Raw genomic sequence first — 576716 nt, forward strand, 5'->3', positions numbered from 1 at the left:
TCAGCTCCTCATGGAGCTTTCATCAGGACAACATAAACAATAAAATAAGCAAGCTTATATAGGAAGTATCTTAATTAAGGTACTTACGAAATCAGGTGTTTCCCCTCCATTCCCGCCGCCGGGCGTACTCCGATCGCTTCCGCAATGATGAATTTTACTTCCGGGTACCTGACCCACATGACCGGACCAGAAGATTATGATTCGCCGTGCGTCCTTGCCGGGCAACTGGAGACGCCAACGTCTCTTCAGTTAGTCCCTTGCTTACGGGCACCAGCATAGGACAAACCTCTTGAGCCCTTCTATGCGTTTATATGTCACCATAGCAACCGGACCGCGGCCGGTCGGAAGGAGAGGAGGGAGACCTGTGAGGGAAATTAAAGCGTGGAGAGAACAGAGCAGAGCACATTTAAAACATATAAATCAAAGCAATCTAATTCAACCTGCATTCCTAATACAGTGAAAAGCAATATAACAGCCTTTGTGTAAAGTGAGAGCTAAGCTGTATTTGAAGTTATAAGTCTAGTGTTGGGTGTAAGTACCTAATAATAGGTAAAAAATGTATATCTTGGTATATAACACCAGAGCCCGTGATATAGACATCTGAAAACATAATGTGAACAGAATAAACATATAACAAAAGTACAAAATGTGAAAAATCTATAAAGCTATATCTAGCTATGTGAGTTATTACATATGGGCCAATTTTATATTCTAATTAGTAATCAACTAAAAATGTGAGTGCTTGGTGAGTGAAATATCAGTGAGAGAGTAATTGATAGCCCCATGTACATTAGGCCCTGTCTAGGTATGTGATTGTAAGAGTATTATCCCCTTATCCACATTTCTGCTTAAATACGTAAGTATCAGAAAAATATTTTTTATAATAGCTTAAAAAATTCTCTTTATAATCAATAAAGCATAATTTTTTTTTCTTATTAAAAAAACAGTACTAAATTCCCTCTACCAGTTAAACAACTTACAAATTTAGAACACCAAGTGTATTTGACCCACCGACAACACAGGTAGCCATCAAGTCACAACGGTGAAGCACGATACAAACTCTATTCTACAAAGTCACCAACCAAAACACTATAATCTCTCTAAAGAAAATCTGGCTTTGATTAAGAATCTGGCTACAGACCCGACCATAGTGATCCGTCTGGCGGACAAAGGGGGAGGGATTGTCATTTTAAATTATGAGGATTATGCGGAGGAAATCAGACTCCAACTAAACGACTCTAGGACCTATAGGAAACTGGACAAGGATCCCACCAGTTCAATAGCAAGGAAGATTGAAGATACCCTAACCTTTGGACTTCAAGCAGGACATATAGACTTGGAGTTGTTTCAATATCTACAAAAGAAACATCCACGGTCTCCCATAATCTACACACTTCCTAAAATACATAAAAATTTGACAAAACCTCCGGGACGCCCTATCGTCTCAGCAGTGCAGGGGCTATTAGAACCAATAGCCAAATATTTAGACTACTTATTCAAGGGCCCTGTGATGTCCTTGGAAACATGTATCAAGGACACTCCAGATCTCCAGAACCGGTTGAACCAGGTGGGAACTTTCCACAGAATCCTGATAACCATGGATGTTGGTAGTCTGTACACCATCATTCCACATGAAGATGGGGTACAGGCTATGCGGGATCTTCTCACTCAATCATCGAGCCAACCATTGAATATGTCTTGGAATTGCTTGACATAGCTTTACAGAACAACTATTTCCGCTTTGAAACTTCGTGGTATTTGCAGGTAGCGGGGACCTCTATGGGAGCAGCCATGGCCCCTATGTATGCGAACGTATACATGTATCAATATGAGTTGAAACATATTTTGCAACAATATGAGGCACAAATCATCAGATACTTTAGATTTATTGACGACATTTTAATCTTATGGAATGGTACGAAGGAAGAAACAGCACAATTCACAAAAAGTCTCAATGAGTTACCAACACCGGTCAAGATGACCAGTCATATTGACGAACAAAGTGTCCAGTTTTTGGACGTGGAAATCATGGTCATCAATCAAAAGTTGGAGTATAAACTCTTCACCAAACCAATGGACCGCAACACCATTTTACATTTCGAGAGTTTTCACCCTAGGCATTTAAAAACGTCACTACCATTCTCTCAGTTCCTGAGGGTGTTACGTAATAACTCTCAGAGAAGTCAATGTGACCTCCAACTTGAAACCATGTACAAGAAATTCCAAACCAGAGTATATCCCCGTACCGTACTCGAAGAAGCTCTTAAGAAAGCCAGAAGCACCCATATGACCCCTGAAATACGGGGTGAAAAAACGGCCAATTCAAGACCTATTTTTCCAATGCTCTTTAATACAGCCAGTACGAACTTAACTTCATCTGTCGGGGGCGTGGTTTCGGCTCCGTCTAAGATGGCCGCGTGAGGAGAGAGCTCCACTCCGCCGAACCCCCGCTACAGCAATTATAAGCGGCACACTAGCATTAATGGGGCGCACAAAATGCTCGGAGCACCCCCAGACCCCGGGGAACCCCCAGCAGGGACCTATAGACGGCTTCTTTCAGCCGCAGCCCGGAGCAAGCGGCGAACCCGCGAGCCCCAAGATGGCGTCGGAGCCACCTCAGGCCACAACACACAGCACACTGGAGAGGATCTGAGGGAACTGACTGTGGCTATGGCCACGAAAACTGACTTGCAAACCATCGCAGCTACAATACAGGAATCCCTGCGGGCGGAGGTGGCAGGGCTCCGCGCTGATCTTACCACCCATGCAGGCCGCATTTCCGCACTAGAGGAGGCGGATACGGCCCTCGCGGCCCGCATGGTGTCTACCGACACTGCAGTGGCCAGGCAGGGCAAGATGCTGCTGAACATGCGTCGCCACCTCGAGGATGTGGATAATAGAGGTAGGCGATGCAATATTCGTGTGCGAGGTGTGCCTGAGGCAGAAGGGGCAGAAGATGTGTCCGACACCCTTAAAGAGCTCTTCCGTTCCATCATGCTGCCGACACTGCTACCACAAATTGAATTCGACAGAGCCCATAGGGCCCTGCATCCTAGGAATGCGGAAGATGGCCCGAGGGACCTTATCTGCTGCCTGAGCTCCTTCCCGGTGAAGAACAACATTATGGTAAAGGACCGGGAACGGTCCTCCTGGCCCTTTCGGGGAGCCCAGGTATCGCTCTACAACGACCTATCCCCTATCACCCTAGACGCCAGGCGAGCCCTCCGCCCTGTGACAGCAACGCTGAGGGACCATAATGTGGTATACAAATGGGGCTTCCCCTTCGCTCTGATGGCACGGCACCAGAACCGATGGATTACCCTGAGATGGCCGGAGGAGATGCCGAGATTCCTGGGGGAACTGGGCCTCCCATTACAGACAGTCCCCAACTGGATCCTGAGCACGCTGGGTCTTCCCCCGAGACCACGGAGAGAACCACGTCAACGGGCCGCAGGTGCTCCCGCTGCCTCTCAACCTGGACGGTATGGGAGGCCGACGTCTCCGGAGGAGTAACTGCTGCTCCCCCCATCCTCTGCAGGTGACCACATGGAGCTCCTCACCACGTCTTCCCTGGCGGTTCCGGCTCATATCTCGAGACACCACTGACGCAGCAACAGGTACCCCTCTTTTTGATCGGGATCAGGGTCCCCACATCTGCCTCAACCGCTTCATGAGGACCAAGACACACCTACAGTGAGCTCTAAGGTACTTTGGGACATTTTATTGAAGGCTGGGGTGGGGGATACCGGGGTGGTTGGGCTCCTAGCTGGGTATGCCATGCTTATGCATACAACGCTCCGCTCACATGGCGAGACATTTGAACTCCAGATCGATGATAATGCTCACTGTGGAATGGGTTGGCAGGTCCTTGGGTGGGGGGTTGTGGGGGGAGGGGTGGGTTCATGGAGCAGCTTTCCACTCCGCACTACTTTCCTTGCTCACGCAATGGGACTCACCGCTAATGAGACTCTGGGAAAGTGTTGGGCCTGTTCTTGGGGTGTGGACCGGAGGGAGTTCTATGGGAGTGTGGGGGGGGGGGACTGTAGGAGGAGGTCTAGTGGTATTCATTTTTATCGTATGTCGTTACTTGATGTCATGTATTGATCTGCACATTACGTTAAATGCAGTTGACTGTTGCAACTGTTTATTACTGTAGGTGCCCCTATGGCTACCGGTAAATACATCCACCTGACATCTGTACCTCACACTCTTGACAATTGTACTCACGGAAGCACACCATGAAGGGCCCACTCTCTACTGCTAACTAGCGCCCGATCCCGCAGGTGCAGGCCCACCCCCCCACCCCCCCCGGAGACATGACATCCCACAATATGTTGACCGGAACAGACGTTGCGCAACCCTGCAGTGGGTGGACCTGGGGAAGTGATTACGGAGGGACGCCCCGAGACGAATGGGGATACCATGACAACGGTTTCCCCTACACGCTAACGCTCAAGGGGACTTGGTGCATGTCGCCTGACCATCATTGCTTTACACACCTGATCCACAGGTTGATGGGGGACGCCCAGAGCATACCGGGAGGGAGTGCCACGGAGGTACCCTGTGGGGGGGAGACACTCGGGGGATGCTGGGTTCCTCTAGAAACAGCTAGATTGTATAAGACTCTTAGCGCATCCTTCGCTTACCTAACACCTGATGCTTATGTATCTTTTCACTGCTGACGCCCTATAACGGGGATCGTCCTGCCCTATTGGCATAGCATTGAGGGGGCGGTTAGGGTCGGGAGCCTGTTATCCCTCAGTGAGATATCATTTGGGCGGAGCTCGAGACACGCTTCTACACTCATACACTTGTGCTGAACGTGGCGCGGCCGCATAGGGGGTGCTTCGGATTCCTGGGCTGGTACCGGAACGAGGCCCCACTAGTGTCGGTTGCTGCACAAGATAACCTCCCCCCCCCATTCTGGAGGGGGGGCATAGATTTGGAACTAGTCCAAACTCTGAGAGGGTATCGACGACAGGGATACACACCTCCTTTTAACTACCACAGAGATAACCAGTTCCGTGCCCGGGACGCCGACCCCTGGCTCATTATTCTACCTATTACACTTGCCTTCTACCTACCGCTCTATACCACCTATCTTTACTCCTCATCCCTTTCTCCCCATTCGGGCATTGTACTAACTGACCTACCGACTGAGAGCCTTCCTTGGAGCTTTCACGTGCTTTAATCGCCGACAAATCTGGTAACCATGGCCTACCGCACCACGCCCCTGAAGATTGTCACACAGAACTGCAGGGGACTTAACATACCAGAACGCAGGACACACCTCCTGAGAGAACAGAGGAAAACACATGTGTCAATAGCCCTACTACAGGAGACTCACTTCAAGGAGGGGACGCAGCCTAGGTTACGGAATCGACATTACCCCAGTAACTATTTTAGTAACCACCCCACGTCGCACAAAACCGGTGTAGCCATTCTCCTAGCGGCTGATTTCGGATTTGAAGAATTGGATCGGAAGCAGGACTCGTTGGGAAGGTATCTCTTCCTTAACCCCTTAAGGACACATGACATGTGTGACATGTCATGATTCCCTTTTATTATAGAAGTTTGGTCCTTAAGGGGTTAAAGGAGTTATAGCTGGTAAGATTTACACAATAGCTTCCATCTATGTGCCCAACAAGAGGCAGGCTCCCTTCCTTCGTAATACTCTTCTGCAGCTGGAAGATTTTTCGGACGGCATCCTAATTGTCGGAGGTGATTTTAACACCCCACTGGACCCGATATTAGACTCCTCGACGGGGCACAGCTGCATATCTCAGCGTACTATTAAATCCATCCGACAATCGATGGAGGATCTGAGATTAGTGGATTGCTGGAGGGCGCTTCACCCCTCGGTGAAGGACTTCACCTACTATTCGGCACTCCACAACCGCTATTCCCGTATAGACTATCTCGTTATCGCTCGGGAGGGTCTTACACACCTACTGGGAGCTGATATTACCCCGGCTACTTGGTCGGACCACGGTTCTGTTGAGATGGAGCTGACCTCCCCCCTATTCAAACCAACGGGATGGAATAGGAGATTAAACGAAGCCTTGCTATTAGATCCGCACATCAAGGAGCAGACACGTCTGGAGTTGGAGCAATACTTCCTGGAAAACGACACCCCGGATATCGCCCCGATCTCTCTATGGGAAGCTCACAAGAGCGTGATTCGCGGCACACTTATCCGCCTTGCCTCACAGAAGCGGAAAGCGTTTATGCAAGAACTAACTGAATTACACCAAGCGATCACGCCGCTAGAACGTAGCCACAAGAGATCCCAACTAAATGCAGTATACGGCGACCTAATGGAGCATAGGAGGAAACTTAAGGCACTCCTATTGAAAAGACATCTAAGGTCTGTGCAACATACTAAAGGCTTTTATTATACCCATGCTAATAAGGGCGGCAGATATCTTGCGAGACTACTGAAGGGCCCTGTCCCACACAGGCAAATCCGCCAGATACGCCTGTCCATGGGGGGAGATCTCTCCCTTCCCCGAGAAGATCGCAGATGAATTCAGGATTTTTTACGAGAAACTCTACAACCTATACCCGCCTACCATGGGCACCGAGGCTGCACGGGATCGCTCGACGATACATGACTACCTGTCTGAAACGGCCCTGAACATCATGGACCGGGACTCGGCGGCAATGTTGGATGTACCAATCAGTGTGAAAGAAATAGCGGCAGCCCTCAAATCGTCCAAAACCGGCAAAGCACCTGGCCCAGATGGCTTCTCCCTGGGATATTATAAAAACTTATCGGGACTGCTCTTATCACGGCTCACTGATGCTCTTAACGCAGTAGGTGAGGGGGGAACCTTGGGCAGGGAATCGGTGGCGGCTACCATCACCGTACTACTTTGATACACGTGGACCAGACGGGGTTTATCCCGGGTAGGGATGCCAGAGACAGCACGCTGAGGCTCTTCGCTATCCAACATCATGCTAGGAAACGAGGGACCCGATTAATGCTCCTATCGACAGATGCGGAAAAGGCGTTTGATCGGGTCAACTGGACGTACATGATGGAGACGCTGAAGTGGCAAGGCTGCGGAGAGAGGCTTCTAACGTGGATTTCTGCCCTATACACAGACCCCAGAGCGACAGTACAGATTAATGGTGCCACAACCGCAACGGCACCAGGCAAGGATGCCCGCTCTCGCCACTGCTGTTCGCGCTCCAATTGGAACCCCTCCTGCAGGCGATCAGGCAAAACCCGAACATCATGGGTTACGCATGGCAGGGTGTACAGCACAAGGTAGCTGCCTACGCAGACGATCTTCTCTTTTTTGTCCACAACCCTCGAGTCACACTGCCTTGCCTCCTCTCGGAATTCAGCCGATTCGGGCGGATGTCCGGCTTCAAGCTAAACATTTCGAAATGTGAGACGCTCAACATCTCGCTCCCTGCAGAGGAATTCCACTCCCTGGAGTCACAATTCGCGTTCCATTGGTGCTATGGCAAGATGAAGTATTTAGGCGTCTGGGTGACCACGGAACCAAAGGATATATATGACCATAACTTTACACCTCTCCTAAAGAAAATCCTGATGGACATGGCTAGCTGGTCCTACCCGCATATCACGTGGCATGGCAGGGTGGCTGTGATTAAAATGAATATAATTCCGAGGATCTTGTACCTCATGCAAACTATACCCCTTGCCATACCAGCGACTTTCTTCTCGGCCCTAAAAACGGGGGTGATTAAATATGTCTGGCGCGGGGGTCGATCCCGAATACGACATGACGTCCTATGCCGATCTAGGACACAAGGCGGACTGGCACTACCTGATTTTAAAAGGTACCATCAGGCAGCGGTACTGCAACGCATACTGGACTGGCACCTAACACCACCGACCAAACAATGGGTGACCCTGGACAGGGGCCTCATGGGCCGGGCAATGGAAGTGAAGATCTGGGGAACACCTGGGAGATGGATCACCTCGGCGACAGACGAGGGATTGACTCTACAAACCTTGCTTAGCTGGCAAGCACTGAGGGGGATGGAGCACGTATCCCCAATACCCAGCCCTATGTTGCCGATCACGCATAATGAAGAGTTGGGTGGGGGGCTCCCAGTGGGAGTATGGCCCATTGAAAGTACGCGCGACTATATTCCATCTGGCCGATGGAAAACTGCGGGATTTCTCCTCACTGCTGGCGGACAGGCCGCGGACACCTCTTTTACAACTCCGATACCTACAATTAAAACACTACCACACAACGAACGTTTACGTAGAGACCTTACGTGGTTCGAAAGACTCTGTGACCAGGGGACCACCCTCGATCACGCACTCTCGACACTGTATCAGCACCTGCTGACCGGAGGCACACCTGCCCAGATGGCGTTTAAACGGCAATGGGAAGGACAGCTGGGGAGAACCATCAACACTCGACAATGGGATTTAGCGTTGCTATGGCAACATAAGAGCTCTACGAGCTCCTACTACCAGGAGATGAACTACAAACTCATATCTCTATGGTATAGGACGCCGGTGTTTTTACACCGTATTTGTTCATCCCACCCCCCAGAATGCTGGAGATGCCGAGAAGACCGAGGCACGATATCCCATATCTGGTGGGAGTGCAGAGTTATCGCTCCCTACTGGGACCTGATCAAAACCACGGTGGAGCTTATCTTGGGAGACATACCGGACTGGAATGCGGAATTGGCCTTGCTACACATCTCCACTCAGCCCATTTCAATATACAAGAAATCGATCTTACGACACTTGCTTAACCCCTTAAGGACACATGACGTGTGAGACACGTCATGATTCCCTTTTATTCCAGAAGTTTGGTCCTTAAGGGGTTAATGCCGCCAAAGCGAACATCCAGGCCCACTGGAAGACGACCACGGTACCGACTAAACATGAATGGATATACAGGGTAGAAGAGATCCAGGGGGCAGAGGAAGCCCATGCCACCATCACAGGCAGGGGAACCAAGCACGCCGAAATGTGGGCCCCGTGGTTCTTATACATTGCCAGATACCGACAGGAGACGGACGCTCAAGGGAGTGCTGCTCAGATTACAATGCTCCCCCCCCTTAATTCCCTCCTTTCTCCTTCTGTTATGGGTCACCGGGGGATCGGCTCGCCCGGGAACGGTGCTGGTAGAACCATATACAGGACAGGTAGAAGACGACGTACGAATTATGACAGACAATGACACCAACAGATAGTAATTCTCGGACTGGGACCTGATGTAGGACACTGGACCCTGTTTCCAGGGATGTGAACCACCATGGCTGTTACATAGACAGGACATAATACACCCCTTGACACCCTGATTGACAGGTGCTTATTATAGGCACGCGTGACACAGTAAATCACCACCGACAGGACGCAATTATTGATGCGCTCTTATGGCACGGGGTAGATCTGATGGCATGAGGGCAGAAAAGCCTAATGTACAACTCTCGAGTTCCGCTATAGGCGATGGACGCGGGGGATTGGAAGGTTCCCGCTACTGACATGGTTCCTACAATGAGGGTACTCACTAGTGGGGACTGCGGGTGGAGGAGTAGGGGTCGAGGAGTGATGCGGAATGGGCGGATAATCTCAACAGACAAAGATACTTAAGCATCATAACATTGATAGACACCCATTTAATACACACCCCAGACGCTGAAGAAGCTCCAATCCCGATACAAGGGCATGCACACCCGACTCGACCCAACGGACTCCCCGACCATACACCGTTACCACTCTATTTTTCCTAACTCAAGTCGGCAGTCCCTCACTACAAGAGCAACTGGCCCTCCTTCTTATGACATGATATTGTACGATTTACCCTATGTTTCCCACAGCGGTGACAGTACATATGTTAAGTTAGCCATGCGTAAAACACTTGGGTTACGAATACAAGCAATGTCCGACACCTGAGTGACAGTACGTCGAAAATATGCACACGTACATATATTCTCTGATCTGGTACGTGGCTTGATATACATTCTCTTATATTATTGCTTAAAACATGTGTAACTTCATCGACTGTTGTGAACGAAACGAGTGCTATGACTTGCTATGAATACTCACTTAAACAGCCTAGTAATCGGATTCTTGAACCATGATGTAACATGTTAAGTTTAAATGTACTCTACTGACCTATGAACCGTATTGTTTATCTTGTTACCCCTTTGGAACTAATGCGTTCTTTTCTGGCCTGCGCGCCGACCTGAAACTACTGTTACACCTCAATAAACAGATTTACAAAAAAAAAAAAAACTTCATCTGTCCAGAAAAAGTGGAACATTATCTCACTGGATCCTTCTCTTCCTAAGAGTCTCCGCCAGAAACCGTTGTTTTGCTTCCGAAGAAACAGGAACTTAAGGGATATGTTAGTCAAAACAGACCCTATACATAGGGGGAGGGGGGGGCAGCTCAGGCGAGCGGCAGGGTTAGTGGGCCCAGGGAGAGGAGCAACCAGGCACACACCTCCTAACTCACACCCAACCCACACTGGGAACCACACACCTCCATGCATTAGTAGCAATGGACCCCCACCACAAAGGGGCACAGGAACCGGCTGGGCCCGAGCGCAATCGACATAATAATGACTGGAGGAACCACTCCCTCAGTAGTCAGAGCACTCTAGCATGTCTGGGATTAGGGGCCTACTAGGTAGCCAACGGCAGGGATGCACCACAAACCGAACCCTCTACACAAACTACTCAGTGGGGACAACCAAGGACTGGTAGATTAGGCAGCCACAATTGAAAAGAATAAGGGTGATTATTTTGTATTTCTTTTTCTCTCTCGCTATTAACTTGATTTTGTTAAACTTTATGATTCAATACCAGTTGCACATAATGTTGTTGATAAATGTTGCATGTGACGGGATACACACGGACGACCTGACTCACGAACGCTGACGTGACCAACAACGTGGGTGACGAATAACTTTGCTACACGAACCGACATCAGGGTGCTCGGCGATTGATTGCCCCCTCCGCGCTAACACAAGGTACCGCGGGGCGAGTAGTCACCCCCCGAGACACCCGGCACTACTTGATAAGACCGGGGTGCTTCCCCGAATAAAGTAGTTTCACCAACTACCTCCCCCCCCCCAAGCTACCCTCCCCTAATCCCCCCCCTCCTCACCCTCCCCCCTGCATACCGGCCCGACCCAGTATTGGGCCCGAGACTTGTGGACCCCAAGGGAAACACCCAAGGGACAGCAGGACTCGAAGGGGCGCTCGGCGGGCGGGGCATAGACTCGCAGCACTCGTGAAACACAGTAACTACAAACGGTTCACAATATGACGACGCTAAAATTCACCTCCCTTAACGTTAATGGGTTAAACACATCGACCAAAAGACGCCTGCTACTGAGGGAACTGAAACGACAAAAAACAGATGTAGCTTTCGTACAAGAAACACACCTCCTGCGCTCAGCCCGGATCCAATTAACGGACACATATACACCAGGGTTTACTCCTCCAGGGCCCTAGTAAAAAAAAATGGGGTAGAAATTCTCCTACATAAAAAATGCCCCTTTATAGTACAGTCGACAAGCGCGGACACATCAGGCAGATATGTCATCGTCACAGGGACAATACATGCCACCACATACCACCTCATCAATATCTACGCACCTAACCAACCAGACCCAGGCTTCTGGGAACACCCACACACACTAATTCAGACCCTATCGCACGGTATCATAATTCTGGGGTGCGACATGAACGCTACTCACTGCCCTACGGTAGACCGTAGCACCCCAACCGGCGGACAAAGGGCGCAGAGCACGAGAGGCCAGGACAAACTCCTGACCCAATTCATACAGAAGACAAAACTATTTGACTCCTGGAGGTTGCGGAATCCAGGTGTAAAAGACTACACGTTCTTCTCGGCTGCACACTCCACATACTCTCGCATTGACATGTTCCTGGTGAACCAAACCGGGATCCCATGGGTACAGACTGCACGCGTTAACCTTATTACATGGTCAGACCATGCCGACATAGAACTGACCCTCAGAATCCCAGGACCTAAACCACCTTGGAAATGGCGACTTAACAGCACACTTATAAAAGACCCAGAGACAGAGACACTCCTCCGAGACGAGATCCTGACATATTTTGAGGATAACGACCACCCGGACCTAACCCAATCCACGATATGGGCCGCACATAAGGCGGTACTGAGAGGTACCCTCATTAAACTCGCTACCCGACGGAAGAAACAGAGAGCCGAAACCCTCTTCGAGCTCCAAAAGGCGCTGAGGGGGGCAGAAGCCAAACACAAACACAATCCTACAACTCAGGGGCTCCAAGACCTCCGGGAACTCCGACACAAAATTAGATCTATAGCAGTAGAGGATTTGAGGAGAGACTTAGTCCGTAAAAAACGCCTCTACTACGAACGCTCCAACAAGATGGACACCTTACTGGCTAGGGCACTGAACCCCAAACCCAACTACCGTACTATATCGGCCATTAAAGACAAAAAGGGCCAAATAACCCAACACCCAACGGAGATCAATCAGATCTTCACGGAATTCTTCGCACACATCTACAACCATTCCCCAACACTCAGCAGCGACAATAGGGTCCACACACAGGAAGTAGCTGACTATGTAGCAAAGACGAACATGCCGAGACTAACCCCGGAGGTCCTACACACCTTGGGGAAACCTATAGGTGAAGAGGAAATTAAAAAGGCGATCACAGCCCTTAAGGGCAATAAAGCCCCGGGACCGGACGGCTACGACGGCTCTTACTATAAAGTTTTTAGGGACGTACAGACGCCCAGCCTCACGAAAATGTACGCCGAATGGATGGAGGGCGGGTACCCTAATCCAGATATGCTCACTGCCGACATAGCACTCATACCTAAACCAGGGAGAGACCCAACGGAAGCCGCCAACTACAGACCCATCTCCCTGATTAACTTTGACGTAAAGATTTTCGCGAAAATACTAGCTACAAGACTTAACCAACTCCTGGGCACGCTGGTCCACCCGGACCAGGTCGGTTTTGTACCAACAAGGCAACTGTACGAAAACACCAGGAGGGGGGCGGACATCATATGGTGGGCGGTGAGGTCTCGGACGCCTTCTCTGATCCTTTCCCTGGACGTGGAGAAGGCGTTCGACAGAGTGCAATGGCACTACCTCTTCGCACTACTTGAACGACTGCAGATACCGGACGTTTTTATAAAGGGCATCAAGGCCCTTTATACCCAACCGAGGGCGCAGACCAACGTACCTGGTACGATCCCGACCCCGTTTACGCCAACCAACGGCACAAGACAGGGCTGCCCCCTCTCCCCCCTGCTGTTCGTCCTCTCGTTGGAGCCTCTCCTACAGAGGATAAGGGAAGACAAGAACATCTCAGGTATACAAGCAGGAGGCGAAGAGTTCAAAGTCTCCGCATATGCGGACGACGTCCTGGTCACACTAACCAACCCAAATCAATCACTGCCCCGACTGGTGACCATACTAGAAGAATACGGACGCGTCTCAGGTTACAAAATCAACTTAGACAAAACAGTAGCCATGCCAATAGAAATGGACAGAGAAGGGATAGACAACATAAAAAACACCTACCCCCTCAAACTCACACGATCAGATATTAAATACCTTGGGGTCAAACTCACGGCTGACCCGGAGAAGCTATACAGCGCCAATTACACGCCCACCATCCAAGCGCTCTGTCGGGACCTAGAAAAATGGCATGAGAGACCCATATCGTGGATTGGTAGACTGCACGCAGTCAAAATGACTCTGCTCCCACGTATACTGTTCCTGTTTCAGGCCCTTCCAATTAAAGTAACCAAGCAAGACCTGCAAACACTCCAGACACACATAGACAACTTCATCTGGGCACAGAAAAGACATAGGATAGCTCGACAGACATTGTACCGACCTAAAGCGAGAGGTGGGCTGGGACTCCCGAACCTGTATCATTATTACCTGGCAGCCCAACTGGCCCAGATAATAGCATGGCATACTCTGGAGGGCGCACATAGGTGGGTAGACCTAGAGACAAAACTAATGAACACTGACCTCCCTCAATTTTGGATATGGGTGCCTAAACAAGACCAACCATCCTTGCATACATCTTGCCCAGCGATCCTTAACTCCATAAGGATCTGGGACTTGACAGCCACCAAATTCGCCCTGAAACATACACCCTCACCGCTGACTCCGTACCTACGGAACAAAGCGTTTGAGCCCGGGCTGAGCGCACGAGACTTCAGGGGGATAGAAAGCACAGGTATGCAAAGATACAAGCACATGTACATCGGGGATTCCTTCAAAACCTTCGAAACCCTAAAAACCACGGCACCCCTAACAACCAAGGACGTCTTCCGATACATGCAGTTGCGAGACTTTGCCAAACACCCAAACATAAAGAAAGCAGCTCAGACCCCTATGACATTCTTTGAACGGTTGTGCAACGCCGAAACAATCCAAAAAGGGATGATCACGACAATTTATGCACAGCTCAGTGCCCCAGAAAAGGGAGCCATAGACCCAAATTATATACACCAGTGGGAGGCAGTCTTAGGGGGAGCAATAGAGGGAGAGGACTGGGTAGACATATGGGAAGCGACGGCGAAAACATCGATATGTGTGCTACATCAGGAGTAAGCCTATAAGATGCTCATGAGGTGGTACACCACACCTGCTCAGCTCCATAAGATGGGGAAAACAACGACAGACACATGTTGGAAGGGATGCGGCGGCAAGGGCACCTTTATTCACATGTGGTGGGAATGCCCTGAGTGTCACGGTAATATACCCCAACACGCAGGAATAGTTCAATAGTCAATAGACAAGAAACCAGGGTTCGTCTTACCGGACCTTAGAATGGCCGGACTAGGACGAGTAAGAAAGACAGAGTCTAGAACAAGCCGAGGTCAAGGGAACTGAGAGACAGCGTAACGTAGAACAAGCCGAGGACTGGTACACAGAGGACAAAACAGCGGATAAGCAAGCAAGGATAAGGAGAGAGCGGAGTCAGGAACAAAGCCAAGGTCAAGCACCAAAAAACCAACTGAACGATACAAGCACTAAAGGGAACTGGACAGAAACCACGATAGGGCAAGGAGCAAGGGAAACAGGTGAGTACAAATACCCTAAAGTTCACTTTGATTGGCCCTTGTCATATCCACGCCCCCAAAACGTGAGTGTATGGGGAACGTGGTATGACAGGGGCCAATGGGAGACTGATTCTAATTTAGTCTCCCACTGTCCCTTTAAGAGCGCGCCCGAGACGCGCGGCGCGCTCTTAGTGTCGGGCGGGACACGTGACCGCTTCTCGCGGTCACTGCCCGCCTGACAGATCTTATCGTTGGCTGAGCCGCGCGCGGCTCGTGCAGGAGCAGGACCGCGCGCGGCGAGAAGAGAGGACCCCGGCCGGCCCCTGGAGAGGGTAAGTACCGCTACACTGAGGTGGCCAAATTCTGGAAGAGAATCCAATCACTACTCCAAGAGGTCCTCACACGACACATAGACCTAGATCCCTGGGCGATCCTCCTATCCAGGCCAACCGACTGCCTTTCTAAAAAAGAACAACAACTTCTGAACAAACTCACACTGGCAGCTAGAAGGGCACTAGCACAATCGTGGCTAAAGCCCCCGGTCCCCACTGACAACGACGTGATAGTTAAAATTAAAGACACATATTTAATGGACAAACTAACAGCCCAAATAAGAAATACGGAAAAATCATTCCAAAAAACCTGGCAACCATGGGAAACTTATACCAATGAATAATTCCAGTCAATCTAAAAATCGCGGGCTGCGGCTTGGCGTGCTTGTGCCCGCCGGGCACCCCGACGAGCATAATACCCCCCCTTCTATAACCACCCCCCCCCCCCTCAACCCGTAACCCCATTCCCTACCCTACCCCACTTCCTACAAGACCGATCACTCAGTACACCAGCTTGGTTAACATACCAGACTAGCAAAACAACCTCGACTGGGTGGACACGGACGCAAAGACGTAGGCGGTGAGAGTTCACTGTGTAACAGTAACCAGAACTGTGCTAAGAACCACTTCGACAAACACAGGGACGTGTCACCCACCGAATGAAACTCAGACCCGCACAATGTTAACCGGTCCATATGTTGTGAAATTAAGTACTGAAATACCACGACCTTACCAATATTCATGTTTTTGTTTATGTATTTGTTCAATACTTGGGCTAACGCCCGGATAATAGAAAATCAGCGCCGGATGGCACACTACTTCAAATTTGTATTTGACATCACTATGTATATTCCGTTTAAAGCACTGTATAATATGTCTATAAGAGGCCCCTGCGTGGGCCATCCAATGTCTTTTACTGCCATACCGGATGCTGAAACAAAAATAAAGAATTAAAAAAAAAAAAAACCAGACCCCATACACTGTTATAAGCCGACATCAAAAGACACCAAGAATGTGGGATGTGTAAGGTGTTTGGGATGTGTCACGTGTGGACATATCATCCCTTCCAAAACCTTCAGTCACCCCCACACGGGCAAGACATATCGAATTCAACATCGAATTCACTGTCGAAGTGATTTTGTTATCTACAAGCTGACCTGCCCGTGTGGTCTCAATTATGTCAGTAAGACAGAGACGGCACTCTGTGAGAGAATTAGGGGCCACAGATCGAGTATCCGTCTAGCCTACCGTGATGGCAAGTCGGACAAACCTGTGGCCCGACATTTTCTAGAGTCATCACATCCCTTGGCTTCTCTAAGGTGTGTGGCAATTGACCACGTCCCGATCCCAACCCGGGGGGGAGATCGTGGCAGACTTCTCTTACAGAGGGAGACGTATTGGATTATACAGTTGGATACCATCTCGCCCAGGGGTCTGAATGAAAAATGCTCCTTCACTATGTTTCTGTGATCCTCCATTGCTTAGTTATCTATTATATAGAGCAATCCATGATATTATTATGATTAAGGTGTGGCTTTCCACAATAATTGGACCTTGTCCAATTTGTAATTTAGTACTGTTTTTTAATAAGAAATTTTTTTTATGCTTTATTGATTATAAAGAGAATTTTTTAAGCTATTATAAAAACAATTTTTCTGATACTTACGTATTTAAGGGATTTAAGCAGAAATGTGGATAAGGGGATAACACTCTTACAATCACATACCTAGACAGGGCCTAATGTACATGGGGCTATCAATTACTCTCTCACTGATATTTCACTCACCAAGCACTCACATTTTTAGTTGATTACTATTTAGAATATAAAATTGGCCCATATATAATAACTCACATAGCTAGATATAGCTTTATAGATTTTTCACATTTTGTACTTTTGTTATATGTTTATTCTGTTCACATTATGTTTTCAGATGTCTATATCATGGGCTCTGGTGTTATATACCAAGATATACATTTTTTACCTATTATTAGGTACTTACACCCAACACTAGACTTATAACTTCAAATACAGCTTAGCTCTCACTTTACACAAAGGCTGTTATATTGCTTTTCACTGTATTAGGAATGCAGGTTGAATTAGATTGCTTTGATTTATATGTTTTAAATGTGCTCTGCTCTGTTCTCTCCACGCTTTAATTTCCCTCACAGGTCCCCCTCCTCTCCTCCCGACCGGCCGCGGTCCGGTTGCTATGGTGACATATAAACGCATAGAAGGGCTCAAGAGGTTTGTCCTATGCTGGTGCCCGTAAGCAAGGGACTAACTGAAGAGACGTGGGCGTCTCTAGTTGCCCGGCAACGACGCACGGCGAATCATAATCCTCTGGTCCGGTCATGTGGGTCAGGTACCCGGAAGTAAAATTCATCATTGCGGAAGCGATCAGAGCACGCCCGGCGGCGGGAATGGAGGGGAAACACCTGATTTCGTAAGTACCTTAATTAAGATACTTCCTATATAAGCTTGCTTATTTTATTGTTTATGTTGTCCTGATGAAAGCTCCATGAGGAGCTGAAACGTTGACGTCCTGTATTGAATAAAGAAAACTTGTGTTATTGAAAAATTCCTGGAGTGCCGGTATTTGCTTGGATATATATTTATTTATATATAAATAAATAAAAACAATTACAAAAAATATATACCATATATACTCGAGTGTAAGACGAGTTTTTCGGCACATTTTTTCTGCTGAAAACCCCCCACTCGTCTTATACTAGAGTCAGGGTCTGTATTATGGCAACTTACAGGACCGCCGGGCTCATTACAAGCCTGTTGGGGGCTGGAAGTGAGCTGTAACTTTTCTTTCCTGCAGCTCCTGTCAGCTCCCTTCTCCTGCGTTCCGGTCAGCTCCCCTGTCAGCTCCACTGTAAATCTCGCGAGAGCCGCGGCGTCTGAGTGTTGCCACAGGTTACCGTGGCAACGCTCCGCGCAGGACTCAGACCGCGAGACTTACAGTGGAGGAGAAGCTGACCGGAACGCAGGAGAAGGGAGCTGACAGGAGCTGCTGGAAAGGTAAGTTACAGCTCACTGCCAGCCCCCCTCCTACACAGCCCATGGCACTAGACCACCAGGGAATGAAAGCCCCTCTCCCTGGCCAGCTAACAAGCAGGGAGGGTGGACGAAAATTTAAATAATATTAAAATAAAATAAAAATATTAATATAAAAAAATAAATAATAATAATAATAATTTAAAAAATAATAAAAAGGCTCTGCATCAAATACACACACTGCATTTATACAAACACACACACACTGCATTCCTACACATACACACACACACACTGCATTCATACACACACACACACACTGCATTCATACATACACACACACACACTGTATTCACACACACACACACTGCATTCATACACACACACACTGCATGCATACACACACACACACTGTAAATAAATATTAAATTAATGTAATTTTGGGGGGATCTAATTTTATTTAGAAATTTACCAGTAGCTGCTGCATTTCCCACCCTAGTCTTATACTCGAGTCAATAAGTTTTCCCATTTTTGGGGGCTAAAATTAGGGGTCTCGACTTATATTCGGGTCGACTTATACTCGAGTATATACGGTACATATATTTACATAAATAATTACATAAATATACACATAACGTTTAAATATATATTTACATTCTATGTGTATATTTATGTAATATGTTTGCATAATTATGTGACTTTACTAATTACAATTTGAGAGACCTGCCTGACAACCCAGGCAGAAAGTCATGAGAATTAAATTTGCAAGCCCTATATTTAACCCTGTAACTTTCAAAAACACCATAAAACCTGTACATGCAGGGCACTTTTGTACTTGGGAGACTTCACTGAACACAAATCAAATACAGTGTTTCAAAAATGTATCACAACAAAGATATTATCAGTAAAAGTGCAGATTTTGTGTACAAAATGCAGTAATCAAATGTGAACGCTAACTTTGTCCAGCATTTGTGACTAAGTGGCTACTAAAATGACTGGACATACCCCATGTTAAATACCCTGGGTTGTCTACTTTTTCAAAAGGTATGCAATGATGGGGGTAATTCTCATTGCTGGGCTACCATACGGTCTCAAAAGCAACATAACCAATCTGGCAAATTTTAATGTGCAAAAATAGAAATGGGAAAGCCCTATATTTGACCCTGTCACTTTCCAAAACACCATGTAACATGGACAAGAGGGGTACTGTTGTACTTGTGAGACATTACTGAACACAAATATATATGTTTAGGAGCAATAAAACATATAATGCTGATGATATCATTGGTGAAAGGGCAGTATATTTGTGAAAAATGCGAAAAATCAACAATGAACGCTAACTTTGGCCAGAGTTTGTGACTAAATGGCTACTAAAAAGACTGGATATACCTCATTTTGAATACACTAGGTTGTCTACTTTTTCCAATGGAATGCCATGATGTGGGGTTATTTTCATTCCTGGGCTGCCATACGGTCTCAAAGGCAACGTAGGCCCAGCAAACCAATCTGACTAATTTTAATATGTAAAAACTGTAAACGGGAAAGCCCTATATTTAGCCCTGTAACTTTCTAAACCCGATAAAACCTGTACATGTTGGTACTGTTGTACTCATGAGACATCACTGAATACAAATATGTGTATTTTATTGCAGCAACAGCTAACAGTATAATAATATTCACAGTTAAAATGTCATGCAGAACTTGAAAAATAAAATGTCTTAATTTCTCAAAGTCTTTTAGATTTTATTCATATTACGGTATTTTTTATATATGAATATCTGATGAGACATGAAAGCTCCCTTTTCACCTGAACAAAATGATATATAATAAGTGTGAGTGCACAAAATATGAAAGAGGTGAATTATGGTTGAACAGACTTATAGTGCAAATTCCAGGTTTTGTTTTGATTAGAACGGGTACAATTTCCTCCATCCATAGGGATTAAAATGTTTATGTGGACTAATCACCTCAATATCAGCTTTTATCTGCACATGCAATCTTGCTTTTGGGAATACAAATCTTGATCTTGACAAAAACATTGTACAGTTGCCACCCATTGCTACCTACTAAACAGTTGTGTGGATTCATTCCAACTGTACAGCATGTTTTTTTTTTTTGGTTTTTTTTTACTGTTTAATACTAATTTGGTTGGAGGCAGTGGTGTATCCTGGTTTTGTGCTGCCCTAGGCAGGACAAAACTCAGGCGCCCCGCCCCCCGCGCGACACCCCCCCACCCAACCCTTCCCCCCCCCGTCCCGCCTTCTAAATACACACACAAATTCACTGACAGATACGCATACACTAGCTAACAGACACACACACACACACTCACTAGCAGACACACACACTCACTGTCAGACACACACACACTCTCTGATATATAATATATAATATAATATATAATATATAATATAATATATAATATATAATATAATATATATATATATAATATAATATATATAATATAAATATAATATATATAATATAATATAAATATAATATATATATAATATATAAATATAATATATATATAATATATATATAATATAATATAATATAATATATATAATATAATATGTATATATAATATAATATATATATATATATATATAATATAATATATATAATATAATATAATATATAAATAATAATATATAATATAATATATATATAATAATATTATATAATATAATATATATATATAATAATATATAATAATAATAATATATATATATATATATATATATATATATATATTATATATATATAATAATATTATATAATATATATATATAATAATATATAATATATAATAATAATATAATATATAAATAATAATATATAATATAATATATATATATAATAATATATAATATATAATAATATATAATAATATTATATAATATAATATATATATATATAATAATATATAATATATAATATATAATAATAATATAATATATATATATAATAATATATATAATATATATATAATAATATATATATAATATATAATTAATTTAACTCCTTACCTTTGGGAATGCTGGGGGGGGGTTTCTTTACCTCCCTGGGGTCTAGTGGGGCTGCCGGTCGGGCTGCTGGGCTGGTTGCTGGGCGGGCGGCTGGCGAGGGAGCTCTTCCTCTGAGCTCTCTGCTCAGCTCCCTCGCGCGCCGCACAGTGAGGCTGGGAGGCAGAGCCGGAATATGACGTCATCTTCCGGCTCCCAGCCTCACTATGCGGCGCGCGAGGGAGCTGAGCAGAGAGCTCAGAGGAAGAGCTCCCTCGCCAGCCGCCCGCCCGCCCAGCAAACAGCCCAGCAGCCCGACCGGCAGCCCTTGTTAGCCGCAAGGCTAACAAGGCATTTGCCCTGGGCATTTGGGGGCGGCGTTTTTTGCCGCCCCCTGCAAAATGCCGCCCAAGGCAAATGCCTTGTTTGCCTCGCGGCTAATACGCCCCTGGTTGGAGGTACCAATAAATATAAGCTTCATTTATCGATAGGTTACATTTTCATTCTTGTGAGTAATTGTGAGTTTGAGACCACAGCAAAGGTTTGGCATATCCATTTTGGCTTCAAAAGGATGTCATTGGAGTAGGCTAGTTGTAATAAAAAAGACTGGAATTCTATCTGTAGAATTATTACCAGGATAGGCATAAAAAGGTAAGGATGCGGCTATGAATCATACTGAGAACCCTCCATCAAAACCCGATACCATGGTTTTGAAAAGCCTGTGCCAATCATTAAAATTTCTTCTCTTTAGCACACTGATCAGCCATAACTTTAAAACAATTGACACTGCTTTGCCCGGGGCCTATAATGCGGTTAAGACAGTCCTGCATTAATTATCAGATTAAGTATCTGCCTTATTTGCCTTCAAATATAATTTCGATCTAAGACAAAGTAAATTCTTTTTGCTCAAGTTGCAATTTATTAAGTTCTTCTCACCTTCCCTTGTCACCTATCCCTTTGTAATTTTGATTTAAACTGAGTTTTCGGGGGGCGGAGCCAAGCCGCAGAGCAGAGAAGTCGCATGGCACTGTAGCTCCTGCGATGCTAAAAATACCCAAATCAAATGAAAAAACTGACCAAAACAGCCACAAATCCCAGACAATAGCAGTGGAGTCGACATGGGACGGAAAAGCAAAAAGCAAAAGCACGACCAGCCCAGACTTAGCCTCGATATCGGAGCCATGTGGTGACAGATGGCCGAATACCCAGAGACTTACTCCGACCTGTCGGACGACTTCTCCCAAGATGAGGACACGCATCACTCTCCCAGCCCACCGATAATCAAAGCCACACCACCTGACCCCGATAATGCACCAGTCACTACAGCAGTGCTCAAGGCGTTACTGGCAGGCCTACAGACCACGATCCAGGCAGTAATGGCGTGCCTCCGCACGGATCTCCAGGGAATAAGCTATACAACTATCTAACGATAACAGAGGGAAGAGAACAATACATTTCATCACTTAGCCCAACACCTCTCGGAACAGCTCACTAAAGTATAGGCGGATTAACCCCACAGCACACACGCTAACGGAGCACACAACACCAACTGGCTTGACACACCCCAGGAATCATAAAGCCACCCCGCAGCTATTGTCAGGAGCGTATCTTTAGTACACATTAGTCACTCTACTGTTATTGTTATTATCATTATCCTGCTACAACATGTGTACTCACCGTATTTTATATAGTTAACTTAACGAATGTTAGCCTGTTAAACTTAACAAATATTAAATGTCCAACCTCTTAGCTTAGCCACCGATTGTTCTGGAATTGCTTACAGTCGCTGTTGTGGCACTGCAAGCATGTATGTAACCAAATGCACACAAAAAATAATGAATTTAAAAAAAAAACCAAAAAAACCCCTGAGTTTTCAGGCTTGTTAAAAAAGACAGACTTAAACTTCAAGATTCTGATCAATATCCCGAGGGTAGAGAGGGAGGAGTGTATATTTGTCATTGTCTCTGTAAATATATTGGTATGTAACTCTGGAAACAAGCATTAAACATTCACATAATCACAGAAGGAGCCATATTTGGTATGCTCTTAAACTTTCAACAATGACATGTCACAATTATATATGTTCCTTTTGAATGTAGCCAGGAAAACATCCCCACATTCAATGATTTCTTTAGGAGCCCCCATCCATGTATTTACATGATTCTAACAATTTTGCATGTTTTCCAAATGACTTGGTAGGAATCATCCAATTAAAAAATGAACTAAGGGAACAAATTTTAAAGATATTTAAATATATATATATATATACTAAATACTATTAGGACACACTCTTAGCTGGGCTACACATTAAATCAACATTTTGTTACCCAACAGTTCCAGTCACCTTGAAAGTTATGGCTCTAGCTTCAATGGGATGGATGATATACTTTAGCATGACCTTAATGGAATGACTAAGAGTGAGATGAGGCTCACACATGTTGCTGTGCAAATTGTTTCTATTGGTAATATTTTATATAATTTGTTAAATTTAAATTTATTAATAATCCCAGGGGGCAGAACTGCCAGCAGAGCGAACAAATGCAAGTCTCACAAGCTTTGTGACAGTTGATCACAAAATCTTAGCCTTGATCTATATCATTTCCAATTTTTTGTTTTTTGTATGCAATAAAATAAAAATATCAAGGATTTTCTACTTAGCAGTCCTTATTCCAACATGGCACATAGAATAACTTGTATTTCACAAACCTGTCTCTTGCTCTTTCCTAAAGGGCCTCACTCTACTCTCATCTCCAGTACTGCTTCTTTCCTGCCATGTTATTTGGTTGCTCTCCCCCTCGATGACCTTCCTTTTTTTTCTACCCCACCTCCTCTAGACTGTAAATGCCTTTGAGCAGGGTCCTCATCAACCTATTGTTCATTTAACAATTTTTAATTGTTTAATTTACTGTTGGATTTCCCCCTTTTATAATATTGTGAAGCACTGTGGAATAAGTTGGCACTAAACACATGCCAAACATAATAAAAAACAAAATATAGGTTGGGCAATGCACTGGATCAGATACAATTAACACTATACTATGAGCATTAAAACTGCAGCAGGACAATATAGTACAGATAGATTTGACTTTTATTCTGTTCAGTTGGAGACCACAGCAAAGGTTTGGCATAGCCATTTTGGCTACAAAAGGATGTCATTGGAGTAGGCTAGTTGTAATAAAAAAGACTGAAATTCTATTTGTAGAATTATTAACAGGATAGGCATAAAAAGGTAAGAATGCGGCTATGAATCATACTGAGAACCCTCCATCAAAACTTGATCCCATGGTTTTGAAAAGCCTGTGCCAATCATTAAAATGTCTTCTCTTTAGTACACTGATCAGCCACAACTTTAAAACAATTGACAGGAGCTAACATTGATTAAATCATTACAATGACACCTGTCAAGGGCTGCGTGAACTTCGTGTGTTGGAATCGGGAAAAATGGTCAAGTGAAAAGACTTTTATTAATATAAAAATACACTTATAATTAAATTACACACGTATATATATTATATATAATAACTATATATATATTGTATATATATATATTATTATAAAATACAAATAATAAGTCAATTAAATAAAAAAATGAAAATAATAATAAAAAAAAATTATATATATATGAAATTTTATTCTAACTGTATTTTGATATTAAAATATATATATTTATGGGGGGCGGAGCATAGCCAAGCCGAATGGCCGCACACCGGACGAGCTCCATGCCAAAAAAGCCTGATTTCAACCCAAACCACCACTCTAAGCCCTACCAGTACCTGCCTTTCGACCCCTGAGACAAAGGTTTACCACAGAGACAGGGCATGAGCGAGTCCGTAGCGAACGACAACAACGCCCAAGGGATCGATCTGAGGCCTACAAGTGGCCTACTCAGACGGTACGGGGGAGGCGGCCGATCCCCCCGCCGAAAAAAATGTGCTGAAAAACTCGGCTTATACTCGAGTATATACAGTATATATATATATATATATATATATATATATATATATATATATATATATAAAAAAGGAAAAAGCCTTCCACTCCAACTCACGTATTTGTAGACCCGGTGCTCGATTGCACTAATAGACATAGGTAAGAAAAAATCAGCACTGCCAGGATTTATCCAAAAAAGAATATTAGGTCTTTATTCCAACAGCCAACGTTTCAGTTCCACTAGGGAACTTTCATCAGGACAGAATACAGATACACATACAAACAATCTGGTCAAATAAGAATAGCAATCATATTAACTCACAGTTCAGATGTGCAGGAGATCAATCAACCTATCCACCGAGCGTCTGGGCGGGTGCAGGATGCTTCCGTCTTTCTAAACACGCGCTCTGTTTACTTCCTGGTTGCCCGCGTCCTCCATTGCTATGGAGACGTCGGGCGCATGCGCGGTTGCTCATGGAGTCATTTCTACATCAGCCCCTCGCTCGGCGGCAGGGTTTAACGAAAAAAATCAGAATCTTCACGGAAATATATTATATACATCAAAAGAGAACCAGTAACAGTTCCTATAAAGTGAATTAGTAGCTGACTATTTTAAATAAAAAATATATAATAAAGTATAAGTAGCCATGCAATGAAAATTAGTTAATAAAATGTGAAAACACCATATTGAACTCTGTGAACCTCTAATCATACTCATATTGTTAAGTGACCTTAATGAATGATATAATTTGAAAAGGGTGATCTGCAACCCCTAATGGGAGAGTCACTGTAAATTTTTAATATAGTGTATAACATTAATAAAATGCTATGTCAATCCTGGTGTAGTATGCTCTATGGCCCTGTGTGAAGTAGTCAGATGTGGAAAAATACAAAAAAAAATTTTATATAGTGTGGTGAAAAAATACAAAAAGTGCAAATGCGTCCTCATATAAAGTGCTACTGCATCCTATCTTAAAGTGGTAAACAGTGTTCAAAACTACTAATATATGTGTTCTCATGCAACACTACTATAGACTCCTATATGTAGGCAAAATATATAAATAATGCCAACCCTATTCAAAAGAAGAAAAAAACAAAAACTTATTTTGAAAAATATAAATTCTCATCAGTTGCCTTCTCTAAATGCCCTTCATCCATACTTTGGGGAGCAAAAATAGAGGAGATTCTCAATTTCTCCTACATATTAACCGGAGCCCTAAAGATTGCTATAATGATGTATAATTGATATAAACAATATACCAAAAATTAAGAATTTTTTTGGGAAATAATCCCAAAAAAAATTACGTTATTTTTTTTTTTTTTCAAACGGTAGCCTGGTTATTCAAAGATATCCTATCATATAGTGACACTAGTGATATAGTGAACCTCACTGTCCTTAAATCTAACATGTTACTATACCTATCATGCCTCAATTAGGGCCTCATTGGCAAGTAGTCTATCATAGAAAGGAGGTGTAGGAAAGTTTCTCATTTAGGCCATTTGGAGCCATTGTCCCCAGTCTCTGGATCCACCATGTCTCTTTTTGTAATAATTGTTCCTGTCTGTTGCCGCCTCTTCTTGAGATTGGAAGATGATCGATCGCTATACATTTCAAAGAAGATAAGGGATGATTTTTCTCCAAAAAGTGTCGTGCAACTGGTTTGTCCGATTTCTTGTCCCTATAGGCCAATCTGATGCTAGATCTGTGTCCTCTTATTCTTTCGCATAAAGCCGTTTCCGTCTTACCGACGTAATTTAGTCCGCAGGGACATGATAATTTATAGATCACATGATCTGTACGGCAACTTATCCTATGTTGTATTCTGAACAGTTGACCTGTGTGCAGATGGTTAAAGCTTTTGCATGCTATGAGGTGTCCACAGGTCACGCAGCCTAGGCATCTTACACATCCATGGTTTGCCACATTTTTTGTTGTAAACGTATAGCTTTTAATCGGATCTGTGTGGACCAGTAGATCCCTTAGGTTCTTGTTATTTTTATAAGAGAACATCGGTCTATTGTGTAAGCTATTTGGAAGGCTCCTATCATTTTCCATAATGTGCCAGTTCTTCAAAACTGTCTGGCAAACTTTAGTTGTTGCTGTGTTGTAGGTCATTGGAAATGGAATCCTGTAGCTCTTCTCATGAGATTTCTTTTCAGTCTCTCCTCTTAGATCTCTTGCTTTAATTAGAGCCCTGTCCAACACCTTCTTGGAATAACCTCTTTGTGAGAATTTGTTATACATTTCCTGTAATTGTTTCTCACACTGAGATTCCCTGGAGTTATTTCTTATGACTCTCAAAAATTGCGAAAGAGGCAAAGAATTCTTCACATGGTTGGGATGTGCACTCTCATAATGAAGTAAAGTATTCCGATCTGTGGGTTTTGTATAGAGTTGATACTCTATGTTTCCTTGATCATAGGATATTTCTATATCCAGAAATTGAATAGTATGGTTGCTGATGTTTGAAGTCACTCTTATTGGGGTAGGGGATTTGTTTAAATCTTCAATAAATTCCATTGCTTGTTGGGTGCTCCCTTTCCACAAGATCAAAATATCATCGATATATCGAAAATATTTAAATATATTATCGTGATATTTGCTGAGAATATACTCCCTTTCAAACTGGTACATGTAGGCATTGGCATACATGGGGGCCATAGCTGCCCCCATGGATGTCCCAGCCCTTTGTAAGTACCACTTTGTTTCAAATCTGAAGTAGTTGTTCTTCAATGCCAATGATAGCAGTTCCAGGGTATACTCAATAGGTGGTCCACAGTAATGTTTTGTCTCAGTTAGTAACTCCCTCATTGCCTCTATACCCCCTTCATGGGGTATTACAGTAAATAGGCTGGATACATCTAAGGTCATTAATGTAATTGTCCCTTCCACATTTTTGATTTTTGTCAGTTCTTCAATCAAACTGGCCAAGTCTTTAATACAGGTGGAATTCTAGTAACAGGTGATTTAAACAAAAAGTCCAAATATTTTGCGATTGGTTCAAGTAGACCTCCCACTGCTGAGACTATCGGCCGTCCTGGGGGTTTCTCCAAGTTCTTGTGAATCTTCGGGAGCGTATAAATTATAGGAGTACGGGGGCTATCCTTATGCAAAAATTGGAACAATTGTAGATCAATATATCCCGATGTCAGCCCAAATGTTAAAGTATCATCAATTTTCTTTATTATCTGCTTAGTTGGATCACCTTGTAAGATTTGGTAGGTACTCTCATCTCCCAGTTGTTTATAGATTTCTGATGCATAGTCTTCATAATTCTGTATGACTATGCCCCCACCCTTATCCGCAGGGCGAATCGTTATGGTGGGATCTTCTGAAAGTCCTCGAATGATCTGTTTTTGTTTCCTCGAGACATTGGGATGCTGTATTTGATGCTTTGACATTATTTCTTCCGTCTCAGTTTTTACAGACATCAAGAAGGTCTTAATAGTCGGGTGGCAAATGGGGGGATCAAATTTACTAGTAACTTTAAATTTTTGTTTTATGGTCTCCTCCTTTTTCATTTTTCCATCTCCTTGTGATTTATGGAAATAGCCCTTTAGTCTGAGACTTCTCCCAAATTTAAAAAGTTCTATATCCCACTGGAATTTATTAGGCAATATCATCGGAATAAAAGAAAGACCTTTGTTCAAAAGCTGTACCTCCTCAGCAGATAGGGACCTATTTGATAAATTAAACACTGGAATTAGCTCCTGAGTGGTGGTTTATCCTTGAGTCCAATGGGGGTGCCCCCTCTGGCCCCTTCTTGTAGTATGTCTCTTGCGTTTCTGCGGCTGCTTCTTGTCACTTTGCGTGGAGGGGACAATGTGTCCATTTGATCGTTGTCCCCTAAAAAAGTGACCGATTTCCGTGCAGAAGCTCCTTCATTATCAGAGGCAGACTCCCCTGAGGTTATATCTATCATTGTAACATCTGGTTTAATAATCCTCTTACGGAAGCAATTGGGTCTATGTCTTTGTTCCCCCATTAGCCATTTGTATACTCGATTCTCACCATAATCCATCCTAACTCTTTCCATTTTTTGGCGTTTAAATTTAACCAATTGATTTTTGTATTTTTGAACTTCTTCATTTAATTTGATATTAAGACTGATTCCTTCTGGTGAACCCAGGATGACAGCATTCTCACTTTCTGCCTGTTGTATTTTGAGTCGGATGTCCTGGAGATCTTCTTTAACATCTTGGATTATGATGAGCATCAGGTCCATTGAACATTTGTTCATAACGGCAACCCAGTTTTTCATTACTTTGGGTTTCATTCTCCCTATTGTGGGTGCATTTTGTACCCTAAAACCTCTTGGGATTTGTCTAGCCTTATGGTAATCCGACAGGAAGAGACCATGTAGGTCCAAATCCACCTCTCTCTTCTTTAGCTTTAATAGTTTAAAATATACATCTTTAGAGGTGATCGTAGTGGGAAGCTCCAAACTAGTGGTGTCCCACAATATATTAATGGCTTCTTCTTCCGTGAAGTGTAACAATTCCATCTGTGGAGTTGCTTCTCCTAGCAACATACTATCCTCCATATTCCCTTCAATAAAGAATGCCAATAAAGACCGATATTTTCCAGAAAAAGATTCAAAAAATATTAAAACTTCACTTTAATTCAATCCAATTAAAAATATCAAAAAAGGCCAAAAAAAGAAAAAAATCCAAAGAAAAACTCCAAAGAAGTGGGGTTCACTGGTGACCACAAGGCAGTATTTCATGTACAGGAAAATATGCTTTGAATAAACGCCTTAGGCTCCTTTAAAAATCCACAATCTTATTAGTACATAAGATATAACTAAAGTATATGTCAATGTGCCAAATAGTGTGTTATAAACCCTGTAAGGATATAAGTCCTGTTTTCAGTAGAATGTGTATCCATACATAGCTTCCATGCAAAGTAAATCTCTTATGTTGGAACCACACACTTTAATTCATCCAAGTTTGTATATTACTTTAATTGTATTGCAACAGGACCTCCCCAGAAAAAAACAAAAAGAGGGGCTTTGGCAACACTTGTTACTTTAGAAAAAACGGTATAAAATCAAAAATACTCCACAATTCTTATCCATCAACAGACAGTGTTTTAAAGTACTTTTTAATCCCTTAGGGAAAAATTAGTGGGTGCATAGGAAGGGGGTAGTGCCAGAACCCCCTAAAAATACAAAAAAAGGAAAAAGCCTTGCACTCCAACTCACGTATTTGTAGACCCGGTGCTCGATTGCACTAATAGACATAGGTAAGAAAAAATCAGCACTCCCAGGATTTATCCAAAAAAGAATATTAGGTCTTTATTCCAACAGCCAACGTTTCATTTCCACTAGGGAACTTTCATCAGGACAGAATACAGATACACATACAAACAATCTGGTCAAATAAGAATAGCAATCATATTAACTCACAGTTCAGATGTGCAGGAGATCAATCAACCTATCCACCGAGCGTCCGGGCAGGTGCAGGATGCTTCCGTCTTTCTAAACGCGCGCTCTGTTTACTTCCTGGTTGCCCGCGTCCTCCATTGCTATGGAGACGTCGAGCGCATGCGCAGTTGCTCGTGGAGTGATTTCTACATCAGCCCCTCGCTCGGCGGCAGGGTTTAACGAAAAAAATCAGAATCTTCACGGAAATATATTATATACATCAAAAGAGAACTTAATAGCCACCCGACTATTAAGACCTTCTTGATGTCTGTAAAAACTGAGACGGAAGAAATAATGTCAAAGCATCAAATACAGCATCCCAATGTCTCGAGGAAACAAAAACAGATCATTCGAGGACTTTCAGAAGATCCCACCATAACGATTTGCCCTGCGGATAAGGGTGGGGGCATAGTCATACAGAATTATGAAGACTATGCATCAGAAATCTATAAACAACTGGGAGATGAGAGTACCTATCAAATCTTACAAGGTGATCCAACTAAGGAGATAATAAAGAAAATTGATGATACTTTAACATTTGGGCTGACATCGGGATTTATTGATCTACAATTGTTCCAATTTTTGCATAAGGATAGCCCCCGTACTCCTATAATTTATACGCTCCCGAAGATTCACAAGAACTTGGAGAAACCCCCAGGACGGCCGATAGTCTCAGCAGTGGGAGGTCTACTTGAACCAATCGCAAAATATTTGGACTTTTTGTTTAAATCACCTGTTACTAGAATTCCACCTGTATTAAAGACTTGGCCAGTTTGATTGAAGAACTGACAAAAATCAAAAATGTGGAAGGGACAATTACATTAATGACCTTAGATGTATCCAGCCTATATACTGTAATACCCCATGAAGGGGGTATAGAGGCAATGAGGGAGTTACTAACTGAGACAAAACATTACTGTGGACCACCTATTGAGTATACCCTGGAACTGCTATCATTGGCATTGAAGAACAACTACTTCAGATTTGAAACAAAGTGGTACTTACAAAGGGCTGGGACATCCATGGGGGCAGCTATGGCCCCCATGTATGCCAATGCCTACATGTACCAGTTTGAAAGGGAGTATATTCTCAGCAAATATCACGATAATATATTTAAATATTTTCGATATATCGATGATATTTTGATCTTGTGGAAAGGGAGCACCCAACAAGCAATGGAATTTATTGAAGATTTAAACAAATCCCCTACCCCAATAAGAGTGACTTCAAACATCAGCAACCATACTATTCAATTTCTGGATATAGAAATATCCTATGATCAAGGAAACATAGAGTATCAACTCTATACAAAACCCACAGATCGGAATACAGTTTTGAAGAACTGGCACATTATGGAAAATTATAGGAGCCTTCCAAATAGCTTACACAATAGACCGATGTTCTCTTATAAAAATAACAAGAACCTAAGGGATCTACTGGTCCACACAGATCCGATTAAAAGCTATACGTTTACAACAAAAAATGTGGCAAACCATGGATGTGTAAGATGCCTAGGCTGCGTGACCTGTGGACACCTCATAGCATGCAAAAGCTTTAACCATCCGCACACAGGTCAACTGTTCAGAATACAACATAGGATAAGTTGCCGTACAGATCATGTGATCTATAAATTATCATGTCCCTGCGGACTAAATTACGTCGGTAAGACGGAAACGGCTTTATGCAAAAGAATAAGAGGACACAGATCTAGCATCAGATTGGCCTATAGGGACAAGAAATCGGACAAACCAGTTGCACGACACTTTTTGGAGAAAAATCATCCCTTATCTTCTTTGAAATGTATAGCGATCGATCATCTTCCAATCTCAAGAAGAGGCGGCAACAGACAGGAACAATTATTACAAAAAGAGACATGGTGGATCCAGAGACTGGGGACAATGGCTCCAAATGGCCTAAATGAGAAACTTTCCTACACCTCCTTTCTATGATAGACTACTTGCCAATGAGGCCCTAATTGAGGCATGATAGGTATAGTAACATGTTAGATTTAAGGACAGTGAGGTTCACTATATCACTAGTGTCACTATATGATAGGATATCTTTGAATAACCAGGCTACCGTTTGAAAAAAAAAAAAAATAACGTAATTTTTTTTGGGATTATTTCCCAAAAAAATTCTTAATTTTTGGTATATTGTTTATATCAATTATACATCATTATAGCAATCTTTAGGGCTCCGGTTAATATGTAGGAGAAATTGAGAATCTCCTCTATTTTTGCTCCCCAAAGTATGGATGAAGGGCATTTAGAGAAGGCAACTGATGAGAATTTATATTTTTCAAAATAAGTTTTTGTTTTTTTCTTCTTTTGAATAGGGTTGGCATTATTTATATATTTTGCCTACATATAGGAGTCTATAGTAGTGTTGCATGAGAACACATATATTAGTAGTTTTGAACACTGTTTACCACTTTAAGATAGGATGCAGTAGCACTTTATATGAGGACGCATTTGCACTTTTTGTATTTTTTCACCACACTATATAAAAAATTTTTTTGTATTTTTCCACATCTGACTACTTCACACAGGGCCATAGAGCATACTACACCAGGATTGACATAGCATTTTATTAATGTTATACACTATATTAAAAATTTACAGTGACTCTCCCATTAGGGGTTGCAGATCACCCTTTTCAAATTATATCATTCATTAAGGTCACTTAACAATATGAGTATGATTAGAGGTTCACAGAGTTCAATATGGTGTTTTCACATTTTATTAACTAATTTTCATTGCATGGCTACTTATACTTTATTATATATTTTTTATTTAAAATAGTCAGCTACTAATTCACTTTATAGGAACTGTTACTGGTTCTCTTTTGATGTATATAATATATTTCCGTGAAGATTCTGATTTTTTTCGTTAAACCCTGCCGCCGAGCGAGGGGCTGATGTAGAAATGACTCCATGAGCAACCGCGCATGCGCCCGACGTCTCCATAGCAATGGAGGACGCGGGCAACCAGGAAGTAAACAGAGCGCGTGTTTAGAAAGACGGAAGCATCCTGCATCCGCCCAGACGCTCGGTGGATAGGTTGATTGATCTCCTGCACATCTGAACTGTGAGTTAATATGATTGCTATTCTTATTTGACCAGATTGTTTGTATGTGTATCTGTATTCTGTCCTGATGAAAGTTCCCTAGTGGAACTGAAACGTTGGCTGTTGGAATAAAGACCTAATATTCTTTTTTGGATAAATCCTGGCAGTGCTGATTTTTTCTTACCTATGTCTATTAGTGCAATCGAGCACCGGGTCTACAAATACGTGAGTTGGAGTGGAAGGCTTTTTCCTTTTTTTTTATATATATATATATATACTGTATATACTCGAGTATAAGCCGAGTTTTTCAGCACATTTTTTGTGCTGAAAAACCCCAACTCGGCTTATACTCGAGTCAATAGTCTGTATTATGGCAATTTACATTGCCATAATACAGACAGGGGGCTGTGGGGGCTGGCAGAGCGGTTACTTACCTCTCTGCAGCTCCTGTCAGCTCCCTCCTCCTCCGCGCCGGTCCGTTCAGCACCAGCGCGGAGGAGGAGAGAGCTGACAGGAGCTGCAGGAGAGGTAAGTAAACTCTCTGACAGCCCCCCTCTCCCCCCCACTGAACTACCAATCCCACTGGACCACCAGGGAAGGAGCCCCCCTCCCTGGCACGCTAGAAAGCAGGGAGGAGGGACAAAAAAATGTATAATAGTTATAAAAATAAATTAATTTATAATATAACAAAAAAAATGAAAATAATAATAATACAATAATAATAAAAATAGTAATAACAAAAATAATAAAAAAAAATTAAAATAATAATAATAAAAAATATATTAAAATTCCCACCCCCACCAAGGCTCTGCATCACACTCTGCATCACACACACACACACACACACACACACTGCACTCATATACACACTGCATTCACACACACACACTGCACTCATATACACAATACATTCACACACACACACTGCACTCATACACACTGCATTCAAACACACACACTGCACTCATACATACACTGCACACACTGCACACACTGCACTCATACACACACACTGCACTCACACACACACTGCACTCACACTGCATTCATATACACATTGCATTCATACACACACTGCATTCACACGCACTGCACTCATATACACACTGCACTCATATACACACTGCATTCACACACACACACTGCACTCACACTGCATTCATATACACACTGCATTCATACACACACACTGCACTCACACTGCATTCATATACACACTGCATTCATATACACACACTGCACTCACACTGCATTCATATACACACTGCATTCATACACACACTGCACTCATATACACACTGCATTCACACACACACTGCACTCACACTGCATTCATACACACACACTGCATTCACACACACACTGCACTCATACATACACTGCACACACTGCACTCATACACACACTCTGCACTCATACACACACTGCACTCATACACACACACTGCACCCATACACACTGCATTCTCATACGCACACACTGCATTCATACACACACACTGCATTCATTATATACACACACTGTAAATAAAAATTCAATTAATATAATTTTTTTAGGATCTAATTTTATTTAGAAATTTACCAGTAGCTGCTGCATTTCCCACCCTAGTCTTATACTCGAGTCAATAAGTTTTCCCAGTTTTTGGGGGTAAAATTAGGGGCCTCGGCTTATATTCGGGTCGGCTTATACTCGAGTATATACGGTATATCAAAATACACTTAGAATTAAATTGTGTATACAACTATGTATATATAAATAAATAAAAATAATACGAAATATGCATATGTCCATATACAAAATTACATAAATAATTATATAAATATACACGTAGACTTCAAATATATAAATATGTATATATATTTAAATTCTACGTGCATATTTATGTAATATTTTTACATAATTAAGTATTTTTATTAATTGCAATTTGAGGGACCTGCCTGCCAACCTAGGCCGAAATTTCAGAGAATTTAATTTGCTAGCACTGTATTTTACCCTGTAACTTTCTATGACACCCTAAAACCTGTACATGGGGGGTACCGTTTTACTCGGGAGACTTCACTGAACACAAATATTAGTGATTCAAAACGGTAAACCTATCACAGCGATGATATTGTCAGTGAAAGTGACTTTTTTTCTCATTTTTCACACACAAACAGCACTTTTACTGATGATATAATTGTTGTGATATGTTTTCCTGTTTTGAAACACTAATATTTGTGTTCAAGAAAGTCTCCTGAGTATAACAATACCCCCCATGTACAGGTTTTATAGCGTTTCTGAAAGTTACAGGGTCAAATATATGGGTATATATGGGTATTTTTCCATCGAAAATGGCCAGGTTGGTTACGTTGCCTTTGAGAGCGTATAGTAGCCCAGGAATGAGAATTACCCCCATGATGGCATACCATTTGCAAAAGAAGACAACCCAATGTATTGTAAATGGGGTATGTCCAGTCTTTTTTAGTAGCCACTTAGTCACAAACACTGGCCAAAATTAGCGTTCAATTTCGTTTTTTACTTTTTTCACACAGAAAACAAATATGAACGCTAACTTTGGCCAGTGTTTGCGACTAGGTGGCTACTAAAAAAGACTGGACATACCCTATATTGAATACCCTGGGTTGTCTACTTTAAAAAAAATATGTACATGTGGGGTGTTTTTCAGAGACATTTGACAGATAATAGTGTCACAATGTCACTATTGATAAATTTGAAAAAATGTATGTTTTGAAACCGCACTATCCTACTTGTACCTATAACCCTATAACTTGCAAAAAAAATGCAGAAAAGCATGTATACACTGGGTATTTTAAAACTCAGGACAAAATTTTGAATCTATTTAGCAGGTTTTTTTTTCGCTTTTGTAGATGAGTAAAAGATTTTTCAAGTAAAAGTCAAAAAAACATGTATTTTTTTTAAATTTTGTTTGTTTTTGTTTTTTTTTTAAATTAAATTACATGATATTATATAACTAATGGTATGTAAAGAAAGCCTTTTTTGTCCTAAAAAAAACCAATATATAATTTGTATAGGAACAGTAAATGAGAGAGCTGAAAATTACAGCTAAACACAAACACCACAAAAGTGTAAAAAGAGGCCTGGTCGCAAATGTACAACATCGCAAAAACAGTCCAGTCCTTAAGGGGTTAAGTCTCTCTTTACTAGAACTCCACAGCAGCACAGAGAAAACAACCAATCAGAAAAAAAGTATGGTACTATAAAACTCTCCTCCCCATACATAATTTCCTCTTTCTTTGCTGCTCCGCAGACAGTACAGGTCAGAGTACCACTGCCTCCTGCTTATAGTGGGTGGCTTTGGGTTTTATTATGATTTATAGCTATTGTGTTTTTACTTATGATATATACTACCTTTAACTCATTTGGGTTTTATTTATGATTTAGATTGAAGCAGTAGAGTGGACGATGGATCAAGACTTGACTACAACTATACACCCAGAAACTAAGACATATGTATTGAACCTACTAAGATTTGTCCTAACAGAAAATTATTTTCTCTTTGAAGATAAATATTACCAACAGGTCAAAGGAACTGCAATGGGTTCAAATGTAGCGCCCACCTATGCCAACATCTACATGAATAGACTAGAAGAGGTACACATATACACCACCCCATTGTTTAAGAAGACCCTTGTGTGGAAGAGATTTATAGACAACATATTTATGTGTTGGGAGGGCACGAAAGCACAGCTGGACACATTTTTTGACCAGCTGAATTCTTTGGACTCCAACATTAAATTCACAATGACATGCGATAAAACAACTGTTCCCTTCCTAGACACTCAAGTATATTTGTCTGCAGGTAAACTATACACGAACATTTATACTAAACCAACAGACAGAAACAATCTCTTAGAGTACACTAGTTATCACCCGCAACATCTTAAGGATGGCCTCCCATATAGTCAACTTTTGAGGGTCAAACGAATAATCTCACAAGAGGATCAGGTCAATCTAGGGATGGAATTTATGTGCAATAAGTTCATACATAGAGGCTACCCACAGGGATTAGTCGAACAACATAAAAATAAAGTTTTAGAAATGGATAGAGACTTAGCACTTAATCCAACTGGCACTAGTAATGCGATAGATAGAATTCCTTTCATTTCGCCATTTACACCGTATAGCCATGATATTAAAAAGATTATCTTGAAACATTGGAACATATTTGAGGGCGATGTCAATTTACCAAACGAATTTAAAAGTCCTCCTTTATTCTCCTATCAGAGAGCGCAGAATCTGAGAGACAAATTGGTACACTCTGACATAGGGACCAGTCGCAAATATAAAAGATTTTTTTCAGAACCCAAGAGGGGCACACACCCATGTCTAAATTGCATACATTGCAACAGCATAATCAAGGGTGAATGCTTTGTTCACCCACGATCGGGTAAGTTATATAAGATACTTGATTACTACACCTGCAACTCCGATTATGTGGTATACATTTTGAAGTGTCCATGTGGATTTCTCTATGTTGGAGAAACAATTAGACCAGTAAAAGAACGCATTGGAGAGCATAAGAGGGACATCAGAGCAGCTATTCAGAGAGGGACAGGTGAGAAACCTGTACCGAGGCATTTCTTACAACAAGGACATAATGTCAATCAGTTATGCTTCCAAGTTATAGATGGCATTAAGCCCCTACGAAGAGGGGGAGATAGACAAAAAGCACTATTACGCAAGGAAACAAGGTGGATTAGCATCTTGGAGACACTATACCCGGATGGTCTGAATGAGGACTATGACCTCAAACACTTTTTGTGAAGTCATCCACGGGGAGTGTATATTTTCGAGAACATTTGTTCCTGTCCACTAGACTAAATATTGTACTTTTACTCTATCTTACAGTATGTACTGTGGTCTATACCTGGCACGCTGGTCTTGATTATCCCTTAAGGATCTCTATAACAGTTGACCAAGTTTGGTCCGCAACCCGTCAGAAAGCGGGGTCCAACATTAGAGAACCCATGAGCATTCTTCACACGCGACACTGCTGGTGAGTATGCTTTTTTGCTAAAACATATTCTTTCCTTTTTTTAGAAAAAATTTTTTTAAATTTTTTTATTTTTCATTTTTCTACAAATGTATTCACCTATGCTAATCATTGACCTTTTGATTATGCTAATCATTTACCTTTTGATTATCTGTTGCAATATTACATCCTCCAAATATAAAACACTTTTAGACATGGGTACAGGGTTGTTTCAATAGAATTAATCTTTTATAAGTACCTTCACTATTATATATTATAACATAAATTCCTCTCATATTCATAGAAATACCCCTCTATATATCCTGCAAAATATTTGCAGGTCTTGTCATGTATTTTTTCTGTGTTTTTTTATAAATATATTAAGAGCCTGTATTTGTGTCCACAGTCCCCTTAGTTTACACTTCTCTGTATATATTACAATTTATTACATTCTGTTAATATCCTGTCATTACTGTACAATACCATGGTTCTGGTATAATATACTCTGTTTGGAGTAATCTACCTCAGGTAGACCACAGTCAGCGGGAAGACGCATGCGCAGGCGAAAATAATACACGCATGCGCACACGGAGGGGAGCACGTAATGACGTCATGTGCGTCATAACGTCATTCGGTCGCGACCCGCGCGAACAAGCGGGCGCGCCGAATCAGAGACATAAATAAGGGACTTACTACTTTATTTTACTCACACAGGGCCATTGAAGGGGCTGAAGGGTCCCGAGCGCGCAGCCCATTTATCCGACGCAAGAACCTACATTCTGGATATACCTGACCCGGACCGGTTAAAGACTCACCAAAACTTACCAAGCACCTACCAAGTATCGACCAAAATCATCATTACCAAGCAACAGCAACAGAGGAGGAACAGTTTGCAATCTATAACGAAGATAGACATATTTGGGACTGGATGTTTTCTTTTCAGCAGAACATACTGGTGAGATCGATCCATATGCAATAGTGTGTACACACTGGTGACTGTATATACTTTTTTTCACTTATTTTTTTTCTCTTTTTCCATTTTTTCTCTTTTTTTCATTTTTTAATTTTTCTACCATTATTGTATATATTGTATATACTGTATATACTTACATGTCCATACTGGTCTATATCCCAGATTGAGAATTTTTCACACCACTACAACGTGTATCTATATGAATTAAATTTTTGAATACCTATATGAATTCAACTCTTGTAAGGATATTGTGTTTTTTTACATGACATCACATTGGTTGCCATAGGATACTTGTCATATATAGTATCCATCTTTTTCATCTTTTTTTGTGTATATATATGAAATTGTTTCACTAATTTTTGATTAAATACGTATTAATTTTTGCCTTATTCTGAGTGCAGTATCAATTTTTGTATTATGATTTAGATTAATCATATTTTGTACTTATGATCTTTATTTCCCATGTTTTTCTCTGTGATATCTGCTATGGGATTGATTGATTTATGTTCAGTATTTAGATTTAATCTGTCTGGAAATTTACTATTTATCTGTAACTTTATGCATCATTGATTGCCCATGTTAGTGCATTTGATTTCAGGGGGTTCTTTGTGGGGTTTTTGTGCCTTTTACTATACCCTTTTCCCCCACCCACCCTGTCTATCTCCCAGATATTCCCGTTTTTATTTACGGTATATAAATATATATATGTTTTTGCCCTTTCTTCTCGGGCTATGTAAATGCCGCTCGGGGGTTCTCTGGAGGCTGATAGTCTGCTTGCCGCCTCCGACCCCTGAACTCTGGGACCGCAGAGTCTCCTCCAGCGGTCGTGTGTGTGTCTCTGCCGGTCTCTGGGTACTCGTGATCGTACACGAGTACCCGACGGACGGATCTCCTTCCACACATGGCCGCTTGCCGCAGCCGGCTCCAGACCACATGTGTCCGACCAGGTGGAGGAGGGTGCACTTGCTCGCCGCCCCTCCCCTGGATTTACTTACCTCAGTGGAGGTCTGCTTGCGGGGTTCCTTCCCCGCTGGTGCTCAGGATCTGCTGCCAGACCTACTGAAGCTGGTTTGCTTAGTAGGTGATAGGGTTGATACTGTACATGCACTTCATGTTATACTACACATATAACAGATGTTACCTGTATTCTTGGAGGCCAGATACGGCTTCTATAGGTTTTTTCCGGCCTTGCTGCATCTGTCTTTTTGCCTATTGTTCACCATAACAACCCCATTCAGGTTTCTGTGTAAACTATACTATGCTCGGATCTGGCAGCCTGGATAGGCAGGGATCAGTGGCTGCAAGCCGTTTAAGGACTGCCAGGATTCAAATATATATCGGCAGATTGGTCCCCTGCAGCTGTCTGAACACAACACCTGTGTATGGCCAGCTCCGTCTGTGCCCCATTGATTGGCCAGCTCCGTCTGTGCCCCATTGATTGGCCAGCTCCGTCTGTGCCCCATTGATTGGCCAGCTCCGTCTGTGCCCCATTGATTGGCCAGCTCCGTCTGTGCCCCATTTGATTGGCCTGCTATGTCTGTGCCCCATTTGATTGGCCTGCTATGTCTGTGCCCCATTTGATTGGCCTGCTATGTCTGTGCCCCATTTGATTGGCCTGCTATGTCTGTGCCCCATTGATTTGCCAACTATGTCTGTGCCCTATTGATTGGCCTAATCTACCTGTGCCCTATCAATAGGCTGACGTCAGTCTGTGCCCGAACCCCCTTTTGGCCACAGGCCTTGGGGAATATCACTGTGGAAAGCCCAGTACCCCTTTTGAAAAGGAGATAGGTGGGCGTCCAGGCAAACACTGCTGCCATACTACCCAAGAGCACACCAGTATATGGGCACCTAGGTATGATTGGAAGGGTAAAGGCCCTAAACCTCATGCCCTGAGGGGCAAGGCTTCTACGAATATCCCGGGCGCACAACCATGGTTTACACCAGCCCGGCAGTGACATCTCCAAGAAGAATTTCGCACATGTAGGGACCAGTGCTCAGACGACAACAAGGGGTGCAAGGTACTTCCTTGTTTTGGCAACTAATCCTCTAGCTGCATTTTCCGGTATCCATCTTAGGTCTAGGTCGTTTTTTCTACATCATGTTTAGCTCCTGGCCCTTTCAGTTGGGTTTACGTTTTTTGCTTTTCCGGTCTGCTATTTTTTCTTCCCTGCGAGGTACGGATTTGCCTTTTATCTACACTTTAGTTGTCGTTTTCTTTGTTTCGTATCTTCCTATTTTCTTATCGCTCAGGTCATCGAGAGGCCAGACTTGGCCTCCTCCGACTCCCCGGGCTCTCACGGATCGCGGAGAACGTCTCCAGCGTTTCCCCAGACTACCGGCAGCCATCCTGGATCCCGCGCACTTGCACGGGATCCAGGTGGCAGTTTGTAGATTTGTAATCTTCTCTAGCTATTGCAGTTTGAGTACACCTCTCAGGTGTCTGAGACAGAGAGCGATTTCAGGGTCACAGGGGAATCCCTCTCAAGACCTCATCCCAACTCGACTGGTTTTAGACGACAAGCTCTCCACTTACAATCAGTCTGAGACTGTTGGGACTCTGGTTTGCTTGGTAAGAGGGTGCGGGCCTTTCTTTACCTCAGCCCGAAGCAAGACTATTTATGAGACTAGAGGGGACCGCTTCTGATATACAGAACCTGTCACAAAAATTCCATTAGAGGGCGCGACCCTCCCCTGACCTCGGCCCGAGGATCATAGGGATGCATATTACAGGTTTGAAGTGGGTCCTGCTCTCATATTCGAAGCCAGACACTGACAAAGACCCTGAGTTTATTATTAGAGACTGCGATCCTCTCACTATGGCAGGGAACAGTGTACATTATTTGAGAGTGCGGCTCTCTCATACACTCAACCTGCTACTGAGCTCCCCTGTTGTACACAGGCCGAGTTAACCACTTATGCCGTTTCCTCAGTTTACTGCTGGCAAGACAGTTTCTTACAGTGCTGGATTCTGCTCCCCCTCCTTGAGAGCGAACACATCATTTAACACTACCCAGCAGGGTCATTTAGCCTACTGTCGGCCCTTATTCACCCTACGGACGCATGCCAGTACGGGACCCCGTTGTCTTCATAGAGGGCCATGCCGCCTATAGTCAACTCGTTTCGGAGGCCTGTGCTACATGACGTGGTTTACCGCCGATACTACAGCTCTTGCTATACATACTATGACTATTTATTCAAATGACGAGGCGTCGCTGCTTAATAGTGACCGGGTAAGAGGAGAGAACCCCTCCATTAAACGACTGGGCTACTATTTCGTTACAGAGGTGCTGCCTGATCGGGCGGGGGAGTTCATATGTAACCTTGCTTTCTGTAGCGTTACTTACCTTATCCAGGGGCCGGTCGTGGTCCTCTCTTCGAGCCGTGCGCGGTCCTGCTGCACGAGCCGCGCACGGCTCATCCGACGGCTTCACTAGGAAGGCGGGCAGTGACCGCGAGAAGCGGGCAGTGACCGCGAGAAGCGGTCACGTGTCCCGCCTGAATCTAAGAGCGCGCCGCGGGTCTCGGGGGCGCTCTTAAAGAGACAGTGGGAGCCTAAATTGTGAAAAGGCTCCCATTGGCCCCTGTCATGCCACACTCCCCATACACTTACCTTTTGGGGGTGTGGATATGACAGGAGCCAATCACATTAGTTTAGAAGCTATTTAAACTTACCTCTCCCTTTACTCCCTGCCCTATCGTGGTTTCTGTTTCAGTTCCCTTTAGCGCTTGTTGTGTTCAGTTGTGTTCCTTCGTATTGACCCTGGCTTTGTTTCTGACTACGTTATCTCTTTATCCTTATCTGTTTTGTTTACCGGCTTGCTGTTTACTGTGTACCAGACCCCGGCTAGTCCTAGTTTACGCTGTCTCTCTGTGCCCTTGACCTCGGATCTTTCCTGACTCTGTCTCCTTTCATATACGTAAAGTCCGGCCATTCTAAGGTCCGGTAGACGTATCTCTCCTCTGTATTGTCTTTGTAGAGTTGAATCCTGCGAGTTGGGGTATATATTCGTTACACTTTCACTGTTACATCCCCAATGATTGGTCTGCTGGACCCACGCCACTATACCATCTTTCGGGATAGGCTCACTGAGGTATTACTGGGGGAGATTCCCCACCTCATTTACACGTCCCCCTGATGCCTTATTGAACGGGGTACTTTGCCTACCACAGTCGCAGGTTCTGCAGTCCATGGGAATACTGAAAACACTTAGTATACGCCTAGTTTTGCCCGCACTCGTGCCAGCATAGTAGATTCATTCTCAGATGAGACCACTCAACTGGTAGGTCATCAGGAAACGAAAAGACCCTGTTCGGTTCTGTTACGGAGCTGGTGGTGGACTACATTACTTGAGGTTGTAGGTTTTCCTGCAAGGCCACATCACCTGGTGACCCGGGCACGTGCAGAGGAGCCGGCTTCCACATCAGGGGTCGGGACCTGGTGGTGGCGTTTTTTCTTGCGTCTCCAAGTCTGCAAATGATCTTCGGAAATTGCATTTGCAGGAATATGGTTAATAGATCGACTTTGCAGGTCATGGATTGTCTTCCGGGAAGCGGGTCTCATCCCCACGTACGGTCTATCGGTGGATTGACTGTTTTCAGAAATTAGTGGGACAGCGCCAGCTGACATCTTCATCGACCCATCCGCTGTCACTTCTCGCAATTGGAAGACCCTTTTGGGTTTTGCTCTGGTTTTTCTCCCGAAACAGGTACCAGCGAAACAAACATTGTTGGATTTGTGGACTGAGCGTTAAAACAGCAAATATGAAGCCTCCTGTCATGTTATAAAATTGTAGATTATGCTAGCTTTAGTGTACCTATAATCTTAATTTTATTAATGACAGGAGGCGAATATTTCCCTCCCGTTCTTAGCCTGCCCTTGTTTAACTTTAATAGTTTGGGTTCATCAGGTAGGTATGCAACTCTGCTTGTTGTCTCTGCTACCTCACTTATTCTTATGTCCGTTTTTTCCTAAGTAAGGGTTGGGATCTATGCAGGTTATGGTTTTTCTGGTTCTCACTGGGTGCCTACATGTTTTGTTCAGCATACATTTCATTGGCTAACCAACCTGTTCGATTCTGTTTTCTCTCGTTTCAGCTTACAGTCCATCAACACTATGTGGTTTGAGAGTTCTTCTCGGATGGTGAACGGATGGTGTTATATCTAGGACTTCGTTTTTCCTCCATTATATTTTCTGCCTTTTGTTCTGTTTTTGTCGCAGCTTGAAAGAGGAAATTATGTATGTCACTTTTTTCTGATTGGTTGTTTTCTCTGTGCTGCTGTGGAGTTCTAGTAAAGAGAGACTTAAGCAAATATTCGCCTCCTGTCATTAATAAAATTAAGATTATAGGTACACTAAAGCTAGCATAATCTACAATTACTGAAAAACGTAAAGGTACACTATTGCAGTGGCGTACATACCAGGGTCGCAGGGGTCGCGGCTGCGACCGGGCCCGGCCCACCAGGGGGCCCGGCCGCCCCTGCGACCCGGTATGTACCCATAGGGCCAGCCTCTTCTGCTGGGGGGCCCAGGAGCCGGCCACCTCCGGGCCCCCCGAGGCTGGCCCTGCTGTCACCCGGCTGGCGGGCGCGCGAGGGAGCACTGTCCCCTGGGTGCTCCCTCTTCAGCTCCCTCGCGCACCGCACTGAAACCGGAGCCGGAAGATGACGTCATCTTCCGGCTCCGGTATCAGTACGCGGCGCGCGAGGGAGCTGAAGAGGGAGCACCCAGGGGACAGTGCTCCCTCGCGCGCCCGCCAGCCGGGTGACCAGCAACACCACTGGACCCCAGGGAATCCCCCCAGCTCTCACACAGGTAAGGAGGCTGGGGGGATTAAATTTAAAAAAAAAAACAGAAAAAACGTGTGTGTGTGTTTAGTGAGTGTGTTAGTGAGTGTGTTAGTGTTAGTGAGTGTGTTAGTGAGTGTGTGTGTGTGTGTTAGTGTTAGTGAGAGTGGTAGTGAGTGAGTGTGTTAGTGAGAGTGTTAGTGAGTGTGTTAATGTGAGTGTGTTAGTGTTAGTGAGTGTTAGTGTTAGTGAGTGTGTCAGTGTTAGTGAGTGTGTTAGTGAGTGTGTTAGTGAGAGTGTTAGTGAGAGTGCTAGTGAGAGTGTTAGTGAGAGTGTTAATGTGAGTGTGTTAGTGTTAGTGAGTGTTAGTGTTAGTGAGTGTGTTAGTGTTAGTGAGTGTGTTAGTGAGTCTGTTAGTGAGAGTGTGAGTGAGTGTGTTAGTGTTAGTGAGTGTGTTAGTGCAGTGCTCCCCAACCTTTTTATCGCCGCGGACCGGTAAACATTTGATAATTTTTCCGTGGCCCGCTTGTTTTGATTTAATAAGACAAAAAAAAAACCAAACAGTCACATATATTAAAAAAAACACGCAGACACATACATAGTCAGAAAATCACAAACACAGTCACATAAAGACATAGACTCAAAATTGTTTGTGGGGCAGTGTGTGCAGTGTGTGTATGGGGGCAGTGTTTGTGGGGCAGTGTGTGTAGTGTGTGTATGGGGCAGTGTGTGTATGGGGCAATGTGTGTAGTGTGTTTATGGGGCAGTGTTTGTGGGGCAGTGTGTGCAGTGTGTTTATGGGGCAGTGTTTGTGGGGCAGTGTGTGCAGTCTGTGTATGGGGCAGTGTTTGTAGTGTGTGTATGGGGCAATGTGTGTAGTGTGTGTATGGGGCAGTGTGTGTATGGGGACAGTGTTTGTGGGGCAGTGTGTGTAGTGTGTGTATGGGGCAATGTGTGTAGTGTGTGTATGGGGCAGTGTTTGTGGGGCAGTGTGTGTAGTGTGTGCATGGGGGCAGTGTTTGTGGGGCAATGTGTGTAGTGTGTATGGGGCAGTGTTTGTGGGGCAATGTGTGTAGTGTGTGTATGGGGCAGTGTGTGTAGTGTGTGCATGGGGGCAGTGTTTGTGGGGCAATGTGTGTAGTGTGTGCATGGGGCAGTGTTTGTGGGGCAGTGTGTGTAGTGTGTGTGTGGGGGCAGTGTGTGTATGGGGCAGTGTGTGTATGGGGGGTAAGGAGGCTTTTTTAAAATTTATTTAATTAAAATTAATATATTCATGTCCCCCCTCCCTTCTTACCTTTACTGGGAGGAGGGGGGACATTTCTTAGTCCCTGGTGGTCCGGTGGTGGTGAGGTGAACTCTAGCCCAGTTACAGGGCTAGAGTTCACTCTCGCGAGATTTGGAGCGTTGCCGTGGTTACCGCGGCAACGCTCCAAATCTCGCGAGAGGAGGACCCGGAGGAGCTGCAGGTAAGAGCTTCCGGGTCCTCTCTCACTCCCCTGCCGGCTGCCAGCAATGTGCCTGCAGACCGGGGAGGGAGATCTCTGATCTCCCCTCCGGTCCGCAGGCACATTGCAGGGCTGGCACTTGGGCAATGCCAGCCCTGCATTAGCCGGCAGGCTCGCACACCCCACACCCCTGGGCGGCCCGGTACCGTTTGATCCACGGACCGGTACCGGTCCGCGGCCCGGGGGTTGGGGAACACTGTGTTAGTGTTAGTGAGTGTGTTAATGTGAGTGTGTTAGTGAGTGTGTTAGTGTTAGTGAGTGTGTTAGTGTTAGTTTGTGTTAGTGTGTGTGTGTGTTAGTGAGAGAGTGTGTTAGTGAGAGAGTGTGTTAGTGAGAGAGTGTGTTAGTGAGTGTGTTAGTGTTAATGTGAGTGTGTTAGTGTTAGTGAGTGTGTTAGTGAGTGTGTTAATGTGAGTGTGTTAGTGTTAGTGAGTGTGTTAGTGTTAGTGAGTGTGTTAATGTGAGTGTGTTAGTGAGTGTGTGAGTGTTAGTGAGTGAGTGTGTGTGTTAGTGAGTGTGTTAATGTGAGTGTGTTAGTGTTAGTGAGTGTGTTAGTGTTAGTTTGTGTTAGTGTGTGTTAGTGAGCGAGTGTGTTAGTGGGAGTGTGTTAGTGTGAGTGTGTTAGTGGTAGTGTGTTAATGTGAGTGTGTGAGTGTGTTAGAGTGAGTGTGTTAGTGAGTGTGTTAGTGAGAGTGATTGTGTTAGTGAGTGTGTGAGTGATTGTGTTAGTGAGTGTGTTAGTGAGTGTGTTAGTGAGTGTGTTAGTGAGTGTGTTAGTGAGTGTGTTAGTGAGTGTGTTAGTGTTAGTGAGTGTGTTAGTGAGTGTGTTAGTGTTAGTTTGTGTTAGTTTGTGTGTGTGTTAGTGAGTGAGTGTGTTAGTGAGTGAGTGAGTGTGTGTTAGTGAGTGTGTTAGTGAGTGTGTTAGTGTGAGTGATTGTGTTAGTGAGTGTGTTAGTTTTAGAGTGTGTTAGTGTTAGTGTGTGTGTCTGTTACTGAGTATGTTTGTGTGCATCTGTCACTGAGTGTGTGTCTGTCAGTAAATGTGTGCGTGTGTCTAAAGCACTTACCTTTCTCCAGCGCCGGGCTCCCTTGGCGCTGGGGATCTCTCCGTCCCGATCCGCCTCTCAGCTCCGAATGCACATGCGTGGCAAGAGCCACGTGCGCATTCAAACCGCCCATATAGGAAAGCATTACTCAATGCTTTCCTATGGACGTTCAGCGTCTTCTCACTGTGATTTTCACAGTGAGAATCGCAGAAAATCCTCTAGCGGCTGTCAATGAGACAGCCACTAGAGATGGATTAACCCTCAGTGAAACATAGCAGTTTCTCTGAAACTGCTGTTTTCAGCTGCAGGGTTAAAACTAGAGAGACCTGGCACCCAGACCACTTCATTGAGCTGATTTGATCTGGGTGTCTGTAGTGGTCCTTTAAGTGTATGTGTTTATGCATGCACTGGCGTACATACCGCGGTCGCGCGGGTCGCAGCCCTGCGACCAGGTGCCCGCCCGCAATGTGTTGCGGCCCCAGCCCGCGCAGAGTAAGCGGGGGGGGGCCCACAGATCAGTTTTCGCACCGGGGCCCCATGGGTTGTGTGTACGCCACTGCACTATTGTGATGGATAGAAATGAATGTGTGTAAAATGTCTATTTACTATGTGTACCTGTGTTAATTTATTACTCAAAATGGCTGCTAGAGCACCCCCTCCCATCGACTAAGACCCTTATGTAGTAAGATGGCGTCTCCATCCGGAGTTACACCTAAGATGGCGATTAAATCAACACCCTCTGGAGGAAGTCCGTCAAGATTAGGCACTTAACACCTAACCAATTAAAGGGACACTCCAGGTACCCAGACCACTTCTGCTCATTGGAATGGTCTGGGTGCTAACTCCCACTACTCCTAACCCTGCAAGTGTAATTATTGCAGTTTTTTATAAACTGCAATAATGACCTTGCAGGGTTAACTCCACCTCTAGTGGCTGTCTACTAGACAGCCACTAGAGGTCACTTCCTGATTTCTAGCAAGGATTCTCCTTGCTAGAGCGTCGCTGGACGTCCTCACGCTGTGTGAGGACCTCCAGCGTCGCTCATTTCCCCATAGGAAAGCATTGAAAATCTTTTTTAATGCTTTCCTATGGGGAGCGCTAATGCGCATGCGCGGCATTGCTGCGCATGCGCATTAGGTCTCCCCGGCCGGTGGGCGGGATCAGTCTCGCCCACCGGTCAACGGAATCAGAGGGAGGAGCGACGCGGAGGAGGAGACAGCGACAAAGGACATCGTCGCTGCCTCAGGTAAGTGACTGAAGGGGTTTTCACCCCTTCAGTAATCGGGGATTGTGGGATGGGAGGGAGAGGGAACCTCCAGTGCCAGGAAAACGGATTGTTTTCCTGGCACTGGAGTATCCCTTTAAATGTTTACTTTACTAAAACACCTAACACTTAACCAATGGAAAAGTTTACTTTCTGTATTTGCAAACGTTGCATTCTTTGCCTTTTTAACCCCTTAAGGACCAAACTTCTGGAATAAAAGGGAATCATGACATGTCACACATGTCATGTGTCCTTAAGGGGTTAAGGGGCTACGCTGCCCCCTGACAATACACTTGGAAGTTTTCATTTAACTGAACTTTTCTGTGTCAGTGTGATTTCTTCGGCATGCACGCTTTATTACATTTAAAACATTTGGACAGAGGTAGATATTCAAGCAAACACTTGGTTTGGTCTAAAACACTATAGTCACCAGAACAACTACAGCTTATTGTATTTGTTCTGGTGAGTAGAATCATTACCTTCAGGCTTTTTGCTGTAAACAGTGTATTTTCAGAGAAAGTGCAGTGTCTACATTACAGCCTAGTGATAACTCTACTGGCCACTCCTCAGATGGTTGTTAAAGGAACACTATAGTCACCTAAATTACTTTTGCTAAATAAAGCAGTTTTAGTGTATAGATCATTCCCCTGCAATTTCACTGCTCAATTCACTGTCATTTAGGAGTTAAATCACTTTGTTTCTGTTTATGCAGCCCTAGCCACACCTCCCCTGGCTATGATTGACAGAGCCTGCATGAAAAAAATACTGGTTTCACTTTCAAACAGATGTAATTTACCTTAAATAATTGTATCTCAATCTCTAAATTGAACTTTAATCACATACATGCAGGATCTAGCAAGCTATTAACATAGCAGGGGATAAGAAAATCTTAATTAAACAGAACTTGCAATAAAGAAAGCCTAAATAGGGCTCTCTTTACAGGAAGTGTTTATGGAAGGCTGTGCAAGTCACATGCAGGGAGGTGTGACTAGGGTTCATAAACAAAGGGATTTAACTCCTAAATGGCAGAGGATTGAGCAGTGAGGCTGCAGGGGCATGTTCTATACACCAAAACTGCTTAATTAAGCTAAAGTTGTTCAGGTGACTATAGTGTCCCTTTAAAACTGCTTCCTTAAGCAGTCCTGCCTAGTGTGCATCACAACATTCAGTATCTCCTCCATCTGCATGCAGACACTGAACTTTCCTCATAGTGATTAATTGATTCAATGTATCTCTATGAGGAGATGCTGATTGGCCAGGGCTGTGTTTCACTTGTGCTGGCTCTGCCCCTAATCTACCTCCTTGACAGTCTCAGCCAATCCTATGGCGAAGCATTGTGATTGGCTCAGTCCACCACTTCTGATGATGTCAGTAGACATGGGCAGTTCACAGCAGGGGCAGACTGACCACTCGGGCACATCGATCATCGACCGAGGGCCCGTGGCAGTCATGGGCCCGGGGCAGCTATGGCTGGGCTAGGAAGATTAGATGAACTCCCCAACCGGCCCAGCATCAAGGCAGCAAAGTTAGTGAGACCAGTTCCCCAATGGGAGCGCTCTGTGTTGGAATAGAGGAGGTGATAGGGGGTGACATCATATCCCCTCCCCTCTGTTACACAGATACGGAGCGCCCACTGCATGTGTGAAGGGGGAGGAGCAGCTGTGATTGTAACGGCGACATGCTGCTCAGCGGAGGACAGAGAGTAAGCCTGAACAGCCTGGAATGCAAGGTAAGATGGGGCAGAGATAGCAGTGTAGGCACCAGAGGAGGGATTGGAAGAAGGAGAATAATTTGAAGGAATTGGAGGCATGGTGAGATACAAACAAAGGGTGATTGAAAAATAAGTAGACTTACCAGACTTTCACACAAATACAATCAGACATGAACTCAAGCTGACACACTGCTCTATATTCACAATCTCACACACTGACATGCCATACAAATCTAGCCTTTATTCAAACCATAGGCATGCACAGGCTATTGCATTAGGGTGTGCACCCTAAAGCACAAACACACGCCACACTGGTGTGTGTGTGCTGTTAGTGTTAGTGTTAGTGTGTGTGTGTGTGTAAGGGTGCTGTTAGTGTGATGTATGTGTGAAGATGCTGGTAGTGTGCTATGTGGGTGAGGGTGTTTGTGTGTGTGGGTGAAGGTGTTTGTGTGTGTGTGAGGGTGCTGTTAGTGTTCTGTGTGGGAGGGTGCTGTTTGTGTGCTGTGTGCTGTGTGAGGGTGCTGGTAGTGTGCTGTGTGTGTGTGAGGGTGTTTGTGTGTGTGTGTTTTTTAGGGTCCTGTCAGTGTGCTGTGTGAGGGTGCTGTGTCTGTGTGAGGGTGCGTTTAGTGTGCTTTGTGTGTGAGGGTGCTGTGTGTGTGCTGTTAGTGTGCTGTGTGTGTGCTGTTAGTGTGCTGTGTGTGAGGGTGTTGTGTGTGAGGGTGCTGTGTATTTGTAAGGGTGCTGTTAGTGTACTGTGTGTGTGTGTGTGTGTGTGTGTGTGTGTGTGTGTGTGTGTGAGGGTGCTGTATGTGTGTAGGTGCTGTGTGTGTGTGGGTGATGTTTGTGTGCTGTGTGTGAGGGTACTGTATGTGTGTGTGCTGTATGTTTGCAGGGATTGTGGGGGTGGAGGTGGAGGCAGATTAGAAAATATCCCCCCTCCCTTCTTACCTTATGTAAGGAGGGGGATCCTTGCTGCCATGTGCCATCCCTGGTGGTCCAGTGGAGAGTGAACTCTAGCCTGCGGGGCTAGAGTTTACTCTTGCAAGATCTGAGCATTACCGCGGCAACACTCAGATCTCGCGAGAGGAACCCGTCAGATCTGCTGGCTAGACCTCCCCTGTCTGCCTCCATACTGCTGTGGGCTAGTGAGGTAGATCTTTGATCTCCTGCCTCCGTCCATGCTGCTGTGTGCCGGTGAGGTAGATCGTTGATCTCCCCACCGGCCCATGGAGTCTTAGAGCAGAGCCGGCGCTTGGATAGTGCCGGCTCTGCATGAGCTGACAGGGGAGATCCTGAGATCTCCCCTGCCGGTCTCAATCCATAGGCATGCCGCGGGGATTAGGGTGTTAGGCCTAAGAACACCTATGATTCAAACACCAGGATTTACAAACATACTTTACATCAGGGGCTGATCCAGGGTGGGGGGGGGGGGGGGGGGGGGGGGATATCAAGGCAAGTGCCCTCAGAATGTCCTGGGAAGCTGCTGTCCAAATTCCTTCCTCCCTCAGTCCTCCCTCCCCCCAACATAAAACACAGCAGTGAGTGACAATGATCTTTTGTATGCTTTGTGTAGAGACCTTATGTGTGCATGTTGTGAGCTGTGTGTGTGTGTGTGTCAGTGAGCTGTCTGTAGTGAACTGTGTGATCTTGCATGATTGGGTATATTAGTGAGCTTGTGTGTAGTGAGCTGTTTTTAGTGAGCTTGTATGTATCCAATAGCTTTCTGCAGTGAACTGTATGTCTTGATATTTCCTGTAGTGATCTTGTGTGTCTGTAGCTGAGCTTGAGAATGTGTCAGTGAGCTTGTGTGTAGTGACATTGTGTACATATCAATGAGCTGTATGTGGTGAGCTTGGGATCTTGTGTGTGTGTCAGTGAGCTTTCTGTAGTGTGCTGTCTGTAGTGAGTGTGTGTGCGTCTATAGTGAACTCTGTAAGTTTGTGTGTAGTTAACTGCTTATGCATTTACACCATACTGGAAGTATGTATATACAAAACAGCACATGCATTGACGTGGACAAAGTGCAAAGGTGTTTACAATGATTTTAACACTAAGATACAAACATGCCTTCATACACATACCCTCACACCATATACAAATTTTAAAAAAACGCACACTTATTTGAAACATAAGGGGCCCTATACGGGATTTTGCCCATGGGCCCAGAAGGCTGTCAGTCCGCCCCTGGTTCACAGGCGCCAGAGCCAGCAGCTTCAGACTTGAATACAAGTAAGATTGTACAATATTTTTTTTTTTTTAATTCTTTATTTTTGTACACGATAGGCAAGGCAAGAACAATATAACTTGAAGGCTTTCGCAGAAGCCAAAATACAAAAGAGCAGTCTTATAAACACAATAATTGGCATCAGCCCATATGACAAGCCACTTCATAAATTCTATACAACTTGCCCGCCATCGAGGATTTTTTGTTTTTATATAGCTACATTATCTAAATTCTCTATTGTTGTGCACGATAGGCATAGCAGGAGTAATACAACTGTGTGGCTTGCGCAGAAGCCAAAATGCTAGAGATCAGAGTTAAATACATAAAATCCGATATTGGCCCAGAAGACAAGCCTCAATATGAAATCTATTCCAACCGCCTCCCATCGAGGAGTTTGTAAGTTTTAATCAGGCTATGTATCCTAAAGAGGAGCCCTAACTCTATCCATGTGAGGCTGTACTTCAGGCATCCTCAATTCTCCGTCAGTATACTCATGCCTGAGTGAGGAAATTAAATATTGATAACATAGACTGAGACATAGAGAAATATTATGAATGCCCTTGTAAACCAAGGGTTTAGTGACAAGATGAAGAACGAGAAACAGGAAGATATAGAAAGAGAGAAAGAGATGAAGCAAGGAAGATGAAATAGAAGGAAGAGAAAGATGTGGGTATAGAGGATGGGGAGGAGGGGGGGGAAGGGGAGGCGAATGAGGGTAAAGAATCTCATTCCAACAATGACCCCACAGTGTCGGATCCCGATTCAAACTAGATATCCATCCCGTCAATTGTTACTGGAGCCCAATACACTATTGTCCCATGGTTCCCAGATCCTCTGGAAAGCCACGGTTGTTCATCTTAATCTAGCAGTCAGATCGTCCATGATTCTGCTTTCCTTTATCCTAGAAATCACCCCCCCAAACTCCGGGCCTCCAGGCGAGAGCCACGCTGTTGCTACCGCTCTGCGTGCACTTAAAGTTATCGCCCGTACTAGTTTCTGCTCTCTTCTCGTCCATCCCTCAACAGATCTATTTAAGAGGTAGATCCATGGGTCCAAGGCCAGGGGTTTGTCAAATGTCTGTTGCAATAGGTCTTCAACAGACTTCCAGAAACCGTGGATTTTCGGGCATTCCCACCACATGTGGAGATATGTGCCCCGGAGTCCGCATGCCCTCCAGCAGTCGACAGTGTCTATCTTGCGCATTTTGTGTAAAGTGATCGGAGTAGTATACCACCTAAGCATGGTTTTCCATGCCTGCTCCTGTTGCATGACACATATAGAAGCGCTCTTGGTGGCTTCCCAGATCTCCTGCCATTCGATTCCTTCCAGCTCCTCCCCGAGGTCCGACTCCCATCTATCAGTGTACTTCAATCTACCCCATTCTTTAGTTTCCGTGCTAAGATGAGCATACAGAAGTGTAATCATTCCCTTGGGAGTAGATCCCTCTCTACTTAGTCTCTCGTGAAAAGTAAACTGTCTCTGGGCTGCTGCTTTTATATGGGGTTTTCTAGCGAAGTCCCTTATCTGGACATATCTAAAATAATCTGCTGGAGTCAGTTGTGTGTTTTGCTGGAGATCTGTAAAGGGAATGATATCCCCTTCTCTATTTAGTTGGTAAAGCCGTTGTAACCCAGTCTTTTCTATATTTCGAAAGTTCCTAGGGGCCATACCCGGTGGAAACTCTCTATTTCTGAATATCGGAGCCATAGGGGAGGGGGATGAAGCGAGTCCAAATTTAACGCAGTTCGTATCCCATAATCGAAGAGAGTTAAGGATGGCCGGGCATGTCGCCCTTATCATGGGCCTGTGTTCTTTGGGGACCCACAACGTAAATTGGGGGACATCCAGACCTACCATCAAAGATTCAAGTTCCACCCATCTCCGTTCCCCGACAGGGGAGTGCCACATGGCCACTTGAGACAGTTGGGCCGCTAAATAATAGTAATACAGGTTTGGGAGCCCCAAACCCCCTATATCCTTTCGCCTATACAGGATTTGTCTGGCTATTCTGTGCCTCTTATTGTGCCACACAAAGTCACATATCGCCCTCTGCAACGGCATCAGTTGAGATTTTGTGACGCGGGTAGGGAGAGCTTGGAAGAGAAACAATATGCGCGGGAGGATATTCATCTTCACAGAGTGAATACGTCCTAGCCAAGAGATAGGTTTGTCCGACCATTTTTCCAAATCAGCATAGGCTCGTAGTTGCCAGAATATAGTCGACTTGGATCTGCCGTCAAGTGGACCCCTAGATATTTTAATGAGTTCGGTTCCATCCTCAGGTGATGCGTTTCCTTTATCAGAGTTTCATCAGATTGTACAATATTAAGTGTGGCAAGAGGGGACCAGGGGGGCTAGATGGTGGTTTAAACACAATAGGGTCAGAAAAATATGTTTGTGTCCCTGACCCTATAATGCTCCTTTAATGCTAACCATGATAGAAAGATGGCAGAACACACAATGCAGTGCAGTTTGCTGCGTATGGGGCTGTGTAGCCTTAGACCGGTCAGAGTGCCCATGATGACTCCTGTCTACCGCCCAAAGCACCTTAAATGGGAAAGGGAGCATCAGAACTGGACCATAGAGCAATGGAAGAAGTTTGCTTGGTCTGAATAATGAAATTTTCTTTTAGATCAGGTGGATGGCTGAGTGTGTGTGCATTGATAGCCTGAGGAAGAGATAGCAGCAGTATGCATTATTGGAAGAAGGCAGGCCAGTGGAGGCAGTGTTATGTTCTGGGCAATGTTCTGCTTAGAATTATTGGGTCCTGTCATTCATATGGATGTTATTTTGACACATAAATACTATCTAGATAGTGTTTCAGACCACTTAGACCCCTTTATGGCAGTGGTGTTCCCTGATGACAGTAGCCTCTTTCAGCAGTCTTATGCACACTTCCACATTGACAAAAGTATTCAGGAATGGTTTGAGGAAGAGGACAAAGTGTTCTTAGTGTTGCCTAAACCTCCAAATTCCCGGCATGTACCCACTGTGGCCAGCCTCTTCTCCTGGGGGGCCCAGGAGCCAGCCACCTCAGGGCCCCCCGAGGCTGGCCCTGGTGTCACCCGGCGAGGGAGCTGAAGAGGAAGCACACAGAGGAGAGTGCTCCCTCGCGCGCCCGCCAGCCTGCCTGCCCGCCGGGTGACACCAGGGCCACAGTAGAATCCCCTCAGCACTTCCAAAGGTAGGGAGGCTGGGGGGATTATTTTTTTTTGTGTGTGTGTTAGTGTGTGTGTGTTAGTGTTAGAGTGTGTGTGTGTTAGTGTTAGAGTGTGCGTGTGTGTTAGTGTTAGAGTGTGTGTGTGTGTTAGTGTGTTACTGCCTGTGTCTGTTAGTGAGTCTGTTTGGTGTCTGTTAGTGAGTGTGTGTTTTGTAAGTGAGTGTGTATGTATCTGTCTGTCAGTGAGTGTGTATGTATGTCTGCCACTGATTGTGTGTCTGTCAGTAAATGTGTGTGTCTGTTAGCTAGTGTGTATGCATCTGTCCGAGTGAGTGTGTGTATCTTCAGCACTAACCTTTCTCCAGCGCTGGAGATCTCTCCGCCCCGGAGATCTCTCCGCCCCGATCCGCTTCTCAGCTCCGAATGCGCATGCGCGGCAAGAGCTGCGCACGCATTCAAACCGCCCATAGGAAAGCATTCCTCAATGCTTTCCTATGGACGTTCAGTGTCTTCTCACTGTGATTTTCACAGTGAGAATTGCGGAAGCTCCTCTAGCGGCTGTCAATGAGACAGCCACTAGAGGCTGGATTAACCCTCAGTGAAACATAGCAGTTTCTCTGAAACTGCTATGCTTTCAGCTGCAGGGTTAAAACTAGAGGGACCTGGCACCCAGACCACTTCATCTGTAGTGGTCCTTTAAGTGTATGTGTATCTGCATGCACTGGTACACAGCCCTGCGACCAGGTGCCCGCCGCCATGTGTTGTGGCCCCAGCCCGCACAGAGTAAGCACGGGGGGGGGGGTGTGGCCCACGGATCAGTTTTCACACCGGGGCCCCATGGGTTGTGTGTACGCCACTGAACAATACTTGTACTATACTACCCAGCTCTGAGATTTAACTATTACAGATACACATACGCATGGTGTAGTGGTTCATTTTTCTTCTTGTACCATGACCCATTCTTCAAATGTAAAATAACCTTTGGGTTCATTTTTTATTAATTGTATTTAATAATCTAATAAAGGAGCACCTTTGATATTAAGTTTTGTGCTGCATTGCTTACTATGTTTGAAACTCCAGGAAATTTATGAAGGAAAGTTAGTCATTGAAAGCATCAATTTTCCAACTTTCCATGAATATGAGGTCATGCTTTCTATATATCTATGACTTGAAGCCTCATCCTGTGGTTATTATCTAAGTCAAGAAATGTCATCCAGAGTTCCACCATGTCACCAGTCTGCAACTGAATTGCATAATCAGTCACTCACTCTATGATTGCCACTTGTCTGTTGAGAATTTATACAATTAATGCATTCACAACAATCATTCTGATAAACAGAATTGGCAAAAGGTTAAGATTGATAATATGTTGCACATAACATTCCTCTATTGCCATTGTACTAACCCTGAAAACTGATGTATCTTTCTGCTCTTATTAACAATTACTTCATTTTATAATATGGTTGTGAATGGTCCCTTATATTATGAGTGGTTTTGTTCTTACAACTTGGTTACAGTTTGTTTTATAATATAAACTCAGCATTGACCAGGCCCACTCACTATATCAGTGGTATACTTATATCATACAGATTTTTTTTTCAATAATACCGTTTATATATCAGTCCTGCTTATAAAATACTGGCAGCCTGTGAGTTTTCTGTTGTCTTAAATAGTAGCAGAGTCTGAGAATTGAACTTGATATATTTTGCCTTGTTTTTCCAATATTGCCAAATTAAGTACAGCTTATTGTAAAGCAATTTTTATATAAATACCTTGGCATTAAACGTGTATGTGAGTATTTGCAAGTTATTGCAAATGGGTTGGCACAGCTATGTGATGTATATTTGTAGCAGTGTTTGGGGAGTAGAACTATGTGTGTGCAACAGTGTGTGGGTAGACGTGTGTGTGAGTGTAGTAATATGTATAAGTAGAAATAAGTTTAGGAGTGTGAATGTGGCAATGTGTGTGTGTGTAATAACAGTAAGTGTGGGTAGTAATGAGAGTAGTAGTCTGTATGTATGGGTAGTAGTGAGTGTAGTAGTGTGTATTTACCTTAAATGCTATATTGAGGTGAGCAATCTGGCTCCAGTATTCTCCACCTCCAAACTTTCTCTGCCCCAGATCACTGAGGAAGGCAGGGCATTGCAGAGATAAGTCTGAGGAAGGCAGGGCATTGCAGAGATCATAGCTTCCTCAAACCTAGACCACCGATTACAGACATATGTAGAAGCTTTTGAGGTCTAGAAAGATGGCAAAGCACCGCTGTGGCCTGAGGGTGCGGCCTTTATCTAGGCACAGTAGGCTCCACTATTAAACATCTAGACTGTAGTGCTTATGGTGACACTCAGGCAGTGGGCTTGCTCTGTACGACAGTGCTTAGCTCTGTGCAGCTAATGAAAGCTTTTTCCAGGCATGGTGTAACAGGTGCCCAGCTGACCCCAGTTAAGTTGTCAAGCTGTTCATTAATGGTTTGACTAAGTCCAGGAGGTTGCACATAACCAAGACAGCAGCAGACTGTAGTAACTATGGGGCTATTGTTTCTTTAATATCAACTGGTTAATTCAAGTTTAAACAAGGCCTTAAAATGAATCAACCATAACACAGCTCACAGTTAATTATTACATGGAACATTCATTTCTGTGAATACTAAACTCCCAGTGTTCACAGGAAATTAAGACCAAAATATTTATTGAGAACCCTCATTCGTGGTTATGGACTTCTCATTACACAAAATGAGCGATTAATATAATGAACTAGTTAATGTCCCTGAATTGCCCGTCACAGCATGGTGGCTAAGAAAATGACATTTGCAGTAATGTGAGTAGGTCTGCAACCAAAACTGATGCAAGCATGACTATGTTCCCTTAGTGCAGGCATGCCTGTTGTGTTCCTAAATTTAAGGAGCAGAGGACTTTAAATGGCATAATTATCAGACAAGTAAAGCAGAAGTCTATTTGCACCATTTCCCTTCTCCATATCACTTGCCCACCTCATCTAACATTATAACTCTTTCTCCACGTCACTACTCCAATACCTAGCCAAGCCAGGTCTACTTCCAAGTTCCTACACAGATCACGTGGTGCCTTCCTTTCCATGTTAACCCCTCATGTAACTAGCCCACATGTTCTCCATGTCACTAACCCTATCTGTGTCAATTCACCCTCGTTTATCTAGCAATTTATTTCCTTTACCCTCATCATGTCACTAGCCCAATCCCTTAAAAAACAGTAATCTTCTTTATGGACAGAACACTACCAGTCTCCATCCCTTGCCCTACCTACAACATCTCTACCTTATTTCCTTTAATATATCAGTAGCCTTGTAACTCCTTTTTGCCAGCAACACACTCACTGCCTCATGCCAGCAGCCTACTCCCCTCTCATGTGTGCAACCCAGTCCTTGTTTTTATTCTTATAAGGCCTGTTCAAATTAGCTTACTTACTTACTTATTACACTAGGGTACGTATTGGCCCTGATGTGAGGCAGTCACAGGCAGCTGTTCATCAATTAGTTATAAAAAGCAGGAATCCTGTGCAATTTACACTGTAGTGAAGCAAAAGCTAAAGTACAATTTAGCTAGCATTGCTCCTACTGGTGGAGGTGTTCTGATCCTGAAGAATACTAGACCCAGAGAATCACTGCAGAGGCAAATTCAGAGCTCAACCAGAGCATACCTCACTTCAAGGCTCACAATGGCGGAGGCCACCCTAGAGGACTTGGCGAACCGCTCCCGCCGAAATAACATCAGGCTGAGAGGCCTTCCAGAGCGGAATTGAGAGGGCAGCCTGGCCAACACTGTCCTGGCTATCCTGAAGCCACTTGTGCCGGACGTCCCAGACCACCACTGGCAGAGTACACCGGGCTCTAACCACATGCAACACAGATGCAAAACAACCAAGGGATATCATCATGTACTTCCAACATAACCAGACTAAAGAAGCGCTCATGAAACGCAGCAGAGAAGGCCCTATAACCTACAAAGGAGCTGACATATCACTGTACCAAGACCTCTTCCCCTTGACACTCCAGAGGTGCAGGGAATGGAGGCCAGTCACGGATCTCTTAAGAAGACACAACATTAAATACGCCTGGGGCCACCCTTTCAAATTCATGGCGTTCAAGAATGGCAGACCGAAGATCCTACTACCAGACGGCAATGCTATTGCCTACCTACAAGCACTGGACATACAGGCAACCTCTGGGTTCAAGTGGCAGACAGCAACCATGCCGGACATGCCGCTCCTCCCCAGAGAGTGGTACTCGGCGGGAGAGTGACTGTGCCCACCCTCACAACGGGACTTTGTATACCGGATGCCCTCTCTTTGACCTACCACCGACCCACCTGCCTCTACAAGGGGCAGTGGGGGGAGGGAACAAGTCGAGACTGCATACCTGCTACAGAAGAAGATATCACCAGCCAACATTTGTCCTACTATGTAACCTGACTGAGGTAAAACTGTGCCCTGCCACCAAAAACTGGGTCTGGGGCCCGGATGCCTTCCCTCCCATCTTCTTTCTCTTTGCATGGGCCAGAGATGGACTCCGATAATATATGCAATACTACCTGGCATACTGCGGGCCCCACTCGCCTCTCCAGAGACCCGGTGAATACAGAATGACACTAAGCACAGACAACGCACGAGGTGGTGATGTGCTTTGGGTGGGGGAGCGGGGGGGGGTGGAGGGGAGGCGACTGGACGCTGGACAGTTCACAGGAGGGACTTAGGCACGAGTTTCCCCACAGCAGACTTACAAGGTACCTTACCCTCCTTGTTACTAACCGAGGTCAGATACCAAAGGACCTGTAATACGAACTGGGTTGGGTTGGGGGAATATAGTATTACAGTGTTGTAAGGGGAAATGGATATCACGATGTATGTCACAAGCCAACCGCATTCAGGTACTCCAACCAAACCAATCCGGGAAAACAAGGGGCGCTTAAACGCACCTCAAACATCGCGACAAATACTTAGACACCTTTTCTTAGACACCTTGCATCCAGACGCTCCCCTTGCTTAACACAAACCGAGACACTCGATAACCATTTAGGGGCCCACATGCAGCCGCCACCATAGGACTGCATCACAATAGGTACACGAAACTTAAGGCCACCTGCCAACACTCACACCACACCACACACGATCAGCCTTCCACCACCGAGGGGGACCACCTTGAGACAGGGCTAAAGGGGTGCTTCACCCACCTCTCTGCTAAACCTTCCCATACTGCCTGATTCAGTCTAGCACAGAGATAAATGGCGGCGGGTACATAGTTACCCACAGATTTTAGTTTTTTTTGTTATATTCCTGGAGGGCAGCACAGGCTGACCCAAAAGTCTAATGCGGTACAGCTGGGGCATCATAGACATGCACCTACACTTGGCAAGGAACGGGCCGAACAGTGTGCCTGTGCAGACGAGGTCCATGCCTCCGCGCGCCACACTCAACTGTGTTGGGTGGGACGTGCTGATGCATGCGCTCCACTCAAGTCTGGCGATGGGTAAGACCAGATGTTATTACTGTATTAATTTATATGTTTTGTTCTTTTTTCCCTGTTTTTTCACACCTATCAACCCTTCTTATCTCTTCATGGATCCCGGAGTAATCCATATTAAGCAAATAACACAGCAGTTGATGAGGGCAGGTTTCAGCGGTGACATACACGGCCTGGTGGTGACACACACGGTGTAGCGTAGAGCTGATTTCTCACAGCTTAACTCCACCAATATATTAAGAGGATGCAGGAACAAGTAACAAATCCAAGAGAATATGCAGCACAATCAGCAATAAAATCCAATAGTATCCCATCACCTTTCCCAATCACTGTACGACACACAGTATCAGGAGTAGAACTCACTTTTAATGGCAATATTCCTGCTTTTATGAGATTCTCCCATGCAAGGGAAGGATTCACCACAATTAGTACATTATCCAATGCCAGCGACGTTACCTCCCACACATCTCCTCCCCTTAGATTAGCCTTTAATAAAATTATACACAGCACATTTTCCCCCACTTTTCAGATGTACCCCAAATCGGTGGAATATGCCCTTAACCCCTTAAGGACAGATGACATGTGTGACATGTCATGATTCCCTTTTATTCCAAAAGTTTGGTCCTTAAGGGGTTACCACCTGGTAGCCCTGATCTGGGTGAGAAACATATCCAAAAATCACCCAGATCAGACCAGGGGTTCGGAAGTTATGGGAAGGTAAAGTTTTGACCGACCGCATGGGCAAAGTAGCCGAAAATAGTTCCATGAAATCTGGCCCTGCGGTCGGTCTCCCTTCGTGCCCCAAAACTCCCGAATTGATGTAACATCCATAGTACATTCGGTAACCAGATGAATCCCCTAGTTCGTGGGATTCATCCTACCGAACGCCGGGCCGTTCGTGGGGTTCCATCTGTGCCTTCTGAAGCCCTGGAGGTCTTAGCGGTGTTTGGCTAGTCGAGTGTCCGTTTTCATTTCCAGACACTCGACGACCAAACACCGCTGTTCACGGATTTAAGATGGCGGCCGCCACGTGTTCGCCTGCCGAAATGGCGGCGGGTTCGTGCGCACAAGGGAATGAAACGCAAGCAGGGAGGTAAATTATCCATTATACACATCATGGTGGTCCGGTTCATCCGGTTCATTTGTTCCTATGGTGAATTTTAGTGGTTCACATGTCAGCTGTTATTCCCATACCGAACAAAGTATATCCATACCTAGTTACTTAGAGTATTGTGTACTCCAGGCACAGGAAAATCTCCGCAGGGCCAACAATCAATAAAAGGAATAGGACAGCCAAAAAGGGGGTTCCGCTACACATGGCCCGGAGGCAGACAACTGTAAGTCAACACATAGCACATGCATCCCAGACCTTAACATGCCAATACGCATCCCCTCCTTACATGTTAAGGGACTAAACACACCCAAAAAGCGACGTCTCCTATTCAGAGAACTTAAAAGACTAAACCCAGACATAACATTTTTACAGGAAACCCACTTACCAAGTATCTTGGGGGTGAAACTTAAAGACCATATCTACAGTACGGGCTATGAAGCCAGATCACACCGCAAACAGAATGGTGTAGCGATACTAATCCACAAACGCTGCCCTCTATGCATAATGGGGTTGAACCAGACTTGGAGGGAAGATATTTGGTGATATCGGAGACGCTGTTTGCACACACTATAAACATCAAAAACATGTATGCACCCAACGACCCAACCAGAGAATTGTGGGAGCACATCAAAGGCAAGATTGACGTGCTGCCGCATGGCATGACCATGCTGGGGGGAGACTTCTATGCGGTACCCAGCCCGGCAACGGACAGGGGGGTAAGGGGGAGCATAACACGCTAACACAACAGAGGCAGGCAGGACAAACTGGCACATAACTTCATACATATAGTCTTACTCCCAAAACCAGGGAAGGACACTACATAAAGATACAAACAGTATGTATATATGATACCTCCAATTAAGTAACAATGGTATCTAGATATACTTATACTTATCTGGTGTGGTCAAGACAGCCTCTCAAGGTCGTGGCCCAGTTCCCGACCTTTTACAACATATACATAGACACAGAGGAAAATGAGATACGGCTGTACATAATCTAGAACAGGAACAGAAAAAAATACATAGTGTGATACAGCAAAATAAAAGATAATGCGCTGATACAATAATGCACTCACAGGATCAAAGTGAATAATGCGCCAGTGGAGAGTGGAGACGTTCAGCCGCCCAAGTTTATCGGGGGGCAGGCACCTGTTCTGGCGCATTATTCACTTTGATCCTGTGAGTGCATTATTGTATCAGCGCATTATCTTTTATTTTGCTGTATCACACTATGTATTTTTTTCTGTTCCTGTTCTAGAATATGTACAGCCGTATCTCATTTTCCTCTGTGTCTAAGGACACTACATACCCTGAACACTACAGGCCTATATCACTGTAGTGTGATACTAACTACTACTACTACTAACAAGCCTGATTAATGCATATCAGGTGGGCTTCATCCCTGGCCGCCAAATCTTCGAAAACACCAGACGTAACATAGACCTAATTTTGAAACCGGTTATCACACGTACACCAACACTAATCCTATCTGTAGACACCGAAAAGGCTTTCAACATGGTGAGATGGACCTACCTGTTCGAACTCCTAAAGTACCTAAAATTCCCTGAGATGTACATCACGATTATTCAAGCCATGTACACAGACATAAAAGCACAAATTAGAATAATGGTGGCCCCAACCATGCCCTTTGCTCTACATAACAGCACACTATCACCACTGTTATTCATACTTTCCCTAGAAATGCTTCTACAATGCATTCACACCGACCAACACATACAAGGCATCACGGCGGGCGGACAGGTATACAAAGTATCAGGATACGCAGACAACGTTCTGATCACCCTTACGAGCCCCAAGGACTCCATGACAGCTTTGACTAGAGAACTGATGGAAAATGGCACCCTATCGGGGTACAAGGTAAACCTAACAAAATCCAACGCACTCCCTATAGCCATGTTGGCAACGGACACGGCGTACATACGTGACGAACATCACATACCTATAGCACCACGGTCCATAAAATATTTGGGGGTACAGCTAACCGCAGACCCAACTCATCTATATTCTTCCAATTACGTACCCCCCTTCAAGACCCTTATAGAGGATCTAGACAGAGGGTCCATACGATAAAAATGAACATAATTCCCAGACTGCTGTTTTACTTTCAGGCTCTGCCTATACCAATCACTAAAGCCCCCCTGCAAAAAACGACAGGAGACTTTAGAGGCAAAATAAAAGACACAGAGTATCCCGAAACGTTCTGTACAGACCCAAAGCTGAAGGCGGCCTAGGCCTCCCAAACCTATATTACTACTACTTGGCGGCACAGTTGGCACAGATCGCAATGTGGCACTGAACACCTGATGAACGCAGGTGGGTGGATCTTGAATCTGGCATGATGGGGACCGATCTACCTCAGTTTTATATCTGGCTGCCAAGAGAACACAGGGCGATCCTCCGCACTCAATGCCCTGCGATCATAAACTCCCTCCAAGTCTAGGACTCTGTAGCCCTGAAATACAAACTGACGACATCACCCTCACCCATGATGACCATACTGCGAAATAGGGCATTCCCCCTGGGGATGCAAGCTCGCGACTACAAAAGCATAGAGGGCGGTACATTTATACGAGGGAGACCAAATAGTGACATTTGAGGCACTGAAAGAAAGGACCCCATTGAAACCCGCAGTTTTTTTCAGGTACCTACCAATCAGAGACTTCGCACAACACAACCTAGCAAGAATAGCAGCTCAAAACACACTAACGGGCTTCAAACAGATGTGCCTCAGGGAGAACCCCCGGGGGGGACTCATCACCTCATTGTACGCTCACCTGAGCTCCAACAACACTGAATGGGAGGAATTACACTACACAACACAGTGGGAATCTGACCTAGGAGAAGTCCTAGAGGGCACAGAATGGAGGGAAATATGGGATGCAAGTATGGCTACCTCGGTGTGCGTCACACAGCAAGAACACAGGGTTGTGGACACAAGGGGACATATAAACACATGTGGTGGGACTGCCCTAAAGCGCAGACCTTCTGGGAAGAGGTCTTTTGGAGAAGGTATTCCAGAGACGGTGAAAAGAGAACCTTGTGTGTTTCTACAGTCCAGGACAGTGGATGACTGGCTGAGGGAACAAAAACTATTACACAAACTCACCCTAGCAGCCAGGCGAACCATGGCACAAGATTGGCTCAAACCTGACACCCCCCAGTTGGACATGGTAATTAATAAAATTGTACCTCTGACTGCCCAAGTTAGAGGTACAATTAAATCATATGAAAAAGCATGGGAGATGTGGACGGCTAGGGATTGGGGGGACTATGAGAAGCGGGAGCTGGGAAGGGGAGCCATTTACCCCTACACCCAGTAAAAAGAATCCCACCACTGGCTTAGGGGGCCATGAACCCAAGACTGACATGAAATTGCTGCCGGGCCAACCGATCTCGAAATGGCAAGTACCAAACCATGGAAGCCTAACCAAATCAAGCTTGAACAACCCCCTCACCCCGAACTCCGAACATGTGAGGGATACTATCCTTCCCCATCCCCCTGTTTTTGTTTCCCTCTCTTCATTTCTTTCTCTACTTCCGAGGAGAGTGTCAATATGTACGAGCAACTAGACAGCTACATAAGGGGTTAAACTGCGACTATGCCTGAAAATACACTCTGTATAATTGTCAATGTTACTGTACTATAATATGTTCTAGTTTAACAGAAAAATGGTGTCGTGAGAGTGCTAGACATTCATGAACGACAACGCCTACAGGCACCAATTTCTTAATCATTGAGGGTCATGTGTCGACCACTAACCTGTACCTGTATTCTTGTCCAACAACTGCCTATAACGCTTAATGTCTTATATGGTTGTAATATGTGATGCAACTACACAGCAAAAATAAAGAATTATAAAGAAAAAAGAAAAAGAAGCTTGAAAGCAATTAAGCATCTTACCCTCTGTCCTGACAGTTTTTGACTGCAGAGAAAACTACCCCTGATGAGACATGGGCCTAGAAATGTTTAGGGATTGTAATGGACATGTCTCAAATCCATGTATCTTCTAAAAAAATAATATTTTTTATTTACACACACTGCCAACCATACACACATTCACTGTCCCCATACATACATTGCCCCCCCCTCCCCCCACACACACACTGCCCCATACACACACTGCTTCCACACACACATACAGTGCAACTCTCACACACACTGCCCCACACTTACAATGCCCCCTCACACACAAACACACACACTGCCCCCTAACACACACACACTGCACCCCTGACATACACTGCTGCCCTCACACACACACTGCACCGCTCACACACTACACCCCCCCCACACACACACTGCACCGCTCACACACTGCACCTTTCACACACACTGCACCCCTCACGCATTGCTTGATTATTTCTTTAAATAATCTACAAGAGCCCTTCCCGAGATCAGGCTCTGGATCCGCCACTGAGTCCACGGTCATGCCCAATGCGATCTTGGTTCCCTTGACTAACTGATGGATCAAGGGGTACCAGGGTCTGGAGTTCCATATTGGGTAAGCGAGAACTAAACTCTGTATCCTGTCCCTGCAGATCTTCTCCAGGACTTGCATCAGTAAAGATGGAGAGGGGAAGGCATAAGGGGCTGGAACATCTGTCCATGGGAAAGACAGTGCATTCATTTTCCAAGCTCCCTTTGTCCAAATCCTGGAGACAAATCTGGGAGTTTGTGCAGACGTTTGGGATGAAAAACCGTGCTCCCTAGTGAAATTTGATGGGAGAGTCTTTACTAGGAGGCTCACTCTAGACATCTGATCATTGCTAAGTTTCCCTCGCTCTGTGGAAGCTGCTGAACATACCACTCCCTCAGATACCCAGTCTATTTCTGGAGAGCTGTGTCTAGAACTAGAATGGCTTTGGGATGAAGAATGAGCAAACGCTCTAGAAGAGGAAGGAGAAGGACTATCTAACCTCCAACGAGATTTGTCCCTTTTCTCTGGAAGGTGTTTCTAGTGCTCAAACGTGGGAAACACACTATTCCTCTTTTGGGATCCTGTCCCTTTAATTTTTCGTTTACTCAAAAGAGTATGAGGGGAAGGAGGAGCAGAAAAATTTTCCTCAGATGAGGAACTGGGACCATATCCTCTTCAGAAGATGAAGAGGATAGATCCCTGGCAAGGAGAGCTCTCTTATGGAGCTTTCACACATTGACGGGGCTGCCTCTAAGAGAGGCATCCACTAAATCTGTGATAGACACAGATATGGGGTCCTCCATCAATTATGCCATTTTAAAAATCTAAACGCTCATCACGGCTCTCCTGATTACCTGATTGGCTGAAATGCTGTTGCTTTGCCGGAGCCAGTGGCGGATCCAGGGGGGGGGCAACGGGGCAATTGCCCCCCCCCCCCGAGATTCTCCCCTGCCGGCTAACGCAGGGCTGGCATTGCCCAAGTGCCAGCCCTGCAATGTGCCTGCGGACCGGGGAGGGAAATCTCTGATCTCCCTCCCCGGTCCGCAGGCACATTGCTGACAGCCGGCAGGGGAGGGAGTGAGAGAGGAGCCAGGAGCTCTTACCTGCAGCTCCTCCGGTCCTCTCGCGAGATTTGGAGCGTTGCCGCGGTAACCACGGCAACGCTCCAAATCTCGCGAGAGTGAACTCTAGCCCTGTAGTTGGGCTAGAGTTCACCTCACCACCACCGGACCACCAGGGAATCCCACTAGACCACCAGGGAATGAAATATGTCCCCCCTCCTCATCAATAAAGGTAAGAAGGGAGGGGGAACATAAATATATTAATTTTGATTAAATTTTAAAAAAAAAGCCTCCCTACCCTCCTTACCCCCCATACACACACTGCCACACACTGCCCCAGAAACACTGCCCCCCATACACACACTACCACACACTGCCCCAGAAACACTGCCCCCTATACACACACTACACACACTGCCCCCCCATACACACACTACACACACTGCCCCCATACACATACTACAAACACTGCCCCCCATACACACACTACAAACACTGCCCCCCATACACACACTACAAACACTGCCCCCCATACACACACTACACACACTGCCCCAGAAACACTGGCCCCCATACACACACTACAAACACTGCCCCCATACACACACTACAAACACTGCCCCCATACTCACACTACGAACACTGCCCCCCATACACACACTACACACACTGCCCCACAAACACTGCCCCCATACACACACTACACACACTGACCCACAAACACTGCCCCCATACACACACTGCCCCACATACACTGCCCCCACAAACACTGCCCCCATACACACACTACACACACAGCCCCACAAACACTGCCCCCATACACACACTGCCCCACAAACACTGCCCCCATACACACAGCCCCACAAACACTGCCCCCATACACACACTACACACACTGCCCCACAAACACTGCCCCCATACACACACTGCACACACTGCTCCACAAACACTGCCCCCATACACACACTACACACACTGTCCCACAACACTGCCCCCCATACACACACTGCACACACTGCCCCCATACACACACTACACACACTGCCCCCCATACACACACTACACACACTGCCCCCCATACACACACCGCCCCAAACACACACACACACTGCAACTCTCACACACACTGCCACCCTCACACACACACACACACACTGCAGCTCTCTCACACACACACTGCCCCACACATACACTGCCCCCTAACACACACACACTGCAACCCTAACATACACTGCCGCCCTCACGCACTCGCACTTCACCACTCACACACACACTGCACCTTTCACACACACTTCACCCCTAACACATACCACTGCTCCTATGCCCAATATCCCAGCAGACCCCAGGTAAGTTGTCAAACTGTTCTTAAACGGTTTGACTACTTACTCTGGGATGGGATCCTGGCACTACTGGCGCCATAACTACTACACTGAGCTGTAGTGGTTATTGTGCCTGGATTATTTCTTTAAATAATCTACAAGTGCCCCTCCCGAGATCAGGTTCTGGATCCGCCACTGGCCGGAGCACAGCACAAGCGTTTTTTAAGCTCTGGCATTTGACTTCGGGACAAAAAGCACTGAAATACCCTTTATGAAGTATCTAATTTTACTGTAGAAAGTTAAAATGGTGGACTGCTAAATGCACACACAAGATGCATAGCACCAGTAAAGTTGCAAATTGTTTTGTGAATATCACAAATTTGGTCTGTAATAGGAAAAAACCCTAAAGGGTTTGCTTGAACGCTAATTCACTTTTTAGTGATTAAATATGTGATAAAATTCATATGCACATGAAATTATCCAATTTCCCTTCTTCATATTTTATTCACAGTGAATGATGACTAATGTATGTATCACATATTGTAACAGATCTGACTGCAAACTTCTGTTTTGGGGGGCTTTTAATGTGTATAATTAGTACAGCGGAAACAGACTAGAAAAATGTAAACAAACACATATCAGGTAATTCACTAAGATATGGATTGTCAGGAACTGAGAACATACTGTCAAATTGTATGCCATACCATGAGTAATTATTGCATTTCACTTTTCTATATTTTATTCACACAGAAGGATGAGTAAAGTATCACAGCTTCACAGGTATGATGGCAAACTTCTGGGGTGTTTTTTTTTGTTTTTGTTTGTAATATGTGCAGTGGTGGCAGATCAGAAAAAATGCAAACACTGTTATCAGATTATTCACTATGGTGGGGATTGTAAGGAACTGATAACAAAATGTTACACTGTATGCCAGAATAGTTTAACTTGAAAAAAAAAATCTCCAAATCAGATATTTTTCAATTTTGGTGTTTTGTCTATCTGCTGATCCATTCCTTACACACGTGGTTTAATGAATGAACCCATAGAAACTTATAATATATATACTATATATATTCTATGTATGATGTACATACACACGCGTGTACCCTGGAACATTATGAATATTGTTGTGTATATTGTTCTATAGATCTTCTCATGTTTGATCTTTGTCTATGAATGCATGGCTGCTGTACTAAGCACACACAATGCTACACACTACAATAAGGATGGGAAAAAGTATAAAGTCTTGATGGGCACTCCTTCCCTGTGTTACACATTCAAACCGCAGAAAAAAACTCATCTACATGTTAGGACAGGAAAATCAGCCTGGAGGAGTGCAATGTAGACTGTGCGTTAGATATATTTGCTTTTTGGAAGCAGTTAGAGACTCAGGGGAGGATCCAGCTGATGTCACACACACAGAGGAGGGCTGAGAAAAAGGAAAGGAGAAGCCATCAAACAGACGCTTCCCGGGGAAGATCTCCCTGAAATCTCTCTACGCCGTGCCTGCAGCGCTCATAGATCAATGCTAATCAAATAGACATTATCGGCTCTGGGCTGTGAGAGGTGGAGTCAGGGTGGACAGACAGGAGGAAAGGTGGGGAGAGACTGAGGGCAAGGAGGAGGCTGAATAGTGAGGAGTGGGACAGCGCAAGCCTCGGACACCACCTGCTTTCCTTTGTCAGGAGAAGGCTTCATCTCTGGACCTTGGAGAGGATACAGTGTTAGTGGAATCTTGGACTAACTGGAGCTGGTGTTGGACTATTTCCCAGGAGAGCAGAGCAGGGCAGGGCAGGGCTGATCGGAGTGTACAGGGAGCAGCACCCACTGGACTGGAGGAGGAGGAGGATCTGGATGGTGCAGGTAAATCACTGCAGTGTGGGGGACAAGGCGATGGGTTCTGACAGCCTGTATTACATACCGGTCTATACACTGTCCTAAGTCACTCACACAGGGATCGCTATTATCTCATAATCTGACCAGAGGTCTGTTCGCGATCAGGGCTGGTTCTATTCCTTCCAGACCTGTCAAGTCCTTAGAACACAGCCTGCACCCATCTCAGCAGAAACTGTGATCTGCATTACTGGGAGTTTGATCATTTTATTCACAGATCTGGTGGTTTAGAATACAGTACTGGAATCCACGAGTCTCACAGTGTTCTGTGCGTGGATACAATGTGGCAGGAATCCTAGAACACGGGCGATTACCTGCAGTGTTCACAGAGCAGACCTTTCTGAGCAGAGTCTAACTTCCTGGATAGAAACGAAGGTTTAGTCATCCCGTGCTGCGTGGGTTTCGGAGTTACACTCCGGGATTGGCTGAGGCCAGCCTGGCTAAATTGACAGGTATATACAGGCCTGTCAGGTTTACCTCTTTTGATCAAACATTGCAGTACAAGGGATCGGCCCAGCAGGACTTCTGACTTTCTTAACTAAATAAAAACATGTAACCGAATATCTTGAAATTCCTAGAATTGTGATCTCTAGTGTTTATCGATCGTATCCTTAACTTTACTATGACAGCTAATGAGTGCCAAACATATGCTTAAAATGCAATATCTAAGTGCCCACAAAGTTTAACTCTTTCTATGTCCCATTTGGGCCTGTAATGAAAAAATAGAGCTTCTCCAGACCCTAAATGGTTTGACTAAACAGTCACATTAAGTTAGTTAAAAAAAATAAAATTGCAGAATTCAGGCTGAAATACAGAAACACAAACTAATCTTGCATAGCTTCATTTAGACCTTTTATTCGAGTAAATACATATTACCTATATAGCATATGACATACTTTGGTACTATTTTTATTTTTTTTATTTGAGCATTTCGAAGTTTATTTCCTAAACAGTGAATTGTTTTCAGTTCATAAAGTTTCACTGTTCAAAAAGTACATTTTACAAAATTCTGAATTTGCTTTGGGCATTGTTTTATTGTCAAGGTTATTCAGTAGAGCAGAAATAATTGGTAATCAACCAGGGGATTTAACATTTTAGGCAGATATAGCAATTGTGGGGAAAAAAACTGAGCTAGATTTGTTTTTTCCAGGTCAGCTATTTTGCCCTAAGTTTTTTGAAAATCTCTGGTGGTTCCCTAAATATTCATGATTTAGTGAAAGTTATTCCTGAGTTAATTTGTGTTTAGATTCGTGTTTTTTTTTTGTTTTTTTTTTTTTTACACCTCAATAAAATGGTAATAGTAGTCAGTAGTTAGATTTGGCTATTTAGAATGATAGACACTAAAATAACCTTATTTCAGTAAATTGTATGTTCAAAGCCCATAATTTTAAATAAGTATATGACTGTGATCTATTTGCTTAATGTCTGCATTTGGAAATGTGCGTGCTTGGTTTCATTCTAGATTGGACTTAGCCCTTCCATGTAACAGAAGTGGGTGGTTTTAGGTATGTTAACATAGTGTAAACTGCTGGCCTGACTTTCCTTTACAATTTTTTTTTCTTCACTGTTGCAACTAACATCAATATTTACCCAGAGCTCTGCAATGTGTGAAGGGGGAGGAATATACTGAATTTATCCAATTTCAGGAATGCTCTGAATATTGTTTAAGGTCTCCTATGTGCTGATACTTCCTTTGACGCCGATATAGTTAAACATATAGTTAAACACTTTAAATGCTGTGCAATTTTATACATTAATAATAATAATAATTAATGATATTACAAGATTAAACTATTAGCCTTGTTGAACAGAGTAGCCAGCTTTACCAAATATTAAATTATGGTAGAAAATAAAACCTGTGTGATTTAAACATCATAGGCAGTCTATCACTTAGCATGCTTTTAGAACTACGCATTCAAAATTCTGTGTTTGAAACTGCGAGCATTGTCTGAGCCATATTACTTTGTTCATGAGTGTAGCGTCTTTAAAATGCTGTTTAAATGTCCCTATTGGACCTGTGTAGAGTTTACTGTTGGCAGATTTTTATGGTGAGGGGAATTTAGGATTAGCTATGGCGAATTTAAGGTTAGTGTGTAAATGCAGTTAGGAAGCCTCTGGTTAAAAGGATGCTGCAGTCACACTTAATACTTCAACTCATTGAGGTGGTTATAGTGTCTGAAGTCCCCTGGAGCTGTCATGTTATTTCATTCAGAGTTAAAATGTTTTTTTTATGGTTTAATAGTACGTGAGAGTGCCCAGCAGCTGCTTGGGCTACTGAGGATGCATTAGCCTGAGCAGCAATGGGCGGTTGTGATAGACTGAAAACAGTCAGCTGACTCTCAGCCAGAGTGCCCATTGTTTTTTATTAATTGGTATGGGTAGAAAAAAATGTGTAATCTCTGCCTTAGCCACACCCCCAGTAATGTTTGGGGTATTGGTGGCCATTGACTCTTATTTAGTCGTAAAGGGACACTGTAGTCACCTGAACAACTTCAGCTTAATTTGGTTGTTTAGGTGAGAACTATAGCTCCCTGCAGCCTTTCTCACGTAAACACTGTATTTTCTGAGAAAATACAGTGTTTACATTGAAAGCTAGGAACACTTCCAGTTGCAGTCACTCAGAGTGAACCAGAGGGACTTTGGAGTTGATGGCATCCACTCAGATCTGCTGTCAGCAGAGCCCAGGACAGCACTGTGCACAGCATCCTGTGATTCAGTATCTCCACCCTCTGCATGCAGCCACTGAACTTTCTTCATAGAGATTCATTGATTCAATTCAACTCTATGAGGAGATGCTGATTGGCCAGAGCTGTGTTTGAATCATGCTGGCTCTGCCTCTTTGTCAGTCTCAGCCAATCCTATGGTGAAGCACTGTGATTGGATCAGGCTACCACATGTCAGTAGACTGCTTGTTTTTCTGAGTCTAACAGCATGCAGGTTTACAGCTTCAGGCTTGAATACAGTAAGATTTTTACTATATTTATGGAGGCATGACGGGCCCAGGGGGGCTAGATGGTGGTGTTAACACTATAGGGTCAGGAATTCATGTTTGTGTTCCTGACCCTACAGTGATCCTTTAAATTGCTCGAAAGTTGTTTATCCTTAAATGGGACTCTATGCACTCAATAATTAAATTAGATGAAATGGTTATAGTGCCTACAGAGTCCTTTTAAACTTCACAGCTTCTTGAAGGTTAATCCCACATTAAGCATTTTAATTTACAGATTGGCATCCATCAGTGTGTACCCCAACCTGTAACCTAAAATGTTTAGTGTGGTGTTACTTTTATGGTCTGTTAGAAATGGAAATATATTAAGTCAACATTTTGTAAAGTGAATCGGTCACTCATTCCTTTGACAATAGAACATCCCATGCATAATTTTGTTGTTGCATAAGGTAATTTCTACCTTCATATTCACAACAGGTTTTAAATCCAGCTTCTGTCTTTTAACTGGCTGTCCTTCCTTCATAGGCAATATACTGTGATAAAATAGGTATGCATTCATGTTTTTTTTGTGGTGTTTTTTTTGTTCTTTTATCATTAACTATTATTGGATATTCTTGTTAAGGAAACTGTAATCAAGATGCATTATTCTTTTGTGTGAATACATAGAAAGATTCCAGCATCCGTGTTTGTTTCAGACTGATTTAGACCTCCATTTGGTGCTCAGTTCTATTCCTAATGTAAAAACAGATTTAGGCCCATTTGCTGCTTGCACCAGAGCATACATTTCAATATGTGCCTGACATTGTAATGGTCCCATATAACATAGTCTACTCATGTTCCACCACATGCAGAAATATATTTCATTTTAAGCCAGTGTTTGCACGGTGTATTTTAATAAATGTCCGTGCTGGGAAAGTAAGTGTACTCAGTTTTAATGTGACCATTCTAACAAATTCAGATTTTGGTAAACACACAGTAAAGTATAGCTACAGTTTACAATCCATGGCTCTATAAAAATATATGGTTATATTTTTATGAAGTAGGCAGTTATAGTAACCCCCAGGATTAAAACACCGTGGTTTCATCCGCGTTTGGAATATGTAGTGAATTCTGACCATTTTCTTTTGATGTGCTTTGCTCATTAATGGCCAATGTTTGAATTTCTTTAGATCATTGATTTCTGACTTATTAACATACCATTTGTCTATACATTGAAATACAATGTGCGTTGTTCCCCTCTACAAAGGTTATCAGGGTTTCACTAGCACTTTACTAATGAAGATTGGTTCAGAGGGGTTTTTTTTTTTTTTTTTTTTAGAAAAATGAATATACAGAGCTTGTATCAGAGCAAATATAATTGCAACAATCAAAACAAATGTGATTGTATGCATCCATGGCTGAATTTTAACAACTTAAAGTCAGAAGAGAATCGTATTCTCTGTATCACTATGTTTGACTTCAAAGCTGTTCTCACTTGTAGAGAATAATTTTAGTTTTATTAGACATATTTCTATCTGTGATTTTTGAATTGATTAGTTTAAAAGTTAGGGAATGTCTACGCTCTGCAGTGCAAATGTTCATTGTAGACTTGTGCAAAAATTAATTTGGGCCAGGTTGTTGTAAATAAATTCCTTTTAATCCACACCCGAATTAATCGATATGCTGGGGATTTGTCTTTGGAGTCTTATTCAATGAGTGTGGATTAAAATAAATTTGGTTCGAACTGGGCCAAGTAAAGCTCATTAAGCCATTTACAAATCTGCCTTTTTTTTTATCAGCAATGTGCTTATTGAAGAAACACACTGCAGAGGCTATTGTGCCAGGAATTTCTTCAAGAACAAGTATTGTTTGACAACTTACCTGGGGCAGCCAAGCACAGCTACCAAATGCTTGTAAGATTAAAGAGCCAGCTACATTGTTTAGTGATCAAACTAAATTTGTTCGGAGTCATAGAAGCAAGAGTACAGAGAACATTTGGTCTGGAGCTATAAAAGAGCTTACCATTAGGCACTTTGTTCTTCAGTGTATCACTCTGGGCACCATAACAATTTCAGCTCAATACATCTTTTGAGGTGCAAGGAGGTGCTGGGCACAAAGTCTGCTTAATGGTTCCCAATCACCCTACTCTCCTTTACAGGTCTGATGTATCTTTTTCACTCAGTCTTCTTAATGGGGAGCCACTGATAGACTGAGAGCGTCAACTGACACTGATAGTCTATCAGCTGCACCTGGTTAGAGGCTTCCGGGTTGAAGCCTTGGACCAGAGAAGGAAGCGGGAGATGGAGTGATCGGGCGCTGATGTGTAGACTTTCAGCAGGTAAGTGACAGAAGTTTTTTTTTTTTTTTAACCAGTTGGAGCCACTGGTGTGTTAATTATAAAAGAGGTTTCTAGCGCTTACAATGTCCAAATGTGAAAGACAGCTATTAACCCCAAACCAGAGTCTCTCTATGGAGTAGGGGAGATGAAATATTAGCTTCTCCCAGTTTTTCGATCTCCTCCACTGGTGTGTTAATGAATTAAATCATAACCAATATTTGTTAAAGAGAACTAAAATGAAGTACTTAAATGGAAACTATAGCCTGGAAAACAAGTTTCACTTTAAGTATTTCATAGTTTTTGTTTTTTTTTTGGTTTTGTTTTTTAACAAATATCTGTTGTGATTTCTTTTATTAACACCATTCATATTTATATGTCCATTCATGTGTAAAAAAAAAAACAACCCCCCCCCCCACTAAACTCCTTGACCTCCATGTACATTTGACAGAGAAGTGTTAAAGATAACTTTGCTGTTATTATATTTCTGGTCCATAGAAATCCTGTACTTTTATATGTTGTAAATTACTTATGTGGGTCATTTCATTTTGGAATTAAAGACCATATTGTTATAAAAAACATTGATTATCATTAAACCCTAGGAGTCAAGCCAGTGGTTCTTAAAATATCCCAATTATTTGTAAGAGCAAGGTTGAACAAAATGTATAATAATTCTTACTCTTGATTCACTGAGCTAATTTTCACAGCTGAAGATTGGGTTGCCAAGTAAATGCCACTGCTTTAAAGGAAAACTGCAATTAAAGCAGAAGAACAAAAAAAGAAAATGCCCATTTTCATATTTTTTTCTTTGTTTTATTATGATTGTTGTGCGTCTTTTTCTGGGTAAATTTTAATTTTAATTTTTTGGGGAATCATTAAATGGACACTATTGGCACTCGGACCACTTCAGTTTTTTGAAGTGGTCTGGGTGCAGTGACCCTATTGCCCTTAGTGTTGCAATGTTGAACATTGCAGTTTCATATAAACTGCAATGTTTATATTGCAGTCCTAACTCTGCCTCCAGCGACTGTCTCCCAGCCAGCCATTGAAGGCGCTACCTGAATCCAAACGGACCTTTGGTTCGGGATCTGACGCTGGACATCCTAACTCTCTGCATGAGGACATCCAGTGTCCGATTTCTCCCCATACAAAAGCATTGATTGAGCATCCTATGGAGGGGAGGTCTGATGCGCGTGCAGGGACGGAAGAGGAGGCGGAGCAGCGACCCAGCGCCAAGGGGCATCGGAACTGGGATAAGTCAAGTAAATAAAGGGTTTTTAACCCTTTATTTACAACAGTGGGGAGCGTGAGGGAGGGGCGCAGCAGAGATAGCTATAAAACGCTGGAATAATGGTATGTTTTATAGCGCAAAGTTTATTTTAATAACAAATTTAAAGGAATACTATAAGTGCTAGGAATACAAAGCTGAATTCCTGGCACTTATAGTATGCCTTTAAATTTGTTATTAAAATAAACTTTATGCTATAAAACATACCATTATTCAAGTGTTCTTGGACAATGGTACACACTATTTCTCTCAATGGGTGCCCACTCATAGTCTGTGTGTGGTTGCACAGTAAAACCTTCCTCATACTGCAGCAGAGAGGAACGGAAGATGAGAGGCACAATTGGTGGCCATTGGAGCTCCTAATTAAGGATTAAATAATTGCCAAATAGTTAAACCTGTGAATGGAAGAGGGGGCCTGAATACACCAGTCCCCATAACAACTTAAAGGGACACTCCAGACTCCTAAAGCACTTTCAGCTTGCTGAAGTGCTTTATGTGTGAACTTTGTGTCCCCCCACCTTTTTATTTATTTTTTATTTTACAAAATATTCACATGTCAATTAAAAACAAAAAAAAACTTATTTGCTTCATGTATCCATTTTAATGAATCCAATTTTGGATAGCAATAGTGAGCTGCAAGTGCTGGGAATGGCTTGGCTCAGACCTTATAGCCTATCTCTTCTATCCAGATTTGTAGGTTTATTATGTGTGTGTATTTCTGTGTTTCTATGCATGCATACATGTGAATGTATATAGCACTGTAAGTATGTGTGATTGTGTATATATGATGGGGAACTGACAAAGTCTGGAACTCTCCCTCTTTTTGTGTCTGCATGATTATATGTACGTAGATATTAATTTTAAAGTCAAGAGAAAGATAATGAAAGTGTATAAACTTTCTGAAACCATAATCAAATTTTAATACAGTCAAATTGGTTTTATTAAAAAGTGGATAATCTGGAGAGAGCCTGTGAGTAACAGATGCTAAAACAACTACAGTATGTCACTTCTTGACTTGCCATATGTCCATTCAATGAGACTATTTACATCTTTAAGTAGGGGGTCGTTTCCTTTCAGGTAACCATTTGATTGCCAAGGGAAATGCTTTTTTTTTTTTTTTTTTTAATTGTAAAATGCAATTCTATTTTTTTAACTCCATTATATTGGTCAAAGGGTTAAATACATATATATTTTTTTAAACTTAAGGCAAAACGCTGTACATCGTATAAGATGCAGCAGCAGGGATTGCATAGATGTGTTTTCCTTAGTTTATTTATATTTGTTTGCAACGTGTGTCGAACTTCCTGTTTTATTGACCGGGAGAAGCTTAATCCTAATGTGTGAAAATGTTAGCAGGTTGTCAGTTCTCCCATTGTTTACGGCACATAGCTTGCGGAAACAGTTAAACATTTTTTAAGTTGGATGAAGTAAGCAAGTGTGACTGCGTGTTTTATGATTTCTGCTATTCTATTATTTACAGAACAGCAACATACGCAAAGGTGCTGTTTTATGGGTAAAAATGAAGATGCACATTTTGTGGAAAAAAACCAAACAAATTTGACATATATGAAGAAAGGGTGATAATGGGTTATATTTAAATGTATAATGTTCCTTGTTGTGTAATCTGCTGCTGCTGTTCGGCACAATAATGGTAAATAATAAATACCCTATTATTTAAAGTAATGATGTTGGTAGTGATGTTTTAGTGATGTTTTCTGTGTAAAACCACACATTACAGTCCTGTATTATCCATCTTTTTGCAGTGATTTTTCTTTGGGTAGGACAACCATACATAGACAGCTGTACATACAATTGGCTTTAAGCAGTAGTAAAGTCAATATATGCACTTTTGATATTTCAATAACGTTATATCCACACAAACAAAAGTAAAGAAGGGTGAGTGACAAACTGCTTGCTACATATATTATTTGTAAAACTAAAGGGATTTACAAATTGTGGTACCATTTTGCAGAAATGTCCTTCAGGGTGGACTATCATAGCTTGTCCATCCATGATAGTTCACCCACTCTCTTTCAACATTTGTTTTAATGCTGCATAATATATAAGGGGGTATTATCAAGGGAACAATCCATCATTATAAATAACCACATTTATTTGTAAATGAACATGCTAAGCACCATAACCACTACAGCCAACTTTAGTGAGTGGGGTGTCAGGAGTGCTCTGGGGTTGTGCCTCACTAAGATGAGCCAAATGTTTCTGTAGATGAAACACTACATGCAGGACTGTGAACATTGGGTCAAATGATGGCGTCAGCCATTGAGCGCAGTCCTGTTTGTACCAGCTTTGCTCTTTTGAATAATCCAGATTCTCCTTTAGGATGCAGAGGATGAGGTCACAGATGGTCGTAGACAAGTTACTTATCAAACAATAGTGATACTGTTTGACATGTTAAGATGGAGTTGTACCAGAGCTCTCCTGGTACCATAAGCACTACCGCAGGAAGTAGCTTTACTGCTGGAGTGTCGTATAGATCCGTGAGTTTCATGATACTTTAAAAAAAAAAAGTAAACACTTGTAACTTACCTAATAATGCAGCAGCAAGAGAGTCTCTTTGCCCCATATCTGCATCGCTTCCAAGAGATCATCACTCATGATAATTTAGTCAATACAGTGTTCTTATGTAGAAGCACTGAGAAGCAGGGAGCATATGCAGTAAATGCCACACTGAGTCACTTTTTTTTTTAAGTAAGAAGAGGGGATACTTAAACATTAAGCAGCTATGAACATTCAAAATGTAAAAATTCACAGAATTAATTCACCCCTTCCTACTATTTAAAAATGTAATTTACAGAGGGAATGTGTGACCATGCTTCAAACAAAGTGCCTTCAATGTTTCAAACGCCAAACCTGACCTTTGCTGTCTACGCATCTTGATTTCCCAATGTTACCAAGACAATAATACCTGCGCAAATGACGCTATTTTAATAAGACCGCTGGTTCATGACTTTCTGCCCCTACACTAGGGAATGCAAAATAACCGCTAAAAAGTGTACACCTAATATGCACCATGTAAAGACAGGGTTTGGCGGGGGACCCGAAACATGCATCTTGCAGAAACTGTTACCATAGTGACCAAAATGTATACATAACACAGATTAAGGAACAGTGCACACGTAAAAATACATTTTTAACCCCTTAAGACTGCAGCCAAATGTACAAGTTGTGATCCAAAAAAAATAAACAAAACCTGGCATTTGCGCTATGTCTGTCCAACCGTAATTCACCACGTTCATATTAAATGCACTCACACTTATTATATATCATTTTATTCAGGGGAAACAGGGCTTTCATTTAACATCAAATATTTAGGTATGGAACAAATATAAAAAAATGGTGGAAAATAAGATTTTTTTTAATTGTTTTAGTTCTACGTGACATTTTAACTGTGAATGTCAATGCTGTTTGCTTTTACTGCAATACAATACACCTATTTGTATTCAGCGATGTCTCACGTGTAAAACAGTACCCCCTATGTACAGGTTTTATGGTGTTTTCGGAAGTTACAGGGTCAAATATAGCGTTACATATTTCATTTTTTTCACATTGAAATTCGCCAGATTGGGTACGTTGCCTTTGAGACCATATGGTAGCCCAGGAATAAGAATTACCCCCATGATGGCATACCATTTGCAAAAGTAGACAACCCAAGGTATTGCAAATGGAGTATGTCCAGTCTTTATATATTTATTTATTTTTTATTATATATATATATATATATATATATATATATATTTAATCAATATCATTGTACGTGTATTTTGATATTAATATATATATAATTATGTATATATTAAAATACACGTAGACAGTGTATGTATATTTGTGTGTGTGTGTGTGTGTGTATATATATATATATATATATATATATATATATATATATATATATGATCCAAGTATATATAATCTTATTTTTACACTGTTTTAACATTTTTATTTTTTTTCAGACAGCAGGGGGAGTAACTGTCATTGCAGGCACTCCCCCTGCTGGCATTGACATGGACGGCTATGCCGTCCATGTGATCGCGGGGTCCTCGCAAGGACCTCGCGATCACATGGCCCTGGTGGGCCGAGGGGGACTCCCTGGGCTCCCAGGTAAGTCCCCCATACCGCGACCGAGTAAGTACAAAAGATCGCAGGACGTTCTATGCCGTCCTGCGGTCTTAAGGGGTTAAATTTCATAAGGCTACTTAAAATCGCCTATGTCAACAAACAAATATGGGGATTCAGTTTCACTACATGGCCATATTGGGTTAAATATACAAAACAGATAAATAGGCGCAAAATAAAATAACATGGATAGGATTTAGTATGCAGCACCTGCAATGAACCCTGGTTATAAGGTACCCAAATAATTATAAGACAGAAAAGTGCTGGTGCGCAAAAATATGTGGAGACACCACAAATGTGTCAAAGTATTTTTAAACTGTATCAGCAATACCAATAGTGTTATCCCAAATAACACACATGTGTAAACAAGCCCACCTATGTGAATATACTTATAACCTGCTGGAATGTACACAGGATATCTGTAGGGTAGGAGACAAAAAAAGAGAATACGCACTCCTAGTGCAATAAAGTACTTAAAATTAATTGAAATCAATGCCCTCAGTAAAAATGCAACTCACAAATAGGGAGTGGTAAAAGCCCCACTCCTAGCTCTCTCGCCCAGGGAGGATCAGCCCCTTGGGTACGTGGGATCCTTAGTACATGCTCTTGTGACCCAGGTGTCAGGTAAGTAAATATTTATTAAATGCAGATAAAAGCTAAAAACAGCAATAGTATAACAGTCCACCATGAGCTCACCACACTGATGGGGATTGGATGCAGCAGGATACAGTAAAAGTTGAAAAACTCCGCCGCCCTCCTCCTTCTGGATGTGGTCCGTTCGCTCGGTGTATATGTGAAAGTCACTTCCGCGTTACCCGATCACGTGGCGTGTTTCGCCCCTCCCTCAATATCGGTGGGTCCTAGAGCGAGGCGTAACTAGAAACAACGGCCCCGGTGCAAAAATTACTCTGGGCCTCCCCATGTATCTCCCCACCTAACTCTTCCATGTGCCTCAATTCCCCGTCGGTCCCTTCCGTGTGCCCTAATTCCCCTCCCCAACCACCCGTCCACCTTGTGTTTTCAATTCTTCCCCTCAGTCCCTCCACGTGTCTCTTCCCCAATCCCCTTTTGTACTTGCTCTTGTCCATGTAGTGTGGTCGAGTGGACCATAGTACCCGATCTCACAGAAAGTGCTCTCAGTGAGCACTTCCTATCAGACAGGGCAGAAGTAGAGGGAAAGAGAGACTCCTCTACCCGCAGTCCGCTCGGCCCCACTACATGCAGTGACCGGCAGGAGGTGAGTGTTGTACTGTGTGCTCTCCTCCTGCCTGTCACCTGGCGACTGCGGTCGCAGATGTTGACAGAGTGGCTGGGCCCCCTGGAGTGACGCGCCTGGTCGCAGCTGCGACCTCTGCAACCGGGGTAATAAGGGCACTAGTCAAACATGGGAGACAAATTAAATAAGGCTAGTTCTTTAATAATCTGTATATGTAAGATATCTCTATCTCTCAAAATAGTTGTGTTGGGGAAAAAAGTGTGGATGAAAACCCCTTTCACCAAGTAAGTGGATAGGTAATACATTGCTATACTAAAATGCACACACCAGTCAAGCCATAATATACCTGCTTTTCCCACAATCTCACTTTAACAGTGCTCTCACTACTGCAAAGGATTCTGGGTAGTCGTATGCAAATGATTTGTTTTATGCACCAGGTATCTTACTCTGTATAAAAGTGCTCCAGAGTTGATATGTAACCTCCGCTTGTACCAAGAAGCAATCTAGCAAAAAAAGATATATGTATAAACCCTGTCCTACCAAAATGCAGTACTACTTCACAATATATGTTCTGTCCCCTACTATTATGAAGCAAAATTAACCAAAATGTAAAATGGTTACAAAATATAAATAGCTCAAAGATGTATACCACGCAAATTGCCAAATAATGTTCAAATAAATGCTCACGTTATAGAAGCTATCAAATAAGTACAGTAAGACATGAAGACACATCTTTTTGCACCTACCACAAATCACAGAGCCGAGTGCCCCAAGCCACAGTACCAAAGAAGTATAACAGAATGTAAAGAAAAAGTACAAAAAAAGAAAATCAAATAATTAACCTCAACAGTAATCTCTGCATGGTCCTGAAGGCTGGGAGAGACCAGGCATGTGACTACCCCTTAACGAATGGGCCTACTCAATGTGGGAGTTGCTAGTGAATTACATTCAAGGCATCTTTATCAAAATGATCTGATTGGTGGGTTGGTGGGTCATGTCGTTTGACACATATGCTTCCTACAATGCTTCTGATTGGACTTTAAAATGAACGTGATGATGTGAAAGTAGACAGCACTTTAGCGAGAACTTAATTCCAGCGCTGGACTGAAAATACGTTTTTGCCTTTTGTTTTAATATGTGTGTGGTTTTTGCTTTTTTCTTTTTTTTTTTTAGATGTATGTGTGTGTGTGTGTGTGTGTGTGTGTGTGTGTGTGTGTGTGTGTGTGTGTGTGTGTGTGTGTGTGTGTGTGTGTGTGTGTGTGTGTGTGTGTGTGTGTGTGTGTGTGTGTGTGTGTGTGTGTGTGTGTGTGTGTGTGTGTGAGTACAGCCACTATAACAGTGTAAATTTGCTGTCCCCTTAAAATAATTCCACACACAGCCATTAATGTCTAAACCGTTGGAAACAAAAGTGAGTACACCCCTAAGTGGAAATGTCCAAATTGGGACCAATTAGCCATTTTCCCTCCCTGGTGTCATGTGACTCATCTCAGGTGTGAATGGGGAGCAGGTGTGTTAAATTTGGTGTTCTCTCTCTCTCATACTGGTCGCTGGAAGTACAACATGGCACCTCATGGCAAAGAACTCTCTGAGGATCTGAAAAAAAGAATTGTTGCTCTGCATAAAGATGGCCTAGGCTATAAGAAGATTGTCAAACGGAAACTGCAGCACGGTGGGCAAGACCATACAGCGGTTTCACAGGACAGGTTCCACTCAGAACCTGCCTCACCATGGTCGACCAAAGAAGTTGAGAGCATGTGCTCAGCGTCAAATCCAGAGGTTGTCTTTGGGGAAATAGATGTATGAATGCTACCAGCATTGATGCAGAGGTTGAAGGGGTGGGGGGGGGGGTCAGCATGTCAGTGCTCAGACCATATGCCGCACACTGCATCAAATTAGTCTGCATGGCTGTCGTCCCAGAAGGAAGCCTCTTCTAAAGATGATGCACAAGAAAGCCCACAAACCGTTTGCTGAAGACCAGCAGACCAAAGACATGGATTACTAGAACCATGTCCTGTGGTCCAATGAGACCAAGATAAAGTTATTTGGTTCAGATGGTGTCAAGCGTATGTGGCGGCAACCAGGTGAGGAGTACAAAGACAAGTGTGTCTTGCCTATAGTCGAGCATGGAGGTGGGAGTGTCCTGGTCTGGGCCTGCATGAGTGCTGCCGGCACTGGGAAGCTACAGTTCATTGAGGGAACCATGAATGCCAACATGTACTGTGCCATACTGAAGCAGAGCATGATCTCCACCCTTTGGTGACTGGGCCGCAGCGCAGTATTTCAACATAACGACCCCAAACACACCTCCAAGACTACCACTGCCTTGCTAAAGAAGCTGTCTCCAGACCTAAACCATATTGAGCATCTGTGGGGCATCGTCAAACAGAAGGTGGGAGAGTGCAAGGTCTCTAACATCCACCAGCTCCGTGATGTCATCATGGAGGAGTGGAAGAGGACTCCAGTGGCAACCTGTGAAGTTCTGGTGAACTCCATGCCCGTGAGGGTTAAGGCAGTGCTGGAAAATAATGGTGGCCACACAAAATATTGACACTTTGACTATTGACAATTTGGACATTTCCACTTAGGAGTTTATTCACTTTTGTTGCCAACGGTTTAGACATTAATGGCTATTTTGTTATTTTGAGGGGACAGCAAATTTACACTAGTATACAGGCTGTACACTTACTACTTTACATTGTAGCAGAGTGTCATTTCTTCAGTGTTGTCACATGAAAAGATATAATAAAATATTTACAAAAATGCAAGGGATGTACTCACTTTTGTGAAATACTGTATATAAATATATATATTAAGGAATCCATGTTTAAAATGCATTAATGAGACAAAAAATTAGGGATATTATTGGCTGATATTCTGCATTTTCAGCAATATCGGTATTGGCCAATAAAGATACAGATATTGCCACTACTGCAGACCAGGGACGCCATCAGGGTCCTCAGGGGGGGGGGGGCCAGCACTCACTTACCTTCCAAGCAGCACCCTATAGCTCCCCTGTCTAACTCTTGCGAGTCCCACGGCCGTCAGAGCGTTGCCACGGGTTACCATGGCAATGCGGCACACAGGCTGTGAGAGTTAGACAGGGGAGCTGAAGGGAGCTGCTGGGAAGGTAAGTAAGAGTGTGCTGAGCCCACTCTGCCCAGTCTATGCCAACGGACCACCAGGGAATGCCATATACCCCTTCCCTGGCCAGGTAAGAAGAATTAAAAAAAAGATTTGCAAAAAAAAAAAAAAAAAAAAGAGAGAATAAACATGTTCAGTTAACAGTAGATTTGTGTAGAAATAGTTTATTTTTTTAAAATGGTAAATGTACAGAATATCTGTATCGGTAAGTTATTGGCTATCAGCCTGAAAGTTCACAGATTATCGGTATATGCTCTAAAAAAAAAAATCAATATTGGTCGATCTCTAGCAAAAATGTTAATCTTTGTTGAACTAATTTGCATATGCCCACCTAGAATCCTTTGCAGTAGTAACATCACTGCAACTTTGAGATTTCTGTGGGAAAAGTTTTGTGGCTTGACTGGTGTGCAGATCTATGTTTTACAATGTATTGATTATATATGGGACAGTAAGTGCTAGTGATATAGTCATACACAAAAGAGTGAGCATAGGTGTATTTTATGCTTGTAGTAACCCTTTAAGTGTATTAAAAAAAAAAAAATACTTGATTGACGAGTGTCCTTTTCAAAGAGACAATTTTAGTACTGTAGCCACTACAGCTTATTGTTTTATATTTTGTGCAATGTGACTGGCAATTTTAGTCTATAATTGTTCAGATAATGAGTTTAAAACCAGAAGGGCTGCATCTCAAGGCTCTGTGTATCATTACCAATGCAATGAGTTGTAGTGGTTATGTTACTTAGTGTGTGTGTATATATGTGTGTGTGTATATATATATATATATATATATATATATATATATATATATATATATATATATATATATATATTTGGCCTGAATTATGCACAGCTCACTGTTTATACCCTTGTTATACTTGAAAAGGATAAATCTGATATTTACACATCTCTACTGATTTAATGTGAAACTGAGAAGCGTGTGCTCTGACAGCTTGTCTCTCAGCTGATCAGATGAATGCGCACATTAATCTTGTCCGCAAACCACGCCAGCTAATCAGCTGTTTGCTCAAAGGGGAAACTTGCATGCATTTTAAAACATGTTTGCAGGCTTGTTTTTTTATTTTTGTCTTAAAATATATTTAACTGCCCCTTCCTGACTTTTAGTATAACTAAATAGCTCAAAGTGTACTAAAAGTAATTTAATTTTTTTTAAATTTTATTTCTGTGTATATTAACTGACATACTTTATCAAAGTGTGTAAATTAGTTACTCTTTGAGTAATGTACATGCGCAGCCATTTGTGTGCATGTGTGTATTACAAATATCTCTGTAGATGTCCATGGATTTGTGCCATCATGGGGCAGCAGAAAAAGTGAAAATCATAAGTGCAACAGAGGTAAATACATTTTTGCTGTAAGAGCTGGTTGAAAATGAATTGTTTTTCTTTTTCATGCAGGCTGAGTGAGTCACAGCTAGGAGAGGTGTGGCTAGGGCTGCATAGACAGAAACAAATGTGATTTAACTCCTAAACTGCAGATAATTGAACAATGAGACTGCAGGGGCATGATCTTGGTTCTTGGATACCTTTTTTAATACAGGCTTGACAGAAATGGAATCTAGAAACTAACCTAAACAGTTAGTAGCCAGGTTTTTCAACATTAAAAATACAATTCCTAAAGGGACACTATAGTCACTAGAACCACTACGGCCATATGACCCTGCATGCTTTTCAAAGTAAACACTGCCTTTTCAGACAAAACATTGCTGCCTAGTAATACCTCTAGTGACAGTCACGCAGACTGCCTCTAGAGGTGCTTCATGGGTCAGTGGTGCATAGTGTGCACAGTGTGAAACACCTACGTTTAACATCTCTATGCTCTGCAGATCACCTAAACAGACACACTCACTGACACACACACACACTGATTATGCAACACTCCCACATATTTTCTCACACACTCACAAATTATTATTTTAATTTTAAACCCAGCCTCCCTACCTTCGGTAGAGCTGGAGTCGATCCTTTCCCGGGGTCCAGCTGCTCTGATTGTCTTCATGGTTTTCTTGCTCTTTTCTCTAATTTGCTGTTTAGTGATGCTGGGGCTGGAGTGATGTTATACACCGGCTCCTGGCATTACAGCTGGGCTAGCAAGGGAGCAGAGCAAGAAAATTACAGCAACCTGCCACCACCCTGTCAGCCAATTGGATTGGCTGAGATTGTCACTTCTGATAATATCAGCTGTGAGGGTGTAGCCAAACGACACGCTGGCCAATCAGCATCTCCTTAGAGGTAAGTATTGAATCATATTGAAACGCATGCATGGATAGACTATACACACCAGAACTACATTAAGCTGTAGTTCTGGTGACTACACCCTGTTCCAAATTATTATGGAAATTCTATTTAAGTGTCACAAAGATTAAATATTTTGTTTTTCAGTTTAACTCATGGATGGCATTGTGTCTCAGGGCTCTTTTTGATCACTGAAAACAATCTTGGACACCTGTGATAGTTAGATTGCCAGGTGAGCCCAATTTAAGGAAAAACTACTAAAGGAGGGTGTTCCACATTATTAAGCAGAGCACCATTTTCATGCAATACGGGGGAAAAGGATCTCTCTGCTGCCGAAAAGAGTGAAATAGTTCAATGCCTTGGACGAGGTATGAAAACATTAGATATTTCTCGAAAACTTAAGCGTGATCATCACACTATTAAGAGATTTATGGCTGATTCAGAGCACAGACGGGTTTACGCAGATAAAGGCACTTTGAGGAAGATTTCTGCCAGATCCATGCATCGGATCAAGAGAGCAGCTGCTAAAATACCATTACATAGCAGCAAACAGATATTTGAAGCTGCTGGTGCCTCTGGAGTCCCACTGACATCAAGGTGTAGAGTCCTCCAGAGTCTTGCAACTGTGCATAAACCTTCTATTCGGCCACCACTAACCAATGCTCACAAGCAGAAACGGCTGCATTGGGCAGAAAAATACATGAAGACTAATTTTCAAACAGTCCTGTTCACTGAAGAGTGCCATGCAATCCTGGATGGTCCAGATGGATGGAGTAGTGGATGGTTGGTGGACGGCCACCCTGTTCCAACAAGGCTGAGACATCAGCAAGGTGGTGGTGGAGTTATGTTTTGGGCCAGAATCATGGGAAGAGAGCTGGTCGGCCCCTTTAGGGTCCCCGAAGGTGTAAAGATGACCTCTGCAGAGTATGTGGAGTTTCTGACTGACCACTTTCTTCCCTGGTACAGAAGGAAGAACTATGCTTTGCGTAATAAAATCCTCTTCATGCATGACAATGCACCATCTCATGCTGCAAATAATACCTCTGCATCAATGGCTGCTATGGGGATAAAAGGAGAGAAAGTCATGGTGTGGCCTCCATCCTCCCCTGACCTCAATCCTATTGAGAACCTTTGGAGCATCCTCAAGCAAAATATCTATGAGGGTGGGAGGCAGTTTACATCCAAACAGCAGCTCTGGGAGGCTATTCTGACATCTTGCAAACATTCAAGCAGAAACTGTCCAAAAACTCACAAGTTCAATGGATGGAAGACTTGTGAAGCTGCTATCAAATAAGGGGTACTATGTTAAAATGTAACATGACTTGTTAAAATGTTGTTATAAGTTTGATTGAAATGGCTTTTGATTTCAGAAAATATGCTGCAAACACAACAAATGGTGGTCGCAGTGGTGAGAGTGAACTCTAGCCCAATAAACACACTGCCCCCACACACCATACACATTCACACACTGCCCCCTATACACACACACACACACACACTTCCCCCACACAGACCATACACACATTGCCTCACACACACACACATACACTGCCCACCCATACACACACAGCCCCCCATACTAACATTGCCACACACATACACAGCCCCCTCGTACACACATTGCCCCACACACCCTACACATTCACACACTACACCCCCTCACACACATTGAACCTTTCACACACACACACTGCACCCCTTACACATTGCACCACTGCTCCTATACCCTACTACAGCCTCATATCGCAGCAGACCCCAGGTAAGTTTTCAAACTGTTCTTAAACGGTTTGACTACTTACTCTAGGAGGGGGGCCCGGCCCGGCCCTCCTGGCACCATAAAGACTACACAGAGCAGTAGTGGTTATTGTGCATGGTTAATAGCCAGCCAGCCCACAGGCCACCAGTTAGGCTTAAAGCCAGCAAGCCACAGCCTGCCAGCCAGCAAGCCACAGCCAGCAAGCCACAGCCTGCCAGCCGCAGCCAGCAAGCCCACAGCCTGCCGGCAGTAGCCAGCAAGCCCACAGCCTGCCAGCAAGCCCACAGCCTGCCAGCCGCAGCCATTAAGCCCACAGCCTTCCAGCAAGCCCACAGACTGCCAGCCAGCAACAGTAATTAAGGTAAGAGCAGCCAACTTGGCCTAGGTATCAGCAAGCTATGTTGTGTTGCTATATTGTGAATAGGAACCAGAGTGTTGGAGAGACCACCCTCCAGGCCCCATTAGACTCCATTGTAGTCTCTAATGGGACCTGGAGGGTATTCTTTCTAACACACTCTCTAAAGGACACTGAGATAGCCTCTGCTAGAAAGACCCCCCTTCATGGCCCATTAGCCCTCAATTGTAGTCTCTACTGGGGCCTTGAAGGGATTATTGCACTTTTGTTCCTTGTGTCTAAAGATTGTGTAGGGTGTGGCTGGAGGCGGTGCATGGAGGCGGGACATGGGTGGCGCTTGCTGCGGAGTATGGGTGGGGCCTGTAAGGGGGCCCTTGATTTATTTTGCCCGGGGGCCCTGAGGGTTCTCAGTCCGCCCCTGAGCCTACACTATTGTGCACTTTGAACTCCCCATACAATTTTATTTGGACTTGTCTATCCATGTTGTTTACCCTAATTTCATCTCTTGCCAGTGTAGAGTAATCTGCCAAATCATTCAGACAAGGTGAAAGATTTTTCATTTCAGGGACTTGTACAATAGAAGCAAAAATCTCTAATATTCTTGTTTCTGTATTGGTGTACAATGGTATATTCCAATTAAAATTCTGAGTGGCAGAAGTGTGTTGGCATCATATTTGTGTAATCGGAATGATGGCTATAGATCTACTGCATCTTTTATATGGCTTTTTTTTCTTCTTGTTATAATCAGCCTTCAAAAACATCAAGGTCTGTCAGCCTTTTTAGTACTGACTTCTGTAAAAAAATTTGGACTGGCATGCTAGTTTGAAAACATATCTTTCAGCGAGTTATAAAAGGAGTCTTGCAGAACTTAAGAAGAATTAAACATTTTAAACATTTAAATTAAAGTCCTATTTCAGGAATGTTACAAATCCCCTATATTGAGCAAATATTTGTTTGTAAGTTACAAAGTATAAAATTTAATGTAGAAATGCACATTACTTTATCCCAAAGGAGGAGCTCCATTTTGGTTTCCTGGCATTTTTTTTTTTTTATACGCTCTGCCCTTCACACTTGTCAGTCATCATAGCATATTTCCCAATATTAGGAGGTAAGAAATCCGCACTGTTGGGAGGCCCATCTTAAAAACAGTAGGAGAAGAAACAGAAATAATGGGGGTAATATATAAAACGTTTGTGCTCTGAAAAGGGGTGGAGTCACAAATGCAATGTGTCTGCTGGTTTTACTGATTACCATGGTGACTGACTCGCTTTTAGTAATTGACTACTTTTCAGAACACAACACTTTATACATAAGCCCAGTGTTTGTTTCTGCAGTACATTTTCAAACGGTTTTACCCCAAAGTGCTCATGACCGTATCCGTCTGCTTAATGCTGACGCCAGTCTTTTCCCTTGGATGCCGGTGACGAGCTGACATTGTCAGCCTAGACATAACAGACTCCAAGAGCCATGATTTGGAATAAAAAAAAAGATAAAGCATCAAAATCGAATGTCTGATGTGTGATACCTGATACAAGGCATGACAAAAAGGTGACCATGGCTGACAACTGATGATGGGAATGGTTCATATTATCCAGTGAATCACATAGAAGGTAAAGGACGAGGTCCACGTCTGACAGATAAGAATACTTAGGAGCCAGTGGATGAGACCATTTAATTCCTCATAAAAAATGGCAAACCAAAGAATTTTGACATATTAGGGACTCTTGTAGCAGAATGTGAGCCGCCGAGATAGCCTTTACATTAATGTAACAATAGGATCTACCCAAAGAAAAAACAAGACAAAACAATGAAAGATTACGGAAACAGGGCCTTTAAAGGGATCGGAATCCCTTTCCAGACATCAACTACACAAAGAAGTCCAGGATGTACCAGGAGCACAGGAGTCTCAGAAAAGTTACTTGGCAATTTGAGAGAGGCTGTCGATAGTCCATGTTCCCTGGAAAGAGTCCAAGCCACCAACTGGAGGCGCACATGCAATATGAGATGATGTAGGTTTTCTCAAGGATCAATGAGGGATGTATGGATCAGGAGCGGGTCTAGAAACAGCAACTCCAGAAAGTCCTTAAATGTATTTTATTTAAAAATAAATAAAAAAATAAATAAAATTTCCCCCATAAAATACAAATAACAAAAACGTCAGAAAACATACAGGGAATTATAATAACATATTTATAAAGGGGTGGGGAAGACAATAAACAGAAAACATCTCTCCTGCCTGCAGAAACAGCTGTTGCTAGATTCTTGCAATCAACTAGGTGGATTTGGCTGTACAGAGCCACCTGTAGGTTGTAAGTATTATCAAGACAGGAGGGCACACTAACATTTACCACAAAACCATTAAATTATACACACCCTGCACCCACAATGGGCACAGGGTGACTTAAACATAGGAGTCATCCAGAGATCTAATTGAAGTGTCAATCTCATGCTCCCAGTGATGGTGACTACTGTCACATAGAAGCTCTGTCAATATTTTGGTGCTGTTTGATGCCTCATCACCCCCTCTATTTAAAAGAAAAGAAAAAGTGCTCTGTAGGTCCAGGTGCCGAGGTCGCTCTGTTTAAAGTTTCGGTGGATCAGGAAAATAGAGTTACATAAGATTTCAGAGCTACTACCGGTCTAGCTTATTGTGTCTTTCTGGTTGGTCTAGGCTGCTCCTGATGCCGCAAAAAAGTCTGTATGGCTCGAGAGACACAGATGGAGGGTCAAAATACAGTGAGTATAGCCTTTTTATGAGCGGGTGAGAGTTAGGGAAACTTCTGCCGGGATAGGTGACCTGAAGGTGCATCACAACCCTCACTTGTAATTATAGTATTTTACGCTTTTGATCTCGCACAAATCAAGCTGAATTAGGTGTGTCCTGCCCTGAAAAAGAAATCTGAATGTTCTGTTCTCTTAAGACCTATTCCTCCTCATGTTCAGTCTACGTAGAAGCTTGCTCACTCCCTGATTATTATTTTTTTGGCGAGACAAAGAAGCTGAAAGTGTTCTGAAAAGTGCCTGTTTTGCAGAGGGTAACATTTTTTTATAATGGTGGTTAAAGGGGCCAAGCAAAGCCCCGCCATGTAGGATCATTCTGCTCTGAATTCATGTGTTTAAAATTAGTTTCAAACATGTCACCTTACTACTTTTTATATTCTGACAAATTTTTGTGCCACAACAGTTTTATCCATCAAACATTCATATATTCATATTAAAAGGGGGAAAATAAAGGGCAGAAGATGGGAGAGAGCCAGATTATGATATTGTAACTTAAATCATTTTTTTCTTTTCTCTTTTACAACATTTTGTTTCTCATGGTTTTTGTTTTTTAAGGAAAAGCATAGCATCTATAAATACTTTGAGATCTCAGCGATCTCTTCCACATTGTTCGTGCAAGTTTACATTTAAAAACAAATTCTAAAAATGGGATAACAATGTAAAACAAAAAAGATATTTGTGATATCTTTATTTAATAAAACCGGATGTGCCATGGCAACAAAACAATTCTGCACAGGAGAAGCTGATTGAGATACAGAAGTAATGTTTTCATTTATGTATCATATGCATTGAATGAGAAACTCATTCAAATGTAGTTTGATACTGGAACCAGATTCTCCTTTGTTTTATTTAGACTGTCACATTGCTTTTAATTCTTAAGTGTTTTTAGTCGGAATAGTATAGAAAGTGATTCCGGTCAGTGAATGTAGTATGCACTTTCATGGTTAAAGGAGGACTCAAAGAACAAAAGTCACCACAGTGAGCAGTAGTGTGTTATAGTGCCAAGAGTGCACTGGCACCCCCTCATTGTAAGTACCGTATATACTTGTGTATAAGTCGACCTCATGTACAAGTCGAGTGCAGTTTTGTGACCAACAATTGTGAAATATGCTATGCCTCGTGGATAAGTCAAGGGTAAAACGGGGCTATGAAATTCTGTGATTTTTATAATTATATACACACACCCTCATACAAACACACACTCTGCATTATATACACACACACTCGTACAAACACACACACTGCGTTATATACACACACTCGGTATGTAGATAATGCAGAGTGTGTGTGTTTGTGTGAATGCAGAGTGTGTGTGTATGTGTGTGTATATCATGCAGAGTGTGTGTGTATGTGTGTGTATATCATGCAGAGTGTGTGTAGTGTGTGTGAACTGGGTGGGAGGAGGGCATTTTTATTTTTATTTTTTTGTAATTTTTAATATTTAATTTTAATATTACTATTTTTTTATTATTTTTATTTTTTTTGTCCCCCCTCCCTGCTTGTTAACTGGTCAGGGTGGAGGCTATATTATTCCCTCGTGGTCCAGTGGATGGGCTGTGCTGTGTGTGTGTGGGGGGGGAATCCGTGGCAACGGTCTGACGGTCGTGGCTCTCGCAAGATTTACAGTGGAGCTGACTGGAACGGAGGAGAAGGGAGCTGACAGGGGAGCTGCAGGAAAGGTAAGTAAACGCTTCCTGCCGGCCCCCAACAGGACCGGCGGTCCTGGTCTGTATTATGGCAATGTAAGTTGCCATAATACAGACACTGACTCGAGCATAAGTCGAGTGGGGGTTTTTCAGCACAAAACATGTGCTGAAAAACTCAACTTATACTCGAGTATATACGGTAGTCAAACTATTTTAGAGCAGTTTGACTTCTTACCTTGGATCCCCCTTTTTAATTACTTGCAATTGGGAGGACGGCTGGCACCTTAACCACAATTGAGAGGGCACGGCTGGCACCTTAACCACTTTAGCATGACTTACCGCTATGTCACTACAAAGGAGTTGGCTGATGGCTGCAGTGATTCAGGAAAATCTACAGTTATAAACTACAGATTGCACAGTGTAAGGGAGTGTAGTTTCTTATACCAAAATAAAAAAATCGAAAATCATAGGTGGTTATGAATTTTAGTGTCCTTTTTAATGATTGTTAGGATTATTATATTTTTCGAATTATAAAATTACCGTATATACTCGAGTATAAGCCGAGTTTTTCAGCCCATTTTTTGGGCTGAAAAACCCCAACTCGGCTTATACTCGAGTCAATGTCTGTATTATGGCAATTTGCATTGCCATAATACAGACTGGGGGAGAGGGGGGCTGGCAGAGCTGTACTTACCCGTCCTGCAGCTCCTGTCAGCTCTCTCCTCCTCCGCGCCGTCCGTTCAGCACCTCGGTCAGCTCCCAGTGTAAGTCTCGCGAGAGCCGCGGCTCTCGCGAGACTTACACTGGAAGCTGACAGAGGGAGCTGCACGGACGGCGCGGAGGAGGAGAGAGCTGACAGGAGCTGCAGGACGGGTAAGTACAGCTCTGCCAGCCCCCCTCTCCCCCCCACTGAACCACCAGGGAAGGAGAGCCCCCCTCCCTGCCCTATATCAAGCAGGGAGGGGGGACGAAAAAAAATATATACAAATAAAATAAGAAATAATAATAATAAAAAAAAGGAGTATAAGGACCACTATGGGAGGGGGGGGGGTATAAGGACCACTATGGGAGGGAGGGGGGTATAAGGACCACTATGGGAGGGAGGGGGGTATAAGGACCGCTATGGGAGGGAGGGGGGGGTATAAGGACCACTATGGGAGGGAGGGGGGGCATAAGGACCACTATGGGAGGGAGGGGGGGCATAAGGACCACTATGGGAGGGAGGGGGGGCATAAGGACCACTATGGGAGGGAGGGGGGGGATAAGGACCGCTATGGGAGGGAGTGGGGGGGCATAAGGACCACTATGGGAGGGAGGGGGGGTATAAGGACCACTATGGGAGGGAGGGGGGGTATAAGGACCACTATGGGAGGGGGTGGGATAAGGACCACTATGGGAGGGAGGGGGGTATAAGGACCACTATGGGAGGGAGGGGGGGTATAAGGACCACTATGGGAGGGAGGGGGGGGGGTATATGGACCACTATGGGGGGATAAGGAACACTATGGGAGGGAGAAGGGGGATAAGGACCACTATGAGAGGATGGGGGTGGGATAAGGACCACTAGGGGAGGGGAGGGTAAGGACCACTAGGGGAGAGGTGAGTCAGGACCACTGGGGGGGGGGGTGAAGGAACACGGGGGTGGGGAGGTAAGGACCACTGAGGGAGGAAGAGGGGAAGTCAGGACATATGGGGGGGGGGGGGGGGGGGGGAGGGGGCGGCAAATTTTTTTTTGCCTACCTACGGCGGCAAATATCCTTGCACCGGCCCTGCACACACTGCATGCACACACTGCATTCATACACACACACACTGCATTCATGCGCACACACACGCTGCACTCATACACACGCTGCACTCATACACACGCTGCACTCATACACACGCTGCACTCATACACACGCTGCACTCATACACACGCTGCACTCATACACACGCTGCACTCATACACACACGCTGCACTCATACACACACACATACGCACACACTGCATTCATTATACACACACTGTAAATAAATATTCAATTAATATATTTTTTTTAGGATCTAATTTTATTTAGAAATTTACCAGTAGCTGCTGCATTTCCCACCCTAGTCTTATACTCGAGTCAATAAGTTTTCCCAGTTTTTTGGGATAAAATTAGGGGCCTCGGCTAATATTCGGGTCGGCTTATACTCGAGTATATACGGTAAATAAGATTGTTTTTAATGGAGGTAATGCAAAATAACAAACCTAGCATAAGACACATGAAATAGAGCACAGCAGTCACAAGTTAATATTTGTTTTTTTGTTTTGACTGGTTTGTACAGAGAGCAGGGAGTAGTCTGCTTGACAAGAGTGTCTGAAGTTTGTGATTGGCAAGTGAAATATTGTTTCCTGTCGTCTCCTACATTCCTCACCTCTTCCTTTTCCATGGTGCATCAGTTAGGATTTCAGCTTAAATTATGGCTAATCAACCTCCTTTTCTGATAATGTAGCTGTGAATTAAGCTCACAAGCTGAGTTCTCTACTACTTTTGTATTAGTGTATGTTGTTAAATAGCCCTTTTTCTGTAAACTCCCTTGTATTCTCTAAAAGGTACTTGCATTTCTCATGCGTTTCACTCAGTAGGAAGCCAGTGATAGGCTGAGAGCATCAGGTGATGCTCTCAGTCTATCGCCTGCTCCCAGTCCGATACTTCCTCCTTGACGGGAATGGAGGATGAAGAAGGAATTGTGCCATCTGGAAGTAGGTATGGTGCCCAGAGTGCTTCTTTCATGATACAGTTTTGCCTGTTAACTTGTTTGGAGACTGTATCCAGTGACTACATTTCGACTTGTACCTGTGAATATGTTAGTACTTGATGTACTCTTTGGCCTACACTGGAATATATATGTACACTCATGGTCATTTTGGGCTGGCTAATGACACTGATGTGAAACACTGAACATACAGACTCAAACCATCGTGGCCATTTCAAAATGCTGAGGTGGTTGGTATAACCCTTTAATTTAAAGAATTTTAAAAAGGAGGGAAATAATTGTGAGCAGGGAGATAAATTAAACTGTAAAATGTAGTGTGTAAAGTAATGCCAGTGCCTTTTGATGTTTACTTGCATTATTGTATCTCACACACAATTCTGTCCTGACCTAATTTTAGGGCTGGTGTTATGGGATAGTACTAGTACAGAACACCTTCAGCTCGTGCATAGGTTAACTTGGGGATAGAGGATTTATGATTCTGGGTGGGGATAGCTGTGCATTATGGCTAAGTATTAAAGGACCACTATAGGCACCCAGACCACTTCAGCTCAATGAAGTGGTCTGGGTGCCAGGTCCCTCTAGTTTTAACCCTCCAGCTGAAAACATAGCAGTTTCAGAGAAACTGCTATGTTTACACTGAGGGTTAATCCAGCCTCTAGTGTCTGTCTCCCTGACAGCCACTAGAGGCCACTTCCGCTAGAGGCTGCTTTTCACAGTGAGAAGATGCCGACGTCCATAGGAAAGCATTGAGTAATGCTTTCCTATGGGTAGTTTGAATGCACGCACGACTCTTGCCGCGCATTCGGCACTGACGGCAGGAGGAGGAGAGTTCTTCAGTGCTGAGGGAGCACGGCGCTGGAGAAAGGTAAGTGGCTGAAGGGGTTTAACCTTCAGCCCAGCAGAAGGGGGGCCATAAGGGTGGGGGGGGGGGACCTAAGGACTACATAGTGCCAAGAAAACAAGTTTGTTTTCCTGGCACTATAGTGCTCCTTTAAGGAATTTTAGGTTATGTTAGTAGGGTTTGTTAAAATGAAAGTGAAGGGGTACTGAGCAGCACAAGAAAAAACAAACCGTTACAAATCTAAAATAAAAATGAAATGTACTCCTACAAACAATTACCTTATTATTTAAAGGGACACTGTAGTCACCAGAACAACTACAGCTTAATTTAGTTGTTCTGGTGAGCATAATAGCTCCCTTCAGGCATTTTCATGTAAACACTGCCTATTCAGAGAAAAGGCAGTGTTTACATTGCCCCTAGGGACACCTCCAAGTGGCCACTCCTTAGATGGCCACTGGAGGGGCTTCCTGGCTCAGGGCTGCACAGTAAGCAGCCCTGCCGTTCAGCGTCCCCACGCTCTGCATGGAGATGCAGAGTTTTCCTCATAGAGATGCATTGATTCAGTGCATCTCTATGAGGAGGTCCTTATTGGGCCAAACGGCATTTGGCCCCACCCTGTGCCGATTTTTAATTCTTTATTTTATTTGTGCAAGGATGGAACACATCACGCTTACAATGCCACAACAGTTTTGGTAAGCAGTTATACAGACATCGTGTTACAGTAGTTAGGCATTAAAGGGTACTGCACATTTTTCTATGCATTATTGTCGCTTGTCAAGTAGTTTCTTCAGCTGCTTATCGGGAAAAGTGTGGTACAAGGTTAGGTCAAACAGAATAACATAAAATAACAGAAGATTAATTCTATAGATTAAAACGTTGCTTCTCTGGCTTACAATGCTAACACAGCTAGGGTGAGCAGTCCTTCTAACAAGTGGTTACATTAAATGCTGCTGCTTATTTTAATATATATTGATGTCGCTTTTTAAGTATGTTCTCCTGTTCTGCTTATTAGGACAGGTGAGGTACACGTTTAGCTATGACACAACTGCATAAAACAACATATGTTCTGCGCTAGGGCTCAAGGTCTTTTAGTGTTAGGCAAGCAGGCTTGGTAAGGAGGCAGATGGAAGCCATTATGAAGCCTCCATTATGGAACCCACTATTCGACATTATGAGTGATGGCCACCAGAGGGAAAACACTAGGCATAACATTGCAAACAGAACTCCATGGACATGCTAAGTGCCACTCCATTCATATTATGGTGAAAGGTATAGCTGTCACGGTTGAGATATGTATAAGTTAAACAGCATAGGTAACATATCTTAGCTTAATAAGAAGTGTTCGTAATCGTAGGTGATGTGTATGCTGCAGCTAGTGGGATGCAACTAGTGGGATTACGCTGCAATTGTCCAGGAGGCTTGTGAGGCCAGCTCTGTTTGATGGCGTGAGTCCCGGTTCAGCCAATTCCCGCATTCGGGAATGTGGTCGTCGCTTGAGTGGGGGGTGTGGTGAGTAAGCCCCATGGCCCCGGGCCCGTGTTGAGGTCAGTTTCTCAGGGTCACTGACTTGAGACCCGACCAAGTCCAAGTCCTTCCCCACATAGGGAGAGCGGAGCCGGATCGGGGTCTTGTGTTGCGGCGTGAGTAGGGGCAGCATGCTGGCAGGTGCCCCTTGGGCCCTCCAGGGCAATGATGCGGCCTGGGCTAGCCGAGGTCTCTGTCCAGTCCCGGGCCCTGTAGGTGGCCTGTCCCCTCACTCCGCGGAGTCAACGGCTCCATGCGGCCACATCTGTCCCTCTGTGGGTGATATGGTAGGTGGCGGCATTTCGTCTCCGCTGGTGGTGAGGGGTTCGCTTGCGGCGTGTGCGGTGCTTCGGGATAAGTCCTCGGCCTTCCTTACGTCTGGGTGGGCTTTCTGCTTGAACAACAGGAGCTTGGGGGTGAAGTGTGCTCATGGTGTGTTGCCCTCCCGTCCCCTGCGTCTTTACCTCATGGTTTGCTGGGGGTAGCGGTTGTGCCAGGCACTGGTATAATTTGACCCAGAAGTTGTAAAAAATCCTGTCCAGGCGTTTGAGCGCATCTTCCACATAGATGCGGTCTAGTTGATGAGGCGCTGGCCCAGCCGACCAGAGCGCGGCCGCCATTTTGTCCGTCAAGGTGCCATTCCCGTTGGCACCAGGGTGGATTACATGATGCGGTGTAGCGTGTGCTCTGGGCCGGTGGGGACCGGGATGACCCCCGCCAGTCAATGGGGGGGGGCGGGACAGGGTTCCACACTGGCGTGTATAGCTGGGTATGTAGGTCAGGGAGTGGCAGTCTCCCTCGCACCATCAATGCTGGGAGGTCGCGGCCTCCAAGTTCGTGGGTACGGTGGGCAACACCACATATTTAGTATCTCCGTATAGATCTCCTGATCCTCTGTCGTTTGGGCAACAAATTAAGTCCGGTTTCGACCTTTGTCAGTGCAGATTACAGACGATTGAGCTTGGCAATGCTGGAGCCCCAGACAGACACATCTGCTCAGCTCTGCAGTCAGGCCCCGCCCCCCGCGCCGATTTTAGCCCATAGGGAAAGCATTGGATTGGCAGAAAAATCTGTCATTTTGATGATGTCACAAAGGGGGTGGAAATAAGGCAAGTTTTAAACTTTTTTGGGGGGAGGATGGGGGGGGGGGGCAAAGGGGGAGCAAGCCACCTAAATGGTGGGTTTAGCTCTACAGGGTGAGGAATACATGTTTGCATTCCTGACTCTATAAAGATCCTTTGACAAAATTCACTGAAAACCTATATAAAAAGGACATTGCTGCTATTAGGAATGCAGCTAAATAAGAATTATTAACTTTCTCTGCAGTGAACTAGATCACAATTACACAATAAGGAAGGGATTACACATTTAACAGTAATAATGTAATGCTATTTATACATGAGAAAAAAAAATCTAATATTTATACATCTTGTGATAAAATGTGACAATCCTCAAAATGAATCAAGGTATTTTTTCTAAAATATATACTTTTTGTGCTGACATCTTGAGTTCCATGGCTGCTAATAGATTTGCACATTTTTTTTCATTTTTAATTTTGCGACCTCTAACAGAGTAAATCCAATACCTTTGAGAAGACAGGAGGAAGTCTTTGGGGATATTGTTGGGAACCTTATCCTATGCAGGGAAGTTTCTTTCTGCTGATATAAATTGAGCACTTATTTCACTGTGGTGGGTGCACACACACATTGTTTCTTTTTGTACTACGTAGGTTGTGCTGGCATGTGAATGCAAAAGTATATTTACAAATACACCCTTGCAATCGCACACTCACACTCCATTAAAAAAAAAAAACATATCTACATTCAAACATGCTGACACTACATACAAATACAAAATCATTCAAAATCAACACTACCCACAAATACATCACATTTTAAAATCATTTTCTGGTGGGAAAAGATGTTGGAATGATTGAAAAAAGGCGTGTATTCACAAAAGATGGTTACAGTGCAAATCAAAAAGTTTATCAAACCTTAACAGATTTAATAAATTGAGCCAAATAGTTTCTGACATTTGGACATAAATGTGTTGTCGACACTTTAAAAAAGCTCCCCAAAAGTATCCTTGGAATTTTCTTTTTTTTTTTAAATGTTGGCAGCTATACTATATCCTAAAAAAATAAATAAAATAATGATATACATGTTTCTTTAAATTGTACACATTATTAACCCCTTAAGACCGTAGGGCGTACAATTACATCCTTTTTAAAGCGGCTCTAAACGCCGCCGGGCGTAATTGTATGCCCTCTGTTTTTTTTTTTTACTTAGCCGCGGCACGTCCGCCCTCTTCAGCCCCCCCCCGGGCCATGTGAGAGTGAGGTCCTTGCGCGGACCTCACAATCACGTGGCCGGGATAGCTGTCTGCAGCAATGCCAGCAGGGGGACTAACTGTAATGACAGTCCCCCTGCTGGCTGAAATCAAATAAAACAAAAGTTAAATAAGTGTAAAAAAAAAAATTATATACTTAGATTATTGTTATATATATTTATATTTAATATAAAAAAAATATGTAAATACTTAAAAAAAAAAATTACAAAAATAATTAAAAATAAATAATTAAAAAATATATAGATGTGTGTTATTTCATTCTAACTGTTTTGTGATATTAATATATATATATATATTTATATCAAAATACACAAACAAAATAATACATATATCTATATACATAAATATATACGTATATATCACTATATATATATATACCTATATATAAATAAAAATATAAAAATATATAATATATATACATATATTAATTTTACACATATATTTATGTAATATTTTTACATAATTAGGTATCCTAATTAATAACAATTAGCGGGACCTGGCTGACCACCCATGCCGAAAGTATAAGGAATTTAATTTGCTAGCACTATATTTAACCCTATAACTTTCCAAGACACCATAAAACCTGTACATGGGGGGGTACTGTTTTACTCGGTAGACTTCGCTGAACACAAATATTAGTGTTTCAAAACAGTAAAATGTATTCCAACGATGATATCGCCAGTAAAAGTTACGTTTTTTTTTTCCATGCACAAACAGCACTTACACGGACGATATTATTGCTGCAATACTTTATACTGTTTTGAAACACAAATATTTGTGTTCAGCGAAGTCTCCCGAGTACAACAGTACCCCTCATGTACAGGTTTTATGGTGTTTTCAAAAATTACAGCGTCAAATATAAGGCTTGTGTTTCATTTTTTTCACATTAAAATTCGCCAGATTGCTTACGTTGCCTTTGTGACCCTATGGTAGCCCAAGAATGAAAATTACCCCTATGATGGCATACCATTTGCAATAGTAGACAACCCAAGGTATTGCAAATGGGGTATGTCCAGACCTTTTTAGTAGCCACTTAGTCACAAACACTGGCCAAAATTGGTGTGTTTTGCAATTTTCACACACAAACAAATGCTAACGCTAACTTTGGCCAGTGTTTGTGACCAAATGGCTACTAAAAAAGACTGCACATACCCCATTTGCAATACCTTGGGTTGTCTACTATTGCAAATGGTATGCCATTATGGGTGTAAATTTAATTCCTGGGCTACTATACAGTCTCAAAGGCAACGTAACCAATCTGGCGAATTTCAATTTCAAATGTAACGTGCTATATTTGACCCTGTAACTTCCCAAAACTCCATAAAACCTGTACATAGGGGGTACTGTTTTACACGTGAGACTTTGCTGAATACAAATATGTGTATTTTATTGCAGTAAAAGCAAACAGTATTATTACATTGACAGTTAAAATGTCATGTAGAACTAAAAAATTAACAACATTTCTTATTTTCTCCCATTTTTTTCATATTAAATTATGTTTCATAGCTAAATACAGGGCCGTCTTTAACAAGGGGCAAACAGGGCAGCTGCCCAGGGCCCAGTTGCTCCTGGGGGGCCCAAAGCAGCTGCCCTGTGGGCCCCCTGTCCGCAGCCAGGTCTGAACAGCCCACCGGGATACTGAGAAATATCCCAGTGGGCTGCAGCAGGTGATGTAATCAGGGCCCCCGGCCCTTTAAGAGAGCTCCTGACCGAGCCCCTGTCTTCCGGCCTGCTGGGAGGAAGTGTTGTGAGGTCACTTCCTCCCATTTAACAGAGTGCCGCTGGGGAGGATTAGACATACATGGAGAGAAGGAGGAGGTACAGACCAAGAAGAAGACTCCCATCAATCTCAGCCATCATGCTCCCACTGGACTACAGGGAAGCCACACTTCTGTAAAGGTAAGGAGGGTGACTAAACTATGTGAATTCATATGACTGTGTGTGTGTATGTGTATCTGGCTGTATGTGTATCTGGCTGGCTGTGTGTGTATCTGACTCTGTGTGTGTATGTATGTTTATCTGACTGTATGTGTATCTGTGTGTGTGTGTACATCTGACTGTGTGTGTGTGTGTGTGTATCTCATTGTGTGTGTGTATGTATGTGTATCTCACTGTATGTGTATGTGTATCTGACTGTGTATCTGTGTGTGTATATCTCACTGAGTGTATATCTGACTGTGTGTATATCTGACTGTATGTGTGTGTGTGTATCTGACTGTGTGTGTATCTGAGTGTGTATCTCACTGTGTGTGTGTGTGTGTGTGTGTGTGTGTATCTCACTGTGTGTGTGTATCTGGCTGTGTTTGTGCCAGTGTTTGTATCTGACTGTGTGTGTGTGTGTGTGTATCTGACACTGTGTGTGTAAGTGTGTATCTGACACTGTGTGTGTGTGTGTATCTGACACTGTGTGTGTGTATCTGACACTGTGTGTGTGTGTGTATCTGACGCTGTGTGTGTAAGTGTGTATCTGTGCGTGTGGCAATGCATACATCCCATCTAACATTGCACACAAATACAACCCTGCATTCCAACATTAACAATGCACACAAATACACCACTGCATGTGTATCTGTGTTCCTGTGTGTATCACTGTTTGTGTGAGAGTGCATCTGTGTGACAATGCATACGTCTCAGCATTCCTACACCAACACTGCACACAAATACAGATGTATTTGTGTATATATCTGTGTCGGTGTGTAAGTGTGTATCTCTGTGTGTGGATGTGCCAGTGTCTTTATCTCTGTGTGTGCACGTGTATTTATGTATGTGGCTGTGTGTCTATACGCCGGTCTTTGTCAGTGTGTGCATGTGTCCAGATGTTTGCATGTATCAGTGTGCTGATGTGTATGTATATCTGTCAATGTATATCATTCATCAAGGCAATCAAACACAACATGCAACCACACCCCTGCAAACATTACATACAAACACACCCCTGAATTCAAACTCAAAAAGTATATAGAAACACATCCCTACACTGCAACACCAATACTACACCCTACGTGCACACACATACTGTATACAACAACATGCTCACATTCAAATGCACAAACACTGCTCACAAATACAGCCCTGCAAGAATGGTCAAATGGTAGATCCCCAGCTGGCATAGCATCGTGGGAATTGTACAACAGATGAGGATCTATCTTTTCTCTGCTCTTGCGCTAGAGGGGTGGCTCAAAACAATGTCTTGCACCAGGGCCCTGTCTACATTAGTTCTGCCACTGTGTTGGGGTGGAGGGCGTGATTGCATGCCAGAAAGTGAAAGTTTCGGGGGAGGGCGAGGGATGGCAGGATGCAGGGGCCCCAAACAAATGCTTGCCCAGGGTCCAATCAATGTTAAAGACGGCCCTGGCTAAATATTTGATATTAAATGAAAGCCCTGTTTACCTTGAATAAAATGATATATAATAAGAGGGGGTGCATTTAATATGAAAGTTGTGAATTACAGATGGACAGACATATAGCGCAAATGCCAGGTTTTGTTTACGTTTTGTTTTGTTCACAACTTGTACATTTGGCTCAGTCCTTAAGGGGTTAAGAATACAATCTAAAGTAAATGCTGAATATTGTCTTGAAAAATATCTCTTATGCCTTCATAGATGAAACATTTTGCTTGGGTGAAGAATATAATTTCATAGGGAGTTAAATATCACATACTTGGAGTTGTCTGAATTGAGTTTCATACTTTTCTAAACAAAATAAAGTATGTAGCTTAGACGTGTAGTCACTTGAACCTCCACTGCTTAAAACGGAATGCAATTTATCAAGCTTCCATTGTGCATTGAGACTAGTGCTTAATTAAATCACAATTGCCAGTTGTCTCAATGTAAATGTTATTCCGGTGGTAGAAGTGAACTTTTAGTATTTATTGATCACCTGTTACTGCTGGTGTTGAGCTGGCATGTCCGTGTTTTATTTTTTGTGATGCTGTCTCTTTCAAAGGATAAAATAATGCATTTAAAGAGGTCTTCTACACGTATTTTAGATTTTATTCGTTTAAAAAAAACCAAAACTTTTTTTTAATTGGGGGCTATTTTTTTTTTTTTTCTTTACATAAATTTTTAACACATTTTTAAAAAGGAGAATGTTTTCCAGTTTGACTATTTTGCACTTCCCTTGTCTGTTCTCCATCATCCTCGATTTAGTACACTCCCTTGTGATTCATTGCAAATGACCATGAGTTACTGATTATTCACTTGTACTGAAGCCTTTATATGAAGTTCTGTCCTATAGGTAGGTATGTTTGATACATATGAATATCGCTTATGTTTTTAAAGTCTGCATCATTGTCCAAAACTGTGTAATTAACTTAGCAAAATAATGAACGTCATTTTGCAACCAGAATTGTAAAGCAATGAGATATATTTTAGTCCATCATCATGTAAGTTTATTGTAGCCTATTTGATTGAAAAATCAGATTGTTTCACTGTTGTGGTTCTGTGTCATTTTACTGAATGTATTTATATTAAAGAAGCAGTCTAGTACCATAACTACAGTGGATTATAGTGTGTACGGTGCCAAGAGTGCCATGGCACCTCTCCCTTTCTAATTAGTCAATGTATTATCTTGGGTTACCCCAATTGTAATCACATAATATTTAAAAATAAATGCTATTAAGAGGTTGGTAACGTGAATTACAACCTTGTAAATTCATGAATGCAGGTACTAGAACCCAAAAACAGAGTTAGATCATTAATATTTTAATATTTATTTATTTATTTATTTATTATTGCCATTTATATAGCGCCAACAGATTCCGTAGCGCTTTACAATATTATGAGAGGGGGATTTAACTATAAATAGGACAATTACAAATAAACTTACAGGAACAATAGGTTGAAGAGGACCCTGCTCAAACGAGCTTACATTCTATAGGAGGTGGGGTGTAAAACACATTAGGACAGGAATTTACACTCAAATAAGGTGGGCTGCCCTTTAGGAGAGGGCAAGAGACAGGTATGTGAGGTAAGGGTTAGTCTTGGAGGCCATAAGCTTTCCTAAAGAGATGGGTTTTAAGGCACTTCTTAAAAGATGCAAGACTAGGGGAGAGTCTGATGGCGGTAGGCAGGCTATTCCATAGGAAGGGAATAATAATGAAAAGATATACCGTTTGCAAAACCTAGTCAAGCCTGTCAAGTCTGTTGCATTTGCAAGCCCTGGCCTTCTTCCCCAGCCCAGAGTTTCCAATGCAGCTCAATGAGAAATCTTTGCAAGGAAGGTTCTCTGGGCAATTGTCTGCCTCTTGAGTTTAGCTTTAACAAACCAGTAAGTAATAGGACCTGTTGTCCGATTGACAGTCAAGGGGATGTAACAAGGTGTAAGGGTGTAATAATTTATAAACGTGCCATTTTCTACTGAAATCTGTAAAATTATAAAAAGAGGACTTGTGTCACATAAAGTATTTTAGCAAGCTAAAGTGCATTATGGATCTGAAGTGTTCTTTTAAACAAAACCCCAAACCTACAATTACACATATATCACTGATAATCTTCTAGTAGGCCAGAGGGAACTGCTAGTTAAGTCCTTTCTGAAATGGATCAAAATAAAGTCCAATATATGTTCAATTTGATCTGGCCTGGCATTGTTATGTATCTGCACCATTCCCGTCCCAGCTCCATTAGACTCTCACACAGTCTCCAAGCTCTTTTGAGCAGAGCCTTCAACACCCTCTGATGGTGTGCGTCCAACTTATCTTGTTACTTACAAATACTTGTCTGTTAGTCCACCTATTGTACAGTGCTGCAGAATTTGTTGGAGCTTTTCCTTTTCTAGCAAAGCCAGTCCCCTCTGATCTGATGACCAGTTTATGGTACCTTGTTTATTAAGGTTACTGATGTGGACTCCTCTCTTTCACCCAGAGATGTTCTTCTGAAGTCCATGTGTCTTACCTGGTTGTGACCACATTTTTACTGCAAAAGACGCTGAGAATACTGGGACTGAATCATGCCCACTGTGCATGACAGACTTTACTGTGCATGCCCGGCAATAATATTTTTCTCATAGCATTGCTATTTATCATAAACGTCAGTGCTTCCATTTGTCAGCCTGCAGGGATAGGTGTAAGCAACAAGACAACTACTTTAAGCCTTAGTGGTTTTGGTGGTTAGAGCATTCTTTTAAAGGGACACTTTAAGCACTAGTACTACTACAGCGTAATGTAGTGGTTTGGATGCAAAGAAACTGTCCCTGCAGGCTGACAGTTGCAAACACTGCCTTTTGTAAGGAAAGGCACTGTTTACATTTGTCCCTAAGGCCACCTGTAGTAATTGTCACGCAGCCATTAGAGACCCTTCCATGTGCAGTTCTTTACATGTTTGGAATCTTTTCGTAGAGCATGAAGATGCCAAACACTCCCTATAGATATGTATTGACCTTTCAGCATGGAAACTGCCCAATATGCATATTAGCTCTCCAATGCTTGAATATGGGGAAGCATTGGATTGGCAAAGGTCATCCGGCTGCCACTTCCTCCCTGACTGCCATTAATCAAGGGGCTCAGTTGCGCTGTTAAAGGTCCACAGCCCAAAAGAGCCCCTGCTAACACTTGCCCACTAACTAAAATCGGAATAGCACTTACAAAAGTAGAGTGGATATAGTACTACTCATGACTATCCCACTTAGGGAGCATCGACCCCTTGTGTGCACTGGATCCGAATCTGTATTATTTCCATATAGGTTAAAATTAGCTTGTAAACAAGTATTCATGGCCTTTTCAAATTCTATAGTCTCTGTTAGCTCCAGTATCACCCAGAGTTTAATGCGTGTTCTTGTCTGCTGACCACAGCATGAAAGGTATTCTGCTTCCAGGTACTTCCCTGACGTGTGACGTGAAGTAGTTTTGCCCCGCCTCTCAGCATTTCTTCAAACACATGTAAAGGTCCCCCCTTAATTGGCAGTATAACCTGCAAAAAAAGGTTTGTCACCTGGAATCATTCCTTCTAAGGCGTGATTGGTCCGAAGGCGTCACTGGGGCCGCACGTGGTCCAATCACTGCCATCATTTTGCAAGCTCAGAGCGTGTTTTGAGCCAGCAGAGGCAGGTTTTTTGGTTGTGTTTGGAAGAAATGTGCAATGGAGAGAGGTGCTCTGCCTGCAAGGGAAAGCTTTTCATGTGTGTTGCCAGCGTCCAGTGCTCACTGACAACAGACCATTTTTATAAACAGAAATGACATTGGGAATCTGGAACAGAGTCCTGGACTGCCAATCTCATGTGTGCTGGAGGTGTAACATGCCCCCAGCACACAATTACAAATATCTCCGTTTGTGAAGTGCTTCAAGCTGCTCAGCAATGCTTGATGGCTCTTAAAAGTATGGAGATTAAATCCAATACTTCTATTAAAGTGTTACTACTCCAAGCATCATGACTTCAGTGATATGAGTTGGTCATGGTGCTAGGAGTCTGTATGCGCAGTGTTTTCCTATGAAACACGTGCATACCAAGTTTTAACCCATCTGGTGTCATCAGCTTACTTGAAACAAGAGTTTCGAGCTGGCTTATATCTATTTTATCAAGTGACAGTAGGCTTCATATTTTGCATTCTTTCTTTACTGAACTTCCAAAAAGCAGCAAACCACAGTAACAGAGTAAACAATCATAACAGAAAAAGAGCGACAAAAGGTCAGGTACAGTGTGCTCTTCATTGGCTGAAAGCGGTCACACAGCATGACAGGGGCACTGGGGTCTGGTGGGTACACGGGTAAGAAGGCCAACCGTTGCTAAATGGTTTGATCCATTACTGGGGAACAGCACTGGTTTTGATGCTTGGAGTAAAACTTTAATCAGAGTAGTGCTTTAAATTTGAGTCCCATTTTATGAAGATATGCACAGAAGCACCTTTAAGACCATTATAACAGAGGCAATTTTCTCTCATATTCTTGTTCGTGCAGTGGAAATACACTAGACTAGATGATAAATCTGCTCTGAAATGTGAAACAGAAGATTGTAACAGGATTCATTGGTTTAGCTAATAATCAGAAAATTCTGTTAGGCTATAAAAATCCACATTGTTATGGTTTGTAATAAAAATATATATTTTCTGTCAGGATTATTCACTAAAGTGATTGTCATCAAACTCATCAAAACTCTGCTCTGCGCCAAGCAGTATCTCCTCACAGAGATGCGTTGACTCAATGCATCTCTATGGGGAAAGTTCAGCTTCTCCATGCAGAGTGTAGAGTCGCTGAACATCAGTGGTGCACGTTGTGCAGCACTGACCCAGCAAGTACCTCTAGTAGCTGTCTGAGTGAATGCCACTGGAGGTGTCCCTAGGTAACAATAGAAATGCTGCCTTTCCTCTGAAACCAACAATGATTGCAATAGTAATTTGCTTGTGATAATTCTTTGTGATTAGGGGCATTACATGCAAATCTACCTGTCCTCTCCTGATCTCTCCCCGCCCCTCTTGACTATTGTCTCTGACTGCCTCTCTGCTGTTTCTAACTGGATGGTTGCCCACTTCCTTAAACTAAACTTGACCAAAACTGAAATTCTGGTCTTTCCTCCCTCAAGTGTTGTTACTCCTGTGTTTGTCTCCCTCCAAGTCAACGGTGCTACCATCAGCTCCACCACGCAGGCTCGCTGCCTAGGTGTTCTCTTTGACTCCGACCTCTCCTTCAAGCCTCATGTTCAATCTATCGCCAAATCCTGTCATTTCCATCTCAAAAACATTGCGCGCATCCGCCCCTACTTAACGCCAGATGCGATTAAGGTGTTGGTCCATTCCACTGTCCTTTCTCGCCTTGACTACTGTAATCCGCTTCTCTGTGGTCTTACGTGCTCCCAACTTACGCCGTTACAGTCCATAATAAATGCGGCGGCGAGGCTCATCTTCCTGTCCGCCCGCACCTCCCATGCCTCACCCTTCTGTCAGTCCCTACATTGGCTTCCTATAAAATATAGAGCTCAATTTATGCTCAATGGAAGCTCAAATGCTGCTTCCACCTAGCTATCCTCCCTTATACACAAGTATGTCCCGTCTAGGCCCTTACGATCCGCTGAAGACTTACAAGCAATGATTCTATTTTGGCTGGGAACTTTATAATGTAGGGGTCTATAGCAGGTTTTCTTTTTTGGGTTGTGAGATAATGGCATTTTATTTAGTGATATATTCTCTAAACTTTAATTTCAGTTTGTTGCCAAGTCAGATCCGTATGAAAAAATAAAAATACAGCAAATAATGGTACAGTATATCCCAAAAGGTACAAAGTACTATTTTGTAAGAGGTCCTATGGTCCTACTCACGTTCTCCAGAGCTATAAGACTAGCTCTAGTGCGGATGGCACCCTTTTTTGCTTTTGCTACTCTAATAGGGCCTGTGAGGGTGTGCTGCCTTATATTTATCTCTGTAAGGTCTAGTACAGCGGTTCCCAAAGTGTGGGTCGCGACCCACTGGTGGGTCGCAGGGCGATTCCCAGTGGGTCGCGCTGACCCACACATCCAGGGCAGCCGGGTACTCAGAAAGGCAGACTGATTAGTCGGGCTCTCGGTCCGTGACCGCGGGCCCGACAACAGGAGGCTCCGGTCTGCAGCTCCGCCGGGTGCAGAGCTGCAGACCGTGTGATAGAAGTCTCGTGAGCTCCCAGAGCGTTCTCATGGTAACACTCTGGGAGCTCGCGAGACTTTTATTACACGGTGAGCTGCAGACCGGAAAGGAACCCCCCACTGGACCACCAGGGAATTCAGTGAAGGTAGGACACAGCCCCCTGACACCCCCCCCCCCAAGTAACCCCTTCACTTCCTGCCCTCCCCAAGTAACCCCTTCACTCCCTGCCCTCCCCCAAGTAACCCCTTCACTCCCTGCCCTCCCCCAAGTAACCCCTTCACTCCCTGCCCTCCCCATGTAACCCCTTCACTCCCTGCCCTCCCCATGTAACCCCTTCACTCCCTGCCCTCCCCATGTAACCCCTTCACTCCCTGCCCTCCCCATGTAACCCCTTCACTCCCTGCCCTCCCCATGTAACCCCTTCACTCCCTGCCCTCCCCATGTAACCTCTTCACTCCCTGCCCTCCCCATGTAACCCCTTCACTCCCTGCCCTCCCCAAGTAACCCCTTCACTCCCTGTCCTACCCCATTTAACCCCTTCACCCCTGCCCTCCCCCATTTAACCTCTTCACTCCCTGCCGTCCCCAATGTAACCCCTTCACTCCCTGCCCTCCCCCATGTAACCCCTTCACTCCCTGCCCTCCCCATGTAACCCCTTCACTCCCTGCCCTCCCCATGTAACCCCTTCACTCCCTGCCCTCCCCAAGTAACCCCTTCACTCCCTGCCCTCCCCCCATGTAACCCCTTCACTCCCTGCCCTCCCCCCATGTAACCCCTTCACTCCCTGCCCTCCCCCCATGTAACCCCTTCACTCCCTGCCCTCCCCCCATGTAACCCCTTCACTCCCTGCCCTCCCCCCATGTAACCCCTTCACTCCCTGCCCTCCCCCCATGTAACCCCTTCACTCCCTGCCCTCCCCCCATGTAACCCCTTCACTCCCTGCCCTCCCCATGTAACCCCTTCACTCCCTGCCCTCCCCATGTAACCCCTTCACTCCCTGCCCTCCCCATGTAACCCCTTCACTCCCTGCCCTCCCCATGTAACCCCTTCACTCCCTGCCCTCCCCATGTAACCCCTTCACTCCCTGCCCTCCCCATGTAACCCCTTCACTCCCTGCCCTCCCCATGTAACCCCTTCACTCCCTGCCCTCCCCATGTAACCCCTTCACTCCCTGCCCTCCCCATGTAACCCCTTCACTCCCTGCCCTCCCCATGTAACCCCTTCACTCCCTGCCCTCCCCATGTAACCCCTTCACTCCCTGCCCTCCCCATGTAACCCCTTCACTCCCTGCCCTCCCCAAGTAACCCCTTCACTCCCTGCCCTCCCCCATTTCACCCCTGCCCTCCCCCCATGTAACCCCTTCACTCCCTGCCCTCCCCCCATGTAACCCCTTCACTCCCTGCCCTCCCCCCATGTAACCCCTTCACTCCCTGCCCTCCCCCCATGTAACCCCTTCACTCCCTGCCCTCCCCCCATGTAACCCCTTCACTCCCTGCCCTCCCCCCATGTAACCCCTTCACTCCCTGCCCTCCCCATGTAACCCCTTCACTCCCTGCCCTCCCCATGTAACCCCTTCACTCCCTGCCCTCCCCATGTAACCCCTTCACTCCCTGCCCTCCCCATGTAACCCCTTCACTCCCTGCCCTCCCCATGTAACCCCTTCACTCCCTGCCCTCCCCATGTAACCCCTTCACTCCCTGCCCTCCTCAATGTAACCCCTTCACTCCCTGCCCTCCCCAATGTAACCCCTTCACTCCCTGCCCTCCCCAATGTAACCCCTTCACTCCCTGCCCTCCCCAATGTAACCCCTTCACTCCCTGCCCTCCCCCCACTAACCCCTTCACTCCCTGCCCTCCCCCCACTAACCCCTTCACTCCCTGCCCCCTCCCCACACTGTGTAATCCCTTCACTCCCTGCCCTCCCCAATGTAACCCCTTCACTCCCTGCCCCCTCCCCACACTGTGTAATCCCTTCACTCCCTGCCCTCCCCAATGTAACCCCTTCACCCCCTGCCCTCCCCACACGGTAACCCCTTCACTCCCTGCCCTCCCCACACGGTAACCCCTTCACTCCCTGCCCTCCCCACACGGTAACCCCTTCACTCCCTGCCCTCCCCACACGGTAACCCCTTCACTCCATGCCCTCCCCACACGGTAACCCCTTCACTCCCTGCCCCCTCCCCACACTGTAACCCATTCACTCCCGCCCACCCCCCACTGTAGCCTTTTCTCCCCCTGCCCCCCACACTGTAGCCTTCTCCCCCTGCCCCCCACACTGTAGCCTTTTCTCCCCCTGCCCCCCACACTGTAACCCTTTACCCCCCTGCCTGCCGACCCCTTCTCCCCCTGCCTGCCGACCCCTTCTCCCCCTGCCTGCCCACCCCTTCTCCCCCTGCCTGCCCACCCCTTCTCCCCTTGCCTGCCCACCCCTTCTCCCCTTGCCTGCCCACCCCTTCTCCCCTTGCCTGCCCACCCCTTCTCCCCTTGCCTGCCCACCCCTTCTCCCCTTGCCTGCCCACCCACTGTAACCCTTTCTCACTTTGCCCTCACAATGTTACCAGCACACACACTCCCTCCCTCACCTCTCCCACACACTGTCACCCTCACATCCTGTCTCTGCGTGTATGTGTATCTGTGTGTCCTTTTGTGTCAGTGTGTGTATATTTGTGTGTCTGTGTGTATCTGTGTATCTATGTGTGGGAAACTAGGTGTCATTTTGTGTATTGCTGTCAGGGTGTGTATTTGTGTGTGTATATGTGTATACACTTCACACATACTACATACAAAAAAACATGATTACATTAAAACACACATTGTGTATATGTATATTTTATAAACACAATACACACACTGCATCCACTACACACACACACACTGCATCCACTACACACACACACACACACTGCATCCACTACACACGTACTGCAAACGCAAACATTACATACAAACACACACCGGCATTAAAACACAAATTATCTACAAACACCCCTTCATTCAAACACCAACACTCAAAAAGCACACCTGCATTTCAAGTCCGACACTACATACAAACACCCATGCATTCAGACGCAAACATTACAAACAAGTATTCCACTACATTCCAATGGCAACAGTACATACAAATACACCCATACATGCACACATATACTTAATACAAAAACATGCTTACATTCAAACGCTCAAACACTGCTCACAAATATAACCCTGCAATGATAAGAAAATGGTAGATCCCCATCTGGTATAGCATTATTGAAATTCTCCGACAGATGGGGATCTACCTTTTGGCCACACTTGCACTAGAGGGGGGCCCAGAAAACATATTTGCACCAGGGCACTCTCTACATTAGTTCCACCACTGGGATAATCAATGTGAGGTGCCTGGATGAAAGAGCAGGACACAGCACTTCTGATTCTGAGTCTGTGAGTAAGCAGTTGTATGTCTCTAAAACTGATTGCCATGATGTGCAACGTTTCTGCCTCTAAAGCTGCCATGATATCCCAGAATTATGCCTCTAAAACTGCCATGTTATGCTAATTTTATGCATCTAAAACTGATTGCCATGGTGTGCCAATTTTATGCTTTTAAAACGGATTGCCATGGTGTGCCAATTTTATGCATCTGACTGTTTGCCATGGTATGCCAATTGTATGCCTCTGAAGCGGATTGCCATGATGTGCCAAGTTTATGCATCTAAAAGTGATTACCGTAATGTGCCAAGTTTATGCATCTAAAGCTTATTGCCATGCTGTGCCAAGTTTATGTATTTAAAGCTGCCATGATGTTCCAATTTTATGCCTCTAAAGCTGGTTGCCATGGTGTGCCAATTGCAAGCCTCTAAAACTGATTGCTATGGTGTGCCAATTGTATGCACCTAAAGTTGCCATGATGTGCCAAGTTTATACATCTACAACTGATTGCCATGATGTACCAATTTTATGCATCTAAAGCTGATTGCCATGGTATGCCAATTGTATGCATCTAAAACGGATTGCTATAGTGTGCCAATTTTATGCATCTAAAGCTGACATAATGTTCCAATTGTATGCCTGTAAAGCTGATTGCCACGGTGTGTCAATTGTATGCATCTAAAGCGGATAGTGTGCCAATTGTATGCCTCTAAAGCGGTTTGCCATGGTGTGCCAGTTTTATGCCTCTAAAAGTAATTGTCATGGTGTGCCAATTGTGTGCATCTAAAGCGGATTGCTATGGCGTTCACTTTTTAAAATATGCATTAAAAGCAAGTGGGTCTCGAAAAATTACCGTTTTGAAAAGTGGGTCTCGGCCCATAAAAGTTTGGGAAGCCCTGGTCTAGTATATTAGCGCTAATACTTTGAACATATTTTTAGTGATGGATAATTGGATAATTAAAAAGGATCCTTTTAATGGTAATTAAAACCCCTTCTCTTTATGGTAGACTTAGAAAATGGTATGCCTACCTCCTGGATAGTGTTCTTCACTTGGCTGAATGTTGTGAAGACTTGATGAGAATAAATACATCATTCATCACAAGGTGCACACCAACCATAAGCCTCAAGAATAGAAAGGCCAGATTAAACATCAAAAAAATAAAAATAAATCTGCCTAGTTCTGGAACAGCATTCTTTGTACAGATAAAACGAAGAACAACCTGTACTAGAATGATGGGAAGAAAAACGTATGGCGAAGGCTTGCAACAACTCCTTATTCAAAGCATACCACATCATCTGTAAAACACGGTGGAGGCAGTGTAATGGCATGCATGGATTCAACAACATTGAGTCACTAGTGTTTATTGGTGATATTACAGAAGACCGACGCAGCTGGATGAAATTTGAAGTGTATAAGGATATTTCGTCTACTCATTTTCAGCAAATGTGATTGGACGGCACTTTACTTTACAGATGGACCATGACCAAAAACATACTCCAAAAGCAACCCAGGAGGTATTTTTTAAGGCAAAGAATTAAAATTTTCTGCAGTGGCCGAGTCAATCACCTGATCTCAACCTGATTTGAGCTTGCATTTCACTCGCTGAAGTAAAACCTAAGGCAGAAAGATCCACGAACAAACAACAACTGAAGACAACTGCAGTAAAGGTCTGGCAAAGCATCACAAAGGAGGAAACCCAGCTTTTGGTGATGTCCATGCATTCTAGACTCAAAGCAGTCATTGCCTGCAAAGGATTTTTGAGAAAGGATTAACAATTAACATTTTATTTATTATTGTGATAATTTGTCCTATTACATTTGAGCCCCTGAAATAAGGGGACTGTGTATGCAAATGGTTGCAATTCCTAAATGTGTCATATGATATTTTTGTTCAACCCCTTGAACAAAAATATCTTGTTCAACCCCAGAAATAACCCCAGAATATTCTGCACTTCAATATGTTTCATTTCAAATCCATTTTGGTGGCGTACTGAGACTACATTTTTAAAACTGTGTCAGTGTCCAAATATTTCCGGACCTAACTGTACCTCCCAACATTTCCAAAGTACTAAGATATTCACTTTTAATTTTAAGGGTTTGAATGGAAGTGCGACCAGTGGCAGTGCTGTTACAAAAATTTGTAGGTGACCTATAACAATTTATGCAACTAAAAATTATTTTAAACAAGAGCCATGTATCTTATTTACACAGTTATTTCTAAACATTGTACAAAAACTTGGTAACAGGTCACAGAAAGAAAATGGTGCTATACCGGTCCTTAGAATGGCCAGGTTAAGCACACTAAGAATAGTCAGGAGACAAGCCAAGTAAAGGGAGCCAGAAAACAGGAGAACGAGAAACAAGCCAAGGTCAAAGGAATGGAGAAGACGGGAAAATCGGAATAACAAGCCAAATAATCGGTAGCCAGAGAGAGACGCACGAACAGACTGCAATACAGGTATCACAAGACCACGACAGGGCACTGAGAGACAGGAAAGGTAAGTATATATATCCTAAGGTTAATTCTGATTGGATAACTTCCAATCAGAATTAACAATCACACGTGGGAGATATTTACACCTCCCACTGTGATTTTGGTACTGCATCTTTAACGCCGGGTCGCGTGACCGACCCTGATGTTCGCATAAATGCGCAAGCTTCCAGCGTGCAGCATTATACATGCTGCCGCTGGGAGGCGAGGAGGAGGACGCGAGCGGCGCCTGGAGCAGAGAGGACGCTGCTCGCTGACAGGGGAAGGGGAGACCGCGGGTGGCGAGGGACAGAGGGTGAGTGCTGCAAGTGGATTGCAGCCTCCCCTTACAGCCGCCCGCGGTGCCCTGACATGTATGTTGTAAGCAGCTGCAAATCTGTGTGGATTTTTTCCTTACCCCACACCAAAATATACAAGAAAATTATTTTATACTGTGTGACCTGAGGGACAGAGGGATTTGGTCCAAAATATGGAATGTCCCTCCTAAATAGGGATACTTAGTAGGCATGTTGATATTGGAACTCCTTATAAAATTTAGAACCCCCTCCCCAATATGCTTATGCCCAAATTCCAGCCTTAGAGTAATATGTGTGTTCAAAATCCCAAAACACGAATTCTCTAAGTATTCTTCCAAATTGATTCTGCGTGGTATCAACAAAAACAATCTAACTTTAAATACAGTATTTAAATACAGTAATAAACTAACAAATGGAGCAGGTGTACTCCTCTGCTTTGTACACATTTCAGGGACCCAATGACCCATCTCTAAAGCCTTAAAATGCTCACCTGGATGGATATATATATATATATATATACATACATACTTAATGCTGTAATAGTTATGGTGCCAGGAGTGCCTACTTGACTAGCCCAATGTGTGTAGTCAAACAGTTTTCCAACAGTTTGATTTCTTACCTTATGTCTACTGCGTAGAGTCAGATTACCCATGAGGCAGCATAGGCTGCAATCAAGGATCCGGGCACAGAGAGGAGCCCGCAGTTCTGGCTCTGACTTTGAGGGAGCCCTCATTACCTGCTCTAGGTAGCTTTGTGGACTGCACTTTCTCTGAGATCCTTTGCAGTCCCCTGGCTTTTATTGATTATTCAGAGCACCGTAGCCATTTCTCTGAGACCACAAAACCCTGTCACAGGACCAGCAGGGTACCTGCCCAGATCAACTAAAACACCAGAGATAACCTAAGGGTAAACAGTAGGGAGGGGAAAAACACCCACACAACACTTAGCCACACAAAGGCGGCAGATGGGGAGGGAATGGTGCCTGGCAGATATCAGGAAAGAAGTCAAACTGTACAAAAATGTACATTTCATTTGGCAATATTTTTCTAGAAAAATATATAAAAGAACCAGGACTGTCTGTATGATCTCACCCACTTTCTGAATACAATTGTTGTCACAAGAGAAATTCTATTCTTTTTTTTTTTTCTTTTTTTTCTTATCTGCACTTGCACAAAATATATGCAGTATTGAACTAATGTCAGAGCTGCTGTAGTGAGTATATAGAACTATCCCAGAAAGCCACACTACATGTGGCTTTCGTCATTCACCTCTCCCCACATGTCTTTCACAATGCCTTTTTCCATACATTTGTTTGTGTCTATTTATGAATGAGTATTAAAGAAGTGGATCTTTATGAACACACTGTGCGGATTACTATCTGTTTTCTTCAATTGAATATATATTGGATCATTAAAAAAGCTAAAGTGTAAAGAAATGATACATTCTGTATTTGTTTTAAAGGAACTTTTCATGAATAATCCCAGATATTTTTCCCTGTAATAGAGAACGTTCATGCTTGCGTTAGTGCTGTAGATTTCATAACACATTCCTGCACCACTCCTTCTGAAAACATTTCATTACAAACTCTCCTTTCCCCTACTTCATGCCTGTCAACTCTTCCACTTTATTCTTCAGCAGTGTTCTTTCAACTTTCAGGATTTTATCGTTTGCTTCTGTTACGTAAATGTTCTCATGTTCATAAAAAAAAACTACTGCAAGAAACTAAAATATTTACCTTTTTTATTAGCATTTCTTTTTTTTCTATGTACAGGCAATATAATCTGAAAGGGAAATGACAGGTCGGGATGTTTGCTTCTGTTAATTCTCCTTACATTTACATGAACTGAACTGGAAAACGTTTGCCAGATTTGGTATTTTTAACTTTTGATTTTATAGAAGGAATGTGCCTTCATTATGTAACAAGTGCAAGGAATACTGTATTTTGATTTGTGGAATTTGAACATACAGAGTAACCTGTATAAATCAGAGATGGTAGTTAAAATATATTTTGCGTTGGATATGGGTAAAATGACTTGCCTAAAGGAAGACATATATAGTACAAATGGTACAGAAACCTCAATAATCGTTCATAAAATGTGTACTTGAAATTGCATTTGAGAATTTTTTATTTTATTTTTTGCTTTTTCCATTTTACATGTTCACACCTGTTAATTAGGAGGAAATTCACTCACAAAGTTTTGAGGGAAAGTACAAATATTTGAAAATTCCCATTATGGGGGTGAAAAAAGGGAACACGTGTTTAGTGCAATCCAGTCCATATTTATTTAGACATAAACACAAGATTTGTTGTTTTACATTTGTACAAATATGGATTGGATTGGAACAGGTATAACAATTGTAGCTAGATAATATCTAATACATAAACTACAGAAATAACCACACTAATGCAACCCAACAAAATAATATTGTAACGTGCTATGTGATTTACATTTTTTCATGTACATGGTTGATTTCACCTTGAACAATGCCAATAGTGTTACTCATTTCCTGATTGTCTCTATTTGAGTTTTGTTTTGTTTTTCTTCCTTTTCTACATAGGGCAATATTCTTTCACCTCCCTTTTGTGATTCATTGTTCAACTTCAGTGACACTAAGCCACACATGCTACTCATGTTTTGTAATTGTACTAATGTAATGGCATTTCACAAGCCTTTGGTTCATGTTTATCAGAGTACACTATATAACTCTTTGTAAATCTTATTACGAGCCTCTGCTTGTTCTATTTTGGGTTAATTTAGATCCAATGAAGAGAATCCATGATTAAATGAATTGCAAAGGCCTTTTAAAAAAAAAAAAAAAAAAAAATATGTATTCTTTATTTGTACTCTTCTCTCATGCACGATAAGACATACAGGTGTTTTGCAAGAAGGATATTTAACATAACAATCATTAGTGGAAACATACATTGGTATGGTGTATCCTGATGTATCTAGCTTGGTAGATGAGGGTTATTTTAAATTGCTACATGTCATTTCGGGTGTATCCCCTCGAACCTTGGCCTTGTTAGGGGCTAGTTATGAAACGGTGGTATAGTTCAGTGAGTGCACTCGGGTCTGCCTACGGTACAAATACTCGTGGGTGACACTAGCCCAGTAGGTACAGTATGTTAGTTTGTCTGAGCAAACATGCTATTTTAAACTACTATTTAAACCGTGTTAGGGCTTCATACGAGCTAAAAGGAGCCCATTGTCCTGCTGTAAAGCAGTGCAGACAGACGTGTGATCTCTGGGCAATAGGCTCTGTAAGAAACAGAGATACACCTCCTGAACTTCCTTATGTGTTTCTGTATAGCTTTTCCCCACATTAGGAAGAGGATGGGGGGTGAGGGGGGGGGTGGGTGTAAGGGGGGCGTGAGAGGGGTCTAAGTGTAGGAACCCCTAGGGCATATAAAAGGGGGTGACAGCTGTGGTATATATCATGTGGTGGATTTGTTATATACAATAAAGGTAATGGTTACGAACAAACATTCTAACTAACTTCGAACCGCAAGTAACAAGAGTAGCATGAGTTCCTCTTAGCTGGGAATTTGGTAGTGAAATGAGAGTTCTATTGTTCAGGTTAGATTGGGTGCAGATTTATTCGCCAACGCTCCCATTGGGACAAATGGAGTAACTTTCACTGGGTCCCACCTCTGCACCGCTGAAGCCGTTTCTGGGGAGCCTGGAAATGGTAAGGAATCCTCTGGCAGGTTAAGTGTTCGCCGTAAAGCTTCAGCTTCCTGTAGGTTGGAGATAAAGTGCATGGTGTTGCCTTGCAGGATTTGTAGAGCTCGTGGTGAGCGCCTCCGGTAACGACTATTGTGCTGTTTAAGCAGTGCCATGAAGGGCCGTAGAGACCGCCTCCATTGGAGTGTGTCACCCGAGAGGTCTGCGTAGAAGGACAGGGTCATCGAGAGAGGTAGTCCCCTTGAGAGCTGTGAGGATAGCCACCTTCTCAGCAGAGTTGCAGGCACGCATCACCAGATCCCTGGGAGCTGTTGCTGGTGCTCTCTGAGGCCTTGGGACTCTGAAGACAGAATCCAAGGTATTATTTCTGACCTCTGTCCTCAGAGACCCACCTGACCTTCAAGTTGTTACGGCGTCGGTGGTCCTCAATCATTGCAAAGCGCTGCTCGTGTTTGCATGCTGTGCCTTGAGCGACTTGGAGCTCTATAAGTGATTGTGGGTTTTTTGTCTGAGGAGGCCTCCACCGCCAGTATGTGACCACCAAGGCCTAAATGGTCGTGCATAGCTGGGCTACACCTGCTTGAAGTGTCTTCTGTAGGCCCCCAGGCAGTGCTTTTAACGTTGCTTCTGTCACCGGTCTTGTTTCACCTGTTTTGGGTTTAGTCTGCGGTAAGATCCGAGGAAGAAATCTGCTAGTGCTCTCATTCAGGGTGAAGTCAAGGAGTCTGCGTGGTCCTCGCGATCGGCGACCATCTTGGGCCTGTATGCACCATGTGCTTGGCGGAATAAATCGCTGATATTGACCCCCGATTTGGGCTTGTCTGGTTTCTGCTTTTTTGTTTTGCGTCCCATAGCTGTTAAGTTTCTGCCGTTGCGTTTCCTGTCCCCAGGGTCGTCTGGAATCGTTGGTTTGTCTATTAGGGACACAGAGCCCATCTACAGGGCAAAGTACATTTAACATACATTTAAAATTTTATTTGCAGTCCCACGTACTATTTTATAGATTAATGCTTGAGTTTAATGAGCAACTGCAATGGTATTTCTCGTTATTAAAAGATAAAAACAACCACAAAAAAACAGGGGCCCAAGTTTTGGTTTCCCAATAATGGGTTGTGCGACTGTGAAATTATTTAGTAAACGATCACTGAGGTATAAGAACAACTTAGTGGCTGAGCATGCTGAGCTATGTTGCAGGTACAGGTAACATGATTGGTGAAGAACATACGTTTATATACAGTCATGCTACGAAATATACAGAGTTTTATTCTTGCTACTAGCCAGAACCTAAAGTTACTTTCCACTGCTAGCCTCTGGAGTCCATGTAAGACTCAAAATTGCTGATTCTCTGCTTTCCACGGCTAAGTTTTAACTCGCCAGTGGAGGGTTTGAGCTCTGTGTGTGTATATATACTACAAGCCATGCAGAGTGACATACTCCAAAAGTAGACAAAAACTGCTATTTTTCAGCAAAATAATAAATTTATTTCAGCCATCCTCCTATCTGCCAGTTTCTTTGTCTTTTTAGTTGAAAGAGATTGGTGACCTAAATATGTAGGCTCTGAGCAATGTGGTTTCTCCATTCTCTTCTAAAACTTAAAGGGCCCCAAAGTCACCTAAACAACATTAGCTTAATGAAGCAGTTTGCTGTATAGGTCATGCCCCTGCAGTCTCACTGCTCAATTCTCAGCTATTTAGAATTTACATGATTGTGTTTATGCAGCCCAAGTCACACATCCTTGCATGTCACTTACACAGCCTTCCTAAACACTTACTGTGAAGAGTTATCTAATGTTTACACTTTATTGCAAATTCTATTTAAGAACCAAACGTCTGAAATAAAAGGGAATCATGACATGTCACACATGTCATGTGTCCTTAAGGGGTTAATTTAGAATTTCTTATCTCTTGCTTTGTTAAAAGCTTGCTAGACCCTACAGGATCATCCTGTATGTAATTCATGTTCAATTTACAGAGCAGGAGATAATAACTTTTAAAAGTAAGTTACATCTGATTAAAAATGAAGCCATTTTTTTCCATGCAGGCTGTGACAGTCACAGCCAGGGGATGTGTGGTTAGAGCTGCATAAACACAAACAAAAGTGATTCAACTCCTAATACTGTGTTAATTTAGTATGTTTTACTAATACTTTAAGGTTACAAAAAGGTGAGACAGGTGGCCAAAAAAGTTTACAATGTAATTTTATTTCCTTTTCAGCAAATTTCAGACCATGGAGTGCTATCCTTTTTCGTAAATTAGAAAGAAATCTAATATTTTGTCATTGAATAGAGAACATTTGGTGTCAGGTTATTCCGTTTGTTTCTGCTACCTATGTATTGGTGTAGAATTGCCCTGGGTCAAGTTGAACAATGTTTTGTTTTCTTTTGTCTGCTAAAGCTGTTAAAGATGGAATGATAAAACAATTACAAACATGGAAGCCAGCAGCATTAATCTACAATGTCCTTTAAACACAACTTTAGTTAATTAAATGTGGAACCTGGATCGTGTCTTTGACATGACTGCATTGCAAACTTTACTTAGTCATTGCTTGTAAAGATGACAGGGGTGTGGAAATTAAAAAGACAAAACAAAAATAAAAACTACTTGTCAAAGGAGCTAAAATGGTAGCCCTTTTTACTTGTCTGTTATGGCAATCGCCTTGTCCTGACACAAAATTTCCAATTAGAACATTTAGGGACTATAATAAAACATGGACAGTTTGAAGGAAATATTGAGGCCAAAGATGAGTAACAAAACTCCAGTTCCCCTACAGCAGGGATAGGGAACCTTTTGGCCCTCCCAGATGTTTTGGACTACATCTCTCATAATGCTGGCAAAGTATCAATGTAGTTCACAACATCTGGAGGGCCTAAGGTTCCCCATCTCTGCCCTACAGCCACAACTGCCTATTTTCCATTTGGTTTTAATTGGCCAAAATTTTGTTTAGTGTCTCACTCTCTCTCCTCCCTAATTTGGTGTGTGTTTATGTGTGGGGAGAGGGAGAGGAGGGGTAGAGAGGTATGCTGGTTGTATGTAAATATTGAATGCATTGAGCACATTCCTCTACACAGACACACCGCAACTTCAGTAATTACTGCTTCCGGCACTTACTGAGTCAGAGAGCATGCTGGGAGTCCGGATTGCTGAGCTCTGACTCACTAGAGAGTGCTGAAACGTGAATGAGCGTTTAATGAGGTCTGCACCAATGGAAGTGTAGAGCTTACACACTGTGCTCTAAACACTGTTTCCTTCACAAGTGTCCTCAACTCAAATAAAAATGGTACAATATATAAAATGATAAATAACTGAAATATGGTGTAGTATTTTTGATGCCCGGTGCCAAGAACGGCATATCCTGGGCGTCGGCCTGTACAAATGTCACATCCCAAAATGTCTTCTTCGTACATTTTGTACAACATTTAAAGGGACACTATAGTCACCCAGACCACTTCAGCTCAATGAAGTGGTCTGGGTGCCAGGTCCCCCAGGTTTTAACCCTTCAGATGTAAACATAGCAGTTTCAGAGAAACTGCTATGTTTACATTGCAGGGTTAATCCAGCATCTAGTGGCGCTGGATTAAGGCAAGTAACTGAAGGGGTTTTAACCCCTTCAGCGCCAAGGGAGGGGGCCCCTGAGGGTGGGGGGGGGGGACCTAGTTTTTTTTCCTGACACTATAGTGATCCTTTAAGTAATTTAAAAGGGATACTTTAGGAATAGAGTAAGTAAACTTTTTAAATGTGCTAAATATATAAATCAGAAATATTATGAGGGGAAAATAATTATACGTTTTAAAGTTCCTACTGTATATGCTGATAAATCTCAAGTAAAAGCAGCAGGCAAACCCCTACCAAACTAGGAAATGGCTTAACCAATCAGGAGCCTTTCATTCTAGTTTACACACATTTTTCCTTTAGTCCATAAACTCCTGGGTAGGATGAGATTTTTCAGAGTACAGAAAAATAGAAGATCCAGGCACACTTTTAATGAAAACCGCAAGCAAGTGGTGACACCATTTTGGCCTACACTGGCCTGTTGTCAAGCCATTAATTCAAGTAAACAATTACTCCTTTATATACCATATACAAAGTGCTATAATTAAATAATTACACGCATTAAACAAGAATTAAATAATTTCGCTATAAAATACAATACCCGTACCCATTGATTTGGTGCCGAATTAGATGTCACATGACCACTTTCTATCACAATGACATCATCAAAATAAGACCAGCTTAATTCTCAAAGGGAAAAGGCACAAAAAGTGCAAAAAAACTAATGCCTAGCACAAAAATATAAAATAATAAAAACCAGGGTCCAATTAGAAACTAAGCTAAACCAAGGAGAACTATCTACTGTCATGGAAAAAATAAAGTACACCCTCTTTGAATTCCCTGGTATTACATATCAGAACATAACAATCATCTGTTTCTTAACTGGTCTTAAAATTGGATGAATACAACCTCAGATGAACAACAACACATGACATACAGTGAGGGGGAAAAGTATTTGATCCCCTGCTGGTTTTGAATGTTTGCCCACTGACAAAGAAATGATCCATCTATCATTTTAATGGTAGGTGTATTTTAACAGTGAGCGACAGAAAATCAAAAATAATACAGAAAAACACATGTCAAAAAAGTTCTGAATTGATTTGCATTTCAATGAGTGAAATAAGTATTTGACCACTTTGACTTAGTACTTCGTCGCAATACCCTTGTTGGCAATCACAGAAGTCAGACGTTTCTTGTAGTTGGCTACCAGGTTTTCACACATCTCAGGAGGGATTGTGTCCCACTCCTCTTTGCAGATCCTCTCCAAGTCATTAAGGCATCAAGGCTGACACTTGGCAACTCGAACCTTCAGCTCCTCCTACAGATTTTTTATGGGATTAAGGTCTGGCTAGGCCACTCCAGGACCTTAATGTGCTTCTTCTTGAACCACTCCTTTGTTGCCTTGGCTGTGTTTTGGGTCATTGTCATGCTGGAATACCAATCGACGACCCATTTTCAATGCCCTGACTGAGGGAAGGAGGTTCTCACCAAAGATTTGATGGTACATGGCCCTGTCCATTGTTCCTTTGATGCGGTGCAGTTGCCCTGTCCCCTTAACAGAAACCCTCGCCCCCCTCCCTCCCCCCGAAACATAATGTTTCCTGCTCCATGTTTGACGGTGGGGATGGTGTTTTTGGGGTCATAGGCAACATTCCTCCTTCTCCAAACATGGCAAATTGAGTTGATGCCAAAGAGCTGGATTTTGGTCTCCTCTAATTACTTTCACCCAGTTCTCCTCTGAATCATTCAGATTGGCAAACCTCCGACGAGCCTGTATATGTGCTTTCTTGAGCAGGTGGACCTTGCGGGCGCTGCAGGATTTCAGTCCTTCACAGCGTAGTGTGTTACCAATTGTTTGCTTGGTGACTATGGTCCCAGCTGCCTTGGGATCATTAACAGGATCTTCCCGTGTAGTTCTGGGCTGATGAATTAAAACAATAGCATCAAAAACCACAAACATTGTAATAAATACACCATTATATATCAACATTATTAGGTGCAAGCTGCTAAACACACTAAAAAAGGTGATTCCTAAAAGCTTAAAATTGAATTTGATAAACAAAAAAAAGTGTCGGCGCTAAAAAGTCAACCCCTGAATATTGTAAAAAAGGGGAATATGAGAAAAGAAATACTTGAGTTCTTCAGTGCAAAGTCTGTTTCCCACTTCCAAGGTGGATATAAAATATTTGGGTAAATCACAGTATATTTGCTGTTCTTACCAATATGGAATTGTATTGTGTCTCCACAGTTTAGTATTGAGTTATTGCCTCATTAAAAGGATACCGCAAGTTGTATATGGTAAAAACAACAGTTTTTTTTCAAATTTGTTAAAAACCTTCAAAAAAAAAAAAACTAAGCACATATAAAGAAGGTGGTTAAAAAGTTGTAATAACCACTGTAAAGTCTAGTACAAGCAGTGTATGGATGAAAAAGTTTACCACTCCGTCGGAGCAGCTGGATTGGTAAGAAGTCTCTTCCTCAAGCCGCAGTATTGGAAGCCGGAACGGAGGGACGCTGTATTCCAATACTGGTCAGTTTTTCTTAGTTACACTTGCCCTTCTGTGGCAGGACTTTTCATGTAAAGACAAGCTTAGACATATAACATTAGAAAATTCAAATAGAAATCTAGGTACATATAAGCAAGTTGCAAATACAGTTTTTGTGTTGTCTAATCTTGTACATCAATAATAAAAACAACATATAAATAGGACATACTATTAAACAAGTAAATCGTAGTGAGATCAATGCAAGTAGGATTTTTAGCATCAGTTAATATATTTCTAAAATATTTCAAAAATGGTTTGCAGAAGTCATAATGTAAGGGAAATAAAACAATTGATCTAACACCTTTTCATTTGTTGCGTTGTAATCTAAAGCCACTGCAATCTTAGTGATAGACTTTTGTTGTATCTAAGAGAAAACATACTTTGATTATCTATTTTATCTAAAATACGAAAAAGGGAATAATAGCAGAAAGTGCTGTTTCCTGATTAAAAAGATATTGGTGTGGAAGATTTTATTAACACAAGATAATATTTTATTAACGCAAGATAATATTTAATATGAATAAGCAAAAACGAAAGTTATATTCATTTCTAAAGTAAATTAATGTCCTCCTAGTTGATTGGAGTGCTGTGGCTTGCAGTTATTGAGGCAACATACATACACGAGAATGATTGTAAAACCTTATTAGTATCTGTAATGGGGTTGAGATGTAATAACAAAACCAGTTGCAACATTGTGACTGTAGCAGAAAAGGAAAAAAATATATAGTTACATCCTTAGCCAAAGGGAACAGGAGTTTTGAACATCAAGGGCATATAGATCGTAAATTATTAATCTGTAAAAAAATCCTTTCTATGAATTAACGATGACGGGTGATAGAAGATATATAAGCCTAAAAATATATATTGGACAGGATGTGCTAATATAGTGCATAAAACCTAATGTATTAACATGATGGTTAGGAAATATGAATCAAGAAACTGTATAAAAGACTCTAAACATCAAGACCAAATAAAAATAACAACATAATGTTGTTCTGAAACTTAAAAACAAACAAACCACAGAATATCTAAAGAGAGCAAACTTTTATGCTATTCATGCCATGATCCCCTAGGATATACTTGAAAACAAAAGCAATCTCAATGTATCCTTCCTCTTAAAATATTTAATAATTTTTTTATTTTTTTTTAATAAATAGAAGGGAGCAATGCATGATTAAAATAGTCCTTTTTTTAATTAGAAAAAGGGCTCAATGGCAAACAATACATAATAGTGCATTTATAAAAAATAATATTCACAATTCTGCAAATGTATCTTCAAAAACCCTCACATGCCCTTATTTGGATACTTTAAATCATTTGAGTGTCTTGTACAATTCAGATCGATTCCAAAATGTATATCCTGAATGTCTTGAAGAAATGAGGCTTAAACAGGGATCAGAGTAATATGTGTGTGTCTTGAATGGTTTAACCCCTAAGTTTGCCTCCAATGCTGAATTCTAGGTTCCCCTGACCGCATCCAGCCTCTCAGTAACAGGAAGTGCAGAGTGCTGCTGGGTTCACTGCTGATTAGCTAGAACAGTCAGCGGATGCTTTCAGACAATCATTTGCTCCCCATTCATTAAAAAAAGATACATTTAGATGAAGTTATTTTTTAACCCCTTAACAACCCCTGGCGGTTCAGGACCGTCATCTGAAAAATCCGATTGAGGACCGGTGACGGTACTGAACCGTCATAGCCGTATTATTTACTTACCTGAACGGTGGCGATCGCCGTTGCTCCCAGTGTGGGGAGACTGCCTGTCAGCCCAGACAGTCTCCCCTCGCTGTGATTGCTCTAACAGAGTGGTCACATGGCCGCCATAGGTGTCCAAGTATCTGCCTGCAGGGGGACTGCCTGTGCTGACAGGCAGTCTCCCTGCATATGTAAAATGAAAAAAATAAATAGTTAATAAATAAAAAATATAATTTATATATGTGTGTGTGTTTATATATATATATATATATATATATATATATATATATATATATATAATGTGTGTGTGTATTTTTATATTAATATATATGTGTGTGTGTGTGTGTATATGTGTGTATATATATATATATATATATATAATTATAAAATACAAATTATTAAATTAAGATACATTTTAATTAAAAAAATTATATATGAAATTTTATTCTAACTGTATTTTGATATTAATATATTTATGTATATATAAATAAATCAAAATAATACAATATATATATCCATATAAATAATTTCATAAATAAACACGATGACTTCAAATATATAATTATATGTGTATATATATATATTTAAATTCTACGTGCGTATTTATGTAATATTTTTACATAATTAAGTAATTTTATTGATTGCAAGTTGAGGGACCTGCCTGACAACCCAGGCCAAAAGTCCAGAGAATTTAATTTGCTAGCACTGTATTTAACCCTGTAACTTTCTATGACACCCTAAAACCTGTACATGGAGGGTACTGTTTTACTCGGGAGACTTCGCTGAACACAAATATTAGTGTTTCAAAACAGTAAAACATATCACAGCGATGATATTGTCAGTGAAAGTAAAGTTTTTTTGCAATTTTCACACACAAACAGCACTTTCACTGATGATATTGTTGTGATACGTTTTACTGGACTCAGGACAAAAAATATGTATTTTATTTTTTTCCATTTTTCACCATATTTTAGAAAAACATTTTTTTTAAAGTATATTATATTACATGATAGAAATAATGGTATGTAAAGAGAGCCCCTTTTGTCCTGGAAAAAAACCTATATATATCTTGTATGGGAACAGTAAATTAGAGAGCGTAAAATTACAGCTAAACACAAACACCACAAAAGTGTCAAAACAGCCCTGGTCCTTAACGTACAACATGGCCAAAACAGTCCAGCCCTTAAGGTGTTAAGCGTGTCACAAATGTTTTAGCAATTGCATCCATTTCCCTCATCCAATACATTTCCCTGAGTCTATTGCCCCCTCTTTTAGACTTGGGTACCCACTCCAAGATATTCATCCAATTTTAAGACCGGATAAGAAACAGATGATTATGTTTTGATATGTTATACCAGAGAATTCAAATAGGGCGTACTTTCTTTTTTCCATGAAAGTAGATATTTCTCCTTGGTTTAGCTTGGTTTCTAATTGGACCCTGGTTTTTATTACTTTACATTTTTGTGCTAGGCATTAGTTTTTTGCACTTTTTGTGCCTTTTCCATTTGAGAATTAAGCTGGTCTTATGCTGATGTCATTGTGATAGAAAGTGGTCATCTGACATCTAATTAGGCACCAAACCAATGGGTAACGGGTATTGTATTTTATAGCGAAATTATTTAATTCTTGTTTAATGCATGTAATTATATAATTATAGCACTTTGTATATGATCTATAAAGGAGTAATTGTTTACTTGAATTTATGGCTTGGCAACAGGCCATTGTAGGCCACAATGTTGTCACCACTTGCTTGCGGTCCAAGCCTGGTTGAAGTGAGCAGGCACTGGTAACTCCATAAGTTTCGTTTTGATTGCTGACTTGTTGTGTTTTGAGAATCTCTCACTGATTTTATTTTTCTGGGGGGAGGGGAGCGGGCAGATAATTTTCCCTATGCATACCAAGCTGCATGGACATTTTAAGAGTCTGTTTGTTTTATTTTTAGTCTCCTTTGGGAGCTCTGCTTTTACCACTTTAACCATAACTGAGGGGCATCTCTTATCAGTATATGTGGTCTAGGAAATGTCAAAATCCCTGAATGGCAATCAGATAAGTGCCAATGCTTTTCTCAATTAGTTTGAACACTTTGGGTGTCCACGTCTCATATAGGGAAATTAACTTAATTTGTTCCCCTTTGTCACGGTCTATTCTTGGGTTTTAAGAAGTCCTTCCTCTTAACTTCTTCGATCTGCTGTCAGTATAGAACCCCTTTCCCTTTTTATATCCACCATTTTATAAAATCAGATGGCATGTTTAAGTTTTAGGTTTGTAGTTATTTCTGATTTGGTTATATAGGATTTAAGCTTAACATTTTTAAGTTTTACTACTCTTATAAATCTCAGCCCCTGCTGAGATTAATTAAATACATGGTATACCGAAACATAACATACGGTGTGAGATACAAGAAGTGGAAAACACAGACTAGACACAAAAACTTTTTATTATACAATCTTTCATATATACATCATGGTAAAACTCCCTCCCCCACACCCCCAGTTGCTACCTTAACTCACATGTGGAACCATGAAGAAGCCAAAATATAACTATATGAAACATGGTTTTATTCTACCACCATGGTGTATATAAGTGGGATATGATAACTATGCTTGTGTTTTATATAGTAGATGTGGAAGAACATGCTTCCAATAGGGTCTATTTGACACAACAACTGGGGTAAACCAGAGCAAGATTATTGTAACCGGTTATAATATGAATGCAAGGTGAAATTACAAGTGACCTTTTGTCCTTTTAAATAGTCCTGTTTAATGAATAACCGGTGACAAGTGAGTGATTAGTAATGGCCAGAAAGTTGAGTATTTTTAAATTAAATTATTCATAGAAGCAATTGAATATTTAAATATTTCTGATGACCATCAAAATGTAAAATGTATTTCATGGTTGAGAAAAATTACTGCTTTTTAAAACTTGTCTCTGTTTTTTTCTGTGATTGACATGTTGGTACATGTGTCTTAAAATGATTATAAATAGTCATAACAAATAAGTATTACTTTATTATATGAGAATTTTTTTACACGTGGTCTATATGACTATGCTAACCTCTTAGCTAAGCCAGAAAATCCAGCTGTCACGGGGCCCACCGGACGTGCTCCGATACAACACGATCTTGGACCCAGGGTGCTCTCTGATGCAGTTCATTCCCCTGCCCAGCCTTACTTCCTTGGTAGCCGCGTCTGAAAGCAGGAGAGCTGCTGGCTGCTGCATTTTATAGTGCTATAGTCTATGGCTCCATAGGTTGTGCCCATAATTCCTCTCGTGAACGTGCGTCCGTCAAGTCGATGTTCCGTACGTATGTAGTGTGTACTTTGACTATTCTGACCTCTGTATCCCTTGATCTTTTGCTTGTCTCATATCTTCTATCTCCCTGACCCAGGCTTGTCCTGTACTTTTCCATTACTTTACGTTAAATTCTAAGGTATTGTAATAATCTCATTATATTTAGTTAACTTAAGTTCTGTGTGTTGGGTATTACTCTATCATGACACAAGCTGTACTCTGAGTGTGAAGAGTTTTAAGTTGCATATTTTGAGAATATCTGTGAGATCTTCATTAATTAATGCAATCAGCATTAGAGTCTTGAGTGTCTTAGCTGTGAAAGTCATTGAACAGTCTTATATGAGAGAGCAGATGGTATGTCTGACAACTTTGAGAATAAGCAATTTGAAAGATTAACTAGTATTCCTCCAATACATTCAGAATTCACGTTGTGTGTGTGTGTGTGTGTGTGTGTATGTATGTATGTGTGTTGTCATACATGTAATACATGTGCCTAAATGAAGAAGAGTCTAGTTACACATAAAACGGCACACGTAAATAAAGCACTGTATGTGCCATTTGTGACATGCTGAAATACTGATTTGCTCCTGTTAATCTTCCTACAGTGCTTACATTTAAAGGTACATTCTAAGCACCAGTTCAGGTTAGTGGTTATGTATACTACTTCTCAACAGTCCCAAGATTTTGGCATCTTGTCCTTGTATCCTGCATCTGGGGAGACATGGGTACTGTAGTGAACAAGCACAATTCAAGCTTATCATTAGAGGAATGTGCTTCTGTGCTCTATGCATGGCCAGCCCGGAGTGGGGCAGGCCAGTGATGCAGGCATATTCCATGAACTTAGGGCCATCCAGAGGGCATTTGTCAGTAGGGGCCCTGTCGGGAGCTTTGGCCCTTTGACAGCACAACTGGGCACTTTTGCTTATTGGCAGAATGGGAGGAAGCGACAACCGCGAGTCAGTGTATGCATCTGAATATGTCAGTATATCTGTCAGTGTTTGTGTATCTGGGTATGTCTGTCTGTGTGTGTGTGTGTGTGTGTGTTAACGTCTGTCAGTGTGTGTCTGTGTCAGAATGTCTGTCAGTGTTTGTATCTGTGTGTGTGTCTGTCAGTGTATGTGTCTATCTGTATGTGTGTGTATCTCTGTGTGTATCTGCATAGGTGTCAGTGTGTGTCTGTGTATCTGCATGTGGTTCAGTGTGTATATCTGATTGTCTGCATGTGTACTGGTGTGTCTGTATGTATGTGTGTGTATGTGAATATGTGTATACATTTCAGCATTCAAATGCCAACACTACATATAAACACACTCCTTTACTGAAATATTAAAGGGACACTATAGTTACCAGAACTACAGCTTATTGAATTTGTTCTGGTGAGTAGAATCATTACCTTTAGACTTTTTGCTGTGAACACTGTCTTTTCAGAGAAAATGCAGTGTTTACATTACAGCCTTGTAATAACTTCACTGACCACTCCTCAGATAGCTGTTAGAGATCCTTCCTGTGTCATGGCTGCCTAAAATGCATCCAAACATTCAGTGTCTCCTCCCTCTGCATGCAGACACTGAACTTTCCTCATTCATTGATTCAATTCATCTCTATGAGGAGATGCTGATTGGCCAGGGCTGTGTTTGAATCATGCTGGCTCTGCCCCTGATCTGCCTCCTTGTCAGTCTCAGCTAATCCTATAGGGCAGAATTGTGATTGGATCAGACTACCACTTCTGATGATGCCAGCACACTGCCTTTCTTACAGCATGCAGAGTTACAGCTTCAAGCTTGAATACAATAAGATTTTTACTATATTTATGAAGGCATGAGGGGCCCAGGGGGGCTAGATGGTGGTTTTAACACTATAGGGTCAGGAATACATGTTTGTGTTCCTGACCCTATAGTGATCCTTTAACACTCCTCTGTGTTAAACACCAAAATCACATACAAACACACCCCTACATTTACACAAACATACTCCATACAAAAACATGTTTACATTCAAACACACAAACATTGCTCAGTGGTAAACACAACCCTACATATGTGGGAAAATGGTAGAGCCACAGCTGTTAAAGCATTGTTGGAATTGCACAACAGATAGGAATCTACTTTCTAGCCACCCTTGCGATAAGAAGGCCCCCCCAAAATTCTTGCACTAGGCCCTTTTCTACTTTAGTTCTCCCAGTGTGTTAGGGTGGATAGCATGATTGCATGCCAGGGAGTGGAAGGGGGCAGGGTGCAGGGGGCCCAAAAAATGGTTGCCCATGTTCCAATAAATATTAAAGATGGCCCTATCTGCAGAGCCGGACAGACAGCCTACATCATCAGAATTATGTCAGTCCAAGGGGAGTAAAGACAGAGGTGCTGGTGCGGCCGGAGGGAGGTCTGTCAGTCTTCCTTCAAAATTTACCTTAATTTTGGCCGCATGACCCACTTCTGCATGCAAGCCCTGCCTCCTGTATGGAAGCCTGTCTCTCGCACACAAGCTCCACCCCCACACACGTTGCTAACCTCTCCGGGAGGAAAAGGTCACAAAATGGCAACTTCACCTACCAGTGCCAGGTAAGCTTCAGCCATGACAGAGATTGTGTGTGTGCCTGCTAGTGAGTGAGCTTGTGTGTGTGTGTGTGTGTGTAGCTGCTAGTGAGTGAGCTTGTATGTGTGTGCCAGTGGGCTTGTCTGTTTGAAGCATGTTTGTGTCAGTGGGCTTGTCTGTAGTGAGCATGTGGGTGTGTGACAGTGAGCTTGTCTATAGTAAGCATGTGCATGTCAGTTTGTCTATACTAAATTTGTTTGTGTACCAATAAGCTTGTCTGTGTGTGTCAGTGAGATTGCCTGTCAGTGAGCCTCTTTGTGTGCATCAATGAGCATGTGTTTTTGTCATTGAGCGTGTGTATATCAATGAGATTGTCTGTCTGTCTGTCTGTCTGTCTGTCTGTCTGTCTGTGAGCCTGTGCATCAATGATCTTGTGTGTGTCAGTGAGATTGTCTCTGTTACTTACTGTATAATTAAATGTTTCACTCTGAAAGAACCAATATTTTAAATTTTAAAAATAAATATACCAAAACTATACAAGGCTACGTCATGCCACACACATATATATATTACTCAATCATCTGGGGTGGCAAGACCTAGCCTTACATAGTATTGATATATTTCTTTTTCGGATATACCAATAATATGTAATATACCTTACATATTATTGGTATATTTCTTTTTCAAATTCAAAATACTGTTCCTTTCATAGTGTGTGTAATATATATATATATATATATATATATATGTATGTGTATGTGTATGTGTGTGTATATTTATTACACACAATACATGGCACAATGACTTATGGGGCTGGCATAGATTTATTTTTTGGGGTTTTTTTTAGGGCTGCTTTGTATCCCAAGTCCGGCCCTGCCTATCTGACACTCAAACCCCTGTCTGTCTTTAGCCATTTGGATAATATAGAAATTACACTTCTCAGATATTGCATCTAAACTCATCCAACCTTGAAAGCAATGAAAGACTGAGTGCACTTGACAAGCCTATAGTCTGGTTCCCCAGCAACTGCAGAGCCATGAGGATAGAATGTTTTTGTTAGAAAATTAGAGAAAGGCTCCCAAAGACTCACTGCATCATAGCCAGTACCGTAAGCTCAAATTAATATGGTACATACAATGTTCGTTTAAGCCCTGAGTATGGTCTGCACTGTACATGTCCTGTTAGACTGTGTAGGATTCCATGAAACTCAAAGCAACAATGTCCATTATTAAAGGACATTTCACATCATTTTCCGTTATACAATTTAAAATACTTTTCGGCAAAGGAATTGAAGAATCCAATTCCTAACCAGTATAGATTCGAAGTGTAGCAGTAAACAGTGTTTTTTTTTAATAATGAAATGCCTACAGATTATTGTGTAGAAAAATTGTCTAATCTCCTTTTGAAACCTGCATTTAAATGAGAAGTAAACTAGTATAGGGTCTGGTCACGGAACTGTGAATGATCAGTGTTTTTAAGTGAGATCCAGTTCTCTTTTGTCTCTGATGTGTGGTCTCTGATTTGTACATTAATGTAGGGAAGGTGAATGTTTAAATTGATTAACCATGTGTGCATACTGGATTTTCCATTGAATATTGCCAGTTTACAAATTTTGAGGAGCCTTATGAAATTCCAAGTGTGAGGCCAGGGCTTAAACTTTCAAGTCCTACACTGCTATCCAGGCCCTAAAAGATACTTGCCCCTGCACATCCAAAGAGTTGTTTGCACCCTCACAATGGGTACATTTCTACAAGCCAGTGTGGATAGTTTTGAGCCCTGGCTGAGATCACATATTTTACCATTGTTATTTAAAGAAAAGCTGTCCCTAGGCTAACTGGTTTAACCTGTTCCTTCAATTATTTCATCCTGCGATCTATCCTTTTGAGCTATGTAGTAATGCATTGTGAATGTGGTCAGAGTAGGTGACCGCATAATGTGTATGTCGGTAAAATCACAAAACCTATATGTTGACAAAGTGGTATGATACTCCTAAACCCTCATTATATCCTGTTGTAATATTTTATTGACTAGTTGGCAAATAATATGCTAGTGGTTGTGTTGCTATGGACCATTTGCTAATCAGAAATTTTAATAATTGGTAGGTTTTCCTTCTACAGCCATTCTCATGTGCTTTTGTACCGAATGTTTGTCATGAATGTCAACATGATTTTACTTGTCAAATGGGAAGATGCCATATGCAGTGTTAAAAAAAATAATAATAATTCTGCAAGGCCTGGGATATCATGTAAACTTGGCCTACAGCTATGTAGGGCAATCGGTTTATAATTTACATATACCAAGTTTGTTTCATTATAGTTGGTCTGTTTTTGTTCTCCTCCACATTTTCATTTTATGCTCTGTGCATGAAATGAACCGAATTGTGATGTCATTATATTCAAATCTTTAAGATAATCATATAAGGAGAAAATAGGTAAATACCAGTTAATGCAATATTATTATTATTACATTTTTTTATTCCATGGTACAATTTTTTACTCAAATTATTTTTTTCCTTTACGTCTCAGTCAAACATATGGAAAATATGCTTTTTTTTATTTTTTATGTATGTATATCTTGTCACAGACTTCTTAATCAGATGTATTATCCAAAATGACTTACCTACACACATTTTAAAAATGTAATGTGCTTATTGTATCACTTAATATCACTTAAATCATCAGTAATTTTGGGGGGGCAAGAGTAGCTCTGCCCTGTAGTCTCAAATTGTAAGTAGATTGATAAAACCGAAAAATGGTTCCGTGTGAATCATTAAGGAAAGCACTCTGCTCTTGGTAAAATCTTAGAAACATAGAATGTGACGGCAGATAAGAACCATTCGGCCCATATAGTCTGCCCAGTTTTCTAAATACTTTCATTAGTCCCTGGCCTTATCTTATAGTTAGGATAGCCTTATGCCTATCCCACGCATGCTTAAACTCCTTTACATTGTTAACCTCTACCTCTTCAGCTGGAAGGCTATTCCATGCATCCACTACCCTCTCAGTAAAGTAATACTTCCTGATATTATTTTTTAAACCTTTGTCCCTCTAATTTAAGACTATGTCCTCTTGTTGTGGTAGTGTTTCTTCTTTTCAAATATAGTCTCCTCCTTTGCTGTGTTGATTCCCTTTATGTATTTAAATGTTTCTATCATATCCCCCCGTCTCGTCTTTCCTCCAAGCTATACATGTTAAGATCCGTTAACCTTTCCTGGTAAGTTTTATCCTGCAATCCATGAACCAGTTTAGTAGCCCTTCTAATGAACGCTGCTGCCAGACTGATTTTCCTCTCTAGTCAGTTCTCTCACACCTCACCTCTCTGCCAGTCCTTACATTGGCTTCCTGTATGCTATAGGAGTCAATTCAAGGTATTAATTCACACCTATAAAGCACTGAACAACTCTAGCCCCTCTTATATCACCTCACAGATCCATAGGTATGTCCCTTCGCGGTCTCTCCGCTTTGCCCGTGACCACCTCCTGTCCGTTGTCCGCACACGTACGGCCAACTCACGCTTGCAGGACTTCTCGCGGGTGGCTCCCTTCCTATGGAATAGCCTGCCTACCGCCATCAGACTCTCCCCTAGTCTTGCATCTTTTAGAAGTGCCTTAAAACCCATCTCTTTAGGAAAGCGTATGGCCTCCAAGACTAACCTCTACCTCACATACCTGTCTCTTGCTCTCTCCTAAAGGGCAGCCCACCTTATTTGACTGCAAATTCCTGTCCTAATGTGTTTTACACCCCACCTCCTATAGAATGTAAGCTCGATTGAGCAGGGTCCTCTTCAACCTATTGTTCCCGTAAGTTTTTTGTAATTGTCCTATTTATAGTTAAATCCCCCTCTCACAATATTGTAAATCGCTACGGAATCTGTTAGCGCTATATAAATGGCAATAATAATAATAATAATAATAATAATAATAAGCCGGCCAGGGCCTCTAACAGCAGGTTAAAGTGTACAGGGGTGGCAAAATGTCCAGGTGCTGCGTGGAGCCATGACCCCAATGGACGCCTAATGGACGAGCCAGTCCTGACAGACGGCTCATTGTAGCTTTCGTGTATCCTCCAAGGGGTAACTTAGAACTGGCATTGATCTGAGCTTGTTTAGTAGTCTGCACACTGTATCCCATCTCTCTCTGAATCATTTAGTATTATTTCTGTCTGAATCATTTAGTATTTTTTTAAAAAAAAACATTTTTTTTTGTAGCAATGATCAGTGATTTGCAAATCCTGAAATTCAACTGTCTGACCATATTTATATGAAAATCTCACTGGACCAAAGATCAAAGTTCTTAAGAATGCATCACAACTCTGCTTCACTTCCAGACCAGACAAGAAAGATGTCATTGATAAATGTCATATTGTAACGGATCACCTGGCACCCCGACTTGGTACCTCCGTTAATGGATGCTCCTAGTGCTTCCTGAGGACTCCAAGCACTCTGGCAGACACCACAATCACCGAATCCGAGAAACCTTTTAAATTCTCCCAAGCATATGAATGCTGTAGACCATTGAATAGGAACCATACGAATAGGCTTGTACTCCTAGCAGTCAACTGGAACAGCATGCAATAAATCCTTCCCCCCAATAATGAGACAACACATCACTTTGAGGGTAAAACAGGAACTCTGGACTGGCTCATCCAGCCCGGCTTTTATTACAATAATACACATACAGTCCACACCCAGGGGGAGGCATAAAATATCCAATCACATACATGGTTCAGCCCACACATCCCCTCCCCTCAGATAACATTAAACCCAATTATCCGGTACACCTTTTCAGCCAAGTTCTGGATGTACCCCAAAACCCGGGGGTACACCTTTAAATCCAGCATTGCTGGATAGCCCTTATTCAGGGGGACAACATATTCAAAATTCAAGTCATTCGGATGAACGGTTCGTGAGATATGGGGTTCCAAAGATTTGACCGACCGCATGGGTAAAGTATCCGAAAACAGTTCCATGCATTTTGGCCCTGCGGTCGGTCACAAACAAGGGAATGACAACAGACAAATTGCCTGTGTTATAGAGCCTGGATAGGGTTTGAATGAATTCCCTTGTTTGTGGGGTTCTTTCTACCGAACGGCGGGTCATTCGGTAGTTTCTATACGAATTTCTGGAAGTATGGAGGTCTCAGCGGTGTTTGCCTAGTCAAGTGTCCGATTTTAGTTCCAGACACTCGACGGCAAAACACCGCAGGTTCGGTAGTTTTAAGATGGCCGCCGCCACGTGTTTGTTTCCCGAATGGCGGCCACCCAGAGGACAAAGAATACATTACACTGATTGCCAATTACCCGTTTGCAACATTGTTGCAAACTGTAATTGGAGGCACACTTATTCCTGGGTGGTCTGGTTGTTCGGTAGTTTCACTCAATATAATGAATGGAGTGATTCTACCGAACAATCAGTGGAATGCTGCATACATATCCCAGGTTAAACTCAACACATAAATACATATGTAATATTAAAGGCAGTATACTGGAATATGCTCCACAGTCTTAAAGGGACAGTAGTCCCAAAAGTCCCAATATGTCCATCGCTGATTTTAAAGGGCCAGTAGCAGCAATATAAAGTACAATATGCCCCAAATAACCCAGGGGCCATAGTCAGCAGGTAGGAGGCTAGCAAACAGGCTTCTCCAGGGCCCAGTGGCGAGGTTGGTTTCGCCACACATATAAATTAGGATACTGAAACCGTATGTGGAGATATTGGTATTCTCAGAAATCCACATAAAGGCATTAGCATGCATGGGCGTCAATTCTTCAGTTCAGTCCCATCACTAATATGCCGCCGGGCCAGCCTTGTTGTGGGATACACATCAACCAAGGATATAATGTGTTCATATCCCTGTTCCTTCCACACAGCCACTGAATTGAGACCGAGCCAGAAGCTGGGCTGTAGAGAGTTGCTGCAGCTAATCAACGCTACATAGAGGGATTGGAAGGATGGAAGTGCTGTGCCCCCGGGGCCCGTGCACACTAAGACTGCTTTTAGCACTTGAATAAGAGTGCTTACTAAGATAGCCTTGGATCTCTAGGTGGCATCATAGGTAGTATCGTCTGTCAATTGGGGCAGTATTTCAGCTCTCTAGTTGGCATAGTTGTAAAGTATGATACCACCCCTTTTGTTGGCAGGATGTATCATTGTGGGGATATTTATGGGATAATAATTGTAAACAGATGAGAATTGCCCATGATTTTCAATTCTCAGATCCCAAAGATCGTTATCGTTATAAGTGAAATGTAAACCATATAATTAAAATCACAATTTGTTATAAAAATAGATAATATTTATTTTTATATTTTAAATAATAATAATGAGTAACATGCGTAACAATAATCAATGAATATTCAGTATAAAATGAATATGCAATACAAAGTGGCAATACATTTCCTGGTTAATACAGTCTTATCTATAGCATTAGGCCGTCAAGACAAGATTTACGACCTTCTTCACAGAGAGAGAGACAAAGTTTTACTGAGAGAAGAGAATTCCTTGCAGCATAAAGCAATAAAAACTTAGCTGGCAGTTAGACATAACCCTTACAATGCTGGCTAGACCTCTTCTAGGGATTTAAGATCTAATCCTATGTAATTTTAAATAAAAATAATATTTAAACAGTCGGTAATCACTTCCTTGATCCATCCAATGAGAAATCTTACTATGTTGTATAAGCTGATAATTTTATTAATTTGTCTAAATAGATATTTTATCTTATTTTAGAGCCAATCAATACAGCTGGATAAATGTGCTAATATGCTAACGTGATATTAATCACACAAATACATTAATGGCTATATTAATCCCAGTTGCAGATGGGATGCTATAACCATATATATATTCTTTAATAATTAAGATTTCTAAATATGAAATCGAATCATGATTTATCCAGTCATATATCATGCTATTAATTTTAATTAATTTTAATTAATTAATTAAATGCCAGTATATTTACCAGTTAAGTAGATATTTTCTCAACAGATATTCTCAGGTAGCTAAGTGTCAAGGAATGTTTCTCTCTTGCTCTGCATGGAGTGTCTTGATTTTCTTGATTACTCTGACCGCCAGATTCTGCCTCCTCTCTCCACTTCCTTAAAATGAGAACCAATAGGAAACTAGGGGTGTGGTTCCCTTCTAGGTAACCATTTTAGTATTTGGACTCAAGATGGCAGTCTTGTCCCACTAAACATACCTATCCGGGAAAGAGTTAACTTCTCCTGGTGGCTATTTTGACGTCATTTACGGTATCTATATATTTGCCCTAACTCAAGTCTTCTGTCAGTTTTGCCCAGACTATGTGTCTGCAAATTCTGCTATAATTTCTAATATGACAGTTTGTGAACTTTATTTCAACTTCCACTATAATGGGACGTTGTTAGGTATAGAAAGTAAAATTTAATTATTTAATCCTCTGTCACCTATGTCTGGGAATAGAATTTATTCTATTCCATTAGTACCTAGACAGTCTCTTATCACTTGGTTTGTTTATATTACACATTCCATTCAGCTCGGGCAAAGCAGTCAGTTTTAGAGAAAGGATAGAAATTTTGTGTCTCTTTTGTTAGCTTGAAAGTAACAAAATGGAGTCTGGTCTGTTTAGATTGACTTCAGAATATATACTTTGTATTTCTATCATAGCACAAAATGTATGCCGATATAAATACCCTGACATCATAATGGAAGGGTCAGTAGCTAATCAATACAGGGCTATTATTTCTGCTCTCAAAATATTGCTATTTACCATGTGTCTGACACTCCCTCTGCCCTATGACTTCTTGAACTGTATCCAAGCCAATTTCCAATTATAATTTACCCTTTTCACTTTAAAACAGTTTAAGTTTTGTTGGTACACTATAGTCATATGCTTTTATGCGTTCATTTCTTAGTGTGTGTGTATATTTGTATGTATATGTATATGTGTATATATATATATATATATATATATATATATATATATACCGTATATACTCGAGTATAAGCCGACCCGAATATAAGCCGAGGCCCCTAATTTTACCCCCCAAAAATGGGAAAACGTATTGACTCGAGTATAAGACTAGGGTGGGAAATGCAGCAGCTACTGGTTAATTTCTAAATAAAATTAGATCCTAAAAAAATTTATATTAATTGAATATTTATTTACAGTGTGTGTATATAATGAATGCAGTGTGTGTATGTATGAGTGCAGTGTGTGTATGTATGAATGCAGTGTGTGTGTGTATGAGTGCAGTGTGAGTGCAGTGTGTGTATGAATGCAGTGTATGTGTGATGCAATGTGTGTTTGTGTATGTGTTGCAGAGCCTTGGTGGGGGGTGGGCATTTTTATTATTATTTTAATAATTTTTTTATTTTAGAAATATTATTATTTTATTAATATTTATTTTCATACCCCCCTCCCTGCTTGATACATGGCAAGGAAGGGGGCTCTCACTCCATGGTGGTCCAGTGGCATTGGCAGTTCAGTGGAGGGGGACTGGCAGGAAGCTGTTACTTACCTCTCCTGCAGCTCCTGTCATCTCCCTTCTCCTCCGCGCCGGTCCGGTCAGCTCCCAGTGTAAGTCTCGCGGCCGCACTATGGCCCCGCGGCTCTCGCGAGACTTACAGTGGGAGCTGACAGGGGAGCTGACCGGACCGGCGCGGAGGAGAAGGGAGCTGACAGGAGCTGCAGGAGAGGTAAGTAACAGCTTCCTGCCAGCCCCCCTCCTACACAGCCCCTTGTTTGTATTATGGCAATGTAAATTGCCATAATACAGACATTGACTCGAGTATAAGTCGAGTTGGGGTTTTTTAGCACAAAAAATGTGCCGAAAAACTCGACTTATACTCGAGTATATACGGAATATATATATATATATATATATATATATATATATATATATATATATATATCCAACCAGTTCTTTGAGGCATATTTTAATCTGGTAGCATAAATTACTTGATTAGTTCATTTATTTATTTGTTTAAACATGCGTGTTCACAAAATGTCTTCTTTTTGAATAAAGAATGCCTACCTTTACTTTTTTGTTTATGTTGATAACATTGTCTCAATATGTTGCTTACTTGTTTCACTTGGCATGTTTTCATTTATGTGCTTGTCATAATAAAATCAAATAACCTTATTGTAAGTTACAATCTTAAATTGTAATTGTGCGTATCTGCTCTTAAACTATACAAACTCTTCCGTGCCTTAAGCCTAGATATGCATAACACAGTCTAAGGTCACAGGAAGCGGACAAGAGTACAATAATGCTTCCGATTATTCTAGATATTTTAGAGGTTAGTAAATGTTTGATTTTCTTTAAATAGATCTGTGCAGGTGATTTGTTATATAACTACTAAAATGTATATTAAAGTGTTACTCCAACCAAAAACCAGTGTTTTCATAAAACACTTATTTTTGTTTAGAAAAATCGTTTCTGAGATGGTCCCCTCTCCACCTCCCCCTCCCCCACAGCTGTTAAAAAATTTAAATAAAATGCTTAAACACACCTGCATTTCAAGTTAGAACATAGAAACATAGAATGTGACTGCGGATAAGAACCATTCGGCCCATCTAATCTGCCCAATTTCAAAATACTTATATTAGTCCCTGGCCTTATCTTATAGTAAGGGATAGCCTTATGCCTATCCCACGCATGCTTAAACTCCTTTACTGTGTTAACCTCTACCACTTCAGCTTGAAAGCTATTTCATGCATCCACTACCCTCTCAGTAAAGTAATACTTCCTGATATTATTTTTAAACCTTTGCCCCTATATTTTAAGACTATGTCCTCTTGTTGTGGTAGTTTTTCTTCTTTTAAATATAGTCTCCTCCTGTCTAGTCTTTCCTCTAAGCTATACATTTTAAATTCCCTTAACCTTTCCTTGTAAGTTTTATCTGGCAATCCATGAACCAGTTTAGTCGCCCTTCTCTGAATATCCTTCTGGAGATACGGTCTGGGTACCATACTCCAAGTGAGGTCTCACCAGTGGTCTGTACAATGGCATGAGCACTTCCCTTTTTCTACTGCTAATACCTCTCCCTATACAACCAAGCATTCTGCTAGCATTTCCTGCTGCTGTATTACATTGTCTGCCATTGTCTTCAAGTCATCAGAAATAATCACCCCTAAATCACTTTCCTCAGATGTTGAGGTTAGGACTCTATCAAATATTCTGTACTCTGCCCTTGGGTTTTTACAAATAGAAAAATCTCAGGCACTCACTGCGATGGTCTCCAGGCAGATTTATTGCAACGTTTCGACCTGTTAAGGTCTTTATCAAGCTGAGTTTTTACGTCCAAGATGCATTATCTTGCACTTATCCATAATAAGTGTCCGTTGCCAGAACTCTGACCATTTTTGTAGTTTACCTAAATCATTTGCCATTTGGCTTATCCATCCTCGAACATCAACCCTGTTACATACCTTGCCATCAAGACCTTCTGCAATATTACTAATAAAAATATTAAAGAGAATGGGTCCAAGTACAGATCCCTGAGGTACCCCACTGGTGAAGCCCAAGCTTCGAATATACTCCATTGACTACAACCCTCTGTTGCCGGTCACTCAGCCACTGCCTTACCCATTCAACAGTATTGGAATCCAAATTTAAAGATCGCAGTTTATTGATAAGCATTCTATGTGCAACAGTGTCAAAAGCCTTACTGAAATCTAGGTAAGCAACGTCTACTGCACCACCCTGATCTATTATTTTAGTTACCCAATCAAAAATATCTATGAGCTTAGTTTGGCATGATCTCCTTGAAGTAAACCCATGTTGTCTCTGATCTTGAAATCCATGTGATTTTAGATTTTCAACAATCCTATCCTTTTACATGGTTTCCATTACTTTCCCCACGACTGAAGTGAGACTTAGTGACCTATAGTTGCCCAACTCCTTCATACCTTTCTTGTGAATGGGCACAACATTCGCTAACTTCCAATCTTCTGGGACTACTCCTGTTAACAATGGTTGGTTAAATAAATCTGTTAATGGTTTTGCTAGTAAGCCCTTTTAATAACGTTGGGTGTATTCCATCAGGTCCCATTGCCGTATTTGTCTTTACTTTTGACAGTTGAAATAGAACCTCTTCCTCTGTAAACTCACATGTAACAAATGACTAATTTGTCCTTTTTCCTAACTGAGGCCTCTTTCCTTCATTTTCATCTGTAAATACTAGGGATGTGCATGGGCAAAAATTTAGGTTCGGGACTTCTGAAATTCTGGACTTGGGCGGTTCGGCACTTTGGTTCGGCACTTCCCAAATTTGGGAATTCGGGACTTAGGCAATTCCCTAACCCTAACCTAACCTAAGGGATAGGTTAGGGGTGGGGTTAGGGGTCACCCTACCTCTAACTCTAACCCTATCCCTAGACTTTGAGACTTCCGAAATTTGGGACTTCGGCACTTTGGTTTGATTCGACACTTCAGTTCAGCACTTCCGAAATTCGGGACTTCGGCAATTCCCTAAGCCTAACCCTACCCCTTTACCCTGTCCCCTAACCTATCCCTCAACCCCAATCCCGGTTAGGGTTAGTTGTAGGGGTAGGGCTCAGGTTAGATTCCCTTAATTTTCCCTCACTCTCCTGTTTTGCCACTTTTCACAAATCCGAAGCACTTTCGAAATTCGCCAATTTGTTTTTTTTTGGCACTTCTGAAATTCGGCTCTTCCGAAATTCGGCTCTTCGGCAAATTGGCAGTTCGGTTCGGCAATCCGGACATTCTGAAGCATCCGAATGTCCGAAATTCAGCCAAATTTAAATCCGGACCGAAATAAATTGCACATGTCTAGTAAATACTGAACAAAAATATTCATTGAGGCAGTCAGCTAGACCTTTATGCTCTTCTACATACATTCCATCTTTTGTTTTTATTCTAACTAATCCTTGTTTTACTTTGCTTTTCTCATTTATGTATCTAAAAATGTTTTGTCCCCCTTTTTTACTGACTGTGCTATTTTTTCTTCTGTGTGTGATTTGGAAGCTCTTATGACTTGCTCTCTTTCTGCCTAATCTTATAGATCTTTCTATCTTCCTCACTTTGGGTTTTGTTATAATTACTAAATGCTTACTTTTAGTTTTTTACTATTTTGGCCACATCTGTGGAGTACCACAGTGGTTTCTTGAATTTTTTGCTTTTACTGACCAGCCTAGTGCAATTTTCAGTTGGCTTCAGCAGTGCAACTTTTAAATAATCCCATTTCTCTCGGACTCCATTTAAATTGCTCCAGTCTGATAATGACTCCTTTACACATATTCTAATTTTAGAAAAGTCTGTTTTTTTAAAGTCTAAAACTTTTTGTTTTTGTGTGGTGTGACTCAGTCACTGTTCTTATATTAAACCACACTGACTTATGATCACTGGATCCTAAACTTTTACCTACCGTAATATCTGATACCTAATCTCCATTTGTTAACACTAAATCTAGTATGGCCTCTTTACGAGTTGGCTCCTCAATGACTTGTTTTAGAGACAAACCCAGTAGGGAGTTTAGAATATGTGTGCTCCTGGCACAAGCGGCTATTTTGTTTTTCCAATTCACATCAGGAAGATTAAAGTCATCCATGATGATAACTTTCACCTTCATTGTCATTTTAGCTATTTCCTCAACTAGTAGATGAATTAACTCTTCTATTTGTTAAGGGTGCCTATAAATAACACCTACACAAGTTACTGTGTGGTTACCAAATTCTAACGTAACCCAAACGACTCTGTTTGCCTCACTAACTTTTATTAGGCTAGATTTTATGCTATCCTTATCATACAGGGCAAGCCCTCCCCCTTTCTTGACTTCCCTGTTCCCTGGTATTACTATGTCCCAGTCATTTTTCTCATTACACCATGTCTCAGTAACAGCGCCTAAATCTACATTATTAGTTGCCCTTATTGCCACAAGTTCATGGATCTTATTCCCTAAACTGCGAGCATTTGTAGACATGACTCTAAGCTTATAATTTTTTAATACACTTGCTACAGGCACCTTCTGTCCTTGTTTTGGGGGGCAATTGGATTGATGTTTTATCACCCTTTTGCCCCCCCACCCCCAGTTTAAATACATCCTAGCAAATCCTCTGAGCTGCTCACTGAGATCATTTGTTCCCTTTTGAGAAAGATGCAAACCATCTTTTTTTTGTAGTTTATTTAGTTTTTTGTAGTTTATTTCCATTCCAAACAGAACTACCATGAGAAATGAGGCCAAATCCTTGCTCGCGACACCATTCACCAAGCCACGTTGTTCTGTCGTTCTGAGTGTTATGCAAAGACAGAACTAAATAGAATGACAGTGTGGAAGCAACCTGCTGTATATCATTGGCAAAAACACAAAAAACTTCCTTTACTCCTGAAACCTCATTACAAGCCAAGTAATTTGACCCTAGCTGGACAAGTACATCCCATTCCCCTTCCTGCTTTGCTCGCTTAACAATATTACAAATAAGTCTCCTGTCTCTGTGAGCAGTAGCTCCGGGAAGACATCTCACAAGACCACTATTGTCCAGCTCCACACCTCTTATGATAGAATCCCCCAACTGCTTTCAATAGGCCTTACTATAGTCTCCAAGCCTGTCCCCACAACACCACTACCCTCAGTGCCTGAGCCTGTCTCAACAACACCACTACACTCTGTGTCCAAATTCTCCCTTATGCCAATTCTATTCGGCTGATGTCACTCCCTCTTACTTATAGGGATAGGAGAACAGGGAGGCTTGCTAATGACATTGATCAGAAGTGGATTGACACTGCCAAAATGGCTTATCTCTGTATGTGCAATGTTTCAAAGTGAAAACATACGCATACAGGCTCCTGGTATCACCTCAAGTCAATGGAGTGGTTATGGTGCTTGGAGTAACCCTCTAAATATGTCTCATTGAAACCTCTAGCTGTCAGCAGACTACATCTCCAAAAAAACCTTTGCCATCCAAAAACAGTAAGATGCTGTGGAAGGCCATTGGAGCGTTTGTTCTCCAGTAGCAGAGGATGAGATTTTGGAATGCCTCTGCTAAGATGCATTATGCAGTGGTGTTTAATATTTGCTTTACAATTATCTAAATGACATACACTGAATTAGTTTGGCAATCCATGTGTCAGTTGTGAAACTAGCTCAGTGCATCGGCCCATTCTTCAAGCATAATGTATAACACAATACCACTGGTAAAGGCAGTGCAGCTATTGTAAACAAATCTGTTGTGAGCCATTTGCTGGGTTCTGGGTAATCTGATGTGCATGTTCCAACCACAGAGTAGTCACTTCAATACCATGGAGTCACAATTTGTGGAACTATACACTAATTACATAAAGCAAAAGTCACCTAGGTATTATTTGTAAATTCTCTATCACCTTTGAACACGTTTCTATTTGCATTACAAATATCTTTGTAAAAAATAAAATAAATAAAAATTATATGTATATCAAGTTTGTGCAGTATGCCAGAAAGGGTTAGGTTAGAGAACAAAATAAATTAAAAAATATAAAAACAAAACATAAAGTATAGTTAACTGTAACATAGTCTCATTGCCCCTTTAGAATTTGGAGAGAAGAGTGTGTTTATTGGCAATGTAAGTGGTATAGAAAGTTTCTTGAAATAACTTGACTGAATAGCCCTTTCACCTGGTTTGCATTAAGATCAGGGGTCCTGGGGATGCCTTAGTAGTGGCATATTCAGGTGGGTAGGATGTTCCACAGAGGACAAAAAAAATGGTCAGATTCTCATTTCTTATATTATGAGGGGACAGTGGCACATTATATTGCCCAGGTGTATTTTAGACCCTCTTGTTATGTGCTATCCTATCTTCCTTTTGGTACAATGAATGGGAGGATGGGGTTGGATCATTGACCCCACCTAGTTGTTAATATTATGTTAATCTGAAAACCACTATATAGAATGAGTGAAAATCCACATGTCAAGGCCACCTCATTTACTATGGGAGTGATTTTTCTTCTCTTCTCGTTTTAAATTTTTATTAGGGAGGACAATTTTGAAGCTATACGAATCTTTAGGACATTTTGTTTTTATTAATTTGAGGGATTTAGGGCTGCTGCAACTTTGCTTTGTGCTTTGCCACCGTCTGCTGTAGACCTTAAAGGATTAATTAATTCAGTTATACACGTTGTGCGTGGTTGAGCGTTTAGGGCTTGTTGAATAGGTTTTTAAAAACTGTAAAGTCTAAAGTTGACATGGACTCATTACAGGAGGTTTACTGTGCATTGTGTGGATTTTTATTTCATTCTCAACCTGGAACAGCTCATTGAGTGGGAGTTTTTTTTTCTTTGACACAAATTTGTATGGAAGGAATATTTTCAGGCCTGTGATGTTTTTATTTGGCAGTAAGGGGTCTTTGTGGGCAGTGCTGAATGCCAAAACACCCAGTTATTTTATTGTCATGATTTATTTATTTATTTATTTGTTGTTGTTACATTGCAATATGGGCCACAGAGAGGCTTTTTTCTACTTTTCTCTTCAATGTCAAATTTGTTAATTTAGCATTAACGGAAGCTGTTTGTTTCCAGTCTCTAAATATACAGGACCTGGGCAGCTTGCCAACATACTTCCAGGAGTATAATGTGTTGAGGCATGCTGTTAATTGGCGTAATTAACACAGACCATAAGCTAAAAAAAAAGTTACAAAAAAAGTCAGAGATGTTTTTATTGTAACTTAGTAGTATAGGAAATGCTTCCAAAAAAGGGATTCATACATCATATTGTTTACTTTTGTCCCAGAGGAAGTCCACCCTGTGTGAAAGAAACAAGTTAGACCTTTTTTTCTATATTTTATCTTTTATTGTTTTTATATTTTTTGTAAATTGGATTGGCTTAATTTTGTATAAATAAATTATTTTTGTTCCTGGTTTCAACCATTGAGATTCCTGTTCCTTGAATTATCATCAACTTCAGCAAAGAAAGGAGAGTCGATTTATTATAGCCCCTTTTAGGGCTTCAAGGCGCTCGTTTATTTTACATCTTGTGAGTGTAATCATTATCTGATTTATTTACCCTATAATAGAATACAGTGGAACCTCGGATCTCAAACTTATTCCAGAAGGCTGTTCGAGTTCCGATTTGTTCGAGAACCGAATCAACATTTCCCATTAGAATTAATGTTAATTTGATCAATCCGTTCCAGGCCCCCCAAATTACAGCATTTTAACAAAAAAATTATAGTATAATAATGGATTGCATGCATAAAAATACATATAGGAAAGTAATAATAAACACAATGTACAGTAAATGAAATGAAAATGTAACTTCACTTTACCTGTAATGATGAGTTGAGTGGGAAAGAGAAGAGATATTATTGTTTTAATGGGAAAACATAACTGTTCTTCTGTTATTTAAAGTGTGTCTAATTAAACATGTTTGCAGCATGATTTGTTCGGGTATCAAAGATTGTTCGCGTACCAAGACATTTTCGACTCAAAATTTTGTTCGACTTCCGAATTGTTGAGAACAGGACTGTTCGAGTTCCGCGGTTCCACTGCACATTACTATGTGCTGGCCATTGTATTTTTTTGTAGTTGTCAAGCTGGATCTCATATGTGTGTGTGTGTGTGTGTGTGTGTGTGTGTGTGTGTGTATGTATGAATATGTGTGTGTGTATATATACGCAACCATCCCCCATGTTTCATATATATATACCATTAAGTTAAGTACTCTTGTTTATATCACACTCAACACTTATTTGGTGTAGGGGTGATGTGTTATATCTAAATATACAAAACCTTGGCAGCTTGCCAACATGCTTCCATGAGCATAATGTGTTGAGGCATGCTGTTAATCAGTATAATTAACACAGATCATAAGTTAAGTTTAAGCCAGAGACCTTTTTATTGGAAGTTAGTCTTTTAGGAAATGTTTAAAAAAAAAAAAAGCTTTCAGTTTGACATACTATATGTGTCACATTATATGACCGAATACGCAGAATATAAATCCCACAATAGAGGAACAGAGAAAGGACCTATACTGGTCCTTCGAGTGGCCAGAGTGATAAGATTAGGGGGAAAAAAAGGAACGTCCAAACAAGCCAAGGTCAAAGGACACCAGAAAATCACAAAACCAAAATCCAAAGCTTAGTCAAGGAAGCTAGAAACCAGAATAGTGAGAGAAATAGCAGGGAAAAAAATACCAAAGGATAATAGAAAAATGCAACTCACTCTTGGGACACTCAGGAACCGGAACAGGGCACTGTGGACTGGGCGAACTGTGGTTTTATATGTGTGGGGGGGGGGGAAGTCTAGTGTAACCACGCCCCCAAAACGGGAGAGGGTGTTGGTGGATAGTGTAAGCAGCCCACGAACGCCATGCCGCTGGCACACATACGTTGCATCATTAAAAGGGAAGTGCGCATAGCGGTCGGCCTCCTAGTGGTTAGAAGATTTAGTAGGAGGCTCAGAAGCACAAAGGTAGGTACAGGGGTCTCACAATATGAGGTTTATTATATTACACAGTGCTTGTAATACAATCCTCCACATTGGCATTAAGTATCTATAGCTCACATTATTACTGTTGACTGATGAGGTTATATGAAAAAAAAAAAAAACCTGACTAAACCTCTAATGGTTTCTTGTTTAATTAAGGGCAGACACTGAACTTTCCTCATAGAGATTCATTGATTCAATTCATCTCTATGAGGAGATGCTGATTGGCCAGGGCTGTGTTTGAATCATGCTGGCTCTGCCCCTGATCTGCCTCTTTGTCAGTCTCAGCCAATCCTATGGGGAAGCACTGTGTTTGGATCAGGCTACCACATGTCAGCAGACTGCTTGTTTTTCTGAGTCTAACAGCATGCAGATTTACAGCTTCAGGCTTGAATACAGTAAGATTTATACTATATTTATGGAGGCATGAGGGGCCGAGGGGCGCTAGATGGTGGTGTTAACACTATAGGGTCAGGAATACATGTTTGTTTTCCTGACCCTATAGTGATCCTTTAAAATCAAAATGCTGCACAAATAAGACTCCATGCACCATGATCACCTCAAATCACAGAAAGTGATCATGACGTTTGGAGTAAACCATTAATGAAACCTATATGAACAGTAATACAAAATGTAATCGTTGTAACATGGAAATTATTAACAGTGAAGCAAATATTAACATGCATTGTAAATACTGAGTGAAAATTGGTACAGTATTACCTCTGAATACATTTGTGTGCCTCTTGTATCGTGACTATATTTTCGATTATTTTGCTGTTTTGCAGTCCAACATAAATGACACACCATTTCAGCATATTTTAAAGTCTCTGCATTCTAGGGGTTATACAAAGCAAGCATTGGGTTAAACATCTCAGCACTCCCAGTATGAATGATAACAGGTATTTTAACATGTTTTGGGTGTGACCATGCATGTAAAATGTGTCGCAATGTTATTTTTGACCACATTGGTTTATGTTTTGTTCAGGTTGTTAAAAGGGCAGTTAATAATTAATTAATTTGTTTTTTTTTTCATTTGAAAACAGAGTTCTATTTGTTTCAACAATCTTTATTGAAAAGTAGGATGTACATTTATAAAGAACAGCAATAACACGAAAAGTGACTGAAATGAAGATAGAATAACCCTTTTTGTGTAGATGGCAGTACATACTTTTTTTTTTTTTAAAATGTTGATTTTTCTGCATGTTATGAAGCCATCAAATGGAAACATTGTCAGAATTCTATTGATAATATATGCTCACTAATACAATGCTATACAAATTGTATTCTTCAAAGGGAACATCCTAGAGAATGGATTAACAATTTTTTTGGCGGGCAATACTATTTTTGAGACCAAAGAAAGATAAACTGTAGAAAAGGATAATGGAATAGAACTAAAAATAGGCAAGAAAGAGGAGAGAAGCTGGTAGTAGGAAAAGGTATGAAGAAATTGGGTAGAAGAGGACAGCAAAGGAAAATAATATTTGGCATAGCAGGCTAGCCTACCCAGATGAACAGGTGCTAGAGGGTAGTATGGCAGTGATTCATACCCACGATCGCCATATTGGCATAGTACTTGATAAATAATTTCCTCTGGTAACTATGACCTTTTGAGGTGGCAAAAAAGATGAGTGTCTTTAGCACATGGTAAATCTGGTCCATTGTGGCATAGCAGTAAAGCTAAAAAGAAAAAATAGAAATAGGATTAGAAATTAATGTATTGTATGAAGATACTCCCAGACAATATGTCCAATTCTACAAGAGAGGAGTCAAAATTATTTCTGGCTTCGGCAACTTCAGTTCTCCCTCGGTATTGGAAGTCCGATACCATTCCATCAATGACTGAGTTATTGTGCAAAGTGTTTGAAGCCAAGAGGTGTACGTTGGCTTTTGGGAAACCTGCTGCTGCTGTGGATTTACTGATGAGTGGATACTCTGGGAAGAGGGTGTCAGCGTGTTATAACCTATACGTTTTTTTATTAGACTTGCACCAGACCGGATGGTAAAACATAATTATTTAAATGTTACCGCTGTTATATACTGCTTTAATATACACTTAAAATACACTGCTCAAAAAAATAAAGGGAACACAAAAATAACACATCCTAGATCTGAATGAATTAAATGTTCTTCTGCAATACTTTGTTCTTTACATAGTTGAATGTGCTGACAACAAAATCACTCAAAAAAAAAAAAAAAATGGAAATCAAAATTTTCAACCCATGCAGGTCTGGCTTTGGAGTCACACTGAAAATTAAAGTGGAAAAACACACTACAGGCTGATCCAGCTTTGATGTAATGTCCTTAAAACAAGTCAAAATGAGGCTCAGTAGTGTGTGTGGCCTCCACGTGCCTGTATGACCTCCCTACAATGCCTGTGCATGCTCCTGATGTAGTTGTGGATGGTCTCCTGAAGGATCTCCTCCCAGACCTGGACTAAAGCATCTGCCAACTCCTGGACAGTCTGTGGTGCAACGTGACATTGGTGGATGGAGCGAGACATGCTGTACCAGATGTGCTCAATTGGATTCAGGTCTGGGTAACGGGCGGGCCAGTCCATAGCATCAATGCCTTCGTCTTGCAGGAACTGCTGACACACTCCAGCCACATGAGGTCTAGCATTGTCTTGCGTTAGGAGGAACCCAGGGCCAACCGCACCAGCATATGATCTCACAAGGGGTCTGAGGATCTCCTCTCGGTACCTAATGGCAGTCAGGCTACCTCTGGTGAGCACATGGAGGGCTGTGCGGCCCCCCAAAGAAATGCCACACTGGTCATGCTAGAGGATGTTGCAGGCAGCAGAACGTTCTCCATGGCGTCTCCAGAATCTGTCATGTGCTCAGTCTGAATCTGCTTTCATCTGTGAAGAGCACAGGGTGCGGAGGTAGGAGGTAGCTTTCCTGCTACTGGGTTGTTGGCCATCTACGGCCTCCTCCATGTCTCCTGATGTACTGGCCTGTTTCCTGGTAGCGCCTCCATGCTCTGGACACTATGCTGACACACAGCAAACCTTCTTGCCACAGCTCGCATTGATGTGCCATCCTGGATGAGCTGCACTACGTGAGCCACTTATGTGGGTTGTAGACTCCGTCTCATGCTACCACTAGAAAGCACCGCCAGCATTCAAAAGTGATCAAAACATCAGCCAGGAAGCATAGGAACTGAGAAGTGGTCTGTGGTCACCACCTGCAGAACCACTCCTTTATTGGGGGTGTCTTGCTAATTGCCTATAATTTCCACCTGTTGTCTATCCCATTTGCACAACCGCATGTGAAAGTGATTTTCACTCAGTGTTGCTTCCTAAGTGGACAGTTTGATTTTTACAGAAGTATGATTGACTTGGAGTTACATTGTGTTGTTTAAGTGTTCCCTTTATTTTTTTTGAGCAGTGTAGGTTATTGGATGATTGTTATTGTATTTTTTGGGGGTTAATTTGTATTGTTATTAAAAAAATGTATTCATACAAATTATATCAAAGGCATTAATGTATTGATAAAAATGTAAATGCTAATAAGATAATTTAGAAAAATGACTATAAATGAGTTGGTAGATATCGAAATACTAGCTTTTTATCTCGATCAACATATAGTTATTAGTGATGTCGCGAACATAAAATTTTCCGTTCGCGAATGGCAAACGCGAACTCCCGCAAATGTTCGCGAACGGGCGAACCGCCATAGACTTCAATAGGCAGGCGAATTTTAAAACCCACAGGGACTCTTTCTGGCCACAATAGTGATGGAAAAGTTGTTTCAAGGGGACTAACACCTGGACTGTGGCATGCCGGAGGGGGATCCATGGCAAAACTCCCATGGAAAATTATATAGTTGATGCAGAGTCTGGTTTTAATCCATAAAGGGCATAAATCACCTAACATTCCTAAATTGTTTGGAATAACGTGCTTTAAAACATCAGGTATGATGTTGTATCGATCAGGTAGTGTAAGGGTTACGCCCGCTTCACAGTGACAGACCAAACTCCCCGTTTAACGCACCGCAAACAGTCCATTTGCACAACCGCAAACTCCCCATTTGCACAAGGGTACCAAGGATACCAAGCTAGCCATGTCCCGTTCCTTGTCCTCACTGATGTCATTGAAGGTCTCTTCCTCCACCCAGCCACGTACAACACCAAGGTCCCTGAAAGGTAACAACAAGCCCCCTGTATTTTTTTTTTTAAATGCACACTACTGTTACACCAGATATGAGTTGCACTGGTGTGACACTGTGCCCTGGCAGGCCCTGAAACGCACATGTGTGAAGGAAACTGACTGCTATTATTTCACAGTCAAATTTCTAGTTTTTTTTTTTAATGTACACTACTGTTACACCAGTGATTGGCCCACGTCATGCCTACGCCCCCAAAACATTTGTGTGTGGGGGTGCTGGAATGACGTGGGCCAATGGGGGCCTGAATCAACTTTTGTCTCCCACTGCCCCTTTAAGCGCGAGCTCGTGACTCGAGCCGTGCTCCTAGTGCCAGGCGGGCCACGTGACCGATCACTGCAGTCAGTGCACGCGGCTAAGTCAGAAGAGGAGATCAAGCCGCATGCGGCTCATGTGGAGGCAGGAGTGATCCAGCCACGCGCGGCTCAAGCTTAGGAGCCAGGTCGGTCCCAGGATAAGGTAAATACAGCCACAACCACTTATCCCAATCACACACCTTTCCTAACGTCCTATCCCATTAAAAGCATATTACCGCGTATTTAATAAAACAGATAGACCCCCTACTTCATCCAGGTTACCGATCGATGGTTCGATATTCTGAGCCCTCTCTGGTTTACTGTACACGACTATTCGATATTCCCACAAATTTTATATAGCATTTTATGTTTGTTTGAGACCACCTTAAAAATATTGGATATCGCTAAAAATCATGATCACTATATACTTTCTTTACAAACCTCTAAAACGAACCAAACTACTCATCCATCCGCTATACCACTTTATCCCACCTAGAACTAGTGCCCAGTTAAAATACTTGACTCTTACTTACCCACACTCGGTCATGCCACACACATTTCACCACTACTCTCACTGAATCCCTCTGACTACGGCTAAATTAATCTTCTACATCAGAACACTACTCCTAAGATTGGGTTGTATCCATGTCTCGGGTCTTTCATTTAGAATAGGGGCAGCTTCGGTCTCCTTCAACACTGACACTCCAGTGCATATTATTAAAAGATTGGGCAGATGGAAATCCTCAGTCTACAACCGATATATTCCTCATCCCGAGAAAGAAATGAGGAAAGCTTTTAAAAGTTTGGCTTTGTAAATTTGATGCAATAAGTGTGTTTTTCTGTAATACCTTTTCACCCTCTTTGCATGAACCCGATTTACATATATTACTAATATGTTTCTGAACATATATATTATATTATTCACTCACTCACACACTCACTCACTCTCTGGGCCAGCCCAAGACATCATGCTGCCTAGGTCCAACGATAAATGACTATGAGGGATAATATATAATAAACACAGGTTACTGGCTATAGGGGGGATAATGTATAAAAAACACAGGTTACTGGCTATGGGAGGATAATGTATAATAAACACAGGTTACTGGCTATGGGAGGGATAATGTATAATAAACACAGGTTACTGGCTATGGAGGATAATGTATAATAAACACAAACACAAAAAATAAAAATATACAATGCAGCTTCAGAATTAATCTAAATTGTATGCTGTCTAGGAGGGGGTAGGGTCTGGGAGGGAGGGTCTGCTGCTGTTTGGCTGGAATGTGTCTGCTGACTGTGAGGTACAGGGTCAAAGTTTACTCAATGATGACCATTAGGGGCCGGACCGTACATCGCATATGTTCGCCGTCCGTGGCAAACGCGAACAAGCTATGTTCGCCAGGAACTATTCGCCAGCGAACCGTTCGGGACATCACTAATAGTTATTAGTTTTCTCTAAAGTGATACCATATAATACTTTGTTTTAAAGCAGGTTTACTTCAAATATGCACCCATGTATGGAAATCATTTGTTAAAAATGTGAATGTTTTTTGCTGCAATTCTGATTCTGCAAATTTTTTGATGTGCTGGAAATATCAGATTTACCCCAGTATTGAAGTTCAGCAGTTCCAACCAGTTTCATTTGTCTGTGGAAAAAAACATTAATTAAAGATTAAAGAGCAGTTCTAATGCCCCAAACAATATATATATACTCATTACAATTTTTTTTTTTCTCACAGCTGTCAGTCAGTGTACATACGCTGCGGTTGCAATGGAAACTCCCTAGCTGGCGCTTCTAGGTAGTATAGGAACAGAGTGGCGCAACGTCATTATGTTCTGACATTGGCAATGAAGCCAACATTACTGATGAGATTTGCCCTGTTTGGGTATGCGTCCCAAGCAGGGCAAATCAAAGAAGAATGCGGAAGGAACGCTGCCAGAGCGGAGGACAGCCAGGAGGTTAAAGAATTGTCTGCAGTGATTCTTTATAAATTGCTGCAGATAAAGTGATCTGAATAAAGTAACAGAGTACTCATACTAAGGAATTTAATAGTAGCCTGTAGCAGGGTATTCATAGTCTCAAATCTTGTGAAATTAGCATAAATTAATTGTTGTCCTTGGGAAATGGTGTTTATTTTCTCTTTAACAAATCATAACACATGCATGACTGAGCCAAATGGTGATTTATTCTTTGATCCGTATTGACTGTTTATCCATAATTGATGTAGAGAATATTTTATAAAGATGTAGTAATTATTTTAAATATCCAGAAAGTACTTTTACAACTTTAATGTAAGTAGCTATATACTCTATAGCCATAATTTCACAAGCTGGAATACAGAATTGTTCAGTGAGGCAGCACATCAAAACAACTGTAAATGCCAGAAACATAAATAGAAACAGTGTGGGCGCCAGACAACTTACAATTTAAAATAGTCTCATCGGTTTGGATGCTTGTATCATCTAATATACCTTTTGTTCTCCCTATGGACCAGAATTTAGCTGTCTGATTGAGCTGCGTCTTGATGTAGATGAACATGTCCTGTAGCTCCCACATATTTTGCCAATGGCTGAGGGTGAAGGGAGTTATAGTCCATAAGGAGAATAGAATTCTACAAATAATTTTCGAATGGTAGCAAATATTCGTTATGATACATAAATGACAGTATCTGCTTTTTCAATATTTTGGGGACTGTCGTAAATGGCCATCAGTTTCGACTTTCAAAAAGCTGAGATGCTAAATAGCTTGTGGCCAGGAGCTTGGCACACTTAATGCTCACATACCTTTTTGTGTCACTGGCCCACCAGTGAAATAGACAGTTCAATGGCATATTGCATACCTGTCAACATTTGGAGCTGTGGATGTGAGACAAACCACAAATCTGTGTTGCTAATTCAACATTATTTGGCATTACTAAAAATTGGTCAGATTTTAGGAAGCCAGTGATATATTACAATAAAAAAAACAGAGACTAGTTACATCAGCAAGTGCTGTAGTCAAAGCATTGTTTTAAGCACAATATTTCACAAAGGAGAGATTTGCGAAAATGTTAGTATAAACCTTTTATTTATTTATTTTTTATTTATATTGCTCTGTTAAGCCCTTCTAAGTCTGCCCATCCCCTGTTTTTTAGTTAAAATATCCCCGCAAAAAAAGGATATAATCTTCCTCTCCGCTTCTGATGTCACCACTTCCCTCACTTGGTTCAATAAAATATTTGGACCGTTTCACTGGTTCAGAACGTGTATGCAAGCTCTGTGGAGGGAGTGTGGGTTGTACGAGGGAGGAATTATAACTAATAAAGAAAAACAAATTTAAAGGGACACTATAGTCACCTGAACAACTTTAGCTTAATGAAGCAGTTTTGGTGTATAGAACATGCCCCTGCAGCCTCACTGCTCATTCCTCTGCCATTGAGGAGTTAAATCCCTTTGTTTATGAACCCTAGTCACACCTCCCTGCATGTGACTTGCAAAGCCTTCCATAAACACTTCCTGTAAAGAGAGCCCTATTTAGGCTTTCTTTATTGCAAGTTCTGTTTAATTAAGATTTTCTTATTCCCTGCTATGTTATTAGCGTGCTAGACCCTGCAAGGACCTCCTGTATGTGATTAAAGTTCAGTTTAGAGATTGAGATACAATTATTTAAGGTAAATTACATCTGTTTAAAAGTGAAACCAGTTTTTTTTTTTCATGCAGGCTCTGTAAATCACAGCCAGGGGAGGTGTGGCTAGGGCTGCATAAACAGAAACAAAGTGATTTAACTCCTAAATGACAGTGAATTGAGCAGTGAAATTGGGGAATGATCTATACACTAAAACTGCTTTATTTAGCTAAAGTAATTTAGGTGACTATAGTGTTCCTTTAACTATAAGAAAGCAGATAGGGTTCAAATAGGGGGGGGGGGAGGAAGAGGGCTGGGGCATGAAGTCTTGCTCACTGTCTGTCACCAGCATGCACTGCGTGATGAAAACAATTAATATTTGTACAGAATTCACAAGTCATTCGTGCCATGGGTGTAACTTTCCAATAGAACAAAAGTTAATATATCTCTTGATGTCCAGCATTCCAAGCAGAAAAACTACACCTAGAGACTCTTGGCACAATGGCCACTTCTAAAAGCAGGAATGTTCATGGTGGCTGGTGTATACCTTTAATAGGTATTCATTTGAGTTTTATTTTGATGCCTTCAGTTTCCAGATTACCTATATATAGTAATATATTGTAGGTAGGACACTTCTGATGTAAGAATCTTTTTCAACCAGTAGTTAATCTGAGAGCTTCTCAGTGTATTGTACTATTTAATAATATGTATTATTATTTATTGCTATATCACAATTGTGTTAATATTTTACAGAGGTCATCAACAGAGAATACAGTGATAACATCCCTGTCTGCAAGTAGGTGGATTTTATCACTGTCTCATACAGCCTGTGGAAAACAGAACCTATAAGTAAAGGTAGATTTGATCACCATAACATGCAGGGAGCTCCCCTCTATTCACACCTTTATTTAAATACATATGAATGTATTTATTATTCCTTTTTAAAAAAATGTTTTTTATAGGTTTGCAAATGTTTCTTGGTTAAACCATTTTAGGTATGAGTTTGTGATTTACCACATTTGTGTATGTATGGATTTGTTAGTCCAATTTAGCAAAATATGAATTGGATCTAAAAGATAGAAATTACCTTGCAGTAACCTTAGCTCTCATAGACGAATATAATGAATATAGAGGGTCATGCTTTATCTTAATGATCAATAGTATCTGACTTTTTTTTTAGTTATATAGGGATAAGCTGTGCCCCAAAAATGCCTTACTCTCTCTAATTCAAAAAGTTTTTCTACGTCGGTCCACAAGGGCCAATTCTATATTTTTGTAAGGAGGAATTGTTGTGGTCCGACTCTTAAAGACTGTCTCTGCAGAATCAATGCAGCTGCAAGGTTTGGCAAAGAAGCTACATAAAGACACACTGCAGCTGCGTTAAGAGTTGGACGCAGCCATTAAAGCTAACTATTAATTTTTATTTTTTTTAAATTAAAAAAATAAAATGTTTTTGTCTTTTAAAAGGAAAAAAAAGCCAGATTGCTGGCTGGCGGCTTCAGTTTTTAAAATAAATACTCTTATACAACATATAACAAATTGAAATATAAGCAACTAAACTCAAGAAAGCGGCACTATACAAAATATGATTAAAATATAAAGAGGATGACACACATGTAGAATAAATGTAAGCACCGACTACCTCTAAGAAATGTAATACCATATTCCTACATCTCTCTGTTCTGATTTATAGATTTTAGGATATACTGCACCATATTGTCATTTTATTTTTGTCTTGCATATACCATCTTCTAAAGTTAGATACCTTAAGTTAAGGCACCTATTAATATATATTGTATTGCTTAACACTTATACATTTCCAGGGCTGGACTGGGAAATAACTTCAGCCCAAGCATTTTTTAATCACAGTGACCTACTGAGAGGGGGTGGCGCTATATAGGGTGTGTTTTGTCATCACCAATGAAAAGCACACCCCATCTCAAAGTGAGCATGTTGGTTCAATGCTTTTCATGGGCAGATCATGCGTAGAGCTCTACTGAAGAGCTCTAGCATTAGAAAAAGGCCATGTATTTGTTCTGCACAGCACAAGCAAATATAACAACATGCTTTTTGGATTGCATGTGTGTAGAGTGAGCTGATTGAACAAACATCAGCTCAGGTGTGTCAGTTACTACAAACTGACACCCCTTGCCATATATGGTCATAAGTGTCCATCTTTTCTGTTCTCCTAATGTGGATTCCGAGATTACTTGTATGTAGTTCTTCTTGCATCCTCTTGTATGTTGCCATTCCTGCCTCCTCCAACATGGTCACGTGTCCACTTCCGGTGGAACATTTCCTGTAGTAACGTGTTGGCAAGTGATGATGGAATGCAATTCCTTTCTTTTGCCCATAATTAGAAAACGGTTGTTTGGGCTTTTCCGGAATAGTTCTATCTCGATTGGGAAACTGAACCCGATCGATATTCAAGTACATAAAGTCCAAAAAAGTACATAAAAAGGGGCACATACAGAAAAAAGGTTAATACCTAAAAACAAACATTAAATTATCATCACTAAGCAAGGAGATATGTATATAAGCTAATATTTAAAATAAAAAAAATATTGTATCAATATTAGCAGGCATCCTAGAGTTTAAAAGAGAGGATGTTAAGAGTAGTTCAGGCAAACCTCAATATTAAGAGGATGATATAAAAAAAAGTATATAATAAAAATGGAGGATAAACATTGAAAGTGAATATAAAAAGTAATAAGAACACCGCTAAAAAATGGGCTATAGAAATATGAATACATGGGAAAAACTAAAAAAGGGCTATACTAAAATAATAAGAAGTAGAACTCAGAGACTGGAGTTGATCTCAAAATCAATAATGAGACCTTTGGGGAATAATGTCTGTAGTTCGAATATCCATTTCATTTCTTGCTTCCCCAAACTTCAAGACATATTCCCCCCTCTCCAATGAACATTTATTTTGTCAATGCCTAAAAACTCAAGTTATTGTGGGTTAGAATTGTGTGCAAATGGATACACTATCATTAATAAAACCATTCTTGTCTTAAGTTGTGTTGATGGTCTTGCCTACATATTGTAAACCACACTTGCATCTTAACACGTAAATTACATTGTTTGAATGACATGATTAGTGATTTAATCTGGAATTGTTTTTTTTTTTTTTTTGTCACTTCTGACCTGGAATTCTTGTTTTATTCTTATTACTAACGTGGGTATTTTTGCATGCATGATAAAACCATTTCTAAATTGATGGTCAAAATCCCTCTCTTCACTTTTTCTACATACATGACAACTCTCAATATTGATGTAGCTATTTACATCTACTTGTTTAAAATATGTTCAAGTCATAATAGTTTGATTTAAAATATAAATATTAAAATGAAAAATGTGTATTTGGGTTCTGCTAATGTATTTCATGAGTTTGATTCCCCAGTTGTTAGAATTTTAAAAATGTCCCGAACTAATCTTCTGACTCTTTCCAAAGCATAAATATGTCACCAATATATCTTTTTTTTATAGAGGGCCAGATTGGCTCCAAGCTCATGTCCCTGGTAAATAAATAAACTTTCCCAGTATGACATGGACAAATTAGCATAGCTTAGAGCAAACTTGGTCCTCATAGTTGTGCCCCTGGTCTGGAGATAGTAGTTCTCATTAAACCAGAAATAATGGTTTTGTAAAATCATATTGATACCCTCCACAAGAAAATTAACTTGGGTGTCTAAACATTTCTTAAATTGATTTTAATAGAACCAAACGGCTTTACAACCCTTTTGGTGTTCTATGATCGTATATAGACTAGTGACGTCACACGTAATAAGAAAGAAATCGTCCTTCCATTTAAAATCAGATAAAGTATGTAACAAGCACATAGTCTTGTAAGTATGATGGACTCTCCTTAACTAGAGGCTGCAGATGGAAATCTATGTATTGGGATAGTGAGGACAGGATCAAATTTATACTCACAACTATTGGTCTTCCCGGAGGGTATACTCAGTCATGCTGTGTTTGTGGTGTGGTGTGATGTAATGTATGTGTGTCTAGGCCCTGTAGAGAGTGTGTGTATAGGGGATGTAGAGAGCATGTGCATACCCGCTGTAGTGTGTGTGTGTGTGTATAGGTGATGTAATGTGTGTAGGGCTTGTATAGAGTGTGTGTTTTAGGGAATGTAGTATGTCTTTGCTTACAATGAATCTAGTGTATACATAGGGGATCCAGAGTGTGTGTGTAGGGGATCTAGTGTGTGTTTGAAGGACCCAGAGTGTGTATAGGAGATCTAGTGAGTCTCTCTATACACACACACACATAGAGTGTATATAGGGATCGAGTGTGTGTTAATGATCCAGACTTAGTTAAGGGATCTAGTGTATGTCTGGAATGTAATGTGTTTAGGGGTGCAGTATGTATGTGAGTGGTGCAATGTGTGTAAGGGGTTCTGTAGTATAAGTATATACATATATGTTTGGAAGTATGTGTGTGAAGGGTGTAGTGGTGCTGTGTGTGTGTAGTTTGTGTTTGTGAGGGTGATGTGTATGTGTGTGTGCTGTGTTGAATGTTTAGAGGGATTGTGTGTTGGTCGGAGCCAGGTTAATGTTAATATATATATATTTTTTTTTAAAGGCAAGCATTGGATCCCTCCTCCCTTCGTACCTTTTGCCTGGGAGGGGGGACCTAGCTGCAATCCCTGGTGGTCCTAGTGGTGAGTGAACTCTAGCCTGCAGGGCTAGAGTTCACTCTTGCGAGACCCTCTCGCTCGGGATCTCGCTAGAGGAACCCGGCTGAGCTGTGAGATAGAGCTCCTCCGGGTCCTCTCCTGTCTCCCTCCACAGCCGGCGGACGCTTGTTAGTGGCAGTGGGCCGGTGAGGGAGATCTTTGAACTCTCCACTGGTCCATCATGGAATAGAGCAGAGCCGGCGTTCAGATAGCATCCTGTGATCTTCATGCCGTCCTTGGGCTGTACGTACTGCATTCATTTGTTGTTCTGTCTGTTAGAAGCAAGTAGTAGATTGTTTTTATTCGGTCATAATATAATATTTAAATAAGATGGTATAAAACAATAAATACACTTATAAACTTCAAGGTGAAAACAGTTGTCTGGAGTGATTTCTATTTGCTTTTATAAAGATTAGCCATGCAGCATTTAAAATGAAATGTAATTCTGCATTTATAGAATTATGTTGGTGGGTCTTTGAAAGAGATATCCACCCATGTATTGAAGTCCTGTTACATGTTAACTTTACTTATTGTTACCTGCCATAATCAATGTTTTTCCCTCGATTGTTTAAAAAGTATCACCTGTAATATGACTGTTGTAGTCAATCCAGCATGAGAAGAACATTATTTTTTTGTTTGTTTATATTTTTTCTTCAAGATATCAGTGTAACTTCCGATTAATGAAATGTATGGATTAGTGGAAGTATGTATATTTGTGTCAGGTTATGGGCTCCTACTGATCCAGCATAATCATAACTCACATAATCATGAAGGAGATCCCCATCTGTGCCAAACAGACTTCTGTTAGGTCTCAGACTTACAGCTATTTATTTATTAATTTGCTCTGCCATTTCACTCTACCCCAGACAATTCCAATACACTGAAATTCTGTCGGTGTTTAGCCTTGCTGTTCTGACATACTGCCTGGCCTATGACATCCACTCTCTGCTTTGGGAAACAGCCATGGTAGCCTGCAGAAGTGTCTTTTTCTTGGCTAGGTGTTTGCAAGTGGTTGTTTATGAGCTCTTATGAAACAGATTTATTCTTCACTACTTATCAGAAATTATCTTCAAACCCCACAAAACAGATTAAAGAGAAATTCAATGAATATATCAAGAAATTACTAAGAAGAAATATCTTAACAGTTGAAGAAACCAAATATTTGTCAATCTCAGATTCTAGTTTTCCAGTGTTTCATCACATGCCAAAATTGCATAAGGTAAGAAACAACACACCAAGTAGACCAATTATATCCAGCATTGATTGGCTATCATCCAGGATATCTGAATATATTGATATTCTACTTCAACTGATGGTGGCTTTAGAAGGCATTCTTTAGAAGGCATTCAAGTAATCCATTTTGGTTTAAAGACCTTTTTTTTTCATTCAAGTCCGGCAAGGAGTACCAAGTTTGCAATCAATTATGCCAACTTATTATTGCCTACTGAGAAGAAAGATATGCTCTCCAGAAACGCTCATGGAATGCAAGCTTTGTGTCTGATCACCCTTTCATAAACAAAATATTTATCTGGAAGGGAGATGAAATAACTTGATTGTTGCATTATTTTAACTTCCAAACGTAGCACTTCTTAGACTTAAATATTTATGTGAAAGATGCCACCATCAAAACAAAAAATATATATATATATTTTTAAGCTGTAGATGCTAATTGAGAACCAGTTGTCACCACACAAGCCAATTCCTCAGAATATGATGCAATTGTACAGAGGAATGTATCACAAGTGAGCAAAATTAGACTACTTTTGTGGAGAGAGGTTATGATAAAAAAAAATCTAAATAAATCATTAATTGAAGTTTAAAATACCTCAAGAAACAATATTGTAATGTAGAAAAAGAAAGGAGAAAAAATGATAAAAACAATATATCCTCTATATATTTTCAATTTTAATGGAAACAAAAAGGTCAAAAAGTCCTGGCATATCCTGTTGGATGATCCAATTTTAAAAGTTCTCAACACAATCAAAAATAGTGTTTAGGGGCTCAAAATGTTTTAGAAAGCACTCTAGCACAGAGCAATTAAAGATCAATGGAACCAAAAATTTTTATGGATAAAAGTGAAGGATTCTTCAGATGTGGTTTATGTGTATTAAAAAGACATCAGAAAAATAATCTCTATGCAGTATTTAAATGTTTATAGCAGCAATAAATCAAAGTCCAATTGGTAGGTAAATCAGTCCAAGCTAAAACAGCAGATAAATGTTAAACATATAGTCTTTTAATATGTATCAAGGCGGCGGACACCTGCGACCGCGGTATGTACGCCAGTCAGGGCCGGATTAACATAGGGGCTGATAGAGCTCCAGGCCCAGGCCCATGGAATAGGCCCATTTAAAAATATAATTTAAAATAATTTTTTTTTTTAAACACTACTCTTAGGTTTGCCACCTGACTGGTATTTTACTGGCACAGCCGGTATTTGAGGCTGCCTGTCCGTGACGGTATTGCAGTAATACCGGCAATACAAATGCAGGTATTTTTCTCAGAATAAATGGAGATTACTCTGCAATACCAGCACTGGCCAGTAGGGGTCACTGTGTGTGGAGAGAGGCAGGGATAGGAAGTTACAGCATATCCCTGCCTCTCTCTACTACTCACTGATCCGTGGGGGAGCAGCAACACAGCACAGAGTCCAGACAGCAGCTCTACAGCTCAGGTAAGTGAGGGATGGAGGGAAAGGCAGCAGGGACACTGAGACACTAGGGGACACATGGAGACACACACTAGGGGACACATGGGAACACTGAGACACTGGAAAACACGGGGACACTGGGGGACATATGGGGACACTGAGACACTAGGGGACACTGAGACACTAGGGGACACTGAGACACTAGGGGACACTGAGACACTAGGGGACACTGAGACACTAGGGGACACTGAGACACTAGGGGACACTGAGACACTAGGGGACACTGAGACACTAGGGGACACTGAGACACTAGGGGACACTGAGACACTAGGGGACACTGAGACACTAGGGGACACTGAGACACTAGGGGACACTGAGACACTAGGGGACACTGAGACACTAGGGGACACTGAGACACTAGGGGACACTGAGACACTAGGGGACACTGAGACACTAGGGGACACTGAGACACTAGGGGACACTGAGACACTAGGGGACACTGAGACACTAGGGGACACTGAGACACTAGGGGACACTGAGACACTAGGGGACACTGAGACACTAGGGGACACTGAGACACTTGGGGACACCGAGACACTAGGGGACACTGGGACACATGGGGATGCTGAGACACATAGGGACGCTGTGAGAGATAGGGACATTGGGAGACACTGAGACATTGGGACACGAGACACTATTTCCCCATGTCCCCCAGCCAGTGTCCCTAGTGTCTCAGTGTCCCCAAGTCTCCCAGTGTCTGTGTCCCATATCTCTCAGTGTGCCTAGTGACCCCATGTGTCCCCATGTCTCCCAGTGTCCCCAAGTGTCTGTCTCACAGCCAGTGTTTCCTAGTCTCCCAGTGTCCCCTAGTCTCCCTGTGTCCCTAGTGTCTGTGTCCCCAAATGTTTCAGTGTCCCCATGTCTCCCAGTGTCTGTGTTCCTAGTGTCTGTGTGCCTAGTGTCCCCAAATGTTTCCCAGTGTCTGTGTCCCTAGTGTCTCAGTGTCCCCATTTCTCCCAGTTTCCCTAAATGTCTCAGTGTCCCCATGTCTCCCAATGTCCCCGGGTCTCTGTGTCCCCATGTCTCAATGTGTCCCCAGTATCCTAGTGACATGGGGACACACTGGGACATTGGGACACTGGGAGAAATGGGGACACTGAGACACTGAGACACTGGGAGACTAGGGGACTGGGCGACATGGGGACACTGACACTGTGATACATAGGGACACTGAGACACTGGGTGACTTGCGAGACTGAGACACTGGGAGACACTGGGAGCAATCCATCTATACAGCAGAATCAAACTGTGAGTAGTTTGGTGATTTTACAGAATTTTCTCTGATGTCACTCCTTGTCATTTACATCATGTGATGTCACGCATAACTAATTATACAAATGATTAAGGCTGGTATTTTTTTCCCAAGAAAGGTGGCAACCTTAACTACTCTTCACACACTCTTGCTCAAAGGAGCACTACAGGGTCAGGAACACAATCATGTATTTCTGACCCTATTATGTTAAAACCACCACCCTGGCCCCTTCTTGCCTCCCTAAATATAGTAAAATATTACTTGTATTCAAGTCTGCAGCTGCTGGCTCTGCCTCTGAACTGACTGTCTGCTGACATCATCAGAAGTGGTGGTCTGAGCAAATTACAATACATCCCCTTCCCCATAGGATTGGCTGAGACTGTCAACTAGGCAGATCAGGTGCAGAGCCAGCACAAGTCCAACATAGCCCTTGCCAATCAGCATCTCCTCATAAAGATGAATTGAATCAATGCATCTCTATGAGGAAAGTTCAGTGTCTGCATGCAGAGGGTGAAGACACTGAATGGCAGTGCTGCACACTACTGCCCCAGGAAGCACCTCTCACAGCCATCTAAGAAGCGGCCAGTGGAGTTATTTTCTCTGAAAAGACAGTGTTTACTCCAAAAAGCCTGAATGGAATGATTCTACTTACCAGAACAAATACATTAAGCTGTAGTTGTTCTGGTGACTATAGTGTCCCTTTAAGTGTGGAAGCTTAAGTGGGATGTATGGGAACAAAAACTTGTGTGGACTGGCTGACAATAAAATTAGTTTAGGTAATGCAGACGTTGGTCTCTCTAACACTGTGGCATGTCCCCTTTCTTCTACACTCTCTACATACACCTTTTCTCTGTCTCAGACTATATACCAGGAACTTCTGCCTGCTAGTAAGAAGGTAAGGAGACTAGTGGACCAGCGAGTGCTACGGGACAGTCCTTAGAAAGTGTGAATCATTTGATGCATTCATGTCAGATAGATAAATATTAGATATTTTCATTGGTTGCAAAAGGTATGTCTCTTTCAGAGACTGAGAATCAGGAACATGTTGAAATGTGAGAGGGGTGTGGCTAATGAGGCTAGGTTACACTGCTGAAAACCGCAAAACCTTTTACAGCACTGCAGGAAAACTACACACGGGGGGCATGGCTAGCCAGTGACCTAAAAGGCAGTTATTTGAGTGAGCTCTAGGGACACTTGGTGTAAAATAGAAAAACATTGCTAAAAAAACAACCGCATTTCTGTAGTGGAATGTATATTTACTAGTTCCTAAGCCCACCCTGATTATGTAGAAACAAAGAAAATCTGGGTCTGGTAATATTTCTGGAAAACCTGCAGTTATTCCTGAAAAGCATAGTACAGGCCGTACTTGTGCTAAAACCCCTGCAGCTAGTAATATACTGCCGCCAGAGAGATCATCTGTCTCCCCTTCTAATCCTATTAGGACTTGGTCAGCTGCAGCAATGGCGGCACATAGCCGCAAAGTATCAGATCTTAGTAAATCCGCCTTTCCCTGAGAGAAACGGCCATGGGCACGCGGCTCGTGTGGCGGGAGCCACAAAGTGAAAGTAATAAATCCGTCTGTGATCCCTATACCACCATCGTTGATGGAAACTGACCTATATGATGACATACAGGCTAATGCAGGGCTGTGGATGTCTCTTGCGCCAAGTATAACAGCAGGGAGCCATGCCCATAGAGAGCCTAAGGAACTCAGGGAGAGCCCTGTGAGAGCCAATAATGAAATAAATATACAAAGATTAATGAGGGAACCCCCAGGCTCTTTAGCAACAATGGAACAAATCTGGGAAATGCTCTATATTGTGAGACAAAATCTAAGAAAGGCTATAAGAGAAAGTATCAGGGATGAATTTTCACAAATTAAATACAGTGTTGCGGATGTAGAGCACAGAGCTGATTCTGTTTATTACAACATAAGTCAAAGCTTACTGAACAGTTTAAAGCTATGCAGACACAATTAAAATCTGCAAACACAAAACTCATTGATTTGGTAGACATGAGCAGGAGGAATAATATGCATATCAGAGGTAATCCGCATACTATCCAACCAACTAAATTGGAAGATTATTTGAAGGCAGTAATCAGTGAAATCAGTGAAACTCCATCTTACTGATGCAGATCTTCAAATTGACCGTATCCACAGATTACCTAAACCTGCTTCTGCACCTAAGGAGGTACCTAAAGGATTAATTGCAAGACTTCACTATTTCAGAATTAAGGAAGACTTCTTAGCAACTTTACAATCAGGATTACCTTCAGAATATAGCCATATTAAAATATTTCAAGATCCTTCTCCTGTCACCATGCAAAGATGTAAAGAATTTGGGCAATTTACCTCAGAATTACATTGCAGAAATATACGCTATCGCTGGGGGTTTCCAGTAAAGGTTATGTTCCGGATGGATGATCATAATTATGTAGTGGAAAGGAGAAAGAAATGGAGGTGCAAACCACACCAGAAAGGTTGTCTAGCCAGACACCACAGCCACCACAGAGGAAGATGAGGAGGATGGACAAGATGCAGTAATGCAACGTAGAAGTAATAGTTCTGTTAACACATTTTTTTAATTGATTTTTAAATTTCTCTTTTCCTTTTCTTTAATCCTTTTCTTAAGTCCTTTTTCAAAATGATCTCCATTTTTTTTCTCTCCTCTTTGTGACAACATCAAAATATGCTATTTTTAGCCAAACCAATGTTTTCCCGTAGGGAAAGCATTGGATTGGCTAAAATCAGCACTGGACCAAATGCTGTCTTGGCCAGTCAGGACCTCCTCATAGAGATACATTGAATCAATGCATCTCTATGAGGAAAATTCAGCGTCTCCATGCAGAGCGTGGGCCTAAATGGCCACTTGGCGGTGTCCCTAGTGGCCACTTGGAGGTGTCCCTAGACTTCCTTTTCTCTGGAAAAAAAGTCAGAAGGGAACTATTATACTCACCAGAACAACTACATTAAGCTGTAGTTGTTCTGGTGACTATAGTGTCCCTTTAATCATTATTGCAAAACTGGGGAAATGCCTGTGGAGGCCTTGTGCGCACAGATTGTAACGCTACCCATGCCTGGTAAAGAACAAAATGTTTATCAAAACTTTCGACCCATATTCGTAATTAATTGTGATACCAAAATGTCTTCAAAAATATTGTCCTTAAGACTTGCACAAATTTTCCCCTTCTTAATAGAGAAAAGACCAGGGGGGCTTTATCCTGAACCGTAAGGCCCTGGACAGTACGAGACGATACATTAATTTGATTCACCTAATTAAGCTAATAGAATGCCTTCCTTGCTCCTCTCTTTGGATGCAGAGGAGGTATTTGATAGGATCCATTGGGACTTTTAAAAGAAGTTATGTTGCAATTTGGTTTACCAGAACCCTAAATCGGAGCAGTGTTAACTCTTTATTGCTCTCCAACAGCAAAGATATCTGCTACAGCATTTACATCGGTAGTTTTGCACTGTCTAATGGGACCAGACAGGGGTGCCCATTGTCGCCGCTTCTCTTTGTGCTTGCAATGGAACCCTTGGCTGAAATGTTTTGCGTTTGTACGATGATAGATGGCATTGCAGTTGGGGGCAAAGAACATAAGATTGGTCTTTTTGCGGATGACATTATGCTGTTTTTTAGAAATACTATGTCCTCGAGTTCGCCTCTAATGTCAATCCTGCACGAATTCGGTGAAATGTCTTACTATAAAGTAAATACCAGTAAAACTCAAGCCCTTGCTTTCTTTGTCCTGTGGTTTGAATTGGACACTCTAAAAAAAATTATTTAAATTATTTAAATGTTATTATTGAGACGTTCTCTACCTATAATCAACATTAATGTGAAGCATGAAGTGGGATCTGAATGCTGATAAGCACTCACTGCTTCACACAGTGAGAGGCCTCTGATTTGTATCAGTCAGTTGATAGACAAGGTGGTGACACTCTCTCTCTCTACTAGTTCCATGTAAAATGCAGTGCAGTAACATTGCAAGCTTGTTGCTCACAGACTGGCATTGCAGCACTGATTTGGGCGTGCTCTGATGCTGTCAGATTGTCCTTACAACTTAATCGACTGTGAGCCAGCACTTCATGTCAAAGAGCATGCATCTTCATAGGGAGATCTGGGTTACCCCACTTGGTAAAACACTAGATTTCAACTATTGCTTCCAATGAAGTAAAACATAGGTTTTAACAACTCTGGAACTCTTTGAAGTCCAAACATGGTTTGTGACCTAAGTACTTAAATATGCTAATCCTTATGGAAATTAGTATTAACCAGACTCCACAGAAGAGCTGAAGGTAAATTTAGAGGGCTTTTGGTGGTGGTAAACACTATTTATATATTTTGTATATATATATATATATATATTTGTTCTTTATTGTTTTAGGATACGTTATATTCGTTATGAACTCCCGGCTGCGTGCTTTGGGTGGGAGGATAAACAACATTCGAGCTAATGAACTTCCAAAGGAGAAAAATAGGTCAGAGGTGGCTTGCAACATCCACTTCTTGGATGGATCTCAACAATGTTTCCGAGTTAATGTAAGTAGTTCTCTTTTTCTCTTTCAACAATAAGAAATAATTACATATATATTGCACTAGGATAATATGGCAGAGTGTTTGTGCTCTTATGTTTTCTTGTGTTTTATTTATATTTATCTTTATCTTTTTTTTTTTTTTATTGTGGCATCTAAAATTTGACTGTAAATTTCCACTGCTGATTCAGCCAACATAATTGCTAAATACATTCATAATTTCATATTGTGAGTCAGTGTTTAATTTTGGGCAGCAGGGAATTTTCATACCATTTCATGAATGACACATATTTTAAATTCTTACTATTGGTACTTGTTAAAGGAAAGTCTGGTATTGAGGTACTTGGCAGGAAAAAATTGTGACCATTAATATTCTGAAAAAATAATGAGGAACACTACAATTCTAGATGATGGATCCTCGTTATACTTACTGCCTTGTTATTAACCAGAGTCCATCTGAGTATGATTACTTTCATTTTGTGCAACACTGTAAATTTGATACAGACAGACTTAAAGTATCCAGTAAGATTCCAAGTACCATAACCACTTATGCTTGTTGGATAAGATTATACTAGAAGGACCTGTGTCTACTTTCTTCTATTATAATGATTAGTGCTGCATAAATTTGCTACAAGTCACTACAACGTTCCCACCTATTCATACATCATAGGGTAAGCATAGCTGCCCCTGATTTGTTCAAGGTCACAGTGTGAGCATGCATGACGTGGGCACACTGTATGACTTTTATCTGGGGTCTACTGGGCCCACTAATACTGGGTCTACTGGACGCCGCTCCTGATCTCTTCTACAAAATTTCAAATTCTGCTAGCAGGTTACCTAATTGTCTTCAGGTATTTGTAAATGTAATTTTTATTCTTTATTTTGGTACAAGCAGCCACAGAGAGGCTCTACATATAAGTGTGCATTCAAGCCAGCTTGTAATTTTACAATTTTGCCAAAAGGCCTTAAGGTATTTTTAATCACTTAAACCTTAATTTAATATTTTTGTATTGTAATGCGTCTAAAGTGAATTTGACGAGACTCCCTACCTTGTCCTCTGTTCAATTCAGCTTAGTTCAGACACAGCTTCCAGTTCTCTGTTGAAAGTAGTGGAGGCGGAGAGTGGTGGCTGATGAACCCCAGATAACAAGTCAAACTGTCCTAAAACTGCTTAATTACTTACTGTGGGGGTTGCCAGGACATTCATAGCACTATAAATAACTTATCGGCTCTCTGTAGTGTTATGGTGCTTGAAGTATTCCTTTAAAGGGTAAGCTATTTAAAAATACATTTTTAATTCTTTATTTTTGGTTGTGCATGAAATCTCGGCATAGTAATCTACAATGCCACCAACAGCACATGCAGACAATACTATACAATACATCTAGACAGTTGGTCAGCATTATGATGATATAGCACATTTTATATAGAAAAACATAAACATCGTGGGCACTGGCGTATATGTACAACAATAAAGCTGGAGATAAGCAACGCATGCCAGAACTACTGAAGAGGCAACGTAAATCCATTTTTTATTTTTTTTTAACTGTAAAAGAAAAGCATAACGGCTTGAGTGTGGGCCGCTTTGGCCATTAGGGCCTCTTGTTGTTTGGTAATCTGAAAGGGTTTCTTTGTTCAGCAATAGAAGCCGATGCATGGATGAAAAATTATAGAGCAAAGGAGAGAGTGAAAAAAAAAATACAAAATGTACGGTAACTAAGAGGAGAAGGTAAGTCATGTCTCCATCAGCCACTATCTGTTTCTGAGTGGGGCACGAAGGCGTTTACAAACCATTTTTAGCTGCAAAGTAGTCCTGATGGTGCCCATCTGCTCGCCCTTTCTTGCTCAAACTTCATTCCTCTCTGCAGTGCAGCAACCACACACTAGGAATTATGGGACATTACATGTGTCATTTGGGGGCATGCAAATATACACTTTTTCTTGGCAACCATTTTTCAGGCAGAGGTCGTGTTGAAATGTGATGGCAAAAGTTGCCAAGATCGTGCTACTACCCACATAAATAAAAAAAAAAAGGTATATCGAAAAGCGCTGAAGTAGACTCCTCTAAAGCCAAATACATTCCACTACTAGTCTAAAGAAGCTCCATACAGAAAAAAAATCCTATAGCTTTCTCTTATAGGCAAAAAATAAATAAAATAAAACCAAATAAGAATGGAAATGGATGGAGCACTAGAGATGTTAGGAGTGGAAGTGCAAACAGGCCCTTTATTCACAGCTATATACACACTATAAAACAACATAGGATAAAAATACAATAAAAAACATATATAGAAAACACTGAAGGGGGGGCGTGGCTTGCCGTGCATGGAGTGAGTCGCATATCGCCGGAGCTCCGCGAACCCGGACCACAAAGCCCCTTATCTATGCCACATTTCACCTCTAAAATGGGGAAAACTAAGCGCCAGGGCACCCCAGGACCATCGGGCTCGAGTCCAGTGAGGAAAAACGCCGGACCGCTGGATGATTTTCTAGCATACCCGGACGGCCCCCGAGCCGCGAGACACGCGGACAAGATGGCGGCCGCGCCACCGGACTTGGACAATACTGCAGGCCCGGAGTCGGGCCCGGCGGGGGGCGACCAGCTAACACACATTACTGCTGAACTAGCGTCCATATCTGCCAACATGCTCTCCAAGGGCGACAAAACTGCGCTTGTGGCGGAGCTGAGGGCGGCGATCAGGGAAGAGATCCAAGAGGTACGTAGGGACCTCACTGCCCTGGAGGAAAGAGTCACGGAGCTGGAAGGGGAGAATATCAGGGCCATCCAACACTCCCAATCCGCTGACCACGCCACTGCTAGACAGGGCTCGGTTCTGCTCGAGCTTCGCAGACAGGTGGAGGACCTGGACAACAGGGGACGGCGTAATAACATAAGAATCAGAGGCCTGCCGGAGGTTGAGCATGAAAACCTAGGCACGACCCTTACGCAGCTTTTCACCCATATTCTGGGAGAAGATGCCTCAGAAGATTACCAGATAGAACGAGCCCACAGGGCCCTTCGTCCCCCCAGGAGAGATGGCCTCCCACGTGACGTTATCTGCTGCCTACTGTCCTTCCAGCTTAAAGACGCCATCATGAGAGCAGCACGTGCTCAGACCATCACCTTCCAAGATGCCGCTGTTTCGCTCTACCAGGACCTGTCTACCCTCACCCTGGACGCAAGAAGGGCGCTGCGGCCACTCACGCATATCCTCCAGGAGAAACGTATACCCTACAAATGGGGTTTCCCCTTCAGCCTCCAGGCCAAGCGGGGGAACACGTGGTGCTCCCTGAGGTGGCCCAACGACATACCCAGCTTCCTGAGATCGATGGACCTGCCACCTGTCAACGTTCGCAATTGGATACTGGACCATCCTCCGCCACGCCCGGACCACCCTGAGGTTCCAGAGCCGCTCCGCAACCGAGCACGTAACGACACGCAACCTATCCGCTGGGGAGGCCCTAATGGGCCCGAAGAATAATTGAACCCGTTTTGATCCCGACCCCGGTGTCACCTGGCCCTCCAGAACTGCCCCCGTATGATGATGTGCCTATCTGAAAGCATCGACGACAGCTAAGTACACACACTGAACCTCATGTGGGGGGCATAGTTATTACCCTCTCCACGCAGGCCATGGGGACCCGGGGCCGACATTTTGGGGACACTCCAGATATGGGGGGGGGGCTCTCTTTCACACACCGTTTATTGCTTTTGGGTGGGGAGCGGGAGTAGGCCCCCACTATTTTGTATCGGGACTGCCCACCGGCGGATTTTTTCCCGACCAGGGGACTGGGGTACTCTGCCTCTTTCTGACATCCGACTCCACCAGGGTCGGAGATCGGGACGCTACCCAGTTTTCAGCCCAGAACCGCCCGACTGCCCACGCCGAATGGCGAGACTCCCCTTAATTTTACAGGACTCCCTGGAACCGTTAGCTGCTTCAACGGCTAGAATTGGGGGGGTCCAGTGTCAGGTTGGGGTGGGGCGCTGGATGGGAGGGGGGAATTGGGAGATTCTGGTTATGAGTGTTATATTGCATGCCAACTGCATTGTAGCCCGTTATGTAAGATACTAGTAAATTCGCCACTGTATGCATGTCTTAGCCTGTATAACCACCATACACCCCACCCTTCTGAAGTTGCCATTTTCCCGGATCTGGCACGTCCCCTTGCTGTTGACGGAGCGGCCGCCCGCTCCTTAGTTGGGGGGGGGGAGGGGGGCTTGCGGGGAGTTTCGAATGGGCCTGGGAGTTGCACGCTGCACGGGGCGTTGCATATAAGATAGTGAGCAGCCTGCACCGCCCACGCCCTGTCAGACACAGTACGATCCCAGGATAGCCGTTATACCGGTTGCGCCCCGTAATGCCGCAGTTCTCAATGACCACGGGTACTGGCGGACCTCCCTTTGCCCAGTGGCTAAGACATGGGGAACTGTGAGCATAAGGGGAACTTTGCTAAGGTTTATTTACTGTTAAATCTGAATAATGTTGCCTGTACTGTATGCTCTCTGCAAAATTGTTCTCCCTCTATCAGAATGTGTGCAATTTCCCTGCCCCGCGCACCCCTCCCCTCCCCCCCCCCCCCCTGTTTCGCCCCGACCGACTGAAGTCACCCCAAGTTCCGGATACTGAGACCATTATTGGAACCCCGCCCTCCCAGCCGCGCTTGGGATACCCAGGAGACGTCCCCCCCCCCATGGAATCCAGCCTGACGAGACTGGGCGCCCCCCCGGCTCCGACTCCCGCCGTACCACGGCTTAGTCCCCTGTTCCGCCCCACGCCAGCCCGCACGGAACGCCCAACGTCTGATGATTCCGTAGCCCCTCAATAAGACCGTTGACTTCACATATATTGTTTATTCTATGCGTCCTGATTCGCACGACCCCTGAGTGTTGCTGTCCGCCCCTATGTGGTCCGGGGGAACGTGACACCCGGTACCACCTGACGGACCACATACACGTGACTTCCTAGTCCCCCAGCAACGGACCCACCTGTATATTAGGTCACCCATACCTGACCTAGGGCCACGGTTGCCTATAACCCCTGACTCAACCCCTGACCCGACCCCTATCTACTCCCCCCCGTATCGCCTTTCCTTCCTCTACCCCCCTCCCCCCCCCACGCGTTCCGTGCCCAAACACAGCCATGGCATCGAGCTATCTGCCCTCGCCTTTGCTCCTACGAACGCATAATGTTCGAGGCCTTAACTCTCCCGAAAAGAGGAGACACTTACTACGCTCCCTCTGGGCACAAAGGACCTCTGTGGCATTTATTCAAGAAACACACTTACAAGGTAAAGATGCCCCCCTGATTAGCGATAAACGATTCCCCCTAGGCTACTACGCCAATCACCCCGAAGCCAAACGAGCGGGGGTCGCCATTCTCTTCTCCCACAGTACCCCTTTTGTCAGCTCCGCCTCGCAGGCAGACCCCCTGGGCAGGTACATATTTGTCAAGGGTGAAATCGCCGACCATAGGTACACTTTCGCCACGGTGTACTGCCCTAACAAGGGTCAACACCGGTTCTTAACAAAAACCCTTGCACTATTAGAGAAATTCCGGGAGGGAACACTGGTCCTGGCGGGCGATCTCAACCTTCCTCTGGACCCGCGGATGGACTCATCCGCGGGCACCAGCACCATCCCCTCACACTGTATACGCCAGGCCAAACAATCCTTAGCTAGATCAGGCCTGATAGATTGCTGGAGGGTGGCGCACCCCGAAGACAGGGATTACACATGCTACTCAGCGGCCCACACCAGATACAGCAGGATAGACTATATATTCCTTGCACAGGAATACCTCCCCTTCCTGATAGACGCCTCCATTGGCATACAGCACGACTCGGACCACGCACCGGTCCAGGTTACAATCAAATCTCCGCTCTTTAAACCCAGTGAACGCCACTGGAGACTTAATGAAAATATCCTGACTGACAATGATATCACCACACAAGTAGCCCAGACACTGACCCAATACTTTGAGGAAAATACCACACCAGATGTCGCCCCCCTCACTATATGGGAGGCACATAAATGTGTAATACGGGGACACTTGATCAGGCTATGCACTCAACGGAAGAGGGAACACGGCGCCAAAACCCAAGCTCTGATACGTGAGATTTCCACCCTAGAGACGCGACATAAACTTGACCAAACGGACGACACTTATCGACACCTCACGGACACACGTAGACAACTCAAGGACCTCCTATCCCAGAACCTATTACACACCATTCGCAAGTCCAACAGACACTTTTATGAGTTCTCTGACAAATGTGGTAGGACACTGGCACGCACACTGAAACAGAGACAGAGACTGCATCACATACACCAAATCAAAGGACGGGACGGGACAATGAAAAGGACCCCGACAGATATCCTGCAGACTTTCAGGCTCTTCTACGAAGAGCTTTACAATTTGGATACCACCGACCGAAGTACTGACGCGCGCCAACATCGGCGCAAAATAGATGACTTCCTCACGGACCATATAGGCCGCACGCTCCCGGAAGACCTGGCTGAGGAATTGGAACAACCGCTCACGGTAGAGGAACTAGCTACTGCACTCAAAAGTTCCAAAACCCATAGGGCTCCAGGCCCGGACGGACTGCCCACTTCGTACCTGCGCAGGTTTAGGGACATACTGCTCCCATGCCTGGTGCAAGGTTTCAACTCTCTGCTAGAAGAAGGTCGGTTCCCAACTGATGCCCTACGCGCCACCGTAACGGTCATACCGAAGGAAGGCAAAGACCCCGCGGAATGCGGGAGCTACAGACCGATCTCCCTCCTCAACGCCGACCTCAAACTTTTCGCCAAAACCATAGCCATGAGGCTCTCCCGTGTGCTCCCCACCCTGGTCCACCCGGACCAGGTGGGATTCCTTCCGGGGCGTGAGGCGCGTGATAACACCACCCGAGCCCTACACATGATCCACTCTGCCCGGTCGACGAAGAGGAACCTAATCCTGGTCTCCACAGACGCGGAAAAGGCGTTCGACCGGGTAGACTGGATGTACCTTGAAGCCACCCTCCGCCACATGCAATTCGGCCCTCATATCCGCTCATGGATCCTCTCCCTATATACGAACCCCACGGCCCGCATTCGGGTTAACGGCGCTCTGTCTGCCCCCTTTGCCATCCGGAACGGAACCAGACAGGGGTGCCCTCTGTCCCCCCTCCTGTTTGCCCTCACTCTAGAACCCTTCCTGGAGGCGGTCAGACAGGACGGGGGAATTAGTGGGTACAGACTCCACAACGTAGAACACAAAGTGGCCGCCTATGCGGACGATATGCTATTTTTTCTAGATAACCCCACAATCTCTTTTCCCAACCTGCTCCGAGCCTTTAGGACCTTCGGCGGTATATCCAACCTGAAACTTAACTTGAGCAAGTCGGAAGCCCTGCCGATATCTCTCACGGCAGAGAAGGTCGCGCACCTAAAATCGCAATTCCACTTCTCCTGGTGTGACTCCAAACTTAAATACCTTGGCGTCTGGCTGCCCAATGACCTGTCACTCCTATACCGACTAAACTTTTTACCCATACTCGCGACAGTACAGTCAGACCTCCAACGTTGGAGGAACCTCTACGTTTCCTGGTTCGGCCGCATCAACGTGGTAAAAATGAACGTGCTGCCACGTCTCCTGTATCTGTTCCAGGCCGTCCCTATCACTATCCCCAGAGCATACTTCCAATCTCTGAACACAGCCATTCGGCAGTTCGTATGGAACGGGAAGGCGAGCAGGGTCAGCAGGGCGCTATTGGAGCGCCCCAAAAGCAAAGGGGGCGCGGGCCTCCCATCCCTTCAAGGATACTACCACGCGACACACCTACTCAGAGTGATAGACTGGCATGCCCACCCCACGGTTAAACTGTGGGTCCCCATGGAACATGGGCAGGCAAGGGGAGCGCTCCCTTCCCGATTATGGCTCAGCTCCCTCACGCTTTCCTCACTGCAAACAGGCAATCCCTTGATTGACGCTACACTACGGGTCTGGTGCTCGTTGAGGTATACACGTCAACTCACCTCTACTGACAGCCCCCTCACACCTATTACACACAATCCGGGTGTGGGAGGTGGTCTCACGCCAGCGGACCTACACTCATTTCCCGACCCCGACTGGCTTAGCTTCCGACAGCTCCTGCAGGGACAGCAACTTAGACCCCTCACGGACCTCTTGGGTGATAAGGTACCCACTGGACTGGATCACTTCCACTATGCTCAAATACGGGCTTACTATAAGACATTCCCAAACAAACAGTGCCTACACAGACCCCCCACGCAGTTCGAATCCCTATGCATCTCTCGAACCCACCCAGACAAGGGAATCTCAATGCTGTATGCGACGCTTTTACACAACGAACACCAGACACACCCCAGATATGTGACAAAGTGGGAAGAGGAGACAGGGACTACTCTAACAGCTCAGGAATGGGACAAGATCTTTATACTGACGCACAAAACCTCCATCAGCTCCAAAGTTCAGGAGACAGGCTATAAGATTCTCACGCGCTGGTACAGGACCCCTGATGTTGCTCACCGCATAGACCCTGGGATCCCTAATGAATGCTGGCGTTGCGGAGGGCCAGACGGCTCCTTCCTCCACATATGGTGGAATTGCCCTGATATTGTCCCTTACTGGACACGGATCAGAGAAGCTATCCGCCTTATAACAGATATCACCCTACCCCTCCACCCCCTCACTATGCTCCTACACCATACTGACATGTCTATCTCTGCCTACAAAAAATCCTTGCTTAGACACCTACTGACTGCAGCCATAGCGCTCATACCTACCATGTGGAGACAAAAGGGCGCGCCCACCTTCCAGCGGTGGCTAGACAGGGTTGGGGAGATACACCACATGGAATCACTCACGGCAGCCCTGCAAGGCAGATTAGAGAAATGTGACCACATCTGGATGCCATGGCTGTGGTACCTTATGATGGACGGGACCGGAGCCCGTGGATCCCCCCCCTCCCCCCCCCCCTCGTCCCCATCCCTTCCTCCTCCCACACCCTCCCCACTTACCTGCGATGAAACATAGGCTAACCGTTACCCAAGCCCTGCCCCGCTTAGGCTGCCTGTCACCCATATCTCGACCTCGGATATAGGGTTGATGACACCCCCCGACCTTGACTGTACCGAATCCAACCCCGACGAATGCCCGACACTACGGACCCTGTATGACCTGGACCCCTAGACTATAGACCCAGACGAACCCTACCTACACTCACCAGACCGCCCCGCAGACACTCCACGACCAGGTGTGGCGAACCGTCCTTTGAAACTGGGGACCCCACCTTTCCTTTACGTGACATGTTCCAGGCCGATACACCGGTAGCCCCAGTCACTGACAGCCGCAGAAACTGGAAACTCAACTACCACTATGGTCAATCTGAGAAACCCCACAGGTGGTCCCCACCTGGTTTCACTGTTTTGGGCTATATAACCTCACACAGCCCACCCGCGTTAGCCCCCTATGTTTCCTGAAACTACACGTACTTTACGCCCCGTTTCTGTTACCCTCATGCGAGGCACAACTCATAATCAGGAGTGGGTCCCCACATGCCCAACGGGCTAGAGGAGTCCCTTCACTCCCCCCCATAGCACGATACAGGACATGCTCTATTGCCAGCGGGTATTGATGATCATGAACACCTGAATGTTTTCTAGCCAATGAATGTGCTTAGACTGTGTCTCCTTATTACGTGACTCACCAATGCAGTTGTAACTACGCTTGTGGTATATGTTGATACCGTTACCACCACACATGCTACTGTCTACGTCTGGGAGTCTCCCCCAGTACGCCCTATTGGTTCGAGGCATCCTAAGTCTCCCCCACGCAGCACGGTACAGACCTCACGATGGTGTCAACCGCTGGTTACAAATATATGTACGTGCATGTCTACCAGTTGCTTAGTTTGGTTACTCTTAGGCACCCTATTTATGTCTTTGTTGTGATTTAATCTCGCCGTGTCATTACCACTTATGCCACTCATTTATGTTACGTTTTTATGTTATTGATGATGAGTACGAGCTAAAGCCTGTCCTTGTCGCTCGTTATGTGTAAATTGAAAATTGAAAATAAAGATTGTCAAAAAAAAAAAAAAAAAGAAAACACTGAATATACAATGTCAAATACAATGTATACAAAGTATAAAGAACTAAACCGAAACAATGTCAGTAAGGCGTAATAGCCGATTCCTTACCCGCTCAGATAGTGATCAGTATGAGGCTAAACACCTATAATGAGACTGTGCTGAATGCATTCCTCATGTTGGAGCTTAGTGTATAAACCGTCTCAATAGGCGTGGATATAATCAGTAATAAATGTCTATTTCTGACCTGTGCAGTCCAGGAAGCAAAAAGCCTAGATGGTAGACCCTGTGTGCTTCAATAGAGATCCTCAACTTGCAGGGGAGAGCCCACACTGTGTTGAAGTGCCGACGGGCGTGCTCGGTTGGTGAGAGGTGGAATATCGAGGCCATCAGGGGTCAAAAAGCAAAGCAAATAGAGCTCACTGATCCATGGTTGTTCGTGTGCAAACTCCTTCGCGTTTTGTGAATAAATATTCACTTCCTCAGGCAGCACGAACGTGTCAAGCTAATATATCTTCTTTTCACATACCCATTTGCCTATGATTTTACCAGACCACTGAGTAGATTTATATATTTATAGTTACCTGGATATGAACATGTCTTCCAAAAGAGCTATGAATGATTATTTCATTCTGAGGAAGTAGCCTATCACCATTTAGTAATTTGCAATTGGTATGATCTGAATGTTTGCAGACACAACAATAAATGATGGTCCTGTTAACAATTATTGTTTTTCTTCTATGCTACTTATACAGTGTTGTAAAGTTCTCCAGAACGTTAGCCCTATCAAAATGTTATTAAAGGATCACTATAGTGTCAGGAAAACAAGCGGTTTTCCTGACACTATAGTGCCCTGAGGGTGCCCCCACCCTCAGGGTCCCCCTCCCATGGCGCTGAAGGGCTTAAAACCCCTTCAGCAGCTTACCTTAATCCAGCGCCGGGCTCCCTCGGCGCTGGTGACCTCTCCTCCTCGTCCGACGTCAGCTCCCCCGTCCAACGTCACTGGAGCCGAATGTGCATGCGTGGCAACTGCCGCGCGCGCATTCAAAGTGTCCATAGGAAAGCATTTCTCCCGAACATGGGTCGTTGAGTGCCTGGAACACTTTTCGGCTAGGCACTCGTACAAACCCCGGTAAAGGTTATACCGCTGCCCGTTCTAGTTCCCAACCAACTATGTGAACGACGTTCAGGAGATGGGAATTACCGGCTGTAGGGAGCATTCATACACCAAAATCAAGAGAATCCCTTGCATGGTTTTCACACAGGAACCCCAAAACAGACACTGGCCGGGGCACCTATTTCCCTGGAACTGGTTTGGGCTACCTCCTCATGTCCGGGGGTAATCAATGCTTGTATATTCAATGGTTCCAGTGCTGAGAGAAGCAATTAGCGGAGGTAATCAGTCGGGTTACCAATGGTCCGCTGCAATGATCATGTGATCAGTGTATGCATTACAGGTTGTGATGATCTCATTGTGATTTAATCTATTTATGCATATGGCTAATCTATTATATAGACTTTCCAAGACCTGTACAAAGTCCAAAGTGGACAATGATTAGAATATAAAGTAAATAATTTAAGTTGGTTCAATAGTATATTTATGTTTTAATGAACAAAAAGCTTTTTGTCTCAAAAGTCAAGATTATCATTTTCTCAGCCTCGTCTCTAAAAAGTGGTGGTTTTATTTTTTTGAATTTTTTTAACACTGTAGACACTATAACCATGTCAACTCACTGAATTGGTTACAGTATCGGGAGTCTCCTGGCACTGACTCTCCTTTCAGTGTTAAAGGAATACAAATTCTTAATTACTACTGTCATTAGGTTGCTTGGACCCACCCCACTCCCGCATAAAAATAGTAAATAAAATCATGACGGTCTAATAGGTGCCTCCTCAGTCACTCTGGTTAACATACACCTCCTGTATCCCCCAACAAACACCAATGTGCCTCACTCAGATACATTCTTTCCTTGGTTCAAAAATATACTGAAGGGGATCTGATTGTAGTCGGAGACCTAAATATCTCCCTAGACGCAGAGAAAGATAGCATACTAATTAATTAGTGGACTGCTGGATGATCTTCAATCCCACAGCAAAACATTTAATTTTTTTTTTCTAAACAACTCCATAATCTGCTCCAGACCAGCCTCCGATTACCATACAGCTGAGTTTTACTTCTATCCCACGACAACAAACTCATTGGAGACCTAATCCCCACTTAACCTTAAATGACAAAGTTAAACAAGACATCTCAAAATGAATCAGTCACTACTTCTTATACAATAACACCTCAGCATCAATGGGAAGCCCAGAAATATGTCCTAAGGAGAGAACTCATTAAATGTGGCCCTCGCCTTAAACGAGAGAGGTCCAAAGACTGTAAAAAACTCCTTGCAGACATATATAGTTTAGAGACAAAACACAAGACTTCCTCTTCAGACTGGGAATGTAAAACCCTCCTTTCCCTTAGGTCTGACTTGAAGATACTTCTAAACTATTCAGCCAAAAAAAAATCGCTACTATGGACAAAACAGAAATTCTATTTCCAAGGCAACCAATGTGACAAAATACTATTCAGGGCATTAAAGCAGCGACAAGTGATTTGCATACCCAGAATTAAAACAAAACAAATTGGTTAGTGCACACTATAGAAGACATTGCAAAGACATTACGCTTCTTCTATAAGTCGTCATACAACATAGAGCAAACTATGGTCACCACACAAGACAAACTAACATACTTGCAGGATAAATTCAACACAGTGCTAACTCCTGCGCTGGTTCGCTCTCTGGAAAAAACCTTTCACAGAAGACTAATTGACTCAGGCCATACTCCCCATCCCCACTGACAAAAGTCCATGTCCAGCTGGTTCTTTAAACCCATACTATAGAACAGGGGTCAGCAACCTATGACACATGTGCCATGCATGGCACTCTAGGTGTCTTTGCACGGCACTCAAGGCTGCCAGTGCCAAACGGGGTGTGGCTTATCAGGAGTCCTAGTGTGATAGAATTGATGGGACTTCAGATATCTGCTAGTGCAAACCGAGCAGTAATTGCAGGTGGTGAGGGGCAATCCTCAACTTACGCATTGCAGCACTTAGAGGAAGTGATCTCAGATCTCTCCCTGCACTTGTAAACTGGAATCTGTATTGGAGTAGAGCTGCCCACAGCAGCTATTGAAGCTCCTGTCCTTGATTTTTACCTGGCCGGTCCAGTCTCCACTGCACCCCAGGAAAGCCAACCAACCCTGCTAGATATACACAAAGCTGCAGAAAAAAGCCTCTTCCTCATACAAATAATACAAACAGCCCCCCCACACACAGTCCCTACAACACCACTGACAAGCCACATACACTCACACAACCCCACAAGCAGCCTCCCACATGCAATATAACAAGTAGCACACACACCACCAAACACTTAATGTGACATATCATCCAGACACACAATTCCACAAGCAGCCCACATACACAGCCGACATTCCTAGGTATCATACACATTAACACAAAACTACTTATGAACATATACAATATAACAACCCATATATACACAAATACAATGTTACAAAGCAATTGCCCCACCTATAAATAACACAAATGCAATACAGCAACATATGCACCTCATTTAAAACCAAGGGACTTCAAGAACTTGTTTTTTTACACAGTTCTACTAAAAGGTTGCCTACCCCTGCTGTAGCATGTTTATGTCGGACCTCAAACTCCACTTTCTAAAGGCAATCAATTCATTATCTTCCCCGATTTCCAGTTTGGAAGCCATGATCACATTAATCCTGAAAACTGGAAAGGATGCAAATGCGTGTGATCGCTACAGGCCGATCTCACTGATCAACGTCGACATGAAATTATTTAGCAAGATGCTGGATCTGAGTCTCCATCCTCTGAGTGCGCTAGTCCACCCTGGTCTAACCGGGTTTGTCCCGATGTGAGAGGCTAAAGATAACCCCACCAAAATTGTGAATTTGATTAATTTGGCATAACACTCTAAAAATCCTTTTACTCATAATATCAATTGATGCCGAAAAAGCCTTCGACAGGGTGGACTGGTCGTTCCTCATGTCGACGTTGAGAAGGCTGGGATTTGGTCAAGGCTGGTTAATCTGGGCCGAGGGGTTGAAATAGATAGCCGAGATCCAGTTAAAGATAATGGCCAACATTCCAAACCATTTGCAGTACGTAATGGGACTCGCCAAGGGTGCCCCTTATCTCTATTATTATTCATATTAACCTTTGAACCATTATTGAAGGCTGTGAGAGTACATCCCTTCTAAGGCACACACCATAATTGCAAGATCGCGGCTTTTGCTGATGACCTCTTATTTACTCTCTACCTCCCTGAACGTTGTTTACCCCCTTTCATGGAGCAACTTGAGAGATATAGTATTAGGTCTAATTTTAGAATCAATGTAAACAAAAGTGAAATACTTAATTTGACCACACCAGCACATATGACAATTTCTCTACAAAATAGATTTTTGTTTCGATAAGCGCCTCGATCCATAAAATATCTGGGTGTCACCTGACAAGTCTCAGAGCTGCACTCCACTAATTTCCTGCACTGATTATTGGACATCTCAAGAGACTTAACAAAATTGAACAAAACCACATTTTAGATGGCTTCGTAGAGTGAATATTCTTACTGTGAATACATTACCCAAAATACTACACTTATTGTCATCCGTATCCCTGGCTCCTTTTTTAAACCACTCCAATCTATATTTACAAAATTCATTTGGGTCAATGGGAGGCCATGGGTTAATTATAAAACATTTTTACTCGACCGGGGGACAGGGGTGGGGTCGGATCACCCAACATGAAACTCTACCATCAAGCAATTTACCTCTGACGTATAGTGGAATAGTCTACTAGGATACGTTGTAAACCATAGAAATCCCTAGAACAAACATATATAAGACTGTATCCCTGGATGATGTGAGAGTTACTGTGGAAATTACCCGATCCTCTGTATGACGCACACACTTTACATGTTGACTAGAACCAACAAAACTTGGGAAGCCTGGGGAGTAACCCTAGGACTGCCCCCTAGAAAGATGCACTGAATACCCGAATTGACTTGCACCGTTCATTCTGTTACTTTCTATCCCATTTAATAACCCTCTTCCCCTTACCTATTCTTCCTCTCTATACTTTCCCCTCAGTTTATTTCCTTTATCTCATGAAATGCATCAATGCCTTGATATGGATCAATTGTTGGACAGTATTGATTATCATTTCGTACTATTCCTCATAATTTAACATCCAACCTGCTGTAAAATCCTTTATTGTAATGTATCACACTCATTTATGACATCTCAACATATGCTTGGATTTTATGTAATTTGTGAATACAATTTGTTTGCGTAACATTTACTTGTTTGAAGCAATGTGTTATCCACACTCCCTCTGTATTGTTATCTTGATGCTTTCGGCTTTGTTAAAACCCAATAAAAAAAAAAAAGTACATACAGGGTATTTACTTATCTTTTTCCAGTGCTGCTTACCTTTCTGTCTCCTGCTGTGTTATGGATAAGACCTAGTCGGTTTATCCAATGCACCTTAAATAGGAGCATTGGGAACCAAATTTCTTTAGTGGTCCTTTAAGCCAGATTGAGTAATTTTACAGTAAATAAGGGTCCCTGGCTGCTTACTGCACAACTCCTACTAGAGCAGGGGTAGGCAACCTTCGGCTCTACAGATGTTGTGGACTACATCTCCCTTGATGCTTTGCCAGCAATATGGCTGTAAAAGCATTATGGGAGATGTAGTCCAAAACATCTGTAGAGCCGAAGGTTGTCTACCCCTGTACTAGAGTAATGGCTAAAGTAGCAGTTGCACACTTCCTTCCATCCATAACCATTTATACTAGCAATGAGTGCCTTGGTCAGCTGACACTCTCAGACAATTACAACAACCCATTGTTGCCTAGGCTAATATATATATATATAATATTGTAATGCTGAATGTAAGGATGGGACTAGGGGATTCCAAACTTAACTGCAATGAGCCAAAGCAGTTACAGTGCTTAAAATATGCTAAATTATTTGTTCACTGGTGTAGCATCACAACACATCAAAAAACCTATCCCTATAGGTTGGTGCTTTGAGATATGGTGATGGCAAGTGTCAGTATTGTACTATGTCCTGCTTTTCTGGTTGATAAAGAGAATTAATGGCTAAACTTGTCCTGGACCTTTTTGAAAAATCCATTTTCCATGATAGCCAGGACACCTTTATATTACATGGTGTCGCCTGTGTTAAAGAGACTCTCTAAGCATACTTTAGCTTAGTGAAGCAGTTTGACTATGCATTCGCACTGCTCAATTCTTTGACATTAAGGAGTTAAATTATTACTTATGCAGCTCTAGCCATGATTCCACTGGCTGTTCTTACAAAGAAAATGGTTTAATTCCAACCAAATCGTACAGCACAACGTTTTTACTTTAGAAGGTCTCATCTCCTGCTCTCACTAGAGAGAGAATTGTCAGGAATTCAAAGTCAATTCAAGTTTAAGGCCAAAATAGCAAACTTGAAGCATTTAAAAAAAAAAATATATATATATATATAGATATATATATATATATATATATATATATATATATATATATATATATATATTGGCCTTAACGGGAGATTGCTACTGGTTTTCTTATTCAAGTAGTTATAATGTGTAGGGGTCAATTAGTGCAATTCTGCCATTCCGAGTTAAACCATTTTTAAAATCTTTTAATGCTAAAAGACAGTCTTCAGCAGCCCATCCCTTGGTGTTGCTTGTGCTAATAAGGAAGTATTCTCCTGAGCTTGAATAAGAGGCTGCGAATAGCTGCAAAAGTCAGCTGACTGCTTTTAGCCTGTCACAGCATACATTGCTGGTATGATCTGGTATGGTTAGAAGACTGTGTGTAATCTCTGTCTTATCCATATCTGCAGTACAGTCAGGCTGTAGGTTATTTAGTGTTACAATGGATTAATATTGAATGAAGAGACAGTGCCAAGAGACTCCGGCTACTATAACTAATTCAATGAGATGAAATGGTTATAGTGCCTATGAGCTGAAACTCTGCACATACAGATTACTTTCTCCATGACCACTTCTATAAGTCACAGAGTTTAGAGTAACCCTTTAATATTACTTTATTTTTTCCCCATTCACACATCCCATCACCAATCTGATATTGACAATAAAAAGAGATTACAATGACAAAAAAAGCCTTATGCTAATAGGAATGATTACAAGAAACATAACAAAAATAAAAATAATTAATAGTAGAGTTGTCTTATGAAAAAGCCAATTTTGGCTGCTTTGTATTCTTTCGTAAATAAAAATAAATGCCATCTTTATTTTGAAACCAGCCCACAGAGTGTTGATGAAAAAAATCCAGCTTTACACAGACACATGCATAAACACAAAAGCATCTACAAAAACAAATCGTTCCAAGACAGAATAGTTTCCTAATGTTTCCATGATTATACATAATGATCAGTGTCCACGTTCAGTTGTTTGGCTTCCAACACTTGTGGGGTTGAAAGGACATTAACTGAGCATTAGGGAAGCTTCTATATTATCCCTATTACTACTCCTTAGTACTTAATACATTTTAAGTATTTATCTTCCACAAAGGGGTAAATGAAGAGCTGGTCTGAATATTTCAAAATGTGATCTTGCAATTGTGATCAGGACTTCATCACTTTTAACTAATGCTTACCTGCTGGTGCTTATAATGGACAATGCATTGCTGTATTTTACACTCTTGCTAATTTCCAGTGGCTGAATGTTATTCATTCTAAAGTCTAACAAGGAAAAAAATGTGACCACACAATAACCAGCAAAAGATACAACTGTATATAGTAAAAACAATAAAATATATAGCATCCAAAATTAAAATAATTGAAATTACCTTTTAAACAGCTAGTAAACCAATATGTTATCCATACATTGTTAATATGGATCACGTAGCAAGATGTATATTCGTAGAGGTATATATTGTCTATGTCCTCTTTCAAAATCCTGTAATTGCTTTTCTTTATGTGTAAGGAAAATATGTGCTCTTTTTTCTAAACTATCACGCCTATCCAGTAAAATATGCCTGGAATTTTTCTTCTGTCCCTATTCTTAAGATGTGTATCATTTCTATGTGAGCAGTTTGTAGATTTTTGTATTTTTTTAATAGAGATAGATGCATTTTTTTTCAAATCTAAAAAAAAGTTTCCCCAAAGTACATTAATTTTTCTCTGTTCTATTATGCACTTTCAGATGGCATGCTACAAACTACTGCCTACAACATTTCCTCTGCTTTTATATTATGTTTTTGATATTATTTGGAATGTACATTTGCATTAGATTTATTTTTCATTATATTCTTTTCATTTGTTAGGCTTTTTGCTCATATTTCTTCAACAAATTCATCTTGAAAAGATTAATACTGAGCAATCTTGTTTAAGCTCTGCTTACAATATTACTTTTTTCCATTACCTCTTGTAAAGAGTTTATTTTTATTTTTTTTATTTTAATCATACATATTTTCATGTGAAATTGTATGCATTAACTGTTTTGTATCTATATTCAACAGCACTGTAAGAAACCAAGACATGCAAGAAACCAATGTACAAATGGTCGTTTTTAAGTAAGCTTAGTATGAAAGGTGTGGAGTGAATAGGAAGGATTTTAAGTTTGCAGATAATTTCACTTATACATAAATTATTGAACAAGGCTAGTAGTCTTAACAAAGATCATGTAAGTGTAAAATATATATATATATATATATATGTGTGTGTGTGTGTAGATAGATATATATATATATATATATATATATATATATATATATATATATATATATCTATCTACACACACACACACACATACATATATGCAAAGGCATAACTATAAATCACTGGGCCCGGTGCAAAAATTGCCTTCACCTCTGCAGGGTGAAGGCTTTTCCCTCGAGCCCTGGCACCATGTGTAATAGTGTTGCCGTGGTTACTGCAGCAACACTAAAAGCCAGGACTCCAAAGATCTCCCTAACTGGGTCTGTGTGCATATAAGGTGCACGGGATTGCGGGGCCCTCAGGTGGCGTGGGCCCCTTACAAGTGAAGTGGCCCACGGTCGCAGTGATTTCACCTGCCGCCGGGCCCCCTGGAGTGACGGGCCTGGTTGCAACTGCGATCCCTGCGACCATGGTAAGGATTTTAAAACTGCAAGGAGAGAAGATAATTGGTTAGTTATAACCTATCTTAAATATAGCATTTTTGGGGAATTTTTAAGCCTTTGGAGGTAGTCGTGAGAGCAAAGGTCAGTCAACTTTTGAAAAGTGTACTGTATATGGTCATTTGAGATAGTATCTAATGTTGGTATGTACCGGGAATTTAAATTTAATCTTATTTTATAGGTTTAGCAAGTAACAAATAAAGTACAGTGTAAATACCAGATGTTAAGGAGGAAAAGTCTAAAAGCCATTTTTATTACAAATTGTGAAGAAGCAGTTATGAGACAGATGAAGAGTGGGTTGCCTTTGTTGAGATTCAAAATTATAAGTGCCTGAACAAGTACTTTAGTTCCATCTTGTGTATGATAAGGATGAACACAAGCTATAATTTAAGATCCAAGCATATTTATTTTGGATATTTTCCTTTCTTTCACTCTCTCATTAAAGGACCACTATAGTGCCAGGAAAACATACTTGTTTTCCTGGCACTATAGTGCCCTGTGGGTGCCCCCACCCTCAGGGTCCCCCTCCCGCTGGGCTGGATGGAGTGGAAGGGGTTAAACTTACCTCTTTTTCCAGCACCGGGCAGGGAGCACTCCTCCTGCTTTCCTCCTCCTCTCCGCCTCCTCGGCTGAATGAGCATGCAGGGCAGGAGCTGCGCGCGCATTCAGCCATTCTCATAGGAAAGCATTTACAATGCTTTCCTATGGACGCTGGCGTCTTCTCACTGTGATTTTCACAGTGAGAAGCACGCAAGCGCCTCTAGCGGCTGTCAATGAGACAGCCACTAGAGGCTGGCTTAACCCTAATATAAACATAGCAGTTACCAAAACGATACAAAAAAAAAAGAGAGGAAGGTTTTTACAAAAGTACACCCTGTTCCAAATTATTATGCAAATTCTATTTAAGTGTCACAAAGATTAAATATTTTGTTTCTCAGTTTAACTCATGCATGGCATTGTGTCTCAGGGCTCTTTTGATCAATGAAAATAATCTCGGACACCTGTGATAATTAGATTGCCAAGTGAGCCCAATTTAAGAAAAAACTACTAAAGGAGGGTGTTCCACATTATTAAGCAGAGCACCATTTTCATGCACTATGGGGAAGAAAAAGGATCTCTCTGCTGTCAAAAAGAGTGAAATAGTTCAATGCCTTGGACGAGGTATGAAAACATTAGATATTTCACAAAAACTTAAGCGTGATTAACCCACTATTAAGAGATTTGTGGCTGATTCAGAGCACAGACGGGTTTACGCAGATAAAGGCACTTTGAGGAAGATTTCTGCAAGATCCATGCATCGGATCAAGAGAGCAGCTGCAAAATGCCATTACATATCAGCAAACAGATATTTGAAGCTGCTGGTGCCTCTTGAGTCCCTCGGACATCAAGGTGTAGAGTCCTCCAGAGTCTTGCAACTGTGCATAAACCTTCTATTCGGCCACCACTAACCAATGCTCACAAGCAGAAACGGCTGCATTGGGCAGAAAAATACATGAAGACTAATTTTCAAACAGTCCTGTTCACTGATGAGTGCCGTGCAACCCTGGCTGGTCCAGATGGATGGAGTAGTGGATGGTTGGTGGACGGCCACCCTGTTCCAACAACGCTGCAACGTCAGCAAGGCTGTGGTGGAGTCATGTTTTGGGCCGGAATCATGGGAAGAGAGCTGGTCGGCCCCTTTAGGGTCCCCGAAGGTGTAAAGAGGACCTCTGCAAAGTATGTGGAGTTTCTGACTGACCACTTTCTTCCCTGGTACAGAAGGAAGAACTTTGCTTTCCGTAATAAAATCATCTTCATGCATGACAATGCACCATCTCATGCTGCAAAGAATACCTCTGCATCAATGGCTATTATGGGGATAAAAGTAGAGAAAATCATGGTGTGGCTGCCATCATCCCCTGACCTCAGTCCTATTGAGAACCTTTGGAGCATCCTCAAGCAAAAGATCTATGAGGGTGGGAGCCTCTGGGAGGCTATTCTGACATCTTAAGGAGTATGGAAAAGGACAAGATACCCACTTATGGGATCTAAGGTGTGTCCACAGAACTCAATAGGGGGTAACCCTTGAATATATGCAAAAACACTTGAACTGAAGGTGATCCCTCGCAAAATTAGCTTTGGGAGCACCAAAAAGGGAGTTCTATGGGTGTTGTACTATATATATGAAAAGTTAAATAAAAACCATTTTATTATGGGGCTAGAGAAAAAAAGGAAACTTAATACACCATCACAACTATGAACACTCAGAGGAGACTTCTTTCACATATAGGAACTGGCAGATAGCGAGTGGTATTGTAAAGTAGAGAATCATATAATATTCTTAATTACAGTAAATGAATCCTCTACCATCTATACTGTCACCAAAGATAAGTTTTGTAATGAGTGACTAATGAGTCTATCCTTAATAAAAAAACTAAGGTTCAAGGTATGAGTACCGAATGACTTGCAGTATATAGCTTAGAATGACAGAAAACACTGGATACAAATCTGTATGAAGTAGATAAATGAACCCATAAATAGGCAATAGATATCCTGTTACTAGGATCTCCTAATATATCGCAGCTCCAAAGGGTCCTCTACAATAGACAATGTATCCATCTATGTAAAAAATGCTAGGCTTCTCTAGAAAAATACTGCAGTAGGACTCTACACTCCAAAAGTCTGCTCAAATCTAAGTGCCTAACGATCAAGATCTAACATCAGCTTAGATCTGAAAGGAATCCATCTCCCCCACCCAGTGAACACTTCAAAATAGTGCCGTGATAATTAAAAACAAGAAACAAAGCATAGGACCTAATGCACGTTTCGGCGCTGCTAAAGCACCTTTAGCAAAGGTAAATGTGGTACTGACCTAGACCGTAATTTATATCGAGCGGCATTAATGTAATAGCCAATCCGCGCGCCGACATATCAGCCTTGTTCGTGCCAAAATTCTAAGCCCTGTGTGTAGCTGTCAATCCACTCTGTGGGCTGGTCAGACAGGGGCGGACCTTGCTCAGTGTCGGAAACCGAAAGATACATTGCAAAGCATGATGAGTCCGACTGGCACAGACTCCACCCCATTAGGGGCGTTACTTATGGCGGACTTATTGTTGCATAACAGTTACACTTACATTGTAACATAGCATCCATATTTCAATTAAAGGGCAAACTAATGGATGAAATCACTACCTATTTCACAGGGAATAATGTTTTACATATGAAGGATATTTAGATACCTTTCTCCAGGGATAGATATTAACATGCTGGCATTAAACAATAAACTGGAGTGACATTATTAGACACAGTAAATAGACCCCAAGACAAAACTACTGTCATAATAATTACACATATTCAGGGCCGTCTTTAATTTTTATTGGACCCTGGGCAAGCATTTACTTGGGCCCCCCTGACTTCATATAGATACACACAAATACACTACCTGACACACATGCAGATACACACTGACCGCATATAGATACACACAAGAACATACAGATACACACAGACACTGACACACACATAGACACACACACAGATACAAACACTGACATACATGCAGATACAAAAGGTACACACACACTGACACACATGCAGATATACAGATACAAACACTGACACATACAGATACACACACACACACACACGCAAATGGACAACATACAGGTACAGAGACACATTCTGACAGACGTACTGACACAGACAGCCATACTGAAACACACATACACAAAGACATACTGAACCACACAGACATACAGATACACTGACAGACATACTGGCACATATACACACAGACAGATGGACATACTGAAACAGACATACATATTGACAGACATATTGACAAACACAGACATACAGAACCACACGGACATTGACAGACTCACACATAGACATTCTGTCACACATACACACAGACAGACATACTGAAACACGCATACACACAGAAACTGACAGACATACACATATACATTTTGACACTCACAGACAGCCATACTGAAACACACATACATACTGAACCACACAGACACTGACAGACTCACACACACACACACACACACACACACACACACACACACACAGACATACTGACACACTGACAGACATTCTGGTACACATACACACAGACAGACAGACATACTGAAACACACATACACACAGACACTGACAGACATACACACATACAGACATTTTGACACTCAGACAGCCATACTGAAACACACAGACATACAGAACCACAGGGACACTGACAGACTCATGCACACACAGACATACTGACACACAGACAGATATACTGAAACACACATACACACAGATAGACATACATATATACTGACACACACACACACTCAGACATTCATGCAAAATTTGATAAGCACCCTCCAGTTTCTTACCTTTTCCTGGAGGGTGGATTCCCTGGGGTCCAGTGGGCTGGCTGGGGTGGCTGGGAGTTAAGCTCTCGCTCTCTCCCGGCCTGGCCCCCTTCTCAGCAGCTGGTCCTCCTTCCTCCCGCGCGGTTCCGGTTTCTGTGGGAGGAAGTGACGCGCGGCGGTCACTTCTTCCCAGACGGCTGCAGAAAAGCAAGGGCCCGGTCGCGCTGTTAAAGCGCCACAGCGCCCGACCGGGCCCCTGCTGACACAGGCCCACCGGGTGGCCCTAAGTGCATGGGCCACCCGATGGGCCCCCATAGTTTGCGGGCCGGGGCAAACGGAGCAGCTGTCTTGGGCCCCCCAGCAGGGACAGGGCCCGGGGCAGCTGCCCCGTTTGCCCCGCGTTAAAGACGGCCCTGCACATATTTATAGGTTCTTACTTCAAGAGTAATTACATGTCCTTCTCAAGGGTAAAATGAAACTCCTTAAAGTATTGTTAATATCATCTTGATAAGGAACTTATATTCATAATGATTTCCTCATGATGTTATAATATCCAGTATACTGACACCCTAAGGTATGGATAAATATATTACCGTTATGCATTGGTTAAGTGCATAGTTCAAACTGTAGATCGTAAACTGATCCCATGTTACATAATGCTCACTAATCACTATACTCTAGGTTTATAGGTGAGTACCTTTATGCTTCATATCTCAAAATGGTATTATCAAAATATATATCAATAATAACAAATAAGTACAACAAGAAAACATATATACATATTTACAGGTGCAGAACACATTTATTTTATATACATATTAATTATGGATCAATAAATGGGGTAAATGTAAAACCCTCATTCAGACCCTTGGGTGCTAGGGTATCGAGTTTATGGATCCAGTAACATTCTCTCCTTTTGAGAGTCTGGTCCATATCTCCCCCCCTTCTACCCATTTGGATTCTTTCAATTCCAGCTAATTTTATACACTTGGGTGTGTCCATATGATGAGATCTGATATGTCTAGCGACAGGCGTGTCTATTTGTGGTCACCGAATGGACATGTTCCATTATACGTCTCTTAAAGGGGCGAATAGTTTTGCCCACATATTTCATGCCGCACTTGCATGTCAGTAAATAGACCACACCCAAGGTATTACAGTTAAAAAACTGTTTAATATGGATTTCAATGGTGTCTGTGAGGATTTTTGATCCTTTGGCAATAAAACCACATGCCACACATCTCCCACACTGATACATGCCATGTACTGTTATTCAACTGTTTGTTTTCCTTGATGTAGAGAGATAGCTGGGTACAAGCATTTCATGTTCCTGCCTCTTCTGGCTGTAATGGACACTTTCGTTGGAATGGTGTCCCTCAGGTGTGGGCCCTGAGTAAGTAATGGCCAGAAACGGCCCAGTTCTTTTTTAGCTTCATCCCAGCCTGCATCGTAATTCGCTATACATCTAATTTGTTTTTTAGAAACTGATTTGTATTTTTCTAGTAGCAGATCCTCACGATCACAACTTAAAGCTCTTTGATATGCTTGTTTTAGACATCTACTAGGATAACCCCTTTCTTTGAATCTTTGCCTTAGATCCATGGCTTTGTATTTGAAATCATCAACAGACGAACAATTTCTTCTCAATCTTAGATATTGGCCTAATGGAATACCCCTTTTTAAAGGGATAGGATGATAACTCTCCCACCGAAGCATATTATTTGTGGATGTAGGTTTTCGGTATAAGGTAGTCTTAACTTCAAGGTTCTCCGTTATCATGAGTGTACAATCCAAGAAGTTAAGTGCTTGATCGCCAAATTCCATTGTGAATCTAAGATTAAGATTGTTCTCATTTAGTACTCCTACAAATTTCTCAAAATATTCTCTGGTACTTGTCCATATAACAAGGACGTCATCTATGTACCTCTTCCACAAAAAAACATGGTCCGTGAATTCTCTATTCAGTTCTGAAAAGACAATCTCACTTTCCCACCATCCCAGGTGCAGGTTGGCATATGCCGGGGCACAAGACGTCCCCATCGCAGTCCCCTGCACCTGGTGATAGTACTTATTTTGGAAAAGAAAGAAATTATGTGTTGGCATAAACCGCAGTAAATCCAACACAAACATTGTGTGAGTATTATGTTCCACACCCCTCTTCTTCAAGAAGTGTTCAGTATGGTCCAGGCCACTTGAATGTGGTATGGAGGAATACAGGGCCTCCACATCCAAACTACAAAGTACTGCTCCTTTTGGTACTTTAAGTGATGTCAAACATTTCAAGGTATCCTTAGTGTCTGTAAGGTAGGAAGGCACATTTTCCACAAAGGGACATAAGATTTTGTCTACATATATACTCCCCTTACTCGTCAAGTTATTAGAACCTGATACTATAGGTCTTGCTGTGAGTATTTCCTGTTTGTGGATTTTAGAGAGACAGTAAAATGTGGAGATTTTTGGATTTTTTATGTAGACACTGCCATACTCTTCTTTTGTTAATATACCATGATCAAAAGCCTGGTCCGAAAGAGTCTTATACTCCATTTGATATTTCTTTGAAGGGTCTGAGACAAGTATTTTATACGTTTTTTTTTCGTCATGAAGGATAGATTCCGCTGTTTGTACATAGTGTTGTCATTATCCTTAAGTTTGCATAGGGCTTTCCATTCTGTCTTAGACAGATTGCCCCTTGATTTCACTGTGAGCATATCTGTGTTGATCTTTTTTTAATCATGTTGGTAGTAGAGTCTACAAACATATCGATGTTCTTGAAATCCCTAAAATTAGGTGTAAACTTGCTCCTTAGGCAAAGGTCAGTGTAGGGTGCTGTGGGATTATTGTCATTATCTTCCAATATAGATACTAATTCTGGTAGACATTGGTATTCTCTTGGATTGAATCCTAACTCTTTGGCCTTTTTCTCATACCTTATTTTGAAAAACTTTTGTAGAGCTAATCTTCTCCCAAACAAATTAATGTCCTTGATCCATTCAAAATGATTGAATGGAGGAGTTGGAACAAAGGATAAACCTCTCATCAATACCTTAACTTGTATGGGAGTAAGGATGATATCTGACAAATTAACAACTCTCATATCATCCCTCAATACCGTCTGCGTGCTCTTCCCCTGTTCCGGGTTTGTCTGTGGGTTTGGGTTTCCCCCTGTCCAAAAACTCACAGGTTCAATGGATACAAGACTTGTGAAGCTGCCATCAAATAAGGGGTCCTATGTTTAAATGTAACGTGACCTGTTAAAATGTTTAAAAAGTTAAAATGTTGTTATAAGTTTGATTGATATAGCTTTTTATTTCAATAAATATGCTGCAAACACAACAACGGACAATTCTCAGTTCTTTACAACCTATAAAGTGTTTTGAAACTTACTGTGCGTAATCATTTGGAACAGTGCATTGTACGTTTTTTATGTTAAAAAATACTGTTATCATTAGGAGGTTTGTTCAATAAAATTTGAATTGTACTCTTAATAGTTGATAACATGAGAATTATGCTGACTGTTATTTACATCAATTATTTAGGTAAATGAGAAAAAAATAATTTGCATAATAATTTGGAACAGAGTGTAGTAATAGAAATACCAGTGACCCTATGATATCATAGATGACACAAGAAGTCTTTCATGGATTTAATTAAGTTATGGGTGCATAGCTACATATTAATGAGGCAGGTAAGTACTCTAGGTTTTCTTCACCTCATTTATGAAATCTGAAGGAAGTTATTCCAGGGGTGGCTGTATAAGACAAAAACATGTTACACAGTTTTTTATAGGACACTCTAACATAATAAATGCACATATGTATTTATAATGTAATTGTCCCTGGTCCCACTTAGAGAAGCATTGATGGCTCTAGGCTGCATATACAGCAATTTTAGTGCTGCGTCAATAGGATCTTCCTTCTAGAGAAGCAATACAACATGAACATCACCATGAAGAGTGCAAATCTTTTACACAAAGATTGACACCTAGTTGAAGCACACAGATTGACAAATGTAAACATTCTGTTTGTCGAAAGCAGTGATGATTACAAGTGTTAACCTGCAGGGACCGCATCTATGCCCTAAGACTACATTAAGCAATAGTAGTTTTGGTGCTTAGATTGCTTTTTTAAGGATATTAAAGTTAATCCTTTTGGAACCAGGTGATCAGCATTTTCAATAGTTATGGAAATGGCAATATGAAATTTTAGATAGCAGTAAAGTTTTGAAATTACTGCGACCAGGTATTTGTTTACCTTAGTTAAAGGAAGTCTTCAAGACTCTGGCACCATCCAAGGATAAGTAATGGTTTTCTAAAAGTATTACTGTAGCGGTGCTCACTGTACCCCTGGCTGGGTACCTCTGCCAAGGACCGCTTCTTAGCTGGAACAGGGGACAAACCGCAGCCTTCTGCCCACAGTCGCCGTAGCTTGACTGGGGTCCTGGAACCACTCCTTCCAGGAGCCGAATGGGGAATTAGCTTTAGTCCTTACAAGGACTTTCCCCCTTGGAGTGTAAGCTGGAATCGCATTTTAATGGAGGCACACTGCCTTTCATACAAGTTTCCCAACAAGGTTGACGCCAAGGTGGACCTTGTTGGGCACAGGAACCAAAGTATACAAGCCAATCAAAACCATGTAACAATGTACAACACTCCCACATACAGTACACAATCCCTCCCCTCTGCCTGTGATACAATTAAGGGAGATAATAAAATAACATAATTATCCCCAAATAGCAAAAACAAATATTTTTATAAAGTCCAATAAGTACCCCACAATACAACATACCCCCGTAAAGGAGATTCCTGGAAGTCTCTTTTGACCAACCGCAATCATGGTTTCATGCCAAAACAGTTCCAGAGAATCAGGGCTTGCGGCTGGTCTAGTTCTGTAGTTTGCAAACCAACAAACTACCGAATGGAGTCAATATTTTTTTACCCTGGAGCTTGTTCCTTTCATCTATATGAATGATCTCACCAAACAGTGCCCTTCTAAGCCGAATAGAAACGAACGCAGGCAATGATGGAAGTTCAGCGGTGTTCGGGAGTTTCTGTATCCGATTTCAGTTCCATGTGATTCATGCACAAACACCGCTGTCTGCGTTCATGCGAACAAGATGGCCACCACCTCGTGGTTATTCATAGGAATCGCGGCCACCCAGACAGACAATTAGAACACTGCGGTGAGAAACATTCCAAGTTGCTAATAGGTGTTAACTATCTCTGTTTGTGCGGTTGTTCGGTAAACGAACCAAATAGTCCCAATTGCACGAACAGAGCCAGTTCTATTGCAGGGGCCATAGTCACAGGGTAAAAGGCTGGCAAGTAGTCCCCTCCAAGAACTCGTGGCAAATTCAGCTAAAAAGAGGAGTTTACCACAATTACAATTTAACTGGGGTCCACAGGGTGTTGGTCACCTCCTCCAGAAGAGACTGAAGGTGCAGCTCCAAACTAGCGCGGGAGCTTACTGCTTAACTCATTGGCTGAACTTGACGAATTAATGCGCTCAATGAGCCAGATCTATACAGAGTGGCTTAGCTCAGTTAAGAAAATGGAAGCTCTGTGCTCTCCTGGAGACTTTGACAGCGAGATGTGGTTATTGTGCTTGATGTTCCTTGCAAGGGGTTATTTAATTTTGCACTGTAGTTTAAGCCTCCTAACTCAACCATGATTGCAGTAAATGAGCAAGGAAGCTAGAGAGCAAACACACACACAACATTGGTAAAGTTACATATGAAAATTGTTTTACCGACATAAAGTCACTCTTGATCAAGTATCAGGAAATCTTGGAAAAAGTCTGGTACCTCGCTTGGATCTACATATATAAGTGTTTCAAGACTGCGGAATGCAAATATGCTTGTCGCAATCTTCAGGCAAACAGTAACCCCTTAAGGACACATGACATGTGTGACATGTCATGATTCCCTTTTATTCCAGAAGTTTGGTCCTTAAGGGGTAAACTATCATGGGATGTTTTTTTGTTTTTTTTATTTTTTGTGTGTGACAATGTCGTATTTCATGCTTTCATGGAATTGGTTAAATATTTAGTAGCGCCAAACTTCTCTTTTTGCTTAATGGCAAGTAATTATTAGTGGTAGTGACTGTAACTATCTATAAACTAAATAATTACCAACATTAAAACATTTATGTGAAGCTGTGCCCACGCTATGTGCACACCATGGCTTCCGTGTGAATCAACTGGGGTAATATTTGTGCATGTCAGATAAATTTGTAGTTCTTTGTGATTATAGTCATTCTCTGTGCCTATGTACAAAGAGGACACATGCGTACGCCTATCATTAACTTGTTCATGATACACATGCAATTGCTTCATAATAACTATATCTCACAATCACCCACTTCTCAAATGGGGCACCAATAATAAGTGGAGTGTTACTGTATGAGTCTTATATTAATGAATTGTTATTTATTGATGATAAACTAAAGTAAAAATCAGAAATCAAAATTAGTACTCATGTGTATCTTATATAGTTATATAGTTAAAAAGAGATCATAGGATTGCAGTTGTTAAAATCTTGATTGTTCTACAATGCTTAAGTTCTGCCGCTGAAAAATAAATGAATGTTTTCTTATATTATTAGTCATCATGCAAACGCCTACTAGTTTTCATCATACTGCAATAAAATAAATGACTGAGGTGTGCATTGAGGTTTTTGTAGCAATAAGTAAGTGGTTACAATATGTTGCTGATGTCAGCAGGGGCTACAGTAAGGCCATATATGACAGCCTCTCTGTGACTAATGGCATGCGTAGGCTCACCTTTAATATAGTATTATTTTCTACTGGTTCCCTTACCAAGTAAATACAATGCTGTATTACCTTTACAGTTATTATAACTGCTTTCCTATGAGTTATGCCCTTTTCTTTTCTTTAATCATTTTTCTTCTATAGTCAAACTTACCTTGTGTGTGTATAGTTAAGCAACACAACAACATTTGTGGGATAAAAGGTGCTAAAAAACATTTTCACTTACTAACAGGGTTATTTTCTTTAAATGTCAGATTTTGTCAGAATTAACAAAATTTGGCGAAAAAGACTGAATTCCAATCGGATGGCAAATCTCACTTTTAACAACGCCAATCCTGGTCAAAATTTGGTTGATGTGACTGAATCTGTATCATTTGGTCGGACGTGTTACATGTTTGGTTTTGCATTCAAACTCTATACAAAGTATATGATTCGGGATATTTGCAAAGCACAGATTTTAAAGAGAATTGGGATTAAATGCATCCAGCTGCATGTGCGTTCACAAAATATGGAGGAACTGACACAGGACTCGGATTACAAGGGCACCTAGACTGACATCTGCTCTGTTACATTGACTGCATACTGTACCAGGCCACAGAAATGTGTGTGTGTATAAATGTGTAACAGAGTGCACGTTAAACAGTGTGTATGTGAAACATTGTGTATGTGTCAGTTTGTGTATGTTGGTAACTAGGCGCTTGTGTGGAATTTGGCGAGGGCATTGCGTCCACGACGGCAGTGGTGAAGGCACATTGGATCATTTGGGATAAGGGGGGGGGGAATCTTCGATCAGGGTCCCTTTAATAGTGCACTGGATCAGGTAACTTCCTCACTTCGTCCAAGCTTGCGGGGAGCCATGCGAGGAGCCACATATACACACAGAAGTGGGGAAGGGAACCTATATGTATCTGTATTTAACTGAATGTGTGTGCATATCTGTGTCTGAATGCTGGGTTGCATGCACTGCCACACACTAACACCAACACTCCCACAAATACACTCTAGCATTGAAACACGCTAACCGTTCTGAATTCAAACGCCATTACTTCAAACACTACACACAAACACATGCCTGCATTCAAATGGTAACAGTATATACACAACTTGTATACAAACACACAAATGCAGTAAAATGCCAACACTACACACAAATACACATTTTGTTGTAAGAAAGTAATAAATTACATTTCTTACATTATGTGAAGTTGTCTTTGTGCCTGCTCTTTCTTGTTTGCATGTGGGTTTGTGTCTATACATTTTATGCATTCGGCTCTCCATGTCTATGTCAGTGGACAGCTAGGCCCTTCAGATAATGAGTTTAACTCCCTTGTATTAGAGTATATATCAAATAAACACAGGGTTTTGTTTAAATTACTATTTGGAGTGTGGAATGTCCCTTAAGAAAAGAAGGATGCAGAATGTATCCCTGCTCCTGCTATGCGTCTTTGAAATTTACCTGAAATTGCAAGGGCTGTGAAATAAATTACCACTTTGAACGTTTGCTTATTTTGCGTTTTCAATGGTTCACTTCCATTGGTTTTTAAGTCTGTCACGTTGGAATATAAATACAGTGTTCGTTTCTAGTTTCATGCTCCTTCAAACATGTTTTACATTGTTTGTTTAGGCAGAATTTCAATGTTTTTGGGTATATTCAAATGAGCAAAATCGCAGCTGACATTTTGACACTTTCTTGCTATCAATATTTGTTTCCACTTGTTTTTGAATGTATTTGTGTAGTAGTTTTCTAAGGAAGTCAGTCAGTTTGTCAAAAACATACATGAATAACTTATTATGTTTGCAAGGAAATTAAAAAATATATATTCTTGGCTATATCAAACAATGAAAAAATAAATAATTGATGATACTAAAATGTACTTGAATTGCATTTACCAGCAGTTATAAGAAACAAAAAAAATATTTAAGAAATTGTCTCATTTTTTTAACCTTTTGGCAATACTTTTTCTGATGAAATATTTTACAAATTTAGCATAGTTTAGGAAAATTGGAAAGTACTAAATATTTTCTGACAAATGCATTCAACAGTGACAGATTTACAAAATGTAGGCGCTTTAAAGATATTCCTATCACAAGGGCTAATGTTACAATCAGGGGTGGACTGAGAACCCTCAGGGCCCATGGGCAAAATAAATCAAGGGCCCCCTTACAGGCCCCACCCATGCTCCGCAGCAAGCCCCACCCTTGTTCCGCCTCCAGCCACACCCTACACAATCTTTAGACACAAGGAGCAAATGTGCAATAATCTCCTCGAGGCCCCAGTAGATACTACAATTGAGGGCTAATGGGCCATGGAGGGGGGTCTTTCTAGCAGAGGCTATCTCAGTGTCCTTTAGAGAGTGTGTTAGAAAGAATACCCTCCAGGCCCAATTAGAGACTACAATGGAGTCTAATAGGCTTGGAAGGGGGTCTTTCTAGCAGAGGCCATCTCAGCGTCCATTAGATAGCCTCTGCTGGAAACAGTTGCCTCCAGGCCCCAGTAGAGACTACAATTGAGGGCTAATGGGCCATGGAGGTCTTTCTAGCAGAGGCTATCTCAGTGTCCTTTAGAGAGTGTTCGAAAGAATCTACTCCAGGCCCCATTAGAGACTACAATGGAGTCTAATGGGGGCCTGGAGGGGGTTCTCTCCAACACTCTGGTTCCTATTTACAATATAGCAACACAACATAGCTTGCTGATACATAGGCCAAGTTGGCTCCTCTTACCTTAATTACTGTTGCTGGCTGGCAGTCTGTGGGCTTGCTGGCTGCGGCTGGCAGGCTGTGGCTTGCTGGCTGCGGCTGGCAGGCTGTGGCTTGCTGGCTGCGGCTGGCAGGCTGTGGCTTGCTGGCTGCGACTGGCAGGCTGTGGGCTTGCTGGCTGTAAGCCTGTGGCTTGCTGTAGGTCTGTGGACTGGCCACTGGCCTGTGGCTGGCTGCTGGCCTGTGGGCTGGCTAACTGGTGGCCTGTGGGCTGGCTGGCTACTGGCCTGGCTGGCCTGTGGACTGGCTGGTGGCCTGTGGGCTGGCTGGCTGGTGGCCTGGTTGGCCTGTGGGCTGGCCTGCCTGTGGGCTGGCTGGCTACGGGGGCACGTGTAGATTATTTAAAGAAATAATCCATGCACAATAACCACTGCTGCTCTGTGTAGTGGTTATGGTGCCGGGAGGGCCGGGACCCCCTCCCAGAGTAAGTAGTCAAACCGTTTAAGAACAATTTGAAAACTTACCTGGGGTCTGCTGGGATATGGGGCTGTAGTAGGGTATAGGAGCAGTGGTGCAGTGTGTGTGAAAGGTTCAGTGTGTGTGTGTGTGGGGGGTGTAGTGTGTGAATTTGTAGGGTGTGTGTGGCAATGTTAGTATGGGGGGCTGTGTATGGGGGTTTGTGTGTATGGGTGGGAAGTGTGTGTGTGAGGCATTGTGTATGGTGTGTGTGTGGGGGGGGCAGTGTGTGAATGTGTGTGGGGGCAGTGAGTGAATGTGTATGGTGTGTGTGTATGGGGCTAGAGTTCACTCTCACTACTGCGACAACCAGGAATCCCTGGTGGTCGCAGTGTTGAGAGTGAACTCTAGCCCGTAGCTCCAGGGCTAGAGTTCACTCTCGTGAGAGCCGGAGCGTTGCCGTGGTAACCGCGGCAACGCTCTGTGCTTGCGTGAGAAGGACCCAGAGGAGCTGCAGGCTAAGCTCCCGGGTCCTCTCTTCCTCCCTCCCCTGCCGGCTGCCTGCACGGTGTCTGCAGACCGGGGAGAGAGATCGGCCGGGGGGGATCCACAAATGATATATACAGTCCCTCTGTGTGCCTTTTTGTCTCCCCCAGTCCCTCTGTATGTTTCTTTCTCCCCCTCACTGCTCCTCTGTGTCCATGTCTCCCCTCTCCTTCCCAGTCTCTATTCCCCCTCTGCCTCTTTCTCCCCTCCCCTTGTGTGTTTCTCTCCTTTCTCCCTTTGTCTCTCGTCCCCTCTGTCTCTTTCTCCCCCCTTTCCCTGTGTCTATCTCTACCCCACATCTCTCTTCCCCTCTGTCTCTTTCTCCCCCTCCACCATCTCTCTATTCCCCGTCTTTCACCCCCTGTGTCTCACTCTTCCCCCGTCTTTCTCCCTCCTTTCCCTGTGTCACTCTCTCCCCCCTCTGCCTCTTTCTCCCCCTCCCCTTGTGTGTGTCTCTCCTTTGTCCCTGTGTCTCTCGTCCCCTCTGTCTCTTTCTCCCCCCTTTCCCTGTCTCTCTCTCTACCCCACATCTCTCTTCCCCTCTCTCTTTCTCCCCCTCCACCATCTCTCTATTCCCCCTCTTTCTTCCCCTGTGTCTCACTCTTCCCCCGTCTCTTTCTCCCTCCTTTCCCTGTGTCACTCTCTCCCCACCCCCCTCTGTCTCTTTCCTTCCCCTCCCCCTGTGTCTCTCTATTTTCCCACTGTCTCTTTCTTCCCTCTTCCCTATTTTATTCCCCCCCCCTCCCTTTTACCGACTGAAGACAAGGGGGGGGCGGCCGGGGTACATGCTGGAGCCGCCGGGCCGGGTGGCAGCCTCGCCGGTCCGGCAGAACTCCTGTCCTGTCAGTAACGCTGAGGACGGAAGGAGGGAGGAGAATGTCTCTCTCTCTCATGCATCCTGTGCTGGAATTGTGGGAACCGCAAAGGAGCATGAGAGAGGGACATGCTCTTCCCTCCTTCCGTCCTCAGCGTTACTGACAGGACAGGAGTGCTGCCAGACTGGCGAGGCTGCCACCTGGCCTGGCGGCTCCAGCATGTTCCCCGGCCGGCCCCCTCAGTGGGGCACCTACCACAGTCCCCAGATGCCGCGGCGGGGCAATCCGACCCTGCCGCCGGGCCCCCTGATGGCGGCACTGGCGGCGGGCCCCTCTCCCGGCCGGGCCCTCGGACCATGTCCGAAGTGCCCGACCGGTCAGTCCGCCCCTGGTTACAATGAATGCGTAAATAAATGCATAAGTGCATTTAACCAATAAATCTTTTGGATATCTTTATATCTGCTTAGACAAATATGACTGATCAAAGAAGGAAATGTAGAACTAAAATGAGGACTAAAAAAAAAAAAATCATATTCCCGCAAATCTAAACTTTCTGCAAAATGCATGGTGTACTCTTTATATCAGTGCTCTGGGCAGTGAGGGAGATCTTTGCCCCTGAGCTTCCTCTTCAGACCTGCACTTGGGTAGCACCAGCCTACTGGCCGTGGCTCATGGCCATAGCATCCCGCTGGGCATTTGCCTGGTTTGCCTGAAGACCAGTCTGGGTCTGGAAATCTGTGCTACACGTGGGATCCTCCATAGACATAGCCTTTTATCCTCCACTAGTGTTCTACTCCCTATTTACATTGACAACCCCTAAAAGAAATTAAAAAAATAAATATTAGGATTTTATTTTCTGCATTCAAGTTGACTTATTCTTATGCTTAAGCTTAGGTAACTCAAACCTTATTGGTGTGACATACATAACCCCCTGAGCATGACAAATTGGGAAAGATACATTTATTATACACTAAGCATAGTGTATGGCAACTATGAAAAATGACTCTAAGGAACTCCTGTATTTGTTTCTAAGTAATATTGAACAATGTTTGGCCTATTGTTTGTTAGACTAACACCAACCTAACACAAAGATAAATCAATATGCATGTGCATAGTTCTTAGTAGTCTTAACCCTAACCAAGAGACTATGCTGTGAGTGATCATATTATTTACAATGCATTAGTCTGATAATGTCTGATAATGGTGAATTTAATTTGCTCTGATAAGAAGCATCCTCTAAATAAACTAATTTATTTAGGATGTTTTCAGTCTCCGCACATCCCTGTTAGTATAGATGTCACATTTGATTTGCTTTTTTGGTTGATGACACAGGTTGGTGCACAGGCTAGTATGGGTAAATTATAATTGCATATAACCTTACAGAAAATTACAGGGCAACAAGAAGTGGCTGACTGAAGGGCAGAAAGCCATCATTTGTATTGCCACAGCTAAAGCAAAAATGTGCTGCCAGGTGGAAATCATTGCTCTGTCTTGTTGATCAGACTAGGCTTGTTTTCAATTGCTTCTTAATAAGTATGTAATGTAAGCTCCAAATAACTATAATGTTCCTTTCTCTAGATTAGAAAGAAGGTACGAGAAATAAAAGTATCTCCATATCAATAAAATTATTCAATCATGTAGACTTTTGTGGTCTTGCTGAATTATTTGAATGCATTTTTAAAGGGATTCTAAAGCACTTCATCTCAGGAATGGTAATGGCATCTCAGGAACGGCAGAGTTTAAATGCCTCTTGTGGCTGTCTCTCTAATCACCACTAAAGGTTCTTCCTCCAAGATAGCCAAAGAAAACACAGCTATTGTTATCTATAGCTTGGACCCCCTGTCAGGCAACGCAGCACTTTTGATGCACATGTGCACAAGACACCAAATGCTTTACTATGGGAGAGCAATGGTTTGGCGGAGATGATCAGTCTTCATGATCTCCGCCAAGGAAGTGGGTGAAAAGTGGAGTAAAAATACTTTTTTTCTTTCGGGACAGGGACTTAAACTGCAAATAGGGCACTATGGCATTAGGAATACATATTTCCTCAACACGTCTGATCAATTACATTATCTTTAACAGAATTCCCCAAAATCTTGCTTATATTTGAAAAAAAAAGGTAGAATACAAAGTTAATTTCATCACATGTGGTAGAAGTATCTAAAGTTTGGTCCCTGGTGAAATCTCTATTGGATTTTGCCTTTCACAAATCTGTTGATGCCTACCACCAATTAATGCTGTTGAACTATGATATGCTTGTCTTATAGAAAATCTAACATGCAAAAGTCTCCAAATTTGGATAAAGACATTAAAGGAGCACTATAGGGTCAGGAACACAAGCTTGTATTCCTGATCCTATAGGGTTAAAACCACCATCTAGACCCCCCCCCCCCCGGTCCCCTCATGCCTCCCTAAATATAGTAAAATCTTACTTCTATTCGAACCTGAAGCTGCAGGCTTTGTTCCTGTTTCCTTTTGACCTGCCCACTGCCTGCTGACATCCGCAGAAGTGGTAGCCTGATCCAGTCACAATGCTTCCCCATAGGATTGGCTGAGACTGACAAGGAGAGCCAGCACAATTCAAACACAGCCCTGGCTAATCAACATCTCCTCATAGAGATTAATTGAATCCATGAAAAGGAAAGTTCAGTGTCTGCATGCAGAGGGAGGAGACACTGAATGTGTGGATGTATTTTAGGCAGCCATGACCAAAGAAGGATCTCTAACAGACATCTAAGGAGTGGCCAGTAAAGTTATTACTAGGCTGTAATGTAAACACTGCATTTTCTCTGAAACAAGCAGTGTTTACAGCAAAAAGCCTGAAGGAAATGTTTCTACTCACCAGAACAAATTCAATAAGCTGTAGTTGTTCTGGTGACTATAGTGTCCCTTTATTATTGGAACATGAAAGTTACTTCTATGTGGTGTTCGGGATGTACTTCAATCAAATGTACTTTAATCAACAGGATATCCATAATAGTCGGATTAAAAAAGCATGTAGCCACCCAGAGAAAATTAAACATTACTAAAAATCAACAGGAATTTCACCCAAACATACCAGAGGAATACAAAAAACTAATATTTTATATAATAAAAGATTATAGGTACACTAAAGCAAGCATAATCTACATTTTATAATATGACAGGAGGCTTCATATTTGCTGTTTCAACGTACAGCCAATAAGGCCAACGAAGCATTAACAGCCGGCCTGAAATAAAATTGTCAGAAGGTGTCTTCTCGAGACCAGTCCGTTGAACGTAGGATGTCGTAAAGTGAAGCGCCAGCCACTTGGGCGCCAGATGCCACCGCACCCCTAACCGAATGCGCTCTGAAAGATGAATCCACACCTGCTAAAGACGGATCCATCGTGCCAAGGTTGTATGTGAGGCCATACATAGGAGACCAGCAATTGTCCGGAGCGAGAAGGGCGAAGAGGAGTCGTAATCATCACATAACGAGATAGGGCTGCCACCACACAGAGCTTTGGTGAGTCCTGGAAATCTGGGTAGAAGATAGCTGACGAATCCGACTTGGTACGTCTAGACACCGAGAAGGTCACATTCTCTGGAGAAAAGGAGAACGCGTCTACATTGAATGCCTGAACGTCGGAGACCTGGCGAAAGGAGATGGGGCATAGCAGGAGAGTGAATTTAGCTGAAAGCTGTTGGAGGGACAGATCTTGATTATCCTGCAGAAACGATAAGACTGTGTGTACATCCCAGAGGGAGGAGTACTTGGGTGCCGAAGGTCGTGTCAGTCTGATGCCTCTGAGGAGTCTGCAAACCAGCAGGTCCTAACCAATGGGGAACCCCGGAATGGTACATGAGCCGCCGAGATCACTGACCTGGCTACGTTAACCGAATGATACGACCATCCCAGGTCAAACAAGTGAGACAGGAAGTTCAAAACACTGGATACAGAGGCTGTAAAGGGATCGGCATTCTGTTCCAGGCACCAGCGACACCAAGTGTCCCATGCAGATAAGTAGTCCCTGGAGTCCCAGGGGAGGTTCCTAGCCGAGTGCGCTAGGTAGTCGACATTCCAGTTTCCCCTGAAAGAGTCTAGGCCACTAAGTGGAGGTGGCTCTCCACCACGAGAGGATGGGGGTTGCCTCGTGGGTCCAAGAGGAGCGTCTGCAGGGACGGCAGGAGGAGCGGGTCCTGATGCAGAAGTTCCGGGAACCAGGCCTGGCCTGGCCTCGCCAAAGGGGGGTTAGTAACAGTAATGATACACTTTGACGTCGTACTTGCATCTGGACCCTGGAAATCATAGCGAATGGAGGAAACGCATAAGCTCCCTCAGTTGGCCATCCACTGCTGTGCAAGCCGGATCCAGGAGCTAACTGAAGTAAGTCGGGACCTGAAAGTTCGTCCTGGAGACTAATAGGTGAACGGACCCCTCCGGTATGCGATCTTGAAAAACACTGGACGAAGGAGCCTCAATTGCTGGTTTCCCTCCAATGTCTCGAGAACCAGCCCGCCGTCAGGTTCAACACTCCCGGGAGATACTCCGCCTGCAGAGTGATGTTGCGTTATAAGCAGAAGCTGTAAATTTCCTTTCTTACCTCCGAAAGTATCCAGGAGCAGGCACCACCTAGGCGGTTGATGTATTGCACCGCCGATATATGTTGTCCATCCTAAGTCGAAGGCAACAATCCCAAAAGGTGATTCGCAAGGCTCCGTATCACAAACAAGCCCGCAACCAATTCCAGGCAATTTATGCGGTACTCTGACCAGGGGCTTCCCGTGGAGCCAGTCGCACAAGTGGCCCCCCAACTCCAAAGGCTCACGTCCGACTCCACTACGAAACCCGAGGTCGGGCCGCACATCTTCTTGAAATTCCAGGCTGACATGTAAAGCAGCGACAAGCAAAGCTCGATCTTGACATACAAAGTGAGAGGAATCACTTGGTCGAGGAGGGTCTCCTGTGTAGGAAGCGGGCCTTCAGGCATTGCATGTCCCCATAGTGAACCAGGGTAGATCGCCTAGATCGATGTGGAGACGAGACCCACTATGCGAGCCAGCACTCTGAGTGGAATCTGGTCCTGGCGCAGTATCCTCTGGATTTCCTTCTGAATGACGGAGATCTTGGACTGTGGAAGGCAAAGAAGGCACTCCGTTGCATCTATTTAGAAACCCAAGAAGACAATCACCTGTGCTGGTGCGAGGGCTGATTTCTCCTGGTTGACCACGAATTCCAGCGTTTTGAACACTGAGATCGCAGAGAGTGTCTGAGATTTCAGTTTGGAGGGACTGTAGCAAAATATCAGTTGATCGTCCAGGTAGATAATACAACGGACACCCCTGGAGCGGAGTTGTCACCGGTTTGGTGCAGCACCACTGTACCGAGCTGAAGCCAAATGGTAGGCAGGTGAACTGATACAGTCTGCCTTTCCAGAAAAAACAGAGAAACCGTTGGCACGTAGGGTCCACCGGTACTGACAGATAGGCGTCCAGTCGTGTAAACTAATCCCTGGGGTGGAGAAGGTCCTGCAGTAAACGTCGGTAAACGACGAAAGCATTCAGGTTCAGTTTATCACCTGACGGAATTCCCCGGATTTCTTCCTCACCAGGAATATGGACCTGACGAAACCTCCGTCGTCTGCACACCCAATGGACTGCGCCCTCTTTGAAAAGGGCACGGATTTTGGGATCTATCAGTGACTGAACTTCCCTCGATGACGCGGTGGTCGGGGGAAGGTGAACCTGTGTTGGCGTGGAATCAAAGTCTATTATGTAGACCCGAACTGTCTAAAGGACCCATGTGTCTGAGGAAACGTCCCTCCATTTGTCTATGCAGTGATACAACCTGCCCGCATGCAATAGAGTGGAAAGATAACTCACCTGTGGGCATCTTTGCTTGTCTGCGAGCACAGCTTCCTCTACTGTGGTCCGACCGATGGGAATAGAAAAGCCTTGAGTGGTAGGTGGAGAAGAAGGATAGTGCTTGGGGTCCTCGATGGCCAGATGACCCGAAACTGCTTGCGACGCGACCCCTCAGTCTGCCAGCCCTGCCAAAAACCTGTAAGCTGAGCGGGCGGAAGACCCTGTTCATCGATACCTGGGCTTTGTTTATGGTAGTGTAAAGGTTCACATGTCTGTGAAGCTCATTGATGAAGGGTTCTCCGAAGAGCAGACCCTTGTCTAGTGGGCCTAGTTCTTTCGACCCAAATTCTGATAGCTTAGATTCCATGCGTAAGAGGACTGCTTTCCTACGCTCTGTGCAGAGGGCCACATTGGTGTTGCCCAGCATGCAAATGGAACGCAGGGCCCAGTCTCACATGGCAGCTGGGTCCAGGGCAGCACCCTGTGATAATGCCTCGTCCGCCAGCATGGGGATTCTGGCCGGGGGCCCAACATAGCCAGCAGCTAATTGTGCGCCAGACGGAGGCTGTGCTCGACCCCTCTCTTAGGGTCACGCCCGGTAAGGGTCATGTAGGTGGAGACCATAGCGTCAAATTTCGGAGTCATGGCGACCTTATCCGGCAAAGCTCTGGCCGTGGCCCGGTGGTGGATGATAGGAGGAGGTGAGGGCAGAGTGGTCCTGGTAGACAGGGACTGTGAGATACCTGGGCCAAACACAGATTTGAGCAAACTGAAAAAGGTAGAGAAAAAAAAACCTTCAATGAGGAAGAAAGATAGACCAAAAGGGAGCGACATAGGCGGAGGATAGGAACAGATGACAGGCACAAAAATGCCACAAGACTAGGTATTAGCAAAAAATGCTAACAATAAAGGCATAAAACCAAATAAAAAATATATAAATAATCATACAGCCACCCACTAAGAGCAGGAGGCAGTGGTACTCTGACCTGTGCTTGATGTGGAGCAGCAAAGAAAGAGGAAGTAGTTGGTTGGGAGGGAACTTTTATTGTACTTTACTTTATTCTGATTGGTTGTTTTTTCTCTCTGTGTTAATGTGCTGCTGTGGAGTTCTAGTAAAGAGAGACTTAAGCAAATATGAAGCCTCCTGTCATGTTATAACATTTATCATTACCATATGACCCTAAAATCACTGGAGAGTGAAGGCAGCTTATCCTGCTAAAGAATAAATATTTTGAATGCTTTTTGGTTTGTCACAGAAAACTAAATATGGAATAAATTTCAAATGAGGCTGGATCTGGGGTTTAGCTATGTTTATACTCAGGGAACATAGCCAAGCACAAAGGCTAGTTTAAAGGGACACTATAGTCACCTGAACAACTTCAGCTTAATGAGGTTGTTCAGGTGAGTGCTACAGCTACCCGGAGCCTTTTTCTTGTAAGCACTGTATTTTCTGAGAAAATGCAGTTTACATTGGAAGCTTGGAACACCTCTTGTTGCAGTCAATCAGACGGCCACCAGAGGGACTTCCGAGTTCAGAGGCCCTAAAAAGGCCTCTCGTCCGATGCATTCTGGGTGAATGCATCAGACGGGCTATCAGCACACAAAGCACTGTGAACGCGCTTTGTGTGCTGATAGCCTGTCAGCACTGCTGTGGGCGTGGCTTCAGCTGACAGCTGAAGCCCGAACCCACAGGGACGCTTACTGTCCACAATAGTGGTTGAAGGGGGGGGGGACCTACTCTCCTTCCCCCCCCCGGCCCCCACCCCTGTGCGGCGGGTGGGGGCCCTAAAATTATCAATAAGGGGAGGGACCTACTGTCCCCCCCCGGCCCCCACCCGTGTGCGGCGGGTGGGGGCCCTAAAATTATCAATGAGGGGGGGACCTACTGTCCCCCCCCGGCCCCCACCCCTGTGCGGCGGGTGGGGGCCCTAAAATTATCACTGAGGGGGGGACCTACTGTCCCCCCCCGGCCCCCACCCCTGTGCGGCGGGTGGGGGCCCTAAAATGATCAATAAGGGGGGGGGACCTACTGTCCCCCCCGGCCCCCACCCCTGTGCGGCGGGTGGGGGCCCTAAAATGATCAATAAGGGGGGGGGACCTACTGTCCCCCCCGGCCCCCACCCCTGTGCGGCGGGTGGGGGCCCTAAAATGATCAATAAGGGGGGACCTATTGTCCCCCCCGGCCCCCACCCCTGAGCGGTGGGTGGGGGCCCTAAAATGATCAATAAGGGGGGGGGGACCTACTGTCCCCCCCGGCCCCCACCCCTGTGCGGCGGGTGGGGGCCCTAAAATTATCAATAAGGGGGGGAACTACTGTCCCCCCCGGCCCCCACCCCTGAGCGGTGGGTGGGGGCCCTAAATACAAAGGAGGGGGGGGACCCTAGTTAACCCTCCCCCCCACCCCCCCCCCAAAAAAAAAACATCTCCCTACCTACCCCCCTCACCCTAAAAATAATGAGGGGGGGAACATTAACTAAAAACCTGAAAAAAAAAAAGAGATAAAAAAAAATAAATTAGATAAAAACAACTTACCATTCAATGTTTTCTTTCTTCTAAAATCTTCTTTCTTCAGCCCCAAAAAAGGCCAAATAAAAATCCATAATAACCGACGCAATTTAAAAAAAAAAAAAAACGAGCGCAAAAAAAATAATCCATCTTCACCCATGGAGGGCTCCGCGCAGACTGAGCTCCGCAGGGTGGGAAAGGCTTATAAAGCCTTGCCCCGCCCTGCAATTAGGCTAAGAACACTCTGATTGGTGGGTTTAAACCAATCAGAGTGCTCTTTGTCATTTTACAAGCGTGGGAAAGTTCTTTGGAATTTTCCCACGCTTGTAAAATGACACAGAGCACTGTGATTGGATGGATTTCAAGCCATCCAATCACAGTGCTCTTTGTCATTTTACAAGCGTGGGAAAGTTCTTTGGAATTTTCCCACGCTTGTAAAATGACACAGAGCACTGTGATTGGATGGATTTCAAGCCATCCAATCACAGTGCTCTTTGTCATTTTACAAGCGTGGGAAAGTTCTTTGGAATTTTCCCACGCTTGTAAAATGACACAGAGCACTGTGATTGGATGGATTTCAAGCCATCCAATCACAGTGCTCTTTGTCATTTTACAAGCGTGGGAAAATTCCAAAGAACTTTCCCACGCTTGTAAAATGACAAAGAGCACTCTGATTGGCTTAAACCCACCAATCAGAGTGTTCTTAGCCTAATTGCAGGGCGGGGCAAGGCTTTATAAGCCTTCCCCCGCCCTGCGGAGCTCAGTCTGCGCGGAGCCCTCCATGGGTGAAGATGGATTATTTTTTTTGCGCTCTTTTTTTTTTTTTTTTTTTTTTTTTTTTTTTTATTGCGTCGGTTATTATGGATTTTTATTTGGCCTTTTTTGGGGCTGAAGAAAGAAGATTTTAGAAGAAAGAAAACATCGAATGGTAAGTTGATTTTATCTTATTTTTTCTTTTTTTTACAGGTTTTTAGTTAATGGTCCCCCCTCATTATTTTTAGGGTGAGGGGGGTAGGTAGGGAGATATTTTTTTTTTTGGGGGGGGGGAAGGGTTAACTAGGGTCCCCCCCCTTTGTATTTAGGGCCCCCACCCACCGCTCAGGGGTGGGGGCCGGGGGGGACAGTAGGTCCCCCCCTCATTGATAATTTTAGGGCCCCCACCCGCCACTCAGGGGTGGGGGCCGGGGGGGCAGTAGGTCCCCCCCTCATTGAGAATTTTAGGGCCCCCAACCGCCGCACAGGGGTGGGGGCCGGGGGGGGACAGTAGGTCCCCCCCCTTATTGATAATTTTAGGGCCCCCACCCGCCGCACAGGGGTGGGGACGGGGGGGGACAGTAGGTCCCCCCCTCATTGATAATTTTAGGGCCCCCACCCGACGCTCAGGGGTGGGGGCCGGGGGGGCAGTAGGTCCCCCCCCCCTCATTGATAATTTTAGGGCCCCCACCCGCCGCACAGGGGTGGGGGCCGGGGGGGGACAGTAGGTCCCCCCCCTTATTGATAATTTTAGGGCCCCCACCCGCTGCACAGGGGTGGGGGCCGGGGGGGGGACAGTAGGTCCCCCCCTCATTGATAATTTTAGGGCCCCCACCCGCCGCTCAGGGGTGGGGGCCGGGGGGGGGCAGTAGGTCCCCCCCCTCATTGAGAATTTTAGGGCCCCCACCCGCCGCACAGGGGTGGGGGCCGGGGGGGGGACAGTAGGTCCCCCCCTCATTGATAATTTTAGGGCCCCCACCCGCCGCTCAGGGGTGGGGGCCGGGGGGGCAGTAGGTCCCCCCCCTCATTGAGAATTTTAGGGCCCCCACCCGCCGCACAGGGGTGGGGGCCGGGGGGGGACAGTAGGTCCCCCCCCTTCATTGATAATTTTAGGGCCCCCACCCGCCGCACAGGGGTGGGGGCCGGGGGGGGACAGCAGGTCCCCCCCCTTATTGATAATTTTAGAAAGCGAGCTGAGCTGTCAGTCAGACAGCTCAGCTCGCGAACGCGCATTCCGCGCACATGCGCGGTAAAGCGCTCAGGTTCTTCATAGGGCGGCATTCAATGCCGCTCTATGAAGAACGCGATTGGTGCAGCGTGAAGCCGTCCCATTGGGCCCCGCGATTTCGTCATTTTGACGAAAAAGGGGGCGCGGCCTAGCGGGGAGCTCGGCGCTGGAACGGAGGTAAGTTTTTAATATAAAAACACCTCGAAATTTTTTTTTAATGAATGAAAGTACATATAAAAGCAAGAAGGAAGGCTGGGGGACCTGTCTTTCTTGCTTTTATATGGTGACTATAGAGTCCCTTTAATCTTGAGTTACCTTCACACTATGATGATATAGTGTTTCTAAGAAGTAATTAAAGCTTGGTGTAATGCTACTGGGAAAAAATATTGTAGTGGTACAGTGTGCAATCTAGTGGTTATGTTATTCTCAGTTAATATATGTGTATGTCAGCCAGTTTAAAGGGGTGTGAACATTGATCTCTATATAAAAAATTTTTTTGCCAACATTAGCAAATTATGAGCCAAGTGTTACTGTCTCAATGTTTGTCTGGCTTCATATTTTCAGAGCTTCCATGTGTGTTTGTTTTGACTGCAATGTTTTTACAATGAATATGTAAAGAAGAAAATGCTGCAACTGATGGCAATTACCTTACAGGCACAATAGAACCTCATAACAGATAAACATAATACCATACCTCCCAACTTCTGTGTCCTGTGAGTCGAGAGGCTAGTGGGAGATGGGGGAAGGGAGCAGACCAGTGACGTGATGGCATCACTGACATCACCCTGTCCAGAAAGGGAAGAGTCCATTTAAAGGTTTTGCAGGTCAGCATGATGTAAATGCTCAACTGGCTGCCTATCATCCAGGCTGGCCCACTGAGGTCCTAGCATAGCGCAAGTGCCTCTAATGATGCGCTCACTCTGCGCTTGTTTGGGACGATTCCTGCTGTCCCACTCTTCAGGACAGGACACAACAATCGTCGTGGTGAAATCAGGCAAGTTGGGAGGCTTGTAATACAGTTGTAAGAAAAGGTTGTGGACCAGTAGGAATTATCAGGATTTCTGCATTATTACTTAGAAAATAAGTCCTGATCTTCATCTAAATCACAATTATAGAGAAACACAATATGGCTAAACTGATAAAACTTAAACTGGTGAACTTTTCAAATTTGTATTGAAGATGAAGAGTAAAATTTCACAGTGCAGGCTAGAAATATTTGGTGAACTCCTGTGTTAAATTTTTTTTACAAAATCTATTTGGAGTCGAATGTTTCAGTTAAGGAGGTGAGATTTTAAAGTGTTGATCGCACAGGTGCACTGCCCTTTAAAAGGTTTATTCCAACCATCCATCATAAGCACTACAGACTAGACATGTGCATTCATTTTTGTACAAATACTATTTCGTCTGAAAATTAAGGTTTTTTCGTATTTGTTTACTAAAACGTAAACGAAAGTCCTACAAACGAAATCTAAACTAAACGAAAGGGCAAATGCCGAATGCATTACCTTTTTGTTTTGTTTGTTTAATAGACTTCGTGCTGCAGGGGAATTAACTCCCACAGCACGAAGAAATAACAGTGCATATGCACAAAAAAAAAACAAGCAGGGAGCTAACAGCGCTATCATCTCCCTTCTTGTAATCGTTATTAATTACAACACCCTCCACCCCTGCATTAACCCCTTAAAACCGGAGGGCGTACTATTACGCCCTATTCTAAGCGACTCTAAACGCCGCAGGGCGTAACAGTACGCCCTCCGTTTTTGTTTTTTTACCTACCCGGTCGCCGGCGATTACGGTTGGGGGACTCCCAAGGAGCCCCCCGCGGCACATCCGACGTCGTGCAGCCCCCCCCCCCCCCCGGCCATGTGAGAGTGAGGTCCTTGCGAGGACCTCACAATCACATGGCCGGGTTAGCTGCCTGGTGCATTGCCAGCAGGGGGACTAACTGTAATGACTGCTGGCTGGAAATCAAAATAAATTGTAAAAAAAAAAATGAAAAAAAAAAAATATATATATATATGTATGTGTGTGTGTGTGTGTGTGTGTGTATATATATGTATATATATACACACATATATATATACACACACACATATACACACACATACACTGTCTAGGTGTATTTTACTATTAATATATATATATTAATATCAAATTACACGTAGACTGATACTGATTAAATATATATCTAATTATTGTTATATATATATATATAATATAAAAAAATGTAAATACGTTAAAAAATAAAATTAAAAATAATTCAAACAAAATAATTAAATATATAGATGTGTTATTTTGTTCTAACTGTATTGTGATATTAATATATATATATATATATATATATATATATATATATTTATGTCAAAATTCACGTAGAACTAAATAATCTATATATCTATATACATAAATATATACGTATATATAACTATATACCTATATATAAATAAAAATATAAAAAATGTTTTATATATATACATATGTATATATATATATATATATTTATATACACATATATTAATTATACATATATATATTTATGTAATTTTTTTTACATAATTAGGCATTTTAATTAATTAAAATTAGCAGGACCTGGCTGACCACCCATGCCGAAAGTATAGGGAATTTAATTTGCTAGCACTATATTTAACCCTATAACTTTCCAAGACACCATAAAACCTGTACATGGGGGGTACTGTTTTACTCGGGAGACTTTGCTGAACACAAATATTAGTGTTTCAAAACAGTAAAATGTACTCCAACGATGATATCGCCAATAAAAGTGATTTTTTTTGCATTTTTCACGCACAAACAGCACTTACACGGACGGTATTATTGCTGTGATACTTTTTACTGTTTTGAAACACAAATATTTGTGTTCAGCGAAGTTTCCCGAGTACAACAGTACCCCTCATGTACAGGTTTTATGGTGTTTTCAAACGTTACAGCATCAAATATAAGGCTTGTGTTTAATTTTTTTCACATTAAAATTCGCCAGATTAGTTACGTTGCCTAGTTTACGTTGCCTATGCTAGCCCAAGAATGAAAATTACCCCTATGATGGCATACCATTTGCAATAGTAGACAACCCAAGGTATTGCAAATGGGGTATGTCCAGTCTTTTTTAGTAGCCATTTAGTCACAAACACTGGCCAAAATTGGCGTTTTTTGAATTTTTCACACACAAACAAATACTAACGCTAACTTTGGCCAGTGTTTGTGACCAATGGCTACTAAAAAAGACTGAACATACCCCATTTGCAATACCTTGGGTTGTCTACTATTGCAAATGGTATGCCATTATGGGTGTAAATTTAATTCCTGGGCTACTATACAGTCTAAAAGGCAACGTAACCAATCTGGCGAATTTCAATTTCAAATGTAACACGCTATATTTGACCCTGTAACTTCCCAAAACACCATAAAACCTGTACATAGGGGGTACTGATTTAAACTTTGCTTTTACTGCAATAAAATACACATATTTGTATTCAGCAAACAGTATTATGACATTGACAGTTAAAATGTCATGTAGAACTAAAAAAAATCAAACATCTTATTTTCTCCCATGTTTTCATATTAAATTATGTTTCATAGCTAAATATTTGATATTTAATGAAAGCCCTGTTTCCCCTGAATAAAATGATATATAATAAGGGGGGGTGCATTTAATATGATAGAGGTGAATTACGGTTGGACAGACATATAGCGCAAATGCCAGGTTTTGTTTACGTTTTGTTTTGTTCACAACGTGTACATTTGGCTCAGTCCTTAAGGGTTTAAAACCTATTAATCAAAGAAACATAGAAACATAGAAACATAGAATGTGACGGCAGATAAGAACCATTCGGCCCATCTAGTCTGCCCAGTTTTCTAAATACTTTCATTAGTCCCTGGCCTTATCTTATAGTTAGGATAGCCTTATGCCTATCCCACGCATGCTTAAACTCCTTTACTGTGTTAACCTCTACCACTTCAGCTGGAAGGCTATTCCATGCATCCACTACCCTCTCAGTAAAGTAATACTTCCTGATATTATTTTTAAACCTTTGTCCCTCTAATTTAAGACTATGTCCTCTTGTTGTGGTAGTTTTTCTTCTTTTAAATATAGTCTCCTCCTTTACTGTGTTGATTCCCTTTATGTATTTAAATGTTTCTATCATATCCCCCCTGTCTCGTCTTTCCTCCATGCTATACATGTTAAGATCCTTCAACCTTTCCTGGTAAGTTTTATCCTTCAATCCATGAACCAGTTTAGTAGCCCTTCTTTGAACTCTCTCTAAGGTATCAATATCCTTCTGAAGATAGGGTCTCCAGTACTGTGTACAGTACTCCAAGTGAGGTCTCACCAGTGTTCTGTACAATGGCATGAGCACTTCCCTCTTTCTACTGCTAATACCTCTCCCTATACAACCAAGCATTCTGCTAGCATTTCCTGCTGCTCTATTACATTGTCTGCCTACCTTTAAGTCATCAGAAATAATCACCCCTAAATCCCTTTCCTCAGATGTTGAGGTTAGGACTCTATCAAATATTCTGTACTCTGCCCTTGGGTTTTTACGTCCAAGATGCATTATCTTGCACTTATCCACATTAAATGTCAGTTGCCACAACTCTGACCATTTTTCTAGTTTACCTAAATCATTTTCCATTTGGCTTATCCCTCCTGGAACATCAACCCTGTTACATATCTTAGTATCATCCGCAAAAAGACACACCTTACCATCAAGACCTTCTGCAATATCACTAATAAAAATATTAAAGAGAATAGGTCCAAGTACAGATCCCTGAGGTACCCCACTGGTGACAAGCCCAAGCTTCGAATATACTCCATTGACTACAACCCTCTGTTGCCTGTCACTCAGCCACTGCCTTACCCATTCAACAATATTGGAATCCAAACTCAAAGATTGTAGTTTGTTGATAAGCCTTCTATGTGCAACAGTGTCAAAAGCCTTACTGAAATCGAGGTAAGCAATGTCTACTGCACCACCCTGATCTATAATTTTAGTTACCCAATCAAAAAAATCAATAAGATTAGTTTGGCATGATCTCCCTGAAGTAAACCCATGTTGTCTCTGATCTTGAAATCCATGTGTTTTTAGATGTTCAACAATCCTATCCTTTAACATGGTTTCCATCACTTTCCCCACTACTGAAGTTAGGCTTACTGGCCTATAGTTGCCCGACTCCTCCCTATTACCTTTCTTGTGAATGGGCACAACATTCGCTAACTTCCAATCTTCTGGGACTACTCCTGTTATCAATGATTGGTTAAATAAATCTGTTAATGGTTTTGCTAGTACACCACTAAGCTCTTTTAATAGCTTTGGGTGTATTCCATCAGGTCCCATTGACTTATTTGTCTTTACTTTTGACAGTTGAAATAGAACCTCTTCCTCTGTAAACTCACGTGTAATAAATGACTCATTTATCCTTTTTCTTAACTGAGGTCCCTTTCCTTCATTTTCATCTGTAAATACCGAACAAAAATATTCATTGAGGCAGTCAGCTAGACCTTTATCCTCATCTACATACCTTCCTTCTTTTGTTTTTAATCTAACTAATCCTTGTTTTACTTTTCTTTTCTCATTTATGTATCTAAAAAAGGTTTTGTCCCCCTTTTTTACTGACTGTGCTATTTTCTCTTCTGTGTGTGATTTGGAAGCTCTTATAACTTGCTTAGCCTCTTTCTGCCTAATCTTATAGGTCAAAGGGAGGTTAAATCCTCCCACATGCCCCTACTCGTGGCATGTTGCCTAAACAGCAAGCAGACAGTGGCTGCTCACTGTCATTTAACACTAAATATAAATTAGTATGATGGTCACTTTTATTATTATTATTATTATTATTATTATTATTATATATAGTGCCAGCAAATTCCATAGCGCTATACAAAGGGATATTTATTAAATATGTAAATTATATTAATATTTATATCATATGCAAAAATATGCATTAATTTACATGCATATATGAAGAGGCCGGGAATGGTGCACTAAAGAAACTGGTCTTGGGGCAGCAAGGAGGGTAAACCCATCCCTGGTCATGGTGCTTTGGGTATTCCTTTAAATCTAGGCACCAATCTAGTTACTGATAAATCTGTTATTATGCAGAAAAGATTGACTAGTGTGAACAATTGATCATAGGCATCTGTATTTTAGTTCGATGAGAAATAAGTAAATACAGAAGCAAAAACAGGGTAGCGTGTCCTGTTTTAATATTCTTCAGTAATGGCAAAGGCAAAGAACAACTTAAAATACATTTGGTTTTACTGAATTGTTCCCCAGAATACAGACTATATTGGAACCTTTCCACCTAGATTTTGTTATGCTAGGGAGGGACAAGTGTTGAATTATGCCATTTCACTTGTGTTGACCTGATGTTCTAGTGCATGATCAGTGGGTGACAGTCTTGTCCGTTATAATTTTAATATACTTTTTGTTTGGAATCTGAATGAGCCCAGTTATTAACTTTTGGAAGCCCAAGGTATTTCCCCTCATGCAAGTTTGGCTATAAGCTTGGTAGCACTAGATGTGAAATAATACAGGAATGTGTGGAAAATGTTGATGATATTGCCCCATGCATTGGTACTGGTATGACATGGAAAATGGCGCCTCTGAGGGGTTATGATGGCATTACACAAATATATTCAGGGCCAATACAGACCATTTTCTGAAAAAATATTAATAAACAGGACTATACATAAGACATGAGGTCATACATTTAGACTGGAAGAAAGGAGATTTAGGCTAAGGCAAAGGAAAGGGTTTTATACAGAAAGAACAATACGGATGTGGAATTCTCTGCCTGAAGAGGCCTTTTTATCAGTCTATACAAATATTTAAACCATAAATGGAAGAATACTTTCAATAAAACCTATCATTCTGGGGTATTTTTTTTTAATTAGTGGGTTAATAACTTCTTAATCCAAGGAGATATCGGACGACCATTGGTGTGTGACATAATTATTGTTTCCTAGTTTGTAGCAAAATCGGAAGCGCTTGAAACTTTTTTTTTTTTTTTTTTTTACTTTCTTTTGGATCAACAGCAAAAACAGATGTGAGAAAGGCTGAACTTAATGGATGCATGTCTCTTTTCACAATGTAACTGTGTAAAGTTCCAGGATGCAAAGTTTTATTCAAAAGGAAATCCTGGAGGAAATTGGAGATCTTTAAAAATGAAAAAGGGATGCTGTAGGCACCCAGACCACTTAAGATAATTTAAATAGTCTGGGTGCTGTAAACCTTTTGCACTTAGTGCTGCAATGTAAAACATTGCAGTTCCAGAGAACTGCAATGTTTACATTACAGCTCTAAGTCTGCCCTCTGTGGCTGTCTGAGAGCCACTAGAGGGCTTCCGGAATCCAAACAGACCGTTATCTGACACTGGATGTCCTCACTAGTGATGTCCCGAACGGTTTGATGGCGAATAGTTCCTGGCGAACATAGCGTGTTCGCGTTTGCCACGGATGGCGAACATATGCGATGTTCGGTCCGCCCCCTATTTTTTACATTTTTTTTTTGTGGCCAAATTTACTAATACTAAGTAAAAATTACTTAGTATTAGTAAATTGTGCCCCTACTCGCAATACCGCAAGTAGGGGCATGTCTATTAAACAGTGAGCAGCCTGTGGCTGTTCACTGTTAAAAAATAAAAAATAAAATAAAAAGGGTCCCCCCTCCCTGAGCGGGTGGGGGCCCTAAAATAAAAAAAGGGGGGAGGACCTATTGTCCTCACCCCTGAGCGGTGGGTGGGGGCCCTAAATACCAATAGGGGGGGACACCTATTGTCCTCCCCCCCAGCCCCCACCCCTGAGCGGTGGGTGGGGGCCCTAAATACCAATAGGGTGGGGGGACCTATTGTCCTTCCCCCCGGCCCCCACCCCTGAGCGGCGGGTGGGGGCCCTAAATACCAATAGGGGGGGACCTATTGTCCTCCCCCCTGGCCCCACCCCTGAGCGGCGGGTGGGGGCCCTTAATACCAATAGGGGGGACCTACTGTCCTCCCCCCGGCCCCCACCCCTGAGCGGTGGGTGGGGGCTCTAAAAATAACAATAAGGGGGGACCTACTGTACCCCCCACCCCTACCCCTGAGCGGTGGGTGGGGGCCCTAAAATTAACAATAAGGGGGGGGACCTACTGTCCCCCCCGGCCCCCACCCCTGAGCGGTGGGTGGGGGCCCTAAAAATAACAATAAGGGGGTGACCTATTGTCCCCCTCCCAGCCCCCACCCCTGAACGGTGGGTGGGGGCCCTAAATACAAAGGGGGGGGGGACCCTAGTCACCCCTCCCCCCTCCAAAAAAAATGATCCCCCTACCTACCCCCCTCACCCTAAAAATAATGAGGGAGGGACCTTTAACTAAAAGCCTGTAAAAAAATAAATTAGATAAAAACAACTTACCATTCGATGTTTTCTTTCTTCTAAAATCTTCTTTCTTCAGCCCCAAAATAGGCCAAATAAAAAAACATAATAACCGACGCAATAAAAATAAATAAAAAAATCCATCTTTACCCATGGAGGGCTCCGCGCAGACTGAGCTCTGCAGGGCGGGGGAAGGCTTATAAAGCATTGCCACGCCCTGCAATTAGGCTAAGAACACTCTGATTGGCTGGTTTAAGCCAATCAGAGTGCTCTTTGTCATTTTACACAGCGTGGGAAAATTCCAAAGAACTTTCCCACACTGTGTAAAATGACACAGAGCACTCTGATTGGTGGGCTTGAAATCCATCCAATCACAGTGCTATGTGTCATTTTACACAGCGTGGGAAAATTGAACATCACTAGTCCTCACAAACCTCCAGCGTCAGATGCGTGCGCGGCCATTGCCGCACATGCGCATTAGGTCTCCCCCGCCGGCTGACGTCGGTGGGGGAGGAGTGTGGGCGAGTCTGACCCAGCGCCGAGGGACAACGGTGCTGGATTCAGGTAAGTGGCTGAGGAGGTTTTAACCCCATTCAGTCCCGTGGGAGGTGGATCCCGAGGACGGGGGGCACTCCAGGAGCCTGTAGTGCCAGGAAAACGGGTTTGTTTTCCTGGCACTATAGGATTCCTTTAATTTGAGAACCATTAAGCCAAAATGTACATTTCTGTTTTATTGCTGTTTTCTTACTATTTAAGGAACATTCTAAGCATGAATGTATTAAAATTTTATTATGAATGTATTTTCAAGAAAGGGGGAAAAAAAGATATTGTCACATTCTTAAAGTGAACATGTTATAACATGTTTGCTTAACCCCTTAAGGACACATGACATGTGTGACATGTCATGATTCCCTTTTATTCCAGAAGTTTGGTCCTTAAGGGGTTAAACAGTAGACTACCCCCAAGGCACTTTGGAAGCTATTACAGCATTGCGTATCTGCAGTCCCTTGCTCCATTGTTGTTGTTCTCAGATGTTCATGAGTGTTGCAGTGCATCATTGTCGTCAGTATCTCCTATACTCTACCAGAAAGCGTGAAGAGAATTTGCTTGGTAAAGGGTGTAGCAGTGTGGTAGGGAGCAAGAAAACTGCATGGGGAGGGTTAATGTTACACATATGTAGCACACAAATCAGCATTAAACCATGTGTTTACTGTTCACACATTGGTCTAATTCCTAGGATTTAAGTGACAGGTGGTAGAAGCCAATATTTGAAAGACATTTTAGTTAAAGTCTAGCATCTGAAAATGAATGCACGATAAATGGACACTACCATACTAAACATTGATTTTGATTTTATTTGGGCAGATATACCACAAGCAAATTTATTACAGTAAGCAGTATCTCATGCTTAAAACATTTTGACAAAAATTGGGAATTTGCATGATAGCCATGACAAAAAAAAAGTGTAATGTTTATAGTCTTTGTCACAAAAGACATGGTTTGGATAGCAGATGTGACTTTCAGAGCTTGGGAAACCAAAGCAGGAGAGATGGGGATGGTTACGTTTTTTTGAGTCCTTTTTGTAGTGCAGTAATGTCGATTAATGTTTTAATCAATATTGCCAGTATTGGTGCAGTCAATTGATTTTGTAAATATGATATTTTCTTTTGTGTATTATTTTACTAGGGAAATAGTGATTTATTGATTTCTATTTTTTCCTAGAAACAAGACATTGGGCAAGTACTTTTGGACATGGTCTACAATCACTTGAGTTTGAAAGAACGAGAATATTTTGGTTTACAAAACACTGAAGATTCTCTGGAAACACATGTAAGTATATATCTGGATGAATGAAATGTGTATTAATATAAAATATGCATGCAAAGCTCTCTACAGAATATCATATTGAAGGATAAGCACATAATATTTTTCTTTTAATAGAAATATCTTGTTTCAGAATTGTGTTAAAATTACATGCATGGAGTTATGTGTTTCATTTTTTTGGTGAATGTCCAGTTTTCACTAATTACATAAAATGAGAAAGAAGTCTGCATCTAGATATAGTGTTTTAGGAACCATTACGTATGTCATACCATGATATATTCGCTCCAAACATCTGGATAACACGTTTGTTTGCGTTTGGATATTTGGATATTTGTCAGAGCAAAATGTTGAAGAATTAATCTATAAAAAAACTTAACTATGACATAGTCTTCAATGATTGAAATGCGTCAGGACATTTATTATGCACCTGGTCTGTTGCTTCTTGCTGTCTGTGCTTTTCATACTAAAGCCCTTTAACTTAAATTAAACCTAAAATGTTTAAAGTGTATTTAACTTTATCAAGCCATGAAAAATATAAAACATAGGTATAATTTTGCTATGTTGATTGATTAAAGTGACAATCCATACTGGACTTGACCCTTTTGTGTACATATATAAATATCTAATTCAACTGTTCAACTGCAGCAAACTGTAAGTCACACTTATTCGGCCCTCCTTTGACCACTCTGTTACACAAGCATTCTGCTGTTTGACCACTTTGTTACACAGACATTTCACCATTCCACACATGCATACATTGGCTCTGTTTTTTGAGCCTTATTCGCTTTAAGTTCGGACATATCGAATTTCATTAATAACATTTTAGCCATTCAACCAGTCCCTGTACAGACAGCACTGTTAAGCTTAAAGGGATTCTAGAGTGCTCGAAAAACAAAGCAATTTTTCTGGCACTATAGGTCCCTACAGCGCGGAATGGATGTGGTGTGGAGGTAAGACACCCACAGGGGCTGAGGTGGGGGGTAAGAGGCATGGAGGGGCTTGGGGAAGGTAAGATGCATTGAGGGACTGGGGTGCGTGGGGTAAGATGCATGGAGGGGCAGGGTGCGGGGGGTAACATGCATGAAGGGGCTGGTGTGCGAGGGGTAAGATGCATGGAGGGGGTAAGATGCATTTTGCAATACCCTGGGTTGTCTACATGTGCAAATGATTTGCCCTCATGGGGTTAATCCTTATTCCTGGGGTACCATACGGTCTCAAAGGCAGCATAAGCAATTTGGCAAATTTAAATGAAAAAAAAATGAAAAGGGCAAGCCTTGTATTTGACCCTGTAACTTTCAAAAACACTGTATTTAATGGCAAGAAAAACAGTATATAAAATGAGTGGGTAACGTTAATGAGTAAGAGGAAAATTACAGCTAAACACAAATATCGCAGAAATGCAAAAACAGCCCTGGTCCCAAACGGTGAGAAAATTGAAAAGCGCTCTGGTCACTAAGGGGTTAAACCATCCAGTGTAAAGCATTGCTGTTTTGTAGAAATGGCAATGGTGTACATTCAAGGGTTAAATACATCTCTAATGGCTGTCATCTTGGCAACTATTAGAGGTACTTTCTTCTCAAGAACCATGTCAAACTCAGTCCTTAAATCAAGTACTGTTGCGTTTTCAGGGCCGCCATCAGAAATTGTGGGGTCCCTAACACAGCTCAAGGTTTGGGCCCCCAGGTGCCTGCCTCCAAGCCCCACCTCCAAATCCTGCCCACAGGAATACACAAACACAGACACAAAAGGACACAGACACACACAGAAAGATACACAAATACTGAAATAGACATACACACATACAGGCATACTGACAAACACATACTGAAACAGACACACACATATACAGTTACACACACACACACACACACACACACAAACACACACACACACACACACACTGACATACAGACACACACACTGACATACATACATACTCACATACTGACACACACACACATGCAGACATACACATAAATACATATTGACATACATAATAGCATACATACACATACTGATATACATACAGACATACACACACATACCGATAGATATATACATACACAGATACATACAGACATACTGACATGCGCGCACAAACACAGACATACTTGCATACTGACATACATGCACACATACATACTGATAGATATATACTGACATACATACACACATACATACTGATATATATATATATATGTGTATATTATACATACACACACACACACACATACATACTAACATACACACACAGACATGTATATATACTGTCACACACACAGACATATATACATACTGACACACATACATGCATACTAACATACATACACACATACATACTGATAGATCTATACATACATACACACAGACACAGACATACTGACATAGACACACAGACACAGACATACTGACATAGACACACAGACAGACAGACATACATACTGACATAGACAGACAGACATACATACTGACATAGACACACAGAGAGACATACATACTGACATACACACACAGACAGACATACATACTTACATACTGATAGATATATACATACATACACACAGACATACATACTGACATACACACACACATACTGATAGATATAGACAGACAGACAGACACACAGACACACATACATACAGACACACACAGACATACATACCGACATACACATTTTTCAGCCACTCTCCTACAACGAAAAGGTAAAGAAGAGGAGGGTGGCTGAAAAATGTGTATGTCGGTATGTATGTGTGTGTCTGTATGTATGTCTGTGTGCGGCCGTCACTTCCTCCCAGCAGCACTTGCGGTGCAGCCACAATTTGTTTTTTAAGGGGCCCGGTCGCGCTATTACACGGCCGCAGCGCTGACCGGGCCCCTGAATATATAGGGCTCATAGGGTGGCCCTAAATGCTTGGGCCACCTGATGTTCCTGGTGCAGATGCACCTGCGGCAGTCTCGCCGCTCCACATGGGGCCTGGGCGGCCGGAACCCTCAAGGCTGCCGGGCCCGTGACAACCATCATGGTTGTCACCCCCTGATGGCGGCCCTGTGCGTTTTACTAAACTTGCTTTTCTTGTCCTTAGTGCTTCTCTATGAGTAGCATTGGATTACACTAAAACACAGTCAGCAGGCATGCTGACGGAGGTGGAGTGGGTGGTGTCTCTGCACTACACACAAGGTGAATAATCTTGAACTATGCTTTTAAAACACCAAACTGGGATGAACAGAGATCACTGCAACAGCGCAACATTTTTTTTTTAGGTACTATAAGTTCTCTATAAAGCTCAATAGCCATTTCAAATGTATTTTTTGATGCAATGCAGCACACCAGCCTAACAATGTAAAGATATCTGAGGCACCCAACATTACTTTCTAAGTAGAAATCATATATTGACAATGGGTTTACAGTAGACTCATCATAATAATATGATTCTGAGTACAAATCTTTGATGAGAAACCAAAGCATTATTTCACCATCTGTGTTGTTCTGTGCTATATATATTTTAGGTTGGAACCAATATTGAGTTCCAATGCTATTTCAGTGGTCATCAATGTTTTGAACAGACACATATTTATCATACTCGAGTCAACTGCCACAATACATTGGTTATTGTAGCAGCACTGCCTTTCCCGGTACAATGAAGACCCCTGGGATTAGGCTAAATAGTTTATTTTGCAGAATTAATTTTGTTTTATATTACCGATTGAATAATTTATCACCAAGTTATTTTTAGTGTGAATACTTTTTATTGAAATAATTTTTCACAGTTATACATACATATACAAACATTTTACACTGATTACATAACAAACTTATCACCAAGCTAATATCATGTATATAGTTTGGATTCCTATCAGGCTAAAAAAATGAAAATAAACAACAAAAAGCATTGGCCAATGGATTATATTACCAACATCTTCTACAGATTATCATGAAACACACAAAGCTCAGATTAATTACTATTTTGGGTTTAGCTGGTAGTAATCACATAAGTTCCCAAGAAAATATAAATGTCCAAAACAATTTGAAAACTTATTGGAACAGTTTGTGTTTTTATTATATTTATATGATTTTTTTCTTTTCTTTCTGTAGAGGTGGCTGGAACCAAGTAAACCTATTCGAAAGCAACTAAAAGGTATTTCTGAAATCTGTTAACTAATAGAAACATACAATGCCACAATCCATTGTAGCGCACTGTAGTGTTTTTGATGCGTGTAGTCCTGTGGTGAAGCCCCATTGCAAGTAGTCAAACCATTTTATTACAGCTGCCACTCCCTGCTCCCCTCCTTCACTTCTCTAGTGACCAGCTGACGTTCTGAGCACTGCAGGACTTGACTCAATCGGATTCGCAGAAGCTCCTGCTATGGAGCTTCCGGGTTTTCTCTTGGAAGTGAAAGTAGGGAGCAATGCCTCGTCAGACTCCAGATAAGAATTCAAACCGTTCTTAAATGACTTGATGACTTATAATGGAACGCGCTCTAGTGGTCATGGTGCTTGGAGTGTTCCTTAATTAACTTGAAATATGTAGTGGACATTAAACAGTCCTACCCAAGCACAACCTTGCTGCTTTTAACAAAAAAATAAGAAGGCCCAGTGTACATGCTGCAACTTACTCTAGATCAGGGATCGCCAATCTACACTTAGTCCGGTGAAGGGCTTGAGGTTTGCTGCATATTATAGAGTACTTTCTACAATGTCAACTTTGCTTGTTTATTCTGTTTTATTTTGTCCGTATTAATTACTCTCACTCATGTTCTGTGGGTTATTTTATGCATTTGTTGTAATAAAATGTTAATTTTAACTGCAAATAATGCAAACACTACCCTATTTTTTTAAAGTTTTGAAAGATTTAGCAAGTCATTAATAGTTTAGCAACTTTTCTAACAAGGGCTTCAGTTTTTTATTTTTGTTACATGTTTCACTGTTATTCTTAACAGCTGCCTACAGGCTACCTTTTTATTTGGCTCTATGTGTATGTGAATGTAAATGTTATTTATCAATAAAATACTGTTACATTAGCCTGTTACATTTCTGAAGTACCACTGCTAGGTTATGACTGAAGTTACCTCAACATTAAAACATGGAAATCAATATCTCTCAACATTTGGAGTTAGAAATGTGGGACAGATTGGTGAGCCTGAAAAAAGGGAGGGACTGACCTAAAAAAAGAGAACAATCTACAATTGTCCTGGCTATCTCCACTCTGGGTAGCCCATGCACAGAGCACTGTTGAAGCACTTTTAGATGGGTTGAATGCCAAGCTTAGTTTGCACAGTCTAATGACATGCTCATTTTCACGCGTTTCCCCGTGAAAAACCGCTTCCTCAGTCAGCTGAAATGTGTCTCTGCAACAAGTGGTTCAGTACTTTGGCCACCACCTATAGTTTATATCTATTTTTAATACTGTTATTGTTATTGTTATTGTTACTTCTATTTTTTATTTTTGTACATCATAGCTATCTTTCATTATATCTTGTAATACATTTTTTTACACTTTCAACGGTATCCTGCCCTGTGATTCCGGTCAGGGGGAAGTGTCACCCTCCGCCAATGAGGGCACAGAGCCAAAGCGTGCTCAAACAGTAAAAATGGTTGGCAGTTACTGTGGTACAATCACAGTAGTAGCCCAACACAGAGATTCAGACTGTAGGTGCAAGAAGAGAGATGATGTTTAACAAGCAACAGATAATGATAACAGCACTCCAATGCCTTTAAGATTAGAGATGACAAACTTGTATAAACGCAAAAAGGGCTAATTGCCAACACGGGGCAACATCCCACATAATTACTAACATCAAAAAGTAAAAAAAAATGTTGATAACACCTTTTAACCAGATAAACATTTCATGGAACTTGCAGGGTGAGGCAGTAAAAAGAGGTAATGCAGAAATGCACCTATTTTAAAGTAAATTACTTTGTGTTAGCCTTCCTAAAAAAAACACTGCTAAACCTTCATATTCTCTATAGAGGTAGCAATAAATTATGGCATGTCCGTTAACTTTAAACAAGGGAGAGCTGAACTCATTTGCAACAACTACCCAAATTAATCAACCAAAGATACAATACACTTTACTAACTTAATACTTTCATCAGTCATGGATGTTACGATATTCAAACTAGGCTTGAGATTCCAAGTCTGTGTAATTACAGTGACATTTCATAGTTATAGAATGTTGTAGAACGAATAACCATTAAGGTAATATTCATAGGCCAGACCTAAACTGTGAGATTTGCACTTAAGAAAATTTAGTTTAGAGTAGAAGCAAGGAGCCCGATGCAAGCTACATTAGCACTAGAATTGCTGCATACTGACTTAGCAGGTCCCACAGAACCTAAGCTAGAGAAGCTTTCAAATATGCAATGGACTTCACTAATGACTAGTTAGGAGAGCAGTACTTGTATACTTCCCGAAAAATAAGAGTGATACAATGTTAGTCGCTGAAAGATCTGACATTCATATTAAGTTCATGGCTGAGAGTTCTCAGTCTCTACTAAACACACACGATTTTGAGATCTCGGCACCTTAATCACTGTAGAAAAGTGAAACTGGAGAACAGTATTTGAAATGACAAGATGTTGATCGTAAGTAAATAGCCAGTGGAATTATGGATATATGCAGTAATGACTACTGCTCAGATCTGAAACAGGTGATTTAATATACACTGGTAAAAATGCAATTTTATCTGTTAATAAACAAAAGACCTAACCATTCTAAATGGAATATTTTTAGCTAAAAATGTTTTGCATACAAGTATGCTAGTAGTATGTTAGACTCAAAAAGTGAGAGAGGGATCTCTGTTGGATATGACAAGAACAGTCCTTCTTATCTAGTGTATTATCCATCAAACAGAGGCTTATTAAATTTGTTACAAATAAAGCTGTTGAAAGAAAATCTTAAACTGATCTGTTACACGAAGAAGAGGATTGACACAGGGAGAACGATTTGCCATCTGTATTGGAAACTAATGAGGCTTAAGTAGACTTCTCAGGAGAGATTCAGATCTCTAAAGGAGAAAGCTTAAATGATCACTATAGGGTCAGGAACCACCATCTAGCCCCCCTGGGCCCCTCATGCCTCATTAAAAATATCTAAATCTTACTGTATTTAAGCCTGAAACTGTAACTCTGCATGCTGTTTGCCTAAAAAAAAAAACTGTCTGCTGACATCATCAGAAGTGGTAGCCTGATCTAATTACAGTGCTTCCCCATAGGATTGGCTGAGACTGACAAGGAGGCAGATCAGGGGCAGAGCCAGCATGATTCAAACACAGCCCTGGCCAATCAGCATCTCCTCATAGAGATGATCTGAATCAATGAATCTCTATGTCTGCATGCAGAGGGTGGAGACACTGAATGTTTAGATGCATTTTAGGCAGCCATGACCCAGGAAGGATCTCTAACAGCTATCTGTGGAGTTGCCAGTGAAGTTATCACTAGGCTGTGATGTAAACACTGCATTTTCTCTGAAAATACAGTGTTTACAGCAAAAAGCCTGAAGGTAATGATTCTACTCACCAGAACAAATTCAATAAGCTGTAGTTGTTCTGGTGACTATAGTGTCCCTTTATGGAGTAAGTAGAACAGTAAATGTTATCCTAAAAGAGATTTCCCAGTACATGGCAGACTCTTCCAGGTTTAAAAAATAATGACCATGTACTAACAAACATAAAAGGGACACTATAGTCACCAGAACAACTATAGCTTAATGTAGTTGTTCTGGTGAGTATAATAGCTCCCTTCAGGCATTTTCATGTAAACACTGCCTATTCAGACACCTGGACTTCCAGCGCTCGAGCACGCAAAGTAGAACCACCAACCTGTGCACAAGCCAGAAGACGGATGGACACCCAGACCCGACCTTTCCAAACCGCAACCCCCTATGGAATGCCTTATGCCACACTAGGCCTGCCGATTGTGGGGGTAGACTGATGCCTCAACCCCAGCATATAACAGGCACGCGGCCCTTGCAAGTGACCCAGCGAGAGGCCCAGAAGGCAAGCCTGCTAAGTTTTTAGTAGCTCCTCTATATATAATTGCTTAACTATACCTCTTAGTACTCTTATAATTATATGCAAACCAGGGAGAGACAGAAACCTCAATTCCAGGTCGACACTGGCAGCATTTAAATTTTTAGACTAGCCTGTTTATTGTATGCCTTATCTTTGTTATTGAACACCTAATAATCTTAATTATATTAGTCTAGACAGTCTATCCTGGTGTAACAATGCGATCTACTGTCAATCTAGATGCATATCCATAGCCTGTAACTTAGCCTGTGATATATACTAAACGTAAACTATAAAAAGAGATGTCTTTATTGTTCGGAGTACCAAATGCCTAACCTTGAATGTTGATCCTGTTGCCAAGCTGGTTTGCTCTGAATCACTATTTTTCACATCTGTATACTGCCATCTTCTCAATAGAAGGCTTAGCATTTTCTCTGCACTCAAATGCACGTGTCCAGTTCTTACACAAGTTATAATTATTATGCAAGCTACTACCATGCTATTAGAAAATAGTTTTCACGTGTTACCTGCATGTTTTACTTAATTCGACTCACTATAATCAAGCTACTCACTTCTGAGACATGTCAGACTCATTAAATCTGATCCTATAAAACAAAAATGTGCACATTTTTCATGCCACTATTTATCCTATATATATATATATATATATATATATATACGAGTATGTATACGTGTACAGTGTTGTGGCATTTGACTCACCTGCACACCTGACTCACCTGCACACAAAAAAAAAAAATCTGGTAAAGTCAGATAATTACAGAGAAATCTTTTCTCCAATTGCAAACATTACATCAGTGTGAATCTTAATGCAGTTAGCAGTGCAAAATGACCTACTACTCCATCAAATGGATGTGAAAACCACTTTCTTACATGCTCCAGTTGATTATAATATATATGTAGAACACAAAGTCCACACAGAATGTAAAACTAGTTCTCAGATTGATACAAGTCATTGTACTGTTTAATGCAGTCAGTTAGAAATTGGAATAATGTACTACATGACCATTTAACTGAAAATGAGTTTGTGTAGGATCTGGCAGACCACTGCATATACACCAAATATATAAAGATGAAAATGTGATACTGATAATATGGTTAGTTTATCTCATCATTGCCAGCAGTAAAACTATACTCAGGGATGTAAAATTAATACTTACAGATGAATTAAAAAATGAAGACCTCTGAACAATCAAATATTTTCTAGGCATCAATTTGAACAAAGTGATTATCTAGTAGTAATGAACCAAAAAAGATACATATCAAAGATTCTGGAGAAATTCAGGATGACCGATTTAAGCCTGTAGTTACACCACATAAATAAAAGCTAGAACATAAAGGTGACAATTTTGTAGATACAAAGAAGTATTGAGCAATAATAGACAACTTTCTATATGCTGTGACCTGTACAAGGCTGGAATTAAGTTGTCTGTAAACTATCACAGTACTTGTCAGAACAAACCCAGCAATGTTTGGTCACTGCTACACATTTGTTGAGATATTTTAAAAATACCATCATTTGTGCGCTATGTTGCAAGAAATGTAATCCAAAGCTGAAAATGTCATACAATGATACTTATTGGGGCTCTAATGTGAATGGTAAGAGGATCATTATCAGATACTGCTTTAGTCTAACAGAAAAAAGTCCACTGAATGTCTAAGAAACTGTTTATAGTAGCTTTGTCCTCATGTGAAGCTGGATGCATAGCTTCAGCTGTGACTACACAAGAAAGCCAATGTCTGTATGAACCAGTACAAGTCTTTCGATGACAAACCGGATTGTTTGAAAGAGCTATAGCACCCTGCTTGTTCCCAAAGATGTAAACATATTGATATTAAATACCACTTTAACCAATCACTAATCAATTAAGGTGGCATGGTCCTTGATTACAGCCCAACCAACAGGATGTTAACAGATATGACTAAGCTTGTAACAATTTGGAAAAGTTCTTGAGGTATTTGTTTGGAATGTAATTCTTCTTTTTTCCCCCAAACACTATTGCTTGAGTGTGAAGCTGTGTGTGGTGTGATTCTCTATTATTGCACTTATTACCCTATTTATGTAGATCGTGACAGGAGCTATGTTAATTTGCACACAATGTTAGTGTCACTGACTTGGTAGGCTAGTCAAGAACTGGAACACAATAGCTGTGAGATAGCACACCCTTCCAAACATGACCTCTACAGGAACCTAGAAGCGAGGAAAATATCTTAGGAAATCTTTGTTAGCACAGGGGCCTTATTAATGTAATAGTGTCCAAGCAAGATGTCCTAGCGGAACAGGAAAAAGCAAAGTTAGATGGTCCGAGATCAGGGAAGGGTGCAAAGATTCATAAATGGGTAATGGAAATGTAGCTATGTCTAAATATTGAGAGATGCAGGAATAGGGAACAGATTAGCAAGGTAGGAACAGGTGCAGGAGCAGGGTCTGGATTAGGAACCGGAATAACACCTCAGAATAATCAAAAACTGGAGTGAGTGTACTCTGAGCTTTTATAGGGATTTCTGTTCACAAGGATTGTTTCTTCCTGGAGGTAGAGTACCACATAATTCTATAAATGATGCATAAATGTGCAACAGCTTCATGTTAGCACAAAGTAACAGCAGCAAATGAGGCCAGAACCCCAACCCAGTTAGAGTAGAGAACACCGCAAGTGAAGCAGGTAAGACAGTTAGTCAAACCTCGTTAGGCAGTCGTGTGGGTACTGCAGTGTATGGGTGGTGATCTATTATCTAAGAAAAGTATAGACCCTTTTTCTATGTGCAGTCACCGCCAAAGGAAAATATAAAGTATAAACCAGTACCAGTTTTTAGTTGTTTTTTTGTTTGTTTTTTACTGCTGTTTTGAATATATCCATGCTCACATGATTTAAAATGAAAAGGTAGAATTTTAGTAGCAATAGCATGCTATGAAAATACTATTGTGTTCACTATTTGTTTACTATGACCATGTTTCAAATTAATCTTAATTTTGCATCACTGTTTCAGGAGGGTTTCCATGCTCCCTCGTTTTTCGAGTTAGATTTTTCATACCAGACCCAAACACCTTACAGCAAGATCAAACCAGGTGACTTTTTATGCACATCTTTCAGTATTAAAAAATCGTTTTACCTCTCCATCCAATTAAAACAAAAAAATCAAAAAACTAGTATGTACTTTAGGTCCACAAAATGTATTTGATGTTAAAGAACTGATTTGGCTTGAATTATACGTTACCTTTTGAATAGTTGTTTGCTATGTAAATTGATGTGTGAAACATGAAATGTTATAATTTTTCTTTCCATGTGTACCCATTTATTGTTTATTATAATTAACATTGCTCATCATTTTGAGCTGACCGCTTCACTGAAAAACGATCTGTACAGCCGCTAGATCATCATGCGTTGCCCTGCATGTTAAGCATTTTCAGCTCCATATAATATATTTTGTTACAGTAAGACATTTCTAGGGCACTTGAACACTAAGGGCCTTCTTTGTCAAGACAAAATGTGCTATTGTGGAGCAAAGTGCTAAGGAGCAATCACCATGACCAGTGACATGCCCTTCACTGCTTTGCAGTTTGCTACAAAACAGCACCTGTATTACACCTGTAAATCACCCCTCACCCCTTTGCCCTTCCCCTTTTTTTTTCCTCTGATCTTTTCTCAATGTGGCTGGTATTTCCGGCATTGGCATTTGTTTGTTCTTTTATTTTAAGAGACAAAAACAAGACACCTAGATACACAAATTCAGGATAGACTTCTTAGCACTTGTAACCTAGAACCACCTCTCTTTTGCATCATTTAACAATACCACACACGCCTATCCAAGAAACAGTTGAGTTGCCAATTATGTGATTACTTTTGATCCTCAGAAATGGAGGCGCTAAGTATAACGTGGTCAATAATTCCTACACTGTTCATAGTTTATCAGTCTAAATAGATTGAAAGAGAAGCTGACAGCTGTACTTTTTTTTTCCAATTCGTTATCTTTTCATTTCAAATACTTATGGAATCTTGTAGATATTTATTGCAGATTGCACAGAATTATTCCATGAACACTATCCTGTATGTAGAATATATAGCTATTTCCAGTGTCACATCTATAGTAGTGTCGGGTAATGCAGACTTTACCAGAAGAACCTCTTTACTGCATTAGTATAAAAGCTGCTCATTTTGTTTCTGCCTTTTTCTCCTTTTTTGTGTAATTGTGTCATTAAATCTATTGTGTGTTTGTGTGTATATATATAATACATTTTTATGTAAACTTTTTAAATATGTAATTTAATAGAAACCAATAAATATATTTTTTACCTTTTTGTTTTAGGCATTTATACTTTTTGCAACTCAAAAATGATATTCTCGAAGGGAGGTAAGGGTATTTTTCAAATATTTATTTAGTATTTGAATTGCTCCCAGCTGCACAGGTTATAATCACAATGACTTTCCATTTCCCATTTCCTGTGATGATCTGTGAAACATATATTAAATTAATGCATTGTTTAATATTTGAACTTCAGCAGAAAATATTCCAAGAGATAGCCTCAAGTGACATCACTGCTAAATGTGTTCATTTCCTTTATTCATTTCAGTGTTTTCCTCTCATTTTAATACATTTCATTTCTTCCATTACACTTTATATGTGTACTTAATTGTTAGATAGCTAGTTAACATATGGAAATTATAATATCCCCATTACATACTGAATATTTAATTATTATATATATCATTAATCCCTACATTACCTTAACTCTTACATTACCCTATACATATCATTTAATATAAAAGATACATAACACAAGAAGTTTGTATCGGGGCAAAAAAAATGCCATCTCTGTGTTCTGGATACGTTTGCAAACTTATGGTCTTGTGGATTGTTATGATTTCTCCTAATACATGGTTCATTATTATGTCTTATCTCTATGTACATTGTGTGTGTGTGTGTATTATCATTATTATTAAATGTTAGTGTGTTATGAGACCTATAATTCACATCTGTATTTCTAAACTTTTTTAAAAAAACTTTTATATGTGCATTAGTAGTTACATTTTACTGTAACTGACATCTGAGACCACTCTGAGCACTTGTTGGTTGCTTTTGAATCCAGTTTGCATGCCTAGTAGTAGAGTAACCAAAATCTGTTTCTGATTGCAAGTGTTTCAGTGGTTATGCGTAGTCTGGCACATTGGGTCCACAACAAATGGCGTCTGGTTTTGTGTTGACTGTTACATTAGAGATTTTTTATCTCCTGCTCTGTATTGAACATTAATTACTCACAGGAGACTCCTGCAGGACATATGAAATTATAAATTAAACAGAATTTGCAATAATGGAAATTTAAAACGTTAGATCTCAATTTACAGAAAATGTGTAGGTAGGCTGAGTATGTCACATGCCTGGGAGGTGTGGTTTAACTCATAATTGGAAGAGAATTAAGCAGTTACAATGCAGGGGCATAAACTAGAGACCTAAGCCAGGGGTGGGGAACCTTCGGCTCTCCAGATGTTTTGGACTACACCTCCCATGATGCTTTGCCAGCATTATGTGTGTAAGAGCATTATGGGGGAATGTAGTTCACAACATCTGGAGAGCCGAAGGTTGCCTATCCCTGACCTAAGCCAATAAATTAAGCTAAAGTTGTTTTAGTGCTTATTGTGTCCCTTTGAATGTGTGCCACAATTGATTTGGCTTATTCTCTTTTCCTCTGTTGGGACTTTAGGGAAGTTTAACTATTAAACTTTGAACAGGATTTAAAGTCTCTGCGTGCTCAGTGCAAGTTACTGTGTCACTTTGACTGCCATTACCAAACTGCAGAAGAGGGGCTCGGCAATATGCGCTTGGGCAGCCCTAATTTTTGTGAAACAAGGCAGACGCTATATGGGGAGATGTTGCCCACCAAATCATTGCACTTTTGACTTTAAAACCACTAATGCTCATTCCTATGGTGCAAATGTTAAGTGTATTAGTAGAATCCTGTACCCCTGAAGCAACTAGGTTACATGTTAATTCGTAGACATTAAAGGACCACTATAGTGCCAGGAAAACAAACTCGTTTTCCTGGCACTATAGTGCCCTGAGGGTACCCCCACCCTCAAGGTCCTCCTCCCGCCGGGCTGAAGTTGGATGAAGGGGGTTAAACACTCTCCAGCGCCAGGCTCCCTTGGCGCTGGGGACTCTCCTCCTCCTTCGGTCGTCATCGGCTGAATGCTCATGCGCGGCAAGAGCCGCACGCACATTCAGCCAGTCCATAGGAAAGCATTCTCAATGCTTTCCTATGGACGCTGGCGTCTTCTCACTGTGAAAATCACAGTGAGAAGTGCGGAAGCGCCTCTAGCGGCTGTCAATGAGAGGCTAGATTAACCCAATGTTTACAGCTATGTTTACTGCAGGCTGGGTTAACCCTAGATGGACCTGGCACCCAGACCACTTCATTAAGCTGAAGTGGTCTGGGTGCCTATAGTGGTCCTTTAACCCCTTAAGGACCAAACTTCTGGAATAAAAGGGAATCGTGACATGTCACACATGTCATGTGTCCTTAAGGGGTTAAGATAATGTCTCCATCTCAAATATGTGTTCTTATCTATTTCCACTTGCTAAGTAGTGGTTGTAAACAGCTCTAGCTGACCATTAAATGTGATTCTTAGGTTTTTCTATTTTTGCCATTACAATCAAATATAGAATGCCTAGCATGCCAGAAGCTCATGCAGTGGCAGTTTCTGAAATGTCAGGATGAATTATGGGTCTTCATTCGATCTGTGTATATCTAATCTGAGCTTTTTTTTTTTGTATATGAGTCTATAGAATTGTATATTGGGTGTGAAGTTGTCTATTATCAGCTTTCTCTTACAAAATCCTCTTTCTGGCTATAGCTCCTGGTGGTCATTCCAGTCATGCAGCTAATAATTACATGAGATACAAAAAGGAGTCACAAAAGATAATTCCTTATGTATTTTAATTACATCAAGATATTATGTAAACTAAAAAAGAACTTGTGTATAACAATGTGTGTATATGTATATCTATATGTGTATATATATATGTATATCTATATGTGTATATATATATATATATATATATATATATATATATGTGTATATATATAGTTAATACATTGCTAAACACGCATACACACACCAAGCCATAAGACTTGCTTTTCCCACAGAAATCTCACTTTAACTCTCACTACTGCAAGGGATTCTGGGTAGGCATATGCAAACAAGCTCAACAAAAAACATGTTTTTGCTTCATAATTCCACTTTATACATGTATTCCTTGCTGTATGTGTCTGCTGTATACAACAGCTTTGAAACACAACTCAGGAAGAGGCGCAAAGCCAATGAACCACTCATGGACAGCTGTTGCGTTGTTAATGCAATTAATTAACTATCCACTTACTTCAGGTGGAAGAGGTTTTCATTGACACTTTTTTTTCCCCACCACAAATCTGTTGGTATGTATGTTTGTAGGCAATATCAGGACTATAAAAAATAAATTTTGGGACAACTCTCGGACAATAAAGTATACAAGCTAAGCTATTGAATTTGGGAAAAATATATTTGAGCCATTACAAAGAGGGTTGGAAAACAAATATATAACACAACACGAATTTGAATACTTGCATGACATTCATCCCAGATGTCCGGTGTTGTATACACTTCCAAAAGTTCACAAGGACTCCATTCACCCCCTGGGTCAGCCTATAGTCTCAGCCAATGGTGGATTGTTGGAACCCATTGGCAAATGGTTGGATAAAGTGTTGAAAACTCCAGTTTTGGCCTTACCTACCTGTGTAAAGGATAGTGCTGCTATTATAGAACATCTGAATAACACTATAATATCGGCTGAGGGGATTCTACTAGCAACCATGGATGTGGTGTCCAGTCTGTACACAATAATCCCACACCTGGATGGTATACTAGCATTCAAATAGGTCTTTTTTAATGAGTGGGTGAATCCTCCCTTGGAGTATATATTTTGGAACTATTGCAACTACCGTATATACTCGAGTATAAGCCGAGTTTTTCAGCACATTTTTTGTGCTGAAAAACCCCAACTCGGCTTATACTCGAGTCAGAGTCTGTATTATGGCAATTTGCATTGCCATAATACAGACAATGGGGGCTGTGGGGGCTGCAGAGAGATGTTACTTACCTTTCCTGCAGCTCCTGTCAGCTCTCTCCTCCGCCGGTCCGTTCAGCTCTTCTGTCAGCTCACAGTGTAAATCTCGCGAGAGCCGCGGCTCTCGCGAGATTTACACTGGGAGCTGACCGAGGTGCTGAACGGACCGGCGGAGGAGGAGAGAGCTGACAGAAGCTGCAGGAAAGGTAAGTAACATCTCTCTGCAGCCCCCACAGCCCCCTCCTACACAGTGCCCATCCACTGGACCACCAGGGAAGGAGAGCCCCCCTCCCTGGCCAGCTAGCAAGCAGGGAGGGGGGACAAAAAAATGTATATATATTAATAATAATAAAAAAATAAAAATAAAAAAATAATAAAATAAAAATAATAAAATAAAAAATAATAAAATAAAAAATACTAATAATAAAAAAATGTAATGAAACAAAAAAAAATTAAAATAATAATTAAAAAATAAAAATGCCCACCCCCCACCAAGGCTCTGCATCACACTCTGCATTACACACACACACACTGCACTCATACACACACTGCACTCATACACACACACACACACACTGCATTCATACACACACACACTGCACTCATACACACAGCATTCTCATACACACACACTGCACTCACACACACACTGCATTCATACACACACACAGCATTCATACACACACACAGCATGCATATACACACACACTGCATTCATACACACACTCTGCACTCATACACACAGCATTCTCATACACACAGCATTCTCATACACACAGCAGTCTCATACACACACACTGCACTCATACACACAGCATTCATACACACACACAGCATTCATTCATACACACACACAGCATTCATTCATACACACACACACAGCATTCATTCATACACACACACACAGCATTCATTCATACACACACACACAGCATTCATTCATACACACACACACTGCACTCATACACACAGCATTCATACACACACACAGCATTCATACACACACTGCACTCATACACACACACTGCATTCATACACACACACTGCACTCATACACACAGCATTCTCATACACACACACTGCACTCATATACACAGCATTCTCATACACACACACTGCACTCATATACACACTGCATTCTCATACACACACTGCATTATCATACACACACTGCATTCTCATACACACACACTGCATTCTCATACACACACACTGCATTCTCATACACACACACACTGCATTCTCATACACACACACACTGCATTCTCATACACACACACACTGCATTCTCATACACACTGCATTCATTATATACACACACTGTAAATAAATATTCAATTAATATAATTTTTTTAGGATCTAATTTTATTTAGAAATTTACCAGCAGCTGCTGCATTTCCCACCCTAGTCTTATACTCGAGTCAATACGTTTTCTCAGTTTTTTGGGGTAAAATTAGGGGCCTCGGCTTATATTCGGGTCGGCTTATACTCGAGTATATACGGTATGTCTCACTTAACCTATTTTAGGTTTGAAACAAAATGTTATATACAGCAAACAAGCACTTCAATGGGGCACCCATTGCTCACATGTATGTGAATGCATACATGTGTATATTTGAAAAAAGACAAATCCTTTGCCCCTATGGAAAACATATACTTCAATATCTTCGCTTCATAGATGATATCCTCCTCTTATGGATAGGGGGAGAGGAAAGATTTTTGAGCATGATGCATAATTTGAACTCTCTACCTACGCCTGTGAGATTAACTTACCAATCGAGCACAACAACTATTAATTTTCTGGACTTACACATCTTTGCCACTGGCAATCGTCTGGGCTATACATTATTTTCTAAATCAACTGATAGAAACATTCATCCCAGAAAGCTAAAATATTCTCTCCTCATCTCCCAGTTCATCAGAGTGCTACGTAATAACTCTGACAGTCGAGCGAGGACACAAATTCAGGGTATGTTTCACAGATTTCAACAAGAGGATACTCTAAGACTTGTTTGAATTTGGCGTATTAACGGGCAATTGAATCAATTGCAGATAACAGAATCCACCAGGATATGGGTGATCAATTTATCTTTCCTCAGGTGTTTCATCTAAATGCACAAAAATTGAGGGATACCATCTGCAATAATTGGCATTTCTTGCATAACGATCCAACTTTACCATCTATGTTTAAAAAAACACATTATGAGTTACAGAAAAGGGAGAAGTTTGAGAGACTATTTGGTGCATACACAGTCGCGGGATGTTACCGCTGTTTGAATTGTCTGGCTTGCAATTCAATGATACTGGGCAAAACCTTCTGCCACCCGAAATGCAGGACCACACATGTCGTTTGTAGGATTGAATGCCCCTGTGGCCTCACTTATGTGTTGAAGACCTCCAATGATTTAAGAGCATGCATATGGGGACACAGATCTACCATACGCTCTGCGATACTAAGTGGCACTGCGAGTACTCCAGTCTCTCAACACTTCTTGGAAATGGGACACAACGTATCTTCACTCTGGGCATAGACCATATAACAGTCTCACCCAGATGTGGAGATTGTGACAATTTATTGCTTATGCGTGAAGCTGTTTGGATCTATACCCTAGAAACTTTTTCCCTAGCTGGCTTAAATAAGAAAAAAAATTTCTCAAGAAGATAATGCATTATTGGGTTATATCTTATAAAATGTATTTGTGATATATGTAGTTATTTGTCGATTCTCCATGATTGAAGCGTTTGCATATCTTACACTTGTCTCGTTTGAAGTATATTGGCAGTGTCTATTTACACTAGCTACTATATGATTGCTACATATTTTACAAATGTTACAGAGATTATTATGATAGGCATTTTGTGTCTATTTCTCCTTTGGTTACAGGTTAAAAACTTGTACATATATCTTTTATTTCTATTTTTGACTTCAGAATGCAAAATAAATGTCCTGTTTACATTTAGTACATTTTTAATTTCCCAATGTGGGCACCAAGATCTAATTGCAGAGCTAATTTTTGTATACTTATTTCCATCTAGGTTACCAAGCCCACTGAACTCTGCAGTTGTTCTTGCATCTTATGCTGTGCAATGTAAGTAATTGCGGGGTAAAAAAAGCAATTCCTGGAATTTGAAAAAGTAAAATGAAAATGATTCATGTGTTTTGTTGCTGGTGGTACAGGGGTCATTTAGGAAAAGAACTTGTACAACAACATTACATGGAGAAGTCGCCATGGAAAATGTACTTCAATATTGCATTGCTCGCTTACCAGTGACACATTTATGCATCGTCCACTTTGTGTAAAGAGATGGCAAACTGATTGTGTGTCTGTTATGGAAATCTGTGTGTCTTGGCTTGCATGTAAAGTGGCTAATTGGTATGGATCCAGGACCTGCAGCAAGTAAATTATGAATGAAATGTTGCCGATGGAAAAATCATTACACCTACTAAAACTAGGTTTTTAGATAGGGCAAACAAGATTTATCTGTCTATTGATCATGTTATTCATCCTAATTAAAATTCTTAAATCTACCAATTTAAAAAAAAAATAATAATAATTATTTAGACTTATAAATATATTTATTTACACATACTGCATTTCACCAGCTCTCATTGCTCTACTACACTAGAAATAAACAAATAAGTGATGAATATAGGCCATACTGTACTAGAAATAAAAGATAAATGATAAACATACTTCATTTGGAAGTAAATAAACGACGTATTTGAATTTACTAGAATAGCCAAATTGGTGGTAGCTGACACATCACATAGTAACCTTTTACTTTCTTATATTTGAAAAAAAGAATGTGAAGTGCAGAATTCATTAAATATTTTGAAAAAAACAAATGTATTAAACCGTGATAAAAACTTGACTATATAGTTTTTCCTGCCATTTGGGAGTACATTTGCAATTATAGCATCTTCTGATTCTGTTGGTTTATGCATTGAGGACATGCTGTGAGATTAAATAGTTCAGGAGTAAACTGGAGAAAATGAGCAGCTGTTATGAAATTTCAAGTCTCAGATGCCCCCTTCACAGTGAAGTAAAAATATGGATATGAAGTTCTGATTTTTGGTTTAGCCTTTTACTGCCAGAGAGTGAGATTTTCTGTAAAATCTATCTGAACCCTTTCTGGCACCCTAATGTTTTTTAATCATTGAAAGCATTGTTTATTAGTTAGAAGATAACCATAATTTGCATTATCCTTCTTGAAACAAAATTGAGCATTTGCACAACATTATTTATATCATTCAACATACAGAAATGAGTGACAAGTTATAAATCAGTGCAAACTGAACATAAAATTACAGAGAATATTTAGCTTCTTCTGGAAAGTTTAGTATGTATTTATGCTTCTTAATAATTTCTAGGGAGTAAAAGTAAGAGGGCAAGAAGAAATGGATAGTTTTCCTCCTTGTCTCCTCCCCCCCCCCTTTTTTTGTATAGGGGAAAGGATAGAGATCACGATGATGTATAACAGGGTATAGTGAAAGGAAAAAAGAGAAAAAGTGGGAGGAGAGGAGGGAATCGACCACCATATGCATCATTGACAGACATGACAGAGGATTGCCCTACATTTGGACTGTCTCCTCTCCTAAGGACACACACTGCCGCTGGGGAGGAAGGACAACACCTTCAGCTCCCTGGGATACATACTGCCGCTGGGGAGGAAGGATGACACCTTCAGCTCCCTGTGAAACATACTGTCGCTGGGGAGGGGTCCCCACTCCTGGTAATGCTTGTGGTGGCTGGAGATCTGGGCCGGCTGTTGGATTTTTAGTCTCAGCCCCCACTTCCCGCCCACCTCCCCTCGCCGGCCGCAATACTCATGCGTGCCGACGGCTGCTCCTAGTGCGCGCGCGTGCCGACTACATTTCCCAACTCCCATTGCGGCACGAATATCGTCATGTGACCGCACTAAAACTTTGTATCCAGCGTATTAACGCTCGTTTTGATATTTCAATGTACTACACTATGTCCACTACTCCATCCTAATGTTATTTTTATTTTATCAACATGTTTTATTAATATCACTTATATCTGTATTTTAATTGGCTGTCCTGATTTTAGGCGCCAATTTTAATTAATTCTTACCTTATTTAAACTCACCCTGCCAGGTATTATGTTCTAATTCCATATTGAGAAAGCCTTTTTAGGCGAAATGCGTTTGTGGATTTTATATTGTGTATTTTACTCATTAAAGATCTTTTGGTTACTTATATTTGTGCCAATCATCTTTTATACACTCTATTATAATTTTTGTTTTTTACCTGCCATTTTTATCGTTGTGGACTCCAAGAAATCCTAGGTGGGGATGAAACCACCAACGCTTATACTAGTGGGCAGTTTGTCTGCCCCACCCTTGTGAGTACCTTTTTATATATATTTTAACACCATTGTTTTATTCAGAGAGCACTATTGGTTGTCTCTATTTTATTCTCTTTGAGTGTTGAACATACCTTTGAAGCAAGACCCCTGCACCATATTCTATAAGCGGAGATTGTACCACTGTACGCTGTCCATACTAGAGCTAGCTATAGCTCTTACTCATGTGAGTGCACTACTGTCTTCCTTTTTATCTTCTAGTTTACCCTATTGGATATATTGCACTATTTTGGTTCTATCTTTTGTCTTTGCATATTATTGGATCTTTCTGGGGAAGGCCCACGTGGACACTATCCCTGACCAAGCACGTTACAGACCATTTGACCTAAAGAAAGAACTGTCAAGTTAAGACCTTTTTTATTGGGATATACTATTGTTATCCTATTATATTTATTTTGTGTGGCACAGCCTTTTTTCTTTGTTTTCTCTCCTGATGTGTTTTAAGGGGACTTTGAGGGATTCCCTTTGTGGTTGCTGCCTTATCCATTACTTAGCGCTGACTCTCTATTTTGATTTTACCCTGGTAGAGAGACCTCGGTCCCATATCCACCTGCCGGCGGGGGGGTCCTCCCAGGACCAGTCTATGAGGTCCGCTACCTCGGGTACCTTTGGTTGCTGTTGGGGAAGAGGACTGGTTTTCTCTTCCCATGCCTCATTGATGAGTCGCAGGTAATCCCACTCCAGGCTCCATTCCTTGGTGATCAAATACCGTAGGTCTGCCTCGAGGTCAATAGCGCTAGGGAGACCCAGCATGTCTTCTCAGTCATAACACAGGTCCCAAAATTGAGAGTCAGTAGCTTTTTCGTACTCATTTAGTACTCATCGTCAATATTATCCCAAAATAGGCCAGGGCCATCATTATCCCCACCCTCTGGGAACTCATACTCTGCAATCTCGGGGACACACTGAGCTGCCTACCACTGTATCGCCTGGTATGCGTCGTCAAGCCACACTTCTGCATATACTAGAATCTCGAGTCTAGTCACCCACGCTTCCAGGGGCTGTTTTCCCAGGAGGGGCATGCGCTCTGCCATTCGAGCCAGGATTCGCTGCCTTCTGCTGAGGCGTCAATCACCTCGCCAATACTGTACTTTCTCCAGGGCTTTGTCCCACAGCTCGGCTCTGGCAGTCTCTCTGTACATCAACGTGTCCTCCTCTGATACTGCTCCAGACCCCAGGGATACGTAACTGTACAATCTATCTTGAAGCTTCTCCTCCATTTTCTGAGTTCCTTTGTAGATAGGGGCGCTGTACGGATACTAGCGTTACCCTCCATTATACGTTCCTACGACACCGGTGTCTCTGAGCTGCTTTACCTCGCACTAGGACGCCATTCCACCGCTTGCCAACAATGTAACGGATCGACGGGAACCCCGACTGGGTACCTCCGTTGAAGGATGCTCCTAGCGCTTCCTGAGGGCTCCAAGCACTCCAGCCAACACCATAACCACTATAGACTCCTTCAGAGAGCAAGACTGGAACAAGCTCTTACAAGAGCATAGTAGTGATATAGCAAGAGAGTATGACTAGCATAGCAATCCCTTGTAGCAGATTCCCCCAATAAGAGACAGCACTCCAAATTGAGGAAGAAGTAGAACTGAAGCTTTAATCGAACACTCTGCTTTTATGCACATTTTACACACATAGTACTGCCCACAGGGTTTTGCAGAACATCCAATCAATACGTACAATACACTCAGACACTCTAAGCAATTACACGCAAAATCCTCCCCTCTGCCTGTGATATAATTACTGAACACAATGGGCTAACGTAATTATCACAGGCAGGAAAATACACAATTTTACACAATATTCATAACTTTAAAGGTATACATCACATTCACATACAACTTACAATTTCAGAATCAGCATACTCCAAATACAAACATATGTCAAAATCATACAAATTGGTCCAGTGGTTCAAAAGTTAGTTGGAAATCCCTTTTTGACCAACTGCAAGCATGGCTTGGGTGTGGTAAGCCAATTATCTCCAGCATACAGAAAATATCTCCATTTACAACAACAGTAAAAACACATACAAATACATAATTCCTATCATACTGAACAGAACCCCCACATTCAACCTATCCCCAGATAGCTTGGATCTGAGCGCTCAATATATCTAAACTGCGCTCAGATCCCATGAACAGAATAAAATCGCCATGGGGTAAGCTTAACAAGGGCCATACACAGTCCAATAGAACTCCATAAGCCCCAAATGCTGTTTTTAAAGTGCCCAATCTCCCAGGGGCCACAGTCCGATGGCATGAGGCTGGCAATCAGTCCCCTCCAAAAGGTCCCTTTCGCCACACACTCATACTAAGTATCTTATGAATTACAAAGGTGAGGAACTTTTAAGGTCAGGCTAGCAGCATTGGACTTAAAATTGTAATCTATGATTGTAGGATTGGACAATAACAGGTTTGGATGTACATGATGTCCACCATCAACAAAAGTGATACATTTGAGCTAACCCTACAAGCACTTCAAACTCTGGGCTAAAAATGCTAATTGGGTTAACTTTGGGTTTATTTCTTTCCTAAATGAACTGCAATTCTCTTGCATATGTTATTATCTGACATAAACTTACACTAGCAACACCAGGCAATACATAAAGCTCCCAAAATTATTTTCAAGGCAAAAATATTTTATTTTTCGAAAACATCTGTGGGAAATGAATGATTATATTTGCAGACTATTTTGAGAAAATCTTTTGGGATTCTTTTGTGATTCCCCTCCTTATCTGTCACTGAAAGTTTTTTTTTTTTTTATGTTTTGAAAAAGCATTCAGTGAAATTAGGAAATAGACCTTTTTGTTACTTTTGATGTAGTGGGTCTTTGACCACCAATGGAGAGCAGCTGTGTACAGGAACCACTTGTGAATCATGCTAAATCACCCAGCTTTATACATTTTTTTCAAAGACGCTGACTACATTAAAAAAGTAACCACGTTTTTAATTTTATTGTTTCTTAATTTAAAAACCAGTGCATAGTTATCGAGAATTGCCTCATTGTAGGATGGGTTGTGTGGCTGCAGGCCAACGGAATTTGCCAAAATGTTAATATTATTTTTATAGTTTGAATAGGAATTAAGCGGCTTTGAACACTGTTTAAAAAATCTGGAAAATTACAAAACTAAAAGATCAGGGCGTGGGAGTAGCTGTTGCTGTGGGATAAAATGTATTTCGGAAATTGTACTACTTTTACAGATACAAAAATTTCTTTACAAGCCTTTGTCAACTGGCCTTGGTTGTAGAATGTGTGACATAACTTAAATCATCAGCACTCTGAGATCATGGATAATGTTTAGAAAGAACAAAACCCATTTTGTATTTGGGTGCCAATGTTCATGTTTAGTATGTTCTTGTAATGGCAGAATGACAAAATAAACAGTTTTACTAGTTGTTTGGTATCTGTTAAAAGTATTTGTTATGTTGTATACCAGTGCTGAATTGTATTAAAATTTATTTTACTACTAGCCAATCCCTTTAACATGATTAAAAAAATAATAACTGTGTACTAAAAATAAAAATTAACAGAACATATTGTTAACCCTAACTGTTTCTGTCGTGTTGTTATATTAGTAGTGTTATAAAAGCCTACCAGTCTCCTTATTGCTTCTCATTTAGACTGCTAGGTCTGCATGAAGATTATAGAACTCTTTATTGCCCTCTTTCCCTTACACTCTATTGACCTCCTCTGTATTTTTCTCTCCTGATTTTACAATGTAACCATACTTAATCTCACATAGAGCTGTGGTCTGTTTTATAAAGACCAATAAGTAGACATGTGCAATTTGTTTCTGTCCGAATTTAGATTCGGACGAATTTCGGAATTTCGGCTATTCGGACATTTGGCTGCGTCTGAAAAGTGCTTCGGATTTCTGAAAAGTGACAAAACAGGAGAGGGAGGGAAAATTAAGGGAATGATGACAGGAATCTAACCCTAACCACAACCCTACCCTAACCATACTAGGGGTATGGTTAGGTTTAGGGGTAGGGTTAGGGTAAGGTTAGTGTTGGGTTAGGGGTGGGGTTGGGCTGGTTAGGGGTGGGGGTAGGGTTAGGAGTAAGGATAGGCAACTGCCGAAGTCCCGAATTTAAGAAGTCTGAACCTAATTTTTTTGCCCATGCACATCCCTACCAATAAGAGAGGTTGATGGCAAGAGCCACTGTGCTGGGACATTCTCGGGTTCCCTATGCCACATGTCATTCCTTAACAATACATATACTGTCTTTACTGGAAATATTGAGGTAACTCACTAGTGCCACAGTGTGTGACAATAAATCTGTCACCATGCCCTGTCAGATTTTATCTAGTGCAGCATGTGAACATACATTTCTGCTTCCTCCCACTTGATCACTGCTGAAAAGGTTGCAGACAGAGCAAAGGTGCATCATTTGCTTTCCTTATTAGTATTTCACACCTAATGTATTAACCATAAAGGTGTTTAGGGCAATTATTTTTTTCGAATACATGTGGACAGTTCCAAGGTGTCTTCTAGCAGTGCAGATGATCTAACATCTAATATACTCTTTGATTTTTTTTCCCACGAGTATTGAAAAAAGGACTTTTGCTTCGTATTTTTATTATTTGAGTTATTTACACACAGAGGAAAAACTGCTTACATTTTATACAAACTTCGTATTTAAGCTAAATATTCATCACATTTCTTGCCACTGATATTCAATTCACAGTGCCTATAAGTGTTCTGTTTTTCATAGAATTTTATATCATAATGAAATATGAAAATTACATTGTCAAGACTTGAAATCCTTGGTTTTAACAGTAATTGAAGATATACATTATAACATTTTGTTCTTTTTCAATAGCTGAGTTTGGAGATCACAATTCTTCAGAACACTTTCCCGGACATCTCTCCAATTGTAATTTTATTCCAGATCAAGACAATGACTTCTTAAGCAAAGTTGAAACGCTACACAAGCAACACAGGTAAGTCTTCTTTTTCAACTAGTCTGCAACATATGTATTCATATATAAATTACCAGATAGTTTAGCACGTTTTTCAGACACAGTTGTTGACTTAGGACTCTTAAAGTAGTACCTTTTTGTTTTTTTTAATCAGTACTGCTATTTATTAAAGTGGGAATTTAAAATTTAAATGCAAAATAACCAAACCTAAAGCATAGCTGAACTGGGGAGTCTTTCCTGTTAATATATCAAATGCTATTTTTAGTGCCTAAACATAAATTCATCAAAAAAGATTGTTTTAAATAAAATGTAACACTTTCGGGTATGTAACAACCCTCTGTAGCAACATAAACTGAAAAGGGTCATATGAACTAAGTGGTGAATGAGAGGCAAAAAGGGTTATGTACATAAAAAAACATAATAAAAAGGACTATATAGCTCAAACACTGCAGTGTAAATGTTACACTGTTAAAACAATTATTAACGGACTACAGGCCTGTGTCTAAAAATAAAATAATAAGTCACACAGCGTTCACAGTACCTTTCTTGGGTGGTCCCCACCACCAATCCAAAGGATGCTGAAGATCAAGGTGAATTATTAATCAATGCTGCAGGAAGTGGTCCAGAGGCCAGATCGTTAAGAGAGCTAAACCCTCCACATCTGGTGCCAATACCTACTTCCACAGTAGGTAGCTTGTGAATACAAATGAGCCAGCAACAGAGCGGCAACACAGCAGGTCGGGGGAGCATGCTGTTCTGGAAGCGTAGTTAGTGCCACGGTCGGTAACTTTGAAAAAGTGCTATATCTTTATAGCACAATAAAATAATACATACTTAAATAAATATATAGTCATGGGGGGCACCTTTTCAAAGTTTCCCAGTCAATTCTTATGTCTAAGTCACCCTGTGCTTATTGGGGGCACAGGGTGACAGGGAAACACAGGCTGGCCTGCCTAGACCAGACTTCTACATACTGATAGGTTGTAAAGAGTTCCATGTGCCCTACTGGGACCAACTTGTAAACTCGGTGGAGTTGCCAAGTGAATAGGAACTTTAAAACCGCCTGATAAAACTTTAAGCTGAGGTATTTCTGACCCCTTGTGACAGATCATGGTGCTATTTTGCCAGTTAGAATGCTCGAGGGCAATCTGTCTTGGGATATTGTTTGGTGATGTTTTTTTTGTGTGTATTTTGGGGATATTCTGTTATTATTATTATTATTATTTCCATTTATATAGCGCCAACAGATTCCGTAGCGCTTTACAATATATTGAGAGGGGGGGGGGGGGGATGTAACAATAAATAGGACAATTACAAGAAAACTTACAGGGTATAATAGGTTGAAGTGGACCCTGCTCAAACGAGCTTACAGACTATAGTAGGTGGGGTATTAGAAACATTAGGACAGGAAATATCAAGTAGGAGTAAAGCAGAGCTGGAGGAGAGAGCAAAGCACTGTCCCATAGGAGAGAGCAAGAGACAGGTATTTAAGGTAGAGATTACTCTGGGAGGCCATAAGCTTTCCTGAAGAGATGGGTTTTAAGGCCCTTTTTAAATGATTGAAGACTAGGGGAGAGTCTGATGGCAGTAGGCAAGCTATTCCATAGGAGAGGAGCCGGCCGCGAGAAGTCCTGCAAGCGTGAGTTGGCCGTACGGGTGCGAGCAGCGGTCAGGAGGTGGCCACAGGCAGAGCGGAGGGTACAAGGAGGGGTCAGTTACGAGATATAAGAGGGGCTGGAATTGTATGGGTTAACACTTTGAATTGACTCCTGTAGGATACAGGCCTGGCAGAGGGGCGAGGTGTGAGAGGACCGACTAGAGAGGAAAATCAGTCTAGCTGCAGCATTCATACAGACCCGCTACAGACTGTAGCGGGGCAATATGGATTTTGGGGAGACCAATCAGTAGAGGGTTACAGTAGTCCATGCGGGAAATTACTAGAGCATGGACAAGCTCCTTGGTAGCATCTTGCGTAAGAAAGGGTTAGATGCGGGCTATGTTTTTGAGTTGGAACCTACAGGACTTGGCAACAAACTGGATGTGAGACTCAAAGGTGAGACCAGAGTCAAGTATGACGCCAAGACAGCGCGCTTGCAGGGATGGACTTATGTGGTTATCACTGACTTGAAGGGAGAGCGAGAGAGGAGGATCAGTATTAGGAGGAGGAGGAAAGACAAGGAGTTCAGTTTTAGAGAGGTTAAGTTTGAGAAAGCGTGATGACATCCAGTCAGAGATGGAAGAAAGGCAATCAGTGACACGTTGCAGGATGGCAGGGGAGAGGTCCGGGGAGGAGAGGTATATCTGAGTGTCATCAGCGTACAGGTGGTAGTGGATTCCAAAAGAGGCAATACGTTTTCCAAGAGAGGCAGTATAAAGAGAAAATAGAAGGAGACCAAGGACAGAGCCTTGGGGAACTCCAACCGAGACAGGACGAGGGGAGGAGGTATCCTTGGAAAACGAGACACTGAATGAGCGTTGGGAGAGACAGGAGGAAAACCAAGAGAGGACAGAGTCACAGAGACCGAGCGATTGAAGAATTTGAAGGAGGAGAGCATGATCAACGGTGTCAAAGGCAGCAGAGAGGTCAAGGAGAATTAATATGGAGTAGTGACCTATGGATTTAGCGGAGATTAGGTCATTCGTCACTTTGATAAGAGCGGTCTCAGTAGAGTGGAGAGGACGGAAGCCAGACTGAAGAGGGTCAAGGAGAGAGTTAGAATTAAGGAAGTCTTTCCAAAAGCTTTGATGAGAAAGGGAGCAGGGATATGGGACGATAGTTAGAGGGGAAGGATGGGTCAAGAGATGTTTTTTTCAGGATAGGTAATATAATGGCAAGTTTAAGGTCAGCAGGAACAGTGCCAGAAGAGAGAGAGCAGTTAAAGATGTGTGTTAGGGTAGGCACAAGACAAGGGGAGAGAGATCTGATGAGGTGAGATGGGACAGGATCGAGCGGGCAAGTGGTGGGGCGAGATGAATGAAGAAGCGCAGCCACCTCTTGTTCAGTAGCCGGGGAGAAAGTCTGCAGGGTAGGGAAAGCATGATTTATGTGTGGTTGAGAAAGAGAACGGCAAGGAGGGGAGAATTGTTTCCTTAGCTGTTCAATCTTGTCAGTAAAGTAACATGCAAAGCTATCAGCTGTAAAGTTAGTTTGGGGGGTGGCCACAGCAGGGCGGAGAAGGGAATTAAAGGTGTCAAAGAGACGTCTGGGATTGCGGGAGCATGAACTAATGAGAGAGGAAAAGTAGGACTGTTTGGCGAGGGCAAGGGCTGTGCTGTATGAAAGCAACATGAATCTATAATGGAGAAAGTCTGCCTGGGTGCGGGAGTTCCTCCAGGAGCGTTCAGCACAACGGGAGCAACTCTGCATATAGCGTGTTAATTTATTATGCCAAGGTTGGGGTCGTGTCCTCCTCGAGGTGCATGTTTGGAGTGGGGCTGCAGCGTTCAAGGCAGATGTGAGGGTAATGTTATATGTGAAGATGGCCAGTGAGGGACAGGAGAGGGAAGGGATGGAAAGCAGTTGTGAATCAATGTCAGCTGACAGCTGCTGGAGGTCAATAGAGTTAAGGTTCCTCCTGAGCTGAGGGGGGTTAGGCTGAGGTTGTTGGGTGAGGGGGTAATTGAGAGCAAACGATAAGAGGTGGTGATCAGAGAGAGGAAATGGGGTGTTGCGGATATTAGATAATGTACATGAATAAGAGAAAATAAGGTCAAGGGTTTTGCCAGCTACATGAGTGGGAGAATTAGCCCACTGCAATAGTCCAAGGGAGGAAGTAATTGAAAGTACCGTATATACTCGAGTATAAGCCGAGTTTTTCAGCACATTTTTTGTGCTGAAAAACCCCAACTCGGCTTATACTCGAGTCAGAGTCTGTATTATGGCAATTTGCATTGCCATAATACAGACAGGGGGCTGTGGGGGCTGCAGAGAGATGTTACTTACCTTTCCTGCAGCTCCTGTCAGCTCTCTCCTCCTCCGCGCGGTCTGTGCAGCTCCCTCTGTCAGCTCCCAGTGTAAGTCTCGCGAGAGCCGTGGCTCTCGCGAGATTTACACTGGGAGCTGACCGAGGTGCTGAACGGACCAGCGGAGGAGGAGAGAGCTGACAGGAGCTGCAGGAAAGGTAAGTAACATCTCTCTGCAGCCCCCACAGCCCCCTCCTACACAGTGCCCATCCACTGGACCACCAGGGAAGGAGAGCCCCCCTCCCTGGCCAGCTAGCAAGCAGGGAGGGGGGACGAAAAAATTTATATATATTAATAATAATAAATAAAAAAAAATAATAATAATAAAATAAAAAATAATAATAAAATAAAAAATAATAATAAAAAAATGTAATGAAACAAAAAAATATTAAAATAATAATTAAAAAATAAAAATGCCCACCCCCCACCAAGGCTCTGCATCACACTCTGCATTACACACACACATACACACACACACTGCATTCATACACACACACTGCACTCATACACACACACACTGCATTCATGCACACACACTGCAATCATGCACACACACTGCATTCATACACACACACACCATTCATACACACACACTGCATTCATACACACACACACTGCACTCATACACACAGCATTCATACACGCACACAGCATTCATACACGCACACAGCATTCATACACGCACACAGCATTCATACACACACACTGCACTCATACACACACACACACACTGCACTCATACACACACACTGCATTCATACACACACACTGCATTCATACACACACACTGCATTCATACACACACACACACACATCATTCTCACACACACACCACTCATACACAGCATTTGCATACACACACACTGCACTCATACACACACACTGTATTCATATACACACTGCACTCATATACACACTGCATTCATATACACACACTGCATTCATATACACACACTGCACTCATATACACACTGCACTCATATACACACTGCACTCATATACACACTGCACTCATATACACACTGCATTCTCATACACACACACTGCATTCTCATACACACACACACTGCATTCTCATACACACACACTGCATTCTCATACACACACACTGCATTCTCATACACACACACTGCATTCATTATATACACACACTGTAAATAAATATTCAATTAATATAATTTTTTTAGGATCTAATTTTATTTAGAAATTTACCAGCAGCTGCTGCGTTTCCCACCCTAGTCTTATACTCGAGTCAATAAGTTTTCCCAGTTTTTTGAGGTAAAATTAGGGGCCTCGGCTTATATTCGGGTCGGCTTATACTCGAGTATATACGGTAGTTTAGAGGCTGCTGGGGTTAAAGGTGGGTTAATGGGAATATTGAAGTCTCCAAGAATTAGAGATGGAATGTTGGAAGAGAGGAAGTAGGGTAGCCTGGCAGCAAAGTGGTCAAGGAAGAGGAGAGGGGAACCAGGGGGACGATAGATAACCGCAATGTTAGCAGAGAAGGGTTTGAAAAGGCGAATTGAATGAATTTCAAATGATGGGAAAGAGAGGGAAGGGGGGGGGGGGTGGGCAGGGTTTTAAAGGAGCAAAACCTACACCGCCACCTTTAATCTCTGCTTGTCTTGGATTGTGGGTAAAGTGAAGACTTTACCCAAAAAGGATAGTGAGGCAGGGGTAGCAGTATCTGAGGGAGAGAGCCATGTTTCTGTTAGTGCAAGTAGGTTTAGGGAGTGTGAGATAAATAGGTCATGGATGGAAGTAGATTTAAAGGTGCTACACACAGAGCGTGCATTCCAGAGGGCAGCTTTAAAAGAGGAATTATAGTGAGAATTACATGGAATGGGTATTAGGTTGCTGTGGTTTCGGGTGTTTGTACCAGGTAGCTGAGTAGTGGACGGACCAGGGTTTGGAGAGACATCACCTGCTGCTAGGAGTAGTAGGAAGGAAAGGAAGAGAAGGTGCGATTTAAATGTTGGGGATGAGAGCTTGTATTTAAGGTATTTAGGAGGGGTGTGTGGAGAAAGACTGGATACATATGAGTAAAGTGCATGTTATGAATACAGAGATGAGGGGAGCAGAGAGGGAGCAATGAAGATGGTGTTAGCAGGAGCAGGTAAGTAAAATTATAGAGTGGTTTTAATGAAGAGGGAAGTGAGAGAGAAAGTGAAAAATAGAAGTGAGAACATTAGTATGAGAGTAGGTGCTGGGTTTTTAAGAGCTGTGGTTAGGAGGGTTAAGGGTTAAAGAGGTACTGTGAGAGTATAGCTATTTTGGGTGTTAAGGGCTTGGTGGACATAATTGGTTTAACAGGAAAGCTAGGTTATTTGAGCTATCTATAAATGTAATAATTACCGTGGGGTAGGGTGGGTGGGAAGCGATCATCCAGAAATGCTCTGCTTATGGCAAGTCCTGCAGGGTTGGGTGCTGTGAGTCCTGGGTGTAGCTGTTTCACTAATATATGGGGCCCAGGAGATAAAGGAGAGAATCTGGGGTTAGATAAAGCAGATTGTGGGTGGAGAATCATTGGGGTGTTAAAAACAAAATCAAGGAAAAGGCAGATGAAAGGGAATTAGAATTTAAGGATATATGAGGGAATGGCAGAGATAAGATAGGAAAAAGTTAATGCACCTTATTGTCTAGAGGCTAATTAGACCAACATTTCTTAAACTAGTTATATCCCAGACACGGAGGTGCCTGGTGGGAGCTCCGTTGTTTCAGTTTACGACCCACTGCCGGTTGTCTGTGGATAAATATTTACATTTTAACCAAATAAAGTATCTTTTGTTTTCACCCTTCATCAATGTTGACGTTTGGGTGAGCTGCTGTAATCATTGAAGGTGATGTGTTGGAAAATGAGGGATATTAACGGAGATATTCAGGCTGAATACTGAGCTCCGTTAGAGGAGTTCAAAAAACAAAAAGCCCCCACCAATGAGTACAGAATGAGATGTGAGGGAGCACAAAGAGGATGGGAGGGGAGAGCTAGCTTCCCGTTGCAGGCCCTCTGCCTGCAAGGGGAATTTTTTTTTACATCTGTTGTCAGCATGCAGTGTGGGCTGATAACAGATGTGAGTTATGCACAGACTTGGCATTAGACAGCCCGGAAGAGTTCTGAGCTGCCTAAGTCATGCGTGCTGAAGGGTGCAACTTGTTATTGGCACATAATTGCCAATAACTCAATATGTGCAGTGTTTCAAGCTGAAACCCTGCACATACTGACTCCTACCACCATGACCACTTCAAAAGTTGGAGTGACCCTTAAAAAGGCAATAAATAATCAAATATATCCAGTCTAGCTAAATACATTGTCATTGTTATGTTTATTTTTATTTATAGATGTCCATTACCTGGCTGTGTGTTCCACATTATGGTTATGATTTATCATGGCAAGACAAGTGCACATTTGGGTGCTAAAAAATAAATGTTAAGAGGCATTCTATTGGTTTTTTTGTTTGTTTGTTTTTATGGTGATCTTTAGCTCTTTTCCCCAGAAGAGCACATATAGTTGCCCTGATAAATCCCCATTAATGTCTTGCATACCAGTGTAATTAAACACAGTAGCTTTATTCATTTCTTTTATTTGATCTTAGAATACAGAATGTCTGTTTGAATTAATTGTTCGCCTTTCGGCAATACAGGTTAAATTATACTTTTTTATTATTATAATTTTTTTTTTTGCCAGTGGTCTTGGACAAACAGAAGCAGAGTCATGCTACATTAATATTGCAAGAACACTTGAATTCTATGGAGTTGAACTGCACGGTGGTAGAGTATGTTTGATTTACATTGCATTTAACCGTTCAGAAAGTAAAACTAGATGTATTAGTGAAAATGTTATTAATAAGTACTTTCCTAAGGGACTTAATTGTTCAGTGTTGTAATACATAAACAAAAAATCATATTTCAAGTTCCTGTGTTTGCTACAAATCCCAAGACTTGCTACTTCTGCAGTGAGCTCTGTTGGTGTCATGTATTGAATTAGCCAATCATGATGTTTACTTAAAAGGAAAATACATATGGTTATGGTAGAATGCAAAGATTTTAGTATTAACATGACGTAAAGTCATGATTTTATTAATGACACAGAAGCTTCTATTATGCTGCACTCTTTCTTTATTTCCCTCACCAGCAAAGTAAAAGAACATTAAATCAGTATGAATAGAAACCAGTAAATAACATGAGAGGTATATCTTCCTAGCAACAGGAACAGCCAATCAGCATCCTCTTCATAGCATAATAGGCGGTGTCCTGTATACTACTTCCTCTTTCTTGCAATCCCGAACAAGGACAACAAATCCAAGCGAAAAGGGGGGCTCCAATAAGATGGTATCTGAGCCTTAACCTGGACCTCAAAGTCAAGCTGTAAGAGAGAGGAGAATATGGTAATATCAATGTTTAAAACTGGATTTATGCATAAAATCGCATTACATGGAATATCATATATATATATATATATATATATATATATATATATATATATATATATATATATATATACACATAACATGAAATTCAGCTTAGGCAAACCTTAACAGTAGAGATGTCCCGAACAGTTCGCCGGGAACTGTTCGCCGGCGAACATAGCTTGTTCGCGGTCGCCGCGGCGGGCGAACATATGCGATGTTCCGTCCGCCCCCTATTCGTCATCATTGAGTAAACTTTGACCCTGTACCTCACAGTCAGCAGACACATTCCAGCCAATCAGCAGCAGACCCTCCCTCCCAGACCCTCCCACCTCCATGACAAATAAGGGGCGGACCGAACATTGCATATGTTCGCCCGCCGCGGCGACCGCGAACAAGCTATGTTCGCCGGCGAACAGTTCCCGGCGAACTGTTCGGGACATCTCTACTTAACAGACATTATCAAGGATAAAACCCAGTAATCAAAAAAGACTTAATGTGAAGTCAACTTACCCAGAAAAGACCAAACCTCCATGGTTGGGAGGGAGGGAGAATACTCGCCTCCATGTCATTAATACAATCATGACTTTACCTCATGTTAAAGGGACACTATAGTCACCCAGACCACTTCTGCTCAATGAAGTGGTCTGGGTGCCAGGTCCCTCAGGTTTTAACCCTTCAGATGCAAACATAGCAGTTTCAGAGAAACTGCGATGCTTACATTTGGGGTTAAGCCAGCCTCTAGTGGCAGTCTTCCAGACAGCCACTAGAGGCGCATCTGCGACGCTGGGGGCATATTATACCTCCATCGCAGAGAACCTCCATGCACATTCGGCTCCGCTGACATCGGACGGGGGAGTTGACGTCGGACGGGAGGAGAGGTCACCAGCGCCGGTGCTGGAATAAGGTAAGCTGCTGAAGGGGGTTTTAACGCTTTGTTTTACTGACACTATAATGAAAATGGATGAGCGGTAAGGTTCTTGGTGTGATAGACTTTACCTTTATCATACAGAGAAGTCAGAAAATGGAGAACAGACACAAAAGGAGCTGATATGGGATCCAAATTTCATTCCATGTATAATAGATTCCCTCTACTCCGGCAGAGTATATCTGCTGTAAGTCTCCCAAATCCCAAGTGATATAGTGATTATAGCTCCCAAGTCCTCAAACATCAGCCTAGACTTGATGAAGGGTAAAACAAATGTGTTTGTTTACTCCAGGCTCAATAGCCTGCTTTTATACAATACAGGGACACAGTAAACACTCCCGCACAAAACAGGATAATCCCACCCCTTGGACCTGTGGCAAACATCTAACAAACTCTTCCCCTGTGCCTGAGAGATAATTACGTGAGCACACAAAGATATAATTGCATTATCTCTCAGTACAGAAACAGACAATAAAACAAACCCCCCAAAATACCCCAAAACACATAAAACCCCCACAAAAGTTACATCTAATAGCCCCAATTTGGGTGACCTACATATCCAAAAATCACCAAGATCTGTCCAGGGGTTTGGAATTTTCATGGAAGTCAATTATTTGACTGATCGTGCACATGCTCCTATGCCCAAATCAGTTCCATGAAATCAGGGCTAACGATCGGTTTCTTTCTGGAGTGATAATAGCTCTTATGTTTCCAGCAGAGTAGTGATTATAGCTCTCCAATCCCTCAAACATCAGCCTAGACTTTATGAAGGGGTAAAGCAAATATGTTTATTCCAGGCTCAATGGCCTGCTTTTATACAATACAGGGACACAGTAAACACACCCATTATACTCCCACACAAAACAGGATAATCCCTCCTTCTGGACCTGAGAGGAGACTAGTTACAAGCAAACATCTAACATACTCCTCCCCTGTGCCTTAGAGATAATTACCGGAGCACACAAACATATAATTGAATTATCTCTCAGTACAGAAACAGGCAATATAACAAAATCCCCACGAATACCCCCAAAACACATAAAAACCCCACAAACATCCCCTGATAGCCCCAATCTGCATGACCAACATATCCAAAAATCACCCAGATTGGTTCAGGGGTTCGGGAGTTTCATGGAAGTCAATTATTTGACCGACCGTGCACATGGTCCTATGCCCAAAACAGTTCCAGGGAATCAGGGCTAATGGTCGGTTTCTCTTTCTGGAGTACAAAAGTACAAGAAATTTCATGAATGGAGCCTTTTGAAGTGCATTGGGCAAGGTATATTGCAGGGCCCATAGTCGTGAGGCAGGAAGCTGGCAAGTATTCTCCTCCAGGAGCTCGTGGCAATTGACCAGACTACAGGGCGTTTGTCACACCATGTACCAACTATGCCATCTGCTCCAAGCCTGTCTTGTGTTGGGTGCCCATGTGCCCTTGATAAGTCAGAGAGTTGGTTGTGAAACTCCCTCGACCAAGCAAGGTGCCCTGAAATCAACCACATCATGAGATGCAAAAGGCCTTGGAGAACAAATATATGAGTCAGACCGTCCAGATCCTGAAGAAGGCCCTCAAGAGGTTGAAGGAGACGTGGAAGGTTGATAGCCATCTCCTGAAGTGGAAGGAACCATGGTTGGGACGGCGTTATAGGAGTCAGGATCACAATGGTTCCCTCCTCTTGGATTGGTGTCGTAGATGGAAAATGCAATGCGGAATCGATGCATAGGGCGGAAAAGTGTAATTCCTTGAAGAAGACCAATCTAAGGAGAAAGCATTTGTAGCCAGTGCTGTCAGATCTGGTCTCCAACTGAAAAACAAGGAAGTTGAGCATTGAGTGAAAAGGGCTATTTATAACAGACCCCATAGGTTCCATATGTCTTGGAAGACCGTGGAATCCAAGTGCCAGTCACTGGAATCTCTGAGGTGGTGTGAATACCAGTCCGCCGTAGTGTTAGAGAGATCTTGAATGTATTACGCCATGACTGAAATGCCGTACATCAGGCAAAATTGCCAGAAATCTTGAGCCATGTTCTCCAGAATTTTGTATTTTGTGCCTCTCAGGTTGATGTAGCGCACAGCTGACACATTGTCCATCTTCAGAAGGATAGCACATTGGGCTTGAGTTGGGGAGAAACTGCGGACTGCAAAGGAACCGGCCAGAAATTCCAAACAATTGATGTGGAGTGTTGATTCCAGATCTGACCATCTGCCTCTGGTGGAAATATTTCCGCATCGAGTGCCCCAACCATGCAAACTTGCATCAGATTTGATTATCAAATGTGGAATTTTACAGAATATGTCACATTCCTTCCAAGCTTCCATGTGAACAAGCCACCATTAGAGTTTGTCCTTTGCTTCTGAGTCCAGAGTTACCATATCCGTGTATGATGCCCTGCCCTTGAGATTAATCTTTGTAATCGCTGTAGGGCTCCATAGCGAAAAGGAAAATGGCCAGTATAGATGCTGCTAGAAGGCATATCATGCTCAACAGTTGTTTGAGAGAGAGTTGAGAGGTTGCTAGTGTTTGCCTAATCTCCTTCTTGATATTGGCTAGTTTTGCCACCGGAAAGTGTAGCGTTTGAAGGGAAGAATCTACAATAAGACCCAGAAATTTGATTAGTTGCGTAGGATCGATAATGGATCTCTCCCAATTGGTCAGGGGGTCTAGGTTCTGTAACAGAGTCAAAGGCCATGCCAAGTGGGTCCGGATTAGTTGAATAGACTGAGCCAGAATTCAAATGCCGTCAAAATAAGACGTACTCTCCGACCAGGTTTCATGAGCTTGGTGAAGCACAATTGAACCAAAGACAGTCCGAATGGGAGGCACTTGAACCTCAATTTCTTGCCCTGCCATGTGAACTGCAGGAAGTCTTGATGTTGGACTGTGATAGGCACTGTGAGATATGCATCCTGCACATCAAATTTGGCCATCCAATCTGCTGGTTGGAGAAGATCCCTTAAGCAATGCACTCCTTCCATCTTTGAAGTGCTGATAGGCCTCATAAGTGTTGAGCTGTCTCAAATTTATTACTGGAGGGACACCTCCACTTTTTTTGCTCAGATAACACAGGGTATGGGCCGGAATCTCTACAATGGCTTGTTTTGTCTGCGTCTCGTTGGGGAAAAAACGATTTTCCTTGGTGGGGAGCATTGAACAGGTAGAGAAAGGAAGTCTATACAATAACCTTTCACACTGTGAAGAACCCAAACATCTGATGAAATGAGGGTCCATGCATGTGAAAAATGTGTGAGTCTGCCCCCTACTGTCAGTAGGGAAGAATGGAGATTGTGAAGACTTACCATAAGGTCTTCATCCTGAAAGAGCACCTCTTGGGCCACGAACAACATTATGTAAAGAAGGTTGGTGTAGTGTGTTGTTCAAAGAAATTGTCTCAGCAAGTATAAGAGCCTTGGTTCTGTCTAAAAGAATTTCTGTTAATTCAGCTGGACGGATGGCTCCTGGCTTTTCTGGCCCCAGCAAAAACTCTAGGGTGAAATAGCTTGCGCATCTTGGATTGCGCTTTATCTAGAGCTGTCAATGTGTGGAGAAAGAAGCCCAATTCTTTTACAAAGTTGTCCACAAAGAGAAAACATTTTGCCTGTGTGTCTGGATCAGAAAGATCCTCAGAATCCTTCATACAGGACTCGGGGAAATCCTCCTGAATATCCCTGAGCTCATACAGAGTTCAGTTAAGCTTTTGCCCATTTCCAAAGTCTAGCCAATTTTGCCTGGCTAGTGGCTCTTTTGCGTGGTGATAAATCAATCGTGCCATCTTTAACAGGTATGGTACTGTCCATCTCTATTGTTTTGAAGGAGCGTTTAGCCTTATATGAGGTCTTGCGGCCAGGCTGAGGTGGAGCAGGTGTGAGTACAGGATCTGCCACCTGAGTAAGTGTAACAAGGCCTGGGCAAATGTCTGTGAAAGTGAATCAGACATAACCCCCATCACTGACACCAGGGCCTTCATCATTGCTTTTGACATGGAAGTGCCAATTAAAGCCTGCATATCAGCAGGAGCAGTAAAATCATCAGAAAAACTCAGCCTCATCTCCAGAGATACCTGGAGAGGCTTTTAAAGTAATCTCCATGTTTGCTGTAGTCCCAGAAGGCACATAAAGATCATGTCAGACTGCATCATAAATATACAGACAAGGGAATATTCCCTAAGGGAATAAATAAAGTAAAAATACCTGTGGAGGGGGGTAATAATAGTAAAAAGTAATAATAAACCGGGTGAGAAAATGAAAGTACTCACAATAGTAAAAAAAAAATAGCAATTGTAGTAGGAAAACGCAAGAGCTGTCCGGCCACTATAACTAAACCTCAACTTATATTTCCGGCAGTTGGGGGCAGAGCGGTGGCCAGACAAATGAATAAAGGGAAAAACGGCACACAAGCACTGTGCAAGGGATAAAGACGTCCCTGAGCCCCGATTGATGGCAATCTTGGGACCAGAGAGGTCAGAGGTAAAGAAATTATGAAAGGATATACAATAAGGCATATAACTGAAGCAAATTAAGTAAATAAATCAAATTACGTTAAAATGAAGTAACTAAATATATTTATATAAATCTAAATGTGAAAATATTACATTTAAAATTTAATAACTATAATATATTAACCACAGTAAGGATATGAATAAAAGTAAAAGATCCCACAGTTAAGAACCATGGGACCCAGTGTCACTTAACTGAGGGAGCAGCAAAGAAGGAGGAAGTAGTATACTGGACACAACCTATTATGCTATGAAGAGGATGCAGATTGGCTGTTCCTGTTGCTAGGAAGAAATATCTCTCATGTTATTTACTGGTTTCTATTCATACTGATTTAATGTTATTTTACTTTGCTGCTGAGGGAAATAAGGAAAGAGTGCAGCATAATAGAAGCCTCTGTGTCAATACAATCTTTACATGAATCCTCTACTTTGAGATTACACTGTTGACATGCATGTTGAAAGTGATCTTCTGAAATGTATGTGTAAATTCATCCACACTTAAATTTTGTTTTAATGTGGAAATGTACTTCCTGCTTCTACATACAAAAAAAAAAAAAAAAAAAAGTCCTGCATAAAACTGGGCTTTTGAAATTAGCAAAGTAATGTCCATATGTGTGGTTGGTATTGCATTTGTATTAAAGCACATTAAAAAGCAGCCTTTTGCCAGTGCCAGCAAATGAAATGTTGTAAAAAAAAAAAAAAAAAAAACATTCTTGCATAGTGACTGTGCCCTTTTCCATTGGGATTTTCTGAAATGTCGATTGCCAAATACCTTTCATGCAGGCAATGGTCTCTCCCACAGGAATCCCTTGTAAACTCTGAATGGCACTGGTGAAATGTTAATCCTCTTAAAATAGATTAATAGGCCCAGACTTGTGTTTCTTAAACTATTTGCCTCCATTAAAAGTTCTCCATGTTCCTGAGATTACAAATCGTATCTCTAACAACCTCTCACGCTTTCTGTGTTGTGCAGTTAAATAGTAAACATATTTGCTGTGCTTCTGGGATTTTTTTGTCCCCATTTTGCTGCTTTAACCCCTTAAGGACCAAACATCTGGAATATAAGGGAATCATGACATGTCAAACATGTCATGTGTCCTTAAGGGGTTAAAGGAACACTCTGGGAGGTGGGCACCATAGCAACTTAATCTTAATGAAGTTCATAAGGTGCCAGGAGGTCCAAATGACTGTTTGAAATGCCATTGGTGCTTAAAGGAAGACTTCAGACCCACATAGCAAGCTGAAGTGCTTTTTGTGTTAAGAGTGTTTCGTCTTTTTTTCTACATTTTACATAAATTGCAATTTCAATAGTAAGAAGCACTTCTATAAATTAAAGAAACACTATAGGGTCAGGGACACTATATGGTCAGGAACACAAAACAGTTTTTCTGACCTATAGTGTTAAAACCATTATTTAGGTGGCTTGACCCACTTTAAATATCAGAAAACTTACATTATTTCCAGTCTGCTGGAGCTGGCCCTGCCTCCGATACAAATTCTTGGCTGACATCATCAGAATTGATGATCTCAGCCTATCCAATGCATTCCCATATGAAAACCATTGGATTGGCTGAGATAATCAAGGAGGCTGAGAGATGCACTGAATCAATCTCTATGAGGAAATGTCAGCGTCTCCACGCACTTCATGGAGAAACTAAACTTTCCTCATAGAGATGCATAGTGTATACTGCAAACAGGCTGCAGAGACTGACTATACTCACCAGAAATTTAGCTGTAGTTGCTCTGGTGCCTATATTTTCCTTTCAGCCTTGTTACAACCCCAGGCTGTCAATCAGACAACAGGTCCTGTTGCTTCCAGTTTGTTTAGCTCAGTTGATCTAAACTCAAGAGGCAGGCAATTACACAGTTCACCTGCCCTGCAAATACTTGAGCAAATCATTGAGCTGCATTGGGAAGTCTGTAATTGGACAGCCACAGAAAGTCTGGGCTGGGTTAGAAGAGAAGGGCTTGCAAACACGAGATCTGCTTCTCTTGCAAGCTGTTTTTAGATATAATCCCAATTTAAAAATGCGTAATTAAATGCACACATTTTTATTGGGGGTATATCTACTAAACAGTATTTTTAAATTTAGGCAGTGGAGTTTAATGTAGAGTTATTGGCTTTTAAGGGGTCTAAAGTGCAATTAGCTTAATGATGGAACACAAGGATAAAACAAGTAATACAGGGTCTTCAGATTCATGAAAGACAGTCGGATCCAAAAAAATAAAAATAGGAATTGTATTTAATATAAATCATTGAACTACAATATGATATCATGTTTTGAAATATACCGAAACACAATTTTAATAGATGTATCTGTCTCAGGATTGTTTGTGTTTCACAGTAATTGTGCTAAAAATGTCAAGATTTGTATCAAGTTACTATGGCAGCACAAACTAGCAGTTCATAAAATCAGGCAAAGTAAAGTTGTATTCAATATTGTGTGTTTAATAAACCAAATGCGTCAGACAAGGTGGTGTTTTATTATTAAAGTGCACCATCTAGAGTCCTTGTTAATAATTACTCAATTAAACCCCATTCTCATCGCAATATTTATTGTTGCACTTTGTATCTTTATCATTAAACACAGATTTTCTGTCATAAATACTGTATCTCACATTGAAATATGGAGCATTTTAAATTGTATAAGAAGGAAAATAGAAGTACTATTGTTATTTTAAATATATTTTTAAAAACCTCACCTAGAATACTGTGCCCATAAATGTCAAAAAACATGTATAAATTGCTTGTTGCCTATGTCAAGGTGACTTCCTGGCAGCACCATCCATAGTAAGGGTTATACTTTGACGATGGTGTCCTGACACACATGCTCTCCTGCACATACCAATATTTACAAGTGACTTGACTGGTATAAAAACAAAAAATGATGCTTAGTGGTTTGGAGAATAGAATAAAGTGAGTGGGAATGTAATCAGGGGCCACGTAAAAAGGGACTTGGAAGGTTGATTAAAGTACAGACATGGGTTGAATAAGGGAGTTAGAGTTGAAAATGGAAAGTTGATGTAATGAAGGAGGAACAGGTGATGAGGGATTATTATTATTATTATTATTATGCACAACCACATAATCTGGAAATACCTCAGCATGCTTTAGTCTAGATCTTGCCTTTATTTGTCATTGTGAAATGGCTATCGGGCAAACTGGGCAAATGCCTGGTGGGTTACCATAGAAACACTATGACGCGGCAGTGAGGAATGAGTTTATTTATTTATTTATTTATTTTTTTTAAAAAACATAGATATTAAGAAAAACATAGATATTAATTTGCTCAGATCCCCCTCCCCCCACCCACAATACAGTCCCACATACACATTGCTCACCTAGACACACTAGATTCCATGATGCCTATAGGGCCTATAGGCATACACTGCACCACAGAAAAACATATACTACATCCCTTATGCACACTCTGGACCCCCTGTACAAGCATTAGATGACCTATAGACACACACAGCACATTCCTTGCACACACACACACTACAGCCTATGTACAGCCTATATACTCTGGATTCCCTACCCATACACTGGATCCCCTATAGGCACACACTGCACCATCTGTGCACACACTTCATTCCCTAAACACACACTCCTGATCCCCTACGCACACACTCAATCCCCTGTATGCAAACACCCTCTACATCCCCAATACACACATACACTACAGCCCCATAATGCACACATTATCATCCGCTATCAACACACTACAGCACCTGTACACACTCTCAATCTCCAATTCGTCTAGACACACACACACACACACACACTACAGCCTTTAGCCACACTCTCTCCATATACTCTACCACTTGGCTTTTGTGATTAAAAAAAACAACAAAAAATCAATGCTGATGCAATGCTTTCCTATGAGGAAGGCCTCATGCGCGCACAGCACCCACTATGCATGCACATTAGGTTTACTCAATTGGATTACGTCAGAGGAGGTGGACCACGAACCAGCGTCCGGGGACCTCTGCACTGGAATTGGGTAATAAAGGGTGGTTGCGAGTCTTAAAGAACAGGTTAGTGTTAGGAATACATCATTGTATTCCTTACACTGTTTTCCTTTAATTTCCAGCATGGCAGCATCTAAATGGAGTGACATCGATCACTATCTTACTATACTCCCTAGCCAGCACCAGCAGCAGCAGCTAGGGAATTTCCACAGCACATGCTCTGTTATCACTATGTATAGGAATGCCTGTGGGTGGTCTCTTCTCTTCTCTTTATCAATCAAAACATTGGCGTAGAGTCTATGCCAAAGAATGGATTAACAGCAGAAAGATATACGTATTTGTTCTTTTTAAATAGGTTTTTCTCCCAGTTTATACATTTGTTAAAAAAAAACTGCTACCGTGTTTCTCCGAAAATAAGACCGGGTCTTATATTAATTTTAGTCACACAAAACACACTAGGGCTTATTTTCAGGGTAGGGCTTATTTATTTACAGTACCGGTATGTACATTGAACCCCCCCTTTAATTAATCCACCCCCCTTTAATTAATCCACCCCCTCTAATTAATCCACCCCCCTTTAATAAATCCACCCCCCTTTAATAAATCCACCCTCTCTAATTAATCCACCCCCCCTTTAATTAATCCACCCCCCTCTTTAATAAATCCACCCCCTCTAATTAATCCAGCCCCTTTAATTAATCCACACCCCCCTCTAATTAATCCACCACCCCTTTAATTAGTCCACCACCCCTTTAATTAATCCACCCCCCTTTAATTAATTCACCCTCCCTCTAATTAATTCACCCTCCCTCTAATTAATCCACCCCCTCTAATTAATCCACCACCCCTTTAATTAATCCACCACCCCTTTAATTAATCCACCCCCCCTCTTTAATAAATCCACCCCTCTAATTAATCCACCCCATCTAATTAATCCACACACCCCCTCTAATCCACACCCCCTCTAATTAATCCACACACCCCTCTAATTAATCCACCCCCCCTCTAATTAATCCACACACCCCCTCTAATTAATCCACACACCCCTCTAATTAATCCACACCCCCCTCTAATTAATCCACCCCCCTTTAATTAATCCACCACCCCTTTAATTAATCCACCCTCCCTTTAATTAATTCACCCCCCCCTTTAATTAATTCACCCCCCCCCTTTAATTAATTCACCCCCCCCCTTTAATTAATTAAGTCCCAGACATAAAATACCGTTATGTACTCACAGTTCAAAGAGTCCGACCACTGGGTGCCTCACCGCCCGGAATGGATCCTTCCGCTGAAGATCCGTGAAGGCAGACTGACGGCGCTGCGCACGTCGTCATCACGCTGCGCACGTCGTCATCACGCTGCGCGATGCCGCGGCCCGCAACGCTCCTCCCCCTCCTCATAGAAGAAGGAAGTCCCGCCAAAGGTAAAATGCCTAGGTCTTATTTTCGGGGTAGGGCTTATATTGCAGCCCACCCCGAAAATTCGGCTAGGGCTTATTTTCGGGGTAGGTCCTATTTTCGGGGAAACACGGTAGCACAATGTCGAAATTTAATTTTATACTCTTTCAAAAGAGAAAAAGTTGTTTTGGTGCATGACAGGTTTTCTTTAATTGAGTCCAGAGATTATAGAGCTAAAACTTTGAACACAAATTCCCAGCAGGTAAGAACTATGTTTTTGATAGAAGCTGAAGGACACTCGAGAGCTAGTCTAATCCTTTTACCCAAAGAAGAAGGGGCAGTTCCTTTAGTTTAGCAAATAATTGAGAAAGCATTCTGGGTAAACCTGTTATTTCCAAGGTATATCCGTAGTGCTGCTCTTCTCTTTTCACGCTTATTAGCTCTACACGTATTCTAATAATTTTGTCTATAATTCAATTAATCCTCGCACTTTTTATTCCCACTAACACTTGCTGGTTACCCTTGTTTAAAACACAGATGTGGTAAACCATTATTGGTTTGTTTTGGTTGTCTATAAAAGAAAACAAAACTTTTATGCAAATTGTTATTTGTGTGAATCATCAATGGCACAATGATTGGGTAGGAATTACTAGATCTACATCTAGAATGAAGTACTCTCCATCTTTAATGACTTGTACTGTTGTTATTTAAATGCAGATTGAGTATTTAAATTTGTCAGATAAGTTTAATAGCATAGTTATGCAAGATGTCGGCATAAAACAAAAGTGAAACCTATTTTTTATTATTTTGCAGGATCTCCATAATTTAGAACTACTCATTGGAATTGCTTCAGGTGGGATAGCTGTGTACAGGAAACAGATCTGCACAAGTTTCTATCCATGGTTAGTAAGTGTGGTGTAATAGGAAATCCTTTATCCTAGTTTTTATCTAGGTGTGTAAGACCCACCTGTTGACCTTCATAACAAACACACATAGTAATGCTGCAACTACATTGGGTCTTATTTAGAAACAGCAATTTTGAGGCAATGTGCTAAAAGTGGAGCAGTCAGCAGGAGTATCCCACAGAAATACATTGTGGTTGTATTACTTCTAGATAGAACATTGTTTCAGATTTTCTCTTTATACATAAAACAAATAGTTGCATCAGTTGCTTCTATTTGGAGTATATCTTTTAACAGAATCCTATATGTGTAGATGTGTATTGGATCAAAAATGAAATATTTTAGTTTTAGTGGGTTTACTATACATTTAGTTCTAGAGGTTATTTTAATTCGCTGTAAAAAAAAAAAAAAAAAAAAACTGTAGAAAAAGCAACTAACAAAATATAGATTTACAAATAAACCAGCATTTAGTGGATTTGTGCACAACAGAAAAAATCATTTCAGCTGAACCACCTTGTTCGAAAATTTAAATTATCACCCAATTGGACCAAATTGGGATTAATTGCAGTTTTGGGACGAACAATATATATAAGTTTACTATTCAGTCATACTTCATTGATGAAATCCATTTGATTAAGTTAAAAGGATATAAAAAGTAGGAGGGCATTTGTATTCTGTAGAGCAATTATTATTGAAATTCCACTAAGCAGATGAAAGACTCATAATCTTTTCTAAGGATGCACAGAAGAGCAATAAATGCTTGGCGAGGTTTGATGTATGTCAAAAACATAACTTCTTAATTAGGTTATACTTAAATCTTCCATTTAAACCGTGCCTTGTGACATGTCCAATTTTGGGCTAATTTACAGTTTCTTAGAGCTTATTTACTAAATGAAGAAATACATATAGAACCATATAAAGGAAAATAAGTCACATTGGATAGATTATCCATTTTTTTTGTGTTTCCAGTTAAGCTATCCCCTTAAGGACACTTGACATGTGTGACATGTCATGATTCCCTTTTATTCCAGAAGTTTGGTCCTTAAGGGGTTAAGGCTACAATTTATTTGCTTTTCACATATTTGTTTGGTGGGAAAAACCCATTGTATTTATTTCCCTGTATCTCTTGTTGTGAGTTTGAGTATTTTCACCTAGTATACATTTCATATAAGATTACACCAAGGAAATGTCCCCAGGAAGACCAATGCAAGGGCATATTTAGGACCATGCAGAGAGTGGTTCAGTGTCACTAGCACTCTATGCATTGTCATCCCTGAGTAGGACCAGCCACAGAGGCATTCAGTCATCCTGGTATGCTTTCAGTCATCCTGGTATGCTTTCAGTCATCCTGGTATGCTTTCAGTCATCCTGGTATGCTTTCAAAAAAACACTTCTTTGGACGTCCCCTCCCCCTTTCCAGACACAAATGACCATTTTGGGTTACACAGTTGGCTATTGCAAAAGTGCAATATTTTTTACTTTACTGTAAATATCTGTTTAGGCCATGTGTAAACTGAAAACACAGCGGTAGATTATATTTTCAGGTTGTTATAACACTATATAAATTGTTTATTTTAGATTGTATTTTTCTCTTTTATTTAGGGTAAACATTCTCAAAATCTCCTTCAAAAGGAAAAGGTTTTTCATACAGCAACGAGCAAAACATGTAAGTTTATATAAGTTATAGTTATCTATAGGTTGCTTTTGAATTATGCAAACCTTTACATCTTTGCACATGCTGTTACCCAGATTTTGAGGGTAGCAAATCCTGTTTCTTGTCACACTGCTCCTAGATGGTTTATCAGAAAACTGTGTAACAACACATGGCTTCTTTGCAATTTAATAAATAATAAACCGAGCTTTAGTAGTTATGGTCAGGGCCGGATTAAGAGCCCAGTTGGCCTTGTGCTGATAATTATGATGGGGCCTAATTACAGAATCTTATCGACCAAAAACACTAAAACAGTCATACCTCCCAAGTGTCATGTATCTGATGGAGTTGGTGTTGGAGGGAAACTCAAGGGATGCAGCTATAAGAAAACACATACTCTATGCTAATCTCTTTATCTAATTTATGCTTTCATCTTTCAAGTAAATCCATACCAACAGCAGTGTCCAGTGAAGCAGTAAGCCAATGGGCGGGATAAAAAAGTAGGCCACTGATGCGAATCACATGACCAGAACTGCCAGAAGGGGCGAACATGCCCCAAAAAAGGGTATGTCTGTCCAAAGAATTGGAAGGCCAGCCTGGCATCCGTGTCCCTATGTCGCCCAGTCCCCTAGTCTCCCAGTGTCTGTGTCCCCATTTCTCCCAGTGTCCCCATGTCTCAGTGTGTCCCATGTCACTAGGATACATGGGGACACAGAGATACTTGGAGACATGGGGGCACTGAGACACTTGGGGACACTAGAAGACATGGTAGCACTTGTGGATACAGACATGGGGACACTGAGAGACATGGGGACACAGACATTTGAGGACACTGGAAGAAATGGGGTCACAGACACTAGGGACAGAGACATGGGGACGCAGACACTGGGAGACATGGGGACGCAGACACTGGGAGACATGGGGACGCAGACACTGGGAGACATGGGGACGCAGACACTGGGAGACATGGGGACGCAGACACTGGGAGACATGGGGACGCAGACACTGGGAGACATGGGGACGCAGACACTGGGAGACATGGGGACGCAGACACTGGGAGACATGGGGACGCAGACACTGGGAGACATGGGGACGCAGACACTGGGAGACATGGGGACGCAGACACTGGGAGACATGGGGACGCAGACACTGGGAGACATGGGGACGCAGACACTGGGAGACATGGGGACGCAGACACTGGGAGACATGGGGACGCAGACACTGGGAGACATGGGGACGCAGACACTGGGAGACATGGGGACGCAGACACTGGGAGACATGGGGACGCAGACACTGGGAGACATGGGGACGCAGACACTGGGAGACATGGGGACGCAGACACTGGGAGACATGGGGACGCAGACACTGGGAGACATGGGGACGCAGACACTGGGAGACATGGGGACGCAGACACTGGGGACACTGGCTGGGAGACATGGGGACACTGGCTGGGAGACATGGGGACACTGACTGGGAGACATGGGGACACTGGCTGGGAGACATGGGGACACTGGCTGGGAGACATGGGGACACTGGCTGGGAGACATGGGGACACTGGCTGGGAGACATGGGGACACTGGCTGGGAGACATGGGGACACTGGCTGGGAGACATGGGGACACTGGCTGGGAGACATGGGGACACTGGCTGGGAGACATGGGGACACTGGCTGGGAGACATGGGGACACAGGCATATGGGGGCAATGGGAGCCATGGGGACACTGGCTGGGAGCCATGGGGACACGAAGACACTAGGGACACTGGCTGGGAGGCATGGGGACACTGGGAGACATGTGTCCCAATGTGTCTACCTATGTCTCACAGCGTCCCCATGTGTCTGTGTCCCCATGTCTCACAGTATCCCCTAGTATCTCAGTGTCCCCATGTGTCCCCATGTCTCCCAGTGTCCCCTAGTGTCTAAGTGTCCCCATGTCTCCCTGATGCCTTTCCCCTCATCCCTCACTTCCCTGAGCTGGAGGCTGTCTCTGCAGGCTGGGAGCTGCTATCTGAACTCTCTGTGCCGTGTAGCTGCTCCCCTGTGTATCAGTGAGTAGAGAGAGGCAGGGAGGGATATGCTGTACCTTCCTATCCCTGCCTCTCTCCACACACAGTGACCTCTACTGGCCGGTGCTGGTATTGCAGAGTAATCTCAGTTTATACTGAGAAAAATATCTGCATTTGTATTGCCGGTATTACTGCAATACCATCATGGCCAGGCAGCCTCAAATACAGGCTGTGCCTTAAAATACCAGTCAGATGGCAAACCTAAGAGTAGTGTGTAAAAAAAAAAATTTGCAGCTCCATCAGCCCCTATGTTAATCCGGCCCTGGTTATGGTGCTTATAATGCCCCTCCAATCCGTAGAACAAAGTATCCTTAAGTGAATTATCACTATAACTATTACAATGTACGTTTATTTGCTGAATTGAAATGCTTTCTTTAGTTCATAGATGTCCTTTAGAATTGTTTTAAAGGCCACACACTAAAGTTTTATTTCTTGTGCTATTCTTCCGCTAAGTAATGCATGTTTTTACCATATTATGTAACCTCATATTAAACAAACAAACACCGAGCTATTGTTATAACTTGGATCGTTATTCTGACTTTTATTCTCAATACCTGTTCTATAAATCTGAACATTGGTACACAACTATCATAACTATTGCATGAAAAATAGTGGGTTTACAAAATAGAGAAAAAGTAGCTTAATTGCATTTTATTGTTTGATAACTTCAATTTTTTCAGCTTAGACGATCCACTATATCCACATTAAATAAGATTTGATTTACAGTTTATTTGTCTATCTTCTGTTATTGTATTATAAAAATAGCACAGTTATATTTAGAATAGAATTGAAAGCCGTTTATGCTACATCTGATGTTAATATTGTTTTATTTTAGATCTGCTTTACATCAGCCTTTTGTATCATTGTTTAGAACAATATGTAACATTTTTAAAGGGAGACCTAATGGTATAAATGTAAAAATAAATGTTTATAGAAAAAAGTCATATCATTTTTGCTGCAGTTTTAGTGGTATTATTCACAAACATGGTGTTCAGATCGTCTCTCTCCACTGTAAATCCCTGCCTCTGACCTGTTTGTCTGTACTGTCTTTTGGAGCAACTTTATAAAAATACAAACCTTTCTTGTAAGCCACTGACAATGTTGCTGGACTTGGTTCCAAAGAATAGATGCGCATGATGATTTTTTTTCTGAATGCACATAGAACAGCCATAAATTCATATTGCTTACTGTAAAATATACTGTGGTTAAAGTCACCCTCCTCATAAAGTATTTAATTTTAGTTGCATTAGATTGCATTATAGCTCTGGATTTAATACGGAGTAAGATGTTCTAATTTAAATATAAAATATCAATTGTGTGATTTACCCTTACTGTGACCTAGTAAAATCTGATATTAATATAATTTAATAAGAATAAACTGGTGCACTTGTTATGCTCTATCGGTAGACTGGTAGTATAGGTGCTTACTTGGATAGAGAAAAGTGGAGGCATAACTCTCTAAGGAAGTGCATTGCTCTCTGTTTAAGCTATAGGACAGTGATGGCAAATGCTTTTGAGCATGAGTACCCAATCTTTTCCAGAAATACTGTGGGGGGAAAAAAGCAACATTTCAGTCAAGTAATTTTTGTTACTTAACTGCCATCTTCCTTTCATTAGAGCTACTCTTCTCTAATTTTGTTTTTCCTTCCCTTTCTTTCCTTTATATATAATTATTTCCTTTATATTCATAACCAGTTTCTTGTCCTCTCTCCCCCTAATCTATATACGGTTATCTGTATGATTTGAGCTGTAGTTTTGTAATTGTATATCTGTGTGTACCAATGTGTGGATATATGCATATGTATGCACGTTTATAAGTGTATCTGCTTGTTTAGCTTTGTGTTTCTCGTTGTGTGCCTAGCAGTGTGTCTGTGTATTTATTTTTTTAGAATATGTATGTTTTTTACCTGTAATTTTCTTTAGGAGCACTTTTATCTGCAACTAGTGACAGATTACCTGATGTTGTTGATGACATTACAGGACATTAATAACTTCTAAATGTTATAGTGCTTCAAGCATTACATTCTTCATAATTCTGGAACTGGCACATGCGATATAGGTTTATCACCACTGCCATAGGTTATAATATGATACTTATTATGTTTGTGTATTTAATTATTTTGTACTGTTGGAATATGATGTCTTCAATGGGAATAACACGTTTTTGTTGTATATATATATCTGTATTCCAGAATGAGTGCAGAGATGAAATTATTGCATTCAATATGTTAAATTACCGTGCATGCAAAAACCTTTGGAAATCTTGTGTGGAACATCATACGTTTTTTCAGACAAAGAGAACACTACCTCATGAAAAGAAGCTAGTGTCTAATTATTGGACATTGAGTGCCCTAAATCAAGCAAAGTAAGTATATTGTAATATGTGTCTATTAATGTTCTTCAAACAACATGACATTAATATAATTATATATAATCTGATGCAATTTTTTACAAAAATTCTTTATTTTTTTGTGAGTAATATAACAGACAGGCAGCATTGTCAAGCACAGAAACTCAGACATATTAAGACATTGGCATGGCATGTATATCATGGGCACATTTTGTTAAAGGAAAATACGTGAGACAAGGCTGATGATGCATGTTGTGGGGATATTTATGGGATGATAATATTATACAGTTGAGAATTGCCCAATATTTCAATTCTCTTAGATCTTAGAGATCGTTATCATGTAAGTGAAATGTATTACATACAAATAAAATCACAATTTGTTATAAAAATAGATATAATTTATTGTGACAAATAAAATAGTAATATTAGGCAGCATTCATGATAACAATCAGTGAATGTTTAGTATAACATAAGTATGCAATACAATGGCTAAACACAGTACAAAGCTACAGCATCAACTGTCAAGACAAGATTTATGGGGTACTTCACAGACACAGAAAGCTAAACTTCCAGCGAAAAGTCATAAAACCTTGGCTAACAGTTAGATCAACTGAGTAACCCTTTCAATGCTGGCTAGATCCTCCTAGGCATATAATATCCTATTCTCATGTAATTGTCAATTAAAATAACATTCAAACCAACTCATTAATCGTTTCCTGGAACCATCCAATAAGAATCTACCAGATTTTTACAAAAGCCGAATTTTAATTTGCCTAAGAAGATATCTTATCTTATTTAGAGCAAATCAATACACCTGGATAAAAACAGCGGTATGCTAACACGTGATAATATCACATTAATATATAATTATTCTTAGTTCCACCTGCAGAATGGAATGTTTATAACTATATATTCTTTAGTTAACTAAGATTTCTAAATATTGAAATCTGACCGTGATTTATCCAGTCATATATCATGCTAGTAGATTTTAATTAATTTAGATTAATTAAATAAAATCAGCATAATTACCAGTTATGTAGATGTTCTCATAAGATGAGTAGGTAGTCCCAGGAACTTGAATGCGAGTATGATTGGTTGTATGGAGGTGTGTAAGTAATAGAGAAAAGTGATGTTGGTTAGAAAGTAAGAGTAAAATTCTAAGTGTCAAGGAGAGTTTCTTGAATTGTGTCCAAGAGAGTTTGAGTGTTAAACCCAGAGTGAATATCTGTCCTGGATCTCTCTGAATGTCCGAATCTGAAAGCCCAAACTAACCTCTCTCTTCCCTTTGTCCTAACTTTTTAAAGGGAAAGATTCTCTGTACGTCATTAGTTGATAAGGCCAATAGGAAACTGAAAGTGTGGTCAACCTGCAGATTGCAATTTAGATTATTCGTCCATAGAGGGCAGTCTCGCCTCACTAAACCTTCCTATCCAGGAAAGAATTAACTTTTCCTGATGATGATTTTGACATCATTTGGCTTATCTAAAATGTCTACCATAACTTAAATTTGCTGTCAGTTCAAAGCGTTTCTTTGGATTTTCTCCAGACAGCACGCCGACAATTCCTGTTGTAATTTCTAAAATTGACAGTTCTAAACTCACTCACTTACAATGGGACCTTGTAAAATTTAGAAAGTAAAAATAATTACGTAGTCTTCTCTGTCACTAGTGTCTGTGTTTAAAATTATTTCTATTCTATTAACATTTAAACAGAGCATTCCATCCCCCTGCTTCATTGCTTATCACTTGGCTTGTTTATATAGTGCATTCCTTAGCTCAGGCTAGTGGCTAGCAAGGAAATAAATTTTGTGTCTGTCTTGCCTGAAATCCAAAATGGAGTCTGCTCTGTTCTGAGTGACTCTGGCAATATACACTTTTAATTTCTATTTTAGCACAAAATGTCTGCTGATATAAATATTCTGACAATGTGACTGAGAGGGCAGTTAAAGCATATTATTTAACGTTATTATCGCATTATGTGAGGAACACTAGAGTTAAGATGTACACACCGCTGAAATTAAACCACTAGGCTTTGGCATCGCATTAATATTACAGCGTAATGAACCTTATGTGTAAAAATAAGCTAAGAGAATACAGGTCTAATTTAAACAAGGATATCAATCAAGCTGGCATTCACTATTATCATGCAGTTCGTAAATCTGTATTGATAGGTTCATATGCAGCCAAAGTCCTTGTTCAGCCAACTCCAGAAGTCGTCAGGTCAGTAGAATATGTCGGAGTATAAGAATAAGAATAGAATAAGAATAGAGTAAGGAGCACAACCATAAATATTTATGGGTACATACTATTGGAATATCTCTTTAAATATGAAGCAAAAGATACAAAGTCATAATGCTGTAAAAAATCTACCAGAAAAAATTCTGGACATATATAGCCGCAAAATGCGTAATATGTAAATGAAAAAAATCTTTAACGTAGACAAACAAATATAATGCTAGTACAATCCAAACCCCCAAAAAGATACAAAATATAAAATAATACCAAAACCATACCAGACCTAGTGAGAAGCAGGGACAGAGTCAATCATAAAGCCCCCATATAAGAATAAGAATAAAGCATCTTGGTCTTCTGGATGTGATCTCGGTACTCCGCTGGTGCTGGTATCCACCGATTATTGCCACTCCCTAGCCCCAAGACTTGGGCCTCAGTGGTGGGTAGGCTTTGTGTGGAGGAAGCATGCTTGTCGGCACGGGTTCTGGGTATGTGGAAGTGAGCACAAGGGTCTGTGCAGTGTGGTGCGGCCTTCCACTGTAGGGATCTCTTGTGGCGTCTCCGCTGCATTGTCACTCTGGGGACCCGAGGGTGGCACCTAGTCATGCTAGGCTGTCCTGCAGGACGGTTCTCCGGGCCCGCGTCTCGGTAGTAGTGAAGGTAAGTTTCTGCATAAGATCCAGGGAGGCCCAAAAGCTATCAAATAGTGTGTTGACTTGCTTCAGAGATTGCGCCACGACATCAGAGCAGGCAAGCCCAGGCTTTGTGTTTATCAGATGCCATGTGGAATACTCGCTGTCGCCATCTTATGGGCATGAGGTATGTTGGGAGCAACGGCTGTAGTGGTCTAGGCTGTTACTTGTAGCAGGCCTGTGGGGAGGGGGGAACGGGGCTGCAAGGTATGTCTGGAGAAGAACTGCGTCGTACAGGAAGGGAAAGATTCCGTCTCTCCCGCCTGATACATCTGCTAGGCCTCTTTGGGACCGCCATCTAAGAGGCAGAATTCCAACCACCTGAGCGATCCAGGATACCTCGACTGTCACCAGGTACAGGTAAGTTGCTGAGCGTCTTTTTTTGGACTGGTTGGTGGTCGGTTGTGAAACAAAACTAAAAGGTCAAGCTAGGAGCTCTCATAGAGAACGTCCAGCCGTCATAGAGCTCAGGCCCCGCCCCAATCTGATGCAATTTTGTTTCTGAATATTTATGTGAATTTGGGCATTTTAAATGTACACATGAATAGAATACTCACAGGCACATTAACACAATTTAGGTATTCACATTACTAGGAGAGATGTAAGCTATTTTTTGGGTTTGATGGGTTCTAAATATCTTTTACATTATTTTATGAGAGCTTTCTGCTTTTTTTCTTTAAAATCCATTCACTACTTAATTTAAAATTACATATTTAAAACTTAAGTTCAAATCTAATACATTTCTATACTTTTCCATTATAATGACAGATGTGCCAGCACTCAGCTATGCAGGAAAGTGATTGGTGGAATGGAATGGAACACTGAGTTGAGAAGATCTGTGTCTACTGAACATCTGGAGACTAAAAGCCTTCCATCTCGCTCCCCTCCAATTACTCCAAACTGGTAACCATATGCTTTGTCTATCATATTTGATTAATTTAAAGTTTATCACCGAATGTTATACATGTAATCTGCATTTGTCATGTCTACCATGAATTGTTGCCACTCAATATAAAAATAATTTTCATTTGTACATTGTGATAGTAAGTGTTAAACTGAACGATTCGTTAATATTTCAGCGTGTTCACCTTCAAATATTTCCTATGCTTCCAAGTGGTAATTGGACATACCATGATTTCTAGCTTGCACCCACAAGCTGGCAATTATGGGATGCCAGCTCCATCCTCTTCACACTATTTTACCTATTGGATCATAGATGAACTATTGCATTTAAATTATTGCTACTGAATAATTAAGTTAATAGAGGATTCAATTAGTTGCCAGTTATGTATCTTAAAATGAACTTATATGTAGTAGAATGCAGAGGGTAGAGTCGATTTTTCCAAGATGAGAAGATTGTTTGGTGTGTGAGTATAACTTCTCTCCTAATTCGACTTGGTTAGTCTGTCTGTACAGTGTGTGCAGTGGTCAATTCTTTATGGGCTTTCTCTTTAAGAACATTTTTTTTTTCTGCTATATGAAGTATTTTGCAATAGCTTGCTCCCTGCACCAACTACATTATATTTCTTTAAAGTTTTCTTTTTGTTGTTATTTTTTTTTGTAAATGTCTTAAGGCGGAGTCCAAGGTTGCGTCATGTGATCAGGAAACCACAACATTCCTCTGCTGACAACCTAGCCAATGAGATGACCTATGTGACGGAGACAGAAGATGTGTTTTATACTTATAAAGGCTCTCCAACATCCAAAGACAGTGACTCTGAGTTTTTTCAGAATCGCAGTCCTCATAGTAGGTATGAGAATTGTTGGTACATTTACCCAGCATTTATTGTAAATGTTCTATATTCAAATGTTGTGATTCAGTAGCAGTTGATATATTGTTTGATCATGCTTATTTCATTTAGATATCTTTCACTTAGCTTTGTATTTGGTTTTGTTTTATTACACTTCATAAAATATGTGGCAAACACATCTAAAAAGTATACAATTTAACTTGCTGTTACTTACATTGATTAAATTGCAACATTTTAAAATAGAATGAAAGCACACAATAGTGCAAAACCCTTAGTATGTTAAGAAAATTAATAAAAAAGTGTTTATGTAGTCTCACTCACATTTCCCAGAGCTAATAGACCTAGCTCTGGTGATAATAGCCTTATGGTCTGTCAGGCGACCGCTTCTTTATTTTTAGATTCTAGAAGACTTGACCAATAAAAATTGGCTCTATGTATAAGTTTTGTATAGTTAACAACTCTAGCACCTTCTTTGAACAGGAGAACTGCTGGTAACGTAATTCCAATTATATACTTTAGTTTACATTAAAAACATAATAACTATTACAAAACAACAAGATTCAAATATACCAGAAGTATTTCAAATATAAAGTGCATTTCCTCAGTCTATGGTGCTGTAAATCCTTCTGTCCTCCTGTCCACCTTTTAAATACCTGTCCTGATCCTGTAATTTCACTCAACTGTACTTGCGATGCCCCTTAGATTGGGTGTTGCATTCCAAGCCTCTTTCCAACTTTATTTCAGCCCTCCCTCAGACACGACATCATATCTGTCCTCCCTTCCATCATGCCATTTCTGGTTTCACCAATGTCGATCAAAGAGAAGGGAATACTTCTTAGAGCATGTGTTCCACCTTTGGTGGAACATGCTCAGTCCTAAAAAATGTCCATTTACAGTTCCGTTGCCATTCACAAATATAGAAAAAGGAAGAATATAACCCATATTAGAGTTTAATATACTTTTATCTTATCTAGGAGATATTTGCCTGTGTAAATTATATGTGGCAAAAAAAATATTCATGACCGTTAATCCTTATATATCCTGAAATCCCATACGATTATATATTTGTCTTAAAAGGATATATATTAAAAAAATATATTCAACCTATTAGTATGAATTTATTATAATGCATGCATAACTATTGTCTACAAATCCCATTTTTTACTGAAAGTGTACAATATATATGTGTCTAAAAAATGTAGACCTAAAACATAAAAACATAATAAATATGTTTTTATCATTCTGAATGCAAATTATTGAATTTATCATTTTTTTTGTTTAAGTGTGTTCTGTCGAATGTAATTAAACATTACAACATAGTAATGCAATTTTATTAAACTCTGTAAACATAAAATCATCTAACAAAATATTCACAATTTTTGACTGCAATCATCTTTAAGATATGAGACATTTGTGATTAAGTTATATTATATTCATAATGGTCATGGAAATGCAGTCTGATAGTAAAAAAAAATAAAAATAATCCATGTAGTACATTTGGCCCTTTTTTTTCTTACTTGTTTTATTAATGTAATATTCATTGATCATGCTTAATATAATACAGCAGATCCCATGTTCTTTATTGTTCATTTTGGTATGCTAAGGGTAATCTCAAGTGTGTGTTTGTTAAATTTATACAATTTGTTTCTTCAGGTCATCAGATCAGGATTCTCCAAAGTAGGTGACATACGTTTATATTTTTACTGTTTCTACTTTTTTCTGTTTTCCTCTCATTTACCTATATACCGAATATATGTTTTTAAAGTATGTAGTGCAGTGCAAGTTGTCATAAATTTTAGTGGTGGCTGGTGAAGTTCTTAGATGGTTGGGTGTTTGGATTCACCCATAGAATTTGATCTGACCCTTTACCTTAAACTTTTCTCATAAACTGTTGGACTTAATGTGCTAACTCCCACTGTATGTGCTAATTCCCATATTCTGTCAATAATAAAATTTAAGGTTGTTATTACTTCCATTGTCACCTAGAGGGCAATTCTGATTATTTTTTTATTTATTTTTTTATGTATTATTTAATTTTAAAAATATATATTTTTATGCTTTCTGACACGTATGCCTTACCACTCCTAGTCCGAGTACATTATATTTCTAGTTGAATAGCTAGCTGAGGCTCATGTAGCTGAGGCTCAGTAAGAACTTCAGTGCTAAAGGTAAGCCTTTACAACTAAACAGTTTAGTTCAATTTCTAGATGCAGGATATCAGACAAAATCCTACTTGGCTGGGGTACAGTGCAACCATTTCCTGCGCGGGTGAGACTGCAGTGGAGAGCTGTTGGTAGGAGAGAGAGGGAGGAAGGGACTGAAAGCAATGAGCCAGGAAAGGCTTATCGTAGACTGCAGGGGAGAAAGTGCATTGCAATAATAGTAATGAGCAATAAAAATAAGAGAGGGAAATGCTTTTTTAAAAAAAAAACAAGTCTTTAATGTAATTCTCAGTGACTAAAATAAGTTCACAAACAAAGGATAAAATGAAATAAATTCAATGATGCCAACGGTTGCTCAAAATTACTTGCACAAAAAGAAGCACTTCCCTCCCTTATTTTTATTGCTCATTACTATTATATATTTTATATCAGCAAGCAGTTGTCCAAGGTACTGTATTGCTTCCTTTTTTTTCTTCCTTTGGACATCTTATTGTGTTTTTTTGTTTTCTGTTTTTTCCTCTATATTTACTGACATTCCGTGAATTATAGTGTATTTGCAATAGGGCTCCACCACTGTGCATCTCCTATATACACAGTATAGTGTGAATTTCCCTTTTGATACAGTCTGTGGACTATTGGACTATAACTATTATCTTATTTTATTCAGTATAATTTCAGTTTCAGTTATTAATTTTATAACCAGGACTTTTTATATGGACTTATTATGAACTAACTATTTATGATTTTTTTTGTCCTGCATATATATATATATATATATATATATCTCCAATTGGTTCTTGAGTTGAATGCTGATATTTACTGTACTACCATTCCATTTATTACTATCTGACTAGCTCCTGGAATACCTCATTTTTTTTATAAATGATATTGCTATATTTATTTCTATAGGGAGGATTGGTGACCTATTTTTTCCAGTTTAGCTCTAGTGTGTTATCTAATTAATTGTGTTAACTTCATTTATATACTTTTACTCCCTCTATCCTAAGAACCAGACTATTTATTTCTATATTATAGGCATTTTTCCTTTTTGTGCTTTTAATATTTTTATCTTTATTCTGTGTTTTTACCAAGATTTACTATATACATACATATAGCTACAAATAAAATGGAATTAAAAGGTACATACCAAGAAATTCCATGTCTCGGTCTCTCTTGTAAATATCTCATTTGAACAAGTAGGCAGGTGATCAGCATACCACTTAAATGACCAATAGGTTAGTACCAGGAAATTGCACATAACATGACAAGAACACACATTTTTTTCAAGTTTAAGAGTTTTTGTTAAAAGTACATTTTGCTGATATAAAATAAAAATCTTGTTTGAAAGTTTGGTGGTTAATTTAATTTCAGGAATATATTGGATCGTAGTCGGAGAGAAAACAGCCTGACGCTCACCCAGCAAGGTTCTTTCCCAAATTCTCCCAATGGATTGTCGAACCACTCTTCATCTTCTCACCCGCTTGAAGGTGTAGATAAAAAGTTTTTAGAAACCTATGACAATGTAAAGAAAAGCGGCTCCATAGACGATTCTAACCAGTACTACTGCGAAAAGGTATATGTTACTGATTCTGGTGTGTTGTTTTCCATTAACAAGACTAGGTTGTCTATGGAATCTAGTTCATATTGTTATCTGCCTATCTCATTTCAAGGGTAGGCCTCAGGCAGCACCTCCATTGACATCAGGAGGCTGAACACACACAGTAATTGACAAAACAATGTACAGTAATTCTTGCAAGCGGAACCTAAAAAGTGGTTTCCAACTAATTGCAACAGGCATTGCATATTCACTGAACTAAATGCGTACTACTAATGAGTTACTGAACAAAATATACTAGAGTGCAATGAAGACCTACCTGAAACGGATGTCAAATACATTGTATTATGTCAAGGACATCATATCCATCAGGACACCTATTACTACCAATAACAATTTGTCTATTGTAGTTTCCATGTATTTCTAGTTGTAATGATGGTCTTTTCAACACTCAACAACCTACTTAAAGTGTTTGGAAGTGTCATATTACATAACAGTTGAATAATGGTTCACTGAAGTTAATTTAAAATGTATGAATGGTTGTAAAAAAAAAATTATCACATGCATGTAATTTGTATTCCTATTAAATTATGTTAAGTGGATGCCCTAAGCACCAGAACCACGACCACTTAATGTAGTGGTTTTGATGCAAATAGACTGTCCCTGCTGTCTCTGATCTCAAAACACTGCCTATTCCGTGAAAAGGGCATTTTTAAATGTGACAGTAGCTGTCACTCAGAAAGTCACTAGTGATGCTTCCTATTATAGTCCTGCAATCTTTGTAGGGCCTACATTTGGCGTCCTTAAACTCTGCATGAAGATGCTGAGTGCTCCCTTTAGAGATGCATTGGTACAATACGGATTGGCACAACACTGTGATTTTCAAACAGGTGCAATAAGCCCCCTTGTGTCTATGTGGGGAAGCATTGGATGGGCTGAGATCATCCGAAATGGTGATCTCACCAGGGGTTATTTATGGCAAGACCTGTGTGGTGTGAGATAGAAGTTGAGTAACAATGCTTTAGTTAATGGATACAGGTGGGACATATATTTAACCCCTTAACCCCTTAAGGACACATGACGTGTGTGGCATGTCATGATTCCCTTTTATTCCAGAAGTTTGGTCCTTAACCGCTTAAGGACCAAACTTCTGGAATAAAAGGGAATCATGACGTGTCAGACACGTCATGTGTCCTTAAGGGGTTAAGGGGTTAAGGACACATGACATGTGTGACATGTCATGATTCCCTTTTATTCCAGAGGTTTGGTGCTTAAGGGGTTAAGTAGTGAGAACATCTAACTTTAAACAATGACATGTTTGCATTAAAGAACCACTCCTCTTGACGTTAAAGGCTATACTTTTAGTATACCTATTTTAATCCTCCCCCCCAAGGCTGGAATGATTTAAAAGGTGAGTTATACTTACCATTCATCTCCTGCTCCACTGGTCTCTGAGTTGACGTTCCACTGCCTTAACTGAGATTATCAAGATTAATGATCTCTGCCGATTCAGTTGGTCCCCATAGGGAGACATTGAGAGGCTAGTGCACATGCATGGCAGGACACCACACTGTGCCAATCTATAATTAGATCACATGACAGTTTCATTCAGTTGTAGAAGCAGAAATGCCAGACAGCCACTACAAATGTGTTAACCCTACAATGTATACATATTAACCCCTTAGTGATCGCAGACGTACAAGGTACATCAGACAAAAAACGGTCGTTAACGACCGCTGATGTACCCTGTATGTCCGCGGCCAAAATGAGTGCACGATGTTGAGACATCGGGGAATACCCATCCTCATTGTCGGGCACCCGAGTGATAGCTCCCCCCGGAGCCATTACTTCTGGGTTGACGTACGTGGCACCCGGTAGTGTAGTGCAGAGCATCGGAAGCCTTTAGGTTGGCTTTTGATGCCCTGCCTGTACTGAGTGCAGCGAGGGGTTGAGGCACTCAGTAAATGTTGGGGAAAAAAAGTAACCCCTCCCCTCCCCATGTACTTACCGATCGCCGCCGTTCCCCTGCCGGCGATCGTTCTTCTTCTGAGAGGGACTGTCTGGGCACAGCCCAGACAGTTCCCCCCCCCCCCCCTCTGCAATTTAGAACCCCCAGGGGCCATGTGACTGCTCTAAAAGAGCAGTCACATGGCCACAATAGGTGTCCATAGGGCTGCCAGCAGGGGGACTGCCTGAACTGACAGGCAGACTCCCTACGGGTGAAAAAGGAAAAAGTTTTTAAAAAAGGAAAAAAATAAAGTTAATAAATTAACATGCAAATACATATGTTATATCTATATATAATATATAAATATATCTTATATATAACATCATAATAAGTGTATTTTTTGTATATTAATGTAAAAATACACTCAGAGTAAAATTACACACGTGTATATATGTAATATATATAACTATATTTATATTGTATATGTATATAATTATAAAAAGTAAATTAATTAAAAATAAACTGTAAAAAAAAATGAAAATATTAAATATATAAAAATATATATATTTATATCAAAATACACTTAGATATGTATATAATTTCATTCTATGTATATCTCCTTAATGACCGTGGACGTACTGGGTACGTCCGACAAAAAACGGTCGTTAAGGACCGCAGATGTACCTAGTATGTCTGCGGCAAATAGGAGCCCCGGACTTACCTGGACCGGCGATCACGGTTGGGGTGGACTGCTGGAGACCCCAGCAGTTCTCCTGCAGCCGCACCGGCTACCCCAGCCTTCCAGGGCCATGTGATCACCATGATCACATCACTGCAATAAGACTCTAGGAGCTGCCAGCAGGGGTACTGTTTAAGTTGTCAGGCTGTCCTCCAGGCTGCTAAAAAGTAAAAAAAAAAATATGTTTTATATATATTATATATTATATTATACATATATAATGCATATATATGATTTCATCATAAGTGTACTTTGAGAGATATACATAATTGTTAGATTCTAATAAGAGCTATATTATAATACTAAAAGTCGGTACTGGTGTGCCGGAACCGACGAGTGGTTAGGCCTGTAATAAAGAGGGCCCACCTGATTAGGGTGATGTTATTTAAATATTTACCTAAAGGGTGAGGAGGGAGGGCAACGCTGGAACTTGAGTGCAGGTAAGAGGAGGAGGTGTGAGCTTAAATAGGCCAGACAACTCCTCACATAACTACAGGCTGATACCTTTACATTTGTGTTCGGAAACCATAGCCAATCGTGAATTAGATAACTGTTAGATTCTAATAAGTTATATTATAATAATAAAAGTCAGTAGTGGTGTGCTGAAGCTGCTCATATGTGGAATGAATGACCGGAGTAAGAGGTTGGAGTAAGCCCCAACCTAACTAGCAGAGTACTCAGGTACAGTACGAACTTGTGCGTTGTTAGTGGTTTACTGTGTAATTCGAGTAGAGGTAAATCTTTTGATGAGCCTATAAGTGTACTAGCGAGTGAGTCTAGAACCTTGACTGGGCATCAGGGTGAATGTGTTGGATAGTACGGAATCTCTACTGCAGGGCCCATTTTACTAGTTTTGGTCTTTCTTAATGTCTAGATGTAGTAATTGTTTGTTTTGACAAGGTTGTGTATTTTTAGGTAATTGCTGTCGGAGAATTTTGTGATGGTAAACTCTCTGGGCCTGAGGAAACTGTAGAATGCAAGGTTTATGGCTGCTTTAACCCCTTAAGGACCAAACTTCTGCAATAAAAGGGAATCATGACATGTCACACATGTCATGTGTCCTTAAGGGGTTAATGATAAGGCTTGTTTGCTGTTCAAAAGGTGTGGTGTCAGTTTAACTTCTGTATACTTTTTAGAACACTTTATGGGATAAGCTGACAGGAAAGGTGAATTATTAGGGAATGTGATAAGCATTTGGTGTTGAATACCTGTGAGGTAAAATTTGATGGTGTTGTGTGCTAGTTTTAAAGAAATGTGGCAAAAGGTAGCAAATACGACCAATGATTCAATAGAAAAGCAGTTTATTATATGAGAGACTGCCACAAATTTGGAAAATAACTTGAAAGCTCTGCGCTAGAAGAGCTTCTAATCCAGGATTAGTTCTTCGAAAAGAGGCGGCCTGATCGCTTATCTGTTTGCTGTGGGGTGATGCCAGAAAAACTCCTGAACATTGAAGCAGGATAATGCATCAGCAGCCACATTTTGTACACCGGAAACGTGCGTGCAAGTAATAAAAACTGATGAGTAGCTGCTAGCCAGGTCAACCTCCTCACCATAATAACCAAAGATTGGGAGCAACCCTTGTTGAGAATGTGACAAGCTGCCTGGTTCTCGAGAAAACAACTGACAGCTTGAACTCTCCAGGATACCCCCCAAGTGAAGGCTGCAACTACCACTGGTAAAATTTCGATAACCATTGAAGTGTCTGCAAAATTGTGTAGTTGGTTGGTTTCTGAGGGGCCAGGGTGCCTGGACCCACTCATTCCTGAAGATTGCAGCATAACCTGCAGTACTGGCTGCATCTGTACAGGTAACAGGGGATTTATCGGAGAAGAACATAGACTTGCTGTTCCATGATGACAGAAATAATTGCTACATAAAAATGTCAGCTTTTGCTTGGAGTCTATGTCAATAAAGCTATCATCATCATTTAAACCATACAGCATGCATAATAGATGCGAGATAAAGGATCTGCCTTCTGGAATTATCCTCATGGCAAAATTTAAGGTCCCTAAGAGTGATTGCAACTGTGAGTGCAAACCCTTCTATTTAAACAAGTAGATAAACCTTCCAGAATTCTGCTGACTTTCTCTTCAGGTAAGCTAGCTTCCAGGGATTGAGAATCGAGTACAATCCCCAGGAAGGTGATTTTTGTACCAGGCCCTTCAGTCTTGGCTTCAGAGATTGGTACACCCAGAGTGTGAGATAGATTTACCATTCGTGCTAGACTAACTGGGGTAAAGCAGAAGCCAGCACAAGGTTTCCGCAAAGATATCGAACAACAGTAAGCTTCATAGCAATATAGTACTGGTCTTCCCACTTAAATCCCTGCAGATGCCACAGGGAGGGATGGATAAGTAAGAGCTTGAAGGCATTAGTTATGTCAGTTTTACATAACCATGCTCCCCTGCCAACATTGATGATGGTAGTGATAGCATTGTCCACTTTAGCGTACTGAAGGGAAAAATCCTCAGAAGGGATTAGGGAGTTTAGTGTAGGTGTGGTGGAGAAAGGAAGAGCCGAAAAGTCCATTATCAAGCATAGTTTATTCGAAAACTTTGCAGTAGCGATGCCCAATGGGCTGGTTTTCCAGCTAGAGAAGGGAGGCAGAGTGAAAGGGCCAATCATGAAGCTTAGCTCAAATTCTTTAGAGATAAGTAACCACACGGCTTGTGGGTTATTCAAGGCAGATTGTAGATTAGCACATTCGAGTGACTGAGGGGATTGTGACTAATCCTGTGTGGAATCCGTGAGTGAGCCCTTCAGTGAGAAATCGAATTAGGTGAGGTGAAGGGTGCTGTGATAAACAGTGCTACAAAGTGGGGAAGTTAACTGGTGAAAGTCATTGCCTATGGAACAATCTATTTGGGTACATGGTTTTTGCATGTGCCCAGAAACACAGGGAGCAAACATGCAGCAACCTGCAGGTGCTGTACCTGCAGCCACCGGCGTTAAAGTTGTTGCAAATCTGAGATTTGCCCAAAAAGACAATGCCTCTCCACAACTTGTTTTTTAGGTCCCGTTGTATGGGCCTGGCAGACTGGGGTACGGAGGCTTGGCTGGTGGATGGGAGCTCAGCATCGTTGTGGCACAGATTTGTTGCGTGAGTAGATGACGAGCAAACTGCACAAGCTGGAACGTTTAGACTGGCAAAATGCCTACAAAATAGTTCCATATCAAGAGAATATCAAGTTTTAATGCTAAACTGGGCAAGTGCCGCGGCTGCTTTTGTGGAAAATGAATTATGATAGTAAAAAAACGTGAATCTGCCGTACTTATGCCTGAGGTTGACCAGCTTGTGCAAGTACAAGTCGAACTCGTCACATCTTTGGGGAAAAACTGAACATATTACATCCCTAAACAACCCGAAAGCTTAAACAAACTCTGGGATAGAAAGTTTTTTGTTAAGCATAGGGTTTCGTGCCTTCATAACAACCAAGAAGTCACCAAATGAGTAAGACTTGTTGTCGATGACATCCTGTAATGCTTTGAGCAAGGACACCAAGTAGACCTCTTTGCCCTCCAAGATGTCCTTTCTCAGCGTCATAGGAACTAGATGGGCTGGCGCGATTATGGTACTGGTGGAGACTGAGGGGATAACAGGAGGAATGGCAATGGGGATAACAGGAGGAATGGCAGCCGAGGAGGAAGTACCAGCAATCGTAGCAACTTCCAAGACCCGAGCCTAGTAGCAATGGTGTTAACGGAGGAAGTCAAATTATTAATTGTGTACAGGTCGACCAAACTGGGTTGAAATATCCCTTCATGACTGGGACCAGGGGTTTGAGTCATTCTGAGACCTTAACAATCTGAACAGTTCAGCTTTCCTAGCCGTGGCTGGGTAGGCTATATGTTTCTTCTTTAATTCGGCCGTGATCTTCGGGATAGTCCATGATCTTAAAGAACTAGGACCAGCTGAATCCCCTTGCCTGGATGGGGAATCATTCCTAGCCGGGGTACTAGGTACAGATAGGGTGTCGCCTTGAATGGACTAGTTTGACACTGTAGGTAGGAAGAATAGACAACGTGTAACATAGTGTTAATGATCGGTGAAACAAAAAATGGCGGACTGGTAGTAGCTAATGCCAAGTGGCGAATTTGTATTACCTGGAGGTGAATTTGATGATCCCTAGCTAGGCACAGAGCAGCGAGAGAGGCTTTAACTAGGAATTGGCACATGGGTGTAAATACCATCTAGCGTAACGCCGAGGAAAATGCCTCAGGTGACCGATAACCGATAGACAAAAAAAGGTTGGGTGTGACAGGTGAGGCCCTGACTACACCTAGCTAGAGAAAATGCCAGTCCAAGTTACCACGTTACTATAGGGGTATCTAATTCAGTAAATCATTCGGTACCTTGGTCAAGTAACTGGGCCTGTATATGCGAGGTTGGAGCGGGAACAGGAGTATCTACTCCTGAAACTAGAATGACAGATGGGGTAGTGGGTAAACTAATATCTGGGAGAAGACCTATGAGCAAACCAGACCTAACCAGACCTAATTATAGCCATAAACGGATAACCTGTATTCCATAAAATAAACAGTTGAAAGAATATAGACACTTACTAACACGTCTAGTGGAAAAGTGACCTATAGTGTTAGCCCCCAAAAGCGGCTACTGTGAAGACAAATGAAGCAGTGAGTAAACAAATACGTGGGACAAGACCTATGGACAAACAAGATCTAATATACCCAAGCAAATTACATGTATATCAATAAAAGTGTAAAGTTGATAGCCACTTACTAATAAGTCAAGCGGCAAGAATGACCTATAGATTCAGCCCTGGAAATGGAAACACTTGCAGGCCTGTGTGGGTGAGCATCAGAACCTATGTGGAGACAGAACTAAATCAACTACCAAAAAAAAAAGCTGCATTTTTTTTTTTTTTTTGAATTTGACTGTAAAGATGTAGGTGCTAAGACAGACCCCATGACACCAAATATTCCTGACTGCAGAAACCATACCTTAATGCGGAATTTTCTACTAATTCATACATAAAGCACAGTATTTTTACCAAAATAATTACCTAGACAGGCCACAAGGTGGCGATAACAGCTTAAATAAATTGTAAATACCATATAAGAAAAGCTGAAATTCAGCCGAAAGAGGGGAATGACAGCGAAAAGCCTTTACCCTTAATTGTAAGACTGCTTTGAAAAAGCGGAACTGAAAGTGCCGAAGGCAGCACGAAATAGCCAAATACAGTGAGTAGTGTTGCAAGCACGTTTTGGGGGAAGCTAAACCTGCCGAACCAATCTTTTGGCGAAACGAAAGCCAACACGCGACAAGTGAATGTGTAGCCTAACTACACGTGGAGAACCCGGCGTGTATGCGGTGGCAGGGGGTCTGTGGCTCGATAGCGGTTGTAGATGTGTAACAGATTTTGGGGGTCAAATTTTGGAAAAAGTGTGATTTGTTTTTTTGGTTTTTTTTTTGATATTTTATAATTTCTTTTATAGTAAATTATATGATATGATGAACATAATGGTATCTTTAGAAAGACCATTTAATGGCGAGAAAAACTGTGTATAATATGTATGGGTACAGTAAATGAGTAAGAGGAAAATTACAGGTAAACAAACACTGCAGACATTTGAAAACTGCCCTGGATGACTGGATTTATCCGCACATACAAATGTTTATGATGGTATTTACCGTCCTGACAGGAATAGTTGTACCCTTCTGCAACCATGCGCCCGGATACCTGATAAACCCAGAATGTCTAGGGACGCCGGCCGCTGAGGATCTATGTCACTTTATGGCCCCATGGCCGCCCACATTGATGATGATGATGATGACGACGACGACGACGACGACGACGGCGTGCGTGTGACATCACGCGCGCGCATGTTTTGGGGTCAAAGGTCGGTTACAACCAATCGGATAAACAGGAGGGTTATTTAAACTAATTTTTACATTCTCTCATTGCCCTCTTGTGGTTTCTGCCTGATGGTAATCTGAGAGTGCGTTCCTGATCTTGATATTTTGGTATTTGACTTTTTGCTTCGTTCTGACTTCCTTGATTTCTGGTATCCTTGACTTTTGGCTTTCCATCATTGTTGTGTCCCACTCTGTGTCCCTGACCACGGCAAGTATCCTGACTATTCTTTGGTACGTTAAGTCCGGCCATTCTAAGGCCCGGTAACACGTTACCTTTTAGTCCTAGGTGTGATACAATTTTGCGTGCCGGATCATTGTCTGGTCACAAAGGGGTTAAATTGCAGGGTTAAAATTACAGGTCCACTATACCCAAACCACTTAATTGAAATGTAATTGTCTGGGCTTCTTTAGTGTTCCTTTAAGTCACAGTACGCATAAATTGTGCCTCTTGGCTTTTCTTAAAGAGATTCAATCCAGGTGAATAACATTTGCTTGGCAACCTGTGCTTCAGCTATAAATTAGTTTCATTGACAAAAGAAAGCTTGCTCCCCTTAAGATGTCAGAACAAGGCAATGGGCATATAATTTCAGTAAATATTCTACAAGTCCTACACTAAAAAGAAAAGGTAATGAAAGTGTAGCTTTTGGTTATGGTACTTGGAGTGCCCATAAAAAACACAATACAGGTGGTCCTCATTTTGCGACCTACCTGTTTTATGACGGCTCGCACTTATGACCAGCTCTCTCGCGGGGTGGTAAGTGTGAGCTGTCATGGGAATTAGAGGGATTCCCTGCTCTGCTGCATTCTTCTTTATTCGGTGATATTTCCCTGAACATAGACGAACGCAACAGAGCAGGGAATCCCTCTAATCTATGTTTGGGGAAATTTCCCCAAACATAGATTAGAGGAATTCCCTGCTATGTTGCGTTTGTCTATGTTCAGGGACATTTCCCCCGAACATAGAAGAACGCAGCGGAGGAGGGAATCCCTTAACTCCTCACTTACCGACCAATTTGTCGTGGAAACGGAACCCAGTCGGTAAGTGAGGAGTGTCTGTATCTTACAGTGTTTAATTAAGTGTTTTAAAGCATACAAAAAAAAATATTGTTTGAAAATAAACACAGACTACAGTATGAACTGAATGTCAGAAAACATTTAATGTTTTAAGCTTTCTTTTAATATAGATCAGTAATGTGATATAGTTTTAGTAATGTCTCACGTGTAATTAATAGTATTTTGTTTTAGTATTCATCTTTATTAAATCTTTGCACTTTACAGTATATTGAAATATATTGAGAAACGTAGCAAAATGATTATAAATAATATAATAGCATGTAAAGTTGGAGAGAGAATGCAGCGTCGTGAAGTGAATTCTTGTCTTGTTACTGTGGGAAATTTGCACTATAGAGAATATCTTATTACTCTAGCAGCTTTTCTATCAAGGTTAATGGGTTATGCAATGTATTCATGTGAATTTGAATTACAGAATGTACATTTTAATGCAAATTTTCACACAAATCAAGTTGTGTGTTTTTTTTTTTTCTTTCAAAAATTGAAGGGTCAAGTTTCCCTTTCTTTTTTCCTGCTGAACATTTTCAGTAACAAGTGAGTTGTTATGCCTTAAAAACATAGCTACAAAGTATTGGCCAATATAACAGAGTTGTACAAATCTCTAACTCATCAATTTTGGCCGGTGTGTGTTTTATTTAATTTTCTTGATTTTTTTTTTTTTTAAACTCCCCTTTCACTCAACATGACTCTGTTTAGTAAAAATCCAAAATACCACTCTTGGGATACAGCAAAAGATGCAGTCTATAGTAGATTGGGCGTAATGCTGGTGATTTACGCCCTTTCCAAGGTATATAAGTCACTGCAGAACCCACCAGGCTGGCCTATCGTGGCAGTTATAAACTGTTTTTGGTGTTGATCTTATTTTACTATTGCATCTGGGATGCAAACATGCATGTTAATTTGTAACAAAACCTTGCCTTGTAATGATGTGAATGTAAGAATAAATATTATATCCTTGCTTTTGCCAGTCTTTGTCCAAGATACTGACTTTCACTGACCCAGCTGAAAATACTAATGGCCGCATTGTGGCTTCATATGCAGTCTACTGACAGTGGTGTCAGATGTTTGATGGGTGTCTTAAAATAATCATACCATACTATACTTTAGCTAGCTTCCTCCAAGTACGTCCTGACCTCAAAATACTATTCTAGTTATGTCAGATGTTCCGTTAAATGATGTACTTAAAAACAAGTTTATTGATGGTGTATACTGTAACTATTTGATTTTCTTGACAGAATGAATTTTCAAATGGAGATTTATTATTGGTCCGGATTACACCAGATGAAGAAGGAAAATTTGGATTCAACCTGAAGGTAAGGTGGAATGTACTGTTGCTTTTTGTTGTAACTGTGCAAAAATAATTTACTGATAGTTTTCTATTGGTATTCACAATGTATTTGTATATTATTGGTATTTACATTGTATAATAATTACAAATTAAATGTTCCACACTGCAGACATCATGGGGAATTTTAGGAAGTTAAGTACATTTTGTTTACATATAGATACAACTCAAAGTAAAAACTAAAAGTAAAAAGTAAAATAAAAAAACAAAATCTGTAAAATATTTATCGCTTTCAATTACTTTGCAGGGAGGTGTTGATCAGAAAATGCAGTTGGTGGTATCCAGGATAACTCCAGGTTCCCCGGTAAGTCTTACTTTGCCCTTGGATTCTCTATAAACCTACAAAATAAAGTATACATGCGTCTTGTATAGAGTAAGTCAAAGGCTATACACCACCCAAAATCATGTATGACCATTAATTTTAGATGAATTTCATCATTCCCATTATGTAATAGACCAATGGGTGTACTTCTGATGAATGTTATCTTAGTGGTCATCTTGAATACATTGTCTTACAGATAACTGGATGGGTCCTGATCTTCGACTCATCTTCTATGGTTAGAATTGCTATGTTTCTACTAACTACAGTATTGAATTGTGTAACTCCATCTCATTCCCTTTCATAAGTATGCATATCACTTCTTACTTTACAATGGAGAGAGATCACTGGACATTACATTCCTGTGGTTTCTTACATGATACTCCCACACTGCAAACTCTTTGCCCCATGCTGACAGAATTCACGATTTTAGAATAAAACAAGTTTAAATTGTCTCAAACTTTCTAGCACACAAGTAACAGGATTTACATTTTTATATCTGCAATGCATGGCATATTATTATTATTATTCATTTATTTTTTGTGTGTGTTTGTACCAATAATACCCCTCTGGAAAAACAATTAATCATCTACAAGTAAAGTTAACAATGGTACCACTTTTCTTAATAAAGTCATACAAAGACCTACCCCCATTAACAAAAAAATCCCCGAAAGTCAAATATTTACATACAATTTCCAAGACTTAACAGTACATAACTGTTTAAAAATCAGAATGAATCAGAAACAATGGACTTAAAGTTGATTTAATATATCTTGTACAGTGAGGGAAAAATGTATGTGATCCCCTGCTGATTTTGAATGTTTGTCCACTGACAAAGAAATGGTTGGTCTATAATTTTCATGGTAGGTGCATTTTAACAGTGAGAGACAGAATAACAAACATACAAATCCAGACAAATGTCAGAAAAGTTATTCATTGATTTGCATGTCAATGAGTGAAATAAGTATTTGACCCCTTCGACTTAGTACACCTTCGACTGTATGTTTCCTTTCTTGTAATACATTGTAATACATTGTAGAAAAAAGGAAATTTGGCATTAAGAAGGCCTCTTAAGAGAGAAATGTGCTCTCTTCCTGCATTATAAATCCAATAATAGCTGTACCGCTTAGTTTCCTTCACTTCACTTCCAAGACATGTTTTTTTTAGCTCTGCAATATTACTTTGCCAGTTTGTTTACCCTTTAAGCACAGACTAGGGACATTTAGTGGCAGTGAGATAGATACTATTTATTTAGTGGATAGTACCCTCGAAGACACGATAGGGCATTGCTAGATAATGTTTACTTATTGATATTTATTTGGGGACTGAGTCTCTCTTTCTCTTTAGTTAATATCCACTATTTATCTCTATTATTACATGTAAAAAAGTGTTGCACTGTTTCCCTGATTTTTCCGGTGGTGTAAAGTTTGTCTCCTTGAAATTCTATAATTGAGATATTTGAAATACTCATTACAGCAACAATTTAAATGACCCTTTTTCTTGTAAACTTGTTGCACAAAATGATTTGGATAATTGCTTTGTTTTTATCTTGCATCTTATCATTTTATCTTAATGTTGTTTCATTCTATACTTCTGACACACTCCTAGTGGGAGACTATTAGTTTCACACTAGTCTGGAACTGGGTAAAGCCTAATACTAATATTTCTATTGCTATCGAAGTGCCTTTTGGAATTTCATTATTTATTTAGTTGTTTACAGTAGTTTTCAAATACAGACTAATAAAAGCTATATTTAAAATACACACACGCCACACACCACTCAACACACACACACACTCTCTCTCTCTCTCTCTCTCTCTCTCTCTATCTCTATCTCTCTATCCAATGAAATAGCTTTGTTCTGTCTAATGTTGATAATCCGTTAAAAATCCATATAAATAGAAAATAAAGAACATTGTTTTTAAAATACACTTTTAAATTGTAAATGTTTATCAAGGATAAAAAAATAAAAAGGCAAAAAATAAGGCAGTCAGAGATGTTTTTTTGTTTTTTTTTTTAAATTAATAGGAGCCATGCCATAAACCCCCCACAACAACACAAACCGCTTCTGCCAACTTTACCACCAACATATATTATAATAAGAATTTAAAAAGAAATAAATCAGTTATTTCAAGCAAATAGAAAGAAACCTCCCAAGCCAACTCGGTGCATTGCTTATACTGATCTAGTGTATACAAATGCCTCCATTAGATGTATCTCCTTATTATGGTTGAAACATTCCTCAATGTGGGTGTACTAGTTGTCTTTCAATTCAGAGATGTGTATACATTTTCCATTTTTTTCTAGATAACCAATCTACATTATGAGCTATAATACATATTTGTAACTGTATAAGGATATAAGCATATACTCTCAAAATCTTCTCTTACTGTGGATTATGGTGGATAAACGTCCTGTAGCCTGTTTGTTGATCATTAAAACTCACATTATCTGTGGGAGTAGAAATGAGTTCAGAACAAGGAGTTAGAGTGCTTAGAAGGAAGGATTTTCGAATACTATGAGCAATTTTAGTGAGCCAATCTTCTATAAATGGTGACTTACAGGGTTATTTATTAAAGTGAGAATTTAAAGCAAATTTCACATTTAAGGCTAAGGTAACCAAACTGACAACATAGCTGACTTAGAATATTTTTCCAGTTGACCTTAAATTTGAAATTCATTTTGAATTCTCACTTTAGTGAATATTGGTGTTCTGAAGATACATTATACTAAACAAAATTTTTTAGAAAAATATGGGCAAAAGAGTGGAGAATTCTTCTAAATGTTGTACAGGCATGGGAGAATAGACGCGAGAATAAAGATAAAAATATCTTAACATAATAACATGACTTATTTTTAAAGTTTTTTTTGTGTGTTTTAATAGGCGGACAAATGCAACCCTAAACTTATCGAAGGCGATCAGATTGTGCTGATCAATGGTCGTGATATATCAGAGCACACGCATGACCAAGTTGTAATGTTCATAAAAGCCAGTCGAGAATCTCATACACGGGAACTTGCACTGCTGGTTAGGAGGAAAGGTAAGCATTGCAATTTTGTAAATGGTTTAAAGAAAAGCAAGACACACAATTTTGTAATTCGGGTATACATGAGTATTATTTCCTGGGAACTGCTCAGCAGTTTGGCAGCTGAGTAAACACTATATGGTTAATGTATTGGGATACCTGATCATTATACCAACAGGGACTTTTTATCATTACATTCTTGCATTCATTGCATTAATATGTAGTTGGTCCTATCTTTTCAGCTAACAGCTTGCACTCGAGATTTTTGAGTCTTTCTTTGGGAATCTTTGCCAATTCATACAGTAGAGCATGTCAAAGGTCAGGCACTGATGTTGGATGAAAAGACCTGGCTCACAATTTCTATTCAATTTCATACCACAGGTGCTCGATGGGATTCAAGTTAGGGCTCTGTAGGGGGAAGTCAAGTTCTCATCAAACTCAGTCTTTATGGCTTTGTGCACTTGGGCATACTCAAATAGTAAAGGGCTTTCCCCCAATCTATTCTCACAAAGTTGGAAGCATAACATTGTCCAAAATGTCTTGGTATGCTGAAGCAGATATCAGATATTAGGATATCCCTTCATTGGAAGTAATGGTCCTAGACTAACCCCTGACAAACAGCCCCATACCATTATCCCTCCCCTACCAAATTTTACAGTTGGCACAATGTAGTCAGGCAGTTAACATTCTCCTCGCATGCACCAAACCCAGACTCACCCATCAGACTGCCATACAGACAGGGGTGTATTTACTCCGAGGCAAACAAGGCATTTGCCTCGGGTGGCACTTTCTTGGGGGGTGGGGGGGCAAAAAAATCCACCCCCCCAATCGCCCTGGCAAATGCCTTGCCAGCCTCTTGTCCTGGGGGGCCCAGGAGCTGGCCGAGTGGCCAACCCAGGGCCCCCCTGGCTAGCAGCGGCGGAGCTTTCCGGGCAGGCGGCGAGGGAGCAGTAATCCTCCTGTTCAGCTCCCTTGCGCACACCGCAGTGATGCCGGAATATGACATAATTCCGGCCCCGGCATCACTACGCAGCGCGCGAGGGAGCTGAACAGGAGGATCACTGCTTCCTCACCGCCTGCAGTCACCAGCCGGCCGCCCAGCAGCCCCACTGGACCCCAGGGAAAGTGATAATACACCCCAGCATTCCCAAAGGTAGGGAGGCTGGGGGGATTGCATTTTTAAAAAATGTGAGTGTGTTAGTGTGTGTTGGTCTGTTAGTGAGTGTGTGGGTGTCTGTTAGTGTGTGTGTGTCTGTCATCTGTTAGGGAGTGTGTTACTATGTGTGTGTCTGTTAGTTTGTGTGTCTGTTAGTTTGTGTGTCTGTTAGTTTGTGTGTCTGTTAGTTTGTGTGTCTGTTAGTTTGAGTGTCTGTTAGTGTGTTTGTATGTATGCATGTCTGTTAGTGAGAGTGTATGCGTGTCTGTCTCTGTTAGTGAGTGTGTTAGTATGTGTGTCTGTCCGTGAAAGTGTGTCTGACACTGAGTGTATATGTGTCTGTCAGTAAGTGTGTATGTGTATTTAGAAGGGGGACAGGGGGAGGAGTGCATGAGTTTTGTCATGCTTAGGGCAGCACAAAACCAGGATACACCACTGCATACAGAGAAGTGTGATTAGTCGCTCCAGAGTTCAATGGTGACATGCTTTACACCACTCAATCGATGCTTGGCATTGTACTTGGTGATGTGAGGCTTGCATGCAGCTTCTTGGCCATGGAACCCAAATACATGAAGCACCCACCACTCAATTTTTGTGCTGACATTAATGCCAGTAGTTAACAAGTTTGAAACTCTTGAATTATGGAGTCAGCAGAGCGTTTCTGACTTTTACACACCATGTGCCTCAGCACTCCGTGACCTTGCTCTGTGAATTTACATACTCTTATACTTAGTGATTGCTGCTGCTACTAAACTCTTCCAGTTTTCAATAATACCACTTACAGTTGACTGTGGAATATTAGGGATGCAGGGACAAAATTTCGCAAACTGACTCATTGCAAAAGGTGGCATCCTATCACAGTATTACGCTTAAATTCACATAGCTCTCTGAATGCAGACTGCATGGCTGCGTACTTAATTTTATACACCTGTGGCAAAGGGTCTGATTGAAACACCTGTATTCAATAATTAAGAGGTGTATCCCAATATGTTTGTCCATATAGTGTATGTTGCATGCTGGATAAAGTAACCATCAGTACAGTGTCCTGCTTCATACCATAACTCTATAACTGGAATACTGTGTAGAGTAAACCTAGAAGCATAGAATGTGACGGAAGATAAGAACCATTCGGCCCATCTAGTCTGCCCAATTTTCTAAATACTTTCATTAGTCCCTGGCCTTATCTTATAGTTAGGATAGCCTTATGCCTATACCATGCATGCTTAAACTCCTTTACTGTGTTAATCTCTACCACTTCAGCTGGAAGGCTATTCCATGCATCAACTACTCTCTCAGTAAAGTAATACTTCTGGATATTATTTTTAGTTTGCCCCTCTAATTTAAGAATAAGTCCTCATGTTGTGGTAGCTTTTCTTCTTTTAAATATAGTCTCCTCCTTTACTGTGTGGATTCCCTTTATGTATTTAAATGTTTCTATCATATCACCCCAGTCTTGTCTTTCCTCCAAGCTATACATGTTAAGATCCTTTAACCTTTCCTTATAGGTTATATACTGCAAACCATAAACCAGTTTAGTACCCCTTTCCAAAGCACAGGCAGCTACTGCAAGCACCAATCTCCCGAACTGCAAACTACACGAATCCTCCAACTCCCGAACAGGAAACACATGAACACTGGAAACAGCCGAACAGGAAAAGCATACAATCAGCTTACACTCCTGGCAATCAGCATACAATCCAATTTCCCCAATAACGAGACGACACTTCGTTTTGAGGTCAAGTGAAATCTGGTTTACTGGGGCTAACTGCCCGGCTTTTATGCAGGTCTCCCACCTGGTGGACACTCCCCTAGAGGACCAGATGGAAGACTGGGACACAAAGGGTAAAAGGACCAAGCACAGACTTACACATTTCAACAATCCCACAATGCATCACAATCCCTCCTCTCTGGCCTGGAGATAATTGGGAAGTAATCCAATTATCTCCAAGGACAGAGACAAAACTCCATTACACACATTTTCAGTAAAAAAGACCTAAAATTACATACGGTTACATTTATTACATAAAACATACATATTCTACATATCCCCAGATAGCTTAGATCTGAGCGCACATTACCAAATGGTGCTCAGATCACACACGTACAGGTCAATTGCCATGGAGCCAAAGTCTTTTCGTTACACGAATAGGCTCCATGGCATGGCTATCTGGGGTGATGCTGTTCATACGGTTAAACTACAGCGGTGTTCGCGCAATTAAGTGTCCGTTTTCAGTTCCGTAGTTTGGGCGCTGAACACCGCTGGCCGTTCGGGAGTTAAAATGGCCGCTGCCACGTGTTCGGCAAACTAACAAAAGCCACCCAGCGTTCATCAATTAAGCTGCGGTTAACCGCAGCTTATGGGCGGTCAATTGACGGCACACTCCAGTTCCCAGGTGGTCCATCGTTCGGTACTTTGTTCGGAAGATTGAATCTACCGAACACCCCGGCAGAAAGGCACGAATAAGCCTTTCAGCAGGGAAAATAAAAGGTTTAAACTGCCGGGCCATAGTCTAAAGGGAGCAGACGAGCAACCAGGCTCCTCCAGTGGCGAGGTTGGTTCCGCCACATCTGCCTACCTTTAAGTCATCAGAAATAATTACCCCTAAATCCATTCCTCAGATGTTGAGGTTCGGACTCTATCAAATATTCTGTACTCTTGCACTTATCCACATTAAATGTCAGTTGCCACAACTCTGACGATTTTTCTAGTTTACCTAAATCATTTGCCATTTGGCGTATACCTCCTGGAACATCAACCCTGTTACATATCTTAGTATCATCAAGACCTTCTGCAATATCACTAATACAAATATTAAAGAGAATGGGTCCTAGTACAGATCCCTGAGGTACCCCACTGGTGACAAGCCCATGCTTCGATTATTTAACAATATTGGAATCCAAACCTAAAGATTGCAGTTTATTTATCAGATTTATCCGTCTTCTATGTGCAACAGTGTCAAAATCCTTACTGAAATCTAGGTAAGCAATGTCTACTGCACCACCCTGATCTATTATTTTAGTTACCCAATCAAAAAAATCAATAATATTAGTTTGGCATGATCTACCTGAAGTAAACCCATTACTATTATAGTAAAATATTATGAAAATGCATAGCACAAAACATTTAATAGAAACCATTTATTGGTCCAATCCAACCATTAATGCATTTGCTGACAATGCAATACACTATATAACTTACAATAAATAAATGTAGTAAAAGAACCCCACTTAAACTGAGAGCTAGGTAATGCACCAATACACAAGAGAAGCACAGCAGTAAGGCATTGATTGACCTGTATATAATTTTTTAACATCAAAACCGCTTTCTTGCTCTTTTTTGTTTTTGATTTGTATCCTCAATATAAGTTAATTTGTGTCATATTTAATGATTTTATTTAGAAATATGTTAAAAACACTGTATTATGGTCTAGTATTTTTCCAGCATGGAGAAATTGTAATAAGTTATAATGTAAAGCCCCTGATCTGATGCTAGAAAAAAACATTTTACATGTGACGTGGTGTAAATATATCAATATATCAATATATTTAACCTCTCCTCATTTGTACATGAATGTAGTTATACAAGTAATTGACAAGATCTTCTGCTGGACTTTTTAGATAAAAGATGGTCAATAAAAAGGAAAGGCAATGTCTAGACCACTGATGGTGATCTTTTAGAGCTTAAGTGCCCAAACTGCAACTGTAAGCCAATTCATTTATCTCAAAGCTCCAACCCTGCAATTAAGCAGGAAAGTGGGCTATGTCTGATATGCATGCCAGCTGTTTATTTTATTTAAATGTAAAAATAAAAAATAAAAAAATTTTTTTTTGCCCTCTCTCCTGCTTATCAATTTCATACCCCTTTGGGTCAGACTATTGTAGGTAATCAGGTTAGGTACTTAACAATCTACCGCAAGTGCAAGGTTGCCCCTGATTTGCACTCGCCCCTTTATCCAAAATATGGATGTAATGAATAACCGTAGTTCAGTCATGTAAGCTATAATTATTCTCTCCCTCTTTTTTTTCTTTGTTAAAGATTTTTTTTGTTATAAAGGGTACAGAAAAAAAAAAAGAGGAGGGTGCACAAACATGAAATACCGTATATACTCTAGTATAAGCCGACCCGAATATAAGCCGAGGCCCCTAATTTTACCCCCCAAAAATGGGAAAACTTATTGACTAGAGTATAAGACTAGGGTGGGAAATGCAGCAGCTACTGGTAAATTTCTAAATAAAATTAGATCCTAAAAAAAATTATATTAATTGAATATTTATTTACAGTGTGTGTATATAATGAATGCAGTGTGTATGTGTGTGTGTGTTTCAGAGCCTTGGTGGAGGGTGGGCATTTTTATTATTTTTTTTAAATTGTTTTAATTTTTTTTGTTATAATATTATTTAGATTATTTTTTATTTTATTATTATTTATTTTATTATTATTTATATATTTATTAATTTATTTTTTTTCGTGCCCCCTCCCTGCTTGATACATGGCAGGGAGGGGGGCTCTCACTCCCTGGTGGTCCAGTGGCATTGGCAGTTAAGTGGAGGGGGGCAGACAGAGAGCACTTACCTCTCCTGCAGCTCCTGTCAGCTCCCTCCTCCTCCGCGCCGGTCCGGTCAGCTCCCCAGTCAGCTCACAGTGTAAGTCTCGCGGCTGCACTATGACCCCGCGGCTCTCGCGAGACTTACACTGGGAGCTGACAGAGGTGCTGACCGGACCGGCGCAGAGGAGAAGGGAGCTGACAGGAGCTGCAGGAGAGGTAAGTTAAAGCTTCCTGCCAGCCCCCAGTCTGTATTATGGCAATGTAAGTTGCCATAATACAGACATTGACTCGAGTATAAGTCGAGTTGGGGTTTTTCAGCACAAAAAATGTCCTGAAAAACTCGACTTATACTAGAGTATATACGGTACATGTATTTATATATGAATACATTATAATATGAAATCTGTTCATCTAGACCTGATAGACGTATGGAATATTGTTACTGTGAAATACTAGAACAATGCTCCAGCGAGGTCAAATAAAATGAAAAAAATCCTTCATTTTTTAATTGAACATTTTATTGAACATTGTTTTGAATTTTTTATTTTGATAACTGTTCAATAAAAACTCTTAGAAATGTATCCTCTTACCTAGTAGGGGTTATTCATATATAAAGAAAAAAAAATAGATTACTAGATACATCAAACTAAACTTATCTCATGATTATTAATATTAAGAATAATATTTACTTCTGTGCTTGACAGAAATATATCACTCAGATTCATCCCATGGCCTATGTATATCGGCAAAAAATAAGTGAAGGAAATCCCATCTGCCTATTATCCATTTAACCAATATTGTATCCAGGGGTCCCATATCTTCAATTTTTATTTCTTACGCTGGGTCGACCAATGAAGTCCTCCATTTCCCTCATAACCTCGACTCTTTCCACCCATTGTTTGACTGGAGTTGTATGATTCTGTTGCCAATAGGCAGAAATGAATGCGTTGACTTCGCCAAGGAGTAGCCCCAATAGTATTTATCTTTGTGCTGGTAACAAAGATCTGAGGAAGGGTAAGTGTTAAGGGCAGTGGAATAATCTCATTAGTAGGGGAAATTACTCCTTTCCAGAACTCTCTGATACACTGGCAGAACCACCACCAGACGTGCTCCAAGTCTCCCACACCCTCTCCACATCTCCAAGACCTATCACTGATTTCAGAGTATATATGGTGTAATTGGACCTGGGATTGTATACCACCTAGTAATGCATTTATAAAAAGATTCACTTTTCATCGAACTCACCAAGACTGTCATCACCCTTTTGAAAATACATGTCCAGTCTTTATCCGTAAGATGTATATGTAGTCCCTGCATCTATTTTCTCTGGAAAGATGGTTCCTATCCACCATCAGCTGCAGACAAAATTATATGGTAGATTTTAGATAATGTGCCCCTAGATATACTCCCCTGGCAAACGTGTCAATTACAAAGTATCACATCAAAAACACATTCTTTTATATATAACATTCTGACAAAATGGAGACAACATAAGAATCATTGGAAACTCTCACCAGGAATATCTCCTCTTTTTCCATTAGCAAACAACCCCGACTTTCAGGGAGGCAGTGAAGCGATGACATTGGTACGATGGAGTAGTAAACCCCAATTTAAGAGTAGTACTGACAGAAGAAGATATACCCAAAATGGTTAACTTTAAGAACTCAAATACATTATTAGATATAATGAGATATAAACTAAAAGGTTTCTTGCAGAGGTCAGTTATTCCATATTGACGACTTTGGGAAAAGACTCCCTTTGCAGTTTTATGTAGCCGCACAGGTGACAATACACACTCATTATAGTGTTTATCTCATTCTCAGGAATAGTCTCTTGCATGGCATGTGGAAATCCACACAATAAATCTGGAGTTTTCAGAACAGAAACAGCCTTCTATTTGCACCATTGTAGTTGTGCCATATTCTTTTTATTTTTATAATAAGGGCTTTAGCAGTAGTAGATTTGAAAATATGGGGATTAGATATCTGTATTGAAAAGTTCATCAACTATGCCTCACATTCTGAACAAAAATGTCATGGGCTAAAAATTACACATTTTAAAATAAAACATAGAAATAGCATTTAACTCCACAATTAAGCAACAGCTCTTCAAGTATATGCCTTGAGAATGGAGAACACCATCAGCTAAGCATTGACCGTGGTCTCAGGGAACCCTCTGATCCTCACATTGCAGGCTTTTGCCCTATCTTCCACATTGGGCAGAAGTGCAGTTAATTCTGTGTACTGTTTCTGTACGGAGAAAATGGTTGAATATCTTATAGTTTGTGCCACTGGAACGCTCCCCACATCCTTCTCCACAGCTACTATACGGCTAGTCAACATAGATACCTACTCCATGACCACCACTAGGTACTCATAGAACATGGCTTTGATATCTTGCAACAGGGCCTTAATATTTGCTTTGGTTAAAGGAATGTTTTATTTTTTATTTTTCATTATAAGCGGTGTATATGCTTTTTGAAATCTCATTTTCATAACTTATTCAAGAGTAATAACTATTCAGATATTGACAAGATCAAAAATTATCATTGTGATATTAGTAGATTAAAAAAGACTGATCCTTGCCTCTTTGTTTTCAACTACAAAGCAAAGACTTAAAACCATTTTGTTTCCTGTTACTATTATAAAATGTATATGTGCCCGGGGGCTGAGCCTGACCACTAAGCTAATCGGACATGTATAGCTTAAGCTCCTGCATTTCTTGCTGAAAATAGACTTTATGAGCCTGAATCTGGGTCTTAATTGCTCAGGCTTTGATATATCCACATCAGGGGAGCCTGGGCAAGCAGTCTCATACTTTTCTTGAACATTTACACTGAGTGCTCAAGGATCCTGTTGCGGCATACTGGGGCCTGGACTGAGGCGAGGTGGCCGATATCCTTGTGCCAGAGACCTACACTTATACTTAATATATTTTTATTACATTAATGGACTAATAGGACCATTGTGATCTTTTCCTCTGTTGCAGTTGTCAAGCCTCTTGGGGACATGAAGACTGAAGATGACATTGATTTTCAACTTTTTCCTCCCTCAATCCTTCCCACATGTTCAGAGTATGGTGACACATTACAGGGATCTATGGAACAACTTGCAAAAGGTCTGGAAACAGGAGTTGTACTCATTCAATTTGAGGTAATCCGTAATATTGATTTAGTTTGTTTATACTCTGTTTTGGTATTTAAGTGGTTAATGTCAAGAGCGTTAGCATCCAGACTCTTTTCAAAGAAATGAGACTTAACATGGATGATTTAATAATTAAAAATTTTAATGACAGGAGTTCATTATTTCCCCAAGATTCTAATAACGAAAGGACCAGGTTAACATCACAACTATGGTGATATTTAGGTTGAAGTGGGTGTTTCATTCGAATATTCCTCGTTAGTTTACAATCAAGGGATGCTTCTCAATAGGCATATTATCAACAAAGGAATGGTTAGCTGAAATACATGAGTTGTAGAGTCCTGTAGGCTCTCCTTTGGTCATACATAAAAATAGAAAATGTATTCATTCTGGAATAGTGTTATGTTTGAGATCCAAATCCATTTCCATGCATCAACCATTTGGATCAGTCATGTAAGAATGTGTTTAAATCCAAATTTTCTGGGTCGTCTCTAGCTGAAAAACTTTGGCAATTGGCAATTTAAACATGACATGAAGAGACCTATTTTTAACTTTCCCCAAATCTGATTGATTTACTGGAATAATGGTTCATGAACTTTCCAATCACTCCAGTTCCATTCTGCTATTGCATTAGACAGACCTGTTAAATATTCTGCCTTTCAGGCTATGCCTCAGTCTATACAAAATTATCAAAAATCCTTGGGCAAATTTGCTAGGTCCTTGGATCTAATGCCCCATAGGTGATTTATGTATTGGACTGCTAAAATGTTGTCCATACATAGTAAAATGCAACAGCTGATTCAATTTTTCACCAGACTACTTAGAGCAAATGTTTTGGCTAATAATTCCAGACACTTGCATCAGATTCTATGATGATGTCTGAGGTTGATGTGAATATGGCTTTCCCACTCCATGCATCCACATGATCCATCCACCAAAGGAAATTTGTACTGAATATGAAAAGTCCTTGTTGGAGATATCTCACGGTCATCTGATGAGCTCCAATAGGGATCTCCATGGATGTCATGAAGGGAAAAATGTGATCTGTTTGGAATAATTGGGTTTGATTCTTCCTCTTGTTGATGAATAAAAACCTTTGTGTCCTTGTTTGGATTTATATACATGGCCACAAAGGTGGACCCAACTGCTTCCGACCTTCCCAAAATTGCAATGTGAATTTTTTTTTTTTTTTTTAAAGTGTACTTTATCTAATGAAGAAAATACTCTCATATAATTTCCAATATGTTTAATAAAGTCTTCACCAAACAATCTGCAGAGTTTCCTTGTTCTTCAGTGCATTAACTGCAGGGGATGTTTAAATAGAACTGCCCATCTCCTTTCAAAAGCTAGTGCAAGATTTTCACTGAAAATAAATAAAGAAACAACTAGTTGGATCCATCCTCTCCGAATATGGGTGTCCACCTGTTATCCCAGTTTAATGGCATTTTCAGATAGATTAAAATTGGGGCCAGTCAGATCCATTAGTCTGTACTGTCAACTCTTCAAAGATCTAAAGACCTTTTTTGGGGGGTCCAGCTCCATAGTCCAGCAAGCTTTGTTTGTGAGGGAGGGTTTAGAACCCTATTTGTCCTTATTTTATTATGAGCAACCTTATCAAGGGGTTTTCACTGTTGCGTGTGCATGCGTGCACGTCTGGAGCTGAGCAGTAGTCTGAAGTCTGCGAGAGAGGGGAAGGCTAGCATGCTCAAGTAGAGCATGCCTGCCACTTCCGTTAGCTCCGGGGAGCTAACGGAAGTAGGAAGGAATCCTCCCTGGCTGTTTGATTGACAACCGGGGGGGAGTTCTCTAGGTAACTTATAAAAGTGCTGTTTTCTCATAGAAATCAGCACTTTCATAAACTCCGGTTCAACTAGGGTACTCCTCACCCATAAAGCACTTCAGTAAGCTGAAGTGCTTTTGGGGTGTGGAGTTGTCCTTTAACACCAATCTGAAACAAATGTTTATACCTCTGCACACCAGGGAGTCTACAGAACCAGCACTAACAGTACCATGGCACAAAAGAGCCTTATTAAACCCATAGCTGTCCATATCCTGGCACTGGCAAAACTTCTTTTTAGTGCTAATATGTGCTACTCATAGTGGCAAAAACAAAGAATAGGGTTATTAACACTGTTTTTTATGTGACTTAACGCCCTACTGAGGATATATTCAGTTTCCTGTTCACCTCTATTATTTCATTTTAAGCAATCCCCACATCCCCCTTTGTTTATTTTTTTTTTTTTTTTTACATGTTCCATCCCCTTAAATGAAGTCTGAGTGGACAGCAACAACAGCTGTTGCTAGTTTTTAATTTCAGAGAGCAGATGCTACTGCTGGCTGCCTACTGTTTAGAAAACATACATGTATTATACCTCCCTTATACTAATATGGGGGAATCATATTAACCCCTGTAGGCTTATTTAAATTTATTTATTTAAAAAAAATATATATATAAATAACAGGGTAGGTAAATTGCTTGTGATTATTAGCGGTTTTATCTCGGTCTACTGACACTTTTATTGAGTTTGGCTGCTTTAATATTGTCTGGCATTAAATCTAGCTGAAGTTCGATCAAAAATATTGGCTTAAACCAGTCGACAATTATTTATTATCAGCCAATAGAGTTAAACTGAGGCCATTGTATCTAACAACTGCGTGCTGGAGTGTCAGTTTAAGCAAAACAAAAGCTAGAAATGTCTAGCCATTTTAAAATTTTCCTGTAACAAAAACAAAACATTCATTTATTGTAAGCGGTGTATAATGTTAATGATCTTACAATGTTTTACTACTTATTATTATTATTATTATTATTAAATTTTGTGTATTCCAGCAATTATATCGGAAAAAGCCTGGGCTTGCCATTACCTGCGCTAGAACGGGTCAAAATATGGAGAAAAATAGATACAAAGATGTTTTACCTTGTGAGTATTTGATTAACTAAAAATGTGTGGCTTTCTATAGAATGTTGATAAATGTGTATTATATTTTCAAAAAGAAACTTCTATAGTTGGACATCGTTGTCCTAAAGGGTCACAGCCACTGCAGCTCAATGTAATGGTTATGCTGTCTAGAATGCTCTGGCACATCTCTTAATTTAATATCAAACACTTGAAAAAACTATTTAATATAAACCAGAGTTCTTACAGCTCCAAGGAACCCCCAGTCACACTGATAATGTAGAATTAACACTTCTGCATTATTGGTGTCCATTTTGTCAAACTTGAATGATAGTCATTGGCTGAGAGTGCCGGGTGTGGGTTGGCCTACAGAATAAAATCAATTACTGTAGTGGTTATGGTGCTTAGAGTGCCCCGTTAAAGTTGATAATAGAAAGTGCACATACTCACCATATCGGAAAGCAGCTGGGTGCTGGGCTTCTAATCCGTGAAAATAAAAACTGCCTTGCCATACCCTGATGGGCTTGGCTGAGAGAACACGCATTTACCAACATTTGTAACAAATTGTTATTAAAATGTTTGGATAATGGCCATTTTTGTATATGACTGATTCAGGTCACTGTACAATGTAGGCTCTGTCACATGAAATAGGAGTATTGTGTAAAATACACTTACTATAGGGCAGGAATAGACAAACTCATACATATCTCATGAGCTGGAGAAGGGAGATTAGTGTATGATAGTTGTTGTTGTTTTTTACCTTTGCATCGTAACCAAATTGTAAAATATAGGCTAAAATAATAAACAAGCTGTAGCAAAGATGGAGAATTTTTCAAATCCTGTTTTTATTGCCTAAATTTTTACAGTAAATTATAATTAGATTTTTAATGAATACACCCAATGGAACCTTTATGGAAGAGCTTGTTATGTAAGATAGAGCTTGACTAGGTAATAGGTAAGATTTAAATCACAAACCAATTGGAATTAAAACCACACAAATTGCAAATAACTGCCCGATCACTCACTGAAAGCAATAAATGAATGTGAAGTTGTGCTAAGAGAAAACTAGTGACTCTGCATTAACTTTAAGCAAAATAGTTTTCTCCATATGAAAGTCTTATGTACTTTATCTTTTACCCTGTGATAAAAAAAAAAACCAAAAAAACATTTGGACAGTATTTACCATTCACTTTTATTGGCTGCCGGGAATAATTACAGCTGTTTCAGTGCTGTAAAGTAAACCTTTCATTGTCCGTGTATGTCAGTGCAGATTTAATTGAAGGCTATTTCTTGTTTCCTTCCTGCAGATGATGCCACCCGAGTGGTTTTGGATGGAAGTGATGACTACATAAATGCAAGCTATGTAAATGTAAGTACGGTAACACACAATCTTACAACTAAACTGCACTGTGCTGTGTCTTTTATTAGACACTCTGTTTAACATTCACTTACCCTGGAAGTCATCTAGTAGTATGTTATTTATTATTTAATGTGAAAGTTAGTGGTTATAGAAGAAGGTAGTGATATAAACATGATTTAAAGGGTTACTCCAACCATTATCACCACTACAGCCTGCTCTGCTGGTCGTGATGATAGGAATACCCTTGCCCAAGTTTCCGGTAATGGGACAAAATGTTTTGTAACAGTTTCCCCTCCTACCTGGATTCTGCAAGGATTCTGTTCTTTTTTTAATTTTAATTTTTTTTATTGGAAGGCTTACGACATCCAGCTTTTGCAGAAGCCAGATGCTGATCCTGATGCTCATTAGTTGAAAGTCTTTGCATTGAAGTATGAAAAGAATTGACTATAGCCAGCCCAGAACTTATACCCTAATGATGCTGCCAGAAGTGGAGTCGGGCCCCAGCAGCCAAGGGGTTAAACTCTGTATATGCATAGTTTCATATTAAAATCGTGCACATACGGAATCCAGAAACCATGACCACTTCAAATCACTTAAGTAGTCATGGTACTTGGAGTAACCCTTTTTAAAAATTCATAATCATATATTCATTTCTGTCTCAAAATTGGAATATACAAATTGCTTGTCAACTTATTTATAAGAATTTACCAAGCTTGTTTTCCTAATATCCTAAATTTGCATTGTTTCCTGACCCAATCTTTACCATTGGATTGCACCTTCTTGTAAGCAGAATTATACATATCATTAAAACTTAATAGCCAAAAGATGACTGATCTACATTTCACATGAAGCTAGATAATTCTAAGTGCAAACTGGTGATTGTACTCGAGCAGACTTTGTCTACCTTAAAGCGGCACTGTCATGCCGAACTTACCTTTCCTCAATCTCTTCCTCTTCTCCCCCTCTCTCGGGATCTGTTATTCTTTTCTTCCATTCTTCTTTAGTTTTCTTTAAAATCATAAGACAAAGTAGGGACTCTGTCTTATGGAGGATTCCTCCGCTTGACCAGCTCTGACCAGCGGAGGAGCAAAGTGTGCTTCATTTCCGCTGGTCAGAGCAATTTTCCCATGATCCCTAGCTTTCCTCCCAGTTCCCACAATGCTTCCTGTCAGTATTGCCAAACGTCCTGTCACTTAGACAGAACGCCGGCAAAACTGCCGAATTGCATCCTAACAGAATGAGAAGAGTTTCTCCATTGGTGTTAGGATGCAATTCGGTACTTTGATCGTATCGGAATTTCATTCTAATGAATGAAACTCCGATCCTATTCATTGCTGTGGCTGCCTGCATCTTGCAGCCGCTTAGTAGATAACTCCCTAATTCCCACGGTATCAGGGAGCTATCTACTAAAAGGCTGAAAGACCTGAATTGGTCTTGAAGCCAAATGTACTAATACTAAGTAAAGATTACTTAGTATTAGTAAATAATATGCCCCTACTCGCTATACCGCGAGTAGGGGCATGTCTAGTAAGCAGTGAGCAGCCTGTGGCTGCTCACTGTAAAAAAAACAAAAAAACACCTAATAACCCCCCCCCCCCCGCGCGGGGGTTAAAGATGGTGGGGGACCTACTGTCCTCCCCCCCTGGCCCCCACCCCTGCGCGGTGGGTGGGGGTCCTAGTAAAATAATAAGGGGGGGGACCTACTGTCCTCCCCCCCTGGCCCCCACCCCTGCGCTGTGGGTGGGGGCCCTAATAAAATAATAGGGGGGGGGACCTACTGTCCTCCCCCCCTGGCCCCCACCCCTGCGTGGTGGGTGGGGGCCCTAATAAAATAAGGGGGGGGGACCTACTGTCCTCCCCCCCTGGCCCCCACCCCTGCGCTGTGGGTGGGGGCCCTAATAAAATAATAAGGGGGGGGACCTACTGTCCTCCCCCCCTGGCCCCCACCCCTGCGTGGTGGGTGGGGGCCCTAATAAAATAATAAGGGGGGGGGACCTACTGTCCTCCCCCCCTGGCCCCCACCCCTGCGCTGTGGGTGGGGGCCCTAATAAAATAATAAGGGGGGGGACCTACTGTCCTCCCCCCCTGGCCCCCACCCCTGCGCGGTGGGTGGGGGCCCTAATAAAATAATAAGGGGGGGGACCTACTGTCCTCCCCCCCTGGCCCCCACCCCTGCGCTGTGGGTGGGGGCCCTAATAAAATAATAAGGGGGGGGACCTACTGTCCTCCCCCCTGGCCCCCACCCCTGCGTGGTGGGTGGGGGCCCTAATAAAATAATAAGGGGGGGGGGACCTACTGTCCTCCCCCCCCCTGGCCCCCACCCCTGCGCTGTGGGTGGGGGCCCTAATAAAATAATAAGGGGGGGGACCTACTGTCCTCCCCCCCTGGCCCCCACCCCTGCGCGGTGGGTGGGGGCCCTAATAAAATAATAAGGGGGGGGACCTACTGTCCTCCCCCCCTGGCCCCACCCCTGCGCTGTGGGTGGGGGCCCTAATAAAATAATAAGGGGGGGGACCTACTGTCCTCCCCCCCTGGCCCCCACCCCTGCGCGGTGGGTGGGGGCCCTAATAAAATAATAGGGGGGGGACCTACTGTCCTCCCCCCCCTGGCCCCCACCCCTGAGCGGTGGGTGGGGGCCCTAAATGAACCCCCCCCCCCATCAAGGTGACTAGGGGTCCCAAGCCCCTAGTCACCCCCCCCCACCCAAAACATTCTATCCCCTACCTACCCCCCTCACCCTAAAAATAGTGAGGGGGGAATAAAATAACTAACCTGTAAAAAAAAAAAATTAAACTTACCATTTGACGTCTTCTTTTTTCTAAATTCTTCTTTCTTCAGCCCCCAAAAAAGCCAAATAAAAATCCATCATACCCGTCGCACTTTAAAAAAAAAGCAAAAAAAAAACCGAGCGCAAAAAAAAATTAATCCATGTTCACCCATGGAGGGCACGCCGCGTACTGAGCTCCGCAGGGCGGATCAAGGCTTATATAGCCTTGCCCCGCCCTGCAATTAGGCTTAGAACACACTGATTGGTTGGTTTAAGCCAATCAGAGTGCTATGTGTCATTTTACACAGCGTGGGAAAATTCAAAAGAACTTTCCCACGCTGTGTAAAATGACAGATCACTGTGATTGGATGGTTTTCAAGCCATCCAATCACAGTGCTCTGTGTCATTTTACAAGCGTGGGAAAATTCCAAAGAACTTTCCCACGCTTGTAAAATGACACAGAGCACTGTGATAGGATGGATTTCAAGCCATCCAATCACAGTGCTCTGTGTCATTTTACAAGCGTGGGAAAATTCCAAAGAACTTTCCCACGCTTGTAAAATGACACAGAGCACTGTGATAGGATGGTTTTCAAGCCATCCAATCACAGTGCTCTGTGTCATTTTACAAGCGTGGGAAAATTCCAAAGAACTTTCCCAAGCTTGTAAAATTACACAGAGCACTGTGATTGGATGGCTTGAAAACCATCCTATCACAGTGCTCTGTGTCATTTTACAAGCGTGGGAAAGTTCTTTGGAATTTTCCCACGCTTGTAAAATGACACAGAGCACTCTGATTGGCTTAAACCAACCAATCAGTGTGTTCTAAGCCTAATTGCAGGGCGGGGCAAGGCTATATAAGCCTTGACCCGCCCTGCGGAGCTCAGTACGCGGCGTGCCCTCCATGGGTGAACATGGATTAATTTTTTTTTTTGCGCTCGTCTTTTTTTTTTTTTTTTTTTTAAAGTGCGACGGGTATGATGGATTTTTATTTGGCCTTTTTGGGGGCTGAAGAAAGAAGAATTTAGAAAAAAGAAGACGTCAAATGGTAAGTTTAATAATTTTTTTTACAGGTTAGTTATTTTATTCCCCCCTCACTATTTTTAGGGTGAGGGGGGTAGGTAGGGGTTAGAATGTTTTGGGGTGGGGGGGTGACTAGGGGCTTGGGACCCCTAGTCACCTTGATGGGGGGGGGGGTTCATTTAGGGCCCCCACCCACCGCTCAGGGGTGGGGGCCAGGGGGGAGGACAGTAGGTCCCCCCCCTTACTGTTTTATTAGGGCCCCCACCCACTGCTCAGGGGTGGGGGCCAGGGGGGAGGACAGTAGGTCCCCCCCTTACTGTTTTATTAGGGCCCCCACCCACCGCGCAGGGGTGGGGGCCAGGGGGGAGGACAGTAGGTCCCCCCCCATATCTTTATTTAGGGCCCCCACCCACCGCTCAGGGGTGGGGGCCAGGGGGGGAGGACAGTAGGTCCCCCCCCTTATTATTTTATTAGGGCCCCCACCCACCGCGCAGGGGTGGGGGCCGGGGGGGAGGACAGTAGGTCCCCCCCCTTATTATTTTATTAGGGCCCCCACCCACCGCGCAGGGGTGGGGGCCGGGGGGGAGGACAGTAGGTCCCCCCCCTTATTGTTTTATTAGGGCCCCCACCCACCGCGCAGGGGTGGGGGCCGGGGGGAGGACAGTAGGTCCCCCCCCTTATTGTTTTATTAGGGCCCCCACCCACCGCGCAGGGGTGGGGGCCGGGGGGGAGGACAGTAGGTCCCCCCCCTTATTATTTTATTAGTGCCCCCACCCACCGCGCAGGGGTGGGGGCCAGGGGGGAGGACAGTAGGTCCCCCCCCCCCTTATTACCATTTATGTTTTTACAGTGAGCAGCCACAGGCTGCTCACTGTTTAGTGGACATGCCCCTACTCGCGGTATAGCGAGTAGGGGCATTGGGGAGATTTTAATCTCCCTTGTGCTATTATGGGGGTCATATTGACCCCCATAGAGTGAGGGGGGGACCTGGGGGGCTTATGAAGTGGTGGGGAGCACAGCTCCCCACCGCTTCTGTCTTTACATATTACAAGGAGGGAGCTGCACGTCGGTAGCTCCCTCCTTGTAATAAACTGATCGAACAAACGAACACTGATACTCAGTGTCAGTTTGTTCGTCTGATTTTTTCTATTCATTCATTCGTCTGTCTGATGAATGAATGAATAGGTGAAATTCCCGTTCGCATGTCCAGGTGTTTCACTGGGCATGTGCGGGAATCTCACAGTCTGTGTAGTGTGGGTAGATGACGTGTCCCATAGGGACTTCACCTACCCACACAAAGATGGCGGCGCCCTGAATAAAGATCGGGGCAGAAGATACAGATTTAAAAATAGGTAATCTGGGGGGCTTAGGGGCATTTGGGGGTGACTAGGGGGGCAATTGGATGTAGTGGAGGCGGGAGGGGGGTTAAAAAAAAAACGGGATTCGGCATGACAGTGCCGCTTTAAATCAGGGTTAAACTGAACACGTTTTGTGGCAGGTGTCATGACACAAATTCCAGCATGCGGTGAACAGTTTGTATAGTTGAATCTATAAATACATTTTTCTAAAGTCTGTTATTAATTCAGGTCCTGGCAGTCATCTGTTTTATTAATCTTCAAGGCCTGTGATTTGGCTGCAAATGTATATGGACATTATACAAGATATTTTTTTTTTTGTAAGACAGTCAGTCCACTCCTAAGTATTGCACTGTGGCTAATGGTGGAGTAAATGGACCTTTGTTAAAGTGATTATATATATATATATATATATATATATATTTTTTTTTTTTATATATATTGAAAAAATATATATATTAAAAGTTAATCCAAAAATAAATCATTTGGAAAGCTTTTGGAAACAATATTAAATTCAGGATATCATTTGTATAAAACCAGCTTCTAAATGCTTATCGAGTACATTAATAAATTGAACAAAAAAAGTTAATCTATATCATTTTGCTTAGATTCAACAACATGTGATTTAAAAAACAAAACAAAAAACAATTATTTATTTTTTGGGGATCGGGTTAAAATAAATCCTTGCAATTTGTTAATTCAAATTTACATTTATACAGCTACATGGTAATCTAGGTTGAAAAAATGACTCCATCAAGTTCAACCCGTTAAACCTTTAATTTCTCACAGATGGAAATTCCCTCATCTGATATTATTAACAAATATATTGCCACTCAAGGACCTCTTCCACATACCTGTTCACAATTCTGGCAGATGGTCTGGGACAATAGGTTAACAATGATCATCATGTTAACAACTTTAACGGAACGGGGAAAGGTAGGTAAACAAAAAAATACAATGACTTGTATGTATGTATGTGCATATTTAATGTGTCTGTGTGTGTATATATGTATTTTGGCATCTTGTCTACTGGACTAATACGGCTAATTGGTCTCTATTACCCAGTTATTTTGTCAGTGTTCATTTACAAATTTGCTAAATATCTTAATTGGATAAGTGTAAATTATAATACAGAATAGAAATTGCAATATACAAGTATCCTAACCACGTCCATTTCTTCCTATACATATGCTGTAGATCATTTATTAAATATAAATGTGCAAAGTAAAACATAGTTGAGAGATAGAGAAGCTAAAACAAAAAACATACCATGGTGTAACTTTTTCTCTATAAGCATCCAGACCACTTCATCTCAATCAAGGTGTTGGGGTGCCATGTCCACCATGGCTATCGTGTTCTGCAGTAAAGGCAATGCTTACATTGCAGGGTAGAAATGTTTCTAGTGGATGTCACACTGACAAAATAACTGGGTAATAGAGTGACATTTTGCTACTTTTTTTTTCTATGGAAAAAGATTGTATTGGCTGAGATCATCACGATTGATTGATCTCGGCCAAGGAAGCAGGCCAACCGCAGAGAGAGCAACACAGAATAAGAGAAAATGTGAATACATCAATTTTTTGCTCCTTGGGAGAGGGGTGAAGGGGTGTCACCTAAATGTTGTTCATAATGTATTATTTGTATTCCTAATGCACTAGTGCTCCTTTAAGAATTAAATGTTAGTGAGCCACTCACAAATGTTCCATAGGGAATAACCTAATAGGAGTTAGCCGAAAGATTAATATTCAATGTTCTTCTCCAGTTACAACCATCTTTCAGGCTGTAACCATGTTGCCATGGACTAGTCAACAGAGGGTTCTCTAACCTCTGTGTTTCTTGCACTATGCATTTCATCAAGAGTGTCAACTTTATTGAGGGGCCAAATATATATTAAAATCACCACAGCACAAGCTAAAAAGTAAAAAGGAGAAATAGCTTTTTAATTGGTGTAAAGGATCCTGCTATCCGTGCAGCGCTGATCCTTGTAGTGCCTCCCGAAATCCAAGCTGAAAAGAGTGAAGTAGTGATTATAGCTCCCAATTCCCCAAACATGAGTCGAGACTTCATGAAGGGGTAAAACGAATGTGTTTACTGATGGACAAACTCAGCCCTTTTATGATGGTCTCCCAGCAAGGGAACTCCCACATGGGACCTTGTGGAAGACTGTAACAACATATGCAGAACCAATCTGTGTACAGTACAATTCTTATACACACCCACAGGAAGAGTGTAACCCCCTCCTCTGTATCCTGGAGATAATTAACTTACCCCTCCTCTCTATCCTGGAGATAATTGACTTAAGTGGTTGCAGAGAACCGAATTATCTCCGGGCAGAGAGAAACATGTGCTTTTTACCTTTTAACAAAACTGTATTAAAATCAATAACTCATGTTTCGCTGAACGAAGTCCCCATGTTCCACACACCCCAGATAGCTTGGATCTGAGCGCATATTATAGGTGAATAGCGCTCAGATCCCACGAACACAGTTCTCAATAACGTCGAGTAAAGTTTAAGTTCACCAGCTGTCCGTGCAAATGTACCCGAAAAGAGTTCCAGAGTGTCGACGACAAACTACCGCTGAGTATTCGGCGATTTAAAATGGCCGCCGCCACGTGTTCGGCAAACGAACGCCGGCCACCCAGGCATTTGGCAATTAAGCTGCGGTTAACCGCAGCTTCTGGGTGGCTAACAAGCAGCACACTCCGCAGACCGGGTGGTCGGCCCTTCGGCAGTTTGTTCGTCGGTACGAACAGCCTTAGTCCAGCTGTAATGGAAGTTAAACTGCACGAACCCACATACGAGTGTAACAGGGGAAATGTACAATCCAAGCAAGTAAGGCGAATGATGTGATCCAGAGACAGAGGGCTCTGTCCCAAGTGCCTTAAGACCCCATGACTTAACGGGCCAGCATCCCAGGGTAAGAGGTTAGCAATCCAGCTCCTCCAAGCGATAGGGGGGTAGGGCAGTTTGTCACATGCAGACCCAATGACAAAAGCCATTTTGTCACAATTGGTTTGTCCTGGTACTGACTAAGTAAGCTTTTTCAGTGACTTGATAGTTATAATATCAAAGTTTAATCTCACTGCTTTTGGATTGATGAACATCACTATCCTTGCTCCATTCATAGTAATGAACAATTATGTACTATAAAATTATAATTAGTTAATATCGGTCTAATGACTACTTTTTTTCCCCCAATAGACGAAGTGTCAGCAGTACTGGCCTGATCCTCCAGAGGTTTCAGAGTATGGCAACTTTCAGATACAGTGTCACTCGGAAGACTGTACTATAGCTTGTGTTTTCAGAGAAATACTAATTACAAATATTGAGGTAAGTACTTATGGTATTGCCCTTCTCATTCACATTTCAATTTGTTTTTCTGTTTTTAGAAATATAATTTTAAAATATTTTTACTACAATATTTATTGCATATGTGAGTGTGCCTTTGTACAGTTTATATCATAGTATTCTTATAACCATTCTTCCAAAATACATCATATTGACATAATTCTCTGTTTGCAGCTTTTAAATCAAAGCTACGAAAAAGCCTTCCCATTATCATATCCCATTAATTTCAAGTAAATCTCTGAGTGAATTTGTACACTGTTTGTCACGGTTTCTGCTGACTAATAATTAAACAAATACCTAAAAGGTAATGGGAACACAAAGTTCCCACTTAGCCGAGTTGAAGACATAGAAACTAAAAATCCAGTAATAAAACAAAAAAAATTAAAAAAATGCCACTGAAAGTCCACAGGAGGTTTAACCGGCACAAAACAAAAAGTTACAAACAGGGGGAATGGTCACACCAAATGTGTTTCGGACCTACAGGTCCTTAGACATACAATTTTTGTATCTAGCCAAACCGTTACTAGTCAGAAACCCTTAGTGGCAGATAATACTTTTTGAAATAGATTTCTCAATGTAAAAAAAGGTTAATATGGAGCAACACGACAATAAAACATTAAATCTTCTCCCTTGATATGTAGGAATCAATCCACTTAAGTTATGTAATTTATATAGAAATTCTTAAAATAAAATGTTCACTGATCTTTATCTCCCATGACAACCTGTTCTCACCACTGTCAAACTCATTCGGAATTTAATCTCCCTTTATTTATTTTCCATAATGGACATATTAGTTATGGAATATTTTGGAATATTTTGTTTTATTGCATGTGTTCAGTCTGTAACTATGTAAACCAAATTACATTTTTAAGGATTTGGTTATATTGAAGGATGGCAATAGTGCAGATAACAATGGCATGTCTATGCATTTAAAAAAACAATAGTTCGTAAATAGCACATGGGAATAGTGGTATAAAAAATCTAGACCTTTAACACTTTCTTAGCAAATGCTTCCTGTCTATGGAATGCACCAGGAAAGTGGTTTGAGTGACTATAGTGTCCCTTTAAGTCTACTACAGTTTGTAGACAAAACACATAAGATAATAATGCAGAACAAGAGATGTATTACTATTTTAAGTGTATGCAATACAGTTTATTGGCTTAAAAATTACAAAGAGTTGTCATTAATGGTACATTTTCAAGCTGGACAAAGGTGGCAAGTGGTGTCTGTTCTGGGACCCCTTCTATTTAACATGTTTACAAATGAAAAAAGCATTGAAAGTCAGTGTAGATGACACAAAACTCTGTAATGTAATACAATGTGAGCAAGATATTACTTTGCTGCAGAGGGATTTAGATGACTGGGGGACTTGGCACTCAAATGGCAGATTAAATTTAATGTTGAAAAATGCAAAGTTATGCACTTCTGCGTAAAGAATGCACAAGCAACGTATACCCTTAATGAAAGCGAATTAGGGATAACAACACATGAAAAGGACTTGGGTATTGTTATAGACAACAAACGATGCAACAATGTGCAATGTCAATCAGCAGTGGCTAAGGCAAGTCAGGTATTATCATGCATGAAAAAGGGTATTCATTCTCTGGATGAGAATATAATTTTACCTCTTTATAAATCGCTGGTAAGACCAAATATTGAATATGCAGTGCAATTTTGGGCACCTGTTCTAAAGAAGGATATTATGGCACTAGAAAAAGTGCAGAGGTGGGCTACAAAATTAATAAAAAGGAATGGAACATATCAGCTATGAAGAAAGGTTAACAAATTTAAACCTATTTAGTTTAGAAAAACGTTGCCTGAGAGGGGATATGATACCATTATACAAATATATTCGGGCCAATACAAACCATTGTATGGAAATCTATTCACAAGCCGGACTTTACATAGGACACGAGGTCATGCGTTTAGACTGGAAGAAAGAAGATTTTGTCTGAGGCAAAGAAAATGATTTTTACTGTAAGAACAATAACGATGTGGAATTCTCTGCCTGAAGAAGTGGTTTTACCAGAGTCCATACAGATGTTCAAACAGCAACTAGATGCATACTTGCATAAACAGAATATTCAAGGATATGATTTTTCAATGTAGGGTTATAGCTTCTTGATCCAAGGATAAATCTGACTGCCATTCTGGGGTCAAGAAGGAAATTTTTTCCTAGTTTGTTGCAAAATTGGAAGTGCTTCAAACTGTTTTTTTTTTTTTGCCTTCCTTTGGATCAACAGCAAAAAACAAATGTGAGCAAGGCTGAACTTGATGGACGCAAGTCTCTTTTCAGCTATGTAACTCTGTAACTATATTGCATTTTAATCAACTGTTAAACCTCCCGAATGTTTGTTTTTTATGAGAGCTGGGTCATCTGTTAATTTTGGCTTAGAAATTAGCACAACCATTTGCACAACTAACACAAATTTTGTTTCCCAAACTCTCCACAAATGCCATACAAATTGCGCAAATAAACAAAGTTGTGTATGATTTTTAGTTTTCCAAATTTCATCACAGAGGTATGTACACATTACTGTACAGTTGTAAATTTAGCAAAGATAAACATTTCTGTCATTTTATATCCTGCTGAAATATTGTCTGCAATGTTTTTTGGCTTGTAGTCTTGGTCAAATAGGAAAATTTCATTGCTACCGCTAACCGCCCATTATTGAACCAGACAGGTGAAGAGCTCCCTGTATCTCATTTGCAATATGTTGCATGGCCTGACCATGGAGTTCCTGATGATTCATCTGATTTCCTGGAGTTTGTGTCATCTGTAAGACAAAAGCGAATGAAGAGCCAGCCAATCCTTGTTCACTGCAGGTAGAATTTCTAAAACGCACAACATTGTTGGTCTCTGATCTATAGTCCGTACAGTTGCATTTTACTAGAGCTATTTGTTATGCCACAATATATATTTTTTAATGTCTTTTATTTTCTAAAACTATTGTTCTTGAATGGATTACACTGATATATGGCAATCTTAGAAGGCATAGACTTGCATAAGACAGTGTTATAATAATGATATACCGAAATGGCCAATACGTGATTGACTTTATATAAGCGAAAATTTCGAAATATGAATCCAGCCTAGGATGACAAACATTATAGAATGACATACTGTAGAGCAGTGTTATCAGAACTGCCTCCTTTTACATTAATGTGAGTTTTCATTTGGTGTTAGTCTAGCCATATAATGCAAGCATAAGCCACTCTTTTTTTTTTTTTATAGCGCTGGGATTGGTCGTACAGGTGTCTTAATAACAATGGAAACAGCCATGTGCCTAATTGAACAAAATCAACCTGTCTATCCACTGGATATTGTGAGGCAAATGCGAGACCAGCGTGCAATGATGATCCAGACATCGGTATGTTACAGATGTGTGCATGAGACCTATATGTGTGAATTGAGTCTTTTAAATATCCAAAATATGCAAGCATAGGTACCTATTTATATATAAAATCAGAGGTCGGAGCAATGTTTGTGCTTGCTGAAGGTTTAGAATTCCATTGATATGGTTAGAATAGAACAGTATATGTTATAATTGTAATCAATCCTTTAGAACAGTGGTCTCCAATCCCAGTCCTCAACACGCTGCAACATCCAGGGTTTAGACATTTCCCATTTGTGTTCCAATGGGCATACCAACAAAACCTGGCTGTTGTGTGTACCTTGGGGATTGAGTTGGAAAGAAGTAGTTACTGAGAGTTCACTGTACATTCTGTCTCTGTATGATATTTGGTTCCAACATGGGAGAGAGAGTTCAGTTTAGTATACGGTTTGTCAAACTATGCAATATCACACAAACTGTAACAGTATATTAAAGAGATAAAATTATAGTGTATACATTGGGATAGCCGGCTGCTAGTAAGTGTATAGACTGGCAGATATGTTCTTATTAAACTTGATATCCCATTGCAGGATTCTGATGTGGTGTATCTGCATGAAAGTGTTGTATTATTATGCAGATAACACAGCATCCATTGCAATCTCTTCTGAGAATAAAGCATTTTCTAACATAATTACTTTAAGGTGATTAGTTCTAGAACTGTTGTGGAACAGTGTTTTTATGGAAAAGAACATTCATTAAAAAAAAAATTCAGTTCTGCAGAACTCTTGTTAAAGTAGATTTCAGTTACTGTTTTTTAATCAAAATGTTATTCACTAAAGTGAAAATTCAAAGCGAATTTCAGATTTTTAGGCAAAAGTAGAACTGGAATAACATCTGGCTTAGCTAATATTTCCAACTCAACTATTTTCAATTTAAATTTTAAATTTACATTGAATTCTCACTTTAGTGCATAACCCTGAAATTGGTCAGTGATAGCCTAAGTAAGAAAAAAGAGAGATTCTGATTTCCTGTGAAATGGCTCTGCTTAATATAAGTTGTGATTGAACCAAAAATGCTTTACAAAAAGCTCCACCTCCTACTAATGTTCAGGGGATGGAGGGGAATAAATAACCATATGGGGATCTAGTAATTAAAATCATGCCTGTGTCATTTAGTGTTGGGTAGATGTAGATGTAATGTGTATGATGAATAGGCGTTGTCTGAATTGCAGAACAAAGGATGCTCAATACACTGTTTTTATTTCATTGCTATTTACATTAGGGCTAGAGAGAACCTCGCAATCATGACCTCCACTATTTACGTGTTTACTCCAAAGTGTATTGAATCTTCTTCTTGAATTGCTCCTTATCTTCTATATTTTTTTTTGTCTTACTTCAACAGAGTCAGTATAAGTTTGTTTGTGAAGCCATTCTCCGTGTTTATAAAGACGGATTAATTAAGCCGTTGCATTGCAGTTAACACATTCACTCATGTAAAGTTGAATGAGGTCCCTGCGCAACAATAGAGCGACATGTCTGAAACATCAACATGGGAAACGAGCACATCTGTGGCACTTTAAATTTCTGTAAAAGATTTTTAAGTTCTGTACATAAAGGTTGTGTATATAATATGTCATGTATATCTGTTTTAGAGAGTTGTATAAAATCAGTTAGCACATATTGTACACATAAAATGAAAAAATCACGGAAACAGAACATTAGGTAATTTCTTGCTTTGCCTTAGACATGATTTTATTGGGATAATATAATTTTTCCACATGGTTCATGTTCTGTTCGTATTGAGAATATATTTTTAGAATGTATGTGGAAAACAGAATACAGTAATGTATTAGTTGGTTGTAGCACATATTTTTACAAAAACCGTGCCATGCAATAATACTTAATTGTAACATGATATACTTTGAAAGTACAAAATCCGTCTTTTATAAGCTATGTATTACTAGAGGGCAAATTAATTTATTTAGTGACGATTTGACAGCACAATTTACGCTGCAGCAATAGTTTGGTTCGTTTTTTTATGGCCTCAGCCTTTAATTGAACACAATGATAAGAATGTTAGGACTGGTATAGGTCCATGTGAAACCGTAGTCATTGTTAATGTTTAATGATCTATGTCTGCATTCCCATTAGTATATTTAGTTTTCTCTTATTTTTCATTATGTAGGGGAACATAGATATTACAAAAAAATGTGGAAGGTTGACTTCATCAGATGAAATCTATGATCAGTAACTTCAAATACAAACAAATATATGTTCACATGCTCTAAAAGTATGTAATTAAAATCACAATTTATTAACGTAGGCATTTATGAAGATTATGTATACACGCAAACTAAAAAAGTGAAAAATACCACCAGGTAGGGGTCGACGTATAAAAAAATAATAATAAAAAAACACAGGTACACGTAAATGTATCCCAAATAACTCTATTTGTGTTCTTGAAATATTAATTCACTTGTGGCACAGTATTAACTGGAAACAGAAATTATGCTGATTAAAAAAGAAAAAGGCTTTATAAAGCCTGTGTAAGGGTTCTTCATGTTTTTGGAGAGGCCTGTAAAAATGGTTTATTATCCACTTTGGACTTATTTGAAATTATTTTGGAGCTACATATAGTCCATCACATCTGATATCTAAATGATAATTTAAAAAGTGGCAAAAACCTACTCTGCAGCGCAAGTTACTTGAAACAAAAAAACACTCATCTGGTGGGAAAAAACAAAAACGTGTTTATGTGTATTCATTTCATATAAAACAGTTCAAGTCTTTGTATAACATAAATAACAATCTTCCTTTCTGTTGTCATGTTTAAATAGTCTGATGTGATCTTACAGAATTCAGTTTTTTTCCCCCAAAAATAATACTAGATTGACCAAAGAAATATAAAAATAACTTTTCAATGCTCTTATGCAGAGTGATTTTTGGCTGCAGATTTGCTAATGAGGAATTCTTGCAAAATTCACGTTGATGTAGAACACTTATAGGATTCTGTGAGCTTCATATTAATTCTACAAGAGTACATTAACGGTTTGCCACCATAGTCTCATGGAGCACTATAGAAAATATTATGCATTTTATTGTTTAAATACATTCATTACTTCATCTCTGTTATAGTCTTCCAAGAATACAAGTCTTGTATTCAAAATTTAGATTCAGCTGGAACCTGTCGTCACCTGTAAACGGGGTATTCAACCACTCCTCATTTGTTCTACCCACTCAACACTTAACTAAGAACATCTCAGGATGTCTTGGTAGAGGTTACCTACAAACAGAAGAAGGGGAACTGCAATGTACCCAGGTATGCAGGAGCCATAACAGATTTAATAATAAAAGCTAGATAAGCTACATATGGTTACTCTAAAATCCTGTCAATTTTCTTGCAGTGGGCAGATGCAAACCCTTAATGCTGCAAAAATGCTATTTTACAGATACAGCCTCTTGAGCTATTATTCACTGGATATAGAAACAGATCCTATTTGTGGATCTTGTGGAAGTGTGCAGTTCCTTTTCATGCTATATGGAGCAAATGTAATCTCCTACAAAAAGGCATGCAGAGAGATTAGGGATAAACCCATCCAAAATGCCTATACGTGACGCTTGAGATACCCATGTAAATGAAAGAACAGATGTTCTACAAAATGTGAATGATGATTAGTAGAAAATCTCACTTCTTGTATCTATAGCCACTAATGTCCTGATAAAGACTTCTCATTTTGAGGTCAAATCTCATATTTAGGGTTTCTACTCATCATTCTCTGCCTTGTAAAGAATACTGTGCTAGATTAAACATTAAAGAACCCAATATCTATATACAAATCAATGCAATATAGATGCCATATCATTATATTTCATTGATAAAAATCTATTTTTGTTGGATATTAGGCAAGTGGTTTGATTTTTGTCATTATATCCGAACTGTGTTAAGTTGGTCAATTAACATATAAAAGTGTCCTTAATATTCTAATGTGTGTAAAAATTAAACCAGCACATATGTTTTAATGAACATGGAAAAGGTTTCAAACGTGTGTCCATGAAGCTGAACTATAAAATATTTTAACATGGTGAAAAAAAACAAAAAAAACTAAACTTTTTTAAATGTATTTTTATTTTCTAAACGAATTACTTTAAAATTATGAGTAGCACAAGTAAAATGTTTATATTTATTTAATTGCAAGATGTAACCACATAACTATTTGCCCACCTCTAAGAGCACATGCAAAACGTTTAATAAGCGCATTATCTTGGGGAGTGTATTAAGAATCTACCCATTTAAAATGTATATATGTGTAATAAATGGCTATTTTTATTTGAGATTTTTTTAAATTTGCATTTATTTCTTCAGCATTGAGAATTAGAACATATTTTTTTCTTAATTTGGGATGGAAGAATTCTATACAGAGTGTGGCATAGCACAAATGGTCTGACAAAACAATCCTTGGTTGACCATCCACCCACTCTCCCCTTGTACCCCCCCCCCCCCCCCCCCCCCCCTGACTCAAACAAGTATATATCTGCTGGAGATTACCATTTTTAAATGTACTATTAGATAATGAATTGAAATTTGAAAATCTATAAGCTTTAACGAAACCAGACAGTGACTTGATCAATCATGGATTGTTCACTGAATTTTCTATTGTGTTTTTGAGCATATGGGGGATTGTAGTTCAGGTATTTACTGTAATCATATTTAAAAAGACCATATAAAGAATTCAATGATTACATTAATTAAAAATAAAAATCCCAGACAGCATAAGCAACTGTAATCTAATTTACACACTGCACCGAGGATTTTATCCTTTCCACCAAAGTTTTAAACTTTCAGTTTTCCAAGGTATTGGAAAATATGTAAGCTGTATTATGGGTAATCGATGGATAATTACACAAAAGGTATTCTAAAACAGATTATGGCATTGGAACATGACCTGGATCACCATAAATACTCAAATTATCTCAAAGAACCAAATGATCAGAAGCAATACTGACTTTATTTTAGAGAAATTTCAATAATGCAAAACTTTCCTCACACATTAAGCTCTGGAGCTGGGTTGGTCAAATTGTAGAAGCTCAGATGGCAAAGCGTAATGTAAGTTGTTATTATACACCTATAGATCTACATTTTGCCCAATTCAGTTCCTTGTACAATACCTTGTACAAGAGGAGGCAAACATATTCTTTAGCACAACTACAAAGTTTACAGGTCAGCAATAATTTCTCACAGACCTTCTCTACACACAATAGCTATATCTGCTTACATGCCACCCCAGCCTTATAATGCAGTTGCAAGAAGCCAACCTCATGCTGAAGACTCCCATCTAGGACATAAACTGTGTGTACAGATGTTATATTTTTTTTTTAACCAGCGCACTTTAGCCTAGGCAGCATTTCACAAGACTCTCACTTGCAAAGTATATATAAAGATTGTCATGTTTACTTTTACATATGCTCCATTTACATATAAACCATTACATAGATTTGCTTTTTATTTTCTGTATTGCACCAAAATAATCATTCATGTACATTTTATACATCTTTCAATTATTCCTGTTTATTTAAAATTGATATTGATATTACCGTTAACATTTACAAAATATATAAATAAAAAGATAATGGAGTACTAGTTGCGCCTCAAAAAAAAAAGACCATTATAGCTACTTATATATCACCGACCATCCATCCCACTAACTGAGAGAGTAAAATTTGTCAAAAGAAAATTTGCTCTTTACATTACTTTTTGTTTTTATATCTTTCTTTCTACAAAGTGTTTATTTTTTTTATTTATTTTTTTAGTTGTGCTAAACAATGCTGTACTGACTCTACTGGTTCTAAATCGGAGAGTTAATATATATATATATATATATATATATATATAAACAAACTCCAGAGCCAGGCACTCCTCCTTATCAAAAAACTTTCAAATATAGATAAGCCTAGGTGCAATCCCGCGTTATATACATGAAAAAGCAATAAAGGGAGCACACTAGGTCTTAATTGTAGTGCAAAATTATTTACTGCATTCCCAAAGAATACATAGCTGTGGTATAAACAAGAAAATCAACGTTTCGACCCTGCAGGGTGTGCTCCCTTTATTGTTTTTTCATATATATATATATAAAGTATATGCTTCATAGTTCCACTTACAACCCAAGTCCATATGTAATGAATACCGTATCTTGCCCCAAAAAGAACATTATGTATTTTAATTTCCCTGTGATTTGTGTCCCATTAAAATATAGTAATACTATAGTATTTTTTTTTTCTTTTTTTGGATAAATTTTTTTTATAGCACACTAAACACAAGAACATTTTATTGTTCTCCTTCAGGCATACTAATCTTGGTTTGATTTCAAAGATGAAATTGAGAGATGAGTTTTCAAAACATTCAAGCTGCCTAATCAGTTCGAGATCAATAATTTGTTTGTCAGAGTGCTAAGCTTATGATAGCCAAGAGATTGGATATCATTCATTTTTAATGCATATTTTTGATGGTAATAAACATATTTATGAAATTTGAAAAACAAATGCATCTTTAACAATATTTTAATGTGCAGATATTTAAATGCATAAGCTTATTTATCAATACAATAAACAACAATGGAAATGTAATGAGAAATTTGTTCAAATGTAAATTGGTACCATATTTTCTTTTTTTTACATATTTTGTGGAGAACATGAACTATTGATTTTGTTTATTATTTTTAATAAAATATGTGCTAAAAATTTGACCATGTAAATTATTTGATGGCCTTCATGAGCAGAAGCCTTGATTAGTAATACAATTGTGTATGTGTGTATATATGTGGTAGGTAAATAGTAAGTTCAGGCAAAAAGCTTTTACATAGACAAGTTATTTGACCTTTAAAACATGGTTTGCCTAACTATTATTCAGGAAAATCAGGAAACCTGGTCCCATTCTCAAAAGGATGTTATCGGCAAGCAAGGGGCCACTTTCCAAGGATGAGTAGTGAGTTTGATAGCTAGTGGCCACATTCTGGGGCCTAAGTTACTGTAGGTGAGAAGGGGCCACTTGCCGTGGACACTGGTTTCTTTGGCAAATGGCTTTGAAATCTGGAGAGGAGAGAAATGTGCAAAGCAATTTTCTTGACTACTAGTAAGGCAAGAGTATTTTGCTTACTTACTGCTTAATATATAATAAACATTTATTAGCAGATGACCGGTTACATAAGGGAATTCTCTGAAGAGTTTTATTATAGTGTTGCTACTAAAATTGTGGTACAAAAAACATCTGAGCTCCTTTAGCAACCCAACATTGCTTGTTTGTGTCTCAGATATTCTGTTGTATTTAGTGTCCATTACATTGATCATTGGTTGTAAACTGTTATTAGCACAGTGCCAGTATTTGTATTCAATAAAACAGGATTATTAGAAATCTTTATCTATTTAAAATCATTGAAAAGCATTTTAATAAGCTCACCACCAAGATACCTCCATAAAGATCTTTTTAAAATGTATGATGTTCTCTCATTATAGTATTTGACTTAATATTAAACTTATAATACTCATATATTTGAAACAATTCTTACTTTACATACATACTCTGTTTTCTGCGCCCATTTTAAAACAAAAAACACACACGCTTAAATTATGCCTCCTTTTTTTTGTCTATACTATTTCAGGTTAGAAAGTTTGCATCCTTATATTTGGGTTGTATGCTTATTCCTCTTTCGCATTCAGCCACCTGGGTATTCAAATATTTTGAAATACATCATTCTTGCATTTTGGCTTTTTTTTTTTTTTTTTAAGCTACTCTGCATTAAGATTTGCTCTAATTTTATCTTAACACAACTGCTGAAGAACTTGAAAAAAATAAAATTAGCTCTCAAAGGCAAAAATTCCCTACCACATAGACTAAAAAGTAATTGAAGTTACAGATTTAAATTTGAGGAGTTGGATACAGGCTGGCATCACCAGCGTTTCTCAATTAATAAAGAACGGGGTAATAAAAACTTTCTCACAATTAATGAAATAATATAAACTATCATCAAAAGAAACCTTTACTTTTCTTAGATTAAAAAGCTTATCATCCCATCTTATAAATTCTAAGACCCTGATTGTAGAAAGGACGATAACCCTGTTAAATTCTGACATAGTGGGACCTTTCTCGAAAGCCCTTCTCACTGATTAGACTACCTATAAAAGATGTAAAAGCCACAGCTCTACCAGTTTGGGGAAAAGGAGTTAAACATAACAATGCACTTCAAAGAATGGGATACCTCAGTTAGAACTGTATCTAGAAATATTCACTCTTAATTTAATCGAATCTCATTTCAAGGTGCTCAACAGGTGGCACTTGGTTCCAGAGACTATGAACAGAATGTTTCCAAATGAAGACCATCTATGTTGATAAACCACTGGTACTTATCTGCATGCGTGGTGGAATTGTGTTAAGGTAAAGAATATATGGGAAACTACATACAATTTTCTTAACTCTATCATTAATTGTAAAATTGCGAAATCTCCAGAGGTAGCCTTACTTCACCTTAAGTCTATATTGAATAAATTGATTACAACCCACCTATTTTTAGTAACAAATATAGTTATCTCAAGACATTGGAGAAGCGAAAATTACATTCCTTGGTCATTTGTTAAAATTCAAATCCTATTTCATGTCAAAATGGAACAATTGACTGACGACTCAAACGTTAATAGGACCAGAAATAAATCCTTATGGGATGTATGTCTGGAAAAATGTACAATAGTTTCAATGCATTTAATTATGGAGACACTTGTTAATCTAGAATCCTTACATTTATGGTTTTAGGTATATAAATATAACGACAACTATTACAGTGTCACATATATTCCTGAAAATCCCTCTAAATATAATTGAAACCCTGGCTGAAGAGTTCATTGTAGCTCCCCTCCCTCAATGGCACATCCTAGGAAGATATTTATGTTTCTGTCTTATGTGTCGTATGTCGTGTTGTAGTTGGGTTAGTTGATATTATTCATTTTAAGACTCATATGAATTTTGGTCCCAAATAAGGTCTATTCTTTTATGTAATTGTGATGCATGATTTATCCCAACTCTGTCTATTGTATAGATTTTTTGTTTCTGTAATAAATCTGAATTATTTAAAAAAAAAATTCTTCTAAAAAGAAAAAGCAAAGCTTTCTTTGAATGTCTTGAACACTTCAAATGGAGATAGTTCTTGTGTTATTTTGACATTTAGAAAACCTTTTGCAAATTATATATTGCTTTCTCTGCTTCATGCGGACATATTTCCAATAAAATATAATGATGTTGCAGGTAGTATACACTGAATAGTATTCACTAAACCAAGAATGATGAAAAATTGCAAATCTTAGCAAAAAGGATTTCCCCCCTAAAACCTAGAATAAACCCTATATTTTTATATTCTGAAAAAACCCAACTAACATATTTCAGTTTCGATGGCATTAGTACTTTGGGAGTGCACATTATGAATGTATGTCTTACTGAAAGATAATGTAAACGTTTTACTTTGTTTCATTCTTCACTGCAATATAATCATGTTTATTCTGTAAAGATGTACATTTTTGCCAAAATATTGTTGACATATTACTGTAATGACAAATAAAATGCCAAAATAGCAAGTGTTTTTGTACATGTATCAAAAATTTTATTGTAAATTGGTGTAATATTTCCAGAGTTAATTTATGACGTTTCATCAATTATTATTTTTTTCTGATTATTTTATAGTTTTTAGTTTAGGTTCTATTATATAATTTTGGTTTTGGTATTAAATATAAATGCATATGATAAACATCACTGGTTACAAGCTGCTAATAAAAACAGATTTGATAATAACATGAGATGTCTAGTGTTTATTTTGTACATTTATCTGTTTTTTTTTTTTTATTTATTTGAGAACTGCAGTATATGAGATAATAAATTAGGTGTGCCTGGGTGCTACTGAATCAAGCCTCCTAATTTACAAACTTTCTAGAACTGCCAGAAAAAATAAAAACTGTTTTAGTAATATTGGTACCGGATACCTTTGTTTTAGCTAGTTTGTGTCATGCATTTATTTTCATTTAGTTCTTGACCCATTATCCCCAGAATAATAATAACCCCTTCACTTTGATTGCATTAATGAAAATGAGTGAATGTAGGGGGTCAATGATCTAAAATCATGTTTACCAAAACTGCCCAGGGATCTTGGTTGAAATCCACTTTTTTAGGTGGCAGGAAAACATTAAGCAGGTTGTATTTTGCTGATGAACATTGTCCCAAGATTTATCTATAGAGCCAAGTGCTGCCTCAACATTTATTTCCTGATATATCATTCAGGCTATGACAATTCTTATAATAAATCATTTTCAGCTCCATAACAACTCTAAATACACTTCTCTTTTACTATCTGTAACGGCACCCCCAGGCATAAAAGGGTTAAACCGCCATTTAGTAGATCTTCCCCTTCCAGAGACACAGGCACAGCTACTGTAGTCACCAATACAGCAAACTGGAGAAGCATATGAATGCTGTAAACAGCTGAAACTGAACCATACGAATGCTGTAGTCAGCCGAATAGGAAAAACCATATGAATAGGTTTACACTCCTAGCAGTCAAACTGGAACAGCATACAATAAATCTCCCCAAGAATGAGACAAGGCTCAGTTTTGAGGGTCAAGCAGGAACAGACAGAGCTGTGGGCTTATTGTTCTTATACACACATTAGTACCACCCACAGGGTTTTGGAAAACAACCAATAAACACGTACAATACACTCAGACACTCCCACACAAAATCCTCCCCTCTGCCTGTGATACAATTACCTTACACAATGGGTAATGTAATTATCACAGACAGAGAAATACAGTTTTTCCACATTATTCATAACTTTAAAAGTATGCATCACATTCACATTACATTTTCAGAATCAGCATACTCCAAATACAAACATACGTCAAAACCATACAAATTGGTCCAGTGGTTCAAAAGATGGATTGTAGTCCTTTGTGACCAAATGAAGCATGGCTTTTCTGCCCAAAACCAGTTCCACAGAGTCTTCTATCCTGGAGATAATTGGGAAGTAATACAATTATCTCCAAGGACAGAGGAAAACTCCATTGAAAGCCTTGGGCTTTTGGTGATGGATATTTAGTGTACATATTTATTTGGAGAAGAGTGGTTCTACGTAGGGTTCCTGTTTTTAGCTACTTTATTCTCTGTGTCCGGACACCGGTCAGATTTCCTTTGAACTAGTGACTTTTAGTTTAAACATTGTGCATTAGAAGTCTTTATTCGATTGAGGGAGCCTAGAGGAGAATTTTGTATCCTCTTACAGTCCGGTCAGACTTCCCTAGAACTAGTGACTCCCTATGTAACACTTTGTATTGGAAGCCCTTATTCTATGAGTCCTATTGGATATTTAATATCACTTTACAGGTTTTTTATTTTAGGAGAGTGATCTGTCGAGGGAATTTAGGCAGTGGACTGTTACTAGATTCAGTGTTTTTTTTTTTTTTTGATCTGCATCTAACATCAAGTAATTACGGCACTGATAGCTAATATTCAGTGTCGCTATTAGTCCCTTTTCAATAGTATCTCTCCACTTCTTGATACTCCCCCCCCCCCCCTTCTAACCCTTTAGTAGACATACTATGCATGGCTTTCCAAACAATACATTAAAAGTAATCTACCATATTTCAGCATTGGAATGCACAGGTATAGTCTAATATAGTATTTAATCACACTTGATTTTGCACATTTATGTTTATTGGAACGTTATTTCACTTTAATATGGTTTAGCTCTATTCATCAGTGCCACTCCAAATATTTTGGTTCCGAGACGGAACATTTTTCTCAGCATGGTCCATTAGTTCCAGGACAGTGGGTTGTAGGCAGGGGCAGCCATGTACTCTCTGTAGCTGCATAAGTTTGTATGCGCAGAAAAAAAGATTAATGCAAGATGTTGTCAAGAGGAAAGTGATAAGACAAAGTGATGCAAGCAACACTTGCTATTATATTACTAATAGATTTTAAAGTCTAATTCCAAGAATGCAAGGAAAATTGCATTATGGCTTAATGAAACCATTCATGCCACAGAAGCAAAAGACAGACAGTATTTTTACTTATTGCATTACTGCCTTCTGGATTGTAATATCCACTAAATATGAAAAGTTTTATAAAACAGTGATAATTTCCATGTTCTCAGTTACACTTGCTGCTGATTAAAAATTAGGAATTATAACAGCATAACTATTTTTGGAGACTGGAGTTTCCAGCCAAGGTTGCGGAGATACAGAGACATGTAAATCTGATGCTCTGATGCTCGCCTTCAAGATTTCTCTAGGGCTGCACCGTTACTGTGGAACTCGCTTCCCTCCTCTGTTAGATGCTCACCCAGTCTCCACTCCTTCAAAAAATTATTAAAAACCCCACTTCTTCATAAAAGTGTATCAATTAAACTGTTAATAGCTCCTGACTGATTCCTCTTCTGCAACTGTCACTAGTCTAATACTATCCTTACCTTTTGTGTCATTTTACCCCACTCCCTCTAGCATGTAAGCTCATTGAGCAGGGCCCTTAACCACTCTGTTCCTGTGTGTCCAACTTGTCTGGTTACAACTACATGTCTGTTCGTCCACCCATTGTAAGCGCTGCGGAATTTGATGGCGCTATATAAATATCATAATAATAATAATAATGTAAACATTGCTTCCATACCAATTAATTGAGAAGTCGTTTTTTTAATATTCCAAATTATGAACAACTTTATTACATACAGTCTTAGAGAGAAAGACATGTCTTTTAAAAACATTCATTGCAGTACAATGTAGTACACTGCAGGATATATTTTATATAATATATGCTAACTAGCTTATATTTTTTCCTAAACAGAGTTGAAATTATACTACCCTCCTAGAAAATCTGTTCGTATAAAATAAAATAAAAATTAACAGAAGGGCCACAGGTTGTTTTACGTCCTTTGCTTCTCTAAATGCTCTGCGAAAATAAATATTTATAAAATAATTAATCAGGACAAAATAAAATTGTCAATATACAGGATCTCTGATAACTTTTAAACTGAAATTGTTGAAAGGTTTATTTAAATGAAATGTTAAATACATTTACAGCTTTAAATGTGACCAAAAGATACTAAATGATGTGATAATCCACATTGGCCCAATTCATTAGAATAGCATAAGCATTTTACTATTTAAAGTGCACAGTTCCTGCACATAATGACTTTTCTTACTCGGGTACAGACTTTAGTCTATTGCAAAGGCAGAAGGATTAAAGTCTACCAATTTTTAAAGGGAAAGCTTACTTACAGGGAGTGCAGAATTATTAGGCAAGTTGTATTTTTGAGGATTAATTTTATTATTGAACAACAACCATGTTCTCAATGAACCCAAAAAACTCATTAATATCAAAGCTGAATATTTTTGGAAGCAGTTTTTAGTTTGTTTTTAGTTTTAGCTATTTTAGGGGGATATCTGTGTGTGCAGGTGACTATTACTGTGCATAATTATTAGGCAACTTAACAAAAAACAAATATATACCCATTTCAATTATTTATTTTTACCAGTGAAACCAATATAACATCTCAACATTCACAAATATACATTTCTGACATTCAAAAACAAAACAAAAACAAATCAGTGACCAATATAGCCACCTTTCTTTGCAAGGACACTCAAAAGCCTGCCATCCATGGATTCTGTCAGTGTTTTGATCTGTTCACCATCAACATTGCGTGCAGAAGCAACCACAGCCTCCCAGACACTGTTCAGAGAGGTGTACTGTTTTCCCTCCTTGTAAATCTCACGTTTGATGATGGACCACAGGTTCTCAATGGGGTTCAGATCAGGTGAACAAGGAGGCCATGTCATTAGATTTTCTTCTTTTATACCCTTTCTTGCCAGCCACGCTGTGGAGTACTTGGACGCGTGTGATGGAGCATTGTCCTGCATGAAAATCATGTTTTTCTTGAAGGATGCAGGCTTCTTCCTGTACCACTGCTTGAAGAAGGTGTCTTCCAGAAACTGGCAGTAGTAATGGGAGTTGAGCTTGACTCCATCCTCAACCCGAAAAGGCCCCACAAGCTCATCTTTGATGATACCAGCCCAAACCAGTACTCCACCTCCACCTTGCTGGCGTCTGAGTCGGACTGGAGCTCTCTGCCCTTTACCAATCCAGCCACGTGCCCATCCATCTGGCCCATCAAGACTCACTCTCATTTCATCAGTCCATAAAACCTTAGAAAAATCAGTCTTGAGATATTTCTTGGCCCAGTCTTGACGTTTCAGCTTGTGTGTCTTGTTCAGTGGTGGTCGTCTTTCAGCCTTTCTTACCTTGGTCATGTCTCTGAGTATTGCACACCTTGTGCTTTTGGGCACTCCAGTGATGTTGCAGCTCTGAAATATGGGCAAACTGGTGGCAAGTGGCATCTTGGCAGCTGCACGCTTGACTTTTCTCAGTTTATGGGCAGTTATTTTGCGCCTTGGTTTTTCCACACGCTTCTTGCGACCCTGTTGACTATTTTGAATGAAACGCTTGATTGTTCGATGATCACGCTTCAGAAGCTTTGCAATTTTAAGAGTGCTGCATCCCTCTGCAAGATATCTCACTATTTTTGACTTTTCTGAGCCTGTCAAGTCCTTCTTTTGACCCATTTTGCCAAAGGAAAGGAAGCTGCCTAATAATTATGCACACCTGATATAGGGTGTTGATGTCATTAGACCACACCCCTTCTCATTACAGAGATGCACATCACCTAATATGCTTAATTGGCAGTAGGCTTTCGAGCCTATACAGCTTGGAGTAAGACAACATGCATAAAGAGGATGATGTGGTCAAAATACTCATTTGCCTAATAATTCTGCACTCCCTGTATATCAGTGGTACTATCACTGTACCTGCAGTGACTACAATCAGATGACACATGTAATCTAAGTGGATTTCTCTAGCATAAAATAAAATTAACTATCAATGTTGCTCATATATAAATATATCAATGTTGGTGATGAATAAATATATAGACTAGGCATTAAAGAGCATTTACATACTGTACCAGGCATTCAGCAGCCTGCTGTCTCAGAGCCAGGAACTGATTTATTTAAAAAAAAAAAAAAAAAGGTTTAACAATCTAGAGAAAAGCCCACAGTGATAGGTAAACCACAACCACGTGATGGATAAAATAATTGTTTCTATAAAAGCTATATTCTGCCGCAATTATGTATATAAATACAGATTGGGGGACAGCGTAGAAATGAAAATACACTTTCAAATTTCATATATGGGGATTCAGTTCTACCACATGGCCACATTCTACAGTATCCCGATATTGGTGCATCCTACACTAATTCCAGTGGGAGTGCTAATGCTAAAAGAGGCTAATTTTAATAATATGTTGTAAGAGCATTGTGAATATATATAATGCTAAATTAATGTGATATTACAAAGCCCGCAATATTCTAAAAGACATTAAAATGTAAAAAATAAATAATAATGCATCATATTTTTTTTTAAGAAACAAAAAAATGCAGTGTAAATTAAAGTGATAATGCTCTGATATATAAAATCACATTGCATATTACATATCTGCTATATGAAAAGTATAATTAAGGTGACATTACTGTCCAAAGCCCCCTCACATCTATTTTATAGAATCTATAATTTTCTGTGGTCACCTCAAAATGGGGCCTCTGAAACTGGGAGGCTGAGAGGGGTGCTTATCCTAAAAGGAATCCATACTGGAAAAACATGATAATAAAGGAAAAGGTATTGTGGGAACACCCAGAACATGCATTTGTATATAATCTTAATTTACAGATAATATATGCCTTAAAGACATATAACAGATATTTAACCCCTTAAAGATCAAACTTCTGGAATAAAAGGGAATCACAGGTATATTTAAAAATAAATAAATCAATATATAGAAAAAAAGTTTAAATTTTTTTATTTTTAACCCCAATATGAACAGCTTTGCTAAATAGATTAAAGTACAAGCAGTGGTGTACACACAATCCATGGGGCCCTGGTGCAAAACTGATCCATGGGCCCCCCACCCCACCCACTACCCCATACAGACACACACACACACACATACATACATACATACATACATACATACATACAGACACATACATAGACACACACAAACACATACAGACAGACACACAGATACACAAACACATACAGACACACATATACATACATACAGACACACAGAGAGACACACACAGACACACATATAGACACACACACATATACATAGACACACACATACAGACAGACACATACACAGATACAGACAGACACACAGATACACATACATACAGACACACATATAGACACATACATACGCATACATACATAGACACACGCAGACACATATACATAGACACATACATACATACAGACATACATAGACACATACACACAGATAAATACAGACAGACACATACACTAACACACACACATGCAAAATATTTAGTCACCCTCCTATTACCTACCTTTTAGGTGCAGGAGGGTGACTTTCCTGGGGTCCAGTGGCTCAGGTTGATGGGAGTCAGAGTTCCCACTCTGGCTCCATCTGCTTCCTCCTGCGCGGGCTCCTGGTGGTTCCTGGGAGGAGTGACCATGGCAGTCACTTCCTCCCAGCATCTGACATCATCAGAGGGGGCCCGGTTGCGTAGTTACCGGGCCCACTCTGATGATGATAGTCATTTCCATCGGGTGGCCCTAACAGCATGGGCCCATTTACCTGCGGGCCCGGCAATTATACTGTGCGGCCGGGGCCTTAACACATGGCGGCTGGCACCTGGTCGCAGGGGTTCACAGGGCGGCCGGGCCCCCTGGGGTGACGGGCCCAGTCTCAGCTGTGACCCCTGCGACTGCGGTATGTACGCCGCTGAGTACAAGTACTTATGGCATGAACTTTACAGAATCCGTCTGCAACAGGCAGGTTTAGTATCAATTTTATTGCATTGATTATTGCCCAAGAAATCCCTGAACATATTCAGAACTTTATTTATCTAATACGTAAAGACAGCAGATTGCAATTGACACCATTACAATTTTGCTTTGCAGATTGAGGTCAGAGCTTTTAAACATTTTTTTTTATAAAAATAAATATTCTATAGCTCACTAGACCACTGACTTTTAATGAACAGTTGGCACAACACTTATAAAATAGTTTGTTATACTGTACATTATAGCTGTGACAAAATAATATACAAGGTAAAAATGCTATTTCACTGTTCAATAGACTTACCCAGTATTTTTTTTCTTTGCAAGTGAATTTTTAGTGCAAGGTCTTTCTGTGTTAACACTCTGTTCAGTTTTCAAAAACTGTTCTATTTGTCTCACGTTATGAACGGCTTTGTGATTAAAGGGACACTATAAAATGTAGAAAATGAATCCAGGCACTCCAATGAATTCCAAAAAATAGGCAATTTATTAGAACCAGCAGCTACACAGCAACGTTTCAACCCCTCAGTCACTTGAACAACTTTAGCTTAATGAAGCAGTTTTGGTGTATATAACATGCCCCTGCAGCCTCACTGCTCAATGCTCTGTCATTTAGGAGTTAAATCCCTTTGTTTATGAACCCTAGTCACACCTCCCTGCATGTGACTTGCACAGCCTTCCATAAACACTTCCTGTAAAGAGAGCCCTATTTAGGCTTTCTTTATTGCAAGTTCTGTTTAATTAAGATTTTCTCACCCCCTGCTATGTTAATAGCTTGCTAGACCCTGCAAGAGCCTCCTGTATGTTATTAAAGTTCAATTTAGAGAGAGAGAGATACAGTTTTTTTTTCATGCAGGCTCTGTCAATCATAGCCAGGGGAGGTGTGGCAAGGGCTGCATAAACAAAGTGATTTAACTCCTAAATGACAGTGAATTGAGCAGTGAAATTGCAGGGGAATGATCTATACACTAAAACTGCTTTATTTAGCTGAAGTCATTTAGATGACTATAGTGTTCCTTTAATATGCACACTACAAAAATTGGCTTTTAGATGCACATTGTTTTACTTTAGTTCCTGTATTAACATTAGAATGTTAAAGTAACGTAGAAAGTATATTAATTGTAAAAGATTGCATTTATCTATTTTGGTCCACTGTTCACTGATCTCTCGAGTCTCAGTCTGGTGTTCAAAAGTTTATTTTACGATACGTTGTGAGTTTATAGCCACAACTGCATATTGCTTTGTGGAAACAAATTGCAAGCTTGGCATTGTAATACGTGTATGGACATACTTATAACAAAGCTTGGTCCCTTTCCTCACATAGTTGGTCATTAACAGGCACTTTGACGCTATTCTGTTAAAGTGGTGACTGGATCACAAAAGCATACCCTATCTCTCAGTCATGATGCAGAGTTTATGCTTGCAAAGATAACCAGATCTAATCCCCCTGGTTATCCAAATAAATACTCCTATCGTTTATAGGGGTTAATTATATAATAACCATTGAAGGTAATAAGTTGGTAGTTATTCCTGTAAAAGAAAGAGAGACTTGCCCTAGAAGAATATTCATGGCTAGGACAAGCTCATATAGATAGAGGTAATGCACTTCTAACTCCTGGAAAGGAATATTGGTGGCCCAATAAATACTGTAGTTCATGTGTTTAGTAATCGTAAGGATTTGCTTATTGATAACTAGGCCACATTACTGATATACTGTATTAAAATATTAATACCCAACATACTTTTTGAATTACTATATATTGGAAGTTTGCCAACATCTCATGGTTATAAATATGTTTTTGTATGTGTTGATGCATGTACCAGGTTTACTTGGATATATCCTGTGCAAAGTGCAACCTCTGATACTACGTTTGCAAGTCTCACTTCCTTAGTAAAAACCAAGAGAGTGGGAACTTCTCTGGTGTACGTATAAACTGCGCAAAACAAATATACTCCCAGTAATGGAATGAATGATACAAAGTAATATGATTTCATAGAAAATAAAATACAGTTAATATAGGGTGTGTCTGTGAAAAATGTGAAATAGGTGCTTTAAATGCTGCTCCTTTAACCCCTTAAGGACCAAACTTCTGGAATAAAAGGGAATCGTGACGTGTCAGACATGTCATGTGTCCTTAAGGGGTTAAGAGAAAGTATCCCTACACTTTCTTGTATAAAACAAAAGTAATATTAGAATGGTTTAAGCAGCGCAAAAAATACAGTTTAATCACATGTAGGTAACAAACATATTAAACATCTATTGAATCTTATTAAAATCTAAAAAATATATAAAATACAGTAACAAAATAACACCTTATTAGATAATACTAGTGCTATACTGAGTGTGCACACTACTAAATAATATAGCAAAAAGAGAAAAAATATATATATATATGCAAAATATAAAATATAGTAAAAAATTTAGCATACAAAATTTGGTTTTAAAAAGTGTGAAAAAATAAAATAACAAAGAACCAGAGTGCTGTAAAAAAAATAGTCCAACCTTGTATAGTATCTGACAGCTCACTGTTGTTGATGTGTTTTTGCTGACATCTTCCTGTGGTTGTATATGAATAGAATAAGGTCTGCTGTAACACTGTAATTTAGAGCCGTTCCTGCACCTTAACTATCCAAATGTAAGTGCTGCTGGCTTGCTGCCAAGGGGTTCCGTCGTGACGCTGTACAGGGTAGTGTAGATATTTTCCTTCTCCCCCTGCGACTGTCTGTGCTGCGTGTAGTGCTGAACGCTCCTGGAGGAAGTCTCGCACCCAGTCAGACTTTCTCCATTATAGATTCATACTGTGTTCATACAGCGCAGCCCTTGCCCTCGCTAAACAGTCCTACTTTTGCTCTCTCATTAGTTCTGGCTCCCGCAATCCCAGGTGTCTCTTTGACACCCTTAATTCTCTTCTTCGCCCTGCGGTGGCCACCCCCCAAACTAACCTTACTGCCAATAGCTTTGCATGTTACTTTACCGACAAGATCGAACAACTAAGGAATACATTTTCCCCCTCCTTGCCATTCTCTTCCTCAACCACACACAGATCATGCCTTTCCTACCCTTCAGACATTCTCCCCAGCTACTGTTCTTCTCCTTTCCTCTCGCCCCACCACTTGCCTGCTCGATCATGTCCCATCTCACCTTATTAGATCTCTCTCCACTTGTCTCGTACCTTCCTTAACGCACATCTTCAACTGCTCTCTCTCTTCTGGCATTGTCCCTGCTGACCTTAAACATGCCAGTATCATGAAAAAACATATCTTGACCCATCCTCCCCCTCTAACTATTGTCCTATATCCCTGCTCCCTTTTTCCTCAAAGCTCCTGGAAAGACTTGTCTTTACCCGTGTGTCTCATTTCCTCAATTCCAACTCTCTTCTTGACCTTCAATCTGGCTTCCGCCCTCTCAACTCTACTGAGACTGCGCTTATCAAAGTTACTAACGACCTAATCGCAGCTAAATCCAAAGGCCACTACTCCATACTAAGTCTTCTTGACCTCTCTGCTGCCTTTGACACAGTTGATCATGCTCTCCTTCTTCAACTCTTCAATCACTCGGTCTATGTGACTCTGTCCTCTCGTGGGTTTCCTCTTATCTCTCCCAACGCTCATTCAGTGTCACCTTTTCTAATGACACCTCCTCCCCTCGTCCTGTCTCGGTTGGAGTCCCCCAAGGCTCTGTACTTGGTCCCCTTCTATTTTCTCTTTATACTGCCTGTAACGGCACCCCCAGGCATAAAAGGGTTAAACCACCGTTTAGAAGATCTTCCCACTGTACTGTAGAACACCAAACTCTCTAACTGAATACAAGGGAATGCTCCAAACTCCCAAACTACATACAAAATAGCACTCCAAACTCCCGAACTGGAACCTCACGAATAGCTGCTAGCAGACGAATAGGAAAAGCATCCAAGCGGATTACACTCCTAGCAATCAGTCTATATCAGCATACAGTAAATCCCCCCAAAGACGAGACAGAGCACCGTGTTGAGGGTCAAGCAGTGGTCTGGTTTATTCAGGGCTACCTACCCAGTATTTATGCAGGTCTCCCACCTGGTGGACACTCCCCTAGGGGACCAGATGGAAGACTGTAACACAGACAGACATGTATCACATTCAGACACACAGAAGTAAAACATCCCCACAATGCATCCTAATTTCCCTCCCTCTATCCTGGATATAATTGGGAAGTAATCCAATTATCTCCCAGGACAGAGGCAAAACTCCATTATACACGTGGGGACACAAAGACAGCAAAACACTTTAAAATATGCAAAGTTACATTTTATACCTAAAATACAGACATGTCACATATCCCCAGATAGCTGGAATCTGAGCGCACATAACTAACGAATAGCGCTCAGATCCTATACACACAGCTCAATTGCCATGGAGCCAAAGTCAAAGGACTTTAAAATGGCCGCCGCCACGTGTTCGGCAAACTAACAAAGGCCACCCAGTATTCGTCAATTAAGCTGCGGTTAACCGCAGCTTCTGGGAGGTAAATTGCCGACACACTCCAGCTCCCAGGTGGTCCAGTCATTCATGCGTTAGTTCGGTAGATTGAATCTACCGACCGCTGGGCAGAAAGGCACGAACAAGCCTTTTCTGGAGGTGAAAGGAAGACTTTTTTTAACATGGGGCCATAGTCCAGAGGCAAAAGGCGGGCAGGCTCCTCCAATGCAATGTGGCGAGATTGGTCTTGTCACACTGCCTCTCTTTGCAAACTTATTTCCTCTTTTGGTTTCCACTACCACCTATATGCTGATGACACTCAGATATATCTCTCCTCCCCGGACCTCTCTCCTGCCGTCCTGCAACGAGTCACTGCTTGCTTTTCTTCCATCTCTGACTGGATGTCTTCCCGCTTTCTGAAACTCAATCTCTCTAAAATTGAGCTCCCTGTCTTTCCTCCTTCTAATACTGATCCTCCTCTTTCGCTCTCCCTACAAGTTAGTGGTTCCCACATAAGTCCATCCTTGCAAGCGCGCTGTCTTGGTGTCATATTTTATTCTGGCCTCACCTTTGAGCCTCACATTCAGTAGGTTGCCAAATCCTGTAGATTCCATCTTAAAAACATAGCCCGCATCCGCCCCTTTCTTACGCAAGATGCTACCAAGGAGCTTGTCCATGCTCTAGTAATTTCCTGCATGGATTATTGTAACCCTCTCCTGATTGGTCTTCCCAAAAGCCGTACTGCACCGCTACAGTCCATAATGAATGCTACCGCCAGACTGATTTTCCTGTCTAGTGAGTTCTCTCACACCTCACCCCTCTGTCAAGCCTTACATTGGCTTCCTGTATGCTATAGGAGTCAATTCAAGGTATTAATTCACACCTATAAAGCACTGAACAACTCTAGCCCCTCCTATATCTCTTCACAGATCCATAGGTATGTCCCTTCTCGGTCTCTCTGCTCTGCCCGTGACCATCTCCTGTCCGTTGTTCGCACCCGTACGGCCAACTCACACTTGCAGGACTTCTTGCGGGCGGCTCCTTTCCTATGGAATAGCCTGCCTACCGCCATCAGACTCTCCCCTAGTCTTGCATCTTTTAAGAAGTGCCTTAAAACCCATCTCTTTAGGAAAGCTTATGGCCTCCCAGACTAATCTCTACCTCACATACCTGTCTCTTGCGCTCTCCTAAAGGGCAGCACTCTATTCTCGCCTCCTGCTCTGCTTTACTCCCACCCTATTTGATATTTCCTGTCCTATTGTGTTTTACACCCCACCTATAGAATGTAAGCTCGTTTGAACAGGGTCCTCTCCAACCTATCGTGCCTGTAAGTTTTTTGTAATTGTCCTATTTATAGTTAAATCCCCTCTCATAATATTGTAAAGTGCCTCGGAAACTGTTGGCGCTATATAAATGGCAATAATAATAATAGGGTCTCCCTCATTAAGTGCCGTCGGAGCTGAGCGCGCTCTGCTGATGTAGTTAGATGCGGCCATAGGGGATGAAAGTAAATGCGGCCGCTCGCAATAAGTGAGAGTAGATGCGGACGTTCTTGGTGAATCTGTGTGTGGTCTGGTCCCAATCTTCTCTGTCAATCCTACGCGTTTCGTGAGCCTGCGCTCACTTCATCATGGATAATAATGGAGTATGGAATGTTGAGGAGGATCTGTTTTTAACACCAGTATATCTGGAATAATAATCCATTTCAAGACCAATTAATATTTTACAAACGCTGCATTGACGACATTATAATAATATGGCGAGGCAATGAAGAAGATCTACTCAGATTTGTACAGTATACCAACTCCAACTAAATGAATTTACTCCAACACCCATGAAGTAAGCACCACCAACATTTTGAACCTTAATATCTTCGTGGACGACAACCAGACCCTCCAAACTGGTAACCATCGAAAAAAGGTTGATTGTAATGGTTTTTTGGATGCTAGAAGCGCACGCCACCAAGGTTGGATTAAAAACATACCCAAAAGCCAATACATGCGCATTAAAAGAAATTGTAGCAGACCCCAAGAATTAGAGGAAGATTTAAAAACCACAAAATTTGTCCAAAAACACTATAACTACAACCACTTACAGCAAATATGTAATGAGTTCCGAACTATGGATAGGGTAACTCTCCTACAATATAAAGAATCTACAATAGAAAGAAATCAAGCACTTCAGGATAGCGAGGAAAATAGAACACTACCCATGTTTGTGACCAAATACAACTCTGTGGCAACTGACATCAAGAGAATTATATGGAAACACTGGCCTATTATTAATCAGGACAAGGCCATGTGTACCAAGAACAATAAACCACGAGTAGTATTTAGGAAAAATCGAACCATCAAAAATATGGTGGCACCAAGTATGCGACGTGTGAATCAAAGCCCAAATGAACTTTTCAGAAATCTACCACTGAAGGGAACATATAAGTGTGGAAGAAAAAATTGCACTACCTGTTCATTTATAAAACCAAGAAATAAATAATTTTCTTCAAACCATAATAATGAAAATAAACAATATGAAATTGAAGGATTTATTAAAGGGACTCTCCAGGCAGAACTTTTTTCTCACCTGGTTCCAGCGCCGGGAGCCTCGTGAAGCCACGCCCCCTATTTCATCAAAATGCTGAAATAGGCGGGCGCGAGCAGGGAGCAATCAGACGCTTCCACTTGGAAGCTTCATTGCTCCCTTGTGCGCACGCGCAGCTTCGCCACACATGCGCACATACTTCATAGGGCTGCAAGCATGCCGCCCTATTAAGTCCTGAGCGCACTACCGCGCATTGGCGCGGTGTGCGCGGCCACGAGCTGAGCTGACAGCACACCATGCCTTCTCTCTCCTGCACACGTCAGACGTATTTTAATAAGAATATGTGAACATATCAGGGCAATTAAACGAAAATGCACCAACCATGGAGTCCCTCTCCATTTCTTAGAAGCACATAATGGGGACCCCAAAGGCCTATCAGTAAAGAGAATAGAAACCATCAGACCAACCAAAAGAGGTGGAGACAGACTTAAAATCCTTAGACAAAAAAAATCCTATTGGATTTTTAAATGTATAATCCAAAAACCGATTATACATGAGAAAGATGCTGTCTAGATCATATCCTGACAAACAAGACTAATGTTCCTTAAAACAAGTTCCTGCTCTGATATTGTGCCTCTAGCTCTGTAATCTCACCTGGTCATGTTTAATTACTTGCTTCAGCTACAAAAGGCTACACCAAACTAACCTCAAGGGCTTTACATTGAAGTTGGTGATTTGCCTGAAAGACTTCAGTTCCTGGTTCCTGTGAACCTGCTCCAGACTTACCCTCAACCCTGCTCCATACCAACCTGCTCCAGACTTACCTTCAAACCTGCTCCACTCTTACGTATGATTTTGACCTCTGCCTCTGTTACCAGCCTGCCTCTTTAACCAGCCTGCCTTTGATACCAACCCGCCTTACTAAAGCAATCATGCTATTTTGTTCCCTATATCAGAAATGTGTCAATGACAATATGTAATATAATACAGTTACTACTATTAATGGTATAAAATAAATACATAATGTGTTAATTGCAAATGTGGATAGACTGTGAATATCTGAAATGTAATTTGAAAATATTCCTAAAATGCCATATGCAGCTGTGTTTTGGCCTACAAACAATATCTGTTAGACATAAAAGTATAATAGCATACCAGCTGATTATCCAGTTGAATGTACATTAATGCCTGTGTCTTGCAGCAAAAGGAAATAGCTAAACAATGCAGATTCCTTTATATCTACTGGACATTTACTTGTAGATTAAATCCAAGCAGTGGCCAGATTATCTGAGTGTAACAATGTATCTTTACATAATTGAATCATGATAGTTAAAGATCCTTTGAGTACAATAACAACTGCAATAGTGAATCATGTTCTAACTTTAGAAGAAAATGTAAAATGTTTTTATTAAATCAGAAACTACTTGATATTTGTTTAAGTTTGCATAGTGGTATGATTAATATGATCTAATTCATATAAGTGAAGTACTTCAACAGTTAAAATTGAACTGAAAGACAGGCAGAAATTTTACTTCACTTATCACAAACCTTTATTTATAATGATGGACATGTTCAGACTGCCAGAGCTAAGGTCAGTCAATGGAAGGTAAAAGAGTATTATGGATTAACCCTTCCAGGTGATATACACGATTTGGAAATTGATAATGTAGGTCACCTATTGCAAACAGGTGAAAAGATGTCCAATATATAAATTCAACATCTATACCATTATATGTATATTAAAATACATGTGATCAAATATTTTATTTATCTGTTTTTCAAATACCAAATTTTTTTTATTTGGTTTGTGGTGATTAAAGGTACATATACCTTGTGGTAATGATCCTGCCACATCTATTGATTGTTTAATCAATACATCATACATATGATTTTTAATTCATATTCTGATTGTAACATACCTCCACTTCAACCAGTTATAGTTACAACAGATTCTGATATCTATTGTTATGGAAATGTTAAGACCACTTATACAAAGGTAGAGTTAAAATATAAATACCTCCAATATACGATCTGAGTGCTTTCTTAACTCACTTTTAAAATATAATTAAAAAAATATATAATCACCTTAAGCTCCACCCAGCAACCACTGGAAAATATACTAAAACAAATACGATCATATTGTTAAGCATCCAATCTCACGAACGTGACTTTCCACAATGGCTGCCAGATCTTGGTAAAATATATTTTTAAATCAATTGTTGGGTGTTTCTGGTATTTTAAGCCACTAATAACTGTAGTTATTATATTTACTAATTGTAACTTAGGAAATAAGTTGTCTTCTTCCTAACAAGACAAGAAAGATGAATTATGTCATGTTTCCAATTATCAACTATTCTAAAAAGATTGAGAGATTTTGAATTAAAAAAAAATAGTATTTTTAACATTTAAAGAGAATGTAATTTTACATACCATTGTGAACAAAGGCGGTAAATACTTTGTTGCTTCAAATTATCCTTATATATCTTAATTATATAAAAGGATATTTCTCTCAAACAAAACACTAGAAAGATGAACTGTGTTACTATTGCATCTATTATTCTTATACAAAGTATAACAAATGTAAAGATTTTTCCATAGATTTTGCCTGTTAACATTTTTAGCACAGCAGTACCTGATGTTGTGAGATGTATAGGTGTTACCAATATTCCAATACATCAAAAAGAGGCGTTCTTGAGATACCACTTTGATTGCTGTATCAACATAACATGGACTATAATGGGATCCATGTCACTTAAGACAATGTCTTGAAAATGCTATCAATTAATTTATTCTGTAAAAGAATATCAGAGGGTATCCTATCTATACACATCATAAACTGTGTAAAAATGTTTAATGGAAAAAAAAACAACAACAAACAAGCAAAGACAAAAGACAAACACAAACACCAACACAATCACCACGGTGATAACAGATGATGTGATTCAATATCTACAACCAATTCTAGCCAAATATTTGGATAACTGGACTCTACAACCAATACTATACAACTAATACCCAGGTATTCTACAAACATTCACGTTTTGTTGTGGGATTTTGTGATTATTCCCATTAAATGTGTTTCAGCCGCTTCCTTTTACCGCCACGGATTGTACTGTTTTTTTCTTCTCTATTCTACAAACACAACCTCCGGCAATGTATCTTAGGAATGTAAACTTCCACAGGCCTTTACAGACTTTGAATTACAAATACAATTATTACTTTGAACTTTGGATTACAATTCCTATCAGGATCCATCCAAAAATATCTTACTCTGGAACCCGATGTTCTTTTCAATTCTTTCCCAGACAAAAGCTTTGCTCATTTTAATCAGCCACCTTTATATGCAAAGATCACACTGCTGATGTTTTACCGTTACAACAATGATCAAAGACGTTGGGAGCATAAAAACTTAAAAACTGTTGGAGAACTTTGGTTTACTAATTTAAGGAAGAAATGCTCTACAATGCCCACAGTTTAATGGAGACGGTGTTATGGGCAAATGCAAATATCGCATTCCTCAAAATGTGTACTTTGTCTTTAAAAGATATTACAAACTGATAAGTTGTTAGAAATTGAATATATTGTTTTTCATACATGTTTCTTTAAGCAATAACCTCTTACTCACCTTCAGTGCATAATATGTTTATGCCATTTTGTCCCAGCCAAAATACAATAACAATAATGCATGAACAAGCTTCCAGGCTATGCTACGACTCTTTCAGTACATAATATCCTGCGGTAACCCTAAATAGATAAGATGTTCAGACTTTAAGATGCCATCTTGTACTAAGTCAGGGAATTTTCCATGATGTGTTATGGCCTTGTATTTTTGCCAAGTTAAGGGAGGTCCTAAAATGGATAAAGTGAAAGAAGTGTTACTTTTTCATATATGAATTACGGTAACCCTAAAATGAAGACACCTAAGGTATAAATAGGTGTACTTTGAAATGTTAAGGCACAGACAGAGGAGAGATTTGGAGACAGAAGCTGCTCCATCTTAAAATGACAGAGAGGCTGACATGAGGACATGTTCAGGAGGGTATGTTAATCTATTAATATTTGCAAGCATATAGTTTAATCTCATAAACTCTGCTATAAATTATTGTAATGGATTTTATATGTCTATATTTATATTTTTATATAATAAATATCTAAAAGACAAAACTTTTATTGCTTCCAAGACAATCCTTATTTTATATTGTATTCTCAATTATTTATATATGTTAAATAGAGGAGCTCTTACTAATTGTATAAAATTTTGGTAAGATATCTGTATGGCTAGCCCTGCTAAGTGCAATGCTTTAAGATGTTATAGTGGTAAATAAGGGAACCAGTCGCGGTTACACCCCAAAAGTGGACCGGCTGCTGACCTCGTATCTCTGGAACGATTTTGGGCCATCACCTAGTAGCCGGCCAATCACAACTTTACCTGAATGGCAGTTTTGTTCTACTGAATGGATCTGAGCATTATTTGGTCAACTTGGGCACTCAGATCCAAGCTATTTTGGGATATATAGAGTGAGATATAATGTAAAGAATACCTTTGTATTACACTATAGAACACCTTTAATAGGAGGTTGGCTAAGGCTGATTGGGAGCTCATAGCTGGCTGAGGGCAAAGTGATGGTGTGCTGTAATGTCTGGCAGCAGGCAGCACATTTTTGTCAGGCCCAAATGACTAGGATTCTGGAAGTGGTGTTTTTGCAAGCCACTTGGTAGTTAAGGGGTTAACATAAAACCTTAAAGAACTATTTAGTAAAGTGAGAATTCAAAGTTAATTTCACATTTAAGGTCACAGTAGCCAAACTGGAAACGTAGGTGGCCTTAAATGTAGCTGTAGCTGTATCTTTCCAGTTGACCTTTAATTTGAAATTCACTTTGATTTCTCACTTTAGTAAATAATCCTGCTAGCATTGCAGTGTGTGGTGGATGAACCCTGATAAGAGCAGATGGAATAGAATTTGGATACGTTTGCACTGCAGTAGGGGTTGCCGCATACAAGTGGGTGTCATAGAAAAATCATCTTTATTGTGTAAAGTTAAAATGTTAAAGGTGCATTGGCAGACATTACAGTAATTCAGATTTTAATTCAACCTTCTCACGCTGTAAATGTCCAGTAAAATGTCCAATGCTTTACAAAATGTAACCTGCAACACTAACTTACTACATAATTATACTCTAGCATTTGTCCCCTAAAATTCATGTCATACAATACAACACAACATCCTCCCAATGCTGGAGATCCTAGGCGCTCACCTACGTATGTGGTGGGGGTGCTGTCTTGTGTGACAGCTTTGGGCACATGCATATGGCTTGGTGCAGACCTTTATAAATAAAGCAATGCCTTACAAGACTTATTATTTTTGTTAAAACTCTTCCTCAGTTCACTCGTTCAGGAAACGAGAAAACAGTCCTGTGACATCTCTCTTTTTACCATACCTTCTGTTATAGCCTAGCACTGGCTGTGTCCTCCTTACCTTTCATTGTAGAATGACACAATATTCTTTCCACCAATTTCTCGATGAGAACATGGGTTACCTCTAACAAGTGCCACCGTATCAAGGCTTAGAAGATCTGGGCTCATTGACCAGCCTAGACGGTGCTCCTATAATATCAATGATTAGCAACAGCTATACTGCTACATATGATTTTTTCTAAGACTTGATCATAGTCTACTGGCTACATCATACACATGCTCTTCTACTCAAAAGTACACGTTTGCTACTCATCTAATGTTGATCCTGTTAATTAGCATTTACATACCAATACCTAGACATGTAATTGTTCCATGCTAATATGATATACCCATTGCATGTATTGCACCCATTCCATTCCCTCCCTCTTACCTTCTGTAGCCCTCACATATTATTTAAAATCTTTAAATAAACTTTCAATTAACTAGTTTTGGGTGGAATAAGAACAGAGTTTTAATACAGTTGGAGTTTGGTCACTCACTGCCATATAAAAAAAGGAATACTTGAATTTGTGAGGTCAGAAGCTGGTGAAATGTTGACACATGTTGGAAGTCAGTGGTGCGGGAAGCTTCAAAAACTGTAAGGAGATTTTAGATAAGGATTTCAGGAGCTAGAATAAAACTTGGTTTAGATCGTATTGAGGGACAGTTAAATCGATGAATAGACTTAAGATGTTTAGCCTGAAACAGCACCCACTCCATTCAGTAGTTCAAAATGCTAAATATACTTTTAATTGAGCACCTAAACTGGGCAGAAAAGCTAAGGCACCAAGTTCTTACATGAAGTTTAAAAAGATACGCCAGACTAATAAGAGCACAGAGAAACTAGACTTGAAAAAATAATACTGAGAACATAATTGGAATATGCTTGATACATCCTGGGGTAAAAGCTCACAGCAATTTTTGTAATGTTCAACACTGAACCCACGTAAGAATTTATTTATGATGTTTTTCCCTGAAATACCTTAGTAAAACATGCATGCATCATTAACATTGATAAAAAAAACAATCTCAAATGTTTGTTTAAAGCTTAAATAGTTGATTATCATTATTATTATTATTATTATTATTATTGCAATTTATATAGCGCCAACAGATTCCGTAGCGCTTTACAATATTATGAGAAGGGATTTAACTATAAATAGGACAATTACAAATAAACTTACAGGAACAATAGGTTGAAGAGGACCCTGCTCGATCGAGCTTACATTCTATAGGAGGTGGGTGTAAAACACATTAGGACAGGAATTTGCAATCAAATAAGGTGGACTGCCCTTTAGGAGAGGGCAAGAGACAGGTATGTGAGGTAAGGGTTAGTCTTGGAGGCCATATGCTTTCCTAAAGAGATGGGTTTTAAGGCACTTCTTAAAAGATGCAAGACTAGGGGAGAGTCTGATGGCGGTAGGCAGGCTATTCCATAGGAAGGGAGCCGCCCGCGAGAAGTCCTGCAAGCGCGAGTTGGCCGTACGAGTGCGGACAACGGACAGGAGGTGGTCACGGGCAGAGCGGAGAGACCGAGAAGGGACATACCTATGGATCTGTGAGGAGATATAAGAGGGGCTAGAGTTGTTCAGTGCTTTATAGGTGTGAGTTAGTACCTTGAATTGACTCCTATAGCATACAGGAAGCCAATGTAAGGACTAGCAGAGGGGAGAGGTGTGAGAGAAACGACTAGAGAGGAAAATCAGTCTAGCAGCAGCGTTCATTACGGACTGTAGGGGTGCAGTACGGCTTTTGGGAAGACCAATCAGGAGAGGGTTACAGTAGTCCATGCGGGAGATTACCAGAGCATGGACAAGCTCCTTGGTAGTATCTGGTGCAAGAAAGGGGCGGATGCGGGCTATGTTTTTAAGATGGAATCTACAGGATTTGGCAACATGCTGGATGTGAGGCTCAAAGGTGAGACCAGAGTCAAGTATGACGCCAAGACAGCGCGCTTGCAAGGATGGACTGATGTTAGTACCACAAACTTGAAGGGAGAGTGAAAGAGGAGGATCAGTATTAGGAGGAGGAAAGAAAAGGAGCTCAGTTTTTGAGAGATTGAGTTTCAGAAAGCGGGAGGACATCCAGTCAGAGATGGAAGAAAGGCAAGCAGTGACACATTGCAGGATGGCAGGGAAGAGGTCCGGGGAGGAGAGATATAGCTGGGTGTCATCAGCGTACAGGTGGTAGTGGAATCCAAAAGAGGTAATAAGTTTGCCAAGAGAGGCAGTATAAAGAGAAAATAGAAGGGGACCAAGGACGGAGCCTTGGGGGACTCCAACCGAGACAGGGCGAGGGGAGGAGGTATCATTAGAAAAGGAGACACTGAATGAGCGTTGGGAGAGATAAGAGGAAAACCACGAGAGGACAGAGTCACAGAGACCAAGCGATTGAAGAGTTTGAAGAAGGAGAGCATGATCAACGGTGTCAAAGGCCGCTGAGAGGTCAAGAAGAATTAGTATGGAGTAGTGGCCTTTGGATTTAGCTGCGATTAGGTCGTTAGTGACTTTGATAAGGGCAGTCTCTGTAGAGTGGAGAGGGCGGAAGCCAGATTGAAGGGGGTCAAGGAGAGAGTTGGAATTGAGGAAATGAGACACACGGGTAAAGACAAGCCTTTCCAGAAGCTTTGAGGAAAAAGGGAGCAGGGATATGGGACGGTAGTTAGAGAGGGTGGATGAGTCGAGGGATGTTTTTTTTAGTATAGGTACTACAGTGGCATGTTTAAGGTCAGCAGGGACGATGCCAGAAGAGAGCGAGCAGTTGAAGATGTGTGTTAGAGAAGGCACGAGACAAGTGGAGAGAGATCTGATAAGGTGAGATGGGACAGGATCGAGCGGGCAAGTGGTGGGGCGAGAGGAGCAAAGAAGAGCAGCCACCTCTTGGTCAGTAGCTGGGGAGAATGTCTGAAGGGTAGGAAAGGCATGATCTATGTGTGATTGAGAAACAGAAAGGCAAGGAGGGGAGAATTCTTTCCTTAGCTGTTCAATCTTGTCAGTGAAGTAACATGCAAAGTTATCAGAAGTAAGGTTAGTTTTGGGGGTGGCCACAGCAGGGCGAAGAAGAGAATTAAAGGTGTCAAAGAGACGCCTGGGGTTGCGGGAACATGAACTAATGAGAGAGGAAAAATAGGACTGTTTGGCAAGGGCAAGGGCTGCACTGTATGAACACAATATGAATCTATAATGGAGAAAGTCTGATTGGGTACGAGACTTCCTCCAGGAGCGTTCAGCACAACGGGAGCATCTTTGCAGGTAGCGCGTTGATTTAGTATGCCATGGTTGGGGGCGGGTCCTCCTTGAGGTGCTTGTTTGGAGTGGCGCTGCAGTGTTCAAGGCAGATGTAAGAGTAGAGTTATATATGGAGATGGCCAGTGAAGGACAGGAGAGGGAAGGGATGGACAGCAGTTGTGAATCAATGTCAGCTGACAACTGTTGGAGATCCAGAGAATTAAGGTCCCTCCTGAGTTGAGGGGGGTTAGGCTGAGGTTGTTGGATGAGGGGGTACGCAAGAGCAAATGATAAGAGGTGGTGATCAGAGAGTGGATATGGAGTGTTGCAGATATTAGTTACTGTACATGCATAAGTGAAGATTAGGTCAAGGGTATTGCCAGCTACATGGGTGGGAGAATTTGCCCACTGTGATAGCCCGAGGGAGGAAGTCATTGAAAGTAGTTTAGTGGGGGGCGTGGCCTGGAGCTCAACCGGAGCAGTCGCATGACAGAGTAGCTCCGAGCTACGGAGGCCTAAAATTAGCGTTACGAATACCCGAAATTGAAAAATCTAAACCACAAAGATGTCTCAGCTCAAAGGCAGGCGTCAGACAGAAAAGGGTGACAAGAATAGTTTTTTCGCTGCTCGGAACACCCAAGGTAAACCGGGGAGCGCGCAAGATGAAGCGCAAGATGGCGCCGACGAGGACGAAGGAGGCAGACAAAATTCCATACAGACGGATCTGCCGGTGACACAGGGAGTGCTACAGCGTATGCTGGACGCCATGCATGACAAAATACAAGGCACACTACAGTCAGCCTTGAAAGAGATAAAATCTGACATCCAAGACCTGGGCAACAGAACTTCCTCCTTGGAAGACAAAATGGCGGATCAGACGGAGGCCTATAACGCAATGCGGGCAGAAATGGAAGAAATGCAAGAGGATATACTTACATTCGAGAATAAAATGGCGGATTTTGAGGACAGATCGCGCCGCAACAACCTTCGGCTTAGAGGCATAGGGGAAGCGGTAGGCCCGTCAGACCTCCACGCACACTTGCAAGGCCTATTCAAACTCCTGGCACCAGACTTGCCTCAGGACATGCTCCTGATGGACCGCTACCACAGGGTCCCTAAACCCAGCTTCTTATCTTCCGAAACGCCGAGAGATGTGCTGGTGCGGCTACACTATTTTCATGTTAAGGAAGTGATTATGAAATCCAGCAGGCAACGCACGACATTCCCGGCGCCATACCAAGGAACCGCAATCTACGCGGACATATCAGCAGCCACCCTGAAAAAAAGGAAGACCTTTGCACCCCTCACTGAAATCCTCAGACAGCACAAGAAACCATACCGGTGGGGCTTCCCAGTTAAGCTTCTGGTTCAACACGAAGGCAAGATAGCGGCAATGGGAACGCCAGAGGTAGGCCTAAGGATCCTTCGGGAGTGGGGACTGGCACCTCAGCAGACCGCGACGTCGGAGCTGGCGCAGAACAAGCTGACACCAACGTGGAAGAAAGCAACCAGAAACAAATAGCACCCACGAAACGTGGCAAGTATCCCTCAATGACTGTGGGACTTTATCATTTATGCTAAAACACGTTTTTTCACCTCAGGTAACTGAGCAAAAATCCCGCGAGGGAAGGACATCTGTGAATGTGAAAGGAGAGTAAGGTGGAAGGTAGACAACAACTAAAGAACATATACTATAAGGAAGTACACCCTAAAGTTTAAGGGTAAGAAAGCTGCCTCATTCCAACCCTCAGGTTAAGCCTCACACATCACACTTAAGGGTATAGAGGGTACCACTAGCGAGTAGGCCGCAGAAGGGCTCCGAACAGGCATGGAAGCTTCAAGCATCCTACCCCAAGGCACCTCTGACAGGAGCCAAGCCAAATCAATGGCACTCTGTTTAGTTATGTTAAATTATCTATGTTTTGTTTTAATGTTTCACACTCTTGTTTGTCATATAACACGAAAGCACTATGATGGCCCTCATTTCACTGTCTCGACCACGGGGACAATTCAAAATAGAGTTACAGAAGGCAGGGAACACACGGTGAAGGGGAGACCACCCGGTTCGAAATGGCTGGGTAGGGTGGTAACCCCATACATAGATTACCCAACACAACAGGTACAGCAGAAAACAGATCACAGACCCCCATGAAAATATATTCCCATAACACCAGAGGCCTTAACAGTCCGGCAAAACGCAGCCTCCTACAACAGGACCTAAGACGCAATAGACCAGATATTGTGTGCCTGCAGGAAACCCATTTTAAGACCAAGGCGCACCCCCCCCTGCTTAAACGAGACTACCCACACCAATTTCACGCCACAAACACAAGTAAGTCCAAAGGGACCTCTATCCTCATAAACAAAGATGTGGCTTTTGAACTTAACCAAGTGGAAATTGACGAGGGGGGACGGTATGTCATAGTAGTGGGCACATTTAATGATGTCACATACACAATCACAAGCATCTATGCCCCAAATTCGGAGCAAAGGAATTTCATACACAAAATACTTCGCAAATTAGAACCGATACAGAAAGGTATTAGCGTAGTATGCGGAGACCTCAATCATGTTATTGACCCCAAGATAGACACAACAGTGTCGCCAACAACATCTAGAATGAGACCACTCAAAAGACAAGGCAAAGCACTACAGAAACTATTGCACACATACCACTACTATGATACATGGAGGGCGACCCACATAGGAGAGAGGGGTTATACATTCTTCTCCACGGTGCATAATACATATTCCAGGATAGACGGAATTTTAATGACAGGGCAATATTTAGACCAGGTTCAGGAATGTGACATCAAGCAGATCACCTGGTCGGACCATGCACCGATGACAGTGATTCTGGCTGACAGATACGACTCAACACACAGAAGTCCGTGGAGACTGAATAGCTCCCTACTAGTTGACTCCGGGTTCCGGAAAACATTGGAACAAGAACTGCAACTATACTTCAAAGAAAACACAACCGCAGACACCTCACATAACATAATATGGCAAGCACATAAGTCGGTAGCACGGGGTCTGTTGATACAGAGGGCGGCGCACATTAAGAGAAGGTCAGAAGCCCAAAGATGTAAATGGCAGAAGGACCTAGCAGACCTCACGACACTAAACCAAACAAAACCCTCTCAAGACTTAAAGGACCGTATAGTCCAGATTACACGTGAAATCCGCAACCAAGAACTAGATAGAACAGGCCAACACCTGCGCAGACTCAGGGCGACCCAATACACACAAGGCAATAGAGCAAGCAAACTAGTAGCCCAAAGCCTCAAAACACTACAAACCAGACAAAAAATTGCATATATCCAATCGGACAAGGGACATAAGATTACGGCACCTAAAGATATCAGCAATGCCTTTGCCAAATATTACACCTCCTTGTATAATCTAGCAGATAACAAACAAATTCCACAACCGCAACCCTTAGCCATTAACGAATATCTCAGCAAGATCCCATTACCATCACTAACTGTTCAGCAAAGCCAGGCACTTTCATCCCCGATCACAGAGAAAGAAGTGTCAGAGGCGATCCAAGGATTGCCGACAGGCAAGGCCCCGGGCCCCGACGGCTTTGCAAACTGTTACTACAAGACGTTCACTTCCACTCTCACGCCATATCTAACCAACGCATTTAACGAAGCCACAAAAAACGGTCAACTACCAAAAGAGTCACTGATGGCTCACATCATAACCCTCCCAAAACCAGGAAAGCCACCTACATGTCCTCAAAACTTCCGCCCCATATCCTTATTAAACACAGATGCTAAGCTGTACGCTAAAATATATGCACAAAGACTAAGCAACATACTCCCACATATCATACACAACGATCAAGTGGGATTCGTGAAAGGCAGGCAAGGGGGGGACAACACCAGAAAAGTACTAGACACCCTGTACAGCACGAAGCGCATGAGGGTGGGCTGCGTAGTGGTGGCCCTAGACGCAGAAAAGGCCTTTGACCGTCTGGGATGGGATTTTCTCGGGGCGGTCCTAACAAAGTTTGGGATGCCGGAGGTCTTCCTCTCAGCGGTCAGGGCCCTATACCACAATCCCACAGCTAAAGTGGTAAACGCGGGATTCATCTCAGACACTATCCCTATAACTAATGGCTCAAGGCAAGGGTGTCCCCTCTCCCCACTACTATATGTATTAGCACTGGAGCCGCTGGCGGTGGCAATTAGGCAGCACTTATCTATTCACGGAGTGAGAGTGGGAGACAGAGAATACAAAGCAAACTTGTATGCGGATGATATACTGCTTACAATAACGCAACCACACATATCTCTACCTAATCTGATGGAGACCATCTCAGAATATGGACGTCACTCTTACTACAAGCTTAACATTACTAAGACACAAGCAATGGGGATAGGAATACAGACGGACGCCCTGGAAAGACTCAAATCGGGGTTCAATTTTGACTGGAGGGCAGACCACATTACTTTCTTAGGTATAGACATCCCAGCAAACCTCCCCAAACTTCTAGACAAAAACTACAAAAAATTACAAAAGGAGATAGAAAAAACACTGGAGGGGTGGGAAGGCAAATATCTATCTTGGGTAGGAAGAATGGCAGCACTTAAGATGATGTTATTACCGAAACTACAGTATCTACTACGAACACTTCCCATTTATCTACCAAAACAATATCTGACGGCCATGCAGAGTCTCTTCACGAGATTTGTATGGGCAAAGAAAAAACCTAGGGTGGCATCCTCAATCCTGCAGAGGCCGACCAAAGAGGGGGGGCTAGGACTACCTAATATACACAAGTATTATAGAGCAGCGCAACTAGCAGCAGTCAAGATAGCTACGGCGGCGGGGGAGGCCCCACAATGGACACAGATAGAGGCACATTGGGTAGGAGGGCGGGAATTACTCAACCTCTTCTGGCTACCGCACACCCACCGCCCGACACATATAGACCCTCTCCCGACCACAGCCCTAACTTTAAAAATTTGGGATGAGGTGACACACAGGGAGAAGGAAGGAGAAGGTGTGTCACCACAAGCCCCAATATCCACGGTGGCCGTGGGAATCCAGACATTCGACCATATACCCTGGAAAGAGGGAGGCTGCACCACAATCCACCATCTATGCACAGAAGGAAAGATAAAACCCTTCCCTGAACTTCAAACGCTATACAAATTGCCCAATAAAGCAATATTCCCATACTTACAAGTAAAATCATTCCTAGGGAAGGTCAAAGTTCAAGACCAGGGGCAACACCAAACACCTAGCATAGAACAAATCTGCTTATCACCCAAACCAGCCAAGCAAACCCTGTCAAAACTCTACAACGAGCTCCAAAGAGACGAGAGGGAGAACACAATGATATTTCAGGAGGCATGGCACAAAGACCTTGGGCGCAACATACCAGAGCTAACTTGGGAAAGAGCTTTCTCAATACATAAAGGAAATACGATGTGCACCACACATTTAGAGACAATTAGGAAACTTCAATACAGGTGGTACATGGTACCCGACCGGCTTTCGAAGATGTACCCAAACTCACCTAATGAGTGCTGGAGGTGCGGAGCTCAGGGGGGTACGATGCTTCATATATGGTGGTCATGCGCCAAACTAACATCGTTCTGGGGAGAAGTAGAAAGAATAGCGGGGCAACTCATGGGGAGGAAGTGGTCAATAACCCCTGAACAATGCTTATTGTTCATGATACCCAAGACTAAAGACAAGGTTGAGGGTAAACTGATTTTCCAATTGCTTATAGCAGCAGTGACGATTATAGCTAGGGCATGGAAAACAACAGTAACGCCCCTGAAAGAGACCCTCATAACCCAAACATCGCTTAACTGGGAATATGAGCTAATGGCTGCTAAACACATGAAGCCACAAACACATACCATCCTAGCAGGGGAGAGATGGCAGAATTTCCAGAAACTGGAAGCCACGGCCAGAAGTGAAGCATCCTCACATATAAATGGAGAGGAAAACATTGAGAGCAGCCCATAGGTACTGACATGGTAGACTTATTCAGGCACAGGGAAAAGAAATCAGACAAGTAGCGTAAGGCACAAAGATGTCACGAAACTCACAATAAAAGAAGGGCATGAGAAGCCCAGGCAACCACATAACTTAAATGAGAGAGAGGGTGGGGGGGGGGCCCGAAGACGGTCACTCAAGGTGGGGAGTGAAGAAATTCGGAGATTGGGAATGATAATCTGTTCTATGTATAATCCCTCAGATGTAAACAAATGTTCCTGCACAAACATCCCTTTCTTCTTTCTGTACCCTGGCGAGCAGGCGCCGCAAATTGAAATGACAAACAAGAAAATAAAATATATCTCAAATTGAAAAAAAAAAAAAGAAAGTAGTTTAGTGGCTGCAGAGGTCAAAGGTGGGTTTATAGGAATATTGAAGTCCCCGAGAATTAGGGATGGAATGTTAGAAGAGAGGAAATAGGGTAGCCAGGCAGCAAAGTGGTCAAGGAAGAGAAGAGGGGAACCAGGGGGACGGTAAATAACAGCAATGTTAGCGGAGAAGGGTTTGAAAAGGCGAATTGAGTGTATTTCAAATGACGGGAAAGAGAGGGAAGGGGGGGTGGGAAGAGGTTTAAAAGAGCAGTGAGGGGAGAGGAGAAACCCAACACCACCACCTTTACATTCAGAGTTTCTTGGGTTGTGGGTAAGTTGGAGACCACCGAATGACAAAGATGCAGGGGTGGCAGTGTCAGAGGGGGAGAGCCAGGTTTCTGTTAAGGCTAGTAAATCTATTGAACGAGAGATAAAGAAGTCATGGACAGCAGTGGATTTAGTTATATTGCAAACAGAGCGTGCGTTCCAGAGGGCAGTATTGAAGGAGGATCTAGAGGAACATGAGATGGGTATGAGATTAGTGTGGGTCCTTAGGTTAGTATGTGCTGTGTTTGTTGAGAGGGGACCGGGGTTTGGAGATACATCACCAGCTGCTAGGAGCAGAAGGATAGAAAGGAAGTGAAGGTGGGAGTAGGATTTGAACGTTTTGTAGGAGGGTATGTATGTAGAGGATTTGGGAGGAGTTGGTGGAGATAGGCTGGAAATGTATGTGTAGAGTGCATGGGATGAATAGAGAGGGGAGGGGAGTAAGGTGGAAGTAATGATGATTGTGTTGCCAGGGACAGGTGAGTGAAAGGACAGGGGTATTTTAGTGATCAGAGACGTTAGTGTTAAAGTGAAAAATAGAAGGGAGAACATTAGAGAAAATGTGTATTATATAGATATGTAGATCATATATACAAACACACACAAATATCAATGAGTGTTTAAACCAGTGTAAGTATGCAGTGTGTTAAATGAATTCAGGTGAGGAGAGGTTTGGTAACTTGATTGGTGTGTTAAGGAAACCAGCTGATGTGCACTATCTATAAGTAAGTTGTTGACCATGGGGTGGGATGGTGTGGGGAGGGTAGGGTGGGCAATCTTCCAGAGATGATACCTCTGCTCAGAAGATTTTGCAGGACTTGGTTGCTTGGGAGTGCTGGGTGTTAATGCTGTTTTAAGGGGCCCAGTCTGAAATATAAGGTCTGAGGTTAGAAAAAAAAAAAGAAACAAAAACACACTATTATGGGTGGGGAGACATGGGGCTATTGAGGTAATTAATTAGAGATGAAAAACTAAAAGGAGAGAACATTTGGGATAAAAAGATAGGAAGGATCAGATAGGTGAAAGTCATAAACCATGAACATAAATTTACTAGATTATCAGTGAGAGTAGTAACACTAGCTAAACAAACAATTAACAACGAGTCTTAGGGAATGAACATAAAATGACATGATCATACCAGCTTTAAGAAAAACAAAAACAGAAGATCAGGATGGGAGATATAGTTATCAATTAAGTCGTGATAGTATAGGGAGGGAGATGGAATAGAACACAAATTTTAAAATAAGAGTTTAAAGGAAACAGGAATACAGGTATTCTTGAGTAGATCTTCCAGAGATGATACCTCTGCTCAGAAGATTTTGCAGGACTTGGTTGCTTGGGAGTGCTGGGTGTTAATGCTGTTTTAAGGGGCCCAGTCTCTGCTCAGAAGATTTTGCAGGACTTGAAAATTAGATTAATAGTTTCTATATGTAATTTAAACTAACAGATACAAAATAATTTAAACAAAAAGGAATATACATTTTAATTTTATGCAGAAATAGGGACACAATGCATAGATATAAATTAAGCACATTTATGATGGAATCTCATCTCAACACTAGAAGGAGCTCTTGCATTAATGTTTGCTGTCAAAGCATTGGTTCTCTAAGAGAAAATGCTTTTCTAGTGAAATACTGCTTTTTGTATGAACACGGCATCATTTACATGTGATAGGGAATATGTCAGAATGGAAGATATGATGAAAATGTAAGGAGTTTTAAGTTACGATCATTTGCATTAATCAGCCTGGGATTTTGTCATCCCAATATGCTCATAAAACAAAATAGGTATATTGCTAATCTTTGTGTCCAACAAACAAGTATGTCATATACTTTGGTGCAGTATGAATGTCAAGGCGACCTCTACAATATTTAACAGCATATGGAGTGGGTAGCATTGTCTGATGTTGTGAGCTAGCTCTTTCTTCTTCATTAGCCCACGTAGACTGTTGCAGTATGTGACTGAGGTCATGTAGGTCAATGTTTTATATGTCAATCTTTTTTTGCATTTGTAAACCAGAGCTTAAATAAGATAGATTCAATAAAAGTAATATAATACAAAATGGGTATCCTTAGATGAAAGAAAACCAGTAGCACAGTTTGTATGTTCTGTAGCACCTACAAGATTTAATGTGCTAAGAAATAAAAGCATTTATTTTAGGCGCTAAAGATAAGTGTTCTCTTTGCATAACTCCCAATCGACTTTGATCTGGCAGAGCAGGCCTAAATTTTTACTGATGTCGCTTCATCATGTTTTTTTATTTTGAAGGGGGGGAGGTTATCTATATGCATGTGTAGAGTAGTTAGTGTACCAGTCATTAAGTCCTTCTTGGATGGTGTGGAATTACCCAAAATAGTTTTAACCATGACCCTATGAATCCTAACAGTGGTCCTGGTCCTGTATATGCCCTATTTTGATACTGATGAATATGTTTTTTATTCTAAGGCCTACCAAAGTGAGTATAAAGATGGCTTTCACTCAGATTTCATGCACTACCAGACAAATACACTGCTAAATGAAAAAAACAAAAACAAAACACCTACAGCAAGGGTTGGATTTACTGTGAGGCTAACAAGGCATTTGCCTTGGACAGCACTTTCCAGAGGGCGGCAAAAAACACTGCTCTCAAATGCCCAGGCTAATGCTTTGTTAGCCTTGTTTTATAGGGGCCCAAAAGCTGGCCGGCTGGCCACCTTTGGGCCCTCCCGGGGCAGGCAGCAATTTGTATTCCGGGCGGACAGCGAGGGAACGCTCTCCCCTGAGCACTTCCTGCTCAGCTCCCCGCAGTGATGCCGGGAGCCGGAATATGACTTCAGTCCGGCTCCTGGCATCAATTAGCGGCGCACAAGGGAGCTGAGCAGGGAGATCGCAGCTCCCTCACTGCCTACTTTGGCTGCCTGCCTGCCTGCCAATACGCATGCCCAGCAGCCCCACTGGACCCCAGGTAAATAATCCACCCAGCTCTCTCAAAAGTAGGGAGCCTGGGTGGATTTAAATTAAAAAAAATAATAATAATTGTGAGTGTTGGGGGTAAATTTGTGTATGTCTGTCAGTGTATCTATATCACGGTAGTTGTACCCCAACACACAGGAAAGAGGAAACCCACAAAAGGTGAATCCAAAAAGCGTATTACCGAGCCTTAGAATGGCTGGACTTAACGTATTAATATGTATAGATACAACAAGATAAATTAAGGACAGGAATAAACGAATACTCAGAGTCAAGACAAAGTTAGGGTCAGGATACCAGAAATCACAAGCCAAATACGAAGCCAGGGTCAGTATACCAGAAATCACAAGTCCAATATGAAGCGGGGGTCAGGATACTAGAAATCAGAAGTCAAATGCAGGAAATCACAAGGGAATCACCAGGAGCACTAAATGAGGATCCAACAGAAACCACGATAAGGCAAAGAATGGAGGCTAAAACAAGCCTTAAATAGACTCAAATGAGTTCCCATTGGTCCACGTCATCTCTGCGAGCCCAAACAGCATTGGGTTACTTAGATGACGTGGTCCCTTTAGGGTAATGACATCATGGCTTATTCTTTTATCTAGGGCAGCACCAATCTAAAATACACTAACAATAATTGAGCTGCCTACAGCTCAATTATTATATCAGGCTGTGTTGTAAGCAGAAATCTAAGTAATTATGTGATCTAATTCTGAGATGTTTCTTCCATGTTCATACACTTGTTTTGTAATACTGTGTTACGGGCAGTAGATTTAATGAATACCAAACTCCATGCATCCCCATTTATCACACTCTTATGCCATATCTCTTCCTTTCATAACCAAACTCTTTCTCCTATTAACAACCCATTGCTCATATGGTGAACTTGACATCACAGACACACAGGGTAATGCACTAAACATCACTAAAAGTGGCCAAATTCTGACCGGAATGGCATGTCTCATATTTACTATTGCTTATGCCAGTCAGAATTTAGCCAGCCTGACTAAATGTGCACCAAGTGGTAGTATGCAAATCAGTGCTTTTCAGATAGCACCACTATATGCATTGTTAGTGTTTCCTTAACCCTGTAATCTAAAACATTGCAGATTCTCATTTTTTTTAAACCACTAAGGGTTAACTTTTTTTTTTTTAATGCCCATGGCTTAAATTTAGTTAATTAGATATTTAAATATGTTTCAATTATTTATTTATTTATTTAGCTGGGGTGGGTATAAGTTAGTGGGAAATTGTGTTAGGCTAGTTAGTGGTTAACAGTAAAATAAAAAGTTTGAAAAGTTTTAAAAAGTAAAAAAATGTTTTGTTTTTTTAAATCCAAAAAGTTTTATAAAGTAAAAGAAAAAATGCTCATTACCACTTCACTTCGTACACACACTTGTGACAAAATGATTCGATGCTAAGGCACAAAATATGACTTTTGAAATTTCCTGTGACGTATTCTTTAAAAAATGGTATGCGTTTGTGGGGTCAATAACCTGCTAAACTACTCCAATATGGGACATGGATCCAGTGTATAAACTCAAACAATAACACTGAAATGGCAATGTCTCAAATGTGCCTCTTTAACATCCATATATAACTGGCAAAGGTACATAAGGAGGTATTGCTGTACTCGGGTGACATAGCTAAGCAACCTATGAAGTATAACACTGTAACACACATAAGATTTGCAGAATATACAGTAAAAGCTCACTGTGTGTGTCAAAGAGGCAGGAATAAATGCTTATTACCACTACACTTGGTGCAAACTAGCGAAAAAAATTATCCAACGCTAGGGATCAAAATATGCCTTTTGAAATACCATGCGGTGTATTATTTAAGAAATGGTAGGCCTTTGTGGGGTAGTTTGAACAGGCAACCTGGGACATGGTTCCAAAGTAAAAATTCAAAGTTTGAAAAAACTGAATGGCTGTGTCTCAAATATGCCCCTTCAACATCCACATATATCAGGTACTGTCACAATTTGGTTTATTATCAGTTTGGTGCAGCACCTTGCCACTACCTGTCTGTGGTGCTATTCCAGGCTGCTGAACCCAGACTGAGATTTCTCTCGCTGCTCCCAGCTGGCTTTACTTTGTAACCAACTTCTCCATATTTAGTTGTACCACATGCTTTCTTGTTTGCCAGTTCATTAATGTCAATGTTGTAGGTCTGGTCCTTTTATCTGGGGTTCCTATGCTAGCTGCTTTCCTGTATGCAGAGGCCTGCCCTGTATCCAGAGGCCTACCCTGCCTGCCCTGCATCAAGAGGCCTACCCTGCCTGTCCTGCATCAAAAGGCCTACCCTGCCTGTCCTGCATCAAAAGGCCTACCCTGCCTGTCCTGCATCAAGAGGCCTACCCTGCCTGTCCTGCATCAAGAGGCCTACCCTGCCTATCCTGCATCAAGAGGCCTACCCTGCCTGTCCTGCATCAAGAGGCCTACCCTGTCTGTCCTGCACTCAGTGGCCCTTCTTCTACATTCAGTTATCTGTGTTTGTACTTAATTTGCTTTCCTTAAATATCAATACACTTATTTTTTGCCTTTATTTGTGTGTACATTAGTTTCTTTGCATTCTGGGTTCCGCCCTATAGAGGTTGCTGCACTGGTCACCAGGTGTATTGCTGTACTCAGACGACAAAGCTAAGCAGCCTATGAAGTATCGTACTGCCATAGCACACATGAGGTTTGCAAAATATACAGTAAAAGTTCACTGTGTCTGTCAAAAAGGCAGAAACAATGTTCATTACCACTATATTTTGTACAGAGAAGCAAAGAGATGATCCCACACAAAGGTTAAAATATGTCATTTGAAATTCCTTGGGGTGTCTTCTTTAAGAAATGGTAGGCCTTTATGGGCTAGTTTAGATCGGCAACCTGGGACATGGCTCCAAAGTAAAAATTCAAAGTTTGCTAAAATACTCCATAATGGAACACGAACATCAACACATTCTATGAAAATTCACGCTTAAAAAATTGAAATTGTCACGTCTCTTTTACAGCACTGTAACTTCACAAAACAATGTCTAAGTCATATTTTGGGCATATTGTTTTACTCAGAAGTAACGGATGTAATGGAGCATAATTGTATTACAGTGGCACATATCAAGTGTACACAATACCCAGCACAAATGCAACATGTATGTTAAGAATTACATTTTGTTTTCACCACAATCTTTGACATAAATTGGTGAAAAAATGGTGGCAAGTTAAGACACAACATATGCTATATAACATACTCATCTACTCTAGTCTTCTATTCAACATAGCCATGCTGACTAGCTTTGTTCCTGCAGGACTGGAAAAGTTAAATTTTGGTGCAATACCTCCACATGTAAGCATAGGGGCAAGTAAGGCACGGGGCCATCTCTCTAGGTAGCAAGCAGTGCCTGGTGTCTGGTGTCTGGAACAATGGGGTGGGGAATACATCAACGGGACACTATAGTCACCAAAATAACTTTAGCTTAATAAAGCAGTTTTGATGTTTAGATCATTCTCCTGCAGTCTCACTGCTTAATTCTCAGCCATTTACGAGGTAAATCACTTTGTTTACACAAACCTAGTGATACCTTCCTGCATGTGACTTATGCAGCCTTTCTAAACACTTCCTGTAAAGAGTCATCTAATGTTTATAGGTTCTTTATTGCAAATTATGTTTGATTAAATATTTCTTATCTCCTGCTCTGTTAATAGCATACTAGACCCTGCAGGGGCCTCCTGTATGTATTTAAAGTTCAATTTATAAAGCTGGAGATACAAACGTTTAAAATAAGTCACATCTGATTGAAAATGAAACCATTTTGTTTTCATGCAGGTTGTTTCAGTCACAGTCAGAGGAGGTGTGGCTAGGGCTGCATAAACAGAAATAAAAAGTGATTTAACTCCTAAATGGCAGAGAATTGAGGAGTGAAACTTCAGAGGCATAATTTATAGACCAAAATGGCTTCATTAAGCGATGATTGTTTTGGTGACTTTAGTGTCCCTTTAAAGAAAACAATAACAGAAAGGACAGTTTAGAAGACAACATTATGAGTTAAAAAACAATCAGAAATAGGTTGAATTGACTATGGTGTCTATAACTGTTATGGACGCCCACCCCGAGTGAATTAATTTAGCATTTTGGACATTATTTATTTTCGGTACAAAGTAAAAACATGATAAGCATTATATAGACATGTCAATAAGACAATATACATTAATTAACGGTACAAGATGACAATTGAGATGTCAAGGTTACTACATCTACAACACTGTAAAATAAAATAATAAAAAGTAGAGAACCATGTCTAAGTATGTGAGAAGATAGTCACATGAATAGGAAAAAGGATGTGGATAGTACAATCTGGGCTATTTTGAACTTAAGGAAACTTGAAAGTCAGAGCACAGTATGTAGTGGAGCCCTAGTCCTGGCAGGGACTTTTTGAATGCTCCCCTGGCTGCTATGGAGCGAATGCTCCCCCTGTTTGGTAGATCCTATCTCCCGAAAGCTGTTCGTCTAGTTGGTCGGGAAGTGGAACAAGCAGCGGTACAATCTTTTCCCAGGTTCGCGGAGACGCAAGGTCTAAAACAGTTCCAGGCGTACGACAACCAGGTACCGCTGCCTGCGTTCGGGAGACAAAATGGCAATGAAGCAACTATTGAATTTGGCTCAATACTAAAACAACTACAAACAAAAACAGAGATCACGGACATGCTCAAAGGTCTGGAAGTAAACAAACACAGTGATGCAATTTCAATCAAGGGAGAACTGGTTAAATTTGGAAGGAGAGTGGCTGATTGAGAAGAAGAAAGAGATACTACCCTCAATGAGGTATTGCAATGAAACAACAAGTCACACAGTAACAAATAGCACTACTCCATAGGTATGTTGAAGATCTTGATGACAGGAGCAGACGTAATAACATAAGAGTGAGAGGTGTAGTAGAAAAAGAAGGCCTGGAAAATATCACCCAGATTTTGACAATAATTTTCAATAAGATTATGGGTAGACCAGAAGATACTACACTTGCATTTGATCGCGCTCATAGAGTGCATAAAACAAGGGCAGTCGCTAAAGATACACCACGGGAAATTGTGTGCAGGTTGCATTATTTTTGCTAAGGAAGGCCTGGGTAGGCTCACGGTTAATATACTGCAACCAACCTATTGCTATTTTTCAAGATCTCTCGTTGTCTATGTTACAAGCGAGAAGACAGATAAAGCCTCTTACTGAAGCATTGACAGCTAAAGGGTTTAGATATAGATGGGGTTTCCCTCTTAGTCTCACAGTTACACATGAAGGTAAAGGGCTACACAGCTTCAATTACAGATACCAGAGATCCAGCCGTGGCATGGAGACCTGATGTCACTGATGAAGTCATCACAGATGGTCTACTGTACAGCATAAACGGTAACAGAACTCAAGTTCTTCAAGTTCCTTTAAGAACAACACCACATACACCTGATTAACCTATAGCTTAACAATATATTCACACCTATCAAACCTACTCCACTCCCCTTTGACTTTGCTTTTTTGAATATTATATTATATCCTTTGACTCTACCTTTTGAATATTATATCCTATTTTCTTACTCAATGATAAGCCCCAACTTAAATGGCTACGATATAGAATTAATCTATATGAAATTGTATGCTGCAACGTATATTGAGCAACATACAGAGATACTATGGTCAGCAATAGGTTTAATGGGCTAATAGTCACCGTACAGGACTAGAGATATTAAGATTAAAAAATGGAGAATTACAAGGGACTATTTAAATTTATTTAATCTAATGGTTTGTTTTTTTTATTCAAAAAGGAAGGGGAGGTAGGTGGGGAAAATTATGGAATTATATATATTAGGGGAAATAAAAAAAGGGGGGGGGGAATAAAAAAGAAAGAAAAAATATTATATAAAAAAACAGGGTCGAAACGTAGATGTAGATTGATGAAGATGTTTTAATACACTATTGGAAAATCCAGGCGAGTGCTCCTGTCTCAATTTGTGTATCTATTGGCCTGGAGGCACCCGGGTAATATATTTTTGATTTTTCATTTTGGGGTTGAGTTCCAGAGTCTAGACTTTATATATATATATATATATATATATATATATATATGAAAAAGCAATAAAGGGAGCACACTAGGTCTTGATTGTAGTGCAAAAATATTTACTGCATTCCCAATGAATACATAGCTGTGGTTTCAGCAAAAAAAAAATCAACGTTTCGACCCTGCTGGGTCTTTATCAAGATCACAGTGACATATACCAAATACTTTCTTTATATACATACATGTGTAATAAGCTTACCAGTAAGGTGATCGGACAGCCGGCAGACTGAGAAAACCCGGAAGTGTGAACCGGAAGTGTGGACCACCACGTGAGATTGTGCGTGTGACGTGTTACGTAAATAGCGTAGTTGCTGGGCAACTACGTAAACGGAGTAAAAAAATAGCGTAGTTGCTAAGCACCTACATAGAGGAAGTAAAAACAATCACCCGGTACACATGAAACCGGAGAGAAAACACTACACATGCCTAGAGAGGTGTGTAGAGAGGAAGATTGAGCCAGTAACCCCAAAGCTCTACATACATAGATCTGTATATGTGCCAAATATATGTGAAATAAAGCAAGTGCACACAAAACATCAATGTGAAAGTAAACAGTGTGAGAAATATATATAGAACATAGATGCAGAACGGGATCAGGCTATAGCAGATACAATAAGTTAAAGAATCATTCTATATTATATACCAACATAAGTTATGTAAGGCATATTTGTACTAATATGTCATAATTTAGGCATAGAGCTAGAGGCATAGATTTATGTTGTAGCTGGACATAGTGTATTTATACTAGTATGTACAACCACATCCAATATTCCCATTCATATTATGTGGACCTGGGCATCTCAGTGCCCTATATATATCTGCTTGCTATATATTAGAAATTGCCTAGAAACTTTTTTTTAAACAAATTTCCACATTTTTAACAAACCAATGAGTAGAAAGTATAATAGTTCAGAATACCCACTATAGAATGGAATGTATGTGATTGTACACAAAAGGTAAAACAACGGAAAGTTACATATTACTCTATCACATAGAGACAGGGAATTGCAAATTGGTTACTTTAGTCTAAACTAGAAGAGTACTGTGAACCACGGGCACTATTTACAGATCCCTAGGTTGTAACTATTAGGCCACAGCGGAGTTGTACAGCCATAGGGGTACTAATTAAAGAAACATGGACAAAACAAGGTTTTCATTGAGTCCATTCGGGGTCACTGTGTTTAAATGGTGGATCCAATGGGCTTCGCGTTGTAAGAGCAGCTTGGATCTATCACCTCCTCTTGGTTGTGCAGGAACGTGGTCAATTGCAATAAACCGGAGCAAAGGTAGATGGTGTTGACTAGCTAGAAAATGTTTAGCAACGGGTTTGTCGGTCCGTTGATCTCTGAAAGCGGTCATAATCCCGGACCGGTGTCCTCTAATACGATCTCTCAAAGTCATGTCGGTTTTACCGACGTACGAAAGTCCACAAGGACAAGTAATCATATATATGACATGTGTAGTCATACATGTGATATAGTGTTTAATAGCCATTCTTTTACCACTATGCGGGTGGGCAAATGTTGATCCTGTTAGCATGTGGCTACAGGTGACACAGCCACTACATTTAAAACAGCCTTTTTTTTGAATAAGTGGTGGCTTGGCATAGCAGTGCCGAGGGTCATTACGAACCAACAGGTCCCTTAAATTACGACCCCGTCTGTAGCTGATCATTGGACTTTGTTTGAATTTACTCGGGAGACTTTGGTCCAATTGAAATATGTTCCAGTTTTTGTATATGGATTTTTTGAGAGACGGGGTTGCCGTATTGTATGTCAGAGGGAGAAAAAGCTTTTCTTTTGTGTTGGGCTTCGCTACCTTGATTTGTTTGAATTTATTCCAAGCTTTATGTTTTGCATCATCCAGTGTCCTGGGATGGAATCCCCTTGCTAGAAAGCGGTCCCGGACTTCTTGTAGTTGTTCTTCGCATTTGACTGAGTTGCTATTGAACCTTAGCACTCGTAAAAACTGTGATATGGGCAGTGAATCCTTAATATGTTGAGGATGAAAGCTGGTGGCCGATAATAGTGTGTTACGATCTGTCGTCTTCCTGTATAGAGTAAAGCCCAGCCGATTTTCTTCCTTGAAGATGGAAACATCCAGGAATTCAATCTTGGTTCTGTGCCAGCTCAGTGTAAGAGTTACCGGAATTGGTAGGATATTGATATTTTCCACCATCTCTTCGAGTGTGGTTATGGTTCCTTCCCAAATCATAAAGATGTCGTCCACATATCTCAGATATTTAATTATCTGGTGTTGGTAGTGAGGTAGAATGTGTGTATTCTCGAACCAGTACATAAATCCGTTGGCATATGCCGGTGCCATGGCCGCCCCCATGGCGGTACCGGAGGTCTGTAAATAGAATTGATCCTCAAATTTGAAATAATTACAGGTTAGAGCAATATCTAACCATTCCATTAAATATGGAATCGAAGGACCTTGGTACGTCTCATCTTGATGTAGAATTTAAGTAATGGCTTCAATACCCTCTTTTTTGGGTATTATAGTGTAGAGACTTTTGACGTCCATAGTGGCTAGGACGATTTCTTTATTCATTAGATTTATGTTCTCTATCTGTTTGATGAAATGTTGAGTGTCGAGTAGGCACGTAGATAGTTTTCTGACACTGCTATTGATATGGAAATCAAGGAATTGAGCAATAGGCTCTAATAACCCTTCTTTCGCCGATACAATGGGTCGGCCAGGTGGATGTTCCGCATCCTTGTGTATTTTTGGTAAGGTATACATAACCGGGTGTTTAGGATTCTTTACAAATAAGAATTCTGCAGTGGGCTCATCCAGGTAGCGATGTGCTAGTCCTTCCTCAATTAGTTTCGTAATTCTCTTCTGGAATTTAGTAACTGGGTCAAATGTGAGTTTGACGTATGTCGATTTGTCCTGTAGCTGTTGTATAATTTCATTTCTATAGTCTTCATATGATGGAAAAATGGAGAATTACAAGGGACTATTTAAATTTATTTAATCTAATGGTTTGTTTTTTTTATTCAAAAAGGAAGGGGAGGTAGGTGGGGAAAATTATGGAATTATATATATTAGGGGAAATAAAAAAAAGGGGGGGGGAATAAAAAAGAAAGAAAAAATATTATATACAAAAACAGGGTCGAAACGTAGATGTAGATTGATGAAGATGTTTTAATACACTATTGGAAAATCCAGGCGAGTGCTCCTGTCTCAATTGTGTATCTATTGGCCCACTGAACTGCCAATGCCACTGGACCACCAGGGAAGGAGAGCCCCCCTCCCTGCCATATATCAAGCAGGGAGGGGGGACGAAAATAAAAATAAAAAAATATAATAATAAAAAAATTTAATTAAATAAATAATAATAATAAGAAATAATAATAAAAAAAAAGTGAAAATAATGAAAAAAATAATAACATTGCCCACCCCCCACCAAAGCTCTGCAACACACACACACACACACACACTGCACACATACACATACACACACTGCACACATACACATACACACACTGCACACATACACACACTGCACACATACACACACACTGCATTCATACACACACTGCACTCATGTACACACACTGCATTCATACACACACTGCACTCATGTACACACACTGCATTCATACACACACACTGCACTCATACACACACACTGCACTCATATACACACACTGCATTCATATACACACACTACATTCATATACACACACTGCATTCATATACACACACACTGCATTCATATACACACTGCACTCATACACACACTGCACTCATACACACACTGCACTCATACACACACATACTGCATTCATATACACACTACACTCATACACACACTGCACTCATATACACACACTGCATTCATACACACACTGCACTCATGTACACACACTGCATTCATACACACACACTGAACACATATACACACACTGCACTCATACACACACTGCACTCATACACACACTGCACTCATACACACACACTGCATTCATACACACACTGCATTCAAACACACACTGCATTCAAACACACACTGCATTCAAACACACACTGCACTCATACACACACACACACTGTATTCATACACACACTGCACTTATACACACACTGCACTCATATACACACACTGCATTCATACACACACTGCATTCATACACACACTGCATTCATACACACACTGCACTCATATACACACACTGCATTCATACACACACTGCACTCATACACACACTGCACTCATACACACACACTGCACTCATGCACACACACACTGCATTCATACACACACTGCACTCATACACACACTGCACTCATACACACACTGCACTCATATACACACTGCATTCATACACACACACTGCACTCATACACACACACTGCACTCATACACACACACACTGCACTCATACACACACTGCACTCATATACACACACTGCATTCATATACACACACACTGCATTCATATACACACTGCACTCATACACACGCTGCACTCATATACACACACTGCACTCATATACACACACTGCATTCATACACACACTGCATTCATACACACACCGCACTCATATAAACACACTGCATTCATACACACACTGCACTCATACACACACACTGCACTCATGCACACACACACTGCATTCATACACACACACACTGCACTCATACACACACACTGCTCTCATATACACACACTGCATTCACACACACTGCACTCATACACACACACACTGCACTCATACACACACACACTGCACTCATACACACACTGCATTCATACACACACTGCACTCATACACACGCTGCACTCATACGCACACGCTGCACTCATACGCACACGCTGCACTTATACGCACACACTGCACTCATACGCACACACTGCATTCATTATACACACACTGTAAATAAATATTCAATTAATATATTTTTTTTAGGATCTAATTTTATTTAGAAATTTACCAGTAGCTGCTGCATTTCCCACCCTAGTCTTATACTCGAGTCAATACGTTTTCCCAGTTTTTTGGGGTAAAATTAGGGGCCTCGGCTTATATTCGGGTCGGCTTATACTCGAGTATATACGGTAATTTTTTTTTTTTTTGCTGTTGTTAATTATTTTATATCAGGGGAGAAGGAACTAGATGGCATATACAGAATTGCATATAAAATAATATACTCATGACACAGGTAAAGATATTATAAGTTAACACTAGGGGACTTAATATTCTACAGAGAAGAAAACGTACCCTTAGAGAATTCTACTTAGCTGGGGCCGCAGTAGTATTTGTGCAAGAAACGCATTTCAGTGGGAATAAGGCACCTCAACTGAAAGATTCTAGGTATCCATTGGCCTTTTTTAGTAGCTTTAACGATGCTAAAGCCAGTGGCACAGCAATTTTCAGAACCATTGGGCTTTATAGACGCCGCAAACTTAACAGATGATCAAGGTAGGTATATATTTTTGTCAACGTATATCTCCCTAATCATAAACAAGATCGATACCTAGTTAAAATTTTAAATAAACTTGAGGAATTTCTAGAAGGAATTATAATTGTGGAGGGAGATTTTAATATTACATTAGACCCGCGACTGGATAATACAGCTGAACCTTTCCATTATAATATAAGAATCTTATTACACAACCATCAACTGACAGACTGTTGGCATATACTACACCCAACCACGACAGATAATACTCTCTATTCATATGCTAGACAATCTTACATTAGGACCTTTAGATTATAAGCCTCATTAAAATCTTTGGAAGTTGAATGAGTCACTTTTAGAATGCTGAAAGGTACAACTTAAGATATAGGCAGCCATTAATAATTATTTTAAAGAAAATATAATAGAAGATGTATCACTAATAGATGAATGGGAAGCACATAAATGTGTGGTTAGGGGAGAATTTATAAAGTTAGGCTCTATGTATAGATACACAGACAGGCAGAAATAATCTCTCTTAGTGATCAATTAAGTATACTGAACAACTGCATAAAAATTACTTAATGATAGAGACCCTTACAGACTAACTGAAGTTAGAAGGAAACTTAATAATCTTTTAGACTCCCAAGTGAAGCGTTCTATTTCCTTAACAAAACAGGCTTTCTATAGTCACGGCAATATATGTGGTAAATACTTAGCAAAAGCTTTAAAGCAACATCGACAACAGACTTATTTCTAAGATTAAAACTTCAACGGGACAAACAGTGTATGAATCTGAGGATATAGTAAGGGAATTCTATAAATTTTATACCACACTATATAATATTCCCTCGAATAATAGATCCATAAGTGACCCTGGTGGCATGCTGGCAGAATATCTAGAAAAAATCGTGACTCATACATCCCATTGAGATGCCGCAACAACTCTTAGAGGCATATATTTCTTTAATACCTAAAACAGGGAAAGACCCAGAGGCCTGTGGAAGTTACTGCCCCATTTCGCTTCTAAATACTGATCTTAAACTGTTTACAAAGATAATGGCAAAGAGGTTAAGCCCCTTAAAGGAACACTATAGGGTCAAGAACACAAACATGCATTCCTGACCCCATAGTGTTAAAACCACTATCTAGCCCCCCTGGGCCCCATATGCCTCCAAAATATAGTAAAATCTTACTTGTATTCAAGCCTAAAGCTGTAGCTCTGCATGCTGTTTGCCTCAGAAAAACAATCTGTCTGCTGACATCATCAGAAGTGGTGGCCTGATCCAATAACTATGCTTCTCCATAGGATTGGCTGAGACTGATAAGGAGGCAAATCAGGGGCAGAGCCAGCACAATTCAAAAACAGCCCTGGCCAATCAGCATCTCCTCATAGAGATGAATTGAGCCAATGAAGTTCAGTGTCTGCATGCAGAGGGAGGAGACACGGAATGTTTGGATGCATTTTAGGCAGCCATGGCCCAGGAAGGATCTTTAACAGCTATCTGAGGAGTGGCCAGTGAAGTTATCACTAGGCTGTAATGTAAACACTGCATTTTCTCTGAAAAGAGAGTGTTTACAGCAAAAAGCCTGAAGGTAATGATTCTACTCACCAGAACAAATTCAATAAGCTGTAGTTGTTCTGGCGACTATAGTGTCCCTTTAATGATGAAACTAGTCCACCCGGATCAAGTGAGTTTTGTTCCCACAAGACAGGCCAAACTTGATGCATACATTTTATGTCTCAAAGACATCTATAGTCTTTTTATCAACAGACGCCGAGAAGGCATTCGATCAGGTAGACTGGATATATATGGGAGCCGTTCTAAAACAAATGGGTTTTGGAGATAGATGGGGACATTGGCTGAAGGCACTGTTTTTGGCTCTGACTGCGTGCATTAGGATTACCAGGATTAACCAGTGCAGAGCAATAATGGCACTCGACAAGGGTGTCCCTTGTCGCCATTGTTTTTTGCCCTAACACTGGAAGCTCTATTAAACCCTGTGCGGGCAAACCATGAAATTACTGACTGTCATATAAAGGAAAATGATTTTAAATTCACAGCTTATGTGGATTATTTACTTTTTTCACTTACGAACCCCTGTAAATCTCTTAAAGCACTTGTTAAGGAAATACAATTCTACAGCATATTTTTCAATTTCTCTATCAATTTTGATAAATCTGAATATCTTCCAATTAATCTGCCTAATAAAATATCTCGTAACTTGAATAGGGAATTTCCTTTTAGGATGAATAAAACCTCCCTCACATATTTAGGAAATAAATTAACCTCAGACGTCACAGATTTATATAGGATGAACTTTCGGCCTTTATTGACGACGATACAAACAGACCTGCATAAATGGGATAAACCTTCTATTTCGTGGTTGGCATGCATTAAAGGAACACTATAGTCACCTAAATTACTTTAGCTAAATAAAGCAGTTTTAGTGTATAGATCATTCCCCTGCAATTTCACTGCTCAATTCACTGTCATTTAGGAGTTAAATTACTTTGTTTCTGTTTATGCAGCCCTAGCCACACCTCCCCTGGCTATGATTGACAGAGCCTGCATGAAAAAAAAAAACTGGTTTCACTTTCAAACAGATGTAATTTACCTTAAATAATTGTATCTCAATCTCTAAATTGAACTTTAATCACATACAGTCTCTTGCAGGGTCTAGCAAGCTATTAACATAGCAGGGGATAAGAAAATCTTAATTAAACAGAACTTGCAATAAAGAAAGCCTAAATAGGGCTCTCTTTACAGGAAGTGTTTATGGAAGGCTGTGCAAGTCACATGCAGGAAGGTGTGACTAGGGTTCATAAACAAAGGGATTTAACTCCTAAATGGCAGAGGATTGAGCAGTGAGGCTGCATAGGCATGTTCTATACACCAAAACTGCTTCATTAAGCTAAAGTTGTTCAGGTGACTATAGTGTCCCTTTAATGTATTAAAAAAACGAATATTTTACCTAGACTTTTATATTTGATAGCAACCTTACCTATACATATTCCCTCAAGTTTTTTTTCGAGAATTTGACTCTATCGGTTCAAAAAATGTGTGGATGAATAAACGTCCCTGCCTTAGTAAATCAATTTTATGTAGATCTAAAGGGAGGATTGGGAATGCCAGACATTCAACAATATTATATGGCTAATGTCTTGATTAGAATTAGAGATAGGTCATTATTTAAGATATAAACCTTGGAAGGAAATTGAGGCTAGTTTTGTGACAGTACCTTTGGGAACATAACCGTGGCAGACTGCCAGTATCTCTAGTTTATGCCCACAATGGCATCCAACAATATATCCCACCTTATTGATATGGCGCAAGATAAGGATAGGTAGTAAACTCATTACAAAAGATTCACCATTACATCCGTTGACATATAACCCCAAATCACCTAAAGATATAGCTGAGTGGCTGGCTACTAGATGTTTATATAGAGAACAGGTAGTACTCAGTGATATTCTTCAGAGTTATAAATTACCTGACATTAGTGATTATTTGATTTCATGAACCCCTACCTTTCTTGATAATTTCTTTCATTATAGATTGATACATTATGTATGTTCTTTAGTGGGTAAAGAGGGTTAGTCTTGATCTTTAACAGATTTTGAACATTTGTGCCATATATGTAAATCAATGTGTTTGAATTGTGGAGTAGCTGTCAGTACACTTCTTCACATTTGGTGGTATTGTCCACAGATACAAACATTCTGGGAAAGAGTATTATCATTAAGTCGCACAGTTTCTGAGTTACCTACCTCCTTGAACCCAGATGAAATATTATATTTTCATACTCCTATATCAATTAATAAACTAAGGAAGACATGCTTTCCATATCTTTTAATAGCAGCTAACACACTGATACCACTATATTTGAAAACAACTCATATCCCGACTATAACTGAATGGATAAATAGTGTAGAGAACATAAAACATATGGAAGAATTATCAGCATACGCTTCTAATAGGAGCTCTTAATTTACTATAATATGGAGGCCCTGGTTAGCATATAGATCTAAGACAAAGGAAGAGGAGAAACAGTTATATAAAGACCCTAGAATTAACTGAGATTAACTGAGTATTCTTGTATTATGTAAATAATGAGGCAATAACTGTAACTATCAAAAAGTGTTGTGAAATTCCCATCTAGCCTAAACTTGATTTAGGAGATCTTAACCCTGATGCTTATTGGTTTATTATTATTTGTTGTTATTATTTGTTTGTTAAAAAAAACGGTACAATATAATGTGAATATTGGAACATTTGTGAGATATTAATATGAACGTATTTTGAATATATGGGTCTCTAACATGAAATGTTAGTGATAAAAGTATATGTAAAGATCGTATTTACCTTAAGTATACTTTACTGTACCATCTATAAAGAATAAAAACATTTTTTTAGAAAATGGCCACCCAGGTAAAGCACTTAAGTGAAGGTGTCACGTCGTTAATTTGTGGTTAGCAGCTAGGGGAGGTCAGTGTCCACTGGGGCATAACAAGGGACCACACACTAGTCATTTGGGAGAGGAATAAGCGGGTACGGACAACCTAACATAAGGGAATGGAGTCTGCTACACAGGGTTTGTCAGAAGCAAAAGAACAGACAAGTATAAATGAAACTGCTGGTAGAATAGAAAGAGCAATCAATAAATACAATAGCCATGGGAATGAAAAACAGAAACTGTCCCTGATACACAAAAGAGGTATGCAATAAGGAGCCTTCTGTATAGCTTGGGCTCACTGAAGCTGCATGCGAGAGTCCACGGAGACCGGGACCAGAATAATGCTCCATGAGGCGAATCACCCGATGATCCTTCTTTACATACTAATTTTCTATATCCCTCCCCACCATATTCATCTTCCATATTTCTCATTCATCTTCAAAAGTCATATACCTCATCAGCATATTATCTATTCCTCATGCACAGCCTTATCCCCCATTCATCTACCCCATTGCTACATTCTCATTTCACTTTTATTTGACTGAACATTTACAACAGATGTACAACAGAAGCAACGCACATACTCTTGTGGTTCAGAACCAGTTCATCAAACTATCAAGGCTTCACACAGTACTACCCAAAAACATTAAACTGGTGATCTTTTTTGAAGCATCATTTTATTTTACCAGATGAGCACTTTTCAGTTTAAACAATTCAGGCTTTTACCAAAACTGGTTATGGTTTAATATGAAGGACTAATTGATCCAATTCACTCTTACACACGCATATTGTTGGTATTTTCCTACTAAGAATAAGGACATTGTGATGGGTGTCCCAGTCCTCATTATATAAATTCTGAATGTTACTACTCTTGATTCACAAGATTACCTAGAAACAACCATTTTTTGGAGTTACTGCTACACAGATGACACATGTTATCTGTCTATTAAAAAGTGGAAAGATGCTCAGTTTATCAGGATTGGCTCTCATTTCAGAGTCTTGGCTTACTCAAGAGGTTAGCACACCTATACATTCTGCTGTTGTCATAAAGCCTATTCTTCATTTTAGTTAAGTTGCTATTAAGGCAGTGGAATATTTTAGGGGATGCAAACCTAAAATACTCTAAACAGATGGTGAATAATATGTAGGCCAAACACCAGGCTCCTGTACAGGCGTTAGGGCACTACCCGTTCTAAGAGCAGAAATAAATGTTAAATTGATGACGTCACACTCTTAATGGGACCATGTCATCTAGGCGACTCTATACTGTTTGTAGTCGCAAAGAAGATGTGGACCAGTTAGAACACATGTATCTATTTAAAGCCTGTTCAGGCCCTTACTCATTGCCTTATCATGGTTTCTGTTTAGGAGCACATGTTGTGCTTCTGCGACTATCTTGTGATTTCCTCTTGTGATTTTTGACTCTGTTAACCTCTTGTATATTGACCTGTGTGTTTATCGTGTTCCCATATTTCTGTGTTCCTGTGTATCTCATCTATTCCTGAATGATTCTCTCTTATAATATGTTAAATCTGGCCACTCTCATGCCCAGTAATATGGCTTTGTAGACCCTTACTTTGTGGGTATGCTTTTTCCTGAATGTAAGAGTAACGACAACCGTGACACTTAATTTCATATTTGATCATCGATAGATTGTATTTTTACCTCTTGCATTTCACTTTCATTTTGTACATTCCTTACGCCCCTGAAGTCTTCCATACCACCATTTAATCAAATCTTTCTCCTCAGATCTACCTTAGTTCAGTTTCTTGCCTATTTTTCAGAAAAGTAGTCTTACAGTCACTGTATCCATTTAAATTATGATCTCACACTTTTCTTGGTTTGTTTGTCTCTTCCCCTTTCATCAGTCTCCTGTTTTGCTCATATTTTTCTTCGTCTCTATCTTTTGCAACTCCTAAGCTATTTGTGCTCCCCCTCTTGTCCTGAAAAGCTAAATCCAGGCATTAAAGAAAATCCATTAACAAAGTGCTCTAAGGATCTTGATTGCAGATCTCTGTATGATTCATGCTGAATGCAAATAATAAGATCTACATTAACAAAAGAACTGTATGATATATTTGCTGAGAGCTAAACATACACCATAGTGAGTAAGTGTTTGAATTACAGACCACCTTTGGATACCAGTCTCTTTGGCAACCTAAGTACTCCCTCTGCTATGTGTGGTGTAGAAAGTGGATTGCTATGTAAAGTATATTATGTTAGAATTCCCATGTAATACATATAACATTTCTCACTCATTGTAAGCCATTTCAAGGGTAAAGGTCTTGGTGACCAGAGTGCATTCTATCGAACCATCCGCCTCGAGTAATGCGCTGCAGTCCTGTTCCTGATCAACAATTTTACTTAGCACTAAGGACAAGAGGCTGGAAATATATATGGATATTATTTGCTAATTGCTAAAATAATGCTGTATAAATCACCCTTTAAACTATTCAAGTGAAAATAGTTTCCATATTGTTTTGAGTTTAGTATCTAGAGCATTGTAACTATAGTTTCAAATAATTTTCATTGGCAAAATAATGCTTATTATGTATATAAGCATGGGCATACAACCTAATGCAGTTTATAACAATTGACTAGGGTGCATAAGAATTTGGAAATCACTCCCCTAGTGTTCAAACAATTACTCACAAATAACCAACTATACACCAAATGCTTATAAAACTGTAACTGTTAGTTATTTTTATTAAAAAAGACAATTGAAATGTATATATATATACACAAAATGAAAAATCAGGTTTATTGTCAACATTTACAGACTTCAGCTGCTTACTACGTACACATCAAACAAAAGCATTTTAAATAGCTCAACACAATGAATGCTTCAAGTTGTTTCCCCAAATTCAACTGAAAATGCAACTTATAATGACTTTTCCAATCCCAAATGTTTCAGCCCATTCATGGCAATAATCTTTAGTACCTAGTAGAGCACCCTTTTGCTGTTATGACCTGCTGCAAATGAGATGCATAGATAGACACAAGATTCTGGCAGCGTTCCTGAGGAATCTTAGCCCATTGCTCAAGAGTAATATTTTGGGGTTTGCATGCTGCAACTGCCTTCTTCAAATGCCGTCAAATATTTTGTATGGGGGTTCAAGTCATGTGACTGTAATGGCCACAGTAGAATTTTCCAGGACTTCTTCTGCAACCAAGCCTTGGTGGAATTTGATATATGCTTGAATTGTCTTGTTAAAAGGTCCAATGATGCCCAAGCGTTAAAAGGACCACTCCACACTTCCAAACTCCTGACCATAACCCCCCCCAAAAACACAGTTTAGTAGATCTACCGCAAATGGATACATGCATGCATAATTTCATGTATGTATTCATTTGAGAATATAGTTTAAAATAGATTACAAAAGCAGTAGTTCTTATGACTGCAGCCTTTGTAAGCCCTCCCCTTTTCTCCCGTTAGAGACTTTCAGTCTCTTCACAAGAAAAAAACAAAAAAACAAGTGTAGCTTGTAAACACGCGGAACCAATCTCAAAAAAGTTCACTTTAATAAAATCAATCCAAACAATGAAAAAGTGTACAGTGCATAACACATATAAATAAAACTAAACACTTTCCTCCGAGTGTGTAAATAATATTCATAAAATTTTGTGAAAAAAATTGATAAACAGTGAGTAAATAAAGAATAATACATACCATGAGTGTTGTCACATAACATATACATATACTTCCATAGGATAGTACTGTAATCACATGATGTGGTGAAATGTATTTTATAAGAAATACGCTCACATTTTCTTTGAGCCTGTTAAATAACTGGCTCAAGGATATCAGCTCAATGGATACCAATAATCAACTGCAGAGTAGGCAGGGACTGTTTGCTCAGTGATATAACTTCAAACAAGTAATACAAACCTTACATTTAGGTATAAAAAAACCACCATAGTTGATAATCCATGATAAAAAAGAAGCAAAACGCTTTTCAATTCTTTTTTTTTTTTGTTGTGCACTTAGGAACAAACAAGCCTGCAGTGCCATGACAGCAGGTGCAAACATAGTCAAAAATAGATAAACATAAACGTGACAGTTGAAATGAGGAGTCAAGACTAGCAAACATAAGTGGAGTGCAGTGTAAAAGCATAGACTATCTCATAGTAGGTGTAACTTAAAGTATATTAAGCGAGGTATCTTAAAAAGGGGTCAGCTATGCATTGCATTCCTAAGGCGTCTATATGCCTAAAACACTTACTAGAATACCACTGGGTTTAAACTAATGATTAAAATAAACAGAAATATGACAGCTCAGCTCTGTAAGATATCTATAGAACATATCATAAATGTAATTTGCCATTGCTCATTTTGATCACCCAACCCCACATGCTGGCCATATCCGAGAGTACACCATTCTGCTTGTGTTATGCTCCCCTCTCTCTGTAAGCAGACCGTGTGGGCTGTAATAGAGCAGCAGGAAATGCTAGCAGAATGCTTGGTTGTATAGAGAGAGGTATTAGCAGTAGAAAGAGGGAAGTGCTTATGCCATTGTACAGAACACTGGTGAGACTTCACTTGGAGTATTGTACGCAGCACTAGAGACCGTACCTCCAGAAGGATATTGATACTTTATAGAGAGAGTTCAGAGAAGGGCTACTAAACTGGTTCATGGATTGCAGGATAAAACTTACCAGGAAAGGTTAAAGGAACTTAACATGTATAGCTTGGAGGAAAGACGAGGCAGGGAGGATATGATAGAAACATTTAAATACAGATATAAGGTCAGGGACTAATGAAAGTATTTAAAAATTGGTCAGACTAAATGGGTTGAATGGTTCTTATCTGCCGGCACATTCTATGTTTATATGTTTCAGGCAGGTTTGTGAATGTGCGGCTGCTTCTTTGATCGGCTGTGCAGCAGGAGGTGCAAGCAAACTGGATCGGCAAGTGAGTCAGTGCCAGAATTTCTGGCAGATTGCGTTGAATTTGTCCCTCCAGTTCTGGCTTTCTGTGTTCTCTCTGCAGCGCACAGTTTGCATCATGGTGGCCATCTTGGCTCCACCACGCGGCTTCTGAAGCATCAGGGGCGATAGGCTGCTGTAGTGGTTTCAAGCTGGCCTAGTGGGGACCAGGATAACCTCCACCAGTCCAAAGGGGGGGATGACGGGCTGCAAGAGTTAGGCTGCGAGGTGTGCATGCGGCGGGAGATCAGCCGCTTCCCCCCTACACCGGCACGCCAATCCCGGCAGGCCTCAAGGTAAGAACAGGTTGCTGCTCGGCAGGACATCCCGGTCCAGATATAGCAAGCAGCAATGTGTAGGTATCATGCTCATATGGCTCTGGACCTCAGGTAGGAGGTTTAACAAAGAAAAGAAAAAGTTACCTGCACTCTCTCCTTAATCCCTATGTATAGGAGGTTTAACAGCTATAATTGTCGAACTTTAGCTCGGTTCCAGGGGAGCTCCAGAGGAACACATCCTGCCATGCTGGCCATCAGGCCCCGCCCTCTCTTGTCCAGGGCAAGGGGGCATTGGGTTTTAGGATAAGGTATTATAGATATTATCGCTTGGAAGGAAGCAGTTTTAAGGGATTAATTTTGTTAAGTTCCTTCGGGGTCAGAGCATCCAAGTTTGGATCCAGAAAGCTTTCCTATGTAGTAAGTCCCGGTCACAGTCTACGCCTCTTTGGTTTGCAGGGATGTGGTCAATCGCTATAAAGCACAAGGAGGGCAGGAGGTGACCTGTGTTCAGCCACAGTTTATCTGAATTGCCTTCAGTTAAGGCCATGCAGATAGAAGGCCAATGTCCACATATACATTCCCTCAGGGTAGTTGAGATTTTGTCCACATATATAAAACCACGTGGGCAGGTGATCTTATTAATAAAAAAACAGGTTGTGCATGTAATTCTATGTAAATATTGTATTTCGTACCAGTGTATGGGTGATTAAAAGTCTTGCTTAACATCAAGTGCCCGCAGGTGACTACTCAAACATCTGTAGCAACCAACATTTGAACCAGTTACATATTGTTGTTTGTAGAACTGGTCTGTGTGCACGAACCTATCATGTAGTGTTTATTAATCACTTGTTTAATACAGTGGGACTCTGTGGTAGGTTTGAGCACAGACCATCCCACTGGATTAAAAAGGTTTTGTGGGTCTGTGTCTGAAACAACCTTGTGTCTAGCTCTAATGAGAGCTTAGTCCAAAGTCTGTTCTTTCTAGTCTATTTTTATAAAAGTATCCCACTTTTCTTGTTATTGACACTTGCAGGTATCTGTCTCTGAGTTGTTTTGGAATACCTGCATGAATTGGAATACCGCAAGGATAGAAACTTGTAATAAGGTGTTCTGATCTGGGTCTTTGTGGAATAGGGAATAGCCTAAACGATGATAATTTTAGTAAAAATCGCAGGTTAAAAAATTACACTGTTTGTGCTGTCATATTTCATGGAAAATTTAACAGGGTTAGGGAGCGAATTCCGTTTATCAACTATACTGCAAAGCTATGATTCTGTCCTTGTCCAGATCATGAACACATTGTCAATGTAGCATATGTACATCAGCAGAAACTGTTCGCATCGAGGGAACTATGTTGTGCTTTCATGTATGTGCATAAAGGCATTTGCATACATAAAAGCCATGAAGTTTAAAAAAATCATGAAACCATTCCATAAATATATTATATGTCGGATGCTGCCAGGGGGACCTGGAGATCATCACTGGAGGCAACTTTTGGAGTTAAACATTTCAAGAATTTAAAGGACCACTATAGTACCCGGAAAACATACTCGTTTTCCTGGCACTATAGTGCCCTGAGGGTGCCCACACCCTCATGGTCCCCCTCCCGCCCGGCTCTGTAAAGGGGAAAAGGGGTAAAACTTTTCCAGCGCTGGGCGGGGAGATCTCTGCCTCCGATCCTCCTCCGTTCCGCCCCGTCGGCTGAATGCGCCTGCGCGGCAAGAGCTGCGCGCGCATTCAGCCGGTCGCATAGGAAAGCATTTACAATGCTTTCCTATGGATGCTTGCGTGCTCTCACTGTGATTTTCACAGTGAGAATCATGCAAGCGCCTCTAGCGGCTGTCAATGAGACAGCTACTAGAGGATTTGGGGGAAGGCTTAACCCATTAATAAACATAGCAGTTTCTCTGAAACTGCTATGTTTATAAAAAAAAAAAAAAAATGGGTTAACCCTAGCTGAACCTGGCACCCAGACCACTTCATTAAGCTGAAGTGGTCTGGGTGCCTAGAGTGGTCCTTTAAGCTCTTGAGGTAAGAGAGCACATGGGGGCCTCCTGTCACCATAGCAACATCATTTATATTAGATTGTTATGGTGACTGGAGTGTCCCTTTAATAGAGAACTTGCTCCTCTGTTTTCTTTTTTTTATAACAAACAATTTGTGCAGTTCTTTAGTTGCATTTACATTATCCTTTTTCCCATGTAGACAGATGGTCCAGTATTTACATTTGCAGTTTTTTTTTTTTTTTTTTTATTCTTTATTTTTGTAGTGCATAAGCTGATAACATGTTGTTGCAAGGTACCCCAAAGGCATTCCTCCAATGCTTAAAAGACATTTGAAACATAGGTACATGCAAAATCAAGCACAATTTTTATGTTTAGAGATAGCTTAGGTAATATGATTAACTAGAAGAATATAAAGTAGTTTAAATAGATTAAACAATGCTTAACGTTGTTTACAGTGGCCTTTGTGTTATACATATTGATGAGCACATACAGTTTAAGCTTTGCCAAGGTATTTTGTATGAAACATGCTTAAGTTGATCTAGCCAGTGGTTGTGTCAACAATGGTAGGAAAGCATATTATATACACACTGACTGAGATATAGCAGGGTAGATTTAAGTAGATTATGAGCGACAATCAAAATGTGGAATTATAAGCTTAGGGTATCCACTAGGTAGCATCTATATATGTTTGGTTTGCAGCAAGCCGTTGTTATTAACCAGTAGTCCACAGGTAAGATTTAAAAGAGTGCCTAGCCGATGCCCAGAGGTAGAGAGACCCAGCTTTCCCTGCAATTAGTCCCTTCAATTAGGCATATGGGACGGGGACTGTGTGTGAGCTGCTGCAGCAGCCTCCAAGGCTGCATTGTCTTATCTGTCCCTGATGGGCCTGGGCAGGCACCCGCATGTGTTGTAGCCCGCTTCATCCTTCGAGGTCCCGATCCCCCTCCATGCTGCTTTGCCTCTCTTTGTGGCAAGGGATAGCCGGGGTGCTTGCTGCGACGTCGCCTCCAGCGGCGGTGAGTTCTCATCCTGCGCGGTAGTTGTCGGGCTGGTAGCTTGGGGGCTATGGCCCTGTACGACACAGAGTGCCCCATTTCTCCGTTCCCATCTCCTTGCCCGCGTCCCGCCTGCCTGTGCTGTGGTACCTTACTCTTTTCCCCGGGGGGGTGTCGCTGCTCACTCGGTCCCCGCAGGGTGTTCTGTGCTTCCTGATGTACGTGCAGCTGCTCATTTAGGGCATGCCAGAATCGGGCAAAAGCGGCCTCTATGCGTCGCACGTCCTCATTGTGGGGTTCCGCTTCGGGCATGCAGTATGGCTCGCTCAGTGTGCATGTCGCCGCTATTTTGGGTGCGCCATGTGCTCGGCTACCTTTGTGCTGTGATGTAGTTGGCTCTGTGATCCGCCCGTGACTGCCACTTCTGTTGCTTGTCGTGGACCGAGATAACCCCGTCGGTCCGGGGGGGGGGGGGGAATAGGTGTTGGCAACCCCGAGGGATCCGTGTCCGGGCCAGGCAGTGCAGGGAGCGGCCGTCTCCCCGCTGTTCGACCTCCGACAGGCCTCAGGGTGCGTGGTCGGGTCCCCGGGGGGTTACAGGCTTGGTTTTGGTGTCAGATGATTTCCCCGGGTGTCCCCGTCATTATAGCTGCCCTCCAGTAGGCGATTGTGCCGTTTTTCGGGGAATTTCCCCCAGAAAGTGACGAGTATATCGGGAGCTGAGGTTCAGCACAACCGCTCAGTCTGGATGCCAGGCTCCGCCCCCTACATTTGCAGTTTTTAAATGTCTTTAATCACTAGTTTTAACATCTGTTTTCTTGGTTTGATTGGTTTGAAGTATTCAGACCCTTTGCTATGACAAACAAGAGATTAGGGGGTTAACAATAACTCCCAAATTGTGAAAAAAAACACGCCTCATAAAATCTAAAAATAAATATTGTAAGTAATTAAACTATTTCTAGAACCAAATGCTGCCTTCAACAAGAAATATCCTCAGTATTCCTAATAGGCTAATAGACAGCCACTAGGGGAGGACTTAACCCTGCAAGGTAATTATTGCAGTTTAAAAAAAACTGCAATAATTACACTTGCAGGGTTAAGGGTAGTGGGAGTTGGCACCCAGACCACTCCAATGGGCAGAAGTGGTCCGGGTGCCTACAGTGTCCCTTTAACATTGTATTCCTGCACCTCTTCAGTTACTTCATGGAACCATAAATCAATCTACACTGGAAGGACTTCAACTCCTATCATTCATTAAGGAAATACAACTTCTCCCATGATTGTATTTACTAATTTGGTTCTAGCCACAAGTTTCTGGGAAGGATAAGGGTTATCAAAAGTCTCCCTCTGAGATTCTACTTACTATATCTATTTGAAATATAAATTGTCAAGTACTCAATGAAATTACTTATTGCTATTGGAGCCTACTAACTACAACCACTTCACATACCAGCATAATTCATTACCAAGTTATTTCTTTATACTAAGAGACGGATACTTGTACAGGAGTCACCTGCTTGGCAACCTTATTGAAGTTTTATGGACTATACTACTGCTAATTAAGCATTTCTCATTGAAGTCACTTGGACTATATTCTTTGCTGCTGATTAAACATTTCCTTATTTTTATATTTGCTATATTCTTGTGTTGCAATTCTGAAACAAGATTCCAAGTATTCGTGCATTATTTCAAAACCAATGTTCTACAAAAGACTGCCAAAGTTAATTTCCTTAATTTAAAGGATCACTATAGTGTCAGGAAAACAAACGTGTTTTCCTGACACTAGATCATCCTTAGGACCCCCTCCTCCCTCCCCCCACCCTCAGGGTTCCCCTCCCTTGGCGCTGAAGGTGTTAAAACCCCTTCAGTCACTTACCTTTATCCATTGCCGGGCTCCCTCGGCGCTGGTGACCTCTCCTCTCCCGCCGCCGACAGCTCCACGGTGGAGCGGAATCCGCATGCCCGGCAAGAGTTGCGCGCGCATTTAAACAGTCCATAGGAAAGCATTTCTCAATGCTTTCCTATGGACGTTCTGCACGCTGGATGCGATTTTCAGGAAGACAGCCACTAGAGATTGGATGAACCCTGCAGTGTAAACATAGTCGTTTCTCAGAAACAGCTTTGTTTACATCTGAAGGGTTAAAACCTGAGGGACCTGGCACCCAGACCACTTAATTGAGCTGATGTGGTATGGGTGACTATAGTGTCCCTTTAAATAAATTATATTTTCTTAAACTGACAGTATCAAATTTATTATTTTATCTGCAGTTGCATTCCAAATATATTTTTCTCCCAAGAGAATTACAGATTCACACCTGTCAATATTAAACGTCTCGCAGCTCTAAATCCATATCCGAGCAAAAACTAAGCCATGAGGTCAAAAGAACTGCCTACTTTGATTTCCAAAACAGAATTCAATACTTCTTTAAAGGGATTCTCCAGTGCCAGGAAAACATTTTTAGTTTTCCTTGCACTGCAGGACCCTGTAGTGCCGCTCTCCCTCCCACCCCCCACCCCCCACCCCAAGTTGCTGAAGGGGTTAAAACTTACCGGAGTCCAGCGCCAATGTCCCTCGGCGCTGGTCAGGCTCCGCCTATGCCGCCTGACTAAGGCGGGGGAGACCTAATGCGCATGTGTGGCAATGGCCGCGCACGCGCATTAGACATCCACATAGGAAAGCATTATTCAATGCTTTCCCATGGGGATTTTGGCAATGCTGGAGGTCCTCACATAGCGTGAGGATGTCCAGCGTTGCTTAAGACACTTTTTTTTTCTAATTACATGGAAGTCCCTCTAGTGGTTGTCTGATAGACAACCACTTGAGGAGGACTTAACCCTGCAAGGTAAATATTGCAGTTTGTGAAAACTGCAATAATTACACTTGCAGGGTTAAGAGTAGTGGGAGTTGGCACCCAGACCACTCCAATGGGCAGAAGTGGTCTGGTTGCCTGGAGTGTCCCTTTAAGGGTAGTGGGAGTTGGTACCCAGACCACTACAATGGGCAGAAGAGGTCTGGGTGCCTGGAGTATCCCTTTAATGGAGGGGATCACAGGGGACCTTTTTTCTGTTTTAACCCCTTAATGACTGAGGCAGTTGTACAAGTTCAGATCAAAACAAAAAGTAAACAAAACCTTGAATTTGCGATAGATGTCAGTTCAACCGTAAGTCATCTCTTTCATATTAAATGCACTTACTCTTATTATATATCATTTTGTTTAGGAGAAACTGGGCTTTCATTTCACATCAAATATTTATGTGTGAAACATAATTTAACATGAATAAAATATAAATAAATGTGAGAAATTAAGAAATGGTATATATTTAGTTCTGCATGGCATTTTAACTGTGAATGTCATATTACTGTTAGCTGTTACTGCAATAAAGTACACCTATTTGTATTCAGGGATTTCTTACAAGTAAAACAGTACCTCCAATGTACAGGTTTTATGGTATTTTGGAAAGTTACAGGGTCAAATATATCATGTTACATTTTTCAGTATATACACATTGAAATTTTGGAAGTTTGGTTATGTTGTCTTTGAGACCATATGGTAGTCCAGGAATGAAAATTACCCCCATGATGGCATACCATTTGTAAAAGTACACAACCCAAAGTATTACAAATTGGGTATGTCCAGTCTTTTTTAGTAACTACTTAGTCACAAACACTGGCGTATAATTCTCTGTATTTCCAAGGTTAGTGAATAATTTAATGCTTTTTTCCCCTTATATAGTAAAGAGGCAAATAGTTCTGCAGCATGACACACCTAATCCTATCAGTAAACATAAAATAAAAAATATATATGAATTCTGAAATTTCTATCCAAAGCTGGACTAAAGGAGCCACACTTGCAACAGAAAAAAGAAAAATAGGGGAGTATTTACACAGGGATTCCTGACACACGCTAGTTAACACTAGTTCAGGAAAGTCGGGGTACTGAAGGTTGTGTATGAAATATTCAAAACTATTTGGTAATCAACAATAGCAGTCAATTGTAGTTATTTTAGAAAAGAAAATCATGTGTAGAAACTTTTTATACATCTTTTTTTTTTAAATATATTTCTTAAAATGAATCTACCTGAAACTCCTGTTTTATTATAGATTGTGCTAGCTATGTACTCTACTTACTTAAACAAATTTTGCACCCAGGGTGGAACCTATATTTGGTACCTCCCCCCCAATTTGAAAAAGTAAAACAGACCCGCAAAATGTTTTTAATGTATTAAGGACTGAGCAGTTTTTGTGTGTTTGAATGTAAGCATATTTTGTATGGAGTGTGTGTGAGTGAATGTAGGGTTGTGTTTGTATGTAGTGTTGGCATTTGAATGCAGGTGTGCATTTGTGTGTAGTGTGGTTCTTTAATATGGTGGCATGCTAATATGTAGTGTTGTGTTGACGTTTGAATGCAGGGGTGCATTTGTGTGTAGTGTTGGCAAAATGCTGAGATGTATGCACATTCACATATACACCAATGCACAATGACAGACATACACTGACACACATGCAGATAAACAGAAACACAACTACACACACTGGCACACTTATAGATACACAGACAAATAGTTACAATTATGCATATACATAGAAACACAGTCATACACAGAAACAGGCACACACTGACACACATCCAGCTACAAAAACACAAACACAAACACAGACTCACAGATACAAACACACATACAGACACAAACACTGACCCACATACAGATATACAGACACACATACAGACATACAGATTCATATCTACAGATACACACACATGCATACAGAGACAGAGACACACAGGTAAACACATGCAGATACTGCGTTCTGCGCAGTACATTGCCATAGCAACCCACAGCAATGCTCTTGCAGGTCTGAAAACAGATGTCCTGCTGAAGGTGGAATGAACATGGAGACTCCAGGGCCCCTAACTGCAGATATATCCTATATACAGGGCGGGTGCAAGGAATTTTGACTACGGAGACGAAGATGCATTTAACAAAAATAATTTAACAGTTCTGCTTATTTAACTTTGGTGACTCCATTCCACTCGCTGTTATTAAAGTGGTTGGACACACCATTCTCATTGGTATATATAAGTTGGTTATAGTGCTTGGAGTCCATTGGTACTGTATATCCATTCAATGTTAAACTATTCTCAAGCATTTTAACACTAAATAATGGTTCCTGGCCAACTGCAGCCTGGCCCTGGATATACATATAGCTAAGGCCTAGATTACACACTTCCTCCTAGTTATAACAATTCATATCAGCAATAGATTATGGGATGATTACACTCCCCAATCAAAAGCCACCCAAAGCTTCCGCATTAGCCAAGCAGCACTTAGTGCTTGTTTAGTATTGAAAACACAACCAAAACAAAAAAGAAACATAAAACAGTTTAACCGTAAATGAATGAATGAGGCAGGGGACTCGAGACTATAACCATTACTATTATACTATAATCATTTAAAAAAAAAAAAAATTAAGCACATACAATGTCTACTGTGTCCCTTTAATTAACACATTGTTACAACTGTAACAAGGAATTATCAATAGCCCTTAATGGATTAACATTGCTTTATTTTTTGGTTTAGTATTATTAAACTTATCAGTTGAAAAATCCTGCATCGGTATTCACCTCATTTCCCTGAATTTTAAACTCTGTGCACACAAGGCACAAACCTTCCTATTTATGATCCTTTGATAATTAAATACATACATTATATTGATAAATTCAAGACATCAGCATTACTTTTCTTAAGGTTTGAAAATATTAACAGATATTGCCAGTTATCTACATTACAATCAACAGAATGTACACATGTTTTATTGTTTCACATCATAGCAGAGTGCAAGGTTCTCAGTACTTAAATTATCACTAATGCTAAAAGTTTTCAGTCTGTGAAACAAAATGTGTGTAGATACACAGGCAGAGGATTGAATGAGATTAGGAAACAGCTGTCTGGCATTAGAAAAGGTTTGTAGAGAACAGATGTTTTTGTTATTACAGATCTAAAATTGTGTAGGCATTCAGGTGGCTTGATTAAAAGCTATATATTTTTTTTACAAAGATTATTTCAGGTAGTGATTTTATAATATCCATTAATCCATCCAATCAGCCATCTAGATACGGGTGAGTCAGCAATATACAGAAGATACAATGGCCTTTTTTTTTTTTTTTACTTGATACAAAAGTATCATTATAGACAGTAAAACTGGAAACTGGGAAAAGTGTATTTCACATTTGGAAACTGTTGCTGCGTCCACCACTGCAAGTATACCATTATACACTGATCAGCCACAACATTAAAACCACCTACCTAATATCATGCGTTGAAGCATGGACTCCACAAGACCTCTGAGTGTGTCCTTTAACATCTGGCACCAAGACATTAGCAGTAGATCCTTTAAGTCCTGTAAGTTGCGAGGTGAGACCTCCATGGATCGGGTTGGTTGTTCCAGCACATCTCACAGATGCTTAATTGGATTGAGCTCTGGGGAATTCGGAAGCCAAGGCAATATCATAAACTCTTTGTTATGTTACTCTAATCACCCCTGAGAACCATATTCTCAACATTTGCTTTGTTTTATTATACTGTGTGTGTTCTGTTCTGACACCTTTCTATCAGGCCAGCATCACATTTTTTAGCAATTCTGTGTGATTGTGAAAAGAAATACACACTATGTGATAAAATATACGTATCACCACTAGTTGTAATTGTGGAGTGCTTAAAAAATAAATAACACTTCCCCTAAGGGTTACCACAGGGGATTTTTAAACCATGGACAACAAGAAGGAAATCAGCGACTGAAAAAGCTATCATTATACAGTGAAACTCGTTTCGGAACAAGAAGTTCCACAGGACTTTTCTAATGGTATGTGTTATCTACATTATGTAATGTTATTTTTTATATTTAAAATAAATTTAATTTTATACACATTAAGTTGTCCGTTGGATCATCTGCTGCTGCTGTTCAAAGAAGGGTAGTAGCCCCCTTAAATGCACATCTACATATACACCAGGAGCCAGGTCTGGGCTCCTTAAAAGGTGAGAAGCCAATTGTGTTTGCACTTACTATTTTGCATCTTGGATTTACCGCACGAGGAGGCATGTTGCCTCCATTACTCACCCCTCCTTCTCTCTTTGCCATACAAGAAGATTTAAAGAAAAAAGAGGTCCATGTGATCTGAGCCTGTCGTAAGTGGCTCTTTTCCATGTGAGTGTGCCCAATGTGATTCTACACCTCTTACTATACACATAACCATATTACACTATATATGCTTTATTATTTTTACAGCTCTATATTGCTGTGGTAACCCTTAGGGGTAAGTGGTTTTTTTTTAAGTGCTCCACAATTACAACAAATGGTAAAACATATATTTTATCAAATAGTTTGTACTATTTTTAGATTCGATTGGGTAAGGGTTGAGAGGTCCTTTATGTGATTTTCGCTATTATATACTTGCACTTAATTAGATTATAAGCACCTTTAGGCACATAGCACTTTGGTTCTTCTGTGTGATTGATCCAGATGATTGCAGGCCTTTACTCCCCACATGCATCAAGGAGCCTTGGGTCCTTCATTTTGGTGGGTACTAACCAATGCATACCAGGAACATCCCACAAGACTTGCCATTTTGAAAATGCTCTCACTCAGTCATCTAGCCATGACTATTTGGCCCTTGTCAAAGTCACTCAGATCATTAATGCATCACTGTATATAATGATGAAGAGCAACATGGATTATGGCAGCTAAACAAAAAGAAACACAGGTAGGTAATACTGATTGGTTGTGGTCCAACCCATGTCCAAAGTTTAAGGCAGGTATACAGCCTTGGGAATGGCAGTTCTGATTACTTATCCAGCATTGGGACAGGTAGACACTAGGAAAAGATAGACAGGGTTATTCACTAAAGTGAGAATTCAAAGTGAATTTCAAATTTAATATCAAAATTATCAAAATGAGAATATTTTTTAAGCTAGCTTTGCTTTCACTTCAGCTACTGTGTCCTAAATATGACGTTAACTTTGAGTTCACTTTGCTTTCTCATGTATGCAGGGGTGGACTGACCACTTGGGCCCGAGGCAGTCAATGGCCTGTCTGAACAGTCATGCTCTGACTGGTGAGATCTTTGATCTACTCAGCCATGAAGCCAGAATTCCTCCTGTATTGGTAGTGAAAGTGACGCCCATACCCCTTCTGCTGTGTTTGAGGGGGAAGAGGAAGGGCCAAAAGGATTGATAAGTGAAGTTACTTCCTGTACTCTCGTCTCCTTCTCTCCTTTCCTGCCGAGTGCTCGCTGATGATGAAGAGCAACCTGGCAGAGACAACAGGTATGCTCTTTGTTATTATTTTCTACATCCCTCCCTGCATCCTGCACAGCCTTGCTGCACCCTCCATGGATGCCCTCTCTCCCTGCACCCTCCACAGCCTCCATCCCTCACTGCCCGCATAGCCTCCCTGCATGCACCACAGCCCCCATCCCTCCCTGGGCTTATCCTATTATCTAAAATTGAACAAAGCTCAGCTTTGTATCAACATTAAAGCAAGTAAGCTTACATCTGTAACACCACATTAACAGGAGCAGAACTCAGATCTGAATTTGGACTAGAGTAGGCTCAAAAGTTGGACATGGAATTTTAAACGACTTAAGAAGGATTATGGTATCAGAAGGTTCAGTCAAGTCATTTTAATCCATGCACTATATCCCACCAATCGGAATGCCCTTATTCTCTGTATGTGAGTACAAGGTTTGGTTCTCTTGAAAGTAAACTGCAATGGGCAGGCAAATTTAATGAGTGGAGAGTATTTACTTTATACGCTTGACAAATTATACTTCTAAAGATTATATAGGCTTGACATTATTGTGACGCTCTCAGGCTTTTTCTGTTCTATACATTTATGAATAGCTTAGTGATCACAATCATTGCCATTGATTCTTGGGAACATTATTTATTCTTTATTGAGTTTTAAAGGGACACTCCAGGCACCCAGACCACTTCTGCCAATTGAAGTGTCTGGGTGCCAACTGCCATCACCCTTAATCCCTTAATCCTACAAGTGTAATTATTTGCAGTTTTTATAGTTTTTATAAACTGCAATAATTACCTTGCAGGGTTAAGTCATCCTCTAGTGGCTGTCTATCAGACAGCCACTAGAAGGACTTCCGTGTTCTTAAAACATGAGAAGTGTTTTAAATGATGCTGGACGCTATGCATGGGGACCTCCAGCTTCACCGAAATCCCCTTAGGAAAGCATTGAATAATGCTTTTCTATGAGGAGGTCTAATTCGCATGAGTGGCCATTGCCGCGCATGCGCATTAGATCTCCTCCGCCGCCTGATGTTGGTGGGGGAGGAGCGTGGGCGGAACAACCCCCTGCAACAACATGGGATGGGAGGTGGTAGGGAGGGGGCACTACAGGGTCCTGCACTGTCAGGAAAACTGATGTTTTACAAGCACTGGAGAGTCCCTTTAACTTTAGTTTTTATGTTGACTTCACTTGGTAGCAATTAACGCTAGGTGAGCTCAGCTACTTTTATCATGTTTATGTTTCATGAGTTGGAGGTGCTGTTAAATTACTACTAGCAGGCCTGATTTTTCATGGGGAAATATCTTATAAAATCACTTGTGTCATATTTACATGCATTTAGATATGGCTAACACAAAAGGATGACAAAAGATAATGATACTAGTTTGTCATTTGTTACTAATGCTAGTACTTGACCCTTTTCATTAAAGGACCACTATAGTGCCAGGAAAACATAATCGTTTTCCTGGCACTATAGTGCCCTGAGGGTGCCCCCAGCCTCAGGGTCCCCCTCCCGCCGGGCTCTAGGGGGGTGGTGGGGGTACTCTCCTCCTCCTCTCCTCCTCCTTCTCCTCCTCCTCGGCTGAATGCGCATGCACGGCACTAGCCACGCGCGCATTCAGCCAGTCCATAGGAAAGCATTCACAATGCTTTCCTATGGACGCTGGCATCTTCTCACTGTGAAAATCACAGTGAGAATCGCGGAAGCGCCTCTAGCGGCTGTCAATGAGACAGCCACTAGAGGCTGGATTAACCCTAAAGTAAACATAGCAGTTTCTTTGAAACTGCTATGTTTATAGAAAAACGGGTTAAACCTAGCTGGACCTGGCACCCAGACCACTTCATTAAGCTGAAGTGGTCTGGGTGCCTATAGTGATCCTTTAATTCTAAATTCCCCTACAGCAATGACCTTGTCCCTGCATGGTTTGAAAATTATAGTGATTCATAGTGTTCGAGAGAAATTAGCACTTTGATAAATTCCCTTATAAACATTTCTAAACTGCCAAGCAGACAGCTAGGATTTTTATTTCTTCCCAAAACACTGATCCAGTTGGGAATTATATAATAGCTAATGTAATGATTGTAATGACAAAATGCACCCTGGTTAATATTTATGTCCCACATGCTACGTTCAATATTAAATTATTGGACATTTTGGTTTTTCTCTCAGCAGAAAACATTGTTTTGGAGGCAATTTTAATCAAGTCCTTTTTTACAGTAATGGACAGGTCTGGCTCTTCTCCAAAAGATGCAAGCAACTATACACGTCTTCTTCATTTACTATCCCAACATATCCACTTACATACATCTGGAGACGCTTAAATACCAAGGTTAGGCATAACATGCATTTTTCTCGGGCTCACCATTCCACCTCTATCCTCTTCCTTACTTTCCAAAGTCAGGTCAAAAAACATAACATTATTCATAACTGACCATGCTCCTACAATTCTAACTTTATTCTAGAACCCCACTTGACTTGGTCAGGCATTGGCAACTGCTTAAGATCTTAAAATTGTATTTACAAGTCACTCCTTCATTGTGATGCTGGAGGTGGCATGGAATAATTATGTGAACAATAACCTGGAACATTTGAATGACCCCATGCTGTTTTAGCAGACCTCAAAGGCAGTTATTAGATGATATATTATATCAATTTTTTTTTATTTGTTTTGTAAATCAAATATGAATCACTTCACTCTAATCTTTTAGGTGCCTGTAAGACATATCTTGGCACCCCATCAGAAGAGTTCAAACACTAATATGTCACCAAAGGTCTCTCTCGGACTCAATCCCAACGATTATCAAATTGTATGGAAAATCTCTCCATGGCCAGAAACATATTTACTCCCTTTTCCAAGATTATTTTCAGACAGTCTACTCACCAAACACCAATGATGACATTTATAATATAGATCTCCTGCATTGAGCAGAACTGAAAAGTTGAATTAATGATTAAAAAGAGATTCTATATTCCTGGATTCCTCCCTCCAAATCAAATCAGTTATATCTAGCATGCCCTCAGGAATAGCACCTGCCTGTGATGGCTTTAGTTTTGAGTATTTTTAAGTTTTGAAGGTGCATCTATTGCAACCTCTTACCAACCTTACCTCCATGACCATCCTTTTTTGCCTTCTTTTGGATCAACAGCAAAAACAGATGTGAGAAAGCCTGAATTTGATAGCTGCATGTAGCTATGTAACAATGTAATTACTTTAATTAATCATGATTAAAAAATTTAAAGTTAATTAAAAATCATTTACAATCGATTTTACCATTCATTCTACACTTGGGTTTTGTTTTAACCAGATAATAAAAAAAACACATATTGTTTCTTTGGTATACCTCTTTTCAATTTAATTCATAATTTATATAATTCCACCTGCATGTAAATCTCAACAAATGGTTTGACCATGTGGGAGGTGCAAATACAGGGCTAGACTGGCCCACCAGGATACCCGGAAATTCCCCGTGGGCCGCAGCATCTGGGGCCAGGCAGACAGCCCTTATAATCCTTGCTAATGTAATTTAAGTGTTTTCCCCTCGTACTCAGACAACCTGTGTCAGTCCAAGGGAGTAAAGAGGGACTAGCTGGGGGCAGATACGTCCGCAATTAGGCTGCCGGCAACCAAAGGGAGACCTGTCAGTCTCCCTTCACAATTTACAGCAATTCTGGTCACATGCCCCACCCCCGCACATAAGCCCCGCCTCATGAACGGAAGCTCTGCCCCCACATGCGCATTGCTGACATCACTGGAAAGAAGAGGCCACAAAATGGCAACTTATTTACCAGTGCCAGGTAAGCTTCAGCCATGACAGTGATTCTGTGTGTGTGTGTGCCTGTGTAACGAGAATATACCCCTACACGCAGGATATAGCTAAACAGAAGGCAGTACAAAGGTGAGATATGTCTACCGGACCTTAGAATGGCCGGACTCGACGTATATAGGAGAAGTACAGAGTCAGGAACAATCCGAGGTCAAGGGCACAAAGAGACAGCGTAAACGAGGACAAGCCGGGGTCTGGTACACAGGAAACAGCAAGCCGGCAAACAGAACAGACAAGGATAAAGCGAAAACGAAGTCAGAATACAAAGCCAAGGTCAAATACGGAGGAACACAACTGAACACAACAAGCGCTAAAGGGAACTGAGACAGAAACCACGATAGGGTAAGGAACTAAGGGAAAAGGGTAAGTATAAGTAGTTTCAAAACTAATGTGATTGGCTCCTGTCACTTCCACACCCCCAAAAGGTAAGTGTATGGGGTGTGTGGGATGACAGGGGCCAATGGGAGCCTTTTGGCAATTTAGGCTCCCACTGTCTCTTTAAGAGCGCGCCCGAGACTTGCGGCGTGCTCTTAGATTCAGGCGGGACATGTGACCGCATCTCGCGGTCACTGCCCGCCTTCCTGCCAGAAGCGTCGGATGAGCCGCGCGCGGCTCGTGCAGCCGCAGGACCGCGCGCGGCTTGAAGAGAGGACCGCGACCGGCCCCTGGGAAAGGTGAGTAACGCTACAGTACCCCCCCCCCCCCGAGGGCACGCCCTCCGGGCGGGCAGGACTAGGTCTGGCAGGAAAACGTGAATGGAAAGAACGCACAAGGCGGGGAGCATGAACAGCATCAGCAGAAATCCAACTGCGCTCCTCAGGCCCATAACCCTTCCAATGTACCAAGTACTGAAGCCGACCCCTAAGGAAACGAGAGTCAAGAACAGCAGACACTTCGAATTCCTCATGACCCTCCACAGAGACAGGAGGGGAAGGAGGAGCATGCCGGGTATAGCGGTTGCGCACGTAAGGCTTCAACAACGAGGTGTGAAAAACATTAGGTATGCGCAGATTCTTAGGCAGACCCAAGGCATATGAAACGGGATTAACCTTATGTATAACACGATAAGGACCAATGAAGCGGGGAGAAAATTTCATAGAAGGCACCCGGAGGCGAATATTCCGCATGGAAAGCAAAACTCTGCCCCCCAGAACATAGGAAGGAGCCGCTCTGCGATGCTTGTCAGCCTGAGCCTTCTGGCGAGCAGCAGAGTCAACCAAAGAACGCTGATCCTGCTCCCAAGTATTACGCAAACCAGCTAAATGCTCATCCAGAACCGGCATGCCCTGTGAGGAGAATGCAGCCGGGAGAACAACGGGATGCTGGCCATAGACAACGTAAAAAGGGCTTTTGCCGGAAGAATCATGAGTGGCGTTATTCCGAGCAAATTCAGCCCAAGGAAGCAGGTCAGACCAATTGTCCTGATGGTGAGACACAAAACAACGGAGGTACTGCTCCAGAGACTGGTTGGCACGTTCAGCAGCTCCATTAGACTGGGGATGGTAAGCGGAAGAAAACGAGAGAGAAATACCCATTTCTGAACAAAAGGCTTTCCAGAACCTGGAAATAAACTGGCTACCCCTATCGGACACAATAGATAAGGGAATGCCATGTAACCGAAATACTTCTCTAGCGAAGATAAGGGCCAGTTCCTTGGATGTGGGCAACTTGCGAAGAGACACAAAGTGAGCCATTTTGGAAAACCGATCAACTATCATCAGGATGACTGTGTTACCATTCGAAGGGGGTAATTCAACAATAAAATCCATTGATAGGTTAGACCAAGGCCTCTCGGGAACGGGTAACGGATGCAACAGCCCACAAGGAACTCTACGAGAGGATTTCATACAGGCACAAGTAGTACAAGCACTTATATAGTCAGTGACATTAAATAACAAGAAAATAAGCTAGTTGCCTAAGGCAGACAGCTTGAGAGTGTGTCTGGGGAATCCTGAAAAGGGGGTAACCCTTACATACGTATAAGAAGAAAAGGAGAGAAAAGACAGGAGAATCCAAAGGGTAATGGAGTGGCTCCACACCCTTATAAAGGATAGACCTATCGAGGAGACCCCGTCCTGATGTAATGCTAAAACTTAACTTTTAATAATAGCAAAAAACAATGTAAACACAAAAAATAATATATAAAAAATAAAACAAAAAATGAAAAATAGGAGTGCTACCACAAAAGAATATATATAAGTGTGTGGATATCAACCGTGAAAAATTATATACACAGTCCACTATAACCACCTATATATACTTATATAATATAATATAGAGATCAAAGCGTCACAAAGAGTGACTATTAGTGGGGGGGGGGAAAGAAGGGAACAGCCTGGGTAATCCTATGAGATACTGAAAAAAAAATAAAAAAATTATATATATCCTAGGCTGTAAGCCTAGAGGTAACAGAGTATCTAGTGCAAATGGCAACAAAGTTGCACTAATGACAGTTGCACTTAGAAAAAAAGTTCAGCTGGAAGAACCCAAAACTGCTATACAGCTTGCCCAGAATCCTAAAGTCAGATCCTGGGGCTAAAAAGCCTGGAGGTAACCGAGTGTCTGGTGCAAAAGGCAGCAGATATTCACTAATAGCTGGTGGATATGAGGCAAAGTAACTCTGCAAGCACCAAATCTCGGCTAAAACCCTCGCCCAGTTGAATAAATGTAGCGACAAAACACCCCTCCTACATAAACCACTAGAGTCCCAGAGCTAAATAAGGCGGCTAGACTAACTAAGATCTCAGAGTGTGGAGCAACAACTAACTAGACTACCTAACGCGCGTTTCAGCACTTGATTGCGCCATCGTCAGAGGTAAATTTTGTGTCTACCCCCTAGCCGGCTTTTTTATATGAGTGCCGTGCCGGCGAAATTGAGGGGGAGTGGCGGACCCGTGCGCGCGAAAAACGGCGTGCAAGGTAGTACCGCCCCCCCTGGATGCGTCACTCTAATGATTGACAGGGCTTGTGAATGTGTCCATGAAGTTCCAACACCTAAACGCTCAATACGAAATGAGCTAAGTGGCTTGAAAGCAAAGAAGAAAGAGTCACTTGCTCATCAGGAATAACAAAAGAAGTAAATAAATCAGAGTCTATTGATAAATAGATAATATTATAATTTCTCTTGCTGGCAAAGTGTAATATATTATCTATTGAACTGAGGAAACTAAATGAACAAGTAAAAGGATCTAGCCCATCTATTAGTACGTCTTAAAGTGACAGTATCCTAATCTCACATAAAAAACAGGGGGATAGGACTACAAAAATCCAAATATTCAAATGATTGATGGTGAAAATAAGTATTTACAAAGCATAAATAAAGTGAATAAACATAAGTACAAATTAAGAAACGTGCATTACTAGTGATGTAAATAAAATATACTCTCACTGTAACTCATTTATCGATGAAGGGAGTAAAAGTAAACCCCTCGTTTAACCCATTGGGGGCCAGAGTGTTGAAATTGTAAATCCAAAAGGATTCTCTTCTGAGGAGGGTACGGTCTAGGTCGCCTCCTCTGCGACCCAATTGTACTTTCTCAACCCCTGCAAACTTTATACCTCTCGTGTCTCCCTGGTGATAGTTTCTCATGTGTCTAGCAACCGGGGTGTCTCTGAGGTTTCTAACAGAATGTATGTGTTCCATAATTCGCCTCTTGAAGGGGCGAATGGTTTTACCCACATATCTAAGTCCACAGGTGCAGGTTAGCAAGTAAATGATGCCTTTTGTGTTGCAGTTGAAAAAGTGTGTGACATGATGCGCTGAGTTATCAATCAAGTTTGAAAGGATTTTTGAGTCTTTCATTATGTATTGGCAGGCCACACACCTTCCACATTTGTAGGTGCCCTGTACCGAGAGCCAGTTTGTAGTGGCACTCTTGGAGGACAGGTGGCTAGAGACAAGAATCTCTTTTAGATTTTTGCCTCTCCTTGCAGTGAGAGAGACAAAAGGGGTCACTACTCCCTTGAGATGGGGATCTTGGGAGATCAGTGGCCAGAACCTGCCTAAAATTCGTTTAGACTGATCACAACCCGAGTCAAACGTTGCTATGCAGCGTATAGGTTCCTGTTTGGTAGAAATCACCTTATCTTTCAGAAGGTCCTCTCTGTCACTCAAAAGGGCCCTCTGATAAGCCCTCTTTAGGCAGCGATTGGGGTATCCCCTCTCTTTAAACCTTGTTCTGAGGAGTTTTGCTTGGTTGATATATTCTTCCGTAGTTGAGCAATTTCTCCTCAGACGAAGGTATTGCCCAACCGGGATCCCTTTTTTGAGGGGAATGGGGTGATGGCTGTCCCACTTCAGCATAGTGTTAGTTGAAGTGGGTTTCCTAAATAGGGTAGTCTCGATCTCTAAATCTTTAGAGATGTTAAAGGTGCAGTCAAGGAAGTTAAGTGTGGAACCACCAATCTCAAAAGTAAATTTTAAATTGAGATCGTTGGTGTTCAGAATATCCACAAATGACCTAAAGAGGTCCCCCGTGCCTGTCCATACAACGAGGACATCATCAATAAACCTCTTCCACAGGAAAATATGCTTTGTGAAATCAGCATTTGCGTCTGAAAATACCACATTCTCTTCCCACCACCCCAGGTGCAGGTTAGCGTAGGATGGGGCACAAGATGTACCCATAGCTGTACCCTGCACCTGGTGGGAGAACTGACCATCAAAGAGGAAGAAATTGTGGGTGAGTACGAATCTTAGCAGCTCAATCACGAATTTTGTATGGCCCTCATGTCTCAAACCACGTGTTTCAAGGTAGTATTTGGTGTGTGTTAAACCCAAAATGTGGGGAATGGAAGAGTACAAGGCCTCTACATCGAGGCTACACAAGAGTGCATTGCTTGGTAGACTGAGAGAGGCTAGGCATTTAAGTGTGTCCTTTGTATCTCTTAAGTAGGAGGGTAACCTTTCGACAAAGGGTCTGATTATTTTGTCTACATAAAGACTTGCCCTGCTCGTCAGGTTGTTCACCCCTGACACAATCGGTCTAGCCGTAAGTTGAGTGGACTTTTTGTGCAGCCTTGGGTAGACAGTAGAACGTAGACACAACTGGGTTTTTGGTGTAAATGTATGTATGTTCGTCTCTACCCAAGATGCCTTCATCAAAAGCTGAGTCCAAAATACCCTTGAGATCAGCCAGAAATTTAGTGGAGGGATCAGAGCTCAGGGTATGATAAGTCTTATCGTCCCTGAGTATGTTAGTTGCTAGCTGAATATAGTGTGCTTTATTTAAAACCACAATGTTCCCTCCCTTGTCTGCCGGTTTGATGATAATTTTTTCACGGTTGATATCCACACACTTATATATATTCTTTTGTGGTAGCACTCCTATTTTTCATTTTTTGTTTTATTTTTTATATATTATTTTTTGTGTTTACATTGTTTTTTGCTATTATTAAAAGTTAAGTTTTAGCATTACATCAGGACGGGGTCTCCTCGATAGGTCTATCCTTTATAAGGGTGTGGAGCCACTCCATTACCCTTTGGATTCTCCTGTCTTTTCTCTCCTTTTCTTCTATAGTCAGTGACATCCTTTCGTAAGGAATCCCACCAAAAATACAGAGAAACAGCTGACACTGTTTTGGAAATACCAGGATGTCCAGCAGTCTTAGTATCATGATATAGTGACAGAATATCCCGTCTCTCGTGAACGTCAACAAACAATTTATCATTAGGCCTCTCGCTAGGTGCCATGCTTTGTTTCACTTGTATGGCCTGCAAGAGGGACGAGGAAATAGACAATACAGTAGTTGCTATTATCCTATCTGGGGGAATGACAGGAGTAACATCAATCTCTTGTTTGTCAATAGTTTCAAACTGTCTGGACAGAGCGTCCGCTTTAGTGTTCCGATCACCTGGCCTCAGGGCCGTCTTTAATATGATTAGGACCCTGGGCAATGCATTTTCTTGGGCCCCCTGGGCCCTGCCCCTCCTATCCCTCCCCCCAATTACGCCCAATGTGCAATCACACTGACAGACGTACTGGCACATACAGACACAGACAGACATTAAAACATTCACAGATACACACTGACACACAAATATATACTGGCAGACATACTGACACACACACACACACACAGACGTATTGACACACACACACAGGCATACTGACACACACACAGGCATACTGACACACACACAGGCAGACGTACTGGCACATACACACAGACAGACATTAAAACATTCACAGATACATACTGACACACACATACACTGACACACAAATATATACTGGCAGACATACTGACACACAGACATACATACATACACACACAGGCACATACACTGACAGATATACTGACACACACACACACACACACAAACATACATACACACACAGACACATACACTGACAGATATACTGACACACACAGACACACAGACATACATACACACACAGACACATACACTGACAGATATACTGACACACAGACACATACACTGACCGACGTATTGACACACACAGACATACATACACATACACTGACAGATATACTGACACACAGACAAACACATACACTGACAGATATACTGACACACACAGACACATACACTGACACACACAGACACATACACTGACAGAAGTATTGACACACAGGCATACTGACATACACATAGACAGACATACTGACACACACAGGCCTACTGACATACACACACACATACATACATACATACACAGACAGACATACTTACACACAAGCATACATTTAGCCACCCTCCAGGTTCTTACCTTTTCCTGGAGGGTGGTTTCCCTGGGGTCCAGTGGCAGGCTGAGGCAGATGGGAGTTTTCCTCTGGAACTCCCCTCCCTGCCATTCTCCACCCGCGCGGCTGTGTTCTCCGTCGGGAGGAAGTGACGTCACTTCCTCCCAGCCGGTACAGGAAGGGGCCCGGTCGCACTGTTTAAGCGTCACAGCGCCAGACCGGGCCCCTGCTCACACATGCTCTCCGGGTGGCCCTTAGTGCATGAGCCACCCGGGGAGCCTCCTCAGCGTGCGGGTCGGTGCGGCACTGCCGGGTCCAAGGGGGGCTGCGCAAATCGCGGGGCCCACGGGGCAGCTGCTCTGGGCCCCCCAGGAGCAACTGGGCCCGGGGCAGCTGCCCCGTTTGCCCCGCGTTAAAGACGGCCCTGCCTGGCCTATAGGTGATTATATAATTGAAATGGGACAAGAACAGTGACCACCTAGCCTGCCTGGAAGACAATCTTTTAGCTTCGCTAAGGTAGGACAGATTCTTATGATCCGTAAATATGAGGATGGGATCCTTAGTGCCTTCTAACAAATGTCTCCATTCTTTGAGTGCTAAAATGATAGCAAGGAGTTCGCGATTACCCACATCATAATTCCTCTCTGCTTTGGACATTTGTTTAGAAAAGAAGCCACAAGGATGCAATGGCTTTTCAGGAGACTCTCTTTGACATAAGACAGCACCTACCCCGATATCTGAAGCATCAACTTCAAGTATATAGGGCAATGAGGGGACAGGATGCTGTAAAATAGGTGCAGAGGCAAACGTAGTCTTAAGAAAGTCAAAAGCTTGAAGTGCCTCGGTAGACCAGACACGAGTATTACCATCTTTTTTTGTCATACGAGTAATAGGTGCTACAATAGACGAAAAAACTTTGATAAAACGTCTATAATTATTATAGAAACCCAGAAAACGCTGGATGGCTTTCAGACCTTGCGGCAGATGCCATTCTATGACAGCAGCGAGCTTCCGGGGATCCATACGAAAACCCTTAGCGGAAATCAAATACCCCAAAAACTGGACTTCGGATTGGTCGAATAGACATTTTTCTAGTTTACAATAAAGACCATTAGCAAGAAGGATCTTCAGAACTGTCGTAACATGTCTGTGATGAGCGTGTAGATCTGTAGAATGTATTAAAATGTCGTCCAAGTACACAATAACAAATGAGTGAATAAAGTCTCTTAAGACATCATTAATAAATTCTTGGAATACTGCTGGGGCATTGCAAAGCCCAAATGGCATGACGGTATACTCATAATAACCTGACCTAGTGTTGAATGCTGTCTTCCATTCGTGGTCCTTTTTTATACGTATCAAATTGTATGCTCCTCTAAGATCTAGTTTGGTGAATACCGTAGCATGTTTGAGCCTGTCAAACAATTCTGTTATTAATGGTATAGGGTAAGCATTTTTGATGGTGATTTTATTAAGACCTCTATAATCAATGCAAGGTCTTAAATCACCTTCTTTTTTTGATACAAAGAAGAACCCCGCTCCAGCCGGAGAAGAGGATCTCCTAATAAATCCCGTGTCTAATGAATGTATTCCTCCATGACACGGTTTTCTTGAACCGATAGAGGGTACACCCTGCCCTTTGGAGGTATAGTGCCAGGCAACAAGTCAATAGCACAATCGTAGGGTCTGTGAGGCGGTAATTTGTCAGCCTCTCTTTTATCAAAGACAGTCTTTAGAGATAAATACTGAGAAGGTATAGTCGTAGACAAAGGAGGAATGGTAGGAACATTAATAGTATTCACAGGCGTGACTTCAATAGTACAAGACTCGTGGCAGGCTTCACTCCATGATTTTATCTGCCCTGTCTCCCAGTCAAAAATGGGATTGTGGGCACGTAACCATGGATACCCTAACACTAATTGTGAAGAGGGAGAGGTGATGACCTGGAACCGAATGGTTTCATAGTGTAAAACCCCTGTGTACATGTGTAACGGTGCAGTCTCATGGGTAACTACTGGAGAGATTAATGGTCTACCATCTATGGCCTCAACGGCCAAGGGTATCTCCTTCTCTCTGATGGGAATGTTGTTTTTCTTTACAAAACCAGAGTCTATAAAATTTTCAGCTGCCCCGGAGTCAACCAGAGCGTATATGTTTTCAACTATACAATTCTCTCCCATATGTAAAGAAACAGGGAGAAGCAGTCGGTTAGGAGGCAATGTAGGAGACTTAGAAATCACACCCAAGGCCAGTCCCCTATAAGGTCTTAGGTGCGAGAGTTTTCCGGGAGCAAAGGACATTCCTTTACCATATGGTCTCTCTTACCACAATATAGGCAGAGTCCCTCCCTTCTCCTATGTAATTTCTCAGTATCTGAGAGTTTGGCAACCCCTAATTGCATAGGTTCCTCTTCAGATACTTTAACATTCTCCGGTATATTAACTCTGGGGTGAATAGGTGTAACAAAACGTCTATTCCTGTTCTTAGTATAGAGCCTGTCACGAATCCTATTATCTATATCGATGAGGTAGTCAATAAGGTCCTCTAAGGCAATAGGAAGCTCCTTAGCTGCTACCTCATCCAATATAGAGTCTGATAAACCTTCCATGAAGTCCGTAGTTAACCCATTGTTGGTCCAATCTACCTGTGAGGCAAGGGTACGAAACTGAATAGCGTAATCAGCCACAGACCTAGAACCCTGTTTGACTCTCATTAATGCTCTTGCGGCATTCTTAGACCTTTTCATAGTATCAAAGGTTCTGCGAAAAGCTGTAAGAAAACTGTGAAAATCATGTACCATAGGTCCATTAGCTTCCCAAATAGGATTTGCCCACTCAAGGGCTTTATCAGTAAGTTGGTGCATAAAGAACCCAACTTTAGACCTCTCTGTGGGAAATGAACGTGGATACATCTCAAAGTGGAATTCTATTTGGTTAATGAACCCTCTGCATGTCTTAGAGTCCCCTCCATACCTAGGGGGAGGTGTTAAATGGGCCGAAGCATTAGGCACAGTCGATACTTCAGGAAGAAGGGGTGTAGGAGGGTTAGGTGTGGTTGCTGGAATGGTTCTAGCTAAGAGCGTCTGGAGAGCCTGGGCTATCTGATCCATTCGGTGATCCTGCTCTACAAATCTAGCCTCATGGGACGCCATCTGTTGAGCTAAATCTGCGGGGTCCATGGCCCTATCGTAATGTAACGAGAATATACCCCTACACGCAGGATCCAGCTAAACAGAAGGCAGTACAGAGGTGAGATACGTCTACCGGACCTTAGAATGGCCGGACTCGATGTGTATAGGAGAAGTACAGAGTCAGGAACAATCCGAGGTCAAGGGCACAAAGAGACAGAGTAAACGAGGACAAGCCGGGGTCTGGTACACAGGAAACAGCAAGCCGGCAAACAGAACAGACAAGGATAAAGCGAAAACGAAGTCAGAATACAAAGCCAAGGTCAAATACGGAGGAACACAACTGAACACAACAAGCGCTAAAGGGAACTGAGACAGAAACCACGATAGGGCAAGGAACTAAGGGAAAAGGGTAAGTATAAGTAGTTTCAAAACTAATGTGATTGGCTCCTGTCACTTCCACACCCCCAAAAGGTAAGTGTATGGGGTGTGTGGGATGACAGGGGCCAATGGGAGCCTTTTGGCAATTTAGGCTCCCACTGTTTCTTTAAGAGCGCGCCCGAGACTCGCGGCACGCTCTTAGATTCAGGCGGGACATGTGACCGCATCTCGCGGTCACTGCCCGCCTTCCTGCCAGAAGCGTCGGATGAGCAAATCAACAAATCAAAGTTGATCTGAGTGGCACTGGCAGTGGCTAGGCACCACCAGTCTCACATTAGGGTCAGTGATGCAGGGTATCACTTTAAATGTCAAATTTAGGCTAAAATAGCCAACATGTGACCTTAGCAGAGATGGAGAATTTCTCCAGATAAACTCCAAATTTAAAAAAAAAAAGAGCTTATCGGTGGATCATCTGAATTCCATAACTTATGGAATTATGGATTTTGGAAAACCCACCAATCATCCAAAATGTAAAAATTAAGCTCAACTGGAACAATTACCTGACGACGATTGTCACAGGTTGGTTATTTTTGGCTAAATTTGAAATTAAAATTTCAAATTGATGCAATTTGTACTTTAGCTAGTTTAGTGAATAAACCCTAAAATACTACATACTATATGTTTTATTTATACATCTTATATTAGGTACATAAAAATCAATACGTTTTAATTGACCATTAGTGATGTCGCGAACATAACATTTTCCGTTCGCGAATGGCGAACGCGAACTTCCGCAAATGTTCGCGAACGGGCAAATCGGGCGAACCGCCATAGACTTCTATAGGCAGGCGATTTTTAAAACCCACAGGGACTCTTTCTGGCCACAATAGTGATGGAAAAATTGTTTCAAAGGGACTAACACCTGGCCTGTGGCATGCCGGAGGGGGATCCATGGCAAAACTCCCATGGAAAATTACATAGTTGATGCAGAGTCTGGTTTTAATCCATAAAGGGCATAAATCACCTAACATTCCTAAATTGTTTGGAATAACGTGCTTTAAAACATCAGGTATGATGTTGTATTGATCAGGTAGTGTAAGGTTACGCCCGCTTCACAGTGACAGACCAAACTCCCCGTTTAACGCACCGCAAACAACCGCAAACAGTCCATTTGCACAACCGCAAATCCCCATTTGCACAAGGTTGGATACCAAGCTAGCCAGATATGAGTTGCACTGGTGTGACACTGTGCCCTGGCAGGCCCTGAAACGCACACGTGTGAAGGAAACTGACTGCTATTTTATTACAGTCAAAAAAGTTTTGTTTTTTTTAAATGCAAGCTATTGTGACACCAGATATGAGTGGTGGCACTGGGCAAGTGGGCACAGTATACGCTGTGAGCCTGACACACACGCTGGCAGGCAGACAACTGCAATTAGATTACACAGGAAAAAAAAAAAAGCAGACTGATGTTCTAGCCCTAAAAAGGGCTTTTTGGGGTGCTGTCCTTACAGCAGAGATCAGATGAGTCCTTCAGGACTGTAGTGGACACTGAATACACTAGCCTAGCTATCGATTTCCCTATTAAATCAGCAGCAGCTACACTGTCCCTCCTCTCACTAAGAATGCAGCTTCCGGGGGGCCGGGCCTAGCTGTCATGGAGGAAAGACGCACTTCGTGTGAGCTCCCTCAATATCTCACTTTAAGCAGCTATAAACAAGCGAATTTCACCCCAGAAGGGGATGACCCAGCAATGTTGCTCCTACCTGACTGACCCGACATGCTTAATAGCGGTTAGCAACTCGACAGAGTCTAACTTACCTCTGCGTGGAAAGTGTGGCCTGGTGCTCACCGGACGGGAGAGGCGGACGATCTCCCGATCCTGGGATGCCAAGGAGCAGCTACTTCCCGGCAGGAGCTCCGTTATCCCCCCCTCGGACCGGTGGGGGTTATCTCGGTCCACCCCTGAGAGGCTGTCTGGAGCTAATGGATGCACAGAGCACAGCCGCCCAGGCTGACATACTCATCTGCGACTCTCCCAATATGGTGGCAGCCGCGTGTCCTCCTGGTACCAGCAAAGCATGGCAGGATATTGAGTCTAAGCTGGACAGACTCTTTAACCAATTTTGGAAGCAAATAACAAGCAGGAAGCCCCAACAAGCTCCACCACAGCCCCAACAAGCTCCACCACAGCTAAGCGAAGCAGTCCCCATTAAAATCCACCAACGCAAAAGGCGTCAAAGACGGGACCGGAGGCACAAACAGAAATGCAGAGCCTGCCCCACGTCAAGCACTCACCTCCACCTTAAGCCACCACAATCCCACACCGGACGTGAAGCACCACCGGGACAGATCCAACCACCCGACAAAACAAGCTTCCACCACCTCAAGCCGCGAACCCGGCACTCAGCCAGAGACTTGCCTTTGTTGTTCCAGGTATCGGGGACTCCCAGGGTCTGCACCTGTCGCCCAGAAGGGATCAGATGAGCACAAGCAGTAAACAGCAGCCTACCAAGCATGTCCCACTATAGCCGATCCTCCACACCATGCCTTTGATCACATGAACTGCTCTCTGCACATTAACTAATCGTAAAGTAGCAAGTGTTTAAACATGTCATTATTTCACCTCCTAAAGAGTTTATTGTCGCAGTTCCTTACATGCCTTTACCTTAACCGTTCATGTATTATGTTATTCACTAGTCATCTCATGGGGCGACTCACACTTGATTTATAACTAGTGGTGGAGCTGCTGATATAAATACACAGTTGATAGTGTGCAACAGAGGCGGCTCTAGACTTTATGAGGCCTTAGGCGAAACTCAAACATGAGGCCCCACTAACAAAAAAGTGTCACATATACACATTGATGCACAGTTTACCTGTGTATGTGCCTGAGAGTGTGTCTGACAGAGAGTATCCTTGTGTGTGAGAATGTATGTCTCTGTGAGCATGTTTGCATTTTTGTCTGAGACTGAAGTGTGTTTTGTGTATGGCGGGTGATGGTGTGAGAGGGGTGATGGTGAGAGGGAAAGGGGGGTGATGGTGAGAGGGAGAGCGGGGTGATGGTGAGAGTGAGTGGGGGTGATGCGAGAGTGAGGGGGGTGATGTGAGAGTGAGGGTCGGTGATGTGATGTGAGAAGGAGGGGGGTGATGTGAGAAGGAGGGGGCTTGATGGTGAGGGTGGTGAGGGGGTGAGGCTGAGGGGGGTGAGGCTGAGGGTGGTGAGGGGTGAGGCTGAGGGGGGTGGGGGGTGATGCTGAGGATGGTGAGGGGGTGATGCTGCGGGTGGTTGGAGTGGGGGGGTGATGCTGAGGGTGGTGAGGATGGTGAAGGAGGTTATGCTGAGGGTGGTGAGGGTGGTGATGCTGAGGGTGGTGAGGTAGGGTGATGCTGAGGGTGGTAGGGAGGTGAGGCTGAGGGTGGTGGGGTGGTGAGGCTGAGGGTGCTGAGGCTTAGGGTGGTGGGGGGTGCTGAGGCTGAGGCTGGTGAGGGGTGCTGAGGCTGGTGGGGTTTTGAGGCTGAGGGTGGTGAGGGGGTGAGGCTGAGGGTGGTGGGGAGGGTGGGGAGGCTGAGGGTATTGTGGAGGGTGGGGAGGCTGAGGGTGGTGGGGGGCTGAGGGTGGTGGGGGGTGCTGAGGCTGAGGGTTGTGGGGTGCTGAGGATGGTGGGGGTGGGGGTGAGGGTGGTGAGGCTGAGGTTGGTGGGGAGGGTGGAGAGGCTGAGGGTGGTGGGGAGGGTGGTGAGGCTGAAGGTGGTAGGGAGGCTGAGGGTGGTGAGGCTGAGGGTGGTGGGGAGGGTGGTGAGGCTGAGGATGGTAGAGAGGCTGAGGGTGGTGGGGAGGGTGGTGAGGCTGAGGGTGGTAGGGAGGGTGATGAGGCTGAGGGTGGTGGGGAGGGTGGTGAGGCTGAGGGTGGTGGGGAGGGTGGTGAGGCTGAGGGTGGTGGGGAGGGTGGTGAGGCTGGCTGAGGGTTGTAGGGAGGGTGATGAGGCTGAGGGTGGTGGGGAGGGTGGTAGGGAGGCTGAGTGTGGTGGGGGTGAGAGAGCCTACCTTTAGTCCCTGGTGGTCCAGTGGGCTCCCTGGTGGTCCGTTTGCCACTGCTCCCAGTCTGCAGCTCCGCAGAGCTGCAGACCATGTAATCTCGCGAGACTACCAGAGCGTTGCGTGGTAACCCGCGGCAACGCTCTGATTGGCCGGTTTTCGCGAGACACATGGTCTGCAGCTCTGCTCACTGCAGAGCTGCAGACCGGTGTCTGCGGTGGCTGGCCGGGCAGACAGGAGGGGCCTCACATACCGGGCAAGCCGCTGGGCCCCCTCCTGGTGGCAGGTCCTCGGTCAGTGACCGAGGACCTGACACAGTCTGCCCACAGGCGGTTTAGGCAGCCGCGAGGCCCCAGCCAGCGCGAGGCCTTAGGCGGCCGCCTAAATCGCCTAATTAGAGAGCCGCCTCTGAGGTGCAAGCTACACCCTAAACATGACAGCCATCTTTCACAACAATGTACTGCTATATACTGATACCCTCAGTGCAACTAGCCATGATATACGCACGTTCAGCCTAGCATGCTCAAATATAACACACACAAAAATAATACAAAAAAAAAGAATGCAGCTTCAGAATTAATCTAAATTGTATGTTGTCTACGAGGTGGGAGGGTCTGAGAGGGAAGGTCTGCTGCTGATTGGCTGGAATGTGTCTGCTGACTGTAAGGTACAGGGTCAAAGTTTACTCAATGATGACGAATAGGGGGCGGACCAAACATCGCATATGTTCACCGTCCGTGGCGAACGCGAACAAGCTATGTTCGCCAGGAACTATTCGCCAGCGAACCGTTCGGGACATCACTATTGACCATATAGGATAACTGTAATAATGTTTTTTTACGTAAACTTAAAATGAAATGCAAGTGTTGTGGAAAACTTTGTAATCAATATATATGTTACTTATGTTTCAGTACATCTTTTGACTTTACTAATACTATCTTTAGACCTCTTTTTTAGAAAACACTGCTTATCTGCAAAGACCATCCAAAATCTGGTACTCTGTTTTTGAAAACTCCTGTAGAGAAATATAGAAATTGTGACAGGGAATGGCATTTTTTTTAGATTGAATAAGCAATTTATGTGCAGAAAATGGATTTAGGGTCAACATTCTGCAACTACCCTAGTCGTTTGTAAGCCTTGTTTATCTCTATAGCTCACAGTACTTGACTGATCCTAGTCAGACATATGGCTCCTTGACAATATATGTGTAATATCACTGTTGACAAAGGAGTGTTGGCGGATTGTCAGGTTCCCTTTGATGAAAATACAGCTGATCTGGCATATATAATATTGTTATTTTGAAAGCTTTACACCAGCATATGTATTAGACTCGTGGTGTACCTTTATACTACTTATCAATACTGCAAGTATGACTTGTAAATTGATATTTCAAAATAAAATACAAGTACTAATGTTCTTGCTTACAATACAATATAAACATACAAAATGTAGCCCTGTGAACAAAGAAAAGAGTTACTTGCGTACTAGCTCAAATCCCTATGCACATTTAAATAACTGGAGAATTTTTAGTATCACTCCAATGGCAATACAAGCTCACCTGCCACATCAAGGCAAAACCTCATAGACGAGTCCTACACTAACAATTCACCTTGCTGCTTTCAACTAAAAGGTCAAATCTCCAAAGATTAGTCGAGAAAACATGGGGTGAGTGGCAGCACTGTAACATGGCTGTGTAATGCAAAAACAAATACCAACATACAAAATTATGCCCTGCGCTCAAACTCCCACTAATCCTGGGTGGCTCCAGGACTCACCAGAGGTTTTGCCTTGATGGGGAAAGTGAGCTTACGCTTGAATAGCCATTGAAGTAAGTAAAAAACACACAAAAAAACTCCAGTTATTAAAATGTCCATAGGGATTTGGGACAGTGCGCAAGTAACTTTGATCTTTGATATTTACAATACAATATACTGGAAGTCTATCCCATAGACAGTTGCATTTAACCAATAAACATTACTTAGTCTGCTTTGTATTCTGGAGCAGGCTCTCCTCCTGCAAATGCATTAATCATGTACTTGCTGGTTTCCACTCAGTAAAAAAACGAAATCCATATCATGATTTTAAAATGCAGCTAATGCCCATTAAATTCTCAGATGGAGGACGTGGGTATGGAGGAATTTCAAGGGTCAAGGATCTGCTCCATTTTAAAGAATAAAATTGGTTTGCTGTTTACAGGGATATATGTCTGTATATAGCTATATATAAATATACATTTCTGTCCTCTTCCTGTCTAAATTATGCCCCTTTTTCTATTTATTAAAATCGTGTTAGCGCTATTTGAGAGAAACCCTTAAGATAAAAAAGGGTGCTTCCACAAATATTCTTATTCAGAAAAGATATTAATAACCATTCCTATAATAAGGTGTTTGTTGGTTACTGTTACACCTTACTTGTGTTCACAATAAAAATGGAAATGTATAAAAAATCTTCTAAGACAATATGTGTATAAATGTCCAGAGTCCTTTGGTGTTGAAGGGGTTAATAGTTGTCATTGCAACACAGTCCAGTGATATAAATCCCAGTAGTTTGTAGGAGCAGGATAATACCTTTAAAAGGACACAAAAAGAATACTCATAGTGTAACACTGTTTTATTTGCAACATTAAAAAAAAAAACCTAACCCCCAAAAGGAACCCTTACATGAACAAATGGTGATACTTGTTTCCAAGATATCACAAATGAGCAGATACCGTGTTTCTCCGAAAATAATACCGGGTCTTATATTAATTTTAGTCCCAAAAAACACACTAGGGCTTATTTTCAGGGTAGGGCTTATTTATTTACGGTACCGGTATGTACATTGAACCCCCCCTTTAATTAATCCACCCCCCTTTATTTAATCCACCCCCCTTTAATAAATCCACCCCCCTCTAATTAATCCACCCCTCCTTTAATAGATCCACCCCTCCTTTAATAAATCCACCCCCTTTAATAAATCCACCCCCTCTAATTAATCCACCCCTCCTTTAATAAATCCACCCCCCTCTAATTAATCCACCTCTCCTTTAATAAATCCACCCCCTCTAATTAATCCACCCCCCTTTAATAAATCCACCCCTCTAATTAATCCACCCCCTTTAATACATCCACCCCCTCTAATTAATCCACCCCCTTTAATACATCCACCCCCTCTAATTAATCCACCCCCTTTAATAAATCCACCCCCTCTAATTAATCCACCCCTCCTTTAATAAATCCACCCCCTCTAATTAATCCACCCCCTTTAATAAATCCACCCCCCTCTAATTAATCCACCCCCCTCTAATTAATCCACCCCTCTAATTAATCCATCCCCCTTTAATAAATCCACCCCCTCTAATTAATCCATCCCCCTTTAATAAATCCACCCCCTCTAATTAATCCACCCCCCTCTAATTAATCCACCACCCCTTTAATTAATCCACCCCCTCTTTAATTAATCCACCCCCTCTAATTAATCCACCCCCCTCTAATTAATCCACCCCCTCTAATTATTCCACCCCCCCTTTAATTAATCCACCCCCTTTAATTAATCCACCCCCCTTTAATTAATTCACCCTCCCTTTAATTAATTCATCCCCCCCCTTTAATTAATTAAGTCCCAGACATAAAATACCGGTATCTACTCACAGTTCAAAGAGTCCGACCACTGGATGCCTCACCGCCCGGAATGGATCCTTCCGCTGAAGATCCGTGAAGGCAGACTGACGGCGCTGCGCACGTCGTCATCACGCTGCGCACGTCGTCATCACGCTGCGCGATGCCGCGCCCCGCAACACTCCTCCCCCTCCTCATCATAGAAGAAGGAAGTCCCGCCAGGCCGCAAAGGTAAAATGCCTAGGTCTTATTTTCGGGGTAGGGCATATATTGCAGCCCACCCCGAAAATTCAGCTAGGGCTTATTTTCGGGGTAGGTCTTATTTTCGGGGAAACACGGTATGTAGAAATGAATATGGTGTTACCATCCGTCTGAATGATATTCTCGGATTAACTGAAGTCTCTCTGCTGTGAGATCCACTTGTGTTGCTGGAGAGATGCCAAGTATCCAGGACGGTGCTTCCTTTCACACTATATTTGCCCAAAGAGCCGTTAGCACATCGACGTGTTTCGCCCCGTTATCCTGGGCTCTCTCAAGCGGTCTTTTAAACTTTTGCGGTATTCCGGTTTTGAATTCTTAAAGCGGTAGATGGTAATAAAAGTTTTTTCATACTTTTTATCATAATACATTCATAAGTGCACTTCTGAGTGATTAGTGCATACAACATACAGCATATTAAAATATATGATATACATAAAAAACTCCAATTCCTTATGTAAAACTTCACCTTAAATGGGTTGCTTCACAATATAGTTAAAAGACCTAATAGCAGATACATTAATACAACTTTGTATCACAATGTAAGCAGACTTGGCAACAGGAATCCTCATAAGTGTTATATGAGGTGAACCGTGTAGCTAAAAATCATTACACAAAAATAGATAGACTCTATTTTACTTAATTGGTATTGTGGATATATGAAACTCCTATTTCTATATGTGTAGTTTCCTTTCCACACGTATGTACACATTTAGGCAGCACTTGGCATTAAAGAGGATCACCTTAGTTTAAAAAAGAGAGGAAAGAAAGTTTTTTGCAAAAATTTAGCCCAAGCTCACTGAGGAAAACAATATTCTAAAATATATCTGGGCTAGATTGGAAATACCAAAAAACTGAGTATTAAAAAAAAGGGAGGCTAACAAACCATACGTTCGCAGACTGTAGTGTGTCTGCTAGTAAAACCTCCGTATTCATCCCTGCATACGTCAGGATTTTTAAACATTAAAATCCATAATAGGTCACCCATTTATGACACTCTCTTAGTTTCACGTCAGGTCAATGTTGTGCTCAGTCCCGTCGTTTATAAGGCCTCTAAATTTATGCGCATAGTTTCATCCAGACAGCAGAAAATAAAATAGAGTACCAAAAACATATAGAAAAAAACACAGCAAATTTATGCTCAATAATAAATTTAAAAAAGTGTAAAATATCAATAAAAACATAATGGGACTTAGACATGCTAAAAAATACTAAAAAGCACCCATATATAGATCGCCTCTATTGCTTGCAGGGTGCTTTCCAGTTGATATTCTACATCCATTCCAGCAGGCAACTGGGTTTTCAATTTAAAATCAATGTTATTCCCCTATATATTCCCTAAAACCCATACTAAGTCCCTATATATGTCTCTCTTAGTTTAATGTCAGGACAATATTACATTTGGTCCCCTCGTGTGTTAAGCCTCTGAATTTGGGCGCAAAGTTTCATCCAGACAACAGAAAGTGGAATTAAGTGCCAAAGTCATATAGGAAAGAACACAAACAGACTAATGACAAATAGTGCATACAAAAGAAAATGTAAGGGGCGGAGCCTGGCAGCCATCCTGTACAGACGCCATCTAAGCTTGCTCCTCCAAAATCTACGACAATCTGCCATAAATCGACCCCATCAAGCCCCATCTACCCTCCAAAAATACCCAGCACCTACCAGTAATGCACCCTGCACCGTGTAATGCCTTTCTTCCAGGCACCTAAGCAACCCAGACGCAAACACAAAGCTGCGGCCTACCGCGTCACTCCAATCCTGGGCCTAGAGGCCTTCCTCGGTGGGATCTACCCGGAACTCCCTCCTCTCAACGCGGCTGCAAGCAAGGCAGAAATGGGCCGCCGCTCTCAAAAACCCTCAACCGGCCCCTGCACACAAGGCAGGGATATCAGAGAGATGCTCCTCCAGCCTACACACCCTGAACCGGCCCAGGCCGCTCAACTCCACGCCAGCAGCCCGACCTCCGACCCGCACAGAGAAGAACCGATCGCAGCGGCGACCCCCTTGGCGGACCAAACACCATCACCAGAACCCCTAGATGATTCAGCCCCCACCACCAAAGGGGACTTAAAAGCACTATGGGCAAACATACAAAACTTACTAGCAGCCGATGTCGCAAGGGTTAAGGCAGACATAACACAAGTAACAGAACGTGTCGGAACGGCAGAGGCAGACATCAAAATCGTTCAGGATGAGGTTTACAGCTTTAAAGACACAGTCCAACGAATACAAATGGAGCAACATATCCTAGCTGCTCAACTCATGTCCCTTGAGGATAAACAATGCCAAACCCACATTAAAATCAGGGGAGTAACCACCGCAGTCCCAACTCAGGAACTAGCACACTACACGAGGCGACTCCTCGCCACCATCCTGCCTGAAGCTACCGCCAAGAAACTAGTCCTAGATGGGATTTACCGGGTCACAAGCACGGTACGAATCTCCCCCAGCACACCCAGAGATGTAATCCTGCGCTGTACGTCGGTACAGGACAAGATACAGATAATGACAGCCCTGAAGGGTAAAATGCCTCTGGCCTTCGAGGGTTCCCAATTGACATTCTTTCAGGACCTCACCAGAGCCACACTACTAAGGCGTAAAACATTCGGACCAGTCACAGCCTCACTACGTGCTGCTGGCATAGCCTACAGATGGCGACGCACTGGCTCACTGCTAGTACACCACAATGGGACTACTCATAACCTTACAACCCTGTCAGGAGCACCAGCCTTCCTATCTGCAATGGGACTGCAACCTTCGCAACTTAACCCCACACCTGCAAGTCAAATAGAGAATTGGGAACCAGACAACGATCCAACGCCGACCCAGATAACAAGGAACCAACAATCTACAAACACCTAACTATGCCCAAAGGCTGAGCCTAAAAATAACACACATTCCAAGGGCACAATTTCAGGTGCAGACCAAGACTTTATCAATACTCGGTTGAGATCTCCTCAAGTGCCTATATCATTGCATAACCTCTCGCATGCACCCCTTCCTCTTCATGAGATGTATATGCTCATATTATTACTTTTTATTTCCCTGTTAATAACTGTATAATCTTGTTCATAAACACTACCACTATTTACATGAGGCACCCATGCACCCAACAATACCAAACAGACCTATACAACAGACAAATTGATGGCACCCACCTTAGACACATCCCTCCGTCCCCCCGCCACCCCCAAGGTAAGGGGAAATAGTTAAGATGCCACAGGTAGTACCCTGCAACATGGAACCTCACACACACCTGATAAAACACAAACAAAAACCTAACGGGGGCCTATGGATAGGTACCCACTGACATCTGACACCACAAGCCTGACCCAAACCTGTAGCAAACATATATGCTCTTAGACTCCCAACTAAAGCCACATTTAGTACCCACGAGCATTCACAGACAGCCAAACCTGGAGTATCCCAGGGAACCAACACACAACCCACCACACCTGTCTGAAATAGCACAACCCTGGGCGTGTCACCTATCTCGTCTAATATATAAAAAAAGTGCTTAGTTTAAGTTGTGTATCAATCCCATAAACATGTACAATGTTTTCACATGCTATGACACTGTATCTAGATGTATACTCGAGAATGCTTGTCACAGTTGTCGTAGCAAGACAAGCTTGTATGTTATTAAGCTATGCACTAGGAAAATGAAGAATTCAAAAAAAAAAGTAAAATATCTGTGAAAATATAATGGGACTTAAACATGCTAAAAAATGCTAAGAGGCACTCATATGTACACAGACTCTCTCGTTTACAAGATGCCTGCCAGTTCGTATTCTGCATTCATTCCTGCAGGCAATTAATTTAAAAATCCAAGACATTTCCCTATATAATAATTTCTTAATTAATTCCCCTCCTCTCCATGGGATGGTAACTTTCTCAATTCCACAATAGCTTAAACTTCCTGGATTACTTGCATGGTGTTCTAAAAAATGTTTCGACACAGAATGTTTCTCAAAATTCCTCTTTATACATATATATATGTTCGTTTAGTCTCACCTTCAATGTTTGTCCTACATATTGAATCCCACAAGGACAACTCAACAAGTAGATGGTTTGCTTGGAGTGGCATGTAATACACTCATTAATCTCAAATTCCTCTTTAGTTACAAAAGAATGAAAATTAGAGATGTTATCATAGGGGGGCTGGTTATTTTACAAATACTGCAACTGCCGCATTTGAAAAAACCCTTCCGGAAGTTTAAAAAATGTGTTTCTGGTTGAGGTGGGTTAAAACTATGGACCAGTTTTGTCTTAACCGTCGGTGCACCTCTGAAAATTATTCTAGGTTTGTCTGGTAAAATTCCAGCTAATCCTGTTTCAAGAGATGCCAATGTTTATTTATACTTTTTTTTAATCAACCCAGATTGGCTGCTATAATTGAAAATAATTGGGCAGTTAGTTGCATTCTCTTCTGCAGGTCCCTTTATAGATGGATTCAGGAGTGAGTTTCAGTCTAGAGCATGAACCCTTAGAATAGAATTTCCAAGAAGATCTTGCTTATATTCTTTCTCTACAAACTGATGCTTAACCTTTTCTAGTTGCTGGTCGCCTACCCTAGAGTCTGTGCAGTTCCGTTTAATACGTTGGAACTGTCCATAGGGTACACTTATGAGCCATGGTGGATAGTGGCAGCTAGAGCTTAAAATAAAACTATTTAAATCGACCATTTAAAAAAAATAAAAAAAAATGTTTTCAGTGTTTCTTCCTCTACATATACAACTAGATATAAAACTTCCACCTGTTTCTGGCAGTGTTGAGATGTAAATGACAGATTAAAACTATTCTAGTTAATGTATGATAAAAATTGTAGCAATTCCCTCTCTTCTCCTTCCCAAATAAAAAAAAACAATTGTCGATATAGCGTCTGTAGAGGACTAGGTTCGCAACCCAGGGATGTCGTGACCATACAAAGAGATCTTCCCAGTAGGACATAAAAATGTTCGCATAGCTGGGTGCGAACCTAGTCCCCATCGCCATGCCTGTTACCTGCAGATAAACCTCATTACCATGCCAGATAAAATTGTGGTGGAGAATAAAACGAATACATTAAATTATAAATTCCACCTGTTCCATGTAAAGATCCTGACTCTGGTATAAGATATGTCTAATTGCCTTTAGTCCCAAAGAGTGCTGGATCACTGTGCTCAATGATGTAACGTCACAGGTGACCAGCCAATGATTTTCTTTCCTTATTCTACTCTCTACCAATTTCAGCAATTCACTGCTGTCTCTCAAATAGGACTTAGTATGCTTCACAAAGGGTTGTAGCAGTGTGTCAATATATTGGGATAGGTTAGAGGTTAGTGATCCAATCCCCGAGATAATAGGTCATCCCGGGGGTATCTGATAAATTCTTATGGATCTTGGGAAGGAAATAAAAGACCGGTTTTCTCAGATATAAATTTAAAACAAAGTTATACTCTTTATTGTTTAAAATCCCCAATGTTTTCCTCTCTCCAGTAGTTCAGTAAGGCTTTTCTTGAACTCTGTAGTGGGATCTCTACTTAATACTGCATAGGTTGTAATGTCTTGTAAAATTCTTAGACACTCATTTTCATAGTAGTCTTTTGTCATTATCACCGTTGCCCCACCTTTGTCGGCGGGTTTGATTACAATGTTTTTATTCTGGCTTAATTCATTTAATGCCCTTATTTCCTGTGTGGTTAAATTATACTGTTTATTGGGATTTTTTTTGGATTTTTTTCAAAATCGTTCAAAACTGCCCAATTGAACGCACTCATCTGTGCACTCATTGGGTTTGGTGGACAAAATTTTGATTTATGTTTTAAACCCTTATGTTTAAAGGAATCTTCACAATCGTGTTTTCTTGGTTCAAAAGTATTACTCATGGTGAAACGTTTTAAATTTAAGCTTTTCATGAATTTTTAAACATCTAGAAAGTTTTTGAAGGGATCTGATTTAATGGCCGGTGCATATTTCAAGCCTTTATTTAAGACTTTTATTTGATTGGATGTTAGAGGAATACTAGCCAGATTAAAGATCCCCACCGGTTCTACCACCTGGTTCTCTTTTCTCCTCTGTAATACTCTCCCTCCTCTACATCCCCTTTTAAGGGTCTCTTGTGTCGTTCTCTTTGTTTTATATTGGGTAGTAGACGATTTAGGAACATATGTCTTGGTCCTAAAAAATCATCTCTATCTACCTGATTGGTATGGTTCTTAATTTGATTTGTGCTCGTCTCTTCTTTTGAGTAATGAGCTACAGATTGATTAAAGGTGGGGTTCCTTGATGTATGTGTGGTAACCTGTGATGAAGAGACCTTCGATTTGGTTACCGGAGTATTCCTCCTTTTCCTATTGGTCACTAAGGTCCATCCTTTCTCTTTGGGAGTTTTAGGTGGATTGTATTTCTCTATTAACTCATTCTTATCCTGGTGGTAATCTGTATTAGATCTACCACGGGTATCAATCCATCCGCACCCCTGATTGTTCTTATTATGTCTAAATGGTGTACGTGTTCTTTTGGATAGATAATCAACAGATTCATGGTTAATGTGTTCTTTCCTATGATCTTTTTTATGGTAATTTCTAATCTTATTTTCAGAAAACTCTTTCTGATCCCTCATAAATGTCCTCTTTTTTGTTTCCATTGTCTCTGAAAAGATTCTTTTTAGTTTCTGTTCACTCATCCATTAATTGGATGCAATCTGGGAGTTCCAGGAAGGGAGTTAACCTATCCTTTAAGTTGCTAATGTCCTCATCTAATTTTGTCAGCATTCTCTTACGTCTGCAAATTATATGATGAATTAATTCATACGAACAATGGTCTAGTATGCGGTCCCAAACAATATTAAATTCCTTGTCATCTTTATCTGCCGCTGATTGGAGCGTTAGTCTCAAACCTCTGGGAATAATGCTGTTATCCCAATATTTTTCCAAGGCTGCTATTTCTAGCTTCACCTTCATTTCTTTAATTATGCATTTTTCTAACATAAAAACATGTTTTCTCCATTGGTTATCAATCCCACTGGAGAAAACCACAGGATCCTGTTGTATTGCCAAGTCAAACTTACATTGATCTCTAAAGGTAAAAAGGGACATAATGTCCTACAGTTTGCAGCTACTCTTTTAGGAAAAAAAACAATAAAATAGCAATATATATATAAAAATAAGAGAGCGCAAATACAAAATAATAACCAATAATATGCTGTATGCACTAATCACTCAGAAGTGCACTTATGAATGTATTATGATGAAAGGTATGAAAAAACTTTTATTACCATCTACCGCTTTAAGAATTCAAAACCAGAATACTGCAAAAGTTTAAAAGACCGCTGTGTGTGGCCGCGCACTATCTTGAGAAAGCCTGGGATAACGGGGCGAAACGCGTCGATGTGCTAACGGCTCTTTGGGCAAATATAGCGTGAAAGGAAGCACCGTCCTGGATACTTGGCGTCTCTCCAGCAACACAAGTGTATCTCACAGCAGAGAGACTTCAGTTAAGCCGAGAATATAATTCAGACGGATGGTAACACCATATTCACTTCTACATATCTGCTCATTTGTGATATCTTGGAAACAAGTATCACCATTTGTTCATGTAAGGGTTCCTTTTGGGGGTTAGTTTTTTTTTTTTTTAAATGTTGCAAATAAAACAGTGTTACACTATGAGGATTCTTTTTGTGTACTTTTAAAGGTATTATCCCGCTGCTACAAACTACTGGGATTTATATCAGTTGACTGTGTTGCTAGAAAAACTATTAACCCCTTCAACACCAAAGGACTCTGGACATGTATACACATATACGTCTTTATTTTTTATTACATTTCCATTTTTATTGTGAACACAAGTAAGGTGTAACAGTAACCAACAAACACTTTATTATAGGAATGGTTATTAATATCTTTTCTTCATAAGAATATTTGTGGAAGCACCCTTTTTTATCTTAAGGGTTTCTCTCACATAGCGCTAACACGATTTTAATATATTGTATATGTGAGATTAGGAAATCTTCAATGTGTTTTTAGCTGCTTGCATTATTTATTTCATTTAATAAGTTGATACCAGTTATTTGGTTATTATTTTGTATTTGCACGCTCTTATTTTTATATATAATGCCCCTTTTTCTGTTGATTCCCAGTTAATATTTGTCTCTTACAGTTTCCACAAACGTAAAACCAAAGTATATCGGATGTTCCAATGTGTTCCAATAAAGGTTTTATTTTTGGTTGCTTTTTTTTGGGAGGGGGGAAAGAGGGAGATGGGATTCAGAAAAAGATAGCAGCAGCAGCAGCATCCAGGGATTATTTAAACAAAAATTGAAACAGAAAAAAATATTGCAAACAGCAAACAAGTTCAGCACAACAAAGTGGAAAACAAACAGACTCACTTATTAATAAATGCTGGGGGTGGGGGTTGTCACTAAGTTGATGCAAAAGTTCATACATTAAATATGCAAATATGGTTCGTTACTGTGATGGATGGCCTGATTTATTTGGTGCAAGCCACAAACTTGCGGCACCATTTTTGTGCCTATTTTCCATGTACCTAGGTATTTCTGTATTACCGGCATCTGTGTATTGTGTACCTGTATTATACAGAGTTCAGTATGTGTCTGTATATGCAGCTGTGGGTCAACAGAGGACAGCAGCTCTCTATTCAGGCATAAAGTATAGGTAGGTGTGAAATGTATGTTGTGGACTAATTAAGTCAAATGCTGTACTGTCAGTGACAACCTGCTGTGTATCTACTACAGCAAAGGGCTGTGTTGATGTAACCAGAGATTTCTCTTAAGGGACAGTAGGAACTGGATACAATAAACAGTCTGAGTGAGTCTGAGTGCTGTTGAGTTGCCTAGAAAGAAGCTGGTTTGTCTCTTCCTTGAGGTCTCACGAAATATGGCTATTCATTGTCCTCTATAGAGTAATTACTAATAAGAGTATTGCCAGAAGAAGGATGGAAAGAATATCATATAGTAACCAGATATCAGCTCTGTATATCCTGTGTACGCTACCAAAGAGGAGTCCTAGCATTTAGTGGAGCAGTTTAGTGGTGCAAGTTATGTAAAAAGAATACCCACGGATGATATATTAAGGCAGTTTTGTCACAGTTACTATTAAAGGAACACTATAGTCACCTAAATTACTTTAGCTAAATAAAGCAGTTTTAGTATATAGATCATTCCCCTGCAATTTCACTGCTCAATTCACTGTCATGTAGGAGTTAAATCACTTTGTTTCTGTTTATGCAGCCCTAGCCACACCTCCCCTGGCTATGATTGACAGAGCCTGCATGAAAAAAAAAAAAACTGGTTTCACTTTCAAACAGATGTAATTTACCTTAAATAATTGTACCTCAATCTCTAAATTGAACTTTAATCACATGCAGGAGGCTCTTGCAGGGTCTAGCAAGCTATTAACATAGCAGGGGATAAGAAAACCTTAAAGGACCACTCTAGTGCCAGGAAAACATACTCGTTTTCCTGGCACTAGAGTGCCCCCACCCTCAGGGACCCACTCCCGCCGGGCTCTAGGGGGAGGAAGGGGTTCAACTTACCTCTTTCTCCAGCGCCGGGCGGGGAGCTTTCCTCCTCCTCTCCTTCTTCCTTGCGACGTCATCGGCTGAATGTGCATGCGCGGCAGGGGCCGCGCTCGCATTCAGCCAGTCCCATAGGAAAGCATTTACAATGCTTTCCTATGGACGCTTGTGTAACGGACCGTTTCAGCATATGAGGGGTTAAAATCCGTTTAGGCGATAATCCCCTTTTCTCAGAAAGGCACAGCTACTGCAGAACATCAAAACTCACGAATTGGATATAGGTGAATGCATCAAACTCTCGAACTGCATACCAGGGAATAAGATAGCACTCCAAGCTGGAACCTCACGAATAGCTGCTAGCAGATAAATAGGAAAAGCAGACATCAGCTTACACTCCTAGCAATCAATCTCCAACAGCATACAGTGAATCCCCCCAAGAACGAGACAAGGCTCCGTGTTGGAGGTCAAGCAGTGGTCTGAGGTGCTGGGGCACCCAGCCTGGTTTTTATTACATGAGTACAGATACAGGCCACACCCAGGGGGAGGCATAAAATAACCAATAGTATCACGGGTGCAACCCACACATCCCCTCCCCTTAGTGTGACACATAATCCCATTATACATACAGTAAAAATACAGTTTCCACACATACTCTGTAACTTTAAAACCATACATCACATTCACATAAAAATACATATCCTCAATCAATCCATTCAGGGGAACAACATATTAAAAAATGGCATGAATCAGACCAGGGGTTCAAAAGTTAGTAAAAGTATCTTTTGTTCCCCCTGGCTGGCAGAAAAAACATCCCCACAATGCATCCTGGTTTCCTCCCTTCTGCCCTGGAGATAATTGGAGAAGTAATCCAATTATCCAGGACTAGAGGCAGACTCCATTAACCACATGGTTGCAAAACGACATAAAAGGTTATTAACAACAATATGGTTTTCTACACCCCAAGACCCATATTAGGGGATAAAGATATGCAAAAACTTAAATAGATTAATGTATATACATTGTATGGAACTTCTAAAAGAAACAAATAAAAACCTAAAATAATGGCATCGTTTGGAGGTCTCCTGGGGCGGGTGGATCAATATCCTGAAGTCTGTCAGGGTATTTATATCGGTAGACATTTTGTGCTATGATAGAAATTAAAATGTATATTGTCAGAGTCACTCTGAACAGAGCAGATTCCATTTTGTTATTTTCAAGGTAACAAAAGACACAAGATTTCTATCCCTTCTGTAAAACGAATCACTTTGCCAGAAGCTAAGGAATGCTTAGTATATACAAACCAAATTGATAAGAAATGAGAACGGGGGATGGACAGACTGTGTAAATGCTAATGGAATATAATTAATTCTAAAACCAGACATTTATGACAGAGAAGATTAAATTATTTAATTTTACTTTTGATATTGTATAACGTCCCATTGTAATTTAAGGGTCATATTTAGTTTACGAACTGTCATATTAGAAATTATAGCAGAATTTGCCAGACACATAGTCTGAAGAAAGCCCAAAGAAACTCTTTGAACTGACTGTAAACTTAAATTATCAATAACCATAAAGATAAGCTAAATGACGTCAAAATTGCCACCAGGAAAAGTTAACTCTTTCCTGGAGAGGAATGTTTAGTGGGACGAGACTGCCCTCTATAGACCAAATACTTAAATTGCTATCTGGAAGGTAACCACACCTCCAGTTTTCTATTGGTCTATCACCTAGTGAATTTTCCCTATAAAAAGTTAAGACAAAGGGAAGAGAGAGTAATGCAAAAGAGGCAAAGGAAGCAAAGGAGGAAGGAGAAGGGGTTTCAGATTCGGCTATGCAGATAAATCCATGATAGATATCCACTCCAGAGCACTCAGAATTTCTTACACACCATTACACATCCATTCAGTTCCTGTGACTACCTACTCATATGATGAGAAAATCTACTTAACTGGTAATTATACTGGTTTCATTTAATTAATCTAAATTAATTAAAATTTTCTAATAGCATGATATATGACTGGATAAATCACGATCAGATTTCGATATTTAGAAATCTTAGTTACTAAAGAATATATAGTTATAATATCCCAATCTGCAGATGGGAAAAGAATAATTATGTATTTATGTGATTTATCACAAGTTAGCATATCGTGGTGTATTGATTTGCCCTAAATTAAGATAAAATATCTGTTTAGGCACGTTAAAATTTTGCTTATAGAACATAGTAGATTACTCTTATTGGATTGTTCCAGGAAATGACTAATGAGCTGGTTTAAATGTTATTTTATTTAAAATTACATGAGAATAGATCTTAATTACCTAGGAGGTCTAACCAGCATTGAAAGGGTTATTCTAACTGTCAGCTAAAGTTTTATGGCCTTAAGCTGCAAGCTCTGTGTGTGTAAGTTTCACTTTAATTTCTCTGTGAAGCCCATCATAAATCATTGTCTTGACAATTGGCTGTGTTAACCATTGGAATGTGTATTGCCATTGTATTGCATACTCATGTTATACTGAATATTCATTGATTATTATCACGCATGTTACATATTACTATTATTTAATTTGTCACAATAAATTGTATCTATTTTTATAACAAATTGTGATTTTATTTATATGGAATACATTTCACTTACACGATAACGATCTTTGGGATCTGAGAATTGAAATAGTGGGCATTTCTCAACTGTTTACTATTATTATCCCATAAATATCCCCACAAGTCATATGTACTCCCGAAATGGATATATATGTTCAGGATGTTGCCACTGGCCTTTCCCATACCATGGTTAGCAATGCTGAAGTCCAGCTTCTCAAACTTTGTTTGGAGAGGAAAAAAAAAGAAGAATTAAGAACTCTATATTGTCAAAAATATTGAGGAAGGGGGAAGGAGATTTGTGGACATAATAAAATACTATGAGGTGGGCATAGCCATGCATATAATGATAATTTAATTACAGCAAAGTAAATTAGAGACATGGTATAGTATAGAAATCGGAGTCATTCAGATAAAAAAAAACATTAGATTTAATATGCAACACAAAAAAATTTAATTACTTAAATTCTTTTATATTCAATCAAATAATGCCTATATGGATAAAATTGAATAAGAGTCTGGGATTGGAAAATAAAATATTAGATTTTTTTTGAATATTGATGTATTAGAAAGAGTAATAAATAATATTTATTTAAAATTCTGGAAATTTACACATATAGATACTATAAAATATCTATTCATAAATGATAAGATAAATCTTTCAATCTTTTAATGAGAGAGTTTCAGTTGACAAACAATGAGTCCTTATCTTATATTAGAGTAAAGCACTTTTTGGATCAAACCTCAATAGTATCAAATGGTAATTTATATAACATTATGAAAGGTATACTAAAAGGTAATAGATCAAAACATCTCTTCTCCTGATGTGTAAGATTGATGGAAGATAATAATAATAAAAAATAACATCCCCCCTCATTAAAAAAATGGACTAGAGATTTAAAAATTAATATATATATATATATAAAAGAGTGTTTTTTATATAGTCAAAAGATAAAAAAAATGTACATTTTCTTTCATTGATCAAAACACAGTTTAAAGTTGCAAATTTATGGTATATGACCCCAACAAGATTATCAAAATTCACATATGGAGTAAATGAAAACTGTTGGAGATGTGGGGCAGAAAATGGGAATTATATCCATATGTGGTGGTCCTGTAAAAGAGTGTTGAGTATTTGGATATGGGTTTAATAGATAATATTCAGTTTATGTAAAGTTAAACTTCCTATAACTCCAGAGGTCATGTTACTACATTTAAACTGGCCTAATTTAAAAAGGTCAAAACAATTGCTTGTAACATTGTTGTAGCTAGAAATTGGAAGAATGACCATGAGACATTTTTTTTCTCAAATAAGCTCACAACTAATTTTTCAGCTGAGAATGAAAAAGAATTATACTAAATATCCAAATAAAGCTTCAGACTTATGAGATATTTGGGAAAAGGAAATCAGAAAATGGATGTATCATAGATAAATAACATATAAAGGGCAATTGAAGAGTTGGGGACTCTCTGTGACTGAACGAATTAAGATGTGTTTTTTTTTTTTTATTGATTTTTATAAATGCCATATTTAATAAAAAGGAAAAGGAAGGAGGAAAGGAGGAGAAAAGAAAATGAAAGGATGAAACACAAAAAAGTAGAAAAAGGGAAAGAAAAGAGAAATTAAATAGTAATACAGTAATGTTTTAAACTTGGGATAGCATTCTTGACAGATGTTTTGTATATTAGAATATTTGTGGGCTGGCAACATATATGGAATTCAATCCTTGTTCTGCATATGTACAATTTTATGTGGTGTTTGCATTTGTCTATTTAATGTGTTTTTGTATTGAATGAAAATCAATAAAAATATAATTAAAAAAAATAATGTTTACAAAGTAATAATGTAAAGATCAATGCTTAGTCTATAAACCACTCTGCTGATATGTAAAATATCAGAAAACACAATATCCACTAAGAAAGAAAAAAAAGAAAAAAGGCCAAAAGAATATGTATAAATAAAACAGATGGACGGCAAGTCACATACAAAAGATTTTTGTCATTAGAGCAATAGCAAACATTAGTATTTCTCTAGGCATAATTGCCTTTTAAATTGATTACTGCAGGTCACATGATCCAAGAAGAGATAAACCACACAGATTTTAAAATGCTGGGCAACTGGAGATAAGACACTGATTGAAGAAGATCATTTTTCAGGTCTTTATATCCGGACTATTTGTCTCTTTTAAATGGTGTGTTTAATTGATTTTATTTATTGTTTTGTTAATAAATGTGTGAAAGCTGCATCAGTCTGAAAGTCCATTACTTGAAAAGACCCAGGTGATCATGGTTGTAAAGATGATGAGTGTCACCCTTCTTTGGCAGAGAGCCATGTACTTTTAGACTTTGGGAAAGGTGAGCTTCTTTCTTGGTTATGTTCAAGACATTTGTCAGTGATATATTACTCTGTTGATCTCTTCATTTTGTGTTCTCTTTGAAAATTGGTGAAACTGCATATGGAAGAAAGGTTGGATGCTTAAGCATAGCTGCACAAGATACATACAATATTGCCCCTTATATGTGTTTTATTTTTTTCTACGTACGCTTTGTGATTTCACGCCCCCAAACAAGAAATAAAGATAAGTCAATATTATCATAGCACTCCACTATATTTTTAAGTGTTACACTTAAAATAACTTATGCTTGCATGTTAGTTGATTTCTCATGGGTTTCACTGGAGGAACACCTACACCAGTAATATAAGTGCTTTCTTTCACACACAAGACACATCACTCACCCTCTCAAAAATGGAAAAGCATATAAAAATGTTTAAAAATAAAAGTATGCAAAAGAGAAAAAAAACTAAAGATAAAAAGGGAGAAATGTAAAACTCGAAACAATTTGAGAAAAAATAGAAAAAGCAAACAATAAAGGAAAACAAGGCAAATTGAAAAAGGGTAAATTATACTTAAAATATATTAATTAAGTCACGTTTTACCACAATAAATTACACCGTTCAAAGCAGTAGGGACTTCTTTGTCTCTGTGTTTTTCTTCCATCTGACTTTCTTAGACTCAAGGTGGAGTCTAAGAATCAATACTGGCAGCTGTCACCAGTGATGGCTGCAGGGAATTAACTATGTCTATGCAGTTGTGGGATTCCCCGTTGACCATAATGCTGTTATCTAGCTGAAGCACCACAAGTTGAAGAGGAGCAGAATGAGAATGATAGTGGTCCCCATTTGGGACAGGTTCAGGTAAGTAAGCTCACCTGTACCTGCCACCGGACCCTCAGTGGTGATGTCACAGTTAGGGGTAAACTTTACCCAGTAACATCAAACAATTTCTGCATAAAGACATACAACTGCTGGAACCATCTTAATCAATAAAGATAGCATTATAGTCAGTGGTGTATCCTGATTTTGTGCTGCCCTAGGCAGGACAAAACTCAGGCGCTCCCCCCCCCCCCCCGGCCACCCCCACCCAATCCTTCCCCCGTCCCGCCGTCTAAATACACACACACACACATTCACTGACAGATACGCATACACTAGCTAACAGAAACACACACTCACTAACAGACACACACACTCACAGGCAAACACACTCACACTAATAGACACAGACACAGTCAGACACACACTCGCTCACTAGCAGACACAAACACACTCACTAACAGACACACACACTCACACTAACAGGCACACACACACACAGTCAGACACACACTAACAGACACACACACACACACACACACTAACAGGCACACACACACTCACTAGCAGACACACACACACTCACTAACAGACACGCACACTCACACTAACAGACACACACTCACAGTTAGACACACACACGCAGTCAGACACACACACACTAACATTAACATATATATATATATATATATATTTTTTTTAACCTCCCCCCCAGCCTCCTTACCTTTGGGAATGCTGGGGGGAGGGGGGGGGTCTCTTTCTCCCTGGTGGTCCAGTGGCTGCTGGGCTGGCGGGCGGGCGGCTGGCGAGGGAGCACTTCCTCTGAGCTGTCTGCTCAGCTCCCTCGCGCGCCGCCCGCAGAGTGAGGCTGGGAGCTTGAATATGACGTCATATTCCGGCTCCCAGCCTCACTCTGCGGGCGGCGCGCGAGGGAGCTGAGCAGACAGCTCAGAGGAAGTGCTCCCTCGTCAGCCAGCCGCCCGCCAGCCCAGCATGTCAGTTAGCTGCAAGTCTATCAAGGCATTTGCCCTGGGCATTTGGGGGCGGCGTTTTTTGCCGCCCCCTGGAAAATGCCGCCCAAGGCAAATGCCTTGTTTGCCTTGCGGCTAAAACGTCCCTGATTATAGTAATAGGATGACTTATCTAAACCAGCCATAAACACAGCAACCAGTAACAAGCACTGCGCTAGGACTGGGCCAGTACCCTATTGTAGTGAATTTTTGTTTATTTTCTGTTCTCCCCCTGGCCTTTGTGAGTCCAGCACTGTGTGGGTCTGTGCCTTGGTTGGTGACATGCAATATCAATCTTCTCCAGGCCAGACATTGGGATATTTCTCTATGGACTGCATTATCTGCTTGCTGTTCAGGCTCCGTTGAGAACTTCCTTGGAAGTGTTAATGAGTTACTGCAGGGTGACATAGCTTGTAAGGTTATATGATGTCATAACTCAAACAGCCTCCCTCTGTCAAATCCATAAATTGCACACTCAATGAGAGAATGACAATCTGCACATAGATCTGTGAGTTTTGTGTGCAAACATGGCTACTAATGTGTACATGCTGCCAGACCATAATTTGCCAATCATCCTCCTTTTTTTAAAAAAAAAAAAACACCCTCCTTTCTAAAAAATATTCCACACTTGCGCGAAAACTGGTGGGTGGTAAGGACATTTTTCCATCAAGAAAGATGCATTAATGGGTGGTAGGTAGAAAAAGGTTTATTTAAAAACATTTTTTTTAATGCTCCATTTTCATCATGTCATGTTACTTATATGTAATTTTTTTTCCTACTCACTTTTGCTGACATGATCTTACAAGCATGTTTGTATACCAATACATGACAAAAATAAAGATTAAAAAATATATATAAAAAACTAAATAAAAAAATTATATCAAGAAGTATTACTTTACTGAGAGGGTAGTGGATGCATGGAATAGCTTTCCAGCTGAAGTGGTAGAAGTTAACACAATGCAGGAGTTTAAGCATATCCTAACCATAAGACTTATGAGAGTATTTAAAAAAATTGGGCAGTCTAGATGGGCTGAACGGTTCTTATCTGCCATCACATTCTATGTTTCTAAAGTAAACACACTGGACTGATTGAAAATGAAACCATTATTTTCATGCAAGCTGTGTGGGTCACAGCCAGGGGATGCATGGCTAGTGCAGTATAAACAGAAACAAAAGTGATTTAACTCCTAAATGATAGAGAATTGAGCAATGATATTGCAGGGGCATGAGCTAAAGTTGTTTTGGTGTTTAGAATATACCTTTAAGCCCGCATTATATTGTTTAAACAGTATATGGAAAAAACAGTCCATAATATTCTTCAATATGCATGCAGTAGAGTGTTTCTTTTTATTTTTTTTTATTTTAGTCAACAAATATTATTCATTAAAAATATTTATTTTTATATTTAAGAAAAAGGTAATTTATTTAAAATTAAACAAAATTCTATTTGTAGACTGATTTATTTTTTTAGACTAGTAAGAAAATTCAAAGCACAGGTCATCTATTATGTTTCAAAGGTTGTAATTCTTCTTTTGATCTTTTCATTGATTATCTGAAGCAGACATATTATCATGTCGGTTACCAGTATAGTTAACATTTTCTATTTAGTGGGAGTGAAAAGCACCCTGGTGCCTGATTATAGTCATTACTGTAATGACTGTTCATCCCCAATGCTCTGCTGATGAGTAAAATCATAGTATAGTCGCTGCAAAACAAACAGAGCTTAGTGTGAGTTGACAGACTACCGCGCGGTGGCATTGTGTAACCACAGCGGGGCACTTGACAACTGCCATGGCCACCTATGGATCACTACCTGTCATATTCTGTTTCCTGAAATTCATATGCTGCATATAAAACAGATTCGGGACGTTGGAAGACATTTTAATGATAAACCAATTTACAGCTATAAATAAATGTGATATGAATAATATTTCTATGATATTTGAGGTACTGTAATTATGGTGACTTTGCTGCAGGCATATGGCTTTTTGTTTCCCCACCCACGTTAATGCTTAGTGATAAACAGTTATTTTTCTTAGCCAGATGGGTTTGGTGTTTTCTTAGCATAATCTATATTCACCTTATGTAAACAAATATGACAAGTTTATTGTTTTGCAATATTCCAGCATTTTGTACTTGATCTATATAAACCCTTATGCAACTCTACTAATCACTAGGCATGTTAGCGATCAAAGTTCTTTAACAGCACTGTTATTGGCAAATGCAAATATTGTATTCCGCAAACTGTGTACTTTGTCTTTAAGAGATATTGCAAACTGACAAGGTGTTAGAAATGGAATACATTGTTTTTCATACATGTTTCTTTAAGCAATAACCTCCTACTTACCTTCAGTGCATAATATGTTTACGCCATTTTGTCCCAGACGAAATACAATAACAATAATGCATAAACAAGCTTCAAGGCTATGCTACGACTCTTTCAGTACATAATATACTGTGGTAACCCTAAGTAGATAAAGATGTTCAGTCTTTAAGAATCCATCTTGACCTAAGTCAGGAAATTTCCATGACGTGTACACCCTTTAGTTATGGCGTTGTATTTTTGTCAAGTTAAGGGAGGTCCTAAAATGAATAAAAGTAAAAGAAGTTACTTTTTCATATATGAACTACTGTGACCTTAAAATGAAGACACCTAAGGTATGTGTACTTTTATGTAATAGGTGTACTTTTAAATGTTTAGACACAGAGGAGAGATTTGGAGACAGACGCTGCTCTATTTTAAAATGACAGAGAGGCTGACATGATGACATGTTCAGGAGGGTATGTTAATCTATTATTGATATTTGCAAGCATTTACCGTATATACTCGAGTATAAGCCGAGTTTTTCAGCCCATTTTTTGGGCTGAAAAACCCCAACTCGGCTTATACTCGAGTCAAGGTCTGTATTATGGCAATTTGCATTGCCATAATACAGACCGGGGGAGAGGGGGGCTGGCAGAGCTGTACTTACCTGTTCTGCAGCTCCTGTCAGCTCTCTCCTCCTCCGCGCCGTCCGTTCAGCACCTCGGTCAGCTCCCAGTGTAAGTCTCGCGAGAGCCGCGGCTCTCGCGAGACTTACAGTGTGAGCTGATAGAAGGAGCTGCACGGACGGCGCAGAGGAGGAGAGAGCTGACAGGAGCTGCAGAACAGGTAAGTACAGCTCTGCCAGCCCCCCTCTCCCCCCCACTCAACTGCCACTGGACCACCAGGGAAGGAGAGCCCCCCTCCCTGCCATGTATCAAGCAGGGAGGGGGGACGAAAAAAAAATAAAATAAGAAATAATAATAAATAAAAAAAATAATAATAATTAAAAAAAAGGGGGTATAAGGACCACTGTGGGAGGGGGGGGGGGGTATAAGGACCACTATGGGAGGGAGGGGGTGGGATAAGGACCACTATGGGAGGGAGGGGGGGGTATAAGGACCGCTATGGGAGGGAGGGGGGGGGATAAGGACCACTATTGGAGGGAGGGGGTGGGATAAGGACCACTATGGGAGGGAGGGGGGGATAAGGACCACTATGGGAGGGAGGGGGGGGATAAGGACCACTATGGAAGGGAGGGGGGATAAGGACCACTATCGGAGGCAGGGGGGTGGGATAAGGACCACTATGGGAGGGAGGGGGGGAGAAAAGGAACACTATGGGAGGGAGGGGGGATAAGGACCACTATGGGAGGAAGGGAGGGGGGGGATAAGGACCACTATGGGAGGGAGGGGGATAAGGACCACTATGGGAGGGAGGGGGGGGGATAAGGACCACTATGGGAGGGAGGGGGGGGATAAGGACCACTAGGGGAGGGAGGGGGGGATAAGGACCACTAGGGGAGGGGAGGGGGAAGTAAGGACCACTAGGGGAGGGGGAAGTAAGGACCACTAGGGGAGGGGTGAGTCAGGACCACTGGGGGAGGGGGGTGAAGGAACACGGGGGTGGGGAGGTAAGGACCACTGAGGGAGGAGGAGGGGAGGTCAGGACATATGGGGGGGGCAAATATCCTTGCACCGGCCCTGCACACACTGCATTCATACACACACTGCATTCATACACACACACTGCATTCATACACACACACACTGCATTCATACACACACACACTGCATTCATACATACACACGCTGCACTCATACACACGCTGCACTCATACAGACACTGCACTCATACACACACGCTGCACTCATACACACACACGCTGCACTCATACGCACACACTGCATTCATTATACACACACTGTAAATAAATATTCAATTAATATATTTTTTTTAGGATCTAATTTTATTTAGAAATTTACCAGTAGCTGCTGCATTTCCCACCCTAGTCTTATACTCGAGTCAATAAGTTTTCCCAGTTTTTTGGGGAAAAATTAGGGGCCTCGGCTTATATTCGGGTCGGCTTATACTCGAGTATATACGGTAGTTTAATCTTATAAACTCTGCTGTAAATTATTGTAATGGATTGTATATGTCTATATTTATATTTTTATATAATAAATATCTAAAAAGACAAAACTTTATTGCTTCCAAGACAATCCTTATTATATATTGTATTCTCAATTATTTATATATTTTAAATACATGATCTCTTACTAACTATATAATATTATGTGTAAGATATCTGTATGGTTAGCCCTGCTAAGTTCTATGCTTTAAAACGTTATAGTGGTAAATAAGGGAACCAGTCATGGTTACAGTACCATATTCATCATGTATAGAAGTTCTTTGTAAAAATAATGTAAAATTTGATAGGGGATGGAGTTCGCTAGAGAAATTATTTAGGTGAGAAGTAGATATATGTTGTGAGCAGAGGATAGGAGAAGAACACTAAAAAAATCTTTATTTAGTGAAGAAATCTAATATGGGTTAGAATTTTTAACATCTGAATTTAATTCTAGAAGGTACATGAAATCAATGTAGTGATTGTAAAAAACAAGACTTAAGAGAGGAGCAACAAGAAAGGAAAGAAAGTAAAATAAGTCTGATTCTGACATTTCTTATGGACTACATTGGCGTTATTAGGTTCAGAAGAGTAACCTTAATTATTGTTGGACATTAGAAGAGTGTCATCAAGGTCCTTAACAAGTAAAATAATGATTTCAGTAATTAGTTAAAAGCAGAGTTGAGCGGACACCTGGATGTCCGGGTCTGTTGGGTTCGGCTAAACTTCAGAAAAAAGTCCGGGTTCGGGATCGAACTTGACCCATAACTTGACCACGAACCCGAACCCCATTGAAGTCAATGGGGACCCAAACTTATGGGCAGACAAAAATGGCTCTAAAAAAGTCCTGGAAAAGGCTAGAGGGCTGCAAAAGGAAGAAAATGGGGGTAAGAGTAGGATACAAGTAGGATGCAAACAAATGTGGATAGGGAAATCACTTTAAAATAACATAAAATACATAAAATAAGCAGCCGCTTAGAAGATAACTCCCTAATTCCCATGGTAAATTCCAAAGAACTTTCCTACTCTGTGCAAAATGACACATAGCACTCTGATTGGCTGGATTTCAAGTTAACCAATCAAAGTGCTCTGTGTCATTTTACACAGAGTGGGAAAATTCCAAAGAACTTTCCCACGCTGTGTAAAATGACACAGAGCACTCCGATTGGTGGATTTCAAGCTAACCAATCAGAGTGCTCTGTGTCATTTTACACCGCGTGGGGAAATTCCAAAGAACTTTCCCACACTGTGTAAAATGACACAGAGCACTCTGATTGGTGGATTTCAAGCTAACCAATCAGAATGCTCTGTGTCATTTTACGCAGCATGGGAAAATTCCAAAGAACTTTCCCATGCTGTGTAAAATGACACAGAGCATTTTCATTGGATGAATTTCAAGCTAACCAATCAGAGTGATCTGTGTCATTTTACACAGCGTGGGAAAGTTCTTTGGAATTTTCCCACACTGTGTAATTTGACTCATAACACTCTGATTGGTGGATTAAGTAACCAATCAGAGTGTTATGAATCAAATTACACCGCGTGGGAAAATTCCAAAGAACTTTCCCACGCTGTGTAAAATGACCCAGAACACTCTGATTGGTGGATTTCAAGCCAACCAATCAGAGTTCTGTGACAGGTAAATGTAGAGACTTGGGGGCCGGGGGCGGAGGACAATAGGTCCCCACCCCCCTTATTGGTATTTAGGGCCCCCACCCGCCGCTCAGGGGTGGGGGCTGGTGGGGAGGATAATAGGTCCCCCCTTATTGATATTTAGGGCCCCCACCCACTGCCACAGGCTGCTCACTGTTTAATAGACATGCCCTTACTTACGGTATAGCGAGTAGGGGCATAATTTAATAATACTAAGTAACCAGCTTATACAGAGGCTGGGTCACATGCTGCACTGGCCATTACGTTTTTTGGACCCCGGACCCGAACACGTACATATCAGTGAATGCGGCGGCGAGACTCATCTTCCTGTCCGCCCGCACCTCCCATGCCTCACCCTTCTGTCAGTCCCTACATTGGCTTCCTATAAAATATAGAGCTCAATTTAAAATTCTGGTTCTTGCTTTCAAATATCTACATAATGCTGCTCCCACCTATCTATCCTCCCTTATACACAAGTATGTCCCATCTAGGCCCTTACGATCTGCTAAAGACTTACATCTATCTTCTGTCCGTACTCCCACCTCTGATGCTCGCCTTCAAGATTTCTCGAGGGCTGCACTGTTCCTGTGGAACTCGCTTCTTTCCTCCGTTAGATGCTCACCCAGTCTCCACTCCTTCAAAAAATCGTTAAAAACCCACTTCTTCATAAAAGCGTATCAATTAAACTGTTAATAACTCCCAACTGATTCCTCTTCTGCAACTGTCACTAGTCTAATACTATCCTTACCTTTTGTGTAATTTTACCCCACTCCCTCTAGCATGTAAGCTCATTGAGCAGGGCCCTCAACCCCTCTGTTCCTGTGTGTCCAACTTGTCTGGTTATGACTACATGTCTGTTCGTCCACCCATTGTAAAGCGCTGTGGAATTTGACGGCGCTCTCTAAATATCATAATAATAATAATAATAATTTTTGGGTTGGAGTTCGGTGTTCGGCAATTTAATAACGCGTTTTGAAAGGCTGCAGGGCAGCCAATCAACAAGCGTTTGACTCGTGTGCCCTTAGAAGCCATCACAGCCATGCCTACAGTTCGGGTTCACTCAACTCTAGTTACCTGCCATGTGGGAAATATGGGCATATTTGTTTAATGTTCAAAAATATTGACTACAGACAATTGCTATCCATTTACTGAAAAGCCCATGGGAAGGCGTCTGTTAATCAGCAGGAGAGAGATCAAACTCTCTCTGGGCAGCTGGTGGGGACATTAAAATAAATGATGGGGGGGTTGGCATATCACCGTTCACTCCTTGACACCATGGTCCGTTGGTGAGAGCTATTATAATATTTATAATATAAGGGGTGGGGGGGAAGATCAAGAGTCCCCCATAGCCCCCACCCATTGTTACAGACTAATTAGAGTGCTCCGACAGCCAAACGCATCACTTCTCTTGAGACTAGCATTTCAGAGTAACAGACTTCTCAGAATAGGCTTACTGGCCAGGCTATCAGAGTTATATAGCCTAGTGTGGGAAATAAATAGTATGTAAAAGTCTTTATAAGGGTTTCCTCTGCTATGAGAGTTCTGTCTGCAGCGAGACTTCGCAGGATGAACATTATTTTTATTGTGTCAAGTTTTGTTTATTTTGTTGGTTTTTTATTTATTTGCACATTTTTCTTTTTTATTTTTGTTAATTGCATTAAGAATTATGAATTTTAATTTGGCATTTTTGGAGCTGAAGAAAAGAAGAGTTAAAAGAAAGAAGACATATGTATATATGTGGGGAAAAAAAAACAGGATAGATCAATCTAAACAAGGAGCATGATAAGGCTTACAGAGGTAGTGAAGGGCATAACCCCAGGAAATGAACAATGAGAATAGAATAGTGAAGATTATGAGCTCCAAACTAGGGGAGCCAAAATGCTTCACTAGAAATACCTCCTAAGTAAAAATCAATATAAGATGATACACTTTATTTAACAGAAATATATATACATAAAGGATAAAGCCTGCAAAAAACAGTAATCAGTGAAATAAAAGACTGCTGTGATTATACCATAGATCTAGATATTACCACTGTAGACTCTACTTGTTTTAAATGTGCTGACTACAAAAGTAGCAGTTTGTATTTACTGATTATGGTCGATATGTTACAAGTATAAAAAGTAACTAGTTGTTTTCCCAGATGAGAAATACACAGGATTGTCTATGTTTAACAGGGAAGCATAAAGGGAGTGAAATACAGGGAATCTAGGGTTAGATCTGAGAACGTGGTGTGTAGAAAACTGGTCAGATAGACTAATGTAAATATATGAACGATCTTCAAATATCACCATGTTTATTTCACTATGACAAAAGTATTATGGGGCGGGGGGAGGTTGAAGATAGGGGAAGATCGGTATACTTCCTCCAATATAAAGTGTATACTTGAATGGTGGGAGATGCAGGCAGTAAAAGCTTGATAATATAATTCAAGTGCTCGCTCAATCATTCCACTGCTAGTAGAATGATGTGCCTCTGTACAGAGAACACTCCTAAACAACCAAAAAGGAAAAGAGGAGTCAATTATATACTGTTAGTACTGACTTAATTTTTTCCCTTAATCCTGAGGTAAGTATTGTCCCTATTAGGGTGAACACTCCAAATAGGGTAAAAATATTGAGAAAGAGATCTTGGTCAGCGCTAGTTTATCTCACCCTTACTGGGGTCATCATAACCAATACAGTCCAAAACCAAAAGATACATTGTAAAAGGGAAATACTTAAACATGTAAATGAAGATTGCGCCTTCATCTTTGGTGGTCTGGGACAGTCTCTCTCAGTTCACCATGGCACAACTGCTTGCTGCCCTGTCTTCTCCAAAAGAGAGAAAGAGAGGAAGAGAAACCCAACCTCCTTGGCTGTTGTTCTTGCAGTCATTAACTAAAAGTCCCAGAATCCCTTTTCCCTCCCAAAAGTGCTTTATCCCGCCCTCTTGTTCCAGAGAGCTCTGTCTTTACACAAGTCTTTCTCTTTGATCTCTTCCCTCCAGCTATACTGTAACATTGTATAAGATGTGACCAGTTAGGGATGTTTTTTGGGTAGATTGGACAGGATGGCTTGGGAAAACACAAACTTCATGGTTACACCTAGATGTTAATTGCTCTGATCTTCTGATCTCCTGATAACATGACCCTTGAAACCTTTATAGTAAAGCTTTGTACCCATTGATGACAACCTCCTTTAAAATGTAAATTGAATTCCATTGTGAAACCAGATAACTTACTACATAACTGACCTTCACAAAGCATATGTCAATATATTAAATAGAAAATTTAATTTTTAAAGGCACCCCATTTCTTACAACTGTTTTTTTGCATGCATTATCCTTTATGTATATCCATTTCATTTAAATAAAGTTGATTATCTTATATTGATTTATACTTAGGAGGTATTTCTAATGAAGCATTTTGGCTCCCCTAGATTGGAGCTCATAATCTTCACTACTCTCTCTCTCTCTCTCTCTCTCTAATTATTTTTTTTTACAGGTATAAGTCTTAATGGCCCCACCCTCACTATTATTATAGCAAAAGTGGTTAGGTAGGGTTATTTAGTTTTAATGGAGACTAGGGGATTGGGGAGCCATAACCACTTAAGGGGAGAAGAGGGATATCCATGTCAATAATTGGGGGTTTGGAGAATGGCAGCCCCTCATTGAATAATTATTAAGAGTTCCCATTGTAGCAGACTCATTCCCCTTATGTTCTGTTGTCCATACCCCCTTGTTCATTTCCCGAATGATAACCCCGGACGATTGCTTCGGCCTTCTTTGGGCCTTGTCAACAAAGTATAGCTTTTATTGAGCACAGGGTCCATGTCTGGATTACCTACGTAAATGCATTGCAATAAAAAAAGAGAATATGAGAACTCTGAGGCAAAAGTTCAGAAAGTGTGCCCTTTGGTAAATTCATGCTCAAGTCTCAGACTAGTTTTTGCTCAATCATGTTATTATAGAGTGATCCTATACCATTTGCATATCAGAATGATCCCGTCAAGAACCAGTGTTTTGAAATCCAGGATTATTAATGGTTTAGAGAAAGAGAGTGTGATCAGCAATATGAAAAGCAGCCAATAAGTCAAGAAGAATTACAATGGAAATTACATAGCTTTTCCTAGGGATCTTGGTGTACAACCGTTATTTGTCAGTATTGATTTACTACTAACTTCAATTTGAACTTGCATTGTTAGCTCACCTTGTGGAATTTGAGGAAAGGGAAGTGAATTGCTGACGAACGTATACAAATGAGAAACAAGAAAAAGAAAATTGAATAAAATCTAAGGCAGATTTATCAAAGCATACTTTACATACACTATATATATATATATATATATATATATATATATATGCAAAATGTTCAGAGTCTGGCACTCTACCTTTAAATAGAACAGCAGAAAAAAGCCTCGGTGCTGCACAGCGTAAATGTATATCCAAAAAGAGAGGAGAGCACTCCAGAGGACTTGTTTTAAGCAATTTATTCCGTGAAGAAAATCGTGAAGAAAATCGACGTTTCGACCCGCAGGTCTTTATCAAGATACAAAATCAAGTACAACCGTGTCTTTATATACCCTAAAAGATTAAGGAGTGATTACTTACCCTGAATAAGTTGTGCACCCGAAAGCCATGTGTGCTCGATGAGCTGTGATTGCCAAACCCGCACTGGCGATCCCGTCGGTGTGTAGTGACGTCACCAATAGTGCGACGGAGCGGAAAAAGGACGTGAGCGTGCGTCTAGGTAACCCAGGGAGCCAAGTGTGGGCAAAAACTTCCGTGATGTGTGTGAAGTGCGAAAATTATGCCAGTTAAAGATATATGGGAAGAGGATATTCATTAATAAAACCAAATATTGGATTGGGCGTGTAATGTATGAATAGACATACTAATCCTGCAGATTGGTTCATCCAGTGTTGAACAGCACAATGAGTGTGTGTGTTGCGTACAAGACGAGAATCGTAGAGAGTATTAGTCAAAAGGGGCAAGTGCAAAAAGACAGAGGACCCAGGATGCAGAGAGTGTCAAAGGATGGGAAGAGCAGGGGATGTGTGGCAAAAAGTGGTAAAACATAAAAACATAAAAACATAAACACAAAACGTGACCAAAACAATGTACACATGAACGGATCTATAGAGAGAGGTCCTGAAGTGTTTAGCGATGTAAATGAGAGTGTGTAAAGAACTGGAAGGGTAGTGAAGTGACGTGTGGAGAGATGTTATGCAGCTGGTGGTAGCAAGCTGGGAGCCAAGTGCTAGGTGTAGAGTTAAGGGAGTGGTAGTGAGCAAGATAGGAGGAAAAGTGACAAGACAGGAAATCCCATATAGCGTCTAGTAAGCTGAATTGTATGCAATATCCAAGTGAATACATAAGGATGTATATAGATGGACCAAGCAGGATCCTGCGCTACAGAACGAGCGTGTGACAATGCCCAACTTACTAATAGACAGTATTATGTAGAAGAGAGGCAGATGAATGAACAGGACATAGAGAGTAAACAATAAACATAAAAATAAAGAAAATAAAAAAATATAAAATGAAAAATATATAGCATCTGGTTATAAAGGGATGCTGGGATTACGAGTAATCAATATCACAAAAAAAGAAGTGAACAATATACAGACAATATATGAGAAAATGAACAAATAAAAATAAAAATAAAATAGAATAAAATAAAATAAAAATAGATATAAATGTACGAACGTGTACAAAAATACCATGGACGGCCATAATAGAAACGTATCAGTACCAAGCAGACATGATGGTGTCCAAGTTTTTAGACACATATCCAGAAATGCAAAAAAATTCAAAAAGTTGAAAAAGTTCAAAAACATAAGGAGGCTCAGCGAGTGTCCAAGAAAGCATGGAGGGAGATGTATTCATTAAGTCCCCTCGGATGTACGGTGTCAAGCGTCTTGGTCCAGTATGCCTCCCGTTGGAGCAGGATCCTGGATCGGTCACCCCCCCTGGACAGAGGGGGGATGTGATCAATGGCTATAAATTTGAGAGTGGGTAGACGGTGGTTCATCTCTAGGAAGTGTTTGGCCACCGGTTTCTCTGTTTTATTGTCCCTGAATGCAGTCATAATGCCTGACCGGTGTCCCCGCATTCTGTCTCTAAGCGTAAGATCGGTTTTTATATATATATGTATATATTACAAATACATACATACAGTGTGTGTATATATACAGTTGTAATCAAAGTACTTTAGTACTTAGTAGAGCACCCTTTTACTGTTATGACCTGCTGTAAACGAGATCCATAGTCAGACACCAGCTTCTTGGAGCGTTCTTGAGGACTCTTAGCTATATATACATTGTCAAGTCAAGGGTGCATAATTTATTGTTGCACAATATTGCCATTTAATGTAATTTGTGTAGTGCATTTATGAATTGGTCACTTGTTAGAGATCAGATGACAGAAGGGGTAATGTAAATTGTATAGGAATGTAAAAGGGGGTAGATGGTTTACAACATGGAGAATTGTATGCTGTACTGGAGATCGTATCTCCAGAAGGATATTGATAATTTGGTAATATTGAGACTGTATCTCCAGAAGGGCTACTAAACTGGTTCATGGATTACAGGATAAAACTTACAAGGAAAGGTTAAAGGATCTTGACATGTATAGCTTGGAGGAAAGACGAAACGGGGGGATATGATAAAAACTTTTAAATACACAAAGGGAATCAACACTGTAAAGGAGGAGACTATATTTAAAAGAAGAAAAATTACCACAACAAGGGGACATAGTCTTAAATTAGAGGAGCAAAGGTTTAAAAATAATATCAGAAAATATTACTTTACTGAGAGGGTAGTGGATGCATGGAATAGCATTCCAGCTGAAGTGGTAGCGGTTAACACAGTGAAGGAGTTTAAGCATGCGTGGGATAGGCATAAGGCTATCCTAGATATAAGATAAGGCCAGGGACTAATGAAAGTATTTAGAAAATTTGCCCAGACTAGATGGGCCGAATGGTTCTTATCTGCCATCACATTCTATGTTTCTATATCCAATATACCACTTGGATGTCTGCCATATAACAACTCAAAAGGTGAAAACTCTGTGGAAGATTGTGGCAATTCTCTGTTAAATAAATGAGACATGGCAATCCCAGTTTTATCCTTTTGGGCATTCAGTATGAGATATGGCAATCCCAGTTTTATCCTTTTAGGCCTTTAGTATTTTATTAAACATATCAACATACCCATCAGTTTGGGGGTGATGAACTAATTTTGGAAGCTGCTTAATTTTGAAAAGTTTACACAATTCCTTCATTACATTTAACATAAAAGGTGTCCCTTGGTCTGTGAGAATCTCTTTTCTTATGCCTACCCTGCAAAACATCATCATCAACTCTTTTTCAGTACACTTGGATGTTTTGTAAAGGTACTCCTTCAGCAGAGCAGATTGCATAATGAAATATAACTAAGATATATTGATGCCCCTTAGCAGATTCAGGTAATAGTCCTACTAGACCCACTGCAATCCACTCAAAATAATTTCTATAATGGGTTACAAAAAATGTTCAGTTGAGCTTTTTGTAGACATTCTGGACAGGTTTTACAAGGTCTCAATATTCCGGCAAAAATACCTGGCCATTAAAAGCTCACTTTCTGGTTTTCTCAATTCCCCCAGATACCCCTCTATGAGGAAGCTTTAGTGCAATAAAGCAAATCATGTTTTATTTTATAATAAGGAAAACAAAAAGTTTTATTAGAATCAGTGATAGTTACTTCTACCATTTTTCCTTGCAGGTCCGTATGAAAGCAACCAGGACTAATTTCTATATCCTTACATTTTACATCTCTTATAGAAGCATTGTTACTTTCTAGGAGGTTTTGCCATATTTCACAACATGCTAGAGGTAACTATTTTTCACTTTCCAACTCCTAAACAACATTAGGAAAAGGGGAAATGTTATATTCCTTTAATAGCCCCTGACCTTCCCTTTGGAACATTTCCTGACTTTCCAGGACCTATTTCCATCCTTGGTGAAAATAATGTAAGTCCCTGTGAATCACCATGTCATATGGCAACACAAGTACTACATCTATGCAACATTTAACCATTCCTATATCAGTAATATTGTCTACTTCTGCTGTGGGGTATAAGTATCACCACGTGCACATACAATATCAAGCAGTTGCAACTTATCTCATATTTCATGTTTAATCAAAACACTTTTTACCAATGTAACCTTACATCCAGAATCAACGAGGGCTTGTATATTCTTGACCTCCAACTTCACAGTCATTAAGTAATTAGTAAACATAGCATTAGTAACCCTAGAAATCTAAGTGCAACTCAACACAATATTCTGTCAGTTCTTGGTTCCCATTTTGCATTTCATGGGTTCTTCAATCTGTAGACGGTTACATGTAAAATTTCCAATCTTCTGGCATTTTCCTGACTTTCCTGCTGATCCCTTTTATTCTAGTCCTTGCATTTGTCATGTTACTAGGATGCCTTGAATTAGGTCAATACTGTGCAGGTCCATAGTAGTCAAGTATCTTTCAACTAAGCACATCACTGGCTCTATGTCCTTTGGGTCGCCTTGGCTGACCCATTATCGAAGTCCTGTTGGTAGATTCTTGAGATGTGACGAAACCCTACTTTGTGTAGTCACACTAATCAAATTCAAATAAGAACTTTCAAATTAATCCTATTGGTTCAGAATCACATTCCAGAATCCTCAGACAAAGAAAGCCATGTGACATCTGTAACTCACAGGGGCGGACTGAGAACCCTCAGGGCCCCCGGGCAAAATAAATCAAGGGCCCCCTTACAGGCCCCACCCATACTCCGCAGCAAGCGCCACTCTTGTCCCGCCTCCATGCAACGCCTCCAGCCACACCCTACACAATCTTTAGACACAAGGAACAAAAGTGCAATAATCCCTTCGAGGCCCCAGTAGAGACTACAATTGAGGGCTAATGGGCCATGGAGGGGGGTCTTTCTAGCAGAGGCTATCTCATGGTCCTTTAGAGAGTGTGTTAGAAAGAATCCCATCCAGGCCCCATTAGAGACTACAATGGAGTCTAATAGGCTTGGAAGGGGGTCTTTCTAACAGAGGCCATCTCAGTGTCCCTGCTGGAAACAGTCGCCTCCAGGCCCCAGTAGAGACTACAATTGAGGGCTAATGGGCCATGGAGGGGGGGGGGGGTCATTCTAGCAGAGACTATCTCATTGTCCTTTAGAGAGTGTGTTAGAAAGAATTTCCTCCAGATCCCATTAGAGACTACAATGGAGTCTAATGGGGCCTGGAGGGGGGTCTCTCCAACACTCTGATTCCTATTCACAATATAGCAACACAACATAGCTCGCTGATACCTAGGCCAAGTTGGCTCCTCTTACCTTAATTACTTGCTGGCTGGCAGTCTGTGGGATTGCTGTAAGGCTGTGGGCTTACTGGCTGCGGCTGCAGGCTGTGGGCTTGCTGGCTATTGCCGGCAGGCTGTGGGCTTGCTGGCTGTGGCTGGCAGGCTGTGGGCTTGCTGGCTGCGGCTGGCAGGCTGTGGGCTTGCTGGCTGCGGCTGGCAGGCTGTGGCTTGCTGGCTGTGGCTTGCTGGCTGTGGCTTGCTGGCTAGCAGGCTGTGGCTTGCTGGCTGGCAGGCTGTAGCTTTCTGGCTGTGGCTGGCAGGCTGTGGGCTTGCTGGCTGTAAGCCTGTGGCTTGCTGTAGGCCTGTGGGCTGGCTACTGGCCTGTGGGCTAACTGGTGGCCTGTGGGCTGGCTGACTTGCTGGCTACTGGGGCACTTGTAGATTATTTAAAGAAATAATCCATGCACAATAACCACTACTGCTCTGTGTAGTGGTTATGGTGCCAGGAGGGCCGGGCCCCCCTCCCAGAGTAAGAAGTCAAACCGTTTAAGAACAGTTTGACAACTTACCTGGGGTCTGCTGGGATATGAGGCTGTAGTAGGGTATAGGAGCAGTGGTGCAATGTGTGAGGGGTGCAGTGTGTGTGAAAGGTTCAGTGTGTGTGAGGGGGTGTAGTGTGTGAATGTGTAGGGTGTGTGGGGTAATGTGTGTATGAGGGGGCTGTGTATGTGTGTGGCAATGTTAGTATGGGGGGCTGTGTGTGTATGGGTGGGCAGTGTATGTGTGTGTGTGTGAGGCAATGTGTGTAAATGTGTATAGTGTGTGTGGGGGCAGTGTGTGTGTATGGGGGGCAGTGTGTGAATGTGTATGGTGTGTGGGGGCAGTGTGTGAATGTGTATGGTGTGTGTGTGGGGGCAGTGTGTTTATGGGGCTAGAGTTCACTCTCACCACTGCGACCACCAGGAATCCCTGGTGGTCACAGTGTTGAGAGTGAACTCTAGCCCGTAGCTCCAGGGCTAGAGTTTACTCTCGCAAGAGCCGTAACGTTGCCGTGGTAACCGCGGCAACGATCTGTGCTCGCACAAGAAGGACCCAGAGGAGCTGCAGGCTGAGCTCCCGGGTCCTCTCTTCCTCCCTCCCCTGCCGGCTGCCCGCACGGTGCCTGTGGACAGGGGAGAGGAGGGAAGGGGAGGGGGCAATTGCCCTCGTCTTACTCCCCCTTCTTACCCCCTTTCTTACTCCCCCCTCCCTCTCTTCTTACCCCCCTTCTTACTCCCCCCTCCCCCTATTCTTACTCCCCCCTCTTCTTAACCCCTCTCCCCTCTTCTTACCCCCTTCCCCCTCTTCTTACCACCCTCTTCTTATTCCCCTCCCCCCTCCTTTTCTTACCCCCCTCCCCCCCCTTCTTACCCCCTTCTTTCTCCCCCTCCCTCTCTTCTTACTCCTCCTCCCTCTCTTCTTACTCCCCCCTCCCCCTCTTCTTACTCCCCCCCTTCTTACTGCTCCCTCCCTCTCTTCTTACCCCCTTTCTTACTCCCCCCCTCTTCTTACTCCTCCCTCCCCCTCTTCTTACTTCCACCTCCCCCTCTTCTTACTCCCACCTCTTCTTACTCCTGCCTCTTCTTACTCCCCCACTCCCCTCTTCTTACTCCCCCCTCCCCCTCTTCTTACTCCCCCCTCTTCTTACCCCCTTCTTACTCCCCCCTCCCCCTCTTCTTACTTCCCCTCCCTTTCTTCTTACTCCCCCTCCCTCTCTTCTTACTCCCCTCCTCTTCTTCTTAGCCCCCTCCCCCTTCCACTGTAGCGCGGACGTGCTGCTCTGCTGTCCGCGGTGCCCGGCCGGAGTGATAGGAAGGTGCACACTGAGTGTGCACTTCCTGTGAGTCCGGCCGGGTACAGGAAACAGAAACTCCGTGCGGAACAGGAGTTTCTGTTTCCTGTACCCAGCCGGACTCACAGGAAGTGCACACTCAGTGTGCACCTTCCTATCACTCCGTCCGGGCACCGCGGACAGCAGAGCAGCTGGGTCATGATACAGGGGAGGTGAGAAGCAACTGCAGCCGCCTGAGCGCTCTTAACAGAGCGCTCAGACGGCTGCAGCATTTAAAGGGCCGGCCCTGAACGCGGCCGGCCCCCTCAGAGTGTGCCGCCGGGCCCCCTGATGGCGGGCCCCCCTCCCGGCCGGGCCCTCGGACCATGCCCGAAGTGCCCGACCGGTCAGTCCGCCCCTGGTAACTTATGCCCAATTCAAACACACAGAATAAAATATGCAATATCCTACAGTAGATATCTACACAATAATGTAGGTTAGATTATTATAGATATATGTAATATATATAGCAGTATTATATGTAATATATATATATATATATATATAACTGTATAGGAATCTTGGCACTCACCCTTTCAATAAATATGTTCTTGGTATAACATAGAAACAAAGAAACATAGAATGTGACGGCAGATAAGAACCATTCGGCCAATCTAGTCTGCCCAATTTTCTAAATACTTTCATTAGTCCTTGGCCTTATCTTATAGTTAGGATAGCCTCATGCCTATCCCATGCATGCTTAAACTCCTTTACTGTGTTAATCTCTACCACTTAAGCTGGAAAGCTATTCCATGCATCCACTACCCTCTCTACCCTATAAATGCCCTGGTGCAGTCCCACACTGGAGATATATACAGTATATAAAAGTAGAGATGCACTCTGCGGTCTTTATAGAAAAAGAAAAAAAATGGTATTTAAGTCATCAAATAATTAACATCCATTTGATCGACGTTTCGACCCATTTGGGTCTTTCTCAAGATCTTTTTTCTATAAAGACCGCAGAGTGCAACTCTACTTTCATATACTGTATATATATATATATATATATATATATATATATATATACATATATACACACACACATTGCTATATATATTACATATATAGACTGTAAGTTCGTTTGAGCAGGGCCCTCTTCAACCTATTGTTCCTGTAAGTTTTTGTAATTGTCTCATTTATTGTTAAATCTCCTCCTTTGATAATATTGTAAAGCGCTACGGATTATGCTGACGCTATATAATTACCGGTAATAATAATAATAATAATATTAATCTAACCTACATTATTGTGTAGATATCTACTGTAGGATATTGCATATTCTATTCTGTGCATATATATATATATATATATATATGTATATATATATATATATATATAGTGCTCAAGTAGAAAAAATGTATTACAAGATACGAATTTTAACAGTTTTTTTACATCTATATATACATATGACACTCAATGTTTGTCTATTGTAGCATTTCATATAAGTCAACATTTCAGTCCACTAACTGGGACTATACATATAGTTACAGTAACTGCATGCAAAGTCAAATATAACTCTTTGTTTATTTGACCCTGGTAAAAAAAAAAAGCTTTCTTGCCACATTGCCCAAGTGGAGGCGGATCACGACAGCCTTGTGGCGGCCCAAACTGCAACTACCTCTACACTAGAACACCAAACAGCGCAGCTGCAAGTTATGGAACGTCATATAGAGGACCTTGGCAATAGGGGCGGCAGGCAAAACCTGATAATCAGGGGCCTACCTGAAGGCAAAGAAACCACTGATCAATTCAAAGGCCTACTTACTACAATCTTTAATGGCCTCCTGAACCGCCCCAGGGACACACCTATCAAATTTGTCCGGGCTCATGGGGCCCTGAGAACCAGGGGCCCATCTGATTCCTCTCCACTGGACGTGATATGCTGTCTGGCCCTATACTCTTTCGAGTAGGACATTTTACACCCAACACGGGTGACATTAACCTTGAGGGTCAACCCATTCAACTATTAATGGACCTATGCCCAGCCATGTTGGGCTACTGCAGAGCACTGAAACCCCTTACCTGCGCACTGGTTGCACAGAAAGTTTGATATAGGTGGACTTTCCCGACAGGCCTGGTGGCCATAACTCCATGAGGTCCCAGACAGATCAGCACCCAACAAGACCTGCAGGAGCTCTTGGAGGAACTACAATTACCACCCCTCTACCTGAATTGGCTGGACCCACTAGACTTCTACAATGGTCCTACACCACCACCGATGGGACTGACTCAAGTGCAGAGACAGAACTGGACCAGAATGGAGACCACAAGGCCAGTAGGGGCCACGCACTAAGGGACACCCCGCAAACACCTTCACAGTAATGGCAACCTGAACACACATTGGGACTTTCAACCACACACATAGCACTGACCCTACAAACATGCATCCCACATGCTATAGGCCTATAAGCTAAGGACTTGCACACAGGGGTTGAAGACCAAACAGACACAGCCCGAACCCATCAATTCCACACCTTGTGACTCTGCACAGGGCAGACACCTAGGGGATGACTGTTCACCTGGGGGTGCTTGGGGGGATGCTCCCACCTTCTCCCCATGGTATGGGGTCAGGGCGCCCGCCACTTGGGGGCATGAAGCCCTGGCCCCATGCGGTGGGAATTCGGGAAAGGGTTGCGGGGTCTGTCTTGGCAAGGTTTGTGCCGCTAGGGGTGGGGGAGTGCTTCGGCAGGTGGGATACAGCAAGGGATAATGTGTCTGCCGAGGACCTATGAGTCTTTCTTTATGAAATCTCTAGGGTAAACACACTTGTGTGAGACGACAAAGGATGTTATGCTTGTGTTAAGGGAAAGATTGCAGATCGTATATACACTCTTGCTAACCTCTATGTCCCTAACAAATGGCAACATAAATTCATACAAACCACCCTACAGGCGATCAAGGGGTGCCTGATACTGGGGGGCGACCTGAATGTGACCCTACGACCGACCCTTGACACATCCTCAGGGACATCGGCAGTACCGCAACACATCCTGACCACCATCGAAAAAACGTAATATTCAAGGATATCATTTTTTTATGTAAGGTAAAAGCTTTTTGATCCAAGGATAAGTCTGGCTGCCATTCTGTGGTCAAGAAGGAATTTTGTTCCTAGTTTGTTGCGAAATTGAGGAAGGCTGAACTTGATGGACGCAAGTCTCTTTTCAGCTATGTAACTATGTAACCCTCCAAGAACAGTGACTGATAGACTGTTGGAGAGCCATGCACCCAGATGACAGGGACTTTACCTTCTTCTCCATCGCAAACACAACATACTCTAGGCTTGACTATTTCTTTCTCCCACATTACTTCCTACCTGACATACGACACCGCAACATAGTCAGACCACGCCACCGCTGTGATTACAATAGCTTCACCACTCTACAGGTGGTAAAACAAAAAGGAGGAAGAGTCTGCGCTAATTCAATTAAGCAGCAACCCTAAAAGGGAGATCCCTCGGGAAACCCTTTATTGAAAACAAGAAAATGCAAGAATGGGGGTCAAGGGCTGCGCTTGAACAAAAGAAGTAAAAAGTGTATAAAAATATATATAGATAAAATAAGCAATAATAATAAAATCAAGTAAAGTTTATTTATTTATTTATTAAAAATTCTTAAGAAACGCAGTCTTATTACCCATAGGGTCTCGATGCGCATACCAGCAATAAAAAACAGACAAAACAATATCCAGCAAACAACAGCATTATAATCACATGCATTTGGACCAAGTTAAAAATTTTCATGTCATCCCGTACGCCTGAGCAAATAAAGCTGTTTTTAAGCTCCGGCGGAACTTCAGTAGATCGTTCTCAAGCCTTACTGACAGTTGGTGGCCAGTGGTAGCTTGCTTGTCTAAAGCCTTACTGACAGTTGGTGGCCAGTGATAGCTTGCTTGTCTGAAGCCTTACTGACAGTTGGTGGCCAGTGATAGCTTGCTTGTCTGGAGCCTTACTGACAGTTGGTGGCCAGTGATAGCTTGCTTGTTCATGCATGTATTTTACTATAGGAACGCCCAGTGACCGGCAGGACTTCATTTCCCATAGAGCATTGTGTTCCTGGCCGACCACTGAGCGCTCCGCCTATACCAGGAAGTATTTTCGCCCATTAGACGATCTGAGCATGTGCACTGTGTCCCGATCATGTGATCGGGTTTAAATGTAATTAAATCCCTTCAAAAGCTTCGTTTTAATTAAATTTAAATTCCTTAAGCCTAATTAGGCTTATACAAATGTACCTATATGGTTTTAATGTTGTTTTGAGATGTATCACATGATCGGGTCCAAAAGTAATGAGATCCTTTTAAAATCCTTTTAATACCTTTTTTAAAGCTTCGTTTTAGCAATATTTAAATCTCTTAAGCCTAATTAGGCTCATATAAATGTACCTATATGGTTTTAATGTTATTTTAAAATGTATTGAAAGTTTCGTTTTTAATACTCGTTTGTGATTGGTGCACTCAAATTTTGGCGCCATATTCAATCTCTGTAAACTTATATATTCAGTTCCTTGCCAGGTGTACTGTTCTTTTACCATTTTGAGAAAACCCCAAAGGTGAAACGCGTAAATGGTTTTAATAAGTGTATTTTAATCAATAAAAGTTATTTTTGGTTACCTTTTATACTAGGACCAATTGTATACTTATTTTTATTGTATTTTATACACTTTTTCTACTCCTGGCATTTTTTATATTTTTTATATATTTTTTATATTATCATACTATAGTTTTATTATTACTTTTTATCCTTCTATTTTTTATTTTTTATTCTGAGTGTATCCCGTCAAAAGAAATCCTTAGGTGGGGATAATTCCACCAGCGCTGTGGCAATAGAGCAGTACCTGTCTGCTCTATTCTTGTAAGTATAACTCTTTTAAATATATTACCTTGTTGTTCACACTGAGAGCACTATTTGCTGTTTTATATATATTCCGTGGACATCTACCATCCAATACCGGAAAGGCGGACCTATCTCCCCAGCATTAAAGAACAACGCATATCTGAGTAGGTCCTAGCCTACACTACAGGAATCCCAAGCCGGATAGAAGGACCAACCATCTAAGTACATCCGATAGTGGGGATCAAACCACTAAGTGTCTTTTCTCCTAGAGCTGGCTAAAGCTCCAACAAATGTTAGTGAAATACATTTCCTTTGAATATATACCACATCTGGACATACAATATTTCACCATTGGCAGCTTTTTCTTTTCTCTTTTATTTTCACATATATGGACTACCCACCATACGGACGGAGCAACACTTGAGGATTATTACCGTATCATTACACACCAGTGAGACTGTTTCAATTTCATTTATATTTATTTTTCTATACATCCGGATGAACTTTACTTGATTTTATTATTATTGCTTATTTTATCTATATATATTTTTATACACTTTTTACTTCTTTTGTTCAAGCGCAGCCCTTGACCCCCATTCTTTCACCACTCTACAGACCTACATGCCATAACTGGAGACTGAATGAGACCCTTCTAAATGACCCACTGGTGACATCTGAGACTCGAGATTGACTATATTTTACTGAGACCGATACACCGGAAGTCACTCCCCTCTGCCTGTGAGAGGCTCACAAGTGCATCATACAAGGCCATTTCATAGTGAAGGGAACAGCGCTGAAAAAGGACAGAGCCACACGCCTCTCGACCCTTCTCTCAGACATACAGTCATTAGAAACCCAACACAAACAGACACAGTTCCCTGCTGCCTGGACCCAGCCTGTGTAGGGACCTATCCTCCATCCTAAACGCAAACTACCAAAGGGCATATTTGCACTCTAAATCTTTCTTCTACATGAATGCCAATAAGTGTGGGGCCCTACTGGCCTGCATTATAGCCAAAAAGAGGATGTCGATCTACATCCCCAAAATTAAGAATGTGCAACTGAATTACCTACCATCGGAAATAGCAGAAACCATTAGGGTATACCACACAGACCTCTACTCACTCACACCACATACAGGAGAGATGGCCGCAGGTGACAGGACAGTCCGCATAAGACAACACCTGGAATCTTGCCTCACACCGGAAGCAGTGAAAGACGTAGAGGAACCGATCACGGCAGAAGAACTGGTGTGGGCCTTTAAAACCACCAAGCTCTGCCCCACAACTTGAGGCGCGGGACAACACGATCTGGGCACTTGCCCTGCTCCATACGGCCACCAGCAGATTGGAGGGCCTTCTCCTGCTCTCCACAGACATGGAGAAGGCCTTAGGCCGAATCAACTGGGGCTTCATGCACTTGGTCTTGGAGGAGCTGGGCATGGGGCCCTACATGATGAGCTGGATTAGGGCCTTGTACTTGACACCTACCGGGGCTTTCACTGAACCTTTCCCGATACGGAATGGAACCCGGAAGGGGTGCCCCCTCTTGGCCTTGCTCTTTGCCCTTGCCCTCGAAACCTTTCTAAACTCGATTCAGAAAAACTCTGACATTCCAGGACAATGCAGACGAGTTGCTGTTTTTCATCACCGACCCCGAGACCTCTCTGCCTGCCATTATAGAGGAGTTCACAGCATACGGGGCACTATCAAACTTCAAAATGAATTTCACCAAATCCGCTATCCTCAACGTTTCCATCCACCACCCAAAAGCATCAACTCTTAAACAAAGACTCCCTTTCCAGTGGTCTGACACTTCCCTGAAATACATAGGCATTGTGATCACGAAAGACCTTACCCAGCTATACCAGTCTAATTTCCTGCCATTTCTGACTACACTCCACAAAGATCTTTAGGAATGGGCGAAGCTCCGCCAGAGTTGGGGTGCTCAAAATGAACATCCCACCCAGGATCCTTTATTTGTTGCCAACTGTACCCATCACTATTCCGGAGGCCTTTTTCGCCTCTCTCCACTCCATGTCCTTTAGATTTACCTGGCATAAACTCAACGCACGGATCTAGCATAATGTCCTCAATTTGCTGAAGGTAAAAGGGGGCTTAGCCTTGCCGGACGTTAGGCTGTACTACAGAGCCATACATTCAACGTATAGTGGAATGGACCAAACAGGGAGTATCCAAACTCTGTAAGAACGTAGAGTCGACACACATATGCAGACCGATCTCCGTCCTCCCCTAGACCACCAAAAGGACAGACAACTGGCCGCTCCACACACCCTCATCAAAGCAACCATGCAGGTTTAACATGCAATAGCCAGACCCCCGACACTCAACACTGCACCGTCTCCATAACTCCCCCTGGCCCACAATATGGCTTTGCCACCAGGAATGGAAGCAAGAACCCTAAAACGCCTACTAGGACAAGAGATACCCCGGATCTGCCATGCCCTTGACAATGGGAGGGTCAGGCCCCTGGAGTCAATGGCACAGAACAAAAGGCCATAATTTATGATGAGCTTTCATTATAAACAGCTAACTGAATTCGCACTATCGCCCCGACTCAACTCCACCTCGAGACCACTCACAGACTTTGAGACACTATGCATGGAACCCGACCCACTGGCGAGGGGTCTGTTCACACTCTATGGCATGCTCATGAAGTTGAAGAGATTGCCACTACCAAGCTTCATGGGGAGGTGGGAAGTAGCCTTGGGGACCACTTTTTCACCTGAACAATGGGCCGTAATATCTCACACTACACTGCACACCATCTAGTGGGGTACAGGAAACAGCCTATAAAATGTTAGCCCTGTGGTATCGCACCTCACACTTGCTGGAGGTGTGGCGGGAAACTAGGCACCTTCAACTACTTATGGTGGGAATGCCCTCTAATTAGACCATACTGGGCGACGATCCACACACTCATCCAACGGTTTTCAGATGACCCTGACCCCTGAGCATTTCTCATACACCACACCACAATGCGCAACTCAGCATACAAAAAATCCCTTACGATCAGGATCCTTAACACTCTTAAAACTGGATGCCCACCTTACAGGTCAGTAGGGCGGAGGGGGAGGAGGGACACAATGTGAAGGAACACTGGATTGGCCAATCGGCCACCTAAGATTGAGGTCACATGACGCTTGTGCCACTGCTACCGAAGCAGCCTTCCCCGACTCCCACCCCACCCTCACCCTTCCCCCGCCCAGCTGCTTAGGCAACTCCCTCCAGCTTCCTCAACCCTCCCTGCCCCTGCGGCACCATGCGCCCTGGCTATGCATGCCTAGAGTTCTGTGACAACCACCCTGGGAAGGAAAGTAATACCAACGGAGAGACATTAGAGCATAGACACCCCACCAGCCAACCACCAACAAGACGGGGTGGGTAGAGAGAAAACCCTTGCTAGCTGGGGCTGCAAATTCTTCAGCACCCCCGACAGGACCCACGTACCTAGATCTTCCACCGAGCGAACCATAGAGCCTAGGGCTCAAGCAGTATTCCAGATACCTACAGGCTCCGCACTCCACACTACTTCCCTGTGGACCGAAGGATCCAACAGCTTAGTTTTATGTATGTTATGTCATAAGTACCTACGTGTACTACCAGAGTTGCTACCAACAAATTGAGGTATTAAGATAATGAAACTATGTATGAAGCGAAAATACAGGACCTGCGAGTCCTCAACTTCTCAGGGACTGCGAACCCACACAAACATATACAGTGTTCAAACCTCTTACCGATCTTCATGTTTTGTTAGGGGCCTGTGATCTCCATGTTGCTTCCACGTCAAAATTGCATATCAGGCACGAATGGCTGAACCAATAAAAAATTTATTTACAAAAAAAAAAAAAGCTTTCTTGTTTTATGTCCACTATTTTTTTTTCTATAATTGATCAAATGTAACTAGACGGTGGTACCTAAGGGCAAAGTGCAATTTGCTTGAGCTTCCAATAAGCTGTCAGGTTTGGCTTACTGCAGGTAATTCCTTGTGTTAGAGAAAGCTGCAGAAGTAATTTAACAGATTCCCAATGGACAACATGTCTGGCTATACCTTTAGATTATGGCATGGAAGAGAAATCAGTTTACTGACCTAGTCCTATTTAATAACAATATAGGAAGAAAACAAGACAACTATTGTTATCATTGTAAAATAATACACAGGGGAAATAATATGTCTTTATGCTTACTGATTTTAAATTATCTTACAGGCTTGTTCGAAGTGTGCACTTTTCTCAATGGTAATGTAATTTGAAACTTTATAGAAAGAAATTGCTTAGCAAATTTAATAATAATTATACTACATGGAAAATCACAACGCTTTTATTACAGCCATGTTATATATTTTGTCCTTAATTGTCTTCACAAAATCTTCATTGAAGGGATTCAGTGTCTATATCAGTGTTTCCAGTCTTTTTTTGTACTGAGGCACACTTCAACAGAATTTTTTTTTTTCCAAAGCAATTAATTATTTTTTAACTTTCATCGGCAGTTTATAGATGTCACATGAAGGGCTACTAAACTGGTTCATGCATTACAGGATAAAACGTACAAGGAAAGGTTAAAGGATCTTAACATGTATAGCTTGGAGGAAAGACAAAACGGGGGATATGATAGAAACATTTAAATACATAAAGGGAATCAACACAGTAAAGGAGCAGACTATATTTATAAGAAGAAAAACTACCACAACAAGAGTTTTAAATTAGAAGGGCAAAAGTTTAACAATAATATCAGGTATTACTTTACTGAGAGGGTAGTGGATGCATTAAATAGCCTTCCAGCTGAAGTGGTAGCGGTTAACACTGTGAAGGAGTTTAAGCATGCGTAGGATAGGCATAAGGCTATACTAACTATAAGATAAGGGCAGGGACTAGTGAAAGTATTTAGAAAATTGGGCAGACTAGATGGGCCGAATGGTTCTTATCTGCCGTCACATTCTAGGTTTCCATGTTTCTTTGAATTCTTGCGAGAGAAATGTGCATACTTTTAACCAAATCCCTTAAATTAATTAATTAATTAATTAATTTTAATTAAGCTTTTGGATGTGAATTCCTATTTAAATTATGTTCCTGTTATAGGCCTGAATTGGTTAAAAACACTGGTCTACTGTGCTCTTTACAAACATAAAAAGCATGTATACAGCACACATAATTCACAGAGAAAATAATTTAGAAGATTTGGAGGCAAAGGTGTGGAAGTAAACTACTAAGTGTTTAATTCCAACCTTGTCAGTAAATAGCTGCTGTAACCTTAGGAGCTTAGAAAAGTGTTGTATGTTAGGTTAGGGTGGAATATATGGATACTATTTAAATAAGCGGAGACCTAGTGTTAGGGGTTAGTTTAGGTTTAAGAAGTAGACAGTTTTTTTATGTTTTGGGGGGTTTGTAGGATGTTCTTAGCATTTTCCTTGAAAATAATGGGATGGGTAAGCTCCTGAGGATTTGCATGAAAATAAGGAACCTGTAAACTATGTATCTGGTTTTTTTATCATTATCTATTTGCATATTTTATTATAGATATTTCAATGTTATTCCTCATCTAGGTTGCATATATTATGCAAGTCGTTTGCAATATTATAGAATAATATAGGCAAAGGATTCAGAAAAAGCATGATGCATAAGTGCTAAGCATATGTGTGCTCAGGGTGTTTGCCTAGGTGCATCCCCATGCATGACCAGATTGTACTTCCTCTTGCCTATTTAGATTACTAACTGCAAATTTCTGTCAGTTTGGAATGGTTTTCTATCTAACTAAATACAAACATATTATCTTTCTATAGGACTGGTTATAACTACAGCAAAAATGTTGTATTCTACGTATCATTTGTTTACGTTATTGACAGAATGACCCAAGGAAGTGATAACGTAAACATAAGTTCCTTGCTCAGTGAAGTCATAATCCAATGCTTAATTGACTCAGGTAGTATTGCCTATTTTACCATTGCCCCTCGCTTGTTTTATTGCTCTACATTTGAGTCACCCTGGCTTGCCATGCCATATGCAACCAGCTTGCCTCCTTGTGTGCCGAAAGTGACCAGTTCAGTTACTCCATTAATCAATAGCTTCACACCTCCGTTGTGTTCCCAGCTACCCTGAGAAATCATTCCTCCTGCACCAGGCTTCAGACTTTGGCCTTTGCTACCTGTCTGGTCTCTTGGATAATCCCCATGTCTTTTCCTAACTCTGGTATAAAACCAGAGCTCACGATTCATGACCATGCCCATGGATCATTCATTTAACCATTGCTATGAACTTTACTTCTAGGTGCTCAACTCATAGTAAAATCCATCATTACTTTATTGTTACAACCACTCACTCCAAAGACTTTGTTTCACTAATGGACTTTAACTCAATTGCTCATCCACAATAAAACTTCCCATTTTGCTCCCAACTGTTCTCTTTACTGAACCTGTCATCACCAAATCATCTCTGCTGCTTCCACCAGGTGTTCTAAGCAGCTCACATTTCCCCCTCTGATCAGTCCACCCCAATGTGACCTTCTATCCTTTACCTTACTAGTTGGTCTCCTGACTGTATTGGCTAAACAGTTATCTGGTAACAAAAGAAGATTCTATCTTGCTATGCCATCTATTTCATTATCAATCAGGTGATATATATATATTAAAAGTCTGCCATTAGTGTCCTATTATATTTTAGGTTGTCATGACCAAGTTAACTGTGCATGGCTCAGTCTATGCCAAGAGTGACAAAGTTTCATTCACTGTTTAAGTGATTAAATATTTCCTTCAATTAGTGCACAATATTGCCGTTAGTAGCTTTTAGGTAATGTGATAATCAAAAACCTAGAATAAAATTTGTTTTAGGTGTTTGGAGAAAAAAAACTGTGTAATTATTACAATTATTACAATTAATACAATAAACTTTTTTTTTTAGATAATGCTATTAATCTGTGGTGTACTCCCTAATGAGATATTCTGTGCTGTGGAAAACAGTGACGACAGATTCTGCTGTACATGTGCCACAGGCCCGTGGGATCTCATGCATTTTGAGGAAAGCAAAGGCCGATTTTACATTTCTCAATAAAATCTACAGTGAATATTTGTCTTCCAAAAATAAAGTATAGTAATTATACAATATGTTTTAACCCTAACAGCACTAAAATATAATACAAATTTACTATTAATTTAAGACCTGTCATAACATGCAATCAAAATTTTCTTATAAATCGATACTCATTATGCTTATGTTTCTGCTTCTGTTCAGTCAACAGAATACATAGAACATGTTAATGCCGGTCTGCATGTGGTTTGGGTGTTTATTCTCTTTCAAAGCAAAAGAAATTGACAAAGCGATAAACAGATGCAGAAGGAGGGATACAAGCATGCCTAAATTCGCCATGGAAGCAGAGGTATGTAATGTGTGAGTTAAGCCAGGAAAATATTTCTGAGCATATATGGCTTGATAAACACAGCCGGATGGCATTTGTGATGCAGTGATGTAAAAACTGACACCACAGACATACTAGATCCTAAGGGAATCTGCAAACAATAAGCAATAATAAGAATTTCCACCCAAATAGGGCAACATATTCAATAATTAAAAATGGGAGATTGGTACAATATCTACCCATTATTCTAAAATACTCAGAGGGCGTGCAAACATCATGGATGCCATGGGATCCACTACAAGTGGTGTTCAGCATGAGCAGATAAACAGTGAGTGGGCAGTGAGTGGGCAGGAGTGGGCAGGATCCTCATAAAAAGTCAATGAGGAACCATTGATTAAGGTATGTATAGAGGATCACTTCGATGTCCCCTATGCCAAACAAAAGAAGCTAATATGTCATCTGGCATTTTCACTTCAAGGGACATAACTGGCATGGATGCAGATGCAATGCCATATCATTTACACTAAAGAAAATCCTCAACAGGGCTTTGGCTGAGCAGGAGTTTAGCGGAGTCTGCAGTCTATCTCATCCTAAATGGTTATGTGGGAAAGATGGATCAGGTAAGCCAATGAGACATTCTCAGAGGTTATGCAAACTATTGTTTAGATGATATCTTTTAAATGCAAAGAAGTGCAGGGGGTTGGGAACATGGCTTTTCAGTAAGTACGGCACATTGGATTCAAGAAATAAATTATGCTTAAACAACATGGTTATATGCTTTTTTGGATGACAGAAGCTAGGAAATGTTATTTTACAGCTTGTTCCTTTTTTTAATGGTATAGTTATTTACAATGCTTTCTCTAATCAGAAATAGCATGTGACATACAGAGAGATCAAATGTAGTATGCACAGTGATCTTCACTAACTTTAATACTAATTGCTGCAGATTTTGATGGCAATATATAAATAAATAAATAATAATGATATTAATAATAATCATCATCACCAGGTGTACTCACCCAGCATGTAGCAAATTGGTCATCTTGGCATACCGTGGAAATATGTCATAGAACATCATGAGGATGGGTCAGCAGAATGAAAATACACATTAAGACCCCAAATGGAAAGAATATAGTTATGATGACTTTGGCGAAAGTAACCTTGCCACTGGTTTTTGGAGGGGTCTGTTTGCCAGCCTCCTACCCTGTGACTATGGTCCCTGTGTTAAACCCTGGTTGAAAACACTATTTGTGCCTGTTGGGAACAATTCGAACTTTTGAAGCGGCACTTCGAACTCCCAAAGCAATTTGAAGTGGCACTTCGAATTACCGAACAACTGCAGGAACCAGAGACCACCCTGGAGCTTGTTAATACCTATTAACAACTTGGGATGTTTCTCACAGCAGTGTTCTAATTGTTCATCTGGGTGTCTTCAATTCCTATGGACAACCATGAGATGGCGGCAATCTTGTTCGCATGAACGCAGGCAGCGGTGTTTAGGCATGAATCTCCTGGAAATAAAATCAGATACAGAAACTCCTGAACGCCGCTGGACTTCCATCATCGCCTGTGTTCAATTCTATTTAACTTTGAAAGGCACTGTTCATTAAGATCAATCATCTGGATGAAGGGAACAAGCTCCAGGGTAAGACTATTGACTCTGTTCGGTAGTTTGTTCGTTTTCAAACTACCGAACTAGACTGACCGCAAGCCCTGATTCTCTTGAACTGTTTTGGGCATGGGACCATGCATGCGGTCAGTCAAATAAATGACTTTCATAGAATTTCTAAGCCCCTGAACTGAGTATGGGTAATTTCTGGATATGTTGGTCACCCAGATCAAGGCTATCAGAGGATGTAATATTTGTGGGGATATAATGTGTTTTGGGGTACTTTTGGGACTTTTTAGAAATATGTGTTTTTTTCTGCCTGGAGATAATTGGGTTAATAAAGTAATTGACTCAATTATCTCTCAGGCAGAGGGGAGGGATTATATGCCATGTGTGGGAGTGCCTAATTTTGTAACTCTGTTATTATTGGTGTGTAAGTTTGTGTCCCTGTCCCCAACACGGTCCATGTGGGTGTCACCCTTGCATGGGGACTTGCATATAAGGGCAGTGTGGATACCATTAAACCAGTTCTCTTCACCCTCAACACACTGCCTCGTCTCATGATTGTAGGGAACAGCTATACCAGCTATACCAGCTATACCAGCTTTAATCCCTACTCTTGGGATTGCTCTTTGGATTACTACACTGGCTATAATCACTAGTTCTTGTAAAAGCTACACAGCTATACCTTCTACTCTCCCTTGGAGGAGAGGCCTTACCACTGACAGTTGGGGGGACTACAGTGCTGATGGTGTCCTGTGCGGTGTTTATGGTACTCAAGGCGACTAGGAAGCAAGGATTGGCAGAGACACTCAGTCGGGGGGGGGGGGGGGTGGGGGGGGGGGCAGGCAGTCCATCACAATGACACACACACTATACACATAATATGCTCCTATGGAAAATAACTAATACAAATGTGTGCAAGGTACATTTGAAATTGTAAAAGTAGTGATTAAAATAGTTTTATATGAGAAATGACTTTTTGTTTAGGATAGTCTTGTGAATTATGTGTTTTTAGAGTATAGTGATAAGACTTTTTGCAGTGCTGGATTAAGATCCCATTAAGCCTGATGCTGACTATTATTATGGGCCTAATTACAGAATCCTATAAATAGAAACCACCAGAAGAGCCATAGCGAACATTAATATTATTATTGCCATTTATATAGCACCAACAGATTCCGTAGTGCTTTACAATATTATAAGAGGGGGGATTTAACTATAAATAGGACAATTACAAGAAAACTTACAGGAACGATAGATTGAAGAGGACCCTGCTCAAACGAGCTTACAGTCTATAGGAGGTGGGGTGTAAAACACATTAGGACAGGAAATAGCAATCAAAAAAGGTGGGAGTTAAGCAGAGCTGGAGGAGATAGTAAAGTGCTGCCCTTTAGGAGAGAGCAAGAGACAGGTATGTGAGGTAGAGGTTACTCTGGGAGGCCATAAGCTTTCCTAAAGAGATTGGTTTTAAGGCACTTCTTAAATGATTGAAGACTAGGGGAGAATATGATGGAGGTAGGCAGGCTATTCCATAGGAAGGGAGCCGCCTGCGAGAAGTCCTGCAAGCGTGAGTTGTTTGTGAGCAGCGGACAGGAGAAGGTCACGGGCAGAGCGGAGAGACCAAGAAGGGGCATACCTATGGATCTGTGAAGACATATAAGAGGGGCTAGAATTGTTCAGGGCTCTATAGGTATGGGTTAGCACTTGACTCCTATAGGATACGGGAAGCCAATGTAAGGACTGACAGAGGGGTAAGGTGTGAGAGGACCGACTAGAGAGGAAAATTAGTCTGGCAGCAGCATTCATTACAGACTGCAGCGGGGCAATATGGCTTTTGGGAAGACCAATCAGGAGAGTGTTACAATAATCCATGCAGGAAATTCCTAGAGCATTAGCAAGCTCCTCGGTAACATCTTGCGTAAGAAAGAGGCGGATGACGGCTATGTTTTTAAGATGGAAACTACAGAATTTGGCAACATACTGGATGTGAGGCTCAAAGGTAAGGCCAGAATGAAGTATGACGCCAAGACAGCATGCTTGCAAGGATGGACTTATGTGGATACCACTAACTTGAATGGAGGGCGAAAGAGGAGGATCACTATTAGGAGGAGGAAAGACAAGGAGCTCAGTTTTAGAGAGATTGAGTTTCAGAAAGTGGAAGGACATCCAGTCAATGATGAAAGAAAGGCAAGCAGTGACACATTGCAGGACGGCATGGGAGAGGTCCAGGGAGGAGAGATATATCTGGGTGTCATCAGCGTACAGGTGGTAGTGGAATCCAAATGAGGTAATAAGTTTGCCAAGAGAGGCAGTATAAAGAGAAAATAGAAGGGGACCCAGGACAGAGCCTTGGGGGAATCCAACCGAGACAGAATGAGGGGAGGAGGTATCATTAGAAATGGAGACACTGAATGAGCATTGGGAGAGATAAGAGGAGAACCACGAGTGGACAGAGTCACAGAGACCGAGTGATTGAAGAGTTTGAAGAAGGAGAGACACGATCAACTGTGTCAAAGGCAGCAGAGAGGTCAAGAAGAATTTGCATAGAGTAGTGGCCTTTGGATTAAGCAACATGTCTTGAATCTGTTGGAGGTGGTGCTAGAGGGACATTTTCAGGATGCCCTTTAAGCCTTCACACACCATATGTCAATCTCTCTCTTCCATCTCTCAGCCAAGTCTTATCAGTCCATCTTACCAGTCATACAGCTCTCATTTCCTCCCTCACTATTCACAAACTCTAAATTATCTATCCCCATGACTCACTTGTCCACTCCTCTCCTTCCCTTCTTACTAGCAGATATAAGCTTACTCCTGCCTGATAGTCTGGGACGGAGAAAGAAATGGCAGTCTGGGACTATATCAAGTGCAGTAGATAAGTGGATATATCACACTACACATGATGATATTAGGATGTTGGACTTTTAGACAGATAAGAGCAGCAAGGGTAATTGCACAGTGCACAAAGCCAGCTTTAAATTATTTATTTTATAGCCAGCCAGTTCACAAAAGTTTTATTCGCCTTAAACCTTCAGAAGTTCCCACTCTAGAAATCCTTCCACATAACATTTTAGAGCAAGACATGCGAGGGGTTGTCCCTGACTCTCTGACAACTATTAATAATCTGCTTTTAGAAGTGTGAATGGTGGTTGCAGTCTATATATGTGGATTTTCTGCTTAAAATACTGCACATAATGATATATTTGCACATTTGTGCCAAGGGCTACTTACCGCCCTAGTACAAGAGACTTAGGCAACCCTAATGTCAATTCTGTACAAAGCAAATACATTCCTCACCATCTATCCCTTCCTCCCCTCAATGGCTCCAGGCATGTGAATGCACTCAGAGCTGTTGAGAAAGGTCCAAACACATGCTTTTCAAACAGAGCCATTTGATTGGACCGCATGAGAAAGCCAGTGATGTCAGATGAAGCATGAAAAGGAGCATCGTGAACTTTGACCACATTCAAAGTCAATTAACTCTTTATTTGCTGCATTTTAAGTGGGAACATAATAAGTAATGCCCAATATGCCTCATTTTAAAATGAAATAGTGGAGTTTAAAAAAAAAATTAAAATAAAATAAATGGATTAACCTTTGAAGGCAGATCATTCCTTTGATTGGCTCCCATGGTGATTGGCAAGCCTGGGAACCACTCAGGGACGACTGATGGACTGTCTCATTGTGAAGTAGTTCAGCAGTAGCCAATTGACAGCTGACCCTAGCATACTTATCTATTATCCCACCTATTGTACACCTTTGCAGAATTTGTTGGTACTTTATAAGTAAATATAATCAGCTGTTAATCATGACAACTGTTGTTTGCTGAAATAGGTGATTTTAAGAAGCATTATAAAATGTAAAACTGTATATTTATGTGTCCGCTTTTCCTTAATACATTTTGGTCTCTACTGCGGCACCATTCCTGCAAAATGCATGTTCTGGGTGTGCCACCAATTCCCTTTTTGTCTTTACTATGTACTTTTATATATTTTTTTTTATATATATATTTATTGTATGTTTGATATAGTACTGTAATTACTGTTTTATTGCTTTGCATTTTATATATAAGAAATGCAATGACAATATGTTTTTGCTCATTACACAAAGTTACTGTAAGAATACCACAGAGAACAAACCAAATATTCAGTTAAGTCATTTGCTGTGTGCAAAGATTATAAAGAGACTATAAAGAGTCTCTTTACAGTCTTTGCACAGTCTTTACTCATAAAAAGAAAAAAAAAAAAAAAAAAAAAAAAAAACTGAGGAAAAAAATTATAATAATAAGAATAAATAGAATAAAGAAGGTCTTAATAGCATATTTACTGTCATTCAATTTCAATTCATTCCAGTCAACTATCAAAACATTCAAGTATAGATATTTGACTAGATTAATGGAAAATAAGAATCAAGAATCATCTGAGGAGCAAAGCTGACTGCATAGTTTTATAAGGAGCAATAAGAAGCAATGTACAGAAGTTGTTAAAAAGAGACAGTGGTCAATGGACGTGTGAGGGCTTACCTTTATTCCAAATGACACATTGAACTTGCTCAACTAACTTATTTCTGGATTCACAGGTCCTGCTATGCTCTATTTCTACTAACACTTCTTTTGAGAATATTATAGCAACCCCATACTTTTTATCTTTGAGAGATGCATTGATTATCTTGGAGGAAGTTTTTGCCTCCAAAATTGACTCGGTCACATTGTCTCCAATGAGTTTCTTGGATTAATGCCTCATTTATTTGTTCTTTTCTCATAAAATAATATAACATCAACCTTTTATATTGTGTGTTCATACCCTGCACGTTGATTAAACACATTTTCACCATCACCTGAGTACCGCCATCCCGATCTCCCTTCAGCAACAGATTGATTCCTGTACATACAACTACACAATAAACGTTTATACACTTTGTAGCGGAGCTGCAATATTAAATTCTACGATCTCCGCTGGTACAGAAGGTAATCCACAGTCAAATGCTGAAAAGTAAGGCAATATCCAAAATCCCCCAGTAACCGGACGAAACACAGTTCTGGGAGTCAACTGACATGTTTATTCACAGCTCCAGTATTTATGCAAGTCCCGATGCAAGGGGTTTCCTTACTGACATAGCAGGGATAATACAGTAGGGGACTACATGGGTGACTTAACATTCTGAGCATTTCTCCCATCAGGCACTGCTGGACGAGAGGGATACTCCCACTGGAATATACCGTTAAGTGGATTATCCCTCCGTGCAGCAGAACCGGCGTTTTACATTAAAATATATAACTTTAACAATATTCACGTCATTTAGACGAACAGACGTTCGGTAGATAGCTGGGGTCTGAGTGCACCTTTTGTGGGAATACCGCTCAGATCCCAGCTAAAAAAAACAAATTATACTTTGCCATTGAGTTCGCCTAACAGTACCGAACACCGATGGGGAACCACAATAAGGAAAGACCGAAGCTCCTGAACGGCCTGGAAGAACAGGGTGTTCAAGCCGTCGAGCAGCCGTTTTTAGTTTCACGCGCTCGACGACCAAACACCGCTGGTGAGACAAAGGATCCAAGATGGCCGACCGCCGCGTGGTTGGTAGTCGAACGCCGGCCACCTAGGAAAGTCTTTAATTACCGATTGCAACAATGTTGCAATCGGTTAATGAGCACCACACATCCCTCTGTGTGTGGGCTATTAGGGGGTAGCTCATTCGGTTCACGAACAGCCGGTAACGTCGCTGTTCGTGAAACGAAATACATGAATGCTAGCGGCTTTCGGCTGCTAGCATACGAATTCTATGCACATAACAATATAAACCAAGGTTACACATATATTACAGTGATTATAACGTTTTGATACAAATAGTCCAGTATCCTACAAGTGGCTAGGTTTGCCACACACTTTATAAACAAAAAAAAACATATAACTGGAATGAACTTCCAGCTACGTAGTTGGATTCATTCCTTTGTGTTATTTGCATTATAACACAGTTCCTGCGTTCAATATTAGAGCGGATGGAAGGGAGTATTTCCACCCTGTTTGGTACAGTTTGGTAGGGTGTCAGTTTAAGTATCTGCTGCAGATTATTGGCTTTAGTTAACCACTTCTGATTATTATCTCTAAACGCTAGTTCTGTCTTAACCCATTACTTTAGAAAAGAAAAATCCAATACAAAGTGTAGAAAGGAGCAAAAAAAAAAAAAAAAAAGGATCCCTTGTCAGGGAATAAATTCCTCGCAACTCTCTACCCCCTCCCCCAGACATCCCCCCAACCCCTGTGTTGTTCCCACCTATCCCATCCACCAGCCCTCCCATTATAAAAGGTAGGGGTGGAGCGAAGAAGGGCTTCAACTGGGGGGAGGGGGAGGGAGAGGACGTTGAAGAGGGAGGGAAGAGAAAAGAGAAGAGGAAAGGAAAGGAGGAAAACATTTGAAAAAACAAACAAAAATAAAATAATAATACCTCTTTCTTGTGTGTTCTTTATATGTCTTTCTCTAAGTCTGATGTGTTTAATTTACTTTATTTAAATTTAAAATTAATTGTGCTATTTATCTGGAATGACATTCCTTTCCCCCACTTATATCTTTTAAAGTGTTTATTATGTCTTCTTTCTATGTGCATTACATTTTAGTAATCCTATTTTAATTGTGTCATTGAGTCTTAAAAAATTACTTTCTCCTTCTTCTATGTGAATTATGTGTCTAATTAATGTAGAAAATATTCTACTTGAATGGTGCTATTACTATTTTAACTCCCCAATTTTTTATTACTTTCTAACACTGCCCCCTCCCAATCCTCCCTCTAATTCTCATTTTTTTCCTTCCCTTTTTCACCTCTCACACTCTGATCTACCCTTTTAACCACTTATATTTACAAGTTTCATCCATTTTAATAAATCCTCTGTGGGCTCAAAAGTCTCCTGTTCATTCTTCCAATGGACCTTTAATTTGTTTGGGTAACCTCATTGATATTGTATATGTTTGTCTCTCAATGGGATCAGAGTTTGTGCAAAACGTCTCTGCCATGTTCATGTCTGGTATGAGAGATCTTGATATATGCAGATATTCCTGTATGGATGTATCTCTAATAACTCTTATAATTCTTTCTTTGAATGAATAAGAGTGAACGTTTACAATAACGTCTCTCTGTTGCTTATATGGTATATTCTTCGGTTTGTATAACCTATGAATTCTTTACATTTTATATTCGTATGGGTCACCTTCTGGTTAGATTTTCTTGTACATCTCTTCTAGAAAGTCTTTGATTTTATCTTGTGTGATGCTTTCTGGGATGTTACTATATCACAGATTTGATCTCCTTGATCGATCTTCTAATTCTCTTAGTTTGCATTCCAAACCTTTGACCTTTTTGGATAATTGTATGTTATTTTCTTTTAAAACTGTATATTGTAAATCCATATTAGTTATTTTTTCCTCTAATGAAGAGATTTGTTCTGCCATGATGTTAATATCCCTTTTGATTTCTACAGAGCTTTGTGCTATTTCTTCTTTAAGAGTTAGAGCCATATCTGTTAAACATTGTTTCAAGAACTCTTTCGTAATTACTCCTCTTTCAGATTGTAGCCCTTTTTCTTAATAAGTCTCTTGGTAACTAATATTCTGAATGCCTGACAATTCAGCTCCCGTTTTTTTCTGTTTGTTCTTTTAAGGAAATAGGTGTAAAGAAGCCTGAAAGTCTTTTTTCTGCTTTAGAGTCCTTAACACCTCTTTTTTCTTTCTTCATATCCTTTTCTATTGTTCTTTTTGTTGCAATTTGTTTTACTACTTTTCCCCTTTCCTCTTCTCTCTCCCTCTTCCCTCTCCTTCTCTTTTACTTTTCCTCCTCCTCTCTCTCCCTCTTTGCCCAACTGTAAATCTTCAACAAATTACTCACAGGTCGTGTTGTTTGCAATTTAAATTTCTTCAGGTGCTTATACTTGTTTGCAGAGTAATTTATTAGGGCTTAACACCGCCTCTTGTAGCCAAAAATATTCACTGTCACATCAGTGGCATCACTGCTTACATTAGATTTTTCAGTATATTAAATTTTCTGCACTTCAGGTACCTATTCAAGCTTGACACTGCTACTTGCAACTTTCTGCTATCCTCAATGGCACCTCCGCATACATAGAGCTTAGCTATATAACACAAAAAAAAGAGACGTTGATTTCTATATGATAGACCTCTGCAGTTATATAATATATTCTCTGTTTATAATATACTCTTTGAAGATTTCAGCACTCAAAAACACTTCATATTTGACCAAAAAAAGGAGAAAAAATTGTATTTATATATTCAACTTGAGATGCCTCAAGTCACTTGCGTATTCAATAATAACTTCAGCCTTCATATAAGACAGTCCCAGATTCTTCAGTAATATTTAAAAATTGCCAAGACAGACATAAAATCACTCAAAAACACTCATATTTTTTTTTTTTAAAAAGGGAGACAAATGTAAATATTTGAGTATACTCAGACTCTTCAAGTCACTTGATAATTCATTAGTAATTTCAGCTTTCTTTAAGACAGTCCCACATTTTTCAGTAGTATTTTAAAGATTACCAAGACTCAGACGTATTTTTTTTTTTACGTTATGCACATTCAAATTAAACCTTTTGTACATTTTATTGTCAAATAGCTTAATTACCTTAAGACTTTCCTGTGAATTAGCTCCAACAGCTTTACTTAATCTATTCTGGCATCTTGCCAGTACACGTGCTCAGCCTAAACAACTCTTTTTTCTAGCTTACACACACAAGGTGATTAAGTTTAGTCAGAACGCCAGCAAGCAGTTTTTATGTACACATTCTCACCACTGAGTTAGGCAGCTTCACAACCTTCACATGCTTATTTTTAATACCCCTTTTGCCATGTTCCTTGCCATTGTGGTGTCGCATGCAGTTTTAACTGAATTATCTGCTCTGAATCTCTGATGTTAGGAGCTCCATTGGACCGCCAAACAGGGTGTGTGGTCCCTTCCTCCCAGTGTGAGCGCACTCGTACACGTGCACGCGCTTACATCATCACACCACAATAGTACAAATTGGTTTTCGCTTAGTAATGGTACTAGGCAGGGATGTCCCCTATCTCAACTCCTTTATATTATGTCCATTCAGTCTTTTTCTAATATCATAATAAATAATAAGAACATCAAGGGATATAGATGTAAAGAAGGGGAACAAAAAATTAATATGCATATGGATGACTTACTGATTACAATTTCAGAGCCTAACAGGTCATTAGAATATCTTATGAAGGAGATAGAAGAATATGGACAAGTAGCAAACTATAAAATTAACACTGATAAAACAACAATAATGGATCTTAATTAAGATAATAGTTTAAAACAAGATATTAGATCTAAATATAATTTTACTTGGATGAAAAAAGATATGCTCTGTTTAGGAATAAAATTAGCAAGGGATTTAAATAATATTAGAGAAATAGACTTTTTGTCACTCCTGTCACGATTCGGGGAACCCAACACGCTAACACACACACAGACACACACACAGAAAGTGTGCAGTACCGGTCCTTAGAGTGGCCGGGTTGAGCACACACAGAATAGTCAGGAGACAAGCCGAGTAAGGGGAACCAGAAAACAGAACAACGAGAAACAAGCCGAGGTCAAAGGGTAGGAGAAAGTCACAAAGTCAGTATAACAAGCCAGAGAGTACGTAACCAGAAAGCACACGTTCAGAATCAATACTATAAAGCAAAGACCACAACAGGGCAGGGAGGAACAGGAAAGGTAAGTATTTAAACCAGAAGGTTAATTCTGATTGGATAATTTCCAATCAGAATTAACAATCACACGTGGGAGATATCTAAACCTCCTACTGTGATTGAGGCACTGTGCCTTTAACACCGGGTCAGGTGACTGACCCCGGCGTGTAACAAATTGTGCGGTCTCCCAGCGTGCAGCATCATGCATGCTGCCACTGGGGGACTTGGAGGAAGACGCGGGCGGCATCCGTGGCTGGGAGGATGCCGCCCGCCGAACACATGGCAGGAAGGGGACCGCGGACGGCTGGAGGGTGAGTGCCGCGAGCGGACTGCAGCCTATCCTCGCAGCCGCCCGCGGGATCCTGACAACTCCTTCGTCACACTAACCATTTGTTAAAGAACTGGTTACATTTAGAAACATCTTGGATGGGAAGAATTAATCTAATTAATTCATATATTCTCCCCAAATGGCAATATATGTTTAGGATGATTCCTCAAAATTTTTCAGATTAATGGCTAAGTTTGATCCAAAAGAGTATTACAAACTTCATCTGGCAGGGGAAAAAAACAAGACTTAAGCAAAATATTTTAGCTCAAAGTAAGTTAAACGGAGAAGTTAAATTCCTGTTAGTTAAAAATTATTTCTCGGCTAACATGATATACCATATATATAATACTTAATTAAGCAAACAAGAAGAAGAAGCATGGTTGAGACCGAATCTTGCCACCTAAAGGATCTGACACATGGGGAAATCCCCAAGCAAAAAAGATATAAGATATAAAAATCTAAACTACATGACACATTAAGAAATTGGAAAACCACATAAAAACTAAAAATCAAAAAAATGCAAGAAATCAGAGAAAATTTACATAATGGGATGGAACATATTACACAGTACTCTGACACATGGGGAAATCCCCAAGCAAGTATAAAGCAACTGTGTACAATATGTCTCTCTTTGAGAACCCATCTGAGACAGCACCAAACCCTAGATTAATTCCAAGTAAACTCACACCTACCTTAGCACAGTAAAGGAGCCTTACTACTAACACAGTAAAGGAGTTTAAGCATGTGTGGGATAGGCATAAGGCTATCCTAACTATAAGATAAGGCCAGGGACTAATGAAAGTATTTCGAAAATTGGGCAGACTATATGGGCCGAATGGTTCTTATCTGCCGTCACATTCTATGTTTCTATGGCAAGCAAAGGACTCAAATAAGATGTTAATGGTCAGAAACTCTAGCACAGTTTTGGATCAGCTAATGGGTTTCTGGATTAGATTAAAAAAATAAATGTGTTATATTGAACCAGATTCCTGAACATATTAATTGAATTTCTGTGACTTGAAGGGGCATCATAAAAATAGAGCAAATTCTAATTGCAGGAAATGTAAAACCCTTTCCACAGATTGTTCAAGAATACCAACTTTCAGGATCAGAGATATTTACAAATCAGGCATAACAGACACATTTTTCAATATTCTAAATTATGATTTAACGTCCACAATTTTGTCTAAAGGTATGGATCTGTTGAATATGATGGAAATATTACAAACATTTTCTGTTTTCCTAATATGGCAAAAAGACATAGATGATACTACAAATATGAACAAATGGTGTGAGGAATGGAAAAAAGGTTAAACAAGTAATGCACTGTATAAACTGGACAGAAATACAATTCACAGTAATACATAGGTGTTTTACCCTGAACATTCACCAATATGTTGGAGATGTAACAAGGTCAATGGAACATATATTCACATGTGGTGGAGCTGTGATAAAATTGTTAACACTTGGAAAAAGATTTTTATTTTTATAAAAACTCATACTAATTTAGATTTGAATTTTACTCAAGAAATAGCTATTTTGCACCTGAATTGGCCAAAACGAATTAATAAGCTATGATTTTTCACCATACAATGTTTTTTGGCCGTAAAGATTGCATGCTGGAAAAATCCTCTTGTTCCACTTTGGCCGAATATATATAAACAGTTAATATACCAAATTAAAAAAGAAATGAACATCAGCAAAACCCTAGGATGTAGATCCAAAACAACTAAAATATGGGAAGAATCGGCAAATAAATTGGATAAAGATAACATAAATTAATTAAATATATCTTAAATCTTAAAATAGATTAAGAATATACTGATTCTAATTATAACTCCCTGGGATGCTTCTCCTCAACAACAGATTGATTTTGTCTTAAATGTAAAGTCCTGTATTTTTGTACAGGTTGTTGTTTAATATGTATATTGTACTATGTAATAATTATTTCTATGTAAGTCATTAATATTTCTCTTATGAAGGTTATTATGGATTTGTCAATTATTAAATGAGTTAACAGTGGTACAGTGGTTAATGCTGTTATAAAAATTCTCAGATATAATCAATTCCTGAATAAGAGGAAAAGAAAACAACAGAGAAAGGTTATATATAAAAAAAAGAAGGAAAAAGGAAAAAAGAGAAGGTATTTTTTTTTATTAGCCTCAAATTTAATTGCAACACTAATAATTATGAAAATAGGCTTAATATGTTTAATAAGAAATAGTGCAATATTGCATGTGTTGTGGGTCTTCTTAGTGGATCTTTTGTATCTAGGGTATGATCAAAACCCAATTAAGATTATATTAAAAAAGAAAAAAAGAAAACAGAGTTCTTACACAGAGTAAACCCTGTGTCAGTAAATTTATTCTGTCCAGCATTCCTTTCTGATTGAACATAAGCTGATTGCTGGAAGGTCATTCTGTTTCCTAATTGTTACTGGGTGGACACTGGGACTGGTTTTAGGTAGTTTTTTCTTTATCCTTTTGTGAGGAATAGTTTATTATTACTTTAAATCTTGTAGCCGTGTTTCATCCCTCCATTCGTTAACAGTGAGAAAATACCCAAAACACAAAAACTAAAATAACTAACAAAGAACAAACAAGCAAAACAAACCAATTAACTAATTCATTAATAATACATTTTCAATTATAAGATATAAAAATCTAAACTACATGACACATAAAAAAATTGGAAAACCACATAAAAACTAAAAATCCAAAAAATGTAAGAAATCAGAGAAAATTTACATAATGGGATGGAACATATTACATGGTACTCTGACACATTGGGAAATCCCCAAGCAAGTATAAAGCAACTGTGTACAATGTGTCTCTCTTTGAGACTCCTATTTGAGACAGCACCAAACCCTAGATTAATTCCAAGTAAACTCACACCTACCTTAGCACAAGGGGAAGATGCACAAGAATGATGCAGATTTTAGAGGGGCTCACACCACATAATACTTCCATTGTGTTATGACTAGATGGGTACCTTACACATTTCTATAACCAAATATAGGATTCACAATGTGGCTATGGCCGATATGTTACTATACTACACATTGATCCAACATATCCTAAAGCCAAATGCCCCTACTACCATAGAGATATTAATGAAGGGAGAATGTTAGGACACCTGATTTATCCTCATAGTTCAAATGGTTTCTGTGTGGACAGTTATCCTTTTCTTCAAATAATGTGTTGAAGCTCAAGGGGGTGTGGACCAGGTGAGGGTTGCCTTTTCCTCTATTAACCCCTTAAGGACACATGACATGTGTGACATGTCATGATTCCCTTTTATTCCAGAAGTTTGGTCCTTAAGGGGTTAATGGATTCGATCCGGGCTTCACATGCACAATGCATAGCATTCCCACTTATGGTCCTAGTGGAGCTGGGTGATCAGACAACATAAAAACCCTCCACAGTTCTCCAGAATACTACAGAAAGAGGCACGATTTCTTATTATGTTCCAATGTGCTTCAACAAATTACATTAATGTAGAAGCATCTGAGTCCCTCTTTCGCACCCTTTTTAGCCTCACAAAGCAGGCTTGAAAGTGACCATTTCACCCCTTATTGACCTGGCGACAAGTAAGGCCAGGTTTTATACCTGTTTATACTTGTTTCTTTAATTTTTGTTTTTTTATTGCTATACTTCCCTTATTTTGGTTCTTTTCTCAACACTATTGCCACTTGGAAACAGGTTTCCCTTGAAGAGTGAAGTAGACAAAGGGGTCTGCCTGCCAAAAGGGCATCTTCGTAATTACATATCAATTAAAGGTGTATTCACCTGTGACCATAACACTTAAAATAGTTTCCTAATATGTGAAAGCCCCAATAGTCCCAAAAAGACAAGACTTTTATTCAGAAAGCTTCAAAGGTTAAAGACGGGCATAGCTCTCTTGAGACGATTATACCTAGGTCTATTGGTACCAAACTAACTGATCATGTGTTTGATAGGCCTTATGTATCTTGATCCCAACAAAAATACAAATGGTGTAGCAATCCTGCTTCACAAAAGGTGCCCCTTCCAAGACACCACCATTAATAATGATGACATTAATAATTAATAATAATGATGCTGCTCTTCACTGGTCACATTGGCCCTAGAATAGTTCATTTTCTAAACATCTATGTACCTAATCTTGGGTCTCCTTGCTTGTGGGATAAATTGAATAACCGTCTTGCCCCTTTGGCTGATCCTATGTTGGTGGGAGGTGAATTTAATGCTACACTGTGTGCAGCAGTTGACAGGAAATGTATGTTGGGGGTTCTATGTTCATGGGGAATAGAGGGCCAGGATACATTATTAATTTGCCTTATCACCCATAGAGATGTCATAGACAAATGGAGGATACAACACTTTCACACTATCGACTACACATTCTACTCACATCCACATGGTACATACTCTGTTATTTACCTCTTCTTAGTTAAGGGCCAGTTAATGCACCTAGTCGAGAAATCTGAAATTCAAAACATCACCTGATGACCACACAGACATCACAATTTACATTAAGATTCTCTCCCCATCCTCCCCTTGGACCAGAAGAAAGAATGCCGCTCTATTAAGATGTAAGCAACTGGTAGAAGACAATAATGTTGCACTCAAGCCATACATTGATGTATATCATAAGTAGGCTTTACAAACCTTTTTTGCCTCTTTAAACTTACCTAAATTGACTGATTCTGCTGTAGTCTCTTTGGGTGAGAAATTCACAGAGGTACAGGTTCTCAGAGTCACTCTTAAAGATAACAAGACCACTAGCCCAGCTCATACTAAAAAACATTTTAAGACTCCAATATGTCGTACTTAACAAAAAATATTCTAACAAGGTTCAAAAGGATTCTAAATTGACCCAATTTGTTTTAATACCCAAAGAGAAGAAAGATCACAAAACCACTTTCTCTCATAAACTCAGAAGCTCCTAAACCATGCGTTGGTGGCCTGACTCAAACCACTCCTCGGGTGTCTCGTCCACTCGGAGCACCTATTATACGATAATACCTATTATACGATAATACCATGTATTTTGCAGTGTTGCACATTATACGTTTGAATTGGGCAAACTTCACTTTAATAGAAGTAAATGTCACCTTATGTAATGCACTTTTGTTTGTAGCACATATGCACTTTCATATGGTCGATGCTACAGCTGATAAACATTAATAGTTTGTCTTAAAGACACAGCACACTTTATTTTTTGTTTTGGAATACAGAAACCTCCCTTTAAAATGAGGGGGCTTCCTTCAATATTACAACCGTACCATGTATATTATACCAAGTAAGTTCTAAAAACCTAGTGGAAATATAAGAAACTAGCTGCAATAGCACTCCAGCATCCTCTGTTTCCTTCATAGGGAAAGGGAAAAAGAAATAATCTGATGAAAAACTGAAAGAAATACACCATATTCAAATTCCCAGACCTGCAGGGATGTAATAAACATCCCCTCAAAAGAAGAAAGCTTAAACGAACCCCATTACCATTATACATAATGTAATGCAAAATCAATAATAGAACCAGAAAGAAAATATATAATAAATATAAAATAATAAGATCAGATAAAGGAAAAAGAGAAATGATGGACATTTAACTGATAAACATATTTCTTAAGAAAGCCATCTGTTCTAAATAAATTATATGGGTTATTGTAAATCTAGTTCTAATTGTATAAAAAGCAATTATTTTCAGATACATTTATTATTTTGATTGATAGTAATAGAACACCTGTACATTGTTATTCAAAAAAGATGGAATAACAAAATAGCAGAACAAGTAATAAGTAGATTAACCCCCTAGAAAAAAAAAACAAAACTGGAGACACTCTAACTCACATCATTTCATGTCTAAAAACATAGCTAGTGTCCCATTCCACATTTAGTCCTTGTGGAAAACTTGTTTGTAGAGTAAAAATCCAGAACATTTCATTTTTAAGCAAGTATTTCTCTAGGTTACCTATAGTACCCAATCTGCATTTTGGATTCCCTGAAAGGAGAACATAGGCAAATTGGCCTCAGTACATAATCTAAAATGTCTTGACACTGAGGTTTGTTTTGGGGAATCTGACTTTATACTTTGTATGTGTTCTGCTATTCTTATTTGTAATTTGTATTTTGTTTGTCCTACATATTGTTTATTGCAGTTCTTGCATGTAATGAAATTAGGGTTATTACTCTCTCTGTTGAACAATTTATGAAATCTTTGATATCATACCTAATATTAGTGACAGAAGCAGGGCCGGCCTTAGGCAATTAGGCGCCATGTGCGAAAAGTCTTCATGGCGCCCCCCCCCCGCCAACAAGTTGCCTTATATATACAGTCACACACACAGGCAAAGGCAGACAGTCCAACAAACAGTTACAAGCAAACAGTCAGACACGCTCAGTTACAGGCAGACAGTCACACACACACACAGTTACAGGCAGACAGTCACACATGCTCAATTACAGGCAGACAGTCACAGAGCCAAACACACAGTTACAGACACACAATCACACACACAGTTACAGACACACAATCACACACACAGTTACAGGCAGACAGTCACACACACAGTCACAAACAAACAGTCATACATACTCCTTTACAAGCAGACAGTCATACACACTCGGTTACAGGCATGCAGACACACACGCTGATAGGCACACATACAGGCACACACAATGGCACAGCTACAGCAACACACACAGTTGGGGTCACACACAGGCAGACAGCCACACACAGACAGTCACACACACATACAGGCAAACCGTCACACACAGGCAGACAGACAGTCACACACACACACACACACACACACACACACAGGCAGGCAGTCAGGCAGACCGTCACACACACACACACACACACACACACACACACACACACACACACACACACACACACACACAGGCAAACAGTCACACACAGGCAGTCAGACAAACAGTCACACAGGCAGGCAGTCACACACACAGGCAGACACACACAGGCAGGCAGTCACACACACACAGGCAGACAACCAAACACACAGACAGCCACACACAGGCAAACAGTCACACACAGGCAGACACACACACACACACACACACAAGCAGGCAGTCAGACAGTCACACACAGACAGACAGTCACACACAGACAGAGTCTCACACACACAGGCAGACACACACAGGCAGACAGTCACACACAAACAGACACACACACACAGGCAAACAGTCACACACACACACACATGCAAACAGTCACACACACACACATAGGCAGTCACACACAAGCAGGCAGTCAGACAGTAACACACACAGACAGACAGTCTCACACACACAGGCAGTCACACACAAGCAGGCAGTCAGACAGTCACACACACAGACAATCACACACACACAATCACACACACACACACAGGCAGGCAGACACAAAGACACACAGTCACAAACAGGCAGGCAGATACACACACACACACACACAAACTTACCTCTTTACATTATGGATGAAAGGAGAGTGGAAGCAGTTAGATGTTGGGGAAGCAGGGACTCCTTCCTGCTTCCCTCTTCCTGTGCAGCAGTTACCAGGGACTTCGGGTAGGTATAAGCCCCGCCCGGTCCCACAATAAGCACCTCCCTTGCCGCTCGGTAAGCCCCGTCCCCTCAATTTTCTAAAAAAAAATGTAGCTTATTTTTTTGCTCCCGTCACCCGGCCATGTGCAAGCTGTGTCGGCCACAGGGCGCCCCCTGCTCCATGGCGCCCTGTGTGGCCGCACAGCTCGCACACCCCTAAGCCGGCCCTGGACAGAAGACACAACATGTGTACCTTTGTTGGTAAAAGTGCAATAACTGCACCTATTTTGGCCACATTTAAACATACCCTTACATGTCAGCCAAGTTTCAGGTGATTGGGATATAGACTTGGTGATAGTACAGATTAAAGGAATTTGGCTCTCCTTGCCAAGCCTTTGAATTTTGAGACAGAGATCCGTTTTTTAGAATGGATCCGACTTTAAGACAGGAATATGTTTTTGTATTACATGGGTTATGAAATTTAATTGATTTTACTAAAATCAGTAATGAAATATGGAAGATCTTCCATATCCCTATTATGAGATACCCTGTCCTCAAGGCATTTGTAGGTTTTACACTAGATTCTAATAGGGATTATTTCTTTCCTTATAATGCTAGATTCCATTCTCTTTTAATTTGTTGGTATTAATATCCTCTCTCAAGCAAAAAGTCCTTCAGTTTCCCTGCCTGTGACTGTAATATTTTATCCGCTGAACAATTTCTACATAGTATGAATAATTCTCCCATAGATTTCGAAAAATATAGAAAAGCCAATTTTAAATTGCTTAATATTTCTGTTGATGTTTAGATTCTAATCTGGATTATTGAAACTTTTAGCAAACTGATTGCAAACATCTTCCTCACCCTCCCATATGAACAGCAGGTCATTGATATACCTCCCACACCACACTGTCACGTTTACATCCTCTCCATATGCTATGTACAACAATAATCACCTTTCCAGGAATAGGAGAAGTGCTGCTCGGCGGTCCTATACCATAAGACCTGGCTTTTGCGACATGCCAGTGGAATCCGTACGCTGCGGATCCACACAGTTATGTAGCCCCATGTCTGTTCACGATGGTAGTAAGGTTAACGTGGGGATGACGTCACACAGAGGATGCGTGCGCATGTTTTGGGATCAAGACCGGATCCGGACAATCTAATTTACAAGAGGGATATTTAACCCCTTAAGGACACATGATGTGTGTGACATGTCAAGATTCCCTTTTATTCCAGAAGTTTGGTCCTTAAGGGGTTAAACTTACTCATGTCTTCTAATCATTGCCCTGTCATGGTTTCCCTTTGCTGGTTATCTGAGAGTGTGTTTCTGATCGTGTTTCTTTGGTATTTGACTTTGGCTTCGTTCTGACTTCCCTGATTTCCGGTATCCCTGACTTTTGACTATTCCTTGCTACTGTGTTTCATTCTGTGTCCTGACCTCGGCTAGTATTTTGACTATTCTTTGGTACGTTAAGTCCAGCCATCCTAAGATCCGGTTAGAAGTTATCTTTATTCCTAAGTGTGATACTAATACTGCCTGTTGGATCAATTGTAATCCTGACACACACTATGTTTGAACGGAAGATGTTATTTTCTCCAAAGATATGACTCAATTCCCACATAGGATCTGGTAGGCTTAGAGTTGTCGATAAAAGGCATATTGCACTTTCAGAGTGTAATGGTGTTATGGAGACAGGCTCAGACACCAAGTATAGTGGTGTTATGGAGATAGGCTCAGGCACCAAGTGTAGTGGTGTTATGGAGACATTCTCAGGCACTGAGTGTAGTGATGTTATGGAGACAAGCTCAGACACCGAGTTTGTGGAACCACCGTCCTCTGTGTCAAAGTTGTCAAAGACTACAGCCAATGACATAAAGGAAAAGTTAAGGCTTGACAGAAAGCAGTGGTTGTTGGGGGATTCTATCATAAGAGGTGTGGAGCTGGGCAATAGTGGCCTTGTGAGATGTCTTCCTGGAGTTACTGCTCACAGAGACATATTTGTAATTGTCAGATCCCCTGCGCCACTCGCGGCGACCTTGCTTACCTCATCACTGCGAGCGGCGTCATCTGGTCCCTGTCTCCTGACTGTCAGTGTGTCTGACGCTGCATGCTCCAGAGCAGCTTCCTTATATGTGTGCTGCACCCGGTCATGTGACCCAGCAGACAATGATGACCTCAGAGACCACAAAGGAGGGAAGAAACTCCTCCCACGTGTTGTGGTTAACACTAATTGGAGATTAGCCAATCAGACACACCCTGTGTGTATATAAGCTAATCTCCCTTGCCTCAGTGCCCTGTTGTGGTCTTTGGTTTACCATTGAGCGTTGCACTTGTTATTTTGATTTCCTGGTTACTGATATTTGGTTTTGTCTATTGTTATTCGTCTCTCTGTTTCCCTTGACCTCGGCTCGTGTTTTGACTATCCCTTTTTTGCATAACCCGACCATTCTAAGGATCGGTATTGCAATTCTCTCTACTCTGTCCTGTCTGCGTGTTAGGGTTCCCTAGTGAACGTTACAGTAATATTGTTAAGCTAGCAAAGCAGGAAGGGGAATTGGATGTACTTGTCCATCTATGGACAAATGACTTGGCTTGCAATGAGGTTTCAGAGGTTAAGGAACTTTTTTATGTTTTAGAAACATAGAAACATAGAATGTGACAGCAGATACGAACCTTTCGGCCCATCTACTCTGCCCAATTTTCTAAAATCTTTCACTGTGTTAACCTCTACAACTTCTGCTGGAAGGCTATTCCATGCATCCACTACCCTCTCGGTAAAGTAATACTATCTGATATTTTTGTTTAAACCTTTGCCCCTCTAATTTAAGACTATGTCCTCTTGTCGTGGTAGTTTTTCTTCTTTTAAATATAGTCTCCTCCTTTACTGTGTTGATTCCCTTTATGTATTTAAATGTTTCTATCATATCCCCCCTGTCTCGTCTTTCCTCCAAGCTATACATGTTAAGATCCTTTAACATTTCCTTGTAAGTTGTATCCTGCAATCCATGAACCAGTTTAATAGCCCTTCTCTGAACTCTCTCTAAAGTATTAATATCATACTTTAGAGAGAGTACAGAGAAGGGCTACTTTTGCCAATGAAATATGGCAGGTTGCTTCCACACTGTCATTCTCTGAAGTTCTGCCTGGGCATAACTCGGAATTACAGGCGGATGCGTATTATGACCTTTAAAGGGACACTATAGTCACCAAAACAACTTTAGCTTAATGAAGCAGTTTTGGTGTATAGAACATGCTCCTGCAGCCTCACTGCTCAATTCTCTGCCATTTAGGAGTTAAATCACTTGTTTATGAACCCTAGTCACACCTCCCTGCATGTGACTTGCACAGCCTTCCTAAAAACTTCCTAAGAGTCATCTAAAGTTTATCCTTTCTTTATTCTTTATCCTTTTGATTTAGATTTTCTTATCCCCTGCTATGTTAATAGCTTGCTAGACCCTGCAAGAGCCTCCTATATGTAGTTAAAAATCAATTTACAGAGCAAGAGATACAATTGTTTAAGGTAAATTACATCGGATTAAAAGTGAAACCAGTTTTTTTTTCATGCAGGCTGCGTCAATCATAGACAGGGAAGGTGTGGCAAGGGCTGCATAAACAGAAACAAAGTGATTTACAAACTTAACCTAAATGGCAGTGAATTGAGCAGTAAAACCTGAGAGGCATGATCTATACACTAAAACTGCTTCATTGAGCTAAAGTTGTTTAGGTGACTATAGTATTTCTTTAACTCGTGGCTTGGTATCAGGAGCAAGGATTTGGCTTCATTTCTCATGGTAGCTCTGTTTGGAATTAAAATAAACAGACAAAAAAAGATGATTTGCATCTTTCTGAAAAGGGAATTAATGTCCTCAGTGAGCAGTTCAGATGTTTTGCTAGGGCATTTTTAAACAAGGGGGGGGGGGGGGGGGGAGGGAGGGTAGAGGGTTAAAATATGAAGGAAATGGCCCTCACTTAGAAACAAAGGGACAATTGAGTCATTTGTTACATGTAGTTTACAGAGGAAGAGATTATATTTAAACTGTCAATGATTAAGACAAATAAGTCAATGGGGCCTTATGGAATACACCCAAAGTTACTAAAAGAGCTTAGTGGTGTACTAGCAAAACCATAAACTGATTTATTTAACCAATCATTGTTAACATGAGTAGTCCCAGAAGATTGGAAGATAACGAATGTTGTGCCCATTCACAAGAAAGGTAGTAGGGAGGAGTCAGGCAAATATAGGCCAGTAAACCTTACTTCAGTAGTGGGGAAAGTCATGGAAACGATGTTAAAGGATAGGATTGCTGAACATCTACAATCACATAGATTTCAAGATCAAGATCAGAGACAACATGGGTTTACAAAACTAATCTTATTAATTTTTTTTTTTTTAACTAAAATAATAGATCAGGGTGGTGCAGTAGACATAGTTTACCTAGATTTCAGTAAGGCTTTTGACACTGTTGCACATAAAAGGCTTATGAATAAACTGCAATCTTTAAGTTGTGCTAATGCCATTGTACAGAGCACTGGTGAGACTATTGCGCGCAATACTGGAGACTGCATCTCCAGAAGGATATTGATACTTTGGATAGAGTTCAGAGAAGGGCTACTAAACTGGTTCATGGATTGCAGGATAAAAGTTACAATTAAAGGTTAAAGGATCTTAACATGTATAGCTTGGAGGAAAGACGAGACGGGGGATATGATAAAAACATTTAAATACCTAAAGGGAATCAGCACAGTAAAGGAGGATACTATATTTAAAAAAAGAAAAACTACCACAACAAGAGGACATAGTCTTAAATTAGAGGGGCAAAGGTTTAAAAGTAATATCAGGAAGTATTACTTTAGTGAGAGGGTAGTGGATGCATGGAATAGCCTTCCAGCTGAAGTGGTAGAGGTTAACACAGTGAAGGAGTTTAGCATGCGTGGGATAGTCAAAGGGTTATCCTATCTATAAGATAAGTCCAAGGACTAATGAGAGTATTTAGAAAAATTTAGAAAATTTAGAAAATTGGGCAGACTAGATTAGCCAAATAGTTTTCATTTGCCATCACATTCTATGTTTAATCATATACACATTGGCATATGACGGGGCAAATTTTGCCCACATGACTGTGGCAGGTCTCTGGAAAAAAAGGTTCCATTAAGCATAAAATAATTATGGGTTAACGCATAAGAAAGGCTATCTAATATAAACTCTCTCATGTCATCTGCAAATTTTTTTAAAACCGCATTAGAAATTCAGAAACTGCACTTTTACCCTTCTGAGATAGTATAGAAGAATAATATGAACTCATATCCAGGCTTAGCCACCTATAAGAGTCTTTCCATTCAATTAGTTCTAACTGTATTAAGATGTCCCTGGAATCTTGAAGGAAAGGACGAACGGAAAGCTCCCTGTATCAGGGATTACCAACTGCAACATACCGTTCTTTTAAATAAATGAAAAAATAGTCCCCAAAACATATTTAACCTAAACATAAAAAAAGTATTTAAACAATTTCTTAAAAGAGCATAAAAAAATGTTCACCCTAAATATTGATGTGCTTTTATATACATATACAGTTGCATAAAAAAGTATGTGAACCCTTTCGAATGATATGGATTTCTGCACAAATTGGTCATAAAATGTGATCTGATCATCATCTAAGTCACAACAATAGACCATCATAGTCTGCTTAAACTAATAACACACAGAGAATGAAATGTTGCCATGTTTTTATTGAACACACCATGTAAACATTCACAGTGCAGGTGGAAAAAGTATGTGAACCCTTGGATTTCAACCAAACGTTTCCTGTAGTTAATTGTAGTAATTCTTGACCATTCCTCTTTACAGAACTGTTTCAGTTCAGCAATATTCTTGGGATGTCTGGTGTGAATCGCTTTCTTGAGGTCATGCCACAGCATCTCAATCAGGTTAAAGAAAGTTCATTAAGAACTGAAACGTTGACTGTTGGAATAAAACCTGAGAAGTTTTTATTTACAAGACCCAGAGTGCTGGCTTTTTTCATTCAGCTATACATTGTGCAGCCGAGCACCAGGCAATACTTCAAGGGATAGCTGGAGTGCAGAATCGTTTGGTATTGTATATATATATATATATATACATATATATATATATATATATATACATATATATATATATATATATATATATATATATATATATATATATATATATATATATATATGAAATTTCAGGTTTATAGTGAAAATTTACAGACTTTCAGCTGTTTGCAATGAACAAATCAAACAAAAGCAATTGAAATAGCTCAATATAATGAATGATTCAAGTGGTTTTCCTAAATTCAACTGAAAATGGAATTTATAAGCCAGTCTCAAAATTATTCTACCCCCTGAATAAAATCCCTCACAACAGCACATATATGCAGAACAGTTGTCTTAATCTCACCTGATGCAACTAATCAACTATTCAAGGGCATATTTTATTTATTTATTTTTGTTTTGCCGCGTCTACTTCTTATAAACATAAGTAAGATTAATATAACTATTTAACAGGGTCATATAAATAGGGAAAGTATTAAAGGTATTGATAAGTCAAAGAAATTGAAAAGAATACACAGAAAATAAAAACTAGATGGGATCAATACAGAATATAGGTAGTTTGATATACACGTTGCACTATATAGAAATATATTTGACAGAGATAGTGTACACTGATAATGGTAGTGATACACATTAAAGAAGATTCACAAAGTAAAAAGTTATACTGATATATAGAATATAGAGTTTCACAAGAATTAATATGATTTAAAGAGAAAGGAAGTGAAACAATGGAAGGGAAAAATAATTCATTGTCACAGGTTTTTTGTGAATGGGCTCAGTATGTAAAGATTTTATATGGAAACAGTCACTGAATTCAAGGTCTTTAGTATAAGGCAAAGTAAATATAATTGAAAAGTCCCAATGCAAAACAAAAGCAGTAAATAAGGCAGAATCTTGATAAGAAATAGAAAGTCCTTAATATGAAAAGTTAAGTCTTTACCAAAGCACTGGATGAATGATGCCAAGGTTTGATCAAAGCTCGAGCAGGTTTTATTTATTATTTTAAATATTGGAATTTTATCGTTTTTATTGCTTTTTACTTTTGGTAATTTTATCATTATTTTAACATTATCCATTTTAGGCGCAACCTATCTCTGTTATTTTGAAATTGGGTCATGCAGCAGGACTATGATCCCGGGCACACCAGCAAATCCACAACAGAATGGCTGAAAAATGACTGAATCAGGGTGTTGCTATGGCCCAGTCAAAGTTCAACCTAATTGAAATACTGTGGCAAGACCTTAAGAGAGCTGTGCATAAACATAGAGAAAAGATAGGACTGGTGGGTGGCAGAATAGCGACAAACTACCTCCCAGAGAGACCTTGTATCCCTGTATATAAAAGGCTGTTCTGCAATTACCCTATAGGGGAAAAAGTGCATGCAGATAGCCAAAACAAAAAAAACTCTTTAATAGTCCCTCTTAGGGGAGAAGGAAAAACAAAAAATAAAAGTACAAATATATATTAAAACTAGGACCTAATGGGGTAGGGTCTTGACTAATCCAGAACATATACTTGAATCAAGTAACTATAGATATATATGTGGCTAAGAATGTGCCAGTAGATGCAAAAAGTTACTTGTACAAGAAAAGAACAGATACAATATATGTAGCCAAGTTTCAAGATTTAAATTGAAAAGCAGATGGTTCCTATACACGCCATAAATTGTATCCAGTGCATGAAACACAAGTTTAGGCAGAACCAGAAAAACGTGCTTTAAATACAAAGTACAGATTGCTATACCTGCATTGGCCAGAATATGCCAGTAGCAATAACAAATTACTTGTACATGAAGAAAAAAGAGATATAATATACGTAACAGAAACTTCAGATCTTAGGTAGTAAGAAAAATGATTCCCATAGACGCCATCAATTATATCTAGTGCATAAAGCACACATCAGATTTGTGGCAAAATAGGAAACAGTTCTTAATTGCCAAATAATAGAGACACATATGTAACAAGATGCCTAAACAGCTAAATGAGATTTGGGGATAGGAGTCCCTAGCATCTTGTTCATAGTGAGAACTAGTATTGGTTGTGCCCAGGATAATGAAGTATTGATTAGTCAACCCCCAGAAGTAGTCTCAAACAAATTTAAAAATCATCCGCTCTGAGTGAAAAGCTTGACGCGCGTTTCGGCGAAACAAGTCGCCTTTATCAAGAGCCTTTATCAAGAGCATAAACATATGCCAGCAATCCTCAATCAACTAAAGCAACCTTGTAAAGAAGAGTGGGCCAAAATTCCTCCACAATGAGACTGATAAAGTCATACAGGAAATAACTACTTCTAAATTATGCTCAACAAGTTATTCAATCATAAGGTGTTTCACACATGGTTGCTCCATTTTGGCTCCATTTTGGCTTTATTTTTGTTAAATAAATCATGACCCGGTGTAATATGTCGTATGTTGTTGTTCATCTGAGGTTGTATTTACCTAATTTTAAGACCTGCTAAGGAACAGATAATTGTTATTATGTCCTCATATGTAAAACCATGGAATTCAAGGAGGGTGTACTTTCTTTTTCCCATGACTGTATTTGAGGCCATAAGAGTTGTGTATTGTTAATCTAAGAATTGGCTGGGATGAAGAGGACTTCCAATGCTTCTGCCAGGTGGTCTGACCGCTCCATGGTTCTGGCCGAACTACGCAACAGGTCGTCTATAAATAGATGTGGATTTGATGTCACACTCATTTTTAAAGTAAACATGTCATCATTGCGATCTAAATCTGTTTTAGATCGCAATGATGATGTGGACCTATCAGAAATTAGGTAAGCCTATTTAAGGCTTGTTGTAACCCACATTCATTGCCCTATCATGGTTTCTGTTAGATTATCGTTTAGTGCTCCTAATGATTCCCTTGTGATTTTGTGTCTTTGACCTCGGCTTCGTATTTGACTTGTGATTTCTGATATCCTGACACCGGCTTCGTCTTTGACTCGTGATTTCTGGTATACTGACCCCGGCTTCGCATTTGACTCATGATTTCTGGTATTCTGACCTTGACTTCTTATTTGACTCATGATTTCTGGAATCCTGGCCCTGCTTTGTCTTGACTCTGAGTATCTTTGCAATCCTGACCTTGATTCATCTTGACCCTGTTTCTTGTTGTATTAATACGTTAAGTCCAGCTAAGGCTCGGTAACATGTCTTTTGGATCCACCTATTGGGGGTTTCCTATTTCCTGCATGTTGGGGTAGACATTGCGATAGGGCCATGGACCCTGCAGGAATGGGAACCTCACAGAATCTGTTTCAGGCTACATTTGAGGAAATGGACCATAGAATGGACCTATTTAAAAAGGCCTTCCAGACCTTGTTAGCCAGAACAGCCCACCTCTCTAAAACCTTCTATCTATGCCTACCCAGTCTGTGCCTGTGGTGATTGAAGCTTCTGGTTAGAACAGTATGACCACCAGCCTGACACGACCTCCTAAATATTGTGGTGAACCTAAGACCTGCCGAGGGTTCATAAACCAGATTTTCCCAGGTTTTCCCAGATATTTTCCCACTGAAAGGTCCAAGGTCATGTTCTTTATTCACAAATTAACCGACAAGGCCTTGGAATGGGCTAATCCTTCATGGGAGGCAAATAAAGATCTAATTTATGTCTATAAGACATTTGAAAGAGCCTTCCATAAAGTGTTTGATCCACCAGGCATTGAAAAGAGTGCAGCTAAGTCTCGTATGATGATTAATCAGGGACACAGATCCATAGCGGATTATGTTATTAGTTCCCACACTCTTGCCTCTGAGGTGGATTGGACCAATAGTTGTTTGACTCTGCGTTCATGGAGAGGGTTAATGATAATATACTGGATGAGGTTACAACCAGAAATCTTCCAGTCCTACTAGAATACCTTATCGATATCTAATCAACATTGATAAGACGCTAAGGGAATGAGCCCAACAGATGTCCTACTGTTACCCCTATAACCTCTAGGGCCTAGGTTCCTGATGCTTCTTCATCTATAAATACTGAGCCCATGCAACTAGGGGTGACCAAATTGTCTGAGGAAGAGAAACAGTATGTGAGAAAAGAGGGGCTCTGCCTATGATGTGGCCAGAAGGGGCATCTTAGATTGACTTGTCCGGTATGTCCAGAAAACTATCGCACCTAAGGTCGCTCAGGGGACCGACCTAGGGTGTGACATCAGAATTCCCTTTACTGCCTCATTAAAGATTACTTCTCCACATCACCTTAACTTGGCATGATAAATCTATAGATATTTAGTGCTAGTAGATTCTGGAGCAGCTGACAATTTTATAGATAGGAGTTTTGTCAGGACCCACTTACCACCTCCAAGAAAAAAGGAGATACCCTTGGCCATTGAGGCCATAGATGGTAGACCTTTATATTCTCCAATAAGCACCCATGAGACAGAAGAGTTGACTATACATTCTGGTCTGTTACACACTGAGGATTTGTGTTTTCAGGTGGTCACCTCTCCTTCTTCACCAATAGTACTGGGTTACCCTTGGTTATGTCAACACATCCCCACTATTGATTGGAGACAGGGTGATATCATCTTATGGAGTGATACGTGTCAGGAGAAGTGTATAAAAAAGGTCATTCCTGTTCATCTCATTAATGTTCCTACTGCCCCACCGCTGTCTGCAGACATACCACCTCCTTATGTACACTTGAAAGTAGTGTTTGATAAGAATGAGTCAGACAGGTTACCACCTCATAGGCTTTATGATTGTGCCATAGATCTCCTACCTGGTACTATGCTACTATGATTTCTTATCTTCCTCTCCAGCTGGGGCTGGTTTCTTTTTTGTATCCCTGCATAGAATATAGAGGGTTGAATAAAATCACAATCAAAAATGCTTATTCTATTCCTCTTATCAAGGAGCTTTTTGACAGGCTAAAAGGGGCCTCTGTCTTTACCAAGCTGGATTGAAGAGGTGCATACAACTTGGTACACAAAAAAGAAAGGTATGAGTGGAAAACCAACTTTAGCACCAGAAGCGGGTATAATGAATATGCAGTCATGCCTTTCGGTCTATGAATGCTCAGGCGGTTTTCCAAGATTTTATCAATGATGTCCTCCGAGACTTTATACATTTATTCGTGATAGTGTACTTAGATGATATTCTGATATATTCCCCTGACCTAAGTACACATCATGTACACGTCTCCAAGTTCTAACAAACACTTTTACTACTACTTTATAATGTAAACTAGAGAAGTGTTTGTTTGATCAGACAGAAGTCAATTTTTTTGGGTATGTCATCTTGGCCTCTGGATTCAGTATGGATCCCAAGAAGTTGTCAGCCCTTGTTGAGTGGCCTTTGCCTCAGGGGTTAAAACCTATCCAGAGATACGGGGTTTGCCAACTATTATAGGAGGTTTATAAATGATTTCTCTACCATTATTGCCCCTATCACAAACCTAACTAGGAAGGTTGCAAACCACAATGTTTGGCCCCCTGAGGCAAGGGAAGCCTTTTACAGCATGAAAAGAGCTTTTGTTTTTGCTCCTATCCTCAGACATCTTGACCCCTTACTTCCTTTTGTATTTGAGGTAGATGCTTCTGAAGTAGGAGTAGGAGCTATTCCTTACCAGCGCTTGTCCCCTGACCAACCTTTGCACCCGTGTTGTTTCTTCTTCAGGAAACTCTCACAGGCGGAACTGAACTATGTTATCAGCAATAGAGAACTATAGGCCATTATCGTAGCTTTCAAGGAGTGGAGAAATCTCCTAGAGGGTTCCCAAAATCCTATCATGGTACTGACCTATCACAAGAACCTCTTGTACTTTAGAGAAGCTAAACGGCTAATTCCAGACAGGCAAGATGGTCTCTCTTCTTGTCCAGTAGTGATGTACCGAACTGTCCGCCGGCGAACAGTTCCCGGCGAACTTAGCGTGTTCGCGTTCGCCACGGCGGGCGGACACATGCGCAGTTCGATCCGCCCCCTATTCGTCATCATTGGGCAAACTTTGACCCTGTGCCTCTCGGTCAGCAGACACATTCCAGCCAATCAGCAGCACTCCCTCCCTTCCACACCCTCCAACCTCCCTCCCAGCATCCATTTTCGATTCATTCTGAAGCTGCATGCTTAGTGAGAGGAGGGAAAGTTTAGCTGCTGCTGATTAGATAGGGAAATTGATAGCTAGGCTAGGGTATTCAGTGTCCACTACAATCCTGAAGGACTCATCTGATCTCTGCTGTAAGGACAGCACCCCCAAAAAGCCCTTTTTAGGGCTATAACATCAGGCTGCTTTTTTTTTTTTTTTTTTTTCCTGTGTAATGTAATTGCAGGTGCCTGCCTGCCAGCTTCTGTGTGAGGTTCACATTGGATACTGTGCCTACTTGCCCAGTGCCACCACTCATATCTGTTTTAACAATTGGTTAAGCTTTAGATTTAAAATAAATAATTTTTTTTCACTGTAATAGAAGAGCAGTTGCCTGCCTGCCAGCTTCTGTGTCAGGTTGGATGCCTTGCCCATTTGCACAGTCAGTGCCACCACTCATATCTGTTTTAACAATAGCTTAAGCTTTAGATTTTAAAGAGGACAGGTGTCAATGTTAGGTGATTTCTGCCCTTTATGGATTAAAAGCAGACTCTGCATCAACTGTGTAATTTTCCATGGGAGTTTTACCATGGATCCCCCTCCGGCATGCCACAGTCCAGGTGTTAGTCCCCTTGAAACAACTTTTCCATCACTTCGGGTTCGCGACAACACTATTGTCCAGATTTAATTTTATAATTACTTATCGACCTGGACCATGCAATGCCAAAGATGATGCTTTGTCCAGGCAATTCGATGTGAGTGAAGAGGAGAAGCCGGAGGAGTGTTTTATCATTCCCTCGGAAAGAATTGTAGCCACAACGGTCCTTTCCTTATCCTCTTCATAGTTAAGTCGCATCATAGCTACTCAATCTGAGTACCCTGTAGACAAGCATAGTGATTATCTGTTTGTTACCCCTACTGTCAGACAGGAAGTTATGTCTTTATATCATGACAGTAAACCCGCCGGACATCCAGGTATAACCAAGACCACCAACCTTGTAACTCGTGACTTCTGGTTGCCTTCCCTAAAGAGGGATATTAAGGACTATGTGCTTTCTTGTGACAATTGTGCAGCCAACAAAACATTTCACCGGGTACCATGTGGATTGCTCCAACCTTTACCCTTACCCACTTAACCCTGATCCAACTTGTCTATCGATTTTATAGTAGAACATCCACCTTCCAATGGACATACGGTCATACTCATGGTTCTAGATAGATTTTCTAAGTTGGCTCATTTCATACCCCTGAGAAAACTCCCCTCCTCAGCAGAATTAGCAAGGATTTTCACCAGAGAGGTATTCCGCCTACATGGCATACCGGAACAAATTGTATCTGACAGGGGTAGTCAATTTGTTTCTCGCTTCTGGAGGGCCTTTTGCTCAGAGATGGATGTTAAATTGTCCATTTCCTTCGCTTACCATCTTCAGACTAATGGAGCTGGCGAACGTGCCAACCAGTCTCTTGAGCAGTATATCCGTTGTTGCGTTTAACATCCAAGATGATTGAGTTGATCTGCTTCCTTAGGCTGAGGTTGCTCGCAATAACGCTGCTCTATAATAATGAATCCTCTGGGTTCAGCCCTTTTCACGTAGTCTATGGCTGGCATCCTGTTGTTCTTGCGACTGCATTTTCCTGACAGGGAATGCCAGCTCTGGGTGAACACATGGCTGGTTTGTGTAGTACTTGGGAGCAGGTTCAACAACTAAGGCTGCTCAGAGACAGAGGGTACAGGCAGATAGACATACTTGTGCAGCACCTTCCTATGTGACGGGGGATTGGGTTTGACTTTCTACCAGAAATATCCATCTCTGTGTGCCCTCCATGAAGTTCGCTCCTTGTTTTATTTGTCCTTTCTGCATCCTGCGCAAAGTGAACCCTGTATCGTATGCTCTAGAATTACCTCGTTCCATGCGTATGCCTAATGTCTTCCATAACTCCCTGTTGAAACCTTTGATATATAATCAATTCTCTGGACTTCGCATTTCTCCACCTCCTGTGTCGGTTGAGGGGAAAGAGGAATATGAGGTTGCTGCTGTCCTTGACTCTGGGTTCCTGAGGGGTAGTCTCCAGTATCTGGTCCATTGGAAGGGGTATGGTCCTGAGGAACGTTCCTGGGTCCCGCAGGCTGATATGCATGCACTTCGGTTGGTCTGTTCCTTTCATCTCCATCACCTGGACAAGCCTGGTCCTTCACGCCCAATGGGTGTATCCTTCCGGAGGGGTAATGTGGCATTACTTACCTCCAATGAGCCGCACAGACCCCCTAGTGCCAGTGGTCAGACTTCTCCACGCGGTCTGGCCGAACTATGTGGCTGCGCGGCAGGATGTCTATAAATAGATGTGGATGTGACGTCACCCCCACTTTTAAAGTGACCACGTAACCATTGCAATCCTAATCTGTTTTGGAGTGATGATGCGGTACTATCAGAAATTAGGTAAGCCTATTTAAGGCTTGTTCTAGCCCCCATTCATTGCCCTATCATGGTTTCTGTTAGATTCTCGTTTAGTGCTCCTAGTGATTCCCTTTTGATTTCCTATGTTTGGCCTCGGCTTTGTATTTGAATTGTGATTTCTGGTATCCTGACTCGGCTTTGTCTTGACTCTGAGTATTTTTGTAATTTTGACCTTGATTTATCTTGACCCTGTTTCTTGTTGTATTAATACGTTAAGTCCGGTCTTTCTAAGGCTCAGAAATACGTCTTTCGTATCCACCTTTTGTGGGTTTCCGCTTTCCAAATGTTGGGGTACGACTCCTGTGACAAGAACAATATGGTATATACAATTCTTAGCTGTTTTTCCTTTTTAAAGACTTTCTGAGTGGCATTTGTGACATGTGAATATATAAATATATTATTAACTAATGGATGTTGAATAATGGATTTTAGTGTGCTTGGCCCCTATGCTAATTAATTACAATGTTTTTGAAACAGAACATGTAATCCCAATATACACTCTGTATCATATTAATAACTAGACTATTCAAGAGAAAAATGTCTACAATATGCCTTGCTTCAGTGTTTCTTCTTCATTTAAACAATATGGAAGGAGCACACTATATTCATATGGGATTTATTAGGAAAGAACAGATAACATATATATTCATACCAGAAATTATTTCAGAAGCCAATTAAAAATGGAATAGCCAAGTTTCGACTAAGGTTGTTGGTGAACTTCGGAAAGATACTTTATTCAAATACAATCTCTTGTCCTCCTTCAGTCTCACTGCAATGCTATCATTTATTGATAACTAGGGAATAGCAGTGTTTCTGCAGCAATCATAACAGCTTCTGTCTCTGTGTAAGTGCTTTCTTCACAGACTCAAAATGCTGAGAAGTGTACTTTTCACAAGTCCTATACCAACAGAAATAAGGCAAATCTGCATATTAGTTCTGAGTGAATATAAATGAGAAATATATTGCCATAATGGAACAAATACCCCCCCCCCCCCAAAAAAAAAACAAAAAAAACAAAACAAGTGTGCCTGTCCATAAGGCAATGTAATACAAAAAGAGAAGAAATCTTGGAAAGGCTCGAAGACCTTAGCAACAACTCCAGGCATAACTATATACAAATCTGAGGACTTCTGGAAATGATCTCCCTCGAAGCTTTAATCCAGACATCACAGAAAATGTTTCAGTCTCTCCTCCCAGAGGCTTCTACAACAGGAGTTGATCATTGATGTGTTCACCAAGATTGTTGCCGGCCAACCCAGAGAGGCCACTCTTTAAAATTGATGCTCTGTAAGGACAATAATACACATACCCTCACCCATCCCAATCAAGTTCAGGCATTTGCAGCCAAGTTGAGTAATAGTGCCCCTTCCACAAAGCTACAGACTGATCACATTTAACCCGCGGGGAGGGGGGGTCTCTCCTTTGCTGGCTGAGTGAGTGAACAGCTACTCAGTTTGGACTGATTGTCATTTTATTAGTGGTCTTCTCTATGATATTCCTTTTTTCTGTACGTGAAAATATGATGGACTTGCAAAAGCCTTTATAATATTCTTTGGGACAATATCTTGCCATGCCTACACACAGCATTTTGCATGTCACAGCTTGTGTTCCATAATCAGGTTCATTTTAACATTACATGCAGAGATGCCTTTGGGACTATAAACAAATCTCTAAAAGTCTCAGGGACTTTTCATACGCACAGAAAAAAATATCTGTAGTTCATCTTCAATGGACTTTCACCTATATATCAAGTGGATCTTAGGTGGAAGTGTTGATTTAGGTTGTGTTGGATGAATATCTGAGTGTATACATTTGTAAGCTTGGATAAATTGTATGCTTGAGCTTATATATGTTTTTTAAGTTCTGAGATGTACCTTGATTTTTCTTTTGATTAATTGAACCCTATTGCCTCTTCCTGTTGAGAGTGAGGTGACAAAACATACATCTTTGCTCTGAATGTCTCCTGATTTTTTGGAGGTCTTCTTTACTGGAGACACATTATTGCAGTGGTACAGTCTCTGGAGTTAAGATCCTTAGAGATAAAGTATTTGAAGATGGTTGGAAATGCTCAGTAACCTTTATAGGGTATGTTGTGGGGTTGATCACTTAGGTGTGTGGAGTCTTCCCTCAGGTAAGTGAATCCAGTTAGTGCTTCCTCTTGTGTTCTTATGTGTTCTGTACCCCCTCTTCACCTTGTGTTTGGCGCTGCTTGCTAAATGCATAATACCTATTTTAGTTTCTTGCTTGCAACACTTATTTTATATTTGATGTATTTTCTGCTTAAAAGGAGCCCACATCTCTTTTAATTGAACCATAAGTATTGCCTCTTTCATCTTTTCTAGATGCACTTGGAGAGACAGTTTCTGGGACCTTGTATCATTTGTCTTCTTTCTTTCTCCTCTCTTTGGTTACCTCTTCTCTTTTGGGCTCCCCACGCCCCACTTGAATAAGTCCAGTTGCCCTCTGAATAAGCCCAGCTTCCTTCCCATCCCCCCCTCCTGTCTTGTTTTCTTCTACCATCACTTTTCATCTCTGGCTGCCTTGGATAGTGACCCTTCAGTTGTCTCTCTCTTATACCTGGGACATCAAAGTAAACATTTGTATCCACCAATTGTAAAATTCTTAGCAATCCAATTAAGTGCTGTCAAATCCTTAGATGAGTGAATCACAATAATTACTACAAAAAACTAATTTCACATTATCCCTTTCCTCTTTCGAGTTGACAATTTTAACACTGCATCCAGGCTAACTCTCCTCCTGGCAAAGTTAATGGGGCTGCTATTCTTTTACGTAAATCATGTCCATTTGATACTTGTCCATTTAATACTATTAATATGCCGATTTAATACTATAAATATACCCATTTAATACTATTGTGAACCACATGGTTGCTACATAACAATAAAGAAAAAGAACAAGTAAAATAGGCGCTAAACACACGTCTAAAATCGTGAACAAATATACAAAAACCTTAATACCTTCGAAGCAGCTCCCTTATAAAGTGCAATAGCTCTTAAAACACTTAAAATACAATTATAAAAAAAAAGGGTGCATTGTGTCTTTAAGACAAAAAATGTGCAATATTACTTTAAAAGATACATAACACTAATTGGATATATTGGACCTACAAATTACGCATTCACCTCCACCTACATCCATAACACTACAGACTGATCAGATGGAAGCCTCAATGCAAGATATATTTTAAGCCTGCTTGGTATTTGCAAAAAAAAAAAAAATGTAATGTATTCATAGCAGCAGAAGCATGTTATACACATAATATATGTATATTTTTAGTATTATAAAAGTTTTTCTACTATGCACAAAGATGGACATTTTAAATGTTAGTGTCTTCCAATTATTCAGATATAAATTTGTTCAATCACAAGTGAGGTGGAGATAATTTCCTTACATCGGGCTCAGGATGTTGATTACAGATTGCTCTGTTTAATTATCGACTTATTCATTTTGCTGACCCACCTTCTCCGGAATAAAGAGGGAAAGAAACATCCTTATAACATGGCATCAGCATTGTCCAAAAAGCCAATGTTAAAAGCAATTGGAATCGGAATCCATAGCCTAAACAGCAATCTTATAAACCTGTTAGACCTTGCAGCTTGCATGTATGCTGGCAGATTCAATGACAGAATGCTCATCCTCAAGGTTGCTGTCTGTGCAATTGTTTTCTTTTTATTCTTTTTATTGAAAGGCAAGTTACTAACTTGATTGAAAAACATTCTTGTCTGTGTTGCCCCACATTTAGTTAAGAAGTGAAGGACATATTTGCTTGAACAATGAATATTAAATGAGAAAGTCGCTGTAAAATACTTCTCTCTATTTACAGAAGTATGAAATAACTTAGGTTGAGCTTTGTCCTGAGAATAAATTAAAAAAAAATATTTTTTGTGCTAAAATACAGTATTGATCCACAAATGCTCTTCTACTGTCTACATAAAGTTAATTCTATAGGTCCATTAACTATCCAGCTAGTGCATTATATGACTTACTGTAAAGAATTAATCACTATACTGTAATCTCTATTCCCTTATACACTAATCAGCGTCCACATTAAAGCCACCTGCCTATTATCATGAAGTTACATAGTTTCATAGGCTGAAAAGAGACATGTCTATAAGTTTAGCCTTCCTCATATCTGTTTTTTGCTGTTGATCCAAAAGAAGGCAAAAACCCAGTTTGACGCAGTTCCAATTTTGCAACAAACTAGAAAAAAGTTCCTTCTTGACCTCAGACTGGCAGTCAGATTTATCCTTGGATCAAGAAACTATTAACCTACAGTGGAAAAAATATAGCCCTCAATATTATGTTTTTGCAACTATTCATCTAGTTGCTTTTAAAACATCTGTACAGCCTCTGATAAAACCACTTCTTCAGGCCGAGACTTCCACATCCTTATTGTTTTTACTGTAAAAAAACTGTCCTATGTATAGTCCTGTTTGCAAATAGATTTCCAGACAATGGTTTGTATTGGACCTGGATATATTTGTATAATGTTATCATATCCTCTCTGAGGTGCTGTTTTTCTAAGCTAAAGTGGTTTAAATATGTTATCCTCTCTCCATAGCTAGAGAAAAACAAAAATGGATAAGCGCTAAGGAAACAGCTGACTAGACGTAGGCAGCAAACACTGGGTATAGAGGAAACCCTCAAACCCTAAAAGTATACGCATAAAATACAAAAAAACGGGTTGCGCCAAAAGGTGTAAAACTATTGTTTTACACCTTTTGGCGCAACCTGTTTTTGTATTTCATGCTGTCTCTTCATAACTAAAATGTTCCACTCCTGTTTTTAATTTTGTAGCCTGCCTCTGCACTTTTTCTTGTACCATAATATGGTTATTTTAAACAGGTACACAGCATATTCAATATGTGTGCTTAACATTGATTTAAAAAGAGGCATCACAAATCAGTAAGACTATTTTAAATCAGGTAAACAAAGTGGTACTGGCAGTAATAGCTAGGCAAGATACACTTAAATAAAAAATTATATTTGTTTTTTTCCTTTTTAATTTCATTGACATTCTTGTTCTGCTTCTCCCTTAGTAATGCAGACTTGTGGTGTCTTTGCAGATGTTTCCTCATATCAGCACTAGTGAGTAGTGATGTACCGAACTGTTCGCTGGCGAATAGTTCCCGGCGAACATAGCGTGTTCACGTTTGCCACGGCGGGCGAACACATGCGCGGTTCGATCTGCCCCCTATTCGTCATCATTGAGGAAAATTTGACCCTGTGCCTCACGGTCAGCAGACACATTCCAGCAAATTAGCAGCAGACCCTCCCTTCCAGACCCTTCCCACCTCCTGTACAGCATCCATTTTAGATTCATTCTGAAGCTGCATTCTTAGATAGAGGAGGGAAAGTGTAGCTGCTGCTCATTAGATAGGGAAATTGATAGCTAGGCTAGGATATTCAGTGTCCACTACAGTCCTGAAGGACTCATCTGATCTCTGCTGTAAGAACAGCACCCCAAAAAGCCCTTTTTAGGGCTAGAACATCAGTCTGCTTTTTTTTCCTGTGTAATGTAATTGCAGTTGCCTGCCTGCCAGCTTCTGTGTCAGGCTCACAGTGGATACTGTGCCCACTTGCCCAGTGCCACCACTCATATCTGGTGTCACAATAGCTTAAGCTTGACATTTAAAAAGAAAATAGCTTTTTCACTGTAATAGATTGAATAGCAGTTAGTTGTCTGCCAGCTTCTGTGTCCGGCTCACAGTGGATACTGTGCCCACTTGCCCAGTGCCACCACTCATATCTGTTGTCACAATAGCTTAAGCTTGACATTTAAAAAACAGACATTTTTTTTCACTGTAATAGATTGAACAGCAGTTAGTTGTCTGCCAGCTTCTGTGTCAGGCTCACAGTGGATACTGTGCCCACTTGCCCAGTGCCACCACTCATATCTGGTGTCACAATAGCTTAAGCTTGACATAAAATATTTTTTTTTTCACTGTAATAGATTGAATAGCAGTTAGTTGTCTGCCAGCTTCTGTGTCAGGCTCACAGTGGATACTGTGCCCACTTGCCCAGTGCCACCACTCATATCTGGCGTCACAATAGCGTGCATTTAAAAGCTTTTTTCAGTGTTATAGATTGAATAGCAGTTAGTTGTCTTCAAGCGGGTGTGTCAGGCCTACAGCGTGTACTCTGCAGACCTCTGCCAGTGCACATTGCCACTCATATCTGGTGTCACAATAGCGTGCATTTAAAAACAAAAACTTTTTTCACTGTTATAGATTGAATAGCAGTTAGTTGTCTTCAAGCGGGTGTCAGGCCTTCAGCGTGTACCCTGCCAACCTCAGCAAGTGCACTTTGCCACTCATATCTGGTGTGACTATAGCGTGCCTTTAAAAAGAAAAAAAGTTTTTCACTGTAAGCTAATAGCAGTCAGTGTCCTTAAAGCGGGTGTCAGACCTTCAGCGTGTACTCTGCCAACCTCTGCCAGTCCACTTTGCCACTCATATCTGGCGTCACAATAGCGTGCATTTAAAAAAAAAAAAACGTTTTTCACTGTTATAGATTGAATAGCTGTTAGTTGTCTTCAAGCGGGTGTCAGACCTTCAGCGTGTACTCTGCCAACCTCTGCCAGTCCACTTTGCCACTCATATCTGGTGTCACAATAGCTTGCATTTAAAAACAAAACACCTTTTTTTCACTGTTATAGATTGAATAGCAGTTAGTTGTCTTCAAGCGGGTGTCAGGCCTTCAGCGTGTACTCTGACAACCTCAGCAAGTGCACTTTGCCACTCATATCTGGTGTGACTATAGCGTGCCTTTAAAAAGCAAAAAAGTTTTTCACTGTAAGCTAATAGCAGTCAGTGTCCTTCAAGCTGGTGTGTCAGGCCTTCAGCGTGTACTCTGCCAACCTCTGGAAGTGCACTTTGCCACTCATATCTGGTGTGACTATAGCGTGCCTTTAAAAAGAGAACTTTTTTCACTGTTATAGATTGAATAGCAGTTAGTTGTCTTCAAGCGGGTGTGTCAGGCCTACAGCGTGTACTCTGCCAACCTCTGCCAGTGCACATTGCCACTCATATCTGGTGTCACAATAGCGTGCATTTAAAAACAAAAAAATGTTTTTCACTGTTATAGATTGAATAGCAGTTAGTTGTCTTCAAGCGGGTGTGTCAGGCCTACAGCGTGTACTCTGCCAACCTCTGCCACTGCCCAAAAAAAATGACGAGGCAGGCCACCCCGCATGGGCCATCGTGGTCATGGTGCTGTGATTCCCTTTGGCCCTAGAATAATGACCAGTTTTCAGAGGCCACGTACCCTGAACTTGAAAAGTTCTGAGGACATAGTTGACTGGCTAACACAGGACACCCAATCTTCTACAGCTTCCGCTCGGAACCTTGACGCACCATCCTCCTCCAGCTTAGCTTCGGGCACCTCTCAAGATACCACTCACCCGCCTGCCGCCACCACCTACACTAGCACCACAGCCGCTTCACTTGGTATGTCAGAGGAGTTATTCACACATCCGTTTGAATAAATGAGTGATGCGCAACCATTATTGCCAGAGGATGTAGATAACAGGAATATGTCTCAGGCAGGCAGCATTACACACATGGACGTATGGTGTGATGATGATGATGTTGTACCCGCTGCTGCTTCCTTTGCTGAGTTGTCAGATACAAGTGAAGCGGTTGATGATAACGATGCGTCCATGGATGTCACGTGGGTGCCCGCTCTGCAAGAAGAAGAACAGGATGAAAGTTCAGATGGGGAGACAGAGAGGAGGAGGAGGAGACGAGTTGGAAGCAGGGGGAGGTCGTCGCAAGGAGCTAGTGGCACAGTCAGACAGCATGCATCGGCACCCGGGGTCAGCCCGACAGCACGCCAATCAACGCATGCTGTGTCCACCACCAGAATGCCGTCATTGCAGAGCTCAGCAGTGTGGCATTTTTTTTGTGTGTCTGCCTCTGACAACAGCGATGCCATTTGCAACCTGTGCCAAAAGAAACTGAGTCGTGGGGAGTCCAACACCCACCTAGGTACAACTCCTTTGCGTAGGCACATGATCGCACATCACAAACGCCTATCGGATCAACACATGAGTACAAGCAGCACACAAACTCAAAGCTGCCATCCTCCTCCTGGTCCAGCATCTTCAGCCACGTCAACCACTGCTGTCCTCCTTGCCCCCTCTCAACCATCCGCCACTCCGTCTCTCGCCTTGAGCAGTTCCCGCTCATCTGCCCACAGTCAGGTGTCTGTCAAGGTCATGTTTGAGCGTAAGAAGCTAATGTCAGAAAGTCACCCCCTTGCCCAGCGTCTGACAGCTGGCTTGTCTGAACTATTAGCCCGCCAGCTTTTACCATACAAGCTGGTGGAGTCTGATGCGTTCAAAAAATTCGTAGCTATTGGGACACCGCAGTGGAAGGTACCCGGACGAAATTTCTTTTCACAAAAGGCAATCCCCAACCTGTACTCAATTGTGCAAAAGGAAGTAATGGCATGTCTGGCACACAGTGTTGGGGCAAGGGTCCATCTGACCACTGATACCTGGTCTGCAAAGCATGGTCAGGGCAGGTATATCACCTACACTGCGCATTGGGTAAACCTGCTGACGGCTGCCAAGCATGGAATGCGTGGCTCTTCAGAGGAGTTGGTGACACGACTTGCAGGCAGGCCTGCTGCCACCTCCTCTACTCCTCCTACTCCATCCTCTTCCATAACCTCCTCGGCTGAGTCCTCTTCTGCTGCTGCGTCTTGCTCCACATCAACGGCACCCCCCCAGCTCCCCAGGTACTATTCCACATCCCGGATACGGCAGTGTCACGCCGTCTTGGGTTTGACTTGCTTGAAAGCAGAGAGTCACACCGGACAAGCACTGCTGTCTGCCCTGAACGCACAGGTGGAAAAGTGGCTGACTCTGCAGCAACTGGATATCGGCAAAGTGGTTTGTGACAACGGAAAAAATGTGTTGGCGGCATTGAAGTTGGGCAAGTTGACACATGTGCCGTGCATGGTACGTGTGTAATCTGATCGTACAATGCTTTGTGCATAAGTACACAGGCTTACAGGACATCCTGAAGCAGGCCAGGAAGGTGTGTGACCATTTCAGGCTTTCCTACACAGCCATGGCGCACTTTGCAGATATCCAGCGGCGAAACAACATGCCAGTGAGGCGCTTGATTTTCGACAGCCTGACACTTTGGACTTCAACACTCCTAATGTTCGACCGCCTGCTCCAACAAGAAAAAGCCGTTAATTAATATTTGTATGACCGGGGTGCTAGGACAGCCTCTTTGGAGCTGGGAATTTTTTTGCCACGTTACTGGACGCTCATGCACAATGCCTGTAGGCTCATGCGTCCTTTAGAGGAGGTGACAAACCTAGTCAGTCGCACCGAAGGCACCATCAGCGACATCATACCATTTGTTTTCTTCCTTGAGTGTGCCCTGCGAAGAGTGCTGGATCAGGCCGTAGATGAGCGTGAAGAGGAAGAGTTGTGGTCACCATCACCACCAGAAACAGCCTTATCAGCATCGCTTGCTGGACCTACGGCAACGCTGGAAGAGGATTGTGAGAAAGATGAGTCAGAGGAGGAATGTGGCTTTGAGGAGGAGGAGGAAGACTAACCACAACAGGCATCCCAGGGTGCTCGTTGTCACCCATCTGGCACCCGTGGTGTTGTACATGGCTGGGGGGAAGAACATACCTTCATTGAGATCACTGAGGAGGAGGAACGGGAAATGAGTAGCTCGGCATCCAACCTTGTGCAAATGGGGTCTTTCATGCTGTCGTGCCTGTTGAGGGACCCTCGTATAAAAAGGCTGAAGGAGAACGACCTGTACTGGGTGTTCACGCTACTAGACCCCCGGTATAAGCAGAAAGTGGCTGAAATGTTACCAAATTACAACAAGTCGGAAAGGATGCAGCATTTGCAAAACAAATTAAAAAGTATGCTTTACACATCGTATATGGGTGATGTCACAGCACAACGGGAATCTAACAGGGGAAGAGTTGAAAGTAATCCTCCTCCTCCCACGACCACGCCGGCAAGGACAGGACGCTTTAAAGACGTGTTGTTGATGGAGGACATGCGGAGCTTTTTAAGTCCTACGCATCGCCACAGCCCTTCGGAATCCACCCTCAGAGAACGACTCGACCGACAGGTAGCAGACTACCTCGCCTTAACTGCAGATATCGACACTCTGAGGAGCGATGAACCCCTTGACTACTGAGTGTGCAGGCTTGACCTGTGGCCTGAGCTATCCCAATTTGCGATAGAACTTCTGGCCATCCCCGCTTCAAGTGTCCTGTCAGAGAGGACCTTCAGTGCAGCAGGAGGTATTGTCACTGAGAAGAGAAGTCGCCTAGGTCAAAAAAGTCTAGATTACCTCACCTTTATTAAGATGAATGAGGCATGGATCCCGAAGGGACTGACAGTGGGCGATACATTCGACTAAAAAAGGCCTGATAAGATGAGCTGCCTTGGGCTAAAAATGGTGACCCTATGTAGGAGGAACAGTCCCTATTCTGCTCTGTGTCAGTGTGTATCAGGGTCCCTGAGGACAGGTGTCAATCCATATCTGCCACGTGACCCTATGTAGGGGGAACAGTCCCTATTCTGCTCTGTGTTAGTGTGTATCAGGGTCCCTGAGGACAGGTGTCAATCCATATCTGCCACGTGACCCTATGTAGGGGGAACAGTCCCTATTCTGCTCTGTGTTAGTGTGTATCAGGGTCCCTGAGGACAGGTGTCAATCCATATCTGCAAAGTGACCCTATATAGGGGGAACAGTCCCTATTCTGCTCTGTGTCAGTGTGTATCAGGGTCCCTGAGGACAGGTGTCAATCCATATCTGCCAAGTGACCCTATGTAGGGGGAACAGTCCCTATTCTGCTCTGTGTCAGTGTGTATCAGGGTCCATGAGGACAGGTGTCAATCCATATCTGCCAAGTAACCCTATGTAGAGGGAACAGTCCCTATTCTGCTCTGTGTCAGTGTGTATCAGGGTCTCTGGGGACAGGTGTCAATCCATATCTGCCAAGTGACCCTATGTAGGAGGAACAGTCCCTATTCCGCTCTGTGTCAGTGTGTATCAGGGTCTCTGGGGACCGGTGTCAATCCATATCTGCCAAGTGACCCTATGTAGGAGGAACAGTCCCTATTCCGCTCTGTGTCAGTGTGTATCAGGGTCCCTGAGGACAGGTGTCAATCCCTATCTGCCAAGTGACCCTATGTAGGGGGAACAGTCCCTATTCTGCTCTGTGTCAGTGTGTATCAGGGTCTAGGTGTTGGAGATGCGATAAAGAAGAGGGATCATTTCTCCATATATGGTGGAGCTGTTCATACATTCAGATTCTAATTAAAAGAATGTTTAGATTTATTAAGGATATAACCCGAATAGAGCTTGATAGGAAACCAGAGGTGGTTTTGCTGCATATGCACTGGCCAAATATGTCAAATACAAATAGATGCTTTATAATCCATTGTTTTATTGCATTTAAAATCGTTCTTGCACGAAACTGGAAATCTAATCAACTAATTCTTTGGGATTCTATTAGAGATCAAATAGGCTCCCAGGCGAGGATGGAAAGAGATTTGAGTATACCGTATTTGAATGCCCCAAAAAGATATGATCTTTGGCAAGGCATGGTCAATAAAATGGAAACCAGCCTGTAATTTAAAGCTGTACACATTTTGCCTGTGGCTACCCAATATATAAAGATTCCTGAGCTTAGACAAATTCCCCCTCCTTGCCCGACCCCGCAAATAATGATGTAATATGTTAAGTCTATCTGTTTGTCTGATTAATGTGTATGTAGTGTAGCGATTACGCATTAATGGAGCACGATTTGTGTAGGTCTACTGTTATATGTATTTTTGTAACAAATTGAATAAAATAATTTATACAAAAAAAAGAGTGTTATATCCAGTAGACACTTCCGCTCACTTTGTGTCTTTTCCAGTACTTTCTGATATTCAAATAATTGATTTTCCATGTGATTACGCTCTTTTAGCATAACTGTATAACCCATTATGAGATATGAACATGATCGAATAATAGACTGTATTTTTGATTATTTATCTACGTTGCTAATATGTTTGATTAGAGGTGAATTATCAGATATATCACGAGTAGATATCTGTATGTGTTCTCTAATTTGGTGTAGCCATTCTTGATAGTCAATTATAATATTTACATATTCATGTAAAATACCTATGGGAACATATTTCAGTTCTATGAACCTTTTCTCCCTATCCGATTTAGGTGATTTACTGGATTCTGACATATTTATATACACAGAATGAATCTCAATACAAAACTCTTTTCTATACCAAGACTAATATTGCATGAATTACACAAATAGCAATGCCTCCGAATTACTGTGTGAAATATAATTTCAACTAATTATCTTAGCGGTCTGCCTCCAAATTGTGAGGCTATTTATGGGGTGATAAATATTAAAATAATATTTTCATACAAATGATCAAAAATGTATTTAATAATTTTTAGAATATAAAAAAATTTGATATTGGCACTGTTCCCCTTGATTGATTTAAAGCAAAGAGTTACCCAATATTTTAACTCTTATAGACCCTGGAGTACGTATTATTAGAGAATTTGTATTTGACACATTAATCACACACTAATTATAAAAATATAATTTATTGTGACAAATAATTATTAATAATAAGAGGTAACATGCATGACAATAATCAGTGAATACCAGGTATAACATAAGTATACATATGGCAACAGGTTTGACACAATTACAGATAGTTCAATAGCAATTTATGCAAATTTCAACAAGATATACTACAGAAAACATCTGCTTTGCTAGACATTGCTTAAAACAGAACTTTTCACAACCTCTCACAGCAGCACCATACTTATAGCCAAAAAATGTTTGCTGTCAGTTTGACTCACTCACTGCTGGCTACAATTGTCAAAGGAAAACACCTATTATATTGCAACTAACAAATGCAATATTTCTTATACTAGATCAGTTTAACCTTTTGTTTTCATCCAATGACTAATAGGAATAATTCTAACCAGATTTTACATTGCACATGGTTAACTTTCCTGGTTTTCCTGATGAAAGATAAACTATCCCTATATTCAGATAAGTCAATATCTCTGGATAATAACTTGATATGCTAAAATTGGCAAATTTCCTTAGCGAATTATGATTTCATAAGATTTGAAATCTGACTAGCTTTTATCCAGGTATATTTTAGTAAAAATGAATCAATTTAAATGAATAAATAAAATAAAACCATCATATTTACCAGCTTTCTCTGTAGAAATTCTTTAGGTTTGGAAATATATACCATGAATGGTGTATGCAAGTATGAGTAGAGAAATTTGGAAATATGAAGTTATCAGAGTTCTGATTATTAAGAGTTGTAAAGTTCCAGTTGGAGTGTTAGATTGTCAAGAGTTCCAGAATTAGTTGGAAGAGATACAGAAAGTTGGATGTGTTCAGCTTTTGGTTAGTGATAAAAGACCAAAGACCTTTTGTCTCCTTCTTATTGCTCCAGATCTCTGACTTAAAACCTTGTCTTCAGCTATCCTCAATTTTTAAAGGAAAAGCTTAACTAAACTTTCTTAACGTCACTAATTTAAAGTGACCAATAGAGTCAGGTGGGTGTATCTTTTCTACAGGCTATCATCTAGACGTTGGTCAATTGATGGCATGTAACACCACAAGAAATTCTCATCAGGAAGTTCAATTACCACTTTGTATAAGGGATTAAATAAATTTTGTTATGAGTTTGATGTCACAAGTCTTATATTTATGGATACCTGGCCATCACATATCTGTCATTCTTCAAAGGACTTTTGGTCCTTTTAAGCAGACAGGCAATCTCCATTTTGGGCCATAAAGTAGATTTTGACGCATCTAGGAACTTTGAAGCCTCCATTAAATGTAAAAAGTAAAATTAATTACTTTTAGTATTATCTATTTCTTGTAATCCTGTGTTACACTGTCTCATCGTGTGAAAGTATGTGTAGTACTTACTAATATGACAGCATATGATATATACATATATTTTACCCATTCAGCTAATATTAGCTTAATAATAATGACATTTCTTCATTGGGATTCTATCCATGAATATTCAACATTACTATTTTTATATGATTAAACATAATTCTAGTTAGTATATATGGATATAGCTGCAGACATAAGGTCTTGTAAGAGAGCTTTATATCTGGTCAATGTTTACGTTAGCTGCATTCCTTTTCTCAGAATGAATAGAGTTGCAGAGAAATAAAATGTGTCTGTCTTTTTGTATTCTGTTACAAAATGTAGTCACATCTGACTTACAGGATACATTTTTAACTTCTATCTTACCACAAAATGTCTGCTAGTGGAAATACCCTGACAGGCTAGAACCATAGGTGGGAGTACAAACAATGGATAGATGTAGGTCTTCGGCAGAGCGTAGGGGCCTAAATAGGACTTGTGTATACTTGGTTGCCAATGCAGGGACTGACATAGGGGTGAGGTGTGGGAGGTGCAGGAGGTGCGGGCGAACAGGAAGATGAGCAAAGATTAATTTTAGACTGTAACTGCGCAAGTTGGAAGCATGTGAGACTACTGAGAAGTGGATTGCAGTAGTCAAGGCAAGAGAGGACAGTGGCATGGACAGCACCTTAGCTAATTAGGGGGGGATTTGTGCAATTTTTTGAGATGGAAGTGGTAGGATTTGGCGATCGACTAGACATGAGGGGTGAGGGAGAGGTCGGAGTTAAAGAGAACACCATGGCAGCGAGCCTGTGTGGTGGAGCTGATGGTAGAACCATTAGCATGGATGGAGACAGAAACGGCAGTATAAACACTTGTGGGAGGAAATACCAGAAGTTCAGTTTTGGAGTAGTTGAATCTAAGTAAGTGGGCAGCCATCCAGTTAGAAATAGCAGAGAGGCAGTAAGAGACACTAGTCAAGAGGATCAATATTGATCCCAAACTTTGCTTAGTTGGTGCAATATATTACCCTCAATCTTTTGTGCCTGCTGAAGAAGCAGGTAGATGTGTATCAGTGGCAACAGAAGCTCTGACAACACTACTCTGTACACAAAACCTTGGTTGATTAATACTAATAGAAGTGCTGATAGTGGTAGTGGTGGTGATGTTGATAGTGGTAGTATAGTGTTGGTGTATACAATGAGAGTGGGTGAGATGATTGTGCTACCACCACCAAGACCAGATATAAGGGACACTACACTTTGGTACTCTGCTGTAAGTGTTCACTAAAGAGGGGCTCTGATGACGCCCAGAATTAGTCTCTACTGCTCTCTCCTGTAGTTTTTTTGTGGTGCTCCAAGAATGTATAACTCTTGAACTGTGGTAAAATGAATTGCAGTGCCAATTGATTGCAGCATAAAAAGGATGTGAAAAAAAAAACATTGCCTCCCGGGAGTTTAATCAGATGTGATATGCATTGTTCTGATCCCACTATCTTGAGGCTTAATACTACTAATAGTGGTGGAGGAGGAAGTATTTTCGTAGGTGTCAGAAGTCTTTATGACTGAAGAGGTGTTTAGAGTTTATGGCAGTACTGATGATTATGGTTTGGGGAATTTTATTCAGCAAAAATAGGTATTTGTGTTGCAAAACAGTTTGGTGCTTGGTGGATGTACTACTGTAAAGTTATTGTGTTGGTCTTTAAGAAATGATACACTGAACACATCTTTTGCACAGCACAAAAAAACGAAATACACACAAAAAAAAAAGATTTCTTTCCACACATATAACTAACCCTAACCACCAGTCTTACACTAGGATGAATAAAACAAGTTATCTACAACTCAAATGTGTTTGTGCATTCAACTATGGCAATACATGAGAGACTTTGAATGCTTTCTTTTGATTAAGATGACAAACAGACATCTTTAGGAATTAGAAAGAGTCACATGCAAAAACAAACAATTCTTCCTTGTAAATTTATTTCTGGAAAGCTGAAGTGGTTGTTTCAAGAAATGCAGAAGTGTGTATAACTTTCTAAATTACTAGTAGTCATTCTAACCTTACTGCAATTAGTTGGGTTTAATACCTAGCTATATCCAAAGGTCACTACTCCATATTAATTCTCCTTGACCTCTCTGCTGCCTTTGACACAGTTGATCATGCTCTCCTCCTTCAAACTCTTCAATCACTCGGTCTCTGTGACTCTGTCCTCTCTTGGTTTTCCTCCTATCTCTCCCAACGCTCATTTAGTGTCTCCTTTTCCAAGGATACCTCCTCCCCTCGCCCTGTCTCGGTTGGAGTTCCCCAAGGCTCTGTCCTTGGTCCCCTTCTATTTTCTCTTTATACTGCCTCTCTTGGAAAACTTATTGCCTCTTTTGGATTCAACTACCACCTGTACGCTGATGACACTAAGATATACCTCTTCTCACCGGACCTCTCCCCGGCCGTCCTGCAACGTGTCACTGCTTGCCTCTCTTCCATCTCTGACTGGATGTCGTCACGCTTTCTCAAACTTAACCTCTCTAAAACTGAACTCCTTGTCTTTCCTCCTCCTAATACTGATCCTCCTCTCTCACTCTCCCTTCAAGTCAGTGATATCCACATGAGTCCATCCCTACAAGCACGCTGTCTTGGCGTCATACTTGACTCTGGTCTCACCTTTGAGTCTCACATCCAGTTTGTTGCCAAGTCCTGTAGGTTCCAACTCAAAAACATAGCCCGCATCCGCCCCTTTCTTACGCAAGATGCTACCAAGGAGCTTGTCCATGCTCTAGTAATTTCCCGCATGGATTACTGTAACCCTCTCCTGATTGGTCTCCCCAAAAGCCGTACTGCCCCGCTACAGTCCGTAATGAATGCTGCAGCTAGACAGATTTTCCTATCCAGTCGGTCCTCTCACACCTCGCCCCTCTGCCAGTCCTTACATTGGCTCCCTGTATCCTATAGGAGTCAATTCAAAGTGCTAACCCATACATTTAAAGCACTGAACAATTCCAGCCCCTCTTATATCTCTTCACTGATCCAGAGGTATGCCCCTCCTCGTACCCTCCGCTCTGCCCGCGACCACCTCCTGACCACTGCTCGCACCCGTACGGCCAACTCACGCTTGCAGGACCTCTCACGGACGGCTCCTCTCCTATGGAATAACTTGCCTACTGCCATCAGACTCTCCCCTAGTCTTCAATCATTTAAGAAGGGCCTTAAATCCCATCTCTTCAGGAAAGCGTATGGCCTCCCAGAGTAATCTCTCCCTTACATACCTGTCTCTTGCTCTCCTATGGGATAGTGCTTTGCTCTCTCCTCCAGCTCTGCTTCACTCCTACTTGATATTTCCTATCCTAATGTTTCTAATACCCCACCTCCTATAGACTGTAAGCTCATTTGAGCAGGGTCCTCTTCAACCTATTATTCCTGTAAGTTTTCTTGTAATTGTCTTATTTATTGTTACATCCCCCCCTCTCAAAATATTGTAAAGCGCTACGGAATCTGTTGGCGCTATATAAATGGCAATAATAATAATAATAATAATAATCCCAAACTGTATTATAGTTATCTTTTTGCATCATAAGCACAGATTTTGTATTTCTGACTATTTTTTTCTGGCAGCTAATATGTTAATCATAGCTCTGATAAACATTGTAAGTTGTTTTCTTTCATTTGTCTAGTACTCAAAGTTTTTTGGCATAACACATGATATACTACTATTTATAACTAAATGGCAAATTGATTTGTTAAACCTTTAACCTGATGATTATTTTTTTTTTTTTTAAGGGATACTACTATAATCATCAAGACAACTTTAGCTTAATGAAGCAGTTTTAGTGTATCGATCATGCCCCTGCAGTCCCACTGCTCAATACTCTGTCATTTAGGAGCTAAATCCATTTTTATGCACCTCTAAGCACACCTCCCTGCATGTGACTTACACAGCCTTCCTAGACACTCCCTGTAAAGAGTCATCTGATGTGTATACTTCCTTTATTGCAAATTCTGTTTAATTTAGAATTGCTTAACATTAATAGCTTGCCGTACCCTGCAGGAGCCCCAGTATACATAGTGACATAGTTACATAGGCTGAAAAGAGACATGTGTCCATCAAGTTCAGCCTTCCTCACATTTTTTTTTTTTAAAGTTAATCCAAAATAAGGCAAAAAAAAAAAAAAAAACACAGTTTGAAGCACTTCCAATTCTGCAACAAACTAGGAAACAAAAATCCCTCTTGACCCCAGAATGGCAGTCAGATTTATCCTTGGATCAAGAAACTATTACCCTACATTGAAAAAAAATATATCATTGAATATTCTGTTTTTGAAAGTATGCATCTAGTTGATGTTTAACCTCTTAGTGACCAGACCGTTTTTTTTATTTTATTTTCAAATAATTTTTATTTTATAAAATTTTCAACAAATTATACAAACATTTTGTTAGGAGTAGGGGAAGGAAAGGGAAACTTGAAGTGGGAAGGGGTATCCATCCATTATAATAAGAAACATAATAATGTACATGACATGGATTATACAATAATACAGTTCAATATTAAATCATTTTTTTTTTTTACAAACGATGGACTTTTTTTAATTTCTTCTTCCCATTAATTCCAATCATATTTTAATTTTGGAAAATAATGCGTATTGCTCCTTTGTGACAATTTGTGTGCTTTGTTATCTAAAATTAAGTTCAGGACTTCTCTAAATGCTGGTGTGTTTTTTTGACTTCCAATACCTTGGCAACATGCATTCTTCTTTACAATCATTTGTTAACCCATGTTTAAGTTTTACTATATCAAATGAAAGGATGGCATTACCATGAAAAAAACTATCTACGTTTGTTATAGGGTATTCTTTCAATAAATCTAGATTCAAAAAAGGTATATGGTCTTTCAACAATTCAATTGGCATTGCTCTATACACTCTTGCAGTGTGGCTATTATTTTTAAAACTGATGTCCCAGGCCTTGAGAGTGTTTTTTGTTGATAAAAATAGTTTAGTGACTCTTTTCTCAGGACATAGCCAGGGTAATTCCGTAAGTTTAAACGGGATAATGTTTTACTCTTCTATTTCCATCCATCTTGATTTGTTAGATTGACTTTTAAAACTCAGGACCACTGCAGCATTAGTCGTAAAATAGTATTTGCAGATATATCCGGTATGCCGATACCACCATTAGATTTGTGGTGCTGCAGGGAAGTAAGTTTTATCCTGCTAAGTTTGTTCCTCCAAATAAATTTTAACATTACCGAATGTATTTTATTGAAAAAAGATAATGGTATAGATAGAGGTATGGTCCTAAAATAATACAAGATTTTTGGAAGAATTGTCATAATAGATGCGATTCTCCCTAGCCATGAGAGTTCCATCCCGCCCCATCTCTCCATCTCTTTTTGCAGGTCGAGCCATGCTTTCCTCAAGTTATGAATATGCATATTTACTAAATGTTTGCACAAATTAATGCCTAGCTATTCTAAATATTAATTTCTCTAATCAAATAAATAAATTATCTTAAGGGTGGTGACTTCTGAATGATTTATGTGGAATCTGAGGGCCTGAGTCTTGGACTCGTTTCATTTATAATATGATACTTCTCCAAACTGAAGTAAAATATCTTTAACATATTTTAAGGATTTTTCCAGATTTTTAAACGCCAAGATAATATGATTGGCAAACAGGGGAGGGCTAGCAGCCTTAGGCCTGGGGGGCAAAACCAGTCAAGTGGCCCATTGCGCCACCAAATCAGTTCACCATCCATGCCCACCTTTTCCTGGTTTTATAACGGATATTGATGTTATACTAATCAGTAGCTCTTTGCCATACCCGCTCCTTCACGGCTCTGACTTTCAACGTTGTCAGAGCGCAGGCTGAGAATCTCTGAGCCTGTGCTCTGACTCACTAACTGAGCATCGGAACCACGAGGGAGAGGATATGATCTGACTGCACCTACTGCTGGTGCACACCAGTGGACCACCAGCGAATCGTTTAAATTAAATATGCTGGTGTACCCAACTTGTGAGCTGTGTTGGCTGCCGGGCGCCTCTATTGTCATGGCACCCTGCGTGACCACACAGCTTGCACACCCCAACGGCTGGCCCTGCCGACACACACTGATGTAACTACTTAGACAGCCCTCAATATTAATACAGACATCAGAGTAAACACCAATAAACTGTGGAAACAGAGCTGATCCCCCCAAATTTATAAAAATTTGCTTAGTGGATTTATTGTAAGATTAAATCATGCCTCCTCCTCTCTCTCTCCCATGCGCTGCTCTGTAGGCTGGGAGGAAGTGAAGAGTAATCACTTTCTCCCAGCACAGCGCCACCTGTGGCCTGCATGGGGAACAGCTGTTTAATGTAATGCTTGCAGGACAGCCAGCTGCCGCAGAACCTCTTTGTTCCCGTCTCTGCAAAGGGCTCCAGGCACTGCTTGTTGTGAGTGTGAGCCACTGTAAATTAGGGGCAGAGGGCACTTGCACTGCGGTAAAGACGGGTCTGGGCAGGAGGAGAGTGGAGTGGAATCAGTGCACTCCCCTCCTGTGGGTCTCCAGTAGACTGGTGCACCTGCCCAGGATCAGAGCCGGTGCAAGGATTTTTGCCGCCCTAGACAAAATAAAAATTTGCCGCCCCCCCATGTGACATCACAATGCCCCACCCATATGATCTGCCATATGAACTAACGCCAGTGCTGCACACAGTGTGTGTTTACATTAAAAAGCCTGCAGGGACCAGCTATAGACACCAGAACCACTTCATTAAGCTATAGTGTCCATTTAATGTGAGGTAAATTAAAGATTAGTGTCACTAATAATATAGTAGATTGCCTACTTACAACCAGATGAGGATGATGATGGGCTGCAGTTTGGCTCCACTGGTCTGGTGTAGAACAGGATCTCTGGAGGCTGTTTGCAACTGTGGTCACAAAATTCAATGTTCTGGGAGAATTGGAAGCAGCTCCATTTTTTGGGGCCCCTTACACAGCTCAAGGTCTGGGCCCCAGGGCCTGACGGTGAGTATGCCCATAAGGCCCACTCATACGTCCACTTATATGTTCCACCCACCCATGAGTTCGCTCACAGGGAATGGAGTGTGTAGGGGATGTGTTATGTGTTATTGTAGAGGATCTAATATGTGTGCTTATGGTATGTAGTGTATAGGGATACCAGTTTGTGCAGGTGATGCAGTGTGTTTGTGTGTAGTGGAAGCAGTGTGTATTTGTGTATAAGGGATGTATTATGTGTTTCTGGTTGTGTGTAAGGGATGCATTGTGTGAATCTGTGTTTGTATGCATAAGGTGCATTGAGTGTAAGAGATGAATTGTGTGTGCATTGAGTGTAAGAGATATATTGTGTTTCTGTGTGTATGTAAGAAAAGCAGTGTGTGTGTTTGCATTGTCTGTTTCTGTGTATGTGTGCAAAGGATGCATTGTCTTTGTGTGTAAGGGTTGCATTGTGTGTGTGTGTAATGGATGCATTGTGTGTTTCTCTGTGTGTAAGGGAAGCATGTTGTGTTTTTGTGTATGTATAGGGATGCATTGTGTGCTTCTGTGTATGTATAGGGATGCATTGTGTGTGTGTGTGTGTGTGTGTGTGTGTGCGCATAGTGTGAAAGAGCTCCCTGCCTTGCCCCCTGTCCTATAGAGCTGTCCCTTCTGTCCCTTAGAGCTCTCCCCCACCCTCCCTTAGCGATCTCTTCTCACACTCAACCACCCTCCCTATGCTCTTCTCATCCCCCCTCCACCCTCCCTGTGTTCTTCTCACTCCTCTCTCCCTCTATGTGTTCTCCTCACCCCCCCGTGTTCTTCTTACCCCCCTCCTCCCTGTGTTCTTCTTACTCCCCCCTTCTTCTTCTTGTACCTCCTACTTCTTCTTACTCCCCCTTCTTCTTCTTCTTACACCCCCCTTCTTCTTCTTACTCCCCCTTCTTCTTCTTACTCCCGCCTTCTTCTTCTTACTCCCGCCTTCTTCTTCTTACTCCCCCCTCTTCTTCTTACCCCCCTCTCCTTCTTACTCCCCCTTCTTCTTCTTACTCCCCACTCTTCTTCTTCTTACTCCCCACTCTTTTTCTTACTCCCCCTTCTTCTTACCCCCCTCCTCCCTGTGTTCTTCTTACTTCCCCTTCTTCTTCTTACCCCCCTCTTTTTCTTATCTCCCCTCCTTCTTACTCCCCCATTCTTTTTCTTATCTCCCCTCCTTCTTACTCCCCCCTCCCCCTCTCCCTCTTTTTACTCCACCTCCCCCTCTTCTTCCCCCCTTTTTCTTATCTCCCCTCCGTCTTACTCCCCCCTCTTCTTACTCCCCCCCTCTTCTTATTCCCCCTCCCCTCTTCTTACTCCTCCTTCTTACCCCCCTCCCCTCTTCTTACCCCCCTCCCCTCTTCTTACCCCCCTCTTATCCCCCCTCTCCTCTTCTTACTCCCCCCATCCCTCTTCTTACTCCCCCCTCCCTCTCTTCTTACTCCCCCCTCTCTTCTTACTCCCCCCCTCTTTTCTTACTCCCCCCCTCCCCTCCCTCTCTTCTTACTCCCCCCCTCTTCTTATTCCCCCTCTCCCTCTTCTTACTCCCCCTCCCTCTCTTCTTCTTACTCCCCCCTCCCCTCTTACTCCCCCCTCCCCTCTTCTTACTCCCTCCCCTCTTACTCCCCCTTCTCCTCTTTCTCCCCCCTCCCCTCTTACTCCCCCTCCCTTCTTCTTACTCCCCCTCCCCTTACACCCCCTTCTTCTTACTTCCCCTCCCCTCTTCTTACTCCCCCCTTCTTCTTACCCCCCTCCCCTCTTCTTACTCCCCACCTCCTCTTACTCCCCCTCCCCTCTTCTTACTTCCCCCCTCACTCTCCTCCCCCCTCTAACTCCCCCCTCCCCTCTTCTTACTCCCCACCCCATCTTACTCCCCCCTCCCCTCTTCTTACTCCCCCTTCTTCTTACTCCCCCTCCCCTCTTACTCCCCCCCTCTTACTCCCCCTCTTCTTACTCCCTCCCTCCCCCCTTCCTAGTCCCCCTCCCCTCTTCTTACTCCCCCCCTCCCTCTTCTTACTCCCCACCCCATCTTACTCCCCCCTCCCCTCTTCTTACTCCCCCCTTCTTCTTACTCCCCCTCCCCTCTTACTCCCCCCTCTTACTCCCCCTCTTCTTACTCTCCCCCCGCCCCTCCTCTTACTCCCCCCCTTCTTACTCCCCCCTCCCCTCTTCTTACTCCCCCTGCCCTCTTCTTACTCCCCCCTCCCCTCTTCTTACTCCCCCACCTCCCCTCTTCTTACTCCCCCCCCCTTCTTACTCCCCCCCTCTTCTTACTCCCCACCCCATCTTACTACCCCCTCCCCTCTTCTTACTCCCCCCTTCTTCTTACTCCACCTCCCCTCTTACTCCCCCCTCACTCTCCCCCTCTTCTTACTCTCCCCCTCCCCTCCTCTTACTCCCCCTCCCCCTTCTTACTCCCTGCCTCCCCTTCTTACTCCCCCCTCCCCTCTTCTTACTCCCCCCTCCCCTCTTCTTACTCCCCCTCCCCTCTTCTTACTCCCCCTCCCCTCTTCTTACTCCCACCACCTCCCCTCTTCTTACTCCCCCCTCTTCTTATTCCCCCCTCCCCTCTTCTTATTCCCCCCTCTTCTTATCCTCCACCCTCCACTCTTCTTACTCCCCTCTTACTCCCCCTCCTCCCCTCTTACTCCCCCTCCCCTCTTCTTACTCCTCCTTCTTACCCCCCTCCCCTCTTCTTACCCCCTCCCCTCTTCTTACCCCCCTCCCCTCTTCTTACCCCCCTCTTATCCCCCCTCTCCTCTTCTTACTCCCCCCATCCCTCTTCTTACTCCCCCCTCCCTCTCTTCTTACTCCCCCCCTCTCTTCTTACTCCCCCCCTCTCTTCTTACTCCCCCCCTCCCCTCCCTCTCTTCTTACTCCCCCCTCCCCTCTTCTTACCCCCTCCCTCTGTAGCGTGGCCGAGCTGCTCTCCGGTCCGCGGTGCCCAGCCGGAGTGATAGGAAGGTGCACGCTCAGTGTGCACTTCCTGTCAGTCCGGCCGGTTACAGGAAACAGAAACTCCGCGCGGAACAAGAGTTTCTGTTTCCTGTAACTGGCCAGACTGACAGGAAGTGCACACTCAGTGTGCACCTTCCTATCGCTCCGGCCGGGCACCGCGGACCGGAGAGCAGCTCGGCCACGCTACAGGGGAGGGGAGGGAGGGAAAATCAGCTGCAGCCGTCTGAGCGCTCTTTACAGAGCGCTCAGGCGGCTGCAGCATTTAAAGGGCCGGCCCGCCGCGGCCGGTCCTAAAAGAGTTTCGGGCGGCCTGGGGGGCAATTGCCCGCCCCCCCCCCCCCGTTGGCAAATAAGCCAATGTTGTGAGTAGATCCTTTAATATTTATTTCTTCAATTTCTGGTGTCGTTCTAATCAATTCAGCCAAGGGTTCCATAGCTAAGACAAATAAAATTGGAGATAAAGGGCAACCCTGCTTTGTCCCATTAGTGAGAGAAAAAGTTTGGGATTTAAACCCAGAAGCTGAGACATGGGTTGTAGGGGCACAGTATATCACCTTAATTGCATTAACAAATGATAATGGGATATTAAATCTGCTTAATGTTCTCCATAGGTATCCCCAATGTATCCTGTCGAACGCTTTTTCTGCATCCAATGAAAGAAGCAAAGAAGGCGTTTTGGTCAAATCAATGTGCTGGATTGAACTGATAAATCTCCTAGTTCCATCTGGTGCCTGTCTGCTTTGTGCAAAACCCACTTGGTCGTTATTTATTAATAAGGGGATGCATTTAACTAACCTGTTTGCTAGAACTTTAGCGTACATTTTTTAATAATTATTTATCAGAGAAATGGGCCTAAAATTAGGACACCTATCAGGAGGCTTTCCCGGTTTTGGCATGGTGACTATTTGTGCGCACAAGGACTCCTTCGGCATCTTCCCCCCGGACTTATAGGAGTTGAACAATTTCATCATTTGGAGAATTAAGATTTCTGGAAAGGTTTTGTAATATAAAATAGTGAATCCATCAGGACCAGGGGCCTTTCCAGATGGCATAAGTTTGAGTGTCTCAGATAGCTGATAGATTCAGCTGATATGTCACAATCTAAGCTTTTTAAATTATTTGGAGATAACCTAGGCAACATCACGTTATCTAAAAATGTATTACTTGTTACTACAGAAGGCTGGGGAAGTTCCGAATCCAATTCTAGATTATAAAGTTTGCTGTAGTATTCCGCGAACAAATCACTAATTTTGGTTGGATGAAATATTTTTTTTCCCTGGTCGTTTAATAAACATACTATCTTTGACTGGGCATTCGCATGCCGGAGTTTAGACGCCAGAAGAGTTCAGGCCCCGGTTTTCAATTTTCTTACTGTTTTTACATTTCTGCGGTGTTTGTGTTTAGCTGTAATTTTGCTCTTACTCATTTACTGTACCCATACATAATATATACAGTTTTTCTCGCCATTAAATGGTCTTTCTAAATATACCATTATTTTCATTATATCATAAAATTTACTATAAAAAAATAAAATAAAATATGATGGGAAAAATGTAAAGAAACGCACTTTTTCTAAATTTGACCCCAAAATCTGTTACATATCTACAACTGCCAAAAAACACCCATGCTAAATAGTTTCTAAATGTTGTCCTGAGTTTAGAAATGCCCAAAGTTAACATGTTGGTAGCTTTTTTTGGAAAGTTATAGGGCTATAAGTACATGTAGCACTTTGCTATTTCCAAACTTTTTTTTTTTTCAAAATTAAAGTAAATTACATTGAATAACCCTTCACATGTATATATTTTTTTTAAAAGAAGACAACCCAAGGTATTAAACTTGGGGTATTTTGACTCTTTTATCCCAAATATATAAATGAAACCAAGAGATTATATAATGTAACTAAACCCCCATAATATTGTGCCTAGGTGAAGTGTTTTTAAATAAAACTATTACAATCTCTAAGATCATTGTTTAGTGAATAATTTAGTGCGCTGGATTGTGTATTTTGGCCCCAGCAGCACCCTATAATGTATGCATGTTCAGGTGAGTGCAGCCCTCTTGATTTCATTTATATATTTGGGAGTCCAGGCCAAATCCTTGGTTTTGCACCCCTCTCTGTCACAGGTGCCTCATTCCAGGACTCTATTTAGCCTTGACTTGCATAGAATCCCAGTAAGGAAGTATTTCCCAAGTAAGTGGATTAATCTCATAAGAACAAGCATTAGGCTGCTAGAGTAGGACCTGCCAAGAATGGGGTACATTGACGTTGTGGCAGGCTTATGCAATATATGATCATATAATATAACTTAACCCCCATAATTTTTGCCTAGGTGATGTGTTTTTAAATAGAACTATTACAATTTCTAAGATTTGAAATCATTGTTTAGTGAATAAGCGAGTGCGCTGGATTGTGTATATATATATATATATATATATATACACACACACATATACATATAATACGTGTGTGTATATGTATGTATGTGTGTGTGTGTGCATATATATATATATATATATATATATATATATATATGCACACACACACATTTTATTTGTCCTCTATATGTATAATATATTATAAAATAATTAAAGCATTTTAAAATATATTATACATATATATGATTACATTGTAAGTGTATTTTGAGATAAATGTGTATATCTCAAAGTACACTTAAAATGAAATCATATATATGCATTATATGTATAATATATTATCCTTTAATAATTCTTTAATGATTTTATAATATATTATACATATATAATATATGTATTACATATTTATTTGATTATTTTTTATTCAATTTTGTATACACTTTTAGGTGTCTGGGGGACTGCCTGAGAGTTGGCAGCTCCATAGACTGCTATTGTGGCCATGTGATCATGGTGATCACATGGCCCTGGAGGGCCGGAGAGGCCGGAGCTGCTGCAGAGGGACTGCTGGAGTCTCGGCAAAAATGAATAATGAGGCAAAAATTAGGTTCTGATTTGCATGTGCCCATCCAGAATCCCCTGCAGTAGTAACAGCACAGTAAATGTGAGATTTCTGAGGGAAAACACATATATATACACATATGCACAAATACAGGGACACACACTTGCACAGTATAAGGCAGGGGTGATCAAAAGGTAAATAAAAAGATAACGATAAAAAGATAAAAGATAAATAAACAAAAATGCAAGGGGAACAATTAATCTGGCAAAAGAAGCATGCTGAAATGTAGTTGTGGTTTAAATAATGTAGAAATCTTAAAATAGGTCCAAGGTTTTCCCTTTTTCAAAATTGAAATTCACCATGACAACTGTCTGACAGTCTACATTGTATCTATATATCAAGGTAAAAACGCCAGGATAGCACATTTCCAGTACAATCTAGATTGTGCTTGGAATAGCATTGCAGATTAAATATTGATTTGTGTTTTATTCTGTTAAAAACATAACAAATATCTAATCCTATATGCATTGTCTGTAAGCACACTTGTGACTAAGCAACTTTCCTTGTAATAACCACTACAATAAATCAAAACAATGGCCTAACAATTAGATACAAATCTGGAATGTTGGGAACTATGAAGTAAAGTCATTGAACAGTTACAGGCAGATAATAATCAAATATGATCCATGGCTAAGGCACAATACAATACTTATAGACAATCAGTGAAGCCAAGGTCAATGCCAAAGACACAAGCTGAAAATCAAGGTTGAAAGTTTGAAGTACAGGTTGCTAGTAACTCCCAGGGCCTAATAAATGCTAAGGATGATGAGAAATACTAACTATTTTAATTATAGAAGTGCTGATTTATCATGTTTACTCATTTTTCACTTTTATAAAGTGCTATGAGTGGGATACTCCTCTTGCACAAACTATGTGTGTGGGTTGGTCCTTTAAATCAATGCATCTCTGTGGGGAGATGCTGATTGTCTCAGGGCAGCAATTGCTGCGTATGCACACTAGGCGCAATGCTTCTCCGTGGGGAAGGCTTAGATTTGCTGAAATCATAAACATTAATTATGGTAGCGAGGAGGGGAAGCCATGGCGTGACATGTGTACAGGAAAAATAAGGTGAATCAAAAACAAGAACAGCTAATATGACATTGAAATGACACTCTCCTGAGTGTGGGTAACCCATACATGTGTAAATCAACAAAACAAAATAAATGAAGACCTAAGAGTGTTCCTAAGGGAGTTAGTGACACAAAAAGGAAGCCCGGTATTTACTGAATAAAACGTAACTTTTAATTCAAAGAGCTTTCTCTTTCTTTTAATTTAAGCAGCCATTGTATCCTAATCGTACAATGCAGATTTATTAAGATTGAAGAAACTAATATAGGGCTAATACCTGTTATTCACTACCAATCTATTATTTTAACAATAGCTTTTGCATTAAAATTTGAGTTTTATGTGGTGGTGGTGATGACGTGCAGTGATACATGACGGCCGTTGCACGCACGCAACGCTAGCAGCATGCGTGCTGAGCGCTAGCTGAGGTGAAGAGTGGGAGACATTGCGGAGTTCAAATGAGATGCTGTGGTTTACCATGGTTGCTGTGCTCGGTGAGAGACTTTGTGAATGGACGGGAAGGGTGGCATGGAGGCAGAGGTGGACGTTACAGACAACGGGAACTTGGAGCGAAGTGGAGTCTTGGAGTCAGGAGAAGAAGCCGAAGAAGAGCAGAAGACGGCAAGCAGGACGGAGACATGTGGAGACATAAACAAGTAAAGGGGAGTTTAAAGTGGAAAACGAAGGGGAAGGGAGATACAAAAAAAAATATTTATATACACAGAACAACAGAACAAAGAAATATAAGTTAAGGACATAAAGGATAAAGAGAAGGCAAAGACATATAACCAACTCTGAACCTTATGATCCTTAAGAGGCATATAAATGCACAATATATTAAGTAATTGTGACATAAACAGATTGATATAAAAGGGACTATTGATGTAAAATTTAATCCAGAACTACTCACAACACAAATGTGCTAAACAAAGGTTAGAAAAGTATTTAAAAAAAAGCAACAGCATAATAAATTGAAGCAGCAAATAAGACATTGCTAAAGCAGACTCCAAAACTATATCCGTTAAGAGAAGATAAATACCATGACCACTTCTTAAACTAGGATAGAGAGAAAGAGGATATATGGTGTTGGACTAGCCAACTCCACAAACTCTAAGGCCGGTTACAAGAGGTATAAGGGGCTTAACCCCAAGTTAAGTCAAAACAGAAATAAAAGAGACAAAATGGAGAAACACTCACATATAGTGGGTGTAGTCCAAATTATTTCTCAAAAATATACCTCTTAGTGTAAATGTCACATAAATAGAGAAAGAAAAGAAGAAATATAGTAAAAGTTGGTAAGAAAATTAAAAAGACATCCCTAGATAGTGGGTGAGTAGAGTGAAATTAAATGCTCTAATGTAGGGAGTATGTCCAGGATAGAAATACCTGGATAACTTATAGTCATCTGTAAGTAGGTAAAATGGGGACTGCTTATATGAATAGTATAGAAAGGTAGAGACAAGACATTGGCATCAGGTCAGAAGCAGTGTATAGATAAGTAGACAGGGATATAGGGTGCCTGGCAGTGGTTATGGTAGTCCAGGGAGCAAAAAGACTTGTCTCTAGTACAGGCAACTATATCGAAGGGGTATACATAGAGTACAGAGAGTCTTATAGTGGAGTGATACAGAGCACATCCACAGGTCCCTTAAGTGCACAAATGTTGGAGATATCCAAAAATGTATCAAGTATTGTATATTGGCTACTAGGGCATATAGTGGATACAGATAGGAGGATATCTCTCAAAGAAATGGGGGTGCTGCTGCTTGAAAAAAAGAAAAGCCAGTAAAGAGCCCCTCAAAGGAACACTACATCGGTACCCAAAAGTTGCCCTGGACTAACGGTCTAGCTCACACGCTGTGAGAGTGAAACTAACTGCTACTTCAAGGCAGCCTCAAATATATCCCTATCTCCCCATATAGACCTTAAATCATAGTGCTATGTGAAGGCATATAGCACCTACTATACGAGCAACATCATAAATAGAAAGTGAGAACCCAGAGGAAAAAAGGAACTAAATAAAGAATCAAAGTAAAGAAATAATATGCATCGGCAAAAAAGACCACTCGACGCGCGTTTCGGCGTTTCAATACGCCTTTGTCAAGAGCTGAATGCCGGTTATAAAGGGGAGGGATACCTCCCATTCAGATGCGACCGCCAATCGGCGTGTGGGTAACGTTCGTAATGCTGCGTCATAGTTGTAACTCCTCCCATTTAGTTTCATCCAATCGGAGAAAGAGGTGGGAGTGGTGATACTCCGTTTCCCATTCATAATATTACGTAGTAGCTGGAGTACCTCCCATCTGCTCTTATCCAATAGGGGACTGAAGTGGGAGTGGTAAAACTCCATTTAGATGTATGCAGTGGGCAATATTCGTCTGCATCAAAAGGGCACTTCTGGTGCATATATGATATGAATCTATGGATAAACGTCCCGTCCATAGCAATGTATGTGAGAAGTATAATAAAGTTGCAGTCTAGAGGTATAGAAAGATAGAACGTTATGGACCCAATCAAATCATGAATGAAAAGTATTGTGGAGATGAATTCAAATAGAACGTGCAACGAACCCTGTTCGATTAGTGGATAATTCCAATGAATCGCTGTATCGATAAAAAATATATATTGTACTTACTAAGTCACTTATAAATTGCACCAGGGGTACTCAATCTAAATTTTGTAAAGTGGATACATTGAGTGTATAAAGGGTAAATAGGATAAGGTGAATATGTAAGTTCATGTATTGTTTAATGGACCAGAAGGTGGGTCTTAATAGCATTTACTCATATTGTAAAGGGATAGGGCAAATCAGCAAAGTAAGGAAGTCCAGACACAATCTAACTAAAAAAGGACGGAAAAGTACCCCAGAAAAATGTGTACGTGGGATAGACACTTAGGACGGACTAATTAGGCGGATTCTCTGTGTCCGATGGAGATTCAATATTGAGAGAAAATTTTTTAATTTTTAGATAATGTATTGTACAGAGCATATATATGCATAGATCAATCAATCAGTATACCAATTACATTCGTATAACTCTATATTTTATAGAATTGTCAGGAGATTGTATATATATCAAATGGGCTTTAGGGTTGGGAAGGAATGGTAATAGAAAAGATGTAAATTATATAGAATGAATGTTAAGTTACCAGGGGGAACGGGTTCGAAAAATATAGAAAGGTGTTATGAATAAGGGGTATCCCGTTCATATCATATGAAAGGGGAGAAAGAGAAGCCCTCATTAAGGCCCCTAGGGTTGAGGGTATTCAATTTACAGATCCACCTGCACTCCTTTTGGCGCAGGATTTTGTCAAAGTCTCCCCATCTTTGTTCTCATTTTACTAGTTCTAACCCACAGAACCGTTTATCTTTAGATGAACCCCCATGTTTATATCTTTGAGGTGTCTGGAGATGGGTGTCCATACGATTTTTTGTACATCTCGCATGTTCTTTTATGCGTTCCTTAAAGGGCAGGAAAGTCTTCTCAACGTACATCAATTTGCAACTACAGGTGAGCAGGTAGATTACGTCCGTAGAGTTGCAATTGAAAAAATGCGTGATTTGAAAGGACTGTTTTCCCTCGCTGTCATTGACTCTCTTAGAGTCTCTCAAAATGAACTTGCAGGCTATGCACCTACCACATTTGTACGTGCCCACTGGAATTTTGCCACCAAGCCATGTGGTCTGAGGATTTTGTTTGACCATAAAATGACTGGGGACCAGAATATCATGCAGATTTTTGCCTCTCCGGGCTGTGATTGTAACCTGTGGCGCTAATACTGTTTTAAGGTGGGTATCCTTGAGTAGAATGGGCCAGAATTTTTGGAGAGACCCTTTTACTTCGTTCCAACCAGAATCAAATGTGCCTATCATTCTAGTTTTATTCAAAGTAGTTTTAGAGTTTGACGGTTCTGACAGAAGATCATCCCTATTAGTCAGAAGTGCCCTTTTGTAGGCTTTTTTGAGGCATTTGTTCGGGTATCCCTTCTCTTTAAATTGTGATCTCAGGGCAATGACAATGATACCATTTGAAAATCCTCTAGCTTTCATTTGAAAATCCTCTAGGTCTGAACAGTTTCGTCGAAGTCTAAGATATTGTCTGGTCTGAATCCCTTGTTTGAGAGCTCTAGGGTGATGACTCTCCCATTTAAGGGGGGAATTTGATGCTGAAGGCTTCCTGAACAAAGTTGTTTTAAGAGAGCCCTCCAAATGTCATAGAGATTATTTTTTTTTTATATTGTGGAAAGTACTTCCATTTCTTACGCCATTTTTGTCCAAAGTTGTCTTATTATTATTTAATTTATCTAATACAGTGTTCAAAACACAGTTAAAATCCCCTCCTTTTATCACATACCCCATAGAAACTTTTTCAACTCGTTCTAAAATAGAGGAGAACAATCTCATCGGATTACTATTAGGTAAATATACATTCACAATTGTGTACAGATCCCCATTAATTTCACAAATCAGTATTATAAATCTACCTTCTGTATCAATGTCCTCATGTTTTATTTCTACTTGAAGTGATTTAGAAAAACAAATAACCACTCCAGCTTTCTTTTCGTCTTTCTTTGAGGAGATTGATAATAATGGAATTTTTTTGCCAAGCCATCTAGTACTATCTCCTAAGGTCCAGTGAGTCTCTTGTATCAGGACTACTTGGATTTTTTTCAGCTATTAGATAATTGTTAAAGGCCCATCTTTTATGTGGGAGATTTAGACCTTGGATATTAATTGATGCGAATTTAACCATACCCTTTTCCTATCTCTCTAGAGTTTGACAATTCCCCACAAATAGCCGCATAATCTATATATGCTAACGCAACTGTACTATTCATACTATTCATCTTTGTGTTGGTCTCTAATTCCAAGAGACCTTCTTTCATACATAAATTGATGCCTTGTCAAGGCAATCACTAAGTTCTACTTAGAACTTATGGGCGGGGTACGTTGATCAGTTGTGGTGGCGGGAAAAGGAAGCACCAAATTTAGCGTTCATAATAATTTTGTTTGCATTTTTCACACAAAAAAACGTCACTTTTACTGATGGTATCATTGTCAATATAGGTTTTACTGCTCTAACACTAATATTTATTTTTAGGGATTCCTCACTGGTAAAAACAGTATCCCCATGTACAGGCTTTGGGGTTTTTGGAAAGTTACAGGGACAAATATGGGGCTTTCCCATTTCAGTTTGCCAGATTGGTTTGCTGAGCCTATGTTGCCTTTGAGACCATAAGGCAGCCAAGGAATGAGAATTACCCGCATCATGGCATATTATTCACAAAAGTAGACTATCCAGGGTATTCAGAATTGGGTAAGTCCAGTCCTTTGTAGTAGCCACTTAGTCACAAACGCTAGCCAAAGTAAGTTTTCCTTTTTTTTTTTTTTTTGCATTTTTAACACAAACTGCACTTTCACTGATGATACTTTTATGGTGTTATGGGAAGTTACAGGGTTAAATATATGGCTTCTAAATTAAATTCCATGGACTTTCTGCCTGGGTTGTCAGTCAAGTCCCTTGAATTAGAATTAATAAAATTAATTAATTATGTAAATATACATATATATATATATATATATATAGGAAACATGGGGGGATGGTTGCACTCACCTAAACATGCTTAAATGGGGTGCTGCTGGGGGCCATATTATACAATAAACAATACACAAGATCCAGCGCACTCTCCTATCTGCTAAACAGCAACTTCAATGTTGACAGATTTTATTCGTTTGTAAAAGTTTTTTTAAAAAACACCTAATCTAGGCAAAAAAATGGGGATTTAGTTACATTATATGATCATACATTGCATAAGCCTGCCACAACGTCAATGTACCCCATCTTTGGCAGGTCCTACTCTCACAGTCTAATGTCTGCTCTTATGAGATTTATCACTTACTTGGGAAAAAATTCCATCTGAGGCTCTCTGCAGTACAAGGCTAAATAGGGACCTGAGATGAGGCACCTGTAACAGGGAGGGGTGCAAAACCAAGGAGTTGGCTAGACTCCCAAATATATATAGGAAACATGGGGGGATGGTTGCACTCACCTAAACATGCTTAAATGGGGTGCTGCTGGGGGCCATATTATACAATAAACAATACACAAGATCCAGCGCACTATCCTATCTCCTATCACTCTCCTATCTGCTAAACAGCAACTTCAATGTTGACAGATTTTATTAGTTTGTAAAAGTTTTTTTTAAAAACACCTAATCTAGGCAAAAAAATGGGGATTTAGTTACATTATATGATCATACATTGCATAAGCCTGCCACAACGTCAATGTACCCCATCTTTGGCAGGTCCTACTCTCACAGTCTAATGTCTGCTCTTATGAGATTAACCACTTACTTGGGAAAAAATTCCATCTGAGGCTCTCTGCAGTACAAGGCTAAATAGGGACCTGAGATGAGGCACCTGTAACAGGGAGGGGTGCAAAACCAACCAACCAAATATATATAGGAAACATGGAGGGATGGTTGCACTCACCTAAACAAACTAATAAAATCTGTCAACATTGAAGTTGCTGTTTAGCAGATAGGAGAGTGCGCTGGATCTTGTGTATTGTTTATTATATATATATATGAAATAGAGAAAGGTCCTTGCACTCAAATTGACCCTGTTAACCTTCAGTGCTGGCTGCTAAAGTAGCCACAGCCAGGGTATACAAAAATAAAAAAAAAAGTCTGCTGGGATTGAGTGTGGCTCTATCTTCATTTTTGCAACAAGGTTGTAGATGAAGGCGCTTGCTGAGTTTAAGTGTATGAGGTGCCATGCTGTGCCATGCTGTGTAATTGAGAGGAGAGGGTGGAGGTTACAAAGCTTGGGCAGGTGAGGTTTGAGATAGGTAAAAGAAGAACTCAATTTAAGTACATTTTGCATGACTTGCCTTTTGCTTTTTTACTCTGGTATTCTAATCATGCTGTTGTACAAAAATAATTCTTGAATACTATCCCTTAAATGCAATACATTATAAATTTCCAATCACAGATGTTAAGCCCACATGTACGTTGTTTTTGAGCTTTTTTGAGCTTTTGAACCCTTTTTAAATATGGGCACCATATCTGCTTTTTTCTTCAATTCTCTGGTAAAATTCCTGAAAGATTAAATATAGTAGTATAGATATTATTACACAAAGCTCCCTTAGTACTTGTGGGCCAACCCCATCTGGCTCTGAGGTTTTGTTTACATTAACTTTATTTAATTGCTATAGTACTGTATCCTCTGTTAACCAATCACCTGCTCGCTGTAAGGCTATTGTGCAAGGATTTTAAAGTCCACAGCCATAGATTCTTCTTTGCTATATACTGAAGAACAAAAAATGTTTAGAATCTCTACCTTAAAATAAAAAGAATCTCAGGCACTCACTGTGATTGTTCTTCAAGCAGGTTTATTGCAACGTTTCGACTTCAATGAGGTCTTTTTCAAGAATCTCTACCTTGTCCTGGTCCTCATACCCTCAGATCAAATGAACATGTCTCCAGTGGACCAACACTTTCACTCTTGACCTTTCTGGCATCAAGGTACTAAAAAAATACTTTTTTAGGCTGGTTGTGCTCTCTTTGGCTATGGGGTTTTTTTTTTTCAAGTTTAGCTTATCAAATTGTCCTTTTGGAATCCCTGTTGGCATGCTTTTATAGTTACATAATGCAACTGACCTTTTGCAAGGTCTAGTTTAAATCTGGTTTAAATGTTTCAAATGCTCTTTTTTAGTGTCTTTTGACTATGTTATATTGGTTTTCAAGTTCTTATTTATATTTGTTTCCCAATGGTATGTACTGAGAAATGTACTTTTGTAGAATTTGTTTAAAGTCCCACCATACATCATATGTGCTTTTCCCAGTGAATAGCCCCTAGAAGTCAACTACTTGTAAAGATGCCCTTATTCTTTAACAGAGAAGTGGGGAATAAGACTGCAGAGGCATGATCTATACACCAAAGCTGCTTCATTACCCCTTAACGCCGTTACAGCGTTCTATGCCGTCCCCATTTAAATGGGCTTTAACGCCGTAACGGCTTCCTATCCCTGGAGGTCCCTGCCCAGGCAGCCCTCCCATGGCAAATCAGGCCCCCGGGGCCATGTGATCGCTCACATGGCCCCCTATAGCTGGCTGTGGATTTGCCAGCAGGGGGACTGTCTGAAATGTCACAGTCCCCCTGCTGGTGGGTAGTGTAAAAAAGAAATAATTAAACATGTTTAAAATTAATTAAATGTGTGCATACATATATATATATATATATATATAGACATAATATATATATATATATATATATATATATTCAAATGGAAAGAGTGCACTCAAAGGTCTTCTTAAGGATATAAACGATTTATTTTGCCAAAATTTCAAAAGACATACAAGTCGACGTTTCAGTCCTCGTGGGACTTTTTTCAAGACAATGAAAGGCAGGAAAACAGTGATTTAAATATGCATTACAGGTGATTTGATTGGAGAGTAGATTATATGAAAGAGAGGCTGTGCAAACGTGAAAAAGATTGTTCAACTTTGAAAGTAGGGATTAACCCCTTGAGTGCCTAAAGTAAAAAAGGCCTGACAGTGATTGTGGTTACGGCCAAACATCTAATAATCTGCGCTCGCAGACATATTTTAAAATTCAAGGATAAGAAATAAGAAATACCAAGGCCACCTTAAAATGACTAAGAGTTTAAGGATCTTTTTGAATATTTTAACAAATTTGTTAAGCTGTGTTAGACAATATTTTACATTTGCTACATTTTTAACACTAACATACGGTGGCTGCATATAAATTGGAATTCCCAATATAAAACGATAAGACGCTAGTTAACCCTATTATCAATCTATCCACCAGGAACCTTACCACTACAGAAATTATGCTTCTAAATAAAGGACTTTCGTTTGTTCCGACTGCTAATATTAATAAATTCCAATGGGAAATTGAGCAATTTCAATTTAACAGAAAACTCCGTTTAGCAGATTTTTTCAAAAGTTCTAATCAACAACATCAAAGTGAGGAGAACAGTGAAAAGTTCAAAATGAGAAGCACCTTTGACCCCTCCAACCTAAACCCTACATTAAAAACGTTCTCGCAAATGTTAAAATTTGATACTATGAAAGTTACAACTACCCGGAACCAAAGACGTCCGAATTTATCTAAAGACGAAAGAGAAGCCTTAAACAGCCTGGCTAAAGACATGTCCATTACCATACGTCCAGCGGACAAGGGAGGCGCAATAGTCGTCCAACAATATGACGACTATAAGGAGGAAATCCTTAAACAACTAAAAGATACCAGAGTCTATGAATATACGCAAATAGATCCCACCTACGAATTTAGTAAAGTTGTCCAACAGACGCTGCAAAGAGGCTTAGAAGCAGGTTTCCTCACCACCACGGAATATGAATATTTGTTTGAAACCCACCCTCGGTGCCCGATCATATATACAGTGCCTAAGGTTCATAAAAATCTGGAGTGCCCACCAGGACGTCCGATTGTATCGGCGATCGGGGGACTATTAGAACCCATAGGGAAATGGTTAGACGCAAAATTTAAAAAACCAGTAATGTCATTACCTACCTATGTTAAGGATTCTGCGCAAGTCATAGCAGCCTTAAACTCTATAGAACTCCCCCCACAAGGAGTCTACTTAGCAGCCATCGACGTAAGCAGTTTATACACCATAATTCCCCATGAGGAGGGAATCCAGGCGATGCGCCAAGTATTAACACAGTACCACGAACGTATAGAGCCCCCGATTGAATATATACTTGAATTATTGGAACTATGTCTCACACTCAATTATTTTCGATTCGAAAAAGCATTCTATATACAAATATCCGGAACATCGATGGGTGCCCCTATGGCACCCATGTATGCCAATGCATACATGCATGCATACGAACAGATACACATACTTCAAAAATATGGTCATTATATCTTGAAATACCTAAGATACATCGATGACGTGCTCATCATATGGACAGGTGATGAACAAAGCCTCCATGATATGATAGGGTCATTGAATCAACTGGACTCACCAGTAAGACTTACCCATCAAATTAACAACCAACAAATTGACTTCTTGGATCTTCGAATTTTCATAGAAGATAACAAGCTGGGGTATACTTTATTTGTCAAGGAAACTGACCGCAATACGCTACTACACGCCAGCAGTCACCATCCACCCAACCTTATAAAATCTTTACCGGTATCTCAGTTTATGAGAATACTGAGGAATAACTCTGATTCTACAAAAGCAGCAAACCAGGTACAAGAAATGTTTGAAAAGTTTGCACAACGTGGATACCCAAGACAACTGCTGGAGGGTGCATATTCAAAAGCACTTAAAAATTACACAGACGGTCCTGAAATCAAAAATAACCAAAATAGAATGATTTTCCCTCAAACGTTCCATTCACTATCGGGAGAGATGTCCCAGAAAATAAGACACAATTGGGAGGTTCTCAAAAAAGATAAAACACTACCGACGATATTTCAAAACACTCCTATGATTAGTTATAGGAGAAATAGGAACCTAAGAGACTATCTGGTTCATACGGATATATCTCTGGCACAACAGTCTGTTCAAAACCCAGGCTGCTATCGTTGTCTGAAATGCATGGCTTGCAATAGTATGACCCCGGGCAAAGTGTTTTACCACCCTCGATCAGGCAAAGAATACAAGATAAGGCAAAGGATCACGTGTACCACTACACATGTAATATATCGTATCATCTGCCCATGTGGACTCATGTATATCGGTAAAACGTCTAATGACCTTAGGGAGCGCATGAGGGGACACAGATCCACTATCAGGACGGCGTTATCTAGTGGCATAGCAACCACCCCCATAGCCAAACATTTTTTGGAAGCAGGACACACACTGCCCACATTGAAATTCATGGGCATTGAACATGTTCCGGCCCCGAACAGGGGGGGTGACAGAGATGTCTTACTTCTTCAAAGAGAAGCCTTCTGGATCTTTACATTAGGAACGTTGTCCCCGGGGGGTCTTAATGAAATTAACCCACTCAGTTGCTTCACCCCGAAAAGATAAAGAAGAGCACAGCAATTGATATATTGATATATTTGTACTAAAGGTTAAAGAAAAATTATATCGGGTGATTTATCCATGAGACTTTTTTCAACTATACATTATCCATATTATTAATTTTTTCTAGAATATGTTGGTTGATGGTGGCTCCTGCTAGACTCTATAGACTGTATGGCCGTAAATCTGTAATATAATTAAGTATATACATAGCATCCTGGCGGGGCATTCAAACATACTTTGAAGTTTTGTTAAAATGTGCCGTTTTATATTGGGAATTCCAATTTATATGCAGCCACCGTATGTTAGTGTTAAAAATGTAGCAAATGTAAAATATTGTCTAACACAGCTTAACAAATTTGTTAAAATATTCAAAAAGATCCTTAAACTCTTAGTCATTTTAAGGTGGCCTTGGTATTTCTTATTTCTTATCCTTGAATTTTAAAATATGTCTGCGAGTGCAGATTATTAGATGTTTGGCCGTAACCACAATCACTGTCAGGCCTTTTTTACTTTAGGCACTCAAGGGGTTAATCCCTACTTTCAAAGTTGAACAATCTTTTTCACGTTTGCACAGCCTCTCTTTCATATAATCTACTCTCCAATCAAATCACCTGTAATGCATATTTAAATCACTGTTTTCCTGCCTTTCATTGTCTTGAAAAAAGTCCCACGAGGACTGAAACGTCGACTTGTATGTCTTTTGAAATTTTGGCAAAATAAATCGTTTATATCCTTAAGAAGACCTTTGAGTGCACTCTTTCCATTTGAATATATTGAAGGCTGAGGCAGCACCGAGGCAAGCACAAGACCGGTACATTGAGTGCGGGACATTTGCAGTTTATATATATATATATATATATATATATATAGACATAATATATATATATATATATATATATATATATCATATATATATATATATATATAATATATATACATCTTATATATGTAATGTCATACGTAATGTATTTTCATATTAATATAAGCACATATATTAGTATTAAAATACACTTAGAATGAAGTTACATATATATATATATATATATATATATATATATATATATATATAAATATATATATATATATATATATATATATATATATATATATTGGTAACAAAATACACTCAGAATGACATTCTATATATATCTATCTATATATAAAATACAAATAACCGCAAATATATTTATATAGATAAATATATATAATTACATAAATGATTACATAAGTATACACGTAGAATTTAAATACTTATATATGTATATATATTCAAATTCTACGTGTATATTTAAGAAATATTTTGGTATAATTATGTGATTTTATTAATTAAAATTTGATTGACATGCCTGACAACCCAGGCAGAAAGTGCATAGAATTTAATTTGCAAGCACTATATTTAACCCTGTAACTTTCCAAGACAACATAAAACCTGTACATGGGGGGTGCTGTTTTACTCGGGAGACTTCACTGAACACAAATATTAGTGTTTCAAAATTATAAATTGTATAACAACAATGATTTTTTCAGTAAAAGTGAAGTTTTTTGCATTTTTCATACACGAACTGCAATTTTACTGACGATATTATTGTTGTAATATGTTTTACTGTTTTGAAACACTTATGTTTGTGTTCAGTGAAGTCTCCCAAGTATAACAGTACCCCCTATGTACAGGTTTTATGGCGTTTTGGAAAGTTAGAGAGTCAAATATAAGGCTTGCATTTCATTTTTTCACATTGAAATTTGCCAGTTTGGTAATGTTGCCTTTTAGACTGTATGGTAGCCCAGGAATGAGAATTACCCCCATGATTGAATACCATTTGCAAAATTAGACAACCCAAGGTATTGCAAATTAGGTATGTCCAGTCATTTTTAGTAGCCACTTAGTCACAAACACTGGCCAAATATTAGTTTTTTTCTTTTTTCACACAAAAACAAATATGAACGCTAACTTTGGCCAGTGTTTGTGACTAAGTGGCTACTAAAAAGACTGGACATACCCCACTTGCAATACCTTGGGTTGTGTACTTTTGCAAATGGTATGCCATCATGGGGGTAATTCTCATTCCTGGGCTACCGCACGGTCTCAAAGGTAACATTACTAATCTGGCAAATTTTAATGTGAAAAAAATGAAAAGTGGAATGTGCTATATTTGACCCTGTAACTTTCCAAAACACTGTAAAATTTGTTAATGGGGGGTACTGTTTTACCCGTGAGACATTTCTAAATACAAATATGTGCATTTTATTGCAGTAAAAGCAAACAGTATCATGACATTTACAGCTAAAATGTCAGGCAGAACTACAATTTTTTTTTAAAATCTTAATTTCTCACAGTTTTTTTCATTTTATTCATAAGAAGTTATGTTTCATATATGAATAGTTCATGAGAAGTTAAAGGGACACTATAGTCACCTGAACAACTTTAGCTTAATGAAGCAGTTTTGGTGTATAGAACATGCCCCTGCAGCCTCACTGCTCAATCCTCTGCCATTTAGGAGTTAATTCCCTTTGTTTATGAACCCTAGTCACACCTCCCTGCATGTGACTTGCACAGCCTTCCATAAACACTTCCTGTAAAGAGAAGGCTTTCTTTTTTGCAATTTCTGTTTAATTAAGATTTTCTTATCCCCTGCTATGTTAATAGCTTGCTAGACCCTGCAAGAGCCTCCTGTATGTGATTAAAGTTTAATTTAGAGATTGAGATACAATTATTTAAGGTAAATTACATCTGTTTGAAAGTGAAACCAGTTTTTTTCTTTTCATGCAGGCTCTGTCAATCATAGCCAGGGGAGGTGTGGCTAGGGCTGCATAAACAGAAACAAGGTGATTTAACTCCTAAATGACAGTGAATTGAGCAGTGAAATTGCAGGGGAATGATCTATACACTAAAACTGCTTTATTTAGCTAAAATAATTTAGGTGACTGTAGTGTTCTTTTAAAGCACTGTTTCTCCTGAACAAAATGATATATAATAAGTGTCGATGCACTTACATAGTTACATAGTTACATAGCTGAAAAGAGACTTATGTCCATCAAGTTCAGCCTTCCTCACATTTGTTTTTTTGCTGTTGATCCAAAAGAAGGCAAAAAACCCAGTTTAAAGCACAATTTTGCAGCAAGCTAGAAAAAAAAATCCTTCTTGACCCCAGAATGGCAGTCAGATTTCTCCTTGGATCAAGCAGTTATTACCCTACATTAAAAGATTATATCCTTGAATATTCTGTTTTTGCAAGTATGCATCTAGTAGCTGTTTGAACATCTGTATGGACTCTGATAAAACCACTTCTTCAGGCAGAGAATTCCACATCCTGATTGTTCTTACAGTAAAAAAACCTTTCCTTTGCCTTAGACGAAATCTTCTTTCTTCCAGTCTAAACACATGGCCTCGTGTCCTATGTAAAGTCCGGTTTGTGAATAGATTTCCACACAATGGTTTGTATTGGCCCCGAATATATTTGTATAATGTTATCATATCCGCTCTCAGGCGACGTTTTTCTAAACTAAATAGGTTTAAATTTGTTAACCTTTCTTCATAGCTGATATGTTCCATTCCTTTTATTAATTTTGTAGCCCTCCTCTGCACTTTTTATAGTGCCATAATATCCTTCTTTAGAACAGGTGCCTAAAATTGCACAGCATATTCAATATGTGGTCTTACCAGTGATTTATAAAGAGGCAAAATTATATTCTCGTCCCGAGAATGAATGCCCTTTTTCATGCATGAAATTACCTTACTGGCCTTGGCCACTGCTGATTGACATTGCACATTGTTGCATAGTTTGTTATGAATAATATGAAAGAGGTAAACTACGGGTGAACAGACATATAGCGCAAATTCCAGGTTTTGTTTACATTTTGTTTTGATCAGAATGTGTACTGTTGACTCCGTCCTGAAGGGGTTAAGCTAATGTTGTTTTGATGCCTATAGTATCCCTTTATTGACAAAGGCCCTGTTGTGGGCCAAAATGTTGCTATTCAACTGCTTCACTAAATCTGCTCACTGGATTTACCTTGAGTGCCTGGACCATCATTACTTTTCTGCAAATTACATTATGAGGATTGGCCAACCTCAGGCCCGATTGCATCCTGGGATCCAGGAGAGTGCGGTATCCGTTTTGGTAATTATATAGTATCCCTGTTAGCTACAGTTGTTTTGCTGCTAAGGGTATCCCTGTAACATACTTTTGAAATAAAACAAATACAATTCTAAGTAAGTGTGTTGTAGTCCAGTTCATGTTTTAATGACAAGTTTATCTCTGATTTCTATGTTCGAAGAGTATTAAATTATAGCAGCCCATGAAAAACCTTTTGAGCTTTAACTCATCACTATTTTTATGCAGCCATGTCCTCTGGTTTTTCTAGTTTTTAGGCAGATTGGCAGTTTTATTGTAGAAAGTTATTGTTCATAAAAGCTATTAATATGTAAATGCTTTAATTGTAAAATTTGCATGCACATAATGGTAGTAGTCTTATTTGAATATAAATGCAATTGAGCAATGCTTTTCATGAGAATATTTATAACTTAGTTGCTTCATTAAAATTTCTCTTTGTAAAAGCAATTTATAAATGAGTTGTTGAGAATTGCATTTCACTGATCAAAATAACTGCATAAGTATGGACCCAATCCCATTTAAATAGATACATAGCTCCACCATCTGTTTGCTAAAAATTGGGTATATTTTTACAGGAATGGATAAACAATTATAATTTTTAAGTAAACACAGAAGAGATATATTATAAGTTAAAACATTAGAGTGGGAAAACTAAAGTGAAATTTCAAATAGTTTTAATTAGAATTTTCTTTTTTTTAGACTTTTAAGTGGCCATATTAATCACTGGAATTTGCTAATATAAAACAACTGCTTATTATACCAAAGCTGAAGAAATCTAAATAAAATAATTCATTTTTAGCATTTTACCCAAAGCATGTAGGCTCCTTTAGTCACTTAGCAGCATCAAGACACCCCATATGCCGTGAACCATTTCAGGGATGCCATCAAGTGAGTACACCCTAGATAGCTGTATGGGACATGGGCCCTATACCTCCACTGTGCATATATGGCATGTACCTGTGGATCCACTGTTGGCTTATGAGGAGAGGACCAGCTGCCAGAGGTGGAAGATGGAGACTCCTGGTCCCCCTCTTCAATATAGATGCCGCTGTTCTACTGGACCACCATGGAATCTACAAATAAGAGGCCAGCAGGGGGAATAAAATTGATTATACAATTTTTAATACTGCTCACACCCTCAAAACCTCTATCCAACCCCACAAACTAATTAAAAAAAAATCACACTTACACTGAATCCTATACACCAGTGGTTCACAACATTTTTCCCTTGTTTACTCCTTGGCATCCCATTGTAGCGGTACTTACCCTTTCCAGGGTCCGGCCGGGGTCCTCTGTTCGAGCCGCGCGCGGTCCTGCTGCTGCACAAGCCGCACTCGGCTCATCTGAAGGCAGGAACAGGAAGGCGGGCAGTGACCGCGAGAAGCGGTCACGTGTCGGCCCTGACTCTAAGAGCGTGCCGCGGGTCTCGGGCGCGCTCTTAAAGGGACAGTGGGAGCCTAAATTGGAAAAGGCCTCTTATTGGTCCCTGTCATGCCACACTCCCCATACACTTACCTTTTGGGGGCGTGGAGATGACAGGGACCAATCAAAATAGATGTTTAGTTATTTATACTCACCTTTTTCCCTTGGTTCCTTGCCCTATCGTGGTTTCTGTTTCAGTTCCCTTTAGCGCTTGTTGTGTTCAATTGTGTTCCTTCGTACTTGACCTTGGTTTTGTTTTCTGACTACGTTATCTCTTTATCCTTATCTGTTCTGTTTGCCGGCTTGCTGTTTACTGTGTACCAGACCCAGGCTAGTCCTAGTTTTACATTTTCTTTTCTTTGGTTTTTACTATATATTGGGGCTGATGTGTATTGTAGTCATTTGCTGCTGGCCCAGCAGTAATGGGACTAAGCGCAGGACTTCTTTTTTTGTATTTGTATTTACTTTGTATCACACAGCCTGGTTACAATGCTGCTGCCCATCCCATGTGTTCCCTATTAAGGGTTAATAAGTATAGGGGTGTATATAAAAAATACCCCTTTCTGTCTCATTAGAGATATCTTTGCCAGAAGCTCAAGGAAGCAGGCTGAAGGGTCAGTGTTAGGACCCACTTAGGGGGGTCTGCCTTGACGTTGGCAGGCGGGCATTCCCTCCAATGGCCATTGGAGCAACTAAATGACCTCCATTTGTCTAAATATACATAGGGATTAAGGAGAAAGCGCAAGTAACATTTTCTTTTCTTTGGTTTTTACTATATATTGGGGCTGATGTGTATTGTAGTCATTTGCTGCTGGCCCAGCAGTAATGGGACTAAGCGCAGGACTTCTCTTTTTTTGTATTAGTCCTAGTTTTACGCTGTGTCTTTGTGCCCTTGACCTCGGATCGTTCCTGACTCTGTACTTCTCCTATATATGTCGAGTCCGGCCACTCTAAGGTCCGGTAGACGTATCTCCCCTCTGTGTTGTCTTCTGTTTAGCTGAATCCTGCATGTTGGGGTATATTCTGGTTACATTATGATAGGGCCATGGACCCCGCATATTTAGCTCAGCAAATGGCATCCCATGAGGCTAGATTTGTAGAGCAGGATCACCGTATGGATCAGATAGCCCAGGCTCTCCAGACGCTCTTATCTAGAACTATTCCAGCAACCACACCTAACCCTCCTACACCTCTTCTTCCTGAAGTATCTACTTTGCCTAATACTTCGGCCCATTTAACATCTCCTCCTAGGTATGGAGGGGCTCTAAGACATGAAGAGGTTTCATTAATCAAATAGAATTCCATTTTGATATGTATCCACGTTCATTTCCCACAGAAAGGTCTAAGGTGGGTTTCTTTATGCACCAACTTACCGATAAAGCACTTGAGTGGGCAAACCCTATTTGGGAGGCTAATGGACCTATGGTGCATGATTTCAACCGTTTTCTTACGGCTTTTTCATAGAACTTTTGACACAACGAAAAGGTCAAAAAATGCCGCAAGAGCATTAATGAGAATTAAACAGGGTTCTAGGTCTGTGGCTGACTATGCTATTCAGTTTCGTACCCTTGCTTCACAGGTAGATTGGACCAATAATGGGTTAACTACTGCGTTCATGGAAGGTTTATCTGACACTATATTGGATGAGGTAGCAGCTAAGGAGCTTCCTCATTGATATAGATAATAGGATTCGTGACAGGCTCTATACTAAGAACAGGAACAGATGTTTTGTTACACATATTAACCCCAGAGTTGATAAACCTGAGAGTGTAATTCGGGGTAGACCATTAAGTTCTCCAGTTGTTACTCATGAAACTGTACCGTTACACATGTATACAGGGGTTTTACACTTTGAAACCATTCGGTTCCAGGTCATCACCTCTCCCTCTTCACACCTAGTGTTAGGGTACCCATGGTTACGTGCTCACAATCCCATTTTCGACTGGGAGTCAGGGCAAAAAAAAAATCATGGAGTGAAGCCTGCCACGAATCTTGTACTATTGGAGTCACCCCTTTGAATTCTATTAATGTTCCTACTACTCCTCCTTTGTCTACGGTTATACCCCCTCAGTACTTATTTCTCAAGACTGTATTCGATAAAAGGGAGGCTGACAAATTACTGTCTTACAGACCCTACGATTGTGCTATCGATTTATTGCCTGGCACTATACCTCCAAAGGCCAGGGTGTACCCTTTATCTGTTCAAGAAAACCGTGTCATGGAGGAGTATATTAAGGAATCACTAGAAAAGGGGTTTATGAGGAGATCCTCTTCTCCGGCTGGAGCGGGGTTCTTCTTTGTATCGAAGAAAGAAGGTGATTTAAGACCGTGTATCGATTATAGAGGTCTAAATAAAATCACTATCAAAAATGCATACCCTATACCTTTTATCACGGAATTGTTCGACAGGCTCAAACATGCGACTGTATTTACTAAATTGGATCTTAGAGGTGCATACAATTTTATACGTATTAAGAAAGACCACGAATGGAAGACGGCATTAAACACTAGATCTGGCCATTACGAACGAGTATACTGTTATGCCATTTGGTCTATGTAATGCCCCAGCAGTATTTCAAGAATGTATTAATGACGTCTTAAGAGACTTTATTCACACATTTGTAATTGTGTACTTGGATGACATATTAATATATTCTACAGATTTACACACTCATCACAGACATGTTACAACAGTTATGAAGTCCCTCCTTGCTAATGGTCTTTATTGTAAACTGGAAAAATGTCTATTTGACCAATCCGAAGTCCAGTTTTTGGGGTACATGATTTCCGCTAAAGCTTTTCATATGGATCCCCAGAAGCTTTCTGCTGTCATAGAATGGCCTTTACCACAAGGTTTGAAAACCATTCAGCGTTTTCTTGGTTTCTCTTATTATTATAGACGTTTATTAAAGGTTTTTCCTCTATTGTAGCGCCTATCACCCGTATGACAAAAAAGGATGGCAATGCTCGTGTCTGGTCTCCCGAGGCACTTCAGGCTTTTGAATTTCTTAAGACTACGTTCACCTCTGCACCTATTTTACAGCATCCTGTCCCCTCATTGCCCTATATTCTTGAAGTTGATGCTTCCGATATCGGGGTAGGTGCTGTCTTATCCCAAAGAGAGTCGCCTGAAAAACCATTGCATCCTTGTGGCTTCTTTTCCAAACAGATGTCCAAAGCAGAGAATAATTATGATGTGGGTAATTGCGAACTCCTTGCTATTATTTTAGCACTTAAAGAATGGAGACATTTGTTAGAAGGAACTAAGGATCCTATCCTCATATTTACGGATCACAAGAACCTATCCTACCTTAGTGAGGCTAAAAGATTGTCTTCTAGGCAGGCTAGGTGGTCACTGTTTTTGTCTCATTTCAATTATATTATCACCTATAGGCCAGGTGATCGCAATACTAAAGCAGGCGCTCTGTCCAGACAGTTCGAAACTACAGTACTGACAAACAGGAGATTGATGTTACTCCCGTCATTCCCCCAGACAGGATAATAGCTACTACTATTTTGTCTATTTCCTCGTCCCTTTTGCAGGCCATACAAGCGAAACAGAGCATGGCTCCTAGCGAGAGGCCTACTGATAAACTATTTGTTGATGTTCCCGAGAGACGGGATATTCTGTTGTTGTATCATGACACTAAGACTGCTTGTATTTCCAAAACGGTGTCAGCTGTTTCTCGGTATTTCTGGTGGGATTCCTTACGCAGGGATGTCACCGACTATATAGGTGCTTGTACTACTTGTGCCTGTATGAAATCTTCTCGCAGAGTTCCTTGTGGGCTGTTGCATCCGTTACCCGTTCCCGAAAGACCTTGGTCTAACCATTCCATGGATTTTATTTTTGAACTACCCCCTTCGAATGGTAACACAGTTATCCTAATGATAGTAGATCGGTTTTCCAAGATGGCCCATTTTGTGTCTCTTCGCAAGCTGCCCACGTATAGGGAACTGGCACTTATATTTGCTAGAGAGGTGTTTAGGTTGCATGGCATTCCCTTATCTATTGTGTCCGATAGGGGTAGCCAATTTATTTCCAGGTTCTGGAAAGCCTTTTGTTCGTAAATGGGTATTACTCTCTCATTTTCTTCTGCATACCACCCCCATGGAGCTGCTGAACGTGCTAATCAATCTCTGGAGCAGTACCTTCGTTGTTTCGTATCCCACCATCAGAACAATTGGTCTGACCTTCTTCCTTGGGCTGAGTTTGCTCGGAATAACGCTACTCATGATTCTTCCAGCAAAAGTCCTTTTTACGTTGTCTATGGCCAGCATTCCGTTGTTCTTCCGGCTGCTTTCTCCTCACAGGGCATGCCAGTTCTGGATGAGCATTTGGCTGGTTTACGTAATACTTGGGAGCAGGTTCAGCGTTCTTTGGTGGATTCCGCTGCTCGCCAGAAGGTGCAGGCTGACAAGCATCGCAGGGCGGCTCCTTAATATGTTGTGGGGTTTTGATTTCCACGCGGAATATTCGCCTCCGGGTGCCTTCTATGAAATTGGTTCCCCGCTTTATTGGTCCTTATCGTATTTTGCATAAGGTTAATCCTGTTTCGTATGTCTTAGGTCTTCCTAAGAATCTGGGTATTCCTAATGTCTTTCACACCTAGTTGTTGAAGCCTTACGTACGCAACCGCTATACCCGGCATACTCCTCCTCCCCCTCCTGTCTCTGTGGAGGGTCATGAGGAGTTTAAAGTTTCTGCTGTTCTTGACTCTCGTTTCCTTAGAGGTCAACTTCAGTACCTGGTGCATTGGAAGGGCTATGGGCCTGAGGAACACAGTTGGATTTCCGCTGACGCTGTTTACGCTCCTCGCCTTGTGCGTTCTGTCCATTCTCGTTTTCCTGCCAGGCCTGGCCCTCCCCGCCCAGAGGGCGTGTCCTCAGGGGGGGTACTGTAGCGGTACTTACCCTTTCCAGGGGCCGGCCGGGGTCCTCTGTTCGATCCGCGCGCGGTCCTGCTGCTGCACGAGCCGCGCTCGGCTCATCTGAAGGCAGGAACAGGAAGGCGGGCAGTGACCGCGAGAAGCGGTCACATGTCCCGCCTGACTATAAGAGCGTGCCGCGGGTCTCGGGCGCGCTCTTAAAGGGACAGTGGGAGCCTAAATTGAAAAAGGCCTCCCATTGGTCCCTGTCATGCCACACTCCCCATACACTTACCTTTTGGGGGCGTGGAGATGACAGGGACCAATCAAAAAATATGTTTAGTAATTTATACTCACCTTTTTCCCTTGGTTCCTTGCCCTATCGTGGTTTCTGTTTCAGTTCCCTTTAGCGCTTGTTGTGTTCAGTTGTGTTCCTTCGTACTTGACCTTGGTTTTGTTTTCTGACTACGTTATCTCTTTATCCTTATCTGTTCTGTTTGCCAGCTTGCTGTTTACTGTGTTCCAGACCCCGGCTAGTCCTAGTTTTACGCTGTCTCTTTGTGCCCTTGACCTCGGATCGTTCCTGACTCTGTACTTCTCCTATATACGTCGAGTCCGACCACTCTAAGGTCCGGTAGACGTATCTCCCCTCTGTGTTGTCTTCTGTTTAGCTGAATCCTGCGTATTGGGGTATATTCTCGTTACACCCATTTTCATAAATTGTACCCCTCGATTTAGCAAAATGTCTGTAATTAATACAGTTGGTTTTATCTCAAATGTATACAGTTGTCTCTGCCCCAGGCTCCTCTGCTCTTCCTCTGCCCCATGCTCCCATGCTCTTCCCCTGCCAACGACTTCCCTGCTTTCTCTCTGCCCCATCTATCTATATATGTATCCATGTATATTGCACATACACACACTGATACACATGCAGATACAAAGACACACAGATACAAAGAATTACACACATAGAGAGATACACAGACATACAGATACACACAGTGGCACACATACAGACACAGATACAAATACTGATACACATGCAGATACATAGACATACATAAACAAACATTGACACACACACACATATATATATATATATATATATATATATATATACACAGATACAGTCACTGACACACATGAAAATACACAAACAAAAAAACAAGCAGTGACACACATGCAGATACACAAAAACACACTAGCAAACACTGCCACACATATAGTTACACAGACACACCGATACACAGATGCAGATACACAGATACAAACACTGCCACACATACAGATACACACTGACACACTAGATACACAACTATAAAAACTGACACACATACAGATACATGATGAAGACAAATAGAAGGGAAGTCCGGGCACTCCAGGATACAAAATGGCAAATTTATTGAAACCCACTACCACTCATAACGTTTCGACCTACACAGTCTTTGACAAAGACCGTGTAGGCCGAAACGTTGTGAGTGGAAGTTGGTTCAATAAATTTGCAATTTTGTATCCTGGAGTGCCTGGACTTCTGTTGGTATTCATCAAGTATTTGGTTCCTGGTACTGGGACTGGTCTGGTTGCACCCGGATACATTTAATTTGGGATTGAGTGCAGTTCCACATTCCTGCTATATTATACACATACAGATACAGACACACACACACACACACACAAAGACACACAAAGACACACATACAGGTAAACATTTTAGCCACCCTCCAGTTTCCTACCTTTTGGGTGCCGGAGGCTTCTGCTGGCTAGGCTTTTGGGAGTTATGGGCTTGGTTTTTTCTGTTTGTCACCACGCTCCTCTCCCTCTCACATGACTTGGTGTGTATTAGCTGGGATGAAGTGACAGACTCTCACTTCTTCACAGTGCTGTGATAATAAAAGTTTAAAATCACCACACTGCATGATTGGGCCCCTGATGACACATTTTAATTGAGTGGCCCAATTGGGGGCCAGCTAATGGATCATCTTAACCATTGGGTCCCAGTGCAGTTACACTGGCTATTTTTTTTTCATGTACCCCTGGGGGAATTGCTTCATACGACTGGGGGTACACGTACCACAGGTTGGAAACTGCTGGTGTACACAAACACACTGCATCCGCTACAAACACACACCTTGCATCGTCTATACCCACAATGCACCTTATATTCAAACACACGGCATCCACTATGCACACACTCTGCCTCAATTTTACACATAGGCACACCTTGCATCCTCCCCAAACACTGCATTCTCTATACACACACATATTGCTTCCACTACACAAACACACTGCATCCAGTTTACTAATCCTTGTGGGAAGACTCAGGGGTGGGTCCTGTGAGTGGTCTTGAAGTTGGACCCTGTGGGAGGACTTGGGGGTGAGCCCCACAAACCCAAGCCTTGAGCTGTGCAAGGAGACCATCATTTTTTTTATGGCAACCCTGACCATTTCTAACGATTATTTCTATATCATTGCCATTGTTTTAATAGCAAATGTGGAAAAAACAAGAATGTATAAATTAATTATGGTAATCAAATGGACCAAAAAAGTCTAAATAAAAGAATTAACAACTTGCCATTCAAAACAATTAGTTTTTTTTTTCTAACATGTAAAACCAACGAGACAAGTATATATTAGATTTGAGGAACATGTGAGAAGTAAAAAGAATGGACAGGAAAATAATAGTGTTCCTTTGCATTTTATGAAATTCCACAATAAAGATCCTCAGGATCTTCAGTTATTTGTAAAAACTGGAGGAGGGGAAATTTCCAAAAGAACATTGGACAAAAAGAGATGGAATAGATTTTTTATTTGAACTCTGTTATCCTAAATAGCCTAAATTGTGGCCTGTGACTCATGTTAATTTTTATAATTGTATTTTTTTATAATTATCATGTTTTAAAACAGCCATTATTTTACAATTGAAATATTGTAATTAACATTTTTATAATTATTTTTAAGTGGTTTTAACATTTATTCAAAAACATCTTCTTCCCAGACCTTTTTCTTCTATATAGTTTATTTTCCTAAAAATATTTTAAAAATTACTATATTTTTCCTATTTTTCTTAAGTTTTAATAAGGTGGACCTGTTTGAAATTGGAGTTCATAAACCCATGGAATAAAATGTCCCTTGTTGTTACTAATATTTCTCAAATTCATTATTTTTTTTTTATTTTTTATTTTTTTTCTAACTGGTTTATGCTCTAATACTAGTGTATGCTGTTATACATAAGTAGATATTTTTTTTTTTTTTTTTAATTCTTTATTTTAGTTGTGCACAGAAATAACAAGTAGCCTCAATGCGCCACAACAGCGACATCAGGGTAAAACGGTAAACAGTTGCATTACAGGGTGTGGCACAGATTAGTCAGGCACATTTTTTAAATGAATATCGTTAGTACAACAGTTTGGTGGCTCGTTTTGTTAAGTAGGTTAGTAGAATGCGCATGTCAGGAAAGATTATTCAGAGGAGTGATAAAGTAGTGAATAAACAGTTTATGCACCTTTTCTGTGTTTTTTATCCGGCTTATCTAAACGTTGATAATATCTAAGTTAAGGTAGAGGAGGCCAGTAGTAATAAAAGCAAACGTGTTTATGTTTACAAGTTAGGTTTGTATCATGGCTTGTTATGCCGTATATTGTGGCATGGTTGTCGGCAGGGTTTGTGATGCATAAAATTATTAATTACTAACATGCCGGGCTAAACAATGCCATGAGGCTTAAGACCCCAAAGGAAAATATATACTGTTGATACATTAGCTTGTTAACTTAGTAGACGTTAAATTGAACATGCTGTTTAGTCATGCCTAGAGTGTATGAGCATATAACACTTAGCTAGCCTAAGAGAAGATCTAGACAAATGAGATATAAGTAGAAAGACTAGGTATATGCTAGCTGGGTCGTCGCTGTATCCACTGACATAGATGGAAGTCCTGCGTTTACATAAACATCCTGACACTTGGCTATAACAATGTGAGAGAATAGAGGTGGCCTAAACAGTTAACTGTAAGGCATGACATGAGAGTATAAGATGAACACTAGATCAGGGTAAAACAGTAAAAACATCAACATTTGTATATAGGTTATATGAGACTTGGAGCGGTTGACTCATCTGTAATTTCAAGAGTCCCGGTCAGCCAATCCCCGCAAGAGGAATTCCACCGTCCCACTCTGGTGCTTGTGCGAGTCTTGGTCGTGGCGTGTGCTGTGGGACGTTGTTGGGCCGACTTGGTGTAGTCGCCATTTTGTGCCCGGTGCCTAGCTGCCTCCACTCCCAGTCCAGTGTCACTCCCTTCTCAGGTGAGGTGAGTCCCATCTGGGAGGCCCTCTGCGTGACCGTGTGTCTCTTGCTCCGAGGCCCTCTGCACTTCTGCGCCCTGTTTGCCGTCGTGTAGCACAGTCCGCGGGCCGGTCTAAGCCCAGGGGGTCCTCTGCTTGTCTGTAGGCGTCGCTGCGATATGTGTCTCTTCTGGCTGTATGGAGCGCAGTGTCGGTCAGTGCCGGAACCACGGTGGGGCAATAAGGCTGGCTTGCGTCGGCGCCCTGCTTGGGGGAGTGAGGGCGTTTGGCGGTCGCGCTGTTGCTGGTTCGCTTGATGGGAGTGGGTGGGTGATGCTCGCCCTGTAGTAGTGGGTGGTTGTGGTGAGGCAGGTTGTTGTAGCTTACCCACCAGCTTCCTCCAAAATGCCTTGAAGTGTTTGTCTATTCGAGTGAGTATATCTTGCGAGGTGTCACTGGGGTTGTAAGCACATGAGGTGTCTGCCATCTTAGGGATGTCTCCGTGTTTTACCTCTGGTGGTGTTCCCTTTCTCCTCATACTCTGGGTCGCCACCCCAGGGTGGACCGGGATCACCCCCGCCGGTCCGAGGGGGGGGTAGCAGGGCTTGCTTGTGCAGTGGGCAGCTTCTGGGTGCCTCCAGGACAGGGGAACGGCCGCCTCCCCCGCCCGATGCAGACCAGGCCGCAATGTCGGTCGTGGTTTCAACTGGTCCCAATTAGCCCCTTGTATGCCCTCCATCGTGGGTGGCATTAGGGTGTCTGGAAATGGTGTTTGAGTCGCTTGGGTGAGCATATTTTCGCTTGTTTTATCAGGATTTTGTGGGAGCTCATGGAGAACACGACTCTCCGCCATGGTGGCCAGGCCCCGCCCCCATAAGTAGATATTTTAAATAAGAATGATCCCCCCTATTACATTTAAAATTAATATTAATATTAAAAGTATTAATCCAATACTTTTATTGGTTTATTGTATGTATATATACCTCTTTGTTTTCCTTATGGTCTAATTATGGATTGTCTTGGATTGTCTCTTATAAAAAATTCCTAGTGAATAAGATGTGGCAGGTTCACTTTTACAAATTGGAATAAATATTTAAATATTAAAGTATGACTAATCTCTGCATGCAGCAACCAAACAGAACCCTGGTAAAATTGTTCAAACAACAAAATATAGATAAATGGTTGTGCATATAAATTATACAATTAAAAATGTGATATTCCACAAAGCTTTGTGAAAAGGTGGCTTTAAATATTTTCAAGGAAATTAATACTCCAAATTCCATAATTGACAACAATATTATCAATATGAACTAGGTAACATTAATTAATTAGTTAAAAACATCATTTTATACTAAAATCACCACAAAGATGTAAATGTGATTTTCATAAAAGCACAAACAGATGATATATGCTTGCACAATATCCTTATGTAGAATCAAAAGTATTTAAGGATAAAAAAAACATAAAAACCATCCTAGTGCAACATTATAAAATTAAGTAAAAAGAAACTTAAAATCCAAATGGTTAAACTCAAAAGTACAGAGTGGTTAGAGTACTACTCCAAACTGTAGTGCCCAGGGAGGATCAGTCCCTTCAGTATGTGGGATCCAAGATTGTCAGCTGTACAGACTCACCCACAGCCAAAAAAAACTTTACTTCCAATTCAATACATTTTAAAAACCATATAATCAGCAAAGGCAAGCTCCTGAATGCAAGTCATCACTTTTTAACCGGCTCCTTTTTCTCCTTAGTTTCGGTGTCTCACTTAGTCTGTGCTCAAGCAAGCACTTCCCAGTTTTCAGCTCATGGCATGTTTCGCCCCACCTTCTGGGGTTTTCTCAAGCGTTTGAGTCTCTGGGCTAAGATCTTAGAAAAAAAGCTTAACATCTAGATTCAGAAGGGAATGGGCCTGTAATTGGTGACATGTGTGTGTGATCCTTTCCTGGCTTTAGAATAGGAGAGATACTGGACTCCATCATCTCTGGAAGGAATCCAGTATTTCCTTTAATTGGATTAATTGCTGGATCAAGAATTTGAAAACAATTAAGCTGTAAAGCTGCCTGGTCATGGAGCCTTGTCTCTTTTCATTTCCTTTATTGCTGATGAAATTCCTAAAATTGAGAACGGTTGATTTAAGATATCTAATATTTATGTAGATAGGCAGGGGAGGTGCAGGCCATCCAGAAATGTTCTGATATTAGCATCTGTAGCCTCTGAATCCAAAAAGGTTATATAATAATTCATAATATTGGCTAAATGTATTTCCTATCTGTGCTCGTGAGATACAAATATTCCCGTCAAAAGTTATTTGTTTTATTCTAGGTTGCTAATTGTATATTTTTAATTTCCCAGTCAATTCTTTTCCAGGCCTATTATTGTTATAATATTAATACTTTTTTAAGCATGACAATGTTTTCTCTGCATTTTAATTTAATCTCTCATTTATTTTGCCCTGAATGGTCTCTATCTCTCCTGCTACCTCCTTTGTGGGAATAACTTTATTCTGTCTTTCTAGTTTTGTAAATGATATATATATATATATATATATATATATATATAATTCTGCAAGATCTCTACCTTTCTTTCTCTTCATCATGGATCTTTTTTTTTTGTCAAGTATCTCTCAAAAATAATTTCATGGTACACCATAGTTTACTATCTTATACCTCACCATTATCATTAAGTTCTAAGAAATCATTGGCCTGTTTGGTCAGCTCTTGTTTACTCTCTTCAGATTTGTGCGTCATCTAACCATGTGATGTTTCCCATACTGGGGGTGGTGGCCATCTCCAGAGTGGAGCCCAGCATAAAAAAAAATAAAAAATTGATTCGTGAATAAGAACTGAGTGGGGATGAACAGAAAGAGTAGTCTCGTTTCTCGTGTTGATGCACCCTCCAAACATCGTATAGATTATATTTAAAAAGAGAATTTGAAAAAGTTCTCCCTTATTCCTAATATAATTTTCATATTTATGATCTTTGATTAATTTAACTGTCCTTCTATCTTTGTCAGGATTACAAATACTATTTAGATTGCCTCCCATTCACCAACAAACCTATTGAGATTATTTTGATAGACTGATTTAAAAATTTCACTGAATGTTCAGATGGTGCATATAAACTATGATAACGGATGTATACATAATGTCATTAATATGACAGATCAAGATCATACGTATACCTTCATTTTCACAATCATGATGTATATTTTCAAATTTAGTTTTATTTGAAACAATCACAGCAACACCCGATTTTTTTTTTCTCCACCAATGAAGATGAAAATATATATGGAAATCTACGATATTTCCATAATAAAGGTTGGTCTCGTTTCCAACGTGTCTCTTGTATTAGGGCCACATGGATATTTTCTTATAAGTCATATAAATATGCTCTTTTATATGGAGAATTTAGTCCCTGCAAGTTCAATGTAACTCATTTAAGAGACATCAAACACCCTTGTCTTCAACTCCAGACCTCCCAAAACATTATTTAGACATAGACCCCGGAACACCAAAGAACCGCCCTTAGAAAAATAGGAACAAACATTTTCGAGAAAAACATTCATACAAAATTCAATCATACTCAATCATCTGGCATTGTGATGTAGAAATACTATCTTCCTCACAATCAGAAGAAAAGTTTCCTGAACCATCAGAGATAGATTTAGGCTTGTAGGGATATAATATTTTTGTTTTCTTTTTAAGAAAAGGATATTAAATTTAGAGTTCTGGGTTATATCTCTATCTGACTGGGATATTCTCTGTATACCACCTCTAAAAGAAAAGTAAGAGAGAGAAAAAAAAAAAAGGAAATTAAATTCAAGTGTTCAAAATCCCTTCTTAACCCAAGAAGAAAGAGAGAAGAGAGAGAGGAAAAAAAACCTTTTAAATAAATAAAAAAGTATATAAAATAAAGAAAGAAAGAAAGAAAGAAAGAACGAAAGAAAGAAAAAAACATTATATTGTTTATTTACTTTTATCAAATAGTATCTGATTTCTGAGATTATAAATAGGAAAACTAGATGCTATTTGAAGGCTATACTATTTCTTTAATAAAAAGTTAAAGAAGCACATAGGTATATCTATTTCTTAGAGAGTAAATAAGACCTGGAAACACAACTCTAATTTTATTTCCTCTATGTTAAGAGAGTAGAAAGAGAAATATTATTTGCAAGAAGTACCATTACTCTATAATTACTAGTGATGTATCAAACGGTTCACCGGCGAATAGTTCCTGGCGAACATAGCGTGTTCGCGTTTGCCACGGCGGGCGAACACATGCGCGGTTCGATCCGTCTCCTATTCATCATCATTGAGTAAACTTTGACCCTGTGCCTCACAGTCAGCAGACACATTTAAGCCAATCAGCAGCAGACCCTCCCTTCCAGACCCTCCCACCTCCTGTACAGCATCAGTTTTAGATTCATTCTGAAGCTGCATTCTTAGTGAGAGGAGGGAAAGTGTAGCTGCTGCTGATTTGATAGGGAAATGGATAGCTAGGCTACTGTATTCAGTGTCCACTACAGTCCTGAAGGACTCATCTGATCTCTGCTGTAAGGACAGCACCCCAAAAAGCCCTTTTTAGGGCTAGAACATCAGTCTGCTTTTTTTCCCCTGTGTAATCTAATTGCAGTTGCCTGCCTGCCAGCTTCAGTGTCAGGCTCACAGTGGATACTGTGCCCACTTGCCCAGTGCCACCACTCATATCTGGTGTCACAATAGCTTGCATTTAAAAAAAAAATGTTTTCACTGTAATAGATTGAAGAGCAGTTAGTTGTCTGCAAGCGTCTGTGTGTCAGGCCTACAGCGTCTACTCTGCCAACCTCTGCCAGTGCACAGTGCCACTCATATCTGGTGTCACAATAGCGTGCATTTAAAAACAAAAAATTTTTTTTCAGTGTAATAGATTGAATAGCAGTTAGTTGTCTGCAAGCGTCTGTGTGTCTGGCCAACAGCGTGTACTCTGCCAACCTCTGCCAGTGCACAGTGCCACTCATATCTGGTGTCACAATAGCTTGCATTTAAAAACATTTTTTTTTTCACTGTTATAGATTGAATAGCAGTTAGTTGTCTTCAAGCGGGTGTGTCAGGCCTACAGCGTCTACTCTACTATAGCAGTCAGTGTCCATTTAAAAAAATAAACATTTTTGACTGTAATATAATAGCAGTCAGTGTCCTTCATAAGTGTGTATCAGGCCTACAGCGTGTACTCTGCCAACCTCTGCCAGTGCACAGTGCCACTCATATCTGGTGTCACAATAGCTTGCATTTAAAAACCCAAAAACTTTTTTCACTGTTATAGATTGAATAGCAGTTAGTTGTCTTCAAGCGGGTGTGTCAGGCCTACAGCGTGTACTCTGCCAACCTCTGCCAGTGCACATTGCCACTCATATCTGGTGTCACAATAGCTTGCATTTAAAAACAAAAACGTTTTTGACTGTAATATAATAGCAGTCAGTGTCCTTCATAAGTGTGTGTCAGGCCTACAGCGTGTACTCTGCCAACCTCTGCCAGTGCACAGTGCCACTCTTATCTGGTGTCGCAATAGATTGCATTTAAAAACCAAAAAACTTTTTTCACTGTTGTAGATTGAATAGCAGTTAGTTGTCTTCAAGCGGGTGTCAGGCCTACAGCGTGTACTCTGCCAACCTCTGCCAGTGCACAGTGCCACTCATATCTGGTCTCACAATAGCATGCATTTAAAAACAAAAAAACTGTTTTCACTGTTATAGATTGAATAGCAGTTAGTTGTCTTCAAGCGGGTGTGTCAGGCCTACAGCGTCTACTCTGCCAACCTCTGCCAGTGCACAGTGCCACTCATATTTGGTGTCACAATAGCGTGCATTTAAAAACCCCAAAACTTTTTTCACTGTTATAGATTGAATAGCAGTTAGTTGTCTTCAAGCGGGTGTGTCAGGCCTACAGCGTGTACTCTGCCAACCTCTGCCAGTGCACAGTGCCACTCATATCTGGTGTCACAATAGCGTGCATTTAAAAACCCCAAAACTTTTTTCACTGTTATAGATTGAATAGCAGTTAGTTGTCTTCAAGCGTGTGTGTCAGGCCTACAGCGTGTACTCTGCCAACCTCTGCCACTGCACAGTGCCACTCATATCTGGTCTCACAATAGCATGCATTTAAAAACAAAAAAACAATTTTCACTGTCATAGATTGAATAGCAGTTAGTTGTCTTCAAGCGGGTGTGTCAGGCCTACAGCGTGTACTCTGCCAACCTCTGCCAGTGCACATTTCCACTCATATCTGGTGTCACAATAGATTGCATTTAAAAACAAAAACGTTTTTGACTGTAATATAATAGCAGTCAGTGTCCTTCATAAGTGTGTGTCAGGCCTACAGCGTGTACTCTGCCAACCTCTGCTAGTGCACAGTGCCACTCTTATCTGGTGTCGCAATAGATTGCATTTAAAAACCAAAAAATTTTTTCACTGTTATAGATTGAATAGCAGTTAGTTGTCTTCAAGCGGGTGTGTCAGGCCTACATTGTCTACTCTGCCAACCTCTGCCAGTGCACAGTGCCACTCATATCTGGTGTCACAATAGCTTGCATTTAAAAACCCAAAAACTTTTTTCACTGTTATAGATTGAATAGCAGTTAGTTGTCTTCAAGCGGGTGTGTCAGGCCTACAGCGTGTACTCTGCCAACCTCTGCCAGTACACATTGCCACTCATATCTGGTGTCACTATAGCGTGCATTTAAAAACAAAATGTTTTTTTCACTGTTATAGATTGAATAGCAGTTAGTTGTCTTCAAGCGGGTGTGTCAGGCCTACAGCGTGTACTCTGCCAACCTCTGCCACTGCACAGTGCCACTCATATCTGGTCTCACAGTAGCTTGCACGCATAGTACCACTAATCAAAAAAAAAATGACAGGCAGAGGCAGGCCACCCCGCAGGGGCCGTCGTGGTCGTGGTGCTGTGATTCCCTTTTGCCCTAGAATAATGCCCAGTTTTCAGAGGCCACGTACCCTGAACTTGAAAAGTTCTGAGGACATAGTTGACTGGCTAACACAGGACACCCAATCTTCTACAGCTTCCGCTCGGAACCTTGATGCACCATCCTCCTCCAGCTTAGCTTCGGGCACCTCTCAAGATACCACTCACCCGCCTGCCGCCACCACCAACACTAGCACCACAGCCGCTTCAATTTATCTGTCAGAGGAGTTATTTACACATCAGTTGGAATAAATGAGTGATGCGCAACCATTATTGCCAGAGGATGTAGATAATAGGGATATGTCTCAGTCAGGCAGCATTACACACATGGACGTAAGGTGTGATGATGATGATGTTGTACCCGCTGCTGCTTCGTTTGCTGAGTTGTCAGATACAAGTGAAGCGGTTGATGATGACGATGCGTCCATGGATGTCACGTGGGTGCCCGCTCGGCAAGAAGAAGAACAGGGCGAAAGTTCATATGGGGAGACAGAGAGGAGGAGGAGACGAGTTGGAAGCAGGGGGGGTCGTCGCAAGGAGCTAGTGGCACAGTCAGACAGCATGCATCGGCACCCGGGGTCAGCCCGACAGCACGCCAATCAACGCATGCTGTGTCCACCACCAGAATGCCGTCATTGCAGAGCTCAGCAGTGTGGAATTTTTTTTGTGTGTCTGCCTCTGACAACAGCGATGCCATTTGCAACCTGTGCCAAAAGAAACTGAGTCGTGGGAAGTCCAACACCCACCTAGGTACGTGTATGAACAAAAATGGGATACAGCTGAATAACTAGAAAAAAAAAGAATACATAGCACATAGTGAAGTACATTAACAATAATTGGATTTAACCCACAAAGATTGCACTCACGAAATGGTGTAGGGTAATGCGCCTTTAAGCCCACAATGGGCTGAAATGGTATTTGCCTTCCACGGGTAGGTTGCTCTGTCTTTCACAGGAATGGAAGAATGCTAATTGAAATGTAAAACAATTCTTTATTCAAAAAGCAGTAAATAGCCTTGAAGAATCAATCGATAAAATGTAAAAATAACTGCAATCTAACGCGTTTCGTCCATACAACTTGGACTTCATCAGAGAAAATTCTGCAGTTTAAACAATCACATAAAATACAAAGCATGCATAATCCCACCCCCAACAGAGTCCCTTAAATACAACCAGTCTGTGTGTTGATTGGAGAATTCTCTCCTGGAACCACTTCTCCCATCAGGGTATATTGCCTCCAGATGGCTCTCACTCTGTAAATTCGCGGCAAAAAACTTAGCCGTTGTCCGTCCGTCTGTGTCATCTTAGTTTGCGTTCCAAATGTCCGTTTCCGGTTGCGTTCCATGCGCATATTTCCGGTTGCGGACAGCAACGTACGTCATGACGCTAACGTTGCGTTCCAAATACGACATATGCGTTCCAAGCATGAAACAGCCACTCAAGTGGCTGAATAACTGAAAATAATCTCAAAATAATAACAGTAATCAGTCATCAGACTTCCACATTGAAAGCAAGGACTTATAAACATCTTCTGCCAATTGCTAACTACTATAGTATAAATATATACATTGTCTATGTAAAATATAATTTATAATTATGAAAATAAATTGCAAAAAAAATGTATATATATTAAAATAAAAATGAAAATACATATAAAAATGTATATAAATGCAATATATATAAAAATGAAAAAAATATGAATATAAAAATGAATATAAAATTAAAAAAAAGAAAAAAGAAAAAAAAAGAAAAAAAGAAAAAAAGAAAAAAAATAATAAATACAAATAATTTTTTTTTTTATTTATTATTTTTTTTATTATTTTTTATTTTTATTATATATTATTTTTTATTATTTTTTTAATTTTATATTCATTTTTATATTCATATTTTTTCATTTTTATATATATATTGCATTAATATACATTTTTATATGTATTTTCATTTTTATTTTAATATATATACTTTTTTTTTGCAATTTATTTTCATAATTATAAATTATATTTGTCATAGTCCATGTATATATTTATACTATAGTAGTTAGCAATTGGCAGAAGATGAAAGTCCTACAGTTCTATTGGATGATGGCATATTTCTTTGTTGTTTATAAGTCCTTGCTTTCAATGTGGAAGTCTGATGACTGATTACTGTTATTATTTTGAGATTATTTTCAGTTATTCAGACACTTGAGTGGCTGTTTCATGCTTGGAATGCATATGTCGTATTTGGAACGCAACGTTAGCGTCATGACGTACGTTGCTGTCCGCAACCGGAAATATGCGCATGGAACGCAACCGGAAATGGACATTTGGAACGCAAACTAAGATGACACAGACGGACAACGGCTAAGTTTTTTGCCGCGAATTTACAGAGTGAGAGCCATCTGGAGGCAATATACCCTGATGGGAGAAGTGGTTCCAGGAGAGAATTCTCCAATCAACACACGGACTGGTTGTATTTAAGGGACTCTGTTGGGGGTGGGATTATGCATGCTTTGTATTTTATGTGATTGTTTAAACTGCAGAATTTTCTCTGATGAAGTCCAAGTTGTATGGACGAAACACTATAGATTGAAGTTATTTTTAAATTTTATCGATTGATTCTTCAAGGCTATTTACTGCCTTTTGAATAAAGAATTTTTTTACATTTCAATTGGCATTCTTCCATTCCTGTGAAAGACAGAGCAACCTACACGTGGAAGGCAAATACCATTTCAGCCCATTGTGGGCTTAAAGGCGCATTACCCTACACCATTTCATGAGTGCAATCTTTGTGGGTTAAATCCAATTATTGTTAATGTACTTCACTATGTGCTATGTATTCTTTTTTTTCTAGTTATTCAGCTGTATCCCATTTTTGTTCATACACATATCTGTATTTGAGGTTCGTTTGGGGGAATCCTCTTGGGAAGCTGTATCCATCTTATACGCAGTTAAGTACCTCTGCATATTCCTACCATTGAGTTGGTTAGGTGTACTTGTGTATATATATTTTTTTGTCTTGTGCATTTTTTTCTTGTTCATACCCACCTAGGTACAACTGCTTTGCGTAGGCACATGATCGCACATCACAAACGCCTATGGGATCAACACATGAGTACAAGCAGCACACAAACTCAAAGCCGCCATCCTCCTCCTGGTCCAGCATCTTCAGCCACATCAATCACTGCTGTCCTCCTTGCCCCCTCTCAACCATCTGCCACTCCGTCTCTCGCTTTGAGCAGTTCCCGCTCATCTGTCAGGTGTCTGTCAAGGACATGTTTGAGCGTAAGAAGCCAATGTCAGAAAGTCACCCCTTTGTCCGGCGTCTGACAGCTGGCTTCTCTGAACTATTAGCCCGCCAGCTTTTACCATACAAGCTGGTGGAGTCTGAGGCATTCCAAAAATTTGTAGCTATTGGGACACCGCAGTGGAAGGTACCCGGACGAAATTTATTTTCACAAAAGGCAATCCCCAACCCGTACTCGATTGTGCAAAAGGAAGTAATGGCATGTCTGGCACACAGTGTTGGGGCAAGGGTCCATCTGACCACTGATACCTGGTCTGCAAAGCATGGTCAGGGCAGGTATATCACCTACACTGCACATTGGGTAAACCTGCTGACAGCTGCCAAGCATGGAATGCGTGGCTCTGCAGAGGAGTTGGTGACACCGCCATGACTTGCAGGCAGGCCTGCTGCCACCTCCTCTACTCCTACTCCTCCTACTCCATCCTCTTCCATAACCTCCTCGGCTGAGTCCTCTTCTGCTGCTGCGTCTTGCTCCACATCAACGGCACCCCCCCAGCTCCCCAGGTACTATTCCACATCCCGGATATGGCAGTGTCACGCCGTCTTGGGTTTGACATGCTTGAAAGCAGAGAGTCACACCGGACAAGCACTCCTGTTCGCCCTGGACACACAGGTGGAAAAGTGGCTGACTCTGCAGCAACTGGAGATCGGCTACGTGGTTTGTGACAATGGAACAAATTTGTTGACGGCATTGAAGTTGGGCAAGTTGACACATGTGCCGTGCATGGCACATGTCTGTAATCTGATCGTACAACGCATTGTGCATAAGTACACAGGCTTACAGGACGTCCTGAAGCAGGCCAGGAAGGTGTGTGGCCATTTCAGGCATTCCTACATGGCCATGGCGCACTTTGCAGATATCCAGTGGCGAAACAACATGCCAGTGAGGCGCTTGATTTGCAACAGCACTTCACATAGGAATTCAACACTCCTAATGTTCGACCGCCTGCTCCAACAAGAAAAAGCTGTTAATGAATATTTGTATGACCGGGGTGCTAGGACAGCCTCTGGGGAGCTGGGAATTTTTTTGCCACATTACTGGACATTCATGCGCAATGCCTGTAGGCTCATGCGTCCTTTTGAGGAGGTGACAAACCTAGTCAGTCGCACCGAAGGCACCATCAGCGACATCATCCCATTTGTTTTCTTCCTGGAGCGTGCCCTGCGAAGAGTGCTGGATCAGGCCGTAGATGAGCGTGAAGAGGAAGAGTTGTGGTCACAATCACCACCAGAAACAACCTTATCAGCCTCGCTTGCTGGACCTGCGGCAACGCTGGAAGAGGATTGTGAGGAAGAGGAGTCAGAGGAGGAATGTGGCTTTGAGGAGGAGGAGGAAGACCAACCACAACAGGCATCCCAGGGTGCTCGTTGTCACCTATCTGGTACCCGTGGTGTTGTACGTGGCTGGGGAGAAGAACATACCTTCATTGAGATCACTGAGGAGGAGGAACGGGAAATGAGTAGCTTGGCATTCAACCTTGTGCAAATGGGGTCTTTCATGCTGTCGTGCCTGTTGAGGGACCCTCGTATAAAAAGGCTGAAGGAGAACGACCTGTAATGGGTGTCCACGCTACTAGACCCCCGGTATAAGCAGAAAGTGGCTGAAATGTTACCAAATTACAACAAGTCGGAAAGGATGCAGCATTTGCAAAATAAATTAAAAAGTATGCTTTACACGGCGTATAAGGGTGATGTCACAGCACAACGGGAATCTAACAGGGGAAGAGGTGAAAGTAATCCTCCTCCTCCCACGACCACGCCGGCAAGGACAGGACGCTTTACAGACGTGTTGTTGATGGAGGACATGCAGAGTTTTTTAAGTCCTACGCATCGCCACAGCCCTTCGGGATCCACCCTCAGAGAATGACTCGACCGACAGGTAGCAGACTACCTCGCCTTAACTGCAGATATCGACACTCTGAGGAGCGATGAACCCCTTCACTACTGGGTGTGCAGGCTTGACCTGTGGCCTGAGCTATCCCAATTTGCGATAGAACTTCTGACCTGCCCCGCTTCAAGTGTCCTGTCAGAAAGGACCTTCAGTGCAGCAGGAGGTATTGTCACTGAGAAGAGAAGTCGCCTAGGTCAAAAAAGTCTAGATTACCTCACCTTTATTAAGATGAATGAGGGATGGATCCCGAAGGGACTGACACTGGGCGATACATTCGACTAAAAAAGGCCTGATGAGATGAGCTGCCTTGGGCTAAAAATGGTCCACATGCTGCTGTATTTTAGCTCTGAATGCCGGTTGACTTGCGTGACTTATCTGCCACCAACTAGGGTTCAAGCCGCAATGTTTTAGGGCACCTTCTGCCTGGGAAACAAACATGGATTTTTCTGGCCGCTGCTACAGCAGCGGCTGCAACAAAACCTAATTTTTCAGGCATGTGTACATGCCTAATTTTTCAGGCCTCTGGTGCTGCACTGTGGCTTCAAAAAGCAAACCAAAAAAAAGGCACATAACAGGAACTGATAGGAATAGTACTAACACACCACTCCTATCTGGTGGCACATTAGATTGCACGCGCAGTGCCCCAAAGTTGAAGTAGGAGGACCGACCAAGCATCTTTTTCCATCTCCCGGTTCCTAAAATCAATGCCATATGCACGTCCCCTAATAGGGCGCCAGCTCGTTATTCTCTTGGGCGCCAGCTCGTTATTCTCTTTTTCACTTCACTAGGGACACTTTACTGCACTATGGGCACTTAGACCCACTCTTTGTCTTGCACAGTGTTATTCCTAGCCAGCATCTGTGATGGTAAATCAGGCAGTCATCTAAACGTTTAGATTGAGCTTTAGCTTAGAACACCCTTGAAGGTGTTTAAGGAGATTAGGGCTAGTTTAGAGGATTCTTCTTAGACCTCTCTGAGTCTTTATAGCCCTTCTACCTATCCAGAATTTCTGGAAACTAGCTAAGAGAAAGGGTGGCTGTGTGTCTGTGATACATTTAACTTTATATCACCTTATTGACACTTTTTATGACAGCATCACTCCGGTCTCCATACTCTCTGCCTATACCCATCTATTTAGAGGGAATTTCCTTGCCCCTGGCAATATTATATAATAGGTAATAGTATTACCATTATTACACAATTAGCCACTATAGGGGAATGAGTATAGTATCCCTATGTTATTTATAAATGATACAATAAAGACTTTTGTCCATTACTCAATTTACTTTAACAAAGGGTACTAACCACGGTATTAGGAAGCATTACTCTGCTTTCCCTTTCTCCCTCTATTATACACCTATGCTCACTAGGATTTGTAGGTATCACTTTATTATAGTTGTCTAACCTTTTCCTATGCCAGTTTTAGATCTCCTTCTTGGGAGATTTTTTCTTTTTTCAGTTTATTAGCATACCTGGGTGCAAGCCCTCGGTGGGGCTGGCACCACCACCTGTCCACATTTCCTCGTTTCTTCCACTCATACTGCTTTTTCCATCTTTGAAGGGGTTTGGCGAAACAAGGAAATAGTCCTCTACTCGTAACAGGGATTAAACTGATAAGAATAGAACTACTTAACACACCTTATAATAACGCAGAGAGAGGAGTCTGAAGAAGAGGAGTTAGAGGAGGAAGGTGGCTTTGAGGAGGTGGAAGACCAAACACAGCAGGCGTCCCAGGGGGCTTGTTGTCACCTTTCAGGGACCCTTGGTGTTGTATGTGGCTGGGTGGAGGAAGAGACCTTTAATGACATCAGTGAGGACAAGGAACGGGACATGGCTAGCTTGGTATCCAACCTTGTGCAAATGGGGAGTTTGCGGTTGTGCAAATGGACTGTTTGCGGTTGTTTGCGGCACGTTAAAGGGGAGTTTGGTCTGTCACTGTGTAGCGGGCGTAACCCTTGCACTACCTGATCGATACAATATCATACAGTAGGTCCCCCCCTCATTATTTTTATGGCCCCCACCCACCGCTCACGGGTGGGGGCAGGCGGGAGGACAGTAGGTCCCCCCATTGTGATTTATGGCCCCCACCCACCACGCAGGGGTGTGGGACGGGGGGGAGGACAGTATGCCCCCCCCCTTATCCTTATTTACTGAATATTCCCCTGTATAACAATGTTTGGCATTTAGTGAATATTCCCTATTCTGCTCTGCGTCAGTGTGTATCAGGGTCTCTGAGGACAGGTGTCAATCCATATCTGCCAAGTGACCCTATGTAGGAGGAACAGTCCCTATTCTGCTCTGTGTCAGTGTGTATCAGGGTCCCTGAGTACAGGTGTCAATCCATGTCTGCCAAGTGACCCTATGTAGGGGGAACAGTCCCTATTCTGCTCTGTGTCAGTGTGTATCAGGGTCTCTGAGGACAGGTGTCAATACATATCTGCCAAGTGACCCTATGTAGGGGGAACAGTCCCTATTCTGCTCTGTGTCAGTGTGTATCGGGGTCTCTGAGGACAGGTGTCAATACATATCCAAGGACAGGTGTCAATACATAGCTTCCAAGTGACCCTATGTAGGGGGAACAGTCCATATTCTGTGTCAGTGTGAATCAGGGTCCCTGAGGACCGGTGTCAATCCATATCTGCCAAGTGACCCAATGTGAGGGAACAGTCCCTATTCTGCTCTGTGTCAGTGTGTATCAGGGTCCCTGAGGACAGGTGTCAATCCATATCTGCCAAGTGACCCTATGTAGGGGGAACAGTCCCTATTCTGCTCTGTGGCAGTGTGTATCAGGGTCTCTGAGGACAGGTGTCAATACATATCTTCCAAGTGACCCTATGTAGGGGGAACAGTCCATATTCTGCATTGTGTCAGAGTGAATCAGGGTCCCTGAGGACCGGTGTCAATCCATATCTGCCAAGTGACCCAATGTGAGGGAACAGTCCCTATTCTGCTCTGTGTCAGTGTGTATCAGGGTCCCTGAGGACAGGTGTCAATCCATATCTGCCAAGTGACCCTATGTAGGGGGAACAGTCCCTATTCTGCTCTGTGTCAGTGTGTATCAGGGTCTCTGAGGACAAGTGTCAATACATATCTTCCAAGTGACCCTATGTAGGGGGAACAGTCCATATTCTGCTCTGTGTCAGTGTGAATCAGGGTCCCTGAGGACCGGTGTCAATCCATATCTGCCAAGTGACCCAATGTGAGGGAACAGTCCCTATTCTGCTCTGTGTCAGTGTATATCAGGGTCTCTGAGGACAGGTGTCAATCCATATGTCAAGGTGTCAATATGTCATATGTCAGGTGTCAATCCATATCCATTGTGATTTAGGAATGTTAGGTGATTTATGCCCTTTATGGATTAAAACCAGACTCTGCATCAACTATGCACGTCCCCTAATAGGGCGCCAGCCCGTTATTCTCTTGGGCGCCAGCTCGTTATTCTCTTTTTCCCTTCACTAGGGACACTTTACTGCACTATGGGCACTTAGATCCACTCTTTGTCTTGCACAGTGTTATTCCTAGCCAGCATCTGTGATGGTAAATCAGGCAGTCATCTAAACGTTTAGATTGAGCTTTAGCTTAGAACACCCTTGAAGGTGTTTAAGGAGATTAGGGCTAGTTTAGAGGATTCTTCTTAGACCTCTCTGAGTCTTTATAGCCCTTCTACCTATCCAGAATTTCTGGAAACTAGCTAAGAGAAAGGGTGTCTGTGTGTCTGTGATACATTTAACTTTATATCACCTTATTGACACTTTTTATGACAGCATCACTCCGGTCTCCATACTCTCTGCCTATACCCATCTATTTAGAGGGAATTTCCTTGCCCCTGGCAATATTATATAATAGGTAATAGTATTACCATTATTACACAATTAGCCACTATAGGGGAATGAGTATAGTATCACTATGTTATTTATAAATGATACAATAAAGACTTTTGTCCATTACTCAATTTACTTTAACAAAGGGTACTAACCACGGTATTAGGAAGCATTACTCTGCTTTCCCTTTCTCCCTCTATTATACACCTATGCTCACTAGGATTTGTAGGTATCACTTTATTATAGTTGTCTAACCTTTTCCTATGCCAGTTTTAGATCTCCTTCTTGGGAGATTTTTTCTTTTTTCAGTTTATTAGCATACCTGGGTGCAAGCCCTCGGTGGGGCTGGCACCACCACCTGTCCACATTTCCTCGTTTCTTCCACTCATACTGCTTTTTCCATCTTTGAAGGGGTTTGGCGAAACAAGGAAATAGTCCTCTACTCGTAACAGGGATTAAACTGATAAGAATAGAACTACTTAACACACCTTATAATAACGCAGAGAGAGGAGTCTGAAGAAGAGGAGTTAGAGGAGGA

At 41.2% G+C, this 576716-nt stretch overlaps 1 protein-coding gene across 1 annotated transcript; it reads left to right on the forward strand.

Annotated features, from left to right (window-relative positions):
* Nucleotides 1–71372: 71372 nt before the first annotated feature.
* On the forward strand, nt 71373–334932 carry PTPN3 (protein tyrosine phosphatase non-receptor type 3). Its single transcript, XM_063451879.1, has 27 exons — nt 71373–71783; nt 174627–174781; nt 230122–230229; nt 234317–234359; nt 241237–241315; nt 242554–242598; nt 249382–249434; nt 256565–256685; nt 264313–264400; nt 276640–276728; nt 278331–278394; nt 282635–282807; nt 286484–286618; nt 287290–287466; nt 289120–289143; nt 291000–291201; nt 302058–302135; nt 302415–302471; nt 305371–305527; nt 314204–314367; nt 317186–317276; nt 318560–318621; nt 324546–324692; nt 326959–327087; nt 329787–329932; nt 330342–330477; nt 331843–334932. Exons 2-27 carry the CDS (start codon nt 174644–174646, stop codon nt 331918–331920), a joined length of 2784 nt encoding a protein of 927 aa, XP_063307949.1. The 5' UTR covers nt 71373–71783; nt 174627–174643; the 3' UTR covers nt 331921–334932.
* Nucleotides 334933–576716: the final 241784 nt, after the last annotated feature.

This window comes from Pelobates fuscus, chromosome 4, assembly GCF_036172605.1.
Source record: "Pelobates fuscus isolate aPelFus1 chromosome 4, aPelFus1.pri, whole genome shotgun sequence".
NCBI classification, from domain to species: Eukaryota; Metazoa; Chordata; class Amphibia; order Anura; family Pelobatidae; genus Pelobates; species Pelobates fuscus.

Excerpts from the sequence above, each read along its gene's own strand:
- PTPN3 (XM_063451879.1), top strand. The coding sequence starts at position 174,644 with ATGAACTCCCGGCTGCGTGCTTTGGGTGGGAGGATAAACAACATTCGA. Across the intron at positions 287,467-289,119 it reads AATCGCAGTCCTCATAGTAG|GTCATCAGATCAGGATTCTC; the intron begins GTATGAGAATTG and ends TTGTTTCTTCAG. Across the intron at positions 327,088-329,786 it reads TACTAATTACAAATATTGAG|ACAGGTGAAGAGCTCCCTGT; the intron begins GTAAGTACTTAT and ends TTATTGAACCAG.